Genomic DNA, 545,048 nt, shown 5'->3' with positions numbered 1-545,048 from the left:
CTACGGGCCTGTTTAGATTAGCAGTTGCATTTAATTAACTGCCAGTGCCAGCAAATGGCAGCTAGCTGTTCAGGACTAGTGATTAAGAGCCTATACCAATCACTATTTATCAAACACTTCAAAATAATGATTGCGGTCCAACTCCAAGCACTTGCTATCTCTAACACCTGCCTTGCTAGTTCAATTATATTTTTACATCTATGGAGGAACGAATGATTTAATGAGGTCAAAAGACTGATCTCTAGAGCAAGAGGAGTTTCAGCTAGTGGCATTAATGTTAGAGATGGTGAGAAGAAAATTTCTTGGCTTGGTTCACATGACATAGAACTATACTTGAAAAATTCAGGCGGTGGCCATGGAGAAGAATCCAAATGCATCAAACAAACCCAGTCCTAGACAAAGCAGTTTCAGAAGAGGGGAAAAGACATTTACTTTTGATCCTGAAAAACTGAAAAAAAAAGAAAAAAAAAAAAGACCTCAGAGACTAGATGGGGCTCAAAAAGAAAAGCCAACATCATCTGTTCTCTCTTTATCTCCTCAAAGCTTCTTCGTAACTCATAGTAAAGCTATACCTTCACCAAGTTTAGAGACAAAAAATGCCAGAAAAGAAATAACCTCTCAGGTGGAGTGATGCCTTTAGCTATATACCTGCATTACGCCAAATTGCCAACTCAAAAGCTATAGCTAGTTGGTTTTAATGGAAAATAAAGTGATGGGGGAATTAGTCGTCATCTAGAAGCCAGTACAGTCCTATTTATACTTGCCTCTCCTCTTTAAATGCTCTTTGCTACTTGAGTTTTGGTGCTTCCAAACTGCATGCAGGCACTTTCAGGCCCAGTTCACTTGTGTCCACTTGGTAGCTATCGACATCGCTTTCTATCCTGCTTTGAAATTTCAATGCTACAAATAAATAATGCATGCTTCTGTTTTGGCATATCCTAAGCTACTAGACATAAATGCGTGCAGCTTAATTGTGTGCCTGGCTCCCTGTATGCCATTTGTGAAGTTCATCAGAAGCTTGGTGGTCTCTGCAGATGGCATGCAAGGAGCCATGCATGCTGCTATGCATTTTCTATCAGGGAATGGAATGTTTCTCTCAATTCATCCTTCGTGTGCATACATTTAATATGCCTATCTTCCACCTTTCTGGCCATGAGTCAGAAGAAACTATATATCTTAATCCACCATCTTGCAGGATCCCTTTCGATGACTTTCTTCCCCGCTTTTGAGGATTTTTTTACTTCTAACAGAGAGATAATGACCATATATTCTATCATGATCTTTTGATTATGCTTTATCTTTCTTTGTTTTTCTTTCATAAATATTCTACAATTGAATTTTTATCCTGCCATGAAGCTTGCTTTTTTCTGTTCTTTGTTCTGTATCTCCTTTCAGACAGATTCTGAGTCTAGGAACTCAAATTGGTATAGAGTTGTAGCTGACATGAAGAAAGAGGGAACTTGTTAAATGAATGAATTGGCATAGAGATATACATGCTTTACACTTCTTTGTTCCTGGCGGTATTTGCTCACATATGCTGCAGTGACCAGAAGTTCACTAAAACACGAAGGTGGTGCGGCTCCTTAGGGAAGGAATTGCCTGTTTGAGCCAACTTGTTCGACTTTTTTATGTATAAAATTATCTCTTTCTCCAAATATAATAGAATTAGTACTTCCTTAGGTATATAATTTGATTCTTGGTGATACTATGAACATGTTCTTCTTGTTGCCTATGTGAATGTAGTTTAATCTTTTCAAGAATGTCATTTTGCAAGTAAATTGTTATTGATTCTGTTTTATATTTGAAATAATGTTAACAATAAACTATTTGTTAGTCTAGGCCATGATTGGCTTTGGCCATTCTTCTTTTCTGTACTTAAAAGAAAATTGAAGAAAAGTTTGGTGATATAGAAAGCAATTCGTAATGCAAAATGCAGAATGATCGAACAGTTTTGCATATATCATCTGCCCTCTCAAGTTCTGAAGAATGATATATACAGGTAATATATAAACTATTATATTAAAAAATAGATATTAAATAGTGATTAGAAGAATTAAATATGAGACGTCAATTTTTGCATATTACAAGGTCTTAATCAAGAAGCATAGCTTGTGATAACGAAATTCGGATGAGGTCAGAAGATAGACCCGTACAGATGGTTTACTGAGCTTGTACTACTAATGTTAGAGATGATGAAAACAAATTCCAATTCTGTTTCTCGGCTTGATCCACATGATTTACAAGTGATACTCTGGAAGATTCAACTAGAGGGTATGGAGAATCCAAATTGCTCCAAACACTTGAAGACAAAACAGTTTCAGAGGATTGAAAAAATCTTTTTGCTTTTGATCCTGAAAAAAGGGGGAAAAAGAAAGAAAACCAAAAGGCCTCGAAAACCAGATAGGTGGGGTTCAAAAGAAAGAATTGCCAACCTCATCTATGCATTTCTATCTCCACAAAGCTTTCTTTCTTTATTACTCATTTTAAGGATATGCAGCACAACCTTACAACCCTCACCAAATTTAGAGACAAAACAAAACAAAAAAGAATGCTAGAAAAGAAAGAAACTTTCAGGTGGAAGGATTCCTTTAGCTTTGTCTGCATTATGCCAAATTGCCAACTCAAAAGCTAGATAATGGGTGTAAGCAAGTGCAAATTGTCACTTACAAGTTAAAACGCATTGCAGCAAGTAGGGTCTTATTTATTCATGCCTTTCCTCTTGTATTGCACTTTAAAAATGGTTCACCTTTATTGCTTGATTCCAAACCCCCATGCAAGACACTTCCAAGTCCAATTACTGCCATAAATTATGACTGCTAATTCATCCTGGTTTGAAGTTTCAACTTTTTTTCGATGCTTCAGAGTATAATGCAAATTTCGTTATTTTCTTTACTTTGCATATCTCAGCTCAATTCACTAATTCTATGTTCCTTTCTAACTTCTTGTGTGCCTGCCATTTGCAGAGCTCGTCGGGAATTTGGCGGCCTATATGCGAATGGTAGGAGTATAAGCAAACCACCTTTTTTTATTTTTTTATACTCTGGTGGCATGCCTGATAGATATAAGTTTCTTTCTATTTAATAAGTTTTGAAATTTTTTATTTTTGGTAATTTTCTAAAATTCCACCACTCATAAGCACAAATAACAAAACATTAAGGAAATGGTATATAGAAATAAAGAATTCATTTTTTAATTATTTATTTTTAATAATTAATAATTACAAATAATATTTTTTTAAAATTTAATAAATATCTAATATTATTATTATTTACTTATTTAATAAGGAAATAAGTTGGTTCTTTAAGGATTTATGTATTAATTAAATATTAAAATTTAAGAGAAATTATTCTCTTTTAATTTTCACTGAAACTCTCTCAATTCAACGTCTTCCATAACGGCATTGAAATGACAATTAGTTATCTTATAATAGTCATGTAGATATATGTATATATTAGTGTATCTTTAGTAGGGTCATTTTGTAAAACCTATAATTCTACCAAGCCTCCATTCATTTTTTGCATGCCTGTTTGACTGAAATTGGTAAGTAAGAACACTCAAAGGAAGAGTTTAATCTTTATTTGTCTTCTTCCTTTTATAATTCTTGTTGATGGTTTCCTGCTTTGAAGATTGTTTTTGTTTGTTCTGTCTTCTTCTTTATTCACATTTCATGTAAAGAAAGTTTATGGTATAAAACTATGCTGCCAACCCAAATCATTAAGCTAAATGATACATTTTTAACTCTAAATCTATGCAGCGCCGAATTTATAAAAGAATAATAGTTTTATGTTGGACCGTTTTAAACACCAAAAATTTATAAAAAAAAATCTTTAAAATATTTCGCCAATAAAATCTTTGCTATTGAAGTTGTAAAAACATATTTTAAAGAACTAGCATGATAACATGTAAAAAATTTTAAAAAATTCTCTCTTTTTAAGGTTTATTATTCTTAAAAAATACGCATGGCATCGCATCGCATTGTATTTTTTATTGTATTTCACTGCAAGAAAACTCTAGTGAATGTTAAGAAAATGATTGAAGAAAATTTATAGCGATTTTATTTATTTATTTCCGTTCTGATGTATCTATATTCAACGGCTGCAATTTTCAATCTAAATCATATACAGCAACTCCTCGTGGAACATATATGAAAATAAAAAAGTTTGACCATAGCAATGTGTTATTTGCTTTTTCTCCCCTCCTGTTCCATTATAGACTAAACAAACTAACAGTATAAATAATCATTTCTTTCCCTTTCTCTGCGTAGAAACAGACAAGAATTATTTAAAATATACACTACTGCGTGTGCTCATCGTGTAGGTTGCATCCCTAGATGAAGAAGAGCTTTCACATGTCTGGCTGTGATGCAATTTTACACCCATTAAATTGGAAACGCATCCTGGTTGACAAATTTGAATATCTTTAATGTCGATTTCATTAACCATCATTTTTACACAGGTTGACATCTGTGGGCGGAGCTTCGCTATTTCTTGTACGCAAAGTAGGCCCACTATCAAGAATCTAAGAGCATCTTCTTCTTCTTCTTCTTCAAGGAAGTTCATAATAAGAATAGGATCAATTATCTGTAGAAGCTTGTTTTCGTTGTAAGCTTCCCATGCCTGCAAAATTTCACACAAACAACATAATATTTATCTTTATACATAAGGTTGTGTCCAAGAACAGATAAAGGGTCTGCTTTGCCTTCCTATATAAACTGCATTAGGCGGCGCCAAGGTTTCAGGTAGAAGAGATACATAACTGAATAATCTAAGTAAGCTCGAAAAATCAATAAAGATTACAGTTTCTACCTTCTGAACGAGGAAATGTTCACCAAGTTCCAAATCAAAATCAACAGCTGATCGTCCGCTGATAATTTCCAATAGCAGTACTCCGAAACTGTAAACATCCGATTTTCGTGTCAAATGACCGCTAAGGGCGTATTCTGGAGCAAGATATCCTCTTTTTTTGCATATACAAATCCAAAACACTCATCAGCCATGGCTTTGTCTTTAGCAGTATAAGCAAAGAAACAAGAATTTAAATGCAAATAAATTAGTGAATGATCATTACAATGTTCCAGCAACACGAGTACTGACATGAGAAGTGTTGTCTCTTAGTATTCTTGAAAGACCAAAATCAGCCACTTTTGGTGTAAAATCTTTATCAAGAAGAATGTTGCTAGCTTTGATATCTCTATGCAAAATGTGGGGTTTGACTTCCTCATGGATATAGGCAAGCCCTCGAGCAACTCCGAATGAAATATTTCGCCTTGCTTCCCAACTGAATTTCATCCTGTTTTGCTCTTTCCCTATTATTTTAATTTTTTTTATAATAATTTTAACATAACGAACAGATTTCCTAACATAAATATTCAAATAGCACATGATGTAAAGATATATGTATGCACAAGAACTTGATCAAGAAATCAATAGTTTGATTCATGTACACCAACTTACCAAGCAAGGTCTGTGTTAAGCTGTTGTTTTCCATGTAATCATAGACCAAGTATCTGTTAGCTCCATCAACACAACATCCTTGAAGTTTAACAAGATTTTCATGCCTGATATCAGACAGTGCAGCTAACTCGGATATGAATTCTCTCTCTCCACGCATTGATTCAAGTTCGACAGAAAGAACTTTCACAGCTACGATAGAACCATTTTTCAGCTGACCCTTCAAAGTCAAGCCAGTTTTACACATTAATTAGTATTTTCCCTTCGAACACTCTAATTGATTTCCTTTTTATTCATGTAATGGAAAGTGGGAAGTTAGTAATTAATTACCATGTATACTGAACCAAAGGCACCTTCTCCAACCTTGTTTGAGGAAGAGAAGTCGTGAGTAGCAATCTCCAGTTCTCGAGAGGAAAATATTTGCAGGTTTCCATGTTTTTGTTCACCTGGTTTTTGTTTGGTTAGATATATGAATAGAAAGTAATATTGATCAAGAAAGCTGATCAAGAACAACGTAGAATAGAGCAGAAAATAAAGAAGAAGAAATTTCTAGAGATATACGCAAAACATATACCAAATTGTATAATAAGCTACCTGTACTGATTGTACTGATGGCAGGTCTTGAGTTAGGGAAGGATGAGCAGAAGGAGAAACAACTATGGAACTTCATGTTTGCAATTGCACACCTGGTTTGGTTTTGGAAAAATGCTGAGACGGGTCCGGATCAAGACTGTTTTGGATGATAGGGAAAGAAAAGTTATACAGAAGTTTAGTTTTAGATAGGAACACAGATCAATTGGCAGTATCCATGGATTTTGACTCGGTCAACATGGAGGCTTTTGAACTATTCTTTCTTCAGTTCCCATTTGAATGTATTATACGCATATGGTGAAACTGTGTGATCATTATCATTCTTATAATTGGTCATCATCGAGTCTTGCATCTACTCTAGTCAAATTACTCCTGCATTTTTTTCTTCTTCTTATTTTGGAAGATTTTAGATGATGCACCTCAACCACGTCTAAATGGAATATGAAGTCTTGACTAAAATTTAGATGCAAATTGTGAATATTCAGACATTAATTATGTTAGTTAATTCTCACCTAATCTGCAGGCTCTTCTAGGAAATCGCAGTCAAGATGAAGGTCTTGTTTTCTTTCTTAGCTTATCTTGAATCGATATCTAAATTCCCATCATAATTATTCAGTTAATACTTAATTAATAGTTACTAATGAGTCTTTGGTCTCTTTCTTTTCTTTCTTCTTCTGATGAATGAGTCTTTGGTCCAGTGGTTAAGGAATATGAAATTAAATTAGATTTAAATTTCTGGTTCTAACCTCTTTCCATTCAGAAAACTAGGCTGATCTTTTTTGGTGTGTCCTAAATTACAAGTCACTTACTTCTTTTAGACGAGTATCAATTTGTTAACAGACTTAATTTCATGTAATGTAAGCTTCAACCAGTTACAAGAATGGTAGTTTGGAATGAAATTAAAGAAAAGGCAGCTTACCAATATAAATGAAGGGGTATTCGTAAAAAGCACTAAATAAGAATCATTATGTTTGTGTGACTGAAGAATCTTTAATACCGATTTCATCTCCTTCAAAGATCTAAATTTACAGTTTTACGGTTCATGCAGCAGTTTGAACATGTCGCATTTCAAACTCAACAGTCGTATGTTCTTAAGATTGTCAACTTAGAGTCAGCTTCTTTTGAACTGATGAAGTTTGCTAAAAAGTAATACTATTTCCCCTCCTTATATAATACATATTATGTCGTTCAAAGCTGAGAAAAATCTTAATACTGATATATTATATTATTCCCTTACCATCCAAACCATTGGTTTCAATACCTAAAGACTGGGACAATCAAAACAGACCTTAACCTTAGATAATAAATTAAAACTGTTCGACTTTAAATCAATGATCAAGACATAATCTATGTTCAACTTGAACATAAAAAAAATCATAGTTCCTTAAGTAGTGAGTTACCTTTTTAATCGGTCAAGTTTTAAAATCTTATGTTTCTATCATTTCTTTGTTATTTGAGACTAACTTGATGGTGGAAGTAGCTGTTCATTAATCACATACTTAAGATTTTAAGTTTTTAAGTTAAAAATCCTTCAAAATGTATGAGGTATTATTCAATCTTGTTTTGGGTGAAGGTTTATTTCATGTTAATTTGGATTGTAATTTGTATACTTTATAGCCTTGGAATCCTTATTCATTCATGTGATGCATTATCTATTTCACAAAAAGAAAAGGAATTTTTTCAAAAATATCTATAAAAAAAATATTAAAAATATCATTTTTTCTATTAATTTTTTTTAAAATATTATAAATTAAAGATTATTTTAAAATTATGGTGGTATATGTTAGATATACTTTTTTTAACAAAATGGTAATATATTATTAACAATTTGGTATATATTTTCATAATTTTTATGATATTTAATTTTTGTTATATGTTTAGTATATGTCCGATATATATTTAGAATCTATTTAATAATATTAATTTAATTGCAGGTCAAACCATGAAGAACCGAATATACATATAATTAGTATCTAAAATTATTTTTTAATAATATAATTTATTTTATATATAAATTACATTTGTTTAAAAAAAATTAAAAATCATCATAATAAGAACTTATTTTTGTAAATGTAAAGTAAAAATATATATATTAGGTATGTGTTGGATATATATTAATAAAAAATTTCAATTTGTTTAATTTAAATATTTTAATTTTAAAAATTATTTCTCTTAATAGCAATAATATCAGTTTTAATTGTTTGATTTAATTGAGATTTATATAATAACTCTTGTAATTATTAGAAATTAAAAAAATAGTATTATAATAATTATCTTATTATTTTATATTTCTGTAGAATTATTAAATTATAACATAATATAATAAAAAAAGGTAGAAACAAATGAGATCAATTCGATAAAATTCGAGATATATTAAATATATATTTGATATCTGAAATATTTTAATATATATATATATATATATTTATTTATTTATTTATTTCTTTCTTTCTTTCTTTCTTTCTTTCTTTCAAATATAAAAAATTAAAAAAGTAAACTCTAAAAATTGGCATATATTATATTTATCTTAGTATATGTTGGATATATTTATAATTATAAATATTATCTTTTTCGGAAAAATGCCAAAAATAGCAGCAAATAGTATACGCTCAATAAAATATAGTATTCATTAAATATATATTTGGTATGTGCAACTATTTTTATTCATATAGATTGCATATTTATAAAAATAAAAAAGTAAATTCTTAGACAATACTGCACATTACACTTATTTTATGACATGGTGGGTATATAATGTATATGTTAGCTATATATTAAGTATATGTTGGGTTACTTTTAATCAAAGTTTCAATTTATTTAACATATTTTTACTCTGAAATTTAATTTTCTTTCAATAGCAAAAATATAATATCAGTGTTTATTCAAAATAATAGAATAAATTCAATTTATTTTAATATATGTTTTGTATATATAAGGTACTTAATATATTTATATTTTTATAGAAAACATAAAAAAGTTACAATAAAATAGTATACGTTTCACAGATTTCGGTATATATTTCATTTTTTGGATAGAAACACTGAAAATTATATAGAAAAAGAAAAAGGATAAATAATAAAAACTAGAAGTATTGAGAGAATCCATGACATGAGAAGGGGAGTGGTTGTCTTTATCGAAAGAGAAGTGGCTGAGGAAGGAACAAGCACCGCCGAAGTAAAAATATCGGTGATTACTGTGACTTCGCCAATTACTATCTAAAAGTATTGATAAGTCTCTTGTGAAGAAGTGGAGAAACAAGAGAGAATTGATGGAATAAGATCATAATGAAGAAGAGTTAAAAAAAAAAAAGAGAGAATAAAAGCTTTTTTATAAACAATCCCGTAAAAAAGAAATTTGAAAGTCTGCAATATTTTTCAAAATGTGGATTGTATATATTTGAAAATAAAAAAGATCTTATCTCGTAAATAATATTATTTCAAAAAAGTCAATAGTTTATGTAATTTCTTTAAAAAAAATTGAAAAAAATTAAAAAAATTATAATAAGCAGAAAACAATGTTTTTATTAAAAATATAATATGCGAATGCGATATTGTGCTTTTCTATTTTAAATATGTATTTACTAGGTGAAATGCAATATATAATTTAATTTAATGTCATCATATTTCTTTTTTAGACGATATGTTAGCATCATATTAAACCCACATGGGTGAGTAAACAATTTGACAGTATATAGCAAAAGATATTTAAATCTATATTTTATTAAGAATTACATATTTAAAAATTAAAAAAACTGTGACAAATAATACTAGCTTTAAAAATATATATCTACCATTATAATCTAGTTATTAAAAATGACAATATACATTGAAACACTATACCCATTCATAATTAATATACTTGATTAATTAAAAAGTGATTAAATTATTAAGTTTAATTATGTAAAAAAAAATAAATTTGATTACTCAAGAATTTTATTACTTAATAAAAATGATTAAATATAAGATTATTGTATAAATTTGTTAATATATACTTTATTTATAGTGTAGTTGTTTTACCATTTTCAAGAAAATGAATATACTTATGCTTTAGGGGAAAATAAAAATATTAGAGCTATATATATTTAAAATCAGCACATTCAATGGACAACAGCAAATGGAACCTCTGGATGGCTGTCATTTCAATGTTATCTAATTATGAATTTGATACCAAATAGTGATCACTCCTTCTCTCTTTGATTAACTATCAAATTTAAAATAAATAGAATACTAAGAAATTCTCCCTTTTCTCAACCATTCTCTGGTAGCCATTGGTGTCATATTCAAGGAAATGATTGTTAATTTTGATCTTAGTAACTTTAGTCAATTAACTATAATTCTTGTTTTTTCAATGTATATTAGCAAATGATCAATTTGAGGTTTAATCAGGCTAGTGCTAGATTAACTTGTAAACATTAAAGTTTAATCTAACTTCATTCTAGCTAGGAGAATAATTAGTTTTATTATTTTATAGATAACTCAATATAGCAGTTAATAATATTTGAATTTAAAATGAAAGTATTTTATAAAATTTAAAAATAATTATTCACTGTTATTATTAAATAATTTTATTTTTAATTTCCCTTTCTCTCTCCTATTTAAATTATTCTCTTCATTTTTATAAAAGAAATACTTAACTTGCAGTATAATAAATATGCATATACCTTTTAAGAAGTTAAAATATTAAATAGAATTTTAGATATTAATAATTTATCTCTTAGAAATTCGACTTATATCCATTTTATAGATCTAAAAGCCACAACTACTACTTCTTTGGTGACTTTATAAACTTGCACTAAAGAAAAGTTTATTCAGGAAAAAAAGCTTTATTTATTTATTTATTATTTATTATTAATATTATTTTCGGAAAATGAAAAAAAAGAAAAGGAAAAAGCAGCCAACTTTTGCATAATCAAAATCCATAATCATGAATGTATTTGGTTGAGCTTTACGCAATCCCATTATACCCGCCACTACCATCACCCACTTACCCTTTTGCCTTTTGAGGAAAGATCCAAATAAGCTCCTCATTTTTACCCTAAAACTCCCTAAGCTCCTCTTCTTTTTTTTTTTTTTAAGGTTGAAATATGTGTCAAATCAATCTCACATGCCCTTCCCTCCCTTTTATAATTTAGGGTTTACAAGTCTCACTTTAAAGACAAACAATAAATAAGTAATTTTTTATAACTCTTCTTTTTTTTCTTTTCTCTTTTTTCCTCCATCTCTTTATTATATATTATGAAAATTGAGTTACTCAAAAAACTAGATTAATGCTCGCCATAAAGCGAGTTATCTTAACAATAATCAAATTATATTATTATAAATAAAATTAATTTTAAAATATCATTATCACTTTTGGATGTAATCACTTTTGATAATTATTAATAAAATTCTTTTTAATTTAAAATACAAGTAAGAAAAGTGAGATAAAATAAAATAAGAAACAGAGAATAAATATATGACATTAAAAATAAGAATAATTATTAAATTAATAAAATAATTAATTCCTATGAGAATAGAAAAATAAGAAAGAAAATATCAATAAAAATTTTGAAAATGAAGAGGAATATAAAAAGTTGTGCTTTCAAATGGCACTAAATAGGATATTAAGTGTTAATTGATCCTCAGAAAAATAGAAACCTTTTAAAAAGAATAGAATAAAAAACTTTAAAAGGAGAAGGTATATAAAAAATTATGCTTTTAAATGGCACTAAATAGGTTATTAAGTTCAAGTACTCTTATGAGTATAAATGTGATGATTAAAAAGAAAAAATAATTTTTTAGTTAATAAGATAATTATTTCATAATGAAAATAAAAAAATTTAATCAAAGTTAAAATTATGAGAAGAATTTGAAAAGGGATTATAAGATAATTATAATGGTGAAGAATTTAATTTACAGTTATTATCAAATTCTTGAATCAACAATTTAGTGGTATAGAAAGTGGAACTCTAACAATTTAGAGAATAGTATCAAAAATCATATGACATGCCCAGTAAGAAAGAGAAAATATGTGTTAAGATATTTTTTTCCATATATAGATGGATGTATTTTTTCACTTGTTAAGAAATATGATTTGATATGCAAATACAAGATAATAAACAAATGAACCCCAAAAATATAGGGAAAGAAAGAGAATAGCATAAAACAACAAATGTACGTATTAGAACTCTGAAATAAAATCAGAAAGAAAGTAAAACATCCAATACAAACTTGTCTTCACGAAGCCTCGCTTTGAATTATCAAACATCGCATCAAAGAACAAAAAAAGTAGAAGTTTTATGCTTTGCGTGTCACCTCTTCTTCTTCTTCAATTAATAATATAAAGAGAACAAAAATGAAAGGGACGATGGAGGAGCTCAGGCGCTGAAGAGAATTCTCTTTGCAAGTTTCATCAAAGACGCTTTAACTCTTGTGATTTATCCATTTGGTATTTTAATCTTTTTTTTCCTTCTTTTAAATAATTGTATGGTGATGCATGTGGTGATCTAAGTCTAATTTCTAATTTTTAAAAAAGGAACTGAAATGACTCTTTTAAGATTGTTATTTTACTTTAGATTAAAAGCTAATGTATGTGTTGATCTAAGCCTAATATCTAATTTTAAAAAGAAAAAAAAATAAAAACTGAAAGGGCTTATTTACCTTAAAAGATGGATATCTTACTTTACATTAAATGCTAGATACAAGTAAAAAATATTAAAAGAAAAAAAATTTAACAAGAATACCAAAATATAAAAAAAATCTGATTTAAAAAAAAAACTGAAAGAACTCTTTTAAGAAGGTTATTTTACTTTCATTAAAAGTTAATGCATGTGTTAATCTAAACCTAATATCTCATTTAAAAAAAATAAATTCAAATGACTCTTTTACTTTGAAAGATTAATGTCTTACTTTACATTAAACGCTAGATACAAATAGAAAGCATTAAAAAATATATAAATATAATAAAAATACTAAAAGGCAAATAAATAATTTCTGATTAAAAAAAAAAACTGAAAGGACTTTTTAAGATGGTTATTTTAATTTGCATTAAAAGCTAATGGATGTGTTAATTTAAGCCTAATATCTTATTTAAAGAAAAAAAAATTGAAAGGTTTCGTTTACTTTAAAAAATGAGTGTTTTACTTTATATTAAATGCTAGATATAAATAGAAAGCATAAAAAAAATATAACAAAAATACCAAAATACAAGACTCTTTTAAGATGGTTGTTTTACTTTACATTAAAAGTTAATGCATGTATTGATCTAAGTCTGAAAAAAAAAAAAAAACCAACTAAAAGGACTTTTTTATTTTGAAAGATGAATGTTTTATTTTACATTAAAATATTATATATAAATAAAAAAGAATTAAAAAAATATAACAAAAATATCAAAATGTAAAAAAATAACTCTAAACAATTGAGTGATGCCGATTAGGAAAGAGAAGCTATAGGTTAAAAGAATCTTTTCATATATGTATATATATATAGATATTTACATATAAAATTAGTATCATTCTTAAAATAAAGAATTATAAAGAGAATGCAAACTTGAAGCTCCATATTCTTTAATACATACCAAATAAAAAAGACTTAGTTAATTCCCCGTATAAGGTAAGCAATTTGAAAGATGAAAGTTTAAAATTTCTAGATTGGATTTTAGATTGAAAAATGATGATAAAAGCTGCTAGAGCTCTTCAATTATGTTCATAAACAAACAAATAATTTGATACGTATATTGTCACAGTCTTCCATTAATAATAAGTTAATTAAAAATGAGTTATCCTCCATTTTTTATTGATGTTTAATAGATCCAAATTAGATATAAATATTTAGGATATTTTAGAATTTTAATAATATATTTTCTATATATAATATGGTGGAAATAAGTATTTATATCTCATTTAAACTTAATTGTTTAACTTTAGATAATATTAGCAAAGAGAGAAAAATATGGAGAAAAATCACTAAAAAATAAGCTCAATTGGACATATTTATGTAAAAGTCTAAGATTAAGACACGTGGACTTGCTATTTGCAGTGCTAGCCGAATTATACAAGGCCCAAGAGGAGCATTTTAGTTATTTTGTATTATTATTAACATTTATATTAAGAGTTATTGTGAAATAATATTTGGTATAGAAAAAAATACTTGTAGTCTTATCTATTAGATAAACTTGTATTGGGTATACTTATCTTTAGAAAGACTTATTTAGATAATGACTTTTTTCTATATATATCTCTGCAAATCTCTTTCTAAAAGGAGGAGGAGAGTTTTCTCCTATGTGTTTTCTGCTACATCTCCCACCTACATCTGTTTACCATACCATTCTTTTTTCTATAATTCTCTACAGTTCATTTTCTATAAACATTTTAGTTTTAGTTTTCATCATTTTTTTAAAATTTAAGAAACTTTTTAAAAAGTGGAGAGGAATTATCAATCATCTTTCTACTTGAAGGATTCTAAATTTCAATGGAGCTTTTTATTTTTTTTATTTTTATGTCTTTCTATTTAATACCATGATAATTGGGTTAAATATGTTATGTTAATTTTCATAAGTGTTTAGTTTAGTCTTTTTACTTATATATGAACCTTGTTATTTAATGAGTGATTTCTTACTTTCATATCTTTATTAGTTTCTTTTGTTATTGTTAGTTAACCATCATATTAATTTAATAATAATAATTGTTATGAACATCATCTTTGCTTCAATCTAGTTTAGTAGAAGAAATTTTAGTTGCATTATTAGTTTGAGCGACTAAAAAAAAAGTATATCACCATATCATTCATTAAATATAAACTTAAAATAAAATAAGAGAATTACTAAGTAAATGGCAAGACTAACACTTTTTTTAGCATATAATTTTAAATCATAAAAATTTGTATTTGCATTGTATATTTATTTTATAATTTATATTAGTTTTTTTTTAAATATTTTATCTTTTCAAAATACTAATTTAAAGTGTTTAAATTTATTTTTATTATTTTGTGTTAAGAATTCGTCTATATAATAAGTGGCCTCATAGTTTCTTAACAGATAAACTTCGTAATGTTTTACTGCTTTTACTATAAAAAATGTGCATTGCGTGTACTAATTTATAAACATCAATGTTATTATAATTAATATAATTATTTCAGATTTTTAATAGAAATATTTTTTTTAAAAGATAAAAAATATTTATTAAGATTATATTTTCTCATTTCTTATCTTATTTGTTCATATTTAATTTTTTATTTTTATACTTTGCTTTTATTTTTTCTCTCTTTCTTAATAAATAATTACTTGTGGAAAACGATCGCAACCTATGGAGAAGAACGGATGCTTACTCTCACCGGTATAAATATAGATAAGGATACATGCGATTGTTTTCCCACAAATTAGGAGCATATTTCAACCTGAAAAAAGAAGAGGGGCTCAGGTGACTTTTAGGGTAAGCGTGAGGGGCGTATTTGAAACCTTTTCAATTGGATTTGGATTTGGATTTGCTTTTCTTGCTTGTATTTTTTTTTTTTTTTTCATTTCCTTTCTTTCTCTTTAAATCTTTATCCATCTCTATAAACATCCTCTCGCTCTGTTTCTTTCTTTCTTACAATTTGAACAAAACCTTCCAATTCTCGTTTCTGTAATTATTTTTTCTTTAACCAGTTCCAACCCAAAAAGGAAAAATATAGAAAATTATAAAGAACCCTTTTTTAATGGGTAATATTAGTAGTAGCGCCGGCGTTCACGGTCGCCGGAGACACAACAACCGCCGTAGCCACCCACCTCCACCACCACCAGCACCACCACAGCCTGAAATCACGGCTAACCGCTACGTGTTCGCTGCTGCCACTCCTTACCCGAATCAATACCCGAATTCTAACCCGCCACCTTATTATCAGTACCCGGGTTACCATCACCCTCCACCGCCACACGCTATGCCGGTTCCCTTGCCGGCTCCTTATGATCATCACCATCACCGGGTTGACCCTGCCCATTGGGTTGGTGGGAGATACCCGTGTGGGCCCATGATGGCCCCACCTACACCTTATGTGGAGCATCAGAAAGCTGTTACTATAAGAAATGATGTTAACTTGAAGAAAGAAAGTTTGAGACTTGAAGCTGATGAAGAGAATCCTGGAAAATTTCTTGTTGCTTTCACTTTTGATGCTACTGTTTCTGGAAGGTAATAAAATGGATTAGCTTTATTAATTTCCAATTATGGGTTCTTTAACTTAGCTGTCCAATTCTATGCTTGTTTGAGGTTTTATTATTTGCAAGAAGAAAGTTTTGACTTGTTTGAGGTTTCATTATTTGCAAGAAGAAAGTTTTGACTTCTGAAAATTTTTGACTGATAAAGTTGAATGAGTTGAATACTTAATTTCTTAGTTATGTTTTCTATGAAAGAGGAGATGCTGAAATGAATTTGAAGGAACCTTCTTGTATTGTTTGGTTTTATTTTTATAGTAAGCTGAGATTTAATATATTTGACAGTTATGTTTTAATTTTAAATTTTAAATATACAAGATCATGAGTCAAGTGCAATGGCTTTCTTTTATGATTGTTTAATTATTAAAGTTATTAAAGGGCTGGGAAGGCAGTTTTGTTTTTCTCGTTTACGCTAAGAATGTGTGTTATTTGGGTTGAAGTAATGTGCCTTTGCATGGAATTTACTAGATTTGTTGTGGAGTTATGGCTTCATGGATATTTTGGAGACTTCTTGATGTTAAAGTGAGAGGCTAATTTAGGATTTTTCACCAGACCTTTCTGTGGGACTTCTGAATTTGGACAATATCACTTCAGACAAAAGTTCAATTTAGTTTTTCTGCTATATGAATGAGTTTTGGTTTTAATTATGTGATTAAAGGTGCTGTAATATTTGTCTCTTGGTGGTTTTCTAATCATGATTTGCATTAGGGTGCTTTGTATATAGTCTTTCTAGTATCTCCTATGGGGAAAAAAAAAAAAAAATTGCCGCATGCCAAATTCCATGGTTATCTGAGTGCTACCATTTAATTATTGAATTTTGTTTCTCTTTTGGTGATATTATTGGAATATGAAATTAACTGCAGTTGAATGGGTTGTGTCTTATCTGCCAACATGCCATGCTTTTGTGATGGGAAGTTTTTAAGTAAAAGTAACAATCTCATTTTACTTTCTGCATTCTTCAGAATGGAAGTATATTAGTAATGGTGAACTGGAGGTTTTATGTGATTTGTTTTGCTCAAAATTCTTCTTATTAGGTGTGGCTACTATCGTGTTGTTTTACTTGAGATATATTTTGGGTTCTTCAGCACTACTTTCTTTTGCCAAGGTGTAAGAAAAAATTTTAATAGTTGCTGGTGAAAATGATTCTTCTGTTTATGTTCTTTAGTTGAGAATATCTTTGCTCTCTTTTAATATTACTCGTTTGTTGCATTTTAGATTTTATATATTTTGTATATAAATCTTGAATATGTTTCTTTTTGATATCTTGTTGTTCCTTTTGTTTATTATTAAGGCTAATGAAAAATGCACTCCCTTGTTCTTCAAACAGCATCACCATCATTTTCTTTGCAAAAGAAGGTGAAGATTGTATCCTGACTCCAGTGAAGGAAAACCTTCTTCCACCTGTAACGGTAAATTTCCAACAAGGTCTGGGCCAGAAATTCAGACAGCCTTCTGGATCTGGGATTGATTTCACAATGTTTGAGGGCAGGGAATTACTGAAGGAGGGTGAGATCGATGTCTATCCTCTAGCAGTGAAGGCAGAGGCTTCCCCTGCTAATCAAGATAGGCAAGAAGGAAACCAATTGTCTGGACCCACAAATTCTCAGATAACGCAAGCAGTGTTTGAGAAGGATAAAGGCGAGTACCAGGTGAAGGTAGCAAAGCAGATTCTCTGGGTGGATGGTATGAGGTATGAGTTGCAGGAGATATATGGAATTGGGAATTCAGTTGAGGGTGAGGTTGATGCAAATGACCCAGGAAAGGAATGTGTCATTTGCCTGTCAGAACCACGGGACACAACTGTTCTTCCCTGCCGCCACATGGTAACTTAAATTTCTGCATCTCTATAAGCTGTTTTTTTAGTGAATATCATGTTTCCGTATTTGAGAATGGTTGTGAGAGCTAATTCCTAGTCTAAGTCTTGCAATTCCTTGCCTACCCAAGTAGTTCTCATCCTTGTGGAAATTCATTTCATTATGATGTGAGGAGTCCTATAAATTATTTTTCGTTTTACAAGAAATGACAAAGGGTATGTTATGGCAAAAATGCTAGATTTAAAAAGGTCTAGGGCATTCCATATGATGGTTCAATGTTCGAACCTGAACTCTGTGGAATGCTGTTATTTATGTTTGTGCATCAGCCATTAAGAATTTGTTGCAGAGTGTAGATGAACTGCAAATGGTGGCTACATTCAAATGGCCTGAATTTAGTGAACTATGTGTTATCTTAATCCTAATTAGATTTTGCAAGACTAAAAGATGAATTAAAAGTAATCCTTATATGGTAGGAGCTTTTTCCCCTACATATCTTATTATTGATAAATAAATGTTTGGCTGATTTGTATTTTGGGGTGCAGTGTATGTGCAGTGGATGTGCAAAAGTCTTGAGGTACCAGACAAATCGGTGCCCTATTTGCAGACAACCAGTTGAGAGGCTTTTAGAGATAAAGGTCAACAATGGCCCTGATGAATGAGGAGAGGAGAGGAGAGGAGGTGCCTCTTGCTTCCTGTATAGTTGTTTGATTTTTTTTTTTTTTTCCTCTCTCTCTCTTTTTTGGGGGGGTTTCAATATCTTATTTCCTTTAATGTTCTTGATTTCTAATAATTAAACAGGAAATTGTAATCAACTTGCAGTATGGCAGGATAAATGCAACTGGCATTGTACCAAAATAGCTATGAATTTTCTTTGATCTGACATAAAATATAGTATATGTTTGGTTTCATTGTTTTGCTTCATTTCGATTTCTCTATACTCCCTTAGCTGTCTTGTTGGTATAAGCTAATGCTGGCAGGTATTATATGTATTACTTGGATGAATTCGAGCTCTCCGAGCACCTGAAGCCTGGTTCATCCGATATTGCATATATTTTTTATTCGTGTTTAGATTTCAGCTAGTTCAAGAGGTCAGATTTGGGTAAAATATTAAAGTTAAATTCTCCGTATCATTCTAAAATTTGAATAAATTGAAAAACTTCTTTTTTATTTTAATTTTATGGATTGCTATGGAGCAAGAATTATGAGATTCTGTTAAAATCTGCGGGATCCATCAAATACCTATAGTTTCTTATTTCCGAAACAAAGTGCACGAGGCTAAGACGAGTCTTTTAAGCTCAAGTGAACATCAAAGTATGGAAAGGGGGTGTGGCCATGTGCACATAATTGATTGGCTGTGGAATTATTATTAAATAATAAAAGAGCATATGATTAGAGAGTAGGAGGAACAATGACCTGGAGAGCAGGAGTCGTTAAATAGCTTCACATGTTCAAAAATAAATAAAATAAACAAAAAGTGAAAAGCCTGCCCCGAGTCCAACTTCCCTCCACTTTGTTAATTCTCATGATTGAATTGACAAAAGCCAAAAAACAAATAACTTGTAGAATAGTTATTAATTTTTTATATTTTAGTTTAAGAGACTGTCGGTGAAAGCAATTATAAAATCTGTGATACTTTAATTAATACGAGTTAATCATCGTACAAGATTAGCTTCTTTTCTTTTTATGAAAGAATAATCAAATGATATGAATGGAAATTCGCTTACAGCTAAAGAACTATTATTCATTTAACATATTTCTTTTGCCCTTCTCTTTTTTTTTTTTTGGATCAAGAAAAATGGAGAAGATCAATTCAACAGAAGCACACAACAAATTTATTCAATAACATCAAAAACAAACGGTTGCTTATTTAACTTAAGTGCCCCAACCAGAAGGCAACTTTGGATGTCTTCACTGCATCCTTACACGACAAACTGAGTAAACTTGATATGACCAACAAAAACAAGAACATCAACAGTAACTTAAACATCAGAAACTAATTAGAGACACGGTTCAAACAAGATAACAGTAGTACTTCACCATAACTGAGCTGGTGATTAATCTCCCCACCATTGGTGGACATAAACTCCACTGCTTCTAAGACTCTTGAAGAGATTCATGCAGTCTTTGCTTGTCACGCCATTGCCATCTACATGATCTGGGCAGCTAAGGAACAGCTCATGAACTAAGCATATGGCTCCACTTCCAAACAAGTCAGTGAGGAATTTCAATTCTGCCTCCCCTGCTTTCATCTTCAGTACCACAAAATCTGCAGGCTCTACTGTTTCTCTAAACCAAGCGAGGAAATCGAACCCTTCATCCTCTAATGATGGATCCAGGTCTTCAAACTCAGAATTTGAAGCATTAGCCTTCTCTCCGGCTAGGCCTGGATAGTAAATGAAGGTAACACCAGGCTTTTTAACACAGGATAGCAGGACTGTAGTGTTGTGGTCCACAAAATAAACATTGAACGCCTTGTGATCCACAGGATAAGATGGCAAGAACCAATTAGAAACACTAGAGTTCAGACGCTCCGATGCCCCAATTTCAACATACACCAACGTCTTCCTAGATGCCACATCAAGAAAACTGGGCAGATATGCAATCTTATTCTCAAATCCCCTTTCTTTATTCTCCATAAGGGGCTCTATTTGTTCCATAAAGGGTCTGTTACTCATAACAGATTGACAATCGGCTGGCAGGACAAATCGCTCAAAGTAACCAACTTCTTCAATCCTTTTCTGGAAAACAACCAAAGTATACTTCTGAACATAACCAACATGTACAACATTGGAAGCTTTCAACAATGAAGACACGGGTGTAGCAGACCTAATTAAGCCATTTGGATTTAACCCATTAACACCCACAAGCATTGCCCCAATTCCACCGGGCTTGAGAACACGCTCTATCTCGAGAACAAGAATAGCAGGGACCGAAACTTCATCAAGGTCCCTAGAGAACACAAAATCAAAGAAATTGTCTGCATATTGAAGCTCGTATACGAACTTTCTATGCTTAAGCGAGAAAAAGGGGTGTCTATGAGCCCCACACGCATTAACAAATCCTAACTCTCGCAATGCATACACAGCAGAAGCTGATCCTTCACCGACACAGAGAGCTTTTGCACTATAATCCAACAGTAGTTGCTTGCTCATTAGCTCTCTAACAACATCAGTAGTCAAATTGGCATATTCCTTACATTCAAATGAGTTCCAAATGGGTTTCAAAAATCGATTCTGAAACAAATTCTTGCTTTTAATAGTAAAAGGCACATCACATTCATGAAATTTTACAGAATCAAGCAATATTGGATCAGACCCAATAATCAGTTGCACCAAAGATAAAATAGAAAGAGCCGAGGCAAGCATAAATGCACGTACAAGCAATCGCCTGGCTATAGACCCACCAAGGATCTGAAGTGTCGAAGCCTTTAAATCCATAGATTTTCTTTTTTACTTGACCACCAAATTATCAAAGATTTGATCAAACAAGAGGATTTCAAGCAATGGGTATTTCAAATTCCAACAAAACGATTATCTTTTCATAAAAGACAAGAGAGATTGAAGCCAAACCAACAGAAAAGATAAGATTTTTAACGAGTACAAAACCTGGAAGAAGTGTGATTCCCACCCACAAGAACACCCATTGATTTTTGAATCTTTAACCATACATTTCTATGAACTTTTCTTGGTTTTGGCTCAAACCATGTCTGTTCCATCTTTGCTTTATCAAACCGAACCATCAAATTCCCTTTTGAATCTCTACATTATACATTACAAAACACTTTACATACTGTAATAGAATTACCTTCAAGAGCTTTACCCACAAAGAGAGAGAGAGAGAGAGAGAGACAACCCAGAAAACCAAAGAGGAGAAAAGATCTCAACTTTGATAAGATGAAGAGTAAGAATAGAGTTCTTAGGGTTCTTTTCGAGTGAAGATTAGCTATGGAAGATGAGGGATATAAGAGCAAAGTTTAGATCTAACACTGCTGAGTCTGATAGTACAGTGGGAGCTGCTCCGTGACGTCATCCTTAGTTTACGTGTCGTTAAAAGGCAGCTGCGGAACCCGTTTTATATTCCCATCATACAGTAATTCATATACATTAGTTACACGCAGGCTGTGGAAAAGCCTGTAGCCGTTCGATTAGAGGGAGGTTTTTATTGATGGTGATGATCTCGTGTAGATAGTGGTCGTGTACGTATTGAATTGTCAGTATTTTATATAAAACGACGGATGAGATGCCATTATTGATCTGACAGAAGCGCGTGCGGATGGCTCCACCTTCTTTTTAATAATTATTTTGGCGAATCGGACCGCAGGAACCGTTGTGATACATAAATGTGAAGTTCTAGCGACAGGGAGGGCATGGGCCCAATACAACAACAACGTTGTCGTTTTCTGAGGCTTTCTGGTCCAGGCTGTAGTAGACTCTTGGCCCTTTTTTTTTCTCTGAACCGTATATGGGCCTTTTATTTTAGAGTTAACAAGCAACAAAAAGTCACTAAAAGCTGGCCCAATGATGGGCGTTTTGATGTTTTTTTCTTTTCTTCTTTAAGATAAGTTAGCTTGTATTAAATAAAAGAAGTGGGTGGTTAAATTTATATATTAAATTACTAAATAACCAAACTATATATTTATTAATTTTAAATAATAATAAAATATTTAATATTAAAATATAAAATATTCATATAGATATTATCAATCTTTTTATTATTGTGATATATATACATTTAATAGTATATAGTCTTTGTAACACGATATGAAAAGCTTGCTTGTTACAAAGTCGAGGAACTAAATTGATAATATCTTGAAAAGCACCTAAAGTATCAATGTTGTGACATGATCCCACATTCACCATTTTGAATGATGCGAAGAGCACCTCCTTCAAATATAACATATGACTATCTCTTTGATAAGTTCTATTGTAAACTCCACCTTAGATCTAAGAATTCAAACACAATAAAAAGAGATTTTCAAGTAGATTCAATCTATCATGTTGACTATTTATGTTTGTTTATAGGTGATTAATGATGATAAATAGATTAATGCAATACTTAATAAACAATGCTATATGTAACTATGCAACTAGTTTGATTTGTGAATGATAGTAGATTAAATCTATCTAAGAGTTTCTCTATAATATAATTAAAAAAATACCAAAAAATGAGCATTTTCATGTTTTCTTCCACCATACCCTAAGAAGGAATTACATTGTTTCTCAAAGTGTGGGAGGTCCTTCACAATGTGGACTAGCTTAACTAGTTTTTTATTATGAAAACTAAATCGATTTTAAATTAGAAACTCTTCGTGCACTATTTACCAACACTAATAAATATTTATCACCTTTATAGTAAGTATTGGAAGATGATTCTTCCTTATTATATAACCTATATTGGATAAGGCCTCCAATTAAAAAGAAAAAGAAAGAAGAAACATTTTGTTCCTCCACGAGAAAGTCAGAAAAAGAAAAGAAAATAAAGTTAACAAATGGATCCAAATTCCTAAGTTGATTAGAGACTTGGAAGTTATATGATTAACCAAATGATAGTCCTTTTTCCCATTTATCAAGGTAAATCACGTCTACATTTGGACATTTAATTGGGTAGTCCTCCAAACCCACATATCTAATGTTTTACTTGGTGGACTTTGTGGTGGCTATGGTAGTTGTGGTGGTGGGGTATTGGGTTCTTTGTGGTCATGGAAGATGATTGAAAGTGATAGAAGAACCATCTCATTATCACTTGTCAATTGACATTGTTTGATATAAAGCTTCAAATCTCAACTTTTCCATCACTTTTATTCTTTCATTCTTTTTTCCTTTGAATAACCCTTTTACATGGAGCTGCTTCTCTCATGTATCAATTTTATATATAACTTTCTATTTAAATTGTGATATAAACATGAAACAGAAAAGTTTAAATTACTAAATTTTGCTATATCAAACTTAATCATGAATTTACTTCTATAATATAATTTATTTTGATACCTCAAAAATTTAGAGAAAATGAATAAAGTGTTGGATACAAATTTGTGAAATTTGTATTAAAAAAGTGAAAGTTTTCATTTTGAATTTATAGACGGTTTTGTAGGGTGTTGGGAAAATGGGCTAAAAGTCTAATTCAACTGTAAATTTATGAGATTTTCTTTCCGTGCAAAATAAATTTAAGCCAAATTCAAGTTAATTTTTAAAATTTATTATATTATTTTTAATATTTTGCAATAACTCGGTCACCTATCATTTTGCTGCTAAACTATAACATTCAATTAATGGTGAAAATATCTCTTAAATTATTTTATGTACGTTTTATTATAATATTATTATTCTTGCTCAGTAAATATATTCATTCTATTGAGTTTTAGACATATACAGCTCGCTACTTATTTTTTTAACCTAACATAAAGCTTATCCTAATATTATAACATATCTGTTACAACAAACAGATCTGTTATTATAATTGTTCTAACAAACTTTATCCTTAAAATGGGTACTGAAATATTGAATTTTTAGTGTAATAGAAACACTAATTTGTGCATTCTTTTCAATAAAAAGAGAATTTTTAATTTAGTAATTGGAATTAGGAAAAACTATTGTAAAGTATTATATGATTACTGACTAATATTTTGCATATTTTTTTTTCAAAAATGATTAATATTTTACATTTACCTCTCTAAATTTTACCATATTAATAATTTTGATATCTCGTCTTATTTTAAAAATAAAATTCAATTGTCACTAAATTTCGATTGCCTGTTCTTATTGAATAATTTGGGAGTTAAATTAACTATAATAAATACATGATAAATTAATTAAATAATTTTTAGTTTTATAGAGAGTAAAACAGTTTTAAGATAATAATGTAACATTATTAAAATATCCTTATACATAGGTTGACCAAACATCACTAATAAATTAATCATATTATTGGAAGTTCATTTATATTAAAGTCAGGTCTTAGAACAAAATTATAATAACTAGTGGAATATTTATTCTTGGTAGATAGAAGTCTTGAGTTTAATTTATTATTGTAAATCTCTCGTAAATAAAATAATATTAAAAAGAAAAATTACAAATTCAAATCCTTAAGTATAAAAATATTATTTTTATATTGGATGATTGATTCATAAAATATTATTTTAAATTAATGAATATGGATGAATCACTTTTCGGTCCGATATATAAAAAAATATACACCAATACTAAACAAAAAAAAATTATAATATTTTTCTCACACTTGTGTATTATAACTATGTATATGTTGTTTTCTAATTTATTTTTCAAAGGTTATCTAGATAGACATGAAAAATCCCCTTTTCTCCCAGCAAAAATAAAATAAAATGTAGAACCCCTCATAAGCCTTGTTGTCCTTTCAATTGCAGCATGAGTCATTAGAACTGCGGCCTTCCTTAATAAATATAAATACAATTTTATCATTAATTACTTATAATTTTGCATTAAAAATTATACAAACTCATTTACACATGAATTTCAGATATAATTAACCATATTTACAGAAAAAGATCACTTTAACTAAATCTAATGAAACATGATTAAACTTAAATATATTAACAAAACCGAATAAAATTAGAAAATGTCAAGTGAAATAAAATGAACAATATGAAAGTGTTCATGTATATTTGCTCAAGCCTTTTAAACTGAAAAACTTCTAATGTTAATAAGTATAATTTTATTTTTCTTTTCCCATAAAAGGCAATTTGTATGGCCAAAATTGTCCTGTGCGGCTATCATTATCATATCATGAAATTATTAAACATTTTTGTTTGATTAATCCAATCAAATAATACCATATTTTTGTAATTTGATTGTTGAAAATGACATCTCACGTAGAGATCTTATCTAATGAGATGGGTCCTTATCAAAACTATATAGATGCCAAAGCTAAGGTGTGCAAGAGGAGGAGGAGGAGGAAGATGTTCCTGTTCAAATTCTCCTCTTCATCTTACTACTTCATTCCTTAATTTAATTATGAGCCTTCACTTTGGATAAACACATCTACACACAAAAAAGATTAAAAAAAAAAAAAATGGAAGAACTCTAAAATGACAATAATAGAGAACGCATCCAGCAATTATTTTTAGCTTTGCAATGATGAGGCTCATAGTGCATTTTCAATTGTAATATTTTATGTGGGAAATCATCATTAGTTTTTGGAATAATTTTGGTGCATCATGTGTGATAGCAGACTTTATCTTCACAAATTTGTAAAACTAGTTTACTAATTTTGAAAATTTATCTACTGATTATAGAAAATTAATCTTATTTCACTGAGAATAATCATCACTCTACATTTAAACTTATCTTCTATTCTTTTACATAAATATTAATATTTTCATTGTATATTTTTATTTTATTGTATATTGATATGTCTAAATTATATATAGATATTCAAGATATTTCGGAGATTTAATGATATGTTTTATATATATAATATGGTAAAAATAAATATTTTTACCCCACTTAAGCTTAATTATATATTTTTAGGTAATATTAATCAAGAGAGAAAAATATGAAGTTAAATACTAAAACATAAGCTTAATTGGACATGTTTCTGTTAAAGCCCAAAATAAAGACACGTGGATCTACTATTTGCTATGGTAGCCGAAAATTACGAGGCCCAAGAGGGGCATTTTAATTATTTTGTATAATTATTAGGATTTATATTAAGAGTTATTTATGAAATAATAGTTGGTGAAATAAAGATACCTATATTTTTATTTATCAGATAGATTTATATTGGTATACTTGAGGATGACTCTTTTCTATATATATCTCTAGAAATTTCTTTTTTTTTTAAAAAAAGGATGAGAGTTTTCTCTTATGTGCTCTCTTCATCTGTTAACTATTATTTTTTCTATAATTCTCTATAGTTCTTGAATAAACATTTTACTTCTCATTATTCTTTTTAAGATTTAAATAGTTTTTCAAGAAATTGAAAGTGATGATCAATCATTTTCATAATTGAAGAAATTCTAGATTTAGAATGAGCTCTTACTTATTGTCTTATATCTTTTTATTTAATATCATGATTATTGGGTTAAATATGTTAAGCTAGTTTTCTTAAGTGTTTAATTTAATATTTTTACTTATTTATGAACCTTATTATTTATTTATTTAATGAACGATTTATTTACCTTCATATCTTTGTTAGTATTAGTTATTATTGTTAATTAACTATCATATAAATTTAGTAATAATAATTATTATGAACATATTTAGGTTGAATGTATTGGAGACACAAACTTTGCTTTAATCTATGCTTTAATCTATGTAGGTATAAAAAACTTTAGTTGTATCATTAGTCTGAGTGACTAAAAAAAAAACATGTCACCATCTCATTTATTAGATCTAGGCTTAAACTAAAATAAGGAGATTACTAAGTAAATGAATAGGTTAAATACTGTATTGAGCATATAGTTTAAATCATTGCATTGCATATTTATTTATTATTTAGTTATTTTATTTTATGAATATTATTCTCTGAAAATACTGGTTTAAAATTTTTAAATTTACTTTTATTGTTTTGTGTTGATAATTAGTATTTATAATAAGTGACCTTATAGTTCATTGAGAGATCAATATCATGGTGAACTTACCCTTACCATAAGAACGATTGGTGCACTTGCAAATATTAATTTATACACATCAATATACACTAGTGATAAGATCAATTAAATACTGAACATGATGTTTAAGAGAGTTGACTTGACGAGGTTGAGGTCATAATTTTTTTTATTTTGATTTTAGGCTAGTGGCAATATTCATTAATTACTGAATATGATGCTCAACAGATATTCAACTTCCTGAAATAAGAATAAAGCTATATTTTATTAAGTTTTAAATTATTATGAATCTAATAATATAAATAAATATATATTTATAATTCTAATTATCTTTTAAAATCACTTGTGCATCACAATAATTTAGGCCTAAATTTATTGCATTCCCTTGTAAATACGGATCCCATTTTTCAAAATAAAAATTTAATTTCTTTTTTCAACTTATGATTTGAGAATTAAGCCTTCATTATTTTCTCAAGTTATTCCATATTTGTCATATTTTAACTGATCTACCACTTAATTTCTTATTGTGATAAACTCCAAAAAATAAAAAGTATTAACCCTTTATATTTTTTCTAAACAGTTATTATTAGAATTTTAAAATTAGTATGAATATTTTTCCAAAAAATTAATTTTATAAAAATTTGGATGGAATTTAATAATTGGCTGTTATTGCCTATGATATATTTTTATAATTTTTGACTAAATGAGAACTCATTATCCGCTCAATAAACTAATATAATCTATAAATATTATTATTATATGGCAGTGTTGAATTTGTGGTGAGATCTCTATAAAATGAGTTCCACATAATATTAAGACACAAGTACAAATGATGACATAATTTTGTTGAGCACTATTAAAAAAGAAATTAGCTGAAAATTAAAAAGAAAAACTTTAGAATCTATATGGAAAGTTTTTCTGGAATTTTAATGATAAAACATAAAATTGAAATAAGGTATTGATGTCATTGAATTATAAAAAAATTAAATTTACTATAAACTAGTGGAATTAAATCTCTTAGCTGGGTTATGACCTAATATATGGTTTTGAAGAAAAAGTTAAGGATAATTTTTTAATTATAAATAAAAAATAAATATTCTAACCTGAAACATTAAGAATATCTTAATTAAGGATCTTAATGATTTACTTCTATACTTAGCTGGATTTTAGAGTACCTACTTGATAACCAATCACCTAAGTCAAATTGAACAAGGAAAAGAAACCTCTCAAATAAAATAAAAGTATATACATTTTTCTTTTCTAATAGAAAAAAGTCTAATTCCAAATTTTACATGCCAATTGCCATCTCCCTTTTCACTATGCAAAGCATATACTAAAATTATATCTTACATGGTCCTTTTTTTTCTTTTCTCTTTTCACATTACAAATTTCAGGTCTTTCAAGAATTCAAGAATTGTGGGTTTGTTAAATTTCCTCAAACAGTTCTTCTGCTCATATACAGGTAGCAGCTGTTAGCCTTAAAAAGATTCTGGGTCTTTTCAAGAATTCAGTTTTAAAGATATGGGAAATGAAGAAGAAGCCATAACTAACAAGTCAAAGGAAGGAACTTTTAGCAACCCAGTTGTAGAAACTCCAATTCAAAGGGTATTATTGCATTGCTTTCTCTTGCTTTTGGCTTTCCTTCCTGCTCTTACTGAATTCTTTTTCTTTTTAACCGTATATTAGCTGGGAATTTCTTTCTATGGATATTCTTAGAGATTTTAAATTCTGCATCATCCCTTTGTGTCTGAAGTATGTTTTGATTGTTAGAGGGAATGTTTCAACGAATTGATTCATGTTCTTTCTTTAAAGAGTAGCTAAGCAATTATAGCTAGCTTTGCTTTATGATTCTTGTTTTACGCACTCAAGATTCTTGATTAAATCGGTTCTTATTTATTTCACTGGGAAAGATTTTTACTGTGGTCTTTCCATATTTCCCTTTGGTGTACCTTCAGCTTTGATGCCTTAAGCACCAAGGGAAGTCAATTAATTATGTTTCGAAGCCATTTGCTTCTGCCTTATGGTTTTCTCTGTAACAGTACTATCATATTTAACTCTGTTGTATCTGGGTTTTGTTGATTGATATATCTGACACTGCATAATAATGGTTGGTAGCCACTTCTTGACTTAAAAAGATTGTTCCATTGCAGAAACATGATATTTCTTAAATTTGTAATGATGTATAGCAAATTTCTCTTGTTCCTCCTTCCTAGGTAGGGGATTCAACAGAAATAATTGAGGAACACACAGAGGATCAACAGCGGAGGCGACTTGACCTTGTCTTAGAGGTTCCATCAAGAACTCTGGAGGAAGCTAGAGATGATTTTGTGGCAATTCAAATGCCTGTAACACCAAATCATACCCCTAAAAGGGTAAATTTTTCCCCCTTCCCTAGCCCCAGCCTTTTCAAAATAAATGATTCACCAGATCCATCACCATCAAAAAATAAGTCAACCATAAGAAGTCTCCTTCCAAAGTTAAGTTTTAAATATCGAAATACTACTTCGGATATTGAGAAGGCTGCTATATTAGCTTTAGGAGGTTCATCTGTGGAAATAGAGAAGAAGCCTTTTCTTTCTAGGACAATGTCTTTCACAAAACTTTTTACACCCAGGACAAAGAGAACATCATCTTTACCAGTTACCCCTATTGCTCACTCAAATCCAGAGTCTATGCATGGAGGCTATGCAACAAATCCATCAAGCTCAGCTGTGAGTATTAACCCTATTTAAGCTTCAGAACCTCATGATACTTTGAAGAATAAAGTTGACCATTTTAGCATTCAGGTGATTCTTCATCAGAATCATTTTAGTGAAAATTTTATATCGCTTCTTTCATTGTGTGCATATCATAGTTTATATGAATTGCTTACAATAATAACGACATTGCTCTCTACCGAAAACATTAAAATTCCACTAGCTGATTAAGTTCCTCAATCTAATTTTAATGATTAATTTGTTTAGAAGTCTTGTTGCATTGGAGCAATTCCACTTGCAAACTTTAATGGTGTTCCAGAACTACCAGGAAGTTGTGTGCTTTTGTTCATTTGAAACCTACAGGCATGGCAATACACCATTCATTGGAGGTTCTTTGACTTCTGCTTGTCCTTTTAGGAAATCATACCTCTGCTCTTTAGCAACCTCAAAGGCTTAGGGAGGTCTATGATGATATGGCCATTCTAGTTTCCATTGCAATCTTCCCATTTATTGAAGGTTCTTTGTCTTGGCTACCTATTATCTAGTTCGGCAGCATACAATGCAAGTTCTTTATTGGCAGAGTTGCAGAGAGCTAAAAAGGCCTGGATGCCTTATTCTCCCATCCAACATTGATCATAACTTGAACTTATGGAGATACGTATTTAGATATGCATATGAAATGTCATCTGCAATGATTCATCATTATGTTAAGCATGGTTCTCATCCAATGCATCTTCTTGATATTTCATCCAATGTCAACATTTTAGTTAGTAATACATTGATCTCTAATCACTCATTTAATACATAACTATGCTTGTCCCTGCTTTACAGAAAGGAGATGCCCAAAAACCCATTCATCGTTCACGTTCTGTCCCTATGATGGACAAAGAGGGAAGTGTAAGGCAAATAGATCCTTCAGGTGGCATATTTCGTGTGGTTCCCACTACACCACGGCCGGCGGAGGTGGCTGTCACAACAACATCAAGTGCATCTCCTAGAAATGATATTGGTAATTATTTCCCATAATTGCCTTGAATATTTTCTCGTTAAGACATCTAAGAAAAGTCATCATCAAGGAGACTTGATTTAAATCATCAAAAGCTTTGGAAGTCAGAGCATTTCTAACTGAGGATACATAGTAAGACAGGAGTTTTTGGTGGCCGGATATGGTTCTCTGTTACTTCTTGGATTCTTTCCGAGGAAATTTTTACTTGTGGAGGTTTAATGTTTTGCTATTAGTATTTATTACTCTGTAGTTCATTCGGCAATACACATTAGTAGTAACCGATCTTTGAATATTCCTAATTGCTTGCATTTTGAGCTGTAGCCTACAATTCGTACTCTTTTCGTGTATGTGATAACCAACCTTTGCCTTATCTTAGTCTTGTGGTTCAGATGGAAATGAAGATAGTGGTGAAGATATTCCAGAAGAAGAAGCTGTTTGCAGAATCTGCTTGGTTGAATTAGGGGAAGGTGGTGACACTCTCAAGATGGAATGCAGTTGCAAAGGTGAACTTGCCCTAGCCCATCAGGAATGTGCTGTAAAATGGTTTAGCATCAAAGGCAACAAAACATGTGATGTGTGCAAACAAGAGGTTAAGAACCTAGCAGTTACCCTTTTACGACTTCAAAATGCTCGAGGAAATAGGTCTCGGCCTGCTGAGGTTGCTCAATACAGGCAAGTAAAGCTCTTTTTTTTTTTTTTTTAAACTGCAATAAATTGGAACTTGATGCCTTTCGCTTTTCTCCATTGTCCATAAATATGGTAGGAAACATTCAATGTAGATAAGCAATTAAACTTGCATGTAAGAAAGAGCAGTTCATAAGTTTCAGGAGAAAAGTTTTCAAGCTGAGCAGTAAGCTGTTAAATCAAATTGACTGAAAGGTGTTAGTCCATTGATTGAGAACGGATCAAATGTGTGAATTTGTCTTTTCTAACTAAAAATTATCATAATCTTTTCTTAATTTTAACTGAACTAGTAATCTTGTTGGTATGTTCTCGTTCTGTAAGGTTATCTAGGAATACAGCTTAACATATTGCAAACCTTTTCAGGGTTTGGCAGGATGTTCCCATTCTTGTAATTGTCAGCATGCTTGCTTACTTTTGTTTTCTCGAGCAACTTCTGGTAAGTAGAGCAACTTGTAATCGTGCTCTTCATTCCTATCACAGTTCCTAACATTTCATCTGGACAGGTAGGGAAACTTGGGTCTGGTGCAATTGCCATTTCTCTTCCTTTTTCCTGTATAATTGGACTTCTTGCATCCATGACATCTACCACAATGGGTAGGGCTGAGATCGCATCTGTGTGCAGACATTCTATTTTTGTAGGTTATATCATCTCATTTTGTCACTGATCTCTTTGCAATTTCTCCTCAGTAAGGAGAAGATATGTCTGGGTTTACGCGACTATTCAATTTGGATTGGTGGTCCTATCTGCTCATCTTTACTACTCGTTGGTAAGTAATTATCTGCATCAACTGATTACATCAGGAGGTGTTTATTCTAGTCTAGATAAGATGCTTTCATTAGGAAAATAACCTGAAAAACCAGATCAGTCTGATGTGGCTAAATCATGAGTCTTTAGCTTCTGAATCATTGGGTCAAAACCTACTTGGTGAAATACAAGACTTTCATACTAATGGTTTCATATTTTTCTGTGCCTTCTTCAGCTTCACATGCAGGCTGTTTTATCAGTTCTCCTAGCCACATTTACAGGGTTTGGAGTTACAATGAGTGGAAGTTCTGTGATTGCTGAGATTTTTCGGTGCCAGAGAAGATGGATTGCTCAAGTAAATGAGCAGCATGGTTCTCAGGGTGCAACACAGCCCGATCAAACACTTGCAGCTGCTCATCAAACTGAGACAAATCCTGACCATCAACAGATTGAAACAGGGGGTTCGGAATCTATACCTGGCCGCTGATTTGGTATAATTTATGATGCATTACTGCCATCACCAGCTGCACAGTAAAGAATAAATTTATAGATTCTGGATGTATCCTAAGTGCATAAAATAGATATGACACTTGGCTATCATCTTTCTTTCTTATGTTTTCTGTTTACTGCCTCTTCAAAAAAAAAAGAAAAAAGGAATTGTTCAGACTCTACTAGCGCATCTAATTTGAGAGAAAAATATTCATTTATAGTTTTGATGCTTCATTGTCTGAGTTTTAAATTTAAATTTAAATTGGTAAACACAAAATGCGCAGTAAAGCCACCCCTTCTCTATTTAGCTGATCTGTTAAATGATACTTAACAAAAGTAGACAATAGCAATGTCATACAATGTTCTGTAATGCAACTTAAAGCATGTTAGATTGGAAATTCTTCTTGTGGCATCATAATCTTTTTAGAAAGTACACAAAACCGAAGGTACCTTTAGAGCAATATATATAATAAGGGAAAGCATAAGATACACATTTTCCTAAGACAAGTTTCAGGAGTTCAAGAACTATGAAAAATTTCATTTAAAGAATTTTCATCTAATTTTGAATTCATAGTTAAGTTCAAAAGCCATTATACATGTGAAAACTAAGCACAGAAAGACACTAAGTTGCCACCAAAACGTGCATCCAGCATGAAACATATTTGTCCCAGACAGTTGAAAATAACAAACTCCACAAAATACTTCTTTTGGGTCATTGCAGTCACCTCCACCCCACTAAATACAATCACGTATTCACGTTTCCTTTTGTGGGCCTCTTTATGTAAAGGCCAGAAAAGTCGCGCATATCAATCGATTGATATAATAGACAAAAAAAAAAAAAAAAAAAAGACAGTCGACTCATTTTACAAGTATGCCTGGAAAATGACCAGACAGTAGCCTGATGGCCAGGACCAGGAGCTGAAGCTCGAGACCCACCTTTCCCTCTGAAAAGGTTATTAATTGTAAAAAGAAAAGGGGTCATTTTACAATTACTACAAGTAGTAGTCTCAGAATACACCAAAGTATACATTGTCTACTGCTAACATGGTACTTAATGTTGTATGTATTTTGACCAAGTTTTATCTCCCTCTCACATCACATGTTATTGCAACCCAGACTTAAGACTGATCAAGTTGCCCAAAAATCCAAGAGGCAAATTAGTTTTGTTTCCAGTCATTACATGAAGCTGTTTGTGTCTCGGCGTGAAAGTTAACATATATGGCAATTGTGGCATTTCATACCAATAGAATTAAACGAACATTCACCTCCAAGAAACACAAATCTCAAAGGAATTCCCAATTATTCCCCGTCAGTAAATTCAATATATGCAGTAGAGATATATATATATATATATATATATATATATATATCCTAGCAATAGCCGTTTTGTACTTACAAAGGAGGTCCTTTCCCTCTCAGGCTCTTAGTGCCATCAATAGTAATTTTATCCCTAGATATAAAATGGTATCCAGTTAATTAATCTCACTGCAAACCAATTACTCTCCTTCAGTGCCCATTTGCAGGAATACCAACTGGCTGAAAACAGAACGTCCATATAGCAAATTAAAAATATAAATCCACGGAAAAAGAGATTGGTTCTTCCTTGTATCTGATGAACGTTTGGTCATTGCTTATAACTAGAACTGCCAGTCTTACTTGATAATAAAGGCTTGTCCTTCAAACTGCTACTCAAAACAGTTTCGGAGTTGCCTGTCTGGCTTTCTGCAGTCCCAGGTCTCATCCAAATTTTAATGTGGCCCTCTCGACACACAGTCAGAACAGATTCCTGAGTAAATAACAAGCCAAAAAGGGGTTCAGTATGAACACGATGAGAAACTACTGGGGAAAGTTTTGGTACATCTCGCATGCTTGGAGCTGGTTGCAGTGTACCAACTGGCACAACGTTGTCCCAATGTGATGACTGACTTCCTGTACTGAAAGTGGGAGATCCACCAGGAGGGCATCGACGTAATGGCACAACAATCTCATCCATTTCTAGGTCCCAGAGAAGCAACTGTGTGTCCTGCTTGGAAATATACAAGTAGCAACAAGATTAATCACGGAGAGCTTAAAGCATACAAAAATATGATGGAGTCAAAAGTTGAGAAAGAACTGAAGAAAGAGTGTTACTAATGACTATTGATCACAAGTTATCATATTAGTTTCCAAAGCCTCAGTCTCAACTTCATTCAGGCCTTGTTCTTCACTCTGCCCAACCATCCCAGCCTCTTCCTCTTACTCTCAAAGATTAAACAGAAAAACAGAGGTCCAATAATTTCTAAACTTTTTCTCAAAAGAGAAAAAGATCATCATCATCATCATCTAAATTTTCTACTCTTTCTTTTTAGATAAAGAGTATCCTGAAAAAATCTATCAAAATTTACCACTTCCTATCCCAATTTCCTCCACCCAAACTGTTGCATTGACAATGAGCAAGTATCAAATGTATGTGACTTGCAAAGAACCAAAATTCAGGAGATTAATTGTAGGAACTACTAAACTGACAAGATACTTGAAAGGAAGGAACGTCCATGAGAATTTACTCATTATATTAAATAATGCTTCTATCATACCTGGCCAACAGATCCAAACCGGTACATTATGGTCTCTCCAGTACCATCTGAATTTGGTGATGACCAGTATGAATCAAAAGCCACTCCACTAACCTGGAAGCATCATCAAGTAAAAATTGAATAAGACAGTCACAATCATGTCCAATAAACTAACAGAAACTCATAATTATTCAATAAGAATCTTACCCACGAGTTATGCCCCTCACCCCACGCCACAACCTTCCGGTCCTCCATACTCCAAACTTGAACTAAATCATCTTCACCTCCAGTTAAAATGTATTTTCCATCCATGCTGATATGTAATACTTTGTTAATCACGTGATATTAATGTCTAGTCTAACAAGTAGCAATTATCTGTGGCTTGAATATTTATAAAAGTCACTTACCTCCAAGCACAACATAGTAGAGCACCATAATAACTTTTCCCACCACATATAAGTTGTTCTTTAATATAGTCAAAAACACGCAAATAGCCTGCATTATTTACACGACTAAGCTCAATTAGGTTACTAGCACATATGAGTAAAAGTAGATGCACAAGGGACAAAAGCACATAAGGAAAATGTTTATACCATCTCTTCCAACAGTAGCTAAGTAGGCTCCATCTCCTGAGAAAGCAATGCTATTGATTGAACCTAGGCAAATATGCCATCTGGCAATAGGGTTACTCTGCATGTAATTTGCAGAAGTCAGAAAATGATACCATGTATACCATATAAACAATGTTTTGCAGCCAAAGAATGGAACAAAGCACAATTTTCAGTGTAAATTGCAAAATACCAACTTGAAACTAATTTTAGGGCAATGATCCAAACAAGAACATAACTAGAGTAATTTTGTTTAAACTAGAAATCAAGTCTTGTACCTTACTATACCGCGCATGTGCAACAGAAAATTGAGTCAAATCTTTGATAACGGGAAATGAAGAATCACCTGCACCATCTTTACTCTAGAAAATGATATTTAAGTAAATATCCATATCACTGACCATAGATATTGAAGTTTCATATTTAAGGAAGTACTAAAACTATTTCCTTTTAAAAGGTGAGGCTTGCCTTCTCATACACGTACAAATTTCCATCAGCATGAGCAACAACAAAAGCCCCATCACCTCCTGGAACCCATGTGATACTTGTACACCGGCTGTTGGAAACAACAGGTGTTAATCAAATTGATCTATAGAAGTCCTTGTGCATAATGTAGCCAACATTTCCAACATAGGTTTCATACAAATAAATACATACTTGATAAATCTCCTCTTGTAATTAAACTGGTTTCATTCTTTCTTTTTTCTTTTCTTTTAACTTCTCTTTAAACCAACAGCCTGCCAGGGGCAAACGACAAACAAATGCACATGCACGAGACACAAACACACACACGAGCAAACTCAGACATGCAATGTGGATTGTTTGAAGGTTTTTCTACTTGTAATCCAGAGAATGTTCTAGACTATCAGAAAGAATCTCCGCAAAAAATTGAACAGTTTAACATGTTAGCTATGGGGTGTATCATTGATAGGATGACAAACAGCTCGTCAAGATGGCACCAAGAAATGAAATCTAGTCACATAATCAGGAAAAAAAAAAAAAAAAACAGAAGCTAAAAAGCATAATAAACACAATGCTTGCACTAGAAGTTTTCTACATTCATCCCCTCTTTATTGATCTCAAGACTCTAATTGCCAGAGTCCTTTACTGGCATCTTTCATAATCTTCAGAATCTCGAATCCCAGGCCTGCAAGAGCTAACTCTTATTAAATGATTCTGCTGGGCTAATATAAATACTTGCCCTTAAGTTTCTGCTCTCTGTTTCTCTTCTTACAACGTATTTCCACAGGTAAGATATATAGGATAGCCTTGTATGTGAAACCATATCCATCCCGTGACAGCTAACTCTTTCTCCCTTGCATTGTAATCATTTTCATTTCTAGGACCCAGACAAAATATTCACTGAATGAATTTCTCATCCCATTCAATGATCCAAGAATAACTGCATTCAAAATTTTTGGAGAAAAACAAAAAGGATATATCTTACTAGTACCATGAGTTACCAGTCAATTAAATGATAGGGGAAATCAGGACTTCTAAATAAGCTCTTCGACCCTACCCACTCTTACCCAATCAACATTACAGCTACTGCTTTATTGCATGAAGACTACAATTAGTCTTTCATAGTCTTAAATCACACAGCATACAAGGTTCATTTCACAAACAGTACTACAAAACTGTTCCATATTGTTCAAACATTTAAAATGATAAAAAATTTCTATATCTCTTAGCAACTTTCTATCAGCAAGCATCATCACAGGACTAATTTGGCATCTCAGTGAAGTTGCATACACATAAGTTATGTTTCAACAACTATATCCACAAAAACAAATCTTAGAAACAGTTGAACAAAAGCAAGAGGCTGGGTTGAGATGAGACGAATAAAGAAAAATAACAAAAGAATAAAAAGAACAGCTTTATAGTGAATTAACTCTTGCCTGTTATTGACAGAACCATCTTTGTTATAATGCTGGGCCCCAACAAGCTTCTTTCCAACATCCTGTAATTGCTGTCTTAGTGATACCGAGTAGACTACAATTCCACAAATATAACCAATAAATTTAGACATTGTAAACCTTCGGAATGAAAAAGGAACAGAAATTCAGCTTAAAGTCAAAGATTTTACCATCACCAGAATTCAACCCAATCAGTAAATCATGTCCATCCTTAGCGTCTTGATCAAAGGCATGGCACACAGGGTTTGAATTACTAAAATGTATAGATTTTATTGGATCCTACATTGAAAGGGAAACCTCATTATTAGCAAAACCAGTAATTTCTTTACCCAAAAAAAATAAAATCACGGCATATCAAATTACCTTATCTTGAGAGTTTAAATCACTTATAAATATTGCATCTCCCACATTGAAGATCAAGTAAGTTCCCTTTCCATCAAAATTTGGATTAATCATTGAATTGCTTGAACTTGAAGCACCCAATGACCCAATCCTACTACTGCCACTAACACTTTTGCTCCCACCATTTCCTCCAACAAAGCTAAGTGCACGACTTCCATTGCCAGCCCCTAACAACCTAGCTGCAGCTGATCGTACTCCGCTACTAGCACTGAAGCTCGATGCTGAGCCTGTTGGGGTAGATGGAGCTGGCTTATCCTTTAGATTAGCTAATGTTACCTGTTAATGACCAAATTAAACCAAATTTATATTCACATACTAATATCATATCAGGAGTTGACATACTTTACATCTTATAATTAAATACCATTAAAAATTCATCAAAAAATGCCACTGTTGTTCATTCAGAGGGGGGGAAAACTCACATAATAAAAGTTATGCATAAAAGCATATAAAGATTGAATTTTGATAATGAGCAATCAAGAATGACCTTTTTTTCTAGGAAAAGGAAAGTATTAACAAACATCTTAGAAGTTAATTACTAAACAATGCAAACCACAATTTAATTATTCTATAACTGACACTAATAAATACATATAAACACCATACATAAACTAAAAAACTGAAAACCAGAACATCCAGTAGTGACCAAAAGCCAACATATGAAAATAAACACAAAGAAAGGCCCAAAAAATTGAATTGATAAAATGAGTATTGATTAGAAAAAAAAGGTGTCACCTGGGTAACGGTTTTGCCATGAGCATAATGAAGCAAACCAGAAGGATGTGTCTTTTCATAGTGAAGCTTATAACGACCTTCTGGGGTTTTGAAGTAGGTTTTTAACCCAGGTGATTGCGTGTTTCCCGATGCCGATGACGTTGAAATCATGCCGTTCGTTGTATTGATCATCGTGGTGTTGTTCTCTATTACTATTGTGCACCTTAAAGCATTTGATCATGACAACTAGGGTTTCGTTATTTTCAATTTTGCAGTCGTTTGATTACTATTAATAATCTTCAACTTAGATGGGTTTTGATTCTTTTCATTGTTTTGATAAAAAGACGTGAATTTTTGGTTTTTTTTTTTTTTTGGGTTTGGTTTTTGCTCTTTTCTGGGTGGTCTTCTTGTTCTTCAATGGAGATCAAAGAGGGTTTAGATCCTCTGGTATGCGGCTTATGAAAGTGTTGCGTTCTTTTCAAAAATGTTTTTTAAATATGCTTGAGATTTGACTTTAATGTAGACAATGTCAATGAAGTGGACGGTGGAGATGAGGAAAGATTTTGTGTGCTGACATGAAAGAGGGTGAAGGGGATAAAAATTCATCAATCTCCAAGGATTTTAGGATGAGAAAGAAAAGGAAATTCAGTTTTGAAATTACAATCCTAAAGTAACTCAAATATCATCATAATTATCTCTAAAAAGGAGAGTATATGCACAGCTTAATTACTGGATATTCTTAGGCAACATGAGATGAGCCCACATAATCTTGTGTTATTAGGCTTTGTTCAAAACAAAATCTATGAAAAGGTTACATATCTTACTATGACTGGGCCTTTCTGTTTAGACCCAAAATACAATGTGTGTACTCACTTCGGCTTAGTTAAGCAGAAATCTCCTGTGCTATGATGATATATATATGGGGGGGCAATGAGATGCACCTTGTTAAAGAGGGTTGCTTTTTAATGGTTAAAAAGAAAAAAGGAACCACTTGTGATATTATTAAAATTTCAAATTGAGATAAGGCTCTTTCGGCTTGATATGCAGCCCTAACATATATTGATGATAACCCTGAAAAGATTCAAGTCCAAATGATGGAGTAACTTAGATCCATGCCCAGCTTAGCAACTTTTTAAATAGATTCAATGGTCCATCCAGCTGATAATGTATTGCCCACTTTATTGTCATCTTCATTATTGGTTCAGTTAGCTTTCAGAAGTGGGCTGATAGGTACACCCTTTTAGAGGTATTCAAATAATCAATCTTGCATGCACAGGCCCAAGTGGTGATTCTCTCTTTCTCTCTTCATTTTGATGGCAAAATAAGATTTTCAACTAAAAAACAAGCTTAGCTAGCTTTGCTCCTTTTTTTACCCCGATCAACTACCATCTCGTTATCAGCTTAGCTTCAAAAGCATAGTGCATCACTGAATAGCAGACAGTATTATCTCTTGCCATAATGACTAATATAGCTTTTCTAGCCAATCCACTTGCACCATATTGATATGCAATTGGATTGGCCAGAGAAAGCCAGGGTTGTTGAGTATTCATGAGGAGAAAGTAATTCAGGTTATTTGCTTATTTTCCTACTCAGATTTTCTTTTTTAATTTGCAATTAAGATACCCCATTACCATAGAGTAAGAAACTGAGAAGTTACCCTGTAATGTTGCTGTCATAATCATTAACAACCTTTAACTAATGCTAGCATTGACTATTGAAACTTGAAATCTAAGGTTTTTTTTTTAAAAAAAAAATTTACAGTTGTCTAAAGCTCCAAGCAACAACATATATGCATCATTTTCTCTTGGGGACAGTGGTTCCCCACTCCATATTTGAAATCACCAATGCCAATATTATTTTCCTGCCTTGCAAAGCAATATCTCTGTATTTCTCTACCTTTACAATAAAGAATTGAATAGAGGTTCTCTAGTCACCTCTTAATTTGGACCCTTTTACCTAACTAAAACAGCCACTACCCATCATCTCTCTTCCCCAACTCAATATATGCTCTTCCCTTCCTTTCTTCTCCCCACACCTCACTCTCTTCTCCATTACTATTCTGCTACCAAACAGTAAGTTAGACTACTTTCAGTACCTAAAAAACAATGAGAAATCAGCTTTTCTCCTCAATCTTCCTTTTCTTGATGTTTGTGTTCCTCTGTTGCTCAACCTCTTCCGCCCAAACGCCATCACCCAGTCCATCAGGTCCAACCAACATCACAGCCATCCTCGAAAAAGCTGGCCAGTTTACAACCTTTATTAAGCTAATGATGAGCACCCAAGAAGCTAGTCAAATCAACACACAACTTAACAATTCAAATCAAGGACTTACAGTATTTGCACCACCAGATAATGCCTTTGCTAACCTTAAAGCAGGCACATTAAATTCCCTCACTGATCAAGAAAAAGTCCAGTTGATGCAATTTCACATCCTTCCTACTTTCATTTCCATGTCTCAGTTCCAAACTGTGAGTAATCCTTTGCGTACACAGGCAGGTAACAGCGCCAATGGCGAGTTCCCATTAAATGTGACAACATCAGGAAACCAAGTGAATGTAACAACAGGTGTTGATACTGCAACTGTGGCTAACACTATATATACTGATGGCTCATTAGCTGTGTATCAGGTTGACAAGGTACTTCTTCCACTAGACCTTTTCAGTTCGCCAGCAGCGCCTGCTCCTGCACCTTCAGAGCCTAAGAAGGTTATTCAAGGAAAAGCTCCCGCAGCAACAACTGCTGATGTTACCCCTGCTGATTCTTCATCTGCTACTGCCACAGTGGTATCATTTGCTGTTGCATTTATTGCTGCAATTTCCTTGAAGCTATGAGTTTTTGTTTTGGAGAACAAAGGGTTCTTGTTTTTCCAGTCTCATGATTTGAGATGAGTTGGGTCATTCTTCAAGTACTCTCCTTTTTCTTATCTTCCATATAAAATGTACCATGCTTCCCTGAGATTTTTCTTCCTCTCGATTTTGTGTTTTATTTGTTCGTCATTTCATTGGAATTCCTCTTCTCTGTAGATACATTCTGTAGTTTCTTCCTTTTTTTTTATTTTTGGTTTCAGCCCGTGATGTAACCTAAAGAATTCAAATAAAATTCTTTCTATTTTATTTGATAATGAATTAACGGGTTAAAAATATCAATCAAATCCACCCAAAATTTAAACTGAAATGAAACTGTATCAGCACCTTGGACAGCATTGGTGGGAAAAACTATATAAGAAAGAATACAGTTGCCCTTAAATCTGAATTATTTGATGCGCTGGATTGTAAATTTGTAACAATTCTTGTATCTCATCCGAACTAGTATTTTGCTCTTATTGCTAACAAAAAACCTACCATTGCATATGAAATGCAAAATTCTCAGGTTTCTCTTACTAATTTGTTGCATGGAATCCAAAAAAAGATTATCTTTACCTGATTTTCTTTTTCAATTTTTTAGCATAACATATTTTGCTCCAGTAAAGTTTGTAAACTCTGCTTCACCACTCAGTTTGTCTAACAAAATTGTGAAAACTATGAAGTACTCTGGTCTCTCTGTAGTAAAGTGATCTTGAAAGAGTAATTCCACATCCATAAACAAATCATTAGAACCTTCAGTGGCAATAAATTACACCCAGAATTGCAAAATTAAATAACTGGAAAAACATATTAAGTACGATGTTTAATAATGGGAAAAAGTACATATAGAATCTACTCATTTTGACTTGGAAAAGCGTACACACAATAAAGTATGTGACTTCTGGATAAAGCAAATCCAAGGGTGTATGTTTCTTCCGTTTGCTGAGAACAGTGAAAAAAAGAACACAGTTCAAATATGTCAACTGGAACACACTGGCGGATTGAATTCGAGAGAAGAAGAATAAGGTAAAGATAGGGCAAAATTGCAATATATAAATGAATGAGCTCAAGAATTTACTTTATGAATCAAATACAAATTCCAGGGGAAAAGCTTTCTAACGGGATATATCAATCATCTAAAAGAGCCTCTTTAAATGCCTAAGATTTACGTGTCTTTGTGTTAGTCAAGTTGGAGTTAGGACAGTATCATGAGAAGAAAACCCCATGCTTCACTGATATCAAAAATGGAATTGAAAACCACCACCAGGAAAGCCTCCATCAAATCCACCAAACCCCCCAGGAAAGCCTCCTCCTTCAAAATGAAAAGTGTATTGTTGCCCCCCACCACCAAAGTTGAAACCGCCACCTCCGCCACCCATTCCCATTTCTTCTATGTCTTCTCCTCTATCATATCTTGAACGTTTCTCTTCGTCTCCAAGAACCTGTGAAGGACAACACAATTGTCAGACATGGGAAAACATTTACCCAGCTGAGTTTATATTGAGTGCAAAAACATCAGAACAAATTCCATATTAAGTCCTCACTGACAATAGAAAAAGAACATAAACAAAAAGAATTCAAAATACTAAAAAAAGCACACCTCATAAGCTGCAGCTACTTCGCGGAACTTGGCCTCTGCTTCCTCTCTTTTATCAACATTCTTATCTGGGTGCCACTGCAGAGCAAGCTTCTTGTAGGCCCGCTTGATCTCAGCTATAGATGCTGTCTTCGATACTCCCAAAATCTTATACCAATCCTGTCTTTTGCTCATTTTCAAAGCTTTCTCTGCTCGCAACAATGCTTCTCGTATATTCATATCCTGCAAATATTCAACAAATGTAGGTAAAGAAATCATACCACGAGATTAAATACTACTGATATATTTTCTTTCATTTTCTATAGTCAAACCACCATAAAACTAACATAATTTAAGCCACACCAAGTTCTAATTACAATCAATCATTGTGAGGAAGTTCTAATCCCAATCGTTTTGCAGGAAAACAAAGAGTACAAATCTCAAATTGTTTGATCCAACAAGTGGAATTGAGACAAACTCTAGCACCAAAAGAGAAGCATGATCAATGGACAATAATAATAGAGTGCAATGGATCTTGATAGGGAACAGGGGAGACCGATGCAATGAAAAAAGAGAACAGGTCAAGGGTAGGCTACAAATACTCACTAAAATAGCATAACCCCCAACTCCCAAGTGAAGTTCAAAGCGTGTGCAATTTTTTTTTTTGGTACTGCATTTATTAGTATAGTACATGAAAGCATTCAAGAAGTCAAAGGAAGAAAAGCAACATGAGCTCCCACAGTCAGTGTATCTCATCAGCCATGGATTCCTATCTTATAGCTAAACATCATCTTTATCACTGCTATATTTATTTTATTCATCCTACAATGATAAGAAAATGAATGCACTTCACCTCCTTTCGTTTCAGTTAGCATTGCAGCATATGCAATAAAGTAAGAAAGTACTTTATACAAAACATAATCAATAATTTATGTGTAATCCTATCTTCTTCAGTTTGGAAAAGCTTCCTACATTATAAGAGGTGTTAGACACAGCAAAGTACTGATTTTTTATGCGTCAAACAAGCATAGGAAAACACCGTTGTGGTATCTAAATGAGTGTAGACATTCACACTCCTCAAATGAGCTCAACACTAGACTAACCTGAGGTGATTGCTGAGCTGCTGATTTTAGATCTTCAACAGCTCCTTCCCAATCCTCTGTTAAGAGTTTAGCTTCACCCCTCTGCAAATAACAATATCAACATAGAAGTTCAAGAAAATGCAGATAAAATTTTTAAAACCATTTTAACAGATTAGATTGTAAACAGGAACAACAGCAAACCTGAACTAAAGCTTCAAGAAGCTCCCCGTCTATGTTAAGTGCTTCATTGCAGCTATCCAGAGCATCTTTACCCCTGCCAAGCTTGACCAATACCTTGCACAAGCCTAGATGGAGATGAACATTATGTGCTAGATGATTAGGGTCCAATGCAAGAGCTGCTTTATAGTCCTCTACAGCTACACGCAGCTTGCCCTTATTCACATTATCTTCTGCCTGTTAAAAAAACAGTATATGCAAGAAGAGATCACTATAGATAACAAGGTATTTGGAAGTAGCCTTATTAGGTTCAAAGAATGTTTGTTAGAAGTTTGGTAAACCTACACTTTTAGTCTTCTTAAGTAAATTTTTCAATCCAAAATAAGCTTTCTTCAGCTCACTATGTTCTGGATCAAGGCGAAGACCTTTCTGGTAATGCCTGAAAAGAAAAATACTTATAAGACTAAACTTTGAAACTAGGTCAAGCAAATGTTTAAAATCAAACAAAACTGGTTTACTCACTTAGAAGCAACATCATGATCAGCTAAATAATAGTAGGCACGCCCACGAAGCAATAATGCCTCTAAATTATTTTCATCTTCTTTGAGAATAAATCCAGATTCAGAGATGACAGCAGAATAATCTTTAACTGCTAACAACAATCTAACCTTTAGGAGCTTGGCCTGCCAACAAAAAATCATTCACAGTCATTGTACTGCTAGAATATCAAAAGATACTCTCTACAGAAAAGATTGTGGCATTGTTTGGATAAATCAAGTGCAGGAATTCAACTGAAATCATGTCAATTAGGCAAGATTATCACTAAACTAAGGTGGGTAAATTTTTTTTTTTCAAATGCCTTATTTTTGTTAAGTTGGAGTTGAATTCTAGCAACAACTGTGGACCTTCCAAACATGAGAAATTAACTAAACAGTACTCAATTGAATTTAACTCTGGATCAATTTTCTGACTTTTCAAACAATGGGATAGGGAACAAAAAAAAATCACAACATTATCTTTACAAATACGATTAGAAAGATCCTACCTTTGAGCAAGATGGAGAGAAAACAAGTACAACTTTATCAACATATTCGAGAGATTTCGTGTAATCACCCGAATCAAATAAAGAAAAAGCAGTGTCCAAAGCACTCTTAGCCTGATTTAATTGAGAAAGCTCCTTTTCAGCAACTGAATGCTTCGGCTTTAGCTCCAATAATTTTGTATAACTCTTTTCTGATTCCTCATATCTACACTAGGAAAAATTAAAAAATCAAAACCATAAATTATCACCTCATACTTCCCCTGTTCTTTTTAACAAAGTATCAATCTTTCTTTTCTTTAGGCACCAACATGGATTTTTAGCCATGATTGACATGAGTTTAAGAGCAAAAGTAATGATTTTTAAGTAAAAGAAAAAGATTTAAAGCTTGAAGAGGGTTTTAGGCGATAGCAAGAACAAACCTACAAAGGTGACGAAGAATAGAAGCGCGACGAAAGTAAGCTTCAGAAAGAGATGGATCTGATTCAATGGCAGCATTAAGATCATTAAGCGCTTCGCTGTAACGTTTAACTTTTACACTTTGCTCCACTCTTTCAAATAACTCTGCATGACTACCACTTTTACCATCTGTAAAAGAATCACAAAACACATTCGAATCCGATAGAATTGAAAGAATTTCAATCAAAATCCCTAATCATGTGATCAAATTCAAAAACAAAGACAAACCTAAAGCAGAAACAAGAGGCTGCAGAAGTAAGAGCTGGCAAATCAATACGAAATGAAGTATAAATAATGTGTATGCTAACGCAACTCCATGTCCTTCCCACCATAACCTCGCCATCTCCATTCTCTCTCTATCTAGATACTAATACGACGACGTAACATATGAAGAACCAGACAATGGGATTGAAGAGACAGAAAGCGATGATGTTCCTGTCAAACATTTCGAAGAGAAAGCGATAACACCGTGGAGGGATTCGCTATATCGATACACGTAGTCCTGTCCTATAATTGTCTTACACGTGTACTTTCACTTGTGCTTAGTCACAGATGCTTCGCGGCTGCTTAACCGATAATATATTGCCGTGTGGATTTTCCCTCTTCTTTATCAATCTTTTTTGTTTTTATTTCAACTGGACTTCCTCGGGCTGGGCTCTTCCATCTGGATATATTGTCGAAATGATGGGCCAAGTGGCCTGATAGTTTGGGCTATTTAAGCCCAATAAGAATGCCTATGGTATCATAGGACGTGAGTCGGGAATTTGGAATATTTTCTGATGTGGATTTTTCTCGACTATTCCGATGTATTGAAGCCTATCAATAAAAAAGAGATTATATACCAATTTTGAGATATGAATTTTTTTTAATATATTTATTTATTTTGATATAAATTTTTTTTTTGACATTTATTTGTTTATGCATATAAGCAATATATTGATGTGTAATATTTATGTTTATTGTATAATAATTTATTAGTTAATAAGTTATTTTTTCTAATTCTAAAAAATAGCATTTAATTATATTTTTAGTATTATATAAATTAATAAATTATTATTTTAATTAGTTAAGAATTTATAATTTTAAAAAATAGCATATAAATTATATTTGTGGAATGAATTTTTATATAAGTAATCAATGTTTTTAAAATAGTTTTTATATTTATTACATAAGTAAAATCTTAAAATATTAAATTTTTTATTAAAGAGGGTCCTTAAAAATATTTGAAAATATCATTTTCTTAAAAATATAATAGATAATTATAAAATATGAAAAAATTTATTAAGTTTTTTTTTTTTTTTATAAATTCATTTACATTGTTATTGAGTATAATTATAAAATATAAAAAGTTTATCGCTTTTTCTTATTAAAGTATAATGAAAATATGTGTTACTCATTTCAATAATTGAATATAATATCGGAATACTAGATTTGCAAACAAACTTAAAAATCTCTTTCTTTGGAATAACTTAATATTAATTTTTAAACATTACCTAAAGACTATTTCTTAAAAAGGATGTGAGAGGTAATAAAACAATAAACTGAGCTTAAAAATCAACCTAGTTAAAGTTATAAGCACATTACAAGTAAACCTTATAAACTATACAGCAAAACAAATATCAATGACTAATGAGGCAGTAACTTTCTCCATCAATAGCTAATATCCATAAGTTATACTTCAATTAACCACAATCACTTTCATTTGAAAAACTCATAGTTATTAGAATTCAATTATTCCATTGAGTTTCTACAAGTGATTTATTTCAATTCAAACCAAAAAAAAAAATACTATATACACCGTAATAAATAGATGAATAATATTTTATATTTTGACATCGAATGATTAACATATCCATGCACTGCTCATATATCGATTGATGGCAGTCCGTAATCCTCATTTTTATAAATGTGCAAGTAAATTACTAAAATCCTAATAAACCAAAGCTCAATCTTGATTGAACTTGGAAACAGTATAAATATGAGAACAAGACCAGAAGAGGTACATGGTTACTCTTAGGATTCGATTGTCTGTGGACCTCTTCCAAAAACCCAAGACTGCTCATTTTACAAGAAATATAGAATTACTAGAAATTTGTATCCTTAATACAAAACTTCAACATATAGAGGAATCCTATGTATTAATTCTAACCACAACCCAGTAACTAATATATATATTTACTTTAAACTAGACCTGTTGGATGTCTGCTAAACAAGTGAGAATTACTACTCATATTCCAAGAAAATGTAATATATATATATATAGCTTGACCCAGGGCTCCGAAAGCTGGTCGTGGCAAGTACCAATAAAAAGGTAGTACTCATTACAATAAAGTTGCAACCTTTAAAGAGCCTTTCTCTTTTACATTGTGATTTTTGTACTGGTTCTGTTTTAGGGAAGATATAAAATTAAAAGGCGTTGAAAAGTCAAAGCTTTGGTGGGATGACCACCACCACCACCACCAACGGTCTGTTAGGGTTAACAGAGCCCTAGACTTGCTAGTGTAGTGTGAGGCATACCTTCAAAATAATGGTACCCTTTGAAGAGACTTTTGTCTAACCTAAAACAGATAATTCCCAAGTTTCTAGGTTTTCCTTTCTTTTCTTTGCATGAAATGAAATGAAATCCCCTGTTATTTGTCATTGGGTTAATTGAGAAAGAAGGAAAAATGTTAATTTGTCAAATGAAAGGTGTTTTTAAATGTGCAGTTTTCACTTTCCAATGATCTATTGGAACAACAAACATTCTATAGAATGGTTCCAAGGTTAGCAGAGATGTGAAAAGAAAAAAGAAAGATTCAAGAAGAAAAAGGAAGACTATATAAAACTATAAGAAAAAAAATGCAGCTTATGGATTATATTAAATATGTAGTATGTTCAATCTAGAAAGGTGGTTAGCTTGCCCTCTTTGCTTCTTTTCAAAAATGGGGACATTCTAAGAACTTTAAGAGACACTATTGCTTTTGTGAATGATTAGACTTTATGTGCAAGCTTTTAAGTAGGAGGTTCCCAATATAAGTAAATTATTATTTGACCAATCTGCAACTTTTCTATCATCTTCTTTAATTAACCAAACTAAAAGTAACGTTTAGATATGATGTCCATCATAAAATTCCTTGATTTTGATCCCAATGATCAATGAATAAGAAAATTGAGTACAAAGTAAATGTACCAAGTGGTTAACAAAAAACTTCATCAAGTTAATTAAGGTCCAAATCTCAACTAATTTTCCCATTTTATATGGAAGCAAACATCATTTGTGATCTGAACATAAAATGTTGATTAGTTTGATATGCCTTCTACCCTTACTTTGTTTTGGAAAAAAAGTAAGGGTAATTGGTATTACTAACTTGATCTAGATCTACTAAGAAATTAAGCAAATTATCATGTTATTGAAATGCCATGACACATTGTGGGATAATTATTGAACCCTAATATTCATCCAAAGCTTCCTCCTAGGCCACATTATTAAACTTGGAAACTAAACGGTCTACAAAGCAGCATCTAGATTCTACCTAGTTAAGAAGACACGTAAACTACTTGATGATATAAGCCAAAAGAGAGAGAGAGAGAGAGAGAGAGACGTGTAAGCCTAATCTCTATAACAACTTGATTAACACACATTAAACTAAACAAATTGGACACCAACTTGGCACGTTCTAGATTTCTCCAAGCAACTTGCGTACAAATTTCTTTGCTCTTTTGATACACAAGACTACTAATGACTTGATTTTTCTTCAAACACACACCACACACCATTTTTGTCGAGATGGTTGAATTACTTTTTGAGTCTTTGATGGCCAGTCAATTGTTTCCTTCTAATAGTTTTCTGTGTTCTTTTTGTACTTGAAAATTGGTAGCTGTAATTGATACTGAAGATTTAAATTTCAGTCCGACTGATTTAATTAAGAAAGAAAAATTGCAAAGAGAAAAAGAAGAATATTATATATATATATATATATATATAGAATAAGAGTCGATGAAAAACAAGAAGTGGAAGTAAAACAACAATAAAGACAACAAGAACATGCAAAGACTTGTAGTTGGCACATCGTTTAGTCACTTCATACATGCACTGGGCCACACCCCAACATTCACAAGCTGCGCTGCCCTCCTCTTTTCTCTCTTTCTAGGCTGGTGCCCACCGATTCCACCACCGAGTGCAACTCGGTTCCAAACTCGAGTTTTGGTGAGATTGTGTTGAGAATAATGGGACTGGAACTGGAGGCATCCCCTCGAGTTTGTAACTGAGTATGCAGTGTAAGCAACACGAGCGTTAACCCTCAAGGATTGCCAGTGAATTGACTCAAACCCATAACTGCGCTCATTGAAGCAAATTTAGCTATCTCTTGGGGTAAAAATGGACGACCAGATTGACCACTCATCCCAAGAAAATCTCTTGTTAAGCCACTTTCTAGAGAAGTTGAACCTGGTTGCAGCTTTAATTGAACTGGGTCACTTTGTTTACCACTAGATTGCATCAACACCACTTGATCAAGACCGCTTGATGCTGCTATCATTATAGCATCGCCCATAGGCATACTGCAACTTGATGCTGTTAAATTACTTTCCTGTTGCTTATTAACATTTTGGAAGACTTGGTGCAGCTCATTTCTATTCTGTCTGAGAGAGTTGAGGTTTGTTGTATTGGAAGAAGAAGAAGAAGAGCTCATTAATCCATAATTACTACTGCCCCCAAAGAAAGATTGATTACTGCTTCTTGTAGAACCCATTTGAGCTGCCTTTTGAAGAAGGGCAGTAGCAGACATGGGAGCAACTGGCTTTGATTGCTTGTTTTGATGATTATCTGAGTACAGAGAAGGTAATGAATCAGTCATGTTAGTCCTCTTATCACCGCCTTCTTCTTCCTTTAATCCATGTGGTAATCCTGACAAGGTTAAATTACCAAAATTCGTGGCGGATGATGAACCATAGAGATTTGATGATCCAATTTGCACCATCTCAGGCAAGCCAGTTGAATTCGAAGAAGCATAAAGACTAGAATTATTAGCCACAGTATCAGCAGGATTCATATGAGAATTTACTTGATTTAGCCACAAGGACAATCCAGCAGGCTTTTGTTGATCAGAACTGACACAAGTCATAGCATTAACATCTGATCTAAAAGTTGAAGTACTGAATTGGGAAATAGAAGCAATATCTTGAACGCCATGGCCCGGAGCTCCATGAGGCAAATTTACTACTGAATTCTCATTTCTGAAGTTTAGATTGGCTGGTGGAGCTGAATTGAATCTCGCACTTTCTTCAGCTAAGGCATCACAAAAAGCTCTGTGTGTGATAAAGCTATCTTTCCTGTTTTGAGCAAATTAAATTAGAACACCCAATTCAGAATCTAGATTTAAAACATGACTTATTATTGCTATAATTACTTTTATATACCTAGTACTCATTAATGAAGTTATGATTAAATAATTTATATCCAACAGCCAGACGAATTAAACCATCTATCCCATAGCATTTATTCCTTCTACGATATACGTACAAAAGATTGCAAAGAGAAAGAAAACGAGATTTAAGTATAGAGTGATCGATGATCATACCTGGAAAATAAAGTTCCACAGTCACATTTATATTCTCTAGTGCCACAAGTCTTGGAGTGAGCTTTCCAGTCTGATTGAACTGCATATTTCTTTGAACATTTCTCACACTTCCATTTTTTCTCTCCATGTTTCCGGCTAAAGTGCTTTTTTATCCCGGTGAGATCTCCGAGAGCTCTCGAGGCATCATGGTGGACGCAAGTCTTTTCAGGGCATATATACACCTTCTTCTTAACCTCTTTGTTGGTTCTTTGCTTCAGCTTCCATGGAAGGTTATGCCCTCTTCTATGAAGCTGCAAGTTTTGGTCTCTTTGGAAACCTTTATTGCATATTTCACAAATGAATCGGTTCGTAGCCATAAGAGTTTTAGGAGATAGAGCAATAACTTCAGCATCTGGATCTGTTAAGACATAGATATAAGTATTTTTATTTCTTGAAAGAAAGAAACAAAGAAAGAAAAGGAACTATGTTTGTTTGTAAATTTTACTATTCAATTGGAACATAAAGAAACTCAAAACAACTTGGAAACTAAAGCTCAGGAAGCATGGTTAGACTTAAATTACCTGGTGTTCCTGGCAAATTTCTCTTCTTCTTTGCAGCTGAGTTAGGATTAGGTTTAGGGTTAGGGTTTGCATTCTGCTGTTGATCAAGATGAGCAAACCCTGGTAAGGAAGAAGGAATGGAAAAAGCATCATGATGACCACCAGACATCATTTTTTGCATATATATCTAGACTGAACTTAATTAAAATCTTTCAAGAAAGGGATAAAACTGTACAAACAAAAAAACAAGAATTAATTTCTCCAAACACAAGCAGCTAAATCTTTGGTATATTCAAAAATGTAACTATACTGACTCTTTTCTCTAATTCTGCCAAAAGACAAAGAAAAAACCCAACTCAACTCTTAACTTTGAATCTTAAAAAAAACACACACACACACAGACACCCACTAATAAATATAGTCCAAAACTCTTAGACTCTTATTACAGAGATCTAGTTTTGCCTTTGTTTGATTTCAAAAGAAAACACCAAAATCCATGATGGCTAAAAGAGAATATATGTTTATATATATCTCCTTATTCTTTTAACCTCTCTCTCTCTCTCTCTCTCTCTCTCTCTCTCATTATCTTGGTCTCATTCAGTACCCCCTTTTTTCTTTTATCACACAGTCGGTCAGCTATGGATTACTTGAATGGGCCACCTGATTAAATTAACAAGAATGTGCAGTAGGTTAGCATGTGTCTTTTTGTAACCTTTCTTTTTGGTTTTCTTGAGCTCAAACTTCAATTATACACATACACACATACATATATAAATATATATTTTATTGAGTAACTATTATAGAGAATGAGATTAAAGAATGATATAAATAGGGGTAATATATATAAAATTAAAACTAGGGTAAAACATAGGTGTGCATGTGCATGTAATTAGATAATCAAAATCGAAAAAAGAAAAAGGAAGAGTCCTTTTGAAAAGCTGATTGCCTTTATAGCAAAGCAAAGAATCGATCAGGGATTGAATGATTATACCATAATTAAAGAAAGTTAAGAGTGAAGTTTAGCATTGGTCATGGCCATGGCCATGCAGCAGTATAGATAGAGGGTAATATATATATATTTATATAATATGTTGGGATTCCCGAGGAAGTTGATAGGACGGTCCGTGATACACTGTCTCACTGAGTGTGAACGTGGGACCCCTTAGCTTTAGACTGTTATTCTCATGTCGCTCCACTTATGTGATTCATTCATCCCAAAAGCCAAAAACCCCCCCAAAAGAAAATTGGTAAAAGCTTTTCCAATGCAATATGTTTAAATTCTGTGACTCATTATTCATGGAAATTCAATTAAACCTCTCACGAATTTTCCTTTTTTAATGTTGAGGTGATAAATGAAAGAATTATTTAAATAGGTATCAATAATTAGCTAGGAAATCAAATTTTTGGGTTAGAAAAACGTTAAAAATAACAATAGAGTTAAAAATGAAGTAGAAGTTGGTGTTAGTTAAAAGGTATTGTATCCCTTTTGCTGTTGCATTGGATGTCCCACTTTAGAATCGGGACAAGGCATTGGAAGACAAAGTTTCCATAATACATCAATTGAACCTTTGGTCGTTTATTTGAATTTTGAATATGAATGATTAAGATATGAATCAGCTTTGTACTACGGTTGAAAAGGCCATTTCCTGCCCAGCAGAGCTTCTTTTAAATAAATAAATAAATAAAGCATATACCAATTAAGTTCAAATTATAAGCTTAATAATAAAAATTAATTAATTAATTAATTAATATTGATAAATATTTATACAAGTGAAGGATCTTCGAAGTGGATCTTATGTTAAATCTTTTGTACGGACTGCAGTTGCATTTTTCATTCAACACATACCTGATCCATCTTGTCATGTTCTTTTTATTTTTCTTTTTCTTTCAAATACATTAAAAATGTTGAGAAACTGCAAGAAAACATGAAACATGTATTCTCATCAATTTGACCCACACCAATTTTCAGAAATTCTTTTCTTTTTTCGCTTGTAATAATTATAATGGAGAATGTTAAAGGATACAGGATTGAATGGGAGGACACACTTCTTTGTCTGGGGCAAGATAATTTAGGGTAGATCCAATTTCGTTCTTCACTGAAATGATGACTGCATGCAGTAGCTACCTGCTTAATTACAGGGTAATTAACCCGTTAGGTGTTCTGTTCTAGTTCATAGTAGTGATGATTTATTAGTACAAACTGAGAGTATTATATAGGACAAACTTAAACATATTTTCTTGATGAAGTAGATTTGAGTAAGTATAATTAAATTGTAATGAGATTAAAGTTTTGATCTTCACTACTAATTACACACAGAATTGTAAATAGAAGCCCTTGATTTGCTACTTTGATTGATTTATTTTAAATAATGGCAATAACACAAAATTATTGGAGGTAAATTTGAGAAGCTCACGATCATAAGCATCGAGACCCCACACGTTTTCTGAAAGTCATAATCCAAGCTGACTTCGAGCAGACTGATTTGGTCTTTTATTAAATCATAATCTAAATAACAATTAACAAGAGATAATTAAAGAGAGAATATTATTTCATAATACAAAAAAATAATTAATAATTAGACATTTTTGGCTCCATGCCTACGGATTTTGCTTCCAAAAAATTGATGCTTTCTCATTGATCTCCTTTCTTTGGTATCCAAGGCTATAGCTCTTTCTTCAGAATATGATATATATATATATATATGTAGAGAGAGAGCATAGACATGCACACAAACGTAGTCACAGGACACCATGTGTTAGTTGGATGTATATAAGAAAAAAAAAAATTATTGGCAAATGAGAAACCCTAATTCCCAGGTGAGGAAGAGAATGAGTTTGGAATAGATTATGTTTCCGACCAGAAACGACACATCAATTTGCATAGATTCCTTTATATCTGCCCCCACAAATGCACGTAGAGAATGCCCAATGCTCTTTCTTTATTCTCTTTTCTTGGTCTTGTTTTTGGTTAAAATGTATTTCACAGAGCAAACAATTAAAAAAAAAAAAAAAAAAAAGAGAATTCTTGATCTAACGGGATCTAAACAAAAATCGGCTGTTGTTTATTGTGCCCGTATGATCTTTAATCTACATACGGTGAATTGTTACAAATGAGATTCAAAATAAAACACATTTTGAAAGAAATTCGAAATTTTTTATGTTTTATATCGACCTGATATATCATATTTCATAATTTTTATTTTTGAATTGAATGGTTGAAATATTATAAAAATATATATATGAATTTTATACGATAAAAATCATGTTAGTATAAATTATCGTATTATCTAAATAAGATCTATGAGAAGATTTCAATGGAAATCAAATAAATTAAATTACAATATGTAATCGAAACAATCATGTATGCAAGGACAGAACCATTTTGGTTGACTATAGAGGAGAAATGGGACAATTTTTTTTATATATATCCAACGAGCTGAAGGAATGACTTTTTCATTCTATAAACAATAAATTATATAGGTTAGTTTAGTTGGATATTTTTAACTATGAAAATTAAAGAATTTTGAGTTTGAATAATTAAAAATGAGTAATTAATATATTTGCTTATAAGAATTAAAAAATAGTAAGTTATTCAATAAGTTTTCTAATATTAACAAGGAGAAGCTTTTTTATGCATAAAAAGAACAACAGGTTCTAATATTTAATTTGTGCAATCGCTAACGTTCTTGTTTTTTTTTTCTTTTAAGAGCCTAACGCTATTATTCAATATCGTTAATCCGTATTAATAAAAAAATAAAGTACAATACATCGCTAAACACTTGTATTTATACGAAATAATCAACTGACACCTTATACTTTACTATTTACCTATTAAATACCTCTATTTACTAAATTGATCATATATAAACACCTAAGTATTAACTTGGTACATGTATAACTCACGATAAACTCAAAAAGTTAAAAATAAATTGACAAACTGTAATAAAGATTCAATTTAATTCTCAAATTTTTATAAAATGTCTTTTTGGATCTCTTTAAATATTTTTATGATCTCATGATTTATGTAATATTTCTTTTTAACCATTATAATTATTTTTATAAGATAATATTTTTTTCTTTTAAACTTTTTTAAAGTATATTTATTTAGGTGTAGAATTTGGAATAATATGTTTATTTAGAAAAGATTACATAAGAAAACAAAATAATGTTTACTTATTTGTTTTCTTGTTTAATAACAAACATATTTTATTTAAATTTATAAATAAATAAATAAATTATTGAAATGTTTAAAGGGCCAAAATGATAATTTAGAAAAATATAAAATATTCAAAAAGATTAATAAGGGTTAAAGAGAGATTTTACATAAATTATGTTAAAAGAATTTTAAAATAATTTTATAAAATCACAAAAATTAAATTAGATTCTTATTATAATTACGCCGACTGTCAAGCGTGTCAAATTATACTCGGATATTTACATATTGTCAATTTAATAAATAAAAATATCTAATAGATAAATCATAAAGTATGAAATGTTAGTTGACTATTTCATATATAAATATAGATAATATGGGAATGTATTTTACCAAAAAAGCAATATTAGCTTTCTGATTGAGATTATCGAAAGTTAAATATATTATTATAATTATTATTAACTCGTAAAAGTGCACAAATAACACATTTGCCCATGTAAAACAATATTTTTCTTGGGGTAATAGCCCCACATGGTGTTGTCTCATAAAATAGAGGTGTGGTAATAAAAAATAAAAGGAAAAGAAAAAAAGATTATTATTTGAATGTGGAAGCATTTATTAGGAATCACTCAAGTACATCAAACGTGGCCCTTCATCCGACTTGATCGATGTATGAATAAATATCGACATAGTTTCAATTTCTAAATTAAAATTTGTAAGTGTCAATATAGCAAATAATATTTCATTCTTAATTAGTCATGGTCAATATTAGAGAATTCTATTTCAATTGGGAAAATGAACTTAAAAAGACTTCAACAGTTTTCAATTAAAACTCATTAGCTATTATGGCTTAATTTCCTTAGCTCAACATTAGCAATTACTATGTAAAAGAATAATTATACAGTTTATTTGGACTTTTACTTTTTGAAATTAATTTCATCTATTTAGACTCTAATTATACTTGATGATAATATTGAATTTTATACTTGGTCACAAAATTTTAATTTTTTAATTTTAATTAATTAAATTTTATATTTAATTATAATTAATTATTCTTTAATAAAAAATTGACATGTAACTTTTTTTAATTATTTTTTTTATTAATTATTTTTATCACGAATCAATATTTTATTTATAAAATAACTAAATAAAAATTAAATAATTATAATGAAATAAATTAAAGTTTGATGACTAAAATTAAATTAATATCATTATCCTTAACTAACATAGTACAATTAAACAGTTCTTAAGGTGCAAAAGACTTAGTAATATGACAATTATTGAATTAACAAAAAAAACCATAATAATTAGTAATTTATATTAGGGTCAATAGGTTCATACTATGTAAGTACCATTTCCTTTAGATAAAAACACTTCCTGATATTTTTGGATGGGAAGGTTTTATGGGGCATGCGATTTGGATATTCAATCATTAAAAACATGTGAGAAGCCTCAAAATGTGTCTCATCAACAACCACCAGCCCGAAATGTCGCAATTGGTCTCGTATGATGTCTTAGTACAGGCTTATGTTTCGTACGTTTAAATCCAATTTACCACTTCATTTAGCATAAATAATTCAATTCTTATATAGTTAACATACAGGAGATTTATAATTTCTTAAGTCAAATATAAAATATATCTTTAATTTGATTAAGAATTCTACTAAAATTTATGTGAAATCAATATTATTTAATAAATTCAAAGAAAAAATATATAAAAGAATGCTTGTAATTTGATAAATTATTATTTTACATATAAATTTTTTGTTTTAATAAATTAAAGTAGTTTATGCTGCTTGTAAAATATATATAATATATTGCTATAACATTATTAGATTACTAATGAAGCACTTATATGGCAAAATTACCTGTTTTTGTGTATCACATATAACACAATTGAAAATATGTCACCTCTGCAAACAAAGTGTCGCGTTTGCAAGAAATTATAGTGCCATAATAATTATATTTAATTTTACTATTGGAATACATCACATATATATACTGATTTATTAAAAGAATATCATAAACGATGTTTTAAATTTTTCCCAAGAAATATTAAATGATATTCTAAATTTTGTGATCTTATAGATTGAATAATTTAATAGGGTCGTGAATTAATATAATTTGACAAATACAAGTATTTCTTTTATAGGAAGACTTGCTGAGAGAGAATCCGAATGAATCAAGTAAGGTAATAGTTGAGGCCTTACTTCAAAAAAAAAAAAAAAAAGAAGAAGAAGAAGAAGAAAAAGAAAAGAAGAAGTCTCCCGTCTACCTTAGTCAATGAATCCACAAAGTGTCATTCTCATGAGTCATGCCTTGATAGCGATATAAGGCGTATATACACTTTGTTCAAAGATGATGCTACTCATTTCTTGAAGCTTTAAAACAAGAACCCTCCTAGGGTTCATCTTCATCATTCTTAATTTGATATCTACAATGAATTTTGTTTCGAACAGTAATATATTATTCTTAAAAATATATATATAAAAAATTGATTTAGAGTGTGTTAGATAGAACCGTTACGAATGAAAAAATACTATTTTAAAAATTTTAACATAGCATAATATTTTATTTATGTATTTCTAATTCCAGCATTGTGATGATGATACACATAATCATTAATGCTATAATCCATTTCCATAAAAGAGTCACACCTAGTGTTCATGATTTTGTTACTTATGGTCTTATAATATGTACATATTTAGAATACTCTTATTCAACAACTATCTAAAACTAGTATTTTAATCCAGTGGTAAAACGGGACCATTTTAAAACTAAACGTCTTACCAATTTCGAATAGAGAACTTAATTAGTGAGAAATTTAAATTTATATTTCAGAGTTGAAGAATTAATGTGTTTGATGTTTCTAACCATATTTTTGGACTCAAGGGAAAGTTCCCGGGAGTTGATTAATTAAGTTAATTAAACAGGTTTTGGTATTGTATTTATAGATTAATCCACGTAATATGCTCTTAACCATGTTCAGTTGACAATGTATGAGTAGAATAAATGCTGCAAGAGGCTACAAACTACAAAATGAACAAAGAAAACTACAAGAAGAAAACAACAGGCAAGCGAATCCCTAGTATCAAGTTGGCCTTATTATGTTTTTTACTTATCAAATTCTAAATCTTGGGGCCTTTGCTGAGGGAGGATAGTACCAAGAGAACAGCATATATCTATAGAAAATATGCTTCCATCTAACTTTATCAATGTTGGCATTTTATACACTGTGCAACATTCTCAAAACCACACATCATCAAAATGGACTCGGTTGGGCCATTGAGTCAGTCATATATTTAATCCTACAGTCTCTTCCCACTAACAGGTTGAGAAAATGTAATAAATTATTAGATGAATAGTTCTGTATTAATATAGAGTGTATGCCCTGCCTGCCTGTAAGAAGTTGAGAAATTAAATCCTAACGTTCCCATTATGTAACGTGCAATAGTTTTTAAGTGTTGTGGCCTTGTGGGTTTTGTGGTTAAGCGGTGTGTCTAGCTATATGTACTGGGCTGTGGCTTGTTCATGCTTTTTTTTGCCTATAACAAAAAGAATTACAGTAGTAAGAACACCATAATAAACTGCTTATAGCTGATTAAACAAGCAAAAGGTTGTGTGATGTATCTAAAAATAATCAAATTTATCTTTCAATAACTACTAGATGAAGATCCATAAAGCAAGTTAGTGGTGCAATGAGATATTTGGGACTTAAACGAGATTTCGCTACAATATAGAGAATTCATGGGACTTGGATTAAATAATAACAATTAAGATGTTAATCATCAGTTTGTGGTTAACGAACTTTTAGTATCGCTCCTGAATATTTGGAATTCTTAGCATGGCCGTTTGGTCTGCATGTTCTTTTCATCAACTTAAATTTGGCCATGTAAGGTATACATTTATACACATGATAAGTTAAAACTAGAATATAAGCATATAAGAGTTGTAATCCATCCAAGCCGAGCCGAACTTTAAGGACTTAAATTTGGTTTAGTTTAGATCTATAATCAATTTATATTGACTTCAATCTCCATTTAAATGTTTAAAATAAAATTCTAGTTTGGGTAGTTTTGAAAATTAAAATTCCCTGGATTAAAAACAATTTATTTATTGTGTTAAATAAATTTAGTTTCAGTTTATTCATTTAATAATCATATTGAAAAATAAAAAAGAAAAATTCTTATTTTATTTTGTTAAATGTAATAATTAGACTAAATAAAACGAAAGAAGCTTGGTCCAATTTATAAATGAATTGAATTCAAGTTTGAGATTGTTAGTCTCTTTGTTCAGCATATCTATGAATAAATGTATCCTCACAAATTTAATAAAGTAATTTTATAGCGGCTCAAACTTGAGTCTGAATCATTTAACTAAACAAACAAAAGTTAGAAGAGTTTTTGTCAGAGCTTCGATAACTCACGAGCAGTTCATTAGTTTATAAAATAATTATACTAGAGTTAATTTACTGCTTCCATACTCTGAATACGAGATCAATCCAATGTTAATACCAAGTTTACCGTTCCCTATATTGCATAGTTGACAAATCACAATGCAGTAAAATCAAGCATACCCTAGTTTAATAACCATTATTAAATTCAACACCAGGAGTAGAAAACAAAACCACCACCATTTATATATAACCTTTGCACAGTGGTTATGCTAATACAATTCTTTTGATCGATAACATCAGTGTCCTACTCCATTGATTATTGATATCTTCCTAAGCTAGTTTCTCCAGAAAGAAACAAAATTTTCTTTCGATGGAAACCAAAACTACCTCAGATATTCATCTTCCTCCTGGATTTAGGTTCCATCCCTCTGATGAGGAGCTAATAGTCTATTACTTGAAGAACAAGGTTACTTCAAATCCTCTTCCTGCTTCTGTTGTTGCTGACTTAGATCTCTACAAGTATAACCCATGGGAGTTACCAAGTATGTATGTGTATATGTTAATTGCATCCACCTTTTTGTCCTACTTATTTCTATTCATTCACTATCAAGCATGTTATGTTTTTGTTTTCCTGGAATAGAGAAAGCTTCTTTTGGAGAAGATGAATGGTATTTCTTTACACCGAGGGACAGGAAATACCCTAATGGAGCAAGGCCTAATAGGGCAACAGCCTCAGGTTATTGGAAGGCAACAGGAACAGATAAACCAATTCTTACATCATGTGGGACGACTAGCATTGGTGTCAAGAAGGCTCTTGTGTTCTACGGGGGACGGCCTCCTAAAGGAATTAAAACTGACTGGATCATGCATGAATATAGATTGCTAGACTCACTGTCCTTGAATCCCAAGAATAAAGGCTCCATGAGGGTAAGTGGGTTACTATAACTTTAACAGTATTTGTAGCTATATATTTGTTCTTCATGATCTTTTCAGAACATTTCCTTTTGCTGCAGCTGGATGATTGGGTGCTATGCCGAGTCAGACAAAAGAACAGCTTCCCGAGGAGCACTTGGGAAGATCCAAATGACCCTAGTTATTATGAACCTTTAGCAGCTGGTTACTTTCCTAAAGTAAATGACCCCAACACTGAAATGGTGAAAAACTATTTATACAATGATTGTCCGATGCTACCTTACATCTTTGCCTCTCAGGATTTTTCTTGCATTGACGAAGCCTCAAGCAGTAGCTTCCAGAGTAGTGATAAATCTTTCGCTTCATTACTCTACGAGGGGGATTCTGTTGACAAGGATATTCCTCAATTCTCGGTTACTTCTTTCAACAACCTGTTAATTAATAACCCACTAAAAAGAAACCAGAAGTGTTATATCAATATTCCACCAAGCAAGAAGATCATAAAGAGAAATCCTGATGAGAGGGAGGATACAGCTATAATCACCATTAAAGAAAATGAAGTGATGTGAATTTTCGCGGAAGAAACCAGTTTGATGGGCATTTGCTGTCTTGTTCAATGGAATTCTCTCAATATCAACAGCTTATCATTAGGCTTGCACAGGAGATGAACAGAGCAATAAAGAGAATGGTATATGCATTTGTACATATATATAAAATATAAAAAAATTTATATAGCCAGGTATATTGTATATACATACCTTCGTCATTTGTATATACTAGTTAGCCACAGCCAGTCTTTAGCATATGTTTTCCTAATGAACAATTGCAAGAACTAAAAGGATCAGATAGGATGACCCTTGTCGTCATAGATATATACTTTGTCCAGTTTTCTGATAATTATGATTGATGTGTGTGTGTACAAGGTTTGGAATTTTTTGTTATTTGATTTACTTCAAGTCTCAATTAACTCGGTTGAAGCATTGTAGTACTTATATGGACTTGGTCCAATTAATCAAATTCAGTTTTCAGGTTTTTTTCGTTTATAGGTTTTCTGTTGTAAAGAATGTACTGAGGGTGTAGCTTTTGAAAATGAACAAGGCAATGGACCCTAACTGGTGGAGTGGTGGTGATGCATTAATAGTCCTGTTCAGGTGGATAGGGTTGGACAGTAACCCTAAAATAAGAATTATATCTAACCAACTTTTTAGAAATATTTTAAAATTTAAAAAATAAATTATTTTTATTGTGTAGATCTTTTTAAAATATTATTTTTAATTTTTTAAAAATCATATATATTTTTTATATTTTCACACAGTAAAACTAAAAAAAGTACACAATATTTTTTATAAAAAGAAAAATAATAAGAATTTTTATTATTTTTTCATAAAAGTTCTCTAACATTCATTCCTACGCCTTTATGTTAACTCATCCTCTCTTCTTCTTCTTCTTCTTCCTAAATAAGTAATAACCCAATAATCAAAGAATAAAATTGGCAAAACTTATCATTCAATATGCCACCATGAAATCTAACAATTAAAGGGTTGAGTTTTTCGCTTGTCAAAAGAAACCTTTTATTGTTTGTTTTGAATGTTAAATATTCAACTTCTCCTCTAGAAAAATATTGGCATTTGCAGTCCTTAAGAAATAAATAATATAACAAACTATTATTAGCACATAATAGCAACAACGTAGGATAAACTAAAAATTGCTCACATCAGTAAAATCTCAAACAATCAGTAAATATTTGTTTATTCAATACTCTTTTTATTTTTCAGGGGAATTTATTTAGTGATCTTTGATGACTAAAAAGCAACATAACCACCAGAATTAATTTTCAGAACGACAATGGCTAAGTGCTAACTCGTAGAGCTGAGAGAGAGTACGAGAGGAACTTGAGAGAAAGAAAGCTCAGAATCAGAGCAAGTTAGGAAAATAAAAAGAATTACAGGACTGTTTGGAAGCGATAAAATAATACATGACTGATTTTTTAAATCTTTACAGGAATGACGAGAATCTATTTCCAACCACGACACAAATGCACGCACCATAAGAAGTTCTCCTCATACAAATAAATGCCAGAAAAGGCCAACACAACAACACCAAGAAATAAGTCGAAAAGCACATTACTTCTGCTGCATCACTTCTTTAGCACACTGCAAAATTGAACAACAAACATAAATAACCAATATATATTGAGCAGCATAGAGATCTCAAGATTACTATTACTGGGGACGCTTGGAAGGATGTTGCCATGAAAATTTGGTGAATCATGAATACTTAGTAAATCAAATTTGATTTTGAAGCACATATTCTGTGGGTTCCCTTCTTATTCATATAGTTAACAGTAAGAAACCAAAGCAGATCCCAACAACTGGACAACACTTGGTGCCCAAAAAAGTAATTTATCCAATATAGACAGAAACTACCACATTTTTTTGCATATGAATAATAACATAATATTCTTAGCAATTCTTCAGTAACCAAAACTTACTTGTATAAATAGGCTGCAATTCCCAGAATTATGCACAACAAAACAATATCAATGCAGAAATTTCTGCTAGATCTCAACTGGAATAAAGCAAGATGTTAGATCCACACATCCAGCTAAAAATAAATGGAAAACTAAACATTGTAAGGTTCTGCTCAATCACCTGGTTAACAGTGTCTTTAAGTCTAACATTGGTATTTTTCAGGTCAGCTGTTGCCTTGTCCACCTGCAAAGGTGCACTAAGTACAGTTCATATAAACTCAAAATTCCAGCAGTTCTGAACTGAAAACAGTATAAGGAAATAGCAATGCTTCTCACCTTTGTATCAATCTCATCCATCAAAGGTACTTGCCTATCTAACTCCTGCACATTCCAAATAATCATATTAAATATGGGACATTAGCAGACAAGGTAATAATTATATCCCAAATAAATTGAGTCATACATCCCCCACCACAACACAAGCACACAAAAGAAATGAGCTAAAACAAGAAAGTCCATAAGAAAAATAAAATACCTCATTCATGTCATGAGCCATGTCTTTCAGAGTATCTAATCCTTTGGAAATCATGTCCAAACCTTGATCCTGTGAAAAAGTAAAAATAAAAAAAATAGACAGTTAGCAGAACCATAGTATCAAATTCAAAAAATTAGGAAATTAACAAACTGCAACTCTAAAGTGAGCTTCCAGTAGATAATGAATGAGGCCTAAACAAACATAAACTTGCCTGCTTCATTCTACGCATCTCATACTCCTGCCTGAATTGACTTGATGTCTCATTTTCTTGAAAGTATTCATTATCAAAACGACCATCTATTCATCAAAAGTAAATATGTAACATAGAATAGAACAGTAAAATTAAACTCTTTCAACCACAGAAATATAAAGAGAAATAAATGTTCATAGATTATGAACTAGCACAAAATCAATTGCAACTCACGAAGCATGTAAATACAGTTTTAAAATCACATGAGACAGCCAGATCTATAGGCAAGATTTCAAAAGCATGAGCAATCACCTGAATCAAATTTGATTTCGGTTCGGGATGCTGAAGGAGCCCCCCAACCCCCAGTTTGTTTAGGAGCAGCTGCATTTCCATCAGGGATAGCTTGAATCCTATCTGGCAATGCAAGGACCAAATCATTACGGGCAGTAAGCTCTTCCGTTGAAAGCCCTTTAACCTATAAGTAGACCATGCCCAAAGTAGTCAATCACAGGCTTCTAAGACACAAGATAATTCATCACAAGCTTTATGTGAGCAATGAGAAAGCAAAATCAGCATACATCAATTTCCTTTGTGGATTTATTTTCAATATGAAGTGAAAGAAAAGAATGGGCATCATGGCAGAGATATGCTCAATTTGCAAATCCACTGTGAATTACTCTCATTTGTGTACAGATCAAAGGTGCAAATGCAGGTGTAAGAACTCAATTCTTGCAAAATCATGTCATCTGTAGCATGATTTCATTTCCTTCAAAACATTTATTTCTTAAAAGTTAAAAGAATTGATTTTAGCAACTATGGCCTTTGCAAACATGAGAATTGACCAAGTAGAATCCAGTTCAGTTGAATTCTTGCAATATTAAACTTTCCAAAACGCTATGGCCTTGTTTGAAGCAAATCATTAGCAAGGGTTCAGTTGAATTGAATTCTTCCAAAATCTTGCCATTTCTTAACATGATTTGATTTCTTTCAAATTGCCTTATGTCTTTTAAGTGGAAAGAATTGAATTCTAGCAACTATTAGGTTTCCAAACATAAGAATTGACTAAATAAAACTCAATTGAATTGAAGTCTAGCACTTCTGAATTAACTCCTAAAAAAGAAGAAAACAAATCATGAAACGATCGGAATACAGACCTTCTTAACAGCCAACCTCTGTAACTTAGGAACCTCCTCTAACAATTTTGCCTTTGTTCGACGAATCTCCGCGTTTAAAGCAACAGCAGATGCCTTATTTTTCTCTTTTGAAGCAACCTCTGCTTTCTGTGCATCACATTGCTCAAAGATAAATACACTTCACAAACAAAAAATAAACTAAATCTCAGTTCAATTTTAAGGTGAGACTTAAATTAACTTCAAATTGAAGTGACCTGAAGAGCGGATTCAATGTCGGCCTCAACGACGGCGTAAAGGCGAGCGAAGGCATCGTCACCGGAGACATTTAGATCTTTTTGCTTTTCGACGTCGTACCTGTCGTACTTCTGACAGATCGCATCTACTCTTGTTAAGATGTCGATCACGCTCATTTCTTCTCAAGGCTATTTACTGGTTTCAGTTAATGAATCGGTGAAAAAATCTAGCTGTTGAGGAGCGATTTGATTCCGATTAGTTTCGTCTCGGTGTGGGTTTTTTGGCGTTGCCGGTTAAGGTTTGAACTAAAAAGGTGAACTAACTACCAGCCTGTAAGCACAAAAAAGAAATTAAAAACAAATTCAAAAATAAGAAATAAAAAAGAAAGTTCTTCTTGCAGCTAGATTTTTGGATGACAAATTTAACTCAAGAACTTTTGTTTTTTCCTTCTTTATTTTGGCAAGTGTCAACAAAAATTGCTCGGCTACTTTGCTTGATTCAAAGACAAATATATTATATAAATTATCTGAAAACTGCTAATCAATTCAATTAAAGTTGTTCTTATTATTGTAATTAAATAATTTTTTATAAAAAATAAACATATTTTTTATATATATATTCATATGTACAAAAAATATATATGACCATGTATATAATAATTATAATTTATTCAATATAAAAAGATTCTTCTTAACTTAACTATATTTTTTATATTTAAAATTTCTTACTTTTAGTAAATAGTGATAATAGTTTTAACTATAATAAATTAAACTCATATAAAATATATTTCAATATAAAAGTTTATATACTTTTAATATTATAAAACTTCTTACTATATTTAAGAACTTAATAATAATTTAAAATAAATTAACGTGAGGAATTTCTTAACTTAATAGATTGTTTAATATTTTAAAATTATTAATAATAATACAAGAAAGTTATTTTTTTATATAAACATAAACTAGTTTTATAATATGCTATAAAATAAGTTGAAAATTTGATTAAGCATTTCTAAAGTAAAAATTTATATATATATATATTCTATTGGCGTGTGTTAAATATATATAAAATAATTTTAACAATAATATTTATTTTTTTGAATATTAATTTATATAAATATAATGATATTATTAATAATTTATATTTACTAGTTAAATAAATTGTAAAAGCAGTACGGAATATATTTTTAAAAATAATTAATAATGAATTTTCTAGATGTACATTTAATATTATTTCATTAAATACAATAATTATAATATATCATATTATTTATCATATTATCAAAAAGACAGAAAAGATTACATTTAGCCCAATACAAAATGCTGGATCACATAAAGATCAGAAAGTGTCCATGCTTTGTTTGACTTTTTTCTTTTTCTTTATCCAAAGTTCTACCCAAATTCTGCACTAGACCCAACAGAGTTACCTGAGCCTCTAAGACACTAAAATCAAATAAACCTTTAAAACGATAAAATAAATATATAGACAAATTATTATCTAGATATATACACCATGATTAATAGATTAATTAGAATAATTATACTTTTATATAAATATTTTATATTTTTATATTATATGATTAACACATCATTTATCAATAAATATGTATCAACTTTGACTCATAAGCTCACTAGCTATCAATAGGATTTCATGTTGTAAACTTTCTGAATCAGTACATTAATGTATTGATATCATCACACCACATTATTTCTATTAAGGTAGGCATGTCAATCCAAATTTCATTTGATACTAAATTTAAAAATAGAATTAGATTTAAAGGGACATACATTTCTAAATATAGAGTGGAAATTTATGTATATAAAATCGGTATATATATATATATATATATATATCAGTAAATCAAATGATTGAAATATGTGTAAATTAGACAATTTCTAAGGATGTAATGTTCACCTATTTATTGCAACATAACACTAAGCATTGTCTAAGTTTTCTACCTTCAAATATTAGGCAAAAGGATATTTCAAGTTCCTATATGAGAGCAACATAACACTTTTGAAAAGCTCTTTATTATGAATCAAAATGTCATAGTAGAATTCAAGACTTGTTGTATTAACCATGAGTACGGGTTTTGATCATGTTGCCTTTGTCATGGCCATATTCAGGACCGGACCACCTATCTTATAATTGCCGCCTCATTCATAATGTCGGAGTTGATGCTTGGTATCTCGTGGAGTTGTTTGGGGTTTAATTTTTCTAGTTCTGGGGTGCTTCTCAGGTCTGGTTCTATGTTGCTTGGGAGAAAGAGTGCTTGCATATGGAACAATGGAGGGATTGACTTCAACGATTTTCCTCTCCGTGGTCGATTAACTTATCATCTGTAGCTATGTGAAACGTTTCATGGTGATCTTAAGGAAGAATTTATATGTCCGGCCGAAGGTTTTGAAGAAAAAGAAGGAATTTGGTTTGTAGGTTGAACAAATCTTTATATGGTTTAAAGCGGTGCGAGGTATTGTAAGATTTGATTCCTTCATCATAAGCCTTGGATACAACAATGAGTACAATTTGGCATATTTGAGATTTGGTAAAAGTGATTTTATTATCACGATTGTCAGTGAAGGCAGCCATGGTAAAGGGTGTCCAAAGATCATATGAAGACTACAGATTGGCTAGGGAATTTGAAATGAAGGACTTGGGACCAGAGCAAGACTAAGATGCAACAGATTCACCAACCAGACAATAGGAAGATTTGGCTTCAATTATTTCGAAGGTTCACACTTCAATCAAAGATGTCAATTTCTCACCCCACCCTTCACTTTAGTTTCAAATTATCTCCAATTATGTGAGTCCTAGCGATAAGCGCAGAAGAAGAAAGGATGAAAATGTCTCGAATACCATATGCATCATTAATATAAATATAATGATAATTATTAATAATTTATATTTACTAGTTAAATAAATTGTAAAAGCGAGTAGTAAATATATTTTTAAAAATAATTAATAATGAATTTTCTAGATATGTACATTTAATATTATTTCACTGATGTACAATAATTATATTAACATGTCATAATTTCAGTCTCAATTGAAATGCACGTATCAAGATTTTAGCCAGAAAATACATTTAGCCCAATACAAAATGCTGGATCACATAAAGATCAGAAAGTGTCCATGCTTTGTTTGACTTCTTTTTGCCCTTTTTCTCAGTTGGACATAAAGTCCAAATATACAAAATTCTAGACCCAACAGAGTTAGGCTAAGGCCCAGTCTAAGACCAACAATCAAATAAATCTTAAGACAAACGTATAAAATAAATATATAGACAAATTATTATCTAGATATATACACCATGATTAATAGATTAATTAGAATAATTATACTTTTATATAAATATTTTATATTTTTATATTATATGATTAACACATCATTTATCAATAAATATGTATCAACTTTGACTCATAAGCTCACTAGCTATCAATAGGATTTCTGTTGTGCTAAACTTTCTAAATCAGTACATTAATGTATTGATATCACTGCGACCAAATTATTTCTATTAAGGTAGGCATGTCAATCCAAATTTCATTTGATACTAAATTTAAAAATAGAATTAGATTTAAAGGGACATACATTTCTAAATATAGAGTGGAAATTTATGTATATAAAATCGGTATATATATATATATCAGTAAATCAAATGATTGAAATATGTGTAAATTAGACAATTTCTAAGGATGTAATGTTCACCTATTTATTGCAACATAACACTAAGCATTGTCTAAGTTTTCTACCTTCAAATATTAGGCAAAAGGATATTTCAAGTTCCTATATAGAGAGCAACATAACACTTTTGAAAAGCTCTTACCTTATTATGCGTAACAGAATATCATAGTAGAATTCGGAGACTTGCTGTATAAACCATGAGGTACGGGTTTTGATCATATTTGCCTTTGCCAATGGCCTATATTGAGCCCCAGACCATGGTGTTAATTATCGAGTCTTACTGTCTGCCCATGTCATATTTGTGTTAATACTTGGTATCTCATGGAGTTGTTGCTTGGTTAATGCCTTTTTATTATGTGGTCTTATTTTTTAGTGCTTCTAGTTCTAGTGTCTAGGAGTTTCCTAATCAATAACTATTGTAGGAGCTAGAAAATTAATGTCTAATTCGAATGTAAGTGCTTGGAAAGATACATATGGAACAATGAGATCAGACAAAATTGTAATTTTTGAAAGAGTATATATTCTAAGTGGAGCAGATATAAAAAATAGTTGTAAAAGGTCCTTCGAGAAGTAATAAAGGCACTAATAGATTCTAGTACATATATTAAAGTAGATAGTCAGTTTACTTTTTCGTATATTGATTAGTTTATAGTAAAGGGGAGAGAAACTTTTGATGGGCAAGGAGAAATTGTATGGAAGAAAAATAATTGTGCCCAAAATTATAAATGCAAGTCACTTCCAATTGTAAGTGTATCAAAACAATATCATACACATATTTATTATCTTACAATATTGTTTTACAATAGTACTAACAAAACTTTCTCCATATGTTTTTCTTCATTTAAAAATTGTTCAAGAGTTTAAGGTTCAATTTTGTCACTAATAGCATTATCCAAAATATAACTTCTATTCAGAGCAAGAATTTTCACGTTAATATTTTAGGATGCAAAAAACCTCACTTTTTCAACACTTTACAACTATATATATATATATCTCTAAATAAATATAAGATTATTCAAGGTTCACAATCATGTATGAGCCGGTCCATGACATAATTTATCTGGAATATGCTTATTGGCTTTCTTGGTTAAATAAGGCCTTTTAGGTGGTTTATTTTGAGGAAACTAAAAATTTTGAAAAAATTTCCTTTCTCTGTTAATTAGTTTATATTTTATTTTTATAGTTTTCTTGTTTTCCTAAAACCAAAATATATATTAACCACTTGTGTTAACTTCTTTTAAAATGATTATATTTCTTTATAAATGATTACCATTGTTACTGGTATTTTTTGATGATCAACTTCTTTTGTTAATTTATAAAAGAGAGAAAAAGATGGAATAATTAACTACACAGTGCTTTCCCTTATACCCATGAAAACAAATACACAAGAGAATTAGAAGAAGACAACATATAATTGCTGCTGCACATCACCAAATGGGCAGAACATAAATCACAAGAACTGCAGAATATTGCAGCCTAAAATAGAAAACGCTCTGCAGAATCCCAACTATGGCACCGTAAGCAGCGGCTACAGAAATCAACCATGCATCAATACTTAACATGAGTCATCACCATAACAAAATAGACCAACAAGCACTATACCACCTCTCTTTTCGAAGCAAAGTGAAGCCTATTAACCCAGCTTCTGCAAAATTACACAGTACTTCAGCAATAAGCACTTGCCAAAGAACACACATCCAAGCAATAAAGTCATTCGGTCTATTAACTACCGATTTTGCTAAGTCGTCAGCTTTGTGATTGGCTGATTCTAGAAACATTACATGGATGAATGCGATGGAAGGAAGAAGACTATTGTTATACATGAATCAGATTCAGTAAAAATTGGTCTACCTTTGAAGGATGGGTGAGAGACTGATAACTCCACTGCTTTTGCCGTTGCGCATAATTCGGCTTCATTTAATTTTATCTTATGAAAGTGGATCGAAACTTGAATTATCGATCAGGAAAGACTGTTTTGATAATCAGTTGTAAAATTGCAGAGAATGTTTCCTCATTTTAATGTCGGAAATCTACATCTATAAACACTTCCTTTACATACTCGTAGACTTCCTCATGCATGGGAAGTTTTCAATTTAAAAAAGTAACCTTGATAGTTTTTTTCTCTTATTTTTATATGGGCTGAGCTTCCCATTATGGACAGGCCCAGCCTCTAAATCCAACAGTCTCTTTCACACTATGGCAGGCATAAATAAAAAGATTTCCATCTACAAGAAGCAAAACTACTGATGGTTGGTTCTTTTGTATTCTTCTTTTTGTTTATGTTGTATATACTAGAGAACTTCTATTCTTACTTAAAGGAATTCAGTTTTAAAAAAATAGAAAATGGGCACCTTAAGTTTAATAATTTCTTACTATAAGAAAATCTAAATGTTGATATTTAGGGATTTGTATCTCTCCCACATTATTAAGTTATTAATTTTTGAGGAGTATTTCTCCGACATTGTTAAGTTAACAATGTTGATGTCACGACCCCACCCGTGGACCCGTGACCGGCACTAGGGAATGGGTAGGCTTAAGGCCACCAACTCCCGTAGTAAGCCTTACCGAACAAAATTTAGATAATCAGTTAACAACTTATAAGATAATCACGACAGACATTCATAATTAAATGCTATCAGATCTTTGTATTCCCACACGTCCAACATGGACCAGAATGATTATAACAATTATTAAAATTTCCTACTGCGGGTAATCTAGAGTAAATATTAAACAAGTATAATAGTGCAAGGAGATTACAAAGTCCGAAGAGGAAGAAGTCGGACTGTCAACAATGTAGACGGCGAAGGTCTTTAACTATCACCTGAAAAAAATTTACAACTGAGACTGTCAGTCTCGGGAGTGAGTTAAAATCAAATAATCTAAGGAATATTGCAACTTCACATGATATATTAATTATTCAAAACAATATACCAATTTCTGAACATAATTACAATCATAATATATAATCATACACCATAATAATAAAATGATAAAAAGGAGAGAGAATAAATAAATAAAGACATTTTTTTACTTTCACGGGACGAGTGGCTCAGTAGAACCCTAACCCCAAATTCTAACAGCCATTTTGACTCTCTTAATCCAATAAGACTGGCGCCCAGAGAGCAATGCTCGACTAGTGACCTTACCTCCAGTCTGGTCACTTAAGTATCCAAATAAGTCGGCGCCCAGAGAGCAATGCTCGACCAGGGACCTTACTCCGACAATTTACTCAAATCAGCCCAGAGAGCCATGCTCGACCAAGGCAAACCCATAAAAATCTTATTACATGTCCATGATCATTACCGGTGCGCACGCGGTCCTGATGTAACCCATCAGGTGGCATGTTCTACGAAAGCCACATTTTCCAATTCGCAATCATCACATATAATAAATTTCATTATCTAATGAAATCATTTATTTTGCGATACTAATAATCATATTAAGCACAAATTCTAAAATGGCATATTAAAATCAGACTTAGCAATAGTGCAATGATTAAATGACTTTAACTCACAGATTTGATGCGTTCGATCTCACTCGCCCTACGGGTGGAGGTGCGGTCAAGGCTGAATTATCTAATAACAAAAGACATACAATTAATAGACATTCAAAAATTTCTCCTAAACTTAGATCCTAAGGTCGACTGCCTAGAATTTAATTGGACTCGAGGAATCTGCCGAAAGTTTGATAGAATCTCCCATAAATTACGGATATTTACCCCCCGTAAAACGGGTCCAGGACCTGCCAAAAACATATCAAACATGCTGGAATTTAATAACAGGAGCCGGGCCACAAGAACTGCATTAATATTTTCCCGACTCCAAAACACCACAACCCAAATAATTTAATTTGATTTATTTTTAAACTACCTATCACAAGCAATTAATAGCCACAATGACTTTCTAATATTATAACAAAATTTTTCAGAGTCTAAAATAAAATTATACCGAGTTAAAAATTAAAATATTTCGTCGGCGGGGTCACCGGGTCCGTCCCAATGAAATCGAATGTCAAGGTTTGGAGCGGAGTGGAGTCCTAGTCAAGAGTTTTGGTCGAAAGGGCCTAAGACGGATCGGAAGGGGCCGGAAAGTCGCTCCTCACCCGACACCTTGCGCCAGGCTTGCCAAGGATTTTCCGACAGAGGAGGGTTGCTCTCGGTTTTCGGGTGAGGAACTCGTCCCGATGTCGATCATGCGGCCTACGCCCGAGGCGCGCTAATCGACCCCCTACATCTTAATCTTGACAACATCGACCGGAAGGAGGAAGGGAAGGCTGCTGCCGAGAGCGCCAGCCAGAGAAGTGAGGGGAGAGCAGCGGGGGCTTGCAGTCGTGGGGAAGAGCGAGGGAGAGGAAGAGGGTGGAAGGAAAGAAAGGAGAGAAAAGTGGGAGATAGGGGAGAAAAGAAAAATAAATAAATAAAAGGGTTCTTTATTTATTTATATATATATGAATTATTATTATAATAACTAAGGGTGCTACAGTTGAGGTACCTTCCAAGCCTATATAATAGAAGTCTCACCTTGTTATTCTATCATCCAAAAAATAAGAGAAAAATATTAGAGAGTTAAGCAATTATTTTTCTCCTATTATAAAGAGAGAATTTTAATATTTTCTCCTTTATAAATAGAGAGTTTGTAACTTCTATTATTTTCTTATAGTAAAATTCTTCTATCCTTGCCCGTGGTTTTTACCGTAATTTGTTTAGGAATTTTTTACGTAAATCTGTGTGTTCTATTGTGTATTTTGTCTTACTTTATCTTTATTTTCTCAAATCATTAGCTGTGATTTTGCTCTATCAGGTTCATATTTTTCTACAATTGGTATCAGAGCTTGATTAGCAAGAAATTTCTTAAAATTCGGTGGTTGCAGCTCAGTCTGATCTTTCACATCAGAAGAGGATTTTTTGAGGTTTCTTTGGTGCAAAAGAGCTTGTGTGGAGTAGTAAGAATACTTACAATTTGGGGAAGATTCTATCTAAGGAAATTGGTATTTAAGAGGTCCGCTTGTGACCCTCCAATCTTTCCTGGAAACTTACCTAGTGAGTTGTGTTCATTACTGCGGTTCATTTTACAAGCTAAAAGGCACCGTTTGTGATAGAAGCAATGGCGGCAAAATTTGAGATTGAAAAGTTCAATAGGAGTAATTTCTCATTGTGGAAATTAAAGATAAAGGCTGTATTGAGAAAAGACAATTGTCTTGCGACAATCAGTGAACAACCGACAACACTCACAGATGATAATAAGTGGAACGAGATGGATGGGAATGCTATTGCAAACCTTCATCTGGCACTTGCAGATGGGATCTTGTCCAGAGTGAAGAAAAGAAAAGCGAAGGAGATTTGGGACTACCTCACTAGACTGTACGAAGCCAAGTCATTACACAACAAAATTTTGCTTAAGAGGAAACTTTACACATTAAGAATGTCAAAATCTACTTCAGTGACAGAGCACCTTAATGTCTTGAATACTCTATTTTCTCAACTCACATCTCTGGGCTATAAAATAGAGTCACAAGAACGTGCAGAACTTCTACTCCAAAGTCTACCTGATTCGTATGATCAACTCATCATCAGTTTGACAAATAATGTTGTTACCGAAATTCTAGTCTTTGATGATATAGCGGTAGCTATTCTTGAAGAAGAAAATCGTAGAAAGGAACAAAGAAGACAAGCGGCGGTGCAGTTCACAATGGGTGGAAGCCTTGATGGTGATGAGAGGAGATCAACAGAACGTGGTTCAAATGGGAGTCACAATCATGGTAGATCAAAATCAAAAAGTAAGAAGAATTATAAATGCTACTATTGTGGTAAGAAAGGTCACCTGAAGAGGGATTGTTGGAGTCTGAAGAATTCCAATCCTCAAGGAAATGTGGCATGCACTTCGAATGATGGAAATGTATTGTGCTGTGAAGCAACAATATCAACTAAGAGCAGGAAGAGATTTGCTGATGTATGGCTTCTTGACTCAAGAGCAACTTATCACATGACCTCTCGAAGAAAATGGTTCCATCATTATGAACCTATTTTAGGAGGATCTGTGTATGGTTGTGAAGATAATGTCTTAAAAATCATAGGCATTGGAACTATCAGGTTGAAGATGTATGACGGTACAATCCGCACTATTCAAGGAGTGCGACATGTGGAAGGTCTGAAGAAGAATTTGTTATCTCTGGGATAGCTGGATGATCTTAATTGCATTATCAAAGTTCAGAGAGGAATCATGAAGATTAGCCGAGGAGCGCTTGTAATTATGAAAGGAGAAAAAATTGTTGCTAATTTGTATATATTTTTGGGAGAGACTGTGCATGAAGCAGAAGCATCTTTTGCTTCAAGTAGTTCAAGCGAGAGATCTACAATGGTGTGGCATCAGAAGCTTGGACATATGTCTGAACAAGGCATGAAGGTTCTTGCTGAGAAAAATCTACTTCCTGGTCTCACAAATGTATCATTACCCTTTTGTGAGCATTGCATAACAAGCGGCAAAATCGACTCAGTTCGATACATCCAATTCTAGAAGCAAGGATGTTCTAGAATTAGTTCACTTTGATGTATGGCAAGCACCAGTTTCATCACTAGGAGGAGCTAAGTACTTTGTGTCCTTCATCGATGATTACTCCAGGAGATGTTTAGTGTATCCTATCAAGAGCAAGGGAGATGTATTTGCAGTTTTCAAAACTTACAAAGTACGGGTTGAACTTGATTCAGGGAATAAGATCATGTGTTTGAGGACAGATAATGGAGGAGAATACACAAGTAATGAATTTAATAGCTTTTGCAAGTAAGAAGGCATCAAGAGGCAGTTCACTACGGCATACACTCCTCAACAAAATGGAGTGGCGGAAGCGGATGAACGAACTCTGTTAGAAAGAACTAGAGCATTGTTGGGAGCCCAGCCTAAATAAGGTATTCTGCACGAGGCGCTTAACACCGCATGTTATGTGATTAACCTGGGGTCTCCATCTACAAAGAATTGATCAAAAGACACCAATGGAGATGTGGGTGGGAAGCCAGTTGATTATTCAAAACTCCATATATTTGGAAGTCATGTGTATGTTATGTATAATATCCAAGAAACTACAAAGCTGGATCCAAAATCTAGGAAGTGTTTGTTCTTGGGATATCTTCGATGGTGTGAAGGGTATCACCATGGGATCCCCCAGAGGTTATAATCACGAGGATGTAATCTTCTTAGAAGATAAATTGAAGGGAGAAGATGATAGCACTTTAAAAGAAAATTCGGAGACTACAACTATACAGGGTGGAAAGAAAGTCTATAAGAAGATTCTTCGGCTGAGCACGAAGAGGAAGAACCGGTCGAGTTTGAAGAGCCATCCGAGTTTGGAGAGTCAGAACTTGGAAAGGGAAAACGTATAAAATTTACACCACCTGGCAGAAAGATTATAATATAGGCAGCAATATCGCATACTGTCTTCTAACTGAGGAAGGGGAGCTATCAACTCTCCAAGAAGCAATGAGCAGTTTTAGATGCATCTCAGTGGATGGCAACAATGCAAGAAGAGATGGAAGCTCTACATAAAAACAAGACTTGGAAGCTTATGCCACTACCACAAGGAAGAAAGGCCATTGGCAACAAATGGGTCTTTAAGATTAAAAGAAATAGCGATGATCAAGTGGAGCGGTTTCGTGCAAGAATGGTGGTGAAAGGATATGTTTAGAAGGAGGGGATTGACTTCAACGAAATATTTTCCTCTGTGGTTCGATTAACAACTGTTCGAGTAGTCTTGGTGATGTGTGCTACATTTAACTTACATCTAGAGTAGCTAGATGTGAAAACAGCTTTTCTTCATGGAGATCTTAAGGAAGAATTTATATGCTCCAGCCAGAAGGTTTTGAAGAAAAAGGAAAGGGGAATTTGGTTTGTAGGTTGAACAAATCTTTATATGGTTTAAAGCAGGCGCCGAGGTGTTGGTATAAAAGATTTGATTCCTTCATCATAAGCCTTGGATACAACAGACTTAATGCAGACCCTTGTGCATATTTCAAGAGATTTGGTAAAAGTGATTTTATTATCTTACTGTTGTATGTAGATGACATGTTGTGTAGGCCCTGACAAAGATCATATTGAAGAACTAAAGGCACAGTTGGCTAGGGAATTTGAAATGAAGGACTTGGGACCGGCAAACAAGATTCTAAGGATGCAAATTCACCGAGACAGAAACAATAGGAAGATTTGACTTTCTCAGAAAAATTATTTGAAGAAGGTCTTACGACGCTTCAATATGCAAGATTGTAAGTCAATTTCTACCCCACTTCCTCTTAGTTTCAAATTATCCTCCAGTATGAGTCCTAGCAGTAAAGAAGGAAGGATGAAAATGTCTCGAATACCATATGCATCATTAATATAAATATAATGATAATTATTAATAATTTATATTTACTAGTTAAATAAATTGTAAAAGCAGTATAGTAAATATATTTTTAAAAATAATTAATAATGAATTTTCTAGATATGTACATTTAATATTATTTCATTGATGTACAATAATTATATTAACATGCCATAATTTCAGTCTCAATTGATATGCACGTATCAAGATTTTAGCCAGAAAAGACATTTAGCCCAATACAAATGCTGGATCACATAAAGATCAGAAAGTGTCCATGCTTTGTTTGACTTCTTTTTGCCCTTTTTCTCAGTTGGACATAAAGTCCAAATATACAAAATTCTAGACCCAACAGAGTTAGGCTAAGGCCCAGTCTAAGACCAACAATCAAATAAATCTTAAGACAAACGTATAAAATAAATATATAGACAAATTATTATCTAGATATATACACCATGATTAATAGATTAATTAGAATAATTATACTTTTATATAAATATTTTATATTTTTATATTATATGATTAACACATCATTTATCAATAAATATGTATCAACTTTGACTCATAAGCTCACTAGCTATCAATAGGATTTCTGTTGTGCTAAACTTTCTGAATCAGTACATTAATGTATTGATATCACTGCGACCAGATTATTTCTATTAAGGTAGGCATGTCAATCCAAATTTCATTTGATACTAAATTTAAAAATAGAATTAGATTTAAAGGGACATACATTTCTAAATATAGAGTGGAAATTTATGTATATAAAATCGGTATATATATATATATCAGTAAATCAAATGATTGAAATATGTGTAAATTAGACAATTTCTAAGGATGTAATGTTCACCTATTTATTGCAACATAACACTAAGCATTGTCTAAGTTTTCTACCTTCAAATATTAGGCAAAAGGATATTTCAAGTTCCTATATAGAGAGCAATATAACACTTTTGAAAAGCTCTTACCTTATTATGCGTAACAAAATGTCATAGTAGAATTCGAAGACTTGCTGTATTAACCATGAGGTATGGGTTTTGATCATGTTTGCCTTTGTCAATGGCCTATATTGAGGCCCAGACCAAGTGTTAATTATCTAGTCTTACTGTCTGCCTATGTCATATTTGTGTTAATGCTTGGTATCTCGTGGAGTTGTTGTTTGGTTAATGCCTTTTTATTATGGGGTCTTATTTTTCAGTGCTTCTAGTTCTAGTGTCCAGGAGTTTCCTAATCAATAAGTGCTTGGAAAGATGCATATGGAACAATGGAATCAGATAAAGATATAGTCTAAGTAGGGCAGATATAAAAGGTCCTTGTAAAGGTATTATAAAAGGTCCTTCCAGAAATAATAAAGATACCAATGAACCCTAGTATACATATTAAAGTAGATAGTTGGATCACTTTTTCGTATATTGATCAGTTTATAGTAAACGGGAGAGGAACTTTTGATGGGCAAGGAGAAATTGCATGGAAGAAAAATAATTGTGCCCAAAATTCTAAATGCAAGTTACTTCCAATTCTAAGTGTATCAAAACAATATTTTACACATATTTATTATCTTACAATATTGTTTTACAGTGATAATAATAAAACTTTCTCCATATGTTTTTGTTCATTTAAAAATTGCACAGAATTTAAAGTTCAATTTTCTCACTAATAGCATTGTCCAAAATATAGTTTTTATTCAGAGAAAGAATTTTCATATCAATATTTTAGGATGTAAAAACCTCACTTTTCAGCACTTTACAACTACTACACCTGCAACTAATATCAACACGGATAGTATTTATATGGAACGATCAAATGGGATCAACATTATTTATTCAAATATTAGCAATGGCGACGACTGCATCTCTCTCGGTGATGGTAGCCAACAAGTATGGATCACTAATGCTAGATGCAAACCCATACATGAAATTAGTATGGGGAACTTAGGAAAGTTTAAGGATGAAGAACTTGTATTTTGGACTTTTTGTGAAGAATTGTACCTTCTTCGATACTGCTAATGGAGTGAGAATAAAGACTTGACCTGCATCATATGATGGCGTTGTATCTGATATACATTTTGAACATATTATAGTGAAAAATGTTTAGATTCCTATCATTATAGATCAATTATATTGTCCATGGAATCAGTGCAATCCAAAGGTTAGTTTGAAAAAGAAAAGTCTTAAAATAAAGAAAAATTTCGGTTGATTATTTTTTTTAATATTTTTTTTATCTTATCCAATCACATTAAAAGTTAAGATTAGCAATTTTAGCTTCAAAAATTTTAGAGCCTCTTCAGCAAACTGTAGTAGTTGTTCTATTTAACTATAGCAGCAACATTCCATGTGGGAAGGTGGAGCTAGCACATATAATGGAATTGAAATGACCACCAAAATTCAAGTGTGCAAATATCAAACCTAAACTTACGGGAAAGATATTCCTATCTGGATGTTAAAACATTTGACATTTAATTTTTCTTTCTTTTAATTCTTTATGAATCACAATGTTGAACTGAAATGGAAAAATATATTTCATTTTAATAAATAAATTATATTTAGCTCTATTTATGCCAATTTTATGAAAAATTAATGTCTTTATGTATAAATATATTCGATCATCTTATTTAATCTATTTTTTTATTCATTATAAAACCAATACTAGAAAATAGTTATCTTTGTGAAAATATCTATGAGAATTCTTATTATGTGGATATGATTAATTCTCTTACTATTTAAAGGCCGAATTAATAAAATAAAAACACTCATCTTGAAGGTTTAAATGGTGGATTGGTGGTGATGCCGGAAAAGTTATGTTCAAGTAGATAAGTTTGTAGAGAAAAAATTTCCTTTCCATTGGTTTCTCTCCTCTTCTTCCTAAATAACCCATTAATCAAAGAGCAAAATTGGCAAAACTTATCATTCAATATGTCACCATGATACATAACAATTAATGGGTTAAGTTTTTTGCTTGTCAAAATAAAATAAAATTAAATAAAATCTTATTGTTTGTTTTAAATGTTAAATATTCAACTTCTGCCTCTAAGAAAATATTAGCAATTCGCAGTTCTTATGAAATAAATAATATAGCAAATTATTATTAGCAGATAATAGAAACACATAGATATCTAAAAATTGCTCAAGTCTGTAAAATCCCTAACCAGATCAGAAAATATTTATTTATTCAATATTCGTTTTCATTTTTCAGGAGAATTTATTTATTGATATTTGATGATTAAGAAGCAACACAACTGCGATTAATTTTCAGAAAAAGAAAGCCCAGCGACAATGGCTTACACCAATTATTTAGGATAAGTGCATGCGTTCACAAGGTTGGTAAATGCAGTGCTGCTAACAAGGTTGGTAAACCTGTAGCAGTTTCATTTTCAGGTGATTTTTCTTTCAGATTACAACTTTTCCTCTGAGGTCTCAGTGCGAAATTTGTAGCAATTGGCACCAGTATAAAGACCGTCGTGCTTGACAGAAACATCTAACTGCCCATTAGTAAGGGTGTCTTGCTGAGTGTAGGAGAAGGGAACGTCGCAAGAACCAAGCGTTGCAAGAAGTCTAACTGTCGTTTTAGTCATTGGCGGCACGCTAACTGGGATTGTTTTTGTCAAACTGAAAGACCCATCTACCACAGTTCCCCACTCGTATTCATCTTCCCTCGAATCCTTCACTTCAATGGAAATATCCGTGATCATCGGAATCCCAGCTGAGAATTTCATACTAAAAGAAGATGCCATTGAAACACCAGTATTCCATTCGTACTTCCAGGCCTCTGTGTACGACATTGTCACCTCTAATGTTTCAGTCTGTTGAGTCATGTTAGAGACACAGGAGCGAGCCAATGTCATGGGCGTTTCGTCATAAATTCTAGCATCCTCCAATCTGTACACCACATTATAAATTTGCCTCACTTTGATAAGCTCTTCCACCGCCAGGTGGCTCTGCCTGTCAATAGTCGTGGCCCAAGATGCTGCAGCGAGACAGTCCACTGTACCACCATAATCAGTTCTGCGCAAAAATCTGTCGTTGCCCGTGCTACGGAGGGCGATAGCATTGCCCTGAAGTTTGATTGGCCAAAACAGTGTTGCTGGGTCAGAGCCGGAAGCGCTCGTTGTGTCTGGATATATCCAATTTGGGGTAGCCCTCCAGAATTTTCCATTGGAATCGTGCTTCAAGCAGATACTTCCATCAGGATTGCTGAAGATTTGCTCTCCAACCTTATTATCACCAATGTCAGTAGCTCCGAATTCCATGTGTTCGTCACCACCTTCGCCGCGGTAACGTAGATATTTCCCATTATCGCCCTTGAACGCCACATGTTTGGGCAATATCACCAAGGATTCCCAATCAGTGATTGTGAAGAGATCGCCTCCATCTGGCTCTTCGTACGAATATCTGGCAATTAAGCAACCCCGGTCTTCATTATCTGACCGCAGATACCATACGTTGTTCCCACTCTGGACGTGCTGAAAACGAAATGTTTTGTCATCTTTTGCGAGGGGCTTGAACAACGTGCATGACCATTTGGATGGGTCTTCGTCTGCCGCATCAGCTGCCGCAGCGATTAAATCCGTCACCTCCCCATTACGCCGCCAGTATTTGTTGCTGTAAGAGCATCTTATGTGGACCAAGTCTTTATTGCTCTTTGCTTTCTCCACTCTGAACTTGGATAACGGATCCCAGATATCGTCGCCGTCGCATCGGATCAACCTGCGCTGCTTTTCTTCTTGAACGTAACGCAAATACTTCCCGGCATAGTTTGATTTGAAGACACAGAACCTGGGAATCACGGGTGCCATGTTTTTCTATCCTATGCAATTTGATCGGATATATGTGAGTTGGTGAGTGCTTAATTTGTTTTCAGTTGCCAGTGCATCTGCAGCCCTCTTCTGCACTACTACATATAGCAAAATTCTGATCTCTACAAGTCTTTACAGACCAGACAAAAGCAAATAATAATTCAATTAAATTATGAGAAAATAACCTCTCTGATTTGTTTCATGAATAATAAGAAATGAAAAAAAAAAAAAAAAAAAAAAAAAGAAACGAGACAGGATAACAGTGTTTGGCCCCCTCATAATTTCATGCATGCATGCGCACCTCTTCTCTTCTGGGTTTATTTTATTTTATTTTATCTTCAATATTATCTTCGTTATGGGTGCGTAATAATTATATTGTCTGTCAACAATCAATATTGCCAACAACTTTTCCTAATCATATTGTCCTTTCCTCTTATTTAATGATTTTTTCCAGTTGACGTTCATAATTTTATTTATTTCTTCAATATCATCAAACCCAGAAACTGCGCACATGGTAGGCCCCGCTGGTTTCACGTGGTTTTGGATATCGGATCTCACTTGCCTTTAATAAATTAAATTTAATAAATATGTTATTGGTTTTTGTATTTAATTTTTAATATCAGTTGTAGATTCATTTAGAGTTTGATAATATATACGAGTAGCCCATGTCTATTTAATAATATATTACTTAAATTTCTAAACTTTGTTTGATTGGTTATTATTTTCATTTAGCTGCCAATTTTTATTTGCATTATTATAAGTTGTTTTGTTATTTAATTTTTATTTTTATTTTAAATTTACTATTTGTAGAGTTTTAATGTTATGAAAAAGGTTCTTTAATTAGTATCTCTGCCTCTATCTAAATTTATAAAGATAATTGGGTGTTTATTAATAAAATAGACATATCTATTTAAATATTATGTTAAATATCTTTAGAAATTTTAATTTTTTATGAATACACTTTGTATAACTCATTAATTATATAAATGTGTATCTGATTAATGTAAAATAACTAGGATTTAATATTGAAAGAAAATTCAAAATTCATTATAAATCTGACTCTTGAATTATTGACTATATATATACAACCGTAGTGCCTTAAATTTCAAATAGAAGAATGACCATTTCTCACCATTACTCTTTTATCTTAAAAATAATATTTTTAAATATATATTATAAATAACTTTTTAGTGATTATTATGAATTTATATCATTCATTCTTAATTGAATTTTAATTATTTATTTTAAGAAATAGTATATTACTTATATTTTTTATATTAATTTAATTTATTAATTAATTATAAGACTATAAATAATTATTAATTAAATTTATATGCTCACCTCTATTCATATTTTTATATGTATTGTAAGTAAAATATAAATAAATTTAAGTGGATTTGAATAGTATGCAAATAGTATTAATGGGATTTGATATAACATGAATAAAAAAATAATATTTTTTAAATAGATTTAAAACAAGTTCAGATGTGTCTTAAAAAGTGAAGTTCCGATTGAAATAACTACATTTAAATATATATAAAGAAAAATAGAAGGGTCCATTCAAGGAAATCCAATAATTTAGGAGTTTCATTTCATACTAGCTTTGTTTTCATTTTGTAGTGACCTATGAGATCTATCATTATTTGTAAGAGACAAAAGATTTTAAGAGAGGTCCAAAAGTCATTATAAAGTGTTATGAGAAATTAAATCCAATGTTGTATTTGTTAAACTATAGTGACATATAAGTGAAATTGCCATGCTTTATAGTTACAATGGATGGATTTGTATTCATTTTGTAGTGACCTATGGGATCTAACATTATTTGTTAAGAGACACCAAAAAGAAAATTAAGAGAAGTGCAAAGGTAAAATATAAAGTGATATCAGAAAAAAAGTGAAATCACAAATGGTAACAAATGCTGCAGTTTATATATGTTAGTAAACTGTGACTGAGATTTAAATTGACGATTTCACAATCATAAAAATTAATTACAAACTCGTTTTTTTATATTTATTTTCTCATAAAAATGAGATACAAGTAACACATTTTGGCAATTATTTTTCAGTAATTGACATGTAGATACCAGATCACATTACATCTTATTGAGTGCAAGCAGCGGTCATACCCAGAAAGCAAATTGGAAGACAAGACCATTACAGTCACTTATTAATCACAGAAAAAAAAGAAAAAAAAAAAAGAAGAAGAAGAAGAAGAAGAAGAAAGAGAATTATTGAAGAGAAAGTGAAATTCGGCATTTGTGGTATATGCATACAGCAATTTCATCATGTGATGAAGATCATGCGGCGAGTTTCTCCTCCTTGACCACAAAATCGAATCCAAAGTAATTGGTACCAGTATAGACACCATCATCTTTAACGTAAGTAATCTGTTTGCCATTGGTGAGAGTGTCTCGTTGAGCATAAGAAAATGGCACATCGCAAACTCCTTTTGTGGCCACCAGCTCCACTTTCACCTTAGTCCTTGGAGGCACTACAACTTTGATAGTAGCAGATAGCTTGTTGGTCTTTTTCTTTTCGTCGCCCCATGAGTATTTCTTCCCGAACTCTACTGAGAATGAAGACGACAGTCCGATATCTAGTAGACCTTCAATGATTGGAATGGTGGCGGAGAAACTCATTTCAACACTGGTCTTCACCGACGTGCTAGTCTTATAACTGCTCGTCCTAGTGTCTTCGTACGCCAATGCCAGCGCAGAGTCTTTTATTTCTGTGTCTGACTGGTTAGTGGTTTCGTCGGATGCCATGACTAGGACCTGTTCATTGTAAACCCTTATGTCATCGAGATGAAAATCAACGTCGTAAATGTCCCTCGCAACCAATGGCTCTTCCACCGCCAGATTGGCCTCTAGGTCTATAGTTGTGGCCCAGGAGGCAGCAGCCAGACAATCAACTGTGCCACCATAATTGGTTCTACGACAAAATCTGTCGTTGCCCAAGTTCTTAAGAGCGATGAGATTGTCTTTCTGGAGATTGACTGGCCAAAACGATGTTTCTGGTGTAGCAGAAGTGTCAGTGGAGACGGGATATATCCAATTTGGGGTAGCCTTCCAGAATTTTCCATTGTAATCATGCTTCACACGGATGCTTCCATCAAAATTGGTGAAAACTTCGTTGGCAACTTTTGTAGCACCAATATCATCAGACCCAAATTCCATATGGTCGTCGCCACCCTCACCACGGTATCGTAGATATTTTCCATTATCGCCCTTAAACACTACGTGTTTGGGCAATATCACCAATGATTCCCAGTTGGTAACCGTAAAAAGATCGGCCCCCGCCAATTCAGGAACGGAATACCTTGCAATTAAGCAACCCCTGTATTCGTTAGCCGATCGATTAAACCATACATTGTGTCCAAGCTGGACGTGCTGGAAACGGAATGTTTTGTCATCAAGGAACTGGATGGGCTTGAACAGGGTACACGACCATTTGGATTCGTCCTCATCTGGCTTGTCCGCTGCTGCAATGATGTAGTCGCCTTCCTCATTATTTCGCCGCCAGTATTTGTTGCTAAAACAGCATCTTATGTGGACAAAGTCAGCACTTTTTGTTGCCGTCTCTACTTTGAATTTGGCGAACGGACTCACGATATCTTCCCCATCGCATCGAACATATCGGTACAGCGACTCTGATTCATTAACATAGCGTAAATACTTATCACTATAGTTTGATTTAAAGACAGAATATCTAGGAATGAATGGCGCCATTTTTCTTTTCTCTCCTCTCCAAATTTGATAATTAGTGAGCAGATCTCGAGCTTTGTGAGATCCTACTTATAGGCGAACAGATTTTCAATGGTGGATATGGGGTTAGGATGGGGAAGCATTAAGGACAAGGTGAAGAAAAGGGTAATGGGTGGGGACTACCGTCTGCGTGACTGTGCTGTCGGGTTTTCCTGCATCATTAATTAATAGTCTTGTCCACAGTTGTAATTATTGGTGATGGAACAAAAAATATTATTGCACTTTCTTCACTCTAGGAGCACACAACTATCCCAACCCAAAAGTCTTGTTTGGTTTCTTATGCATGAATCACAAGAGGAAAGATTATGGAACGTTTGTCACATTTCTCTTTTAATAAATTTTCCTAATTCCCTAAATAACTAAATAAAATAATTTAAAATGAAGACTAATAAGTGAACAAGTATAGTTCTTAACGGACTTTGATTATACTTCTTAAAAATTATGTAAATTAATTTAAAATTTTATAATTTTTTTATTTGAGATCAGCTATTAGCTAATATAGATCCAACAATTTTAATAAAATTTATTTAATAATACATCAACATCAATTTTAAATACTAAAATATGTCATTTTTATTAAGATTTTGAGATTCTAAATTACGGTAGTGGTTCAGTAACTGGCTCAGATTCAACTTCCCATTCAATTAGATCACATTAATTATTGTTTTGTAGAATAATTGATTTTGTCATCTATTCTGTAATAGACCATGTGACAGATTTGTTTCCACGTCATCAGATTTAGTATCTCTTTGTTTCAAAAAAGAAAAAGATTATCTCTTGAGTTTTGACTTCATAATTATTATTATTTAAAAATATTTTGCTTCTTTGTTTTTATTATTTTAAGAGAATTTAGTCATCTCTTCTAAACGATATTATTCAATTAGTTTCCTTGCTCAAACCGATTTTGATTGTTTTCTTTTATTGATGGTTGTCCTTATTGATGATGGAAGTGCATGTATTCAGCCAAACAAATCTTGTCAAAATATTATTATTTCAATTTCTTCATAAAATAGCAGAAATTATCAGACAACTAGTCATTAATACATGCATACACTTATTTTAATTATAAATAATAATACAAAATAAATTTATAAAAATTAATAAAATTTATGATATTTCAAAATTATTTATTATATTTTTAAAAATAAAAATAACTTTGAAAACTTTTAAATACCTTTCTTAATAAATTTTTCATTACTCATAATGCCCGTTTGGAATATGGAATTATTATATCATGCACTTGGAAACATTAAGTATCATCTACGTAGGATCGAAATACAAAAATTAGATGTGTGTTTTCATAAATTATGAAATTAAACCTCATTTGGTTAGTTTAAATTAATTAATATTTTATATCATTAAATAACTAATAAATTAAAAAAAATAAAAATAAATTAACACTATTAATTTAAATCTATTATAAAATAGATGAATCACTATACTATAAATATTATTTTATCATGTCTCATCCCTTAATTTTATACTATATTATTACTAAAAAAATTACTTTATTTTAATTTTTATAATTAATGTATTTTATATTTATTTTTTCCTATATCACTGAAAAATTTATGTTAATACTCTTACAAAAATATATTATAAATTAAAATAATATAAGCTTTAATCAACATAATGAAGAGTAAATATAATAAAAAATAATTTTATGTTCTTAAAAAAATAAAACTAATTTTAATATTTTTTTCTCCAAATATTATCATTATGATTTAAATTTATAAAATGACTTGTAGTTTCATATGTTGTAAATTATATATAGTCTAAAAATTCATAAATTAAAAAATAGATTGATATGTTGAGCATAAATTCACCAGTAAAATTAACACTTCATATTTAATGAATCTAATAGATAAATATATAATTTATAAATATTAAAGATGAAATTTATATTTAATAAACTCTACACTTCATTAACAATTTATAAGTACTGAACCTAAAATTTATGTTTAATGGAATTGATACTAATAATAAATGAATATACGCTTTATAAGTAATAAATAACAAATTCATATGTTAAGGACATATTGATAAATAAAAGTTAATGCATATACCTTTTATATTTAATGAACTTTATACTAGTAATAAATATATATACAATTTACAAGTAACGAATCTAAAATTTATATTTAATAAATCTGACACTAATAACAAATGAATGTATACTTTATAAGTAATAAATATACCGTATGAGCATAAAATAAATCAGTATTGATAGGTTAAAAAACAATGAGTTCATTATCTATAAACTACAAGTTCATCAAATATATACTCGAAGTTCATTTAATATAGTACACACACTAACATATGTAGAAGAGTCAATTAATGTTAATTAACTATTTATTCTATTATAATTAAACTTATTAAATGCTTTATTAATCTAAATAAAATATTAAAATAATGTTAATTAGTATGAATATACACTTTATAAATTAAGAATCTAAAGTTAATATTTAATGAACTTAACACTAATAATAAATGAATATACACTTTATAGATAATGGATATATTGTCTGTACATAAAACAAATTGATATTTATAGGTTAAAAAACAACATATTATTTATCTATAAACTACAAGTTCATCAAATATACACTTGAGATTCATTTAATACAGTACACAAATTAATATTTATTAAAAAAATCATTTAGTCTCAATTAGCTATTTGCTTCCTATAATTAAGCTTATTAAATATTTTTCTCAATCTAAATAAAAATACTAAAGTTAGTTAGTATGAATATACACTTCATACGTGATGAATCAAAAATTAATATTTAATAAACTTGACACTAATAATAAATCAATATATACTTTATAAGTAATGAATATATTGTTTGTGCATAAAACAAATCAATATTCATAGGTTAAAAAATAACTGTTTCATTATCTACAAATTATTAGTTCATTAAATGCACACTTGAGGTTCATTTAATACAATACACACATTAATATCTATGGAAAAATTATTTAGTCTAAATTAGCTATTTGTTCTCTATAATTAAGCTTTAAGCTAAATAAAATACTAAAAAATTATTAATTAGTATGGAATAAAGGAGGCAACTATTAATAAAATTTCAAATAATAAAATAAATAATATATAATAAAAAATAAAATTATTTTTACAATTCAATATTTAATATATTACTAATTTAACAATAACAAATATAAGTTTCATATTCCGAGTTTTATAATTAATAAGTTTGTAACATAACTATTTTATTATATAAAAGAATATTAAGAAAAAATTATATACAATTAAAAGACAAACAAATAAAGTTTTGAAAAATAAATTTTATATACATATAAGATTATTCAGGTTCACAATTATGTATGAGCCGGTCCATGACATAATTTACCTGGAATATGCTTATTGGCTTTCTTTGTTAAATAAGGCCTTTTGGGTGGTTTATTCTTGCTTCTTCTTTAGCTTTCCATAAGCATATTCATGTGATCCAGCAATTAGCTTGGGCCTGCCATTTGCATTTCATCAAATCTGTGTCCACAAATAAAACACTTGCAGGCTCAACCTCTGCGGCACAGTTTGATTGAGCTCCTCCTCCTGCCTGAAAATTCAGTAAATGGGCACAAAAAAACATTTGAGGAAACTAAAGATTTTGAAAAAACATTCCTTTCTCTGTTAATTAGTTTATATTTTTATTTTTATAGTTTTCTTGTTTTCCTAAAAGCCAAAATATATATTAACCACTTGTGGTAACTTCTTTTCAAAATGATCATGTTTCTTTCTAAATGATTACCATTGTAACTGCTATTTTTTGATGATCAACTTCTTTTATTAATTTATAAAAGAGGGGAAAACATGGAATAATTAACTACACAGTGCTTTCCCTTATATACTGAAGACTTTAACTCCTAAATTAAACAATTCCGTGTGAAGAAGAGTTCCCATGAAAACAGATACACAAGAGAAATAGAAGAAGACAGCATATAATTGCTGCTACACATCACCAAATGGGCAGAACATAAATCACAAGAACTGCAGAATATTGCAGCCTAAAATAGAAAACGCTCTGCAGAATCCCAACATATGGCACCGTAAGCAGCGGCTACAGAAATCAACCATGCATCAATACTTAACATGAGTCATCACCATAACAAAATAGACCAACAAGCACTATACCACCTCCCTTTTCGAAGCAAAGTGAAATCTATTAACCCAGCTTCTGCAAAATTACACAGTACTTCAGCAATAAGCACTGGCCAAAGAACACACATCCAAGCAATAAAGTCATTGGGTCTATTAACTGCCGATTTTGCTAAGTCGTCAGCTTTGTGATTGGCTGATTCTAGAAACAGTTACATGGATGAATGCGATGGAAGAAAGAAGACTACTGTTATACATGAATCAGATTCAGTAAAAATTGGTCTACCTTTGAAGGATGGGTGAGAGACTGATAACTCCACTGCTTTTGCCGTTGCGCATAATTCGGCTTCGTTTAATTTTATCTTATGAAAGTGGATCGAAACTTGAATTATCGATCAGGAAAGACTGTTTTGATAATCAGTTGTAAAATTGCAGAGAATGTTTCCTCATTTTAATGTCGGAAATCTACATCTATAAACACTTCCTTCACACACTCGTAGACTTCCTCATGCATGGGAAGTTTTCAATTTAAAAAAGTAACATTGATAGTTTTTTTCTCTTATTTTTATATGGGCTGGGCTTTTCATTATGGACAGGCCCAGCCTCTAAATCCAACAATCTCTTTCACACTATGGTAGGCATAAATAAAAAGATTTCCATCTACAAGAAGCAAAACTACTGATGGTTGGTTCTTTTGTATTCTTCTTTTTGTTTATATTGTATATACTAGAGAACTTCTATTCTTACTCAAATGAATTCAGTTTTAAAAAAATAGAAAAGGGGCACCTTTTGCCCTATATTGCTATCTTTTAAGTTTAATAATTTCTTACTATAAGAAAATCTAAACATTATTTCCTGGAATGCACGAGTAAAATAGATATTTATTTTGATTTTTGGGTTGTCATGTTTGGTTTATTTTAATGTTTTGAGGGAATAAGCTGAAGTGGATTGCTGCATCTGCTTGGCCAAACCAAACCAAAATAATCATTTGGGCAAGCAAAAAGGAGTCCACGAATACAATGATTTTAAATTTACTATTTGCTTTTGTCAAAGTTTTCCGAGTTTATTTCGGTGCTCCAATCAACAAATGTGACTTTCGTCCTCCTTCTTTTCTTTCTTAATAGGACACCCACTTCAAGAAGTTTGGTCTAAATGGTTCCAAAGAGAAATGACCTTTTGCCATTTCTTGACGGGCATGGCCCTCTTCAGGTAAAACTTTCATTTGTTTGAGTCATCTCCCCACTAACAAGCAAAACACATTGCTATTCTTTTTCACATTATTTTGTCAATATATAAATTTCATTTCTTTGCTTCAAGAAGTTAATTACTGTATCTATTTCTCTAATTTATAAATGTAATACTCACATTCTTAATATTATAGTTTATTGGCAGTTTAGACAGATATAAAATAAAAAGCTCTAGTCACATTTATTTATTAAAGTTTCATATTTTAGCACATTATCGATTATTTCTTAAATTTACCATGAATGTTAATTTTTTATTTATAATACAAGTTCCTATATAATTGCAATCTACTCCTCATAGCTACAATTAATAGTCGTTGAAAATACCTTTCTTCTTTTAATGTATTTTTAATATTTGATAATATTTTTATATTTAAATGTATTTATTAATTCTCTCTAATGGAATCTCCTCAAAGAAAAATAAACGACCTAAGATAAAAAAAAAAAAAAAAATCTTACAGAATTTTTTTGGTTTGGTTAAAAATTAGGTGCAGTGGGATGGAAAACTGAAACTGAACATCATTAAGATTGCAAACTAGTATTTAACTGATCCGACTTTTGATTTCACCGAAAAGTGGAACCAAAAACTGCCGGTCTAGCTCTGATTCTCGGACCATTTCGGAACTACGGCCAGGCCCATACTTACCAAAATTCTATAATAAGGGAGAAAAAGAATAAAAATAAAAAGTAATAAAAAAGAAATAGACGTGCCGAAACATTAGTGGGCCTACTCTTCTTGATACGGTCCAGCAGCAACGAGTACCTTGAAACAAGATGACCAATCACTAATCACCACTTATCAATTCTTTAATTTAATTGCATTTAATCAAACTACACTCTTTACCTTTAATTATCCAGTACTTAAAGCTAGCACCTAAAAATTCATGCGCGCTTATAGGAAATGACCAAACACACCCTTCACGTGTACCCACGTTTGTACCGGTAGCCGGTAAACCAGTTTCTCCTCCTCTTATTTCTATGCAACCAAATGTTAATATTACGCACCAAATCCAACCCAACTTCTCCTCTCTCTAAACCCCTCTCTCCCTTGTAGAACTTTCATTTGATTATTTATTTATCTATCTAGTCTTCCGGCAATTCAGATTTAAAGGTACGGTGATTTTTGTTATCACCTCGTCTTTTTTTTAAATTATAAATTTGCTACCTGTAACGACTTTTTGTTCTTAATTTGTTTGATCATGTTAATTTTTTCCTTTTTGTGTCGATGATCGGTTTTCTCTTTTGATCGTTGCTGTTGATTATTATTTGGTTCTATTTTTATTGTTTGATTTAGTCTTTTGGTTCGTGATCAAGCTGTTTCGTTGTTGTGTGCCATTTAAGCGTCGTCGTTTCAGTATTGTACTCTTATGTATGTTATGTGTGCAATTTGATACATTTATTAAGTTTCTTGAAATCAGAGCTCATGTCTTTTGCACAGTGTTTGGGAAGTCTAATGAAATGCAAAAACTCAATTGTCTGATCAATTCAGAAATCTTTTGATGAGGATTCTTTTGAATTTAATTCTTAGAGATTATCTATTCCAAACAAGGTTTTAGTTTCTCATAAGGGAATGGTGCAATTCCTTGTAGTGACAGCAAAGCATAAATATTTGTTTTATTTTGTTGTATTTAGATATTCGCCTAATTGGATTCCGGCTTGTGGTTGCTAGCTTAAGCTTAGTCTTAATTTGAAATTATATTAAGATCAATTAGGTGTAGATTGTTTTTCTTATGCAGGTTTAAAATTGTTGGTCAAATCCTTGAATTTGAACTGAGGGATGGATGAATTAGTATCGAAATCTATAGTTTCAGGTGAGAAGGTTTGGTGACTCGTGTTTTATTTCTCTCTCTCTCTACCACATTTATCTAACAATTTAAATGTAAGCTTTAGCTACCGGCCAGGTGTGTCAATATCAGTTAAGGCGAGGTTATACTCTCAACATAACTTGTGTACATACTCAATTGCTGAACTTGTATTGTTGCAGAATTAGTTCTATTTTAAATCCTCTCCTGACTTCTTTTTTTATAATTCCTATTTTAGACATCATCCAGCCCTTTATGTTATGCAAATATAGGATGCTGAAGTTCTTGGTAACTTAGTTTTAGTTTTTTTTTTTAGTTCATAAATTCTGAATTGCAAATGGTGTTGCAGGCTCTTTTGGGTTGTATAGACGATTGAAGGACAGATTGCAATTAAAGTGATGTGAGGATAGAGTAGCGCAATCTACTTTTATGCAGTTGTTTAAGTTGCCTAATTTTGAATTTATATAGGTCATCAGCATGGAGGGGAAACTTGTAGATATGATCTCATGATCGATTATCAAAGTCCAGTGCTTATAGATTTCACTGCCTAGATGGAATCCATTGGCCTATCTTGATTGGTGCGCTGATTGCTTATTAAATTTTAACTGTGCTGCCGACAATGCCTTTTTCCGGCTTAATCCCAAAGAACAATAGCAAGACTTGGGCCTTACGAGAGTGCTTTCTTTCATATTAGGATATCTTCTCTTCTATTAGTATGTGTATGAAGCTTCTGTCTTCTCCCAAGATAGCCAGATGCTAATCTAATCTAGGGTACATAAATGTCCCTCTTGTATCATAAAAGCTTCAATAATGGACTTTCTGAGATTTTGTCAGTTAAGAAGCATCTATTAGTTTTCAATGGAATTCTTGTTAATTAATATCAGGGAATTATCATTTTACTCTGGAGTCTTACAATCACTCTGGAAAAGCAACTTCAAATATTATATAATATGGCATCAAGTTGATGGTTTTTGGAGTTATATTATGAACTTAGATGACTTGAGAATGATATACAGTTTTTTTTTTTTTTTTTCTTTTTGGATACAAACTTGGGATCTATTTTTGGTTTGACCATCTATTTACTGGAAAAATTGGATATCTTTTTCTTTTCGTGTTCTGGTTGCTTTCTCTATCACTTGTTCCTTTCAGTCTGATGATCCGGTTCTTGTAAATAGTGTTGATTTTGATTTTGGACAGCACTTTTTCTCTTATAAATTAAACCTTTCTATGTCCTGTTACTTAACAAGTGATGCTTCAAGAAATTTTGTTAATATCTTCTTATATCCAATTACTTAATGAGTGAGCTCCAAGAAATCTTTTAATCTCCTATTATATTGATTCCGTGAAAACTTGATGCACCTCTTGGAAAGAGAATTGAACCTCCAACTTAAGCATTTACTTCTTAATTTTTTTTCATCTCTCAGTAATGTTCACAAGACATTGCTACGATAATTAGACATTGTTGCTCTATTTTTGAACAAATGACGATGCAAGTTTGGTGGTGCTTTTTGTTTCTGCTGATGGACCATTGTTGCTCTATTTTCTTCATTTCTTCATTAGAAAAGTTAAATTATTAGTAGAAAGTTAGTACATTACACTTATTACTACGATAATTAGACATGGGCTCAATGAGATAGTTCTTGGATATTTTTCTGTTATGAGAAGGTATCTTCCTTCTCTTGTCAACTTTTATGGCATAATTAATTATCAAAAGATATGAAGGTATACAGGTGATGACAGCAAACTGAAGTCTTAAAAGTATTCTGGTTAATATTGGGCTTCAAATATTCATATATAATGAACGAGTTTCTGGCAGTATGGATTTTAAACTAACCGCTTCAAGTATGGTTGACCATTGATATGCATTGCTAAATAAAGAAGGTGACTAATGCAAACAAACGCCTAGCATCGATTCAATTTAAATGTTATTTTACCAAAAAAAATAAAAGATGCTTTATTGTCTCCCTTTAAAAAGGAGAAAATCACATTTCCATATCTCTTTGTTTTTCCCCTATCCCCTTCATGATCATTATTCTTCTGCTTATTTTTCAATTATTTGAGACATTGAGTTTTTTCTTTTTCCCATTATATGTAAAAAGTCTGTTAGGATTTTTATCTATCATCAATTTTTTTATTCCTATTTCTTTCCGTTTTCAGTACACTTTGGCCATCTTCTCTTAGACTTACCAGCATTTCCTACCAGTCATACTATGCTTGAAATTAGTATAGACAAAATATAAGTCCTGTTTTACCATATATCTATATGTGTCATTTTCCATTTCTAAGATGTTTTTGGGACTAGAATCCTATGTTGGGTGTCTTTTTATTATAGTGCACTCGTTCTGGTTGCTTCTGCTCTTGTGTTTGAGAATTTTGATTTTCATGGTACTTTGAAGAGGTAGAATCCTAAGGAGTTCCAGAAAACTATGCAAATTGCACACAGATATCTTCGAATAACTTCTCCCAATAATATCTGAGCTTCTTCAGTTAGTCCAATTTATTGCAATTGGATTCTTCTTATTGCTTGACTGGCATGTGTTATATACTGTGCTTGCAAGGGTATAGTCCCCATATCTTCTCTCTGTTATTCTATTTTATGACTATTTCCTGTTAGCTTTAACCTTTTTCTTATGTTTATGATTTAGACTATCATTAATTTTTATTCCTCAAAATTTGGTGATTATCAGGGAGATTGGTAATGGTTTTATAGGGATGTTTGAATTATTTCTCAAGGTTTGCATCTCACATATTTGCTCTTAGGAGAGGGTTCCAATCCATATCCACAGCTATAGAATGGTTGGTGAGGTTTATGCTTTGCGGTGTTAGTAAATTAAGTCAATTGACTAATACAATAGGTATCAAAATATACTCCCAGTGTAAGATATATGTTTATGTATTTTCATATATTGCTACTTTCTCCAATTTGAATCCCTTTGGTATAGTGCCTCTTTCTCCCTTACGATCTATAGCAAGGTTAAGAGTGTTGTTTCCGATTGACTTAAGACTTCTCTATGGTTGTTTTTCTTATGAATTTCCTATTTAGTTCTTTTAGCTTCAGTGAGTGCTTGGAGTTGATAGGATCAAAACAGTCCTTCCTCGGTGTGCCCTTACAGATGTCTCTATCCGCACATGGTCGATTATCGATTTGAGAAACTGCCTTTATCATTATCCAGTTCATCTTTATACTGCCATCGCTAATCAGACTGCTGCTGTTGATATTTCTTATTTCATTTGTGAGAATGAGAGCATGTATTGATTAGCATGTTGCTCTCTTGACCTCATAAATTGAAGGCTTTAAATTCGATGTGCCTCTAATTCGAATAGTAATGGTAAGCTGGAAAGAATTGCTGAGCTATTAATATAACCTGAATAGTTGTCATATGTGAAAATGATTCTTTTTTTTTTCTTTCACTTAAATAGGTGTGCACTCGTGTGAAACTGATATAGCATTCTCTTCACCTTCAATCAGCCATAAATTGGATTTAGGGGCGAATTCTGGGCTTCTATTTAAGAAATTTACTTTACAACCTCAATATATCTTGAGTCCATTCAAGTTCTAATACTGAATGTTATTTTGTTTGAATTTGCTGAAAATAACATATGATCTTGCTCTATGCTGAGGGCACTGTTCCATACTCTGTATATGGCAAGGGCACTGTTTCACACTATATATTCAAGGAGTATTAGTGACATCACTTCTGGTGACTATGGTTGTTTCATTGCTGCAGATTGTGGCGTTCTGCTTGATTTGACTCCAGGACATAGTTCACACTTTTGAAGGGATAGTAATGGGGCATAGACATTTATTCAACACCTCTCAAATGTTCGAGAGTGAACAGGATCAAAATTGGAATCATATGCATATAGAGCAAACTTATGCAAATTCAGGTATTGTTATTTCAAAATTTCTTTTGTTGCTCATTTGTTGTATGGAGAATATTCATGATAAATTTGCTGTGGAATGTGAAGACTTTCTTCTTTCTAGCATGGATTTCAACTGAATTTTTTTTCTAATATTTTATGTTTTATGGCATGACTTGTTTTTATGTTGTCCAAGTCTATGAATTGTGATCATGTTAAATTAAAGGCTGGGCATGCTTCATCCAGTCTGTTATACTTTTAAGCTATAGTTTGTCACTTTTTCAGTCTAACTCGCTATAGCAATTAACATTTAAACACAAGGAGAACTGAACTTGTAAAACTAGGAGCTATGTTAATTGATTGCTGAGGTGTGGGTGCCTTATGACTGATGATAGCCATGAAATGGTTGTGACAAATTGACAGTGTTATAATGAGATCCATTTATCATTCTTAGAGTGCAATTTAAGACTAACTTTAAGTTTCACGGATCTGCAGCCAGGGTAGGTCCTGCAGAGAATGGCCCCTTTTATTATCCAGCAGAAAATATGCCTGTTGATGGAGTTCATTTTACTTCTCAATGGAACCCTTCACCAATGTCAAATGCTTATATTTCCTCAAGTCACAATGTTGAAGTATCACATTATCAACCAGATGTTTCAGGCCCATCTCGTGATCCTTTTCTGCATTCTTCAACTGCTGGAACCTTTTGCACAGTCCCAGAAAATCATGCACGCTTTGCATCTTCTTCCAATTATGAGAGACAGACCTTTCATGGTGTTGAGGCTGGTCTTGTTGATCTCACAATGGGCAATGTAAGGGGGCCCCACAAGCGAAAAAGCCCTGGGGTCCCATCTGCATGCGAAGGGGGCAGTGCAAGCAGATATTATGGTGCTGGCAGTTCCTCTGATCCCCCACTCTCTTCTGAGCTGCAGCAGGAGAAACCAAATTTGGATCCTCAATATATGGCCTGGGAATGCTTTACCATGACCCCTGGCCATCGAGGCAATCTCTCAATTAGGCCTGAGGGTGCAATCAGGAATGTGAGGAGCAGGCCTGCTCTTGATCCGGATTCCAACCTAGCTAGGACCCACTTATCAAGCAGTTCTTCCCACACTTCGTACCCTGCAGGCCACTCCTTCGACCATTCCAATTCAATGGATTTTTCAGGTCAAAGTTCTAGTGCTTTATCACATGATTGGAGTCATGCCAGAATGCCTCCTGCTTCTGGGAGGATGCTAGTCTCAGGTTAGTCACCAGTACATTAGCTTGTGGCACATTTGGATTCCCACTGCTCCTAAGGGTTCTTTTTTGTTGGTTGCAGATGCTAGTGGTTATAACAGTCATGACACAAACCATTTTCTTGTTGGAAGCAGCATAACTAATGCCGCTGTAGACATTAGGGGATATCCCCATGATTTCATTTCCAGTAGAAATCCTGTTGTGCCTCAAAGCTTCCATAGTCCCTCAGCACACTCCATAAGAGGTATTCGCAGTAGCTCTTCTCAAAGACCTAGCCCAGCTTTTAGGGCTTCCTCAAGTACTTTGCGCTTGGGGCATGTGGCACCTTCAGATGATGGCATGCAGTTGGTTGCTGAAACCTCCAGACAACCAAGGCTGTCATCCGCTATAGCTTGGCGTAACAGCGACAGGAATGGTAGATCCAGAGTTTCTTATGACAGATACAGATCAGTGTCCAATGAGCCAGGTCTTCATGATCGATTTGCATCTGAGGTACAATTTCCCTAATGATTTTGCTTTTTGTACATTGCGAGATGGGTAAAACATGAAGTTCGATATTTTTCCTGTATTGTCAAATGAGAGCTTTCTTCTAGTAATGACATGCTAGATAACTGAGATGCTAATTCTTCCTTGCATTTTGCCAGTGCAGTATCCCCCACATGATTACAGCAATGGAAATCCAATTTTTGATAATTTGGTTTCTTTTCCTCATCTCTTTTTATGTATTCAAATGATTTACTTTGCTGCTCTTCTTTAGGGTTATATGGTTGTGGACCGATCAACCTCTTATGGGCCGAGAAATATGGTTGACCAGCATAGGGACATGAGGCTAGATGTAGACAACATGAGTTATGAGGTATTAGTATCGTTCTCATGTCTGCTATTTCTTTAAGCCTGTTGGGATTGCATTTTAAACAGTGTTTGTCCAACCAGGAACTACTTGCACTAGGGGAAAGGATTGGATGTGTCAGCACAGGATTGTCTGAAGATCTGATATCCAAGTGTTTGACAGAAACAGTATATTGTTCTTCAGGCCTAAGCCAGGATGAAGGAAACTGTGTAATTTGCCTGGTAAGAACAGTTTATATACACACATTTGTAGGTTGGATTCCAATTAAAAGAATTGTCCAGTTTTTGTTGGGAGAATTGGTTGATCATAACCTATCACTATTGATTTGCTGCTTGTGATTCTTTGCTGTGTGCAATTATGTTTTTTCTAATGTAAGAATCTGCGTGCTGAATGGCAGGAAGAGTACAAAGACATGGATGATGTTGGGTCCCTGAAAGCCTGTGGTCATGATTATCATGTGAGCTGCATCAAGAAATGGCTATCGATGAAGAACTTGTGTCCAATATGCAAAGCTTCGGCTATGGCTGATAACATGAAGGAATAAGTTAATTACCTTGTTAATCATTTATCATATACATAAATATTTTTTAAGAAAAAGGAAACAATTAGTGTCCTTATTGTAAATAGTGCTTGTCAAAAGAAGAAACAGATGAACTGATCTGTGTAGGAATTGTATAAATTAATAGTCAATGCCAATCAATTTGTTTCAGGCTCCCATCTCAAATTCGTGGAGCCTTCATTGCCATTTCACTGGGTCTTTAGGTAATCGGGCAGCACTCATTTCTTATTTGCCTGGTAACAGGTAAGGATGGAAAGGAAGAGCAGGAGTACGAGTACGAGTACATGAAGAAGAAAAATATTTTCTAGGCAATCTGTACCTTCTTATACCTAAAAGTAGACATGCGGTATTATTTAATTGCTGGTTTATAAAATTAGTTTCAACTTTAATAATTTAAATTTCATTAGTTGAGCTCACAAAAAAAAAAAAAAAAATCAAACTGAAGCAAAAGAAGATCATATTATACCAAAAATCTAGATTGGAATTTTATTTTATACTTATAATAATATTAATAAAAACTGCTGCAAATAAAGAATTAAATCTAATATGGTTAAATCACTAAAAAAAAAAATATAACAAGACTTTAGATATCTTCATGTTTTATCGAATGAAAATCTCTCGGGTTAATCTCGATACCGAAGAGGAGGAGTATTAAGTGGAGGTCAGTTCATAAGCGCCTCTCTCCTTTTCCTTTACTTTTTCTTCTTCGCGCAGGCCAATTTTATTCTGAAGTTTTGATGACGAAACATGAGTTTGTGACCTTGAAATGGAGTTGTCCATCTCCCAAGCTTCATTATCAAACAAGTTGGTGATGTTTGAACACCTCTATAGTATCTTTCGTAGCAGATGGGCTACCGCCTTATGTATACCGGCGCAGTTAACTTGCTGTTATACGGTTGGAGTGTCCCACCTGCTTCATATGCTTCCTTGCTGTATGATGCCACTTCCTCAAGGCCTTTCCCACTCTCTCACTGAATATTGTTGGCTTCATTTTCGAACCCATATGGTAATTTTGAATGATAAAAAAACATACAGACAGATCCATAACTAATCATAAAGGCTCCATTCATTATTTATTAAATATATATTTGTCATAAAAACAAATGCAGCAACCAAACCTGTGTCACCAAGGCATACAGTGGAAGCGTTACATAGCTGCACAATACGTGAATTGTGATCCTGTTCTCAAGTCGAAATTTTCATCTTCAATAAAAAATTTAAATTGGGGGTGAAAATTATTTTTGATTCTAATAAGTAATCAACAAACTCACCCCATTGTTATCCTTATACCTATGTCTTCAGGATTCTCATGCAAGCAAGATTTCAAGCCAAACTCGTACTAATAAAACAATAATTAAAAAGTATAAATCCATGGTTCTGTTAAATAGTTCTCTTTGCGAATGTCTCAGAATGAATGGCTTACCCATGACCATGCAAAGAAAGCAAGATCAAAGGCATTCTGTAAAGTTTGACAGAAAGAAAAAGAGAAAAGAGCCTTAATGAGATTATAAATTATACAATATATACATACACGCAACAGATAAAATTTGGTATGAATGTAGAGGGAAGAAGCTGTTGTGCCTGAAACAGGACAAAGTGAATGAGGTAAAGAAGGAGACGAGGCTTATTGAACCAGAAAAGGTCATCACCTGGCTCCACCAGTGGTGTGCCCTTAACCACCTCTCCTCTTTCTTGAATCCTTCGACCCATCTTTGTTATAATGACTTGTAGCTTTGTCCCTACTAATAAGATAACCTGTACACCAATCCATAACAATGTCATAAACTGTTCCTTTTTGTGGGAGCCATTTGTTAAGTAAATGACAAATGAAATGAACCAAGTGGATAGAAATTAGTGCTTACAATCAGTGGGATGAAAGGCAGCCATAGATAAGAATACCAACCTGTCCAACAATTATACCATTTTACCAAATTAATTTTTTTTTTTTCTTTTTCTTGTGAACATCAGTAGTCATTTCATTCATTATGACTCACATATATATTAATTTAAATAACTAAATACATTTAAATTATCTAACATCCAATATGTCTTACATGCATATACCAAAATATACTATAAAAAAAAAAAAAGATTTCGATTAGTTTACCATGAGTATTAAACAATAGGAATATGAGCGCAAATAACCAGATTGTGGAGCTACAAAAAGAGAAAGAAAACATTTACCTTAAAACTTATATATATATGTGTGTATTTGTACCATCTATTATGATTGTGAAAGTAAATATGAATCAATTCTAACTTTCCCCTAGAAAAGAAAGATTGTAACAATTTGTGTGAGCTCGTCAAGTAAATATATCACTGACCTGATTCCAACTACAACTTTAAAATCCTCTTCAAGTGATCTCTTTATGTAATTCTGGAAATTAAATTTGATTTGACTCTGGGGTGCCAAATGTGACGACATGATCTGAGTTTTGCTCATATCTCGAATGAATTTCCAAAAGTCAAGAACTTCTGCCTTATCATTGAGAAAACATAAGAATGCTCACAATTATAAACCCATGTCGAAGGGTTAAATAATCAACCTTGTGGATTGATCTAACAAACTGTCTGAAGAAACAAACCTGAAAAATGATAAACTTTTCTTTTTTAGAAAAAAAAAATGGTCTAATTATCTGCAACCCTGTTTTTCCAAAAGATATACGAAGCCCTCAAGTTAGAACAGAAAATAATTATTCACTTACTATCCATAAAAGAAACGATGAATGGCTCCAAAAATAATAGATGCCTTGTTCCAAATGTTGTGTCCCTTGCAAATCTGACCCTTTCTGGGTCTACAGCAACATCAAACAAAAACTATTAATAGCATTACTTCAATTATTTAAAAAAGGACTCTGTTTATATTATTATATTTATGTATATGACTGATATTATATATAACTAGGAATTTAGGTGCCTTTCTTAGTGATGAAATTGTAAGCATAATTATTAATGTTGTAAACTGGTACTCATTTGTTCTTGTTTCCATTTCCCATTTTTTTCCATTTTCTCATCTGCCATCCAAGCAACTATCAATCCCACAATAATAAACAATATATATACTACATTTTATTGTGCCCATTCAATTATAGTAAACGACAAGTAATTATATCAGTAGTTACTGCCTTTTGCAATTAATTTAAATTTAGTCATTAAATTTTAGTTTAATTTTATTCACTTCTCAATTTTGATGTCATTACTATTTAGTTACTTCAGAAATGAAACATTAACACGTTAGAAAAATACCTATTGATTAGGAGAAAGAAAACCTTAGATATAATGGATTACTACTAAGTTACCATTGATATGATTACTACGATAAATGATAAAGAGAAATATAAAGAAGCTTTTCACAAGCATACCTTTTCTCTGCCTAAACCTAATATGGCAATGCAATAAAGCAGATGAAGAACTGGCAATACAGATATGAATATATGAAGTTGGTGGATGCCATCTACTGAAACAAATGGGACTTTTCCCTGCAGTTAAGAGGAATTGTACTTCTTTTTCTTTGTTATACTTATAGTGTAATATTGATTGCAGGGACAAATAATAATTAACCAGAAAAGAGAACACTAATAAAGAAACGTGCCTTTGCAACACATTCATCATATCCTTCGGCGGCCAAAACTCGTCTGTTGATGGTGCTGCTAGAACCTGATATTGAGGACGATGAGATTGATAGGAGCCTTCTGAGGTTGATAGAAGCCTTATATGTTGATTTACTCTTTTGCTTCGTCTCACATGGATGCCGAGTATCTGCTATGGATTTTGGTATACATATTTCTGAAAATCCTTGTCCTACTGTTAGCAGCAATGCTATGAGTCCTAGTCGCATAAACTCTGGCCAACAGGTAATGATGAGGCTAAGTCAAATTCATGAAAATCGAAATCCAACAGTAAATCAATTATCTTCAGTAACATAAGAATTACTTATTCAGCATGCATGACAGTGCGTAAAACTGGTCACAATCTTATTATGTGAGATGATGGATAATCAGGTACGTACTGAAATCGAAATTCATGACCCAAGTATGCCTACCTAATTTAATCTTTTCAAGTGCGTCATGCAGAGTTGTTTTGTTTCTCTTTGTTAACCACTATAGAAAACCATAAGAAAACCCTTGTCACATATTGAGATACATTCATAAAAGCAGGCCTTCAGGGTTGAGAATTTTCAATGTACTATATCCATGCATAAATCACCTTTCCAATCAACTCGCTGATACGTTCAATGACAATGGAAATGGAAACTAGCACAAAACAAACAACTGCAACTGCCCAAGTGGGTGTTTCCTCTAAAGGTAGACCTCCTCCTGCCCCGGCTGCCATGCTTCCGATTAATTTTCTCTTCCCCTTCGATTGAAAGACAGTGGCACAGAAGTTTTTTTACCACAAAATATATGATTATTGTTTACAAGAGATAATAAGCTTCAATATCGCTTGTATGCATGTCTATAAATAGAGAAATAGGGTTTATATAATTAATTTTGGTGTTAAACGTACGCAAAGACTCGGGTAAATAAGGTCTTTGAGGACGTGCTACAAGAATAGAGGATGGAGACTTTGGCTTAGAATAATGGATTGAATAATATATTATGGAAGAATCATTCCACCCATAATTTTAATTAGGTTTCAAATTTTATTTTTCTAATACACTTATGTACCTGAATGTCCATCAGACTTGAAAAATGGATAAATATATTGCACTGACATATTTAATTAAAATACGAGCATGATTAAAATTAAAATTTATCTTGTTTGTCATGAATACTGTGATAAAATTAAATATCCATTCACCCCTAAACTGTGTAATTAAGAATACTTGTGAGTGAGTTTCTTTGACTCTTAACGAAAAGAAAGTAAGGCCATGGAACTAACCAAAATGCATTAGTCTCATTTGATACTATTTTCTGAATCTTACTAAAATAAGTTACAAAAGATTACAAAATCCTGACCAAATGAATTCAAGTTGAGGCTAACTATTGTTACTTTATGGAATACCCCATGAAAGCCAAACATAGGTTCGTTCCATTACCTCCTAATAAAAAATATATTATAGAATTTCTGGTCTTGAAGATGACTCTGTTTGGCACTTCCGAAGAGCAGCAGTGTATCAGTAGTAATTTTAAGTACTCAAGAGAATTAGAACAAAAGAAAAGGAAACGTGGAAGAAAAACATTTGGAGTTATGGAATGATGGATTTGGGGTTTGGGGGAGAATCGTAATGGGTGGTTCAGGAACTTTGAACAATTTGTGGTATTAACCATTGACGTTGAATCTCCATTTCTTAAAGACTCCTTAAAATACTTGGCCCACTTCAAACACCATTATGAATTATATGATGCAATAAGTTTGTAAATTTATAGAAAAACGTTTAACTAAATTTGTTTACTGCAGCATTTATAGACACATATTAATTAATAGTATCACATTAATTAAAATAAATTAAATCTATCTTATTTAAGTATAGATATATAATTGAAAATTAAAATATTTAAATTTAAGTACTTTAAATAATATCGTATTCTTAATTAGTATATTTTTTTTATATTAAATGGGTCTATAAATAACAAAATAGATAAAATCTATCTAAAAATGTTCCAACTCAATTTCCATTTGAATCTCTTATTTCTATCATTTGAGTTTTTTTTTTTTTAATTCTAAAAGAGTTTATCCCCTATAATTAGATAGTGAAAAAGAATAAACAATGAACATAAGTTAAATTTAATGATAAACTATTACACAAAAAATGCAAGTAAATTTTTGTATTCTCTTTATTAATTGATTTTAATACAGTTGATGATTGCTTGAAACCAAGAGCTTTAATGACTTCCCTTTGTTCTTGCTTATTCAATATAAGTAACATATGCAATAGATACTTTTCATCTTTTTGCTAGAAGTTACACTAATATTATTGTATTTGGTGTTCCAACCAGTTGATAAGCTCTTATTATGATAATCAAATACTCTTTCTCAGTAACAATTCTGAAGAATATGTGAATCTGTGTATATAGTATATGATGAAATTTTAAGTTTTTTACAATGTGTTGATTGCTGTATATACATGCTGAAATTCTATTCTAACGGTTGCTTCAACAGATATTTCTTTATGGGATTAAGGTTGAAGTGACCTTTCCTGCTTTGCAGGGAAAGTTGCTCCTTTTTCCCTTGCTGGTCAGTGATGAGAAGTCTGCACAAGCAATCTAGCTTGTGTAGCCTCTGAGACCACAGTTTCTGACTTTTCCTTTTCTTTCTTCAACACTCCCTCTCAAGGTGGACTCGTATAAGTTTATTGAACCAAACTTGCTAAGAATAAAATGATGATTTTGTTTATCAAGAGCTTTTGTAAAAATGTCCGCTTGTTGATCTTGACTTTTGATATAAGGTGTTTTAATTTCTCCTCTTTGAACTTTTTCCCTGATGAAGTGGCAGTCAACTTCAATGTGTTTAGTTCGTTCGTGGAACACAGGGTTTGATGCAATGTGATGAGCAGCTTGGTTATCACAATGCTTCTTCATAGGCCCTTTACTTTCAATTTTCATGTCCTTGAGGACTTGCTTGATCCAAATGAGTTCGCTAGCTGTAGATGCCAATGCACGGTATTCAGCTTCGGCGCTTGATCTTGCAACAACACTTTATTTTTTTGCTTTTCCATGTTACCAATTTTCCTCCTACGAAGACACAAAAACTAGTGGTTGACTTTCTGTCACAGTTTCCAGCCCAATCTGCATCAGAAAAACCAATTATAGAATTAGAATTGTTATTTTTCATCCAGATTCCTTGTCCTGGGGTTCCCTTGAGATATATGAGAATCCTGTCTATAACTTCTAGGTGATTGGTGCGGGGGGCATGCATGAACTAGCTTACCACACTTACTGCAAAAGATATGTCAGGCTTGGTGACGGTTAAATATATTAGTTTTCCTACCAAGCGCTGATAATGTCATATGTTGGCTAGAGGTTCTCCATCTTCTAGATTGAGTTTGAATTTGGTTTCCATCAGAGTGTTGGCAGGTTTAGCTTCTATTTTTCTAGTTTCCTTTAATAGGTCAAGGATAAATTTCCTTTTAAGATAAGAATAAACCCTTTTTAGACTTTGCCATTTCTATGCTTAGAAAATAAGAGAGTTGACCCAGGTCTTTGATATCAAAATCTTTTTTCAGACTTTGTTTGATATCCTCTATTCCTTGATCATCGTTCCCGGTTATTATGATATCGTCAACATACACCAGAATAATAATGGTGTGTGTGTGAGTATGTTTAACAAACATAGAAGAATCAGATTCACATTTGTTAAAATCAATATTTAATAGAAAGTGCCTGAGTTTGGCAATACCATGCTCTCGGGGATTGTTTAAGGCCATAAATAGCCTTTTTTAGCTTACATACCAGGGAAGCGTCTGAGATTGATTCATGCCCAGGAGGTAGAGTCATGTAGACTTCTTTGTCTAGGTTTTCTTGTAAAAAGGCGTTCTTGACATCCATTTGGAATAGGCTCCATCCTTGATTGGCTGCTATTGAAAGAAGGATTCTGACAGTGTTTATCTTGACAACCGGAGCAAAGGTATCTTGGTAGTCAACTCCATAAGTTTGAGTGAAGCCTCTGGCAACTAGTCTGGCCTTGTATCTCTCAATAGACCCATCACTGTTATACTTGATTTTGTATATCCACTTGCATCCAACAAGTTTCTTATTTGGAGGGAGAGATACAATATTTTACGTATCATTTTTTTTCTAGAGCTTGAAGTTCTTCTTTCATAGCCCTACACCATTTGAGATTGGAATTGGCTTTGTAAAAGTTTGTGGGTTCAGAATGGGTTGAGATCTGGCTTAAGTAGTTGCAGTATTGGCTTGATATGGTATTATAGAAAATAAAGCTCTGGATAGGGTATGTTACTGAATGAGACACATAATCTTTTAATTTTAAGGGGTCTAGTTTGACGAGTGGATCTTCTCAAGGTGATTGCTTCTTCTTGAGGTTGAGGTTAATCTTCATGAGCTGTATTTTCTCCCCCTGAAGGAATTAACCTTAAGGCTGGAGATGACTCCCCCTGAAGAGAATCCACAGTAGGGCTGCTAAGATGAAAATCAGAGTTAGGTGGAAATAATAACGTGCATGACCCATGAGTATCAGAGAAATCATTACGGTTTTTATCAGTGTAGTAAGGAACAGTCTCGACAAAAGTGACGTCTCGAGATATGTAGGTTTTGTGAGTCGAGGGATCATAACATTTATACCCTTTTTGAGTGGAGGAATATCCTAAAAAAAGAGTTTTGACAGAGCATTTATCTAGTTTGTGATGGCATTTGATATGAACGTAACAAACACAGCCAAAGACCCTAATGTGCCCTAATTCGATTTTTCTACCTTTGAGGACTTCTAGAGGACTCATATGCTTTAAAATGACTGTGGAAAGTCTATTAATAAGGTAGGTTGCAGTTAAGAGGGCATCAGACCAAAAAATAGAAGGGACATTATTTTGAAAAAGAAGAGTACGAACGACATTGAGAAGATGTCGATCTTTACGTTCAGAAACACCATTTTGTTCAGAGGTAATAACACAGGTGGTTTGATGCACAATACCTTTTTGTTTAAAGAATGCAAAAAAATTTTGCTTTATGTACTCCGTGCCATTATCGGAGTGGAAAATAACTTGCCAAGAAATATTTTAGAAGTGCTACCTGGCTACAGTCGGATGTAGATCTCTTTTCTAAAGGAGATGAAATAGGGAGTGTTCTTAATCCCGTTCAATTACTTCTGACGGTAAGTCTATAGTGTAAGGTTACTTAAGAAAATATCTTCCCCAAGGTTTCAATGAAATAGAAGTTGGCCTTTCTTTCGATGCTAGCTAGTGCCTTTATTGCCCCAATAGCATAGCAATGCGGTACTGCGTACTCAACCAAGCATTTAGCATATGTCTAATGTCGAGAGAAGGTCGTCGGGCTTAAACATCCGGCCGCGGTCACACGAGCTAGAGGCACATCCATATTCACGTCTGAGCCCTATAAAGTTAGGGGCTCGATTCCAAATCCGAAGCATTTTACATTGACATTATATTGATTTTGGATGAAATTAAAGAATTCTTGGAAACGAGAAAAAACTTCATTTTTTCCTTTTAGTAAGTAAACCCAGGTAGTGCGAGAATAATCGTCAATAAATGTGACAAAATATCTAAAATGATTATAAGATTCAACGGGGGCAGAGTGTATTAAATCAAAGGCTTTTTCAGATACACTGGAAGATAAAGAAAATGGTAAACGAGTGTGTTTAGAAAATTTACACATATCATAATTGCTAGAATTCAAGTCATAATAAAATAATTTATTTAAAACGTTGTCGGAGGGATGCCCAAACCGCTGATGCATTAACATGCCTTGGTTAGGGTTGGTTGACAGAAGACATTTCTTGGGAAGATTATGGAGGTACTAAAGACCATTTTCTAGTTTTCCTTCACCAATCGTCTTCCCGGAAATTCGATCCTGAAATATGACTGAAGAAGGTGAGAAAATAACATTGTAGTTTAAATCACAAGTAATCTTACCAATTGATAAAAGGTTAGATTTAAAGTCAGGCAAAAATAAAATATTTTCAATGTTGGAGTTAAGTAAATTTGTGGTGCCATATCCATGAATTTTGACTTTATCTTCATTTGCAACAGTCACATGATGAGAATTCGAGATAGAATTAATTTTTTTGAAATTTTTTGGATCCCAAGTCATGTAATCTATTGCATCTGAGTCAATAATCCAAGCATTTTGACAGGGTTTTGAAAATTTTTGTACTGAATTTAAGGCAATTTGAACCGAACCTGACCCATCAGGTTGAGATGACCCGAGCCCATTGGGTTGAAGAACCAAGGCCTATAATTGGGCCAAGATTTCCAAACCATCTTGACTTGGGCTCTACATAAGGGCTGGTGTTGTAGAAGCGAGGGCCCGAGGATATTAAATGCTTAGGTTGAGTTAAATCGGGTTGGATCAATTCCGAATATTCAAAGCCAGTTTGCTCCGGGTCGAATGTACCACACCTAAGCCTGCCCTCATAATTTTTCATATACTTCTCATCTCACTTTCTCCTAGGGTTTTCTTGAACTTTCTTCTTCTTCTTTCCTGCGTTCGCTTTCTCCCATCCTCGGATTGGAAGATGCGGGCCGAAGCGCTCAACCTGGCGCGGATGGTGACCACTTTGCAGTGCGTAGTCGGTGTCTCGTATCGTGCGTCTCGCCCTCTCCGTCTTCCCCTCTGTGTGCCTTGTCGCTTGATGGCATAGCGGCCAAGCGGGCTGATTGATTTTTCGTGAGTTCGAGTGAGGCCAAGGGATTCATCGTGAGTTCTTTGAGTCCCCTACGCATTGCTGCCTGATAGCTATATTCTTACCGGTGTCCATTTTGACGGTCGAATCAGGAGGACAAGAGGTTTGAGACCTCGAGCCAAGCGGTCGGGCAGGCAATCCTAGAGTATCACGAGATCATCTCTCCTCTTTTCTTGATTTTCTCTACTCGGGGAGGTGGAAGGTATAGTTAAGTTCCGCCGCGGCCTAAAGATTTAATGTGGCATATCTTCAGTGAACTTGATTTTGTGCCTGAGTGATTTTTGCCAATTCTTGTTTAAGATTAAAGATATGAGCAAAATTCTGTTGATGGCCATATAGGCCTTTTACTTTATCCCAAATTGTTTTTGATGATTCCATCAACATACATAGCCTTGAAATTTAGGGCTCCATAGTGTTGGTGAGCAACATGACCTGCGTCCATCAGTCTTACCCTCGAGCTCATTTACTGCTGTGGGCTTACGGTCTCTTAGGGCTTCAGGGTCATGATGAAGCCAAGCTTCCTTCTACCACTGAGGCCAATGTAGACCGATTTGGATCATTTGAAATAATTTTAATTTCCTTTGAGAATGATGTTGGTTAATTTGTGATCAGTTTGAGACATGATGGTGGGTTACAAAATGGTAAATGATGATTACAGGCTTGTCACCTGCTCTGATACTATGAAGAATTTGTGAATCTGTGTATATATTATATGATAGAATTCTAAGTTCTTTACAATGTGTTGATTGCTATATATACATGATGAAATCCTACTCTAACGGTTGCTTCAACAGATATTTCTTTATGGGATTAAGGTTGAAGTGACTTTTCCTGCTTTGCAGGGAAGGTTACTCCTTTTTCCCTTACTGGTCAGTGATGAGAAGTCTGCACAAACAACCTAGCTTGTGCAGCCTCGGAGACCACAATTTCTGACTTTTCCTTTTCTTTCTTCAACAAATTCATATACATGTAATGTGTTTGGGTATTTTGAGATACTTTTATGTGCAAAGATATTTATGTTAGGACATAGTTTAAGAATTTTATGGTTTACTTTATTATCCTAGTATTGGATTCTCATTCTATAAAATGGCAATATTTTCTTTTACGTGAGTGCTAAACAAACTAAAAAAAGAAATCATAAAATATGACATTTAAACTATTAGATTTCAAGTAAAACATATTTTTCGTAAAATATAATTTATTATTTTATCAATAAAAATGATAATTATAAAATAAATTATATATATATATTTAATTTTTTTTATTATTTTGATGAAGATAGCTTTATTAATGAAATATATAATTTTTTTTTGAGAAAATGTAATTATTTTAAAAGAACTTTCTAAAATGGTTTTGGAAAGAAGTTTGTTTTCGTTTTCCTTTTGTGGGTACTTTGGCAAGAGCAAAATGAAGTTCAGTGTTATAGAAAGAATAGCTACTGGGAGGGATCTCGAATAACTTAACTGTATCACTATCACTTGGTAAATACAACCAAATCATCAGCTGATTGTATTTGGTTTGTTTTCCATTCATCTAATGGTTTCCTAAATTCTTTTTTAAATAATTTGTTTAGTAAAAGGAATTAATTCAATATATATATTAAAAGAAAATTCCATCCTTAGCATTCATTTGTTATATAACAATAAATGCTAGTAAAAATTTTTGTTAAATATTTTATATTTATCAACTATTAGCTACTAATATTATTGGTAATCTACTGTTATATTCTTTTTTATTTTATATTAATTAATTTTAATAAATAAATATTAATATTTTTTAAAATATTTTATAGTCCTTCGTTACGAGAATATTGAATTCTTCATACGTAGAGAAGTAATAAAAAAAATATAATCTCACATTTAAATAATTATGTTCGTTAAAATCACTTATGAAGTCAATATATGAATTAGTATTTCTATAGAATTATGATCAACTACATCAAAATTGTTAAAAATAAATTTTTTTTATCTCATAATATTTATTATTTAATATTTTTAGCTTTTATTAAAAATGTTATGGGTAATCAACTGTTATATCCAGATTGAACCAACCATGGTATAAGTCACACTCCACTTCTCAATTTATTATTATTATTATTTTTCTCATACATATTTAAAAATAAGAATAGGTCCCACAATGTTGGCACACATGATTTGATAGAGCAGCACATGGATAAAATAGTAATTTAGCTTGCGTGAAAGATGTGGAGTCAAGAGAATCCTTGTCTCATGACCACATCCTCCATTGTGTCCACTTTAGATTGATCCACCACTTGCGTTTCCTTCCACATTCCTTTACTTTCTTTCACTTGGGAAAAAAAGAAAAATAAAAATAATATTCCTTCCACCACCACCACATCCCACACTTATATTCTCATAAATCCATTGGATTTTCTTCCCCTTCGATAGCTCTAGCTACCATTACCTCTCTCTCTCTCTCTCTCTCTCTCTCTCAGTCTTCCATGGCTGATCATTATTCCTTGTGTTTACTAGGAGTTATGGACCGTCTTTGGTTTCATCAAATCATTCTCTTCCCTGAAACCTCCTCTACTGTGCTACTCTCTAAAACCCTTAAACAACAAACCCCTCTCATTACATCTTCTCTTATAAATCTACCTTCAACTCTTTCTTTCTCAACTTCTACAGAAGAAGAAGAAGAAGAAGAAGCTGCATCACCTGCTTCACCTCTTTCAGAAGAGGATATCTCTTCAACGTCAGAATCAACTCCAATCACTTTAGAGGTGACAAAAATGATAATTATACCACTTCTTTTAATTATGTAGGGTTTTGCACTTGTTTTAAGTATTGTTTTCTTGTTTTTGTTTAACTAGTTCAAAAAGGTTAACTTGAATGATAGAAAAGGAGAACAAGAAGATATGGTAGTCAATGAGAAAGAGAGACCGACAAGACTGAATCTTGCTACGAGTAGAGCTCGTTCGCATTCTTCATCACCATCAACTGCAAAACGACTTACCAAGAACATTGGATTGAGGAAAGTGTTACAGAAATCCATGAGCTGTAGGAGCTTGGGAGAGCTTGAACTAGAAGAAGTGAAAGGGTTTATGGATCTTGGCTTCATATTCAAGAAAGAACAGATAAGCCCAAGAATGATAAGTGTAGTTCCTGGATTGTCGAGACTTGGATTGTATAAACATAAACACAACACCACCAAACTCATTAACAGTGAAGTAGTACCTGAAGATGAAGATTGTTACGACAGCGATGATCATGACATAGTTAGAGATGATCAGCAAGAACAAGAGAAAGGAATCATTAGGCCATACTTATCAGAAGCATGGCTAATAAGGAGACCCGATTCACCACTGTTAAATCTAAGACTACCGAAAGTATCTGCAGCTGCTGACATGAAGAAACACCTCAAGTTTTGGGCTAGAACTGTCGCATCTGAAATTCAGCAAGAATCTTGATGAGAGACTTATTTCCCATTTGAGATGACATATAAGGTAGGAGATAGTCTCCAGTCTACTGAACAGTGGCTGATAAAGAAGGATGAACAATGCAATATTGATCACAGATTCTATTCCACCGACAGCTGCAACTGTTAAAAAAGAAAACAAGAGAAAAAAAAAAAAAAAAAAAAAAAAAAACTGTAATAAACATGATGCCGTATATACAAATAAAACAGTGAAAATGTACCTTAAATTTTTGGTTGTTTCTTTGGGGTCAATCTGGACTTGCCTCTTACTCCATTAATATTCAGGCTTTGCTATATACTATATATATTTGAGCTCAATCTTCGTAGTTAGCATCCGAAATTAAATAATTTTCGAATATACATAATTAATTAAAAGAATTGAATTACATAAAGTGTGAGTAAAAATTATCCAAGATACTCTAAAGAATGAGTGAGATAATGCAAGAAATAGATATATGTTTAGAGGAAGAAATGAAAAGAGGACCTACCATGAATTGATAGGTTTGGGAGAAAGAATAATAAGAAAGATAGCTTTTAGAATCACCCAAGAGCCTTCACCATCTTTGCCAATTTGTCCCAACATTGTAGATTCAAAGAATGCGTTATTCATGTGTGTTTTTCTTTGGTTGTCTTATGATATGCAGCAGTCATTTCTTTTCTTTTTGTTGTCTTTTATTGTTACCTTAATTACCTCATATATATAGATGTTTATTTAGACATATTTAAACCTAGGACCTATATATATATATACAGCTGAAGCAAGTTCAGGGACATGCCATAAATATACTGGTCCCTTGCTGGGTAGCTTCAAAAATTGCCCAATTAGATCAAAAGTCTATGTTTAATATGTGCATGGTTTTATGCTCTATAAAAATAGGCTATGCCTTATGTTACCTTACTTCATTTGTCTATAGCCTTTCCAGTACTACTCGTTTCTTTCCTTCATGATTAGTTAGTCTCCCTTTCATAACACGTGGAGCGAAGGCCGTGCCATTATCCCATTTCTTTTTATATTTTTTTAAATAGATTTTGTATCTAAGTGCTTTCTAGGACTACTTTATTTTAAACATCATTAATTCTTAATTAACTTAGATCCTATATTTTAAATTTTTTAAATAAAAATGACTCATAATCTGTTGAATCCTTTATAATTTTATAATTATAAAAATAATTGATATTTTATGAAAAATGATAATACTCTTTATATTTTTTATAAACTATACTAAATTTTTGTAAGTATTACTAGTTATAAAAAAATAACTGAAATTACGAAAAAAATTATTACTATTGCGAAATTTAATAATTTATGAAAAAAATGACAAATTTAAAAAAAAAACCTAAATTTTTTGTAATCACGAAATATATTGTTAAATTATAAAAAATGACAATCTTCTTCATATTTTTTCATAAATTATACTAATTTTTCATAAGTGTTACTAGTTATGAAAAAAATAAATGATATTATGAGAAAATGATTACTTTCGCGAAATTTAATGATTTTAAAAATATTAATTTTTTTATGAAATTTAATGATTTTGAAAAATATTAAAATTTTCATAATTGTGAAATATATTGCTAAATTATCAAAAACGATAAATTATCAAAAATGACAATCTTCTTAAATTATACTAATTTTTCCGTAAGTGTTATTAATGCGAAAAAAAATGAATGATACTATGAAAAAATAATAAATTTTTTGAAATTTAATAATTTATGTAAATTTATGAAAAATATTAATTTTTTCATAATCGTGAGATTTATTACTAAATTACAAAAAATGATAATCATCTTCATATTCTTTTTGCAAATTACATTAGTTTTTTGTAAGTGAAACTAATTGCAAAAAATTGTATGATATTATAAAAATGATAACTTTTGTGAAATTTAATGATTTACGAAAAAATTAGCAAATTTACAAAAAAATAATAAATCTTTTCGTAATTACGATATTTATTGCTAAATTATGAAAAATGATAAGCATATTCATATTTCTTTACAAATTAAACTAATTTTTTTGTATATTTTAAGAATATATGAATTTTTAAAACTACCTTATGTTACTTTAGCAAATTTCATTTTAATTGATAACATGTAATTATAGGTTACTAAATTTTTTAAAAAAATTATGCAAATTATCATTATCTTATTGGTAGATTAAAACAAAGTAACCATAGAATTACCCTTTATCTAACCTCTTTAATATTTAAAACTTTATATCTACCTAAGATTCTAATTTCTTATATAATTTAAGAAAAAATTAAATTTTATTCTTTAGTAATATTTAAATATCTATATTTATTCAATATATATATATATATATATATTAAATGAAAATATAATATTAAAAATATTAAGATAATATAGATAATCAACTTGAGTGTTTATCATATTCAAAATATTTTACTAACTAAATAGTCAAAAATTTTAAGAATATGAATATATATTTAACCATGAAAAATTATTAAAACACAGGTATCATACTAAATTTCAAATTATATTATAGTTCTCTTATTTTTCATTTAACTCTTTTGTCCAAGGAAACTGAACATAACATAGAACCTCTTGATTATAAAACATAGGATCTCTTGAAAGATATCTCACGGGTTTCATATATGATGAAATTGATGGGGAAGACAGGCAGTCAGAGCAAGAATTGATAGGTGAAATGGACCAATTTGGTCCAAGAGAGAGTACCTTTTTCTTCTGATGTTCTCAAATGGGTCCATTCATTTACTTAAAGCTTAGACTTAGCTATTATGAATTAATGAAACCTAAATAGGTTCCTCCAGCTCAAAGCTGTCGGATTTCCGCAGATGATAGGCCATGGCCCCAGCCTTGCCTCTGTTTCAAAGGCCATATGGCATATTGGTGGGAGTTAAAGTTTAAACTTGCAAAGTTAACATGCCTTTCTTTTCTTTTTTCCCTTAATTATTAGTTTTGAACTTTAATTAGGATTCATTTTGCAATCTTATATCACTTCAACATCTCTTAAATATAAAATTCAATTTATATGAATTTTATTCTTGAATTAAGCGTTAAAAAATTCAATATTTTAATTTTAAAAAGATGAGAGGGATAAAAATATAAATAAAAGGCGAATATATAATAAAACATTTGAATATTTTTAGCATAGCTCATAAGTTTAAATTCATTCAAATTATCAAATTTAATAAAAATTGGTTTGGTTATATTTAACTTCTCAAGTTTAATGAGATAAAACTTCAAATAAATTTTCATTTATACCAAACACTGCTAAACTTTATCAATATGAATTTACTAAAAAAAATTTAAATAAAAAAAGTAGAGTTAAATATAGTATAATATATAATAAACATTGACTCATCATATTGTTATATAAAATACATTATATGAAGGAATAAAGTATAATTTAGCTCTATACTCTGAAATAGGCTCAATCAGTATTCAGTAGTGAAAAATGCTAATATTAAAGAGGCTAACAACCAAAAGTGCAAGTGATGCAATTTTGCAATTTTGACAAAGAGAGCCCCTATATTAATTAAAATAAAACTTTAAAGCCTATAAGGAAATAACACATTATATTTTTAATAAAAAAATTTAGAATGTATGTTTTATAAAACTGTATTTTTTATATTTTAACACAATAAAAATAAAAAAAACAAAATGAAATAACAAAAAAAATTATATTTCCATTTATGTATAGTAGATCCCTTTTAAAAACAGTGTTACCATTTCGATCAGGAACCATGAAAAACTAGGCCAGTTAAGGATGCTAGTCGTTGTTGGCTTATTATTCAATGCTACCAAATCACTATAAAGGAAATTGTATACGGAGGCACAGGGGATGGAAGTATCGAATATTTCTACCTCCATGGATACAGTACAGATCCTATAATGGCGAGATATATAGGAGACTCCTATCACAAGTGGTGCTGTGAATTTGGGAAGTGATCTTCCAAGTCTAACACAAGTATAACACCGCCACAGCAACACCCACCTCACGGTGGAGTCTTTCTCCAACCGCACAGCCACTGATAATCAACGGCGTAGTACTTCCTGCTAATGAATATTCCAGAAAACTGGCCGTACTCGACGGAAGGATAACCGACATAACAAACACTATAAAAGCCTAAACAACAACTCAATAATCTGATTAAAAATATGTGCAAAACACTCGCACAAATAGCAATAAAGGAGACACGGTAAGCTTCCGATGGCTCTATCTCCACTGCCATCGAGTACTAGTAATGGTAAAGTGAAAGAACTTCCCAGAGAAAGATATTAGTAAAAATAAGATATTTCTACGTCTCACTCTAACTTTCTTCCAGGGAATTTTCTGGCCAATTCTTCTCCTTTAATGCCTTTTTAGAATAGGATTTTCTTAGTTCTGTTCTGTTCAGTTATCATTACTTTACTCGTTGTGTTTAACCTCCTTTCTGGGATCTCATGCTCTTATTGGGTCTTGAGTTACAAACTTCCAGTAGAGACTCTAGGTATTTATATTAATAATCTTTCTTTTATCGCTACAGTTTCTTGTAATGCAAAGTGGTCAGTTTGGGAGTTCATAATGTTAAGGAATTTCCTCAGAGTTCCCTGGTCTGAAACTGAGTTTGGTGGGTGGCCTTAGAGAGTGTTACTTTCATTTCATTTTCAGGTTTGAGGGTTCTTTCCCCTTCTCTCCAGTTGCAAGGATAGCAATTTCCACTCACGAGGGTCATTTTGTTTGGTTTGGACTTTGTAATATGCTTTGAGTGCCTATATGTAAATGAATGGCATTGAGCAATATAGTGTTTGTATTGATGTGATGTGGTGGTGGCGGCAGCACCTCCAACAATTGCTCATTTTGATGGCCACAGCCCTTCTTTTTTGTTTCTTTAAGTCCATTTTTTAGCATTGCATTGGCCTTTTTTTGGCTTTGAAATGAATATGCTTTTTTTTTTTTCTCTAAAAAAGAAAAGAAAAAGAAAAGTTGATTCATACTTTCTTTGCATTATGATTCTTTCTTTTTTTGGAAATGCACGTAACAAAAGCTTAAAGATATCATAAAATAGGAGGACTCTTTTATTTGCATAGAACTCCTCATCTGTCTAATGAGATATGTTTACCCTTTGAGGACCCGGCCCATATGATAATTTTTGATGGAGAAGACAGGCCGCCAGTACCTTTTCCTTCTAATGTTTCTCATTGGGTCCATTCTTTTACCTAAAGCTTATATTTGGTAGTTGTAAGAATTAATGGACCCTAAATGAGTTCTTCCAGCCCCGAGTTGTCGGATATTTTCTGCCGATAATACCATGGACCCGGTCTAGGCTTTACTTCAGAGGCTATATGCAATTTTGCTAAGCTAAAATTCCGCCGGTTTAATTGTGTCGAGATTCATGTATAATATAAGAGAGTTAATTTCGAATATGTCATATTTAACTAATTACGTTAAAATATTAAATTCATATATTGATAAATTTAGTAACTGAGTTAAACAGATTGACTCATACAACCTTTTTAATAAGTTTAATTTTTTTAAATAAAAAACTAACCATTATAATTTTTTTAAAAATATATTTAATTAATTATAAAATGACCTAAATTTTTATTTTTATTTTAAAATATAATTATATTTTTATAAATAATAAAATTATTTATATAAATATATGAAGAGAAAAAATAATTGTGTTTAAACGTATTGATACGTATCATATATCTGTTAATCTATGAACAGTTTAAATAAACATATTTATTCATATTATTAGTAGATTAAGCACGTTAATTTATTTAAACCTAGTTTATTTTTGTATCGTAAAACATCCTGAAACCGTTTAGTCTAAATCCAAATCTATTTAATTACTTACCGTGTTGTGCCCTGTCATTTAATCGAGTTATTTTAAAAATTACCAATCCTAGCTAAAATGCTTTTTCTTTTTTTCTTAATTATAAATTAAAATTTATTTAGGGTTATTTCGCAACCTTATATTCTTGTGAACCTCTTCAGCATCATTTTGATCAACCTTATCGGTATTAATTTAGTAACTTAGAAATTATTGAATCCGATAGATATTAAATATAATATATAACATACAAAGTGTACTCATGATACTTTTTATATTTGATAAAAAGAATATGTATAACATATATTTATACATTAATATATCTTGTCAAGGCTCAATATCCGCTCAAACTGTTCAAAAAAATTATAGTCCTTTTAGTATTGAATAAATTTAAATCCAAATTTATTATTTGAACTCTAAATTCTCTTATTCCATTAACTCCAACCCTAATCAAATTAATTCTAATTCTAATTCTAATTATAATAAACATGTTGACAGAAACTCATCATTGTTTTTCACAAAAATCCTACCAAGTAATATCATATTGCGCCACCTCCTAAAACTTGATTAATGATCGATCCAACTACAACAAATGTTTTTATAAGTTTGTTACATCCACATCGCAGATTAATATTCATATAATCTTCACCAGCACACGCTAAAACAAACTTTGTGGATTGAAGTAAGAGTTTCTACATGACAATTATTAATTCCAATCACAAACTTATCAAACAAGAGATTGGCATTTGACATGGATCTCCACATTTAGAGGTTACCCTTTTCTTTCAAGCATCAACTTAACTTCTCCCATCAAAAGAAAAAAAAGAATATTTCATTAATTAATCTGTACAGCCTATAATAATACTCTAACTATATGTATGATGTCCCATTAATATTATATAATTGATCACCCATTATTGTGATTGATTTTTCAAAGATCCTTTGCATTATATGCATTGTCATGTAGAGGTATGGATAACTTAATACAGACAAACTATAACGTAATACAAATTTCTGGCCTCCTCTATGTGTGCTTCATCAATTATTTGCCACATATTAATTTATTTAAAAAAAGATAATATCCATTTGACTTTTAACTACTTAATCATAGATTGTAGAATTTAGAATGCGCTAGCCACAAATCAAGAGCCAAGAAAGTCAAATAAACCAGAGTAATATTAGTTGTCTTACATTTTTCTAATTTCTTTTATTTGCAGAAACTAGTTTTCAATTTCCTATGGATAATTCCAAAATCCCTATGCATGTGACATTGGGTATCTATTTATAAATATATCTACTAAATTATTTTAGAAATCTCAAGGCTTATCCCAAGCATGATGTATATTGTCTATATCCCTTTGCATAAATCAACTAGAAAGGGAAAAGAAAAACAAAAAAGAAAAGAAGAGCTTGATCAAATGAATAAAGTTGACATAAAGCAATTTCAGGTTTAATCTCTAGAGAAACTGAAAGATTAATAGTGGGGTAATCTACAAAATGTTATTTCCAGTTTTGATATTTAATTCTCATAATTGGTATTTAGAGGTCAATTTCTAATGCATAAAGTGGATATATAATATATGTGTAAATTCTTACAGAAAAACTAAATTAACGATGGTGGGTATAATTTTCTATAAAAATTGGAGAGATTTCAGTTCTTAATTCTTTTATCAACATCTATCAATGTAAGTGGGACTTTATCACATGTAAGATGAGTGATACTGTAATAGGAAACAGGCGATCTATGATTAAAAAAATGGATTTAACCCGAATCTGGTTTTGTTTTTTTGTCTTTGTTTCTTAAAGAGAAAAGAAAAGAAGAGCAGTGGTGTAAGTGGAACATGAAGCGTGGGAAGAAGATGGCCGAAAGGTCAAAGAAAGTGGCGTAGTGGAGATGGAGAGGCTGAGGAGAGTTCAATTTTTATTTTGCCCACTTGAACTTTGTTTGTGTAGCATGCCTATATAAAGAGATCCCAACTCCCTCGGTTCCCAACACACAAAGCCAAAAACGATACCTAAAAATATACAGACCATTCTGAGGCTAGGAGATGGCCACCTTCAGGCATTTTGGCAGCTCAAACTTCTTTTTTCTGTTATTACCGTTACTCTTGCAGATTCATTTTGGTAAGATTGCTACTGTGTTTTAGTAGTGGTGGTCTCATTCTCTATACTTCTATTTACTTAAAGCCAAAAAGAGAAAAAGACCCCCCTACGTTCTTAGTTACTTTCTCCCCTTGTCTATATGCTCCTACTTATGCATTTCTAGAAAAGAGAAATTATTTGCGTAGTAAATTATAAACTTTAAACGAGTCTATCATGTTTTCGCTATTAAAAATAAAACTATTTCATTTTAAATTTCAATTCAATTGGATTTTAATATAATAATAGTAAAATCATCATTGATACTTGATTAAAATTTAATTATAGTAAAACCGAACTAATATATAAAGTATAACTTATAACTCATATTCTTTATTTCTTTCGGTAAGAATGATAATATGGTCATACTGAAGTTAGAAGAAATTATTTAAAATAACAAATTACAATTAACATAAATGTCCAAAGTAGATGAAGAGCTTCAATATATTGTTTTTCTCTTCATAACTGTTTTTTTTTTTTTTTTTGTCTTTGTGTTTTGTCTATGTACTTGTCTCCTATTTTTCAATCTTGGGAATATGCTAATAACTGATATATTTACAGGTAAAAGCCAACTCCAATTAAACTACTATACACAAAGTTGTCCAAGAGCTGAAGAGATCATCAAGCAGCAAGTCATTAACCTGTACAATAAGCATGGAAATACAGCCGTTTCCTGGGTTAGGAATCTCTTTCATGATTGTATAGTGAAGGTATATATATATATGTATATAAACTTGTTAAGGTTGTACTTTTGGCATAGATTAACCATGTTGGCTGCATGTAGCAGTGAAGGAAGATCTAATTAAGAGTTTGCTTTAATAATGTTGCAGTCATGCGATGCATCGCTATTGCTAGAGACGGTGAGTGGAATTGAATCCGAGAAAGCATCATCAAGAAGCTTTGGAATGAGGAATTTTAAGTACGTAAACACCATCAAACAGGCCCTTGAGACTGAATGCCCCCTGACAGTCTCTTGTGCTGATATTGTCGCCCTCTCCGCAAGAGATGGTATTGTCATGGTAAGTCTGTTTTCAGGCAAAATTAACCTAACACCGTAGATTAGTCGAGTCTTCGTAAAGTTTTAATCCAGGCCTGTTGCGAAGGTAATTAAGGAAAGAGGGTCACCCTCTAATTAACTATAAAATAATCAATGTAAATTTCGACGTAATTTGACTTGGAAAGTTTGCCTGTAGCTAGGAGGGCCGAGAATTGAAATGAAAACAGGGAGGAGGGACAGCAAGGAAAGCTACGCAGCAGTGCTAGAAAGCTTCATCCCCAATCACAACGACACCATGTCGTTAGTCCTTGATCGTTTTCAATCCGTTGGCATTGACGCTGAAGGAACAGTTGCTCTACTTGGTATAAATATACATGAAAGCATCAAATCCTGAACATGTGCAGATATTGATAAACACAAATGGAAAACACAGATATAATCAATGCGTTGTATTTTGTCGTTTTTGCAGGAGGCCACTCTGTAGGCAGAGTACATTGCGCAAACTTAGTGCAAAGACTCTACCCTACAGTTGATCCAACATTGGACCCTGACTATGCCGAGTACCTGAAAGGGAGGTGTCCGACTCCTGATCCTGACCCTGAAGCAGTTCTATACGCAAGAAATGACCGAGAAACACCCATGATTCTTGACAATTTTTACTACAAGAACTTGTTGAAGCACAAGGGGTTACTCTCAGTAGACCAACAACTGGCTTCTGATCCCATCACATCTCCTTTTGTTGAACGTATGGCTGCCGACAATGGCTACTTCCAGGATCAATTTTCTAGGGCAGTGCTCTTGTTATCGGAGAACAATCCGCTTACCGGTGAGGAAGGAGAGATAAGAAAGGACTGCCGCTATGTGAATAGCAATTAGCAACATACTAGTGTGTCGATTACAGTTTGCTTGCCAAGAAGTGAAGTGTTTAAAATAATAAGCAATACAAATACAAGTTCAAGAAAATTGTAACAGTGGACGGGCCTTGCCATTTTATGGAAATCCAATGTTTCTTGTAAATTGAATTGCGCATTCGATCCTTTAAAAGCAATACTATAAACCATTAGTAGGCCAAATATTATAGTCCAATGTTTCTCACTTGTGCCATGATTAAGAACAAACTTAACTAAGCGAGATTAGTTGTTCTTCATAGAAAATTTTATAAATGATATATATATATTTTATAAATTTATCTAGAAAGTTTCTAAAATCAAAGTGAATTTTCATGGAAACTCAATATTATTTAAATGCTTAATATCTTATTAAAATTTTTTAATTAAATAATTTTTCTAAATAGATCAAAATATATTATATCATATTATTCTCGAAATTCAGAATTGGTAGGTTTATAATTATTTTATGTTTTTTTTTTTTTTTTGGTCTTGGAATTTGATTTGCAAAACATAAATTGCATTAAAATAGCCTATGGTTGTTGGGAGTCTTGGGACCCCTCTTTTTGTCATTTTTTTTTTTTAAAGAATGTTTATCACTGGTGGGTGGGACACTTCTTTTAAATAACATGCGGAGGCAGCCACAATTAAGCTATGCCTTTCTTTCTTCCAGTCTGAGTTTACAATTAGTCTTTAGTTGATAGTTACTAACATACAATAAACTCCATTAAGATAAACATTAATCAGTCATGATTTTTTGGTACCCCCTCTTACGACTTTATTTCAGCTATGCCCTTAATTTGGTATTATGAACCCAAAAAAAGAAAAAAAAATGATTTAGATAATGCAACACTAATCATGCATCAATCTCTTTAAAGCAAAGAAGCATCCAATTTTTTTAAGCTTTAATACCCGTTTTCACCCAATTCAAAGTTTTTGATATAGCGAAAATATTTTCATTCTTTAATAAGATCAATTTTTATATTTAAGATCGATTTTGATAAATAAGAAATTATAAATAAATATTTTTATAAAAAATAGAAAAGCCATCATTAATAGTGCTGACACTAGTTCTGTCATTTTCATCTCTTTATTTTCGCTGAATTTATTAAAAGAATGTAAATCGGATACTAAATCAAGAATAACGGTCTAATTATTCTCATTCCAAAGAAAATGAAGTATCAAATAAAAGAAAAATAGGTGTAGCTCTACATATAAACTTCCAAACTCAATCAATTCAATTTATCCATAAAATATATAACTACTTTAACATTTTTAAAATAGTATTATAAGAGTCTTACCAATATATCCGAAAATAATTATAAATATATGTAAAAAAAAAAAGTCTTTTACATAAAGATTGGCTCGCCATACCTATAGATATATTCGTGGTATTTCTTTAGATAGAGTAGTTCAGTTTCTGTGCAGTCCCTTGGGCTGCCCCTTTTCTAATAAAAAAAAGAAAAGGAAAATAGCTCAAAGACCTGAAGAAAAAAATATAAAAGAGAAAACAATGCAGCAGAAACAACTGCTCCAACTCAATGCACTGCGACCAAAGGCTCAGACAAGATTACAATATAAAGTATTAAAGAAACACATAAAATTCAGAAACATGGGCTTAAAGCCAAGATATAAAGTGAACCAGGGCGTATAATTAAGGCAAAAATGCTAACTACTCTCTGAATATAAAATTTGTCACTATGTAAATCCTCCAACAATAAAGGAAGCCAAAGACCACCAACCCTTTCCTTCTGAAGCACCATAACTCTGCTGCACCTTCATTCCTCGAGCCTCAACATCAAATGCACAAGGTTTTCATCATCGAAGCAGAGCCACACGAGGGACTGAAAAATGATGAATATAGCTTGACGCCCAATTAAGGGCTGAATCATTGTGCATCCCTCAATAGTAGCAAAGATCAGCAAGCAGTAAAATCACTCTAACGAGCGATCCAAACTCCACAAGCAGCTCTTCCTCTCTTATACCCACTTCGATCAACCGACAAATTCTCAAAGAACACCAGTGAGTTTAAGGAGCACACACCGTACTGTCATGAGCCAAAGCATGTTTTCTCCGTCTTTTTGGCCCTCTTTTCGTTCTTACGTTGTTTTCTTTCCTTCCTTTTTTCTTTTTTCATTTTAAGCTTTATTTTATATTATAATGCACCTAATTGGACTTATTGCTAATGTTTTATTGTAGGATATTTCACTAGTTTATAATCTGATTATTACTTTATCACAATTTTAGTCAATCTAATAGAGCATAGTTTCATTTCATTGGTTCATCTTTTATATAGTTTGCATATTATGTTAATGGAATTCATAGTCATTTTGCTGGTAGAAACTTTGAAAGAAAGTGATCCCGAGAGCACGAATGCACTTTTCCTAACTCAAAACCAGCAGCTACAGCTATGCAATTAGATTCTTATTGCTTAAAAGAAACACTAAGATGCACTCAATTCTTCCAAAGCATGTTACAATTGGTTCCCTTTTGTCATCTCCAGCGTCTGATGGATCAATGCGGACGACAAATCACAATGATTAATTAGGCTTTTTTGCACTGCCACCAAACGGTGCGGTCCCACCACATATTAAGATCAGCGGAAGACGAGAATTGCTGACTGTGTGTATATAATATATAAGTCCACGCAGCAATCATACACAAAAGAGTAAACAAAATGGTTAGTTGCAAAAAGTACTCTCAAGTCTCAAATCCACTCCATGATTTCGGAATGGGACCCATATCTTCCGTGTGCTTACGTGGAAAGTCAGTACCCCATTCCACAGTAAGATTAAAATTCCCAAGCAGCTACGTTGCGTTGATCATTTTTGGTGAAAGAAAAAGAAGAAAATGGAGTGATGACGCATATGTAAATTGATTAAGACTGCATTTAAGCTTTTTATTTTAATAACTGCTATATATCCAACTCATATACAATGTCAATCACAAAACTTGCTACTTGGCTGCCAAAAATTACTTTTTTTTAAGGTGATGTATACTATTAAAATAAATAAATAAAAGTAACATAAATTATAATTATTTTATATTTTAATATTAAATAATTAATATATTTTTATTATTTTAAACTAATAAAAATATGCTAATCATTTATTAATATATTATTTATTCGTATTCTTTCTTATACAAAAGAAATAAAATGTTGAAGAGAAGACAAAGATATTATATATATATATATATATATATATATATATAAACCTAATATATTTCTGCCAATAAGTTTGAGTTTTATCATTATTCTAATCATTATTATTTAATTGCCCATAACTAAGAAGTATTGATAATTTTAAAAAGGCATGCATTATTGGTAGTTCACTTGTTTTAAGTCTTCCTTTATTTAGTCAATTAAAAAATTTCATTATTTATGTATTAAATATCTCTTCTTCTTTTTGCTATTATTATATAAAATTTAGAAAAAAATGCTAAAGTGAGATAAAAAACACACATTTTTATATATTATGTACATAAAACATATCAATGAATTACTAAAATATATGAATTATATATATAATATGAACCTATCACTCATTTGCTTAGTATCAATTACTCGTCATTTTTCTATATTTATTTCTTATTAACATAGTCTTCATCGAATACCGACCTTATCAATTTGTATTAAATTTACAAAAATAAAATAATTAATTTCACAATTTAATTTTACTTTAATTTTAGTCAATTTTGATAAAATTTAGATAATATAGTAAGATTACAAAATTCTGCTATTCATCATCTATAGGAATTGAATATCGATGAACATATTAGTAAACTTGATAGTAAATTAAATAAATAAAAAAAGATTAAATCAGATGTTAAAAAAAGAAAAAGAAAAAGAAAAGAAAGAGCAGCCCGAAAAGATGAACTTGTCGGTGAGTTATCTCCATTAGTTTTGCAAGGTAAAGGAGATAATGACGCACTATTGAAGCCTATGTGAACAAGGATGCATGGAATTAAATAGCCTTCTAAGAATGAGAAATAGATTTTGTCGGTCCTCTTTGCTTTTCTTTTCTTGTGACCATATATATATTCTGCTACCCAAAGAAGCATAATATAGCAATCTTAATAAAACATTAACTGGGAAATGAAAATTTGTCCCTATATCTTTATCGCACGTCCCTTTATATATATATTATTACAATTTTTATTTAATATTCCTACAATTTAACTCATTTAAAAATTAAAAAATCAATTTATCGTGTACTAATTCATCATATTTATTTTAACGAGACCATTATTTAAAATATACTCTTTATTTCTTTTATGAAAGAATCATTCATAATGTGTATATATATATATATAATCAAGAATTTGCTGGAAATTAATTGACTTTTTATAGGGATAGTATAGTTTGATCAAATTAGTCAGATATTGATTATGTATTGGGTCAGACAATTAGCACATAATTAGAGATAATGCGTCCATACTTTGCACTTCTTTTTAATTGATCATGTGAATATACAAACAAAAGGTTTAGCTCATTCTTGACTATGATCTAGTAAGAGAATCAACGTTCAGATTATCCAGAACATCTCAATCTACTACTACATGATTTCACATCTAAACTACCTTCTCTTAATTTTTTTTTTAATGAATTTTAAAAGCTGAAAATATCAAAGTTTATTTATCAACCAATTTAATAATATTCTTTTTTCCTCTTTCCATATACAATTTATAAAAAAAAACGTTATGTAATATTTATATAATATTAAATTGTTAATATAAATTTAACTAATTAAAATTAATAATAATATCTCTAATTTATTGATTTTAGTGAATAGATTTAAAACGTATGCCCAAAATAGACCAAAAAATATTTGTTGAAGTTTAATAAAAGGGTTACTATATTTGTTGTAATCCCTGCTTACACATCGCATAAAGTCGCATGAAATTATTGAATCGGAAAAAAGAAAAGAAAAGTCTTTATAATTATAAAATTAGCTTTTAAACGGATAAAAGCAGATATTATTTTAATTTTCTTTTAAGGAATTATATTGGTTCGGACAAAAAGCAATGAAGCGAAAAAAAACAGTTCTCTTTGTGACCCGAAGAAATAACCGTTGGAAAAGACACGTGTCACGTAGTCCATCCACCTGTCTACTTCACTCTCCTTCGGATTCCCTGCTCTTACCACTAAACAATTTCCTAGCCTTTTGGTTTCTTCTTGTTTTTAAAGGCGAAGAAGAACAAAAAAGAAGAAACCCCATCCTCTTCTTTTCTCTCATCTTCTCCTCCATTTCTGAAATCAATCAGAACCCGTGAAGGAAGCTCAAACTCTCTCTCTCTCTCTGCAACATTCTTAGCTAACGACATTCTAAAGCTCAAGAAAATACAATTCCTATTCTCAGATGGCCATTCAGTGACCAATCAACCAAACCAAATGTTGTCTTTCTTTCACTCCATTATATCACTTTCTTTACTCTGTTTTCTTGTAACCATATCTTCCTCTACTAGTACTGAATTCGACTTTGGTACATTAACTCTAAGCAACTTGAAGCTCCTCGGCGACGCTCATTTAAACAATGGCAGCGTCCGTCTCACTCGTGACCTTCCCGTCCCCAATTCCGGGGCTGGCAAAGTTCTTTATTCTAAGCCAATTCCTTTCAGGCAACCTGAAACTCGCTCTATTACGAGTTTCTCTACTTTTTTCTCTTTCTCGGTTACTAATCTAAACCCATCTTCTATCGGTGGCGGTCTTGCATTTGTCATTTCTCCTGATTCTGAAGCTATTGGTGCTGCTGGTGCTTGTCTTGGATTACTCAACTCTGATGGGCTTGGTTCTGGGTTCGTTGCGCTTGAGTTTGATACGCTTATGGATGTTGAGTTTAAAGATATTAACGGAAACCATGTGGGTTTGGATCTAAACAGCATGGTTTCTACTCAGATGGCTGATTTGGATGCTGTAAGTATTGATCTCAAAAGTGGTGATCTTGTTAATGTTTGGATCGAGTATGATGGTACTAATCGTGCTATCAATGTCTCTGTTTCTTACTCCAATCTTAAACCTAAAGAATCGGTTTTATCACTTAGTCTTGATCTTGATCAGTATGTTAATGACTTTATGTATGTTGGCTTCTCTGGTTCAACACAAGGGAGTACAGAGATTCATAGTATTGAATGGTGGAGTTTTACTTCTTCTTTCGATTCAAGTTTTGGTTCTGGGTCTTCTTCTCCGCCGCCTCCAACGACTAATTTGATGAACCCAACGGCTAATTCTGTTAAGTCACCACCGCCATCATTGGCACCTACCGGTTCTGACTCAATTACCAGTGCTCAAGAAAAGAATAGCAAGTCTTCTTCTTCCTGTCATAACCAGCTCTGTAAACAAGGTCCAGGTGCTGTTGCTGGTGTTGTTACTGCTAGTGCTTTTCTAGTCATTTTTGCTGGTGTTCTTATCTGGGTCTTCTCTAAAAAGTATAAGCGTGTAAAGAAAGAGTCTTTTGCATCTGAGGTAATTAAGATGCCAAAAGAATTCAGTTACAAAGAGCTTAGATCAGCTACGAGGTGTTTTAATGCTAACAGAATTATTGGTCATGGAGCATTTGGGACTGTTTACAAGGGTATATTGTCAGAGACTGGTGACATTGTAGCAGTGAAGAGATGTAGTCATAGTAGTCAAGGAAAGACTGAATTTTTGTCCGAATTGTCAATAATTGGTACTCTTAGACATAGAAATCTTGTAAGGCTTCAAGGATGGTGTCATGAGAAAGGTGAAATCTTGTTGGTTTACGATTTAATGCCTAACGGAAGCCTTGATAAAGCATTGTTTGAAGCAAGAACGCCTTTGCCTTGGCCACATAGGAGAAAGATTTTACTTGGTGTTGCTTCTGCTTTGGCATATTTGCATCAAGAATGTGAGAATCAGGTGATTCATAGAGATATTAAGACTAGCAACATTATGTTAGATGAAGGATTTAATGCAAGATTAGGAGATTTTGGTTTGGCTAGACAAATTGAGCATGATAAATCGCCAGATGCAACAGTAGCAGCAGGTACAATGGGATATTTAGCTCCTGAATATTTACTAACAGGAAGAGCTACGGAGAAAACGGATGTGTTTAGTTATGGGGCTGTGGTTCTTGAAGTAGGTAGTGGAAGAAGACCGATCGAGAAAGAGACCACTGGGGTTGGAAAAGTTGGAGCTAATAGTAATTTGGTAGAATGGGTGTGGAGTCTACACAGAGAAGGGAGATTATTAGTGGCGGCTGATTCAAGACTCGAAGGTGAGTTTGATGAGAACGAAATGAGAAGGGTTCTACTGGTCGGGTTAGCTTGCTCGCACCCTGACCCACTGGCCAGACCCACAATGAGAAATGTGGTCCAAATGCTGGTGGGTGAAGCTGAGGTCCCTATTGTCCCAAGAGCAAAACCAACAATGAGTTTCAGCACTTCACATCTGCTGTTGAGCTTGCAAGATAGTGTATCAGACTGTAATGGCATGATCACCATATCAACTTCTTCATCAGAAAGTGGCTTCAATATTGGCGGTGATGAGATAGTTTGATCCTGAGGGGGGTGGAATTTTCCACAAAACCTTTTTTGTTTTATTGACCCGTAATTATATAATTATTATATTCATTTAATGTATCTATTTAACACAATAACCTCAATTATTGAATGTAATCACAAGACTGTTAGGAACAAGTAATGTGTTAATTTTATGCATGTACAGTACAGTTATCTTTTTCTGTATAATTGGGTGGTTTGAAGATGGTGGGACAGAAAAACGATTGGGTGGGAGTTATTTATTTTCTGGCTTTCATGAAGATGGGTTTCTTTTTGAGGGAGGGTGGGTAGTTGCTTTCACAAGCAGCAAATGCTTTAATAAAATATCAATAGTCAAAAGCACACACATGAGTTTGAGTAGAGGCTCGGTAAAGTATAGTCTTAACTCTAAACCAGCCCATGTTTTATTATTAGCTTTTGGAAGACTTGTTTTTAGTATGCATTTTTTTCAAAGAATAAAACTCCCACTCCTCTCTGTCCTCCTTTATTTACTGCTTTCAGCAGATTTTTGCTCTTAAATATATTTCCATTGTTCCAAAAGAAAAAACATGAAAATGGCTTTTAGGGTTATTCTCAAAACAAAAAAAAGAAATCAGGGTTCTTCTCAAAACAAGAAAAAGCTTTTTAGTGACTATTTATTAATAGGTGATAGAAATGAAGTGAAAAGAAAGTATGAGAAAAATGAAGTGCCACAGAAGGTATCTTATTCTAATATTGTACTACTAAAGACAAATTTAAAAGGGTAAAAGAGAAGCAAAGGTACGGTTTATAATTATAGAAAAGGAACCAACGTAATCCAATCCTCAATAAGTTGGCCTTTTAAGTGAAGCTTTTATGAAGTTAGCTCTGCAAAGGGGGGAAATTGTTTTTGGTTGCTTAGAAAGAGTATTCTTTCTTGGAGCACATTTCTCAGCTAAAAAGTAAACCTGATCCCTGAATGCAATAAACTGGAATATGGCATGTGTAGTGGTAAAGTATTCAGAGTGATTGACATTCACAATTTGCTTGTGGCAAGCCTAATGAAGCAGGTTGGAATATTTTTATTTCTTCCATCCGACTGTTCCAAGGAAAATTTTGATTCTCCTTTTTCCTGTCACTTTGCACTAAAATAATCCTTATTGGGTAATTTTGATTCTCATTATGTTTCAAGGTTGAGAAAAACGAAAAAATGTATTAATATTTATCCGTATAATGTAATTAACAGTTTATAGGATAAAATATTATCATATTTATTTAAAATTTTATATATAATATTAAAATATAATAATTGTAGAAAGCAAGAGCTTAAAAACCAATTGTAGAAAGAAAGAAGGAAGCATTAAATATCTAAGCCTTGGCCGACAATTTGAATCTCTTCCAGTAAACATTCCTTTCACTATATTAATACAAGTGATTAATCAAACGATTATAATAGAAAATCACTGACCAAGGTCACGTGCTTGGTCTACTGTATATATATTAGTAAATTTTGTGGCTCTACTGTTGTCTTTCTACTTAGTGTTTTGTTTTTCTTGTTTTCACATTTGTAAGTCAGAAAATAATGCCTTCATATTCATACTTGCACCATGTCAGAATAAAAAAAAATAAATAAATATCAAGATAATTCCCCTGAGGTTGGGTGTATTTTAGCTCGAAAAACTTGGAATAATAATAAACTCTAATCCTGAGATAATTTAAAAAAATATTATTATTTGAATATATTTATAGTCTAATTAGAGGTAACTAAAATGTATAGTTACATCAACCGACCATGTACAAATACTTCTAACCACGTCTATAAATGAGAATCTTGTCTGGTTACTTGATTCTATTTTTGACATACAACTAAAGAAAATATTTAATGAAAGGATACTAAGATTGTTTTTGTTTGAAAATGTTACGAGGTGGTTGGTCCTGTGCTCAGCCATTGGACTATGTTCGCCACATGCTCCACCACCAAGCACACAGATTGAGCATACTTAATCACCTTTATTATGACAATCAAATGCCTTTGTCTAATCTTTTTCTTTTTTCTTTTTCCTTTATCTGGGATAAGTATGAAAGTAGCCTGTGATTATTATTTTTTTTAGTTAATTTGTACACCTATTTAAAAATTGGATCGATTTGATTATTCAAATCTAATATTATCTCGATTAAATCCTATTTATAATTAAAAATTATTTATAATTTTAAAAATTAAAAAATTATTAGAAAATCTTAAATTTATCTGTAAATAAATACATTACCAATTAGTAACAGTGGAAAAAGTATTATATTGAGGAAAGATTAATGGAGTATTTAATGATCCTAAATTTATAAGGATAATATCTATATGAAGCATGAACAGCAAAAAGGACATATAAGATGGGTCCTAATTCATACATTTGAGGTATATATATATATATGGATGTGATAGCAGAAAGATTTGATGGATGAAACACGTGCTATAGAGTTCCATGCTCTTGACGACTGTTTTAACCATCCAGCCCAGCCCAATTCACGTGGCCTAAAATAAAATATTGGGACATAAAAGCCCATCCAATACCAAGTAGAATAACTTAATACTTTTTTTTTTTTTTTTTATGCAATACACCAACACTAAAAATCATTGATTGAGCAAATCCAGTTTAATTAGTTTAGCTGATAAAATTATCAATTTCATTAGTTGGATGATATCTTTTTCATTTATAAAAAATTCAATAAATTGTGAGCTATATGACAGAAAATAGTTATTATTTTACACCCGTGAAATTGAAAATTCACCAAATACACAGGGGAGAACTTAAACTTAAAACTTTAATATTTTAAAAACAAACGGTCTTACCACTCAAACTATATATTAAGTATACTAGTTTGATAATCTTATTTTTTATTTTTATAATTATTGAAATATAAATTTTAATGTGTTTTTATTTAGTTTTAAAATTTTATTGAAGTATCCTAAAATTTAAATGTAATATACAATAGAAAACCAGTTTATAGAATTGCACTCTAACAATTCAAAAAGAAAAAAAAAATCCATTAATAGATAACTCTTCTTCCATTTTTTATAATTCTTTTGATAATTAACTATTTAATAAAATTATATTTCTTTTTACATTTATATACAAAACCATTTCACACGAGCTTATATAATCAGGTTCCAGGCCCTAAGACGGGGACGTAGTTGAGTTAATATGAAAACTAGTAGGGTCAAACCCATAAATATAAACAAAAATTGAGGGTTAAAACAAAAGTATCCTTAAAAAACCAGGTATAATAAACTAATAGTATCCAAGGTGGTCTTATTTGTTTCTGCGTTAGTATTTGGATCTCTCTCTCTCTCTCTCTCTCTCTCTAGATTCTTCTTGTGTTGTCTGATTCGCTCGCCGGAGCTTGATCGCCGGTAAACCATGGACGACGAATTCGAGTTCGCCGATCACTCTCCTCCGTCGTTCCAAAACATGGTATTCTGCTTTCACTGATTCTCAATTTAATTTAATTACGAGATCTGTGTTAGTGTTAATTTTAGGTCTTGAGATCTCGTTGTTTATTGTTTGATCTTTGATAAGATACCGTTCTCAAACACAATTCTGCTATGGATTGATCCTTGTCATTTTTTAAATTTATTTGATTATAATTAATTTTAATTTGGAAATGAATTATACATTAATCAAATATACGAGAGCTAAAGATGTAAACTTTTGTTGATTGGCTAAATTTTGCTGGTGTAATTCAGTTTGTGTTTGGCTGACACTGATTTCTAATTCACAATGTAATAAAACTCAAAGGGTTATTTATTTTCTCTCTTTTTTTTGGATTGAATTAATGTCGTGATCTAAGAGATGCTTTATTTCTTTGTCAATTGAAGTTTCCAAATTTTACAATACAGTTGAATCTTTCAATTTTCCAGTGTAGTCATCTTCACCTTTTTTGTACTTGTATACATGATATTAGGTTCTTGGCAGCTAATTAGAAAACTCAGGTGTTAAGATTGTGGATACCTGTCTTAAAAAGTAACCATATAATAACTGTATAATATTTACTGATATTACCTGTATAATTTTTTTTTTTGTCATATTGATTCTGGAATCACATCAGTAACTAGTAGGATCTCTTGAATATGTGTGTTCAAGCAGGGCCACACTCTACAGGATGGTCTATACTTGGCTCTTTAATTTTGTATGTTAGAGGGTGCCTATTTGATGGAACTAGCATTTTAACTCGATTACTTTGGGAGTTCATTTAGAAGTTTAGCCACAAGTGAAAGCATTAGGATCAGTTATTCAGAGATAACATGTCAACATTAAAGAGTTCCTTGGAGAATAAAAGCACTTTTGTTGTATTAGCTGGCCTCTCTTTTTGAATGCTTGAACAGTGTCTGAATTGTTGATTGTTAATTTGCAGGTTGTGTTTATTCTACTTGATATTTTATGTATTATCATCTGTGTGCTTAAATAATTTACTTTGATGCTCATGATCAATAGGGGAATGTGGTCAAGGATGTTGAGACTAAAGGATTCAACCCAGGGTTGATAGTGCTACTGGTTATTGGAGGGATAGTTCTGACATTCCTAATTGGAAATTATGTTCTCTACATGTATGCTCAGAAGACACTTCCCCCAAAAAAGAAGAAGCCAGTCTCCAAGAAGAAGATGAAGAGGGAAAGACTTAGGCAGGGTGTCTCTGCACCAGGAGAGTGAATTGAATTTTAATAAGTGTTACCTGTCCGTTAGTTCATGCTGAACTTGAACTCTTGTGGTCGAAGTTTTCCATGTGTTTCGTGTCAAGAGAGTTTCGTTGTTTCTCTTTTTAGCTTTGACAGTTAGAAATCTTAACTTGAAAGTTCAAAGTCAGTGCTATATTTGGACAGAATACTTGCCTTCAAAATGCACCTTGTCTTTTCAATTCTCCTCTTGCGGGTCCATCTGATCGGCTTACCTTAGAATGGTTGCAATCTTGTTCGAGTTCTATGATGGCCGCTGTGGGACTAGAAAACTTGAAATTGATAAATGGTGAAAGGCTGTTGCTAAATTTAATCGACTTGTCCCTCTAATCAGTAGCTTTAGCCAGATTGTGCAAATAATGTTCAAGTTGCAAAGAATGCTTAAGCTTTGGCTTGATAAGTCTGATGTGCCAAAAGTAGAGGATAGATGGCTGTCAAGAAAATAATTTACTGATTAAAGATTGTAGGTTTCTAGACTTTTCTGAGATTTGAGGTGAATTGCGAAATGGCTCATATTTAACCTGGATCTGGCGATCAATGTATAGTAGAAGCACTGCAACGTTAGAATGCAAAGTATGCAATAGATCATCTATCCCAAATCCAACTGCTAACTTGTTTGTAGACTAGAATTTGATGCCCTACTCTCTGTTTTGTCCAAGTGAGACTGTTAATTTAAGAGCGCTCCGAAGTTATAATGCCTATGTCTGCATAGCACATTTCCATGTTTTAATTTTCAACCATCACCTCCAACACCATATCTTATTCACCATTACACATCTGCAGTTACCATGCCAACTACAAGAGTTTCCATATGCTACATCTGCAGTTCAATTACTTCCAGCTTATCAAGGGTGGGATGAGTCTGTGCCCAAGCATAAACAAATATGTGTCTAGGTTGCAACTCACTTCCATTCCAACCAAAATAAATAAATATATAAACAAATTACAAGGAAGATACACAAATATAATATAAACTAAACAAGGTCTGCGTGTTCATCATTGCGTTACTTGATCAAACCAATAGGATCTGCCACTGCAATTCAGGTCACAGAAACAAACTTTAACGAAGGGTTTTACAACATCACACGGATATATTATGTATATAGACAGTGTAAAGGATGGCTGCCTTCAGGGCTCACGGGCCATTGCCTGCTCCCCAGGAGGGATCATAACCAAGACCGGTTGAGCATTGAATCCAGGATGAGGCACCCTGCGGCGGATCTCACGGCCTTCCTGGCAGAGAGCACATAGGTGGCAGAACACATGGGTTGCAAAATCACATGCTGATTCACACTGTTCGCGCTGCAGCTCATCCTCCACACAGCTTCCACAGCAACCACATGACCTATTAAGTGCCTCACAACTACCCTGATAACATGAAAACCATGCAAATTAACGATCAAGAGGCTCTGACTGAAACATCTCCATTGTAAATGCATTAAAAGAACTCTAATGACATATTGAACACTGCCCCCCACCCCCAACCCCCAACCCCCAACCAAACTGAAGAAAAAGGGGCCTTTTCTTTTAAAAACAAAAATTTTGGGAAAAAATATAATAAAAATCACAAATATGGAGGCCCAACCCCGTATGAAGAAAATGAAGAAAGCTCAATAGTACAAAATAATGCTCTACAATTTCATGCAAAATAATCATAATAGTTATACAAAATCAAGAACCATTCAAATGCATACTGCCTCTTAATTTGATTCTAAAACCAACTGAACAAAGACAATTAAATACATCCAAAAACAAGGATGCTAACTTGACAAAAACAAGAAACAACTCGTGAAAAATTAATGGAAAACAAGGATTCAAGTGTACATGTACACAACCAAAACTGGTAATGAATATAATCAAATAAATGATGCTGAATAATGGTTTATATCCCCAATCTCAATGAAACAGAACATAGAAACTATAAAGTTGCAGTTGAGAAGTGCATTTTATATGAAGAATAGAGCAGACTCATGAATATAATGAATATAAAGTGATAATGCATGTACATACAGGTATTACAAATAGCAAGATTGTGACCTACAAAACTCTACAAAGTTAAAAACCACAACCAGGTTGTAGATAGGGAGGGCCAAAGGGTGGAAAAATAACTTGCCTCCAGGTTGAACCGTCGACGGATAGCTGTACGGCTAGGATAAGAGAACCATGGTGCAATGCAGTTCCAACCAAAAAATGAATTACCAATCAAGTAAAGACCAGTGTAAGGCAAGCAGTGATTGGCAAAGGTCCCAGGAGTAGATCCAAGTCTCTCAGCATTGCTGCCATACAGCACACAAGGAGCAACACTTCCAAGAAGACCTAGCAAAATCATTACATCAATGAATATGTTATGAACTGAGAGCCATGATCATAATCAATACTCATAAAACAATTTTCAACAAGTCAGCTATATATGCAATTTAAGAACCTAGCATTGCACAGTAATGCTGCCAACTTCATCTGCATATCTATCAATCCTTTTGAAACTGGTTCTCCATGTCAACATCCATCCAAACACACGATCTAATCCATCCAAAAAGATTATGAGGATTCTTAACAGAGATACAATTTTAAAATCTACCTAATTTTCTCAATATTATGATTGCATCAAAGCAAATGGGTGAATAGCACATAATGAAACAAAGCCAGCAAAGTTGCTGAACCTAAAGAAAAGCTTAAAGCTATTACATTGAACATATAGGGAGGGAAAAATAAATGTTTCTTTTTTGTCCTTTAATTTTTTAAATTAGGACCAAACTCTAGATTAAATACGCCTTCAACATATAATGACCCAATGCTAACATGTGAGCTCAATCATGTCCAACAGTTTATCATATCAAGTACTTTTCCAACTAGGAGAGGTCTATAGCTCTCCAACAATAATCCATTTCATATCAACGAACTGTCTAGATGTTTTCTGTCTCCTTAAAACGTCAAAATTCAATTCACTTGATGTTGATTTAGTCAATTACCATGCTTGTAAAGCTCACGGTTGCTAAGAATTCAATTCTTTCAACTTGAAAAATGAAAAGGCATCTTGAAAGAAAATAAATTACATGAAAACTGATATTGATTTTGCAAAGTTCAATATAAATTGGAAAATGATTCAGTCTAATATCAGATCATGTAATCCTAGTCCATTTAGATGTGATCCATTGCTTATCCCATAATTCAATCAATCAATTAATTCAAGTCCTAGACAATGCATTAGCTAAGAAAAAGAAAAAACCAATTTTTCATTATAAAAAACAACAAATCCACCAAAATTAAATCAAACAAACAAATAAAACAAAAAAAAGAAGAAAACTTACAAACTTCAAGATCGCTGCTACAGAACTCATCATTGCGACCAAGACAAGCACAAATGCTTGAATCCCACTGAGCACGACCCATAGGCTCACCAACAACGCTCCCGTGACTCAAAGGCAACCCATTGGCAGTCCACCCATATTCAGGCCGACGCAATTGCGGCGGTGCCGGTTTCTCCACTGGAGATTCAGCAGCAGCTTTGGTTGTTTTCTTCTCTTGTTCTTGAAGGTTCTTGTTCAAGAGAGGATTCGATTCTTCCCGATCGGAGGTGCTGTTAAGGTTACTGTTATTGTTATTAGCCATTTTTTCTTCTTCTTCGTTGAGATAGAAAAGAGAAGACGAAGATCAATAATCAATAATCAAAAGCAAAAGGCAAATTAGATCTATAAATAGTTCAAAAAATTTAGACAATTAAAGAAGAGGTTAAGGTATGAGTCAATGGACCGTGTATATACATACACGGATACACCGTTTATAGTTTGCATAATTACAAATATCCACCTGAGGTCTGACCGAAATGTATTTGAGTCCCTACCTTTTTAAAACTAACAAATTTAATCCTTATAAAAACGTGTAGGAGAAAAGTTGAACAACTTAAAAGGGCTGGATTTTTTTGTTATTGTCTTTTGTAATTCATGAACTAAAATACAAGTAAATTTATAATATTGATTGTAGTAAAAGTAAATATAAAAATACTTGTGAAAAATTAAAATTTTTATTATCGAAAAGATAAAATACTGAGTTATTTATAAATCGTAAATGAGTAAATTTTTGAAATATAATAGACTTGAGTGGTTTAGGTGCTGAACTTTGGGATGTTATTTGCAATTTTCCTTTTCTCTTTTTAGTTTTGATATTATGGAGTGTGCTAAGCACCACTTGCTATTGTAAGGATTTTATTTATTGGAAAAAAAAGACGCAGGAACCTTCAGAATTAATTAAATCTTAAGTGATTAGTTAATCAAAATCTTGATGCTAAAGACGTGCAAAGTGTGTTTGATTTTAACTTTTTTTTTTTTCTTTTAAACAGAAAGAACTCATTCCTCAAAGCCAAAAATGACTTACAACCTCTTGATACAAAGTATCCTGAATTAATCGACACCAGAATATTGCGAAGCTAAAGATTCCACAGGTGAGAAATTGAGGTTGAACAAGTCAGTTTCAAGTACCCAATGAGATGACATGTTCAAAAATTTCAAAGACTTACTGTCAATATTACCTTGTTATCTTCCAATGAACATGGTCTTTCCTTCTTAGCTTATTTATGGACGTACCATTTTCATTGGAGGAAGAATTAATATGCTACATGAACCTAAAATAACTAATATTTTCTCCCTGGAAAGGGTGGTTATTTTACTCTAAGGAAACTTGATAGCTTAATTGTCCAAATCACTACGGCAAGCAGAGAGATTTCAGTGAGGAATCAAGACATTTGCAACAACAGAAGCCGCAAATGCACACAATTTCCTTGCTTCATTACCTATCCAGACGTGCAAACTATCTGGTGGATAAAAGCTTCTTTTTCATTATAGCAGGACTAGATTTTAAAAAATCTTGAAAACCCTAAACGACTTAGATACCAATTGAGCTAGCTACATCCAGTTGGTACTCTCTTTTCAGGAACCTGAGGAAAGGCCTTTTTTTGGATTACAACAAAAGCTGGTCAATGACTCGAATATTATAGAAAAAAATTATCCAGTCAATATTTTTTGTAAATACTTAAAAGAAATATTGTAAGCCAAATGAAATAAAGATATATATATTATTAAGAAATGTCATTCTCTTAGTGACTCCATTATCTTTGTTATTATTATGTTCTCGGTTTTTTATTATGTACTTTTTGGAATTTCAATTCTTTTATTAATCAATTTTATTTTATTTTTATTTTCCCGTTTGAAGGAAAAGAAATGTAAACCAAAATTCTAAGAAGGAGCAGCCTAGTTGGCCCAAGTTCCCTTTTGGTTCCCAAATGGCTTCCAACTTTACAAGTTTAGTTTAATGTTTTCTATCATGGATCTTCTTCGCCATATCTCTTGTGGACACATTCATCTGTGGCCATAATCTGCCCTTTTTTATTTATTTTTTTTAACTTTTATTTTCTTCTTTTAAAATTAAACTATTTTTTAATACGAGTTTTTTTATACTCATTTGCCACTGAAATTCAAACTCGTATTAAAAATATATATATATATTTGGAAGCAAAAGGATATTATTCAACTAGTCATGCATACATAAATTTGGAGACAAAAGGAAAGTCGAAGAGTGTTAATTTCGAAAGAATAAGCTTGAATCTTCAAGTGACTTCCAATTTTTCAACTGGTGTATGGCTCAATGCAGAAAATAATAGCTATTTGCAAAGCATGATTAGGACTTTATCCCTGCTGAAAATAATCAATTCACTAATAATTAAGCAATAAACATGAGTCTACCATATGTAGATTTTCCCCCTTTATTCTATTAGGACTTTATACCAAACACAATCTTAATATATTTGATGGGGTTTTCTTGCATTTGCATGAGATTTGACAAATACATCTTTTAGGGCTTCATCACATGTGATGTGGGTGTGTTTAGTGGGTAGCTAATCTTAATGCAAGTTCTCCCCTTTGAAATTAATGATTAATAAAGATTACCATTTACTAGAAAAAGGTTAAATAGAATATAAGTAATCAGCTTAACTTGGATAGATTAACAAACACTGTCAACAGAATTTAGGTTAAAAGAGGCATATAACTTGTGAATATATGACAAGAGCAGGAACCCAAATAGCATGTATGTTTTGCTCAAGAATCTTTAATATATATATAAGAGGAAACAAACAGATTCTAAATAAATATTCACAAACCACTCTTAATTCAGTTTGATAATATGTAATTTAACCATAATTACAATTACACAAGACTCCAAATACAAAAGTACACCACAGATCTTAAACAAAATCTAAAAATATATATAGATTATTATATGCCATCTATCGATATTGATTTCCTTCTGCTAATTAATATGTAATACCTGTAATTAAGAGGAATCTGCAATTAAACTATGAGGACTTGAAACAAAACTAATTAATGCATCATCATTCTCCAAAACTCATTCATCCATGGATTTTCTTATCCTGCAGAAACACAAACGAAATGAAATGAGCAAAAGAGCAACACATACACATGTATAAATCAAGAAATGGTCATGTCTTGGTGCCTAATTGCCTAAGAATTTAAAGAACTGATCCACTAGTACCATTGGTTTTCTTGTTTTCTTGTTTTCCCATATATATTTGAAGAGATAAAGGTAAACATAGGAGAGAGAGAGAGGTTTGAACAAGCTATAAGTGTTGTAATAAATTAAACTAGTAAAAATATGTAATAATGGAGTATATAATTACATTTTCTCCATCGCCTCTAGACGATGGTTTGGACTTTTGAGACGACATAGCGTTTTGTCGATTGATAAAAGGTCTGCCATGAGAACGACCAGGAGGTGGCATAGCTGAAGAGTGAGTTTCAGGTCCTCTATAGTCGATCTCATAAATATCCGAATCTGCTACTTGAGACCCCTCTGTACCTAAAAACACATGCAAAAAACTTATCTAATTACATGTATGCATCTTCAGAAAAGAACTATGACATTTCTTGCAAGAAAGCAAGCAAGGAAGGAAGGAAGTAGGAGACCTCTTGAAATGCAAGGCAAGGCAAGGAGGAGATACAGGAGAAAGAAGGAGGTGAAGCTAGACTTGAGGCCCATGGAGAATTTTGAGTTCAAGTTATTAGTACCCTTTTCACACATTAAGCTACTACCTCTGGACAATATTTAGTCATTTATATATAATAAAGAAAAGGAGAGACAGATAGATAAAAAATGGTGGTGGATATATCGGAAGAAATGAAAGCAGGGTAGAGGCAGGCAGGCAGGTGAGGTATTTTCTTTCAGCTTTCAGCAAAAATGAAAGCATCACAGTCGACACAGCAATTAGTTGCAAGGTAAGGATGTGGATGTGTTGAGTTGGGAACATTTATGTACAACTCTATCATCTGCCTACCTAATATACTTTTAGTTTATTATATACTTTCTGCATCTTATTTACACATAATAACCATCAAATCTTTTTTTTTTTTGAAAAACAAATTCTTGATACAAGTTGTGGTTTGGGCACATGTGAGTACATTCATTTCCCATATAGTTTATGAATTTTCTTTTCTTCCTTTCTTTCCCCATTATTATTATTAATTTTTGGTCTTGGGTTGGCCTAGACAGGTCATGTGTGGATATTATTGTAATGTCTTGTTGAGGGACATGTCGCATTTAGCTACATTGCCAGGGTTTCATATAATACTCACAATTAGACTTCATACGTATGAGATTACAACTTAATTGACAGCAAAAATAAAAGTTATAGAATTAATGGAATCTAGACTTTAAGCCTCAAATGTTATCGTTGTAGCGGCCTATGGCCAGAGAAAGAAAGGGTCGGTGGAGAGGTGGACCTCTCTTTATTTGTTTTGATTTTTAAGAACATGGATTTAAAACTTGGGGTCTCTAGTTATAGGAAAAAAAGGTTGTGTATACTTGGACCATGCATGATGCTATATATATGAAAAAGGGTTTTCAAGATTGTAATTACTGGAGATCATTTTTTGACTTGAGTTCCATGATGGAATTGGGATAAGAATTTGGTGATTAATCAATCCATATATAGGCAAAAAAAGAAAGAAAAAGGTGATTAACATTAGATTCCATAGTAGTAACATCACTGCTTTTTCTTAGTGCAAGGACAATAATCTAAATATATTTATTACATATCATGATCATCTTTTCAGCTACTTATTTACTTGTAAGCCCATAATTTTATTAATGATTGGAGGGGGAAAAGAAAAACAAATGTTGCAACAGTTGATGGAAATCTTCATGTCGAACAAAACCAACCACAGCCAAGAAAAAGAGAGTAGCATGATATAAATAATCCTTCTTCATGCTCTAGCATTCCTACCCTATTACCAAGGATAAAGAACAGAAAGCTACCCATAACAAAGACTGAAAGAAAGGAAGAAAAAGAAACCCAGAAAATTTCTTATCAGGATGAATTCAGAAGTTTTAGTCTTTTGGGTAATTGATAATGAAAATGGGACAGTCGAATATCTCAAAACTCTCTTGAAACAACTCCTTCCTTTTCTTACAGGGTTGATCTTAGCAAATGCTGGTTCGTGATCATGAATGAATCTGTATGGACAAATTTTTTTATCCATTTGGATCCTTCATCAATCATCAATATTAATAGCTAACTAAAGGTGAAACAGCGTCAGGCTCAGAGGTTAAAACATCCATCAGACAAGAAAATATTGAGGTGAAATGGTGATCATGATGAGAGTAGTTGAGACCATAGATAGCTCCCAAGGCCGCATCATGACCATTTATTTGTTTTATAAGGCTGTGATGATTTTTCACAAATAATATATTGTGGGATGAAATGCAACACATGTTACATCTCATCGAAGAATAGTAGTTAGTTATACATTAATTAATATAATTATATCACTGAATAAAAGATATAATATCATTTTTTATCGCTTTCGTTATAAATTATATAAATTTTAATAAAAAATTAAAAATATATTAAATCTAATAATATTTAAAATTTAATAAGATTTAAATTCGAAATTTTATGGCGGAGTGGTATATAAAAAGTTAGATATTCTTCTTCCTCTATATACACATGCATGTCTCAATGAGAATGGCACCTCTTTTCTTGAATTTGGAGCACTGCGCTGTTTATTATAGACAAAGAAAATGAGACAATATTGTACCAGTAGATCTTTTTTTTTTCTTTCAAATATTTAATATTTCTCTGAATTATAAAGGGAAAATTAAGAGAAAAAGAAATGATTCGGGCCAAAATAAGCAGAGATCATTTTCATGGGAATTATGATTTAGTGGGCCTAAAATGTGGTGTGAGATTGGCTGGATGGACTGGAAGTGGGCATCTTTAATAAGTATTTCAAAGGGCTGAATGTAGTAATCGTGTGGTGAGTTTCTAATCGTTGAGATTAATTTTGCGGCTAATCACACATTAATCAGTCAGAACTTATAGGTGAACTCCACTAAAAAACTGGAAAGTTCGAGAAAAAATGACCTCAATAGAGTAATCAAGTGAGGCAATCACCTAAAACAAATGGAAATGGAAAAGGAAAAGTAGAAGTGGGGAGCAGAAGATTAAAAGAGTAAAAAGTAAATTGGTCTAAAGAAGAAGATTATACATATGAATGTATATAGACAGATAGCTATGGAACTGTTAAGATACACAAAACATTGGAAGTTAGTCGCGATGGCACTTGCAATAACAATACTGACAAGCATATAAAAGATAAGCAGCAAGTCGCAATGAGAAATTAATGGAAAAGAAGATGAAGATTTTGTCCAATATACATGTTGGTATGTACTCTATAATACAAGAAAAAAGAAAAAAGAAAAAAGAAAAAAGAAAAACACTAACAGACAACTAGTTAACATTCACCAGATACTCTCTTGTCTGTGCCTAATTATTTCTTCTCAGGTTCCCACACCTTTATTTCCTAACCATTAAAAAACATGATTAAGAAAAGAAAAGTCAAGTCAGAGTAAATCTTGATTCTTTTGTAGTTTAATATGGAAATTGTGAGAATGTATTTGTGGGGTGATCTCTTTTTATGGATAAGACTGCATTATATTTGATAAGACTGCATCAAACATAGAACTGGTTCATACAAAAGATTGATCATTGCTAAGATTGTGGGAAGATTATGTCCTTACTCCTGCCCTAGGGCATCCACTTAAGAGTTAAACAGGGGCAAGTGCAGTGTCATACCATTAAAAGATTAGAAAAGTAGCTGGGGACCCCCAAACTTATGAAGGTCACGTCCTCAGCTACTCAATGCAGTGGTCCCTGGTGGGGTTAAATGAATTAGATTGCATATGGTAACCTGGTCAAGTTGGGTCCGAACATCAACAGCTATGCCTTGGCTGGATAGGAACGGAACCTGGACTATAAACACACTGCTGCCTTTACTTACTTGACCTGCCTGCTCCAGAATTCTCTGGACTTCTAACTGCAATATTCATATGTATAATGTATATATATCCTCCATCTCCACTTCCTCTGGAGAAAATGCACAAGTAAACCTCCATTTCACATGCATGCCTTAATGGGTACAAATGCTAGTGAAAAAATTGTACATAAAATAATGGGGAGAATAGAAACCAATGGTGTAATTTTGAAAAGCAACCTAATCATTTTCTGTAGGTGTCAAATTTCTTTGCAAAAATCCATTTTATCAGTCAGAAAAAGTTTTTCTCTTGAAATATGTTGACTTGATTTCATTAGAATCAGGACAATAATGATTTTGTACTGACTCTGTTGGATGGAACAAAGATTCATTATTAATACTTAATGTATGATTATGACACTAATTAATGGCTAAATACTCAGAAGGGTGTGTATATAGAAAGAATGAAATTCACTCAAATACAAGTATTTATAAGTGAGGTAATGGATTCAAAATCTAGACTGTCCCTTTAAAGGCAAAAAAATAATATAAATTGGAATGGTCAATCATTTTCAATAAAATACTTAGGCAAAAAAAAAAAAATATATATATATATATATATATATATAGAAAAAAGGAGAGAAAAATACATGAAAATGAGAATGCACTTTGTAAAGACAATGCTAAAGCATTTAAATATTTTATTTGCTTGGAGCATAGCTGCTCCCCATGATATAATTATATAAGTGGTTGTTTAGTTAAATCATATATCAAGAAAATGGTGCAAATAAAGCTGAAATGTCATGTTGATGATAGATTGTGTGGCTGTAAATTGAATGGTAACTACTGAGCCCACTGAGTTGACTGGTCATCTCATCCAGTATAAACCTTGGACTTCAGTGCTAGCCCAGGAAAGAAAAGCTAACTTTCCTTTCTGTAAGCAAAAGGCTCTGAAATCTGTTCCTTTCCTGCTTTTGGAGCCTAATTACTTGATGCCCCGAACCCATTTCAGGATACATGGCTGCATCTTCTGATCTTACTTTTCAACCCAAAAGGTTGTCCTTTTATGTGCTTAGAAAGAAAGAAAAAACATTTGCTACGGTACATGTAGTATTCACCATGCATTTAACATATTTCTTCCACATACTATGAAAGTGTAATCAGTTTTCATTATATGGAGCATATAAGGCAAGCCCTCATGGTAGTTGCCTTGTTGTTCATTGTCTTCTACTTTTAAGTAGCTAGGTTTTGCTCTAGAGTTTGTGGGTTTAATAGTATTTGTGATAAACTTTCTCCAAGACTATGGTCCATTGCCTTGTGATGAAGTTCAAGTCCTGACTGAACATAATTCATCACCATTTACTTTCAATTTTTGATACTGCTCTTGATTTCTCATATAAAAAAACCAGCCACCTGGACCTCACTAATCTCCAATACAAAGTGCGCTTTCATGAAGAACCTAGCATATAGAGAGCAAGAGGTAGTGCCTATAAGCAGAAACAATTGATAAAGACTTTGTAGCACTTTTATGCTAAAAAGAAAGAGCCATAATTGCACTATGGAGACTTTGTGATTTTGCATGTACAAGACACTTCATATTCAAGTTCCAAAATGTTTATTGTTTTTTCTGTTTTTGCAAGCAATGGATCCAAGCAATAGAACAGAATAGTCCTTTCTCTTCCTTTCTAATTGCCACCCTTTATCTGTAACAAAATTCTCTCCCTCCTCTGCCCAAATCTTTCCAAGTAAAACAACATCAATGAGTTTGGTTTAAGAGAAAATCTCGACCCCAAGATTCTTATCTAGTGAGAAATGAATGACGGGCTGCTGCTAAGAAGTTTATGAAACCAATGTGGTCCTGAAGAAGTATAAGAAATGGTGTCCCTGTACCAATCAAATAATTGCACAATTAAACCTAATTATGGAGCCTTTTGACTACTCTTTTCTAAATTTTATAATAACTAACAGATCTCAATTGCTTTAATAAAACAAATTTCAAATTGAAAATGGTATAAACAAAGTCTAATAAAGACACAAACTTACACTGTCTGTATTATTACTGTATTTGCCATAAATAAACCTAAATGCAATTGAATAAATGAAAGCAGAAATCGAGTGGGTCACCTCACCTGATGAAGAAGATATTATAAACTTTTCACCAAAGTATACAAAAAAGTTAAGTCAGAGTATCCAAAGGTGATTATATTATAATCAGGACTACCATTTTCTTGTGTAGCCCAAAAGCATAAAGAGCATTCAAGAAAATATGTAAACAGTAACAGAACAGTACCATGAGATTGCCAAAATAAACTTTAAAAAAAAAAATAAATGTATAGTAAAAACAAAAACAGAAATAAATACAGCTGCCCATGAGCAGTGACAGAGCAAATATGGAGTAAACATGAACATACAAAAACAGCACCAACAACAATAAGAGATTCAGCTTTTTTTTTTCTTTTGTACTACCAATTCAGCTTTCTTTTCTTTTTTTTCTTTTAGCACAGAGCTATAGAGATTCTCTCGTACAGCCTCAGATGTAAAATGATCAACAAAAAGGAAAAAGGAAATGACAATGGTAATTATACTCTCAAGTTTCAAAAACTATATTCAGTTCAGTAATCCAAAGATTAAAAAATATATATAATAATAGTAATAATAGAGGGAGAGAAAGAAATGAGAAAAAAGAAAAGGTTAATTGAGTAGTTAAGTAAGTAATTAATTAATCAAGTGAAACCCAACCTTCTCTTCTTCCAGAAACTAATCTCTGGATCAAGCTTCTCAGCAATTCTTGCTGGTTCTGATTTACACCTTGTGAGTATCAAAGGATGTACAGTGCCATCTTCCTCTCTTTTAAATTCTTCAATTCTTGAAATTCTTTCTCTAACTGAAGTAATTGGACCTTCAAAGTCTTTGGAAAAACTAGTCTTTTCTTCAGTTTCTTGATGTAATCTTGATTCTTGATCAGGTTCTTTACAAAGCAACTCCCTTTTTGAAGTTGTACTATCATCTTCATCTTCTTCATCTTCTTCTTCTTCTTCTGTGCTGTGTTGCTCTGTGCGCTCTTTTTTCTCTGTTTCTTTACTACTTAGAGGTGACCCCCAAAATCTACTAGCTAAAGATGAAGATCTATAAGGTGCAGATCTGCTTCTTGTTAACAACAGAGCATTCCTTGGTGGTGTAATGGCTGTAGAAACATAAACTTTAGCTTCATTTTTTTCTTCTTCATCTTCTTCTACTTCTACACTTTCTTGATCTAAATCTTGACTCGTGTTACTAAATTTTGGTTCAATCTTTTCACAATCTTCTCTGGTCTTGCTTTTTCTTCTAAAACCAACATGAAAGAACAATACCCATTTACGCAAAGAGGGTCTCGAGCATTTAGGCTTGAGTAATTTCTTACTAAAATGGCGGCAAAACAGTGCGTTCTTGATCCATTTACATCGGCTTTTATTTTTACCGGTTCCAGTTCGGTTCTTGGGTTGTTTAGAACGCTTGACTCTAACCTGACCCATGCAAGTGACTTTTGGAGAAGTGGGTTCTTGGGTTTCAATAGCTGCGTTCTTTTTTCTAACAAACATAGGACTTGAACGTGACCTTCCTCTGCTTCTGCTACCAACATTGCTTCTCAGAAACCTCATCAATGGTGGTGGATACTTCTCTGCCCGACCCGGACTTGATATGGGTTTTGTTGATAGTTTCATTTTCTTCAATAAAGTCTCTGTCTTTACTCTCTTTGTTTCTTTTTTTTTTTTTTTTTTCTCTCTCTCTCTCTATATGTGTAAGAATTAAGAGCTCTTGTTCTGGTGTCTCTTTTTGAAGATAAAAAGAGAGAGAGAGACAGGGAGAGATGGGAGAGTTATCGTTTTTGGTTAGGGCAGTTCTTGAAGAGAGATAGGAGATATGATGGTCACTCAACTTGGTCCTATTTCTATTTCTTTATTTTTATTTATTTCTGTGAGTTTGGGGTTTTTATTATTATTATTTTTTTTAATTTTGTTGTATTGTTTATATCTCTGCACGGATGGGTGAATCTGACTAAAAGATTTTTCTATTTCGAGGTTGTAGGGTTCTATTTGGCTTGCCCTTCGAGGTAACTTATTATGTATATAACTATAGTTTTTTCTATTTTTGCTTTTAATAATTGTGTGTAGAGTAGAGCAGGGATGATCCAAAAATATCAAAATTGATTAATAAAAAAAATAATCAATTAAATTTACAAAGTCAGGAAAAAAAAATTATTTTAAAAAAATATTGAGTTCCCAAATTAGAAAAATAAACAAAATATTTAATGATACTTTTTTTATTTTTTTACATTTTATATATACTCATATGTTACTTCACTATAAGTTTATAATTAAAATGTTTAGTGTGTTGCATAATTAATATAAAAATAATAACAACAGTAATAAATATAAGAAAACTGAATTAAAAACAATTAAATTGAGCAGTAAGAAAACTGGTTATATAAAAAGAAATAGATGTGGTTAACAAAATCATTAGAGTAGAGTGTTATAAATGTTTGAAGAATGTGGTTAGAGGAAGGTGGATCCAAGGATTAAAAGAGTTTGGTGGTATTGGAGATAATAGTTAGGATTGGACATGCAACTGACTGACCATTTAGAATAAAGATGAGAAAGAGGAGGTTGTATTCATCATTATTTGGTGATTGATCACTGCTCAACAAACTCATCTTTCTTTAATAATCAACCACCATTTCCTTTTAATTATTACAATTAAGGGAAAGGACAGTTGAATGATGATCATGCACTTTTTTTTTTTTTTTTGTTAACTTTGCTTATGCTTAAGACTTTACCAAACCAGTTTTTGTTACCAGCTCTAAAGTATATTTCTTAGAGAAAAACAGTTGGGTTGGTTGGTTTTCTATTTTACTTGTTAGGGGACATTCATTTGCCTGCCAATGGCCAATGGGGGCCCCTTGTGCAATCAACGTATTATTGGGTATATCATCAAATTTAATTTTATTTCTCATTCAGAATCTCTGTGTTTCAGATGAAAGGAATTTAGGACATTCTCAACATATGTAGTATACGCACACTGAGGTTAATAATTGCTTGCCTAATGATTACAACAATTCGCCACTCCAGTCATATTTTATCCGTCCCTAACTAATCCTCCATGTGGCGCTGGGGTTGAGCCTTGTTCTCCACCCACTGCCAAATCTCTCTAACTCTGTTTTTACTAACACGGAATTTCGAGAAACTAAATTGAAACCATAAGACAATGGTTCTTCTCTGTGTTGTTGCATTTTCATATGTATATATAAATTTACTTTATTCAGTTTAATATTTTTTTTTTTAAATAAAAGAATTAAGATTAATTCGGTTTAGTTCAATTTATTAATCCTTATAGTTGGAATAGTCGCTCCTTTTAAGAAAATTTATATTTAAATATAATAATACTCCGAGTACAAGGAATAATAAATTGATGAATATGGCAATAGCGGCTTGCGAAAAATGGCACCAACTCTCCGAAACTTCCATTTTAAGGACAAGTATGTATGACTTCAAATCTCTTAACCAATTTGTCTTAGCCTTGTCAAATATCGAACGGTTTCAACTCTTAGGACTAACTAACCCACGGACAATAGGGGCCTTTAGTCCCATACAAGTCCTAACCACCCACCTAAAGAAAACAAAAAAGTGCGGAAAAATTATATTTAAATTTTTTATTTAATTAATAATTTTTTTAAAAAGTATTTTTAAAACATAATCCATGGTTTTTGAATTTCTTTTTTAGAAAAAACATTTTTCATGCAAATACTAAAAAAGTGAAAAATGGAAGTGGATCTATCAAGAAAGAGAAAAAAAAAAAAAAAAGGAAATTCACTGTTAGAAAACATCCAATGGGGTCATCCATCTCCCAATCTTCATAGGATCAGCAAATGTAATGTAACCCTTCCATCTCCCCACCAGGGCTCCACCAGTCTTACAATCTGTCTTTGTACAAGCAAACAACCACCACCGCACTCTAGCTTTATGCCTTTCCTATATTACCCTTTTATTTCCTTCACTCAGATGAAGGGTAGGAAGCATTCGAATGTGGACAGATTAGTAATAACCATTTCCCAAGAAACAGAACAACAAGTCAACTATTGTTTCAGGCCTTCTTTCTTTCTGGCACTCAATAAAGTGCTTGACCTAGAAGGAAGCATGATATGCAAGTCAATCAGGAACCACTTAGGAAAGAGAGTTCAGCTCTAGACACTAGGCATAATTTTTTCAATTTTTCTTTTGAACAGCAACACTAGGAGTAAAATTGAAGATATATAATAATCATAAGTAAAAAAAAAACTATTAAACATGTTGCATGCAGTTAAAATCCTGAAATATTATTTTATACTACTAGGTGAGGGATTGATGCACAGAAAAGCAATGTGCATGTAAGGAACATAATTTTGATTGGTGTGGCCCAACCAACCCATGGCACTAAAATCTGACGGCATCCTATGACTGCCTAATAAATTACATTCCTACCCACATATAAGACAAAGCACCATTCGCTTACACATTGACATGGTATGAGTATGATAATTAAAACCTCACTATGCAGAGTCGATAGGTCTTTTCATTCCAACCACTGATTTCCTTGGCTCAGATTGAGATTCAATTTTGTTATTGTTGTCCCATTCACTGATACAGTCCTGCGCTACTTGTATCTCAGGTTCATCATCTGAAACAATTTTAAAAACTAGGGTTCATATAACAATATGGTAATAGTACCAGCCAATGCAAACAACAGTAGTTGCCGCAGCTAAAGAATCGAGTTACTAATTCCTTTGTTCAAGAATATTATAAGCAATACAGGCTTAAGTGGACAAAGCAGACACTTGCCTGATACGGTTGACAGAGAGAATTCAGTCAGCCGTCTTACACAGTCCTTCAACGCTTGGAGTTCAGCTTCCTTCTCATTGAGTTTGGATTGGGCCGTATGTAATTCGGATTCCAACTCCTCAATTTGGTTTTCCTGTTGTTCAATGAGCAAATGGCACAGTTTCTGATCAAGTTCAGATGGCAGGATTCCGTGGCATTGGTAAGAGACAGGGCTCTGCTCTTTCACTTCAAGAATCCCACCAGACGAAACCTCATTCTGCAAAATATTTCCGTGTTCAGAATCAGGCAATACTTGCATACGTTATAACCCAGTCACAGACTCACAGTATGGTTTTCTATTCCTTGCGGCTTGGAAACATGCTATCCAGTACAACTGCCAAGTTTTTATGAACCAAGGTTGCAGTTTACATATGAATCAGGTTTAAAGGCTGTTTACCCCTACAATCATTAAAAGCTATAAACTGCACTAGCTCAAACTTCTAGCTCGGAATCTAGATGCAGATAATAGGATAGACATGTGCCTATCCTATTAGCATATAAATAAATTTCCACCAAAAGGAAAATAACGAATTTTCTAAGTGCGTAGAGAGTGATTTAAAAACAATAACATGATATAAATGAACTTTAAGCAAAAGAATGTTAAGTTGGATTATTTGGTTTCCTAAACATGTAGGCACAAATTTAGGCTTCCAAAAATGAAACTTGCCCAAGTTTTCTTAATAATAATTGTCAAAAAGGTTAACATACATTTCTGGAAGCACACCTCACGGTGTATGCATTTTAGGAACCTATAACTCCCTGTTAAATAGCATTAAACAAAGATTAGCCCATGAACTGAGAGGGATTATAGCCTTTCTATAGCCACTGAAGGTTGAGGCAGAATGCATGTAAAATAAACAAAATTTACATCCATAATGAAGTGAACATTCAATAAGACCGAGTCACATAATCAAATGCACCAGCAGAAAGGGCCAACTGTTTACATATACACAAAGAGTTAAAATTTATTTGAGAAGGCTCACCTTGACCATACTTGGTCCTCCTTCATTTCCAGAAGTTTCAGTGTCAGACCATGGAAGTTTTTGCAATTCAGAAGCAAGTTCTGCTTCCAGTTGATCCATGTTGAGAACCTGTGGATCTGGTTCTTCAGTGAGAACACTACTTGGGCATTCAATATCATCGACTTTGATATCTTTGGGGTCTCTATCTTCGGTGCCAGAACCATTTACCATTTGTTGATTATGCTTAAAGCTTATACCTTCAGAGCGGGCGGATTTTCGTTTGTAAAGCTCTGTTCTTAACTCCTGAACAACTTTTGAAGTCTCATCCATAGCATTGCTAAGCTTACTGATCTCAGATTTCCCAGCTGACATCATGTACATGATGCCTACACCAAGTCCCCATCCAAACAAAGTAGTTTCTGTGGAATATATAAGCAAACCAGCACTGGTGTTCAATTCGTATATCAGACGAGAAATTTAAAAACACAAGCATTTCCTACTTGCTCAGAAAAAAATGAGCCAAGACGACAGTGAATGCTGTGATTTTCTTTCCATTGATAAAGAGATGAAATAATTCTGAATTAAATAAGGATGGTAGTAATAAGGAGCATAGAAAATCAACTGCATTTCAGTTTCTTATTCTTAAAAAAAAAAATGAAAAGAAAAGATCTCCCTATAAACGAACAAGGATGCTTGATATGACACCCAGATACTTATGAATTTTCTATCTAGTATGTTCAAACAACCATTTAGCAAGATTACAACCACAAATCATTGCAAACTTACTCCCTATATTGATTCTCTCATCAGGATAAGGAATTTGGAGAAAGAAATTGAAGAAGTAACAAAATATATAGTGCAAAAGCATCACATAATGTTCGATGAAATGCCAGTTTTAATTTAGGGGAAGAAATGGCACCAACGCATCAAATATTACAAACACATCAGATAATCCCTAACAGCTAGTTCTTACTAAATGCAATCAGCAGCCCGTCAAAACTGGTTTTTATCATAACAAATAATTCCAAAAAAAATTAAATTATATTTCCTACAGTGTCTTAGCAATCAACCAATCAAACAACCAAAATAAAGAAATAAAAAAGAACCTTTATTAGAAGAAACCGTTGGTCCACATTTAGCAGTTCTTCGCTTCTTCAAACAAACAGCAAATCGGCGGGCACTCCCTTGGCTGGCAGTAGATCTCTGATTCTCCTTCTCATTCAAAGTACCAAACTTCAATCGGCGGCCCTTAATCGCCGAGTTCTTCCTAATTTTTTTACTAGCAGACGAAGAAGAAGCAGAGCTGGAAAACCTAAAAACACTCTGATCGAAACTGGTACCGAATCCACACTGTTTATTAGCATCATTTACAACATCAGGAGTGGCAATCGAGTCCTGAGGAGGTTCTTGATTGTCTTTGGAATGTTCATCGTGGTGGTGAAGTAAGTGCTTGGCCACGAAGCCAGTGGATCCTGCTACTGCTGCTGCTAATAGAAGTTGCCACATTCTTCTTTCTTATTATTATTATGATTATTATTCAAAAAGGTCGAGAGAGAGAGAGAAATAAAGAATTATTAATGGGTTTCTAGTAGAGGTTGATGATGAGCATTGACACGAAGATGAGGTTAGGTGGCGGAGAGTTATGACTTCCAAATTTGGGTTTTGGTCTGATCGCTGCGTACTCACAAGTCACTTGGTTCCCGCTTGTTTCCCAGTTTTTCAATTTTCTTATTTGGAAATTCACTGTTCCATTTTTAGTTTCGGCTGCCGTCGTTTTGCGTCGAAACTAAGGGCTAAAACGGCACACATTTGTCTTGCTTCTCCAAATCCAACATCTTTTCTTTTTAATTAAAAAAAAAATCCAACACTGAGATTTCTTGGACTATTTTTTATTGTGAAGTGCTTATGTTATATTCTTTTTTTGTGTTTTTTTTTTTTAATTTTGGGTGTAATAGAGTCAATTATTATTATCATAGATTTATGACTGATTATTTAAATAATTAATTAAAATAGTTATCTTTTATAAGTTATATCATCACTTCAGTGGCTTTTATTTATATTTTATACATAGTTAATTAGTTATAAACAATGATTCAAAAAATTTTGTTATTTATTTTAGTGAAAGTCAGATGGAGATTTGAGAACATCTCAGCATATTAATAGTAAGAAATGACGGTGAGCCTTCATTTCCAAAAACCTTTCTCATTCATTTTCAAATTTAAGATGTGTCCATTTGGGACTCTGTTAAATTTATATTGTCAGTTTTGAATTAGATTTTAATTTGGAGGGAAGCATAAAAAAAGAAGACACATTTCGAAGAGTAAATATATCAAAATTCCTATCTCAACTAAACTTCAAATGAAACCTAATATTCCTAAATTACTTCTTACATACTCAGGTTCTTTGTTCAGCAATTGCATATCCAAAATAACATTTGGATGTTCAAAATGCTTTGCATTGACGAGTTGCAAAAAGAAAAAATACAAAAATTACTCTGATACATATGACACAATCCCAGAAGACCCATTTTGGCTAAATCAAGTTCCACACATGTGAAATAATTCAATGCCACAATGGTTAAGCTAAAACTTCGTAAAAATGGGTGCCATCAGAAATTGCAACACAGAGGTGCGAGTGTTCGTAACCGAGGCAACAATTTAAGTTCCAGTTTATAGGCACCAATAAGGCATCTCAGCCTGACTTTGGGAAGTGAAACATGGAATTTAAGGACATAGCATAGCAAACATAAAACAAGGAAAAACAACAACAACCACAATAAGTGTTCAAGAAGTATTGTAAAATAATATTAAAAACATAAATTAGTATCTATCCCACCATAGTATGATTTCGGAAACAAAAATCTGTTATGAATCCCACCATTTAGAAATATCAGAAACTTTCAAGTTTCTAAATCTTAGTTATCTGAAAAGATTCATGTTCCTTGTGACATCTTACAGTTTTGTAAAGCTTATGTGAATACAACAAATCAGAACTTTTTTCTAATGTAAAAAATCGACTTTAGTAATCGTCCCTCCAACTAGCTTCTGATATTGTCTTCCAGATGAAAAGATATAAACAAGACTTATACTTGCCTAATCATGTCATCCATACGAACAAACATAACTGAACGCAGTCTTTACCAGCAGCTTTGGTGCTGTCAGCCTGTAAAATAAGAAAAAACAATTAAAGAGTTCATTATTCAACCCAGCCTCAATACATGTTTCACTTGGAGCTCATAATTCTTCAATAACTCAATTCTAGGCAACTGGTTTGGTGCTTTAACTCGTTTTTAATATTTTCCACCTTGTCCTGCTATGTGGATCCAACTCAACATTCTTGCTTCAACCATATCGACTCATTAATAGGTTACTTCCTCACCATCCAAACACTACACAGCATCTCCCAAAAAACTTGACTGGCCTTCCTCAGCCACCCCAGACTAAAGATGTGTTCTTATCATATTCTGAAAGTCCACAGCTATAACCTCATTTATTATATGACAACTAATGATTGCAAAAATGAGATAACTGCCAAAGTTCTCCAAAATTAATGGATGTTGGAGATCTTATAACATCGTTGCTAAGATAGAAAGTTAAATAAATGCTTAAGTATGAGAAACCGATATAAATAAAAAATAAGCAAGAGAAGATAAAAGCAGGAAAATCCACAGGTAGTTGACAGCAAAGGTGTTATTTGATATAAATGTCGAAAGACAAATTGCAGAAATATTAACTCTTAATAACTGATTTTTGATAACCAACTTGGGTTATTTAATACTTTGTTATTAAGACAGAACCACTTGTTCTACACATCCCAAGAAACTTATCAATGCAATTGCCATTTTTATAACATAAACATTCACCATGTACATCAGACAAGTTCAGGAAAAAGGAAGTGCGATCAACAAAACATTGTGGTTTAATCAATCAACAGAGTATCTCATGCTCCAATTTTGTGCTGTGCATATCTAAGGTGAAGACTTGTCAGGTACACTTTTGTCCTACTCAATGACACTGCAATCTCAAACTAGTACATGTCAAGCCAATATGCTCTACTCTACGAGCTTACACAAGTCATTTTGTCACCTCCACAAATACAATTTTCTATATTATTAATTCTGCAGTATTCTTTCATTAGGATAATTAACGTACTACATAATATATGCATACGATTTCCAGTATGAAACTTGCAATGCTAATGACAATAGGATACGGAAGTTACATAAACCATTAAAACTAGCTTCAAGTTTTTTAGAACATAAGTACTACTAGCTGAGGCATAGAAAGCAATTCTCTTGACGTGTTCTTATATAGAAATATCAGAGAGTTAATTAAGTATCCTCAACCCAATGACAATTCCATTTTTTATTGCCTCATATCTTAAATGGTTTTGTCTGCCAATTTTATTACCTAATGATCACACAGATGTAATGCAGGCAATTCATGTGATTGTGCACGACGTTCTTAAATTAAGCAACTACAATCTTTTTAAATTAAGATTGCATAAACTAAACGAGGGAAAGAAAAATAACTTTGATCAGTTTAGCTCCAAAATCAAGTTCAAAAATTAACCTTATTCAAAATGTACTAAGCAAGCAACAATGCAAATAAAGATTGAACTTTTACACTTACCCAAAAGAGCAAAATGAAACCCATTAATTGTACTTGGCAGCCATCTCCTTTCGAGCTCTTCTAGCATTCTCATACTCAAATTCCAACACATTCTTTATATGAGAAGTATCCTTGACATAAAACATCTTCCCAAAACTACTCTCTTCAATAACCGGGAAAAAATGAATAGCTTTATAATTAACAAACCAAAACCAAACGGAACCAAGCAAAGTCCCCAAAATAGCCCCAGCAAACACTTGCGCAATGGAATGATATCCCAAATATACCCTGGAATACATGGTCAAAACAGCGAGTGACCAGGGCAAGAAACATGCAGCCCACTTGTTTTTAACCTCAGTTAATCCAATCCCTCTAAAGGTTAAAAGAGTAAAGTAGACAGCGAAAAAGAACATGTACTGTGAATGACTAGAAGGCCAGCCATGAGAATCGCACATCTCGAGAAGTATACAAGTTTCCGGACGAGCTTGTTGAACTGATTTCTTGATTAATCCGCTGATGAATTGTGAGATCATAAGTCCAATCGCGAAGAACACGCCTTGCAATTCGCGACGGAAGATAAAATGACAAACAAATCCGCACAGGGATATAAACACTGGAATTAGTGAAATCCAAGCCAGAAAATGCCCTAATTGGTCTCCTCTTTGGTATCTGACGTGAGTCAGAGTTACTGCCTTTAGTGGTGGATGGTCCATCGTGACAATAAGCGAGAGATATATGCAGTGGCTCTTTCCTTTTTTTTCTTTTTTCCTGTGTGTTTGTTTCTCGAGAATCTGTTGATTTTGAAAGACGAAAGTTAATAAAAGAGAATGAAGGAAGCGTGTAATGGTGGTGGATCCAGGAAATGTGGGACACGTTGATATGTATTTAGTGTGGAGACGAAGGGTACTACCGTGTGCGGCTTAGGACCATCCCCATTAATTTTCTGCCTAATTTATTAAGAGTTGACCTTTTTGAAATGAAAATTCTTTAGATATACTAATTCTGATATATTATTTACAGATAAAATTAATAGTATAATAATATAAAATATATTTTTATAAAACACTATATTCATATTACTGTTCTATCATTTAATAAATAACAATTATAAAATTATAAAATATTTGTATTCTCTTATTATTTAAATATAATAACAGTCCAACTATATTCAAATATAAACACACTAGAACTATATATCATTTATTCAATGGTTTAAGTACACTACATTGAGAGTCATAGACAAATTTTCATTCATTTGTAAATTACTTGTGTGAGCAAATTTTTTGATTTGGGTCGTTAATAAGATGGCAAGAATTTTTTTTTAATTTAAATTTAAATTACACTAAATTTATATATTTATATTTATAATAAAAAATTTAAAATAATATTTTATCATTCGTAAAAATTAATATCTAATACATTTCAAATTAATTCTAAATATATAAATATTATGAATACATAAATCAGCGTGTCATTTAATTAGTGCCTATGAAATTTGCCCGACGTTTGTTGGCAATTGTCTTAGTAAGCAAAGTTTTACCACAGCCAGAAAGACCATAGAAAATAATTCATCTCGAAGAAGACGAAACGTATTTTTTTCAAATTTTTTTATGAATTAGGAAAATAAAATCTTAATTGTCCCTTCTTTCTTTTTCTCATTAAAATTTTATTTTTTAATCTAGCATCAATTATTTTTAGACAGACGGTGATCTTTTTTTTTTTATTATTAATTAATTTTATAAATAAATATAAATATTTTCTTAAAGAAGCGTTGTTAATTTTTCATTCTACAGGAGTGGTGAAGAAAAAATATATCAAATTTGACATTCAAACAATTAAATTCATTAAAAAATATTTATACAGTCGATATTAATGCCACCAAGTGAAACATTCTTTTTATATAATTACAATATACTACTCTATTAACAAAATTAATAATTGTTAAAAATAAATTTCTTTATATGTATTTTTTGATATTTGATATTTATTTTTATTTTTTATATTAAAATATATTTATCAATTTTTAATAATAAAATATATATATATTTTCTAAAAAAAGAAACATAGATGCTCAATTAAGTATCAGACTATCTTCTCAAGCTTTCTTTTTGACTTGCTCAAGCTCACTTAACATTTGGAACCTTCAAGAATGATCGGTAATTGATAACTGGTAGATGAACGAGTTACCAATAACAATCTTTCTTATTGAACTGGAGCTATAAAATATATGCAAAAAATGTTAAAATGCTTCAATTCGGAGTAAGACTGTATAAGCATGAAACTCCATAATAATACTAGAATTAGCAATGTTTTAGGCCAAATTGGACTAATCAATTAAATTATGACTGTAACTTAAACTCGATCAAGCTTGTGTTTTTCGACTATTTTTACTTCACCTACAATAATGGGTTATCACCATTCCTAAGATTAAAGTGCTCACTGGAACACAACCACTGAGTTGAGAATATCATGATTAATGGGTTCATCTTCCAATTCAATACTCTCACTTTTGGATCATGCTGCACACAGTTTCAGTCAGTAACTATTATCCACATTATCTCCATCTTAGCTTCCCATTGTGATGCCATGCCACTCAACCTTTTTTTTATTAACTCAAGTTACAAAAAGCTTTTAAGAAATAAAATTAAAAGAAGAAGAACCAAAATATACACATATATAGGTACATGAAATGATATAATTTAAGCTAAATTGAAAATAAAATAATAAATAACATAGAAAATAAAATAAAAAATAACAGACATATAAAAAATTGTCAATCCTCAAAATCTAAAAACAGTTGTAAATTTACATATTATAGATAACATAATCATAATTATTATACATCAAAACTAATTTTTCTTAATTAATTCTTTTATTAATTTACAAATTTGAGGGTGTCTTTTAATTTCTTTTCTCTTTTGTGATTTAATTTTCTAAGTTTTGTATCCGTTTCAGAAAATGTATATCATAGTAGAGCCTTAAGCGTAATTTTGTGAAAGAAAGAGGTCTCTTTTTGCAAATTCTCACGGAGCAATAGATAGGCGGCGAATTTTCACGTTTGGGCGCGTGAATTTAACAAGAAAAGAAACCAAGTTTGGGGATTTCTGCTCAGTAGCATTGTTAAAACCATTTCTCAGCTGCTTAGCCAAAAAATTTATTATTTTTTAGAAAAAATAGAAGCTTTCTGTAATGGCCGAAGAGGGATTAACTTCTCTGAAAAGAGAGCCTATCAAATCTTCAGGTATTATTATAAATATTATATCTTCTTTCTCTTCTATTTTCTAGGTTTTTCTATTTTTTTTCTAAAGTTTTTGTGTTGAAATTTTTAGAATGGATTATAATTTTGCAGTTGGAAATGTTGCGGCACAGAAGAGAAAGCAGAACGCAGTGGCTGTGGGGAAGGAAAGGAGAGAATCATTGGTTCGAGCAAAGCGTTTATGCAGAGTGGGAACTAGTGGTGATAGTGATAGTGAGATGATAATTGATGAAGAGCAATCTATTCTTGATGCTCAGACTTCTTCGGCTGTCGAGGAGTTGAAATCTGCTGTTGCTTTCCAGTATGTCTTTTTTTTTTTTTTCCATTATTAACTAGAGAGATGTTTGTTATTGCATTACTGATCATGCATGTTTCTAGTATATTTTTAATTTGAATGTGTTTGGAATGTCCGAAAATGCAAGATTTAAGTTATATTGTATTCTATTTAATCAATCAATGCTCCTGTTTGGAAACCTTTATATTGCTACAATTCAATTATTTCAACTTAAGGCATTTTGGAAGAAAATAAATCTTGCAAAAAGTAGTTACATGATTTGCAATGAACGCCTATGTTGATGAGGTTGAAGTTGAATGTAGAATTAGCAATACATTCACTTTTGCTTTCTCCGTGAAATCGAAGGTTATGATAAATGGCATACTAATATTTTAGCTTTTTCTGGTATTATCTTGCTTTATTGTTGAAGAACTATGGTTTGGGTTTATGTCGCTGTATTAAGAACAAGACTAAAAATTAGATTGGACAAGATTTATTTGGTTTTTAGTAAGAATTGAAGGGGCATTTTCTCTAATTCTTAGTTTACTTTATACATGTAATCTACATTGCTTGATGCTTGTTTGTCTTGGGGAACTATTATTAATTTTTAACTTGAAATTTGCTTGTTTTATGATCTTGAACCATTAGAGGAAAAGGTGCAATGCAAAAGAAAGTTGGCGCACTTCGTGAACTAAGGCGTTTGTTGTCAAGATCTGAATTCCCTCCAATTGAAGCTGCTATTAAAGCTGGAGCAATCATCTTACTTGTGCAGTGTCTTTCATTTGGCTCTCCTGATGAGCAGGTTGAAGAAATTGCTTTTTACTTTGCGGTTTAGGAAACATTGCATCCATAGCTATTACTGTTTGCGCAATATTTTCCGAGACTTATTTACCACAAAAAAGAATATTTTTCCTTTAGCTATAGGTGAGTAAAGGCATCAATATATCTCTCTACTATTGTTAGGTTTGGTCATCTGTTATTCAGCCTTTGCACTCCAATCTATGTTGAAATGATGGCCTTTTTTTGTTAGCCAATGTACAATGCTTACTTCAAAGTCTATGGAAAAAATTATACATCTGCTTAATTGAGCAGTGGGAATTGGAAGCCTGAATTTTTTGGTCATAATTGCAGTTGCTTGAGGCAGCTTGGTGCCTAACAAACATTGCAGCAGGAAAACCAGAAGAAACAAAGGCATTACTGCCTGCATTACCATTGCTTATTGCACATCTTGGAGGTTGGTGACGGCAATTGCATTTATTTTTAGTATCAAAGAAGTGTTTTTGCTTATCTCCTAATTTTTTTATTATGTAGTTTCCTTCTCTATTAAGAACTTCAGCATGCAAAAGTCATTGGACCACCATGCTATTTTTGGATTTGTGTTTATAATTGCATTCTCCTGTAGAAAGAAGTTCCTCGCCTGTTGCTGAGCAGTGTGCATGGGCATTGGGAAATGTTGCTGGTGAAGGAGAAGATTTGAGAAATGTTTTGCTATCTCAAGGAGCCTTACCCCCACTTGCTAGAATGATGCTGCCAAACAGGGGTTCAACCGTCAGAACAGCTGCTTGGGCATTATCGAACCTAATCAAGGTTTTAAAGCTTTTCCTTATGAACAGCTTCTATGAGTGTATATGTGTATTTGATTTCAGATTTCAATTGGGCTTAGCCTTTTGTCTGTATATGCATTCTTACTGTGGTCCCTAGGTTCTCTTCCTACATTAATTGTATTCCTGATCTCTTAGATTGAAAACATAGAATATGCATAATTTTGTGATTTGATCTACCCATCATATTACCAAGGTGACAGATGCATAGTGCACCTTGCACATTTCTGGGCTTGAATTAGGGCAACATACAAAGAATCTATTGATTTAAGTTTATTATGAATGTGTTCATATGCATATGATCTGTTTGCTTATCTGTTCTTTTCATATTCCATTTACAACATAGCCTCAGTTTGCTTGAATGCAGGGACCAGATCCTAAGGCTGCAACAGAACTTATTAGAGTTGATGGAGTACTGGATGCGATAGTTCGGCACTTAAGAAAAGCGTAAGCAAACTCTTTCTGTTTATAATGATTGTATTAGTTTTGGTCATTATGGTGAAAATTCCTAGAGTGTCTCTGGACTGCCTTATTCAAATTATTTGATTGGGCCCCTTCTGTATTAAGCCTTGCGAAGGCCAAGGTAATTGACCTGGTTTACTGATAGCTCTGGTATATGGTTTTGCTGTTTCCTGAACCTTGTTCCATATATGTGGGGGTCACTTAAAAGCAAGGGTTTCAACTTAAAGAACTCTTGAGGAGGTTGTTCATTGATCAGTGGTGAAAGGTTAATTACCTGATAGTCACCTGATGAGATTTACAGACTTGGTTGGCTCAGCATTGATTCTCTAATACTGTTAACTGATATCCTACTTCTTTTCTTTTGCAAATCATCATTTACTGACTTTGCATCTTATGTCTATATTCTTTGGCCTTCATGCTTCTTCTCAATGCATGTATGGCTGCACTGGAACAGTTTAATGCATCAGTATGTGTGTGCTCGTTGGGCCTAGCAACATGATGGATGATTGATTAATTTTAGCTTCCTTCATGTCAAGTTTGTTTCCTCATTTTCTCTCTCCTAGTTTCCATATCAAATTAAACAGCAAACCATATTTCTACTGAAGGAGTCTTATAATTGAGGCTACTTTCCAAAAGATTTTGTTTTTGTACCAATCATGTCTAGCTGATTTCTTTCCCTTTTCAAGGTGAATGCTTTGAGGTTGTTGGTTGTGTCTTTACTGCGTTTAGTTGCATTTACACTTCCACTGCCTGTTAATGAAATTTTAAGGATCTGCTTGTTTTATTTCAACATAAAATGAGGAGAATTCCTGGAGAACTAATTGCTTTTACATCCCATCTACTTGCTGGAACTATAACATTCTAATTTGTTAGGAAGGATGTGCCATCTCTTTTAACTCTCAGCTGGGAAAAATATTGCATTGCTCTGAAATTCTTAAACTCCTGGAAATATGTTATCCTGGAGTGTGAATTATAATTCAACATGCTTTTTGAATTCAGGGATGAGGAGTTGGCAACTGAAGTAGCATGGGCAGTCGTGTATCTTTCTGCACTTTCAAATGTTGCTACCAGTATGCTGGTGAAAAGTGATGTTCTTCAATTGCTGATCCAAAGATTAGCAACATCAAATAGCTTGCAATTGCTTATTCCGGTAATATTTGAGATATGAGTTTGAAAACTTGTATTGATTTGTGCATTGTTTATTTATTTACTTGTCTGCCATAAATACAAAATTTTAGATGGCTCATTCTTCATGTCATGTAATGCAGTCTGCACTTCCCCAAAATCTTCATCTGCTGACTTTGAATCTGGTCATGTGTTCTATGTTTTGTGATGTGAAAGGACATAATAAGTTGTTGACAACTTCTGCTAATTTTGGGTACCCATAGATTATGGCTTGTATTGTATGAGCGTTATACTAAGGCGATGCAATTGCAAATGGTACATGCAGTTGAATGGTCCGTGATGCCTTTGAATTAATAATATATGTTTGGACCAGCTGACTAATATTTCTCTTTTAGGTCCTACGAAGTTTAGGTAATCTTATAGCTGGTGATTCACACACAATCTCTGCTGTCCTTCTTCCTGGAATAGAGATCACAGGTCAGTGAAATACTTGCTTAACTTCGGGAACTGTAATCTTTATCATACATTCTACTTAGAAAATTGGCTTATGTTACCTTTTCAGATAGTATCATTGCGGTTTTAGTAAAATGTTTGAAGAGTGAGCACAGAGTCTTGAAGAAGGTGAGCTAAACATCTTTCTTTGTCTTTTTTTACGCTAACCAGCATTATTCCTATTACTATAAAGAGTTCCATCAATTGTGCAGGAAGCTGCATGGGTGTTATCTAATATAGCTGCTGGTTCAGTTGAGCATAAGCAGTTGATTTATTGTAGTGAGGCAGTACCATTATTATTGCGCCTTCTTTCAACTGCACCTTTTGATTTAAGAAAAGAAGTAGCTTATGTTTTGGGTAACCTTTGTGTTGCCCCAGCAGAAGGTACTGGAAAGCCAGATCTGATTCTAGAGCACTTAGTTTCCCTGGTTAGTAGAGGATGCCTTCCTGGTTTTATCGACTTGGTTAGATCTGTAGATGCAGAAGCTGCAAGATTAGGTCTTCAGTTCATAGAGCTGGTAAGCTAATCATATATTTGCCCCTTTATATGCTACTTATACACCACAGGAGCGTAATGTATTGCTCATGAGCAATATATTGAGCCTGTATGTGAATGTCCTTGACACGTTAAAATCTTAAGAAAATCTGTGGAATGATTGTTTGTATTCAATTGGTGAGAACTTGACTTCTCAACAAATGGCTCCTTAGAACAATGTATTCAAGGCATTTTAATTATCTATGGTTGCAGGTTCTGAGGGGGATGCCAAATGGTGAGGGCCCAAAGCTCGTGGAACAAGAGAATGGAATTGAAGCAATGGAAAGATTTCAGTTCCATGAGAATGAAGACCTAAGAAATATGGCTAATGGTTTAGTTGATAGATACTTTGGCGAGGACTACGGGCTTACTGAATTGACTGATTGATGAGAGCAATGCCAAAATGTTCCAAGTGCCATGTTTTCCCTTGTATAATAAAAGCTCATCTAACTTTTGTTTAGAAACCCTTTTAAGCAATGTAAATTATGAGTCCACATATCCATTTGCATGTAGCAAAGAGAGCTCAATCTTTGGTGGATTGGTTCAGAACAGGGAGAATGTGGGAGTTCGTAGGGTGTGCGCATGCTCCACAGCTGTCTGATTTCTTCTTCCTAAATGCACATGTGCGACATTGTTCTTCCTCGTGAAAATTTTAACACTTCATGAGCAACTTATTGCCTAATCGTTTTGGAAAATGCCTTCAGGGAGGCCAATCAAAACTCAAATCTTTAACAAGTTGCTTCACCCCCATTCCTGTGTTTTGTGTCTCTTGCTCCTTCATACCTTTTTTTTTTCTTTTCCAATAAGAAATCAAATGAAATTTATTGGGGATTAGAACTATAACCTATCACAGTCTGCTTAATGCAATACCATCATTAAAAGAAGCAAAAGTTTAACATAAGAACATGATTTTATATGATTATGTGTTTGGTTTGATTGTTAACTGACTGATAAACTAAACCGAACAGCAGGGAAATGCTCCAATAGGTAAGAGCAATTCATAAGCAGTATATCTATACCAATATATATTACTTGAAAATGTAAAACATGAAGAAGAACATCCGATATATTTAAATCTCAACTAACAAGTTGGTGAAATAAAATGCACTTATAAAGGTTATATATGGTGGAGACAACAATTGACTAAGGTTGTACACTAAAGTATGTAATATATAATTAACAGTTTTCCCAAATGTATTTAGTTGATGGGTTCCATCCCAACAACTATTTGGTGCAGTCTTCTGGGTATATTTCAATGTTTCTTTCACTTAAAGAGACAACTAAATGAAGCAATGCCTCACCTCCCCTCCTGAATAAAAGAAAAGGCTTCAAATGAAAACAATGTGCTTTTTGAGTTTGCTAGTTACCATCACATAACAGTTAGCTAATTTCCATCTTCACTTCAAATAAAAAAGATAAATTCGATTCTTGTGGTGTATTCTTGGTGATATTCAAACATGACACGCCACGTTATATATATATATTGCAGTCTTCTGCATTTCTTCATTCTCTCTCTAGTAATTAAGACCCCTTTTCACTGAAAAGAACACACAAACTTAGATTTCAGTCATAGTTCAAGATTTTGGTGAAATGGGGTCTGTAGAAAGATCAAAGAAGAAAGTACAGTTATGGAAGAAAGCTGTAGTTCATTTCTCTTTATGTTTTGTTATGGGGTTTTTCACAGGCTTTGCTCCTACTGCTAAATCTTCAATATTTTCAAGTCATATTTCTTTATCAAACAAGCCACAGTTCTCTCCACAACCAACTGAAATGCCTCATCCAGCAGTAACGCCGCTGCCTGGTAGCAATGTCAATAAGGCCACTGTGGTATCTGATCAAACTCCAGTGCCAGTTCAACGTGAAAATCAAGAAGAGGAAGTAGAACGAGAAGAAGAAGAAGAAGAAGAAGAAGAACCCAAATTGGCACCAAGGAAACTAATAATCATTATCACACCAACGAGTACTTTGGTTCGGTATCAAAAGGTATTTTTGAGGAGATTAGCCAATACTATAAAGTTGGTTCCCCCACCATTGTTGTGGATTGTCGTGGAAGGGCAAACAGACTCGAATGAAGTATCTGAGATGCTTAGGAAAACAGGTATTATGTACAGGCATTTGGTGTCAAAGGAGAATTTTACTGATATACGAGCTGAATTGGATCATCAAAGGAATGTTGCTCTTAGACATCTTGAGCAACACAGACTTAGTGGGATTGTTCATTTTGCTAGCCTTTCCAATGTCTATGATCTTGCCTTCTTTGATGAGCTCAGAGATATTGAGTATGTGCTTTTCTCCTCTCCCTTCATAGTAACTTTTTGCTCTAAATAGAGTTCAAACTCATAACTTATCTCCAACTTCAGCACTATTGAGTTAAAACTCATTGGTTCATTATTAGTTATTGCCATGATAGTCATTACTTAAGTTTCCAAAATATTATACTTTAAAGGGTCACAAAGAGAATAAAAAGAAAAAACAAAAGAGGAAGAGAAAAAGGATTTGAGGTTCTTGCAAGTAGGAACATAGTCTTGGCTTAGGTGGTATTCTCAAAGTTTAGGTTTTTCTTGAATTGATCTCAAGTGAATTGGTGCACCAAATACAAGTCCTATAGTCATCATTTATCAAACATAGCAAAAGAAAATGTAGGATTGGCCAGGAAAAAGAAAATAAATAAAAGCAACCCAATGAATCCTAAATATTCAATTTGATCAAATTGACCATTTCTAATTCGTTTATATTCTATTGGGCAATAGGAAAGATATAGAAAGTAGAAGGGTAGGTACTTTATGTGATCTGTTCCTAAAACATTGGATGGATGGATGTACCCTCCATGAAAGTAGATTCATTAGTGTATATTTATTAAAAGAAGGCAGATTTGGCACCTTAAATCAATCTAATAAATCTTTATTTATTTATTTATGAGAGTGTTTTGTATTCTTTTGGATATTTTCTTGTAGGGGTAGGTTGCGTAATTTGAAATTAAAGGTAAAAAGTATTATATTTGCAGGGGTTTTGGGACATGGCCGATGGCATTACTATCACCAAACAAGAATAAGGTGATAATTGAAGGACCAATATGTGATTCATCACAAGTTATAGGATGGCATCTAAAGAAAATGAACAATAATAATCAAACGGATGCAAGGCCTCCAATTCACATTTCAAGTTTTGCATTCAATAGTTCTATTCTCTGGGATCCTGAGAGATGGGGTCGCCCTTCCTCCGTTCCACATACTTCACAGGTATGCCTATCTAAATTCTTTTTAATTTTCACATAAATCCAATTCAGAAATAATAAATTTTCAATAATTTTAATAAAAGTTCGAACTTAAAGACCCTTTTCAATTTTTATGAATAAAAATATCAATCACGTCATTCTTATACAATTATATTTATAGAAATTGATTATTAAACTCGATGCGATTGAGGTATTAGATTACATAACTCTCCATCAATAAAAATAATATATTGATGCTTTTGAAGTACAATTAAAATAATCTTCATGTTGCTTCAATTCATTACTAGCATGAAAGTTCTCAAAAGTGTTAAAAGATTCTGTCCACCTTAATTGCAATTATGCATCCATGAAAAACTTGCATAGAACTTTGCTTCCTCTTTCTCTTGTAATGGTAGATTGAAAAAAAAAAAATAAACAAACAAAATATGAAAAGGGTAGAACCTATCTTTAAGTATACATATGTAAAGTTAATCATAGCTTCAACTCTCCAGCTGGGATCCAATCATACCAGCTGCTAGACATAAAGATTTTGCTTTGAAATTAAACATTTTTGGTTTAGCAGACATTTGGCCAACCTCTAAAACCATATATTATATTCAGAATATATATGTGCATAATTAGCCACTTGGTAATGGCATGACAATGATATTTTTCTTGACTTGTTACCAACTCAATTTATATTATTTAACTTAGAATTAAAAACATATTTGTTAATCTATTTGCTAGTAATCTCCACATTAGATTTAAAGGAAAAATATGCATCTAAAAGTTGCAGGCATTTATTCTGATAGTAGCTTTTTACCAACTAATTAGGACATAGAAAGGTATATTTCATCCAAAATTCTGGTGCTTAACATTTGATTGCTGACAACATAAAACTAAACAAAAAATGGGCAACAATCAACAAGAAGAAACCTCTTTTAAAACCTTTTTCAGCAGTCTCAGATGATAATTAAATTTTGTTGGATTGTTGCTATGATTGTTCTTAATAACAATAAAAAGAAAGCTGCTTATCAATGTATATATGCAAGTTTCTTCTTAACTTATTCTTATATGATTTTTCTTTTTGACCCCTTTAGAAATTTTAGAGGAAAGCAGCTTTCAAGATTTATATTCCCAACTCTGAAGCTTTTTTATAATACTTTAAATTTGTAAATTTCTGAAATAACAATTTTTTTTTTTTGGTTAATTTTGTTTGCTTGGCAGAATTCAATCAAGTTTGTGAAACAAGTAGCACTTGAAGATGAGACAAAGTTAAAGGGAATCCCACCAGAAGAGTGCTCCAAAATCATGCTTTGGCAGCTTAAATTTCCCATTGAAAAAGAATCATATGATCCTCTCTCAAATGTTGCATCTGATGGGAATAGTGATGAAGGAGATAAATCAAGAAGATAAAAATAATGGGTTAGAAAGGTTCAATTTGATCAAGAAATTGATCTTTGGGCAGGAATTATCATAATTCTTTTTTTCCAATTGTCTTTGTATAAATTTATGATCCCTCCATTTTTTTTCCTACCTATTTGATTTTGCTGTAGTATGAATATATATAGGGAGAGCTCATCACTCAAGAGTAAGAACATTGATTAATATGAGACACCAACATTCTGAAGTATCACCTCTCTATCCCAATTTCCTTTTCTACAAACATTATAGGAGAAATTGAGATTTTAATTCAGTAAAAAATAAATTTAAATGTTTATTTTGATATGCATAACAGTTAGAAAAATTGAAGATATCTTGCACTATATTTTCATCTAAACTATTAAGGGAATGTCTATAATTGTTATTATATTTTTTCTTTTTTGGAATTATTGTTAGATGTTAAAAATAATAGATTTTTGTTTTAATTTAATAGATTGATTTATTAAATATTTTATGAACTATCTTTTTCAAATTTGTTTCAAATTTGTTTATAACTTAGTAGTTTAATCTTTAATCCACTAAATTCCATGCCTATTTTTCTTTACCTTTTTCATTTGAAAGTATGTATTTCCTATGTGCATTTCTAGCTAATAATTAATATTTTTATTTAATAAAATTATAAAAGTCTTAAATTCAAGTTTCTTCATCTATAATTCATTAATATTAGTATTAATTAACCATCTTTAAAATGAGACAGTTTCTAGATCCATAAGTAGAGGTTCATTCTAACTCATGGCTGTTATCGAAATTAAAAAATAAAAAATAACAAAAGAAATTTATATATTTTTTTTATTTTTTCATAAAAAATATGATGTAAATTTTCTTTTATTTTTTATTGTTGAGAGATATTAGAAATATAATTTTTTAATATTTTTATAAAAGTACAATATTGGTTTCTTTAGTTATTTTTTTGACAAAACAACTAAAAAATAATTAAAGAAAAACCAAAAAATAATTGAAAAAAATAATCATACCTATTTTTTCAGAAAAATAGTAGTGTTCTCAAAAAAATTTACATAAAAAAATGATATTTCTTATTAATTTTAAAATTTCTATTAGAAAAACATACTATGGAAAAAGAAGATAAAATGTTTTTTTTTTTTTTTCAATTTAGGCCCAAGGCTCTAAAGTGAGATGAATTTCAGACTCCCCTTTCTGTCTCCATGGGCCTATAATGGATGTGCTACCACCTTTGTCGACACAGGCAATTGATTAGTGTACTGTTCTTGGGTTAATTAAGTCTCATTAATTAATTGTTTAATCAAATATTCAGATATTTAATTAACCTCCTAGCTAATATATGTCAAGAGGAAAAAAGAAAAAGAAAACAGAGTCCTAAACTGGTATTATAAAGAAAGCATTTAATTATATGATCAATTAGCATAAATTTTAGTAATTTTAATGCAATTTCAATTTGATGTTACCATATTTTTCTCATAAAAATTTATTTATATTTATTATAAATGGTAAATTAATTAATAAAACTAATAAATAATGGTAAAAAGAATCTGAATCAAAAAATGCTACTTTAACTCCTTTTAAATTATTTTTAACATATAATATTTTTACAAAACAGTTTTTAATTATTTTTTATTAATAAAATAATTCTATAAAAATATATTATATGAACAATAATAGTTAAAATATTTAATATTTTAGTTGTGGAAAATAAAAAATAATAATAAAAAGAGAAATGGTGAGGTGGATGGAGGTTTAGGTTTAATTATCTAAATCAAAAAATCTCACCAGGAAAAATCCAAATTGGACATGCAAACTACTTAGCAGAAAACATAGAGACCTCAAACATTATTGTTTTGTTTTATTATCTTATCTAACAAAAAGAAAAGGGTACCTCAAGATTATTGTTTTCTTTCATTTTCTAATATAATTCAGATGATCCTCCCTTTTCATCTAATCTTACAATCTTCTATTTGAGTTCAATCCTACATTATTGTATTACTTTTATTCAATCTTTTATTTGAATAATTATTGTGTTTTTGATGTGCGACTTCATTTAATAAATGTATGTATTTTGGATACAATTATTTGAATGTTATTAAAAAAAAAAAGTGTTTATTAGATTCAGTTAAAATTAAAATTATTTAAAGCCCTGTTTAAGATTATGTTGGCAAAAGTACTTCAAAATACAAAGTTTTAAAATATGCATCTTGAATTCTGAAACCTTCTTTTGAAAAAAACTCTAAAAAAAAATAAAAATACAGGTTTCACAAAAACAATTTATAAAAATACATTAAAATTTAAACATTTTTTTTTTAAATATTCAACAATCTCAAATAGATTTTAAATATTATAAAAATAGAGCTTATATATCTGTTAAACTAAAAAATATAATATTTTAAATAGCTAAAAATGAAGTGTTTTTAAATATATATTTCACAGTAAAAAAAGGGAATAATTCTGATGCAATGCAGCACAGAAAATAAAATCCTCATTTGATTGCAAACAAACATGGCCCTACCCAAAGAAAGAAAAATAGTATGTAGAAAATTTGAGCATCAAATGGAATGGCTGGCCAAATTGCCAAACCAACTCCAATAATTAGATGAGTTGTTGAATTAGGGACATGAATGCCACTCATTACAATTATTATTATTATTATTATGCATTACAAATTATGTTTGTTTATTTATTTAAAAAGCTTGCCCTACTCTACCCCACTCCACTGACTAAATTAGCTTAGCCTTGTATCACAATTAAACTAAATTAAGCAAATTAAACAGGAATTTTGGATTATGTTAGGTTTAATCACCATGTGCTCTTGTTTGGTATACTATTTGTATTACTGTTGACTTGTGCATTTATCCAACATTTTCTCAACGGCTACTTATTTTTGCTTCCTGTGGGCAAAGCTTGAACCCAAAGGGAGAAAAAGTCTATAGTGCCCTTTTTCAACTTTGTTACAGTTTATTTATGTGATTTAAGCCAAATGAAAATGACCCAACTATGGTGTCACCTGACTGATTTTATAATGATTATAAATGCCTAAAACAGGTCCCTATAAATGAGATTCAAACCCTTCTAGTATAATAAAAATACATATCACCCTAAATAGTTATTTAGGTATAATAAATTTAACAAAAAAAGGAGAATAATAAGATTTTACATGAAAGTGAGGATAGACCGTAACTTGCACAGATTGACAGTGTAAGTAGCGGCAGGAAAAGGGCAAAATGATCGGGAAAAGACAGAACATAAGATCCCTGCACCGAAAGAATGGGGGGTGAATAGGTTATTACATTAATAAAAGTGGGTCCAATCTCTTCTTTTACCAATTCAAGGAAGAGAGAGAGAGAGAGAGAGAGAGAGAGAGAGAAGTGGGGTCACACTCACACTCTTAGCTGCTAAACCAGCTGAGCTGTGTCTTCTTCATTCATATTCCCTCTTTGTTTTAACCAAAAAGAAAAGATCTGTACTATTTCATCTATCTGTATTGGAACCAACTGCTCTCTGCTTCTCTCCTTTTTCTTCAATCTCGTATCTGTTTCCTGGACGGGCAAATAAAGAAGAAAAGAGAAAGTATAGATAGGTGACCATTCGTTTCTCTGATTTCACTTCAACAAAAGTTCTTTCTTTGAGATCTATATCTGCTGGTACTTTCTTTTTCTTTCTTGCCCAGTTTTATGGACCCCAATTTCAAGATTTTTAACTTTTCTGTTAGTTATAATTCGCTTTTTTCTTTTGGGTAGTAATGGGTTTTGTTCCTTCTTTGCTTAATACATCACTGCGTTCTGTCGGTGGATGTGTTATTATAATTGTTATTTGGGAATTCTTTGTTTGTTTGCTGAGAAAATGTGGGAAATGTGTAAATATGGAAACTTTATCACTTAACTGTTTTCAGTTCATGGTAAACTCCAAATGGTAATACAATCACTTTGATTACTTCGATAAACAATTGGGACAAACCAAAACTGATTGGCTTAGTTATTTCTTTTTTGTTTTTATTTTTCCCGCTTGTAGTTGTTCAATTCTTTTCCTTTTTGGTCACTTTACGCTTATCGTGTTATCTCAATTCTCTTTTTCACTTATTTAGATATTTCCAGGAAATTTGCTGCTGTGTACAATTGTTTCTGTTACAATTGATAATCCTTGTTAATTTATGCTGGTTTGATTTGGCTTATATTTATCAAATTTACGTGATCTAGTGAAATTAAAATCCCAAATTTGATATCTTGATTAGGGAATGCTAAGAAGATGGGGAGGAAAGGAAAATGGTTTTCTAGTGTAAAGAAAGCTCTTAGCCCTGATTCCAAGGAGAAGAAAGAACAGGTATTTGACTTCTATTAGTTTTCAAGTGTAGGGAAATTTCTATCATTCTTGGATTTGTTTGTTTTGTAATCTGAGTACTATGTTTCTAGAAATCAAAGAAGAAATGGTTTGGCAAACAACATCAACTGTATTCTGATTCCACCTCTATAGAAAATGCCAGAGATCTTTCTCCTCCACTGCCTCCGCCTCAACCAGAAGAGGTGAAAACAATTGAGACAACAAATGAACAGAATGTGCATGCTGCCTATTCTGTTCCAGTTGCTGCTGCTGCTGCTGAACCTGTTCTTCCTCCCGAGGAGACCACCATGGAGGTTGTTCGAGTGGTGAAGGTAAATAAGTTTGCTGGAAAATCAGGAGAAGAAATGGCTGCAATCAAGATTCAAACTGCATTTAAAGGATATTTGGTATGTTATACTATATTACCATTAGTATCTATTATTATCTATTTTTGGGTGTTGCATGGTTAAGTACATCTCTGTCACTCTTCATAGATTTTGTCAGCTTTATATTCAAGCCAATTTTAATTTGATATATTGATGGAGATTTCTTTTCCCCTTCTATATAATATCTCTCTAGAATTATGTCACGTATTGTTATAACGTTCAAGCAGTTCTTTTCAATCACTAAGGCAAGACCCACCACACTTTTCTTCAGGTGAAAAAGAACATGAATAAGTCACTTATATCCATGCCTCTCTGTCAAAAGTAAAACTGCAATTGCCATAAATGCAACCATGAGAAAACATTTTGCAGTTTTGCAGTTTAGAAGCTGTCAATATAGATATTTTATCTATTTATCAGTCAAAATTTTCATAACTAGTCACTTATGTAATTCAGCTTTCTTATTGTATAGCTTTCATAGTCTAACTTTATTATAAATTTCTTGTCAAGTCGCAAAATAAATTTAATTAAGGAAAACATGAGAAACACAATATTCATTATGTAATGGTATTTAACTTTCTCCCTCAAATACCTAATATTTATCTCTTTGTGCTTGCACTCATTGTTTATGAACTAGGAAAAAGGAGGAAAAAGAAGGAATTTTAAAGAAAAAGGAATGAGTGAATAGATATATCATTAGAAGACATTTGTGGTGTTTTTTCATGTTCAAAACAATTATATCCTGACTCATTTGGAGATTCTTTTATACTAAGATTAGAAAGGAAAATACATTAAGCATCTAACTTCAGGATTTATTGATTCTCTGGTAATTTAGGGCCTTATTTCCATTTTAAAACACTTTATTATTGTTTTCCTTTACTGGAAGGAGTGAGTGAACAGGGGAGAGAGGAGTATCGGGGATGGAAGTGTGAGCTCAAACTTTTATACTTATATTATTTTGATTGATGAGTGGACATACTGAGCTACTCTTGCATTCTATTTTGATTTCCATTCTCAGGCAAGAAGGGCATTACGAGCTTTACGAGGGCTGGGGAGACTCAAATCGCTGATGGAAGGGCCTACTATAAAACGACAAGCCACACACACCCTACGATGCATGCAGACTCTAGCCAGAGTGCAGTCTCAGATTCACTCAAGGAGAATTAGAATGTCAGAAGAGAACCAGGCCCTCCAGAGGCAACTCCTACAGAAACATGCACAAGAGCTTGAGAAGCTGCGGGTCTGTCGCTTTCCACTTTGTTTTGAAATTCTCTACTTAACTGGGCCATTTCTCCTAGTATGATTAGTTTTCCAATTAAAGGGGTGCTTGTGTGGTTTGTTCTTATGCCCATGAAATAAATTGATGATAGTGAATGAAGCTTCTTTTCTCAAAATGGAAGCAAATATAGGTGATTTAATTGTTTCTATACAATACTTTGGTTTCTTAGTAACTTCATAACTCTGCTAGCTATCAAGAGTCAAGACAATATTTTTTATTTAGATGAACATCATTTAAAGTACTTGCATCTCATTTCTTCAGTGGACTATTGCTGTGGCTTTTAGTCCTGTCCTTTCTGCTGAAACTAACTGTGTGCATATTGAAACAGATGGGAGAGGAATGGGATGACAGCCTACAGTCGAAGGAACAGATTGAAGCTAACCTGCTAAACAAGTACGAGGCAGCTATGAGAAGAGAAAGAGCACTCGCTTATTCATTCACCCATCAGGTGATCAATTTCTTCAAATATTTTGTCCGTCTGAGGGCATTAAGAGCATTGCATGGTTTGATTACTTGAAAATGTAGCTTCTGCTTAGACGATTTTAAGATCTGAAAAAAGCCAGTTAAAGTAGCTTGGTAAAAGTTTGGTAGATAGTGGTTTAAAGTAAAATAGTTACTGGATTGTGGTCAGCTGCTGTATCCTTTCATATATTATATTACTAAAATGGTCGGTGCTTACACCATGCTTGAATAAAAGATAATATGCCTTCAAGTTCTTTTAGCTTATTTAGAGTTTCTGTGGGCCTAATCTAGCTTGAAATCTCTTTACAGCAAACCTGGAAGAACTCTTCAAGATCTGCGAATCCTATGTTTATGAGTTCAAGCAATCCAACCTGGGGCTGGAGCTGGTTGGAACGATGGATGGCAGCCCATCCTTGGGAGAAGGGGGGCATGACAGAGAAAGAACTCAGTAATGACCACTCATCTGTAAAGACTGCAAGCCGTAGCATGGTTGGAGGAGAAATCAGCAAGTCTTATGCTCGCTACCAGCTCAATTCTGATAAACTATCACCCGCAGAAAGTGAGAAGGTAAGGCAAACGATGAGCCCACGTTCGCCTTTGACTCCTTCCAAGCCAGGTTCTTCTACAATTGCTAGAAAATTGAAGTCAGCAAGCCCAAGGAGTAGCATTGGAGGTGCAGATGATGACAACAGAAGCATAATCAGTATGCAGTCAGATCGATATAGAAGGCACAGCATTGCAGGATCATCAGTGCGTGATGACGAGAGTCTTGGTAGCTCTTCAGCAGTTCCAAGTTACATGGTACCTACTGAGTCTGCAAGAGCTAAGTCCAGGTTACAGAGTCCACTCGGGGTGGACAAAAATGGAACGTCGGAGAAGGAAAAAGGACCTTTGGGGCCAGCAAAGAAACGACTTTCTTACCCACCTTCACCGGCCAGGCCTAGACGGCAGTTAGGTCCACGAAAGATGGAGAGCAACTTAAATGCAGAAATTGCTGTGGCCAATGGACAGGGCTAAAAAACTTCTGAAAGTCAAAGAAATGAGGAAGGAAGAAGCAATTATGATTTGGGGTGAATCCTCTCCTGTTGTTGAAAGTATTTATTCATGGCTGAGAAAGTGTTGTTTTGGGGTGAAACTAGTCTCCTGATTCAGTTGTTTCACGGGTATTGCTTATAATTTGTTATTATGTATTTGTTTATATGTTTACTGTTATTCATTGTTTGAGACCTTCATTCTGATATTTGTATTATGAAAAAAATAAATAATCTCCACATGACTTTGAAACAGCTTATTATTATTGTCTTCTCTTATTGAATTTCTTGATTCATCCAATTGACTTCATTTCTTGACAATTTCAGCAGACAAATCACACCAAACTGTTACATTTTAGTAGCAATAAATAAGATTGCAATTCTGGTTTATTGAAACCTTCTATTGTATAATCATTTAAAGAAGTTCATCCATTCCACAATTTATATTAGGTTTAGAAAATTTACTTTTTTCTTTTCTAAAATTAACAATTAGATTATTTTTTAACAATTACTAAAATGGAAAATAAAAGTCGAGTAAAATCAGAATTTTTTTGGTTGAAATTCATAAATTTATAGAATTTATTTTTGAATCTAAAATTTATATACTTTAAATTGAGTGAAAGTTAATTTAGTATTCTACATAATTAAATTTGTATGAAATTAGTTATAACTAAACTAAATTCTAATAAAATATATAAAATTTTAAATAAATCTCAGATTAATAAATTAATATATTTTATAATATTAAAATATCTCTTTTAACTTTATTGTTTTATTTTTTTTTATGTCTTTTATTTAAATAGAATAAATCTTTTTATGAATTTAAACTAAACATAGCATTAAACTCAATTAAGTGAAGAATATATTGTTGAATAATAATTTTATTTTTTTACGTTAGTTAATAATATTTTCTTTCTTAATTATCAATTTTAATTTAATAATAAATTCAAAAATAGTTAAATAGCAAATCATCAAATTAAATGCAGATTTATAGGTGAGAAATCATTAATGGTATAAATTTAATTTCTTGTTAAAAAGTTAACGAGTGATTTTTTTATTATATTAATAAAATTGAAACTTGAGGACTATTAGTTCACTTTTCAAACAATAGGGATGTAAGTTCAATGGTATACACGACGATAGAAAGAGGCGGCAGTTCGAAACCATATAAGCGGCTCTTCCAGTGTTATATAAACGCATCTATAAACAAAATTAAATCTTAGGTTTCTTTGTTTCTTCTTCTTCTTCTTCTTCTTCTTCAATGGTGAGTGCTGATCTTTCTTTATATTTCTTTGTTTCTTTATTGCCCAGTTATTTTTTTCATCAACATTTTGCATAGGATTACGGTTGATTTTTGAGTAAAGTTTGTTTCTTTCCAGTCGATTATACTCTTAAAATACGGCTTAGGGCTTTGGGTTCTGTTTTTCCGATTGAGATTATTAAGATTGACGGGTTTTGGGTTATGTGATTTTGCGGGTAATGTCAGCTGGGATCATGAGATTTTTTGATTTTGGATTTCTCACAACAAAGAATGAGCATACTGGCTTACAGCTGGTTTGTTGGAACACAGATTTTCTTGTTGTTCAAATAGTGAAGCTGATTACTCTTTCTTCCTCTGTATGATATTTTTTTCTAATGTCCTATACTACGACATAGAAGTTGTACTTCACTTTTGTGATCTCTATGGTGTTGCATGGGAGAAAAACAAACATCGTCTCATTAATATCTTGAGTAAAATTTGTATCAGGTTGCACCAATCATAGCCCAGGCGTGGCAGGCGTTCAAGGCCAGACCACCAACAGCCAGGTTACAAAGATTTTATGTAGGTGGTTTTCAACCTACCATGACAAAGAGGGAAGCAGGAATCAGGTACTGTTGTCATATCAAGTAGTTAAAACTTTTATTTACTATTGATAGCTTGGTATATGTTCTTCTTTGAGATGTACAAGGAAAACATTATGTAATTAGAAAGTGTGTATTTTAAATCATAAAATTTGATGAATGGTACTTCAAAAAAAATGGCGATCTAAGTTTTCCTGTATAGAAATTATTTATTTATTCGAACATGAGTGTCTCTAATGAGATGAGCACTGAGCCCTTTAGAGAGTGTGCCACTGATTTACTTCTTGCAATTAAAGTTCTTGGCTTTTAAACCTATTGCCGTGACATTGAAATTCCTAGCTCTTAGTATGTATATGTACTGTGGCTTAGAATAAGGGACTTGAGTTTGTTAAGTTCTCAATTTACACGCCTGTCAGAAGAGGGAGGATCATCATACTTGTAGATATTTAGATCTGTCTGCGTAGTGAGTGACTACACAATCCTATTCAGTAGGTGCAAATTTATTCAAGAGGCTTCAGTTACATAATCAGGCTACTTGGTGCATTCTTTTGATGCTATCGACATGTCCCATTTAAACTAGACCATTCTGCAATGGCTTAGCATTCCAAGTTGGGCCCCACAAGGCTCGTATCCAATTCTTGAAATTACTGCAATTTGAATTACTGTTGGATTCACATTGATGTAGTCTAATTGGAGAATCATGAACTCTTCTATTTCATGTTCACTGAATTGATTTTACACGGACATTTTGCTCGGTAGGCATAATTTAACTCCACAAGTCCTGTTTAAGCCTGCATTTTGATGCTGTTGACATGTCCCAATCTTGCTTCCTTTGTCAAGTCAAGGAACAGACAGTATCCTTGCAATTTTAGCCGTAGTTTAACTCCACAATTCCTGTTAATGTCTGGCTTGTCAGATGTGAAGTTCTGCAGTGCCTGCAGTGATCCTGGCTGATTTATTTATATATATGTATGTAATTGTTTTCATCAGGAAAAGTACTCCAGCAATTAAGGATGTAAAAGGAGCCCCAAAAAAACTGACTTCACATGTAGGAAAGACTGCTGGTAGGAATTCTGCAGGGCGTATTACGATTTTTCACCGAGGAGGTGGAGCAAAGCGATTGTATCGAAGAATTGATATGAAACGAAGCACTTCATCTATGGGCGTCATAGAAAGGATAGAGTATGATCCAAATCGGTCCTCTCGGATTGCTCTAGTACGATGGGTTGAGGGCGCACACCTACGCTTCCAAAAGAAATGCAAGGCAGTTGAGGAGGAGTTTGTTCCACCACCAAAGGTTCTTGAACCCACTACAACCACTCCTTGTGGTCTGTTTTCATTGGCTTCCCTGTCTATGGAAGTGGATCAAAGAAAGATAGCTTGCTCCCCTTCTGGACTGGCAGCAGCTTATGCAGTTGTTGGTCTTCAAACTGGAATGCCTCCTGGGTCAAAGACTATTAAGGGTGCAGAAAGCAAAAAAACTTGTGTGAGGGATGTCTTCTTGTCTGCCTTCTCCACTTCAAGGGCCAAAAGAGAGACTGCACCCTTTGCCCTCAGTGGTTCTCTTAATGTTCCGAGGATAGCAGTGGCTGGGGCAAAGCCCTCCTTTTTTGCCCCTCAAATAGGAGAGAAAGATGCAGGAAAAAGCACATTCTCTCTTAGTGAGATCCAGAAATTGAACCCCCAGAGCGTCCTCTGGGCCAATAGGAGTAAACGTAAAGCAGCAGTTTCTTGGCAGAGTTTTAGGTGGCAAGACGCTTTGGGGTTTGTTGGAGACGCCAACTGCAATAAATCTAAAGCCTGAAACTGATAATGTTAGCTTTTCTGAAGGTGATGCATGTAAAACCATCTAGCTAAAGGAAGTAATCAGTACCTTGCTTTAGAAGAAAACCAAAGGTGGTCAGTCTTTATTTTTGATGCCAGACTTCGATCCGTGCAGCAGGGCCATTCTGCAACAGTAATGAGGTTAAGTTAGATTTAGGAGTAATATGCTTCAAAGAGCACCTGCAATAATAATCCAAAAGAAGCGACTTGGTTAAATTGGTTTTCCAGTGGCTGATTAGAAAATATTTTATGTTTTTGCTTATGAACGTGTTCTTTTGCGAGAAATAACTCGGTTACTTGACTCGGGCTTTTGGATGTCAAGTAGAGGTGACATGAAATTTGATTTTATAAGGGTTATTCCTTGTGGTATTACCTCAGGTTCCTTTCTTCCTCAGTTCTTCTAACATCTCTGTTTGTTCTAAGATTATGGCGCCTAGGATACTCCTACAACATTGGTAATATTATTTATTTCTCCATTGACAGGATATGGAACCTTCTGTTGCAGTATTTATTCGTGTATTCATACTTTTCTATGGGTGCATTGTACAGTTCATCAGTACAAGAATTTTCTCCCTTTGACAAATCTTGGATTGAATGACAAGTAGCTTTCTTGTGGTTAAGATTAGTGTGGATGATTCTGTCATAAAACAAAATTCATTGTGATCTCTTCAAACAATTTTGAATTCTGCATTTTATATCATTCAATTCAAATCAGATTTATCCAAATTTGTACTTAGAAATTCAATAGAAAAATAGTTTAATAATAGCTCTTGAGTTATTCATTTAATAGTTTATATTAAGAATATCTTTTATTAATTGCTATGAGTACTGTCATTTACTATTAAAATTTACCTTCTTAAATTTGGAACGCTAATTTAATTTTCTTTTAGAATAACTGTAAGAAATTGAATTAAAAAAATTCAGAGAAAAAGTGTCTAAAATTAAAAAGAATTCAGATTTCTTCAATCTGTAAATTAATTGAAAATAGTGTATTAAAATCTATAAAGAAAATAGGTTATTAAATGTTTTTTCTAAAAATAAATCCTTTTATAAACTAATATATACAAGTGAAAACATTCCAACTTCATCCTTGCAGGAAAACATAAATTTAAATAATAAATAATACATCAACGAAATGCGTAAAAAGAAATATAATGATCTTATATATATATATTATCCCAACATAAAAAGAAAAAACGTAATAATAAATAATAAATTATAAAGAGGCGGCAGTTCGAAACCATATCAGGCGGCTATTCCAGTGTTATATAAAAGCATCTATAGCAATGAAAACTTAGGTTTATTTGTTTCTTCTTCTTCAAGCTCTATAGACATCACATATATGGTGAGTGCTGATCTTGCTTTCTTTATATTTCTTTGTTGCCCAGTTATTTTCTCAACCAAACATTTTGAACAGTTGATTTTTTTTAGTAAAATTTGTTTCATTTAGGGTTTTGGGTTCTATTGTTCAGATTGTGATTATGGACCTTTTTAGGATGATTTGCGGGTAATCTCAGCTGGGACATGAGATTATTTGATTTTGGATTGCGCAGAAGACAGGAAGAATTGAGTTTTATGTTATGCTTCTTAGTGAATTCACCTATTGTTTGCTTTTCAATTAGTTCCTTCAGTTTCCTTATACAACTTCTGTCGCAGAGTTTGCTAGACGAGATTTTGTTTACTCGTTGGAACAAAGAATTTCTTGTTGTTCAATAGTGATGCTGATTACTTCTTTTTCCTCTGAATGATGATCTTTTTGTTGTTCTGTTAAAATTACGTGCCGCCATACTGAGTGTTAATGATATATATAGGGGTTGTGCCTCGCTTTCGTGATCTCTATTATGATATTACTCTATGGTGTTGAATGGGAGAAAAACAAAGATCGTCTCATTAATACCTTGAGTAAAATTTGTATCAGGTTGCACCAATTATAGCAGGCGCTGCTGTAGCTGCTGCTGCCTATGCTGGCAGATACAGCATCCAGGCCTGGCAGGCGTTCAAGGCCAGACCACCAACAGCCAGGCTACGAAAATTTTATGAAGGTGGTTTTCAACCTACTATGACAAAGAGGGAAGCAGCTCTAATACTTGGAATCAGGTGCTATTGTCATATTAAAACTTCTATTTACTATTGATGGCTTGGTAATGTTGTTCTTTGAGATGTACAAGAAACACACCATGTAATTTTATAGTGTACTTTTAAATTAAAAAAGTTGATGAGTGGTATTTCAGAAAAAATGGTGAGGTTTTCCTGTGTATAAATCATTAATTTATTCATACTTGAGTGTCTCTAATGAGATGAGTGCTAGCTCTTTAGAGGGTGTCCATTGATTTACTACTTGCAATTAAAGTTCTTGGCTTTTGAACCTAGAGAAACTCATCTTATTGCTATCACATTGATTTTCCTAGCTATTAGTAGTATATGTATTGAATTAGTTTAGGAGGATTGTGGCAAAAGAATAAGGAACTCAACTTCAGTTAACCTTAACTTCGTTAAGTTCTCAATCTACACTCCTCTCAGAAGAGGAAGGATCATTCTACTTGTAGATATTTAGATATGTCTGCCTAGTGAGTTACTACACGATCCTGTTCAGTAGGTGTAAATTTAATGTAAGAGGCTCCAGTTGCATAATCAGGCCACTTGCATACACATTCTTCTTCTCCACATTTCTGCATTTGCTCTGGTTAATCCTCACTGATAATTTTTTTTTTCTTTCCTTAGAGAGAGCACTCCAATGGATAAGGTTAAGGAAGCCCATCGGAGAATGATGGTTGCAAACCACCCAGATGCAGGTGGTAGCCATTACCTCGCTTCTAAAATAAATGAGGCGAAGGATCTCTTGCTTGGAAAAGTAAAGGGTGGGGGGTCTGCATTTTGATGCTATTGACATGTTCCATTTCAACTAGACCATTCTGGAATAGCTTATTATTCTGAGTTGGGCCGCACAAAGGCTCATATCCAATTCTTGAAGTTATTCTGAGTTGGGCCGCACAAGGCTGGTATCCAATACAATTCTTGAAATTACTGCAGTTTGAATTACTGTAGAACCCACATTGATGTACTGTAATTGGAGAATCATGAACTCTTCTAATTCAAGTTAACTGAATTGATGTTGCACTGATTTTTTGCTCTTAATTCCACAAGTCTGCATTTTGATGCTATTGACATGTCCTGGTCTTGCTTCCTTTGTCAAGTCAGGGAACATACAGTATCCTTGCAAATGTAGCCATAAGTCCACAAGTCATGCGTAGATCTGCATTGTCAGATGTAAAGTCCAGTTTGGGGCCATAAGTTTCCTTGTGTGGGTGGGAAAGGAGCTTTCTTGTATGGATTGGGAAAATGTGCTTCACTAGCAATATGCATAAAGCTTCATTAGTTTCTTAATATTACAATTCCAAAGCTGCAAGAGAGGATAATGACATATTTAATTTAATGGACCTGCAGAAACTGGCAAATTGTCTGCATCTGTTTTAGGTTTTTCTTCGTTCTCAAGCCAAGTTCATCTGGTTGTCTCTCTAACAAGTAACACAAAAATATCATTAAGCTACCTTTTCGTCAGGGTTGATTATGAGGATTAACCAAGAAATACTTTAGTTCCCTAGTGGTTGGTTCACTTTACCGATGCATATGCTCTCACTTCAGGGAACTAAACATGTCTGTTGCACATGCCATGGCATTTTCATTAGACCAGATCTCTTTCAGTTACATCTACCCGAGGACAAAAGTAATAGGCTGTCTGCTTCCACAAGCAATCTGTCCAAATGCTTTGCTTAAATATGCTTTTGTCAAATTGTTGATTATTATTTATTAGGAAGCTTTTTTTTAATTATTTTTTTACTGCTGAACTAAATCTTGAGGACAAAAATATTTGCCCAGAAACGCCTATGGTTCACTTCCAGGATAAAGCATGAGCAAACAACAAGCTCCATTAATCCCGGCTCTTCAAGTACTACTGCATTTTGATTAATCATCAAGCAGGTTAAACTCCCTTGAAAAATAAGTATCAAGATAATATTTTTGCGAAAGAATGTGACCACCCAATCTTTATACATGTGAAGGGAAAATAAAAGGCATCACCTAAAGACTAAAGACTAATGAGCATCAAAGAAATGGAAAACCTTCATTGAGATTTGAAGCTTCTTTGCTTTTAACTGCTTTCCTCAACCTATCCTCCAAAAATGTGGAAAGAAGATGCCTCAAACTTTATGCTCCATTTGGCTTAGGAGCAAGTGGCTGTGATATTTACAACAGAAGTTGGCAAAAAGAGAGAGAAGCGAGTTCATCTATAGTCAAATGTCACCTGTGGCAGAATCACTGATGGATGATGCTTCTTCAATCGCTCCTTCTATTGAAGTTTCATCTGTTTCCACCATCTGGTCAAGAGGACCTAGGGCATCTCCAAAAAGAGTAGAGAATATCTTTCTATGACATTCATCACAAAGATAGAAAAAGGAAAAGTGTCCTTCATTTGGAAGCTTATGCAACACGGCACCAGGTAGAACTCGGCTTATGTAGTCAGTCATTGATGGTGGCGCTACTGGGTCATCCATCCCCTATTCAGAATCAATTAAGGCATTTAATCACAAAAGGAGCATTGCTGTAGATAATGTGATAAATGGAAATTGCTAGAACTTAACAAATTCAGGAGCATATAAGATGTTCTTGCTATAAACATAAATACAAAATAGTGACGGCGAGGTATGAGGCTTTTGAAGCCTTTTTAGACCACAAATTTTGATACCTGTTCTCTAAGGAGAGGAAAAGGACAAAAGAGAAAGATGGAAAAGAGCTTAATGATTGACTGCATTCGAGTGCTTACAGTGGTGCAATTATTTTATAAAACATAATGTTCTGCTTTAGAACTGTCAATTTTGTTCTAGTGATGTCAATTAGCTCACATCTAAGAAGACAGAGACTCTATGCAGTTGTCAGATGGTTAAAATCAGAGGAAAACTAACGTTCTTTTGACATCGGGTTGCAACATAAGAAACCAAACAAGTTTTGCCACCATACCAAAATGTTATGCTGCCATGAGCAAACTATAAATCAGACCAGCAAAACAGCAATATTTAAGGAAGTTATGTCTAAACCTGCCATATGTGTATTGGGCCAAGAAATCCAGCCAATTCACACTCTGCCTGACTGTACATGGATCTGAGCCAAAGAAGAATGCTTTTCCTCTTACACTTCTTCTGCACCCGAAGATCTGCCAAGCTGAAACCCCAGTTTGACACTTGCAGTACAGCTTCCTCAATGAATGGTTTTGTAGTTCCTTGGCGGATCGACTCTTCCACATCCCTATGCCAAAATTCCTCAAATGTTGACTCCTCAATCAGAATCTCATCCTGAATGTGCGCCAAGCTTTGTTATGCAAATTATTTTATTAAGTACATGCTTTATAATCAGTTATAGCTTATGAAGGCCGCTCACTCATGGCACTTGGATTCAAGAGTTTAAGTACTTACTAACAAGACCATAATACCACATTTTTGCATTCAAAATATAAGTAATTGCAGTAAATAGTTAAAAATTCTCATTACGACAGAAGAACATAAAATTGAAAAGCTTAGAATCAGAGATGCAATGTGAAGTTTTGACTGGCTTTAATCCTTAATGAATTAAGATGGCAAGGAACAAACCTTCCTCCCAAGTGACTGAGACATCCAGTTATCTATTCGACCATGAAAACCGGAAAGGAAGCTTCGGCAATAAAAAGAAGAGAGAAAACTTGGAAATTTCCGAGCTAGGAAGTACATCAATTTCCTTCTTGATGACCACCGTTCCCAAGTTCTTCTCTTCTCTTCCTTGGTCATGTGCTGCTCATATGGATTAATTACTGGGGCAATCATAGCAGCACCTGCAAATTCAGCCAAGATAATCACACGAGAAGTTTATAATATGCTATTGTGCGTCAATGTCTTGCGTACTCTTGACAAAAAAATAGTTGGTGGAGAAGTCACATATAACAATTTATATATAATTTGAATTATAAGACAAAAACAAGCGTTTGCAGGGTCTGAGAGTAAAATCAGATTGCTTATACCAACTAATCCAGAATTTCCTATAAGCCCCAATGTAAATGAATAAAAATAACAAAAGGAAAAGGTAGATTACCAGCAATTCTGTCTGGAATGTATCTCAGAGCAGCCCAAGCATGCATGCTTCCACTTGAGTGACTGAGCACCCAAAACTTGCCCCTAAGACCAACAGCATTTGCTAGGAAGAGCATATCTAGCGCAGACGAGTTGAGATTTCTGGTGGAGTGAGGATCACTCTCTCCAAAACCAGGAAGGTCATATGTGACCAAGCGAACACCATACTCTTCAAGCAGAGATGGTTTAACTCCAGGAATACCTTTGATGGGAAAAAAAAGTTTTAACAAATTATTATCAAATGAATCTTCACCCATGATGCAATTTTTATGTGGAGTAACAGAGACTAATAATTTCTATGTACCTGCAAGCCGAGAAGAAAGAAAAGCATGGGGAGCAATAATGGAAAATCTAGCTCTGTCTGCAGGAACACCAGTGTCATGATAAGCCATGTGTCTACCATCTGGAAGCAGTATGCGATTAGCAGTTGGAGGATATATTCGCATTCTCTTCGCTGGTCCGACTGAGCTATCATGTGGGCTATTTACACTTAGTGCTGCATGTCATTCCACAGAAGTGACGAAAGAGAGGTTTAGTGATATTTACTTGTTTTGCTTTATTTGCTACATAATTATTGACGGAACGAAAGAGCAATTCTGGGACTACCGTTTTAAGAGAAGCCAGTAAATAAGAGTGACTGTGTGATGTTTTAAGAGCAATAGAAAGAGGCGTGAAACTCAAAAGTTGAATAAATTTTGAACAGAATTCTGAAACATACAAGTATAGAATCTAATTTGAAGCCATAGACTTAGTCAATTAAATTGGAAAGGATTTTATGGATGTAGTACAAAATTCAGTAACTGCAGCAAATTCATATTTGATAAAGCACAAAAAAGGAGGATATAAATCAATCTAGCAGAACTATGAACAGTAATAAGAGAAAATTCATCAAATTTAACAGTTAGCAGATATATTCTTCAGAGTAATAATAAATATAAGCGCTTTCTTGAACATTACCAGCAAGAGCAAGTATAGAAACAAAGAAAATGACAGGCCAAGCATGAGCAGGATCACGATCCTCAGGCAAAAACTCATTCAAAAACTTAAATCGATCAGACACTTTAGCCATTGGCTTTCCCACTTTTTGAACTATAAACGAATCTTCAGTCACCAAACTCTGCTGCACTATGTCTTTACATCCTTTCCCTAAATCTAATACCATCTCTCCCCACGCTTTCATAAACCCCGTCACCTGCTCCTTTATACTCTCCGTTTCCGTAATTTCCGGTTCCTTGAGTAAGGCCGCCGGCGTTGATATTCCGATTGACTCTCCGGCTGCGGCGGAGAAGGAGGTAGAGTATATCATGCCAGTGTCCTCCACTAAACTAGCTAGCTCCTCTGTCCACGTGTTACCTCCCCTCACCTCCGCCATTATCGCTTCGCTCACTACTCCACTTTAGCAAAAGCGAGATCATATATATATATATATATATATATATATATATATATATATGAAATGAAGGTGAAACAGAAACTTTAGAAGCGTGAATTTCAAGTAGTGATTGTTTAATCAAAAACAGTATAAAAAAAAAAAAACCTAACCGACCATTTTTAAAAAAGAGAATCAAAATCTTCTGAAATAAAAACGCCAAAAAGAGAAGAGCATCTCTCTCTCCTCTCTACTGTTGCTATCAAGATGACAGAGAAACCATTGGCTCTGACGATAATCTGATCTATTTATTTAAGTAAAGCTTTAATTTTTCAGTCTTAATCTTCTTTTTGTATGAATAATTGACTGTTTAACTAATCCTTTAACTTTAAGCTCTTTTGGCTGGTTATGGAGAGAGTGACGGTGAGGATTTCGCCACGTAAGTCAGACTTTTATAAACGCCGGCGTGCATGGAGATTATGGAGGTCTTAACCGGGTAGGACGGTGGCGTGTCTGGCGGTTTGGGAGTTGGTATCACCGGTTATAGTGTACGGAGATGACGTGTCAGTGAGAAATGAAATATGCGGTGGTGGATGCATGTGCACGGGAATGTTTTCTTTCCAAAGTACAAACCTTTTATTTTCTTTAATGAGAGCTTTGATAAAGTTTCACTCGGGAGTACGTCTTCCTTAGATATTGTGCGTTTATTATTATTTTGGTTTTATTATAAAAAGAAAGACTAAACGATTTGCCGTTTTGAATTCACGTGAGAATCTCCCAGCGAAACCGCTGGCACTCCCAGGTTTGGTTTTTCAGCATCCATGGGTACATAGACGGATTACCAGGATCAAAGAGAACGAACATTGGAGGCACTGGCGAGGTGGTCTGTTGCAGTTGAAGCTGAGCTGCTTCAGCAACAAAAGAAAAGCCGAAAACAGAGATTCAATGAGGAAGATAGAAAGTAAAACACTGTGAATACCAACCATTTCTTTCTTCTGTTGCTTTCCTTGCAAATCTTCTGGCTGCTCCAGTCACTCCCTTCTTGAATAGCTCATCCAAAAGAGATGGTCCTTTTCCAATCTGCTCAATCTTAAATATTATATTCATATAGATATATCCCTTGCCTTCTTGTTTTGGAGCTTTTTCTTTTTCCTTTACATGTATACATTCATATAGGAAGGTGTGGCATAAATTGCCTTTTTTAAACTGGTCAGGCAGAAAATGCGATCAGTTATTTGCAGGTGTCTTAGAATCTTTATTTTATTTTCTTAAATCATTGTTTGTAGATATGGAGGAGGATAGTCCAGCATGCATATTCACAGCTCTCCCATCCCGTACATGAGAACCTTACTGACAACTAATGTCGACGTAATCCTTTGCTGCCTGAACTAAGATTCATAAAAGCAGCTTCAATCTGTTTGGCATTCTGCAGTTTCAGAGTAAAAAGGGAAGCATGATTTTAGATGAACTTCTTCAACATGGTGATTCTGCCAAAAAAGAAGAACTGGATAATTGGATCCTTCTTGACAATTATGTATAAGGGCGTGGCAAATCTATGAGTTGTCATGTTAGAGATTTTCAAACTCACTCAAAGCGCTCTAAAAGGTCCATGCATGTGAAGCAACATAAAAATGGTGGATCATTTGATCTGCCCCAAGATCTCTAAAAGTGAGTTTGATGCTCCTGTATTGTAGGTTTGATTGCCACACATGGTCTCTTTCTAGGCTGCGCTTTGAGTCTATCTTAAGATGTTATTACTATAAAACTACTGGAGAACAACAAAATAGCAATTGTTATAGAACACGAGAGATGCATGCCAAAATTATCAAGTTCTTTAATCTGTAGTTATTCTACAACAGCTGCCCTTTGAATACTGATACTTTTTCTCATAAAATTTCATTCTGCTTTGAATTTACATGACCGGTTTGATTCTTTGCATGAGATGTGGAAAGCTTACATGGTTCGACTTCTCAAAGTCAAACATACTGGGTGGGATATCCATTCCTGTTAACTTTGAACAATGTTACAATTATGCAATTCCTGTGCATGTAGTCTGGCGTTTGGATTCCTTAACCCTACTTTGATTCGATTTTGTCGGAAAAATCAGCTGGCTCAGTCTTCTCGGAGCAGATCAACAAGGTGCTACTATTAGGTTATTCCTGCTGTTGCTGCTTTCATTTAAAATCTAATTTGGAACTTTTAATTAGAGGTTATTACTTGCTTATATATGTTTCCTACAAGCCTCATAGAGTAGATCTCTGATAACAGCTAATCCAAAAGTCCTACAAGTGGACACTTTTATGGCTTCATAAGGGATACTCACAATTTTCAGCTCCAGCTTGTATTGTTTTTTCCTCTTTTAGGATTGTAAAGATGATTTTCAGCATAATTTCTAGGCCATGGCTTCAAAATTGATTGAACCATCTGGTGTAATTAATGCAAGCATAACCAGAACTTGAGCACTTGCACAAGCATAGTATGATCCTGATTGGTGTGAGTTTCCTTTCTATTTGTTTAGATTTTCTTATTTTATGTAGAATAATGTCAGGGTCCTAATTACTAGAAGATTTAATTTCTCTATATAATGGTCCTAGCATAAGAAGCTTTTTTTCTGTCCTCTTGTAATAATAACTTAACCTGTAGTTTTGATTATTAAGGTTTGGCTGCTATTCATTAAGTGGAATGATATACAAGTTTTACTTGCAAGTTAAATGGTGGATGGAGCAAAGAAACCTGGAACATTCTTTGTAAGATTATTATCCTGCTAAATCACTTCGTTGATGCACCAATGTTTGTCTGAGAGTGGAAGATTTATATTTCAACTCCTTTCCTTGCTCACAACTGTTCCATGATGTATCAGGCTTCTTTTGCCAATCTCATTCATCCCTGCAGAATTCAACATTTAGGTCCCTTGACCCAATGGCATATGAAGTTCCAGACCCATCTTTGAAGTTTTTGCTTGAACTGGTCGACGTCAGGTGTTCGTCCAATGGAGCTCTCTGCTGATCTAGGATCGTACAGGACTCGAGGCCTACTACATCTGCAAATCCTGTTACTCGGCAACGGGAGAAACTTCCTAAACCAGATGCTGCTGCTTGTGCTTATGCATGAGCCGTCATTACTGAACTTTGTGGCTGAATACAAGCCAATTTATGCATTTCCATGTGACCTGGATGGATTAGAACTTCTGGTGAGATTTGCTTTGGAAATTGACAGATTATTCCCTCTGCAGGTGTATATATCACGGAAGGGAAATTCTGATATTTATATGTCAAGTTCTGGTGATTCGATCCGGGAGGAACACTTATTTCATACCACATCAAGACTAAACATATCAAACAAAAATGACTTCTATAATTTCTCAAAAACAACTAAAACATTTAGTCCCCATTATGTTGTTTTCTTTAGTCGATGAATGATAATGTCCCACTGCAAAAAATTGAGTTGTCACATAGCTTTTTGGAGGTAAATTACTGTTCAAGGAAAATTATCAAACACCCACAAAAGCCACTATATATGTATTCATATCAATTTACGTTGCTTTCATTCTAAACAAAGCAAACACTTTGAACATATGATATCCTCAACTTCTATACTTTAATACTTTAAAATAATAGTCTTCGGATTAATCCTCAAAGAAATAAATAGGGGTGGGACTTAGGAGCTAAAAGGTATTATGATTGTGATCCACACATGTTTAAGTCTCTCCAATAAAAAGAGTATTTTTCAATGGCTATTTGCTCATTTTTAAGTACTTTCAAAGCACTCAAGATTTGAGCATTTAAAAACCCAAGTGCATGATTATTATAGGGAAGGAAACATATGGCCTAAGTATCATGTGACAAGGTAATACTTTGTTGGGTGGTTTGGTTTTTGTTGTATGACTCAACTTAAGGTATAACATGATAGGCATTGCCTATCAATTTTGAATTAATAATTAGGCTGCTTTTGTTAAATTTACTTTTAGAAAAAGGTATTAAAATTTTTCAGTTCTTTAGAACTCAAAAAAGAAATATCTTTGAAAAGTTTGGTTTGGAAAACATAATAGCAAATGTAGTTAAGTTATATTCAAGACTAGAAAAGTACTAAAAAATTAATTGATCACAAAACATTACCTATGGACCAGTAGGAATCAGTTAAATATCATATCAGTTTAGATGATATTGATTTTGCCGTGCCCTGAACAGGAAGGCAGAGGTAGCACATGTGTATGCATGGCAGTGAGCAGCAACAATGACCCGCATTAACTTTCATGTCCTGCTACATTCTGAATATGGTCGGGCTATAACCCGATCCAAACCCATATGTGACAAGGTTCAGCGCAACCCACTAATTCTTTGTAAAGTAAAAGCTATAGTGGATGAATTGTTACAAGAAAAGAACTACAGGTGTGTTGACCACTTGAGGACAAAACCAAAGTTGCTTGTCAGTTTGTCATTTGGCTTTGATTACAAGGATCCCATTTAACCGTTTAAGCTTCTGTGTTTAGCTAGGGGTTAATCAAAGATCCCCTGATGAGAGAAACTGTTTTGTCATTTTCTTGTTCAAATTATTCAGAGTTTTGGTTTGCTTTGGCAGTTATCATCTTGCACTCACAAGTTTCAAATTAATTACTTATTTTTCATTTCTGTAGTAACATGGGTAAATGCCTGAGTTTGCACATAAAATTAATCTATTGGGTTTTAATAGATAGCTATGCTTTTGAAAGTAGAAATGAAAAATATATTTATATATATATATAAAATAGGAAGGTGACCCAATGGTTTCTCTGCATATATGAACAGTAGCATTAGCTTACTTTCTTTTTTATTTTTATTTTTATTTTCTTCTGACAAGTAACAGAGACAAAAGAGAGAAGAGACTCGGGAAGTGAGCTAAGAAGTAGCTGAAGAAAGCAGCTGAACTCTCTTCTCTGCTCTACCAATGCAGTCAATAACACCTTGTTTGGTTTAACTAAACTAGGGTTTTCTAGGGCTTTGAAACTCTTCTGTTTCACATTCTCGGCAGTTGAAAAGAGGAAAAAGAAACACAGAACTTTGTGTTGCAGCAGCGCATACCTAGCAAACCTGCCAAAGCTAAAACCTTTCCAAAGCAGAGAATTTTTTTGGTGAGAAACTCAGATGTTATTGGTTGCTAATTCTTCAGCAATGGAGTTTTTTCTTTCGTTCTTTCTTCTTCTTTGAAGTTTGAACGTTAGGTGCTTCATAGAAAAATTTGAGATTTTAAATGGACTTTAAGGTTCGTTTGTTTTAGGAACTTGTTACTAGTACAATTGCTTCTTCAAGTTTTATTTTCAAAGAAATGTCGTTTTCCCTGGTAAAGGCTCTGCTTATCCATGAAATTGTGGAATCTTTGGCTGGTCTGCAGAGCTTGAACGTGGCTTGTTTCTGGGGTTCGAAGATTTCGTTTAAAAAAGAGTCAAGCTTTGATTTTTTACTTTTGTTACTCCATTCAGGTTTTAGATTTATTATTGGGAACCGTGCCTTTTGATTCTCTGCTAAACTCGGATCTCCGTATGCACTTTTATCTAATTTCTGATGGTGGCTTCTTGTAAAAAAATCTTCTGTAGATCTAAGTGTTTTAACTCCTGAAGTTTAAAAAGTATTTGAGGTGTTTAGTATTGTTCTGTTTTGATGTTCTTGGGTCGTTATTGCCATATTTTTATGTTGTATGCGCTTCATGATTCTTTTTTCTCTTTTTTCAGAATTCTTTTATAGGTTTTAATGAAATGATTTGGTAGCTTGGCTTTTTACTTCGCAAAAGCTATGATTTTTTGACAGCTTTTAGTTGCTGAAGAACCACACAGGCAAGGCCTGAAAATTGCTGCTATGCAATTTAATCAATCTTTTGTGTTTGTTTTTAATTTTTTCCTCCTTAGGGTTGATAGTTTCTGGGGTTAACCTATATTTTTATTTCCTTTATGAGACATGAAGAAGGAAATCTGTGTCAATTTTCTTCTCCTAATTTACAGAGAACAGTTCATTTTTTTCCACTCTTGTTGTTATGATATGTTTCTAGACTCTGATTTTTAAGCTGCAATGGGCTGTTGTGTAGGAAGGGCATGCGCACATATAGACACAGAAACACACAAAATCTTTTAAATTAAACACATAGACGGCCATTTGTTTGGTGTTATTATTGCCATTTATCTTTTTGTTGGCCCATTGTCGGTTCATAACCTTGTATGGAGCATAACACGAGTACTGGAGTAAAAATAAAGGGAGAAAAGAAAAATCATTAAGATGGATTATACGGTAGATATAAAATTACTAAGATGGATAATATGTTGAATGTTTAGTGAAATCTTTTCTATTGCAACTTTTTTTCTTTGGTTTTAATCTTTTGTCTAGTTGTTTGGTTGGTAGTAGTGGGGGTAGTTTCTAAGGAGTTTCTTTGAAGGGATTGTATTGTTTTGTTGTTAGCTTGCTAGTTTGTTATGGTATGTGCAAACCAATTAGAGGTGGCTGTCCTTTTTGAGTTATGCATATCTTTACTTTTGAATACATATATAATAGTTTCTCTTTTGATTTTCTTTCTCACTCAAAGGACTTCTCTGAACAATTGCAGGTGGTGTGGGTCAGGTCAGGTGGAGGTTTCAACAAGGACATTACTAATTCAATCTTTTATCTCTTCTACTCAAGAATAGAGAAGAAACAATGCAGACTCCAAAAGCAAGGTATTGCTATGGACTTTCGTCGCACTTTACTATTTTTTGGTTTCTTTTTCTCAAAATGATTACCCTTGTGCTGTTAACTCAATTTCACCTTTTGCTAGCAAGTTACATCCATTTAGTTCTTTGTTCTTTAGGTGGGGCTGCCTCTTGATTCCTTTTGAGTTTGTTTGCCTTCTGCAATGCATGTCTTAATGATAGAAGATTCAGTTTTTGGTAACTAACAGCAGATAGTAGAGTCTATGGAAAATTAAGTTTCTACAAGAAATGGGGTCAAGTTATGACACTATGCCGTTTGCTTCAGTCACAACCAGTCACCAAAAGGAATTCTAAGAGTTTATTAATATGGTTTGTGATTGATGAGCCCTTCTTAATGGCATAAATATTTAACCATAATTGTGTTAATGGAAGACACTTCTATGGTTTTTTTTTTTTTTTTGGCTCTTTTATCTAGAGTGTCATGAGTACTATTTTGAGGTGTCACTTAGTGTTTAAAACAACTCATCTGAAATACACTTCATGTTCAGTTTAGATGTCAATACGCCAACTTAAAACTAGATGCTTTTCTGTGCATTACATCAATTGATATATCCACCTCAACCATATAGGATATGCTGTCCTTTTATTTTTCCTTCAATACCTTTGTTTTCTTTTTCTTCACTATAACTTAAATTTTTCTGTTTGAGCAATAACTATAAATTTATCAGCTAATATCTGAAAAGTTAATAAAAAGGGAAAAAAAATTTTATCCTGAGATTACTTTTATTTATTGTCTGGTGATGCATCAATATCCATGTGGTGGGTGGGTGTTGAATTTGAGCATGGCTAATCTATTGAAGACGTGGCAGGTATTGCAGTTGTATCACCTAACAGAACACGTGTATTAATACCAGTGTTATTTCTAAATCAATTGTTTGAAGTTAACTGAAATAAGTTCTGCTTTATCCCTCTGTTGTTTCTTCAGCATTAATTGTTGGAACTAAGTACTTTTTAAAATTTTTGTGCATGTCTAACTGTCGTTCCTTCAGCTTTGCAAGCAGAACTAGCTCTTCAGAAGTTCCTCAAAGAAAATCTCCTGCAACACCACGGACTGCACGCCAACTGAAGACACCAGGATCCGATTCTGACTCGGTCTCATCTCCAAATCCAGCAAATAGAACCCCAAAAGACAAAAGTCCTAAAGTCACTGAGCGTAGATCACCACGAAGTCCAGCAATCGAGGTACTCATCGATCACTTGTAACAAAAACTATTTCATACTTATAGTGACAAATTTCATAGGCTAGATACTTATCATGTGTTACCAAGGAAATGCATATATCACCAGCATTAAGCAGGTTTTAGCCATATGACTTTCTATTTTACAATTTTTTGCTCTTAATATTTGTGTTGCCAGTTAAATTTGTTTAAGCTGTTTGTTTATTCAATTTCCATCCTGTCTTGTGAACTCTAGAAAAAGCGCCCAAGCAGAGTATCTGAATTAGAGTCTCAGCTAGCTCAGCTCCAGGAGGATCTGAAGAAGGCAAAGGATCAGCTGAATACATCTGAGTCATGGAAGAGGCGAGCTCATCAGGAAGCTGAAGACACCAAGAAGCAGCTATTAACTATGTCAGCTAAGCTTGAGGAATCCGAACAGCAACTGATGGAACTTTCTGCTTCTGAGGACGCTCGGGTTCAAGAGCTCCGTAAAATATCCCATGATCGAGATAAAGCCTGGCAGTCTGAACTTGAGGCTGTCCAGAAGCAGCATTCCATGGACTCTGCGGCATTAGCTTCTGCCATGAATGAAATCCAGAAGCTCAAAGGTCAGCTGGAAATGGTAATGCAATCTGAAAATACACAAACAAAACATGCAGAGTCAGCACATGCCGATCTACAAGGCTTGAGAATGGAACTAACTGAAACTCTTTCCCTTGTTGAGAAACTGAAAAATGAGCTTAGTGATTGCAGGGAATCAGAAGCTCAAGCCCTGGAACTAGTAAGTAAAACTGAAAAGCAATTGGAAATAGCAAAGGCAACTGCAGAAATGCACCGGTCAGAAGGCAGCAAAGCCATGGAGGCTTACAACTCCTTGTCCTTAGAGCTTGAACAGTCAAAAACTCAAGTGAAGTCATTGGAGGAGCTTATTAGCAAACTGAAGGCAGATCTAGCTAATACTGATGGTAAATTGGTGAATTCTACAGTGGACACTGGACCTCCACAAGAGAGTGAAGAAAATGATGGAACAAATCAGCTTATTTCAGAACTCAACTCATTGAAATTTGAATTGGGTCAGTTGAGATCTGCACTGGAGGCATCTGAGGCCAGATACCAGGAAGAATACATTCAAAGCACATTGCAGATTAGAAGTGCTTATGAACAAGTTGAACAAGTAAAATTAGAATCAAGAAAAAGAGAGACTGAGTTGGAGGCTGAATTAAAGAATGCTAAGAGTAATATTGAAGAACTAAGGGCCAAGCTGATGGATAAGGAAACTGAATTGCAGAATATTTCAGAGGAGAATGAGGGTCTGAATTTGAAGTTTGAGAAAAATCAGCCTAGTGAAAGAGAATCTGAACTTGCAATAGAACTGAAGAAGTTAGAGCATGAATTGGCAGACTTGAAGGCAAGCCTGTTAGATAAGGAGGCGGAATTGCAGAATGTAACTGAAGAGAATGAGATACTCAAGATGGAAATCAAGAAGGGGGAGATGGAGAGGAGTGAAATCAATGATGAAGCTGTTTCCTTGGCAGAAACAGCAAAGGCTGCAGAGCGAGAGGCTCTGATGAAACTTGGTCATCTAACAGAAGAAGTAGATAAAAATAGCAGAAAAGCAGCACGAGCAACTGAGCAGCTGGATGCAGCCCAGGCAGCAAACACAGAAATGGAAGCTGAGTTGAGGAGGTTAAAGGTGCAATCAGACCAGTGGAGAAAGGCAGCTGAGGCAGCAGCTGCTATGCTTTCATCAGGGAACAATGGGAAATTTGTGGAAAGAACGGGTTCACTTGAAAACAGCTACAACACTATTGCTGGCGCTATGGGTTCACCTTATTCTGAAGACATGGAGGATGACTCGCCAAAGAAGAAAAATGGGAACATGTTGAAGAAGATCGGGGTCTTGTGGAAGAAGGGTCAGAAGTAGACAGTATCTGACAGGTTGCATTCTAGATTACATTGGTTATTTTTGCAGTTGCTGTATTATTTTGATTAGTGAAATTTATTTAATGTTCTTATTTTAATATCTAGCAGGATCTGATGCTTGATGGGCAGCTAAGTTTCAATGTATTGAACAGCTTTATCTTTGAAGACTATAACTCTTTTGCAGACTACTGTATAGCTAATGTGGAAGCTGAAGAACTTTGGAATATCCATTTTGTTTCACCTGATGTTTGTATTGGCATCTAAATACTAGCATGGCCAGGATTCTATTAGCTCTCTCCTTGACATCTTGTCTACAGTACAAAACAGTTTCCTTTTGCTATTCAAGAAAAGATTATGTATTAATTTGGAACAGATGATTAAAAAAAGATGGAAGGACCTCTTTTGTTCTTTTCTTTTCTTTTTTCCTTTTCTTTTTTTGTTTACCTGAGCATCGTGTATGCAGACATAATTGCTCTCTTTCTCCTCTTTTGATTCCTTATTGTTGCTAATCTTTTGCAGTTTAGTTGTGTGGAGTAAACTCAAAACATATGAAGGTTATAATATATTTTAAAAAGAAAACTGAGGGATTGACTTGAATATTTGACTATACCTCAGGAGAGTCAAATAAATTACCCTATAAATATTTCATTTTATTCTTGAACTCATCAGATTACAGTTCACAAATTCAGCTTAATTATATATTAAAACTGTATTTTAAATAAAATGAAAAATGTGGTCCCATTTTCTGAAATAATCAAACTATATCAGCTGCACATTTCATTCCCACGATATAACAGTAAGTAAAAGATACAATAGACACTTTGATTTTTAATCATTTAGTTACTTTAATATTTTAGTATTCAATATAATATAATAATTACCTAAGTTTTGTTTTTATAATTTATAAAATATTTTTAGTTTTGGTTTTAATCTAATCTTAACTTTTTTTAATGATAACATTAAGACACTTATGTATAGTACATGTGGACATGTTAAATAAAATCATATGTCAAAAAATATTTAAATATTAAAAAATATAAGTTAAAAAGTATTAAATTAAATTAAAATTTAATGTATTAAAATGATTAATTTATAAAAAGTTAAAGTATTTAAATATATATTTGACGGTAAGTAAAAATAAATAAATGTCATGTAATGTGCAAAATGACTTATGAGCTCATAGGGACCCGGTAATATGGCCTGGTCACCTGAGAAATAGGCCCAAATAAAACCCAATACTTCAAGCCCAAAGAAACTTTGATGGACCAACTCCACTTCACTTCAATCTCTATAAACAGAGCGCATCAGCAGCAATTTTAGGGTTAGGGTTTTAAGTAGCGGCTACTGGCTCCTGTTCTCTTCACCTTCAAGCTCTAAAGACCCTCGTCGCCTTCGAAGAAACTTGTTTCAGCAGCCATGGGGTACGCTCCCTGTCTTTTTTTATTTCTTTGATTTTTTTCTTTGTAATCTGTAAAGATGTAGCTTTAGAACGTGTTTTCTTGTTGTTCTTTAGTGACTGGAAAATCTTCAAGCTTTATATGTCTATTGTTGTCCTAATTCTTTACGTTGTGTAAACTTCGTAGTGCGGTTTATTAATAAAAAATTTGGAACTTCGGTTATAATAAAATGGCATTTATGCTTAGTGTTAAATTCTATTCATCTTGTTCTTAGATAAATTTGTATTCGTGGGGTAATTAATTATGATTTGAAGATGGTTTTAGCGTAGATAATTAGTCTATGAATTGATTTTAAATTTCGCTCCTGATGAAGACTGAAAATTACCTGAGAGTTATGTCAAATAGCAGGGTCTTTTTCCAAGATATAAGCTTTTAGGTTTTGGTGTTTGTTTTAGTTTTAGATCTCATGCTAAGTATTAGATCACAGTTTGGTTACAAATGTATTGCAAGACTTTTTGTCATTAGTTATGATCAGTGACTGCTCCCATAAGAGCAAGTATTACTCATTGGATGATAAGGAGATTGTTATAGTTGGCGTGGAGGGGAAAAAATATTAAGAATCTAAAAGATATATGTTATATATATATTTTCATTTGTGGAGCATGTTTACAGTTTGCTGATTTGATAGATAGTCCATCCTTGCAGCATGTATTCGTTATTTTTGTATTCACCGAAGTAATTGTAGATTCTATTCTTATAAGAATATGTTTCCTGATGCACTTTGCTCCTTTTGCACAATCATCTCTCAGGAAGACACGTGGTATGGGAGCTGCCCGCAAACTGAAGTCCCACCGCAGAAGGCAAAGGTGGGCTGACAAGGCATACAAGAAATCTCACCTTGGTAATGAATGGAAGAAGCCATTTGCTGGTTCTTCCCATGCTAAAGGAATTGTCCTTGAAAAGATGTAAGCCTACTTCCATTTTACTTTGGTTTTTCATGTTTAGAAAAGTGTATTCTAAGTTGTGCGGGTGCCTGTTTAATTGACAGAGGTATTGAGGCCAAGCAGCCTAACTCTGCTATCAGAAAGTGTGCTAGAGTTCAACTTATTAAAAATGGGAAGAAGATAGCTGCCTTTGTTCCCAATGATGGTTGCTTAAACTATATTGAAGAGAATGTGAGTAGTCTACACACCTTAATTGTGTTGGGTTTCAGACTTGACTTGTGTGTTTCTAACAGTGTTGTCTGTAATTTGTTATTGTAGGATGAGGTTTTGATTGCTGGTTTTGGACGTAAGGGTCATGCTGTGGGAGATATTCCTGGTGTTAGATTTAAGGTTGTGAAGGTCTCTGGTGTCTCCCTTCTTGCCCTCTTCAAGGAGAAGAAGGAAAAACCAAGATCTTAAGCTTAAGATTTTGCAATGTGGAGAGATTCTACTATCTATTGCTAAACCTTTCAAAGAATCCGATATGCTTCTCTCTGTTTTTTAGTGGATCTGTTGAACATTTTTAACCTTTCTAGTTACTGTATTGAATATTTTTGGTTTTAATATTTGTCCGAGATTATCATTCACTGTCGCCTCAAAATTTCCTCTTTAACATTGAAATACATGCTATATTTCATACTCGTTAACAATTAGCATGGTGTCATTGATAAAAAGGAAATTGAAATCTGTGAAAAAACTTGGCTGTGATTTCGAAGTAATTTAAAATGTGAAATCCGTGCTAAAGAAAAATTGATCTCATCTTTCTATTGGCCCTCCCATGTGTCCTTCTCAATCTCTAGTTAGCTATTGGCTAACACAAGTATAATGCAAGGCCGAGCCATGGCCTCTTCATTTGCAAAATTCTGACCCTTAAAATTTTGTGCAATAGAGAGGAACAAAATCAATTATTTCTTCTGGCAGAAAGAATTGTACTCAAAACCAACTACTACAAACTAATATGAAATTCCAAAAAGATGAAAAGAAAATATTAACTGACTTAAAAGATTATACATGATCATAAAATGTACATCAACACCTAATACGTGCAGCTCTGTTTAATGACTTATTTCTAACACAATCTGCATCAAGGACAGAGAACTTCCTAAAGCTACACTTTCGGATCTCAGAGTTTGGAGACATTTTCCTTTCGAGTCTTAAAGTAAAAAAATAATTCTCATCAGATTCTCGCTCCAAGGACAAAAGTACCTGCACAGCATTAGCCGACAAGGCAGTTTCAGCAGAACTTAGGAAACTTGTGCAAAAAGTATTTAATTAGATAATTAGGGGTGACCTAACATTGAAACGAATAGTGTAGTAAAATGCAAGAGAAGAATGAAGTCCAACTGTGCCTGGTAACTGATCTAGATAAACTTTATTCCTTCAAGAAACTCACTGCTTATTTGGTTTAAGCTATTTCTTAGCTCTTATCAATCTCGGCTACTTTTACCCCATCAATTGGAGTGAGAGAGGGGGCAGGAATTGATAACTTCACAAATGCCTGTAGGGCATTAGTATTAACTTCTGTGCTTTCATTCACGTCATCAATAGAAAGAAAATCACCAATGGGTTTTTGCTGGATCTCCTGACAAATATCCAATGCTCCAACGTGTTGGATCAAACCATCAACTTGATCCTGAACACAAGCTTTTTCCTTCTCCTTGACATTAGAAAAGGAACTCAAATCATTCTTTTCACCACATATTGCACCCTCACCTGCTTTCTGCGAAATCGTTATATTTTCAACCTCGGATACAGAACTTGAATTATGTGTAGTACCAGATCCTCTATTACTGAGAACAAGCTCTGCATCTTTCACAAAGGCATCACCCTTGCCCTGTGGACTCATCTTATCCTTACATAGGCTGTTATTCGTCTCAACATAACCAAATTCCGGATTGTTAATTGCTGTATTACTTTCTTTAGTTGCAACTTTTTCAGCCTTAGGAGACTTTCTATTCTGAACCTTCAGAGAAATGCAAGGACGGTTTTTTTCATTTCTTGTAGCACTAAAAGCATTTGGTGCAGTATTTGAGGATTCCTGAAGAGGCAAAGGAGATTTAGGTTGGCATTCCAAGGCTGGTTTCTGAACCGCAATTTTGGTGCCCTGAACCACTACATTTCTAGCTGGTTGAAGCTTTCCAGGTTTTACGTTTTTTGACCCTCCACTGGGGCTGACATTTGCTGCACCAAATCTAGGCAAGTCACTGGGTACAGTTGGGTGAGGTTGGCTACTTCCATTAGGAGTACGCACTGTTGACCTTGCCTGCATAACATAAAAACCACAAGTGAATGTATTAGTAATAAAAAATCAGATTTAAAAGTGATAAAGGGTAAGGAGGTGATTTTATCATCATAGTTCTAAGCGAAACATCTTTTTAGCATACATAACCCAGGCATTCAAAAATGGTGGCTTTTACTTTTTCTTTCTCGTAAAATACCTTGGCAAAACCACTTCCAAATTAGTGTATCATACTTAAGAAAGGGAAATCAGAACTGACCCCATCAAAATAACCAATCTTTGGCGATGGCATCCGAAGCCCTGAAGGTTTAACAGAATCTGGATGAACAAGTCCACCACTTCCTCTTGAGACTTGTTTTACACACTCACTTGGCAATCCAGAGACTTGTGTACCATGTCCAACTGAGCACTTGTTTTTAGAGGCCAAGACTTGGGAGGCATGATCATTGTCAAGGCTAGGTCTTGAACTGTTTGACCTTTTATTAATGGTAGATGTTGGTGACGATAATTCTGAAGACCATTCACTAACAGAGCTTGCAGGTGATATGCTAGAAGATGGCTTAGGCAGAGACTTCAAATAAGGTGAGGTAAGCAGGCTTGTTGGCTGATTCTTATTTCTTGATGCAGTTCTCAAAGTGTTTTTGACAGTTGAGCCAGTGGAACAAGTTCTGGAATCAATTTTTCTTTTCGCAATATTCAAGGAATGGTTACTGCTACTGTCGGATGACAGGCTTTCCAAACTGTCAATAGAGGAAGAAGTTGTCAGCTGTTTCTTAGTTGCCACAGAAGAACGCAAAGAGGACTTGACAGGTAGCATGGGCTTGGGCACAGTGTTTCGTGAACCACCAACAGCAGGGACTTTTGCTCCTTTAGCTGGCACTATTAAGCATATCAAAAGTCAAGCACAACCTGTGTATATGGAAAGTATAAATAATAAAAAATCAGATTCAAATACCAGGCAAACTTTTTGATTTTTCTGAATGAGCAGTTAAGTTTTTTGTATTATCCTTTTCCATTTTGACACGGTTGGCACCCAATCCCAATGAAGCTCTCTTGGTTGCTGCTATTGTTGCTAAGATGGCACTAGGTCTGCCTACTATTTTAGGTGGCTTACAGAGAGAAGAAATTGCCTCTCCATTCTTGGAATTAGACTGCAAAGAAATAGCGCAAGTCAGAACATAAATGCCCGATTCAGCTTTACATTGTTTAACTGCTCGTTTTCTCCCTGCTTAAGTGAACATCAACATGAAACAGAACCTACAAAAGTTGCGTAGAGCTTAAACAATGCATGACGCCCTTTGTTTTCAGGGTTCAGAGGGTCAGCCATTATATTGCATGGTTAGATTAGCCTGATAAGATTTAGACTAAGATGAGGACTAACGTACGTGTAAAATTGTTGAATAAACAATGTCCACTTCTAGTAAAAATGGGGGTAAAATTCATCAAGACCATTTTCATGCAAACCCAAAAAAATCACATTTCTGAAGTATCAAAAACACATGCCCTTTGAAGTTTGTGGAGAATTAGGAGAAACCTGGTTTCCTTATAGTTAGAATGATGAAAAAATTCACATTGAGACTATTTTAATGCGAAAATGTAATTTAATTCTAAGCATCAAGTGGTACATGCCTTTGAAGCTTGTGCACTAGGAGAGACCTGGTTTGCCACTTTCCCTGATCCTTTGATGGTAACATTTGGCTTTCTGGGAGCAGCTTTAGTCTTTAGCTGAAACTCACAATACAATAGCCTAAATGTCCGAGTCTTCAAATGAAATTCACAATATAATAGACCAAGTACCATTTAAGTAGTGATGATTTGGGCTGACAACCATTGAATTTACCTTATTTTGATAAACATTCTCCACCTTCTGTAAGGCTGAAAGGAAACTCACTGTTAGTGTAAAAATAATCCACAAAGAAATGCAGAGAGTAGATAAAATGTCCAGGACTTGCTCAATTAGTCAGATTATGAAATTCAAACTCTCATCGCATAGGAACTAATGAAAGAAACTTTATGTGCATGTTTAAGGGGAAGGAATTCAATTTGGCCTAGTAGGAAGCCTAGGTAAAAGAGTAGCTTTGAGAAAAGCCTGCTTTCTATTTCTTTTTTACTCCTGACTATAATGTACCATTTACCCATTGAGTCTATAGGTAGACCCAACTTAAATTGTCCTTTGACCTGTCCAACACTGTCACCTTGTGAAGAACGAAAACACAGGTTCTTGTCCAGGAATGAGGACTGGTCTTATAGAAAAAAATGTATATCTTTAATACTGCCTCTTTGGAGGAACTTCCAACATATATTAAGTCATAAGGACAATATAAGATCTGCCTAGACATTCAAGCCATCACATTGAACAAAAATCTAAATCACCAGAAATGAAAAGCTGTTGCACAATGGTCATTTGGTAGTAATGACTGGAAATATAGTAGTACCCTTCATTGCAGTGTTGATTAAATAAGCAATGCTTATTGATAAAATGATAAAGTCTATAACGATAATGAGTTGTGAGTGAGGAAAAGAGGTTATTCCAACAGGATCCAGTATTTTCTATTGCCCCACATCACATAAGGATACTCACATTTGGTATGTTTGCTCTCATCTGCTCCAGATCCCGCTTTACCCTGTGAAAATGCTGTATTTAATGTTTTACTAGATTTCTGTATTGAAGCTCTTATATCCCCAAACAAGTCATCCTCGAGAGTTCCTAAAGTTGAACTATCCGTTGCTAATGTCGATATCGAATCAGTAGATCTGTGTATATCCTCCTCAATTCCTGGTAACATATGTTTTCTTTCACCTTTCTCAGCTCCTCCAATTATGCTAGATAATTCATCTGGTTCTAGAACACCTGGTTAGACAATAAATCATATCAATATTGACAAAGACTAAAGAACTCCAAACATCAAATGGACAAAATAAATAAATATAGGAAAATACCAGCACTTGTGAAAAAGGCACTATCCCAGGCTAAACTCTTCCGCAAGTTGTACTTTTCATTTCTCCTTGTCTTTTCTTGTTCTGATTCAAGTGGTTTTTGTGTTACTTGTCCATCTCCTTCAAGAGAATCTCCTAGGGTTTGCGCACCCAGAGAAAACTGAACAGTTTTATGCTGTGTCTGATCATCTGCATATAGCATTATTATGCCAGATTATACGAAAGGGACTTTTGCAATTTCAAAAACATAAATTCAAAATAACACAGAATAGAAACTGTAAAATCAATCTGTGATTAATGTAAGGCAAATTTCCGTCTTTTGGCAGAAACTATATCAAACAAAAGTTGCAGAGACTAAAGGGCGCTACCTTACCACAGAAATCTACAAAATCACATCATTATCAATAGCAAAGCTACAGCATTTTTAAGGAAAAAAAAAATTTACAAATTCTTTCACATAACAGAAGCTTCTTCCAGTTATTATTTCTTTTATTTAAATTACTCATTTCCTTACATTTCACATCTACATTTTTTTTTTTAATTTCAAAATTTAACTTGGCTTCTATTTTTATTTTCCACTTTTGTTCGAAATCATTGATAAGTCTCAAATTATAAATTAGTTTCATATTATATCAACTTACCAATCATCGAATAATTAGACTTAATCAAAACAACAGCATCAACAAAATCAATCAGCTTCGCATTAACAAATTCTAATTAAGAGAGAGAGAGAGAGAGAGAGAGAGAGAGTAGGAAAGAACCTGAAGAATGGAGAAATTGAGGGTCACGAGAAGGAGAATTGTAGAGGCAATCGTCCTCGAAGCTAACATCAATTAGACTTAGGCTTTTATCTTCAAGATCGAAATTTTCCTCAGACACACTCATTTTACAGATCAATCGATCCAAAAAAAAGTAAGGCAATTGAATTGAAATTGATTCAAACTTGAGAAATCGAATTCCAAGGGACTGAGTGGAAATGTGTGGGGAGAAAGAGAGAGAGAGAGACGGTAGATTTTTGAATTTTGGAGAAGCGGCGTTTTGGAGTTAAAAATAATTTTAAGGAAAAAGAAACTGTATATGAAAAAAAAATAATAATAATAAAATTGGGGAGCGTATCGTGTGTGTATCACTTTGAGGCGGAACCAGGTGAAAAAGCATAATCGGCCATTTGATGATGGGCCTTTGGTCAGATCAAGGTGATGATAATATGTATTTATTTTAGGACTTTCGTTATTTTTTTTCTTTACTTAATTTTCTATTTTCTTCTTAGGATCAATTTCCAATAATTTGTTATGGCCTTCAAGAAATTTGTTTTAATCATATATTATATTTTCTTTGCCTTTTTCTTAAATTATAAAATTGTTTTTAATGATATTACACATTTATTGAACTAAATAAATTAAATGGTAATGATGTTATATTCTTCGAATGTAATGTGGAATTGGGGCATAGAATGATGGTCCAATTTTGTGCTTTGTTTTTTTCTTTTTTAAAAAAAGCAAATTGATTTTCAAATTCTTTTCCAACATTAATTTTCTTTCTTCCCTCCCTCCAATTTTACGTTCTCTCTCCAAACATAGCGTTAAGGCGACTACCGGACGACAAGTAATGTCTTGTCGTGAACTCACACATGTTTACTCTATAACGAACGACTGGTCGTAAAGGTAATCTCAAGTCTCTCCCGCCAAAACCGAGAGGTATTTTAGCAAACACTGGCAGTAACAGTAGCAGAGGGCCCTAACCAGTGATCGGTTCGATTGCAAGAGTCATGTACGGAAGAAAAGTAGAGCATACGAGCATGAACAATCAGCACCGTTGGATGAACCAAGCAAGCAACAGTACGGATATCCTGGCCGCTTATTTCCCGTCGAACGATATAACAGTCGACGAGGACAAGCTGATTCTCATATCTAAACTCATCAATTTCTTCTCCACATCTCGTGGTCAAGACCTCGCTTCTCAGGTCTCTCCATTTCTCCTTATTGTTAAGGTTTGATTTTATTTTTTTTAGAATTGATAAAATGGCACAGGATAGGTTTAAGTTTAAAATAATTTAAATTACATGGAACAGGTAAAAGAAGAGAATGGTGCATTATTTTTACCAATTGACTTTCAACAATTTCGAAAAATATGTGACGTTGATGAGTTTTATGCAATTTTAGAAGAGAAGCCTAAAATAGCTCTCTCTTGTTTGGGTGCTGCACTTCACAAGGTACAAGCTAAAAGAATTCTTCATCTTTATATAATTATTTTACTTATTTTAGAAAATTCACTATTACTATGAATTAAAACAAGGTGCTTTTGGCCAAATTGGAGGAGAATATTTTAGAGGATGGCGCGAAGATAAATATTCGTCTTCACAACTATCCTGAATCAATGATTGCTTTGAAAAACCTAAAAGCAGCATATATTGGTAACTTTATTTAATTCTTGAATTGTTTTTTCTAAAAGACTACAAATGATATGTATTATTGGGTGAAATGACAGATAAGCTTGTGTCTGTGCGGGGGACTGTAGTGAAACTAAGCACTGTTAGGCCTCTTGTGGTGCAAATGAGCTTTGACTGTGAAAAGTGTAAATCCAACATCATACGTGTATTTCCTGATGGAAAATTCTCGCCTCCAACTATTTGTAACTTAAATGGGTGCAAAAGCAAAACATTCCATCCCATTCGGTCTTCTGCTCAGGCCATAGATTTTCAGAAAATAAGGCAAGCATCTCAATTTATTTTCCTGAAATAAAAACCCTTTTGCCTTTTTTTACATTTTTTTTTCTTAATATTATTTTTGTATGCTTCATCCAGGATACAGGAGTTACTGAGGTCAGAAGATCATGAAGAAGGGCGGGTTCCTCGAACAGTGGAATGTGAACTGACTGAAGATCTTGTTGATGCATGCATCCCTGGAGACGTGGTGACTGTTACTGGAATTATAAGAACAATTAACAATTATGTGGATATTGGAGGAGGTGAGCTAAAATATTTCTACAAGGCATTTGCATGACCAGTAATATTCTGGATTGCAGGAACTCGGACAACTTGTGGTTAATTTATCTTAATGTCTTGACTTATAATTTCGAAGTGGCAAGTGAATGTCAAACTTTTTGCATTTTCTGACATAGGTTTCTGGTTATTATTTGCAGGAAAATCAAAAGGAAAAAATCAAGGGTTTTACTATTTGTATCTAGAAGTGATTTCAATAAAAAATTCCAAGTCACAATCTACATCTTCTGATATGCAAGATGCCAGGTCTAATGCTAGAGCTACGGAGCTTTCTGATTTGTTCTCGTTTTCTCCTAAGGATTTGGAATTTATTGTGAAGTTTTCGGAAGAATATGGTTCGGATGTCTTACGGCAATTAGTGCAATCCATATGCCCCTCAATTTATGGACATGAACTTGTTAAAGGTATATCAAATGTCCCTCATGCTAATATCCTAATTCATTTTCCTACCACTTCCAGCATCTTATAAGTCTATGGGAAGTGAAGAGATTGATGTATGAAACTCTTGCATTTACCCATCTTTATAATTTGTAGCAAATGTAATAAATGATACTTCAAACAACTGCTAAATTTGTTGGAATTTCATTTATAAAATACTAATCTCCCTTAGATCATGATATTTGATAGTTCCCCTTTGCCAATGCTAGTTCTTGCCGTGTTTATGTTTTAATCGCATCCGTAACCATGTTTGATATTATTGATTGCCAAGTAGCCTAATTATCTGAATTAAAGAAATTGTTGGTTTTTCTCCAGTTCTGAAATTGATTAACTTCCTGTTTAAGTATGGTCTTTAACTTCAATAAAAAGGCGATGCATGCATTCTGATTTTCTACTTTTAAACAGCGGGAATAACATTAGCACTGTTTGGAGGTGTACGCAAGCATTCAATGGATCAGAATAAGGTCCCTGTTAGAGGAGATATCCATGTTATAATTGTTGGTATGGTTAAACGCATCTTCTCTTATACTGGTATTAAAATAGGATAATTTATTTAAATGGAATGAATATTATGTTAACGAACTTATTTTTATTAATTAAAAGTTAAAAGTTGTTTCAAAAGGAGAAAATGGTCTATCTAAATTTTGTTTGCTATCATGCTAGGTGATCCTGGACTAGGAAAGAGTCAATTACTGCAAGCAGCAGCTGCTGTTTCTCCACGTGGCATTTATGTGTGTGGCAATGCTACAACCAATGCTGGCCTCACTGTAGCTGTAGTCAAGGATTCCATGACTAGTGATTATGCATTTGAGGCTGGTACTAGTTGCTTCTTGCCTGTCTTCTTTAACCTTATTAGTTTTGATGTATTGATCAGCTCATTATTGGGATCATGATTGACAAGCAACATTTGATTATATTTTGTCAAACTTGATAGCCAAAAAGGGCGTTTGATGGTTTAGTATTCAAATTAAACAAAGACTTAGTTCTGATTGGAAGCTTGGGAATGTTAGCTGCAATATCAGCACTTGACCTTTGCTTTCAGTTTTTATCTCTATTTATAAGAGAATACGTCACATTGATCTTTGGTGCAACAAGGTTGCTCCACTATGACTTGGAGGTCATATGTTCAAACCGCAGAAACAGCCTCCTCACGATGCAAACGGAAAACTTTGTACATCTAACCCTCCCCAAAGCTTAATGTATGTACTAGGACATTCTTTCTTTACATTTGAAAAACATGTAAGATCTAAGAAGACAAGTTTTAGCACAATGACAAGGTTCTTTTGACCAGGTCAGGGCTTGAGTAGTGAAATTAGCCTCTCTAAAGATTAAAACAAATAATAGAAAAAGCAGATGGCAAGTTTTATATACTCATTTCGTTTTTAGGGTCAAGAAACTAGTGAGCTAGCTTTCTCATGCACTTGGGTGCATAATGGAACTTGTGTATCAGGAAATAGGGGAGTAAAGGGTGGGTGGGTAGCTCGCAGGAATTCCTGAGATGTTTCTCAGGTTGCAATTGTTGGTGTTGCAATCGAGCATACTTTTATTCATTTAGAGATCATGCCACAATATATCTTCAAGACTTGGAGAACAAAATCAGAAATACTATGTATATAGTTTGAAATTTATTCTTTTATTGAAGCTTAGGAAAATACCCAAGATACGAATTTCCTTAAGATGCATTGCGATGAAATGAATTTTAGTGTCATGGTACTTCCAGTGTTTGAGAAGCCTGAAATCGGGTCTACCTTGTGTACTCTCATTGCAGCAAGGGATTGTTCAAATGAAAAGTTAATAACAATAATATCTCCCAATAGGTGCAATGGTGCTAGCAGACGGTGGACTTTGTTGTATTGATGAATTTGATAAAATGTCTGCAGAACATCAGGTTTGTCCTGAATCCTGATTGATTGTTAGTTTCTTTCTTTTGTCCATTTGACCTTTAATGATATGTTTTAGTTGTAATATAACTGCAGGCTCTTCTGGAAGCCATGGAACAACAATGCGTCTCTGTTGCAAAGGCTGGTCTGCTAGCAAGTTTGTCAGCACGAACTTCTGTTTTAGCAGCAGCAAACCCTGTTGGTGGTCATTATAAGTAATTTGTTTATTTTGGTTTACGAGTTATTCTTTTCTCATATGCTCTTGGTGCCAATAGAAGATGCAATACAAAGTCAATTGTAATACATAAGAAAATATTCTATGATTCTAGTGGAACTACAATGCTGCAGAGAGTAGGCATTTTCTGGCAAACAATCCACATTGTGGATCTAACAGAATAATAACTCATCCAATGCCTACATTTATGCATTTATCCTATATATATAGTTTGATATAGTTGATATTTGAAATCTAAATTGCAGCCGAGCAAAGACGGTGAATGAGAATTTAAAAATGAGTGCTGCTCTCCTCTCACGATTTGATTTGGTTTTCATTTTACTTGATAAACCTGATGAAGTACTGGATAAGCAAGTCTCAGACCACATCATGTCAGTAAGTCATCCTGTCTGAAATTTTGCATTGGCACATTCTAATAAAAACTCACTATTTATTTCGAATTTAAGGTGAGTCCATTATGGCTAGACCTGCTTTTGTTCACCTCTTTGTGTATTGTTGTGCATCACGAGCATAATACTGAAGTTTAAAGCAACTTTATAGCAGGACTTATTTTAGGATTAAAATTTAAATAGAATTCTAGTAGATAGTTGCACTAGACGAAAGCTCTTTCAATGTTGCTACACACTTTAAATGATAAGATGGGAGGAAAAACTTTTGGCATATAAAATAGGGAGTGTTTCTCAAGCATGCATAAAATTTTTGGATAATTTGCAACATCCGTGTTTCTTGAGGATATGGCTCAAAGATTCATCTTGCAGCTTCATGCCAGTTATGGTGAACGTACAGCAGCAGCAAAAAAGCTACGGATAGGTAGTGCTCCTATGCTTTTCCTTGTTTTGCCTTTTTCCTTTACGGAAGAGGGACATGGTAACATAATATTTCTGCTTATAGCTGAAGCTACTTTTATATAAAGTGTTTCTTTTGACATGGATCCTTTATATAAAAAATTTCAGCAGCGCAGAATAACAGGGGCATGGAGATGAGTGTGAGAAGTGGTTCTTTAATTTCAAAGCTGAGACTTGAACCAACAAGGGATGTTGATTTTGCTCCTCTGCCTGGTCCACTTCTTCGAAAGTATATTGCTTATGCAAGAACGTATGTCTTTCCTAGGTGATTTGCCGTGATCTCTACCTTGTGAATTTGATGGAGTCTGAACTTTGCTGCAACTATAAACCTTAGCTAATGCAGAATCATGCGCGTGCACATATTTATCTTATTGGTATAGGATGTCAAGACCAGCAGCAGAAATCCTACAGAAGTTTTACTTACGACTTAGAGATCATAATACATCTGCTGATGGCACACCAATAACAGCAAGGCAACTGGAAAGTTTAGTGAGGCTAGCTGAAGCTCGGGCCCGACTAGAGTTGAGAGAAGAAATAACAGCACAAGATGCAATGGTGGTTATATTGCTTGGTTTACCTAAAAATTTTTTGGAGCCTTTAATCTTTTTGTTTGCTTAGGCACATACGAGTTTCTCCAAAGTGTTTTTTTCTGGTAGAGAGTTCTAACTTTTTGGTCAATCAACCATTTGCCAAGGCTTATCTAATGCAGACTAAAGTATCTATACATAGATTAATGGGTGGAATCAACACTAGACACCTTGCTTCCTTCACCCTTTTAGATGATCAAGGTCTAAAAGTTTTCACAAACACCATGTTCTTACTTTAAGGATGTGATCATTGTTGCCATCTAAATGAGGCTTAAGTTTGATACTTGACCATTCCTTAAAATATTCAAAATTGAAGACAAACTAGTCTCTGATTGAATTTCAGAAACTTTCTAACAATGCGTCATTTCCTGCATCTGCTTTACAGGATGTAGTTGAAATAATGAAAGAGTCTCTGTATGATAAGTATGTTGATGAGCATGGTTTTGTGGATTTTGGACGAAGTGGTGGAATGAGTCAACAGAAAGAAGCAAAGCGGTTTCTAAGCGCCCTCAATAAGCAGTCAGAGTTGCAGCAGAAAGATACTTTTTCAATTTCTGTATGGTGAATTATTTCTTCTGCTATGCGCCTTCCAAAATCAAGTCACTTTTTATAATTGATATTGTGTGGGTATTTCAGGAGATATACAGTTTGGCGGATAGGATTGGCCTAAGAGTTCCAGATATTGATACGTTTGTGGACAACTTAAACAGTGTTGGTTATCTACTAAAGAAGGGATCAAAGTTATTTCAGGTACTATGATGATAATCTGATGATCTGAATGCATATCTACCCTTGAAAATGACCAAATACTGCAATACAAAAAAATCTTTTGCAGTTATTACTTGAAACACCAGCAGATATGTGAACATAAATAATTAACCAGCTGCAAGCTACTTCTTTCTAATGACTGCAATTTGTGTTGTAGGTGCTAACTTCATCTTATACACGAAGTCAATCGTCGAGGTGAAGGGGCTGAAGTTCTGTGGAGAATTGGAAAACTTCTGTTGGTTATTTTGTATTATCCCTAAAAATCCCATCAAACTGCTTGAAGGGAACTGTATGGCTTCAAAGAGTCCCCAGTTCATATATCTGTGATTTGATGCTATCATGTACAGAAAAAGCAGCTTCTTTTGTAAAAATTGTGAAAAGAATGATGTATTACATTTGATATGCAACATGAACCAATTCAGAATTTTCTGTTCTCCTGAAACAGATTTGCCTAGAATCAGTTCATTTCTTTGTACAATGGTTATATTACATCTAGAATTCAAGATTCCTAATATACAAGAACAATCCTGTAAAATCTATTTTTCATTTTTCTGTATGGAATTCCAATCTTAGTACCATATTTTACAGTCAAGCACATAGTGCTAAACTCGATCTCAAGCATAACCATCTCCATCAGTATTCAGTAGGTCCAACCCCCCACTCACTCCCGTAATAAGAATTTGGCAAGCCCAACCAAAACTTGAAAGCCTCAGCTGCTCTTTTCCTCTCTCTTCTCCTATCTACTCTGGCCTGCGAGGCATGTTTACTAGTGAACATCCTGGAATGCATCTCCACATAAATCTTCTTATACTTCATCTTATTTGGAAATATTCCATTTTCTTCCATGCAAGCCACTATTTCTAGAGCCTTCTGGAAAAGAGCAGCCCTCACACAGATATCAGCCAGAGTATCTAGCATACCCTCATCAGGTTTGAATGCTGGTGGAGGTGGCAAATCAGATTTAGAATTGTGGCCTTCTTTCTGCATCTCAAGCCTTTCCTTGACTTCATTCCATAATATTAGTGCTTCCCCTGGTTTTCTAGCCAGTGCTATACCACTTGCAAGGCTACCATAAGTAGCCACGTTAGGGTGGAAGCCATTCTCCTTCATTCTCTGGATTATTTTCTTGGCTTGCTCGACCAATCCCAGCTTACAATACGCTTCAACAAGCACATTCCATGCAATTAAATCAACTTTTACTCGTGGGTCTTTGAACATCTCATCAAATACTTGATTAGCCAACTTCGGTTGACCTGACAAGGAAAAAGCTTTCATCAAAGTAGTGTAACTGATCTTGGTGGGAGCAATCCCTTTCTCTCGCATCTCATTGAAAAAGGCCAGAGCTCCTGCACTGTCATCAACCTGTATACACCCATCAATCATAGTATTATATGAAACCACATCAGGCTCAATTTCAGCATTTTCATCCATTTCTTTAAGCAACTCCTTAGCCTTATCAATCTGCAGGTGCTGGCAATGACCCTTGAGAAGAATATTATAAGTAATCCTGTTAGCAGGCACACCAATTCTTGTCATCTCAGCTAGTACTTGACGAGCACGGTCCATTGAACCTGCCTTTACAAGAGCAGAGATAACTGTTGTATATGATACATGGTCAGGATGACTTGCATTATCATCCTGATGCCTCATTGCCTCCAGCATTCTAATAGTGTCGCTTACACGGCCTTGATTCATATAACCTTTCATCAAAGTAGTGTAAATTCTAGAGTCAGGTGCATAAACTTTAGGTAACAATGATGGCTCTGTGTCACCGGATTGAATCGAATTAGGAAGCAGCTTCTCAAACACAAACATATTTTTCCTGTTTTGATCCAACCTCTGACTATTCTCAATTACATCCTCCCCATAATAACCCAAATCTTCCATATTAACCTCTCTAAGAATCTTACACAGATCTCTCCTTCCTTCTCTCATTGCTTGAGCCATTATCTCTGCGGTTTCCAGATCACCAAACCCAACATATGCAGCAACAAGAGAATGCAAAGTGGTCATACACAAAGGAATTCTCTTTTGAATTACCCTTTCTAAAACAAACACAAGCAAGTCTTTCCTATCACATCTAGCACACAACTTAATCATAACATTATAAGTCAAAATATCAGGCTCAGCTCCAAACTCAGACATTTGATCAAACAACTGCAAAAACATTTTCCCATCTCCCAAATTAGCACAAGCATTGAGCACACTATTAAAAGCAGCCGTGTCAGGATTCGAGTCAGCCACCAATGCCGCGTCATTAAAGCGACGCACGCGTCGCGTGATTGAATTGAAAAGCTTGATAGCTTGTTGGGGGCCATCATCAGGAGAAGAAGAAAGGCGACTGATAACAGCTGACCATGCCTTAACATGAGGGAGATACCCAGAACGGAGCATAGAGTTAATGAGTGAAACAGCATAGGATAATTGACCGGATTTGGTGGCAGAGACGGCGAGGAGACCAAGGGAATTAGCATCAAGGCGATGGAGTTGGCGCTCCTGGCGGAGGCGCGTGAGAATGGACTGGGCGCGTGAGAGACTAAGAGGGGTATTTTGGTAAGAGAGTTGAGAGACTAAGCGGCTAAGGCAAGTGGGATTTGGAAGTAGAGGAGATTGAGAGTAGAAGATCCAAGCTTTATCAGTTTCTCTTTGGCGGAGGAGAGATAAAAGGGTCTGGTCATTGTTAGTAGCAGTGGTGAGAGAGAGGTCTGGTGTTGTGGCTGTGTAGAGACGGAATTGACGAGTGGGTTTTTTGGTGGGCCAGTGGAGGAGAGTGAGAGAGTGGGCAAGTGGGTACGGAGGAGAGAGTGGAGAAAGAGAGCAGGAGGAAGAGGATGAGGGAAGTGGTGGGTTAATCATAGCTGGAGCTGTTGTTGAAGGTTATGGTCCATTTGAGTTGAGACAAAGAAAGGATGGAGTTTAATTTAGACTTAACTGGGAAGAAGCAGAAGCTGAAGCAGAAGCTGAAGCAGAAGAAGAAGAAGATAAGGGAAAGGGAGGGAAAGATTGTTTTGTTGGGTGGATGGAAATGCAAAGTAATACGTTGAGCATATTCTATCCTCTTCTTTGTCTCTCTTCTCATTGTTTCTTACAAAATTAGCAAACAAATATGCATTCCGACACAAGCCCAAATGCAAATCTACATAAACATTTTTGCACCATTCGGTATTGTTTGACAGAAACCTAAGTATAAAAAAATACCCAAATATTGTATATATTCTGCCTCGACAAAATGACAACTTTGATATGTAATATAAACATTAGAATTTCTCCCAATTTGGTCCTTACGGTATAGTTATAATTTCATATTAGACCTTAAGATTCTTTTTTCCATTTGGAAAGTTTTATTTTTTAACAAACGATCCAACTATGAGCCTGAACCTAGAATTATAAATTAATGGCGCAATCAAAATATATTTACCTTTATTAAAAAACACATAACTTCAAAATGTAAAATTTCATTTTCATTTTCTAACAAATAAGTTCTTTTAGGAGTATTTTGATCTGATATTTTGAGTGATAAATAAAAATCACTATTTTTAAGATTTTACTGTTTATTGGATTCGATGAAATTTTATCTTATTAGTTTTATTATGTGATTATTTTATTTCATTATTATTGCCACATTAATTAATTTTTATTATTTTGTTTTAGACTTCTATCAGCTCAAGGTCTTAGTTGAACCGTTTTCAAATAGGTCCAAAGCAGCCTATAGGCCATAATTATATGTTTGATAATTGGAGTCTGAATCCTTGGCAACAATACCAGTTAAGGCATGTTTGCTCCATCTAGTTCCTGCTTGTAATACTTATTTTTTACATTCTATAACACTGCTAATTCCATTAAAACTATGGAGTCCATTTTTCATTGTGCTCAACCTGATTAGCACAACATGAAAAGATAACCCCAGCAAGGCAGCATCCCAATCCCAATCATAGCTTTTGCTAGCTGCTGCATGTGCAAAGCCGAAAGAACCATAGAAGATGAGTATATTAGGTAAAACATACAAGGAGCACAGAATGATTAGCTAAATGAAACGAACCCATGCTTTCTATAAGCCTGTCAATAACATTAGCATTTATGTTTGTTATATAAAACTAAAGCCTACTATCCAAGACTGTTTTCCACTTCTATCAGAAAAAAGACACGAGAAAAAGCAACTAATTCTATGGCAAAGGAATCTGTATGCACAATGATTCTATACATGAAATGTCGGAAAACCATTTGAAATCCCCATCTTTCCTACTGTACAGCTTCCCAACTTTTTTAAATCAACTACCCGTGCCTGCACCTTATATACCGTATATACACACGTCGCATCAATGACTTGTCAGTGAAGATGAGGAGCTTCCTCTTGTTTCATTACAATCAGCTCCCTTTTCCTACTCATGAATTCCACCAGCAGTATCCAGGCATTCATTTTTCTCCCTGTACAAAAGAACCTAACCTAAATAATTACATATTCACAATCTATGCCGCAGTGAAGCTATGAAAGGTGGAATGAGCCTTGTCCTTCTGTTATGGCATATAAAAGCTTCTCTTTCATTTTTTCCTGCATTTGCACAACCATTTAAAATGTCCCATTCATATACATATTGGGGGAAAGACAAATCCATGCTAAGAAGGGCAATCAAGGTTACTTTTGAAGAGTAAGGTGGCAACTTCAGATAATTGGCACAGGTCATCACGCTAGGTAGGTCTGCATCCACGCAGTTGCTACAATGCTGTAATAACAGCAAGAGATAAAAGATTACTTCAATATTAACTTAGAATAAAACCTAGGAGAAAATAGGAGCAGGAAAGAGATGTATATTGCCACAAACCTTCCGGACAATTGTCAATTTTGGATTCAAAGATGCCAGACCTCCTGGAGGAAGCCGAGGTGCCCCAGTTACAAATTGCAGAAATGCTCGCTGCTCTTCTTGATTAAACCCTTGCATGATTTCCAGTAACTACAATTTGCAAAGCAAGTGAGCAAGCAATTTTCAAGGTCTACAAACAAGTACATTGAAAGCCAAAGCTAACAGTGATGTGTATGTGGGTATATGATAAAGAGAACCAACATTAGTGATAGGAGGACTGCTAGCAGTGTATCCATGATCAAACTTGATATGATCGAAAAGCTCATTATACTGTTTTAACATAAACAAATAAACAAAGATCATATCACTTCTTAGAAAGGAAATTAAGATTCAAGAGTATAGCATGATCAATCAAACAATTATACATACAACCCAAAAATCATGTTCGCCACATAGCAATCGCTCCAGTTCTTCCACAGTGAAAACCTGAAGATGCTTAATTGGAAAAACCTGAAAAATCAAAGAAAAACAAAAAAATGAAACAACTGATGAACATATTATTTACTGTAATTTTTCTGAGTAAACAGAACAATTGAAATCACACAGATAATCATGATAAAGGAGATAAAAACATTATTAAATACTTAAACGATTTCAGGGAAGTATCATGTCAATTAATGAGGGAAACTGAAAATGTTAAATCATGACCAAACCACCGCCTTTAGGAAAATAAATTAGTAAAAAAGAAAGCATAGAAAAAAAAATTAAAAAGAGGAAATAGACCAATCAACAACCAGTAGTCAGTCAGTTCCTTCACACTCTAAAATAGGAAAATTCAAAGAACTCGATGAATCCAATTTAGTTCTTATATCAAGTATTACACTTGCCACACATTAAGGAAAGGGATTAAATCATGCAATCTCCATTCTCTTCAAGATCCTTCCACTTGTACATAATTTGTTTACTTAACCAAAAAAGAAAAAAATGTTATGGAACAAAACCTGATTAAATCCCGACTTGAAAGCTTCAACTTGTCTGGAAATTCCAGCATTTATAGTAGCATCCACAACCAGAGAAATATACTCTTCTAAATTATCCATATTTACCTAAATAGATAGCATTAACAAAGAGCCATGAGTTTGTACATTACCAATTAATCATTCATGATAAATAAGATCATATTACATTCAGGAGGACTTGCCATTTTGCAATCTTGGTGTAGAATGTAATCAGGATACCCAGGAAGAGTAAAGTCAAGAAAGAGATCCTCAATTCTGGTATTCCGAAAGTATGCATCAAAGTTAGAACATGAGTTTTCTCCTAAAGCTAATCCCAAAAACTTTTTCCTATTAACCACAGCCTGAAACTCTATCAGTGTCTTTCCCAGCCCAGGATCGAATGACTGAATGTCGTACAGATTAAGTTCCTGCACAACAAAAGGAGAGAAGAAAATATTAGTAGTCAGGGATGCCCAGAATCATTAGTTGATGAAAAGTCGCACGAAAGGCCATTAATATGGTCAGTTAAGAAGTGGAAAAAGACCTGCTGAAGAATGAGCTTATAGAAGGCTTTGGAGAATGGCAGATCCAAGACTCTTCCATCTTGAAGAGCCTTTGCTACCAGTTGACCCATTAGGAAAAACTTCTTTATAACTTCAGAAAACTGTATTCCATCAGATGTATCTAATGTTGATGACCAGGGGCAAGGAAAAAGGCCAAAAGGAGACATCACAATTCCAGCATCCTCGGTATGTAAATCTTTCCGGTCTGCAAATAAACTACTATCATCTCTCCATATGCCAAGGCCAGACTTCTGAAACTCATGACTGACCAGGGTATAAAATTCCAGTGTTGGACCAAGACCACTTCCAACTTCTTCATTGTATACCACTTCAATGGGCACTTTAACACCAGCATAAAGGTCCATCATCTGGGAAGCAGACTCCATAATCCGGTCACGCCAAACAACAAACTTCTTACGTGGCAGACTGCCTGAATTGGTCCGAACTCCTGAATTATTAAGCGCTGGTGACTCTGGCTGAATTTGCTGAGTGCCAAATGCTGACAGCCGGAAGTATTTACATCTTGCCTCAAAACTAAACAAAAAGGGGCATGAAGCCATAAGCTGACTGCACCACAATGGCATGCCACCTACGGCAGCAAAAGAGTCTCGCATCTGCTGTTCCAGTTTCTCTGTTAACTTACTGCTCACAAACTCATTCTGTGAGACTGAATGAACTGCTACTTCTAAATTATCCAAGTTATCAATTAGCCCCGCAGAAAATGCATGTATTCTTTCACGAGACATTAGGTGAAATGTAAACCTGTTCAAGCCTTCTAAACTTTTAAGCATGAATAATACATCATAAGTAGGACTTGACTTATCCAAGTTCGAAGCAAGTTCACGATTAAATATGCTGGTGAAAAAAGAACCGCAGTGCATAGAAGCCTCAATCATATCCGAGACAGAGGAATTTTGAGCTAAATTATGACATTCTTCAGGATTATCATCTTTACATTCAGCAGCTATTCTATAGGTGAGTGTGTACACTCGACACCACAGCTTTGCTCCAGTATTAATTTCATGGTCAGCCTTAATTTTCTGCTGGATAATCGCCTGATACAATGTCAAAGTCCGGTCCAACTCTTTTCCTTCTAGATAAAATGCCAATTTTGGTGAAGTATATTCTTTGCTAGAGGATGAACGATGTTGACTTTTTCTGCTGATGTCTGCCCCAGGAGGAAATTGCACTACCTGCTCCAGAGAAGCCAAAAATACTAATGTCACTAGCAGTTTAAAGACTATAAATTTGCTTGTTCTTTTATTTTCACTTTTTGGCCAATTGCAGAAATAGTGAGCAACCATGGACAAGTTGAGATGACAGAAATACAATAGGAAAAATACAATAAAGCAATTTGAAATCAATTAGTTGAAGAGGGATCTACTTACAATGTTGGTATCACTTGAAGATGGTTTTTCACCAGGATTTCCCTTCTGAAAATTTCCTGCTTGCTCCAGTGATGACACTGATAAATTAGCCTCATCTTCCTGCAAAAATGAAAAGCAAAATAACCCCCAAAGGATTGCATAACTATTCATAAAAGAAAAGGAGCAGAAGAAGGTAAAGGTGGATTGAGAAAATGCATGTCAGAGGACTCATTTATCCATAACTCCATTAAGAACGACCTTTATCTCAGGCAAATCGGTAGACATGCTGCCAGGTTGCCGAGGACCTGAAACTTCATCTTGGCCAGAGTTCACATTTGAAGGAATTTGAAAAGATACACTTTCAATCGGATCCACCACCTGCGCAGCTATTTCTGTTTCTTTGGTTCTTTCTATTCTAACTCTAGGCAACAAAAATCCTTCAACAGCATCCAAGGAAGAAAAAGGGTCAACAGTGATAGCATCATCAGAGTAGTCAGAAAGGCATGTCTCCCCTTCTCCCCTCAAGAAACGAACTTTCAGGCATGGGTGAGAGATGCAATGTCCATTAGGAACAGTAGCAAACCAGTTTCTTTGCTTGGACAAATGGGTCAAAATAACAGGGAAATTTTCCAGAGAAGATAATGCACTTTGCAATTTTCTTACTAAAACTGACACAGGCAACTCTCCAGCAAGGCTTGAATAAGACGAAAAGAGCCTAGCAAACACCTGAAATCTTTTTTCTACAGCATGATAATGGGCACGCCTATCATGAAGTTCTACCTTTTCTCTTAGATATTGACCATTTGATATGTAATTTACTAATGATTTCACGATTCCACTTTCAATAAATTCAAAAGTGGAAACAGTTTCTCTTCCATTAAGTGTTTCCATGATTTGACGTAATAAGCAATCAAACTTTTCCTCATCTTGGCTGGAAGCATCAACAGCTACAGGCATATTCATCAGATCACCCAATGAAGCAGAAAGAGCTCTGAGCTTTTGAAGGATATCTGTCAATCCATTCTCAGAGTTGCAGAGTTCTGGAGCAAAGTAAGTGACACTTATATGCTCTGCAAGACTTTGAACACTATCCTTTTCAATCTTGCATGCTGCTGTTTCTAAGGATATCGGAGACTGACCAGTATCAAATGCATAGCATAAGCATTTTAGGACAGCCTTTGAAGCAAGCTTTTGACTGGACTCAGGTGGTAGCTGGATGCCATTACACGATAGGAACATTGAATGCGAACATTTTTCTGGCGTCATAAGGGCATCAATGGCAAAAAACACACCCTCCTTAATGAAAGAGTTCAAAAAAACATCTGAGAATCTCTGCAATATAACCTCAGCAATTTGCAGTGCCAATATTAGCACATGGTGATCCTTCCGTGTAAAAACACCAGCCAAGAAACTGCCACATTATACCAGAACTTAATTAGCTTTACTGAAACACATACAATTCTTGCTAATTAAAGATGAGAAGGTCCAGTTAACCTTGAAATGTTTGCAGTCTTAAGTAATTCAACAAGCATGTCAGATTTGCTGAAACTAACCAACTTTTTGATAACAGATAGGCAGCCATAGCAAACATATATATTTGCACCAGAATTAACAACCTGTTTGAGGAGAGCATGAAAAATCACAGAGCAATGAAAAGATTCCATAAAGGACAATATGGTGCTATGTATCATATAACCAACCTGGACCAACATAGGTAGTATATCAGACCCAAACTTGAGCAAAAGATCAGGGTGATTAACTAAAAATGATTCTTTATCTGACGCTTCTTGTTGAACATCTTGATCCTTTACTACTTGAGGCAGAAGCTCATTTAGCAACTTCAGAACTTCATTTACCTAGGGGAATAGCATAGGTTAAATTCCTTCATTCTAATAAAATTAAATCCACAATTCAATTTACAAGATACGTAAAAACTTAAATTTCATTTGAAGGAGAAGTAATTGATGAAGTAGCAGCAGTATCATATTGCACTTAATTACGAACTCAAAATGAAGGCATTAACAGATAAACAAATATATCCTTGTCTAAACTCTACTGCTGTCAGGATACAGCCAATTTTCTCAAAATGCACTACTTCTAATTGTCCATCAAGTGGTCTAATCACCAAGGTCTCTAGCCATCAAAACAACATAAAAGGTCTTCTTTGCTTCTAAAACATTTCACATCCAGAAGTTTCATAATAGATGCCATTGATCTTTCATTGTGCTCCATTTTTACACATTTAGATAGACACATAAGCGACATGGTTAATGTATTTGATTTATTTCCTAAAAATGTCATAAGCACTTCGTCAGAAGAAACAAAGTAAGAAAATGCTGTGTATTAAAAAATGTAAACCTGGTTGCTCTGGCCATCTACTGTATGGAGGGAAGACATTCCATGAGAGACATCATAAGTAGCTAATATATCCTTCAAAGTGCTGCTTATATTAAGCTCATGGAAAGACCTGAAAGCAACAATTGAACCAGAAGAAAGTTTGACAAGTAGGCCAATCAAACCCTGTCGACAAAAGAGAAACAAGCATGAAAGTCCTTAGAGGCACAAAAAAAAGTGAACAAAATAATAACAAAAAAAGAGAGATAAATGTCCATACATTGTATATCGGTTGGGATAGAGTGGTTCGGCTATTCAAGTGTATTAGATGTGCAGCTTGATCAATTAGCCCATGTTTACAAAATTCATCCATCATTTCAGAAGACTGACTGACTCGCTCTGCTATTTTCATCAAGCAAATAACAACACTTTCAACAAGCTGAAAAATAAACACAAGAAAATACATTAATTAAGTCAAAAGTAACAATTTTGGAAATATCTCATAAATTTATCTAGATAAAGATAACTCCCGATAGTTCATGCCTGTCGATCCTCATATTGTAAAATATTGCATAATGTTGGAACAGCCTCCATGAAAGGAGAAGGGCATTCAGTTGGCAGCTTCTTACATATATTAACCACTGTTGAAAGTGAGACTCTCTACCAAAGACAAAAGGAAACACTAAGATATTTGCTTTTAACCTCACACAAAAAGCAATCACAAACAGCCAAAGCTTGCAAATTGTAAGAAAAAAAATATAAGTAATATACTTGCATATTCACTTACTTGTACACTAGTGGAGAAGAAGTCTATAAAACTTAGAACAGCCATAATTGCCCCAGCCTGTAAGCATGGCAGTGGCTGTTCCCGAGATATTTTCTCCAATGCTTGCAAGCACTACATTAAAGCAAGACATTTATACTCATGGTATCAAATGTAAAAGTATACTTCACATGAACAAACCATAAATAAAATAATCTGCATTAGATGAAGTCTATTAACCAAATACCAATTATACCTGTTCAGCCACATCTAAGTACTCAATGGCCATTAATCTTTCACAAAGAACAGGAACTGCATCATGTCTAACAAGATAACTAGACGCTCGAGGACATGCATCACATAGATAAGTTAAAGCTCTTATAGCCAACAACATAACATCTGGGTTGCTCTCATGCCTTGCAAGCCGAACAAGAACTGGGGATAATGTGTCTGCCATCATACTTGAAAGAGAATCGTCAGTACAGAATGACAGGACCTCACACAAATCTGTAAGAGCAGCTAATTGCCCTGAAGGCTCAGTCCCCTCGCTCAAATTGGATAAAGCATTCCTCAGTCTGCCATGATCCCCGAGTGATCTATGCCTCTGGAAATTGCGCAAACTGCTGTGTCTTGGTATTGCATCATCAGAATCACATGATCCATAAGCTGAATCTCTCTCATGCTCCTCCTCCTCTGAATGGCTTGAAGCTGAACCAGAGGATGAAGTATCCATATCAGCTTCATGGGTTTCAGGTGTGGAATTTGGGGAATTAACGTGAGTTTGAATTGATGAGTTCGACGAACTTGGTCTAAACTCCAATGAACTACAAGCCCTCTTATCTGCCGGCAATTCATCAATCACTTCTGTCCGCTTTTGCCCACGATTTCCCATTGTTTTTTGTTCAGTGTCTTAGAATTTCAATCAAGAGCAATATTCAACCCTATAGAGCATGACTTTTCATCAGACAAGTTCAAAGTGCATAAAAATGGCATTCGCATTCTCAAAAATTCACAAAGGCATGTCTCTAGAGATCAAACCAAGCAATGAAACTGATCATAGCACCAGAACCTTAGTTCCATAACTACCCAAATAGAATCTATACGAAAGTTGACTGTTGCAATTGCAAAGGTCAAAACTCTGATTAAATTAAGAGTTACGATTGTTGATTAATCCACTAACCCACAATCCAATAATCATCAGAATATAAAGGTTACCATCCAAGCGAAAACTCAGAAAAATTTATACAAAAAGTAAGGAAAAAAAAAAAAAAAAAGATAAAATGACTCTCCTACATCAGCCTGTAAGAGATTTATCACAAAAAAAAAAAAAAATCAGTTCCATAAACACATGCATATAAAACTATAACGAAAAGAACAAAAAGAAAAAAGAACAATGATGATCGGTTTGAAAATTGAAAGACTTTATATTATACATGAGATAACAAGAAGAATAATTAAGTACCTAATATTTGTTGTATATCGGCCTTCGAGAGAGTCGAAGACCTATAATTTTATTTTATTATGATATTAGGGATTGTTTTGTTTTCTTGTTCTTCTTTTATGTTTGCTGCTGATGCTCTCTCTCTCTCTCTCTCTTCTTCTCAAGGGGATGATATGATGATGGAAACAGAGGAGAGGATGTGTTATGTTAATGTGTAGGCCATGGGCTTCAGTTTTGTGTTTCATTTATATTTATAGTTATACACAAAAACCTTTGTTTGATTTTCTTGTAAGTGATATATACGAAAGGATTGAATTGAATATTTAATAGAAGAGCAGTAATTAAGCTTCCATTACCCAAGTCCAAGATTATTATTATTTACCCTATGCATTTTGGTTAGGAGAAAGTACCAATACCCACCCTATAGTTTTACACAATTTTATTTAGATACATTTAATTCCTTTTTCAATAGAAAAAAAGAAAATTTTTGGTGCATTATGAAAGAAAATAAAATAGTGTAAATATTTCAAATTACATGTGAATGATTTATTGACTTTTTTATTAATTTCTCGCGTCTTTTAAAACGACGTAAGTTGTTTTTATCTTTATTTATTATCGCACAAACTACTTTCTTATAATTAAAAATTCCAAACGCCTCTTTATAAAATAGCGTGACAGATATATTGAAAAAGGATCAAAAATTTAAATTTCTAGACCCGAGCACAAAGGAAATTCTTTGACCTATCTCAGGTGAAAATGGCTCAAATCAAGTGTTGTTGAATGGCAAGCCTTCCGATGGTTTTCCTCTTATGGAGCATAACATCGAGTGGCCAAAGTAGAGCAAACTATTTTTAACTAACACATTAAAAAAACTAATTTAATAGTTGTCTATAACAATAATAAACTCTTTATAAAACTGATTTAATATTTGCTAAAATACGTACTAATTATACTAAACCCAATAAATTAACATATTAACAAAATGTATCCAAATTGTAACATTTGTTAGTAAAAAGTTTCATTCCAATAATGTTAATTGTAGTATAATGATACCAAATGTATGTAATTTTATTATTATTTGTGTAGATGCATATAATTGTGCAATTGAAAAAGATAATAAACAAATAGGGCAAAGGGCAGACCTTGAAACAGGATACCTTGGAAGAAAAAGACCAGAAGAAGACCTTGAGTTGAAGAAGAAACGTTTATTTTTATAAAAGCACTTATTATTATTATTATTGTTGTTGCATATACTTGTGCAATTGAAAAAGATTATAAATAAATGGGAGGCAGTGGCAGACCTTGAAGCAGAAGACCTCAAGTTAGAGAAAAAATATTGATTTTTATAGAAACGATGTTAATGTTAATGTTAATGTTATTGTATGCATATAATTGTGCAAAAGGTTATAAATAAATGGGGAGCAATTGAAGCAGGAGAACTTGGAAAAAGAGACTTTGAATTGGAGAAGAAACGTCGATTTTTATAAAAAGACGCCCATTGTTATTTTTGTAGATGTATATAATTGTGCTAAATAATTGGAGATAATGACAGACCTCGAAGCCAGAAACCTTTGGAGAAAAAGACTGAAAAAAGACCTTCAGTTGGAGAAAAAACGTTAATGTTTATAAAAAAAAATTATAGACACGCCTGTGTCATCAACCTTTTATAAATGCAAAAGAGAAAGTTACTTGATAATATTACTTGAGCAAATTGTATTAAAGCTTCAGCAACTAGAGAAAACCATTTTCTATGTATCTAGTTCTACAATAAAATTAATGCTTCGGGTTAGAATTTTTCTTCAAATGCTCTTACTAAGCTCAAGTTTCAATTAAAAGTGTTGTCATAACATACACACAACCACCGAAGTGTTATTCACTTGGCAAGAGACCAGTTACCTTCAAGCCTCTAACAAAGACCATGGATCAATTATGCAGTACGAAGAATAAAATGTTCTTTGGTCTACTCATCCTTAAGCACACACTAGTTTTGAAGAAGAAAGAACAAAAGGTGCATAAACAAATGCATGTGTAGTTGCTAATCAATCCATCATGCAACGAAAGATCCTATCGTACTCTAAAAATAATAGGAAAATGAACCTTCCAAGATTTACAATTTTTCTTCAAATAGTCATTCTCCTTCTAAAGATGCCCTATTTATACAAACATTAACATTAACGGAAAATAATCTTCACAAGAGAACCAAAACTATCCATAATTTAGTGGTTACATTGGATTTATATTTCGGTCCAATATTTGTTGTAAACACGGATGAAACATTTAGTAGGACTATATGAAGGCATTTCTTGATAGGAGAGCCAATGACTACTCTGTATGTTGCATAGGAACCATCATATGCTGAACCTGCGAAACAAAATATTAGAGCCAAAAACTGAAAGGAATTGAAGTCTGGCAAGAATTCTGTCAGTTTCAAGAACCCAATCATTCTACCTTTACAAGGAACTAATTAAAGCATGAATGTGAGAGGACATAGAAGGTAGAATTTGAAAAGAGGTTACATAAATAAATAATTCCCGAATAACAAAAAGGAGAAGAGGTGTGGCAGCTACAACAGCATAATATAACTTATTATAAAAACTAAATCGCTTACACGGACTCTATGAAACATGTACATGTATATCACTATGAGAGTTTTGGACATGTAAATGCATGCACCTGAATCAAACCAGCTAATTCAGAAATATTTATTGCCTACTTACTGTGCAATGTATAGGCAATTGTTGCATATAAAATGTATAAAGGTTCAATAACCTAAAATCAAATATCAAATGTATACCATAGAATCAACACTTTTTGATTCAACTGATTAACACACCCTATAACCTTAGTGGTGGTGAGTGTAGTGGTAATGGTGACTGTTTACTCGTACAGGCTACAGGTGAAGATAGCAAAATACAAAACAGATAATGGTTGTAGTGAAGTTGCAGAATACCAGGCGGTGAATGAATATTGGTGGAAGTGAAAAGAAAGGATAAGAACAATGATTACAGTGCCCATTCCCTCACATGCAAGACAAAATAATATAATGAGGCACAATAAAGACCTAAGATTTCCATATCAAATGCAGTATAAATATAAATTTCCTTTCGTGGTCATCCATAGTCCAGCAACCAAGTGACTGCGAAATAAACAGACAAATTGATACACTATAAACAAACAGTATTAAAACCAACAAGGATTAGACAACATAAAATTTGTGAAAAGATGACAAGATAAAATGTGTACCACCACCACTAAATTTAACAACAGAACTAAATTGTTGTCCTAATTGCTGAGTTGAAGTCACACTCATTTTTAACCAACCGCATATATATACAAATATATATAAAATGGACATAGATGAAGAATGATTGCCGTGCTAATGAACATAAGGTACACATGTGTATCTGTAGAAGAGAGAAGAGAAATTACTTGAGAATTTGCATAATTAGCACTTTGTGAGAAAGAACCCTGGTGAGAAATCTGCAGCCAAATGTCCTCAAATATAAGATGATATATAATGCACATAAACTTGCCCTAGCAAAACAAAAAAATGGGAATAAGGAAGACTCTTGATTGAAATAAACAAGAATTTTGACCTGCTGGACATTTGTAATCTGCTGAACATCTTTCTTAACAGATGTCTCTCCACCCTTTACTGAGCCCTTGGTGTCACCCTATCAAATTACACAGTTCACAGTCTTCAAATTTGATTTAACCGAAACAAAAATGAAATTAGATAAAATAAATAAATCAACATACCTCCATCTAGATCATCATCAGTTCCACCAATAAAAACAATAGCAAGAAATTAGTAACAAAAAAAGGAAGATGTTAAGTCGAAAAAAAGAAAAGGTAAAGAAGAAAAGTTGAGCTTACCTCTCTGTAACGAGTCAAGTAAATCTTAAGAGGATCAATATAATCCTCAAAACCTAATGTAGCCATGGCCCATAGTAAATCGTCACCATTAATTGTTTTCCTCTTCTCTCTCTGGCACTTATCACTCGCTCTACAAAATCAATTGAATAAAACCGATCAGAAATGAATAAATTGAAAAAATAATTAATAGAAAAAAAAAAGCAAAAAAAATAAAATAAAATCATACTCGCTGGTGATGAAGCTGATGAACTCAGAAACACATTCCTGAACAGTTTCCTTGGCATCCTTAGCGATCTTACCATTAGCAGGAAGAGCTTTCTTCATGATGCGACTAATATTAGCGATCGGGAGATACCTATCTTGTTCGCGAACATTTGAGTTGGAGCGAGGGCTTTGGTCGCCACCCCCGCCGCTCTCGTGGCTGCCTCCGCCTGGACTCGCCGGTGGTGGTGCCTCCGCCGCCATCGAAAAAGCCCTAGCTCAACACAATAATAATCAAACATCGGTTAATTGGGAGAGAAAAGAGAGGGAAATTTTAAGTGTTAGTTGCTGCTATTGTTACCTTAAAAGAGAGAGATTTGTTAAAATATGGCGCGAGAGAATAAAAGAAGGGATTGGATTAGAAAGGAGAAAGAGGAAAGAGAAGAGATCGGACGCTGGAGAAGAAAGCAGATAGGAGACGACTCAGATCACAGGTTCGCTTTTATCAACACCGTTCGTTTTTCTTTTTGATTTTTTAGTTTTATTATTATTCTGTTCTCCGTTACCTTCTTTGATCCTATTTGACCACGTGGTTTTCGGAGTTCTCGTGTTTTTCGCCTCTCTTTTGACGGTGTCGTTTAGCTCTTATGTATTTATTCTAAGTTTTTTGAAGATTTAATATATATATATACTTTTATATAAACTCTAAGATACTATATACTAAATTTAACATTTCTTTGTTCAATGCTAATAAGAAAACCTTTTGGTGGTTACGTCAAATTTTAAGTATAAAACATCATAAATACTAATAATATTAAAAGCAAAATTAACTTTCAGAAAAAAAGGGTTAACTCATATATTAAATATATAATACATGAATAAATGTCACTTCATTAAAGATCTTAAGAACTCAATAATTTAGCAAGTTTGAGTAGAAATTTGAAGCTATGTATCTCAATTTAGTATTTTAAGTGGTTTTTAATTTAATTGAAACTTTTTTAAATATATTATCAAACTATTTAAAATAAAAATAAGAAGTTTCAATCTTAATTGTTAAAATTGGATAATCAAATACTAGTAAGCATTATCAGTAGTGACATTTTATTTGAAACAAAAAAAGCTTTTGTCAATAAAAAGAAACACTGAAATTAATTAATTAATTAATTAAATCATCAGAAGTTAATGAAAGGGCATGGGGGGGCGGGGTTCATGAATGCATCATATGACGTGTCGTGTAAAATAGCAAAATCAGGCCACATATTTGCTTCGGTGTAACAAAGATGTGATGTGCGTGTTCTTGATTCGGGTTGCCCTGCATATGCCACACCATTCACCTGGAAAATGATTCACTCCCTTCTTATGTGCACAAAATCAAAGTTAATATGCTGATTAATGTGCAAGATGTTGCTATGAGACTGACAATATTCCAGTGGAAAAGAGCTTATGCAGTTACCGAATATTTCACACCAGAAGAAAACTTGGATAGAATCTGTTTCCCAAGCATTTATATTTAGTATTTTATCTCTTTGGAAGAGTTCGTGCCCGTGCCATCTCTTCTTCTGTGCCAATTATGGGAATTCGGAACCTCTGCAGGATGCATTCTTTATGTTCTTTTGGCCTGCTTTCCTTCAGGGTTTAGTCTTCTACTCTTGCCATCATCACCGTGGCTTTTCCTGCTGAACTTCTGCGGCAAGCGAACAGCAGTAACAGCCATATCTTGTAACTGAGATTTTTATAGAACCAAACAAGGTGACATTGTTGTGGGAGTTTGATCATCCAAAATAACTTGATGTGACATAAGTATCTGGCTCAAACAACATTTCCTTTACCATAGCAGAAATTTACACTCAAAATGGACATACAATTCTCTTCATTTTTTCCTTCCTAGAAAAAACAATATGACTAAAAGGCAAAAGAAGAAAAAAGTAAAAAGAAGTGGAATTATGTGCCTGTGCATGATTGATAAAACAATGAACTATCTAGCTGTTGGGCGTGCTACCGACTCGTCGAGTGATAGGTAATTCTCAGTTCCACCCAATTCCAAGGAACCCAAGTTGAGGGAAGAATGAACAGAATTCCTTGACATGTCATCCGAGTTACCTTCTCTCACTGCCACAGACTCCCTTTCAATTGCAATAGCATCTTGGATCTCCTTCAGAACTTCTGAAATTGATGGCCTCATGTGTCCGTGCGGCTGGACGCACATCAAAGCTTTCTCTGCTATCTTCCACATTGATTGTATATCATACTCATCATCATCTAATGACGAATCAATAACTCCTTGAATATCCCCACTCTCTATGTGTAACTTTGCCTGTCAAAATTGGAGATCTTTCAGGAATCAACTCTCAGTTATATATTCAGTAGTTCAATGTAATAACACTCTAGTTTCCTTGACTAACCAACTTACCCATTGAACTATATTGCGGCAATTAGTCCCAAATTCATTCGATATAGCTTCTTTACCAGACATCAGCTCAAGGAGAATGACACCAAAACTATAAACGTCGCTCTTGTCCGTTAACTGCTGAGAGATATAATACCTGCATACCATAACAACAGTTAGAAATTCACTAAACTCGACAGATCTTTTTAACCAAGGCAATCAGTTACTTATTCCACCAACAGATAAGCTTCCCAAAATAGCCTGAACTATACGTGGCTTGTTAATGACCACGAACACACACAAATGAAGTTCAAAAAAATAATAAAAAAAGAACGGCTAACAAGGTGCAGCAGAGTTCCAGGCAGCTATCGTCCTAAACCTAAATCTATCCCACTTGTTGTCTGTCTTTCATAAGCACATAATAGTCCTAAAATGCCATTAATCACTACAACCAAATAAAGTATTTGAAAGGGATGTAGAAGTAGCAACAATCAACTCAACCGACATTGTTCAACTTGATGTGGGGAAAAAGAAAAGCGCAAGCAAGTACTTACTCTGGATCCAAATACCCTACAGTACCCCGAACCACACTTGAGACGTGCGAAGCTCCATCTAATGCAAGTTTTGAAAGACCAAAATCTGAAACTTTTGCTCTCATATGTTTGTCAAGAAGAATATTACTTGTCTTTAAATCTCTATGGATAATAGCTGGAACACAGCCTGTATGAAGATACTCAATCCCTGAATAGAGAGGCAAGAAAAAGGAAAGGATCATCTCGACGATTGTATTATAAATGTGAGACTCCACTCTAGGAAAGAGCAATAAACCAATGATATAATAAAGGCGAGGCGAAATGGATTAGCTTATATAAACCTTTTGCAGCATCTTCAGCAATCTCAAGGCGCTTGATCCAATTAATACTTCTTCCTCGCGAGCCTATCAAATTTTAAATATATGTGAATAGCAGTACTAATATTGATTCAATTCAAATCATAAAACAGCTGAAATTACCATAAAGATGTTCCTTGAGAGTTCCATTATGCATGTACTCATAAACAAGCATACTTCTCCCATCTTCTTGGCAAAATCCAAGAAACTGTACTAGGTTTCTGTGATGTATCCTTGAAAGAAGAGTCACCTATGTCAAGTAGGCATTGATTCAGTTCCAAGCAAAATATAAAGCCTAGAGCGCAGCATGACTTAGAAAGTAAAATATTTAGAGCAAACTATTTCTTTCAACACTGGATGCTATAATCCAGCAGTAAACCTACTTACAGTCAAATAATGTATCAGTCAAATAGTGTATCAGTCAAATATCAGGTAAGCAATTACAGGGCTTATACGTTCAATAATTAGTTCAAAAACCATGAAAAGTACAGGGGATTATTGACTTTCCAGTGTATCTGAGCTGAGTGCTCAGGAACACCTCCAGGTTATTCTTTTACTTGGAGGACCTCTAATAGCAAAAGCTATTGTAGAACCTAAATCTGAAATAAAAAAGTTAAAATAAAATCTGAAACCTTGAACCTAGCAGATACTATGGAGCTAACAGATACCATGGAGCTAATACATTTCAAATAAAGGTAAATCAATTGAAGTTGATATTAACTGTGGAAATCTTCAAAGAATCTTTTGTTCAAGAATAATCCCCCAAATATTTTATATGAAGTACCTCATGAGTAACATGGAGGCTTGGAGCTAGGGGTTTCAAAATGAAGGCCAAAAATGGTTCTGTTTCCTCCAAGTTTGACAGTTGAACATTTTTTAATTTCAAACCACTATCAGACATTTCTTGTTGCATCTTAATTTTACTCTCAAACAAGAAAATTTAATAAACAACCAAGAACTACAGAAATAAGTCAAAGCATGGCACCTAAACAGAAAGGGCGGAGGATCGACATTGATAACAAAACTGAAATTAGATGAATATAGTAGAAGATTACCTCATTTGAAAACTCTCGCTTTCCCTGGAAGGAATTATTGGTCAGAACTTTCACTGCAATTTCTTTTCCATTTTTCAGTTTCCCATAGTATACAATTCCAAAACCTCCAGAACCTATTTTTTTCTCCAACTTTCTTGTAGCATCTTCAATCTCAGAGAAGGTGAAGCAATATGCTCCTTCTGCAGGATTATCATTCAAGGTAGAAACTAGCCTTTGAACCGGTGGAGGAACCCTGTGATGCTCTGCAAGAAATAAAAAAAAATTAAGTGTTTCTTACTCTTTACTAATAACATGATGGGTAGAGAAGGGACATAAACTTTAAAAATATCAATATCATGCAGCATACCATAATCATGATTACTTTTTTTCCCTCTGCGTATGAAAAAGCAAGATGCTATTGTGGCTATTAGCAGAACTGCTGCTCCAACTGATGAACCAATAATAATACCGGTGTGTTTTTCTCTTCTGCCTCCTTCATGAACATGAAGGTTTCCAGAGTAGCTGTGGTGAACCAAGAAAGTAGATGTAATCAATTTTTTACTTAGGCCTGCACCGCACCTGTGGTACACTAATCATGTGATTTTCCTGTAAGTAGCATGTAATGAGTTTCACGTGTTGCGTGTTAGGTTGAGCTGAGGTACACAAGTGATCATGAGAAGCCCCAAAATTAATTCCTCATTCTGTGTACTTGAGGCCCACTAGAAAAATAATGACAGACCCAACAGATTGTGATAATTATTAGAACATCTAGAAACCCTATGTTGATTATAGGCATTGCAACTCAGTAACCTCAACTAAATATACCAGTACATGGATTACATTGATTACATCTATCGCTACATCTTGTATATCCATAAATTATGATGTAAAGCTTTTACTTAAAAATTCTAGTTTAGAAAGGTCAGTATACATCTTAGGCACAACTGCCAAAATAGCAAATAATTCATCTTTACTCTAAAGTTGACTGCTTTGGACATGCATGAAGATATGAGAAGGGAGGAGGTTGGTTTAATTTGGCCATTTTCACTAGGACAGTCTCTAATTGCCTTGGGTAATTTCTCTATTGTTTTCATAACGTGGAAAGATTTCAGCGGGCAGCAGAAAGATTTCAACTACAATTTATGCAGAACAGGTAACAGCAGTCTCTCAAATAAATATAATAATACAGGGTGTATACTTTGCAGCATGTTAATAATAGCCATACAACTTTTCAAAATGATGAAGCAAGTTATATCTACTTGTTAGAATTTATACTCACTTCAAAAATAGGTTTTTATCGAGAAGACCTGAAGGCACAGTTCCAGATAATAAGTTGTTTTGCACATACCTGCAGGCCATCAAATTTGCCAAGCATATATGAATCATTAAGATAAGTATCAAGCATGTAAGATATTGCATTTGAAAGCAACATAGAACATTGCCATTCATGATTAACATATAAGAGAAAAACTAGAAAAAAAACAAACACAACGAATTGTTTAGTTAATGATAATCTCTTTCTTATCTTCACTTCCAACCATTTTTCTTCATCAGTTCAGACCAAAAAATATATTTTGAATTTCCCACTGAGAGATTCTCCAATGCTCTTCATGTTGCTAAGCTAATAATAACTGATATCCAAGTTCTGATAACTTACAGTTCCCTTAGATTTGGCAGGTTCATTAAAGAGGAAGGCAGCCCACCCGTCAACTGATTGTTCTCGAGATGGCTATACAAGGGAACGATCTTGTTAGCTTTATGACTTGATAAAAAAACAACATTAAATACCAAATGAAGATCACAAGTAATCTGAGTACATGATCTCCAAGTCTGTACATCCAGTAAAATCAGGTATTGGACCGGTCAGCGAATTTCCATCAAGCCATCTGTGACCATAAGAGAAGTTGAAAATAATGAGAAGATGACTAAAAGTTACTGCAGTTAACATGATTAGATAGTATGTCAATATCAGGAAAAAAGAAATTGCACTTACAATTCAGCTAAACCTTTCAACTTTGGCAAATCTGAAGGGATATTTCCTGTCAAATTCTTGCTAGACAAGGAGCTGCCAAACAAAAAAAAGTTATTGAGACTAAATAAGTGTGAAACATCTGATGCATTGTATAAGGCTAAAGCAAAATAGATCCTCGGAAGCATGAAATGAATTCCCAGAAGGGACAGATCTTTACATTTTGATTATTCTTGGCCGTGCATCTGAGTTGCACTGCAACCAAGACCATGGCACTGGCAGACATGGGTCACCACCTTCTTGTGCCCAATCTGTGGATGTGTAGAGTGAAATGACACTTGCAATGACTTCTCCTTCAGCAATTTAACATCAGATATATTAGACTTGAATACTTGTCATTATGCATGATATGATCGATAATGTGATTCATAGCAAAAAAAGAAAATGGAAAACCCCAAACTGAGTTCACAAAATCAGAACATTACATCAAATATCACAATTGAAGCAGCATTTTTGCACTCAAAGAACCAATTTCTACTTACCATCCAATGAACCATCATTTTTCTCTAGATACTTGTTTATCTCCATAGCATTCAAGAGTGGCCCTCTTGAAGAATCAGAAGTCTTTCCAAATCTAAAAGACAATACAAAGGGGAGAGATATGTTGGGATATCCTGGTTGATACAGACGGTATTTTCCTTGAGCATTTTCTTGGATATTAACAATGGGTTTGCTCATATCAGGGAAGCCAGGGAGTATTAGCCTGAACTTCCTGGACTCATCAGGGGCCAAATCTTCAATTTCTGCAAAGTATGTAACAGCCCAACCAAAACCAGGAAAACCATCTAAGTTTAACCGATAGGTTAGTGATCCATTTGTACCAACTACAGCAGTCTGCATCACTTTCTCAGGAGGCCTTTCATCATTGCTGACATCTATTGACATGTTAGTTGAAATTTTCTCTGTACCGGCAGCAACATCAACAAGGTAATTTGCTTTCTTCACAGAGTCAGATTCCCATATTCTATCAAATGGATCATCAGGATACCTGAAAAAGCAGAATACATTTTATTTTTCTTTTTCTCTTATAGCAAGATCTGTGTTAAAATAATGTGGGTTCAAATGAATATCTTAGTACAGCACTACCACATATTTCCTAGGCAAGTTTTAATCATAGGGGCAGGGGTGTGCCTGGGCGTCGCACCATTTTGATTGACTTAATTTATACTTTTCTGCCCCAAACCTCATTTAAAATAATGTCTTACCGTTTGAACAAGCATTCAGATGAATGTAACATCTACAACTGTAGACAGTGAATTGCATCTTTAACCAAAGGTTTTACGCATACCTAACTGGAGCTTCACTATCTGCACCAAAATTGATTCTTGCAGAGATACTGAGATAAAATTGGTTTTCGAATGATGTATAATAAACTGAACCATTAAATTGTCGGAGCTCAAGTGTAGATATGAATGGCTGCCCTGTTGTAGCATTGGATAAGCACACACTGATGGTAGGACTTGAAGCCAGAAATATCAGCTCTATAGACTCTATGGTATTAGCATCAGAAATTACAATCGTGGACCAATGAGTTGCACCAACAGAGATATCAAACTTGGGGTAAACGTTATTGTTGTCAAAGTTTCCATACAAGAATGTCGCCCTTAAAAGATACCTTGTCCTACTTATGACATCCAAAGTATAACAGTACTTCCTGGAATCAGCAGGGAAATGTCTCAGTGTCTTGTATTGCTTCCTTGTCTCATTTGCAACTGATATAGTTGCTGGTTCTCCATAAATTAGACTATCATCAGAAGTCCACACCAGCCCAAGTTCATCAGTGAAATTTTCTTTGCCCCCACAGTTCAAACTCACGAAACCTGTTACAAAATTCACATCATCAACTCATAATGAAAGCAGCATTTTCAATCGCAATTATAAGATTCTTGTCTGGCAACTGGAAACTAGAAAGAATCTGGATTTGCAAAGGAGACATTTTCATTCATAAACGTTAACGACAAGCATTAATTGCAATCACCACAATTCCTTTTCTTGTAGTTCTCTTTTTCACACAAGCATCAAATTATAAATTTGGCTAAAAGCAAGCCCCATTCAATAAAATGAAACACAATAAATTTTTCAATTCATATGCCAGCTGCTGCTGTGTTTCTTATGACATCTACAAAGAAGAAGCACTACAAGTATCCTACTCCAAAGAATTCGAGATTACACATATGTCGAGTTTAACTAAGTAGAAGGTTTAGGTGCCTAAACTTGTTTCTATTCTATAGTCAAAAAAGTAAATCAAAATTGACCAGGAAAAACGCACCTTTCATACTTATGGACCCAAATTAGATACCAATATACAAAGCCGGAAACAATATATATTTAAGTTTTTAGTTTATATGTCAGGGAATTTAACAACACAGGCTATAAGGGGGAAAAGGGAAAGAAAAGAAAAGTGTATTTTCTATAAAAACAAGAAAAGGACCAATGACAGATTGCACATACATAAGGATTAAGGATATCATACGAAACACTGTATGTATACACTTGCATACAAACATAGGGAAAAACAGAAAGTGGGTGTACCTGGCATCTGAGCCGAAGAGGGGTGAAAGAGCATAAGAAGAAGGAGAAAGAACAGGAGAAACCTAGTCTCCATCTATCTGAACTGTGAAGAAAGAAACCGTATTTTCAGGTGAATGAGAGCATATATACAGTAAATGGTGGTTAAAAAAGAAGGAAACTACACACTCTCTGTACTGTAGAGAGAAGGGATAAAGTAGATATCCAGCAGAGACCACTGATAAGTGAGATATCAAGAAAGAAAAAGGGAACATGTAGAAAACTTAAACCAAGCAGAAGAAAATCTCAAAAAAAAAAAAAAAAAAAAGAAATGAACTTTTGTTTTCATCCTGCGGTTTCTTCAGTGTCTGTTGCTCTGTTTTGATTCGAGTTGATTTGGAGAGAGAGAAAGTTGGGCAGAATAAGGAGTCTTTAAAACCATTTTCTTTTTTTTTCTCTTTTGTCTTTTGGCAATCGCTCTCTATCTGTCCATCTCATAGAATGATGGATGGTTAGATTCTTTGGAAATGGAAATGGAAACGGAGGGCAGTGTTGTGTGTAATGTGCAGTGTAGGGTATGTTTTGAAGTGTGGGAGGGTTGGGTAAAAGGGACCTACCATGAGTAGCTTTCTTTTCTGTTTTAGATAACTTCCTTCCTTCCTGCTCTCGGTGAATCTCTACGCTGTTAAATAAGTTACGTGTTATTTGAGTATTTTAATTTACATAACAAACAAAATTATCGTTTATTTATTTAGCCCCGAATCTTAAAATACAAATGTATATAATAATGAGGTTAAATGCGGAGAGCTGATGATCAAAGGCTGCGGACGAGATTCTCCCACGTCATAATCACTGACACTTTTGTGTTGTTGAATGGTGATGGACTCATTGGGTCCCATCCGGTGCTTGTCTCGTCACAGTCACGCCACTGTTTCTTCGCCATTTTCAGTTTCCCACTCATTTCATTCTCTGTTTTTCTTTAATTGCAAAAGAATTAAGTGATTATTACAGAAATTTTAAAAATAAAAATAGAATCTTTCTCCGGACTGTTCCTATCTGAATTCCTCTATCACTTTAGCTTAATGCAATACTTCAAAATTAACTGTCTTTTATAATTTATTTATCGATTCAAATTACAAATTATAAATGAATGCGATATAATAAAAATTGTATTTTTTTTATTATTTAAAATATCTTTTTAAATCGAAATTTGATATTAATGCCAACTTTCGTGGGGTAGGGAATTTAATACGAGACAAATCCAAATCACAATTTAATAGATCATTTAGTAATATTCCAGACATTCTAGGATTCCTATGTTTAGGTTAGTTACGGCACCATAAATAATAATAATATTTCAGATGGAATCAATTTTATTATAGCAAATTAATATTAATTTATAGAGAAAGGAAATGCATATTAGGAATATTGAAATTAAAAACAATTTTGGTATAAAATTACAAAAAAAAAGGTTAGTGCATTAATTGAAAAACCGACCGGCCAATCCTGGAAATAGACAGCGACTCTGAAGTGTTTTTTCTTTTTAATTACGAAACAAATATTGGTTGACCCAACGACCGTTACATCAAATTGTCAAAGAATGTCTTACATTATTTGTGAACTTCGATGATTCGCCGTCGCCCCTGGCAGTTCCTGTTTCCTAAAGTTTTTGTTATTGTTTTGACCATTAGCTTCCTTCTTATATTCTCTGTGCCTTTTCTGTAAGGAACTCGTGTCATTATGAAAATGCCTTAGGTGATTTTAACTAAATCTATTAAGTTTACAAATTTATTCAATTTTAATATTTTAGTTTATGATTTTCATTGATAAGTTGTGCTTTTATTGATATATTAAAGGTGGAGATGCACTCAGAAATTGAAGGGTTTTTGGCCTTTTGGTTTGTTGTCCATGGCCAAGTTTTGATGGCTTGTTCTAACAACACTAATTAAAAAAAAAAAAGCATGAATGGTACTTCAAATTCTCAGTTTAAAATGCAATGTTCCAATCATTAATAGTATAATAGTTGGTTCTGCATGGATTGCTCAATTATTCATAAATTCATTCATATTACTTAAATTACATTTTGAGATATGCCATGGTCACTACTTATGACAAAAGCTGCAAAATGCATAACAGGCTTGAAATATAATACATACATTGATTGAAATTATGATATAATGAACTCATACTTCACTTAATATTAGTTGTACCCATTAAGCCCTTCTTTTTTTTCTTCCTTTTGTTAATAATTTGAACCAACATCTATAGGAATGGAGATTAACATATTATACTGCATAATTTTGTTTTTAACTTAATAATACCATTTGAAACTGATAAAACAAAGAAATCCTGTTAACATTATTAATTAAGTGGAAACTGCATTTCTCAGCTGAAATCAACATATTGCTGTTGTCATTGTCAACATCACACCATATATATTAACCTGAGATACAGACTTTACAACCATTCCACCCATTTCCTTTTTTTCCCCTTCTTTTTGTTTGGCATCTTATCTCTTGCTTTTTGGTTGAACTTTTAGAATTTTAACTTTCAAACTCAACCATCTCATAGTTTCCAAATTGTGAGCTGGCTGCATGATTAAATTATATTCAAGTTGCCAAAGGATAGTCTAAAATTAGTGGGTTAATGGTGAAATATGAATTTGTAATACAAGAGAGTAGCAATTTAAATTTTATCAGCTCTGCTCCCTTCTTACTATTTAAGCCAGTAATCCAATAATCAAATGCCAACCATATAACACAATTTAAACACTAAAATGTGCATTAGATATTATGTCAATTAGAATTAATGTACAAGTTATGAAATATAAGGTATTACACCATCACAAAAACTAAGGCAAGTAAAAAAAAAAAAAAAGAAAGCCCTTGTGGGAATTTGATGAAAGGAAAAGCAAACCCATTGAGACATTCATAATTTTAGATCACTTTATCAAACTTTAAACAAGATACGCTTTCTTTATGGAATTGTTTAAGGCCTGCCTTTTATCAAAGATAGCTTTGTTCTAACTTTCCAAAAAGATGACTGACCTCTTGATTTTTAATGCTTCCACTTTTTCTCTTTACCATTTGGACTTCCAACTCCCAAAGTGGAATCAAATGTTACAGATAGGTATCCTCTCAAAATTATTTGAGGCTACTGTGTTTCTTTTATGTATATTTTATAATAACTCTGAACTTTTCTTAGTGTTGAAGTCTTTGAAGTCCTGACAAGCACTGTGGTTTTATGTTGGCACAAAATCAAAAAGATACAAAAATAATGGTTGTATGCCAATTACATATCAATTTGACTAAATCAGAGGTAAGTTTTGCAACTACTCCCAACCCATGTTTGTAATCTGTATCCTCCCCCCTTTTAGAAAGTGAAAAATATTCTTTCACAGTGCTATGCTCACATAGTGTTTGCTTGTTTGTCTTAACGGTTAAGAAATTAAGAAATTATTACAATTTAAAAGAGGAATCTAATTAATTGTTAATATGATTATTTGGATAATATTAATTTTGAGAAATTTATGTAAGGATATGAAATTTTAAAAGATAAAATTCTCAGGTTTCATTTTAAAGTTCTAAATCTTTAAGTTGGTTTATAAATTAATTAAGAGCTACACCATGTAATTCTTTTTAAAGTTAAAAATGTTAATCCATTATTCAATTGATATGAAAGTATATTATTTATCCATCCAATTTAAAGTTTTAAATTTTTCAAGCAAGATTAATCTATAGGTGAAAGTTTCTAAATGTCATATTTTCTTTGAGATAATGTGAATCACATCTTTGTGCCATTTTCCCCGAGAGTCTCAAAATGGAGTAAAAATTGAAGAATAAAAATAGTAAGCCAAGTTCTTCAAATGATCTTTAGGTTAATTCAACATACGCACATATAGATGTAACTTGGTTTATACACTTCAAATTTGTCAATTTTTTTCTTTTTTTTTATTGTACATATATCTAAAAGTGCCGAACAAGATATTTATAGATGTTGAATAAAATATATTTATAGGTGTCAAAACACTACTTCGAGAATTTTAATATAATTATATACTTAAAGACTCAAACACGAAACTTTAGTTAAACTAGAAAAGACTTTACCATTTTATATTTACGCTATTGGATAAGATAGATTTATTACTAAACCAACTAAAAATGCATAAAATTGAACAGAAAAAACTAATTTACAGTTACGTATTTAAAACTCGAATTTAGAACCTAAAAGACATTTACCAATTTGCTATTAAACCAACTAAAAATGCACAAAATTGACCAAAGAAAACTAAATATAGAAAACGTAAAGCATTTACAATTTGGCAAATCATGTTTTACTATTTTGAAAATTAAATGAGGAAATTGATACTAGACGACTAAGTAGGACCCCTGCGAGGCAAAAAGAAAACAAATATAACAACTAAGAAATCCAACATCACTACATAGAACAAAGCACATACACCCATTTTAGGTGATGTCTTGACAGGGGACACGAAGACACAAGTTACAAGAAGCGAAGCTAACATTTCTTGTCTTGTATTTGGATGACTCACTTGACTCGCACTGTTATGGCTACTCAACCAAGTAAATTCACAGATTTAAGGCCCGCCTTCTGTTGAAGTTGTAAGGAGTTTCTTGAGGTAGAAAGGCCCATCTAGAGAAGCTAGTGACACCATAACATCAGTCAAGAATGTACTAATTTTATATCAAATCTTTTCTATATCATGAATCAAGCACTGTGTTGAGGCTTCTGAGAAAGATTAAACACATGAATTTTCACTTTGTATCTTCAAGAAAGTCGACAGATTCATGAAACGAATGGAATCCCAACAGAAACAAACTATGTACTAAGCCATTCCTTACATCCAAGGCAGCTTCAACACAAAGAAACCACACAAATATGATTGCACACGCATTCATCAATTATAAGGCAACAGCAAAGCATCTGATAAATAAGTAATTGTAATAGCCCTGGAGATAAACTAGCTGTTTCAATCATTAATCACAAAACACATGCTGCACTGAGCCTGCAGATTCAGCCTCCTCATTCAGCATCAGCGAATCTGAAGTAAAAGGAGACAAATTAAGTTAACTTCAGAATAAGTAACAACAAAGCAAATAAAGAGGACAAAATAAAATCTTTTGCTTACCCAAGTTCTGAGAGCTTCAAATGAGCTTCTTCATAATCTTCAAAGAACGCATCCTCATCCTGATGAAGAGCAACCACCATAACAATCAGAGTTTAAATAATTACACCTGACGGGATGTATGTAGCTAACGGCTGCGAAGAAATTGTATATATAGCTAAATACTCACGGCAGCATATTTTTCAACTAGAGGACGGAAGACTGGATCTTGCAGAAGAGCCTTGTCTGACGGCAGCTGAATGAGGCCTTCTTTTTCTCCACTCAAGAGTTCCCTGATTAACAGTATCAAAATTGATATCGCTTATTTTAACTTTCAAACATGCAATGATGCGAAGGCCTGTGGGATTAAACTCCAAACAGTTGAGCACAACTTTACTTAATCCAAATACAGAGCTGTCTACATATATTAATTGGGAAATGTAACTTAATTGAGATCTTGCGTTTAATCATACAATCAACCTTGAAGAGTCCAGATTCACAACAATAATCTGCTCATTATATTTCAAATGAAGAGTTGTTCTAATAATACAGTTACCCAAGAGCATCATGCATAAACATACATAAGAGAAGAGACTAAGGCAATTAACTTTAAGAAAGAAAGATTACCGATTATCAATGGAGATGAAATTAGACTTGCTTGAAATAGGAGTTATAAAAAATGAGGGGGTTGCTAGTCCAGGGTCCCTCAAATCCAGAGCGCTCCATGTGACACCTTCCCTGCAGCAAAAACCAAGAGCATTGATCAAGATGTATGGCATTTGCCAGGATTCTTGTCTCATTTCTCACCTAGCAATATATACGTAGCAAGGTCTGACCACCAGATAATGCAACAATATCTTTGTCACTAAGACCCATTCGACCGAAGACGTCCCTAAGATGATCAGAACCTAAAGCAAGACAACTTATATATATAGACTTTAGTTACAGTTATGCGCTGTAATGATTTTATGTTGATCATTTGACTTAAAAAAAGAAAAAAGAAAAAAGAAAGACTGACCTTTAGTAGCATCAGGTAAGCGACCTTCTGGAGGAGGATCAGTTTTGTCCTGTATCAACACAAGAATTTAGTTTTATCTTTGCTTCAGATGTCAGATATGGTGATCCAAATAGGCAGTCAGACACATATAAGAACAATAAATAAAGTCTCAGCGGCGAGTAGCTGATTACAAACAGGTCTCCCTGGATGGAAAGGAATCTCAGACCCTCCTGTAACTGTTACAACTCCAGCTAACTGTAAAAATTGTAATCATATGTTCATATTGTTAACAGCCAAAATACTTGAAGAGCTATAAATACCTGATAGAAGTCGGCATAAGTTAAAATAGGAAATTGCTGCTTGATAGGTTCAAGAAGTTTGACAGCAATATCAAGACCATTATTTGCCTCGTGAGCAAGCTCAAGTGGGTGCCTGATCGTCCCAAACGGCCCACCTGTTCTTGTACTGACATCAAAAGTACCTGCAGCATGCCATCTGCAACAAACCATATAAACTAATACACGAGCCTCTTAAAAACTCACCCACATGGAGTCTTGTAGAAGGTGGAGATGTTACGCTAAGCGAAGGATTATTGGAGCACAGTGCTTCTCAGCAATGAGTCCTCTAAGCTTCCTCCTGCATTTCTCAACTGCTTTCTGATACTCTTCGCTCACCTTCGGGTAGCTCTTCCCCATCTTCGTAAACTACTTACAATGCAAATTCAAGATCAGATTACAGTGTACTAATCGACAAACAACACATGCAAGAATCAAAATGCAAAGCATTATATGAAATACCTGAAAATAGATCACCAGCTAGCTGCTTTCTACAATTGTCTAGTGATCAAGAACACCATAGAGAGACAGGGAGGCTAGTACTAAATTCTAATAGGCAATGATGCTAGCTAAGGACAAGAGAAGGATGCAGCGTTGGTTTTATGTCTGGTTGGTTCTATATTTTAATTTTAGGCTTGGAAATCATATCATCTTAGTGACTTCTGGAATGACCTGCCATTCTTTCATTTTCACATTTCCAAATCTTGCTAATTTTTCAGTTCAATTCGAAAATATGATCCAGTCGTAATACATTGTTATCGGAGAAGTCCGACCCGCTATTATGCAAAACCTTTCTGAAATAGGCCGATATAAAGTATCTGGGAAATAATGGGCCAAACAAAAAGCCCAAAATGTAGAATAGAGGTGTAAAATTACGTGAGTGACAGGTCAGCGAAGAGCCATTCCATCAACGACGACAACAACAATAAGGGGGAGCACCCAACCCATCAAATAATAGAGAAAGAAAGCCACGGCCACCTATTTATCCATCCGTCTATCCATCCATCCATCATTGTAACCTTTTTTATTTTTTATAATTTATTTCTTTATTTTTTTGTCTCTCTTCTGCTACTGCTACTTCTTACTCTCTTTTCTTTATTTTTGTGGCTTCCGCATTTATTATCCAAAGGTTCACTCTCTCTCGCGCTTTCTTCATATTCTTTCTCTTATTTTCCATTTTCTCACTGTAAGTATTATCCTCCTTTCTATTTTGTGAAATCTCTACTTAATTTTTTAGGTACTTTTTTCCCTAAAAAATTAATTAATCGTTCGCTGAACCCTGTGAAATTTAGAGAATCCGTTTCCTAGTTTAACACAGCTTGTCGGATTTGGATACGGGATTTTCGGATCCTGATTTTAGGTCCAGATGCAGATTTGTGTTGCTTTTACGCTTTTTTTGTTGACTGATTTTTTCCGGATTTATTTATTCGTTTATTTTGTTTACTGTATGAAGTGTGAATCAATTAACGGTTGGATCGATTAGTTTTGTTTTTTCTTTAGCTGCTGTGTTTATTCAATTGAATGTAATTATATGACTTTACACTGTGTTTGGCTCTGGACAAAAAAAAAAAAAAGATAAAGGGAAGTGAGAGGACATACTGTTTTTAACATCGTTTGATGTAATTTTGTTTTAAATTCTTTTTTACCTGTTTGAACTGAAAACATGGTAATCCGCTGCATAGTGTATTTTAGGTCACAGCAACCAGATATATCTTGTAAATTGTAGTTAAGATAATCGAATATATGCTATTATGCTATTATTAGTTTGCTGCTGACGTTTGGAGTTTGCAAAATGTGGCTTTAGCTTTTCTTTTTTCTTTCTTAATTAACATGTATATGGTGTGTTTGCATATTATAATGACTTGTATGTCAGTGTGGGAAGAATAAGAAATGATGTTACATCTGAGAAAATAGAATATATAAAAGAAGTATGGTTAATCAGTATGTGATGTGTTTTATCTTGCTGAATATTTAGGCAACCATGAGTGATAGGGGTGACAAAGTGTGCCCATTGTGCACCGAGGAGATGGATTTGACCGATCAGCAATTGAAGCCATGCAAATGTGGCTATGAGGTTTGAGCTCCAAAATTTAACTTCTCCATTATTATAGTAGTTTTATTGACACTTCTTTTTTACTGGCATTTTTGTTTTCTTTATTCTCACAGATTTGTGTTTGGTGCTGGAATCAAATCATGGAGATGGCTGAAAAGGAGAAAACTGAGGGTCGCTGTCCAGCATGCCGCTCAGCTTATGACAAAGAAAGAATTGTTGGAATGGCTGCAAATTGTGAAAGGTTGTTATTTTTGCATGCATGCTCTTTCTTTGTTTTAATATGCAGTTCTTTGTGATGAGCCGTTGAGGGTTGCACTTGACACTACATTCTTACTTTACAGATTGGTGGCTGAAATAAATTCAGAGCGAAAACTAAAATCACAGAAGGCAAAGCCAAAACCATCTGAAGGAAGGATGCATCTTAGCAATGTTAGGGTTATTCAGCGGAATCTAGTGTACATAATTGGATTACCACTGAACCTTGCGGATGAAGCAGTGAGTGTTACCCTTAAACCTGTCATAATCATGCTTTCGATGGCTTAATTCTTTTCATTTGCATCTTATACTTGGTTTACCCTTTTTTTTTTCTTTTCAAATATCTGTATTCAAGTATCTGATCATGAAATCTCTTTATTCATTGCATCAGCTTCTTCCGCGGAGAGAGTACTTTGGCCAATATGGAAAGGTGTTGAAGGCCTCTATTTCTAAAACATCAACTGGGGTTATTCAGCATTCTTCAAACAACAGTTGCTGTGTGTAAGTGCCTTAGCTATTTATTATCAATTATTTTTTGGTTCCTTACTCCTCATCACTCTCTCTCTTTAAGTGGGATGAAATTTGTATAGGGTATGCTGTCATGTAAAGTGGTTTCCTTTTGCTCACTCTTAGGTATATAACATATTCGAAAGAGGAGGAAGCAGTGCGTTGTATTCAGTCGGTTCACAGTTTTATCTTAGAAGGTAGATCCTTAAGGTAAGCACATATATTTTTTAATAGGGACATAGAATCATATTATTGTGTTAAGCTCTAAATGAATGTGGTAAAGCATTAGAATTCGTTACTTGTTTGCATTTTACAATTTTGTAATTTACATGTTCTTTTATTTTTCTCTTAAAATAGAGTTGATTAGTTAGATTTAAGTGGATGTATTTAAACACATATTTTCTTTAGTTTACTTTGTGAAAGATCAATTACATTATGATAATAGAAGAGGGGTTTTTCTTCTTTTAAATGTCTCTTTACTTTGTGTAAATAATGGAGGTTCTAGTAGAAAAGAAAGTATTTTAGGAATTTTACTATTTATAATTTTGGGAGAGGGGGCGATTTTATTTTGTTTCTTAATCTTAGTTGCAATTATTCTCATTTCTATGAAGAATAATCTATTCATTTATCTTGGGCTTGGCCTCTGCCCTTTTATTCTTCTTTGGTTCTTCATAAGTTTGCCATGCTTGTTTGATAATTAATTAGAAGAAGTAATTGCAGGGCATGCTTTGGAACCACCAAATATTGCCATTCATGGCTTAAAAACCAGGTATTTATGCTTGAACATGCGCATGTATCCCCACCTCCATCATCCTTCCCCCAACCTTGTGCACATAGGCACTCATGAATTCTAATAAGAGGTCCACTAGAGATTGAATGAAAAGATATTTTCTTTTGTTCCTTCAAGGTGAATGGAGAAAAAAAAAAAAAACATTTTGGATATGATTGATTCATGCATACCAAACACTGAAAAACGCAGAAAGATTACAGGAATATATTTTTGTGAAACAAACAGAATCTCAGAATATTCACTATTTTGTTAACCAAGAACACAACCTCCCTGGACATCTGTTTGATTAGTGCTTCTGCTGATTTAGCCTTGCAGCATTCCAGACTGTTTGTATTTGCATGAATTTGGTACTCAAGAAGATAGTTTTACAAAAGATGATTTAGTTTCTGCCTTTACAAGGTAAGATCATTTAGTCTTATTTTCATATTCAGATTCTTGGTTGTTTTTTAATTGGCATAAAGGCTGTGTATGGTCCATGCCAAGTTATAATTATCTTAAGTGAATTAATACATTGTGGTGCTAAAGGAGTAGAGTTCAACAAAATATTGGTGCGACTATAAATTTGCATCGACGTTCGGGGAATATGTTACCACCCCCAGCAGATGAGTATACCGATGGAAATATATCATCAACAGCCACACCCGATTGTAGAGGTCCTGTTAATGTAAGACATTGTTTTAATGTATGTTTTTTTTGGAACGTCTGGTTTAACAGTTGTGACTCAATTGTGGATAATCCTTGTAAGATCTAACATGTCCCTCATAAGGTGAAACTAGGTTGAGAACGGTTGTTTTGTTGAATTATATGCTGTTCAAAGCATTTCATTTTCTGGTGATGTTTTGAACAAATGTAATAGATTATTTGGATTAAGAGTTGTTTTCTAGAATTGCTTACAACTGATAGACTTTGCTGTGTCTTTTCTGCAGACTGTTGGAAACTCTGATGGTGGATCTTTTGCTGACTCTGATGGTGGATCTTTTGCTGATAATGGTACAGAAAGATCTAATGCACTTCCTGGGGCAGCATCATGGTATAAAATTTAGTGATAAATGGCTTTTGAATTGTGTTTCAGTTGATATGTGGCTTCCCAAATTTTTATCTCATTTATTTTGTAACTTCTATTGTCAGGGTCATGTGTGTCTCTTCTAGCGTACCACTGGCTACAAGCATGTCAGTTGCAGCTGGAACTCATAGTCTTAAGCCCGAAACACCAAGTAGTAACGAAGCTCTTGCTTCTGAAATTGGAAGCCCCAAAGGATCTTCTGGTGCGAAAAATATTACAATACCTGAAGGAAGTTCTGAAGCACAGCCATCTGTTGTATCATGTGGTGGTGATGTCATAACATCTGCTGGCACAAACTCTCTAGGACTTGCCAAACAGTCTCCTCCTCCAGCTATGAACAAAGAGGAAAATTTTGCGGATGGAGAGTTTCAGGGATTATGCTCGGCAGTATCGTCAATTAGCATTTCTAGCCATCCTAAGGATGAGAACACTAGTTCTGCTATTCCAATAAGTTCAGTTTATACCCATAGCCTGCCCATAACTCGCGGTTCATATCAGGATGTCAACCTACTTATTGAGTCTTCAGCTTCACCAGCATTAAGGGAAAGCTCAATCGTGGAGGATTTACCAGGTTTTGATAAACAGCTTAGTGATTCTGGAGATGCCTACAATCTACAACTCCGATCTTGTCTACTTTCTTCAAAACAGAATCTGAAACCCTTGGGTCATCACCCTGGGCAGCAAGGCGAAAGTAATCATCATAGTCCTGTTGATTCCCATCAGAGCACTGTACCAATTAAATGCGATGGTGTTGCTTATCAGTTGAGGTCTGGCCTGCCAGTACTGTCTAATGGGTCCTGTGGTAACCAGCCTAGTGGCCATTTTGAATTGGATAGGGCTTCTAACTATTCTAGTATCTTGTCTGATGTGGGATCAGCTAAATATTTGGAAGGATGTGATGATACTAAAGTTAGTTCTAACAATAAAGCTTTTCTGGATATAGGGGAAAGCAGCATTATCTCTAGTATTCTATCTATGGATTTGGATGCATGGGAAGATACATTGACCTCACCTAAGAGTTTTGTCAAGTTGCTAACTGAAACTGACAAGCAACATGGTACACTAAAAGTGCCAAGTTTAAGAAAAGTACAGGACAGCAATCAGTCAAGGTTCTCCTTCGCCAGACAGGATGATTTCCTTGACCAGGATTGTAATATGGGGCATCCTCTGGCAAATGCAATCAATAGTTCTTCTGCTTCTCATCATTATAATGAGAACAAGTATCTTAGCATGGACAAATACAATGATATTTCTTCAAATGGTAGTTCTGTGGAGTCCAATAGTTTTCTCAGCAGTCATACTTTTCCGGGATCTAATTATTCAGGTGAATTACTATCTAATTTATGTTTTTCTTTTTCTTGCAATGCTGCTTCCTTTCTTGCTTTGGTAAAGTCTTGAACAGTATGGTGTTCTTCTGAAATTCATATGGTTTTGGGAATAGCAAAGTGCTTGAATTGTCACAGCTAGTCCCATACAAGTTGCTTAGGAAAACGAGGAGGGAAAGGGAAATAAAAGGATATTACTATAAGATGGGAAACCACATGCCTTCCAGTAAAAAGTTGGAGTTAAAGAAAAGGTTCTTTTTGGGGAATTAATGCATTATGATTTCCTAGACTCCAATTTGTGTTCACATTATTATCCTTTTGAAGCTCTTGCATTTTTGCAGTTGCCAAAGCTCCAACATCTCCACCAGGATTTTCTGTTTCAAGCAGGGCAGTACCCCCAGGGTTTCCTACTAATAGGCCAATGAACTATGATGGTCTGTTTTCTTATGCTTTATGACGGTTTATGCATGTATTTTATTGGCAAATATTAATTTTTTTGTTTATGTGCAGCAAACTTTATGCTTCAAAACTCTGCACCATCATCTAGGAAAGTTGGTAGCTACGCTGATGTTGAATTCTTTGATCCTGCAATTATGGAAGTTGGTGATGGGCTCCTGGCAGCAAGGCTGAATAGTTCAAGCTTTGACATGAGGCCGGCTATGTCGTCGCGTTTTAGTCCTTTTGATCATGATACAGAGCTTCAGTTGCTGATGCAGCAACCAATTTCTGCCAAGCAGAACCATAGATTCCCAGATCACTTCAGGAGTAGAGTCTCTCCCCCAAATGATGCTTACAACATATCATCCATGCTTATGGGCCAATCCCCACCCAGCAATCCATCTCCATTTGCACAAGTGACAGCTCAACAGGTTAGAAATGTACACATGTCAAATGGCTGTTGGAGTGGTTGGGATGAGACCAAGAGTGTCAATAATGTGGGTATGCCAGAATTGCTCGTGAATGGGAGGCTAGGATTCAACAAAATTATCCCTAGTCATGAAGATCTGAAGTATCACATTTCTAGTTCCAGCAAGCTATACAATAGAGGATTTGCCTTGTAGATTTTGTTGAAATTGGAATTCCGTGATGCTTGGATAGATTAATGGGAATGTGAGTGGGTGATTTGTTGGATGTGAATTGCCATTGTTTTTTATGAGGCCGGTTCTCTTGATTTTGTGCACACTGTTCTATTGGCAAAGGACAAGTAAGCTGCATTGTTTGCCCTCTTGTCCAGGAAGCTCCATCTGGTTTTGAAGAAATAAAGCCTATTATGCCTGCAGAACTAAAGGTGGAGGTTTTGAAGGATATGTTTGACTGGCATTGTTTCATGGTAGGCCTCTATGATTATTTCATTTAGTGCAGTCATTTTCATTCCATAGTATTACTGAGAATCTTCATGGACGCATGAAGTGAAGAATTTAACCACCTGCTTCTGCAATTTTTTTCTTTTCAGTTTCTTATGTACTCTTTTCATTGTGGATGCAGAAATCATTACCTGTTTGTTTTTCCTTGAAGCAGATACAGTTGCCACACGAATTAAGTTCCAATAAACCATTATTGGTTTGTAATTGCAGGTATGCTGAAACAAGAACATTTCTTTTGGCATGGGCAGCTAGCTTACTCAGGATGGATTGAATCCTATAATTAACTTATTGACTGTCTGAAGAGAAGGAAAAAGACACGAGACGTAAAGTTCAGTGTCCTCGTTACATGACATGGGGCAAAATCTGGGGGAGGTATTCAGTTTCAAGCCACCTTGGTTAAACCACAACATTCCTATGATGAGCGACAGGTGGAACCTTTTACTGTTTGTAGAAGTACGATAGGTGGAACCCAACATTCCCATCAAGTTCTAATTTTCTCATTGGATGAAATTCGATATTGCATTTCTAGTAACGCTTTCTTTTACTCCTACAGCAGGTTTACTAGATGGATGAAATTTTGTTTTGCATGTTAAGCTGTTAGATTTTTGGTAGGCTTTTCCAATCTCAGAAGCTCATTTTGAGTCGGATAGAGTCGTGTTTTCTTCTTATGTGCTCTTTTCAATTTTCATATTGAACCGGTCCTGTAATTGTTGCTGGAATCCAATTGCACGGGATGGGATGATTTATAGAGTTCCTGGGAACGAAATATAATACCCTGGCGAGGCAGAAGAAGGCAGTTATGGGAGAAGGGGCGGTTGGCATAGAAAAGATAGTCAAAAGTTCACTTGTGTTTACTCGTGTATAATTGAAGCTGTAGGCTCATATGCCAAATGCATACGTGATAGGGTTAGGGTTAGGAGGAAACTGGATTTTACCAAAATCCTAAAATCCATAGTTTGAATGAGCAACGTTTTGTATATTTAGTAAAATCAATTGTCTGTTGATTCATGAAATCCTTTAAAAATGAGGCATTTAAAAAGTGGGGATTTTTATCGATCTTTTTCCATATTTTGTTTTTAATCAAACACGAGAGATTGCATGAATACATGGAATTAGAATGAATAGAGAACTTTGTCAATCCAAACAAGGCTCTTTAAGTATTTGGGAAAAATGAATGCTATCATCAGTGTGTAAAGAAAAAGAAAATGAAGAAGGTTGAGGTAATATTTCTCCAAGTAAATTGACTAAATGCGTGTGTCTTCTTTTAAGCAACAATGTCTGGTCCGACATAGTCCTCTTCATCAGAAATCAGAATACAGTACAAAGTTAAGTAGAGGAGAAATAATTCATTCAAACTCCCAATTTCCTATTTTTCATTTTTTTTTTTTTATAACCTCAGAAATGGATTCGTGCAAAGTTGGAATTCTATAGATGCACAGTAACATACTGTGGGGTTGTAGCTAGCAGATAATAGAAACTCTAAGTAATTTGGGTAATTTATTTTTGACTAAATTAATAATTTGAATTGTGAAAAAATCATATAATCTGAGTAATAGTTAGTGAAACAAATCCAAGCTCTAGTCTTACTTATTAAATTCTTAAAAAAAATAATTAATAGATTTAAATTTTCTTTTCTTATTATTTATTTTCTCAATTACAATTATTTAATTTTGTTAGATTATGGAAATACAATTAGAGCTAATACTTGGTATCAATCTTATCGTGGAAACAATCCTTGTACTCTTTCTATATTACTTGTTTCGATCTGTGCACTTACAAAATTTACCTAACATTATGCCCTTTAAACCATTTCACATAATGAAATCACTTTTATATTTGATGTGTACTAAAGCCAACAGCCAGTAAGCCTAGCTATTAAACCATGCTTAGTTTAAGCATAAAAAAAGTTTTGACTAAGCCTCAGTAGGGATGGCAAAGATCAAGTACCCATCCATTAGGAGATACATGAAGATAAACCTATATGGTATATAAATATCTAAATCCATTTTAAATTACCTTTGTGAATCTCATTATTTGTATTTTATCTCAACAATGGTTAAGATATCTTATTTAGACAATAAAAAAATTAAAGAGAAAACTTCTAAAAAATTTTTATAATTTAATTGTAAGTGATAACCGGGTATCATAAACCAGCCTGTTGCATCCTAAAAAGGCAAGATTGACCAAAGATTAATGTCCACTATGACTGCGACTCTAAGGGAATGTATCCTGAGGGGACTCTAATCATAGAGTTTGACTCGATCTAGAACTCTAAAAATAAATAAGAATATAAATCTTAATACAATTAGGATGATCTATAAACATGAAGCTCTCCCCTAAATAGACTGGAAGACCTTCAACGTCTATATAAGAAATGAGGACGGTACACATCAGGTACAACCAATTTTACACACTTAAACACTTTAGCCATCCTCACATAAAATACTGACTTTATCATCAGAGTGAGTGGTCAAACAATCACGTCCGACGATTTCTAACCCTTTCTTGCAGGTACTCCAAAGATCAAGGTCAGCCTTTGAAGATCTTTGTTGATAGCTCGCCTCAGCCGACCGAGTTATCAGTAAGAAAAAAAAAAGTAGGGTACAAAAATTAAAAGATATTTGAATTTCCTTTTAATCGAAGAGAAGTTTTTAACGAGTCGTTAACTATATAATATAATATAGTTATCTATCTATTTACACCTGCTACGGAGACCAAAACTCATTTGGTGTGTAGAAAATAAATCCAAAACAAGATCTCCAAACTAGGTTTCATGTGTAAGAGAATTTGGGTAATTTGTTGTTTGCTAGGGACATGAATGTCACGAAGAGGAGGTAGAATATATATTTTGCTTTAATTGATTGGGCATATGACAATACTAGAAACAGCATATTAAATAAATCCTTAACAACCTTATCCTTCATTATTCATTTGGCATATTGTTTAGTACCAAACCCTCATAATTTGGAAGTCTCCTTTGCATTCATCTAACTATTGTAGAACAATTAAGTGAGACCTAAATTCTTTTGCTTAAAAGAGCGGAACATTTTTTGAATTAACAAGAGCACGACAATTTACCCAACTCTACTTATGAGGTAAAGGAGTGTAGCTATAGTAAAACTCGATTCAACCAAACAATGGCATATGCTTCCCTGGTCAAATTAACTGTGTGATCTTGTTGTCAGCTCCTCTTTCTTTAGGTTCAACTTTTCTTGAATAGCTTCCTCGAAAAGCTTAGACGTTGATGGAGAAGAAGACTTGGGCTTGGAGGAGTAGTTTAATGCTCAATGACATCTCTAAAGAGCAAAGATTGCAGAAGAAGCTGATTTGCTTCTTTTGGAATGTTGCTAGTATTGATATCAATCTCAAAGAAGAAATCAAACAATCACACAACATCGACGACCCGAAAAAAAAAAAGTTTTTAATCAGAGAAGTCGACTCAATTTTTTGCATTAACATTGACTCGGCTTTTTTCATTTTAATTTTGCCAAGTTATATGATTAAATTACCGTCATAGTTAAAGCTTCGCCATTGAAAAATATTTTTAAAAATAATAAAAAAAAAAATTATGTAAAAGTAGGAAGTTGATAGAGTTTTCAGTAATTAGGCATTGTAAAAATGTTTGGATGGGTGGATATGGAATCCAGTTTCAGCAAGTAATAGGGAAAAAACAGAACATTGATCTGTCATTTTCATTGCAAAAAGTGTATGACTGCAGCTCCTCTGAGTTTGTGGAAAGTTGATAAATGAGGTGACCTGCTTTATGTTGACCCTCGTACGCACGCTTTATTTTAGACCCAAAAACTGATTCATTAATGGATAAGTTACTTGCCACCTACGATTGCCCTCAGTGATCATAGCTTCTTTTAGAATTAGATGGTAATTCCAAGCTTTCTCTCCTACTATTGTCTTAACAAAACCCTGCATCAATACCGGATTCACCATTATTTTAAATATACAGCCATAATCCGTTAGAAATGGATAATAGAATTTCGATTTAAAGAAGATAAATCATAATAATAAAGTAAATTGATTTCGTGCAAAAGAACAAAAAGAAAAAGAAGAAGAAAAGAAGTGATATTTTGGTTTGGCTGCTTAGAAGGGAGGGTGGGAAGAGGAGAGAAGGTACGTCCTGTAAGGAGTCAGTCAGGCCTTAAAAGAGGGAAATGACGCAGACAAAATGGAGTAAGTTGATTATACAAGGGGGTATTACAATGAGCCAATCTAAGAGGATAGCTTAAAACCCAATGGGCATTCGCCTTTAGCACACTCAGTCCATTAGAATCTGCCCACAATTGGCAACCTTTACAAAAACATGGGTATACCCATGAATATATCACCACCTGAATTAGTGTTCCATATTTAAAGAATAGACCCCAAAAAGCCATCACCTTTACACTTTACCCCATTTATTTTTCAAGGAATGACTTGCTACTGATTACATGTTAGCAGGGAGGGGACTGTGTGAACACAACCGTTTACTAATCACTATGGGTCCTTCCATTCGCAAGGGACGTAATAGGACCAACTCTAGATCGTACACTTTCACAAGTATTTTTGAAAATGGTAGGATTTAAACTCGACTGATAATGATATGTACTTCAAGTGCTTTACATTTTAATCAAATGACTAATGTTACCATTGGAGAATTGAATTACCAAGAAAAATCCTAGAGTTAAAAGTGGTGGGTCTTGTGTGAAATATGAAGAAAGAATAGGGGAAAAGACAAAACAAAGGGGAGAAATGCATGCATTTGTCCTAGAGACTCTTAAATGCAAAGCACGTGGAGGAGAAAGGATAGTTGGGTCTGATAGGGCCCTTGTCTTTACCTTAGATTGAAGTAAATTCCGCATTCCTCGGCTTTGGAAGAGAGCAGTACATTACAGCCTTAGAAACAGTGAAAAAGAAAAGGAAAAGGGTCAGCCTTTGTATTATTATTATTATGAGCAACAAAAGTCTGTCTTTTGTACTTTGTATAATGTATGAATTGATGAATAGTAAATAAAAGGACTTCGCCAGCCTTTTCAGTAAAAACTATCTTCCTTTTCTTGTTAAAAGCAAAAAAAAAAAAAAAAAGAATTCATTCAATAGGCAAATTGGGTTTTCTGACCAAAACAACAGACCATAGTTGTGTCATTTTTGTTTCAGTCGGATTTTATCCAACCCTAACCACAATTTCTGCCACATAGGAAAATAACACTCAACTCATATTATTTTTGGGAATTTTGGTTTAGCATGCTAAATAATTACTTTTGTCATTCCAAGAGTGCGATCAAGTTACTCAATTCGAATTTGAACTCTGACTCCTCAAAGTTATTCAAATAGTTTTAAATTCAAACTCAACTACATAAAAATATTGAATCAATCTTGAGTGGTTTCCAAATTAATCCCTAATAGCTCATGATTTAGGTAGACTATTTAGACTAGATTACACCCCTAATCTACCATTTACCTTAGTATTAGAAAGCAAGGAAAGGGAAGTGCGCTTGGCCTAATCTCCACCTCATGTTTTGGCTTAGGATAATGTTAATAATTCAAGTCTAATCTCATCACCTTCAGCACAGTTAATCTAACAGAATCCTTGACATTTTAACCCAGAAAACGGGAAATCTTACTAATTTAAAAATAATCAGAACTGATGCTAATCGCTAAGACAAATGTTAATAATGTACATACTGCACCTTAGCATTGGTCTGTCAACCGTGCTTTGCTGCAAAATATTGTTCTTATAACAATTCCAGAGCACTTCAAAGATTTCCAGAACTCCAGTACCAAATAAGCATTCTCCCAAACAGACTGGAGAAACTATTTTTTTTACTCCCCCGTTTTCCTTCCGAGGAGCAAGGTTACAGATGAACTATAGATATAGAATGCTGCTTGAAAATATGAACTGCTGTCTAGCATCCATGGCACTTGAAGGACAATGACAAGGCTTGGTACAAAGAATAAAAGCACCTTTGGAGCTCAGCACAAAGATCAGAAATGCTTAGGACAATCTTTTTTTTTTCTCAAGCTCTTTAGTCGAGCCACAAAGGCCAAAATTCTCTAGCTTGATGAGCTTTACAAGAAAGATAAATGCTGAACCTACTGATCCTTGACTCTAATCGCAATCGAAAATACAAATCCGATTACCATTCTTGGCTTCTTTTCTTTGTTTGCCTTCCCATCACCTTTCTGTACCAGAGAAGGTTTTGGACTGGCAGTTTTAGTTATTTCAGCTCTTGTAATAGAAATGGGATACGTTGCTGGGGTTGGTGATGGAAGGAGAAAAATGATGGTGAAGAATTGCTGAATTTGGAAATTGAAGTTGACCAGCAGCTGCTGAAGGTGCTGTAATTGTTGAAGATCCGAATCCTGATGATGCTGCAGTAGAGAAGAAAGGCAGTGGATTTGCCCCACCACAAGGTCCTTGGGCTTGCCATGTCCAATTTGGCCATGAATCTACTTCCATCCTCTTCTCCATTGCTCTTTCCTGTCAACACCGAAGGTAGTGACTTTTACATTAAACAATGACCTACGAGTCATCAATTAACTTTGTAGTCAAGTGAAGGAAACATATGCTAATACTCAATTGTGGTGAATAAATTGCATATATTTGGAGCTTGAACCTTCAAATGGATATGGGGTAAGCCAGGAAAGCTTGCAGTGGTTATAAAACTGCAGCAAACTTTTGCTTGCATTTAATAATAGGCAAGTCAAAATCACAGAACCATGAACATGCCTAATGAGTGAAGATTAGAATGGAAGTGTTGTAGCATCAAGCAATAAGCAAATTGTGCATGTTGAATGGCATAATGCTATAATCACTTCATCTGAGTGTTTGTTCATGACTAAGCATATGGCCAAACTAAGTAGAACACAGTAACACTTTAAAATTCACATTAAATATACGGTGGAAAGAAAAACTAAAAGGTGTCGCTTAAAACCAAAGTAGATTTATTTAAGGGAGATTACCTTATATATGGGAAAGAAATTGGAATGCAAGCCACCCCATAGAGGAGGGTGCTCAAATGGCATTGAAGGGTCATATGGCAGTTCATCCTTCAATGTTGCAGAACCAGAGCTAAGAATCTGCTAGAGAACCATGAAAACCAAAATCTTCAATGGAGCTAGGAAGGAAATTCCGCAGAATACAGAAACACAAAGCTATGTGAGATCAGAAATTGAAATTAGTAATTACCATTTGTCCCCTGTCATTAGGCCTGCCATCCCAGCTACTCTGGTAAGGAAAGCCACTCGTCTCTATGTTTATCTTTTGGGTACCAGATGTATCAGGTGGAGCTATTCCCAAGTTCAGATCAAGATTCTGGTTGCCATCTGTATCATAAGTAAGTTGAAGGTTGTCATATAGAAAACAGTTCCAAAATAGAGGTGAGGATAAATTGAGCTTTCAGTCACAATTATTACCTGCATTATTGACCTCAGACATAATTTCGCCTTCATAAGTGCTTGGCTCAAAATTGGTGACTGCTTCCCTTCCATTGCATTTTATGGCAGCCTTGTCATAAGCCCTGGTTACCAAAGAAAAGCAACAAGTCATGTAAAAAAATGGAATTATCTGAGAATAAAAGATTTGCACATCTCATTTAAGGAAAAAAGAAAGATTCAATTGATATCACAAAGACCTTGCAGCTTCTATCTCAGTGTCAAATAGCCCAAGGTAAATGTACCTGCAGGCAAGCAATGAATACAACCCAATAAACATCCAGGTCCCGTAGTCTTACTACAATGCTTCATATTTACATCATTTCACTAGTTTGAAGCATCTCATGAAAATTACTAATGGCAACATTAACAGTAAACTGGCAGGAAAATGAAAGAGCAATAAGCTAATTACATAGGAATCAAAGGATTTCCTTACTTTTTGCCCAGGAACTGGCCCATACGAGCTTCCCATCGCCCACATTTATGCAGTGTGACACCTCTATACTTGGAGCTTCCTCTGGAGAATCCGGTGCTCTGGCGACGCAGGATATGCACAAATTCCTCTTTAGTAAAATTACTCATCTGCAAACAAACACTCAGAGAGTCAGAATAACCAGAAGAATAATTGAAATTCAGTTAGAGAAATATGCATAAATCAAAACACCCACCTGCTTAATATCCTCATCATAGTCACTAACATTGAAATTGATATCAGCTTCAATTCCACGGAACTTGATCGCAGCTCGATCATATGCCCTAAGTAAATTAGAAAGTTCAAGCTATAACACCCATAACATGTTTTTATCAACATAAATATTTAGATGAGTGAGAACCCAACTTACCTAGCTGCAGCATGTGCAGTGTCAAATCCACCTGCAAGAATCAAAACAAAAATAGAGCTCCAAATCAAATTCACATACTCCAAAAGGAGAAAAAAAAAAATGGGAAACTAAAAAGAGATTGAAAAAGAAAAAGAGTCGTCTAATCGTTTTGTCAACTTACCCAAGTAGACTTGTTTGCCACAGTCCCTGCATACAATCCGCAAAACACGTTAAACTTTGATTGAAAACCAATAAATTAAAAGGCAATTATGAGTTAAAATTAACTAACGAACTAACCAAATATGAGACTCCCATCTCCCAGTTCTCCGGTAAAACGTAACTCCTCTATACTGAGAGCTTCTTGACCTGGGCCCACGCCTACTCTTCTTCACCGGTCTCTGAGCCAGCGGAGGACCACCAGCACCGTACTCAACCTCCCTGCTCCGGAGATTCAACCACTGCGTTTTAATTGAGTGTCCGTCAACCGGGAAAAGCTGAATAGTCCTGTCGCCGGAGTTATCGTCGTCGTCGTCGTCATGGTGAGGGTGGTTAGTTAAGATGCTGAAAGAGTAACTGAAGGGTTCAACGGCGTTAGAGTCATCGTCGTCGTCGCCAGCATTGACAATGGAAGAGGAGTTTAAGCTTCCAGAACTTGCCATGGAAACTTCTAGTAGCTTGTTGTTGTCGAGTCCCGGAGGAGAAGGGGAGGTGGAACCAGGGGAAAGAAATGAGAGGTTAAGATCCAGCATTATGTTTTCCTTGTCTAGTTGAGAGAGTGAATTTCCTTGGAAGTGAACAGAGGGATCAGGTGGGCGTCACTTCACTTGGGTTTCATGGTTTGGTCGAGAGTGGAAATGGGTAAGAATTAATTTTATTAAAATTACTATATTTTGTTTGTGGGTTTGCGGTTTGTTTGCTTCGGCATTGGAGGTTGATGATGAAAATGGAAGACGGAAAGAGCTGGAGAGAGAGAAAAGAGTTAATTAATTGCTGTGGAAAAGCGAGGATGGGACGTATGAGAGTTTCAGCTATTTCCCAATGTCTTTGTAACTTCTCTTTTTCTTTTTTCTTCTAACTTCTTTTGCTTTGCATTACATAAATAAATTTGTAATATACCTCAATAAATATATTTTTTAATATTTAATTATTTTTTATAAATTTCATATTTAATTATATTGATAGAATAATGTATATAGAATTTTATATTTTCGACACTGTAATTAAATATAACAATAAATTAATATTTTTTTAATGTTTATATAATTAATTATGCTTAATATATTAAAATTAATTTTTTTTAATTATATAAAAGTTATTTTGTATAAAATATATATTAGTTTTATTTTAATACATAAAAATTTCTTTAGTTTTAATTCCTTTTAATATTTAAAAAATTAAATCAATTTAGTTCTTTAGTTTTTTTTAATTTTTTTGTATCAACTTTTCATTGAAACGGCTAATTTAAAAATTTTAAAGTGAATTATAGTTTACAAGAGTTTCACGGAAGATTATAATTTTTTATATTATTATAAAAATTATTATTTAAAATTAATAAATATTATTAATTTAATATAAACATAATATATAGTTAATTTAATATAATAAAGTTTTAAAATATGGAATTTATAAATTCCAAAGGGTATGTAAGTTACATGTGAACTCTTAAGCTTATGCTCTTCTTTTCTTTCTTTTGCTGAATTTACTTTGGATCGAAATTCACCCATCAATCTTTCCTTAAGCTTGAGCATTTAGGGACGTTGATATTCTTCAAGTTCCATTACAAAATTGAAGTGGTTCCTATTTATTTCATCCGTTAAGATGTTTTTCTATTATGTTTCGTCTTTTTTAAAAAAAAATATTCGGAGATACATATTAAATTATATAAAATGTGTTCGCACATAATATCATTTGTTTAAAATAAAATTTAGAAAATATTATAAATTAAATAAAAATTAATAATTTTTTTTCTCAATTAGTAAAGTTATTAAAATTTAGAGATTAAATTTTGCACTTAAATCTATATTGTTAGTAGTCGTTTATTAGTGTATATTACTATTAGTTTTATTATAAAATTAAATTTATAGATATAGTCTAATAAAATTATTAATATTTTAAATAATAATAATAAATTAATTATTTTTAAATATTTTATTTTTTTTTAATTTTATTATAAAAATTTGAAGAAGATGATAAGAAAATAATAATAAAAAGAAAGGGAAGGAGGAATGGGCATGTGGTGTCTTAGGTTGAAGTTTGGAAAGGTCGAGATCCGTACACGTCGTCAAAACCCCAAAAATAATATAACAGCTGTCATCAAAAGTATGGGCCCTCAGATCCTTGGGCCTACCTCTCCATTCACTTATCTCTCCTTTCTTTCCTTACATAACTATTTCTCTTCTTTTTTCTTTAATGTATTAAAATCTTATATTTTAATATTTATTTCCCATAATTTTTAATGTCTATAGAAATTTAATATTTTAATGTATAATCATTTGGATATTGATAAATGTACTGATTTATCCACAATTTATTTAGATTTAAATAGAACTTATAATTAAATAAGAATTTAAGTTAAATAATATTATTATTATGTGGAGAGTGACCGACGTGTCATGGGCAGCTGCAAAAGAATAGGAACACGTGCTCTTTGATTCCTTAAATAAAATAACATAAAAGCCCACTCGTGAGATTATTATTATTTTTATTCAGAATTAATAGATTATAAATTTATAAATTAGAATTTAAAAGCAAAAGAAGTATAAATAACATGAAACGACCATTCGTGAGATTTAGTAAAAGGCAGAAACCAACTTGTCCGCCATTTTGGGTATGATATCTGGAAATGGGAATTGGAAGGTGGAAGATGGAAGATGGATCTTTTGTTGCAACTATATTCCGATGAGACAGAAGCATAAAAAGAATTAGAAAGAATGGGCACATGTCCATAGCATTAAGAATATTATCTGTCGATGGAGCTAACAGTTGAAATCATCTTCCTTCAAAGAAAACACGATGTTATTATATATTTGGCCATTGCTTGTGTGAGCAATTGATGGATGGAAAATCTCAAACTCAAAGAGAATTAGCGATTGGGGGGATGGATAGTGTGAAGAGACATGATTCAATGGAAATGGGAATCCTCTTCTTTCTTGGTAGGCATGTATATTTATTTGGACGGTGATAGAATAGAATAATTATGTTTTCATTTAGAAAGAGAATTTAGCTGAAAAGTGCAAACTTTAAGGAACAATTCTGCTTGTATCAAACTAATCTTATGGAATATGCAATTCTTTTTATCCCCTAAACCACAATTCAAGAACCAAACAGTTTGTTTGCTTCTAGAGAATTTTTGTTTTTTTTTTTTTTTTTTAACAAAGAATTGACTTTCCAGTTGGATAGTACCCACTTGAGATTAATCTTTTCTTGTCAACTGAGAAAGATTGTGAAGTCGAATGATAGTGTTTGGGTATATGATCCCATTCCATTGATTTACTGTTTTGTGAAAAAAGAAAAGAACAATTTTGCTAACTTTGTGGAAGCAAGTTGATAAAATTTTTCTCTTGGGCATGTTCAAAGATCTGGAGCAGTGTGCAGGTAAAGTTGGTTGGAGGAAACCATGATCTGGAATTGCTGTAGAGCAACTTGTAGAAACAGTAGATTTGTGAGGAGAGAGGTGTTTCAGGGCCACCCGGAGTAATTGAATAATAAATAAATAAAAATAATGGTTTTTGGACAACACAAAGAGCTGGGGAAGGGTTTAAGGCATAACAGACAAGAGGAATATTGGTTCAATAAGCTAAATAAAGATTGGAACCTGAAAATATAGTGCAGATTTCATAAAAAGGAGTATTTTATTGCCAATTGGGTTAAGATGTACGCCTGAGTACATCATTGCCTCACATGCAAGAGATGGAGCTTAAAAAGAAGCATAATAAAAAAAATATGCTTCTTCTTTTTTAAAAAAGAAAAAGAAAAAGAGAAGTAAAATTAAGACAATTTGTTGAAGCTCCAAAATGGGTGATTTGGAACATGAATTATTGATCCCACTATAAAGGGATTTTTTAGTGAGAAAAAGAGTGTGTCGCCTAATAAATAATTTTCTGAGACAAGACAATTGATACAGGGAAAACAAAGCTACTTCTAGAAATGTAAAAAGCAAAGCGCTGCCTCAATGGAAAACTCACAGCTACTATGAGTTTATACACTCTTTATTAGAACAAACTGCAATGAATTTTAATGAAAGAATGAAATATAAGGGTTAGGAATACTCATTTGTATTCCAGCTTTTAATATATTCATTCAGAAGCAAATAGAAAGATATTGAAAATTGAATTTTAATCCCAGTAGATGGGCTAAGAGTGGCGACTTGACAAAGGAACTTTTGAGAGAGCCAACAAATAGTGGAAAAGAAGCCCTGAGCCCATCCATGTCCAAAATGAAGAGGCCCAACTCACAACAAATCTTGAAATGGTAATGGAAACAGTATCATAGCTGCTTTTTTGGTTTATAAATATCATACTGCAACTCAGTCGCTCTCCCTATTATCCTATAACATTAACTGCAGCTCGCAAACTCACCCAATCGGCAGCCTCCATCTTTGCCCACCAAAATCCTTAATCCAGTCAATCACCCACTTGGTTTGAATATTGCACAGCGCAAAGACCATTCTACCTTATACTCTCTTAAAACAAACTCTGGTATTTTGCACCAGAATCCATAAACTCAGACTCACTATTACCAGAGATTCAAAGTCACAATGGTTTCCAGCTGAAACATATACACAAATTTGTTTCAACTGAAAAATCAACTTAAAACCTACAATTTTGAACATATTCATGGCCTCTACAGAGAAATTTCAATAAGACAAGGACCCATGAGCAAGCAAACATAGTTCCTGTCTGGCTGCGTGTTTTGTGTCAAATACTATAACTTGAAAGATCAGACAAAAAAATGCTTCAGGTATGAATAGATTAAAGTTAGAGTGAGCCTTTTTCGAGCTATTTTTACCATCAATTCAGCCACCTAATGAAATCCTTGCTCCTGTTAACTGGAGCAGGAATAACTCGAGCACAAACAACATAAGTTGAAGCAAATACCATTTTAAGCACGCTACGCATTTTTTAATCGACCAAGAGATTGTGATTGAAAATCTAATCTTTCAAAACAAAGCAAAACAGCAATTCCCATGTGTAACAAACCAGTGAAAATAATAGAATATTTAACTTCAGTAACTGTCTTAAATAAAATTCTTTGAGCTAACAAAACAAGAAAAAAGAGCAGGAAGGAAAATGATAAATTTAAAACGCATCCACTCCAATCTTTTCCTTCCTGCCCATCCTCATCCATGTCCAATCCCAAAACAAACAATAAGTCGCTATCAAAACAAAACAGATAAACAAAATCTTGTCCAAGAGAATTTGGAATGAAGAAAACTAGATTACTGAGAAACATTAAGCCACTTTGAGAAATTCTCGAATTCAGTGTAGTCACTATCTGAGATCATAGTCTGATACCATGCCTTGCCTGCAGCCCTGATTGCAGCAGCCTCCTCCTGATAGATACAACAAGAAATGGGGATTAAAAAAGTGTTAAATATCAACTAATAGAGAAGAGCTACGTCCTAATCTCACCCCAATTATTACAAGAACTAGGCAGGATAACAGCAAATAAAATGTAAACTTAGGACACAAGAGAACCCTCCACAATAAAAGACATAAGAGAAAATATAAGCTTCGGATTGCAGTCTTGTTTATAAGTAAGAATCCCACATGATCGTAACATAAAAAGAATGAAAAATATTCGAGTGCCTGCAAAAATCTCAAGTGCACGGATTTTAAAGCCAAAATTTTCTAAGCACAAAAGACAATTGAATTAGGAGCATTTACAAACTAATAAACCCTAACAACCAAACAGACCGGTCAAGTACATTTCATGCACATCTAACTTAAGTTCTAAAGTAATTGACTAAAAGCAATTTAATGTCCCAACAGATTACTAGGGTAGAAAAAATTACAACTACACCAAGAGTTGAATACAACCTAGCAATATAAAAACACTTGAACAAATCACATCAAGTAACTACAATTGGACCTGAATGAAACAATTGAGATACGCAACCAGCAAACCACATTGCATTATTAGCAACTAGTAAATGGGGATATTGACCTAGAACAAAGTCCCATTTTGATGATCATAAAAGATCATGCAATCAATTAAAAAACTTGCACATGGGTATCATAATCAAGCAAATAACAACCACTTCATATACATATAGAGAGACGGTAAAACAGAGAGTATATAAAGAGAAATTATATACCTTAGTGACAGTCTTCCTCTTCTTGTCCAACTTCTCCTTCTTAGCCTTCACACGCTGAGCCTCAGCCAAAAGAGACATCCTCCTAGCAGCCTTAGCATATGGGTTAAGCTTCAACATAACATTTAAGTTCTTCAGAGGATTCTTCTTTAATGGAGCCCTATTCACCTCCTTCTTAATAGGATTAACAACTGACTGAACTTCATCAGAATTAATAATCCTGGAAATATCAGCATTCACCATCTTAGACCTAGGCAAGACATACCCCTTCTTCTTCTCAGAACTCTTCTGGAACGATCCATAGATTGAATCCAACTTCTCAAAAGCTGATTTTGTCCATATCACAAAACGACCCAAGTGACCACCAGGTGCAAGCTTCAACAAATTAAGGCGCTCAACGTTAGCAACCTCAACACCGGGAATGTTCCTGAATGCCTTCACAAGCTTAGCACCTTCACTTCCATACACAATCAATGGACCCTTACGAGATATATATCTGCGGTTCCTCATTTTACCCTTCCCGGGACGGATCGCGTGACTGTCCTTAGCTTTCTCGACATCAGGATAAGCGCCGATCTCTTTTAAGACCTTAAGTGCAGTAGATGTCTTCTCGATGCTCTCAGCAGAATCGGAGATAACCAAAGGCATCTCAGGAACAGATTCAACTTTATGGCCACGTGCCATAACAAGTGAAGGAATAGCAGATGCAGCAATTGCAGATACAAGAGCGTATCTCTTTTGGTTCACGTTGATCTTGCGGTGCCATCTCCGCCAGATCTTAGTGGGAGCAAACATGCGTCCACCACGACACATGTTACCAAAAGCACCCTGACCGGCACGGTGAGTACCGCCACCTGGAACACGAGGGATACGAGAGACAGCACGTCCTGTACCCCAGGACTCGGCGGAGGTCTGGTGGCCGGCGCGTTTGGAGACAGCGTAGGGCTGGCGGCTGTTTTTGGACATTTGAGCATGAACGAAGCTCACGATGTCTGGTCTGAGTGAGGCTTTCATTGAATCAGGGAGGGGAACGGTGGTGACGGCGTCTGTGGCCATGTCATTTTGAGATGGGAGCGATTGTACGGTGACTAAAGGACGGGCGGCGGCGGCTGCTGCTGCCATTTTAGGTTGAGGTGTTTGTGTGTGTTTGAGGGAAGTGAGAGACTAGGGTTTTTGGTTAAGAGAAGAGTAGGGAAATGTTTTGAGAGTATATATAGTGATAATTTAGGGTTTCTCTGCTGAGTGTTTGGTTCTCAGTTTAAGTCTACTTTAATGGTTGGATGAGTTAGTCCTAGTGTTTGAATGGGGCTTTACCAACGTCCGGCTTCGATTTTCTTTTTCCTTTGATTCAACTGGGCTTTTTTAGTTTACAATTACATAGATATTTAATTATTGGAAATATTTTTTTAATTGGTCAAATTTAGAGTTATTCTACTTAATTTTTTCAAATTGCAGAATTAAAATTAAAATCTAGATAAAAAAAAAAAAAATAAATAAAACACAATTTTAGGATTTTTAGTTGGATGAGAATAAAATTCTATAAACTATCTTATTTTATTTCATTTTAAGTTATTGTTACTATTAATATGTGATGAAATAATTTTTAAGTTATAAAGTGTCTTTTAATTATTTATATATCATGCAATTGATTATTTATTTGTTACAATTTTAATGATTTATTTTATAATTATTATCATATAAATATATATATATATATATATATATATATATATATATATATTTATGTCACTAATTAATTGATTTCGAATACGTGCAATTACAAAACAGTTCAATTTTGTATTGATAATTGGGAACTATTATTCATTTAGGCTATGAAATGCGATATCTAATAGTTTTTCTTCTATAAAATTCTTTAAATCAAACATATAAGTGATATAAGTAATAAAAATTCCACAATGTACACTGAAACTGAATTCACACCATTCCACAATATGTCATGTCAGTTTGCCTAGACTCTAGATTATGGATTCAATTATTATGAAGACGAAGACATTAGTTACAGTTCTCTTGAAGGATTAGGGTGTGAACTTGGATGCTTCAACCAACCATTGCTATTAAAGAAGAACATTTACATATGGTTCAATTCTTAGGAAAAGGGCCTTGTTTGTAATGATGCTTAAAGTCTCAATTCTAGACCTTGAATTTACTGAAATCGTGAATTAACTCTGCAAACTCAAATCATCTCAACTTTATAACATTCATAATGCCTCAATGCTTGGGTGCCATTTGACCAAAGGCTACAACACAATCAGGATAAGGAAAATGTTGAGACAATTTGAAAATAATGAATCAAATAAGCAAGCAAGCAAGGCAGTGACAACATAAATTTAGGAAAAGCCGTAAAGTTCTAATTCATTTGCAAAATTAAGTATTTATGTTCTAATTCTCCCATAACTCGACATGATATATCCATAGGCTTTCCTGCAGCACTGCATAAAAGTTGATGCAGAACAGGAAACACAAATTATCAACAGTAACCAAATGTAGAAATCTGCAGGGGAGACATCAACATGAAGAGTTCACTTCCAACTCCATAACCAATCCTGGGCATCGCATCGAGGGAAACAATACCTCTGCAATGCTCAACAACATGGATTTGACACAACATTACCTAGCTGGTTCTACTATTTGCTCAAAGGTGACACCACACAATCTCCCTGCAAAACACCTTTGTTTGGTATGAAATTGCATTTGGGGTTTGATAGATTTGAAATACGGTTACAGCTCAAAGATAACTAGGCAGATCTTGTTATCTCCATGATTAAATAGACAAATGGAATGTAGTAGAATCTGGCAACACCTATTAAGAAATCCTCAGTGTCAAGGGCAAGGACTACATCACACAACATAAGAAGCACATTGACTAAAATTTATTCACTAAAAAAGGATTAAACTAGAGTTTAATGACTTTAAGCCTATAAGAACTTGGAACTCCTAATCCATGAAATTTGGGTTCTAAAAAAAGAATACATTTTCTATTTTAATAGTTGGACTAAGTAGGATTTTTCCATACACCTCATAATATAACACAAACTAAACGGTTACAAAAAGAATAAATAAAAAAAATAGAAAGGAGACAATATAAGATCTACGAAGACAACAACTGACAAGTGCCCATTTATGAAAAAAATATATATGATGAGAAATCAATACTGTAATCATAAATTTTAAAATCTTGAGTTTTGCATCTTGAACTCCATTAAAAGGTCAGGCTTCAAGAGCATAAAGAAATCTCATAAAGAGATAAACCAATCAAGAGAAGTTTCAAGCAAACACAACGATTTAGAAATGTTAGATCTTAAGGGTTATCCTAATCATACCCATTACCCGAGCCTAATATTTCTTCCATACCTCATGGAAATATCAACAGCAGCAAATAAGCAATTCAAAATTATTGAGTCAGTAGCACAAATCTATAAGAGCTATAGAAACGCCTAATGAAAATTTTCAATTATTACTAATTATAACTTTACAGTATCTAGATTAGTTGACAAAGCATCGGTCTTAACAAAAACTTGGTGTAACAAATCATACAGAGCCTTCCTTTCCTCTGATCTCTCCACCATTTCAAAGAGTTCGTGTATCTTTAAAATGAATACAATAGGATGACACCCATTACAAATATAACCTACATGTCCAATTGCTATCTTTCAGTTTGTAGGTCAGCCACAGCCAGGTTTTCACTGCAAACTAAGTTATGCAGGTAGAAAGACACAAAAAGAGAATGCCAGTTTCTGGTCTCCCCCAAGAACAGAAATTTAACATTCATTTTTCACTAATGAAAGAGCAAGACTTGCTACAACGATTCTTATCTTTTATCTATTATCCTATATTTAATCAACTCCAACCGATATTATCAAATGGAACAAAAACCACATAAATACGAACTGATCTTTACAACCTACTGAAAGTACTTTATACGAGAAATATCACAACCTGACAAATAACTGACCTTCCGAAACAGTTTACATCCCCAGAATATGTATCGAACACATAAACATGCATGCTGAAAATATAGGTAAAGCATCATATTAATTAGCAATCTAGAGTAGAGGCAGAAGACAAATAATAAAAATTCCCATCACTTGTATATGGAAATGTTAGGAAACTTCACTATTTTCTTTCCTGTTTCTATGAACTAATCCATACCAGATTGCTGCTCTCAATCTTCATCGTCTGAGCTCCCATCATCGCTACTATAATCACTAGAGTCATCATCCTGATCAAGAATATCAATCTGCACATGTCGAACCTGTATTGTCTCAGGTGGTTTATGTAATCCCTGAGGAGCAACAGCAGGCTGCAATTGTTGCTCGTTCGTTCTAGGCAAAGGAAGAGAGTCCAATGGAGGCAATGGCAATGGATCCCCAGGCTTCCATCCTGGTGGAGGAGGGGGTAAATCCGTTGGCAACACCACCGGCATTCCTGGTTTCCATCCAGACGGAACAGTGAGACTAGGTGGAAATAAACCAGCCAAATTACCAAGAGGATTGGTGTCCGCTGACTGTGGCGGAGGAGGAGGCTCAATAATTGGCTCAATAATTCTCTCCCTAGTTTCAGTCTTAGGCAACCCAACATCAAGATCAGCAAAAGCATACAATTGAGAAACACGCATTTGCTCTTCTTGAGGAGCAGGAGGAAATGCACCGCGAAGTGGTGCAGTCCCAGCACCAAATTCTGGAGGTGCAAAAGTAGTGTAGCTAATCCTATGAGCGTAAGATAATATATCAGACAGATTAAGCTGAGATGCAACAGTAGTAGTAGTAGCAGAAGTAGTCGTATTGCTCACATCATCGTCCTCTGTTAAACTTGATTTAGCTATTTTAGGTTTACGATAATCAGAATAATCATCGACGAGGATGTCAAGTAGCGTTTCAGCTTCTTTAAGTTTATTAGCGAAGTTGAGAAGAGCAGAATCATGAGATTTGATATCGCGAGCGAGACGTTGTTTAGCATCTTGAAGGTCAAGGATTTCTTGGAGTTCAGCTACGGCTTCGAAGAGTTGAGTTTGGAGGGAAGTGAAAAGAGAGAGAATATCTTTAGAAGAGAAAGGAGTGGATTCCAGTGGAGAAATCGATTGAGTTTGAGAGGATAGGAATGTAGGTAACGATCCACGAAAAGCGGAGACCCAAAGGGCTCGATTTGGGGAAACTTCGAAGAATTTGGAAGCTAAAGAGGCCATTTGGAGAAGAAGAGACTGAGCTCTACGGAGAGGAGGGAGGAGTGAGAGAAGAGCTGAAGAAGGATGTTGCTGCTGCTGAGATGATGCGGCGGGGAATTTGGGAGGTGTAGGGTTTTGAAGAGAAGGTGAGTTCGGATTGGTAAGGCCTAACCTTGCCGGAGATTGTACTATTTGGTGCTGAAGCATTTTGGATCACTGTCAAGTTTCTAGCACCTGCTATTCGGCGGAACCCCAGAATTGGGACCTAAATGGAAGTGTTAGAGTAACAAAAACGCCGCCGTCCTCATGGCATTGGCTGCATCCTGCCACCACCTCTTGACAATGGCCAAAGTAGACAGCGGTATAAGTATAGATATAAACACATATTTTATTTTGTCCCCGGTGGACGACAAGTCGTTTGTTTGGGGCTGAGTTTAAAACTTTGAAAGCTGTAGTCCAACTCAATCTAGAGATGGAGAGGTTTCTTTGAATTGTGGGTCTAATTCAGGGAGGAAAGCTTTTGGAGCTTCTTTCAGTTATGCAAATTATTATCTTTATAACAAAAGTGTAAATTCTAATATAAAGAAAAAAGCTCATTCTAAATTTTATCGAAATTATGAACAACAAATCCTACTAATTCACAGCAATTCAGACAGGAAAGAGAGTACAGCCAAAAAAGTAATTACAAATTTACCTACAATTAACAAGTTTGAAGACAGTAACTTTATGGTAATGTGTTCTTGTAGTTTACTTACACCGGACCTCCTGCACCACTACAAATTTACAATATATCAACGACTGGTTAAATACCCACCCACCTATTATGATCATATCAGACCTTCCAAAATACTATGCAATTCCCAGTGGAAATTAAGATCCCTGGGCTGGGGACTTCAGAAATCATTACACAACTTTCTTCCACCATTACAAGACAACATACTTGCCTAAGGCTGCTATGGTTTGTCTCTACAGATATGGCAGGAGGCACTCGTAATTGTTCCAGTGAAGGCGCAACAAATCACCTGTTTACTGGGAAGAAGGAATCTGCTATTAGGAAATAAGGGCCTAATGCCGCGTGGTAATGGCATTGAGGAAGGGAGGAAAGAAAAAAGAAAAGAGTATTAAGGAGAAGACACTCACTGGTCAGCATGTTGTGAGTAGAAAAAAGTTCAACAAGATATGTCATTAGTTTGGCTCTCAGCAGCAACTCCCACTGTTTTGGAATTGATCTCATACGATGACAGGACCTTCTTCTGAATCAACCAAGGATATCAACTAGCCAAGGTTACAGAACAATCATTTTCAAATAACAGAAATATAAGTTTATTACAATCAAATACAACTCCAAAGACATTGTCTACTGCCATTTTCGATTCAAAATTATATGTAAACCAAAGTGCTCTTGGGAGAAGAAAAGATCATGAAGAGAGAGCTGCTGAGGCTGATGATTTTGTTTCACATCCTTCACTTATCATACTTGGCCAAACAACATTCTTAAAATTTCGAACCTGTCTTGGGCAGAATAAGTGCCTATCTCACCTTTGAATCCTTTGCTTGGATATATGGTACTTCTGTTATCTTACTACTTTTGTTAGCACACCATTTATCTCTAAAATAATTCTCAATAAATTACAAAACTTTCACTTAAGTATACAAAAACCCCAAGCACAGAAACTCTTTAAGGTAAAATGATCATTACAAATCTTATTGATGAAAAAGTTGCCATTTCATGTGGCAGCCAATTCTTTAATCACAAAAACTAATAAATCTATGAATTTACAAAGTTAAGGAACAGAAAGAAACTAAACTTCAATTAAGATGCCAGCTGCTAATCCCTTGTCTGTATAAAAGCATAGAATAATTTGTTCAAAACAAAATTCCACTCTGTAGTACCATTGCAAGAAGATGTCAACAGCTATTTAAAAAATAATAATAATTCAAAAGCAGCTGTTTCAATGAGCCAAAAAACAAGAAAAGCTACCAGATATGTTTTGTGATTTTTTTTCTACCACACAAATTTTGCTAGAATGTTATACATAACAACTTCTGTCTGGTTAAGGGCTACAATTGTACTGAAAAAAGAGCATTAGTACTTACAACTGGCTCAAAATCAGGATTAGACAAATTAACAGTGAGATTCCTCATCAATAACAAAACCTGCGAGTCACCAAATGAATTATGTAAGCATACATCTCGAACCGAAAAAGAGAAACAAGAAAATACTTGATGCAATATGCTTAAATACTAGGGTAACTTAAGACTTGGCATGGCAGCTCCAACTCTGGAGATATGAATGCGATTGTGCTAATACTAATACCGTTATAAAAGGAGTATATCATATATCCAGGGAGAGCCTGTTTTCACAACTTCAATTGTTAGTAGGGCCACAATCTTATCTTTGTGATGAGAACAAGTTCTGGCCCTAGCCACTGCGGTTGTGGAAATAGAGTGTATGTACCCTTTGAAAAGTTGTTATGACAAGTTGACAGACGAGTAGGTTCATTACAATAAAACAGAAGTACCAAACAAGAACATTAAACTCAAAGAGGTGAACTCCAATGAACCATGCTTGATCTGAATTATAAGGATTGCAAAGATTATAATACTTCCATGTCAGAATAAATTCATACGCAGGCCACCACTGAAAGGTTCTTCCCTTACCGCCAACTATACCTAATGTAGCATCTAACCGCACAAGTGATATCCACCTCACAATGGTTGATTTTAGAATAACCACCACGACATTGGATGTTTGTTTAGAAGGCATTTAATAACTAAACCTGAAAAGTCTGACTCTGATAGAAAAAAATAGAAGACTAGAGTGTGCCATGCAATAGCATATGCATATGAGGTCATTGTTAAACGCCTTCTTTATCATTCTTAGTTACGTTCAGGCATACATAAGTCTGATCACCAGCAAAATGATGAATGATAATTAGAAGGCAGATACATTGTGAATATTACTAATTCTCAAAAAGATGCTACTACTTAAATATCCTAGTGAAGATACTCTCATGCTTGTGCAGGAGGCACATGATTTATATTATTCATGTTAAGCATAAATGGCGCATTCCCACCACCATACATTTTTCTTGATCTGATAAGATTATACCAGTAGTTATATTAGCAGTGTCTTGGGAAAAAATGCACCCCTACAAAACCTACAGGGAATTACAATCATTTTGAGAAAAATATTCCACAACTTACAGTTTCAAAGTTTATAGGATCCATTTCCTTGAGCTTTTGCACATGATCTGTGGTTTCTGGATCAAAGACGCTTCCAATAAAGCTGTATACTTCAGCAAAATCTGGTAGACCTGCAACTAAAAAACATTGGTGGAAATGAAAGCGAGTCCTTTTTTTTTTTTTTTCTTTTTTATGAAGTATATGGAGAATGGATAACCATGGAGCAGAAATTACCATGGATCACAGGAGCCTGTTTCCCTTGTTTCTTTATATCAGAACTTGGCAGCGTTCTGCTTAGGGTCCCCAAGCAACTAACAGTATTCGTATTTAACCTTGCTGCTCCCTTTGATCCAAGATCAGCTGAACCAGTAATGTTATATGGCATAAGAAGTGCTGGAAAGTTCCCTCGACTGAATAAAATGTACTAGTAATACAATAACAACAAAATAAAATATAAAAAGTAATATGCATGCCTTCAGCTCCATGAAGAGTGAATTCGTCTTGCGACGGCATAATTTTGCTTGTTGCAGTATTTATAAGCATGGAAGTATCATCCCAAGGAGCATATCCAGGTGCAAGGGTATTCATTGAAGAAGGGTAAGCCAGGGATGCCGGGAGTGGCAATAGAACTGCAACATTGAGATAGATGGTATCATGCTATCAACATTTATTTTGAAGGTACAATCAGATGCACCGTCCTAATTAATGAGTGAGACTAACCATTTTTGGATGCCTTTTGCGGATAAGGATGAGAAGCTTTGCGCTTAGGTCGAGGAGGAGGAACATGCGCAACAGTCCCATTCTTTTGGACCTTCAAAAAGTACTTCTGAGCATGGCTCCGAATCTAAAAATGCAAAAACATCAATAATTGATCTCCCAAAACAATAACCTGCAAAGAAGAAAAGCCGTGCGCTCAAACCTGAATCACAGTCTTAGAACCCACAAAATCCTCTATCTTTTTCCAGTCACGGTCAAACCTAAATACAGAGTGCTAACAATTTCAGGGTTCAATTCATTTCAAAGAAAGTAATGTTCTAAAGACTAGAAAATAAAGCATTAATGCTTTAATTCTTTCCATATGCATACAGTATCTTACTAACTATGCAAATTAAAGAAACCAAAATGCAACAATCACTAATCTTGGAACAGAATTCAAAGTATTTTAAGTCGAAATTAAGTCCGAATGTGTCTATATAAAGATTTAAGCAACTGTCCAACAATTCTATTATTGAAGTCTGCAATTGGACTTTATAATTGAACATAATTTCTCAGATTATTGCAAGAAAAAAAAAAAGCTCAATAAATGAATCAAATCATTGATTTACCTGAGTATTGTTTGCTTAATGCTTAATTTAGTGCAATAATAAATTATTATTTTAAAAAAGAAAAAGGAAAGAGGTTAGTACAGCTGGAGAGCTTCAAGGAACTTGTCATGTTCTTCTTCGGTCCAGCTCTCACGTGACTTGGTGATAGTGTAAGGCTTCCTAACCTTCTTCCCTGAACCATCCACGGCTGCTGTGTTAATAGGAGGTGCTGCTGTTGACGTTGTAGTAGTAGCGGTAGCAGTTGTTGTTGTTGCTGCTGCTGTTGTAATTGTAGATGATGACATGGCCATCGGATGTGGCGGTGGCGGAGGCGGAGGCGGCTTTGCTGACGGAGATGATGAGTTTCCGGTTGTTATCATTTGGCTAAAACACTAATTCCAAAGCAAAGGCATAGAATATAATTTTTTCTTTTATTTTTGAACTGCGAATAGAATAGAATTTGTGTGTCGGAGGAAGAAAGAGAGTTTGTGTTTCTGTTTGTTTTGAGGGAAAATGGCAAATGTTTTACTGGCGGGCTTGAGCTAATGCGAGGGAAAGAGAGTCATCTCACACCTCTCATTTAGTCGTCTACTTTACTTCTTTTCACTACGCCGACTTTTTTCTTCCTTGTTTTTCAATTGGTGTCTTTTTTACTTTTCTAATTATTATTATACAAATTAATCCTCAGATCTAATTTATAATTAATTTCTGAATAATTTTTTAATTTAATTTTATTTTAAAATATATTTAAATCATTTAAACAACAGAACTTGAACTTGATATTAATATTATTTTAGGTAAACAAATATGTTAACTAAGCTGATTAGGTACTCTCTGTCCCTAGTTTACACTTTTCTAAAATATTTTTTATTTTATTGATATTATAAATAATTGTAGTTTATTTAAATAATTTTAAATAAATAAATAAATATTAAATATTTTATAAAATCCATTGACTAAAAGTTAAGTATATATTAACTAATAAGCTCAACCGGTATATTTGAGTTCTATTTATTTTTTCTTAATTTCTAAATTATAATTGCGAGTTGTTTCAAGAAAAAAAAAACTGTGAATGTCGCAAATATTTTAATATGTATGAATTCGGTTTTAAATTAAAAAAAATGAATCAATAGAATTTTTTATTTATATCGAATAAACAAGAAATCTAATATTCAGAAATCACCACACACATCGATTTCTCGTTGCTTTAGCGTCTACAGAGTGAGAGTCAGAGAGATGATACCTAATATTATTTGTGATATGGAGTATTAGAGATTTTATTATTTATTTAGGGGTTCCATGTTATCTGCCATTTCACCTCTGATGGGAACTTAGGTTTAGCTTTTAGCTTCACTCCAAACGCGGCGAATCAGCGATTCAAAAACCAATGATTGTTAACGCTGCCGATGTTTTTAAAATTGAAAGAACGATAAATCGCCACGAGAAGCAGTGGGACCGCCATGGCATGAGGGATTTGTGAAAGCAACGCGTGAGTCATTATAGACCACTCACAATGAAAAGATTGGTGGTCAGCAATTAATACCTGTGTTTTTCTAAAGGACCATACGATCCAACGGTTGAGAATTGAGGTGTCCTATCTATTGGTGAATGGAAAACTTAAAACAGGGACCTACTGAGCTAGTATGTAAGTTGGATATCCATGAGATCAAGCAACGCATGGTAAATTGATCTCCGCTCCAGTAGGTGATGGAAGCTGCCGACCAAATCCATGCATAAACAAAGATGATAGTATTATTTTGAATTGTCTGAGCTGTGGAGGCACAGAAATGAAAGTTTATATGAGGAAGAAGGAGTGCAATGAAAAATAGGTAAGCAGCCATCCGTGTGAATCCATAAGTCTGCTTTTACTTATAGATTCATATTATGTTTGATCCAATCCATTTCTTGAAATCTGATTTCAATACACTAATTTTCATTGTATCAATTTGGACATTGACCATTGGCTGGTTCCATACTAAACCCGGGATTGATTTAGATGACTTACTTTAAATTATTTTCTTTTCTTACTTTCTTTAATTTTTATTTTTTTATGATTATTTTTTATGCGATCAAACACAACTTCCTCTCTAACTTTCGTTATTTGGTTTTCTATAATACTAATAAGAAGATGAATACTCATCAATGTTTCCCTTGTTCAATAATTATCAATTGAAGCCTCATGATGCAAAATAAATAGCAACCAATTTGAGGCCTATAATGAATTCCATTTCGGTCGTCATTTCAAATTTGTCATTTTCGTAAATTATTATACATATAATTTAATTTTAAATCATTAAGATACAACTACAAAATTATTATTCACAATCTAATTAAATAGCAGTTTGAAAAGCAACAAGTATACATATACCTAACTTTTTTATTATTATAAAATTATAATAATGAAATATCTTTCTATAACACAACCGACTAAATTATAAAATATTATCTCGTGGGAAAAAGTTATGAAAATCAAATTACATAAATTTTAACTTGTTATTATTAAATAATATAAATTAGATCATAAAAAAATTATAAATTAGTGAACAGAAAATATGGTTAAACTGTAGAGTGCAAGATGAGATGATAAATAAAGATAAAAAGATGATTATTTAAAGTTTTAGATTTCAATTCATTTTTATTGATAGAAAGAAAATAGATTTTATTGTGTAAGTGTCAAATATTACCGAACTACTCAGCTCAATTCAATAATATATTTTTTATGAAGTTACTTCATTTCGGCCTATCTCGTAAATTTTGGTCAGAAATGACAATTTTGGTCCAATCTCGGTCATTTTGGTCCAAGATGGCTGAAATTTTAACTGATACAGAACAAAAGATGTTTTATTCTATTTTTCTTAATAAAATGAGACATCTCGATCATTCCGGGCGGAAGGAAACGAAATCAATAACCTCAAGCATTAAGATATGTAGTGGGTTGGACTTATTACCTCCCAATAACCTTTTCTCCATTTCCAATTCAACCTCCATACGAGTCCTCCATGTCTTCTTCATGAAAAGGGCAACATTGGTTGATGAAATCATAATATTTCTAAATTTCATTAACTATAAATAAGTTTATTAGTCCAAGTAAGTGGATGTACTCTCACCTTATTCTTTAATTATGGTGAATATTTAATAAGAATTCTAAATATAGAGATAAAATATGAATGTGTATTTATAAATTTATTTCAAAAAAGTAAAACATGTTTTTAAATTTTTAAATTTTTGAGTTTAATTTTATTAAATTCTTTAATTTTACTTTTATTTCATTAAATTTTTAAATCTTTGCTTTTACTTTGGTTAAGAACTTAATAGTTTTTAATGATAGACCTGACCATGGTTCGTAAACCATCAGTTTCACGGTTCCATGAAATATGAAACGGGCTTTGACCGCTCCTTGAGCGATTCCAAACTAGTTCAGAATCGACTGATTTTTGATGATTCCAACAGCAAAATAAAAATGTTAAAAGAATTAAATGATAATGTACAAACTAAAATATAAAAAAAAATATTAATAAAAAAATAAGATAGTGTTAAAAAGATTTATATGAAGAAATTATAGATAATAAATAAATTATATATGTATAATAATTTAAAAAAGAGATAATAATTTTTAAAGAGAGATAACTCTAAATAATAAATAATTATAGAGAATAAGGCTAGGGAGATTTTATATAGTAAAAATTTATAAATAAGTTATCTTTTTTGTTAGAACTGGAACTGTCGATTTCGATTATAAATGAAGAGGAACTGGCTTGAATTGGCCCCTCCGATTCTAGTTTCGGGTCGAGTTGGTTTTACAATTAATGAGTTCTGTTATAAATTTGATCGGTTCGCGAAATGACTATTGACTAGACGTACTTAATAAAAGTAAAAATAAAAAATAACTCAACACAACAAATTGAAAATCTCATAAAACACATATAAAAAATCTCTAATCAAAGTCAATTAAAAATATAAAATCTCAATAGAATATAAAAAAAAATCTTTTGAAATTTAATATAATAAAACTAAAAAACGTTCAAAAATTTAATAACAATTTTTGCCTTTCAAGAATAAACCACTCATATATCATAAAAGAATTGTGTGCAAAGTTAATTTAAGGATAATTAATTTTTATTATTATTTTTTTAAATTGAGGTGCCTAATTGTATAGTATGTTATTCAAGGGAAAACTTCACTATAATGGCAATAAATATTATCAATAATCGGTAATAATTATGTTATTTATATCAGAAAAACTAGGGGAAGGGTTTCTTAGGAAATTTAACAGTCATTACATTGTAAACAAATCGGTTTTTAGAAAGATTAAGACACTACAATATAATTAGAAAAAAATAATGGGCAACTTGGATTTTGAGGTCCCACAGAGATCAATAAGAAAACAGGTGTCACTCTGCGAGAAGACATAGTAAAATTTGAGACTGAAATTGTATGGAGGTGGGATAAGAAAGGCTCCATCTTTTGAGATCAAAGGAAATTGGAAGATGCCAATGGATATTCAAGCTCCTCTCACTTACAGCTTCTGCTACTCAAGATTCCATAAATCTTTATACCCTTCCACTTCCAATAAATTTTCTCCTTTTACACTTTTCTGCAGCTCAAGAAGAGACTCTCAAGAACCCGACAAAAACGGGGGCGATAATGGTGCGTTTACATTCTGAATCGTGAACCCACAAATTGATTCATGACAGTTGGATTCTTCAGCTCTTTGTTTACTGAATTCTTGTTCATTCTTCAATGTTCAGCCATGCATGCTTGCTTTTCTTTGGTTTAGCTCAGATAACATGCTTTGCGTGCAGTACGAGGGATGAGGAAATAGAGCGAGAGATGATGTACTATTTTAATTCTTCTAAAATTCTAATGTGTGTATGTTAGCTGAGTTGGAAAGTTTACATATTGATTTAGAGGGTAATTTTGGGTCTAATCACTAGCCATATACAAAAACAAGGTAACTTGGGTCTAAGACTGAACTTATGATTCTTGAGTTTGAACATGGTAGCTAGCAAAATGGTAAGTCCTGTTCGTTGCAGTAGATGCCTAAGCCAATACTTGTTGTGCCTCCTTAATCATGCCATCAAACACTGAGAGGCTGTATCTTACAAAGCAGATTATAAGCATGAATTTCAAATAGAGTGATTTGATATTGAAATATGTCCGCATTCTTCATTGGTCCGTATAGGGTGGTTATGTAACTAATCATCCAGCTTTTCAACAGGATGCCCCTTTAGTTTTCCGTTTTTAGGATCAAATTTGATCGAAGCTACAATCTTTTCTTCATTTGGGGTAGTCAAATTGGGCATCTGTTTGTCTAATAGGGGCCCCCTTAAGCTACTCTGCCTGTAATTTCTTTTTTGATCAATACTCTGCCTGTAATTTGATTTGCTTGTCTTCATTTATTGTATTTATGAAACACTTAAGCAGCCTTCACAGGGAAGTTCTTTATTTATTCTGTTTCAATTGCATTCCAACATGTCTATATAGCTTAATTTAAGGTTTATAGCTTTGATATGGCACCGGTTGTTTGGATGGATGTTTTTCAATCGACCCTTGTTTAGGAAGAAAGTATTATTGAGGAGGTAAGGTTTTTTAAAACTTCTAAAACCCTTCAAATCTCAACCCACCAAATTGGTCGGTTGGGGAGGTTATAGTTTAAAAAACTCTATATTACCTTCTAAAATCTTCCTTTTCCATCTATTGTTTCCAAACAAAGTAAAATTAAAACCACTCCCTTACCTTTATAAAACCTTACCTTAACCTTACCCTCATTTTTTCCAAACATAGTTAATGCATAGGGATTTATGTGAGGCTGAAACATTATTATGTTTTCTTGGTTTTGCTTCAGCCTGTCCGCAGTTTACCACTGATGGATATGCATGGACCTGATGATAAAATTAGGGACTCTCAAATCTCATGTCTCAACTCATTCTTGATCAGCATGTTCTCTGTCTTACCTAGTATAATGTCCCACAACTATTGAAACTCTCTGATATCTCCAGTAGGCCACTGTATATTTCTGCAATCTTTTTTAAGTGCAAGTTTCTGATTTATGTTGTATCTTTCTAGAATTATGTTGACATCGTAGCCCAACTGAAAGCCGTTCTTGTTAACTTATAATACACTTCGTTTCACATATTTCTCTAGGGTTTATACCTTTATATCAGATGAAATGAAATACTTCTATACATAGACCATGTACAATTCAAGTTTGTTTTACATTTCATTGTTACTGCTGCCAAAACAAACGATCCTCATGCCAACATATTTTAATGCACTTGCCTCAGGTGAAAAATTCTCAACAGATTGGGACAAGGCTTGGTCAAACTTCAGGAAGCAAGGGAAAAAAACCCTCTTCTCCGGGTTCTCCCCAAACAAGTATGTGAGTTGGAACCCTAGGCGCTCAAAATATCCACTATCTGAAGAGGTTGATCCTATCAAGAGAGCAGAGAGGTCAAACCTTGAGTTATGGACCAGTCCAAGGTTTACTCTAGTTGGGGCCATTCTTATAGTCTCATTTCTTTTGCTCTACACCATTCTTTCACCAATTAGGTGATTCAAATTGAGTACCGTTACTGTCGAAGGAAGCAGGGCCCATGCTGAAGCATATCAAGGAAAGGAATGGGTATAAGAGAGTAGTTGCAGATAATTGCAATGCAGCTACAGTGCTTCCTCTCTATCTTTGTCATATATGTCTCAAATATTTTGGTTCTTCATATATTTGTTGACATTAATAATTAGAATCAATGCCTTCTCCGATTATTAATGCAAAGAAGACAGATGTCCATCAAATCCTGAATGTGCATAATTTTTTTCCCTTTCCGCGTTTCTTTAGAATTTTGGTGGAAGGGTTGGAGTTGTTGATTGATGTCGAACATTTTGACCCCGGAACTTTCCTGTATTTTCCTTCTGTTGCTGGTAGTTTGATGTTTACATGTATCAAAAAATTAGATTACCATCCGTGTGCCTTGGCATGTTATATGGAATGGAAGGAACATTGATGGAAGTTCAGACAATTCCTTTTGAAGATAATAAATTTGATACTCTTGGCAAATCAGAGTGTGATCTTTGGATAAGAATCTCATATTTTTTGTCTCCATCTTTTCTTGATTTCATCTTCATATTGAATTTTACCTTCATTTCATTTTCCACCTTTGTCTTGTCTGCAGAGTCAAATACTGAGCCTGCTTCAAGTACAGTTAGCACGACTAGCAGCGCTGATGTTGAAAAGCAAACTCTGCTGAAAGCTAGAGATGTCTACAATGCTGCAATTAAAATTGGGCTTATGCTGCAGGTCTTCCTATGTAAACAAGATGGTTGGCATGATCATCACCTTGGATATCTTCTTGTCTGAGGGTTTCAGCTTGTGGGAATGCTAAATTAAACATTCATATTGCAGTCAAATACAAATACAGCAAAACTTGTTCTTCACATGTATTATTTTATGTTCCTTCAAGAATGATAAGGTCCTTCTTTACATCGACTTTCTTTCTTCCCTTCAGAAAGAAGACACCTGTTATAGGGTTGTCTGCTCTTCCATTTACAGAAATTCTTCCAGTCATTATCAATGGGGGACAATAATAGTTTAAACTTAACAAATAAATTGACAAAATGGAGAGTTGGCCTTCCTTGGCATGGTAAGCTTGCCAGGTAATATGGGACATAGACCTTGACTTCTTTATGTTACATTACATAGTTTCTTCTTCGCTCAAACCTTTTGCAACCTTAATTGTTTATAATATATAACATTGACCACATAGCAGTGGTAATGATTTCTTTTACCAATTTTATCTTTTCTGAATCAGTTTGATTGACAATTCCTTAACCTACATATGAGTTAGTGGCGTGAAGATTGTATGCTAAAGACTTGTTGAGTCTACCCCATTAAGCTTCTGAATCAGTAGTATTTCAATTGCATTCAAACCAGATTCAAATTAACCAAAAAAAAAACAAAAAAATAGAAAAATTCTTAATAAGCAATTGGTGAGTAAGAAGTCCCAGTGTGAAATTGTTGTAATAAAACGCTTAAAAGGTCAGCAATCACTTGTCAATCCTTTGAAAGTGTCATTTCTGGGATCTTTCATTAGTTAACATCAGAGATTATTATCAATTCTAAATTACGGAAAATAAGCAGCCAATTTCCTTTTCTTTGAAATATTAATATAAACCAAACGTGCGGTGGACCCAAAATGCCTCAATCATGAGTAAACGCACCTCCAAATAGCTGAGTAGTTGAAAATTTCTGAGACAGAAAGATGCGAATACAGTAACCCCTTGCAATTCTTTCCTTCCAATCAGCTGAGAAAAGTCACTTCAAATGTTCGCCTACTGGAAAAGGTTGTGACCCATGAAACACACTGAGCCAACGAAAAATGGTGAATGGTCCCTCCCCAACAAAATATGTATATATATATATGGATGCCCGTGTTAGTCTATCTTCAGCATTTACTTAAAGCTTTAGTTACTTCCTTCTTTACCTTTAATCTGTTAGTTGCTTTGTTTCTTTGGCTGCTGTCTTTCTTTCTTTCTCCAGTTCCAGTTAACTAGTATGGCCAGTACTCATGCTGCTAATGAATACCAACAAAAGAAGAAGAAGCAGAAGGGAGCTCTGATTCCTCCAAAGAGAGGCCAAATCAAAGTGAAGATAATCTCTACCTTTTTCAAGCTGGTAGCCAGAGTAAGTATAAATGCAGGAAGAGCAGTGGCTCAAAAGAAACAAAAGGAGACTCAGTCTCAGCAACCAATTGGCTCCATGCACATATAATTATGATCCTGTCCGACCGAGCACTACTTTGTGTCATTGATCCTCCTGGAATTTTCTGGTTCCAGCTTCTTTATTATAGTTCCTGCATTATTTGATACGAGAAGCTTGATGGGGCTTTTCAAGAGCCAACCAATTTTATGTTGATGCTTACGCAGTGGTAGTAATTAACTCTCTCTCTCTCTCTCTCCCTCTCTCTGCATTCTATAGTTCAAAATGTAATTAATGCCTCATAAAAAAGGCAATACTTTCGTGCTTGTAATCCTAGTTACCATTTTCTTGTTTTAACTTAATTTGGTGAACTGAACATTAAAGCAAGTATCAAGCAACATAAATCCTTACAACTTTGTTAAGGCAATTTAAGACCATTTTGGAGCCAGCATATAAAAAAGAAGCAAAAGAAGACATTGCAGCTTTTACTTTTGACATTGCCCCAAAGAAGGTTATTAGGTGAAAGCTACGATACAATATTTCAAACGAGGGAATATATAATATGAAATGTCCCCTTTAAAGAATGCCACCGCACACGTGTGGGTCTAATACATCCAATTCTTGCTCTATGCTTTTCTTCTGCCAGACTGATGTGAGCTTTGTCTGTGATAAGTTGTTGAGTCTTTGCATCATTAATTGATCTTTGCAGACAATAAGCTCTGATTCAACGGTAGTGAAGTTTCTAGGATGTGGGTTTACGAGTTTGAACCCATTAACAGAAACAGAAAAGAAAAAGAAAGAAACAAAGCCATCGAGTGTCGGGAGTTAATTGCACGACAAGAACAGAAAACTGTGTAGACTGATTCAAAAGGATTGTCACCATAAATGTGTCTTTCCACCATAAACAATACCACTCACTCGATATTCTGTTGTATATTATATCGAATTTATGCTCCTATTTCCCGATTATTTTCTTTTACTAATTTATAAACTTCAGAAAATTGAGAAAGGTTTAAATCCGAGTTACCTTACACCATTACTAACAAGAATTTATTGTCATTGGAGAGACACAGATTAATGTAAACAGCTTACTTTGATGAAAGATTTTGTTGAAATTGAGGATTCATTTGTTGAAACTTACAAGGTTTGTGGTGGCCCCTTTACTGGCCAACCACCGTCCAAGTGATTAGCTACAATAATTTTCATGCATTAACATTAAAAGTTGTTGTCCCTTGACTTGACTTGATTTCTCTTTAACCCTTTTTCTTTTCTTCTAGAAAGGAAATTCAATTATTGATGTACAAATGTGCCAAAGTTTACAGCTATGGGAAATTGAAATACAATGCATATTCTGATAAGAGCAGTAATAACAAAATAATTATTAATGAAAATAGTAGTAATGAAAGAGCTTTAGATTATAACTAAACCACCAATGTCTGCATTGGCCGTGTTAAAGGTGGAAATTTGAACTCGAAACACACTCATTTTGTTTGCTAATTGCTAGACATAATAAACATTTCCTTTACTCAAATGAAAAAGGCAAAGTTAATATGATATAAAAAAAAGAACAACAAAAGTGAACCCATTTGTATACATGCAGCAGAGGTATGCATGAATGAGCAGCTAGCCAGGCAGTAGTGGTGCCGCAATCATCCAATTCAGTGCATATACAAACAAAATTATGAGCTATTTAGATTTCGTTGTTAAGCAGTCAATTCAAAGACCGACATGGTGTGTTTGTATTCCAAGTAAGAAAGAATGTGTTCGGGTGGGTGGGTGTTAGATCACTCACAAGTACATGTGGGTTTACAAGTTTGTGATTTGGTTTCGTTAGTGGGTTTCTTACAAGGTGCTAAACTAAATCCCTCTCCCTAACTCATTTCTATACATTGGTTTTCTTGTTTGAGATCATTTATATCTTGCTACAGGTTCAAGTCATAAAAAATTTAAAGTTTAATTTTTTAACAATTCTAATCATGTTAGTTGAACCGAGTATTACCATAAGCTCATTTTGCATTATGAACATCCTGATTCTGTTCAAGCTTTAATTAATCAGCATTTAGTGAGTGTTTGTTGGATATTTGCCATTTAAGATTTGAAGATTTTAAGTTACATGGAGCATGTTTTAACATAGCAAATTCTCCGTTTATTCATCTTTCAGTTGTATGATGCCCACTTCTTTTATACTGTTCATCAGAAGATATGTTTCTGGAAATTCAACTCACCATTGTTACTTTGGAATTTATGAGACAGATTCTTGAGAAACTATAACATCTTCTGAGTGGTAAGCCAGAATCCAATGAAGTCCAAACAAAAATACGTGGCTGATATACTTTAATGCTCAAAAAATTTAATCAACCTACAGTCACATCTATGATCCTCCTAATAATTTATTGACTCCTGGAACCTAGTAACAAAAACCAGGCACAACTTGCAAACGCCAAGAGGCACAAACTGGCATCAGACTCAAATTCACATTCAATATTTTTAACGTCCACGACTGGCTAAAACCAAAAAAAGGGCTCATAAATCCCGAACAATCTTGCAAAACACCACCAGCAGCCTGTCAGGTAGTCACAAGTCAAGGCCATCCTCCCACAGTAGGTTCACGATGTCAACACTTTGTAAGGCACCATCCTTCCACGGCAGGATCATGAAGTCAACACTTTAAAAGGCATGTAGACCGCAAAATCTGCGTCCAAAATTAATTGTCGCCGCCAGGCTCTTGAATTTGGATTGATGTTTTTGCTAAGCTGGCTTCCAGTTCATTTAGCTCATCCAAGTCCAATTCATCATCGTCGTCCTCCTCACCACCATGAGGATCTTCATCATCGACAACAGATGCTGCTGATGTACTCGGCCCATCAGTAGAAGAACTAACATTGGCCTAAACAGACGAGCAAAATGAGATATGTTTAGTCCAAGATTTGGTTTTCCGCTATCTTTGAATAAAGCAAAGATTTCAGTTCTATGAACGACAATACATAAAAGTTCAAAGAATTGAAATGATTACAGGAATTCTACTATATCATAAACATTAATATTCCACAAGAGCACATCTTGAAATTGATACATGGTAAGACAACCGAATTTACATCAAGCCTAAAGAAATGCATCCAAGATCTGCCAGCTCATTGCTTGACAGGAGACACGAGTACTATATTGGGTGGGTAAGGCCTTGATTTTCCTCCCTTGCCCCCATCTCCTTTTTCTGTGTGCACATCTGCTGCAGGGGATTGGGACTGGATTTACTATCATATTCATCTAGGATGGGTTTTCGTGAAAAATTAAGTCTAAATTGGCAAAGGCAACCAGACAGAGACAGCCAACAAAGTTAAACAGCCTCCATGAACAGATAAACAAGATAATTAACCTATCATCTTAGCCAAATGCTATCGACAACCTCCATATAAAACCTAATTTTTTTATGTCATTAACCTCATCCAAGAGACGTGCAAAGCCACCAAACGCACAAATTTGTTTGACCTGGTTTGTTACATGGGCAAATTAAAAATACCTTCTGTTCAGGACCATCAGATTGTTCCTCTCTTTGATATTCCTCATATGCCTCAGCATCATCCACAAACAGGCTAGCATCTGATAGAAATAGCTCACGACCACTGGAATCATAAATTACAACATGTCAAGTGAGCAACATTTGATGAAATAGGACATTCAACATGACATCTGTGCGTGTCTCTTACTACCTGTGTGTGTGGACGCATGGGTGTATGGGCGAGTGTGTATGCATATGTGTCTCTGGATGTGTGTGCACGTATGTGTATGTGTGTGTGTGAGAGAGAGAGAGAGATGGACTGCTTTTGTCTTCCATTATAAGGGTGTGAGGTCAAAAGGAAGTGAAGAGGGAAAATATACCTCATACGATCATTCTTAGCCCTCTCTGCCCTCTGTGCAGCCAAACCAGCATCTCTCTCTTCTATCTTTTTGTTCTTCCATTGCATGAATAACTCAGGAGTCATGGGGGTTGAAGCTGTTAATTTGGCACGCTAAAACCAAGGACAGTTATTTAGTTAAAAACCACCAGATGGTAAGTAAATTATGGTCATACAAATAGCAATATATCATGAGACATAAAGGAATAATCCTTTCCTGGACGCATGGCATTCATAAATTGAGCAAATATGTTATCACCTGATTTTCAATCTCCTCCTCAATGGGTATCTTATCAGCCTCTTCCTCTAAGAGAGCCTTCATCTGAGACTTTAATACATATCCTGGAGGAAGAGCATGCCGATAATGACAATCTTTACCACCATTTGGGCAGACCCAAAACCAGCCATATTGTTTCTTTTCCACAGCTTCCAGAAAGTATTTGCAAACCTGCAGAAATAAAACCATTAAATGATCACCTAGACAAGAAAACTGAGATATCTTCACACCAGTCCAAATTAATGGTTATTGGTTTACTTTTGAGTATATGTAATCATCTGCTTGAACGTGCAATGGCATGAGCCTAGTTGTGCATCTACATATTCTTAACACACTTTTTTAGGCCTGTCTATATCCTCCCTGGATAATAGAGAACTCTCAATTGCATTCTATCTATGTCCCTAATAGACTTTAAATTGCCCATACAAATCATTTTTCCAAGTTTGATATGCCTTTTTTCATGCTTATCCCATTTTCACCATCATCCTTGTATCATTTTTTTCATTACATTTATCCAAGTTAATTATCAAGCAGATACGGACTAAGAAACCAAAACTGAATATAGTTGATGAAGAAAAAATAAATATAATAAGCACTTGGATATAATATTGAACACATTATTAATCTCTGATCCCCAATGGAGATTATTAGTACAGAACACTTTTTGCCTAACATTTCTTACAAAACTCAGGCATCAGAGCCATAAAACAAAAGGATCATATTCACCAAAGTAACAAACTAACAATGCCAATCTCACATCGAATTATATTTTCTTGGACTAAAGCTTCCTTCCATAGCTCAATGAACAAGGAAAACTAAAAGTAAGAGTTTATCCTTTATGTGCAACAGATAAGCATCAAGCTCAGAAGCACGCTATATACTTTGCATAAAGAATGAAACTTAAGAGCAGGCTATTTGTTGTGTTGAAATAAGTATGAAGTTCGGTGTAAAAGCTAAAACCCACTTTGAAAGAAATCTCTCACCAAAATCTACCATCTATCCTACCAAATTTTGTTATCGTCCACACTAAAACTGAAACATAATATCCTTAATAAACTTTGTTAGGCCAATTTTTATACTCCTTGAACAAGAACTATCAATAGCATTCTCTCTATATTACTAGTAAATGTGAAATTGAATCTTTCCAAGTTTGCAAAGGCCTATGTCCAAGAAGTTACACATTTCCAATTGGCATTTTGAATGCTACCTCCCATGTCCACTATCATTTAACATAAAGAGCTAACTAAAATTTAGTTGAAAATGTGCTAAAAGAGTACTACCAGAAAATACCGAGTAAACAAAAACATATATAATAAGCACCTATGTAAATGCAGTATTAATTTCTGAATCCTCAATGGGGATTATTTAGAGCAGAACACTTTTTGCTTACTATATTTTGTTTACAACGCTGAGGCCTTAGATCCACAAAACGGAAAGATTATATTGATCAAAGTAACTATTTACAGCATGGAGAAGCAGGATGAAAATAAGCACGAAGTTCAAAAGCAGTCTATAAATTGCAGTAAACAAAGGTGAAATTCTTATTTTACTCAAAGAAAGGAACTCAGTTGAGAGAGCTCACAATGTCAGTAGGTTTATTCTGATTATACTCTGTTTTCTTTGACTCCACAACCTTTTCCAAGGTCTCTTGATCCCAATCCTCCATAGTTTCTGAAGAGAGAAAAGCCCAATGCGCATAAGAAGAAAAACAAATAAAAAGTAGATAAAAGGTCATAAGCCAATAACAGAATGAATACAAATTCTAAAGCAAAAAGCAATAACCTTGGTCTCGCTTATCGCTATAAATATCAATTTTTTCTCCTTTCCTCTGAACATTCAAATCGTGGGAGAACTTGCATTTGAAACCTTTAGCACACTGTCCAGCTTTAAAGAACTCGCACAATATAGACTTGGGATCAACACCTGTTGAGACATGCTATTAGTAGCAAAATAGACACCTTTAAGATATAAATTACCAAAATCAACAAGAGGTCGTAATTTTACCGATAGGAACTTTGGGCTGGCTGACGGCAACCTTGAACAAATCATTCAGCTCCTTCTCTTTAGCCTTCTCTTCCTCTTTCTTTTTCTGTTAATAATTAAATAACTCTCATAAGCAAAATTAAAGAGTTAAACAAAGTCATAAAATCCCTCATGAAACTAAACTTGATTGCATTAAATCATTTACTTTCTTTTGTTTTTTTAAAGAAAAAAGATAGAGTTAGCAGCTAGAAGTAAAATTAAGCAAAATAAAGATCAAAATTAGATGAAATGAATAGAACCTTAGCGGCGGTCTTAGAGGAGTCGGGTTTAGGCTGAACGGATTGCTTGAGATTCTGAACATATTTTTGAACATTCTTGCTCTTATTTTTGTTCTTGAGACCGAAGGTCTTGTCCTCTACGATCTTCTGCTTCTTGGCTATATCGGCTTTTGATTGCTGCTTTGGTGGCATTTCTTCCTATTTGCATCCAACTCCTACTCGGTGGGTGGTCGGCTAGGGTTTTTATTGTGGTGGAGGTCCGGTGAGGTGAGGTGAGGTGAGGAGAGGAGAGTGGTGACTGAGGGGGGATTTTGGCTGCTACTTTTCCTTGGTGTCTTCTGATTGATTAGGATGGGATTCTAGAAGTTGCTTCACTGATTTTGGGTTGGATTGAATTAGTAGGAACTGGCCAGCCTATCATCAACTACTGAATTGGGCTTTGCTTGCCGATATTCATAAGGAAAATTACAAAATACCCCTGAGATGTTTTTCTTTTTCAAAAACAGCCATTTTCATCCTTCATATTAATATTGGGTTAGAATTTCGTTTTGTTTTTTCTTTGAAAGAAAAAATCATATTGTTAAATAAAAGATATTTTTGGGAGAAGATAGTTATAGTTTATCTCAATTTGAATGTAAAGCCCATGGCCATGGCTTCAGCACCATAAATTACCAACCTTTCAATTTCAATCCGCTTTAGATGCCAAAATTGAATAAAAACCCCCCACCAGAAAATAACGGTTACAGTACACAAGAAGCACAAGCATGAGAGAGCTTGTAATCCTATGCTCTTCTTCTTCTATAGTAACTCCTCCGCCAAATCCATCTTCCCACCATTCTCCTAAACCCAAACCTAAACCCTCCTCTCTTTCCAAACACATCCCTTCTTCTGGGCTTCACATGATCGCTTTGGCTAAGGGCATTTCCAAGAACCTCCGTGAACGGAATGTAGACAGTGTTGTTGATGCTTTAAATACAGCTGATCAGCTTGGTCTTCCTCCTTCGCAGCTCTTTGATGCTGCCTCTATGGATTTGCTTAAAACTGAGTGTCTTCGGATTGTCAACTTTGGTCGTTTGGAGGATATTATTCTGTTAATGGAGACTCTAGCAGGTTCATTTTATTCGATTGAATTCTTTTTGATAATTAGAAATGCAATCGTGCCACAAGTGGTTTGATTTTGCAAGAACCCAATTCAATTGGATTCTACTACGCGATTTACTCCGAACAAGGCCTCCGCTGAATGCGTCTTTTTTCAGGTTATTCATTCAGCATCAAAGAACTTGTTGAGCCATCTAGAGTTATTAAGTTATGTGTTCATCAACGTAATCCACATTTGGCTGTGAGGTACCATCCTTTTCTGTGAATGAGTTGGTTCCTAAAACCTAAATGCCTACCATGTTCTTTTTCTTGTTCGGAGTTGTCATACTTTGCTTTTTATTTTATTTATTTATTGCAGGTACGCTCGACTTTTTCCACATGAAGGTATATTGATGTGTAGCATTGTTAAGCAATTTGGGAAAAAGGGAGATTTGGACTCTGCTTTGGCAGCATATGAAGCATATATGCAGCACTCAACTGTTCCTGATATGTATCTATATCGTGCTTTAATTGATGTTTGTGGCCTCTGTGGCGACTACATGCAATCCAGGTACATTTTTGAGGTACATCCTTTTACCTTCTAATGCCTTCATATTTAACTTGTTTACACACAGATGCGTTGTGCCTTAGTTCTCTGCTTTTGAATTTAGTTTGTACTTTGGCGATGAATAGTTTTTCTACCTTTGAAGTCTCATAATCAAAACTACCTCGTATTTTCATCAAATTTGAAATTTTTGAGCACTTGTTTGACACGTGGATTGTTTTCCACTACTTAGGAAAGTTGTTATCAATTAAAACTCTTGACTTTCTTTTACATATGAATCTTACTGCAGGACATAGTCAGTCAGAAGGTCATCCCAAACATCTTTGTTTTCAACAGTCTCATGAATGTGAATGCCCATGATTTGGGTTACACATTGCATGTGTACAAAAAGATGCAAGTAATTCTCTCTCGCTCACACGCATGCATGCGATCACGCAGACACATATGCCTAAGCACTCATGCACACACATACACACACTCTTCATGCATCCTTGCCTGTACCTATATATGCATAAAATACAGAGATTTTCCCTCTTGCTCATTTCTCTTAAAATTGAGCTCTATCATGTGTAGCATCCATTTATAAATTTGTATATTTGTTCTTTCCCACTCTTATCATCATTAAGCTTTTGACTCTCTCTTTTATCATTTCTTTGATTAGACATACACAAAATCATAGATTCATAGTTTTGAGAAGAATTTTAAATTTTGTAATAAAGTTTCTTTTGCTATTTTGTGCCATAATATTACTCTAAAAATATCATGAAAGGATTTTTGGGATTTGTCTTTGATACAGTGCAAAATTAATTGATGTTTTCTTTTTTCTTTTCTTTGTTTTTTTGTAATGCTGCTGATGAATGAAATGCAGAATATTTTGTGCATTCCTATCAGCCACACGATATAGTAAACCTGTTTATCCTACTCATCCAGAATCTTGGCGTAACAGCAGATATGACATCGTATAATATCCTTTTGAAGTCATGCTCCCTTGCTGGAAAAGTGGACTTGGCCCAAGACATTTATAGGGAAGCAAAGCAGTTGGAATTAGCAGGACTCTTGAAGTTGGATGACTTCACATACTGCACAATCATAAAGGTATATCTCACTGCAGCATTTGATTGTCAAACTCCCCGCCTCTGTAGGTATCTCATTATCTTTCCATGGTTCTTAGTGGGTAATGGTTAGTACTGTAATTCCTCAATGGTTCGTGTATGCTGCTTTAATTGCAGATCTTTGCAGACGCAAAGTTGTGGCAACTTGCTCTGAAAATTAAAGAAGACATGTTATCATCTGGTGTCACACCTAATACATTTACATGGTCGTCATTGATCAGCGCCAGTGCCAATGCGGGTCTTGTAGATCAGGCAATTAAATTATTTGAAGAGATGCTTCTTGCTGGATGTGTACCAAACTCGCACTGTTGCAACATCCTTTTACATGCTTGTGTAGAGGCTTGCCAGTATGATAGAGCTTTTCGGCTTTTCAATGCCTGGAAGGGAAGTGAAATCCAGAATACTTTTACTACAGATTACAATTGCCCTGTGGATGATATATCAAGTGCAATGCATGCATGTGAAGATTATATTATTACTGTGCCAAATCTAGCATCTAATTCACTTCATTTGAGCTTTCTTAAGAAATTTCCCTTCACACCCTCATCAGCAACGTATAATACATTAATGAAAGCATGTGGTAGTGATTACAATCGTGCAAAGGCCTTAATGGATGAGATGCAGGCAGTAGGTCTTTCCCCTAACCATATAAGTTGGTCTATCTTGATTGATATTTGTGGAAGTTCAGGCAACATGGAGGGTGCCATACAAGTAAGGTTTATTTCTACATATATACTAGATCTTTGTTTTTCTCTTTGTGCCTGATTTGAGATATCTGTATATTGTCAGTGTCATCTTAAACTCATCATTTAAATTAGTTGACTTAGGTGCTATTCTAGTCATAATACGAAGTAAAAGAAAAGGAAATTATAAAGAAGTCGCCCTTGCATTTGATGTATAATACCCCTATAAGTTAGCATCACATTAAGTGAGGTGAGACACCCCTTGCCTTTTGTTCCATCCCATTAAACACTTGTCACTTAATTTTCTATGGTGGATATATTGATTAAGGACCTATATATCAAAGTTATATTTCTTGGAAGTAAATAAAAGGAGGGGATTTACAAGAGTAATGCTTTTACTAAAAATACACAAGACCCCTTAGCTAGGCTGTACACTCACATTCTTTAGATTCATGTAAGTTGCAGCTGGAGCATCATTAAATTTTACTTTTATCATGCGTAACTTTAAGAAGACAGAACCATTATTTTCTCTTACAAATCTTATTTTCTTTTTCTTTAAAGCTGTTATGTGCTTCTCTTTTCCTTTATACTTTTTACTCTGGAGTCATCTAGAAAAGAACTTTCATAAGACATTATATGATAGGATTTTTCCCCTCAGTACAGATTTTGAAGAACATGCGAATGGCCGGAATTGAACCTGATGTTATTGCATATACAACGGCTATTAAGGTCTGAAGCTTTCCTTTTTTGTTTGAATCACTCGTAATTAGATCTTTTATTGGTTTATCCCAATATGATTGGCCTAGATGAGACATGCTCTTTTGTTCCACAGGTTTCTGTGGAGAGTAAAAACTTGAAGATGGCGTTTTCATTATTTGCAGAGATGAAAAGATACCAATTAAAACCAAATTTGGTAAGTACTAAGAGCTTGCTTTTTTCTTTAATCATAATGGTTTTTTTACCACCTAGAAAATCTCTGACTTTAGTTCTGCATAAAAAGGCTGCTTGAAATATTGGATATTAATGAACCGACAAGAGGATAGCAATTGTGAATGTTTTATAAGTACTTCTCTTTTCAAGATGGCTGAATATGAAAGCTTAATTTGTTTAGTTGGTATCATTTAGATATCATTTCCACAAGAATGTTAAAGATATTTACTCAATTTATTTTGCGTGCAACAAAATTCTTATTGAAACTCTCAAAGTGTTGCTAAGCATGAAATAGGTTTTTTTAATCAAATTTACCTTCTTCCAGGTGACATATGACACATTACTAAGAGCTCGTACTAGATACGGGTCTTTAAAAGAAGTGCAACAATGCCTGGCTATATATCAGGATATGAGGAAAGCAGGGTATGCTAGCTCATAAAATGAATTTTGTATAGGTGTTTTTCATGTAAACTTGGTACAATTCTTGCATTCATAACTTAATGTAGTAATTTATTGTTTATGGTCCTTCATTGTTTATACAGTTTTTCAGCTGAATCTACAGTTTAGGTAGAAGGGTTACGGAAGACTATATGCAACCATTAACATGCTTTTAACAGATTAAGGTTTTTGGGAAAATGTTTATTAAACTTTGCTAACAGAACTTGACAAATTCTACTGAATACCAATACTAAGCAAGGGCTAGATCTATGAAATCAAGATCTGGATGATTTTTTCATACTGTAAATAGAGAATAGGACACTGAAACTTGCATTTTCTTCACTATTGCTTACCATGCGTGATGCATGTATGCACATATATTGATAGAATCCTTCTTTAGGATAGGCAGAGCGTGTTAACAGTTTGATATAGTTCCAGTTGAGTTCACTTTCCCTCTTATTATTTCTGATATTGCAGGTACAAATCCAATGATAATTATCTTAAGCAGCTAATTGAGGAGTGGTGTGAAGGAGTAATACAAGATAATGATCAGTGCCAAGATGATTTTAAACCTTGCAAAAGAGCTGAGTTTGGCAGACCCCACAGTCTACTTCTTGAGAAAGTTGCGGCACACTTGCACCACAATGTTGCTGAAAGCCTATCAGTTGACCTGCAGGGGCTAACAAAGGTGAAATAGTATCAGCTAGTGACATGCTGAAACACTGTTTTAACTTTTTTAGATCTTTAGATAATAGTTCCCAGCTGATGTTAATATTGGACCAAATGTCTCGCATAGCAGTCCTGGTTTAAAGTTTCACGTGTCAATTACAGATTATTTGGCATTCTTTTGGATTGCTAAATGCTTAAAGTACCACTGTATAGTTTATGCTGCTTATGACAATAACATATCTTGATAGGTTGAGGCTCGGATTGTGGTTCTTGCAGTACTTCGAATGGTCAAAGAGAATTATATCCAAGGTATAGTAACAATTACATGCTAACAAAAAGCCATCTACTAGTGCACTTGTAGATAATTGTGCACAAACTGAAACTTCGCATGCATAAAAATATGGTTAGTACAATTTGTTTGAATAGAGATACAGTTAGATACACCTTTCAATCATGCTGATGCTTCAGTAATTATTGATCGCAGGACATTTAGTTAAAGATGACATGTCGATAACCTTAGGAATCGATAAGGTAGATGTGCTTCCTGCCACACAAAAGGCAGAGGTGAAAGATGCAATTTTTAAACTTCTACACAATGAATTAGGGCTGGAGGTTCTGATTGTAGTCCCCAGATATACAGCTGATCTAGAGACAGATTTGGAAATCCCTCTCAATTCATATCAAAACTGGTCAAAAAGTTCTGGAAGGGAGAACATAAGGGTGTCTTCCGCAAGGCGGCCTCTAGTTCTACAAAGGTTAAAGGTCACAAGGAATTCATTGCATTCTTGGCTACAGAGAAAAGCAGGTGCATTGAGAAGGTGATTATTTTTTATGTACAAATGCAAAATATTGTATATGACTGTATATGTGCTCTTCTTTCTTACCGCTTTCTGTATTAGTAGCAGAACACAACAGTATCATACATGATGAAATGTAAGCAAAAATATTTGAGAAAATAAAGATGAATAAAACCTCTTTCCATGGTATGTTTCTGTTGTTGATCCTCAGTGGATAATTCAGCTACTTTCCTGTTAGATTTGACTGTTCATTTCTCTGAAACATGCAGTAGCAATCGCATTAAAGTTCACATGTAATTGTGGAAGTCCATGTATAACGTAAATATGCAGGTGGCATCAAAAATCAAAGCAACCTGAGGTAGCAGAATGGAATATGGATACACTGTCCATCTCATCCAATTAAAAACAAAAGTGGACATCAAGCATCGAAGTTATCATTCATTCATGAAGTAAATAGTACAGGAAACTTTAAACATCACTAAACAATGCCTAGATTCTCATAACAGTTTCAAACAAGAAATCCTCTCAAAGCCAATCCTGCTGCTGCAACTTCAAGGGCAAATAAACCTCAGACAAATACTGAAACCCAAACGAACTCAAAGCCTGAATCTCAGCCTTCTGCTTAGTCTTCACCATCAAAGTCAACTCTTCAACCCATCCAGGATTCTTCTTCACAAAATCCTCCTCCAGCAAATCCTTGCCTGTCTTAATATCCTGCTCGGTCATAGGCAATCTACATTGCTCCGGAATCTTATACTTATCGAGATCACTCGGCCTAATCCCAAGCCACTTGATATCAGGAGTAGTCAAATTAGCACTATCATACGACATATTCTTCGACCCACAACCATAGACCGACAAAATCTTCAATCCATAAGGATCACTATCAACCAAAGCTAGAACAGGCAACTTCAATTCCATCTTCATTTTCCTCAAAAACAACCTTGTGGCCACATCAGGCTGGCCTTTAGCAGTAACAATAATACAAGGGAACCTATTATAGAACCTATCCTCAGCAAGTCTCATATAAGCAGCATCTTTTTCAACTAGAAGTATAAACAATGCATCACTTTGCATATCATCAACTCTGTCAATATTAGGAGGAATAGCTTTCCCTCCCATACCCATTTTAGTGCAATCAATCATATCACCATTGTCACTAAAAATCAATCTCCCAACAACAACTCCTTTCTCAGCTGCAACCACATTAAGTGAAGATCTGGTACAACCCAACATACACGACACATCATCCAAGACGGCATCGGACTGGGTCTGGTCTTGAAATAACTTAACATCAGTGTAAAAAAGGTCTCGCTTGGTGACGTGGATGTTTTTCAGGCAGAGCTGGTGAACTAGGGACAGAATTTTAGCGGTGATTGTAGATTTGCGTACGGAGGATATGTGAGCAAATGGGCGGAGGGTATTTTTGTCTTTTAAGACGATACGGTCTAGTTCAGGGACGTAGAGTTGGTTAGTGGCAGCGCGTGATGGGACGTTGAAGGAAAAGCCTTCGCCGGAGAGGATGGATTGAGTGAGAGATAGGACGACGGTTTCAATGACGGATTGGACGGAGGAGAGAGAGAGGTCAGTAACCTCTCGGCAAGTGGCGGAGAGAGAGAGGTCGGAGAGGGTTAAGGGTTTTGAGGAGGAGGAGGAGGATGTTGATTGTAAGAGTGAGTTTAGAGTTTCGAGGATCACGGAGTCGGGTTTTAGACTGTTTTTGAAAGGAAGTTCGGTGGTTGATTCAGGATCGGCACGGCGGCGTTTCTTGGATTTGGTGGTGTCAGCCATTTGTGGGATTTGGAAGAGAGGCGGGAAACGGGAAATGGGATTTTTTTATCTTAGGGCGTAAAGGACTCCCTCTATTTAATTTAAGAAATCCTAATTGATCACCAGAAAACGACGACGTAATTCGGACTGATACTTTTTCATTATTTCTGTTTATCAAGTGGATGCAAAAGTGGCTTTAAGATAATACACATACATACTTACCAGCAACCGTAAATTTGTATTAGAATTAACTCTGATAAATAATGAAAAACTATGATCTCTTTGTGTAAGAGTACATCTTGGAATAACTCATTGGCTTGGAAGGCTCGCATATTCTTGGAAATTTGTTGAGCAACTCGGTGAACAGAGCACGATGGCAGTGGTATGTCATATGATATGTGTCTTTTCATCACGAGCAACAAGCTTTCAATATGTCTTCAATGTCTGGGTCATCTCCTGCTTCTTTGTCCTGATCAATTCAAACAAACTTATAATGCTATTAGAACACTGCCAATTAAATCAAGCATTTACTAGGTTGATTTGTTGTGGCCTTCTAATTGGTTTTGAACCCTGTTTAAGAAATAAACAGAACAATTCAATTTGATACCAAATATCTCACCAGTAATTACTTTTACAATATGCAGGTTCACTGCATTTCAAGTTCAACCTGACCATGTTTATGAATTAATATATTTACTTCAATCATGGTTTGATGGATCAAACAGTTGTGCGAAATGCTAAAACAGGTTGATAGATAACAGCAAAAGATGGGCACTAACCTTGTGGATGTACGATATATTTGTTTTACCAGGACCTGCAACTATAATTCCACCTTGCCGCCTGAGAAACAATTATTAAATTCATATCTAATATTTAAACAGCTTTTAACACTGCAGACATTCTTATTTAGACCCCTAACATGAACAGTAAATATGATAACAATATTGCACATGACAGATGTGAATCTCATGGTTCAAATAGAACTCAATTTCACAAGGTGATTACTTATAGATCTTACTGAAAAAATTGTGGAAAGATGCTTCACGTACCAGCCACCTCTAGCAACAGTATCCTTTTCAAATGAAAGTTTCCAGTCTTGTCGATAACCTTCCATGTACAATTCTATTATCTTGAGACCTGCCTACATATTTGAGAATTGACTAAAGCTTTGCATACCGGTCATCTAAAAGCCACCAGTATACATAAGAATGAAAGGAAACCACTATATATTGCCCACAAAATGTAATATTTCTGACATACTTTAGGAGTAAATGTGGTTGAAACCCCGGAAACAAATTGGAATGCCTCGTATGATGAGTGGCTAGTATCTGCATAAACTTCTGAAAAAAAGAAATGACAAAAGTGTTCTGTTACTAGATTGAAACAAGAAGAAGCCAACCTCATAGCTTATGATCATATCTAGTTATAAGCTTGTAGACAATAGAAGCAAGCATACCTCCTTTGAACTTAGTTTGCTCAGAGAAAGTTTTTGCCTGCATTAAGTGATGATGATTATCAAACACTGCCACCTAATTATGATATGCATTAAAAGGAAAGAAGACAATTGAAGTACGCAAAAGATAGAGACTTATTATTATTATTATTATTATAAGTTAAGCGACATAAACAAATTCCTCAGCTTCATTTGGGATCAAATTTTAGAAACAATATTATCAGGTGAATATCGCCTGTGCTCTAAAAATGGCATTGGAAATCCATGAGGAATTATGAGCAGACAATGATTGAATTGCACGATCAGAGTAAAAGATTAGTGTATAAAGAAGTTCCCAAGATATACCTGATCAACGCTGCCGGGTCCAATTAAAACGAGTGCCACTCCAGATGCATCCATTATGTCCTATAAATAACACGCAGTGAGACTTAATGGAAAATCCAGTAAGAATCGCTCGCAAGCAGATAATAACAGAAAACTTAATAGAGCATCTGGAGTCCTTTGGATGTGATCACCTTCTTGGCAGCAAGATAATCAGCGCGTTTACGGCAAAGGACACATCTGAGGCCCGAGTGAAAAACATAAATAAAAGAAAAATTAATATTATATGCCTAAACAAACAGCTGTGTGTTGAATTAAAAGTAACAAGTACCCAAAATGACGGGCAAAAGCAACAACGGCTTTCCTATCTTTCCACAAGTCGGAAATTGGGATTTCATTTCCCCCCAAATCAAGCACCTTCACCGTATCCAACAAATCCTCGTTCACCAAACCAGAAGACTCAATTCCTATACAAATCAGAAACACTGATCATAAGATAAAAAAGATTTCATCATTCAAGTGACATAAAAAGTAAGAAGAATACTAAAACACTTGCCAGGAGATCCAGAAATTGCAGAGCAGACGATGTGTTTTTGACGTGTTTGCAGCAACCTGTAACATTGGCGGTTGGCGAGAAATGGAGGTGTGAAGGAAGTACGATTGCCAGTGGTAGTGGCACTGTTGAATTTCGGAATGTTAGGGGAGAAAGCAATGTTAAGAGACAGCGCTGCCATGGTCCGCTATGCTTCTTCTCAGTCACTCCAAAACGGAGGAGCTCTGGTTGGTCAGTTAGCAATGGGCTGGTGACCGTTTGTCTGTTTTGTGGCAGGTGGGAGTGACACGTAGATCTTTATAAGTAATAATATTTATGTAAGGAGTAGTTAAAATAAATTGTGAATTTTAAGAAATTGTGAAGCATATAATGACATTGCGATAATGTGTGAATGAGAGATGAAGTGTGGAGCATGAGAAGCATCTCCCACCAGAAACCTAAATTGCCAAATTCATATATAAATATATCCATGCCTTTTATTTTAAAATCTCAATAACATTCCAGTTAAATAATTAAAAAGCGTCTCATATAATTAGTTCTAACTTTATATATATATATATATATTATTAAACATTATTTTTCTTATTCATGCACCTTGTATAATACTATAGAGTGTTACTATTCTCGAAATTTAGCAGAAGTTGCTTCTTTCATACATCCAATTATTGCTCAGACATTCTCTTCCCACCATCAATGGACTGTTTCTTCGAATCAAACTGCCCTGCACATCATTATAAAAAAGAGTCTCTGTCTTCAAACACACATCATACTAAAGAGAGTTATTGTTCTAATTACCATTTGATTTCGTGTAAGTAGTAGATATAATATATTGTATGCTTTTGTCACATTTGTCTCATAATTTTTTTTTAACGAATTTGAGAACTTTCGAGAAGTTCACTTATCTTGAAATTATTTGAAGTCAATATATTTAATTTTGAAAATTTTAAAACTCCACATTCAAGCAATAAAAAAAGAAAACCTAATTACATATATGCTATCGATTGTTTCTTATTTTGTTTTAACGTGTAATTCGATTAATGCACCCTTTACCATAGAGCGTTATCATCATAAGAATTTATCAAAAATTACTTATAATTCAGACATTTTTATCTGGATATCAACATCTATTTCATCAAATTGCTTCTCCAACCAAGCTATGATATCAAGTTTAAAATCTAAAATTGTTGACGTGTAATTTTTACTAATATTTATACTAAATATTCTTTTCTCACACTACCAAGAGCGAGAAGTCGCCACTTTGCTATTAGACTAGAATTGAGTAGTTTAGATTATTAATCTTTCATGCATTTATTTATATGTCAGTTGATTATTATGAAAATAGATAGTTGGTTTTCGCTAATAATATCTTTTTTTTTATGTAAAAAAAATAATACTATTATTAATTTATTCATATAATAAAATTAATTCTTATATTTTTTTCAAAGATTTTAAAAACATATTTAAAATCGAACTTAGAACTTTGATTAAGTTAGAAGAAATATTTATTATCTCATTTATACGCTTTTTAATATAGATATTTAGATAAAGGACATAGTGCTATTATAATTTTTTTTTTGAAAATATAATGAATCCTGTGTTATATTTTTTTATATTATTCTTATTTCACAGTTAATACTTTGAAATTATGTAATTAACTGATATTATGAACAATGTTTTTGTTTAGTATATTAAATCTGTTCTCAATATAGTAAAAGCCAAATTATTTAATATTTATTTCTTTTTCTTTTGTGGTTCGTTATTTGATTGTTAATGATTTCATTTGGTTTTCACATAAAAGAGATAATATTTTGTTTTGGCTAAGATAATTTACCGGTGAAAGAAAAAAAATCCAATAAAGGCGGCAGCTTGTATCAGGGACCTTTCTGTCATTTCCAATTCTTTTAATAAACATATAACACCGTCATCACCATCCTTATTTTGAAAGCCAATCAAACAGTAGAAACACAAACGGTATTTAACGTCCGTGAAAACGACTAGCACCCGCCGCGTGTTCCACATCAGATCTATAAAGATCTTGCGAGATGCTATATGAAGCCCTTAAGCTCCCGGCTTTAGATCTTGTCCGACTCAGCAATACCATGTTCCCCACATACGTAGCCACGTGTAAATATCTATTCCAGGTGTCAACATGCAAGTTCCACATAATTTACCAACGTCCACGTCAGCAGCGTTGTACTCATCTAATCTCCTTCATTTCTCCTCCTCCTAAACAAAAGATCGCCGATAATATTTTATCTTTTTTTTTTTTTTTAAATAAATTTTATTGTTTTGTATTTCTGGTCTCCTCTGTTTCTTACACCAGTCAAGCGCTTTTTTATTTTTTGTTTCCTTTTTTTTTTTACTGCTTCATAAATTGAATTAAGTTTTAAATTTTTGAATTTTTCATCAATGTTATTTTATATTTTTTCGGTTAGTTGACATACTGAGAATTAGCTTTGTTTTCTGTTTTTCGTTTTTTTTTTGGGTGTTTTTAGCAATGTTAATTTTTCTATTGATATATTGCTTAATCGAGCTTGATAATGGTGGTTAATGAAGCTTTAGAGGTGGTTGTTAATCTTCAGTGTAAATTGTGTAAGCTTTCTATTGAATTTGTTTGTGTTATTGTACTCAGTTAGAATTCATTTTTAGTTTATTGTTTTTAGGGCAAATTTTGTCGATTGGAGAAATGATTATGATGAAATAGGTGCTTAATTGAATACTGTTTAGATCTTTGTTCATTCTTTAGTTTAAATTATGGAAGGGCTAAGCTCTTGCTAATTATCTCTTTGCTCTGACATTAGGGTTTGTAACTGTACTTTCGGTCAACTGCTGTCCCTTTCTTCTGTTTTGGTTAATAACACTTGAGGTTTATCTTTTTTTTTTTTCCCCTTTTTTTGGGTCATATATTGACTATTTCTCTGTTTAGGCAGATGTCCACTTTAGTTAACTTGATATACATGCTCTATTCTTCCAGGATAAGCTCAGAACTATATTAGTGTGTTGAAGACAATTTGTCAAATCTGAGGTGGAGCGTTGAAACGGTTATGGATCTATTCTCTGTATGGCTGTTTGCTCGGTGATGTCCTTATTAGTTCCAGGTTGAACTGAGCTGTCAGGAATTGTGGAGGTTAGGTTCTGGAAGAGGAAGCTATGTACTTCACTTTGTGCATTGAAGAGGGTTTTTCATTGTTCAGCTACTGCCCCTTCCTTATTGCTATCATTATTGTTGTTGTTATCAGGATTTTTCAATCTGATTGGCAGGTAGTGTCTAGATGAGTATTGATGGCGTTGGGGACAAATACTTGATGGAACTGAATCATCAACTACGCAATGGGAACAAGAAGGATGGAGTTGTGAGTGAGGAGCAAAATTTAACTCAAGATGATGGCTTTAAGGTTGATGGAATTGCTAGAAACATAAAAGATGGGCATGAAGGGGCTCTTCAGTCCCCATCAACTGCACTGCAAATATTCCAGCAACAGCAGTCTCTAGGGGCAACAGTTTGTTGGGAGAGGTTTCTCCATTTGGGATCTCTCAAGGTTCTGCTGGTGGAAAATGACTATTCCACACGTCATGTCGTCACTGCCCTGCTTCGCAACTGCAGCTATGAAGGTCTGTGTAGTGGCTTCTGTTAAAGTGAATGGCTCTTTGTTAAGGAACTGTATAGTCAGGAAGTAGGTAGAGTCCATAACACATGTAAGTTGTTTCTTAGCTTTCTGCCTCTGATGTAGACCATGAAGACCCAAGATATAGAATTAGTTCAGCCCGGTTGTAGGAGAAAGCTGGCAAAGAAAAACTACCTTTTCCCAAACTGCATCTCATGTAAGAAGTGAATCCTTTTACTTCCAGAGAAGTATGACCAGCAACCTCTTAAACAGAAAGTTGTGGAACTTTTCAAAATGTTCTCTAGTTAAATTCTGCAAGGTCACCACTTCATTCTGCAACCACACTTGTGGCAAATACAATGATATATTTGGCGGTGGTTGCTATGCAAGTTCATAATCTAGATTTGCCATCTTTTCTTTTCTTTTTTTTTTTTTTTTTCCATATAATTTGTCTGAACTGCTGGGTACTGAGCTCTTCTGAGATCAAGACTAACTTAGCAAATGTAAGATTATTAAACACAATATGTTCTGTTTATTAAGTTGACTCTCATCAACATTGGTTTTTTCCTTACATTTTCTACCTCTGTTCAGAAGTTATTGTGCTTTCTGGGTTCTTAATCTTGTCTTGCCATATGATATTACTGTTATCTTTAATACTCATATTATCCTTGTTATTATGCTAGTTATTGAGGCAACAAATGGATTACAAGCATGGAGAATACTAGAAGATTTAACCAATCAGATTGACCTCGTTTTAACTGAGGTAGTCATGCCTTGCTTATCTGGCATTGGTCTTTTGTACAAGATTATGAGCCACAAAACGCGCAAAAATGTTCCCGTAATTAGTAAGTTTGATTATTATTCATTTTATAGATAGTTTTGGCATTTAAGTATCATCATTTAGTTGTGACATCTTCTCAAAAAGATAATTCTAATAATCTTTTCTGATGAGATCTCTGTGCAGTGATGTCATCTCATGACTCCATGGGCTTAGTCTTTAAGTGTTTGTCAAAAGGTGCTGTTGATTTTTTAGTGAAGCCTATACGAAAGAATGAACTTAAGAACCTTTGGCAGCATGTTTGGAGAAGATGCCATAGTGTGAGTAGTTGGACCCACCTCAGATTTTAATTCCTTATCTTGAAAACAATTCTTTTACATGTTTATCTTGGCCAGCCACATTTCTCTTTCAAAAATTTTCTGAACACATACAGAAATGATTGTGCTTGCATGCTTCACTGCTTAGATACCCTTCTGAGATAGGTGGTCTTGCAATCAATTTGGAGTTTATTAATTCTGTGATGACACTAATTACGGTTTCTGATTCATCCTTGGACACACTTCTTATACCCTCAGAGTTGTATTCATTTCATTTCTTTTTATGCTTAACAATCCACTTCTTGTCTTATCCTCAGTCTAGTGGTAGCGGGAGTGAAAGTGGCACAGAGACTCAAAAATCTGTAAAATCAAAAAGCGTTGAGAAGTCTGGCAATGACACTGGAAGCAGTGATGAGGATGACAATGGGAGCATTGGTTTAAATGTTGGGGATGGAAGTGACAATGGAAGTGGCACCCAGGTTAGCTCAGTCTTTTTATTAGCAAGATCATATCTGGCTATAGTAGTTGTCTTTATATAGGATCAGAATGTCCATATGCTTTTGTTTTCAATTTAACACAATTTAGTTTGAGATTATTAATAATACCATATTTGTAAAACCACATGGGAAGTTGTTCTGTTTTAGTGCTGCAGGTTCCTTGCTGCTATTGAGAGCTTTTATGTTTGCAAAACACTCTGTGGCCTCTAATATGCGATTAATTAGTGAAAAATCCTCTGTTGATACGGTGTTTCACCAAAATCAGATAAAAAAGTACAACTGTTTTAGCATATTTGAGTTTTCTCATTTCAGTTAATGGGAATGGATAAAAGTGCTTCTAAAAAGATTCAGGAGAGAAAATCATTATGTCAATTCTTTCTGCCTTCTTGTTTTGATTAAAGGGGACAGGTCTACCATCTTTCCTCCTCGATCATTTTCTCAAGGAACTGATCATATGTAATGTCAGCTATTGATGCAGTGCTTCCCTGAAACTCATTTATGTCTTATTCCCTTTAGATAGTTCTCATTGTTATGGTATTAAGTTTAATATCCTATTAATATTAGCCATTTTGTACTGACAGGCATGTTGGCAATGAAATTGCATTATTAGGTTCTGTTTTACTTTTCTAACTTGTTTCCTTCAAATGTAATAAAATATGGGAATTTTCTTTTATAGCTGTTGGCTTTTTTCTATTTTGAAAGAATTCAATTCCAACACAAACTCTGGAACTTCTGCTCCAAAAAAATGCAAAGAAAGTTAAGGTGACGATAAGTTGGAAAAGACTAATTTGATTACTTTCATAACAACAGGACAGGTGGATACCCTTTTGGATACAATTGTTACCAATTTGAAATACAAAATCTAAAATTAGAAAATTGAAAAAATTGGGTAGAATGTGAATCACTGCAAAATTTAGGATTTATGGGATCATTAGCAAGTAGGTTTTCATCTTTATGTCTTTCTTCAAACTAGACGAACGCTCATATAGATGCAGAAATGTGGATGCATTACTGCATGAGACATACATGTAGAGGGCAATAACAAACTTGAGATGAAAAGTAGATCAAGGCTAAATTGGATATGATGGCATTGTGCCAATTCCAATTCAATGCAAAAACTCTAGAACTTGATAAAATTTTCTTTAAGTTGGACTGTGCGCAAGTTGGAAAAAGGCTGTGATTACCTGGTCATTTTGCAGAGCTCTTGGACAAAACAAGCTGTGGAGGTTGACAGTCCCCGACCAGTGTCTCCAATGGATCAAGTTGCTGAATGTCCTGACAGCACTTGTGCTCAAGTTATCCATTCAAATGCCGAAGTCTCGGGTACCAAACAGACTCCTATAATCACTGCAAAGGAGTGCGAAGAACAAGAGGAGCAACTTGGTATGCATGATCATCTGTGTAGTATGGCTTTATTCAAGATATTTTTGGATACTTTTTTTGTTGTTCAGGTTCTTTTCTTATTCTGTGATGCTGTTTGTGTTTCTTTTTCTCTCATCAAACATATTATGTAACCCTTTTCTTTCCCTATCATTCAGACAGTGCAGCTGCTAAAGACCTTGAGAAAGTTGTGCCAGGAAATGTAGATTTGCAACTTGAATGCCAAGTTGCAGATCCCATCAAATTTGTTGGCACAAAACAAAAGAATCTGCTTGAGAGGGGATCTGGTAACTATAAGGAGAAAATTGATAAAGAACAGCTAGACCAAAACAGTGAGAATCCATCAAGCAAATCAAGATATGAAGCAGCTAATCTGACAGGTTTCACCACCAACACCATTGATCCCCATATGGACAGCACAGAGATTGAGGCTACTAATAGGCATTGCAATATCTTAGATATAAAGAATAAACCCTCTAATGATGCTAAAGAAATCCCAACCTTTGAACTCAGTTTAAAAAGAAATAGGGGAGCTAAGGATGTCGGGACTGTAGTCCAGGAAGACCGCAATGTCTTAAGACGATCAGACTCTTCAGCGTTTTCAAGGTACGTGAAAATTGGAGCTAATTTTCAGTTTCCAATATCAAATTACAGATCATAAAATCTGTTTGTATGCATTTGTGTTTCACAACATGCAGGTATAATGCTTCCTCAAATGCAAAGAAGGCTCCATGTGCAAACATGACAAGCGGTTCTCATTATGGTTCTAGTTTAGATGTTACTGAAAAAGGAACAGTTTGTGATCTAAAGTCTCATTCAAATAGCAATCTTCCTAATCACTGCTCAAATGTTGGCAGCAATAACATAGATATGGGCTCCACCACAAATCACGCTATTACCAAGTCAGTAGTGTTGAAAAATAAGTCGGGACATCCGCCATCTACTTTCCAGGCTATGAGAGACGATCCATTATGTGCCACTCAGCAGATTTTAAAAGAGAAGGCTGATGACACAGCAGGTGCAATGTTACTTGCTCAACCAGGAGGCTCCCTTTCGGAATGCAAAATTCAGCATCAGACTCACCATTACAATCATTATCATCATCTTCCCCACAACATGCAAACAGCACAGCAATGTCAACAGAAACAGCTGCCACCTGAACATGATGATTCTTCATTGAAGAAAATGGCTGCAGCTGTTCCACATTGTGGGTCATCAAATGTGTTGGGTGGACCTCTTGAAGGTAATGGCGGTAATTACAGTATCAACGGAAGTGCCTCAGGTAGTAATCATGGCAGTAACCATGTAAGTAATGGACAAAATGGCAGTAGCACTGCAGTTAATGCTGGGGGAACTAATGTAGAAAGTGACAATGGCATAGGTGGGAAAAGTGGAAGTGGGGATGGTAGTGGGGAAGGAAACAGAGGAGATCAAAACAAGTTTTCTCAAAGAGAAGTTGCCTTGACCAAGTTTCGGCAGAAGAGAAAGGAAAGATGCTTCCGGAAAAAGGTAAACAATATGAAAGTCAATTTGATATTTTGAATTACTATCTTAAAAACTTTTCACTTCTTACTAATTTTTTCACTATTTTGAATGGCAAACTTTTCCCAAGTTTGCAAGATTTATTATCATTTTGTTTCTCAGTTAAAAGGTTTGATATCTGAATATTATGCATCTTTGGTCTTTTGGACCTCTGAGAGTCGCACCCTGAATTTTACTCTTCTCCCCAACTGTTCCACCCTGAGTCCATTGAAGAAAAGGCTTAGATTTTCATTTACAGTGGTTTTATGTTTTAGGTTCGTTATCAAAGCAGGAAGAGATTAGCAGAGCAACGACCACGTGTGCGGGGACAATTTGTGCGGCAGACAGGAAATGGAAGCACAAGCAAAGCATCAGAGAGCTAATTGATCTAATACAAGGAATATCCACGCATAGGCAGTTTGACATAATTAGATAGAGAACAAGAAATGCATTTTATTTGCTGCAACTTTGATTGGTGAGCTATATTTTGTTGCTTGTGAACTTTTCAACTACTTACTTCCAGAGGAAGGTAGTCACCTTAGAAAGAACTACCCCCCCCCTGCAATAAATTGCATTCATATTCTGTTGTTTCTATCAAACTCAAACGTGATTGAACAGCTGATTTGTTTGTGGTAAAAAGACTTGTCTGTTGTTTATTCTGGTATTATTGGAACCTTTAATTCTTGGTCAGAAAATATCAAAGTCTAGAAGATACAAAAGAAATGGTCGGAGGGAGGGATAGAGACAGTTAGAGAGCTCATCATGACCGTCGGTGGTCTCCCTTTAAATACCCACCCGGTGCGTACTCGATGTCTATGTTCTTTGTTCTCTTTCAGCACATTGATGTATTGTGTTGGCTCATCATTTTCTCACTGGTGCTTTTTTTAATTGATATGGGCTAGTTAGTGGATTGTTTTTGTATTGGTCCATTAGATATCCTTTGTTGGTACATCAAGCCGCATGGGTTGAAGGAGTTGGTAAAGACAAAGGGCGATTTTATAAATTTGTCACTTTTACAAAAAAGAAAATAAATAAATAAATAAAAAGAAATCTAAACGACATCGTTTTAAGTTCACCCTTTAATAAACAGAGAGTACCTAGTACTCCTCAACAGCCACTTTTTATAGTTAGTCAATTAAGCATGCATCATTTTTATCAGTGGCCCTAGCTCGGAGCATGCATATTATATTAAATAGATATGCATAAAACTCATGATACATCTATGATGCATATTAAGAAGAAGAATGGTACGTATATCAAAGCGACAAGTGTGGTGGCGCTTCCTTGAATTGTACTAACGAAGAAAAGCAAATGGATGTTGTTGCCGACTGTGTGATACTGGTGATGGCTGATGCAATGTAATCTGCAAATCCCTGTTTAATGGGACCATAAATATCAATATTCTCTTTTCCTATTGAAAAAGATGTATCGATTATACCTACTGCTATCGCTACTGCATGCTTCCCTTTCATTATTGCAGCCCATTTCCAGATAACTAATTTCTACTTGTCAAATACTAGAACTTCTCCATTCTCCATTCTCCAGTCTCCAGTCTCCAGTCTCCTGTCTCAAATCTTATCAACTTGGTAGATGATATCCATCTACTGATGCATTGCATTTTCTTCTAGGTGCAATTAAGATTCTAATTTTTTTTTTTTTGTTATATTATTAAAGATTTATGTATAACAGTTTTACCAGGCCTACTCATATATTCACATTACCATAGAAATGAAGAATTTCATACTGACCCTACTTTCTTCCTATACATAGAATTGAAATGAAATTGGAAAAACCTTTCATGTTTTGCTTTCACTGTCATCCCTAAAATTAGTTGCAATCCATTAATATGTTCACTCTCCTATCCACCAATACGCAGTACCTTCTATTCTCTATTGTATATGTTAGGCCTCACAAAATATAATATAATAGTACATAGTTACACCCAAAACTGGTGTTTTTTTTTACATGACTTACACATGAATGATCCAACAGGTATATATATATACTTGCATGGGCAACTGTATAAACCAATTGCATTAAGTAATTTCACAAATTGGCTACAAACAAAGCTTAAGACATGAGATTTTGAGTTGTTTGTATAAACCCTAGCTTTCATTTATGCACACGAATGTATTCTGTAGAGGGAAGAGGAAAGCAAAAACTCAGTGTTTAAGTTTGGGTCTCTTAGGATCCATGCAGGGTTACCTACCATGTAGATGCAGGCGTTTTCATGTCCCAAATGAGCGAGGACAAAATTGAAACAAACATGCAACTTTAGAGGCCAAATTGTTATATATATATATATATGTATATATTTTGATGGTAGATCATGTGCCCACTAGACCTTCAAGGAACCAACAATCTTTTCCCCTACGAGAAGCAGCCGTGATGGAGGGAAAAAGCCTCCCCATAAGTGGAGACGTGGCATCATTTATTTTTCATATGTATTCATTTTTGTTATTTTAAAATTAAGAAAAAGATACAGAATGAAGATTTTGTATTGGCATGAGATTTCTGTACGAACGAAGATGGAAATCTTCTTTTGTTAGGGTTCGCAGGCGATCGGACATATATCTTTGCATATTCGATCTGACCGAACTTTAATAGAACGAATTTGGATAATAATAAATGGGTTAAGAATGAATTTGAAATTTAATTTTATTATCGGTGCCAAATTTAAATTTGAATTTACAGATATCCGTTATCCAAATCCGATTATATTAAAATTTATTACATTATATTATTTTTATTATTTATAATATTATTTTAAATTTTATTAAACTTATTTTTGAATTGTATTAATATATTAAATATTTAAATTTGATTAGTTTATATTTTATATTTTTATTAATATATTTTAGAATTTAATTATTGTAAATGAATTCAGTAAACGGATAACTATTTAATTATTTAAATATTTAATTTAAATATATTTTAATCGAATTCAAATAGTATGGAGATATTTCTATTTAAATTTGAAAGAATTTAAAATAAATGTATATATATTATTTGCATGAAATAATCATCAAAATATTTTCCTTATTTTTCGTATGTATAAGTATGAATTTAAGAGTGACCCGTGGAAAGGTTAATTAGACAAACAGAAAAGAAATGGGCGATTAATTGCGAGAAAATCATTTCGGAAAAGAGAAAAAGGAAGAATTTTCAGTGGCACGTGCGGGGGACATAATACAACTACCAGTCAGAGATGTAGAATTTCAGTTTGAACAGTGCCTCAACTAACTTTCCATTCCTCAACTAATCCTTTTTTATTTTTACAATTTTATCATATTAAATTATTTAATTCATTATGCCATTACAACACAAATATATTTAAATTAAATTGCTGAACTAATTCATAGCCAATATATATATTATTATTACAAGTTGGAAGGTACCCAATTCAGTTAGATAATCTAATTATTACTCACCCTACCTAATTAATCACAAACTAAGATAATAAACTCAACAAAGAATGGAATTTGGCTGTGTTGCTAAAGTGTAATTAAGTCTTTACTTTAATCATGTGAAATGGGTATTAGGTGCAATGTTTCAAAAGCAATATCATCTGATGCCGCCTGTTTATATTATCTTTTAATTAATCATTTCTTTCCCCTCCTTCTCTACCAAATCCAATCCTATTTTTGTTGGGAATTTTTACATCTTCCAAACCTTGTCTTTTCTTTTTGATTGGTGCTTTCAATTGTGATTCTCTTGAATATTACTATATATATATATATATATATTAAAAATCTAGATACCATTTCTTTTTAATTGTCCAATTGTAAACTTAATTTAGTCAATTATATTAATTGCGAATGCAATTAACAATTTACAAATAAAAAATAAAATAGTAATAATTTCTTATAACTTAATTAAGGTTTCGAGTTCGAATCTTATTATCTAACTAGTTTAGATTTTGAATTTGTGATTTGAACAATAAAATTCTTAAAAAAGTATTCTTACGAGTGTTTAAAGAATGAAAAATAGTAATTAGCGAAATTTAAGAATGAGAAGAGGGTAGGATAATAGAATAGAATGCAATAAAGAGGATGTTAATTAAGCTCAACAAACAAAGTAAGTGATGGAATGGCAACTGCCTGCCTCTGTCCCCAGAGATTGGGAACGCACGGCTCGGCACAGCCCAATAATGCAATACGGTGCCACTGTTTCTGCACCACATTTCCTATCTTATCAGAGAGTCAATTGAGAGCTAAGAGAGACAGTTAGTTGGCCGTACCCTTCATTTTCATTTCTTATTTATTTATTTATTTATTTTAGGTGCAGGCCCGTACTTTGAAAGAAAAAAAAAATTTGTCAAAAATATTATACTAACCAATCCCACTTCTCTGAATTGATTTTTTATTTTCTTTTATTTTTTATTAATGTAATGAAACTATATTACGAAACAGTTGGTTGGGATTTCTTGTTTTTCTTGCTTCCTGCGATTTCTGCTGTCTTTAGTTAGCTGCTGCACAAGCTTTCTAGAACCCAAATGGAAAGAAAAGAAAAGAAACACGCAGACACTCTCTCTTACATTTTGTTATGTGTATAAAAGAGAACTGTTTGGAGAATTCTTAGAAACTAGTCAAGACAAAGAAGAGAAATAGGAGAAGGTGATTTACTCTTTACTCATTAGTTATTGTTACATTATAGTAACTTGATCATATCCATGTCATCAGCAAGGTGGTGTAACCTTGTCATGTTTTTTTCTCTTTATTTCTTACTAATATTCAGTTGTTATATGCTGTTTGCTGGTTTCTGCAATGCAAGTTTACATGCTTTCAATGTTTTATGTATATATATTAACTCTTAAATGAAATTTTACTCTTCTTCCTAACAGACATTTGGGTTAGTTTCCACTTCCTCTTCACTTGCTTTCTTTTCATTAACTCCGTTTGCTTATGTACTTGCCAGTTGCTATACTGTTTCTAGGGTTTTAATGTTTTATTTTATGATTACCTTCTCAATTTTTAATCAATTTTTTCCTTTTCCTTCACTATTTTTTCACACTACCCGTGTGATTTTTATGGATAATCCCAACTACTTTACCTATTTCTTTTTCTTTTTTCTTTGTTGGTTGTTGAATTTTTTTCTGTTTTGCTCCAGATTAAAAATCTAGTTTAGAACTTCTCTGCTTGGTAAGAGTAGGGAGGAGACATGCATCACCTCGTGATGTGTGCTAGTGGTGAGTGGGGTAGGGAACTGTAGTTTGATTCCTTGTGCAGCAATAATTGGGAAGGTATTGCAGAACTTGAACTTACAGATTATTCTTTTGTATGTATTTGATGGTGAGAATGGATTTAGTGACGCACTTTCTCGAGTTCACTCAAAGCTTTCTGAGAATGCAGAGGGGTTTTCAGAGATTCTTAGTTAGACCATTTTTTCTTTTCTTTGAGAGTAGTGTTGGTTGGACTTCTGTTGGTTCTCACATAATGAGGTTTTCTGCAATGCCCGGTAGTAATTACAATGATGTGTTGGCATATTAAGTTGCAAATTATTATAATTTTTTAATCTTTTCAGGCAAGGCTTACTAGTTGAAGCTTAAGACAAATAAGCTAGATTTCAAGAAGTGGGTGGTGCAAATCATTTCATAATTTTACCTGTTAATCTGTTTTTGGTTGGAAAAGCTGAATACTTCATCAAGAAAATGATTCAACTGTTTTTTCTCCCAATCTGAAAGGAATTCACAATGGGAAGAGATTGTTTGTGTTTATTTGACTTTTTACTCATACTATTGCAATAAAAAGATTAGAGTAGGAGAGGTTAAGAAAGTCCACTATGCGTAGTTAGAGAACTTAATTTGATATTTCTTAATTAATTGCTGGCAGGTTTCGTTGTTTGCTTTCGCTTTTGACCATCATTACAGTTCTTTGCATATAGGCGAAGATTTTGCAGATAGAGTATTGATCATCATTTGATTTCTTCTTCCTATATTCTAACATCTAGCTAAATTTTTATCTTATAGATAACCAAAAGTTGGGGGTTATTTTGTTACTAATAAATGTATGCTGCTGCAGAAGGCTTAGTGTTGTTCTTTACGAACCCCTACTCTTGCTTATGCTTGACATTTAATCTCTGCTTTGTATTAACTATGGAGATAATCGCTGTATAATGCAGGCTTGAAAGGGTTATTTTGATCCTTGGACTTCTGAACCCAACTCCGAGGAGAACAATTTCCTAGCATTTCTGATCATCCTTGTCTTCCAAGTTTTCCCTCTCTAAAGCTTGATTATATTCTTTTGGCATTCAGTTAACAAAAGGAAACAAGGGTGCAAGAAAATTGGGATTCCAAGTTCCCCTTACATTTTGCATTAGCAAATCAGTCACCAATGAAACTATATTGACATTCCAGATAATTTTTGGAAAATGGAAATCAATGAAGCAGAGAGAGTGGTTATAGCTAAGCCAGTAGCTTCAAGGCCTACTTGCTCCAATTTTAGGTCTTTCTCAGAGCTCCTGGCTGGTGCAATAAATGGTTCACCTCCTAACGTATGTTCTGAAACAACAGTTGCTGCCATTAGACCAAAGACAGTGAGGTTCAAGCCAATGATTAATTGCGCTCCAGCTGTATCCATTTCTTCCCAGGTAACCAACTTAGTTCCTCTAAACTTCCCTTCCCCTTCTTCAAAGTTCTTCCCCCTGATTTTTGTGGTTTTTGATAATTTCAGGCTGACCTCTCGGGAACAGCACTTTGCAATTCATCTGATAAAGTTTTGAAAGCAGATTGTAAGCCCACTGTCATATATAAACCACAGGCCAAGCTTGTGTCAAAGGCAACTGTTTCTCTTTTGGCAAATATGGTCAGCAGCTATATCTTATCCTATTCTTTCTTCTCCTCTTTTTTTCTTTTTTTTTTCTTTTAATTTTATTGCTGTAGGTGGTCTAGTGAGAGCTGGTTAGTTTCTTATGGAATACATGTAAATTACAATTAGAAACTAAATTGCAACAATATTGTTTTCTTTCTGACCAGGGAAACTTCAATGATAATTATCAACAGCAAAGACTAATTTCAGTTGAAACTCCAGTTCAAAATCCAAACCAAGAACAACACAATTTTTCATCACATCTTCACCAGAATTTTCCATCTCAAGCACAAACTGACCAGACAACTGAACTCTCAAGGTTATCATCTCAGAACCAGGAGGATGATCTGAAATCCTTATCTGCTGCAGCTAATGTGGATCGTCCTTCTTATGATGGTTATAACTGGAGAAAATATGGGCAAAAACAAGTTAAAGGAAGCGAGTATCCGCGTAGTTACTACAAATGCACCCACCCGAATTGTCCAGTGAAAAAGAAGGTTGAAAGATCATTGGATGGACGGATTGCTGAAATTGTCTATAAAGGTGAACACAACCATTCAAAGCCTCAACCTCTTAAACGCAACTCGTCAGGAACACAAGGGCCTGGACCTGTATGTGATGGCAATAATCAAGATACAAACAATCCATTGTGGAATAATTCCGTTAATGAAAGAAATGAAGGTTCTGAAGGCAGAGTTGAAAATCAGAATGAAATTGGATTACCTGCCCATTCAACTTATCAGACTACAGCTCCTCATACTCATGACCCTGCTAGAAATGGATCAATTAATGCTGGTGCTGTAACTTCTGATAACTCTTGTGGTCTTAGCGGGGAATGTGAAGAAGGAAGCAAGGGACTGGAAGGTGGTGAAGATGAACCTAGAAGTAAACGAAGGTAAGAAAAGCATTTATAAATATTCAGTTTGAGTTATAGTTTTAGTAAGATTGTACTATGCCTTGATGCTTCATTTCCATCTAACTCCAGGACATTGTTAATTTATTCGACGTTCTTTATTCAAGTTTTATACTCCTATTATTTTTTGAATACTGATCATTCAATATTATTATATTGATATTCTTTCAGGAAAAGTGACAATCAATCAAATGAAGCAGGCATATCAGCAGAAGGTCGACAAGAGCCTCATCTAGTGGTTCAAAGTTCCACCGAAACTGAGATTGTGGGGGATGGTTTTCGTTGGAGAAAATATGGGCAGAAGGTGGTGAAGGGAAATCCCTATCCAAGGTAAACCTTCAACGACTTGGGAGGATGTAAATACTTTTCTGGTTTTCTTCTTACATCCACATTGAAGGTCTTAATATGGTCTCCTAAGACCTGTTAAATAATTGAACAGAATGCTTGATATTGTACCTGTAATATTGTCAATCTTGATATTTAAAATCCCCGATCACTACTGGAGTGAGGTTGTGTGCTAGTTTGTTTAAAAAACATCACAACAGGTTTGATGGTTCTTTTTTAACATAGCGCTATTGATTAATCTTGCAGAAGTTATTATAGATGTACTGGTCTAAAATGCAATGTCCGCAAGTATGTGGAGAGAGTATCAGATGATCCGGGAGCTTTTATTACAACATATGAGGGTAAACATAACCATGAGATGCCTCTCAGGGGCTCAAATTCAGCAGCACAGGAATCCAATTCGCAGGCGCCTAGTGGTAGAAGCAAGCCATGATCTCAAGAATTGGAGGCCGTTCCTGATATGATGATTATTCTGGCCAAGAGTCAGAAAACAATTCACATGCAGTGGGAACTAAATAATGGAGGAAGCTGTTTTAAAGCCTGCTATATGACTGTTCCGCGGCGATGCTGTATCTTTGTCATGTGGAAACCCAATAGCGGGGGGCTTCTTGGTGAAGGTGGTTTTATGTTTGGTAATTCAGATTATTGGCCATGATATGTTCCTTCACCCATTCTCCAATATTGCTGCCTGTCTTTAGGTAGCTGTATTACGAGTACAATTTTAATTATAATTACCCTTTTCTAATTATTTTGAATTAAGCATAATAAGTGATGACTTGCTTTGGATAATCAATATGTAATAAATATGCAGTTTCAATTCGTGTCAACCTTTAAAAAGTTGATAGCAATTTTTTGAACAAAGTCTTAATATCTCTTTGGTAACTCTCATTTGTGTTTCATCTTTATGCATGTAAATCTGCAGGAACTTTATAACTCGCATGCATATAATGATATTTTCATGATACAAAAATTGCGATAATTGTGACTAAGGTATGCATTTTGTTTTCTCTTTTCTAAATTTCTTATCTCGTTTTAAAGTTCATCTTCTATGGCTTTTCAATGCAAGACTAGTGGATTTAAGTGTTTTGACACCCCAATCTTTTATTCTCGTCATAAACGTTAATGGTGCATCTTCTGGTTTTAGAGACTGAATTATCTGTCTACAGTTTTAAGCACTGGCCGGGTCAGAACTAACTTTAGATTCTCTCTCACTGAAACCCTTCTGGGCTGTGAATTTTTGAGAGATGATATGTTCATCCAACTTAATCTGATATACAAGTGCAGAATGATCTGCAGTGTTGTTGATGATTAATTGATTGAAGATATATGGAGAAAAGACTGAAAGAAGTGAAATATTAGTGGAAAGGGAAAACTAAAGGGAACCAATAGTATACGTAACATAAAAAAAGAAACCTTGGCAAAAACATTAACGCCCGAAAGAGCAACTCTGTATGTATTATTTATTAATGGAGGGATGGGTGGTCCCCACCCAACGTAAGAGGTGTGGATTCTTGAACATGCATGTCTGTCGACCATTAGCAGCCGTATGTGCATAGCTTTTCTGAAGCAAAGAAAGGGCGCGCGGGGTGTTTAAGGAAATCTTGAGAAATCAATTTAGAGCTCAGACCGAGACATTCACGCAGAAGACAGCAATGGGGAAATGGCTGTATTGTATGAATCTTGGGAGGAACCAAATTGGAAGTTTGGGTTTGCTTTTGCTTACCCAACATTACGACCAATCAGTAGAAAACTGGTCGTTGAATGGATGACTCCACGTATTTTAGACGTGCAGAAATGTTTATAATTCTTAAAAAAAAGGAAGAAGAAAGGAACCGTGTTGAAAAAATTGGAAGTGAAAACAAAGCATTACTTGTTTGTATTCGGAGGGAGCACCCAGCCAATGGTCATAATCATGGTACAGCAACTAGTATTTCATCCTCAACGAACATACCAGACAAGGATTGTTATCATCTCTTCTATACGACACCGTTTCGTCAATGGCGGGCCAATCAGACACCCTTCCCTTCCAACCAATAAAAAATAAACAATAATTTTGAAAGAAACGGGAAAATACGAGTGAAAAAAGAAAAAGAAAAGCACAGAAAGAAAGAGAAAGGTGGTTGATTGATCGCTCCTTTTCTCATTTCAATTATCTATTCCATGATATCGATATCATCAACTTCAGCTTCCAATTCTTCAATTTCTTTCTTTCGTTAAATTTTGTTATTGTTATTGTTATTATATATAAAGAAAGAAAAGGCAAATAGAAAGAGCACAATCTGAGGGATGGGATGGATTCCCTGTTCGGGTATATCAAGAGCCAACAGCACCACCAAGAACAAGAAGAAAGTGATTATCATCAATCACAACTCTGTTGATCAGACCAAACCCACTTCAGGTTTTTGTCGATTTACTCATAAAGTGTCAACCTTTTTTGATGATGGATGATTTCATTGCTAGGATCAGGAATCTCTTGGGATTTGTTCATGGAATCGTTTTCTTTGCTGATTCCTTGTCTGGGTTTGTTGAGTATAATTTATTACTATTTCTGTTTTACTGTAACTTTTAAAGAATGTTTGGAGATTTAATTGCTTGGTTGAGTATCATCGTTCGTTCGCTATGTTAATTAGGGCCTTAGCATAAAATCTTATTTGTATTTTTAGCTAGTTTCTTTGAGAAATTTGCTTCATCTGGCATCCGATTGTTTCCAAGTTGCGGTTCTTCTAAGCTAGCTGACAAACTCACATGGGAGCATTAAGTGTTAGCTCATAGGTGGTTCTTCAATACATCTTATGTCTAATACATATGGATTATTTTTAGCTGATATATGATAATATATTACATATATGATGATGATATGGATCAGTTTTTGCTGCTTCTATTGCATGGTATTATTACAGCAAATACTTACCTATTCTAGGTTTATATCCCTAATAGTCTGAAAGAACATGTCTATAAGTTTCTTTTTCTTTTTCCCCCCTTTTGTATCATATGCAGGCCCTCCCTCTGAAACTGTCAAATTCCTTATAATGTCCCATATTTTTGTGTACAGAGAAATTGAGGAGTCATTCCCGTACAAGTGTTAAGGCGGCTCCCAAGCACGGAGGTTCAGATAATATTACAGCCCAGACATTTACCTTCAGTGAATTGGTAACCGCAGCTAAAAACTTCAGAGCAGAATGCTTTTTGGGTGAGGGAGGATTCGGAAGGGTGTATAAAGGATATTTAGAAAGCACTAATCAGGTTAGTTAAGTTGGTGACATAATATCTTTCTGTAAGGAGTGAGACAAATTGCGAGCAGGAGTTTCACAAAATTATTCTTTTCTTTTTCAATGTTTGTGTTTCATTTAACTACTAGTTTTTATTTTATTTTTTTGGTGTAGAGTTCTTCTAGATGCTTTAAGAGAAGAAGTTATAATTTTTGTTTTATAAAACTGAAAATCATTGTGTTTGTTGCAGGTTGTAGCTATCAAGCAGCTTAATCGTAATGGTCTACAAGGGAACAGGGAATTCCTAGTTGAAGTGTTGATGTTAAGTCTACTTCATCACCCTAACCTCGTTAATCTCATTGGTTATTGTGCTGATGGAGATCAGAGGCTTCTGGTTTACGAATACATGCCTCTAGGGTCTTTGGAGGACCATTTATATGGTAGATATTTTGCATTAACTCTGTTTGTTTGATTGTGTACCTATTTCCTTTTCTTTGCTTATCAGTCTTACTCACTTCTTTGGCAGAGATTTCACCAGGTGTCAAAACGCTTGATTGGAATACTAGAATGAAAATCGCAGCTGGGGCAGCAAAGGGATTGGAGTATTTGCATGATAAAGCTAACCCCCCTGTCATATACCGAGATTTAAAGTGCTCCAACATTTTGCTTGGTCAAGGATATCACCCCAAGCTATCTGATTTTGGCTTGGCTAAACTTGGACCTGTCGGAGATAACACCCATGTATCCACTAGGGTTATGGGCACCTATGGATACTGTGCTCCAGAATATGCAATGACAGGTCAGCTGACTCTCAAGTCGGATGTTTATAGCTTGGGGGTTGTTCTTCTAGAAATAATTACTGGACGGAGAGCAATTGACAATTCAAAAGCTACAGGGGAGCAGAATTTGGTTGCGTGGGTAAGAGATGATGAACTCTATTGAACCTTTCATATTATTAGTAAGAAGTAACTTGCAAAATCCTGTTTAGTTTTTCTGGGAGCTTATCCTTGTATGAACTTTCATTTCAAGCGATAACTTTGGCTTCATACTTTAACCTGAAAGCTTGTTTCATTGTTGTTAGTCAACCATGTATATGTAATTTGTCTAATTTCATACCCTAGAATCTGATCTAGTATCATCTTCTTCTTACAATGCTTTAAGAGATAATAGTGACGGCCAAAATTGAGGCTAGCTCAGTGCAATACTGGAAATTTCTGTTTGTCTTGAGCACTCTTTAATTGCAGAAACCAAGACATTTGGCTTGAGAAAATATTTCCTGAGGCTTTGGTCCAAGATTAGGTTCTTACTAATTGATTTTTCTTTTCCTTGCTTTATAAGCGTAAACCCTTATTCCAGTGTACATTGAAATAATGTGTTCTTTGTGACTTGCTGCTGATGCCTCATGGTAATGTGATCTTGCTTTTGTAGGCAAGACCCTTGTTCAAAGATCGAAAAAAATTCAAACTGATGGCTGATCCGATGCTTCAAGGTCAGTATCCTCCGAGGGGTTTGTACCAAGCTCTCGCCATTGCAGCAATGTGTGTGCAGGAGCAGCCTAATCTGAGACCAGTCATAGCAGATGTTGTTACGGCTTTGAGTTACCTTGCTTCGCAAAAATATGACCCTGAAGTGCAAACAGCCCAAAGCCCCCGTTGGACCCCCGGCACTCCTAGAACAAAGAGGGAAGCTAAGCGCAGTAGTAGCTGGATCTGAGAGATTGAACAATGATTAAATTAAGAATATTAGCTGGGATTCCTAGTGCTTGATATGGGATCAATCATCAACCACATCTTGTTTGTGCCTTTGATATCAAATTTTGTGGCGTTCCAGATATTCAGTATTTTCCTGGAATATACTTTAAACCTGAGAGGTTGGTTGTGATTTATTTTCTTTACTACTACTGGGAGCTTGGGCTCACTCATGCTGTTATTTGTATAAAATTCAACTGCTTGCTTGTAGAAACACTGATAAATTCAATGGATGTTTAATAGAGATGGCAATTGTCCCTCTGTATTTTCAAATACCTCATTTCTATTATGTGTGGAAGCAAATGTTGTAGGATACCATGTGTGTTCCCGTTATCCTATTCCTAGTAATGTGAGATCAGTTGATGTTCTAATGCACATATTTTCTACTTTGTCCGAGATTTGGACAGGTTTTCCTGACTTATCTTCTTGATTATAGATTCGTTTCAAGGGGTGTATTCATTTTACCACAAGGGCTTCAACCTGTAACTACTTGCATTCCGTTACTGCCTGCATCTGCATGTTCAACGAATGAATCACTTCAACCTAAAAGCTTGCAATTGCATTCGTCACACAATTTTCAGTTTGCATATACATGTTGAGAGGAACAAATACATGCACCACTTAACTTTAAGAAATTGCTAACTACATACAACTAACAATAGCTACTTTACTCCTACCTCATCTTTGAAAGGAATCAGAAAACAACCATATACATATATATATATATATATATATATATATATATATATATATATATATATATAAACATATATGTATGAACAATGTTGTGAGCGAGTGATGATAAATTACATATAGTTCTCTAGGGGAAAAAAAAAAAGATGATGAACAGATTGAAGAAGAGAAGAGCAAAGAATTGCTTTAACTACTGTAAATCGACATTGACTAGTTCATGAGAATATATGGCTTCCTTACTCCTACAGTCAGTGTATGCATAATTACAGATACAAACTAGTGTGTTCTTGGGCAGCAGGTCCCAAACTGCTATAAATGCAAGACGCAGAGGTCTTCTGAAAACTTTCCCCTACATCTTCTCTTGGTCTCCACTTTCTTTCTGCAAAGAGTTTGGCTGTTTTCCCTCAATATTGGATATACCATCACCAAACTCCTCATTAGGTTTGCCCTGTCACATGCAATTTTGTAAGGTATTTTAAATTTGAAAACAATCACAAGGATATCATGGAGGCTTAAATCCAATTCAAGGGGAATTTTCTATTGAAAATCCTAAAACAATTAGAAAACCAACAAAGTGGACTACTAAATTCCTAATCTATACTAAGTTAGAAAAGAATTGAACTGTTTCATTTCGATAACATGCAAAACAATTCTTGTAAGCTGTCCTCTTCATTTTGACTGCTTCCATGTAGACTTAGCATTTCTTTACGGTTGGCTGCCCTTTTGAAAATAACAGAGCTACCCAAAAAAAGGAAGAAGTGACGATGCAAACACTTACCTTGTTTCTGTCACGCCAACCAAGGCCAAACTTCAATAGACTCATCCTTCTTCCTGGGCTCTCTGATGTGGAACTTCGACAATGAGCTAACCTACAGTGAAAGTGATATAGAGACATATTGATATACGAGACATATTAAAAATGCAGTTCCAACTATGTTTATATGGAGCTATTGATAAAGAAAGAGATTCTCTTGTTAAGAACATGAGTATGTAAAGCCTATGGCACAACCATTATGATCACAAGGTCATGTGCATTTGAAGCATGCGTAGGTGCATTAATGGGCATCATATAGTCCATGGAAAAAGCTTGTATAGGTAAAAGCCCATTCGGCAACCTTAGTTTGATCCATAATGATATTTCATGTGATCGCTACCAGAAGAAAAAGAAACACAGGAAGAAATCCCTTACAAATTGGAATTTATAGAACTAGTTGAAGACATCTTGCGTGGCAAGTGTGATTTCTAACTTCACTTTCAAATCATTTTCAAGTTTCTTATTTCCATATGGGGTTGGGAGGTTTATAGAAGCACAATTCAGTGTCACTGGAACCATCTGAAAATGCTTCTTGTCCTTTTAGCATCCATCAATTGTTCATTTCCCACTAAAGAAAAGGACAAATAAGGACCACTTAAAAAAGGATTACCAGTCATTGCATATTTTTAGTATATACGCATTACTTAACATGAATGTTTCAATTGCAAGAAAATATGATAGAACTTTGATCAACTTTAGATCCATAACTCAAAATTAAAGTGGCATTAGATAGCCACTGCCAAAGACAGCAAATGTGCTACTCTTTGTCAAGAAGGTTAAGGTCATAAAACAGGAAAGACCTAACGTTCAGGACCAACCTGTTGGCCATTCGGCATAATTTGGAGATGCTAGTTAGATGCAATTTACATCTTTTGTGGATCGAAAGTAAGACTTTTCCAAGGTGGACTTCCCAAAACTTTTAGGATATTGTTTTTTTTACAGTCTAATCAACAGTTAGCTGGACTTGATAAGACGAGCATGTCAAACAGTCACATGCTCTAGTACTCATATTATGCAGTTGCATAATTAGTCACTTTCAATTTATGACCAGATTATGAGAAAAATAGAAAGAAAAATGTGATGTTTTTAATTGCGTACCTGGGAGAAGATTGTGCTTTAGATTGACCAGATTCATATTGCAAGGTAGCCTCCAACATTGATTCTGCCATGACTACCCTTTGCTCCATCTGAGTGACTGAAGCCATGGCCTTCTCATATTTTTGCTGCAAATTATAATAGTAATGTGGAACATAAAATTGGTGCAGTGCGAAATGGAAGGTCAAAAATATTGAAAATGTTCTTGGATAAATGTTGGAGAGACTCATCTCTCTGTAAGTTTAACTTAAAAGACATATAGTTTTATTTCAACTCCATAAATAATTAGACACTATTTTCAATTTCCTGAATTGAAATATTGATAAAAAAAATACCCATCGAGGAGTTGAGAGGAAACCTGAAGTACAGTCAATGCATATCTCTGAGCAGCTGCATCTCGCTCAGCACGTACACGAGCTTCTTCAGTTATCCTCTGTTCTTGCTCTACCCGCATCAAGACCTAGAACATGAATAGATTTTCTACATATTATATTCATTCATCACAGCATAAGTATGGATAATTTTCCAGAAGCATGTAGAAGAGAAAACATCCACTCGCCAGAGTTGAAAGAGAGGCCATTGTAGAAAATATTAGGAAATGAGTACCTGAAGCATTGCAGCTTCCTGTTCTCTCTTATCAGAAAGGGCCTGCTGAAGATCGGCTACCTCTTGCTCCAATTGCTCAATCTGCAATGAATCTCAAGTTTCACAAGCAAGTTTAGTGGCAAGAAGCTTAAATAGAAAATGGAGTGAAGATGTCACACATGGTGATTCAGTCAGCTACTAGCTTCAGTAGAAAATACAAACATCCTTATGTCGGTGGATTTTTGGAAATTCTTTTGTTTCCTACTTTAAATACCAGGGGATTCATAGGAGGCCTTCTTAATTAGGTTTATGCCAATCAGCATGGAAGCTAAACATACAATGTTTAATTGATGAGATTTAAATCCAAAACAAATCAAGGACAAGTTATCAAAGGTATTTGTGCTCCACCAATAAAAACCATCAAAGATTACAATGTAGCCTCACAAAGGAAAATTATTGAGAAAAATTAATTATATAAAGGCAATAGATTTGTGTAAAGTATTTAAATGGTAGATGCATAAGGGTTTATCAAGGGTACTCAAACTACACTATTCCACAGAATTTATATAGCTGACACAACAAACTTGCAAAACAAGATGGAGAAAAGTGCATCAAATTTCCTTTTTGCATGTAAGTCAATTACTGTGACGTAAACAGAAGCAATAATATCCTAATCAACTTTAAATGTACCTTTGCACTCAACTGCCGTCGATTATCTTCTTTGACCATCTCCATGAATGCTGTCTCCAGCTCCTCAGCTCTGGAAAAAACAAGAATTACACATGAACTGAATGAAGTATATCATGGATATATGTGAAAGATGAAAAAAATAGGTCATTAGCAATTATATTGTTGTTATATGAGTTTCTCCTAGCTTCAGAACCAATTTCGAACTATTGGTTGTTATGAATAGCCCTTGAACAGAATCATAAAAGGAGGGTGTCTGTTCAAAATTAAATAAAGGATGGATAGAAGAATCATGTACACATGAGTTTTTCCTAGCTTCAGACCCAATTTCCACCTATTGGTTGTTATGAGTAGCCCTTGAACAGAATCATAAAAGGAGGGTATCTGTTCAAAATTAAATAAAGGCAGATAGAAGAATCATGTACACAGGAATAACAGAGTGCAAGCAAGAAGGCTAAATAATCCAATGCATGTAAATGACAGCAGAATATGTAAAACAGATTACAAAAGTATACCATGGGATTCTGACAGCATTTTTGTTGGCTCCGATTGCATGAATTTCATTTCATCATGTTATCTTGAATACATATGAGTACAATAAAACTACATCCTAGAAAGTTGCAGAAAACAGACACTACTAAAAGTACTAACCTAAGTATGGCAGATCTTTTCTCCTCCAGCAACCTACACAATTCAACCTTAAACCAAACCACCTGCACAAAAGCTGTTAATGGCTGAAATTTAAAATGAGTGGAAACAAATGCTTTAACTTTTCAAAAACCTATGAAAAAAAACCTCTAAGCTTACCTTGACTAAATTAATTTTCAGGAATCATCAGTACTAATTTAGAAAAGATGAAAAGAGAAAGGTACCTGCTCTTGAAGGTCCGGTAGTGAATCTACTTCAGTGTCAACAGTAAGGCCTCCAAGCAAAGCATCTAGATTAGAGGAAGGATGCTCCGATTTAGAATCTCCTTCACAAGTCTTTTCTTCTTCTGTTAGTGATCCAGGATCATGCTTGAAACTATACAGCTTTGATGCAAGGCCTTTAGAATCCTTCCATACTCTACCCCTTTTTGATCTTTCCTCAACTACTAGTAGTACAGCAGGTCTATGCTTTTCTCTCAACTCCTGCAATCGAGCTTCATTTACAGCCAAAAAACCCATGCAAGCAGTAAAAACCAGCTGACTGCTATCAAATGTTGACCCAGCAAGGGACTGCAACAAAGTAATAGCATCGCCAGCATCTTTAGTTGTCACTAGGGCTGGACCTACAAGAAATTGAATGGCATGCAATTAGATTGCTCTTAATTCCCTAAAAACAACAGGAGATTGCAATTTACACAAAATTGGAACTAAACATATAGAAAGAGGAAAAGCACTTTCTTTTGTAATATACTTTAACTAATACCATATAATTCCATTAAAGCAAGTGCAGTTCGGAACAGCATCACACGATTGCCTTCAAATAGAAGAACGTCCCAAATTCGGAGAACTGAAGATAAAAAAAGAACCATTGCAGTTCAAATCAAAGTCGATCTAGAAACATGAAATAACAGAAAACAAAATTAAGTAGAATAGAGTGTAAAATATATTTGCCATATGCAATCACATAATCTCACCACTTTCCCAAGGAATCATATTGACAAAGATGGAAAGGAACCAAGGTCCAGAGATCCATGCCACCTGCACTCCCAAGTAATCCAGATGATTAACTGCACAAGAGGCATAATTAAAATGAAAAACTATCCACATATATTCATGTGAGAAAAGAAACATAGAATAGAATGTTAAATATAGCAACTGCTGGACATAGACAAACCCAGTTTAGGAAATCTTTCTCGCATCAACTCCTCAAAAACAAGTTGGTCCACCTAACAACACAAAGTAACTAATTAAGCGAACATAAAATAACTGAAAAGGATCCATTCTGTGAGTATAAAGTTGACCTATCAAAGTCTGCATACAAGTATACATGTATGCCAAAGCAGAAATGTATTTTATAAGATATGACACACCTGTGATTCTATCATTTCTTCTGTATAGTAACCATCAAAATAGTCATCAATGATGCCCACTAAAGTCCTGAAGAATTCCACCAAAACATTTTGGCACATCAAGCTTCTCGAGATATAATAATAAGGTTAATAATGTATCTCTCATGAAAACAAAAACTGATATATTGATGCACTCATTTCTAGTAGACAATTAATGAACCAGATAATCCACTACTTTTAAAATCCATTTGTATGTACCAAGAAAATAAATGATTTTCTGTGTTGCAGAGAGAGAAAAAACCAGCTATATAACTTATGCTTCGGAATCAAGGACTGCACATTCAAGTGTTTTATATAATAACCTTTCCTCAATCCATTTTTAACACATCTTTGTTTAAGATAATGCACAAAAGAGATAGACTTCACAGACATACCAAAAGGCATTTTCCTCGGGCATCAAAAGTAGCAATAGTCCAGCAAAGAAATTCATTGCCTGCATTTACGTTCATACTGAAATAAATAACAAGGATGATTATACAAACTGTGTTAATTATGTCATCACTTATGGTTCTTTATAAATGAAGTCAATACGTGAATAACATATAAGGTCTCTGATGCCCAGCTATTTTGATCATTGCAATTTATGCTTTACTATCAGGCGTTTGATTTGAACTGGCAAAGATATAATCTCTTTGATCTCAGTTTTTGTGATTTATGTGAACAGAAGGATGTGGAAACAAAATCAATGACATTGAAGAACACAGAGGAAAAAAGAAATTCTAAAGCATGGAAAGTCTCTAGTTTTTGATTAATAATATTTTTCCAATTGGTGGTAATTGTCATCTTTGCTTGGAGCCATAAGAACAATGTCTATACAATTATCCAAACTGAAAAGATTGGAGCAAATACATCAAGGCTGTTTTTCGGGTTAAGTTAGAATGCACATTGCACAGAGAAAGATTGCTTTGGACTCCAACTACCTGACAATACCCGACAGAGGGATTATGTCGTGCATAAGCTAAAAGCAAACGCCTCAAGGAATCCCTGCCATGCTCATCCAAAGCAGGATGACCCGGGAAAGTTCGCGGTATATCCTGCAACGGAAAAATATAATCATTCTAGGGAGAAACCTGGATTGCAATCCAAAGAAAAAGAAGTAGGACCTACAAATTGAAAAGATTGAACGATAAAGTCCTAGGCGCATGCAACTAATGACCTTCTCAATCTGCCTTTTCCATTTCCTGGCTGCGCCAGTTGAGTCACAATGGTCCTTGCAATCATCATCATTAGTTTCTTCAGCCAGCAATTCCTCATAATATCTCTCCACGCGACGTGCCTTTATGCCAACAAAGGCTTGCCATACCTATAGTGCAGATGGTTAATATGTACTTTTTACAATATAGGAACTTAAAGAACATTGACAAATTAAATAGTGTTAGTTTCACCTCTCCTCTAAGATCCTTTGGTACTCCCCCATGAACAAGGAACTCAAGTTCTTCTTTCCAATGAAAGAACAGTTCTGGGGAGGTATCATCATCCATAATATTGTACTCTTCGGGTGTTTTGATCTTTTCATCTGAAGTAACCTTAACAGAGATGTCCCCATCAACATCCTCTTTGAGTTCTCCACCTACAAGTTCTGCCTCTTTTGTTGACAGAAGATTATCTTGGCTTGCAACGAATTGCTTGTGGTTCATATTCTTTACCTTCTTAACACGTGAAGTCATCATACTTTCAATGGCATGGAGGGATAGTCTAGTCCCAGACCATGTTTGAATCTTACCTGCCTTTGCTTGTTTTGAAAGCAGCTCCTTGTTTCTAGGTTCTTCTAAAAGCTGCACCTTGTTTTCTGGTTCTTCTGGATGCTGCACCTCGTTTTCTAGTCTTTCTGGAAACTGCACCTTTGCTTGTTCTTCTGAATGCTGCACCTTGTTTTCTAGTTTCTCTAAAGAATGCACCTCACTTTCTGGTCCTTCTGAGTGTTGCACCACCCGTTTGGGTTCCTTTAAAATCTTGTCCTCTTTTTGCGATCCTTTAAAATGTTCTACCTCCTTTCCAGGCTCTTCTGAAGATTGCACCTCTTCCTGGTGCACCTTTGAAAATTGCACCACTTTCTCAGGTTCCTCTGAAAGTTGCACCTCCTTCCCAGGATCACAATCTGTTGAACCATCGGAATCAGACTTCTTTGCACTTGAATCATCCCCAACTTGACCCCTTTGTAAATTGGTCTTTTCTCCAAATTCAGCAGTTTTAGCCTGCAACCTCTCTCCAGATTCCTCTTCTTCTTCAGATGAGCATAAATGATCAGATTTTGCTTCTTGTTCAAGGAAGACCCTCCACTTCTCTGCTCTTTCCTCTTCTTCCTCCTGATACCACGAATATGTTACTAAGCTGGGGAGAAGAGCATCTTTTACTTGTATTGTTTCCACTCTTTTAATCTCAGGACAAAACTACATGAACTAATTCAGTAAAGCAATATCTTAAAGATTGTTTTTACCACAAAGCAGAATACAACATATTGCATATCGTAATAATTGACTAGAAAATATTAATGTCTCCATAGACCTGAGGGAAAGATTGCAGTGGTAGCTTTTACTGATACAATAATAGAAAATATGTTAAAACCATTAGATTCTCCTGAACAACAATGAATTTTGTTTAAATGGTTCCTGATTCAAGGGAATCATAAGAAAGAAGAATGCAAATCATCATGAATTTAGAAAATTTCTAAGAACATGAGTGGAATTTTTAAAAGATTACGCAACCTGGATAGCAAGTGCTTTGTATCTAAAGGGGAATAAAAGGAAAATGTACCTTGTAGATGTTAAGGTACTCTCTATATCTTTGAACGTGTTGAGGTCTCAAAGCAAATCCATAGGCATCTCTATACAAAGCAAAGAAAAGGGATAATAAACATAGGCTGATTCCAAGATCATTAACATAAAGAAATCGCCACAAACATTTGAACAAGTTAGGAAAGAAAAAAAAAAAAAAACAGAAACATGCCTGGAATCAACCTCCAATGAGCGCCTACTCAACAAGGACAACAACATACTTTACATACAAATCTAAATCTACAACCGCCCATAGCTCTCTTCTCCTCTTCTCTTCTCTACTCTATGGCACCAATCTGATATATGATTCGATTCCTAGACAGAGATATACAATCTAACCTAAACCTAGTAAGAGAATATCATTATCATCCTCGGTTAAATTCCATATAATCAAGAGCTGTAAAAGATGTTCCAAACATCATTGTTAGCAATGGATGAGACAAAAAGAGTTATCAATTTCATGAAAAGGAGAGAATTTGTCAAAGAGAGAATTATATGAGAAACATAAGCAAAAAGAGACGCGTGGACGCACAGAGATTATACCTCGTGTGTTGGAGGATAGTGCGGTGGAGATTAAAGTTGTCCTCCGCCATTTTCGAATTGCAGTATAAATGTTTGAAAATAAGTTGAGGATTTCAGATAACTGAATTTTGCCTCTAAAATGTACACAGAAACGACGGATGGTCAGACGATGTTGTTGCATTGGCATTGGCATTGGCAGTGGCATTGGCGGGGGATCTCTTCTCTTTAATTCGCGCATTCGTTTTTGTTCAGCAACGTGGCGGGCCTTTTATAACCAACACATGTCACTTTCATGTCAAAACTTTTTAACTTACTGCTCTCGGCTCTACCGACACATGGAAGTCTACCATTATTATATTATTATTTTAATTGTAAATCATTTTTTATAAATCAACTAATTTAATTGTATTTAGCTTAAAGAACAACACAAGCTCAATATTTTAAATCAATGAAATCATTAACATAACCCAAATAGCTAGTTTACTTATATAGAACCATCACCATATCATTGTATTAACAGCACCAAATTATACTCTTCAACCAAACTTCCATTCAAGACGCACAGAGCCTCTTTGGGATTATTAAAGAACAGTTTCCAACAACTCGAGACAATCTAGAAAGCAGGTCTGGCCGAGTCTCTTATTCTGCCAGGATACACCATATGTAAGTGTAGAAACTGTTGTTATATTGATCTATGATGATGATTTACATAAGAATTCTGAGATTATATGAGTACTGTTATATACATGTATGTTTCTAACGGTCCTTTAGCTATCTGTGATTCTATTCTAATGTTCCTTTCTAGCTTGGGAGAGGTGGAATTGACCTTTCTTCCTTAGGGAAGAAAGATTGCTCCTTTTCTCTGATTTGTGGCCTGTGATGATCCGGATTGAGGCCATGACTAACAGTCTTTGACTGTTGGTTCTTTCTGATGATCCTTCCTTGTTAATTGTGATCTTGTTCCTCAACAGTAAGTAAAACACCCACTGCCAAGGTCATTACTGAGCCTGCAAATAACAATATATCAGATTTTGTATGCAACTTTAAAGGAAATTACTGCAATGTGTCGTGGCTTACCAGAAAGCTCTTCTTGTAAGATTCAACTAGTTCTTTGGAATCTGGTTTTGTCTGCTTGTAAGCCCCAATCTTGTTTATCTCTTGAAAGTTCCCCACCCACTCTTTTGTAATTGCTTGTTCTATCTAAGGACTAAAGTGTACGTCATCAAAATTCAGCTGCAGCAATGAGTGTTTTGTGGAAGTAATAGCAGTGAGTTACCGATGGAAGAATATTGCTGCTTGTGTGCACATTAGAGGAGAGGGACAGCAGTGAAACAATTGAAGAAGATGTCAAGGTATTTAGAGTTATTCTTAAGTTACAACATTCATTAACTCCGGGAACTGAGTCCCTTTACATACAGCACACCTTAAGCGTGGAGAAAAAGGATTAACCACTGGACACAAATGGGACCTACCTCAATCCAGGCTGCAAGTTTAGGCCTGCCTGCAGTAATGTCATACTTGAATACTTCTGATAAGAAGATTTGTAATCTTTCCACAAATGTTATGTAGGCTATGTCCGCCTGAAGAAGACATGAATAGTTCCATTCAAATCAAAGGAAGAACACTTAAATCATGTAACTATAGCACAAACCCAAATAGCAAAACATGTCAGACAGGGAGAAAAATGAACACAGAATTGAGAATGCTACATACCAAACTGAATTGGCCAAGAAAGAATGGTCCATCATCAAATTGCTGAAGAGCATTTTCCAAATAATCAAAAGCAGGACCTAAGGCGAGTTAGAATTTCAGTTAGCACAGTTTATATACAGAAAGCCGCCCTTATAAAATTCCAGGACTTACCAGCTTCTTTTGCTACATCTCCCCTAAATGAAGCAAACACAATTCTGTTGAATGTGTCCGTATAAGAAAACAACTCTTCAGCAAACTCTTTCTTGGCAGGATCCTGCAGTCCGCAATTTAACGCAATTGATTCAGCCTGACCTCCAACGCAAAACATAAACACATAGAAAAAGAAATTCAAGATGGTGGTGAATAGAGTTGAGCACGTCTTACATCAGGAAATAGAGAAGGCCCTTCAAAGTTGGTATCTATATATTTCATCAAATCAAGAGTCTCCCCGATAACTTTGCCATTGTGTTCCAAAGCTGGCACCTACAAACAAGGATGATAGCATAATCAAGTAAAGAAAGTAATAAGCAGGAATAGTTAACTGATACCCAAAAGCTAATTTAGTGTAGGAACACTGAGAAGTTCTTTTAGCAAAGACAAGTGTTTTGTTCGAGAGCGTAAAACAACTTAAAGTGTGTATGATATTATATCAGATGATAGACAGACCTTATTGACAGAGTAAAATTTCTCAGGGTACCAAGAAGGCCTATTATGAAGATTTAGAGGAACTAGCTTGATCTGATCTTGTAATCCCTGCAACCCAAATTGAGATATACATATGTATTACATATATTTAAAGTAGTAATAATAATAGAAGAGAGAAGAGAAGAAAGTTGAAAGAGCGAGGGACCTTGCAGTTTCTGGTGATCCAAACGGGCATGTGTAAGCTAAATACTGTTAGATATTCTTTTAGTAGTTTATCATGACCTGGTCTACAGGCATAGTTAGTGTTTGATTTAAGTTGTTATGCTTTCCAAAATTCTAACAGTTAGTTTCGTAATTTCTGTTTTGGATGATGTTTACTTGTTAGCTGTACAGCCTATTTAAGATGGCTTTACATTATTCAATAAAATAGCAGTATTCCTCTCAAACTCTATCTCTTTCATTTTTATTTTCTGCTGTTCACAGGCCTTTGATAATTTTGTACAATCAGCGATTGCTCGCTTTGATGGTCACTATGATCATTAGAGTATGTTGATGGAAATTTTTCTCAAATCCAAGGAGTATTGGCAAGTGGTTTCAGTGGGAATACCAGAGTTAGCTGAGAGCACAACAGCAACGAATGCACAAAAACAGAAATTGAAGGATCTTAAGGCGAAGAATTATCTTTTCCAAGCGATTGATCGTTCATTCTTGGAAACTATCCTTTTCAAAGACACATCAAAGGAAATTTGGGATTCAATGAAAAAGAAATTCCAAGGATCAGCTGGAGCAAAGAGGCAGCAGCTTCAAGCACTTCGCTCAGAGTTTGAAATTCATCGGATGAAATCTGGCGAATCCGTTTCTGACTTCTTCTCAAGAACGATGGCCATCATCAGCAAGATGAGAACATTTGGAGAGAAAATAGAGGATGTGGTTATAGTCGAAGAAATTCTTCGCTCATTGACACCAAAATATAATTATGTGGTTTGTTCAATTGAGGAGTCAAAAAATATTGATCTTTTATCCATTGATGAATTGTAAGGTTCATTATTGGTTCATGAAAGAAAATTGCTGCAGCAAGACAATGCGGAGTCAGCATTGAAAGTTGTGGAAATACAGTTGAATATTAATCTATGATGATTTATTGATATGAATTCTAAGATTATTGAGCATGTGTGATCTGTTATAAACATGTATACTTGCAACGGTTCTTTTGCTATCTATGATCCTATTCTAACGTTCCTTTCTAGCTTGGGAAGGGTGGAAGTGGGAAGAAAGGTCGCTCATTTTCCCTGTTTTGATGCCTGTGATGATCTGTTGCTGTGTGATGATCGGTCGATGAGCTGCGAAGGCTGACCCACAGCCACATTTGTCTGTGCTGGTTCTTCCTGAAGGTCTTTGGTCTTTGACTTGGTTGTGCTTTGGTCTTGTTGCTCAACACTCCCCCTCAAGATGGGTTCAAATAAATTAATGGAACCCATCTTGGTGAGAAGCCTATGATGATGAGATTTGTCTAGAGCCTTAGTAAAGATATCTGCCAATTGTTCATTGCTCCTGATGAATGGAGTTTCAATTTCTCCAGATTGAACATTTTCCCTTATAAAGTGACAATCTACTTCGATGTGTTTAGTGCGCTCGTGAAAACGGGGTTTGAGGCAATATGTCTTCCTACTTGATTATCACAGTACATCTTTATTGGTTCTTTGATCTTAATCCCCATATATGTAAGAACTTGCTTGATCCATATTAGATCCTATTTTGTTTCTTGCTTTTCCAAGTTATTAGATTGCCACCCATAAATGTACGAGAGGTTGATTTTGTCCCCTTAATCTCCATCGGGAAAAGCCAATAATATCATTTGAATCGTTATTTTCATCCAAATCCCTTGACCAGAGTCCCCGAGATACCTAAGGATCCTATTGATGGCATCTAAATGACTAGTGGCGAGGTGCATGCATGAACCGATTACCACACACCTCCAACGGTGGGAGTGTGTCTCAGTCCGAGATAGATTAGTTTCCCTACTAGTCGTTATGTTAGGTGTCTCATATTGTCTAAGGGATTGTCGTCTTCAAGGTTAAGTTTAACTTTAGTCTCCATTGGTGAATCTACAGGTTTTACTCCTAGTTTCCCTATTTCTTTTAATAGATCAAGGACGTACTTTATTTGAGACAGAAATAGACCTTTATGAGATTTGGCTATTTCTATTCCAAGAAAGTAGGACAATTGTCCGAGATCTTTGATGTCAAATTTCTCTTTTAATTTTCGTTTTACTTCCTCAATTTCTTCATTATTGGTGCCTGTTATAATAATATCGTCAACATAAATGAGAATAATGATGGTGCAGAAATGAGTATGTTTAACAAACATAGAAGAATCAGATGCACTTTTAATGAAATTGAGTTTTAAAAGAAAAAGGCTTAGCTTGGCATACCATGCTCTTGGAGATTGTTTCAATCCATAGATGGCCTTTTTTAGTTTACATACCATGGATTGGTTGGTGGTGGCCTCATAACCTGGGGGTGGAGTCATATATACCTCTTCTTCGAGAGTCCCTTAGAGGAAAGCATTTTTTACGTCCATTTGATATAGGCTCCATCCTGAGTTAGTATAGAACACGTACAAAATACGAATAACCGGTGCTCATTTCTTTGGTGCAAAGGTTTCCTGATAGTCTACCCCATATGTTTGAGTAAACCCCTTTGCTACCAATCCAGCCTTATATCGCTCAATTGTTCCATCATGTTTATATTTAATTTTATATACCCATTTGCACCCAACAGGTTTTTTATTTTATGGTAGAGGAACTAATGTCCAGTGTCATTTTTTCAAGGGCTCCTCCTTCATGGCCTGACACCATTTAGAATCGGTGTTAGCCTCGTAGGAAGGAAGATGGCTCAAGTATGGGAGATGAGTTTATCTAGGTAGTTCCTATATGAGTTGGATATATTATGGTAGCTAGTGAAGCTTTGAATAGGATACATCACCTGGGACACATATCCCTAAGTAAGTCCGACGGGTGGTCCAGAGGGTCCGGATGATCTCAGGCGTAGGCTTCAACTTCTTAGTGATCTATCTCCCCTCAAGAAGTGTCCCTTGAATGAGGTAACCTTGACTTCGCGGTTGGTCTCGATACTGAGTTGTCTCGCTGCATGGCTATGGAAGCCGTACCGAAAAAGACAAAAATTATCCTGAAATAAAGGAGGACCCATGGGAGGGGTGAGGTTAGTAAAATAAGGTGTACATTCATCAAAGGACACATCCCTGAGGTATAGGTCTTGTAAGTGCAGAGTCATAGCACTTATATCCCTTTTTGTTGAAGAATACCCTAAGAATACTGTTTTAACTAGGTTCCAGCTATGAGAACGTTTAACATGAACAAAGGCGGTGCACCCAAAACTCTAATGTGCCCTAGTTCAATTTTTCTATCCTTTAGAATTTCAAGAGGACTGCGATTGTCGTCGAGTTTTGGACTAGGGAGGGCTAATGAAGTGTGAGTTTGAAGAGCATCGGACCAAAAAATTGTAGGAACGTTATTTTGAAAAGTAAGGATCTAGTGACTTCAAGAAGATGACGATTTTTCCTTTCACGGACTCCATTTTGCTCGGGAGTGTAAATGTGTGTCTGGCAGATGCCACAGAAAAAAATTAAAAAATTGTTTATTGATATATTCAGTACCGTTATCAGATTTGAAGATCTTAATGTTGGTATTATATTGGTTTTGAATGAAGTTGTAGAAATTTTGAAAACAAGCGAAAACTTCATTTTTCTCTTTTAGCAAATAAACCCACGTAAGGCGAGAGAAATCATCAATAAAGGTGGCAAAATAACGAAAATGATTGTAGGAGATACAGGGGGCAGGTTTTCAAACATCAAAGTGAATTAAGTCAAATATTTTGGTCGAAGTGGTGGAGGATACAGGAAAGGGCAATCTAGTATGCTTTAAAAATTTGCAAGTGTCACAACAACCAGAATTTATTTTTAGACAAAATAATTGATTTAAAACTTTATCAGTCGGATGCCCAAACCGCCTATGAAGTAATGTGCTGTGGTCGATAGATTTGGAGAGAAGACATTGATTGACAGGGTTAGTAAGGTAATATAATCCATTTTCAAGGTATCCCTCACCAATCGCTTCCTTGAAATATACACTAAGATGTGAGAAAATTACATTACAATTTAAAGAACGGGTTATTTTACCAACAGATAATAAATTGGATATAAAATTAGGTAATAAAAGAATGTCATGAATTGAATTAGTGTTATGTAACAATTTTTTGAGAGTCAAAACCAATTAAACGATCACGTGTGAGTTGGTAGGAACAAAATTGTAATTTTGTCGAGTCCCAGTCATGATCGATTTGCCGAGTCAATAATCCATTTAGAAGATTTTTTATAATTTTGGGATACTAAACCACCACAGGATTGCTGAAGTCAGAAATACCTGGAGTCGAGACAAAATTCGAGAAACTTGGTGATTTTCTATTGGGCAGTTGGGCCGAGCCGTTGGTGGTAGTTGGTAGTCATGACCGGTTGTTGCCCTCGAGCGAGTCGAATTAGCCTAGTTGAGTCTCTCTCGGCTGGTATCCAGTCGGTCGGCAGGTACAGCCCAAGGTGGAAGGCCCGCCGACGGTCAAAGGTGCCGGCTGCCGGTGGAATTAAACGTATCTGCTGACGCCATACGACCAGCGCCATAACATGAAACCTCACCTCGAACTTTCCCAAATGCTCAGCCCTTGCTCTTCTCCCGCGCTCGCCTCTCCATCGCTTTCGCTATCGGAGATGTGGATGAAGATGCAGCCGGTGTGACTTGCTTTTGGGTCATCGTCTCACGGCCTGTTCGAGGCGCTCGTGAGTGGGAAGCGAAGGCCCTTTCTTCCTTGCCTGCCGTCGTTGTCCCACCGCTCCTTCTGAACAAGCGGACAGGTGGGTGGGGAGTTTGGGACAAGTAGTCATCGGGGGCTCGTGGAATCGAGGCCCGGAGGTAAAAGTGAACACAAGGTCCTGTCGTCTTCTTGGGGCTTTGGTTCGACAGAGTCGGGTGGGAGTGTAGCCTTGGCTCTCCACCGAGGAGTCGAGTAATCTCGGTTCGCCCCGAATGTGCGCAGACCGGGGCCAAGTCCTTTGTTTTACTTACGATAATTCCCTCGGTTTGAATATGTAGCGCATAATTTTGTTCTTGACCATATAATTTTTTTAACTTTTCCCATATGGCTGTGGTGATGATGCGACTGCCCCAGCTTGCAACAGAGGCTCAATCGTGTTGGTCGGGCGATATGACCATATGGTTAGTCGTCTGCCAATCTTCGATTGCCTCAATCTCTGCTGGGATTGGGATCGATCAGTGGTCGTCCTGTGTCCCGAATAACCCTAATTTTTTTTTTTTCGAGGCGCGGATGTGTATATCCTCTGCCTCACCATTGAAAGTAATTTTAATTACCCGTTAGTATGATGTTAGTGAGTTTGGTAAGATCGTTTTGAGACATGATAAGAAATTTGATCGGTTGGATTTGAGATTGTGTGGGTAGGTGATGTGATCACTCTTGCCACGATACCATGTGGAAATACAGTTGAATATTAATCTATGATGATTTATTGATATGAATTCTAAGATTATTGAGCATGTGTGATGCATTATACATGTATACTTAGCTGCAATTTCTTTTGCTATCTAGATCCTATTCTACGTTCCTTCTCTTCTCGTGGGAAGTGAAGAATGATCTTCTTCCTTAGTGGAAGGTGCTGCCTTCCACTCCCCGTTTGATGTTCTCGATGATGGCTTCCCGATCGGGCATTGGGCCATGACCACGACCACATCTTCCATCGATGCCTGTCTGATGAATGCGCTGTCCAGGCGTCAGGTGTGTGGCAAACAAAAGTGTCATTAGATCACTCGAGCAAAGGAGATAAAGGACGTGGAAATGGCAATGACACAGCAGAGGGTAGAGGTGATGAGGTCACACCACAACGGTCGAGTAGGAGAAGCTATGGTCATCACACCGTAAGAATCAACATCAAACGAGCCCCCTGTTAAGAACGGAAGGCAAGCCAAGCATCGAGATAAGTCGAATGGGAATGCTATGCTGCTCAAGGAGTATAGTCTTGAGCATTGGTAAGTCTTAAGATTGGTGATTCCGAACCACCGCAATACTACCGAATCGAATATTTTTTAATACGAATGACCGATTAGGCGGATTTGAATTTTATCTATGTACAGATACGTAGCAGGTTCTTTAGTAAAAACTCCATAACAAGCACCGAACCAAGTCCCGTAACGTATCTCGATAGAATCGAATTTTTACATATATTTATTAATAATTATTTATATTATATAAATAATACCTATTAAAAATAATTATAATATTATAAAATACTTTATACTCTAATAAAAAAAATTATTTTATATTTATCAATTTTATATAATTCAAATAATTATTATCGAAATAAAAAATACTCTGCATATTAAAAATAACTATGATATTATAATATACTTTATACTTTATAAAAAAAATGAGTTATATATTAATATATAATATAGTATACCGATACTAATATACATATTCTAATACTAAATTTATAATTTACTCTAACTTAATCCTAATACATTCTCTTACCACATACTACAAGTCTACACCTAACAATTTGAACAGCACCTCAGAATCTCCCATTTTGTAATTTAGAAAGATAAAATACTTAAGGTAAATTCTCAAAATCAAAAAGAAAAGGAAAGAAAGAACTATCTGGGTCTGACGTTTTTCCTATTTACGCCACACACATAATTTTTCGAAGTTTACGCGGGAGAAGCTCTCAACATCTTCACCTCTTTAGCTCTCTCTCTTCCTATAACTATATCGCGTGTACCGAGTTTTATATTTTTTTTACTTTTTTATTTTTATTTTTGATGGATAGATTGTTGGCTGGAACTGTAAAAAATATTTTATTTTAATAATTGTTATTTGTAAAATATTTTTATGCTAAAAATAATATATATTTTAATGGTTTGTATTTGAACATTGAATGAATTATTATACTTGCAAGTGACTGAATTGCAAAACAGGTTGTTCAAGAATGCGATGGCAATCACAATTTAGATTTTTATGCTACTTTATTTAGGTTGGTAATCATATTTTTTCTAAATGTATTTGATTAAAGATGAGATTAAAGTTGTGTTTTTTAAATTTTTTAGAACAAAAAATAATTAGCACCGCAAAAATAACGAGCTCGATAATAACCGTAAAATTAGTGCATCTGATACAAATTCTTTTATATTTGGTACAATACTAATATCTTTAATTTTAAAGAATCGAGATTTGGTACGGTACCGATGGACGAATCCGCCCTAATTACATATTAGAATGTTGTCAAAATCACATGGGGAAGAGTCCAGTTTTGCCTTTTATATATGCCAAAGGTGAGACCGCCATCGTCATTAATGGAACATTCTACAAATACCAAATTTCAATATCTTCACCATTTGTTTAACAGATCAGAAACCACAAAAATGAGGTATTACCCACATAATGTATTATTAAATGTAATAATAATAATGATTAGTATTATTAATATTTTAATGCGACTGAGTTCCAATTTAGTATTCTAATGGTCAGATATCAAATGTCAAAATCACGATTTATTGACAAATAAACTAGTTAAGACTTATATATTAACCTTGGATGATCATTCAATCTAATTCCATTTTCTTTAATAAAAAATATATATGAATTCCAATATCAAGTGTGAGCAAGATGTATGTAATGTATGTCTTGGTAATTAAAAGAAAAAAAAAAAAAAAAAACAGATGTATTTGTCAACATAACATACAAGTAGTGGCTTTATTTATGGAAAAAAGAGACGTACACATTCATCAATAATATAGAGAGAGAGAGAGCAACACACTGCCACTGCCACTGCCATGGTGCTCCCTCTTCACAAATTATACTACTACTCCTCGGCCAAAGCTGCTACTAGGAGTATTACTTGTTACATTTCATAACAACTTATTCACCCAAGATACCTTCCTTCCTTTATATCATGTGTAACAGCCACCCCCTGGCATCATCACTGCTGAGCCTGCAATTAACAAAAACATATTCCAAGACTCATCACTTTTTTAATGCTATGCTACCTTCCATGCCTTTCATATCAATATGAGGTGTGATGCCTTACAAAGAATCGCTTCTTATAATATTCAACCAGTTCTTTGGGATCTGTTTTTGTCTGTTTATATGCCCCAATCTTGTTCACCTCCTGCATCATAGCAAAATTATCAACCATCATTTAACAAAACCTTACCCCACTGCCACCCTTTTCAAAATGCTGCTCCAGTTGTTCAACTGGAACACCAAATGATTTCTCATACACTTAAGTCACAAGGAGATGCCAACAAAACAATCATACTACAGAATACTGGCATCCAGTTACAAGGTAAGGGTGTCTTTTTGAACCGGGGAAAGAAGACTGCTGCCTGCTTGTGTTGCACATTAGACAGAGGGGGAAAGCAGTGAAACCATTGAAGCTGATCTCAGATCTCTCAACACAATGTGTATACAAAATTATACTAAATGACAACATTCATCCAATACAGCATTCAAAGTCTCTTTTACATAGAGTACACCTTAAGCATGGACGAAAAATTAAGACTGGATATGACTGGAACATACCCCAACCCAGGCTGCAAGTTTAGGTCTGCCTGCAGTGATATCATACTTGAATACCTCTGATAAAAAGATTTCCAATCTCTCAACAAACGGTATGTAGGCTATATCCACCTGAAGAGAATATAGTTCCACATTATTATGACAACAGTGTAACAATGGCAAACATTCTCAAATGGCAAATGATGTTAGACAGCAAGAATAATGAACAGAGACTTGAGAATGCTGCATACCAAACTGAATTGGCCAAGCAAGAATGGGCCATCATCAAATTTCTGAAGAGCATTTTCCAGGTAATCAAAAGCAGGACCTAAAAGCGAGTTAGAATTTCAGTTAGCACAATTTATATACAGAAAGCCGCCCATATAACCGCAATATGCTGCAGGATTTACCAGCTTCTTTTGCTACATCTCCCTTAAATGAAGTGAACACAGTTCTGCTGAATGTATCGGTGTAAGAAAATAACTCTTCAGCAAACTCTCTCTTGGCAGGATCCTACAGTCAATCATTGACACAATTAATTTAGCCTGACTTCCATCGCAAACATAAGCCACACAGCCAGAAAGTCGAGATGGTTGTTAATAGAGTTAAGCACAGCGTACATCAGGAAATAGAGAAGGCCCTTCAAAGTTGCTATCTACATATTTAATCAGATCAAGACTCTCCCCTATAATTTTGCCATTGTGTTCCAAAGCTGGCACCTAAAAACAAGGATGATTGCATCGTCAATAATGCAAGTAGATGAAGTTGATGAGTTCACCCGACTAGCAGAGATAATAAAGTGATATTCAAAAGCTGATCAAGTATAAGAACACTTGGTCAAAATCTTAAAGCAAGCCAAGAGCCATTTGACATGGTAAAGCAATGTCTTTTCTTTGAGTGCCTAACAATTAGGGTGTCCGGAACTTGCAAGAATTTGTAAGAAAACTCCCTGAAAGAGAGAAAGTATCAGATGAGACACGGACCTTATTAACAGAGTAAACTTTCTCAGGATACCAAGAAGGCCTATTTTGAAGGTTTAGGGGAACTAGCTTGATGCTATCTTGTAATCCCTGCACCCAAAATAAAAAAAAGATATATATATTAGAAAATAATGATAATAATTAGAAAGAAGAGAACATAGTAGAAAGAGTGAGTGAGGGACCTTATAGTTCCTGGTGATCCATACTCGCTGAGCAAATGGACATGCGTAAGCTGTATACAGCCTTCAAGTGGGGAAGGCGATCCGCAGTAAATACAATAAACCACAGACAGAAACATTCACATATTCATCACGGGAATTATAAAGAATAAAATTAAAGAACAGAGAAGGAGAAACCGAAAAGAAATAATTTAAAAAAAAAAAAAAAAAAAAAAAAAAACCTGATGGTTCCATCAAAAAGAGGAGGTTGATCTGCAGCAGCGTCCAAAATTGGAGGCAAATTCTCTTGTGCGCTCTTATCCAAACTGGGAAATGAAAGAAAGATTAGAGAGAAAGAGAGTGCACTGAAGAAGAAGAAGAAGAAGTAACAACTGAAGACAGAAAGATTGAAGAATCATACGCAGTAGCAGCAGCCATCGGTAATGTTGTGAAAGAGGAGATTGATTCGGGACTGAAAAATGTCTAAATGCAGAAACAGAGGAGAGGTATATATAAGGGAAGTTTGAGTAAAAGAAATGACCTGAGCAGTGACGATATCATAGGCTAGGCATTGACAGAAGAGCAGCAGCAGCAATTATTTGTTGCAATTGAACCCACAACAAGTGAAGCTTTCAGGAAAGGCTGAATTAAGAATTTTCATTTGGTTCTCACTGTCAGTTTGCTTCCAATTACCATTTCATTAACCTTTTAAATTATAGCAAAGGATACGAACAGATTCAAGATTTTCTTTTCAGCTTAGCTTGTTAGTAGGTCAGAGTTTGCCTTTAATTTAGGAGGTTATATTTCTAACATTTTTATAGATTCTTTTTAAATATATTATTTTTAAGAAATTAAAAAAAAATGATATAAAATTAATTTTTTATTATTATTTATTTAAATATTATATTATATAATGTTATAAGTAGATAAATTACATTCATATTATTTTTAGATTTTTAATTTTTTAAAATATTATTTTTTATTAAGATAATATTTTTAAATATTATCTTATTACAATTTATTTCTACTTAAATTATAAAATTTATGTTATATTTATTATTTATTATCTATTTAATAAATATTTAAATCAATAATAATCACATCTATTAATTTATTAATAAGTATTTAAACTAATAACAATTATATGTATTAACAGAAAAAATTATCTTGTTTGGTCAAAATAATTCACCAAATACTTAATTTAAAATTCATATTTTTATAATAATTTTTTAAAAATTTCTAATTAATATTTTTATGGGCACAAACATATGTTATTGTAAATAATTTTTAATTTATAAATTTTATTCAATATTTTATAATTTTTAAAATAAAAAGTACAGTATTTAAATGCAAAAAATCTTTAAAAAATATAAATTTCTTCAAAAATATATAAAAGTCAATGGCTTTCTAAATACTAACTTATTTCTAAAAATTTCAAAAAAATTATGATCATATATCTCCTAATTCAGTAATAAGTAAAACAGGGAGAGTAAGCAATTAAATCTCTTAGTGAGTATGGTAATCTTTGAAAGATGTTTTGTTGGCATACTCGTTTTCACACACAGGCATAGGCATAGAGAGGAGTCTTCCTTTCTATATATACATGATTAACTAGTCCACCAACCTCCTCAGCTTCATTCTGAACGACTAACTATGGCGGTCCGATTTGACTTGCTTGCTTTACCGATCGATTGCTTTCCTATTGCCCACTTCGAATTTAAGTCGAAGAAACTTCAAAAGATTTCTTACAAGCTGGTAATTCAGTAATATAATTAACACAGCTAAGATGGTCGTCAGTATTTGCATTATCACTGACATTATTTCCAAATATTACATTACACCACCAGCTCAGGTGACTTCAATTCTCGGACAGCTGCCTACTTACGATGCTCATTGTTGTTGGGCCTGCAGGCACGAACAGAATACTGGAAACTAAGGATATATGTATATGTGTACTCTTCCGATCATAACAACAAACAAGAAATAAGAGCCTACTAGGAAGCGCTTCTTGTAATAGGTAATTATCTCTTTGGGATCACTCTTTGTTTGCTTATATGCATCAATCTTATTCATGTCCTGCACCAGAACATTTCCTTTTTTAATACACACCAAAGATTTATGTTTAAGTACAGTGTAATGTGTTGGAACCAAAATGGATACTAGTTTAATATGCTGCTGCTCTACCTCAATCCATGCTGCTAGTTTAGGCCTGCCATTGCTGATATCATATTGCCACACTTCAGGTAAGAATATGTGGGCTCTCTCAACAAATGGGATATATGCTATGTCCACCTGAAAGCCATTTGTAGGTAGTTTAAATTGTAAAAATCAAAGAGATCATTCTGCCAATCAAATGCGAAAGGATTGCATGTTTTGGTTAAATCAACTGTTTGTGCAATGCACACAGAGGGATAGTTTGTGTTTCTCTCACAGATTATCAAGATAGACCAGTTAAAAGATTCATGTGATAAACTCTGTTAATTGGCTACAATGCATGTCTCTTTTAAGAGAAAAGAAATCAAGCAGCAAATTGGGAAGAGAGAAGAGTCTTCTTACCATGCTAAACTGGCCAAGGAGAAACGGTCCATCATCAAATTTCTTAAAAGAAGCTTCTAGTACATCAAAAGCAGGATCTAGATACAACTTACTGACATCAGTGATCAATCAGTTTTACTGTATAAATCTACACCATAAAGAAAAGCAGCAAGTTAATTATATTAATCTTACCGGCTTCTCTTACTGTCACTCCTTTAAATGAGTTATACACCATCTCATTAAATGTTTCGGAGTAGGATATCATTTCTTCTCCAAACTCTCTTCTTGCAGTATCCTATATACATTATATTCACAACAAAACTTCCGTCAATCAAAACATAAATCCACTTCTGTCAGTCACACAAAAGAACATATAAGCTAAGCTTACATCAGGGAAAAGAGAAGGCCCTTCAAAGTGGTTGTCAATGTACTTGATTATATTAAGACTTTCAACTATAACTTTGCTGTTATGTTCCAGTGCTGGCACCTTTTCCTCAGAATAAACCTCTCTATACCAAACAGGCTTATTTTCCAGGTCGATAGCAACTAATTCAATCTGATCTTGTAGTCCCTGCACATACCAGAACAAGTAAGAACCTGAATGAGAATTAAGAAACTATAGCTAAATGAAAAACAAAACCTTGTAATTCCTTGTAATCCAGGCACGCTGGGCGAAGGGGCTTCTGTAACTTATGTACAACCTTGTATTGTAAGGAAAAAGAAAAGATTTAAGATTGAACAATTCCCACTACTTAGAAATGGAAGAGTGGACATAAAAAATGCACTTTAAAAAATGGAGGAACTATTCAAGAAAAGAAAAGTTGAGAATGGAAGTGAGAACCTAGTAGTTCCATCAGAGAGAGGAGGGCGGGGGGAAGTAGAATTGAGAGATGGAGGAAGAACCTCGTGGGCGTTCCTGTATAAAGAGCTATACAAGAAAAGCAAACTTAGAAGAGTTTCAAGTGAAAAGTTTCTAATAAGAAAGAGAACTTATGGGAAAGTAAAGTTTCGAGATCTTACTCGGTTGCCATGGATAAAGCTTGGGACTTGATTGAGAGAGCGTGCATCTATGGGCAACTGATAGCGGTGCAGCTATATTATATGCTCATACATTGGCGGGCAAAGGTGTCACCTGCCTTAGTTGTATTCGTTGCATGCATGGCATTTGGCAACCAATGCTTTCTCCATTAACCTGTTTTCTGTGAGTCGGCTCCTTCAGTGCTTCGTTTGCAGGCTACTCAACATATTCAAAGCCCAATCCATAACTTAGGTAAATATTTTGTTCCGGAAAAGGAGGGAAAATGTGCCTTTTTAAGCGGGAAATTACATAGTTGGTTTAGAATTTTAATTAATTTCTGCTTAATGAATGTGCAGTAGCCCATGAAAAACAGCATTCTAATTGATCAGTTGACGTTATAAGTTCATTTGCAGGTTCAATCCTGTCGAAAAAAAATCTCCTTCCTGACCTCACAACATTAACGTCTTTAAAATGCGCATCATCCCCATTCTCAGAGAAGAAGAGATATCTGCACTGCTGCATCTTGCTTTACTGACATCTTTACTCCGCATATAAAGAATTCAGGACAGGTAGTAAAAATTGAAGATTTAATATTCCAATGAGGCAGGATACAATTTTTAGCCTAGTCCTCGACAGAAGAAGCCTATGCAATAAAGCTGAATACCTAACAGTTATAAAAGAAATGCGAATAAAAAGCAGGATGCAAGAAAAGAATCTCTGATGTTATTTCAACTAAATACATTACAAGTAGACGTTTCAAACAGAACACATAGGTCGTCTACTAGTATCTCACTCTTATATTGTTTTGTCTCAAAAAGAAAAATATTTTCTTTTACATGTAAGAAATCAATTATGAGTTCCCACTGAAACACCATAAGAAATTCTTTTTATTTAAAAAAGAATAAAATCCATTATTTCTTCTGTGATATTTGAACAGTGAATAGGGGTAAAGAAGGGGCGCATTTTGGCTGCTTGTGCTGTGTTATGAACCACACAGTTTCTGTGTACTTCAACTGCGTCTATTACTAGTCAGACTTCTTCAATAAACTCAATACCACACCTGCACTAAGACTTGTTGCCACAACACCGAGAGATGCCTCGGTTGACACATGAATCCCTACAGCATGAATTCAAAAATCACTCGTTGAGCATCCATCGAAAAGAAGTAGAATGTAAGAACAGTAATGGGATTCGAGATACCCACCAAAGAAATCCAAGATCATTTTACACCCGATGAAGCCTAGAACAACAGCAATCGAAGGCTGAAATGGACAAAGCAACCGAAGATATCAGAATTCACACTTCTCAATGTGTAATAACTAGCATAATAGTACAGAGGCATTATTATTTTGTAACCGGACAGACAATTAGTGTATAACTATTATTCATCTTTGGCTTCATTATGTAAATTCCACACCAGTTAATTAAAACTTCCATCATTTTCACTTATTGGCGATGGATGTAATGGTAGATAAAGTCCTTGCAACCTTCCTGTTTTCTTCTGCTCCCTTAGTTGGACGAAAATATGTAGTCATTCATTACCTTTCTCATGGGAATAATCAATTTATTACAGGATTACAGAGATTTGCTCAGAGATAAGAGATATATTCTTGTGAACATTGTAATGAGGTCATCCTGATGGTCTTGTGGAGAGAATGTGAAAGCATATAGAGGAAAGAGATCGATAATATAACAGAAAAGAGCATAAGAATGTTCAGAAACTAAGAAGCAAAAGTAGAGATCTTGAATTTGGTTGCTCTATTTCCTATTTTAAGTCGGCAAAGTGAGGTTTGACAAGTGGAACAAATGGAGTGTTGCAAATAAGAGATCAATGGGATAATTATGAGATCAGGAAGAATGCAGCTTTGAGAGTTGCACCATCATGATCTGACATAAATAGTAGAGTAAATAGAGGAAGTCATAGAACGAGCATGGGAAAATTTTACGGCAAATTAATACTTTACCTGTAAATACTCCAAGTCTGCCATGCCTTCAGAGATAAGAGTGTAAAGCGACCTTAGACCTATAGTAGACAAAAATCGGGCAATTAGCATCTAATTAAATTACATAACACCACAATAAATCTCCACAAAAATGAAGACGTGTGTTTCTCAAATTGAAAAATGGCTCAAATGTAGAAAAATAAAACAATAAAACTGTGAATTAGGAGTTTTTTTTGATGATGCGAAACCAATTTTCTCATTTAGAACTTATAGTTTGCAAACTTAACAGTCCATAAAAAAATTCAGATATGCAATTAGTGCTTGTGAGCCTATGGTAATAACCAAAATTACCTAAGATGGCAAAGAGATTAGAAGTAAAAACTATTAAAGGATCCCTTGTAACACCAAAGACAGCAGGAATTGAGTCGACCTAAAAAAATAGAAAAGGGAAACAACATAATATTAGCAATGTCACATACATACATATGCTGATGTATTTCACAAGGGTGAAGACGATAGACCTACAGCAAATGCTATATCACTGAGCTCAATAACTGCTACTGTGAGAAGTAAAGGTGTGGCCTGCCCAAAATGGGTGATGCCTGTTAGAAATGAAGAATCTTAGGAGACAAACAAACTCGGTATGCTAAATGCACTAACAATTGTACTTAGCAAAGGGCTACATAACATCCTACAGATGACTTACTTTCCATGCGCCATCCTCATTTGTAAAGAAGCGATTCCCGTCATATTTAGCTGCAATATCAAAAAAAATAAGAAGATAAAAGAAGAATTCAAAATGTGGGCCCAAAATTCGAAACAGTTAATAGCAAATCATATCAAAGTGCATAACTATATACATGCTTTTTTCCTTTTCATAACTTTCTTTTATTTCCTTTTTATGTTCCTTTTTCGCCAATCTCTGTCCATTACTGGAGGCAATTAGGTCTTGAGCTGCATGATAGATTGTTGCCTCTTTCATCCCATAACCTATTTCTGATTGCATATCCACCTTATTTTTATGGGTATTAACCTCTATCTAGACTTCCTTACCTTTCTCTTGAATTATCTAGTTTTATAAGCCCCGAAAATACTAAAAGATTTCTATCATGCATTCAGACATGGAACAAACATATCAGAAATTGGATGAACGGATTAAAGGGAAAAAGAATCAAAAGAAAGGAAGTAATATCAGTACAGGCAGGATGGGATGATTAAATAATTGCATAAGTCTTTAAAGAAGTTTCATCATCTTCACTGGCAAATAGCTAGAATAATGTAAAGAAGATTATAATCTACATAAAAATGTTAGAAAATCAGCAAAAGCTGCACACTAATAAATGCTCAATAAAGTTAGAGATATGAGCTGTCAGAGATTGATACTCTCAATAATCAAAAACATTGAAATTTGCAGATCAATCTCCTATGCCCCTTCTGGGGTGTCCATTTGAAAGGAAGATGAAGATGGTTCCCAGGCTCAATAAGAGACTTGATACTTATCTTTGCAGTGGAACCCATAAAAACCCAGCTTAATTGGTTATACATTTTTAGCCTTTAAATGTGCACAAACATGTCAATATAACAAAGAAGACCAACGACACAAAGTAGCCTATTGAGAAAACTAACTAAAAACAGATTTAACTCGGTGATAATTTTAATAAATCCCAGAAGAGCACCTTGACAGATGAGTACAGGAGTATTGCAGCGAGGAATAAGTTGACAGCCTCAAACCTCTAAAACAACACGAGCAAAAAAAGTGAGAAAGTGCACAAACACACAGTAAATGACAATGGACAAAATTAGGAACTTGCCTACCTGGAGAGTAGCTGATCCAAGTAGTATTAATGACAAACGAAAGATGATTGCACCAGCAATTCCATATGAAAGTACCCGATTCTGTATTTTCAACACACCGAATTTTCCATTACCACATATTGACATGTAATGTAATGGTTAGCATTAAAAAATAGAAAGCAGAAATACCATAGCAAATAGCAGACTCAGTGAAGCACCTGATACATGAGTGGCACTTTGAAATATTTGAAAATCAGCACAAAGACGAACAGATTGTCCACTGACAAACTTTGCTCCAATATATACCTGAAGGATCCTTGGACATTATGGTGGAAACAGTATGAAATAAAAACAAGTTCGGAAATGCAATGCAGAATTAACAAGAATTATATTGATAGTCGATAGTATTCTTAGGAAAAGAAATGCTAAATTGAGACTAGATGCAATGTCAGATATCCTTTTTCAGTTATAATCATAAGACCTAAAGCCATCGATTTAAATTCAAACTCATGTAGTTTCTCAAGCTGTTTTATCCAACAAGGAAAACAGTTAGGCAATACACTGGAGAGGGAGGAGGGGAAACAACTTTAACACCTCACTAGGGTACACAGCCAATCAGAAGTTATATAAAACATGGCTTTCCACTGACAAACTGCAAATTTTGACTAGAATTAAACGTGGGGTGCCAAAGCCCATATTTATAGCGGAAACTCCCTTAAACTTGCTAAACTTCCTGCTTTTGAAAGCTGAAGAATATATTCCAGCCATTATTTAATTGCAAAGACAAGTGACTAAGAGAAAGAAATCAAAAGAAAAACAAAAACTAGAAGCTGATTTCTAATATATCAAGGAATGTTGTAAACTGTGCCTGGGAGTTGATATAATTATCAAGACCTGCAAAACTCACTACCTTGATCCAAATTTAACAAAAATGAAATAAAAATGAGAATACTGAATAAAATTTCCATTTTGATCTTCTATTAGAGAAAGAAAAGAAAAGGTAGGTTGAATATAGTCGCTTGAACATACCCCGCAAAAAACTCGGAAGCTTTACCCACTCCATCTTTGAAACCAATACCAATGCCAAATGCCACAGCAGCGCAGACCTAAAAGAATGACCGAGACTACAATGATTGTAATTAAGACAATGACAGAAGCACCAAATCATGAAAAGGTAGAGAGAAGTGCTCACACAAAAAGCAACAGTTTTAACGGAGGTAGTATAATTCCCATGTGCCTCTGGTTTATCCACAGAATGGGGAGCTTCTGCAAATTAAAAAAGAAGAAAAATGGGTAAAAGGACGCAACTTTAAAAACAATAAAATGGCGGTTACTGAGATAAGAGGGGACAGTAAAATCTGACCTGAGGTAGATAAATCAGGGTCCTGTTGAGCGCCTCCAGAACAAGCAATTGGATAAGGGAGTCTGTGAGGTAGGGAAAGAAGAGGAGTGAAATGAGGAGGAGAGAAGTGAAATCTGGGGGAACATTTGGGAGGTGAAACCCTAAGAGTAAGAGAGAGAGGAGGTTGAATTGTATTTATAGTATGGATAACAGAAGCTAAACTCATAGCTTGAGTTATTAGGTAGAGTTGAAAATAGGGGAAGATGAGAAGAAAGAGAGAGGGAAGTAAATTAAGTTAAGTCAAATTAAATCTTTTCCATGGAAGAAGAAGAAGAAGAAGAAGAGAAAGAGAAACAGAGGTGGGCGGTGGCGTTAAGCTGGCAAGCAAGAGCTCCTTTTTGTCTGTGTGTCCCGTTTCGTGCGATTGTTGATGTCAATAAATTAGCGCCAGATTCCGTTATATTATTTATTATCAATTATTATTTATCTCTCCGAATTTGGTAGCCATATTCCGGTCACTCTGGTCCTCCTCCCTTCCTATGTATATTTATAATATATAATATATAATAATTTTTATTTATAATTATATTATTTAAATTAAATAAAATTTATAACTACGATAATATTATAATTTTATAAAAAATTTAATATGAATTTTTTTAGATTTAATATTTAATTTTATAAATAAAAATCACATAAACTATAAATAAAATATGTTAATCTCTTGTTATATTATATAAATAAGATTTAATAAAAAATAATATTATAATATATAATATAATATAATATATTTTTAAAATTATATAAATAAATATTACTATATAGAAGTGTATTACCTTAAAATAAAATTTAAAAATTTTATAATTTATTATAATAAAAAATTTATTTTTATTTATAACTAGCTCATATTAGAATGGTAACTTTGTATCACTATAAACACAGATTATTCATATATAGAATATTATTATAGAGATATTTTATTATATATATATTAAATTTTAAAATTTAAATTTTTTAATAATATTATTTTTTTATATATGTATTTATTATTTACATATATAATTAAATTTTGTAAGTAATTTAGGTAATTTTTTTACTAATTATTAATTAGCAAGTCAACTTCTAATTAAATCAATAAATCTATTCTTAAAAATTAACAGATTAATTATATTTTTAATATTATATTAGTTAACAATTACTTTCTTGATTAGATAATAATTTTAATTTCAAAAATTTTGATATTATATTAATAAATAAGTTTTATTTCTAATTATATAATAATTTTTATTTTAAAAAATAATATTAAAATTAAAATAATATATATTTTTAAGAATATATTATTATCCTAATAAAATATGAAGGTGTTAAAACATAGAAAAATATATAAAAATATCTATAAATAAATAATTTTATGATTAAAATAACAATATCGAGTACACCACATAATAATTAATTAATATTGAATTAAATAATACTATTTATAATTAATAATTATTTTTCTAATATTAATTTATGAAAGTTTGTATGTTGGATTTTGTCATTGTTTTTGTTTGTGGATTATATGACATTACAGTGTCTTTACCACATGGATAAATGTTTCATAACATATATTTCTATAAAAATATTTATTAGTAATTAATAATGTACTAAAGTTATTACTATCCGATCTCGATCAGTGCAGATTCTTAATATGAAAATTAATTTGTTTTTTAAATTGAATTTGAGTGGATATTTATATGGTTTGATTGGGTAGGGTAAACCAAAACTCGACCCATTCCCCCACCAGTTGCCCACTCCAGGAAAAATAAAAAGAGAGACGCAAACAAGCGGTTCTTTGACCGTCGTTAATAAAAGAAAAAAAGAATCAGAGTCTTTTTATTCGCTTGCTCTCCGCATCAAAAATTCACGGTAAAAGAAAAAGATCTTCTATCGCTCGGTGCTGCTGCTCAACCACTCTCCATGGAGAATCTCAATCCCACAGCCATCGCTCCTCTCGAAGATAACCCTAGCAAAGCCCTAGATGCCCCGATTCCTTCTCCTGTTCAGTCGGATCTAGTCGAGGTCACCGCACCAGTTAATAAGGATGCCGAGGATTCTAAGAGCACTAAGGTATCAGGGAATACTGCTCCTGTCTCTGACACCGAGAAGAAGATCCGCCGCGCCGAGCGCTTTGGAATTACTGTTCAATTATCCGAGCAAGAGAAACGCAATTCTCGGGCCGAGAGGTATCCGCAGATCTCTTCTTCCCTTGTTTTCTTTTATTCTACCATTAAAATATTTAGAGGTCATTATGCCGAGTTAGGTCTTAGGGATTTTTTAAGGCCTATCCCATTAGATTTCGTTCTATTACGTCGGACTTTTGCATATAGATTTCATGGCTGCCGTCTTCCAATTAGGTTTCACTATTATCTATTTCAAGTATTTTTTAAAAGACATCTATTCTAACTATGAAATGACGCTTTTAATCTTTTTTGTTGACTGATAGACTGTTTTGGAATCATAAACACAACCTAAACTAGGCCTTAGTCATTTTCACTTCATATTCTTTTTCATGCATTAATACACAACATTTTTTTACAATCATTATCAACTGCAATTTTGGTTCGAAAATTGTATAAGCTTTCTATAGCTGTTTAGGCTTCGGTCTCTGTTCCTTTTGTATCAGAGTCATTAACCTATGTATTCAAACTTTAACCTTCCCTTTAAGTGGGTTCATGGTCGAGTCTAGGTGTCTTTTTTTGTTTTTATTGAATTGTGAATTTCTTCCTCTCTCTCTATGTGTTACTCACACGAGCACACTCATGCAGGAGGGCTTTGTATAGCCGGCCATTGTTTTAATTAGTGAAGGGTGGTTTTAAGGATTTTTCATGCACAGAGCCTGAATTTGTTTTCATATTTCACTATCTAAATCTGTTTAAATGCTAACCTTACCCGTTGCAGGTTTGGAACTGGGCCCACTGTAAAGAGTGGTGAGGAGCTAAAGAGGAAGGCTAGAGCAGAGAGGTCTATGTTTCAGAATTTTAGTTGCAGCAACGTTGCTTATTACTATTGAGGTGGATTGTTACTGAATCTTTCTGTTGTTTAAATAGGTTTGGACTTCCTGTGGCTGTGAGTGCTGATGAGGAGGCCAAGAAAAAAGCTCGACTTCAAAGATTTGCACCAACTTCAAAAGAAGAAGAAGACAAAGAGAAAGCAAAGGATATGAGGTGTCTATGAACTTCTTACCCTGTGTTACATTAGTTTTAATAGGTCACTGTAATGCTTTGCTTTCTTTGCTATCCAAAATGGTTGAGTCAGAGGTAACATATTACTGCTTGTGTCCCAGGCCTTCACAACCTTCATCAAATTCGTTATCGATGAATGGCAAGGGAAATGTTGAACCAGTAAGGCCTTTATTTTAAAGATCTCAATTATGTATCATATGGAAAGGATAAATTACGAATTATGACTGTACTATTTTATTGATGATCTTTTCTTTGTTTCTAAATCAGAAGGCAGCGATTGCAGGCAAGGCGGGTGGGGGGCCCTGAAAAGAGATTTCCCTCCTCAAAATTTTAGGTACAGTTTAGTTAGGATATGCTTCCATTGCCAGTTGTGGCACCAATCAGCTTCAGCTAGCATAATATCTAAATATGGGACAGTCTCATTTAAAGAAAACGTTTTGGATGCATTATTCATTTGTTTATCTGATGTGGTGTTATTTTGGCAGGTCTAGTTCTAACTTTTGACTCCCTCAGTGGCTTCTATTCCCATTAACTTGAATTTCCAGATGCAACGGTATTCATTCTCAGATAGATCATTATCTACAGGCATTTAACAAGATTCCAGCAGTATCAAGACGATTTCTTGGTTTCAGATGTGCCTTCTAATATCAATTTACCTTGTGAGGCCTAAAGTAATCAACAATGACTCTAGTTTGTTAACTCATCACATTAATCTACTAGATATATTGGAAATTCTGGGTTTTCTATCTAGGGTGTCGCCATGTATTTTATATATATCTTCAATCCCTATATTGTGCCGAAAGCAGTTGATGGTTTGTGGTTGTCATTTGGCAACTGTTTCATCACAAGGATGTGGCATGTGCCTCATATTCATTTACAGCTTCACTCTCATGATCTTCCATAGAACAGCATTATTAAGTATGCATTTTGAGTAGCATTTTTTGATACAAGAATTTGAGATTTCAAAATGCTAATTCGTTTATTAGGAAATGAAGAGTTTTTCTACTAAGCTGCAGAATTGTTGATTATAATACAAATTGCTTGGTAACAAGTCTTATTCTGATTGGTATAAAGATAGATATATGGCCATGTGGGCATTTGCAGTTATAGATTGTAGAGGGTATAATATAGTACCGGTGCATCTTAGAAGCCTACCACTGAAGCAAAAAAGTATTATATTAGGAACGTATTTGTCACATCTACTAGGAATGTGTCTTGTCTTTTGTTTAGTCTAATTGCAGCTTGACTTGATTGTATCTTTTCTGATTTTGTTTTAGCTTTTCAATTTTTCTTAAATTGTTTTTCTCTTGGTCTCATACCATAGCGCTGGACTAGAATTGGATGACATTATATTAAGTGTGTTAGGTGCTCGTGTTGATTTTGAAACTTTCAAAACAATTATTTTAGATAGGGTAAGATAAAATAGTATGGTACTTAATGCTGCTGTTTTAAGCTTGATCATGGGGTGCATGTCTGGAAATGGCATGTTTGACTTGGTTTACATAACAGTGAAGGTAAAGTTTTCAGTTAACTTTTTACTTATAGTTTATGATCATTAATAGTGGAATCGGAAAAGATCTTTAGTTTATTGCTTCAGAATTTCTAATATTCCTAGCTGATTAAGAGTGGTTAGCATTGCAAAAGGTGTTGTTGATTTCTTTCTGGCCTCACAGTAAGTTGCAGAGCTGCAAGGTAGGGTTATGGGAATGAGATATTTTTGGATACTTTGGATTGTATTCTGTAATTTTATTTGAATTGTTTTTGGTTATGAAACTCAGCATCTGGGATTCTTGTCTTTTATGGTCATCAGATTTTTGGGATGGAAGAACAGTGTTTTATTTGGGAGATCATGTAATATTTTTCTTTTGTTATGTATTGTGCATAGTTATTAAAATAACAACCTCATGGTTAATGACATTATTATGAAACTCAACTTCAATATGGTTTTGTAGCTTGGTTGTGATATGGTTTTTATTGATTACCTGCTGCAGTGCATACCTGAAATAGAATCTGGTAATACTGTTGAATTCACTCTAAAGTGAGGTTAGGCATCTGTTTAATAAGTAATTCTGTAACAAATTCCTGTCTTTGGTTGTGCTAGTACTCGGATAGCTAGTTGCCATCTAGGTTCAACAATCCGGGTTGTGGGAAATTGAATAAAATGTTAGGATTTAAAAATTGTATGGAGAATAACATTTTCACCTTCTTAAAGGACTAAGAATATCCACCCACACCCCCAAGAAAACGACTACTCATGACGAGCAAACAAACAAAGTAACATGCCCGCCAGCGAAAATAGGTTCTCTGTGCAGCCATGTTTACGGGACATCCAGGTGTTGTTTTCAGTGGTCAAGGAGCTCTGCAGAATAATATTTAATTCAAGAGTTTGAATTGTTGATGAGTATTATACTGGGCAAGAGTACTTCAGATGACTCCATCTTACCTTGAGGTCTCAGCTAGCAACTTTTGACAGATAGCTCTGCTTAGTCATGATATGAAAATTATTCAGAAACAGGTTACAGAAGATCATAAGCTTTCCAGTACTGCAGTCTTTGTTTAGAGAAGACGTTGCTTCCTCATCCAAAAGACTCAGTTCCCCTGCAACATCAACAACCCATTTTGCAGGTGTTGAAAGATTGATAACAGAGAATGAGTTTCTCCATGAGTGGCACCAAAACTCTGTTGATAGATTCAGTACTGATGATCAAGAAAACAGTATCAAGGCAAAGATAAGAAACACCATGGAAGAGGCTATCAAGCAGGATGGTCTCTGCTATGGCCGGGTTGTCGACCTTGTGAGGAAGGTGGCTCCTGAAAGCTGGAAACAAGAGATTGCTGAAGCTATTGATTTGGAAAAGTATCCGTCAGGTGCTAAACTCTGGACATTGATTACCTCAGAAAGCTTTTGGATTTTCAGTAGCTATGCTGCAAAAGCTCTCCGCTTCAGCCCAGGAGGATGAACTGAAAGTCGCACATGAGGAATTATTGAAAGAGATGGCTAAAATGTGTCAAACCCCAGATGAGTCCAAGTGTTCGTATGCCATTGCAATGATCAAGGGTCTGCGATTTGTCCTAGAGCGGATTCGGGATCTGAGGCAGAAGATAAGCAAAACACGTATAAGAATGATGGAGCCTTTAACCTGCTGGTTTGGATTACCTTAGAAAAGCATTCACCAACCATTATGGATCTCACTCCGATGCCAGTGCGCCTCTATCGTTGACCACGCAATGGATTTCATCTGGTGAGACATCGCAAAGATCAGGAATGGGAACAGCATACCAATTGTCTCTCCGCTTTGACGAGTTGTGAGAATTTATGTCAGGCTCAGCTCTTTCTTCCTTCCATCAACCTTAGAACCGGTGGAAGCTTTATGCTCAAAACAAACGGAAGAGAAAAGAATTGATTTGTTGGTGAGGCTTGGAGTGCTGAAGTTTGCAAGTTGGGTTTCTGGTCTGTCACAAGAAGCCTTGCCTGAAAAACCTTCATGCTTAACCTAGCTCTTTTGAGGGCTGCCCAGGCTTATCTACAAAAGATCATAGTGATATCTACCAGCCTTCTTATTTGCCGCCAAGCCCTCCTGATGGACGAGCAGCGGCCAGCAGTGCAGATATGGGAAGCATATTATCGGATCAAAGCTAACCCAGCAATTGTTAGAGGTTTTAGACCGTTCAGATGATGTAGGTATTGAAGAAATTGGGGACATAATTAGTAGGTCCTCGCAAGATGGTGACAAGGCAGTAGTCCCTGAGAAACAGCAATTCAGACATTAGTCATGGCTAGGATGTTAGAAAAGAGCTTGCAGGCTGAAGACCCTGTTTTTTAAAAGGTTTCCAAGGCTGTTTATTTGGTTGCGAGGGGAATTATATTAGGGCAGTAGGCCTGAGAGAAAAGGACTAGCAGAAATGGCACTATAGCAAGTTGGAGCGGCCATGCTCACTGAAAGGGTGGTAGAAACTGCTGAAGTATTAGTAGTCGCAGCCACTCCGTCAGTTGCCGTGCATGGGCCATGGTATGCAACTTACGGTTGATAACATGTCAAGTACGTCTGCTCATAAGTTGGACAGAAAGGTTAATATTACACAGCTGAAGATAGTAACGACTAGTGAGTGCAAGTGAGCGACTGTGCAAAGCTGTGTTTTGCTGAAGCTAAATATATACTTCTGTAAATGGATTTGATTATAATGCAGAATTCTTCGGTGACTGATTTTAGTTAAAGTTGATTGATATATTGAGATGTAAATAGTTCTTGGACAAATTAAGGATTTCTGTGTGCTGTAAATGAAGCACTATACTTGGGCTGCGCATGCAATTATGTCCACTTTTTGCCTGATAGGCCTAAGCTGCCTTTCTGCTCGAAACAAAGCAGAATCTGGGAGGTGTCTGGAATGGAATTTTCTTTATGTTCAAGCACAATATGAATGAGGACCATGAACTAATACAGTGAAGAACATTGAAGCCATGTTCGCCTGTGGTTCACCTTTTGAATATCGAAGCTAGAGCATAGAGAAGGTTAATAGCCCTCAGGATTTGCACAGGGGATGTTGATAAATCTTATATTATTTGTAATTCAGTCATTGAACTGGGACAGGATAAAAGAAAATTGCATGGTTGTATATTGAAGTACCTATCAACATTTAGGAATATATACCTGTCACCAAGAACCTTGGGTTGAGAGGGTAGAGCAGCTGCTATTGGTTCCTAATAAAAAGCTTGAACTTACACTTTTAGCAATGGTGGATCATACATTTAGAGCGATGAAGAAAGGTTCATATCATATCTATACAGTTATGTTAATCTAGATTTGGTTCCATTCAATGCTCTTTATCTCTGTTTACGCCAGCCAAGGCATTCATGTAAGGCATGTCCTTAGGGAACATTCCGAGTTCCAAACACTATCCTTTTTTTTTTTTGTTTTAGGAGAACTAACAGATCCTCCAATTGTAATAATAAGCATCACTAACTTCTAACAGAAAACCATAGATAGGTACTGATATAAGATGCACTGAATCTTGCAGACTATGTCTATGAGTTAGCTGGGGAGAGGACCATTCCTCCTCCTCCTCGAATTGAAAATGGAAAACTGTTCAACGGCCTTCTTCTGATTAAATGAGAATCTATGAACACCACCACAACCGTGATATCATCATGAAAATGTCTTCTCACCCCTGGATCAATTTTTTGCAAATCTGTATACCTCATTTCTCGTTTTCTTGCTGCTTCCATAAGTGCAGCTTTAACGAGTCTCCTGGCGATTCCCTGCATTATAACAGATGAAAAAAAAAATTGCTAAGTTAATGACTTGAAACAAGCATGTCTTATCTATGAGTTGATTGCAATAACATTATTTTACGTGATGGTCATAAAAGTTCTACTTTCTTGTTTCACAAGATCTTATCAACCATGGAAGACTGTAATGGTGCAAGGGTAGAGAAAAATTGAAGTTTGCTACTGAGATACAACAGCAGATAAAAGTAAGTTCTGGAGCTTTACGTTGCGAGGGCAATTTTGCACGATTTCAACAGCCTCCTGGTTGCTGAGATGCTCCCATAAACCATCAGAAGCAAATATGAGGAACTGATCTTCTGGTTGGAGTTTATGCACTAAGACTGATGGTTCTGAACTGAGGATGGGCTTGTGAAAGGGTTCAGGCAGCCTATACTTGGACTGTAGAGGCTCTGTGTTGAACTGTGTCTTCTTAAGATAGGCATCCCCGATGGATCTTGAAACCTGAAAATGATAATAGAACACTTGAAGAAATTTCAAGATGATGCTGCTTTATCAGTTTAGTAAAAACAACATATATACACAATGCATATCTGTGTCTTTGGCCAACTTCTAGTGCTCCTTGAACCAGGAAAGAAAGGAAAGGCTAGAAAATTACCTGTATGATGCCTTTCACACGCCAAACTTTGTGCTTCAAGACAACAATCTGAGAATCTTCAGGATGTAAAGCCCGAAGTTCATTTCTCACAAATTCTATATTTGCGTTGTGCTCGTTAGACAACTGTATGGCTGTAACTCCTCTGCTTCCTCTTTCTGCTCTCCCTAACACTGCTCGGGAGTCTCCAGCATTCGCAACATACAACAGTCCATTGCATATAACACCTACTAAGCAACAGGATCCTACTGATGCCATTTGAGGCTTATTGAGCCACTGTGTTTTCACAAGACAAAGAAAATCCTCCTCCGTTGCTGAATAAGCCTTCTTTATAACATTTTCTGATACGTCTTCATGCTCAGACACAATTGCTGCATCACAAACAGAAAAAGGTAACAATAAGGAATTGGTCATTTCATTCTAAACATCAACAAAGGGTAGATGAATTCTGCAGAAAACACAGCAACAACTACTGATGGCAGATAGAATCCAACTACAAATCTGAGCTAAAACTGATGTACAAGTCCATATAGTTCATGCACCTCTATATTATAACTATCTATGATAAAATGAGTGAATAGGTGGGAGTTTTTTCCCCAACCAAGGTTAATTAAAAAGTGAAGTTCTTTTAGACTTCATCGTTTATAGGAAACTAGAAGACAAACAATTTGACTTAATAATATCGTGGAGCAGACCTTTATTATTATTATTATGACTAGAAAATTAGCTTTAGCAAGTGTAGGCATAGGGGGATCATCTCAGTAAAATTAGCAAAGGAATTAAACATACCCTTGAAATTGGGGAAAAGATTGCGACTGATAAACTTTGAAGCCTCAGTTCCTGCATGTCCATCATAAACCCCAATAAAAGTCCCTTGAGGATCTGAACTAGTAGAGCTCAGAGGCCCTGATTCAAGTTGGCTTTGGTCCTCTAATAAACTGTTGGCTTGAATCACAGCCATTGAGAACTCTCCATGAAGATGCTGCCCCAAGTCCTTATACCACAATAATCCATCAACCTTCCCATTAGTGTCACCATCAACACGAGGTCTCCAACAAGGTTTAACCATTTTCAAGAAAATGACACTTGAAGAACAATTACGAGATTGGCATACAAGCTGTATTATTTATATTATCCAAAAGAAACAGTTCAATCTCAAACTCTGCTTATGCGGCGATCCCACAATCACAATTCTTGAAGCTATATATCCACCAGACACCATCAATAAGTAGCAAAGAGACCAAAAGAGTATGGGCAAAATGAAGTGAAAAGTGGTGTAATGGAGACAAGAAAGCAATAGTTATTAAGCGAGTTCAGAGAACAGGAAGGGGTGCTGGAGGGATGTACCTTGAATCTGGGTAGAGAGTACGTTTGGTCCTTTCATGTGTGCCATATCTCAAGAAACAGACTGAGCTGTAAAATAACACATGGATTTGGTATTGACAGAGTCTGGTCTGAGATCAAAGAGATTGAAGGGAGCAATGGATAAGAGGGGAGTTTGGAGTTTTTTGACAGAAGATCTTCAGTTTTGTAGTCAGATGAGATCCAAGCATGGGAAAATGAGAACAGTTTAAATTAACAATGACTGACATTGTTGTTTTCTTGTTGTTTTTGTCTTTTGTGGGTTAGTGGAGTTTGTAGAGTTTCCAATTCTATATATGGCTTACATTAAAGTTTTAAGCAAATAACCCAAAGTTTTAGGCAACTTTTGCTCATCTTATTTTTGCTATTTCCCCAGTTTGATTTTGTTTGTGGTTACATACATGTTTCATAACCTAAAATACAGGACTCTGTTAAACATTAGTTCCTTATAAGAATTTCTCGTCAGTTTAGTTTTTATAGCTACAGTAAGCAAATGCACGTGGCAATGTGTACCTTCAACCCTTGTGCCCAGTTCAGTAGTCAGTAGGCATCAGCATATTGTGGATTTAATTAGAGAGACGATTGATTTTCTTGTTATGTACATTACATGGTTGGCCAAGAAGAGACTTTGATTGGGTCACAGTCACACAGATTGAGATGAATAGCCTCGATATCAGTGTTAATGTTATAGATCTAAATTATTCTTAAGTATTTCCAACAAATCCATTCAATCTTGATACATATAATATAATTAAAAATGCATGTAGTTTATCTCTGCTATGTGTGCTTCCTAGAAACAGGAATCCTTGCCCCCACATATCTCTACGTGCTACGTGGAGCAAAGATGGTTTTTTTTCTTTTTTTTGCCTTATCTGTTATCATTATTACAAGGAAAGAAAAGAGAAAGACAAGTGATATATATATACCAAACAAAGTGAGACCAGACTGGGTCCAGAAAGCTAAAAGAGACGAAGTGAGCAATTGAGATAAGTGGTACATGCACCAGAACATCTCTGCATATTAAAACACAGCTAATGCATATATGTTCAGTGTTCACCAACTTGGTCTGCAACTGGGCAGCTTATTATGGTGAGTTTGGTTCATATCATGTCATCCACCAAAGAGAAAAAGAAAATAAGAAAAACCAGATAACAATTATAAAACAATAAAGAGAGAGAGAGAACTAGAAGCAACAGCCCGTTGCCTATAATTAATGTAATGCAAAATATAAGTGGATAAGCTACAAGAAGATGATATTATTGTCTCATTCAAGTGGTTGCAATTCAACAACCAATGCTATTTACACTTCTTGTTCTTGATGCAATTTAATGCAACCAATAACTTAAAATTAACTTCTTGTGATTTTGAAAAATCAAGTAATCCTTTTAATGCACATGTATGTTTCTTTGTTACCAGTTTGGTGCTCTTTTTTTTCCTTTTAAAGAAAAAAAGAAAGGAAAGGAAAGGAAATTGAGAGGATATCCTGAAACTGTAACTTTAGCTCTGAAAGGTTTAAGAATCTGTGTAGCATTGGAATAAAGAGGGTTTTTGTGAATGATTGAGCAGAGGTTAATGGAAGTGAAACATCTTGTAAATCTTTTGCTGCATCCTGAGGTCTTTTTGAATTTGAGTAACAAGACAAAACAGAATGTGTGAATTGAAGTGTCACTTTGTGGACTGAGTTCTCCACTTTTGATGCCAATTTAAGACAGACGAGTAACTGACTGAGAAGAAGTAATACATGGGGGCGTTCTATTTGCTATGGATCCTATCCTATCAACTTCAACAACAAGTAACAGAAAGAGCCCATAAGTTGTTTGGTTTTTGAGCCCAAGCAAGCTGGGCTATGGTGCTAATGAGGCTCCAAGGACCAAAGAAGGTGCATTAATAATCCATTACATACACCCAATGATGGGTATCTACAATTCAAGCAAAGCAATTACCAAAATCCAAAATCAACCTCACTACAAACAAAAGCCTTGTTCAGTGCCCAGCAAGTTAAGTTTTTAGCTTTCGAGGTTCAATGCCACTTTTCAAGTGAGCAGAAGCCAATAAATTCACCCTTCTCAAGAAGTAGTTGTGGATTCCTTTGTGCACTAAACTTAGTTTTGCTAAAAGAACACAGTAAACTTTCAGTAGATTAAAAAGTGGGCAAGCTTAATTAGTTTAATTACATAGACAAAACTCACTCTTGCAAGAGAAGAGCATAAGTGAACCAATTAACAAATTGAAGAGGCAAAAGCCTTGAAAAGGAAATATTAATTGCCCTTGGCCTAACACCATGTGAATGCAGCAGCAGCAGATCACAGGCATCAACTGAACAACACCTAACTAAACATATCAAAGATTCAATCAAAAAGTAGACAAAAGTGAATGTGGCCATACAGTTGGGTCCCAACCATCATCTGGACAACAAACCTCCAATAATTCCCCACTTCACATGCTGTCTTTTAGATTTCTGATTATTTCCCTTTTTAACTTACCTATTTAACCATCTGGTTAATGCAGCACTAATCTTTTGTTTTGGTCATTGTTTTGCTTCAGAATAGAAAGAAGATAGAAGGACCTGATCACAGTATCTTTGTTTTTGCTGTAAGATTTTAACTTAAAACAAACATCATGAGTTCAATTCAGCTTGGCCCAACTCTAACTCTACTCATGTGTCTTCTCTCAATTGAGCTTTGTATCTTTTCTCTGGCATGCCTTAGAGCATCAAGAACTTCACCAACACTTTTGTTAACTATCATTAACTCACTTGTCTTGTTGGTTGCTGCCAAATTTACAGGAACTAATGCCAATGCCAATGAGTTATCCACATTCTCTTCCTTATCACTCTCACTTGTTGAATCTTTCCTCATCTCCACCACCCCAGCAGCTTCTAAGTCTGAACAACTGAAATTCATAATCAAACTTAACTGCTGTCATTAGCTAAGAAAAAAAATCTAATCATGCAAAATATGAGGAGTTAGTATTCAACAATAAATAAGGAATATAAATTGAAAAAAGGACAAAGCAGGTTGAATTTGGTTTACCTCTGAGAATCTTTCTTTGAATCTTGACAACTTGGAGTGAAGTGGTAGATAGATTTGTCTGATAGAGAATCTTTGAAGTTAGGAAGAGAGTTGGAATCTAATGAATCTCGAGTAGTTGCGCTCTCAGAAGAGTGATTAATCTCCTTCATTTCCTGTGAGGCTTGAGATTTGGATGCAGATTCTTCAGGGTCTTTAGAGGATGAAGTATCGGAAAATGAGAGGCAAGAACTATCAGATGAATTTGACAGCACCTCTACTCCCTCCAGTGCGGGTGAAAGTTTCAAGGACTCGAGCTTCTTCAACAGGAATTTAAGCTTCCTGTCTGCCTTTTGCCTTAATTTGGTCTCTTCTCTTAGTTTGGTCTCTATCTCTAATAACTGTGTAAAGGAAAAGAAATCAGAGAGATGTTGAAATTAGTTAATACATTGTGAACGTCGCAAGAGAAACGCCATAACAGTAACTTGTACAATAAATAATGTGGAGGAGAAGAAGAGACCTTATTGCCCATGAGATCTGCTTCCTCTTTAGCAACCTTAGAAGCATGTCTCTCTGCAAGCAATCTTCCCCTTAAGCAGTGTAGAGTCCTCAAGCTATCATCTCCTTCCATTTTCTTGGCGTCACCACTGAGAAATGTCCCATATCAACAAATGTGAGAAACATAAACAGATACAGAAACCGAAAGAAGAAAGATAATTATATAAAAGAAACAAAGTCCACCTCCATCTTTTGTCTTCCTTGGCAGTTGCTGTCATTTTGCTTTTACCTTTAGCCTCATTAGCAGCAGGTTTGCTTAATGAGCTGAGTAATGGTCGGCATACAGAGGCGTCAAAGACCCAACTCAACTGCCCACTGTTTCTGTTTTCTGATATATCATTTATATGACAAAATATATATATAATAAAATAAAAAGATTTTGAAATCAATGTCGTGAAAAAAGAGCTACCTAGGACCAGTGCTTGTTTGCTTTCCTCTTTATCAGAATGTCATTTTAAAATTAAATTCTTAATTTAATCAGCATAGAACAATCACAGTATCATATTAGAAAGAATTTGAGTATAGAAATTAGAAAGAATTTCCACAAATGTCCAACAGAAACAGTAACTTATTGCTACATTATCACAAAACTTATAAAGTTAAAAGCAAAAGGAATTGAATTAATCCCAAGTTCTCCATTAATGAGCATTGAAAGGGTAAATGAACTCAAAGTGCAAATGCAAAAAGAAAAGGAAAAAGAGAATTACCCAATTAAAAAATATGTAATTTTAGTTGGAACATTTCACCTTTTGTGTATAACATTTAATTTATTGGTTAAAGAAGAGGTATGAGCAGATTTGAAATTTGAAAGATATCACATGGAACATTCTCACGTGACCCTCTCATCTGAATCCGCTGTCTTCTTCCTCCCAATTCACCTCTTAATATTAATTCTTTCTGTATGTATCTTGTCTTTTTTCCTTCTCAAGTTGCATTTCTTGCATTTGGATTCGGGTCGGATTATCAATTTATTTCAGTAAGGATTTGAGAAAATGGGTAATGTCTCTTCCATCCTAATCAATATAAGACTGAATGCTTCTGCAATTTCATAATTTATAAATTAAATTATAGAATTCGTTTGTATCATTAATTGGATTAAATAAAATTCCATTTAAAAAATTAGAGAGGAAAGAAGGTACCCAATAGTATGCTTTGGTGAGAAAACAATAAAATAGGAATACAATCATCATTAGTTATTATTAAAGAGGGTTCAAAACTCACTTGGATTCTACTCAAAGAAACTATTGGGAAACCTCATCTTTTCAAATTCTTATTTTTGTACCATCAATACTTTCCACCAATTCTGAACAGCCTAACTTTCTTGCTTGGATTTTCTGGTTTAATTACCCCATAATATATACTGGCCAAGATTGTATTTGGGAAACACACAAAACCATTACATATAGTGGGGCAGCTCCTTGCTTTAGAAAATTTGAGAGTAACTTGAGATATGGGCTTCTTCTTTTCTGGAGATTCTTTTTGTATTTTGATGGGTTCCAATTGTGGTTAAATTAGAAATGGTGATCTACCTCAAAGGTTAAGCCCAAAACACCAATTCTTTTAGTTTGGGCTGTTAACTCCACTACCCATGTCCAACACTGAAAGATTGCACTGAAAGTAAATAAATAAAATTGGCAATGGACTTAGAGGAGGGAAAACTAAATGAAGCCGAGTGTAGGCTTTAAGTATAGCAGATGTATAATACAGTGTAGAATGGATGGTGTTAAGACATAATTGTACAATAAGAAACAAAAGAACATGCAGGAAAGTGTACCCCTTCAAATTTTGTAAATGTTGAACTCAAGGTCTATTGTAGAGTCCTTTCTCTTGGTAATGAATTATGATAGGCTTAGTTCATGGATTGTTCAATCCTGTTATATATGTTAAGTCACCTATTCATATGTATATAGCTTTTGCTATTCAAACTAAGAGGTTCTCTGTTCTGCAACGCTTGACTGCATCAATACCATAAATTGATCATGCTTTTACCATATCTGAAGCTTTCTATGGTTGTTTGTTGTATTGTATATCATGAAACAATAGAGAGGAAGCTGGTGGAGCTTTACGTCATGGCATGGCAGGGCAATCTGTGTCATCAAGCAGTCTACAATACAACCAAGATTGCTAAGATATCAACAAGTACCAAAGTGATGGTTAAGGATTAACTAAACTTTCCTATTAAGGCCCATGTGTACATTTCTTAGCTACCCCCAAAACTTCTCCAGTATACAACACGGATCAGTTCTGGCCTGTCCCTGATATATGATACAAAATTATTTTGTTACTGCAACAAATATCCGACTAGTTTAAGTCAGTTCAAATGTCCTCTGCTACTTAAAAGAGTTCATTCTTTTTCGTTTTTACCGTGAATCTTTTAGTACCCAAAAGCCTAGCTTGTGATAATATGAAATGCAAAAGCCTTTTAACTTGTTCCTTACAGAGACAGTTTGAGCAGCAAAGAAATAATTGACAAAGTTTTATATATAATAGATTAACACTGCAGTTCCTGAAATCTTTCTAACAATAATTCCAAAAATATCTCTATTCATTCATTTATTTAGATTCCTAATCTATAAACTCAAACCACATGTGTCTCTATCATCAACTAATCTATTCATCACCGCCATTTGTTCTCTATGGTACACGTTTACCTCATATCATACATACTCACCCTTCTTCTTCCTCCTTCTCCTCTTGTCTTGGATACAGGCCACTATGATTCTGCCAGGGTAAGGGTCCCACTCCCACCCCCTGCCTTCATGAGAACACTCCATAGCCGTTTGATCTCCCCAAGCACATCTTCTGTGGGAAGCTGAAACCTGCAACACGGGCAGGTATTCCTCTTCTTTAGCCACGGCAAAATGCACATCCAATGAAACAAGTGTTGGCATGGCAACTCACACACGTCTCTCCCTTCTCTCATCTCCTCCCTGCATATTGCACATTCCCCAGTAACATCCCCTGTCACCTCCACTGTGGGCAGCGCCACCACGGCTGATGGTGCTGCTGCCACCTCCCTCCCCTCCTTCTCTCCACAACCCCCCATTGCAGCGACGAACTTCCAACACCTTGTTATCATCTCAACATAAGGTAAAAGGACGCCACCATAATGCACCCCAATACCAGAGTGCGTTAAAATGGTATCGGAGCAACGTTTGGTCAAAATTCCCCGCCATTCATCACGCGGGGTTCTAAGTAAATCAGGATTATGTTGGTGGACATCACAGAGGAGAAGGAGGAGCAATACAGCGTCAAGGTCACGGTGCTTGATGGTGGCGGAGGGATGTGATGGTGAGGGGAAGAAACGTGTGAGTTGGTGGAGGGAGGAGAGGAGATGCTTAGCAATGAGAAGGGTTTTGTGAGGGAGTGAAAGAGAGTGGAGGTGGTGGAGAGTGAGGGAGAAGGAGGAGGGAGAGGAGAGAAGAGAGGAGAGGGAGTGGTGATGATGAAGTGTTTGTGAAAGGATGGAGTGGGTGAGGTGTGAAAGTTGGGGAGGAGTGAGGGTAGAGAGTGCAGCCATGATCATTGTTTCATCTTCCATTATGGGATCCTGTGCCTGAGTGTGAGGGAATGTGTGGCTTTTTATTTCAGTTTTTGACCGACTGATGATTTGCTGTTGTAATGACAAAAGTCTCACTTCTATTGTAGGGCTGTAGACAGCAGTTAAGGAAGAAAGCGACAGGATCCTGCGTTAGGGGATTGGGTTGGCAACGTGGATAGTGAAGTTATGGAGGGAGAAGCAGGGGAATTTAGGTTTATTGTTCACATGTATGTGTCCACTTCAAACACCTTTCTTTTCATTATCTCTAATTACTGTGCATGCCTTAACCAAACAAATACAATAAAATAAAAATAAAACCCCATCAGTGGCTTCTTTCTCTTGTCTCCTGCACCTCCCATTATTCATCATTATAATGATAATAATAATAATGGTAAACTCACCCAAGTTAGCTTTGCCCCTCCCAGTTACCACGGCCTTTTGTCACCCTTCACTATTGCATGCACCGCTTTTGTCTCCAGTTATTTACTTTGGAGTTTGGGCAAAATGACAAAAATTGTCCATTCTCCAATGCCCGCAAACCAACTATTAGGACAAGCTGTGAGGTAATGGCAAATTTGTTATCATATATCCTAACAATGGATTGTGAAAATCTTTTCGGCAATCTGAGCTTATCAGCTAGTTAATGATTTCAGACCTAAGCAACTAACTATGCAAATCGACCTGTCAATTGGGTAATCTTAATCGATGCACGGTTGCCAAGAAAATTTCTTGCCTTGAAATTATTAGTCGAAGCAGGGTAACTTCGGATGCCAGAATCATTATAATAGTGTTCTAAAGCATCTTTTATTCTGAAGCAAACACAATGATAAGCTGATGGCAGCTGGGTTAAGGACCGACTAAAGGATAAAGGAAACAAGCAAAGGGGCTGGTTCCCACTAGAATGAAAGGAAAGAAAGGTATAAAAGAGTCTCCCCACTAAAGAGTCTAAAGATGAAATATGCTTGCAAGTGTTGACAGAAATAACTAGCACTGCCAAAGCTATAGCTAAGTGCACTATTAGGAAAGCCTTTCGAAGCGGAAGTAAGAAAGCTTGTATGCTTGAGCATTGAAAGAGTAAATTTTTAAGCCTTAGAAATGAATCTCTTCGAGAGCACTATACAATTTGATAAATGGAGATATATATGGCTGGACATTGTCCGAGCGAGTCTTTAACCTGTATGAGAGTTCTGTAAACCACAGAGTCGGTATCTGGAAATGCTTACGTACCATGGATAGCAGCCAGCCATGTATGATAACAAAATAAGGTAACAATCTTGGTAGCTCAGTGTTTATGATCAACATATTCAGAAGGGAGAACCCAACAAAGAGATGAACTATAAAAGCATTTTTCCCCTGATACAAGGAAAATGTGCTGGCTCCAACATTTTAAGCACCTTGGCCAAATTGCACAGCTCAACTTCTACACGAAGTAAATCCTTCCAGATGCCAAACCTAGCACAGCCTTTGAATATCAAACATGCAACAGACCTGGCATCTCTCAGAGTGTTGAAGCAATAGATGATCACAGAGTACCCATGTGAACACACTTTACATTGAACTGCCTGAACCTTTTACTAATTTACAATAATTTTATGTGAATTTAATGTTCTAAGGATAGATACTCTCCTCATCAAGCATGTCTTGCAAAACCTTGCCTTCATCTCTCATCAATCCAAGCAAACCTTTCAATATCACATGAATCTCTTCAACATTTTCTGTACATGTGTCTGTTGCAATAAAGCTCCGTAGTCCTTCACTAGTTTCTATCCAGCTACTACCTGGGATCTTCTGTAACCCAACTTTATTCATCCTTTCTCTAACCTCATCAGCTTCTTTCCATCTCCCTGCCTGGGAATATAGATTGGCCATTATGACATAATTACCAGTATTTTCTGGTTCAATTTCAAACAAATAATCACAAACAGACTTTCCAAGTTCAACATCACTGGAAATAGAAGCTCCATGAAGCAATGCACCCCAAACTTTTGCACTTGGCTCAATTGGCATTTTAGAAACAAACTCTTTAGCTTCAGAAAGCCTCCTTGCCTTGCCCAGAGCCCCAACCACACAAGCATAATGCTCTACCAAGGGCTGAATACCATATTTCTTAAACATGGACTCAAAAATTTCCCAAGCTTTATCCACCATTCCACAATGAGCACAAGCTGCCAAAACTGCAGTGAATGTGACTGGATCTGGCTGAATTCCTTGCTTCAACATCTCATGAAAAAGACCGAGAGCTAAATTAGCATCCCCATGAACAGCATATGCTGAGATTATTGCAGTCCAAATAACCAGGCTCCTATCTTTTGATTGATCAAATACCCTTTGTGCCCCACGAAGATATCCTGATTTCGCATACATATCAATAATTGCAGTGGCAACATAAATATTCCTGTGATAACCAATTTTAATAGCATAAGAATGTATCTCTTTCCCTCCTTTCAAACTTGAAAAATACGCAATTGTAGAAAGTACACTTGAAAGCGTCACAGCATTAGGTCTAAAACCAAGTGCTTGCATTTCTCTAACCAAATCTAAAACCCCCTCATGCCTGTTATTTTGTACCAAACCTGTAATCACTGCATTCCATGTACTTAGTATTTGAGTTTTCATTCCTCTAAAAAGTTCCAAACTTTGATCAACATATCCATGAAGCATGAGCCCGGATATGATAGCGCCATAGGTTACTTCATCCTTTTCACTCATCTCATCAAACAATTCCCTAGCATAATCCAGACTCCCACATTTTGCATACAATCCAATCAAAGCATTACAAACCGAAATATCAATCTCAACCTGATTATCAACAATAAATTTATGAACTTCCATCCCAAAAGCAAGATCCTGTGTCTGCCCACATGCTTGCAAGACACTGACCACAGTAACCCCATTAGGCCTAAACCCCGAGAAATCGACCATTTCTCTATATAAAGTTTTACAATCCTCATAAAGCCCTCCTTGAGAATAACCTGAAATCATGGAATTCCAAGAGACCACATCTCTCTTTGTCATCCTATCAAAAACCTTCCTGGATAAATCTAAATCATAACATTTAGAATAATATGTGATTAAAGCATTCTCCACGAAAACATCAGCATCAAACCCAGTTCTCAGAACAAAGCCATGAACTTCCTTACCCAATTTAACATCACTTAACGTAAAACTAGACAGCGACTTCAACAAGCATGTAATGGAAATATTATTCACTAAATTCGAGGAGGCTAAGGAGGAGAAAAGGTCCAATGCATCTCCGTGGCGGTTGTGAAGAGAGTAGGATATGAGCATAGCATTATAGGAGAAGGTGTTCTTATGCGGAATTTGATCGAATACGTAACGAGCAAAAGCTAGGTGGTTAGTTTTTGAGTAGAGAGCAACTAATTTGGAAGCAAGGTAGTTCTCGGGAGTGACTGAGAAGAGAATGAGGCGAGCATGGAGTTGCTTTGCTTGAAGAGGGAGACGGAGTTCTGTCAAGTGATGGAGGAGGTGGCCATATATGCCACAGTCGAGACCAGCGGCAGAGGTTAGAAGACGGTGGATTTGGCCGTGCAAGGTGTTTGAAGTATTTCTCATTTATTTGGTCATTAGGCGTTTGGGCGAGCCTTTTTTTGTTTGATTAAAAGGGAAGGTTTTAATTACAACGACGTCGTATAGGATGGTGAAGGAAGGATTAAGCCAAGCTTTGGGAACTGTAACTGATTCAGACTGGCAAAGCTGCAATCATGCTGGAGCTACAGCATCCTCCTTTTCTCATCTTCGTTCCAGTTCTCACTTGTAAGCCTGGTTTTCCCCTTAAATTTCTGATTTTTTTGCTTCCCTTTTAGGATTTCTGTTTGTTTCAATGCATTGTTGACAACTCTTCTTGAATGAATCAGTTGTGTTTGGATGAAGTTAGGGTTTTGGTTCTCAAGTTTATTGCGCATATCTAATGGAATTTGGGTTTTCGCTCACGTTCTCCTAGTAATAGCCTTATAAGCTTGCTGCCTAGTTTGGATTATTTGTCTCTGAAGGATAATCAAATAAAATGTGCTTTTTTGTAACTAGCGCATATTCTGCAGCAACCATTATGAATCAAGAGTCCATCTTTTCTTTTCTTGTCCACTTACTAAAGACTTTCTGGTAATGTATGCTGTTGATAAGGGAAACAGTAAGACTTGGCGCACAGAGTTCCAATGAGAAAATCTTATATTCTTTAGGACTTTTGATTTTGTCTTGGTATTCCTACATCTGTTGCATTTAAAGGTAGAAGCATCAAAGAGTCTATTTCCATAAAGCATTATCTAGTGAGAATATAGTGTAGATTATCTCCTCTTGAGTAAAACGCAGATTGAGACCACCTTCTCTGCACCATTTGCTCCGTTTTAGTTTCAGTTTTGAGTTCCTTGGTTATTCTTTGAATTTTCCCTGTACCTCTTGAATTTTTAATGGCAAGCATATATGAGTGAATTTTGCAATGAAAATGAAGATGATGGTAAATTTTACTGTGTCGACTGCGGAAGCCGGAAGTTTCAACATAGACTTTTTATGATTGTCTTTTGGAGGACTTTTTACAGAGTAGCTGGTTCAGAAAACGTTCATTATAAACACTTATAGTTATTACATATATTCCCGACCAAGTAATTGTGCTTACTCTATTATATTCATCTTCTACTGCCAATTTCGAGGATGACTTTTAACAGATATTTATTTAAAAGAAGAAGTGAATTTATAAAGTTGTTGTTTCCTTTTGATTATTTGCATATCAATTTGGTCATGGTAAATTGACAAAACATGAAAATTTAAAAGGAAATTCGTTAGGCACTTCTCTGATTGTAGTTGATGCTCACAGTCTAATGCTTTCAGTTCTAGTGGTTGAATTCTACTCGTCGGGTGCAGATTATTAAGTTCTTGCAGAAGGTGTTCGACAGAGAGAGAGAGCTAAAAATGATAAACCCAACCAAAGAGCCAGAACCAGAGTCTTTACAGACAGGTGTTTTAGAGTTACCAGGGGAACCTGCTATTGTTATTAACGGAGTGCCAGACATCAATAAGAGTGACGGCTCTCTTGTTGTCTCAAGCACTGCAAATGATACGGAATCACAAAGAAACACAAGTCCTGATACAGAGATTCTTGGAAATGCTAGTTTCGGAGAATGGTTGGAAGGACGAGAAGTTCAAAAGTGGTTTGGGGAGAAGATGTATACTGGAACTGTGACGGAGTTTGACAAGGAAACTGGGTGGTACAGAGTGGTGTATGAAGATGGCGATTTCGAGGACCTCGAGTGGCAGGAATTGGAAGGTTTTCTGGTGCCTTTGGATATTACTATTCCCCTAAAATCGTTGGCACTGAAGATCATAAAGAAGAGTCAAAAAAGCACCGAGAAGTCTGGGAAAAGCGAGATTCGCCCCAAAACTGGCAAAGCCAAAAGCCTAGCAAATAAGGGGCCTGAAAATGGAGGGACATAGATCAGTAGCAGAAAGAGGCTTGTTGAATATGTAAACCCATATAGTATTATTAAGTGGTCACGTTTTATCATGTTTTGCAGCAGTTGTTAAAGGCTAAAGCAATGTCAAGAACAGACTATTCTGATCCTTTTGCTTGTGGGCAGTTTGCCAAATGTTGTGGATTCTTAACATGTTCAACAGATAAATAACTGGTGGCTTGGAAGCCTCGTAGCAATAGCAGTACGTAGCAGTAGTTTTCGAAATCGACTTGGAAAAAGAAAAAGAAAAGAAAGCAGGGGTGGATTGGCGAGGCATGAGTAATATTGTTTCAGTTAGAGGGCGCCTGAGGAATCAACTCTATAACGCTGCACAGCTTCTCCCTACTCTATCAAACACTGCCACTGCCACTACAACCCGTTTCTCTTCTCACCAGCGAATTCTAGACATCTTATCGCCAAAAATTTCTTCCACTCCACTTCGCCAAACACATCTTCGCCTCCTTGACGACCTCTTACGGCATAGTTCCCATCAAATCACTGAACATCCCTTGACCACCACCTCAAATCTGCTTCATGAGTATTCTTTTGTATTTAATGAAGAGTCCTGTTCTACGTCTTTGATATTTGATGCTAGCTCTTTGTCCAGTGCTGTCAGTTCTTGTGCTTCCTCCCGTGATCTTCCTGGAGGGATCCAATTTCATTGCTTAGCAATTACTTCTGGATTTATTTCCAATTCCTACGTTGGAAGTTCGTTGATCACGCTTTATGGTAAATGTGGGAAATTGGATAATGCACATAAACTGTTCCATGAAATGCCTGTGAGAAATGTAGTCACTTGGACTGCTATCATTTCTGGGTTTGCCCAGGAATGCCAAGTTGATGTTTGTTTAGAGCTGTTCTCTGTTATGAGAAATTCAACGTTAAAACCTAATGATTTCACCTTTACTAGTCTTTTGAGTGCTTGTACAGGAAGTGGAGCTCTAGGCCAAGGGACGAGTGCTCACTGCCAAATCATTCAAATGGGTTTTCATTCCTATTTGCACGTTGCCAATGCTCTTATATCTATGTATTGTAAGTCTGGGAGCGTTCATGATGCATTCTACATATTCAACAACATCTATAGTAAAGATATCGTGTCATGGAATTCGATGATTAGTGGGTATGCCCAGCATGGGCTGGCAATGCAGGCGATTGACCTTTTCGAAAAGATGACAAAGCTGGGTGTCAAACCTGACTCTATAACATTTCTTGGGGTTCTATCTGCTTGCCGACACGCAGGTTTTGTCCAAGGAGGAAGAAATTACTTCAATTCAATGGTCGAATATCATTTGAGGCCACAGCTAGACCATTATTCATGTCTTGTTGATCTTCTTGGTCGTGCTGGGTTAATAGAAGAAGCTCTAGATATTATTTTAAGGATGCCTATATTGCCCAATGCCGTTATATGGGGATCACTTTTGTCCTCCTGCAGGCTTCATGGAAGTGTTTGGATTGGTATTCAAGCTGCAGAGCAAAGGCTGTTACTGGAACCGGCATGCGCTGCTACCCATGTACAATTGGCTAATCTGTATGCAAGTGTGAGATACTGGGATAAGGCAGCAAAAGTGAGGAAAGTGATGAAAGATACTGGGCTTAAAACAAATCCCGGCTATAGCTGGATTGAGATCAAGAACAAGGTTCACAGGTTTAGAGCTGAAGACAGGTCTAACACAAGAGTTGGTGAAATTCTAACTGTTCTGGATTGTCTGTTAGACCACATGATGATATTAGGGTATGTGCCTGAACTAATCAAGGAAGAGGTGAATGATGTTTTTATATGAGAAAATGCAAAGCCAATTTTGGCGCAGCTTTGTGATAATGGAACCAACCGGCAAAAAGCATAAGGGCTGCAAAGACTAATGCACCAATTGCGGTACAATACAGTTGTAATTCACTAGTTATTCCAGATGCTCTCCAAATCTCGAGTAGCCACTGCAATCTTTATATGCATTAAGCGAAAAGCTTTTCACATATGCGCTCAATGGCCTGTGTTGTTTGAAGGGGGATCATAAAAGAATTGCCAAGGTGATGATGGCCATGCAAAAAGCTAATCATTTTGGTCATATTGTTGACAATGCAGTCATAGGTGAAGATCCCTCTATAGTCCACTGTTATCGCTTAAGCTTTGTCTTATATGCAAGTGATGCTTGTGGGAGGAGGAGGAGAGCTGCAAGCAAGGTGCACGAAATTGAAATCAGAAGGTATGATCTGGCTGGCCACTGACTTGGTTTCATAAATACAGAATAAAAGATTGTGTTTTCACAATCACAGCAAATTGTTAGAACCTTAGAGGCTCAGTACTCCCTCACCCTTCACTGGAAGTTGCCTGCAAAATGTTAAGTGGTCCAAGAAAATATGAAGTGCATGCCTTTCGTTTCCTGCTGCTATTACTGTTGCTATTTGGTCTGATGATGAGTAACACATTTCAGGTTTCTACTCTCTTTTTGAAGTAATTGAAGTAAAGATCTTATAAGATTATGTGTACTTTTTTTTTTTTCCTTCCTTTGCTTGAGATTTTTGGTGTTTAGAAGTATTTCTTTGTAATCTTTGGCATGTTGCTTGGATCAGGCAGCAAGAGTGAGGAAATTAAAGTGAACGCAAATCCTGGCTATAGCTGGGTTGAGATGAAGAACAAGGTTTACAGATTGAACACTTCAAGTTAATTCTCTTTCCTATAATATTGGCTTTGTTATTCTCTGTTTCCTACATAAAATTATTAGATGAGCGATTCCAACTTGTCATAATTCCCAACTTCATTCAGTGGAAACTGAACCTAGTACCTCCTCATAAAGTGTCATATTTTTTGTTACCTATTTCTCCAATTATTATGTTTCTGGGTGCCTTGCACTTCACTTATGTTGTAATGTGTTAAAAGTATATGATATTCAATTTTGCGTACTAATTAGTTGGACAGTTGGAGTAACTTAAATATAACTTTTAATCTGTTGGCTATGGGAGGCATTTAATATGATTCCACTTTATAGTTTTTTTTTGGGTTACAATTTGATAGATTTCATTCGTTGGTTTGGATCTCCAAAATGACAATGCATGATTTAATTACACAAGGAAGAATATGGACACAGATTTCCTGTTTACAAAAACTCTATCTAGTCTTTTTGACCAGATGATAAAATCATACACAAGTTCCACTCCCATGGAAGCGGGAGCAAAGGAGCATTAAGAGAAAAAGAAAAAAGAAGAAGAAAGGAAACATAAGATATATATCAATATAACAAAATGACCGACCGAACCGATGCCGAACATCTAATTATCAATTTCTTCGATCATATTAGCATACGCAACTACAAGCGGTTGGTTTTTACTTTTTCTTTTTTAAATCAGAATATCAAAAAGGTTTCTGCTCTAAGTAAAGCATGAAGCACTAATATGTTCTGAACAAATCAGAAAAAATTCAGAGGAAAATATCAATAGTCTTTAACTCATATAAAATATCCTACAGGAAACATGATGTTCAAGCGGATAATCCCAAAGAAACTAGCCTACAGGTGGAGCAAGAAGCTTCACTGGAGAACTCGCATTGAGATTTTATTATTGGAACAGAAGCCTTGGTTCTTTGTGATGAATGCATTCATTGCTGCAGTCCTTGTATGAAAACGTACCAGTGCCACTCTAATGGCTTCTGGTACACTTTGCCTGCAATATGTTGAACAACCTTTATCATTTACAGACAATAACATAGCAGTTTAAAAATACATTCAAACTGCTTGGCACCAACCTCCTAAACAGCCTGATTGAGGATGAATCAAATTCACAACCAGACAGGAAGCGCTCTACATCTTCTGGGGCTGCATATTCAGGGATTCCTTGAAGTAAAACCTGACAAACCCATTCAAGTACCGTATCTATTATTAGCTTACAATTGCTAGGACGAATTGTATGTGATAAGTTGGAATGCATGAGCCAGCAATCTTCAATTTCCAAAAGAAAGAATCCACTAAATGCAAAATATAACCCAAAGGAAAAAAGGATGTCATCTCCAATACCAAAGCAAAGCTCAGCATATTAATGGCATAATCTTCGTAAGGGTGAAAATCTAAGCTGAAGCAAGGACACAGTAGTCTTGTAGAGAGGTTGAGATTTAATGTTTGTGCATGTGAAAACAAAACTAATTAAAAAGCTATGCTGCAGCAGATGCCAAAAGAGTCTGCAGTATTTCAGCCCCTTAGCAAAGTCTAAGAATATACATAAGATACTGCACAGCTTTGTAAGCATATGTCTCAAAGCAACAATGATGTCCAATCACCTCCCAGAAAGAACAGGTTCTTAAAGAGGATAAAGCTTGTGCTGAAGCAAAAAAGGAACTACTCATGGTGGGAAGGTCTTCCAAATTGCTCACAATAGCATATGCCATCAGCATCTCAACATAATTTCATTTTTTTGATATATCTCCAAAAGAGAAGGATAAATTTTCATTATTCGAAAACCAAATCTCTGCCGTTGTTAATCCATAGAACAATAGTCAGACACTCATGAACATTATACAAGCCAACAGAAACAGATAGAAGGCCACCAAACCAAACCTTATGCATTGCAATTTAATAATAATATCGGGACAAGTTGTAAAGTATTCACGATTCCTAATATCTCTTTAAATGTAATATAGAAGAGGACTGTTATGAGAATTATATATAAGAGGATCATATCATACGTAGAATAATGATGCAAATGAGTAATGATGTCAGCATATGGGATAAGTGTGAAATAAGCAGAAAGCAAAAAAATGCGCAAAGCACCAATTCTGACAGTATAAACTAGTTTTGTGAAGCTTTAAGTTGTAAGTCAACCAATTTAAGTTGCTCGACTGAGAGTGAAGAGTTTGGATCAAATGAGAACAAGAACAAAGCAAGCGTTATAAATGCTAACAAGTGTCAGAAAGCAGGACTCAGACTCACAGTTTTTCCATCATAAGGCATGATATAATCCCACTGCGAACGGTCAGCCTGAAATCAAAGGAAAAATACAGAATGAGAAGTAGGGAAATTATGCAAACAGAAAAGGAAAACAATGAAGTGAATAGTAAGCGTTAAACGGGGATGAAGCAAATACCCTTTCCAGTCTGTGAAGGCGACCCTTTTTTCCAATAGTCTTGAAAGCATTATCAAATGCCTGACGAGTAGGGAATTGAATCATCCTAAAGAAGGGAAAAAAGAAAAACAAAAATAAGCTTCAAGTTGGAAAAGAAATTTGATAGCAGTTGAAGTAAGAAAGAAGCAAGAAGAGAAAACTGTTAAAAAAGAAAAACAGAAGACTACACAGCAACAGGGTCATAAGATGCGTAGGTGAGCTTAATATCGTCAGGGGTTAATTGACAGCCTTCTCCGAGCAAATTGATAACGTCCGTCTTCAAAGTGTGTCTTGTGATACCAAACAATTTCCCATACACCACACCTAACGTACCCACAAAACACACAAATTGGCAATTAGTCGGTTGTTGGTTAAAAAGAAAAGAAAAGAGAGAAGCCTAATACTTTTCACGGATTATTAGCAATCCGTGAATTTTTATATAGTTATAAAAGAAGAGTAAAAGAGAGTACCTTGGCCGGCAGTTTGAAGAAATGGATCGATTGGCGATGGATCGTCCTGGTGGTGGGGAGGTGGCGGTGGTAGGGTGGAGAAAAGTTGGGAAGATTGGCGGAGAGCATTGAAAGGTTTGAGAGCGAAGTTAGATTTGATGGCGTTTCTTAGGAGAAGGCTCATTCTGAGAATCTTTTCAGTCCCGCCGTCGATTCAACAGACTGAGTGAGTCTCTGCTTGGTTATTCAGGAGAAGGGAGGAGCCGATCAGGAAAAATGTGTGGGCTAGCCCACAATTGGGATGGATGGGCCTGAAAGGAGCCAAGTAATCAGGTGAGCCCTGTTGTGTTGTATTAGGGTTTCATTTTACACCAGATGGAAGAAACCTAATAACAATCTGTAATCACCATTTGAATTGACAGGATCAAACTATTTAATTCCTGTCCTCAAAGAAATGAGTGTTTAATCAATGAAACAAAGATAAGAGCAGTACTAGTTACCACCTCCCCATTCCCATTATTTCCTTTTTCTAATTATACCCAAATATGCATATTTAATCTCTTTTTTCAATTTTATATTTTATTATTTATTATTATAAAAATTCCAAAGCTAAGTACAAACCATCTGTCCCTGCCACGTCAAACAGGGCCCACCCTATCCGTCCGCTTGCTGGTCTGTCCCATTTTCTTACCATTTCGTATCATACCGTACGTACTTGTAGTTGCTTTCACTTCGGATGTTCATTACTAACCAACTAACGACCCTTAAAAATTAAAAATAAAAAGAGTTTAATTTATCAATCAAATAAATATCAACTCCACCAGAGAATAAAGGTATGTTCCAGATTCAGTTGTATTAGGGGAAGGTCGTTTCTTAATTTTCTTCTTCTTCTTCCTTTTTTGCCGTTAAAATCCCAATCGGTCCTTTCTATCTATAAGTAACGCCTTCTCCATTTATTATTTAATTTTCAGCGATGGATTTCGAGTGGCTGTCTGAGTTTCTGAGGGGCATGATAAAGCCTGTAGCTGCTCTTTCCGCTGTGCTCATGGCTGTCCTCCTTTCCTTCATGCAAAAGTTGGGTTTGGAGGCTGAGATGTCGTATTCTATTTTTAGGGCCTTTCTTCAGCTGTCTGTTATTGGCTTCGTTTTGCATTTCATTTTCAATCAGGACCGTAGTTTTTGGATCATTCTTGCTTACCTCTTCATGGTTAGTTTTCTTTTTCTTTTTCCTCCCCCTCACTTCACTTTATGTTTTTCCTTTTTCTATCTGCTCTGTTGACAGAAAAGCAGGGAATACAGATTTTAAGATTAGTGTCTTCTTTAGTTTCTATATATGACTCCTAATTCTGAGGCAGATCCTTTTTTCTTTCAGTAGAATTTAGTCTTGCCGTGACTGTTTTTGGGTACAGAAGCATATTTACCATATATTCTTGTGGATGGTTGTACATTCTTTTCAATTTACTCTACAGGTCTCAGTTGCTGGTTATACAGCTGGTCAAAGAGCAAAGCATGTTCCTAGAGGAAAGTATGTGGCTGGCGCTTCTATCCTGGCTGGAACTTCACTGACCATGTTCCTGCTTGTTATTCTGAACGTTTTTCCCTTCACACCAAGGTACATCATCCCAGTTGCCGGAATGATGGTTGGCAATGCAATGACAGTCACTGGAGTTACAATGAAACGACTTCGCGATGATATCAAAGTGCAAATGAGCCTGGTATATATGTTTCGCATGATGCATTAATTGCTGAATGTTTTCCATGTCTTAAATTTTGCGATTTTTAATACAATACAAATGACGACAGGTAGAGACAGCATTAGCCCTTGGTGCGACTCCAAGGCAAGCCACACTTCAACAAGTGAAAAGGGCTCTGGTAATTGCACTTTCTCCAGTGCTAGACAATGCTAAGACAGTGGGTTTGATATCCCTACCTGGAGCAATGACTGGTCTTATAATGGGGGGAGCTTCTCCGCTGGAGGCCATTCAGCTGCAAATAGTGGTAATGAACATGCTTATTGGTGCATCAACTGTTAGCAGCATCATGTCAACTTACCTTTGTTGGCCTGCCTTCTTCACCCCTGCTTATCAGTTAGAAACTAAGGTCTTTAGCTCCGACTGAGCTACGGTGTAATTTGGTTTTATAAACTACCATTGCTGTAACCCCTGAGATATAATCTTGAAATGGGTGGGGAGCATATTGTCGGAATCTAGCTGGTCAATTTTCTTGTGATTCGTAATTGTATAAAAATATGCACCGAGTAACTCTGTTTTGTCTGTATGATTTAACTAATAAAACACAAAATATGGAGTAAATGTGAATGGCGATTTAATGAGAGAAGCGGTGCGGTGGGCGGGGATGATCCATGAAGGATGATTTCAATTTCCTGAACTTTCACAGGTAGTCTGAGGGCGAGACTGACACTGGTACGAATCCATATTAATAAACTCAGAATAAGGAAAAATGTTAGTTCGTGGCCACCGCTATATATATATTGAAGACTCAAATCACCTGAAATAAAATTAAACTTTCCATGTATCAGACAGAGGCATGACGAGAGGGCAATAATTAGACTATCCTGAAAAAGAGGAGTGACATGGGAAGAAATAGTTACATGTATCATCCCACGAAACACAATTTATTTTCTTTTTCTGAAAGAGAAAAAAGAAACACACCCGAAGGCACTTCTTTGATAAGAAGATGACCGGGAGCAAGCATCAAACATTAAAAATATATATATATATAATATATAAATATAATAGGATATTGAATCATATTATGACAGGATTGCATAGACAATTGTTTTAACGAATTAAGACTCATCATATATATATAAGAATATTACATGGATTCTAAGAACAAAAAACTAATTTTGTTGCTAGGAGGATTGCCCGCAAAAGAGTTGTTTGAGAAATGGCATGCATGGTGGGTGGGGAATAGGATGGTTAATCTCAGTAATTAAGAGGGAGGCTTGACAATAGAATTGGTAAAATGACCGCCAAAAGGACCCCGAAAGTAAATATTACCAGGAGGATTATAAGAGCAAACGTAGAGGAAGCCTTTGTCATCGCCGCATTGCACCCTGCCACATCCTAACTCTTCAGTTTTCCGCCATATAATCTGCGTATAATGACCGCACATTTCCCCATTGATGCACTCATTTCGAATTGGGTCGTAAAATATGTACTCATCCGCCCAAACCTTGACCACCTCCCTGGGACCCCAATTCCCTTTGAGACTCCAGAACAAGTTCTCCCCATAAGGACTATTGGGAGAATGCTGCAATGCGCAGTCGCCAGCACGCTGGTTCGCCCACCGCCGTGCATATCTAGCCAGTTTTCTATTCCATCTCAAGGGCGGCAATCCAAAGACCGACCTGACGATGTTGTGGGCGGCGAGGAATTGACGTGCCATTTTGGCTTTAGAAAGGACGACAGGGGGCCTTGGCGAGAAAGGCGAGATAGTGACGCTGATGTTGAGCCTAGCAAGAGCGGAAGCCAAGTGTTCGAGTGTGGCGGAGGCGGAGACAATCATAAGGGAGGAAACGAGGATGAGGGCAAGGACTCGACAGCATCGCGACGGCATGGCTTGGCTGAAAGAAGAAAACAAAACTCGGTTTATTGTTCAAATGGGAATAGAAATGAATGAATGGGTGCAGCTCCCAAGAATGGGAGAGCTATGAGAAGAAGGCAAAAAAGAGGGTATTTTATTGTGGGTTCCTTTTTCCATAAAAAAACTACATATATTTAGATTTCTTTTTTTGATTGCTATAATTGGACTCTCCTTGTTGCCTGTCCTTTTTGTACTTCATACTTTATATGCAGTTTTTAAAAATGTAGAGGCATCGCCATTCTTTTTTTTTGCAGCTATCTACAATTAATTAATGTCATTGATTTTGGATGGATGAGAAGCAAAACCTTAATTAAGAAAAGCATCATTCATTTGCCACTATTCCCTTTTTATGTTCTAATTATATGTAACCCTTCTAAGACTCTTTTTTTTTTCTTAATTTACCAAGTGATGATAGAAATTTAATATTCAGCAACAAATAAATGTTTTGGAGACAAAGATTTTGATAATTATGAACATCTTCAGCTGGGCTACTTGTTTGTACTCAGTGAACTAATGTGTTATTTTTTCAATTTTTTGTACTCATACTATAAATATAAAACATTTATATTTTCTTTAATTCAGCAGTTTGGTTTTTGTAAGTTATTTTTATATAATTGAAATTAGAAAAAAGAAAAGCATCTATAGTGTGAGGACTTAGTATCATTAAAAGAAAAGTTTGTATGTTGATCATAAATGGGCTGAGAGTAATGGATGGATAAACTCTTTTGGAATTTATTCATGTCAGTTGCAATAGGTCTCACATACATACTTGGAACAATCTGTTTTCTCACTGTTTAAAAGAGGGCTCAATATAATCTTAATAACATGTACATCAAGGGCTTATTTGTACTAAGGGCCGAACTTTAGGGTTTAAAACGTACCTTCTCCCAAAAATGTTTGAGGTGGTGCGGACGGCGCACCCCAGCGTATGATAGACGCCATCCGACTCAAAAAAAAAAAAAGGCGCAAGCAGGAACAAGTCAGCTCCCATCTTGGCACTCAATCCGAGTTTGGAATTAATCTCGCCGCCGTAGTCCGATCAAGGTAAAGTTTTCGAGATGTGGGTTTGGTATCTGCTATTTCTGAGCTGTTTTCCAGGTAATATGCATATCTTTCTTTCTTTTGTTGTTGTTTTGGTTTAGCAATTTGATTTATCAGAATAGGGATTTCGATTTGGCAGGGTTGGCAATATCAGGAGGAGGAGTGGTGACGCTTGAATCGATAAAAATATATAATTCTCACGAGTGGATAAAGAGTGTTAAGCCAATTGTATATTTCTCATGTAAAGGAGAGAACAATACTGAATTACCAGATGTCAATCAACTTAATTTCACCTATACTTTCAAAGGCCAGGAGTCTTGGCAGGTACCTCTTTTATTTTTTAATTCTTGAGTTGCTTTCTAATTCAACAAAAACAAAAAAAAACAACCTAATTGGGGAATTCTCCATCTCAGCCTCTGACGGAGTTCACGAGTACCAAGTGCAAGCGGTGTGGATTCTATGAGAGGGACACCTTCAAATCGGACGATGTGTTTGATGAATGGGAATTTTGCCCTTCTGATTTTGACACTGATGGTAAATACAGCCGCGCCAAGCTCCATGAATTTGATGCTTCCTTCTTCTGTCCCCACTGTCTTCCTCTAGCATCCGCTGGTCAGTCCTATGCCTTCTTTTCCATTTTGTATCTTTTGCTGAGTTTAAAAGGAAAGGTCATCATATGCTATCATCCATAATCACTCCTGCATTTCTTCTTTCTTTTTTATTCTAGATTCCAACTCCTCCTCGGCCTCTTCGCCTAAAAAAGGGAAAGGAATGCATATTGCTGTGGCAATATTGGTCACTGCTCTCGTTTCCACTCTATTCCTTCTCGGCCTACTGGCTGTCTACAAATACTGGCAAAAGAAGAAAAGGGAGCAAGATCAAGCTCGCTTTTTGAAGCTTTTTGAAGATGGGGATGACATTGAGGACGAACTGGGTCTTGGCTCTGTTCTTTGATCTCAACTGTCAACTCTGTGTTTACTTTACTGTATCCTGTACAGTCTCTCAATTTTGCTCCTGTGAAAAGAACAAAAAAGGGATTATACTGAATTTCTTTTTTATATATTTACTTGTTAGAAAGCAACAGATAACATAATCCAAGAATACAAAGTTCAACTATTAAATAAGCTCTTTTTATTTATGGCTTTTTTCAATAAGTTAGCTTTTGTGTATGACTGCTAAATCACCTCTTATGAATAATTGCTATGCTTCTGTTGCTCAACATTCATGTTGCCTTACTCACTGAGCCCTAATCAAGCATAAACTATCTTGTTGGGTCGGCAGACTTACAGGGAACACACAGATACTTGTGTATTGAGGATGGTAGAGATATGCATAAATAATACATGCAAAGCGAATGAGGGTCTTATATTGTCTGAATAAACTGGTCTGGACTGATTCAGGAAACGCCAAGGCAAAGTTTGTAGGTGCTCTGTTCTCTGTCCAAAAATTCATAGGTGTTGGTATCGCAATTAACTTGGGAGAAAGGGGTCAAAGCTAAATAAGTGAAACATGATATAACTATTACTAGTAGTGCAGTACAGAATTATATTCAGCTGTCTCATGAGGACTATATGCAGGAGAAAGGTTCTAATTGAGGACCGCCTCCTTGCACAAAATTACTATGAACTGAAGATAGTAATATGCTCTCTGTTTCCAGACGTTTTATTCACTGTAGGCAATTGGGTGTTTCTGACTCAGACAAGGCCAGTAACCGAAAATACCTTCGCAAAATCCAATTTCGTCCATACTGTAGCTGCACGCGTTTGAAGGCTTTTGACTAGTATAGTAACAGGAATCATCATCCTCCCTCAAGCATCCAAAGCAAGATTCATAGCCAGACTGAAGACAATCATCATAAGAAAGCACGCTTCCTGCATTATCGTAATGGCTAACAAAATTGTCTATATACTGTTCGATTCCGAACCAATTTTCTGTCTTCTGCAATCCGTTGCCATGCCCAATACTACTTTCATAGGAGAAATAGTTATCATCCAAGTAGTCACTGAATGCGAAGCAAGATTCGTATTCGCCGTCCCAATTCCGCCAGCTGTTGTATGGGAGCTGGTCGTTTTCATACGGTGAAGAAATGGAGTCATGGAAGGCATACTCTTGGTAAGGGGAACAAGGGTCCGATACCTGACTAAGGTAACTTATGTCTTCGAATAATGGAAGACGATCTTCATACCAGTCACCAGTTTCAAGACCATGACCAAACAGAGTGGAATAACCATGGGTGACAGGTGGTTCTTGCATATAATAACTGGAAGAGGCCATCACAAACAGTAAGCACCTACGAGGCTCAAATTCAGAATTGGGTGGGGAGAGACATCTATAATTAGCCATTATTATAGATGGAAAGTGCTAAAAAGTATCGTAGTTGGATGGCAAGGAGGGGGTGGAGTGAATTCGGGCTGCTGTCTAGCAGAAGCATTTTGGACATTGCTCAATGTAGCACCGCCCATGTACTGATGAGATTCCATTCTAATCTATGAATTCTTTCGGTTCACACAGAATTGTAGAGCACATAGGGTGAGACCCCCCAGAAAACGAATCTGTTTTTTTGTGGGGGGAAAGGCATAAAAAGGAGGGCATCTTTACCACAAAAAGAAGGTGTAAGCATCATGGGCATCTTATGCAATTTCTCATTCACCAAGCATAAAGCGGCAACTTCAACTTGCGCTCTTTACTTACCGGGCTCATGTTCTGTTCTTTCATTTGGATTCCCCTATTGCTATCTGCGGTAATAGGTTTCATATTTTAGCACTACAATGAACAAATGTAAGACCCTATTATAGTCTTCATCAGTTTGACTTCGCAAATCACCATGTTAACTAGAAGATTGCCATCCATTTAACCTTTCTTCTTCTTCTTCTTTTTTTCCCTCTCTTTTGTTATTGTTATTTTACATTTATCACGAGGAAAAAAAGGATTACTGGAAATATCATACCGAAGTTGTTGAGTGAGCCTAATCTATAAGCACCTATGCAGTTATCAAACAACCAACAAAGAATAGATTGCTTCGTAACATAGCAAATAACTGCAACCTAAGAAAGAACTCCACCTAAGAACACAAAACAAGGTACCGATCAAGACCTAAAGGCAATTGGAAAACTATGAGCAGGATGAATCATGGAGAATCGTTGTAATCACAATGAGTTATTCAATGAGAAATGCAGAGAAAATGCAACAGGAATCAATCGCAACATCGGCAAGGACCAATGTAGAATTGCCAAGAAAAACCTGCAAATGATGCATATATTCTGAATTTGTCATCACGTCTAAATCCATCAAAATAATTTATTTCTCTGTTAATGCTAATCATCAGTCACTATGAAAAAAGGAAAAGGAGAAGGTAACTAATTTACAAGAAACCTGCATTCTAGAAATTATAAAGCCAAATTTCAGTGTCTGTATACAAATAGAAAGTATCAACCTTACATAGATGAAAGGAGAGGAGAACTTCAAAGAAATAGTAGGGAAGGTCTTCGTCTTCAAAAGAGCAAAGTTAGTAATCTTGTCCTTGTGAGAGCTTACAGGAATAGACACCATTGCAAATGTGGCTGAAAAGTTAGCTCCGGGAAGGACTCTCAAGCAAACATGAAATGGCCGGAGCAATTACATCAATGGTACGTAGATAACCACCCATGCAATCTGGTTATAGTATTTCCTTATCTTTGGGATCAACTAGAGCACAAGTAAAAGAATTTGGTGAATTACCTAAAAGAAAGAGGTCTCAACAAGTTGAGCAGCAAATAGACAAGGAAAAAAATGAAAGAAAAAGAATGGAAGAGTAAAGGTAAACAATGACCTTAGAACACTTTTTAAGTGGAGTCAGTGACGGAACGATTGAAATTGTCCAACTCCATGGAGTTAGGGCCGTAGATTGCCTTAATAGTGTCCCTACAAGAACTGCAGAGGCAGAGAATGAGATAAGAAAGAAAACAAGAAAAAGAAAGGAGGGTTGAAGATTGAAAAGGGGACCTGCAAGCCTCCTTGTTAAATTTCTTCTGGGGAATGCCATAAAGTTTAAGAAATACAGGTGCCTCCACTCGACAGAAATAGGGCCGCTCTAATAATATTGTACAAAACAAAGACATTCATTTAAGCTGTAGCTTTGAAATTTTGGAATCAACTTAGAAGAGAATTGAATTGAATAGATACCAGAGTAAATTGAACACTTGCGAGTGCTTTTATCGTAGTGTACGCACCATCCATCTGGGCCTACTAAGCTTCTATAAAGCTGGAAATTTTCAAACGACCAAGAAGCTAGGTTACATTATTTTAATTGGGTACATATACAACTGAACTATTTCCCTAGATTGAATAATATGGTTATGGAAAGAATACCTCAATGTCACAAGGGTCGGTAAAAATTTCTTCAGGAGTGGCGAAGGAAGGACCCTTGTCCAACTTGCAGCAAGCACCGCAGCCCTCCACGCAACGCCATAGCTGCTCGGGTCTCTTGGCCCCGAACCCAGTAGCGCTTTGCTTAAGGTCATCAGGAGGTCTTCTCTCTCTACGACGTGGGCGGTGAGCCGCTGATATGCTGCTGATTTTGGTTTCAAGGGAGGGAAGAGGACATCTTGCAATATGGATAGAGCTGTGAACTGACATTATCATATCTAATGAGATGATTATTGCGCACCAAATACTTCTCTCTCAATATACTTACTTTTTGTTCACTGAAAAACAAACACATGTCTGGAAAATTTTAAGACAAGCAGATTAGATTAGATTTTATCCACAAGGTACAAACAGAAACCAGGCGGACGTAATAGTTTACTCAAAATCGATGATACATCCCACACCCTAAATTATGCAACCACCTTAATTACCGCAAATTCTCTGCAAACTATAATTTCTGAATTACAAATCAATTATTAACATATTCACTGCTTCCCAGAATCCTAACCTGTTTGCTTAGTAACCAATTCCATTCCCTAATTGCAATTCTCCCAAAAGCAGACCTAACCAACACTAAATTGTCCATTATTTCACTGGGGCACTGGAAAAACATATACGCATGTGTATATCAAACTAACATTATCGAATTAATCAAACGCCAAATATCAGAAATTCAAAATATGCTTCCTCAATCCATGTCTGTCTCAAGTACACTTTCCCTACTTCCAAAGCACATAAAATGTTTAAGATTGTCTAATTAAGAACTTGAAGGCATTAGGTCTTGCGGATGGCATTGCTGCACAATTCAGGCATCTTCCAATTACATTGGCGTGCACTTTATGGTGACTCGCTGCCTCTCGCAGAGCGGGAACGGGAGCGAGTGCGGGAGCGGGAGCGGCGATTGTCCTCGTAATCATCATCAACAGGGCTCCTACCATCCCTAGGACTGGGACTGGGACTGCGGCTGCGGCCATTAGTTTGAGCTGGACTTCCGTACCTCCCATCTCCAGGGCTCTTTCTGTCAGGGCTCCGGCTCCTCCTTGGGCTACCACTATAGTCTGACCGATCTTGCTGGTCATCCAGTTTTCTGGATTTAGGAGAAGGGCGTGGGCTGCCTTCATCAGGTGTTGGGCTCCGCTTCCTACCCTTTGAGGGCACACCATTCTTTGGCTCACGGCTCAAGGACCTATCCTCATTCTCAAAACTCCGCTCTCTCTTAGGTGGTGGAGATCTTGATCGGCTAACAAAACCAGTAGATGCAGTTAACACAATAAACATATCAAAAACCACATATAGAGCAATGTATATAAACCCAGCAGAAAGTCACTCTGGTTGCATCAAAAGATCAGATTAAAATCAACAAACCTGTAGCTGCGACCTCTGCTGTAACTTGGGCTACGGCTTCTGCCACGGCGAGGAGATGGTGATCGCGAGTAACTCCGCCCGCGTCTGCAAAATAAAGCACGTAATTATAGTAATTAGAGTCAAATGATTCATGATATAAGAAGTACCATTTAAGTTGATTATCCCACCAAACCAGTCGAATCTAGGGGGTGAATCAAAATTTGATAAGAATCGTCCAAATCAGTAATCAATGTGTATAAATTGATTCCCACTCTTCAAAAATCACAAAAACCTGGTGGGGTAGACCATCCCAAAAAGAACATGAGATTCGACAGTAAGATTAAGAAAGAAGAAAAATTGGCATGTCTCTTGCTTCAAAAAGAAGCTCCAACCTTCATCCTTCCCAAAAGAAAATCAAGGTGATTCAGAATTATCTTTTGCAATTTGAAGTCAAGCTTCAGCTTTTCTCATTCTTCAGGCACTACTTGGCGCTTGGCAGTAGCACTAAATAGTACTATTATATTGTAAAAATTTCTGTACAAAGCAGGTTTCTTTTTCTACTTGGCAATTATATTCAAATGATAGATTATTCTTCACATACTTTACACATCTAACCTACTTAGTATACCAAGTTTGCTATATACTTTAAAATTTATATTATATTACACAAGATGGAATCAGAATATGAACCCAAGTTCTATTAGTTTTACTTTGTGATTTATACTTAATATTCTATGCTATTTTTTAACAAAAATTTCTATGCTATATAACACTTTGATTTTTGTAGAATAAAATTAAATCATAATAAGTATTTGTTAATTAAAAGGATATTCGAAATTTTAACCGAATCTTAGAATTCAATCTAGCTCAATTGTCAATTCACAGGATGAGGATCTCAATTCTGATTGTTGATTTGACTACTCTGCATGTAATGACAAAGGCACTTCTAGGCTTCAAATGATTCACAGCCGAACAAATAAGCAACACGTGTAAAGTAAGAAAAATTGAGAACAGGTGAGAATTACTTCAGTTTCTTGGGACTGTTCTTGCAGTTTCTCTCTATATGTCCTCTTTCTCCACACCGATAACATTTGTTCTTCCAGTCTCCCGCTTTGCAATCTCGAGCCCAATGCCCATCTATTCCACAATTGAAGCAGCGTCCAGATCCTGGAGGAGGACCTCTCCCCAAATACTCTCGGGAACCACGTGGAACCTAGACACAGGTAACAGAAGATTAAGCTGGTTAATGAGCATCTGGATATAAGAAAATTCTCCAATGCCATACAAGTATTAGTAAATATAAAAACCACTTTCATAAAATCCGTCACTGCTCAACTATATCAAACAAAATCCAGTTACTCTTATCTTACAGCTGCATGAATAGATATTATACTGTAAGATTTTTTACTTGAAATATCAAGCTAAAAATACTTACTCCCTTTGCAAATTCCACAATGATACGGCTGCCATCAAGATCCTTGCCATCCAAGTGATATCTTGCATCGTCAGCATCTCGAGGATCACTAAATTCCTGTTTTAAAAAGTAAGAAAAGAAACCAACAAGAGAAGACACATATTTGTGCAACAAAAAATTACGATTATGTGAAAAATAAACATGCGATATCAGATCCTTGTACCAACTAATGCACAAAAAAAATTAAAGGAGGAAAACACTTACAACAAATGCGTAGTCACGCTTCATATCCACATCCCGTACTCTGCGAAACGGTTGCCACAAACAGTAAGGCCATCATTACTTAAGTACTGCAAGTGTATGATACTTCACCCCTCATAGACGAACTAAACACCAGTTTGAGATTGTTGCCAATTCCATAAAAACACGCAATAACATAATAGAAAGTATCGCCAAAGTCTCCTATAACTCGGCAAGAATTTCCACCAATTCCACCATGGCAACCCTCTCACCATAGGCCTCCAGGTTAGGCAAAAGCCCAGAAACCTTCAACAAGATCATTCAAGTTAAAAAAATGACACCTAGGGCCACAAGATTCCCACAGATAACGTGATAGTTAACACAAATCCACGCACAAAACAAGCTGCTGAGGGCCTATTTGTTCCCAAGTATTTGCAGGAGGCCAACTGCATACCCTATGACCAGTAGCCAATAATCTAAGGAACTACTCGGTTAACGAAATAAGCACAAAGACAATGATCAGTTTGCCCCAACCTGACACTGACAGTGTCAATCGTAGCAATGAGAAGGGCTTCAAAACACATACTTGAGGAAGTTTTTCACTGGTTAAAAATATAACAATTGCGACTATTTCATGGAACAGGCATAAAACAAAACAAAACAAAACAAAAAAAGCCTACCCTGGACGAAAGGACCAATTACCCCAACAGTTTAAACAATAAGCTAAAGGTTACCTTCCATATTTGCTGAAAAGATATTCAAGATCTCGTGATCGTGTGCGAGAAGCCAGATGACCAACATAGAGACGTGTATTAGCATATCGATCTTCGTACCGCGGCATTTTCAAGCTGCAGCAATGAAAGGCTACCATTAATGTTGAAAGAACGTCAAGAGCAAAGTTCATAATATCTTCAATTATAAACACAAAAAAAAAAAAAAAAAACAAAACAAAAGCAAGCACATGAAAGGTGACTGATGTCTGAATAATGCAATTAAAAGCAATTAGACGATCAAGTTTCCCCAAATACACAGACATATATTAAGGAAAAGAATGAATATAACATCCCTGACAAAATCTTGAACAAAGTTCAGCTCCTAGGGCTATAAAAGCTAGTTAATTTGGCATCTCCCAATTAAAGAAAACAAATATTACAAATAGATACGTAATTACAGTGAGAGGCCCTAATCTGTTAGGATTATATGCATATACACCTAAACTTCAACTAAACTTCAAAGGGAAGGAACACAGATCTATACACCTAAACTTCAACTTTCAGAACACTAATACAGATAAAAGCTGCAGCTTTTATGCATCAAGACATCGATTTTGAAAACCCTAAAGAAAATTCTTTTTCTTTTCTTTTAAGAAAGAAGCAAAGCACCCATAAGGAAACGAACCCTAAAATCGTATCAGAAGAACACACAAAAACAAATAAAGATAAGAGCTCGAAATTGAAATTAAAAATTGAAATAGCGAGTACCAAGACATGAAATATAGCGGAAAGGATTAGAAAGAGGGAAGTAATCAACCTGAAAAGTGTAAAAGAGAAAGCCCCGAAATTAGGATAATTAGGTTTTCTTCAAAGCAGAAGAAGAAAATAGCATACAAGAATTTCAGATTTAATAGGCTTTACCTAACGAACCGACAGCTTTTTATTGCAAGTTACTTGCTTTTCTACGGCTACGATTTGTTTTTCTTTAATCGAAGGGTTAATTTCAGCGCAAGTTGTCTGTGGACTGATTGGACCCAAATATAGTGGGCTCTACTATCTGACAGCCCAATAACACACCTCTATTTTGATTTGGAAACTTTTGAGAAATACCTAAAATTTTAAAAAAATATATATATTACTTATTTTTTTTAAAAACAAATGAATTTTCTGAATTCAACTATTTATACAATATTTTATTTGTCATTTATAGAAAATAAATGATAAGACAAAGTTTATATATAAAGAGAGAGAGAGAGAGTGTGTGTGTGGATATTTTTATACTTAATATTTATAATTGATAATTTTTTAAGGAACTAACCTCATTTATCATTGAATGTTTAGTAATTTAAGTATTTAATAACTAATAAAATTTAAAATTATTTTTATAATTGTTAATAATTGGAAAAATATTGAATATGTATACTACATTTAAATCTTAATATATCCTATTTTAATGTTTAGGGTTGGTGGTAAATTTTGAACTTTAGCAATTATCAAATATAAATATAAAAAAAATAGTTAATTTGACACATGTGGTATCAGAGAAAAAAGAAATGGAGCAGTTGTATTTTTTAATTGTAATATTTTTAGAAAAGAAAAGGGGATGTAAGCTTAGATTTCTGGTATTACAAGCTGTTTGAAAATGAGATGAATTCAGAATTCAAGCTTAGTCCATATCAAATAAAAAGATGGCCAAACTTTCCCACTGCCACAAATTCATTAAATCCACTAATAATAATAACAATAATAATATATGTTTGGTAGCTTAATTAATATCCAGGAGGAAAAGAACAATCTGATGGAGTTTACCTCCTCTTGTTCTTGCTTCCCAACAACAAAGTAAAGTAAAACAACACTCTAAAGAAGAAACCCCAAGCAATGGTGATCCATAAGCAACTCCATTTGCTTAAATCTGTGATCCCTTGTCCCTTTAATATATCTGGTCCAGTCACTATACATGTACTGCTTGTAATATTCCTTCCTAAAGTGCTGCTCAGGCTCTGCAGCAGCTTCAGTTTCAGCGCTACTGGCACTTCACTCAATGGCGTGTTATCAAACATTTGCACTCCCCTTACATAGCATTTTGTTGGATCCTGAAATTCGTTTTGCAGAGCTCCTTCGTATGGATATTTTACTAGTGACAGATAGTGGAACCATATCCAGTATGGAGGAATTCTATCCCGAGATATGAAGAAGCCACTGAATAGAAGGAAGTATGCCAAGATGGCTACCACAATTGTGAATCCTAGCATTACATGAGACACTACTCCTGACAGGAATGTCACGAATGAGCTCCCCGCCCAGAATGCTGACAGGACCGTGAAGAAGAAGAAAAGGAATCCTGATGCTCCACCAGCCAGCCCCACAGCCCAATATGTTGTAGCAGCAAAGGCAATAGAGAAAATTATGAGAGAGGGAATGGAGATTATAGAGTGCGCGAGAACGTAAGATGACCGACGATAAGCATTGTATGCAGTTTCTCTCATGAATATATAACGTTCTTGAAGAAAGGCAGGGATGGACTCTGCACAGGTGTAGTATGTTGTGGACATGGCAAAAGCAAAAAAGCCTAGTCTTTCTTGGGCACCTCTTGGAGAGTTGTCCAGATGCCAAAAAATGGTAGCCAAGATTAGACCTGTCACGAAAACTGCACCAAATCGAATTCCAAACAGTTCAGGCATTCTTCTGGAGTTTATCAGTGATCTTTTTGCTATCACTAGCATTTCAACCCAGAATGGATTGGCAAATGTTGGGACTGAAGATGACAAGTTGGAATCATTTCTGGCGCCAGAGACCAGTTTTCCTTTCGAAATGCTTGCGCTTATTGCATCTTTGAGGGAAAGCTTTGATGACCTGCAGATATGGTTTCTTGGATTTTTCAGAGCCTGCCATGACCTGTTGAAGTCAACTAGACTTCTCGTTCCTCCTGGAATTTCTTCAAGCTCTCGAATCAAATCCAGAGCAAACTCTGTTCGGTTTTCATTCTCTGGAATCGGATGCCCAAACTCAGCAAAGAAATCTGGAAGACTAGTTGGAGGGCCACCGTAGACTGTTTGGCCGTGGGAAAGGAAGATCAAACGGTCCAGCAAGCTCAGAATTCTGTAACTAGGCTGGTGTACAGACATGATCACGATGCTTCCACTTTGCGCAATTCGTTGCAAGACCTTAACAACCATAAAAGCACTTGTGGAATCAAGTCCTGAGGTTGGCTCATCAAGAAATAAAAGAATTGGGTCGTGAACTATGTCAGTCCCAATTGAAACTCTCCTTCTTTCACCTCCAGAAACACCTCTATGCCCTTCGTCACCGATCACAGTGTTGGCTGCGCTACGCAGGCCTAATTGGTCGATCAAGGCTTGAACTCTAGCTTTCTTTTTCGACCTGGAGAGAGAGCGAGGAAGCCTGAACTCAGCAGAGAACATGAGTGTCTCTTCAACAGTTAACATTGGAAACAAGAGATCATCTTGCATAACATAAGCAGATATTACTTTCAATAACCTTGACTCCAAGACCTCACCGTTCAAGGTCACAGACCCCTTTAAGCTCTCTTTGGCAATCCGGTCTGCCAGCGCATCGATCAATGTGGACTTGCCAGATCCACTAGCACCGAGAACGGCCATGATTTCCCCTTCTCTGGCTTCTCCGGAAATATCATTCAACAAAAGCTTAATGCCATTTTCAGAAGAATCAAAGGAGTCATTTCCAGAGAATGGAAATGACATTTTCTGGGCAACTTTGACACTGTAAGATAAGTTATGAAAGGAAAGAACAAAAGGGTCGGATGACGGGGGCATGGAGCTGCAAGCATAGCCAACTTCCAGGGCTTGATGATGGATGGGAGAGGTGTAATTGGAATTGTCACTTTGAGCATCTTCAACACGCTTAAGGAGCTCAGCAAGGGTGGCGGAGACAGTAGGTTTGGATCTCCTAGAAAACTGTTGGAGCTCCATCTGGTGGGCAGAGTTAAAAACAGGCAGCTGGTAGTCACCGCCAAAGGGTTTTTCCCGTGACATGTCAGAACGTTCTACATGAGACATTTGTGAATGTCTGGCGGTTGATGTTTAGTTGTAGCTTAGCTTAGCAGAGCTAACAATTTATAGAAGGTGTTGGAGGAAAAAGAGCAAGTAAGTTTTGGTAAATCTAAATTCTAGTATTCAACCATTGTGTGATTTAGGTAGTAGGTGAAGGGAGTTGTAAAGCTTTTAATTATTTTGTTAGCTCTACACACTTTGGTTTTGCCATACCAGATTAATTATGATCTAATATGGTATCCTCAGCTTTAATACGTATATTTGCATGACAGATTTGGTGGGCTGTCGGGATCGAAGAAAGAAAACCAAAAATCCTTGATTATATTCATATTCTGATTGGAATTCTAATTTAAGCTTTCTTGTAACTCGGTCTTGAAAAGGAGGAGTTGATTTAGCAAATGAGCATCAATAAGCAATAAATCTTTTTCATTGGAAAAAGGAGGAACTTATGCAGTTGAATATTAATATGGTTGGGCTGAGTGGTGAACCAACGCCTTCCTAATCTGTTCATCACACGCCTTCTTTTCTTTACGAAAACCCAAATGAAAATTCGCCGCCCCTTTTCAATTCTTTCTTCTAATCCATACTTACAGATTTAATCTTAAAATAAGAGTGTTAGGTAAGGACGCTGTGGACTCAAGTATGTGGGGGTTCATCTGCTGAAGACTGAATACTGTTAAGCACCAGAAGAAACGAGAGAGAGAGATATTACTGAAATAAATCTGTAACTTGGAGAAGTGGGTTTTGAATTTTCCATTTTAATAACCAAGACATTTTCACTCAGGTTTTAAGAAGAAAAGGCATGAACAATCAATATGTCATTGCATTATTAAATAAAAGCCTGCAAATACTCGACAACAAGTCAATAAATATCATACAATAGGTAAGCTTGATGTCACTCTTTTCTTTGGGGTCCTTTAGGAATCACATTATTTTCTTCTTCACTAATCGATTCAACAGCAGGAGAATGAATAGAATAGAATATGATGTTTTCTGCTAGAAACTTGTCTACTTTCTTATAATATATAAAAACTCTAATTCTGCTATTCCATGCATAACTTTCACACGCATCCATCTCAAAGAGATTTGCGACAAAATTGTGTTAGCGAATGATGATCTAATGGTTGTTACAATGTACCAAAGTTGGAGAAGCACCTCAAATTCACTGTGCAACTGGGGGCAGGGGCCAAGACTGCCCTTCCCTTTTTGCCATCATCAACTCTTAATTAATATGCAAATATATTTACACATCACCTCAGTATTCCAACTAAAAAAGCAAAGGGGCCTGGTCAAACAGATGAGATAGAGATGGCATTCCCTTGGGCACCCTTCCCCAGTTTACCAAAATTGTTTCACATTTCACATTACTTTTTTCCTTATTTCAAGAGTGGAGTTGGTGGTATGCATAGTAAGGAGATAGTGGGTGGGATTTGTATTTTCAGAAGATGTGAAGAGCATATACAAATATGAATGCTGAACACATAAATGTGGTTTCAATCTCTCACTACTCTCAATTAATGACCCCAACCCTCATTCAAATTTACATCCCATCCTCTTAATGTACCTTAAAAATGAGACCAACAAAGATTATCTACTCAAGTGCTAAACTATTATACTTTACTATTAAATGAATCAAACTTATAAAATTGCTATAAGAAGTTTATAATATATATCGCTTTTTTCTATTTAAATATAAAACACTAAAAAATATATTATTTATAGGCCTTTTTATGTCGAATATTAATTATTTGATTCGTTTTTCTTAAACAAAAAATTAATACATATTTAAATTTATCATCATACATATTTTAGTATTAATGATAATTGATTCTTAAAAATTATAAATAAATCCATCTACAAATGGACATATTTATAATTCATAAAATTTATATTGGTTTTTTTATAACTAGCAATAAGTAGATTTAATTATTATAAAAAATAATTTAAGATTCAAATACATCATAAAAATATTTACACTAATTATTTTATTTTAACAAGTTGAAATATAATAAATACTCTCTAGTACCAAATATTTTTTTATTATTCTACTTTAAAGATCAGAAAAGTAAAGTATTTTATCAGAAGTATTTTATTGAACTAACTCTTCTGCTTTGTATATTTAATTGCTTAAAGATAGTATTAGAAATCAATAATTTTTAATTATTTAATTAATTTTATCATTGTGACATATAAATATTTATTATTTTGTAGAGAAACTCCCTTCTTTGTATCCTATTAGGAAAAAATATTGAAAGCAGTACAATCTTTGTTTCTGAGTATATGTTGTTCTGCGCAAGAAGTGTCATCGGGAGTCAAAAGAAACTCAATCTGCTTTGTGGAAGATGAATGAGTTTTTGTTATCGTAGCAGCTTAATTGGGGTGATGTTTTCTTATCTTACCAAGGAACAAGGGAGAAAGTAAATCATCTTTGCATTTGCATGCATGCGTCTTACAAGAAAGCATTACAACAAGGTCTTAGTTGTTGTGTCTTGATATGATTTGCATACTGGGATAGGAAGCAGACTTCAAAGCCATGCAAGTAGATTATTTTCATTTGATGATGCGATCGATGTTGGATGTTATTAGGGGCAAAAGCTGCCTTCTTGCTGCAGTGCAGATGGCAGGTATCATATAATTATTTAGGCAATTCAAACCACAGATGGCATAATGAAGAAAATAGATTATTGTCTGCACTTCCAGTAGAGCTTGTGAGTATTATATTAATACATGTTTATGTTACCGATCCTGGTGCCATTAGTACAATCCGAACAACTGCAGGGCTTGGTTAATACCATAATTACCCATATCCTTATTTGCTAACACTAAAGGATCAAGTATGCAACCCCATTTATAAAATCATATTTTCCATTTGGGATTTCCAGAACTATTGGATGCTCAAAGCTACTTTTAACACGAAGAGATTTTTCTTCAATACGTTCAAAAGAGAGAGAATAGACAGGTGTATGTCTTATGATTTTAGAATGTATAATTCAGATCCCCCAACTTCTTCTCTCCATTGTTACGTTCTCGGAACCGAAAATGAAGCTTTTGTCATCCTCAGACCTGCTTGGGAGCTGTATATTACTTTTTGCAAGTAAAAGTTGCTAAAGAGTTTTTGAAATAAGACTTAAAATTTAAAATTTTGAATTTGCTGATTTTTTAGAATTTTATAAATAAATATTAAATATTATATAAACTTACGCAGGTGAAAAAGAAATTAATGGTGTAGCAAAACCATCATAAAATTAGTTGTTATGTTTATATATGTTTGATGATCATATATAATAAATGCATTAAAACTTAATGATCCCCATAACATAATTGTAATAATTTATTAGCGTAATCGTAATCGTAACTGTAATCATGATCAGCAGCGCCAATCTTGAAATATATTACAAAGTACCAAGTCAAAACATAATCAGCAGTGCAATCTTAGGATATACATATATAGGAACTTCCCAGTCACAGCTTCAGGGAATTCCCATTTTTATTCAGCATCACAGCCAGACATTACAGATATTTTACTGTGATACATTCACATACTCAGACTCAGGAATGGAAGGTTACTTAGGACTCCTTGATTTAGGATAACATCAGTTTCATTTAGAAATACAATCTCTGCTATTTCGGAGATTCTCTATTTGACATACACAATTCAACATTGATTAGGACTCTCACTCTTTTGAATTTAATTTAGTATCTTTTCCTTCCTCTCCTCCCTAAACACTTCCAGTTATAAATATATATACACATATATGCTCTCCCAATCTCACACTAATTTGCAAAATACAATACAATGAGGTTTTCAAGAGTTTCGGTTGTGCTTTTATTTTTCACTGTCTGGTGTTTGGTTCAGCCACCAGCTTTTGCCATAAAAAAGGCATACGTGGTGTACCTGGGATCCCATGCTCATGGTCCTCAAGTTTCTGAGGCTGACCTTCATGCGGTTACCGATTCTCATTATGAGTTTCTTGGGTCCTTTTTAGGAAGGTGACAACGCTATACTTCTCATTGCTCCTTTACCCTTATTATTTAATTGTTATTTGTGCGGTTAATCCTGATTCTGTTACTTTTTTCATGCAGTCCTGACGAGGCCACAGACGCACTTATTTACTCGTATAGAAACCAAATCAATGGATTTTCTGCAATGCTTGAAGAGGAAGAGGCTGCTGAAATTGCAAGTAAGATTTTAGAAATTGTTATTCTGTCATTTTTTCCTTTTTCCGTTTTCTACATATTATTATACGAATGCTTATCCTGGTTCATATTTACTGCGCGCCATTTCAGAGCACCCAAAAGTTGTGTCAGTTTTCTTGAACCAGGCAAAACAGCTGCACACAATACATTCATGGGAATTTATGATGCTGGAAAGGAATGGCGGTGTCCAACCTAAATCCTTATGGAAGAAAGCTAAACTCGGTGAAGATATCATCATCGCTAATCTTGATACTGGTATTCCTTTTGAATGGCTCTCTTTAGTACTGTTGTAACTTGACTTACGCTCACCCAATAAAATACGCTCAAGTGTGACACATAAAAAATGAGAGATGGATGTCCTAGACGGAATATTAGATTTTACTGTGTGTGGTTGAATCAGGTGTTTGGCCAGAATCAAAGAGTTTTAGCGATGAAGGATACGGCCCAGTGTCATCAAGGTGGAAAGGATCATGTGAGAATACAACCAGCGCTGGAGTGCCTTGCAACAGGTTACCACCATATTCTATCCTGCATTCTCTTATTATGTGCCGTCCTCAAATCGTAACTTTGTAGTTGATTGTTACGAGAGTGTTTTTAGGGTAAGCCACTAATTCCTTCATATTGACATTCTGCAGGAAGCTTATTGGAGCGAAATCCTACAGCAGGGGTTATATTTCCTATGTTGGTTCTCTTAATTCGTCTCTGAACAATGCTCGTGACCATGAAGGACATGGAAGTCACACTCTATCAACAGCTGGTGGTAACTTTGTTCCTGGAACCAATGTGTATGGGTTGGCGAATGTAACTCCTAAAGGTGGTTCTCCTAAAGCTAGAGTGGCTTCTTACAAGGTGTGCTGGCCAGCAGTGAATAACACTGGAGGGTGCTTTGATTCTGATATGATGAAAGCATTCGACGATGCCATTCATGATGGGGTTGATGTGCTTTCAGTGTCTGTTGGTGGTGATCCTATTGATTACTTCAACGATGGTATTGCAATAGGTTCATTTCACGCTGTCAAGAAGGGTGTTGTAGTTGTCTGCTCTGCAGGAAATTCTGGACCGACACCTGGAACTGTCTCCAATGTTGCCCCTTGGATTATAACTGTTGGAGCAAGCACCTTGGATCGGGAGTTCCAAACTTTTGTTGAACTCCACAATGGGCGACGCCTTAAGGTACCTACATCATCACTTTATACAAATGCTGTTCTTATTTCCATGTGAATTTGTCTTTGGCTAATTGGATTTCAGGGCACAAGTCTTTCCAAAGGTATGCCTGAAAGTAAACTGTATCCCCTTATTAGCGGAGCCCAGGGTAAAGCTGCTAGTGCATTTGAAAAGGACGCGTAAGGACCAACATATTTAACCTGTATTTTAAGAATGCAATCGTTGAGGAATTGGTTTTGACATGGTTATGGTGTAATGCAGTGAGCTATGTAAACCTGGATCATTGGATCCTAAGAAGGTAAAGGGTAAGATCTTAGCTTGCCTGAGAGGGGATAATGCAAGAGTTGATAAGGGTAGGCAAGCTGCTGAGGCTGGTGCAGCTGGGATGATTCTTTGCAATGATAAGGCAAGTGGTAATGAAGTCATTGCTGATCCTCATGTTCTTCCAGCTTCACATCTCAACTATGCAGATGGCCTTGCCGTCCTCACCTACATTAACACTTCCAGGTCAGTATTCTCTCTCACCCTAACGCACTACTTTTTTCTTTTTTCATATCAGTTTCTCATCCACGAGATGTGTTGCTTTTATTATTCTCTTTTAAACAGTAATCCTCTGGCATATATTACGACCCCGACCGCAGCGACTGGCGTAAAGCCTGCTCCATTCATGGCTGCATTTTCCTCTATAGGGCCAAATACTGTTACACCTGAGATCCTCAAGGTTTAAATGAAATTCCAAACGCTGTTCTTTTCCTTCAAATATTATCCCAAAGGCCCTGCTAATATTCTCAATAACGTCTGTTCAATGCTGCAGCCTGATATTACTGCCCCAGGAGTAAATATTATAGCGGCCTTCACAGAAGCAACAAGCCCTACTGATCTAGAGTTTGATAAGCGCAGGGTTCCTTACACAACTATGTCGGGTACATCTATGTCTTGCCCTCATGTTTCAGGAGTTGCCGGCCTTCTTAAAAAACTCCACCCTGACTGGAGTCCTGCTGCAATTAGATCAGCACTCACTACTACTGGTAATGGAGTTGACTTTTATCACTGCAAAATAATTCCAGTAACTAATTCCTGTTTCTGATCCTCTGTGCAGCAAGATCAAGGGATAACACTGTGCATCCAATGCTTGATGGATCAACTTTTGAAAAATCCACACCATTCAGCCATGGTTCTGGACATATAAGACCAAACCGTGCCATGGATCCAGGATTGGTCTATGACTTGGGCGTCAATGATTACTTGGACTTCCTTTGCGCCCTCGGCTACAACGAAACCTCAATTAAAGCTTTGAATGACGGTGAACCTTATGAATGTCCTAAATCAGCTAGTCTTCTCGATTTCAACTACCCTTCAATGACAGTCCCTAAATTGCGTGGCTCAGTTACTGCCACTAGAAAATTGAAGAATGTTGGTTCACCAGGAAAGTATCAAGTCGTTGTCAAACAACCCTACGGAATCTCAGTTTCTGTTGAGCCTAGGGCTTTGACATTTGACAAGATTGGAGAAGAGAAGAGCTTTAAGGTGACATTCAGAGCTAAGTGGGAAGGTGCTGCTAAGGACTATGAATTCGGAGGGCTAACATGGACTGATGGTTCCCATTATGTGAGGAGTCCTATTGTAGTGAGGAGTGCTGTGTAGATATATATATATATATATATATATATATATATATATATATATATATATATATATATATATATATATATATATATATATATATCACACAGGAAGGCTAGAAATAGGTTGGTAATGGGAGCAGCTGTTAATTTTCATTAAGTCCAGGGTGGGTTTCGGAAAACAGTATCAAATTGTCTTTGTTTTTCATGACTTGTTTCTTTTCATAATTATAAATTGGTTCTCAATTCAATCACTGATGTAAATGTTTGATCAGGTGACCCATCTTAATGGTTCTATGTAGTGCAACAATAAATTATAAGTGGCATATACCAAATCAATTTGATTTTTTAAAACCATAAGAATGACTGCAAAATGGGGTGAATTTCAAATATGAAAAAGAAGGGGTTTATAATTGTAATGATTGTGACAGATGTGGATACTGAAGAATCTTCCAAGGATACAATTGGTTAGGTAAAAATTGCAAGTTGCAAAGGGCAGATATGTCCTGGGAAAAATGAGAGGATATTTAAAACCCAAAGAAGATTGAAAATGATGTTCCATTGTAACAGAAGATAATGGAAGGAAGGTAAAATGTGGTCAATAATAAGCAAATCCTATTGGCTATCACTCTTATCAGCATACGTTATTTTTTACATCACATATGTCCAGTCCCCTGCTTCGAGGAACTCTTCAGGCTTACTCTATGTTGTCAGTCACTGCTCTCTCCACCTTTTGTCATTTCCAACAGTCGCTCGATTCTTCAGTCCTAAGCCTTAACCAACACTATGCCTCATGCCACTGCCATCACCACCCTCAATATGTTTTGCCCTACTCAACCCACTTCTCGCCTCTCCTCCTCGTTTTTAACCCCTTGTAATGCCAACAATCTGAGTCTTTTCTCGCACAAGTCTCTGTTGCGTCTAAACAAGAATAATGCTAATAAATGGAGATTTTCCATGTTTATCAGTGCAAAACCTGTCCTGAAAGATGGGACTCTCAGTTTCAATGGCAAGCGCATGTTGACAGAAGTTCCTGACAATATCTTCGTCACGCCATTGACGGATTCATCTGCTTACCTTGGGGCTACTTCCTTGGAGACCAGTTCTCGACATGTTTTCAGGCTTGGAGATGTTCGGTAAGCCATCTTTCTTCTTCTTTGTTTAATGTGCTATTTTCTTTAACTATTTGGACTTTAGAGAATCGTTATTCTATTCATTGTTGCATTTGCTGATGCAACTATGACGGTTTGGATGATCAATGCAGGAATGTGAGGTTATTGTGTCTGTTTAGATTTAAAATGTGGTGGATGATACCTAGAGTGGGTGATTCAGGAAGGGATATTCCCATTGAAACTCAGATATTGCTCATGGAAGTGACTAAAGCCTCACCTGACGATTCTCCTTCATATATCGTTTTCTTGCCTGTGCTAGATGGTGATTTTAGGAGCAGCTTACAGGGAAATTCATCTGATGAACTTGAGATCTGTGTCGAAAGTGGTAAAAAAAAAAACTTAAAAAAAAAAAAACTTTATGTTCTTTCAAATTCAATTGCTTCCATCACCCTTCATCATTTTGTGATAAGCGCACTGGCAATACCAACTGAAAATCTATTAGTCAGGACATCATGCCACAATATGACTTTGAACTACCACGCATAGCAATTCAGTGATATATTGATACATAGAGCTTGCATAATAGCACATGAAGAGAAAGAAAATTTTCTTGATTTCTATTATTTTCTTTATATTCTTTTCGTTAGGCTAATGAAATGGGCTCTTGTGTATTTTGATAGGTGACCCTGCTATAGTTTCTTCAGAATGCCTAAAAGCAGTTTTTGTGAATCATGGAAACCATCCATTTGACCTGATGAAGGAATCCATGAAGTAGGTCAGCTCTCTAAGCCAAATTTCAGTTTCAATCTTAGGGAAATATCAAAAATTAATTAAGGCAACATCTTCATGTCATTCAAGCATGTCAGCCATTTTCTGGTGAGAATTTAAGCAGCATAATGAGTTTATGAAATCATGACTTCTAGCTAACTGCCTTATCAATTTAATTTAATAGTTAGCAGCTGACTAGGCCCCTCTTATCTAACTAATTTGCACCTTATAAAGGATTTTGGAGGAGCAGACTGGAACCTTTACAGTCCGCGAATCAAAGCAGGCAAGTCGCCTAGCATTTACTTCTATGAGAGACATTTCATTTAGTTTTTGTGGTGCTATGGAAAGAAAGAAATATCATTAATGCAATTTCTTATACTAGTCTTCCTCATACAGATGCCTGGAATGTTGGATTGTTTTGGCTGGTGCACCTGGGATGCCTTTTACCATGACGTAAATCCTCAAGGAATAAAAGATGGTCTAAGAAGGTAAATATAGTTCGTTTGCAATGTCTTTTTCTGTGGCATTAAAAGATTTGCTCCTTTTTACTGATGAATTAGAAGTTTTCTGATTCTTTTCTTGTTTATGTAATTTTTAGTGCTTCCCTCACTCTAATATTTCTTTCTTTTACTCTCGTAGCTTGTCAGAGGGTGGCACTCCAGCAAAGTTTCTGATAATAGATGATGGTTGGCAAAACACAAGTAATGAGTTCCAAAAGGAAGGGGAGCCATTTATTGAAGGTTCACAGTAAGTTCAATTATTTGTATTTTCTCTTCCCAAAATCACATGAACACCTCCTATGTAGGAGTGATTCTCCAAATGTTAATTTCCTCCCATTTACAGGTTCGGCGGCAGATTGCTTAGTATTAAAGAAAACCATAAATTTCGGAAAACCAGTGAAGCTCTGAGTGATGCTCCAAATGATCTTAAGCATTTTGTTTCAGATCTCAAGAGCACTTTTGGCCTTAAGTACGCCTCTTTTCATATACTGCAAATGATCTAAAATATGATGTCCATCCTACTGTTCCTGTTGTGATTCTTAAGGATATTCTTTCTGTACGTTTTTGGTCTTGGTTAAATTTTCAGGTATGTATATGTATGGCATGCCTTAATGGGATACTGGGGAGGGCTTGCTCCTAATGCAGAAGGAACTGAAAAATATAATCCGAAATTGACATACCCAGTGCAGTCACCAGGGAACTTGGCAAATATGAGCGACATCTCTCTGGATTGTATGGAGAAGTATGGTGTTGGCACAATTGATCCTGAAAGAATATCTCAATTTTATGATGATCTACACAGTTATCTTGTTTCGCAAAATGTGGATGGAGTTAAGGTTGATGTTCAGAACATACTTGAAACTATTGCAGCTGGTTTGGGAGGTCGAGTCTCTCTCACCAGACAATTCCAACAGGCTCTTGAGGAGTCCATAGCTGCTAACTTCAAAGACAACAGCATTATCTGCTGCATGGGCCAGAGCACAGACTCCATTTACCAGTCAGTATATAACTCAACGCTCAAATTTTTAAGTTTTTCATAGTTCAACCAAATCTTCCTTCACTACATCACTCCTTTCAAGAAATTTTATCAGCAACACATTACACTTGTATACTAGTTTGAAAGATTGTCATGGTAATTGATTCCAACTTTTTCTTTTTATTTTTCCTATCTGATTGTAGTGCAAAACAAAGTGCTATAACACGAGCATCTGATGATTACTATCCAAAAAATCCAGCGACACAGACACTGCACATAGCAGCTGTGGCTTATAACAGCATATTCCTTGGTGAAATGGTAGTCCCTGATTGGGATATGTTCTATGTATGTTCATTCTTAATCTTTCTGTTCCTTCACGGTATTAGATTAGAGATTGTGAGAATTTATGAACTTTCATAAATCAACGACATGCAGAGCCTTCATGATGCAGCTGAATTTCATGCTATAGCTAGAGCTGTGGGAGGGTGTGGAGTCTATGTTAGGTATGAATTTTACCAAATTATAGAAGCATAAGTCATACATCTGAGCATCTGGGACGTTTCTAAACTACAGTTTTAATGTTAACAGTGATAAGCCTGGTCACCATGATTTCAACATACTGAAGAAGCTAGTACTTCCTGATGGATCAGTGCTTAGAGCTAAATATCCAGGAAGACCAACACGGGATTGTTTATTCAGCGACCCAGTTATGGATGGAAGAAGGTATTGATATACTTCTCCCTTAACATTGTATGAAATCACCTGCTTCAATTTCTTGACCTTTCCTTTGGGATGATTTTGGTTCTAGTCTTATGAAGATCTGGAACTTGAACAAATGTACTGGGGTACTTGGTGCGTTCAATTGCCAAGGAGCAGGCAGCTGGCCTTGCATGGAAAACACACAACAGAAACTAGTAAGTGAAGAAATATGCGGACAGGTATCTCCTGCTGATGTCGAGTATTTAGAAGAGGTCTCTGGGAAACTGTGGACTGGAGATTGTGCTATTTATTCTTTCAATAAGGGTACTTACTACTTATATCTTGCCTCGCCATTGGATGACATGCAAGAACTCAAAATCTCAGAATGTGTTCATAGAGGTTTGTTTATTTTTTTGACAAATTTTCAGGATCATTGTGTCGATTACAGAAGGAAGCAGCATTCGATGTCAGATTAAAAACTCTGGAATGTGATGTCTTTACCATATCACCCATCAAGGTTGGGCGTGATTCTTTCTTTTGTTTTTGGTGCAAGGAAAGTAGTCGGTCGAGTCGTGAACTGAAGTGTTATGTGATAATGAGTGAGTGCAGGTTTATCATCAGAAGATTGAGTTTGCAGCCATGGGATTAGTAAACATGTACAACTCTGGTGGAGCTGTTGAGGCAGTTGAGCAGTGTGATGGCGGCAGAATAACCATCAGGGGGAGAGGGGAAGGTAGTGTGGGAGCATACTCGAGTAGGGAGCCAAAACATTGCTTGGTAAATTCAGAAGAGGCAGGATTTGTATTCAGAGAAGAGGACAATCTTCTGACAGTAACAGTTGCCCCTGGAACCGGCAATTGGGAAGTTCACATTTGTTATTGAGATTATTGAAGCAGTATGCTGTCTGCCTCGTCTCATGTGGGCTGGCCTCAAATTATGGGGAATCTTTCACTATTAAACATACATATTTTATAAGTGATATCAGGTTTTCTGAGTTACGTTATCTAAATAAATCAAGCCCTTCGGTTCTTAGTTAAAAGATGAATTTAATTGGTATATATTTATTACAGGGATCATTCTTACTCTTTCTATCATTTGAGTGAATGATCAAACCCTACTGTCTTTTGCAAGAATTTCAGAATATCAATATTTTACCAATTATGATTATCTTTTATACCATAGTTTATTTTATTTTGGTGCAGTTTTAGAAATTTGTAAATCAAATTATAATATGATTTAATTGAGAGAAATAATAATGTGATATGATTTTCTAAATAGTTTACACTAAAATTTTCAAAACATAAACACATACTTCAAATTAAATTTTGAAAAAGGAATTTATAAAACTTTTCTGGATAATGAAAATAAAGGTTTCAAATTTTAAATTAGGGTAATAATTGTTAGTTAAAAGAAAGAACTATTATCGGTTGCATGGTCTTTTTAAGGAAAATCTTTGTTTTATTTTATTAAAATTAAACTGCAAATTAATAATAATATGACAGCGAGGACATGAAAAACTAAATTGATAAAAGAAAACAGGGAAGCATTTGCTTGGCTGGATCATTCTCTCCCCTTCCCTCCCATCCCACCAATTCCAATTACCAACAATCCCTAAATTCAGTTTTCTTTCTATTCATTTCTTCACATTTTTCATCTTTGTATATACGCACACATACATACTTATTTATATATCTAAGGTTTCTGCAAAATTTAAACTATCCCGAACCGATTCATATTTGTTTTCAAACACAGATCTCTAATAACACGCAACCATAAAAATGTCGTACGCATACCTTTTCAAGTACATCATCATCGGCGACACTGGTAAATCCCTTTTTCCTTTTTCGTTTTCTTTTTTGATCTCTCTAAAGGTTTCTTTCTCTGTTTGTTTGGTTGGCTGGCTAAATTTATGAATTTTTGATTGGGAGTGTATTTGTTATGCAGGAGTTGGGAAATCCTGCCTTTTGCTTCAATTCACCGATAAGAGGTTCCAACCGGTTCATGACCTCACTATAGGTGTCGAATTTGGGGCCCGGATGATCACTATCGACAACAAACCCATCAAGCTCCAAATCTGGGACACGGTTTTCTTCTCCTCCTTTTTCTTTTTAGTTATTATTTGTTGTCGATTACTATTTTATTCTTTTATTTCAATCTTAATTAACCTAAGCTAGCCTAGCTCCATCTTAATATTTTTTCTGGTTTTTTCATTTCCTAAAATGTTCTAACTTGTTCTCCAGGCTGGTCAAGAATCCTTCAGATCTATTACCAGGTCCTACTATAGGGGGGCTGCTGGTGCTTTGCTTGTCTATGATATTACCAGGTATCTGTATCTGATCATCCATACTTTTGATATTCATTTGCTTCTCTACCTGCTAATTTCATGAAATTCACTCTTTTCAAGATGATTCAAAGTCTTTCACATGTGATACCGATTGCTTTTAGGGGGTGAAAACAATTCTAATTTATGCTTTTGGCCCTTAGATCAACCAAACCAAATTCTTGATACATTCCGCTCAACTAAGCCTAAGGGACTCTGATCATAGGAACTAGTTTTAACCAATTCTAATCGCACGGGGCATTGCAATTTGGTTGGTCAGTTTATCTAACTACAAGAGTTCCCCTGTTCGAAGTTCCTTCCATAAAAGAAAGACCTGCTGTCCTTTGGCAATACTCTGACCATAAAAGTATTGATGTTTGGATGTTGACTTTGTAGGAGGGAAACTTTCAATCATTTGGCCAGCTGGTTGGAGGATGCCAGGCAGCATGCAAATGCAAACATGACAATTATGCTCATTGGTAATAAGTGTGATCTTGCTCACAGAAGGGCAGTGAGCACAGAGGAAGGCGAACAGTTTGCCAAGGAGCATGGTTTAATCTTCATGGAGGCCTCTGCAAAAACTGCTCAGAATGTTGAGGAGGTTAGCAAACACAGCAACTCTACGTTGAATTTGTAACAAAACTTTCTCTTATTTATCATCCATTACTTTTTTCATTTATGCAGGCATTTATAAAAACAGCTGCAACAATATATAAGAAGATTCAGGATGGCGTTTTTGATGTATCGAATGAGGTGAGTGTTCTTTCTTGTACATGGTTAATACTTTCAAAAACTTAATATTTGAGTGAAGCATATTGCGACTGCATTACTGGCTTGAACCTTGAAGGCTCTATTGGTACACTTAGAGATAGATTTTCTTCATGGATTTCAATATCTAGATTATTTTTCTTGTAGGAACCAAAAAAGAAAATGATTGTTATTTTTGGTTTTGGCATGCTCTTGTCATGAAAAGATCTGAGTGACTTTGGTTACTGCCATGAAATTTACGTAGTGGAGGGCGTTCAGCCAATGAAGTTTGCTTATCAATCATCATGCTGTTGGTATTTAAGTTTTTCACGATCTTATTGGTTTTCAAATTTTCATGTTGTCCTTTATTGGCGGTGTTCTTGTTAACAGATATTTGTAACTAAAGTTTTTTTTTTTTTTTTTCTTGCTCTCAAATTAACAAGTCTTGCTTTCTTATCATCCTATTGTTGCCTTTTAATTCTAATGGGCTTACTTTTTGCATCACTTACAAGTTTGGAGCATGGAGAAATTGTATGTATGTAGAGGGCATGCATGTTGCATTCATCTAATATGGACTGGATCAGAGCCATGCGGATGGTGTGGCTGATGTTTCTGTTTTTGTTCTGTGCAGTCTTATGGAATAAAAGTAGGATATGGTGGAATTCCAGGGCCATCAGGAGGCAGAGATGGGTCATCTTCTCAAGCTGGAGGCTGCTGCAGTTGAATACGATATCATTTGCTATACGAGAATATTTGGACGGGGAGGGGGGCGGGTGTGAAAACTGTGACTTTTGTTTTAGACATAATGTGGATTCAGGGAATGTGATACATGTATAATGCAGGTCCTTGATGTCGAATACTATTGATTGTAAATTTATCAGTTGCTTTAGTTTTTGTATTTATTTTTGTTTGTGTTTCTATTGCTGGATATTTGCATTAGTGTGGAAGTGGTGAAAGAAACTTCCAAATTGTGGAAATGCAGAAAGTCTGTTAATCTTTGAAGTTGAATAAAATTGATGTGGTAAATATTATATAGCAGTGTGAGTCATATAATTAGGATGGTAGTATTGCATTTGCATAATAATGAAGTAGAAGGGGACAGAATTTACAGTAGTGGCGTTACAGTCACCTGAGGAGGTACTATAAACAGATTTGAGTTATAATGAGTGGAGTGGGTAGGCAGGGATTAGTAGCCTTGTTGCATTGCGATGATGATCAAAACTTTGGAATAGGTTTAGCTGAGCTGGGAGTAGCGATGCATGTCTGCCTCTGCAGGTGACATCAACAGAGCATAAATTAATAAATTAAACCCCAATTTTAATAATTAATAAATGTAAGGCGATGTTCACATCCTTTTTGGACCCTCCGTCTGTCGCCGTTACTCCCATTTTTAACCAAAGCCAAAGCTTTAGATTTCTCAGTCGCACTCCCACTCACACTCACAGGCACAGCTTTCTTCTTCTCGTCTTCCATCACCTTCATCTTACACACACGTCGTGAAAACAGACAAAACAAAAGCTGATCGCGATTCAATTCTCAGAATCATTCCATTTTCTGATCTCAAAATCCAAATCTAAATCCAAATTCAGTTCATTTGTTATTCTTACCCTTTCTCTCTCTATCTGAATCATGACGATGATGATGAGCAAATCAATGTAATTAATAGATCCGCTACTAGTCGTCGCTCTTATTTTCAAATGGCGTCAGCTGGTAATCCTCCAAATCAAGGAGGAGGAGGTGGTGGTGGTGGTTTTGATGTCAATAAACTGTTGAAGCCGTCTACAAGCACTATTATCAATAATATGAATATGAATATGAATATGATGATTCAACCATCATTACAGCCGCCGCAACCCCAACAACAACCTCCTCCATCAAATTCAAACCCTCTCACAACCTCACCTTCTTTTCCTCTGCCTGCTACTGTTCCTTCACCTCCTTACATCACTCCTTCCTCCTCTTATCCTCCTCCTACTGGACCTTATCATCATCCTCACTACCTCTCTCCTTATCCACCTCCTCCTCCTCCTCTTCAACAACAACCGCAACAACTTCACTATCACCCCCACCAGCATCCCAGTCACTTCCTTTCTAACATTCACCATCACCAGCAGCATAATAGACCTCAGCCGCCTCCCCCCATCTCTTCTAATTCCAATCCAGTTGGTGTTTTAATGGACATCCTCACCAATCAGAATCAGCAGCCTCAACCTCAACCACAGCCTCCTCCGTCCCCCAATCTCATCATCCCTTCCGCTCCTCCTCCTGTCACTTTGGCCTCTCCTACTCATCAGCTTCAGCACTCGTCCTCTTCTCCCATCAGGATGCTCAGCACCAAGCTCCCCAAGGGCCGCCATTTGATTGGCGACCATCTTCTCTACGATATTGATGTCCGATTGCCAGGCGAGGTCCAACCCCAACTCGAAGTCACTCCCATCACCAAGTATGTCTCTGATCCTGGTCTTCTTCTCGGGCGTCAGATTGCTGTCAATCGCAATTACATTTGCTATGGTCTCAAGCCTGGCGCCATCCGCATCCTTAATATCAATACTGCCTTGAGATCCTTGCTCCGCGGCCATTACCAAGTTTGTCTCTTTTCTTCTTCTCTTCACCTACTCACTCTATTACCCTGTGCTTCAATTCATCATTAATTTCACTCCTAACAAAGTGTAAGCCTTTAGCTAATGTTCTATCACATTTTGCTAATGGATCAAAATGACTTCTTTTTTTTTGTCTTTTTCCTTTATCCATTTTTGTAATCAACTCTTCTCTTAAGTTCCAACTATTACATTGCTTAGTTTTCATAAAGGTAACTTCTTTGTCTTAATTGCTAGAGTTTTTTTAACCTTTTTATACCAAATACTATTGTACTATGGATTTCAAATCACTATTCAGAGCTCTAATATCAGCAATCTAGCTTCCTCACTAAAAGTTTTGGATCCTTCATCCAATTTAAGTTATTTGAAGTCACATATGAATGTCTTCACACACTTAATCTATTATGCTAATCTAACAGCCTCACCGGATTTCCCAGAAAGTTTCACAATATATTTTATTCTTAATTGTCCTTTTTGCTTTTCTATTCTATTTTATGTGCTAGTCAATCAGTTACCATCAACGCCAGAACTATCAGTTTATGGTTCAAGTTATAGATGTTGTACACAGCTCTTTGATGGATTTGCAGACTAACCTCATTGATTGCTTCTTCTTTTTCTAAAAATTGACTGAATGTCTTGTTTTATATCCGCCTTTGTTATTCTTCCTGCCATGAAACGTGCTTTTTTTTTTTTTTTTTATATTATGTTCTGTATCGTTGTTGGTTACCTTTTCAAGTACTGCATCTTATTCCTATAAATTGTACCTCCCAGCATTGCTTGTCTCTTATATTATGTTCTGTATCGTTGTTGGTTACCTTTTCAAGTACTGCATCTTATTCCTACAAATTGTACCTCCCAGCATTGCTTGTCTCTTAATATTACAATATGCTCTCAAATTTCCACATCTGTCTGTCCAAATCATTCTGATCATGCAATTCTTTTTCCTCTTCTCTAATGTAGAAAGTAACAGATATGGCATTCTTTGCTGAGGATGTTCACCTTCTTGCCAGGTAACCATTTTGCATTATTAGACTCATAGAGACGCATAATATAAGTAAAATCTCCTAATTCTCATTCTTGCAGCACATGTATTGATGGACGTGTCTTCATACGCAAGATTAATGAGGGGCCAGATGAGGAAGAGAAGCCTCAAATATTTGAAAGGATCGTTCTTGCCCTGCAGATTATAGCAGAGGGAGAATCTGTCCACCCACGAGTGTGTTGGCATCCTCACAAACAAGTAATAATGGATTTTGTTATCTATGTTATCAATACATTTTCCTAATTCCTAACTCAATTTCTTAATGCCTTCTCATTTTCCTTTCTCCGCTTCTCGCTTGGTTGGAGCTTATGGATGTTCATTGTACACATATTTTTATTATGGAAAAATTATGTCACAGGAAATTTTGATCGTTGCAATCAGAAATCGTATCCTAAAAATAGATACAATTAAAGTTGGAAAAGCTGAAGGGTTTTCTGCAGAGAAGCCTCTTAATTGTCCCATTGATAAGCTGATTGATGGGGTCCAGCTTGCTGGTAAGCACGATGGTGAAGTTACTGAGTTGTCAATGTGTCAATGGATGACCACCCGTTTGGCTTCAGCTTCAGCTGATGGCACGGTTTGTTCCTCTTCTCCCACCCCTCCCCCCCTTGTCTTTCAAATTGTTTGTCTAGTCTCCCAGTTGTCCTTTTCTTACAGACAAAAAAGTGTGTAGTTTCTTAGCTCAATTTTCTCTCCCTCTCCCTCCACGCCCTCCAAATAAAGTCATCGGCAGAAATAGTGCTATCAAAAGATGTGTGCATAACCATGCATAGGTATTAGCTGACACAGGTCATTAGATAATTTTGTTCCTTTCCATGCGATGGGTGTGTTCAATGTGTGTGCCTGTTAAGTAGCTTATTCTTTGATTCTCTTTTTTCTACTGTTACTCATAAGCGCCCATTATCTGCTTCAGGTCAAGATTTGGGAAGATCGTAAGGCAGTGCCACTTGCTATTTTGAGACCTCATGATGGTAACCCTGTAAATTCTGTGGCGTTCTTGACTGCCCCTGACCGCCCTGATCATATTGTTCTTATCACTGGGGTATGTCTTATTATTCCTTTTCTTTTCAGTGAACGAGAGTGCATAATCATGTTAAAATGTTTAATGTCCATAGAAATAGTTCTGTGCGAAACTCAAGTGCTTTTCCTGTCAATCATTATGACGGTCCAATAACACCTGATGGCCATACTGTTTGTTTTCTCACCTATTAAGTACGGAAACTCCTATGAAACAATGGTTCCACGTTTTGGAAACTCTTTGGGTTATTTATGTAATTTCACTAAAATTAAAAAACATATTTCCTGTTTGAAAAAACATTTTTTTTATTAAAAAGAATCTGTAATAATATTATTTATATACAGTGAATTATGTATTTGTTTTTCTTATGGTGATATTTACTTTAGCAAATGATATTCATTGTTTACGTTGTTATATGAAATTAATATCTATGATTACACCCCTAAATATTCAAAATTTACACATTTCCTTTCCCAATATTTTTGAGAAATGCCATTTCCTTGTATCAGTTTCTGCATTTCTGCATTTCTGCATTTCTGTTTACATGCTACATAGTGTTCTTACATATATCAGGGTTTTCATTACATAGATTTCTTCATGTACTTTGGACTAAATCTTCATTAAACTTCGTCTTATTCACAGGGCCCACTAAATCAAGAAGTAAAGATATGGGCCTCTGCCAGCGAGGAGGGCTGGCTGTTGCCCAGTGATGCTGAATCATGGCAGTGTCGTCAGACTTTGACCTTAAATAGTTCCGCTGAGTCTAGTGTTGAGGATGCATTCTTCAATCAAGTTGTAGCACTGCCTCGTGCTGGTCTGTTTTTGCTGGCAAATGCCAAGAAGAATGCAATATATGCAATACACATAGAATATGGGTCTTATCCAGCTGCTACCCGCATGGATTACATAGCTGAGTTTACAGTTACAATGCCTATTTTGAGTCTTACTGGAACTAGTGATAGCTTACCAAGTGGAGAACGTATTGTTCAGGTTTACTGTGTCCAAACGCAAGCTATTCAGCAGTATGCATTGGATTTGTCGCAGTGCCTACCACCACCTCTGGAGAACATGGAGTTGGAGAAAATGGAAACCAGTGTTTCCTGTGCTTTTGATGCTGCTAGCTCTGATGGTCCTGCTGTACTGGAACCATCTCATGGAAATAAAACAACTGAGGTTTCCCTGAGTAAAGGGACAAACACACCTTCTATGATTTCAAGCAGTTCTGAAAATGCTTCTGCTCCCACAGCAAGCCATCCTGAAAGCTTGGCTTCTTCTGAGGTCACTAGCTTACCAGATAATGTTACCTCAGCTATAGATACTAAAGTTAGTGCTTTACCATCACATAGTAGTACTGAAATTACCAACAATGTGTCTCCTCCACTTCCTTTGAGTCCACAGTTATCACGAAAGTTGTCAGGTTTCCAAGGTCCACAAAGCAGCATTGAGCCTAGCGTGCAACTCAATGAACATGGTGCTGATCAGCGCGTTCAAGATTATTTGGTCGAACACATAATGGACAGTACGAAAGAAATCATGACTGATACTCCTTCCTCTGGTGACAGTTTGAGGAAGAGTGAGAAAAACATGGCACAAACTGACATCTCAGTGGTTCCCGAACCTCTTGTGCTGTTTAAACATCCAACCCATCTTGTAACCCCATCTGAGATACTGTCCAGGGCTGCCTCATCTGAGAATTCCCATATTATTCAGGGAATAAATGTGGGAGAGGCTAAGGTTCAGGATGTAATTGTCAACAATGATAACGAAAGTATTGAGGTAGAGGTTAAAGTTGTTGGAGAAACAGGAAGCAACCAAAGTAACAATTTTGACATGCCTAGAGAATCCCATATCACCATCCCAGATAAAAAGGAAAAATCCTTCTACTCTCAGGCCTCAGATCTCAGCATTCAGATGGTCAGAGATTGTTGTATGGAAGCTTATAATAGTGTGGGAATGCAGCAGGTTGGTGAAGGTAGTGTCGCCGAGGTGCCAGATAGGCCTCTTAATGCCAGTGCAGATGAAGAACAAGACATGAGAAAAAACTTGAATGCAAAGGTTGGTGAATCAGAAATTGCCACTGTAGTCCCACAGTCCGCAGCCCCATCCACAAAGGGAAAAAAACAGAAAGGGAAAGCTTCTCAGCTGTCTGGTCTGTCTTCCCCTTCCCCTAGTCCTTTCAACTCCACAGATTCATCCAATGAACCAGGTTGTAGTTCTGGTGTCCAATCTAGTGATGCTGCTTTATTTCAATTATCAGCCATGCAGGATATGCTTGATCAGGTAATTAATGTTCGGAATTCGAATTATTCTGTATGCGTGTTTTGCATTTGTGTCAATACATTTTCATGAGTTCTATTATCCAATATCAGTTTGTTGCCACGATCTAATTTCCAACTTGTCTGATACCTCTTTTCTTTTCTTTTTCTTTTTTTTAAAGAAAAAACTTTTGAATGGCATATTACTTGCAATATGTGCTGGTATTCAAACATCACTCTTTGGCCATGCTAAGCAGGAGCTTTTGAGCTGAAATTTGGCCATTAGTTTCTCTCAAAACCTTTCATTCTTTCTCTATTTAGGTGGGTGAAATGATTGTAGAGATTATAGCAATAGCTAATTACTATATCTATAGGGAACGGAAAGAGTTGATCGTAGGTGATAGAAATGGTTGATCATATCAACAAGAATGTTGATGGTTCAATGTGAAAGTGGCATTGGACATTGATCAACAAAGAATATTGATGGTTCATTGTGAACTGGCATTGGATAGTGTTTTTGGGACTCGCATGCTTGAACACCTGAACTTTGGCAATTTAGTTGCTTTAACACCTTAACTTTTAATGTAACTTCAACTTGTTTTTTGTCTTATTTAAACACTCTGACATATGGCTTCATTTAACACATCTATGTATACTGCTAATAGGTGTTTAAATGTTATAGAAAATAAAATTCAAGTGTCTGTTAGGTTCGTTACAAAAACTGAGTTTAGGTGTTTATTAGGTTAAAATAAAATTACCAAAATTCAGGTGTTCAAATATGCATTTGGCCTACTCTTTTTTTTAAATATTTAATTTGGAGTCACATTCTTAAATCAAAGTAGAAATTGCATTCTAAACTAAAGAATTGGATTTTATCCTGCCAAGCCCAATTATCACTCCATTCTCTGATCCCAGCCCTTTCTGATTTTTCTGGAATGTGTCCCGATTCTCTTCTGTAATTGAAATATTAAGTTTATTTTCACATCTATTGACATGTATATCTCAATCTAAAAGGACTCATGATTTTGTCTTGTTTTCTAGTTACTGAGCATGCAGAAAGAAATGCAGAAGCAGATAAATATGATGGTATCTGTTCCAGTTACCAAAGAAGGTAAAAGGTTGGAGGCATCCTTGGGTCGGAGTATTGAGAAAGTCGTCAAGGCTAATACTGATGCTTTATGGGCTCGTCTCCAAGAAGAAAACACAAAGCATGAGAAATTAGAGCGAGATCGCACACAGCAGTTAACAAATTTGATTTCAAACTGTGTAAATAAGGATTTGCCGAGCTCCGTAGAGAAAACTTTGAAGAAGGAGATAGCTGCTGTTGGACCTGCTGTAGCTCGTGCAGTTACTCCTGCCCTGGAGAAAAGCATATCATTAGCTATTACAGAGTCATTCCAGGTCAAATGTTAAATCGTCTATCAACATCTGTGATCTTGTTTAGTTGTTGTATTGAATCATACTCACCTCTTTGTTCTTGTTGCCTTTTTAATCAAATTACTCCATCTCATAAGTGCTTTAATGAATTAAAATACTCCATTTTTTACCATATTTGGTTGTCAGAACTCATCTTTCGAACCAGTATTACTTTGCTTTACATGGTATACTTGATCCATCAAATGCTTAAAGAATGCAATATAATCATAAATCATCCAAGTTCCATGGCCCATCGAAATGCAAATTGACTGTTAGTATGGTTATAATTTATTCCTTTTTTTTTTTTTTTCTTAATGAGGAATTTTTGTGTTTATTTTGCAGAAAGGGGTGGGGGAGAAGGCAGTTAGTCAACTAGAAAAGTCAGTTAGTTCAAAACTTGAAGGCACAGTGGCCAGGCAAATCCAATCACAATTTCAAACTTCTGGCAAGCAAGCTCTTCAGGTTATTTGAACTAAAGATTAGGCATTGACTTTTGAAGTTACTAGTCAAAAGTTGCATTAGGCTTTGCTGCAGACCTTTCTATTTTTGTTTTTCTTTTTGATTTTGAAGGAATTGGATAGCCTAAGGGATGTTTTGTCTTTCCCTTGCTGAAGAGTGACTTTCTTCTTCCTTTTCATCTAAGAATTCTATGCTGTTAGTTTTCAAGAAGCAAAACACTACAGCACTTCTGCTAATGAAAACTGATGTAATTTGTAATTGCAGGATGCACTAAGATCTAGTCTGGAAGCTGCTATCATTCCTGCATTTGAAATGTCATGCAAAGCTATGTTTGATCAAATTGATGCCACATTTCAAAAAGGGCTAATTAATCATCTAAATTCCACTCAGCAGCAGTTCGACTCTGCCAATTCTCACTTGGCCATTACTCTTAGGGTAAGTGCAGTTGCACCAAGTACTGCAGGTAGCAGACTAAATATATCTATGGTTTTAACTGGTTGTATGGTTCGTTTTTTGGTAACGTTTTGTGCCCCCCTCTTTTAATAAGGCATTTTCTTTACTGATAATGTCACCTCGAAACATTGTTTATCTGTTCCCCTTCATATAGTGTATTTTGTTCTATTAGACTCTACATGTTGCTATAATATACTTCTGCTGGACCTTGGGGACTAAAACTCCATCGAATATTACAATCTTGACAAAACTACCTCTTGTGTATCTGTGAGACTGGAATATTTTGGCAATTTGTAAATTGTGAAATTACAAACAACTCATTATGAATTCGCCCTAAAATTTCACAGGATGCTATGCATATCACAATTTCTATATAAGTGAAACTCTAAGCTTCATCAAGAAAATAATTAGATCATAACTCCTTAGATTTGAAGTAAACCAGTAAAAAGATTTTTAAAAAATTAAATGAAACCTGTTTTGTGATAATTATGAAATGAATACAGTGCTTATATGCAGTTAACATGATATTAGGGTAGTCTACAAGTGCAAACACTGATTGAGCCAGAGAATGATTGCAGTGTGCCATATGTGATGGATAAGTTGGGAAGTCTGAGCTTTCTATCCATCCTGCTCTGGCATTGTTAAACTGTTCCATTCTTTATAACTTAAAACTGTCTTTATAAACAGGTTGCTGGACTTCACGAATATCCAGTCTATGCATTTTCTTTTTGCACTAAAATAAGTTCAGTTTAAAATAGCCAGTTGAATAGACTATAGGTAGGTAGCAGCAAGATGTTTCATCGTTTACCTTTAATGAGCCCTGTAGGTTGCTTTTTGACTTCTTGCATTTACAACCATGTGTTATAGAATGTAACTTAGGAATCCTTGAAAACTGCAGGATGCTATCAATTCAGCTTCATCAATTACTCGGACCCTAAGTGGAGAATTAGCTGAGGGCCAACGTAAGCTTTTAGCTCTTGCAGCTGCAGGTGCAAACTCCAAAGTGGGAAATTCCTCTTTGAGTAATGGACCGTTGGTTGGCTTACATGAGATGGTATGTTCTTCTGTTTGTCATAGAGTTTTAAGGATGTAACGAGTAGCTCCCCTTGCAAAGAGCAGTAACGAATCTTAACTTGATAAAGAGTTTCTCGTGCCTAACCTTTATGCTTTTTAACAGGCTGAGGCACCTCTGGATCCAACAAAAGAATTATCCAGAATGTTATCTGAACACAAATTTGAGGAAGCATTCACAGCAGCGCTGCAAAGAAGTGATGTCTCAATAGTTTCCTGGTTATGTGGTCAGGTATGATCTTACCTGTGACAATTACTGTTTAAGAAATAATTATGTTCCAAACAGCAGTCTACTTAAGTGAAGAAATATTTCCCACATGTTATTTCCCTATGGGACTGCCTTTCCCCTGGAATGTTGTTAATCAAAAGCCACATATGAGTACTGACATCTTACTCAATAGTTAACTGAGTCGCATTCATCCAACTCTGTTCAAGTTTGTCACTTTTTCTCTTGCTAGATATAGCCTTTCGGATATTTGTTGCCTATCATCTGTGCTCATGTAATCATATCTATCCTTTTTACATCAGTTTGAACCAGACAAGTGGATATAAATCAACTCAGCTTGATTAAGCCTCAACTAGATTATTTTGTACCACTTTTTTCTTTAGGTTTACCCAACCGAATAGGTGGATAATTGAGTCAAATAGTCCAATATTAAATACAACTTGAGATCAGTCATGCAGTCCCATTAGCAGAATAATAACGCATGGTTATACATCATTGAAATTTCACCAAGTTTAGTGCTTGTATGAAAGTACAAGTTTGTGCAAGATGTCAAATTTCCCGGTGATTCTCGTGGCAAATTTCCCAGAGAAACCAGGTCAGCTGCCACTGGAGAATGGGTTGGGAATTGTCTAATGATTTAAAATATTTGGGATTAAAGATCAGATTTGAATTGATAATGTGATGTGGAACCAATGAAATTCTTTACGGACAGACTGAGAACAATACATCATGCAAGGTAGATCAATTTACAATTCGTACTTGCTCTATTTTGGTACTAGGTCAATCTGCAAGGGATTTTGTCCATGGTACCACTACCTTTAAGTCAAGGAGTTCTGCTCGCCCTTATGCAACAATTGGCTTGCGATATCAATAAGGAAACACCTAGGAAGCTGGCATGGATGACAGAGGTGGCTGTTGCTATAAACCCTGCAGATCCGATGATTGCAATGCACGTGAGACCAATACTTGATCAGGTGTATCAGATATTGAGACATCAGAGGAATCTGGCAACTATATCTGCTTCTGAAGCTGCCAGTATACGACTTCTTATGCATGTCATAAACTCTGTGATAATGAGCTGTAAATGATTGTTCCATTTGTCCCTTTGTTTGTGCAAATATGTAAGATAGACTTTTGGTTTGTATAGGAATGTAGGAAGGAAGCTTCAGGGGATTGCTGTTGTTACCATTTGTATGAATTAGTGAAGTACATCTCCTTTTTCTCATTCATGTTTGCTAGTCTTAAGACAATGTATTTTCTTGCATGCTCAGTTAAAATGGCTTGCATATAATTGGGTACTTTTTAATAGATTAACTTGCATCTGCATGATGAATACTTTTGTGCTGAGAAAAGTGGAAAAGTTTGATTTACAAAAAGATAAAGGGAGATATTATGAGTGATATCATATGATATGATGTTGAAGACAGTAAACTAAAGAAAGCAGGAAAGGAAGCTTCAGACACTGTAAAGGCAGAAAAGTCTGTGCAGGACTATTCATCACAGACAACAGGAAAAGGGAGCAACCATCCCTATGACAGGAGTGGTTATTTCGACCTTCCTTAAACAGGAAGGGACGTTGGATAGAGTTTACAAGGCAACCAGTATAGATTAGGCTACCGTTGCACCTCATGTAAATAAATACTCAATCATCAAATATTGTAATCTCAGAATTCATATGTCAAATATATTCTTCATTGATCACAGAAAATTAATATAGTATCAGAGCAGGATTCAAACCTGTGAAGTATTAATTAAAGCAAACAAAAACCAATCCCACAATTCTTCTCAGATATCATTTTGGGAATTCATTATGTCTCAAAATGACAATAATTAACCAATATAATTTTGAGAGATAATCAAAATTACTTCGAGTGGTCTAAATCTGTCTACATCGGGCTTAGTAGCAGGAGGAAACTAGGGTTCATTACAGGGACTAAACCCAAACCTAAACCAGAAAGGCCAGAAGCCCCGACAGAAGAAGAAACAGAAAAATTAGAAGAATGGCAGACAACAGACCACATGATCATGTTTATGCTAACCAACACAATGGAGCCCCAAATTTTCAAGCTATGCATGCTGTTAGAATCATCACAGGCAGTATGGACAAAAATGAAAGGGCTATATGGACATCAACAAAACTTTGCGCGTGTATTTAATCTCAAGCAAGAAGTCGCACAGATCACACGAGGACAAGGAATGGTTCGGAATATGCCACTGAAGTCTTAACCCGATGAGAAGAATTTTAAGACTACCTTCCCCTACGACTGACCCACAAGAAATTTAGAGGAGATCAGAACAAGATCTAGTTTACACGTACCTGGGAGGACTGCACCCAAGCTACGAGAGAGCTGATCTGGCTTAGAAGATTGACGTGGTAATAGCGAACGTCCAGCGAGAAGAGACTCGCAGAAGCCTTATGAACATACCTTCCTCGGTCAACACACGATTCTGATGGGAGACCCAACGAGCGATGTGATCACTATGGGGTCAGCGTGACGCTGGCATCTCCACCCCCAGCTTAGGTCGAATCGTGGCTGGAGAGGGAGGACGGAGGGCGACCAGGGGTTGGAGGCAAGAAGAGAAGAGAAGGAAAACCCTAATGATAAGGGTGAAAGAGAAAGATAGGGTTTTTATTCTGGGTCCGAAAATCAGTCCGACTGGACTGAGCTCTGCCCGACTCCCCCGCTCAAGATCCGATCCGGGTTTCTTACCATGCACCTCACACAATTGTTGTCCCAAATTCAAGCATTGGTCCAGCAGCAATCTGACGGGTCAAGTTCAGTATCACATTCTTCCCTAAATATTGCTAACATGTGTCAAAGATAAAATCACTGGATTATTGATTCCGAAGCCACCAATCACATGTCATGGAATCCAATGAATCTGCAAAATCTTGCACCCATTGCTGATTCCCAACATGTGACGGTCGCCAATGGAAATAAGGCCACTATTTACGGTCAAGACACTGCCACGCTACTTAATAAACAATTACATAATGTATTACTATTACCTGAATTTAAATCAAATTTATTATCTGTTGCTAAGTTAACTCGTGATTTAAATTGCAATGTTATTTTCTCACCATTTACAGTGCAATTTCAGGATCGAGTAACAGGGAAGACGATTGGTGAAGGGCGACTAGAAAAGGATCAGATACCTTGACAACCCATCAGCCCAATGCCTCACGTACCTCTCCCATCCGCCAATCAAGGCATGTTGATGCATTGGCGGCTTGGGCATCCTTCTGATTCTGTCTTGAATAAATTATTTTGTTATAAATTGAATTCTAGTTTCTGTGATGTGTGCAAATTTTCAAAACATACTCGCTTACCTTTTCCTTTATCTTCCACTGTCTCTACCAAACCATTTGAATTAATCCATTCTGATGTTTGGGGACCAACCCCTGTTGAATCTTATGATCACTACAGATATTTTGTCACATTCATTGATGACTATTCCCGCACTACTTTGGTTTTCTTACTTAAAGGAAAAAATGAGGTTTTCACTTACTTTCAAAATTTTTTTCATTTTATTCAAAATCAGTATAATACCAACATTAAAATCTTCCGGTCAGATAATGGTACTGAGTATGTCAACAAACATTTCACTGACTTTTTCAAACAAAAGGGTATTTTGCATCAAACTACGTGCATTAACACCCCCGAACAAAATGGAATTTTTGAAAGAAAAAATCGTCACCTTCTTGAAGTCACTAGGACTTTACTTTTCCACAATTATGTCCCTAATATCTATTGATTCGATGCCATTCTTACTGCCACATATCTAATTAACCGATTACCTAGCGTCACCTTACAGAATCTAAGTCCATTAGAAATTCTGAAAGGACACAATATAGAATTAGGGCACATCAGAGTTTTTGGATGTGTTTGTTATGTCTATGTCAGACGCCATCATAAGTTTGACAAAAGTTCTGTTAAAACCATTTTCTTAAGGTAATCCTCACAAAAAAGGGGTATAAATGTTATTATCCTTCCACTCACAAGACTTATGTATCACGGGATGTCTCCTTTAGTGAAAATGACTCTTATTATCCTCGTCCCGGTCAAACTCCTTTCTCACACACTCATGGGCCACATACTCCTTTATTTCCGCACAACTTTTCTTTTTTTTTTTTGACAGCAGCCAACAAGACCAGGATGCTTACCCCGAGGGAGACTCAGAACCAATTCCTTCAGGGGGAGGAAGTGAACACACCGACTTAAAAGATGGATCTGAAGCTACTCAAGAAGCAATTGCCTTGAGACGATCCACTCGACAGACTCGTCCTCCTACAAAACTTTGAGACTATGTGTCTCACAAGGTATCCTATCTAATCCAACACTTCATCGTATATGATAACATCTCAAGCACACACTGAACCTACCTAAGCAATATTACAGCTCACATCGAACTCACATCCTTCTATAAAGCCAACACCAATCCAAAGTGGTGTGAGGCCATGAAAGAAGAACTTCAAGCCCTAGAAGAAAACAACACATAAGACGTTGTGCCTTTACTGCCAATAAAAAAAATCATAGGATGCAAATGGGTATACAAGATAAAATATAAGTGTGATGGGACAGTTGAGAGGCATAAAGCTAGGTTAGCAGCTAAGGGATTCACTCAAACCTATGGAGTTGATTACCAAGAAACCTTTGCCCCCATTGCAAAAATGAACACTGTTCGAATTTTATTATCTCTTACTACTAACCTAGGGTGGAATCTTTTTCAAATGGACGTGAAGAATGCCTTCCTACAAGGTAACTTAGAAGAAGAAGTTTACATGACTCTTCCCCCGAGCCATAAATCCACATCAGACTCCTCTCTGGTATGTAAACTAAAAAAGGCAATTTACGAATTGAAACAGTCCCCAAGAGCGTATGCCAAATTAAGCATCTTTCTTTTAAATATTAATTTCAGTAAAAACACCTTTGATTCCTCTATGTTTGTCAAGCACGCACACACATATACTATTGTTGTCCTTGTATATGTTGATGACATTATAATAACAGGAAATGATGATCAATAAATTGAAAAGGTCAAGCAAAGTCTAAAAAGAGAATTCGAGATCAAAGACTTAGGTCAACTATCATATTTTCTTGGAATAGAAATGGCCAAATCAGACAAAGGTCTATTCTTATCTCAAAGGAGGTATGTCCTCGATCTACTAAAAGAGACTGGAAAACTGGGAGTCAAGCCAGCCAACACTCCAATGGAAACCAATGTCAGACTTAATTTGGAAGATGGTGAGCCTGTCTCAGACTTAGGTCAATATCAACATCTGGTAGGAAAGTTAATCTATTTAATCGTCACAAGGCCTGATATTGCATATGTTGTAAGTATGGTAAGCCAATTCATGCACGCACCCCGTACCAGTCATTCAGAGGCTATCGACAGGGTACTTAGGTATCTCAAGGGCACCCCAGGGCAAGGAATCTGGATGAAGAAAAACAATATTAACACCATAGTTGACTTCTCTGATGCAGATTGGGCGGGGAGCTGTAATAGAAAATCAACCACAGGTTTTTGCACCTTCGTAGGAGGAAACTTGGTGACTTGGAAAAGTAAGAAACAAAGCGTTGTGGCAAGGTCAAGTGCAAAAGCTGAGTATCGAGCCATGGCCTCTACAGCCAGTGAACTTACCTAGATCAAGCAAGTCCTCCAAGACTTAAAAATCGAATGCAATGAACCTATGAAGATGTATTGCGACAATCAGGCAGCAGGTCATATTGCATCCAATCCAGGATTTCATGAACGTACCAAACACATTGAAGTGGACTGCCACTTCATCAGAGAGAAAGTACAATCAAAGAAAATTGAAACATCATTCGTCAGAAGCCAAGATCAGTTGGCCGATATCGTTACAAAAGCCCTCAATAAAAATAGTCACCAAACCATTCTCAGCAAGATGGGTTCGATAAACCTCTACGAACCCATCTTGAGGGGGAGTGTTGAAGACAGTAAACTAAAAAAAGCAGGAAAGGAAGCCTCAAACACTGCACAGGCAGAAAAGGCTACTCATCACAGGCAACAGGAAAAGGGAGCAACCATCCTTGTGACAAGGAGTGGTCACTTCGACCTTCCCTAAATAGAAAGGGACGTTGGACAGAGTTTACAAGGCAACCAGTATAGATTAGTCTACCATTGCACCTCATGTAAATAAATACTCAATTATCAAATATTGTAATCTCAGAATTCATATATCAAATATACTCTTCATTGATCACAGAAAATTAACATATGACAATGAAAAATATGTTATTCTACCAGCACTGATTGGTTTCCCACCTCCTACTGGGACGGAATCTTAGGAAGTTACCAGATATAGAACATCCAAAGGGATACAACTGAGTTGTGATTGACAAATCATAGGCTTCTCTAGCTACAGGATCAGATAAGGTAGCATATGCATTATGGATTTCCCTGAAATCTCCACCATTAGGATCAGAGGCAGCCGGATGGTATAGTTTTGCTAAACTTGGGTATGTTGATTTGATCTCAGTTTGGTTGATGTGGAGAAGTTGATAATGCCAAAGGTAGCAGCTGTAGTGACACTGAAACGGGAAGAGGCTTGAGGAGGTAAAAGGGTGCTTCTTCCAAGCATTGGTGAACTTAAATCAGTTGGTTAGTATTGTTAATAGAGGAAAAGAGAGTTTATTTGGTATGGACTGAGTAACTGATTCTTTTCCTTTGCCTATTTTGAACTGATAGTATAAGAAAAAGATCAAGAAATGGTTTCTTCGAGGGAACTAGCCTCCTTTAAGAATTGGATAAGTGTTTTGAAAAAATAAGACTTGTTTTTCCTTACTATCTCGGTATGACTTATATAGCCATATTACAACTGTCAAACAAAAAATTAGGAGAAATACAAGTGGCTTATTCAACTAGAAGATAATGACAGCAAAGCAAATAACAAAGAAATCTTTTGTAACTAAGACTTATTCAAATACTAAAATAAATGGGAACGTGACAATTTATCCCCCCTTAAGCTGCACTCTTGTACTCAAGAGTGATATCTGGAAATTGCTTTCTAATGTAGCTCAAATTCTCCTAAGTGGTCTCAGCTGGAGATAACCCTTTCCATAATATCAGAACTTCTTGTTGTCCCTTTATAATCCTATGACCAATAACTGATTGAGGTTGGAAATGGCCTTCTTCGGTCATTAAGCTATCCAGTGGCAACATGGTCACCTACTTTCTTCTTCAAGAGTGACACATGGAAGACTGGATGGATTTTAGATTCAACTGGCAATTCTAGTTTATAGGATACAACACCAATACGCTGCAAGATTTGAAATGGCCCATAATACCTAGCTGACAACTTGAAATTCCTTCTCTTCGAAACCGATATTTGTTTGTATGGTTGCAATTTCACATATACCCAATCCTTAACAACAAACTCTTTTTCCCTATGCTTGGAATCATAAACTTGTTTCATCCTCAATTGAGCCTCTTTAATTTCTTTTTAAGCTCACTCACAATAGCATCTCTTTCTTGTAACTCTTTATCAACTGTTGCAACCTTTGTTGTACCAGACACATAATTTATAAGAGTAGGAGGTGGACGCCCATATACTGCCTCAAATGGCGTTAGATGAATTGTCGAGTGCCAGCTTGTATTATAGCAATATTCTGCCCAAGTTAGCCATTCTGTCCATTTTTTTAGTTCTGAACTGGTGAAACATCTAAGATACATCTCGAGCGTGCGGTTGACCACCTCACTTTGTCCATCGCTCTAGGGATGATAAGAAGAACTGAAGTTGAATGATGTGCCATTTAGTTTGAATAACTCCCTGCTAAATACACTTGTGAAAATTGGGTCTCTATCACAAACAATAGAGCAAGGCATCCTATGGAGGCAAAAAATTTGCTCAAAATATTTGAGCTACTCCAACAGCAGTATAAGGGTGAGAAACTGCTATAAAATGAGCATATTTTGATAATCGATCAACCACTACCAGTATGGTTGATTTGCCATTTAAATTTGGAAGACCATCAATGAAATCCATTGCTATGTCTTCCCAAATTTGGTTTGGTATAGGAAGTGGATGTAGTAAGCCAGCTGGTGCAAGTTGCTCGATCTTATGTCTCTGACACATATCACAACTCCGGATGAATTCCTTGATACTCCTTTTCATGCCTTTTAAGTAAAAGCTTGCTTTTATACGATGGAGAGTTTTTAGAAATCCTTCATGTGTGCTGCCATGAAATTGTTCAATTATATCAGGAATAAGACAAAAATCTTCCACAATGTAAATTTTACCTTTGGAAAATATGATTCCATTTTGCAAGCTCCAAGGTCCTACCGCCTCATCTTCGGTAATCAACTTGACCAGTTTTTGGGCACTCAGTTTTGACAAATTCTCCTCTTTAATAGAGTCCACCCAGCTTGGTAGAGGTTGTGAAATGGCATGCACATGTTTACGTCTTCTCCATCTTGCCTCCGAGAAAGAGCGTCAGCCACTATATTTTCTTTTCCCTTTTTATACTCAATAACAAAGTCATACCCCATCAACTTATAGAGCCATTGTTGTTGTGCATCAGTTGTAATCTTTTGGCTCCATAAATTCTTTAAGTTGTGGTGATCTATGCGAACAACAAATTTTCTGCCAAGCAAATATGGTCTCCATTTTTTGACAGCCAAAATAAGAGCCAATATCTCCTTCTCATAAGTGGAAAGAAAGAGATGCTTCCCATGTAGAGCATGACTATAATATGCGATGGGTTGTTCTTGCATTAAGACTGCGCTAACCCCTATCCCTAATGCATCACATTCCATAATGAATTATTTTGAAAAGTCAGGTAAAGCCAAGACTGGTGCTTGCACCATTGCTGCTTTAAGTTTGTCAAAAGCCTCTTCTGATGTTGGATCCCAATTGAAAGAGTCCTTCTTCATCATTTGGGTGAGAGGCCGGTAATTTTGTATAAATTTCGGTAATATCTCGTCAAGCCCAAAAATCCATGTAAAGCCTTAAGGGACTGAGGTTTTGGCCATGACAACATTGCATTAATTTTTTCTTGATCCATTGCCACTCCTGCTCTTGAGATTACGTGTCCAAGGTACTTCACTTCCCTTTGGCCAAATTGACACTTTTCTAACTTCACATAAAGCTGGTTAGATTGAAGAATGGAAAAGACCAACTTTAAGTGTTGCATATGTCCCACATTTTACTATAAATTAAAATGTCATCAAAGAAAACTAAAACAAATTTCCGTAGATGCTTTTGGAATACCTCATTCATGAGTGCTTGAAAAGATGATGGTGCATTAGTGAGCCCAAACGGCATCACTAAAAATTCGTAGTGCCCTTGGTGAGTTCGAAAAGCAGTCTTCTCAATGTCCTTTGGGTACACCCGAATTTGATAATAGCCTGAGCGTAGATCCAATTTGGTGAAATATGAGCCCCATGTAACTCATCTAATAGCTCGTCAATGACTGGCATTGGAAATTCATCCCCAATAATGGCCTTATTTAATGCTCAATAGTCGACACATCCTCTAAGAGCCATCTTGCTTTTTCACCAGTAGAACAGGAGAGGAATAAGGACTGTTACTTGGTCGTATTATTCCAGTTGATAGCATTTCAGTGACTAACTTCTCAATTTCAGCTTTTTAAAAATGGGGATACCAATAAGGTTTGACAGAGATGAGTCCTTGGCCAAGTTGTAAGGGAATTTTATGATCATGAGTACGTCTCGGAGGAAGGCTTTTTGGCTCAGATAATATATTGGAATATTGGTTGAGGAGGTGTTGGATTGCGGGATGTGTTTGTTTCTGATTTTGATGTCTTTCTGGATTTGTCAAGGAGTAAAGTTGCAGCATAAACCCGTCTTTTCTTTTCCTTGCAATATGTGCCATTTGATGGTTATTAACCATTTTATTTTTTGGAGTAGATAAACCTTGTAAAATTCTTTCTTTCCCCTCAACAACAAACTTCATTTGCATTCTAGAAAAATCTCATATAATGGGTCCTAGTGTTCTCAACCACTGCGTCCTAAGAACAACATCATAGCCTTCAAGTGGTAGTAAATATATATCACAAAATATAGGAGTTCCTTGCAACTTGAATTTGACATGATCACATTTACCTAGGCTAATGACCCTTTCACCTGAAGCCATCATCACCGAAAATTGACCCGCAGAGATAGGTTGAAGACCCATAGATTTGGCCACATTTGTGTTAATAAAATTATGGGTACTCCCCGAGTCAACTAAAACTGAAACCTCTCTTTGTTTAATGCTGCCATTGACCCGCATTGTATCAGGTGCTAATGTCCCTGCCATGGCATGTAAAGAAATTTCTGGTGTATTACTAGAAACAGCTTCACTTCCTCCATCAACTTCCATCTCTACATCATCATCACTATCTCCTAAACAAGCTTGAATGATGAAAAGTTTCTTACAGCGATGCCCAGGCCCAAATTTCTCATTGCATTGAAAACATAGGCCTTTCCTTCTCCTGTCATTCAGCTCCTCCATTGATAGCCTTTTTATTTGCGTAGATATTGGTATGTTAGAAGTGCGTGTTGAACTCTCTACCTTATGGTTAGTATGAACAGGTTTCTTGTGGGAGTTATCTTTTGCTTCAAACAAACGAGTAAGACCAATGGCCGTTGTTAAAGTGGTTAGCCAATTGGCTTGTATATTTGTACGAATTGGATCTCGTAATCCGCTAATGAAATAGTTCACTTGTTGCGCTTGCGGGAGTGGACCAGCTTGGGTAAGAAGCTTCTCAAACTTAGCTTGATATTCTTGCACATCTCCTTTTTGCTGTAATTTGGTGAGTTCTCCAAAAAAATCAAAAAATTGGTTAGGACCAAACCTAACATATAGTCCATCTTTGAAGTCTTCCCAAGAAATGATCGTCATCTCTTGTTTTTTTAACTGATACCACAATTGGGCATCACCTTCAAGATGGTAAGATGCTAATTGAACTCTTTCAGCTATTGGAATATCATGGATCTCAAAGAATTGTTATGCTTTACAAAGCCAGCTAGTAAGATCCCTTTCTCCATCAAATCGTGGAAATTCTAGTTTCACTGTTTTGGGAGCAAAATTACTAATAGTGGTGCCTCACTGTGATCCATTATTACCTCCACTAAGGGCTTTATTATGGGAGAAAGAATTTTTCCAGCTTCTGCTTGGTGTGGTGCTTGCAATTGATCCATTCGAGTTGCTATTTGATTCAACTTTTCAGTTACGTTAGTCACCATCTCTTTTTGAAAGAGAGAAAGGGACTCAATTGCTTTCTCTATTACCTTAACTCGCTGGTTTATAGCTAGGTTCTGATACCACTTTGATATGGACTGAGTAACTAATTCTTTTCCTTTGCCTATTTTGAACTGATAGTATAAGAAAAAGATCAAGAAATGGTTTCTTCGAGGGAACCAGCCTCCTTTAAGAATTGGATTTTGAAAAAATAAGACTTATTTTTCTTTACTATCTCGCCATGGCTTATATAGCCATATTACAAATGTCAAACAAAAAATTAGAAGAAATACAATTGGCTTATTTAACTAGAAAAGAAAATAATGACAGCAAAACAAATAATAAAGAAATATTTTCTAACTAACACTTTTTCAAATATTAAATTAAATGGGAACGTGACATTGTTTGCTCTTTGAGTCTGGAAATGGATCGTTGAAGTTAACAGTTATAAAGAAAGAGGTAAGTGGAAAGGAAAGGTATTGGGCGCCTGCCTTTTCGCAGTTTGGGACGCAGAGCAGCAGCCTACAGATGAGAAGATGATGGAAAAAAGACAGGGATTGTGATTGGGTAACAAGAATTTGAAAGGCAGTTTGTTTGTGCACGTCCTCTACTACAGCTTGTCGCGGCTCAAATAGAAAAAGCCAACTCCTTTCCTTGACATGTGCTCATACGCCACCACTACACGATGATCCACTTTTGAAACAAAAATCTAAATTAATCAATGATCATGAACGCTAACATTCTTTTACTCCCAAAACAAGGATGGAGTTTTATCCGATGTTTACCGGTTTGGGCTTCGCAGTTTACCACATCAAATGGGAGCCAGTTAGAGGAATCAGACGCTCTCTCTTCTTCTTCACTGATAATTGAAGAAAAGGACCTTCTCCGCCACAGCCTCGACCAATCAGGAACAGGCCTTCATGTTCTGGACCTCATCGATCGTGCTTCTTTGGAACCCGATAGAACTCTCTATCATATCTTGTTTAAAAAATGTACCCTTTTCAACAAACTCAAAGAAGGCCAACTCGTCCATGCCCACCTCCTCAATTCCCGCTTTAAACACGACCTCGTTATACAAAATACCATTCTCAACATGTATGCCAAGTGTGGAAATTTGGGTGAAGCTCGTAAGGTATTTGACCAAATGCCTGTTAAAGATGTCGTTACTTGGACTGCCTTGATTACTGGCTATTCTCAACATGATCGCCCTAAAGATGCCCTTCTTTTGTTCCCTCAGATGTTAACCCTTGGCTTTCGACCTAACCACTTCACCTTGTCCTCCTTATTAAAGGCGTCTGGGGTCAGCCCTAGTGATTCAAATGGTAGGCTGCTTCATGCATTTTGTATCAAGTACGGTTACAGTTGTAATGTTTACGTGGGTAGTGCTCTTTTGGACATGTACGCTAGGAGTGGTCACTTAGAAGAAGCCCTATTTATTTTTGATGGTCTGCCTAGCAGGAATGAGGTGTCTTGGAATGCTTTAATTGCAGGCTGTGCTAGGAAGGGTGACCAAGAGCTCGCTTTTTCTTTCTTCTCTAAAATGCTGAGGGAAAATATTCAGCCTACTCAATTCACCTATTCTATAGTTCTTAGTGCCTGTGCCAGCATTGGTTCTCTGGAGCAAGGGAAATGGGTTCACGCTCTTCTCATAAAGTCAGGTGCGAAGCTGGTTGATTTTGTTGGAAATACTTTGCTCGGGATGTATGCGAAGTCAGGTAGCATTGAGGATGCTAGGAAAGTTTTTGATGGGTTGGTAAAAAGAGATGTCGTTTCTTGGAATTCTATGCTCGCTGGATATGCACAACATGGACTTGGGAATATAGCTTTGCTAATATTTAGACAGATGCTGATAATTGGAGTTGCACCTAATGATATAACCTTCCTCTGTGTGCTTACTGCTTGCAGCCATGCAGGGCTTTTGGCTGAAGGACTCCATTATTTCAACCTAATGAGGAAGTACAAGGTGGAGCCGCAAATTTCACATTATGTTACAGTTGTTGATCTTCTTGGTCGAGCTGGCCAATTTGATCAGGCTGAGAAATTTATAAGAGAAATGCCGATTGCCCCCACTGCTGCTCTATGGGGAGCATTACTTGGTGCGTGTAGGATGCATAAGAATATGGAATTAGGTGCTTATGCTGCCAAATGTATGTTTGAGCTTGATTCTCATGATTCAGGGACTCACATGTTGCTTTACAATATCTATGCCTCTGCTGGTAGATGGAATGATGCTGCAAAAGCTAGGAAGATGATGAGAGAGAGCAAACTAAAGAAGGAACCTGCTTGTAGTTGGTTGGAGCTCAAAAATGCAGTACACATGTTTGTGGCAGATGATGATGCCCACCCCCTGAGAGAAGAAATTCGTAAGATGTGGGAGAAAATTAGTGAGAAGATCAAGGAGATCGGATACGTCCCCGACACCAGCCACGTGCTCTTGTTTGTGGACCAGCAGGAAAGAGAGGAAAAGTTGCAGTATCATAGTGAGAAGCTTGCTTTAGCATTTGCACTTCTCAAAACTCCCCCTGGATCCACTATCCGCATCAAGAAGAATATCAGAGTTTGCGGTGATTGCCATTCAGCATTCAAGTTTGTGTCAAAGCTGGAAGACAGGGAAATTATTGTCAGAGATACGAATAGGTTCCATCATTTTCATGATGGCTTGTGTTCTTGTGGTGACTACTGGTAGGGCTACTGTTTGAGGTTTATTAAACCAGTAAACTTTGAAGGGGGGGAATCTAAGCTGCCAATTTGTGATCTGACCTGTCAAGACTTGAACGTTGGCTTCTGTTTTAGGTTGAAAATTTTATCTTCCTTGTTAAAGGAAGAAGCTTGGGCTGAATGAGAATAGAAACTTTAGGAAAGGGTGCCTGAGGAAGTAATTTGAGGAGAAATCATTTTTGACAATTTACATTCCTTCTAATCTTACCACAAGGCACGACAAGACAAACTGCAGAGATAAGGTGGTACTCAAATAGGGCAGAACCTGAGAAATTTGATATGGGCATGAAACCTCAGGGCGCATGTCAGTCATTTTCTCTAAACGATCATCAATCAACAGGGCAGCCGTAATATTTTTTTGATTCAATGAGTGTGCATACATGTAGCAGTTGCAATTCAACGACATGAACAGAATGATGCAGTTAGCAGCCAACATGAAGAAAATGTAAGAAGATTGGAAGCAAAAGGACAAAGAAAGAAGAAGGACGGTGAGTGTAGGTTATATTATATGTGGAGACCCAATAGTCTTGACTCTTAAAATCTGCTCACACCTTAACGCGGAGAAAAATGAAGAGCGAAGCCAGAAAAAGAGAGATTGGATGGAGAACGTGAAAAATGCAAGATGCCTGCCTGGTATTAGCACTAAAAATAGGGTTAGTAAATCAAAGGGAAGAGAAGTAGAAGGAACGGAAAATGAGGAAACAACCAGCCCCTTACATTTTGGTTGATTTTGTTGGTGGTGCTGAAAAGAAAGAGAAGAGCAGGGTATAAATGGCGTGACAAAAGAGTGTGTGTGTGTGGTTGAAACGGTTCAGCTTAAAATTGCGTAGCGTGTGAGCAAAGCTTAATCATCATCATTCTTGAAATCCATCCATCATTCCCATTTTGCCATTTACAATCAAATTCCTCCAACAACAATAAGGTAACCAACCTCATTTCGTTTTCTTTGTATTTTTGTTTCTCGAGCTGAGAATGAACGTTTCATACTCTTAGCACCTTCTCATCTTTTCTTTTTTCTGAATATTGTTTTGGATTTTTGATTTGTGCCCCTTTCTTTTGCCAGAAAGAAATAGAGATATGGAAAGGGAGAACAACAACAGCAAGAGAAGAAGAGAGGGAGATCAAGAGGCTAAGGACTCGGCTAAAAAGCAACATCATAATATTGATATAAACAAACAGCAGCAGCAGCAGGAGCAGGAGGCGTATGAATCCTCATCAGACAATTATTTGGGATTAGGAGTGTTTGAGTTTCCCTGGCTTAACGAAAGTATGATCTCTAAATCAGAAGAATGGTATTTTGAGGACTCGTTTTCCTTGTGTGATCTCCACGACACTAGTGCTTGCACAACAGCAGCTGCTGCATCGCCTGAGTTTTCTGGCCAATGCTTGTCTGAAACGTGCATGGAATCCCTACATATTCCTTTGGAAAAGTTTGAGGAATGCGTATGGTCCTTGGAAATGGATCAGGGTGTGGAGTGCACCTGGGGCTCCTTGCACAAAAGTGAGCAGCAAAATCGACCTTGTACACTTTAGGCAGCTACCAAAAATCATTTGTTCCATCTCTTTATTATTTTTCTTCTTTCTCATACTCTTACTGCATGTCTCTCTAGCATTTGTCTAAATTGGTGACCACAAAAACAATTAGGATGTCTTCACTTGACCATTTTCTTTGCTGCTCAATACAATTGTTGTGTAAAATTTATTCCCTTGGATTGTTTGTATGCATATGCATCGAATAATATGTAAAACTAGCTAGTCGCCTTTCCTTTTGCATCCAATTTCTGATAGACTAGTAAATAGTAATAATCAATTTCTTTTCTTTAGATGTTGTCAGTGGTCTCACTTTACTTGAATATTAAAATGAAACAATAAAGAATAACATATTGGCAGTCAGTTCATTTTATTTATAGTATTCTTCTGCGGCATAAATTAATGACTTTGACTCAAGAATGAGTATTAGGTAAAACTACAGTGTCTCTTGAGCATTTTCTGCCTTTACTTTGGAGCTTCTCCCAGTTTAATGGCGCCCTTTTTCTCCCAGTTGTAGCTTCTAAATTAATTTCTCTAATTCTAACCTTGTAACAGCTCTCTATTACATAGCCTCATTTGATAGAATTGTGCTTAAATAGCTCCCCAAACTTGTGAGGGAGTTCATCCACAATACTAATGGAGATTAAAGAAGACAGAATAACATAATGAAAAATGGGCCTTCTGCTTGTGCCGACACTTATGGCTTTTCAAATAAATCAAAATGAGAAAGGGGTACCCACCACTTTCTACAATGGGGCCAATAGTGAATGCTTTGAGCTAAAAATCCAATGCATAAAATAATTGTACGAATATAGAATTTGGTAAGATCTTTGTAGATATGACTATGAGTGTGACATTAATTAATTCCATGTAATAATAATAATTCCAAAGCTACATTATTATTATTATTTCAAATTACCTTTGGAAACTACCAATGCCATTGTCATGCAACAATGTGTTATTACAATTCTATTAGTGATGGTATTACAAAATAAGGCAATAATGAAGGCAAAATAACAAAGGAAAATAATGTCAAAAAGAAAAACTAGATCACCCTACTCTTTCCTATCTATCTAATAAAATCAATTCTGCAACAATTGAGTTTTTAATGACAAATTATTAATTGTATTAATAAATTTAAATAAAATTATTGACAGTATAATTTTTAAAATACTAAAGTATCATAAAGAACTTGAAACTATAGTTTTCAAATACAATCCAGTTTAATCGGTTGAACCATGAACTAGAGTATGTTTAGGTTCAACCAGCACCTAAAATCTATTTTTATATCAATCCATCTTAAAATTGACAATCTAAATAGATCAACTGGTGATGTGGTCACACAGATCACACGGATTAAATGAGTCAACTCTAATAAAAGACAAGCTATAATTCAAACCTTTAATCTTCAAACTGTAATAAAAATGACTTAATCAATAAACCAAACTAATATTATTGATGTTTTATTGCAAACTTGTTTTTATATATTTAATCTTTTACGTAATTTAATTTTTCATTAACAAAATAATTAATATATGTTAAATAATCTATAAAAAAATATTTATTATATTGAATTTCTATTTATAAAAATTAAATTTAAATAATAATAAAATTTATTTTATTATTTATGTGATTGTACAAATTTATCAATTATAACATTTTAATATTTTTTAGAAAAATTATTTTAAATTCAAAAACAAAACATATCCTTAAATTATGCTATATTAAATATATTAATTTTATTATTATATTAATAAAATTTATTAAATTTAGGGTATTTTAATATAGTTATAATTTATACATAAAAAATAATTTTTATATATTTATAAATATTTTAAAAATATAGGTTCGATTGAACTATTGCCTTTTTAATCCTGGTCGAATTAAAATTAAGATCGAATTTAAACCTAAGTCGAGATATAAATCTAGTACCGAACTAAATTTGGAGTGACAATTTCATGATCACTTTTTCATTGGACAAGAGAAGCCCCTAATCACGATAATTAATATTTTATTTACTTAATAAAATTACTCACATGTCAGGCTGAAACAAATGGCTGAACCAAACTGTATTTTTTTAAAAAAATTAATAATTAATTAGTAACGAAAAAAAGAATCACAAATTATAATATACATAAAAATTATATGTAAGATGACAAATAGAAATAATTCAAACAACATATAATACAATCAAATAATCAATAAAAAGAATATTTATAGAGAATTATACTGTATTTTTTTAAAACCATATTATATAAATATATATTATATGTTAATTTATGGTAATTTTTTACTTGAAGCATTTTAACATATTAGTTGATTAAAATATAATTAAACTATACAGCTAAACAATAAAAAAGGTGCATCATGTGATCTAATTTGGAGTCTTTACATTAGGGCTCTTGATGGGTTTGCCAGGTGTGTAAAGACTTCGGTGCCCATAGTGTTACGGGGTTGTTTTGTTGCTATAGCTGGGAGAGGCGGAGGGGCAGAAAGGTATTTACACAGTCTGAAATCAATTGCAATTATATTGTTCATATATAGATTTATATTTGTTAATCTGCTGTAGAGTAAAAGTAAATCATCTTTTTTGGCTAGAAAAAGCATTACTTACTTTGAAATACAAATCCAAAGAAAATAAATTAAAACTCTTAAATTTCATTCATTATAACAAAAAATAGCAAAAAGAGAATCACACAACACTTATCTGTCACTCATTCATCATCGCCGCGCACTCCTCTCTCTCTTTCTTTCTTTCTTTGGGGTCTGCTTCCGGTTGCCTGTTGCCTCTGCTTCTTGCTTTCTTCTGATTTCCTTTCTCTTCTATACAAATGGTTTACTTTTTGGATAATGGCTGCTGCTGCCTAAGCATTTCCCATCAAAAGAAAGAAGAAAGTCTTCGTTGAATGAAAGGTGCTGCTTTTCATCGGTGATTCATCTGTGTGTAAGATTCAAAATCTATTTTCAAACGACAAAACCATGAAAATGAAGCTCCGGAATTTGGTGGTGGGGATGCTTTTGGTCACCGTAATTGCCCCTATTATTCTCTACACTGATAATAGATTCTCTACCTTCAACTCTTCTTCCTGTACTTTCTTTCTTCCCTTCCTTCCTTTTGCTTTTCCATTCCCATTTTTTTCTTTTTATCTCTGCTAATCCCTTTTTGTTTTTTGTTCTTAAATTTTTTCTCTTGCAATACAAATCTGCAGCCACGACCGAATTCCTCGAAGATGTTGCTTCTCTCGTAAGTCCTTTCTTCTTTTTTTTTTTTCATTTATTTTTTCAATTGCGACAAAAAAAAAATAAAAACCGACTTTCTTTTCAGACTCTTTCCGGTGATTCCAGGGATCATCTAAATGTGTTACCCCAGGTCTTTTTTTTCTTTATATTTATTTCCCCCCCTTTTTTCATATGAAATTGATCTTTGTTATTATTAATTCTTTAGATCTCACTCTCTTCTTACTTGATTTGATTTTCGCTGCAGGAATCCACTTCTCTTCTTAAAGAACCCATTGGAATTGTATATACTGACAACTCTACCATTTCACCTCCACACACCTCCACCATTCAATTCCATAGTTCTCCATTACCGCAAGGTCTCAATTTTCTATCTTTCCTTCTTATTATTGTTTGTTAAAACAAGAACTGGTTCTTTCTGAGACACTTTTTGCCCAACTTTCAGTGATTTAATATATATATTTTTGTAATATGTCCAACCGCCAGATACAAGAGAGCATAAATCTACTAGAGTATTATCCGCCACCAACGACCAGCATCAATCTCAAACCGATACTATCATCAGACAGGTTACTAATCAACAAGCAAGTCGGACGACTGATGCCAATAATAAGAATTCCAAACAGAACCCATCCGATGGAGGATCTCAAAATGCGGTACTTTCTGCAATCTTATTTTTAAACAAGTCCAGCTTTTTTATTTTTTTACCTTTTCCATGTTTGAAATGTTTTTGCTTCAACTCTAATTGGTTTTATGACGTACCCACACACTGATTTTGATGTTTGCTAAAGATATTCTCTATTTTATTTTCAGCCATAGTCTACTCTACCCACCAGTTATCTCTTCTGTTAGAAATAGTCATAGTCGTAGTTCTATCCATTATCAGATGTGACCCTTTCTATCTTCATTATATTATCTTACAGTATTCCTCTATTGGGTCACATTCCTTACAATATAAGCTTTTGTTTGAATATTTCCATTAGAAAGGTCAATTCTTTTCGCTTTTGCTTGCCATCTTAAAATTTTGGATCGAACCACTCAGTGGAGGTTGGCTAAAATAAATATTGATTTTAAAGTGGTGTTGTGTCTCTTTCTGATAATTTGGATACCTTTTGATGATCTTATTCGTTTCCAATTAATGGAATTGATGTTCTTTGTTACTCTAAACTTAAAAGATATTTTTAAATCTATTGATGATCTTAATTTTTTTTCTTCTTTTTACTAGGTTGTGCAGCAGTCTTCTCTAACTTCTGAAAAGGTCACTGAGAAAGGACCCCCCAAGTCTAGAACTGATAAACAGACAGCTCAAACACCTGTGCCAGATGCTCGGGTGCGGCAACTCAGAGACCAACTTATTAGGGCAAAGGTATACTTGTCTCTTCCATCCACGAAAAACAATCCCCATTTTACAAGGGAGCTTCGGTTGCGGATAAAGGAAGTTCAACGTGTGCTTGGAGATGCAACTAAAGATTCTGATCTGCCAAAGAAGTAATTTTCTATTTACTCATTTCAACCTTGTTGGTGGTTATGATATCTGCTTTGGCTCTTAATGCTATCTTATATTCTTTCAGATTTTATGATTGTGTATGCAATTTCTTCATTGTTGTGTCTTGTTTGACTTTCAATCTTGCATTTCTTTGACATATGATTGTGACATTCATTAATGCAGTGCCAATGATAAATTGAAGGCAATGGACCAATCATTGGCAAAAGGAAAGCAGGTGCAGGATGACTGTGCCTCGGTGGTAAAGAAGCTTCGAGCTATGCTCCACTCAAGTGAAGAGCAGCTCCGAGTGCATAAGAAGCAAACCATGTTTTTGACACAATTAACAGCAAAAACACTTCCTAAGGGTCTGCATTGTTTTCCATTACGCTTGACCAATGAGTACTACAGCTTGAATTCTTCTCAGCAGCAATTTCCAAATCAAGAGAAACTAGAAGACCCTCAGCTGTACCACTATGCATTATTCTCAGACAATGTTCTGGCAGCAGCAGTTGTTGTGAACTCCACCATTACCCATGCTAAGGTAGATGACATTCCCTTTTAAAGATTTCTTTATGCACCATTTTGTTGCCAAAGGCTTTGCCTTATGTATTGACTTTGATTTTTTGTAGGATCCTTCGAAACATGTTTTCCACATTGTTACTGATAGGCTCAATTATGCTGCAATGAGAATGTGGTTTCTAGTGAATCCACCAGGCCAAGCTACTATTCAGGTTCAGAATATCGAAGAGCTTACCTGGTTGAATTCAAGTTACAGTCCTGTTCTCAAGCAGTTGGGTTCTCAATCAATGATAGATTATTATTTTAGGACACATCGTGCAAATTCTGATTCTAATTTGAAGTATCGGAACCCAAAGTACTTATCCATCTTGAACCATCTACGCTTTTACCTGCCTGAGATCTTTCCAATGCTCAACAAAGTGTTGTTCTTAGATGATGATATAGTGGTACAAAAGGATCTTACAGGCCTTTGGTCCCTTGACTTGAAGGGCAATGTTAATGGTGCTGTTGAGACTTGTGGAGAAAGATTTCATCGTTTTGATCGATATCTCAACTTTTCAAATCCTCTTATCTCAAAGAATTTTGATCCTCATGCTTGTGGATGGGCATACGGAATGAATGTCTTTGATCTGGATCAATGGAAGAGGCAAAACATCACTGGTGTATATCATACATGGCAGAAGCTGGTAAGCATCATACTTGAAGATGTCTTTCTTTTGGGTAAAGGTCAATCCAAATAGTTTAGGATATTCTAAATTAACTATCAATTAAAACTTAATGGGGAGCTTAGTTCAGATCAGGACATCAGCGTGTATTTATTTGTAATTTTCCTTCTTAAAGTGATTCATGCGGACATATAACCTCATTACTGTTGCAACTAGGAAATTCTTGCTTTCAATGCTTTATCTTGTGTCCAGTTTCGATTCTGAATTAAGCTTCTTTATGCTCAGAATCATGACAGATTGCTGTGGAAGTTGGGGACCTTACCACCTGGCCTCATCACTTTTTGGAAACAGACTTATTCCATTGATCGCTCTTGGCATGTACTAGGCCTTGGGTATAACCCCAATGTCAACCAAAGAGAAATTGAACGAGCAGCTGTCATACACTATAATGGTAACTTGAAACCATGGCTTGAGATAGGCATATCCAAGTACCGCAACTATTGGGCGAAATATGTAGATTATGATCATGTGTATTTGCGTGAGTGCAACATTAACCCCTAAAAGGACCCTCTCATTATATCCAATCATCAGAGCACCGCTTATCCCGTGTGGCCAAACATTTTTACAGGTCTGCATCACTCTCTGTAGGTTCTTTTGTTATCTAGATAGAAGCTTCTAAGATTAATTCTTTCTGTATACAATCTTTTTTCTCTTTCTGGCGTGGTAGTTAATTTTGGTACCCTTGGTTACATGTCTGCAAATTGGCAGTTGTATTTGTAAATGATTCCTACATTTACCTTATTTTTTGCTGTAATATTAGTCGGTCAACGTCCTGTCTATATTCTTGTCTTAGCTTGATAGTTTGGAGACTACATCCCTATTTGGCATCTTCGTGCTTTAGTAATGATTTAAACCAATATCAGTTGATGTCGTTCTTTTCTTTTCTTGAATGAGAAATTCTAGATGCAGTAATTTGCAAATTGAACAAATTTATAGTGTTGGCAGCAATTGGTGTTATACTTGGGTTTCATTGTTATTGTTGTATGCACTAGCAAGAATTAGATGAATTTAGAATTTTGATATGTTTCTTTATTTTTTGAAGTACTGTGCGTAACTGCCCCCTTCCCTCTTAGGTGGTCCATTTCTGGAACTTGCTTTGAAGTGTTATTTTGTATAATGGATGGAATGACATCTGATATTTCTTTGTTCTTAGTCTTCAAGAGTGTTATATACAAGACAACAGTTTTAATTTTTTTTTTTTTTTAATATAATAGTGGTTTTCATAATTTGATATGATATCAGAAAGGGAAGTATAAGAACAATAATGCATAAATAGAAACCCTTCTGATGTGCAGTGATTCCTAGCTATTCAGTATTAGTTATCCTTGTCAACCGACAGTTTCTGATTTGTGTTAAAAGTACCGTAGCTATAGTGGTAAGTAAGGCATACGTGAGCCAGGACAAGATTAAAGTTGGCTGCTGGTAGTTGTGGAATGTGTGGAATGGGATAAATTGGTTTACAGGCTGTGAGAGGACTAATGGCAAAATGGGAAAGATGAATTAGTGGTCCTGTGATTACCGTTGGCCCTGGAGGACAGGCTGTTGCATTAGTCCAATTCCAAAGCAGCTGCTGTTAGGTTAGGTTGCTCTCACGTGGTATTATTATTATTGTTTATTATTTTGGTCCCACCCCAGGTAAAGAATCCTTTTGGGTTACGTTTGAGTTCTAGTTTCCAACAAAGGAAGCCCTTTCTTTGACAATTTAATAGGTTTCTTTTGAACATATATCATATGGAGATGTGCATTAATTATGAGCTAGAGCTAGAGCTTGCAGTCTCTGCTCAACAGGAGTTAATTCTGCTTTAACCCAAGTATGCAAAATGTTTTCCCCAGCAGTCATCTGATACTGGTTCTTCCAATTGAATGTCTCACATTCACATAAACAACGTAACTTGGTTGTTCAAGTTACAGTAATGCAATTTGTGTGCAAGTTGCAGATCCAGATTGACCTCTTTTCGGCAATTTCTCGCAGGTAATTAAAATGGACATTAATTGATATTATGTTATGTTCTCCAGAGCAGAAGACAAGAATCATTACTTGATGCGATAACATGAAACATATAAGTAGTATGCATTTGCAGCAAACAATTTTGCCCCGAGGCAAAGAGCAATTTGGCCTTCTGGTCTATATTTTTATGACAATAGATGGTACATGGTGAATTTTGTACCAATCATCTCCATTGTCTCGTTGAATTCTAGCTTCAAATTCATGTGGCATACCTTCTATGACCACTTCTCTAAAAGTGCTTAGATACTGCAATCCTTCAGGAAGCATGCACAGTTCTTCACATTCATGAATGATCAAACGTCTAAGACTTGGCATTGCACCCGAAATCTTCCACTCCTGTAATTTATCCTATTACTGTGTTTCTAAGCAATGTAGCTTAGGAAATCCAACTGATGTGCACGCCATTTCCTTTCCACAGAAGGAACTTGACAGCAACCTGAGCATCTTAAGACTTGGTAGTCTCTCCAATGTCAGAAAGGGTTCTTGTGCAAGCTGTGATATTTCAAGAGTTAGCTTAGTAAGATTGGGCTGTATGTGTCCAGGGTCAGGAAGCTTCTCCATAGCACCAGAAAGATGCAACTTAGAAATGTGGGGCTGCTTAAAGAGCAAACTCAAAATTGGTTCTAAAATCGGATCAGTTCCTTTCAGTTGCAAAGTCTCTAGACTGCTTAATTTGACTAGGGTGCTAGACAATTCCTCAGCTTGTAAAACGAATATCCCTCAATGCCCAATTTTCTAAAATTAGTCAGTTTGCCAAGAAAATTAAGAATCCAGTTGGTACCGTAAATTGATACAGTCGATAATGTTCTGAGATTTGCTGCAGAAACATGATCTAATGGACGTCCAGTAATTGCAGTCCTGTGCAAGTAGAGGTGTCGTAGATTTTGCATCTTCCATATGTCATTTGGCAATCTGCTAATCCTTGTATCCCTTAGATCAAGAGTTTGTAGGTTTTTCAAGTTGTTAATGGAGAATGAGAACCTTTGCAATCCAGTATGCCTCAATCCCAGGTGTCGCAGATGAATGAGTTGTCCAGTTTCTTTTGGTAATATTGACATAACAGCACCCTCAAGATCAAGCACCCGAATCAACTTGTGCCAGTCACCAAAGTATGTCCACTGGGATTTCCTAAGGTATTCTTGAGATCTTGGGAGGCGCAACAAAGAACGGAGATGAGGATTTGCTTTCATGTACTTATCAAGATGAGGATTTGGATGCCTTGCTTTCATGTACTTATCAAGACTGGTATGGACTGCGATTCGGCGAACTCTGACGATTGAACGAGAAGTATCATTGTGGTCAAGGATTCAAAAAACTTATATTCCTTTGCCTCTGATATTGCAAGGTCTCGGAGAAGATCATGAATGCGGCAAGTCTTAATTTTCCTGTCATACCTCCTCTCTGCCACTTGAACCATGCTCCTGTCAATTGCAACATCTTCCATAGATTCTTCTCCCCTTTACTGAAAAAATCTGTTAAGGTCCAAGCTCATATATAGACTTTAATAGGAAAGATAAACCAAAAGTGGATTTAAGAAGAAAAAGAAGAAGAAAGAGAAAGAGAGAATTTGAGAGAAAAGAGAGAGAATATATGTATTAATCTGCTGTCCTTTACATTATCATTACATTCCCCTCATATAGTTGATTAATTGAGCAAAAGACAAATATCTAGCTGTCACAACAGCTAAATTTGTAACAGAAAACAAGGATTGAAAATAGAACGAAATAACAGAATTGCAAATAAAAAAGACACTACCATTGAATATTCAATTATTGCCTCATTCAATTCCTGAGATGGGGACTGCAAGACTCTCAACATTCCTAACAGAATCCACCTCCTCAACCTCACCCTTCATACCACCCTGTATCCTGACATTACCCTTTTATTGCAAAATTTCCTTGTCCTCAAGGAAGAATTTAGGAAATTGATTCTGTATAAACTCCAAATCTTCCCAAGTAGCATCCTCTGGTTGCATTTGAACCCATTGAACCAGCACTTGCTCTATTTGTAAATTTTTCCTTTTAATTGCTCTTCTTTGCAGAATAGCTTTAGGAAGAAGCTTGAATTGACCATTCTGGTGCACTGCTAGTAATTGGTTACTCACCATTAGTTTAATTCCAATGTACCCTTTGAGCAAGGATACATGAAAAACATGATGAATGAAAACTGAATCTAGTAACTCCAACTTGTAAGCTACTTCACCAATCTTCTGTAATACTCTGTAAGGTCCATAAAACTTAGCAGAAAGTTTAAGGCATCTCCTAGAAGCCACAGATGTTTGTTTATAGGGCTGCAACTTAAGAAGCACCAAATCACCAACTTTAAAATTTCTTTTTGTCCTTTTGTTATCAGCAAATTGCTTGTATCGATTTCTGGCCTTCTGCAACAATTCTTTGATGGTTGCATTCATCTCCTGTTGGTGGTGAATGAATTCATCCATGGATGCCACAGAGGTTTGAATTGCAGGAATATCAAGTACTTGAGAGAGGCTTCTACCATACAATGCTTGAAATGGTGACATGCCAAAACTTGAATGATAAGTTGAATTGTACCACCACTCAGCAAGGTATAACCATTTGCACCAATTACCAGGCTTCTGGAAGGTCATATACTTAAGGAAATTCTCCAAGCACATGTAACTCTTTCTGTTTGCCTATCACTTTGTGGGTGGTAGGCAGTACTAAGATTAAGCTTCACATTTATCAATTTAAACAATTCTTTTTAGAATAAACTTGTCAAGATCTTATCTCTATCAGAAGTAATGTCCTTAGGCAACCCATGTAGTTTATACACATTGTTTAAAAACAGTTGTGCCACCTTCTCAACCATGAAGGGGTGTGTGAATGGAATGAAATGAGCATACTTTGTGAACCTATCAACTACCACCAAAATAGTGTTCCTACCTTCAGATCTAGGAAGGTGCTCAATAAAGTCCATGGAAATGGAACTCCAAGCTGCATCTGGAATTGGTAGGGATGAAGGAGGCCAGGAGAGCTGACATTCTCGACCTTGCATCTTTGGCATATATCACATTTCATAACCTATTTGTAAGCATCATCCTTCATGTTTGGCCAATAGAAATGACTCTTAAGCCTGGAATAAGTGCCTCTAATTCCTGAGTGACCTCCCACAGATGAATCATGCACAACTTGTAAGATTCTAATTCTCAATTTTAGGTCATCGCCAATAACAATTCTTCCTTTATACCTCAGTACTCCATTAGTAAAAGAAAAAGGTGGCTTGGTTGTAGCATTGATTATTAAAGCCTTTGTAACACCCGGAATTTTTATATATTTAATAATGAGTTTTTATTTAAGTTAATTTTAGCCTCATTATTATTGGGTTTAATTTAAAATGATTATATTTTGGTTATTCAAATTTTTCCAAATGCATATTTATATAAGTAAAATTATATATTGGAAAATTATGGTTGAATTGTAAAGGATGTGTTTATAAAAGAATTTTGGAGAAAATTGATTATTTAATTTAATTGTGTGTTAGGACTAAATTGGAAATTTATTTTGGAATAAGGATTGAAAGTATAATTTTATTTTTATGGGGTTTTAATGGAAATTTGTGAGTTTGGTATTTTCGTAAATAAATATAATATGTCAGTCGGGGGTATTTTGTAATTGTGTATTTTCGAATTCTAATTTGGCCCAAATTAAATAGTTAAGGGCTTAATTGATAGGCTAAAAAGAAGTTCGGGGGTCAAATTTAAATTCGCAGGATGAAATTGTAAGTAATTAAGGAAGTTGAGGGACCAAATTGTAATAAGGAAAAGTTCGGGGGCCTAATGTCGAGTATTGAAAGAAAAAGAAGTCGGGGAAGAAGAAAGGAGGAGAGAGAGAGAGAGAGAAAGGCGTGGGCGTTAGCATGGCCAGGACAGTACAGAGCTGTTTTGGGTCACTCGGCGGGAGCTTTTCTTTTTTGAGCTAGCGGCCGTGGTGGCGGAACGGAAGATCCGGTGGAGAGAGAAAATGGTGGCGTGTTTTTTTCCGCGAGGGACGATCGGAGGATGTATCCCCCGCGATGGCACGGCTTCGTGGCGATCGGGCTTCGTTTGTGAATCGACGGTCGAGATCGTCCGCAAATTTCTCCCGGATGGTCGGGGTGTCGATCGGAAAATCGAAAGCGGGGATCGTCATCGTGGCTGAGTCCGATGGTGTGTTCGGATCGTCGATCGGACTCGGACCGAGCGACCGATGATGATCATCTGCTCGCTCGAGATCTTCGAGACACCTAAGCCGAGCTAGGAGGTCGCCCTAATTCGTGAGTTAAAGTCATATATCGTTTACGCACGTGTCATGCATAAAATTTGATTTGCTAACGTGAATATTTATTTGCAATTTCAATTTTCATTCAATTATTATTATTATCATTTGCATGATGCTTTTAATTACTATTTAAATATGTTTTTCCTTTATTACCAATTTTAATATTGCATGATGACTCAGGATGGGACTACAGAGAACATAGGAGTTGGATGAGTGTCCAATATAATATGAGAGAGATAAGAAAAGGGTAAAGAGGTAAAGATTTTGAGAAAGAAAGATTAGGACTGCCTGGTCGAGCATCGCTCTCGGGCTTAGTAGAGTGTGGTTGCCGGAGTAAAGGTCCCCGGTCGAGCATTGCTCGGCTTATTTGGATATTTAAGTGACCGGAGGTAAGGTCCCCGGTCGAGCTTTGCTCTCGTCTTATTGGATTAAGAGAGTCGAATGGCTATTAGATTTCTTATTTGGATATTTAAGTGACCGGAGGTAAGGTCCGGTCGAGCTTTGCTCTCCGCCATCTTATTGGATAAGAGAGCCAAAAGGCTAGTTAAGGCCGGTAAGGTCCTGAGGTCGAGCTTTGCTCTCCTATTGGAATGAGAGGTTTGAGATGATAGAGTTGAGGTTAGTTGAGACATAAGTGTTGAAATAATCGAGATTTTAGAGTTGGGATTAGAGTTCTACTGAAGTACCATTGCATGTGGAATAAATTTTGTTTAAGCATGGCATGACACATATGTTTTAACATGACACGTATGGTTCAAGGCGATTTATTAATTATTTTAAAATTAAATGAATGTGACATTGAGATATTTGAAACTGTTTTAGATGTATGATTTTAACTCACTCTAGGCGACCATTTATGTTTTTTTTCAGATTCGTGATTAGTTCTCCATGACTCTTATTCCTTCATCATCGGGTGATGTATTTGATTTGGTATGTAAAATGGTAAATCTTAGATTCTCCGGTAGTAATAGTAGATGTATGGTTGTAATTCCTAGTTTTGGAAGTATTTATGTAGAATGTGGCTATTAAGATAATTTATGGTTTTAATAATATTAATTTGAGATGAGGTTGTTTAAGTCGGTGAGTGTCGGGGCTTACTACCGGTGGCCTTAAGCCTACCCATTCCTGGCCGGTGATGCCTTAATAATGACTTGAGTGAAATCACCAGCCTTGTAGCTATTAATTACCTCTTGAGCACATTGGGGATTAACCACAAAAATGTCATTCTAACAGCTCTCCATGTTGCTCTTTGGCCAACCCTTCCTAGATAATGCATCAGCTACCTTATTCTCTACCCCTTTTCCATAGAGAATACTGTAATCAAGCCCCAATAACTTGGACAGACCCTTCTGTTGCACATAAGTGTGCAATTTTTGCTGAAGTAGGAACTTAATACTCTCTTGGTTTGTTTTAATTATGAAATGAGCATTACCTAAGTAATGCCTCCACTTGGTCACTGCAAAAAGAATTGCCGTTAATTCCTTCTCATATACAGAAGCTTCCAGATGTTTTTGACTTAATTATGAAACTTAATACTCTGTTGATCTTGCATCAACACTGCTCCAATTCCCTTGCCGCTTGCGTCAGTCTCTAGAACAAATGGCCTTGTAAAATCTGGTAAGGCTAAAGCTGGTGCTTGACACATTGTGGACTTCAAGGTTTGAAAAGCCCCTGTTGCCTTATCACTCCATATGAATGCATTCTTCTTCAACAATTCAGTCAAAGGCTTGCTAATGACCCCATATCCTCTTATAAATTTCCTGTAATAGCCTATGAGACCTAAGAACCCTCGCAACGATTTGATATCTTTTAGTATTGGCCAGTCTTTCATAGCTTCTATCTTGCTTTCATCAGTACTAACTCTCTCTTGGGAAATGACATACCCCAAATATTCCACCTTGTGTTGAGCAAAAAAGCACTTGGATTGCTTGACAAATAATTGATGTTGTTTGAGAACCTGCAAAACTATTCTCAAATGATGAACATGGTCCTCCAGAGTTGGACTGTAAATAAAAATATCATGAAAAAAGACCAGCATAAATATTCTCAAATAAGGTTGAAATATATGGTTCATTAATGCCTGAAATGTTGCTGGGGCATTGGTAAGCCCAAATGGCATCACCAAAAACTCATAATGGCCTTGATGAGTTTTGAAGGTTGTTTTGTGCACATCCGCAGGCTTAACTCTAATTTGATGATAACCTGCTCTCAAATCCAGCTTAGTGAAATATCTAGACCCCTTGAGCTCATCCAGGAGGTCCTCCACAATAGGAATAGGAAACTTATCTTTGACAGTAACGTTGTTAAGCTATCTATAGTCAACATAGAACCTCTAAGTTCCATCTTTTTTCTTGACAAGCAACACTAGAAAGGCAAATGGACTGGTACTATATTGAATTATACCTGTCTTAAGCATCTCAGAAACCTGCCTCTTAATCTCATATTTCTAAAAATGAGGATACCTATATGGTCTGATATTCACTGGCTCCGCTTTTGGTTTTAAGGAAATTGAGTGATCATGGCTTCTCATAGGAGGAAGGGAACTGGGCTCTTTAAATACTTCATCAAACTCTTCAAACAACCTTGAAATCTCATCTGGAACTTCATTGAATTCTCTAATGGCATGATACTCACCAAGGCTGCCCAAATTATCCCCTGCATCAAATGGTGAGGAAGTGCAAGTGACAACAAAAATGTTACCCGCTACATTGTGCCACCCTTTCTTAATCATCTTTTGCAATTGCTTGCAGGTAATGGACTTCAAAGCAGCCTTTTCTAGCATTCCAATCAACTCCACTTGTTGTGCCCAAAGTTTAAAGGACATCTTTATATTGGCAAAGTCAAAGATCATTGGGCTGTGAAGCTTCATCCAATCAACACCTAACACCATGTCATGACCTCCTAACTTAAGAACCCTGAAATTGAAATCAAATTCATGTTCTTGCATTTTCCACCTGAATTGCTCACAAGTGTATCTACTAATCATGTTTTGCCCATTTGTGAGTGCTGCCACTATTTATGAGTATTACTACCTTTTTGCCGTTGACTTCACCCTTAATCTTAAGTGAATTAGCAGCCTCAGTCCTTTTGATTGCATGCAAAGAAATCTCTACACTATCTAAGATCTCCTTCGATGGTTCTTCCTCGGAACTATCTTCCACCACCTCCTCTTCATTTGTACCAGTGATTACATTCAGTTGCTTTGGCTTACATACATGCCCTGCAAAAATTTTATCCCCACACCTATAACAGAGTCCAGAATTTCTTCTAGTAATGAAGGTATTTTTGTCAATGGCACTACCAGGGTTAGTATAAGTATTTTCAGGTTTCAAGGGATATTTAGGATATGGGTTTGGAGTAGAGTTGATAGTGTTTTTCTGCTGTTTAGGCACAGTAACAGTGACAGCCCTTGTATTCCCAATGCTATTTTGTTTCTTAACATGGCCTGAATGGAAAGCTCTTGCAACTTTGCCTGCTCACAAGCTTGCATCAAGGAATTAGGCTTAAATAATTTTACCAAGGGTCTCAATTCCTTACTAAGTCCACTTATAAATCTGGACATAAAATAATGCTCATCCAACTATGGGTGATATTTGAGCATTAGGGATTTCAACTCCTCAAACTTCTCTTGGTATTCAATCACAGATAATGTCAGGATACTGGGTGGTATGAAGGGTGAGGTTGAGGAGGTGGATTCTGTTAGGAACGTTGAGAGTCTTGTGGTCCCCATCTCATGAATTGAATGAGGCAATATTAAAGATTCAATGGCAGTGTCCTTTTGTTTAATCTTGTTAAATTCCTCTACTACATCTTCCATAGTTAACTCCCCAAACCTCAAGCATAACTCTTCTCCAAAATTGATCCAAGAACTTTCAAGATGTTGTGCCTGCCACCCTTGGAACCATATATCAGCCTTCTTTCCTAGGTAAAGAGAAGCCAAATCAATCTTATGGTCCTCCGGAATTGAAAACAACTAAAAATACCTTTCACACTTCCCAATCCACAATCTTGGATTAGTTCCTTCAAACTGTGTAAGCTCTATCTTAGGCATCCTACTTCCATATTTCACAAAACTAGAGCTATTTCCCTTATCAACTCCAAAAGAATGGCTAAGATTAGGTGCAGGTGGAGGTAAAACTCCTTTACCTGAAGAATTGTTAGAACCAGAAATGCTAAGGACTTTTTGGGTGGCTGGTGGTTTGCTGATGTTTAGAGTAGACTCTGGTGGAAGAGGTGGAGGTGGGGGCTTGGAAGTATTACCTGTATTGAATGACTTCATCATTTCCATCATTTGTGCCATTTGTTGCTGCATAGCTTGTAGAACATTGCTTTGTTCCTGAAACTTCACCTCATGAATTTTCAGGTGGTCAAAAATCTCAGATCTAAGATTCTCCTTATATTGATCCAAACAAGTAACCTGTTCCTTGACGGTCTAGAGCTGAGTAGCCACAGTTGCAGGTGCTTTACTTTTTCTTGCCATTTATCTAATGGAAACTAAAGTTAGTTCCTCAGGACTTGACTGCTCTGATACCACGTTGTCAAGGTCCAAGCTCATATATGGACTTTAATGGGGAAGATAAACCAGAAGTGGATTTAAGAAGAAGAAGAAGAAGAAGAAAAAGAAAGAGAAAAAGAGAATTTGAGAGAAAAGAGAGAAAATAGAGAGAGAATATATGTATTAATCTGCTGCCCTTTACATTGTCATTACATTCTCCTCATATAGTTGATTAATTGAGCAAAAGACAAAATATCTAGCTGTCACAACAGCTGAATTTGTAACAGAAAACAAAGACTGAAAATAGAACGAAATAACATGATTGTAAATAAAAAGAACACTGCCATTGAATCTTCAATTATTGCCTCATTCAATTTCTGAGATAGGGACCACAAGACTCTCAACATTCCTAATAGAATCCACCTCCTCAACCTCACCCTTCGTACCACCCAGTATCCTGACAAAATCCTTAAGCTATCCAGAATAAAATTAGCTTAGCTACAGGAATTTCATAATCTTCAGGGAAAAGACCGAAATAGAGGAAGCATGGCTTCAGGTGATATGCCATGTCATTGTAACTGAGAGCCAATATTTACACTTTGTAGCACCCTGGACCAAACGCTAGTGGTTTTTTCTTTTCTAGATAAAAGGCCGCCAAGGATGACAATTGCGAAGGGCAAGCCTCCGCATTTGGCAACAATCCATTTTCCCAGTTTCTTCAATTCAGGAGGACAAGCAAATGGATCAGCTTCTAGTGGGAAGGCTTTCTTTGTGAAAAGCTCCCAACTTTGAGCATCACTCAGTAAGCGCAGTTCATGGAGAGGGGTCCTTGGATCAGCACAAGCAGCAACTTCCTTAATGCGAGTAGTGAACAGCACTCTACTTCCATTATTGACGTCAGGAAAGATGGCTTTCAAGTCATCCCAAACTTCAATCTTCCATATGTCATCCATAACAATCAAGTTCCTCTTCTTGCTCATCGCCTTGTAAAGATTCTCTTGTAGATCACCATTACTCATTGCAGCCAATATACCCTTGTTGATATTCAAGACCTTTCTTCCAATCTCATGTAGAAGCTCTCTTCCTTTGTAAACTTGAGAAACATAAACCCAAGCGCACAAATCAAAATGCCTCTTAACATCGCTGCAGTTATATACTTTCTTGGCTAAAGTAGTCTTCCCCAGGCCTCCATCCCAACAATAGAAATTACACTCCTCATGGGTGACCCTTGGTTGAGCAATCTTGCTACCAACGCGCTAATGTCTTCATTGAATCCAATAACATCATGATCATGAGGAGAGGACCGCCTTCGCTCGCGCAGCTTCTCGCACACATAAATAGCCCTCTCCCCACCACAGATGTTTTCAATCCCATAGGTAACTCTGCTGATGGATATATTAGAAATTCTTTCCTTGATCTTTTTTATTTCTTTACCAAGTTCATGCCTAGCTGGCAAATCAGTGAAGCAATATTTGCAACTTCTAAGTAACCCAGGGCTTCTTCCTTGGCACGCTAGCTTGAGGACAAAGGTGTCAATGATATCCTCGGCTTCATAGGCGATATCTCTTATGTCCCTAACCCAATTATTTACCCTCTCATCACTCTTCTGCTTCACATCTGCATCTTTTAAGAAGCATTGCATTCGAGTCAACTCCCTATCCATCGACTCCACTTGCTCATGAACATCATAGAGAGATGCTACTTCTTCAATGAGGAGATTACCAAGCTTTTCTACAACAAATGAAACCACAGCTTCTGCCATATATTATATATCATGGTTGCAGCTTCTTAGCATTATAATGTAAGGGATGATATGCAAATACCTAATTGATGCAGCTATCTAATTCCATCCCTCCATCCCTCCATCATCCTTATCATCTTCCGTGCAATTTCCTTCTGTTTTTTATTCTCTCAAGTCTAGAAGGAGAACCAAAGTCAAGCTAGTGGGCCAAGAGGAGCGTTCACAGTTGAATTCCATTTTTACTTTTATAGCGGAAAAAAAGAAAAAAGAATTCAAGTGTTATGTCATGTGCAGTGGTGAGTGGAAGCTGACTTAGTGTATGTGAAATATAGATGCCAAATCTGATATTGCTTGTTTAATCTCTTCCGTCCGTTTCTGATTATATGGCACATCGAGACCCTTCTGTTTCCTTTTCTTGAATATGCAGGTGCCACTAACTCTGAATAAATATGAATGGTTTGGACTGACAGTTTGAAAGGGCATTTAGGTTGTGTGATTGCTATTAGGTTGACAGGAGTTCCTTCATTTTCTCGAGTTGTTTTAATATCCAAGATAACATATAATCTTGAGCTTAACTTGTGGTTGTGGAGGTTAAAGCCTTAGTTTTAGGTATCTGACTGAGGCTGTAAACTTGCCGTATGAAAGACAACAAAAGAACATTCACTGTTCGCAGCACAATAGAAAGATAGATAATATGGTAAATGGTAAATTACTTCATTGTTTAACTTGAAAGCGCAATACAATACACGTGACTTCTTCTTCTTCCAACAATAACATACAAACGTTGCTTGTTTGTTTTTAGTAAGTAATAATACCTTACAAATAATTCCCATTCCTCAAAATGGCTCAGAGCAGTCATTCTTTCTTCCTCATCTCTCTCTTGCTTCTTATCCTGCACTCTGATGCTGCTGGTGCAACCACTAAACTCGTAGACAAGGTCTGCCAGCAAACCTCCAGCTACTCCTTCTGCGTCAACTCTCTTTACTCGGACTCACGTACTCCGGATGCGGATGAATACACACTGGCCTTTATTTCAGTAGGATTAGCATACGCCAATGCCACCTCCACTCGAGACCACATCTCTGAGCTCCTCAAGAATCACCATGACCATTACCAGCAGCCTCTCCAAAGATGCGTCCGCAATTACAACAAGGCTATTTCTCTTCTTGCGATGGCTGACAACGACTTGAACTCCGAGACTTTCTTCGAGTTGGCTGATTTGGCTAACCAAGCTTCCCGTGCTGCTACTGATTGTGATGCTGCTTTCAAAGGAATTCCATCGCCACCTTTGGCTAACCGGAACAGTGATCTAAAAGCTCTCTGTCAAATCTGCGGAATCCTTGGTAAATTGTTTACGGGACTATTGTGATTGTGTTTTCTTCTTCATCTCGTCAATTTCTAAGGTAATTAATTACTTGGCTTTCTATTTTAATTATTTTTGTGTTTGTGAAAAATTATAATGAACTAAGTACAGTATTTGATGCTGTATCGGCTGCATAATCCATGGTTGGCGGTTGTTTATCTTTATCACTATCACGGGGAATGAATGAATCTGTGATGGGTTACAACTGGAAATTTGTTGGAACAATCCATAAAGCCAAAAGATGTGGACCCTCTTGTTATATGCATATCCTGACATGATATAAATAAATAAATATTAGCTGCCATGTATATATGCTTATAAGATGATTCAACAGTTTGCATTCTTTATTAATTTTGGGTTTTGTGAACCCGTTGAGGAGTGAAACTTGTCCTTGTTGTTGTCCATGGGGTTGGATGGTTGGCCAGATTTTAGATAGATAATGCGACACCGCATATCAGAAATCAAATAATTCATCCCCACACCACACATTCGAAATATCAATTGAAAGCCTAAAGTCTTTTTGTAGATTTAGAAATGGAACACGCAATGCAGAAGTAACACCCATAGCAACTACAGGGCCCAAAACCCATAGCTAGTCTATGACAACTTCGTCTTCCACTATGCTATGTCCCACCTAAAAGAAGCAAATACTCTCTTTCTCTGTGTGCGTCTAACCTAAAGGCAAATAATGTGTTTGCATGTGTTCCCATCACAGGAACTGGCTCAGTTTTGGTTATGGTTATATGTTATGTAAACTGTAGCTTCATATCTTGGAAAACAGTAGCTCTTTCTTCTGCTGCTTTACAATAAACGTCCCCTCTTTTTCTTTTGAACAATTTTTTGCAACAGAAGCAAGAGCATGTCGTCTTTTATTTGTATATTACCATGGCTCTCTTTTTCTTTTTTAACTTCTCCTTCTCTAACAGGACAGGCTTCAATGGTTTACAACTCCTAATGATTAGGACATCGCATTATATAGAACATGCATATGTATGTCACCGGGGAGTGAGAAAAGGAAAGTATTTATTAAACTAAAGTTCCTGCATTAGGGGATACGCCAAACAGAAAGCTATAAAAATAAATTTCCTGCATTGCATATACATGTATATTTCTTTAATCAAACAACCCCAAACAAGAAAGATAAGACAATGATATATATTTATATATAAATAAGCCACTTGTGGAGCTGTTCATCTTTCCAAAAGCCCATTCCAGACTTGGAAATGGAACATGCAGAAGATCCATGCATCACTAATTCATCCAACAAAGAAAAACAAGAGACAAGTTGAGAAACTGTTATATAGATATTATAACTTCCCAATCACAGTTTCAACATCTTAATACTTATAAAAAGCAAACTATTCCCTGTGGTTCTGCAGTTGTACGCAGTATGCTACTACTGCAGAATAAATTTCTGCCTTTTTTTGACTTTTGTCTGTATCGCTACGCTTCTGCTGGAAAACCATATCCTTACTCATTCATTGTAAACAGTAGACAGTGTTTCCTAATTGAAGGAATGACCATGCATGCCATTGCCAAGGGAACTATCTGTTTTCTACCATCATTAATTGCTTGTTCTGTGTGGTATATAAATTCATTTCAGATAACTTGGGCAGTGCAGTGCTGCCAAGCCTTTTTCCTGTTGGTCCAAAACATTGAAATTTCTCTTCACTTAATAATCAAAGTCTAAAGGCAAAAAAGAAATCAAATAAGGAGGCAATCGTCTTTTTCTGCCCTATTTAAAGTGTTATTAAACACCCGCCCACTATTTTTTCTTGTTTAAAACGTTGCAACGGAAGGAAGCGCATTAATTCAACACTCATGTGTGTTATCATACAATTTAGGGCTTCTTTTATTTTAACAGGTCCAACCCCCTCATGAATATTGAATATTGAATATGAATAGGACATGGACAGATGCAAATTCTTTTAAGGGACATGTGGGAGTGAGAAAGGGGAAGCACTCTTTCTTCCTAAATTATTACTACGACAATGCTATTCAATTTCCTGCAGAATATTCAATCCGAAAACACATATAAAACCCCCAAACAAAAAGCAAACCAATGATTCAACATATACACAGGACACATGAAAATAGGTAGGTTACTGTGCAGCTGCTCATCATTCTTAAAATCTAAATTTGACCCTTTTCTAACAGTACTGGCTTTGACTTGGTCAAACACAATGACCTTTTATTTTATTTTTTTCTTTTATGCTTTTGTAGTGGTAGGCTAGCAATATGCCTGAGGACAGCATGAAGCTTTCTTTTTTTTTTAGAAAAGAAAAAAGAAAAATAAAAATTCTTCTTTTGATGAAGATGGTTAATTGAAGGAAAGCCCAGTTGTTGTCAGTGTATGAAGGAGAGATTCTGTAATCCATCAATACTGTCAATAGTATGCTTTACTGCATTGCATCTGTCCTTTTCCAACTTGTGGGAATTTGTTCTTTGACATTTTTGAGTGTGAATCACCTCATTTCTTCCATTATTACTTAATAAATTTAATTAACTATTTTATCACACCCACCAAACAAAATTACAAACTTAGAATAATTAGCATTTAGTCATTGAGCATTGCATGTGTGCGGTGTAGTTGAACAAGGCACAGTACACTAGTACTGGATGTGCAATAGGATTATATATTCCTGGAAAAGAAGAGCTGAACCAACCACATCATCTAAATTTGTCTTGAGCCTAAAAAATATATCAAACACCCCTGATAATTATGTCAAGTCCAATCAAACATCTAATTTTTGATTTAGTGTTCGTAACTAATTTATCTAAACCTTGCTATTGTGATATTACAGGATGGATTTGATTTATGTGCTGTGATGTATATAACTAAAAGCCAAAGATTTTGGACCACAGCTTTTTAGATAAAAAAAATGAAGAAGAAAAGAAATCCTAAAATCAGGCAGATTTCTGCAAATCCTGTTAGCTACTGATATGTCCAGACCAAACCTATATATAATTATACAGTCGGCCACTTGCTATATTTCTGTTATTTTCAAACATTCATGTATATATTAAATTTAGAAAGATTACAGTGAGCTTCTAATGCTTTCTGGAAGACCAGGCAGAAGAAAAAGCCTTTTTGAATGCTCAAATGGGATTCCAAAGTATTATGTTTTTGGCGGCAACCAGCTTTTTTGGAAGCTTAGCTAAAAGCCCCATTTGGCCGAAGGCTCCAAGCAATCATACATATCCATTTCCTTTCACTTTCAGTAACTTCAAATTCAAATCCAACGGTTCTTCTCTTACTTTTCGTTTCTTTTCTTTCTTTTTCCTCTCGTTATCTTTTTATTTTTGTTAAATCTCTTATTCCCTACAGCACAGTACATTATTGAATCATCAAAATTCTCAAGGGATGCATGGAATGGAGTGTGCAGAAGTGAAAAATGTACCCTCATCATTCCTTCCCGGGCTCTGGACTTAAATTCTCTCTAGCTTCGTTAAAAAAGAATAAAAGCAAACACACCTAGAATCTTGATTTGAATATCATAAAAACCACCCTATGTTGTCAGTGTGAAGAAAAACAAACTCACTCAAAATTGTCTCTTTCACTATTTAAGAATCAAACATGACTGACTTAATCAACAATATCAAATATGATCCGAAATCAGCCTCATTATAAAAATTATAATATAATGTGGGTAATTAATAGAAGAATGTGGAGGGACCAATACAAAACAAATTTAATCACGAGGGTGAGGGTGAGGGTGAGGGTGAGGGTGTGAAGATGGTCCCCATACATAAGACCATAAGTCTGAAAAGGCCCCATCTTTGTTTCTGGGTTTTGTCACTGCCATGGTCCACCACCACCCATTTCAAAAATTCTATTTTATTTTTAAATACAAGTTATTATTATGTTAGTTAGTTGTAAAATTCCTTCTAACAGTTGCTGCTCAGTTCTTTTTATTCTAGTTTTTGTGGCAGTGAAATCAACTTACTTTACTAATTCGAAATCTTAAGTTTTTTTAAAGAATCAAGAATTGGAAGTGAGAATGATCACGAGTTGATGTTCTACGTTCTAATAGTTCTCATTATCAAAATAAATTACTAAAATAAAAAGAAAGCACAGAATATGTTGTCAGTGCATCACAGTGACAGTGGAAAAACTGAATCTTTTTTTTAAAGAATTATTCTTGATGTTCAAAAATATGAGAATGGTAGGAGGAAAGAGGAAAGGAAAAGCAATAAAATGGGGTAAAATTATTAAAAGAAATAAAAAAGTAAAAAGTAGAAGGTAGCTTAAAGTGGAAGTCAAAAAGCAGCTTGGGAGTGGAGTCATTATTATAATGATAAAGGAGTGCAGTCAGTCACTGGTCACAAATATAAATGTTAAAAAAAAAAAAAAGAGAGAAAAGAAAAGTGATAGTTTGTGGGTGAAACTTTGAAAGAGATGATACTACCAACAACCAGTGTATAAATGTGAGAAAGAAAGAAGAAGAAGAATAAGAAAAAGTGAGAAGTGAAGGGGCAGGCAGCTGCTGAACAATTTGCAGAGACTTGTCTGCACTTTTAATTTCAGCTTCTTGGCATATATATATGTGTTTATATGCCAGCCCAGCTAAGGCCCGCCCCGCCCCGCTCCCTAATTCCTAATTCCTAATTACTAATACTATTATATCAACTTCATACCTGAGAAATTGATAAAATGGGGATGGGAGGAGCGTCCTCAAAGCTCAGAAAGGCCGCCAGGAAGATGGTGGTGGCTGCTTGCGCCTCCTTTTCTTCTTCTTCTTCTTCTAGAAAGCCTGCTCTTTCCTTTGACAACTCCTCCTCCTCATCCTTCAATGTAAGTCTCTTTCTTTCTTATTTATCACTCTCTGCATCAACATTCAAACCTTTTCTTGTTTTCTTCAAAGAAATAGAAAAAAAGGAAAGAAAGAAAGCATGTGTCTTTCTCATTTACAGTTCTAATTTCTTTCAGGATATTCTTTCTTAATCAATCCATCCATCCATCATTCTCATTCTCAAAATTCACAAGTTAATTTCTGAGGACACATCCTAGATTCTGTAAACAGTAAAAATTTCTAACATCTGTGTGTTTATTACTAATGATTATAAACAGGGGTCGGACTCTATTGCAATGTCTCCCACAAAGCTAAAGGAAGCTGAATCCCTCACCAATGACACGTACAATAACGTGGCTTCTAAGGTAGGCTGGCTACCCTTGTTTGCTTTTCCAACTCCTCCATTGGAATCATTCATTGCATTTGCTTCTGGAATCCAATGTTCACGTTCTTCTCAACTTTGACCATCTACCCTTTTTTTTTTGTCCCTTTTCATTATTGCATATTCTATTCTATATTTTGTATATGTATGTATTTGCTCATTTGCAATACCACTTCAAGGAAAGGATTTTCTTTTTTTTTTTTTTCTTTTTTTTTTTTTAAATTTTTTTTAATAGGAGGGAGGTGTAAATTTTGCTCTACCCATCTCTAAACATGTGATACCGCATTCCAAATTCCCATTATTACACATATCCCACTGCTTAAGGTCCCCATCTACCCACCCACCAGCAGGTGTTTCAGATCACATGATTTCTTGTCACTGTTTTCCTACCACAAATTATTGTGTCCATATTCAACTGCTTCTGCCACTCTTTTAGTTTAGCTTTAAGTGATATTTCCTAACTTATTGATGCCATCAAATAGGGTGTCCCTCTTGAGATTTGCATTTCAAGATTTAGATTTTCTCACCTTGTTTTCATTTTCAAATCAACTGCTTTTTCCCAAGGACAAAGCTACAGCTGCCATCAAGTGACCCTCTTGATTTTGTGTTTTAGACCTGCTCATGTATGGTGCTAATAATAATTACTACATATTATAACCATACTAACGTACCATAACATCCCACCATAGTTCCCTTGAGATAAAATTGCCATGTATTACTCTCATTTTAATTTTTGTTTTTAAATATTTTACCAAGGCATCTAGATCTTTCACAATATTGGGAGTTTGATAGGGCAATCTTTCTTAGCACTCCATCAACTGCTATATATTGCTTAGAGACTAGCTCTAACTAGAAATACACTTCCGCAACCTCTCTTGGTATTTCATAATTAACTTTTGCAAATGATGTCACAATCAAAATCTTGTCAGGCATGCTAACTGGGAAGAAGGTCATCAGCTTATACAGAACATATAAATGTAATTAGTGGCTGGAATATTAACCCTTCTTTTTATTTTTTTTTAATTGTTTATATCTTGCAGCAGAACTTGTGCGCAATATGCCTGGAAGCTCTGAGTTACAGCACGGGGAACAGCCCAGGCCAGGCTATATTCACAGCCCAGTGCTCTCATGCATTTCACTTTGCTTGCATCTCATCCAATGTCCGCCATGGTAGTGTTACCTGCCCCATCTGCCGTGCCCATTGGACCCAGCTTCCCCGCAACCTAAACCCACCTTGTTCCCTCTCCTGCAACCAATCTGATCCCATTTTTCAAATTCTCGATGACTCCATTGCCACTTTCCGGGTCCACAGACGCTCCTTCCTACGCTCTGCCCGTTACAATGATGATGACCCCATAGAACCTGACGACACTTCCAGTCATCCACGCCTGGACTTCTCCCTTGTGTCAATACCACCACTACCCTTTCGTCATCGATGCACACAGTACCAACATCCCCACCACATAACAGGTTCCTCCTCTTCATTGTTTTCGTACCCACCAACACCCTATTCATACACCTCAAATAGGAGACTTGCTGCTGCCTATCTCTCTGTAAAGTCAATACAACAAAGAGCTATGGACTTGGTTCTGGTAGCAAGCCCCAACGGACCGCATTTGAGGCTTGTCAAGCAGTCCATGGCATTAGTGGTATTTTCCCTCCGTCCAATTGACCGTTTGGCTGTTGTGACTTATTCTTCATTTGCAGCCCGAGTGTTCCCCTTGAGACGCATGACGTCCTATGGCAAGCGGACAGCACTGCAAGTTATCGACCGTCTTTTCTTCATGGGGCAAGCAGACCCAATGGAAGGCCTGAAGAAAGGGATAAAGATACTTGAAGATCGTGCCCACAAGAATCCACAGTCCTGTCTCTTGCATCTGTCCGACAGTCCAACAAGATCATATCACACTTTCAACATGCAAATTCCATTTCCAATTCATCGGTTTCATGTAGGATTTGGCTTTGGCACATCAAATGGATTTGTCATGCATGAATTCGAAGAGTTCTTGGTTAGGCTGCTTGGAGGTGTGATTAGAGATGTCCAGTTGAGAATCGGGGAAGAAGGCAGGATAATTAGGCTTGGGGAGCTAAGAGGCAATGAAGAAAGGAGAATTCTGTTAGACTTAGGTGAGCGTGAACATGTTTTTGTAGGATACAGCTACGTTGAAGATGGAAATGATGAATGCGCCATAACTGGAGAAACTATAGTAAGTGTAGCGGAAAAAAGGGAACCCCATGACACCAGCAGAGAAGCTCCTGCAGGGAGGGATGTGAACATAATTGGCGGGCGGACCAGCAGCGTTGAGAGTTGGGATTACCATGATCCTTACATGGCTAGAAGATGGGCTAAACATTTGCACGGTTATAGACTTTGAATCATGCAAAACAAAACGTTGCCCTAGAAACAAATGTATGCACAAATATACCAGACCCACGAGATTTCAGTCATATTGCCTAATAGTTCCAACTTGGGAGCTGTGCTCACACCGGGGGGAAAATATTCCAGTTGAGTGTGTTGATAAAATTCATAGATGTAACTAAACTAAAGAGTTGTACGATCATACTTTCAGGACTTACTGCACACATCCTTTGCAAAATATTCTAGTGGAGTTTTGACATCATCTACTTATACCTCAAAATAAGAATAAAATATACATGTTCCCACCTCGGCTTTTGGATGCGATGCCTATTCCCAAGTAGCCACCACATAATGCTCAATCCAAACACATCCAGTAGCATGGAGAGTAGAAAATCAAACAATTTGTTCTGAAAATCACTGCTCTTATCACTAATATTAAACCCAAGTCGATATCAGTAGCTACTCTCTGCAATTATAACCCCTCAAATTGTAGAACTACTGCACTTAGGCAGGCAGGTCCTGCAGATAGTCATATGTCGAGAAATCACTATACAATAATGATCCATTCTCATAGTGAAGAAGGTAGTAGCAATCGTTGCAGAAATAGCAAGGACTATGTGGGGTCCATTTGTCATCCACTGTCACCTTCTTGGCTCTAAATATTCCACAAACATTGCATTTACGGACTCGTGGTTTTAATTGGAAAATTACAACTGGATAGGCTGCCCGGTTCTGTACATCCTCCGGATGAATCAATCTCATGTCTCTTATAACAATGGTATGCTTGCAGTCTCCCTGTACCAAGTAATTCCCAAACACAAAATAAATAAATTGTTAAAATTATAACCACCATCAGCTATGCCAGACACGATTCCTGACTCATCCAGAGATCAGATGCTGCATTTGAGACTTGCTAGAAGCTGTAGTCATTGGTTCTAACACTAGAAAGTGCATTTCAAATTGTACCTGATGGCAGTAGAGATACCCTGCACCAAGCCGAAATCTCAAGTCACAAAACCGAGTCTTTTGCATGTCCACACGTCTGAATTGAGGCAAACAAGAAGATGGCAACTCACCCAGGACTGCTTTCTGCTTTCTTCGTAACTCACCACCTGTTATGCATTCCCATTTTCTAAGAGCATCATCCTTTGAGTTGCTAAGCCAATCAAATATAGGCTCACTATAATCTATTGCGGATGAATCCCTCAAATCATTGCAAAACACATCCTACACAATTTTCCATTCGATTACGTAAAACTTACACACTGATAAACCAAACTAAGAAGAATATAACTTCTTACCTCTACAAGAAAATATCCAGATGGATCATGCTGCCCAGCCTTTTCCATTACCTGGTCTGTCATGCAATAGATCTTGTCCCTCAATTCAGTCAACATTTGTCTTCCAAGGACCAAGAACTCTTGTGTCTATGGTACATCAGAATGATGTCAATAAATCAGATGTAAACAGACAAAAATAAGAGCAAAATATTAAAGAGGATAAGGTAATGCCTAACAAGAAAGAACAGAAAAACGGGAGCAAAATCAACTCAACACCCAAAAAGAACTTGCTCATCCCTGAGAATATCCTACACCCTCACCAGAAGAAAAGAGAGAGATAAGAGAAGAAAGTAGAGAGATGGGGGGAGAGAGAGATGAAGGATTCCTGAATGTCCTCAGAAAACTGAACTCAATTTTAAGAATATAATATATACCAATCCGTATGAGCAAATCCATTAATAGCCCTCACAAAGACTAAAGAGAACAACAATTAGCACTGAGAACTCTTCCTAAAAAAGCATGAGATCTTTACAGTAATCATATATCAAATGTGAATGTAGTTAGAAATTATAGGATCCTGTTCAAAAAACAAATTTCATGTACATATCTGTATTTCTTCTATATACATTAAAAGCGTTTTATAATTGAATATTGTGTTATGAAAAGAGCCATCATAGGCATGCTATAATGCTGATTCGGGATAAAGCATCTACTTTGCAATCCTACTAGCAAATTTTTTTTACACAGAACTGTATTTCTTCTTTATACAAAAAGTGTTTTACTTGGAGATTGTGCTCAAAGAAGAGCCATCAACAGGTTGCTATATTGGTGAGTCTAGCATATTCTCTGGAAAAATATTTGTAATATCAAGTTCCAAGCATCTGATTACCCAGAGGGTGAAGTTGTGAAAATGTGTTTTTCTTCCATATTTCACATATGAAACATGAGCAATTATTCCCAAATAATTTTCCCTCAATCCATCCTCAGTCTACATAGATCTGGAAGAGCTAATAAGATCCTATTCTCATCTTTCAGTTTTAAAAAGGGTATAATTGTTTCTACAATAATAACTAGCAGGTTTGATAGAGGCCCCTCTTTGTTTGTCTCTCGAAGTTTCTACTACTGAGTAGCACTTCTACTATTCAATTATACAATCACTTTTGATCAAGCTGAAAAAGCTCTTTCTTGCCCGTTCGCACTGTAGTTTATGAAAATAGGAAATAGGTGTAAAAAATATTTGAAATATCTTAGACTATATAGCCAATCCCCATCATTAACTAGCTTGGATAGAATTATTAATCCTCCTTTTACTCGAAAATGCATGAAAATACTTAGTATTATGTCCTCATCGGCTGGGATGATGAAAATGGATGGGTCTTTTGCTTCTAGGTCCGCAATTATCATGGACGCCATTCCTTATTCCCCTGCCGCACTGTGCGTCTTACAAAAGAGATGAAAGGCTGACCAGGGTGTAACAAAACTGGCTGAAAGAGGTATTTTTGCTCTGATTTGAAACCCACTAGCTCCCTTATCTGATGAAGTAGAAATGAAAAATAGAAATTATTCTAAGGCATAACTATCGTCCATGTACGATCCATACTAGATCTGACCAATTGCCTATCTTATCTCCTCTACGTTCTTGACAGCCCATCTTTGTCTCAGTAGAGTCTTTCAGTGGCATGTTTCAGTCCTCTTCCCCATTATTTAGAAAGAGTGAGCCATGCTATAATAAAAGAACTTTCTTGAATTGGCTTTCTACAGGCACTTGCCCTTGACTCTTGACCTAGCTCTATTACGAGCACTGTGATATTATATTACTATCATCTATCCTCACCATGAAGAAATATATGAGTAGTATACCATATAGCCCTACCTTATAATCTCATCTAGAAGAAATCTTGCCGTGAAGGTTGGTGAGAATGCCACTACTGTTACGCCAGCTGTAAAGGCTAGAAACTGGCCTGGTAAAAGAATCCACTTCAACGGGATATTTCATTCAAACTGGATCTCCAAGCACCTTAGAAAGATAGAGCTTAGTTAGAAAGGCTTTAGGAAGGGAAGACTCTAAAGGAAACTGCTCTATGTGGGATTGCAAGGAGAAACTAGGAAATCTTAATACTCATTGGAACTAAACATTTTAAGTGAGGGTAGATACGAAGAAGGCTCCTCTGAAAAGGGCAAGGAAGAGGACAAGTGGAACGTCTATTGTTCCACTTTGTTAGTCTAGTAGCAAGCGCGGTACCCAAGGAAACCTTTGTCAGGAAAACCGAGAGGGCAAGCTGTGGCATTGATCCACCAGCGAACAGCGAAAGAACCTATTTCTACTGAATGAAAAAGTGCTTCACAGCATATATGTGAACATTCAGAAAGACCACTCTGGTGGATGTGCGACGTATTTGGATGATCTATAAGATCCCGAAGGTAAAAGATACAGTCTGAATAAGTGCTTCCAAAGTGAAAAAGTGTTTCTGTAAGGATTTGCTTTCATTCCATTTTGAATAGAAAGCTTTCAAGACTGAGATTCATAACAGATTGGTTATTGAGCAGGTGGAAAGATGTTTTCAACCAACAAAAAAATGAAAATTTTCTAAAAGAAATAGAGTGTAGAATTAGCTCTTAGAAATCCCAACAAGAAGTTCAGAAGGAAGCTTTTAGGTAAAAAATACATATGATGATAACTGCAGTGAATCAGACTAGTATATGGATCAGTGAGCCAAGGATGTGGTGTAGGTTGATCCCTTACTAACAACTTTCCCTACTTTCCTAAAAACAGCTTCAAAAGCCAACTCTCTCTGGACATTCGGGGATTCAATAAGTGCTCCGGAGAATCTTAATCCATTCTGTTTCTGATTCCATGCAAGTCCAATCATGGTTCACAAGCAAGTACCGATCTGCTTCCAGTAGCCAGTCAGCAAGGAGCCGAATGAAAGCAAGGACTACAGATGAATCTGATGAAGCATCATCATATGGTCATAGTGGGAAAGATGACAATGAAATATGAAAAGCAAAAGGCTAGGGCTAGTCCCAGTAGACAGAGAGAAAGGAAAGAGAATCCCCGAGGGAAAACCTAAGGGTGAAAGGAAAGGAAAAGCATATCCTATTGCTTCAAAGGCATAAGCTGCTCCTTCTTCAGTGGCTACTGCTTCGGATCTGGAATCAGGCCCCTGACTTTATAGGGCTCGGACGTGAATATGGATGCGCCTTCTAACTCAGCAAACAAAAGCCTTTATTCTATTTCTGAAGTTTCAAAAATATAGCATCCTTGCACTAGTTTGCAGAAGAACTTCTGAAATAAAAGCCTGAGCTTGTGATGACAACTGCATCAGTAACTAGCTTCCGCATTAAAAGATCAAACTTGTCTAGAATCTGTAGCATAAAAAGCTTACAGATACCTGCTCCAGCTTTCCATTTTCAGAGAACAGATTCCACAGCTCTCAAACTATAGACACCATAGTTGAGCAAAATCTAAGATCAGCAATTCAATTTCAAAAGCTCCCTGCCTTGATTTCTTATTATACAAGTTTAATCTAATAATATGATGGAAAAAATCTGCAGACACCACTAGATTGGTTATTTTCTGAGCCAATACAAAACAAAAGCACAGTAGAAGGCTACACAATTTTCTAAATACAAAACTCTATGATAAAAGGAAGTTGGCTTTGGTGTGAGGATTAAATTCTGCATAAACTATTGTTGATCGATTGACCTTCATGACTACAACCAATAAGAAAAATAAAATAGATATAGAGGAGTTAAATTACTCGGAGAACACTTAAACGAAAGAATAGAAAGCTATACCTTTATCCAGTTTCGTATGTTGTGGTAAACCTCGATGCATAGAACAAATTCTGGATGCTGCAAAGCTATGTGTTCTTGAACATATTGAGGCTTTGACTGCTGGTAATTTGAAGAAAAGCAACAAACAAATAAATAAAAAATTAAGCATTATGAGTGATCGAACGAACAAACTAAAAGTATTACAGGCAACCAATAATGTGTTTGTATGTGTTTGGAAATCAACAAAAGAAAATATGAGTAGACAAATCTTGAAATTACCTGTTTCTCAAAATATGTAGACTTGAGATATTTCATGCTTTCAGTTTTCTCCAAAGATGGATTAACACTTTTGCTGATCTTGCAACTATCATGTGACAAAATAAGAGGCAAAAGTAAGCACAGCAGCAGAGGAGATGCATCAATTACACAGAGTTGCAAACTTAAATCCTTATACAAACTTTAGCGCATAGAGTCCGGATGCTGCTTTTTCTTGGAGCTGCTTTTCTTTTAACTTCAACAGTTCACTGACCTTTGCAAGGCAATTCTCCTGGTCATCCAAGAATAGCAATTTAATGCATCAACCATACTAAGGTAGGTGTGCCGAGTGGCCACCAGCATAAGAGAAGAAAATAAGATAATGTATTTTCATAACATGAATAGAGACATTATAACTTAAGAAATCAATTACACAGTTCATATAGCATATCTTATTAGGCATTTCCAATGAGAAATAAATCTATCAGTAGCAACAGCAAAGAGGTGAGAACTAAATGTAGTAGGAGAGGGAATGTACGTCAATAACATGCTTATTTGTCTGCCTTCCTTTTCTCTTCTTTGCAATTTTCCTACTGGTAGCTCCATTACATGTGTTTGGAGCATGAGATCCATCAGATGGCTTTGGAGATAATTTTCTCTTCCTTGCCTTCCTGTTAACAATAGTTCCTGTGGTAGGAGGGGAAGAATCCCTACCTCTTCCAGATCTTTCCAAATGTAAGTTATTGTTACTTGAAACTTTAAGATTATCATTTTCGCTTTTTAAGGGGAAAAAAAAAAGTAGAACACTTTTAGAAAAGAGAAAGAGATACTACTAACAACTACAATGACACAACAGACCAATATCTTGAAACAGAAACAGGGTGAAGAACACAGAATTATTGGAAAAGCATATCTATATACTGACCTTGCATTGGATGAGCGCAAGCAGCTTCCATTACTCTCCTACATAAAGCATTGGCAAAATTTAATAATATTTTTTTAAAGAAAAGGAAGTAAAAACGAAAAAATTGAAAGGAAGAAACATACAGTGAAAGGAGTATCATTTAAGGCCATGTCAACCAAATCTTCATCGCACAGAAGTTTAATTTCATCGACCCTAAGACCATTGAAATGGTTATAATTGATATAAGAAATAGAAAGAAAAATTAGAAAGAAAGAAAGAGGAAAAACATACGAAATATCAAGATGATGATGAATATTGGGAGGTGAAGATGGAGAAGATTCTGAGGACAATTGATCCTTCAAATCCTGAAAAACGCAAATGATAGTGGACTAGTGAAAACAAACACGATTTAAAAGATGAAAGCAAAGAGAAAAAAGAGAGAGGAAGGCTAAACCTGGAGTTCATGAAGAAGAGCAGACTCAAAGTCAGGAACACTAGTGAGAGGCCCCACCAAATTAGGAACAAAGATAGGTCCCCCACGTGCTATTCCTTTTGATTCTTCTTCTTGTTGTTGTTGTTCTTCTTCTTCTATCATATTCCTCTCCGTTTCCTTTTTGCTTTCTTCTTCTTCTTGTTATTCAAAAGAGAGGGAACTAGCGTGATACTATACTATATTTTGCGTATTCTGCAAAGTCATATATACATATATTATCATCCCTCCCCTTCCATTGATAGATTCTCATTACATTATAAAGAGTTTCTAAAATTAAATAAATAAATAAAATATCTTTAATAGAAGAGAATAAAAATGGAATTCACAGAGGAAAGTCAAAAAAAGGAGAGAGCTGGATGTAGGAATGTAACAGAGCCGAGCCGAACTTTGGCAAAGAGTTCGAGCTTCTGTAATGGAGTTCAAGAGTCATTTGGAAATAGTTGAACTCGGCGTATAGCTTATTTGCTCAGTTCGCAATTAGCTAGTTTATTAAAAGATAAGCTTGGTTCACGAAGATCATTTGTAATTCTTACAGTGCTGCTGATTTCTGTCAAATTAGCATACTTTTAGGGTTTTACTACACAAAATAGACTTGTTTTCTAGGAAAACATTGCAGTTATATGAAGTTGGAACTCACCTATAACATAAATTGCAGCACCAGTAAAAATAGCTTGAAAGACGTGGTCGGTTTCCTCTTACACAATAGCAAATGCCAATAATTCTGCTAGAAGCGTCCCTAGTCCTCCATTAAGTCCTTTGCACAAGGTTGCAAGCAGGAGCAACGAGGTTGAAGAGATGACTGCAGTTCAGGTAGTGAAATCCAACTTGAAGAAGAAGAGAAGAGATGACCACTTGGTGTCGAGGGTGGAGGCTTGGGAGTCGAGAGAAAATAAAATTAGGAATTGTAAATTGTAATTGTGTCCTGTGTGTGCGTGTGTTTTTCTAGTGATTTTAGATTTCACTTGACCAAAACTACGTAGTTTTAAATAAAACTACATAGTTTCTGCTTTTTCTTTTTATTTTATTGGTAAAGATTTTCTTAGATTCATTGTGGCTGATTTTTATTTTTGAGAATTGGGAAATTGGGATTTTCACTAGAAAGAAGACCCATTCACTCGCTCCCTCACTCCAATTGTTGGCCGGTTGGTTGATGGTGGTGGTGGGGTGTGGGAAATTTCTTTCTTCTTCTTCTTATTTGAAGAATTTTTTTTAAAAAGAAAAAAGAAAAGAAATGTTCCAGAGAACGATTCAGCCCCATCAGCAGCAGGGTGGGATAATGGATCAGCAGCAGGAAGAAATGCAAATACAAGAACATAATCAAGGAATAAGAGAGCCATGCCTTGTCTTGACCTCCGATCCCAAACCTCGCCTCCGTTGGACTGCTGATCTTCACAACCGCTTTGTTGATGCCATTTCTCAGCTCGGTGGTCCCAATAGTAATGTCCTTTTCCTTTCTTTTGCTAATTTTTATTCGCATGAACGCCCTCTAATTCTCTTCTATTTCTACTCTGGCATTACCTTATATATTGTGCTCGCTTAAATACTTCCTCCAAATAATATGGCTTTTCTAACAAATCCTAGCTGCACTCTTGGAATTCAGTTTCATATTACATTTCCTTGCCTTTGACTTTTTCTCTTGACTTCATTCCCATACCACCATGTTTTGCAAGAATGTTAATATACATATATACACTTTTTAACACTTTTTTCATTTACTATTTACCGTGTCTTGCTATAAAGGCTCTTTTAATTTCACAATAAGTAGGCAGCAACCTTCTTTTCTGTCTGGAAATACATTTCATGTGTTTTTGCAGTCTAAGCCCATTTAAGTTTGCTCTTGACTGCTCCTTAATTTGTATTCAGATCTCTTATTATCCTACTTGTCAAACTCTATCTCCTATTTTGATGCCTTGTGCTGTTTTAGTTTCATAATACAAAGTTCGGCCTTCTCTTTGCTTTTTCTCGTGTTTCCTGTGAATTCTGCCATTGCTTTTGTATTTCCTGAAGCTGTTTTTGGTCAATTTGCAAACGATATACATTTTACTCTTCTTAGCCAGCAACTTACTTTAACTCGTCTTCCCTTCAGTGTACATCTTCTTTTAATGAACAAGAAACCGATGGTTCTAGTTAATGCACTATACATCCACCTATTGCAGTCTTCTCCTGTCAATTCAGGCTTTAGGAAACTATGATGAATACTCTACTGAGTTATATCCTAAATAGCTGAAGTCCAAGCTTAACAAACTAACCATCTAATTAACTTACTGAATTAATAATTAAGGATCAAGCTTGCAGTAAACTTGAGTTCGCTTAGGTCTACCATCCCTTATCCTTTGCTGCCAAATTTGAGTTCATACTTGTTCACTTGGCAGATGGAACTAGTTTTGAGGTTTATTTGAGCAAGTTCCTAATATCAGGTGTAATTTGTTTGTTACTAGTCCACCAAAAAGTACTTTCATGCACGGTTTTAGTAACTGTTAGGAGTAGTTTAACTACTTGGACACTTATTTAGTCTAAATCGAGATTAACAATGATGACAGAAGCTACACCAAAGGCCATAATGCGGACAATGAACGTTAAGGGGCTTACACTTTTCCATTTAAAGAGTCACCTCCAGGTTTGTTTCATTAGACATGCTATTTATTTTTCAAAATTTGTGTGGAAATATAACTGTATGCACAAAATATCAATCCTTAAGTTGCGAATGGTATTACTATTTACAGAAATACAGACTGGGTAAGCAATCAGGGAAAGATATGGGTGAAGCATCCAAAGACGGTAATTTCTGTTATTTCCTGTCTCTGTTCCTTCATAGTGCATGATATTATTGGCAGAATTTTGTTACTCCATAGGGCTAAATTCAAATTTCAGTGCAGTTGTTATCTCTTAAGAATGATCTAGGTGCAGAAAAGAAGAAAAAACAAAAAGAAAAGACATAACTTCCCAAGAATAGAAAGAAGAAGCAACCCGTTATCTCTTTCATTCAATAGAAAAAGACTACTAGACATTGGCAGTTGATTGTTTCTTTAAAACATCTTTATATTGTCATATGATGAGAAACATGAAATAGCTGAATGTCTCTTTTGTGCTCGTTTATGTTAAATGACATCTTCCCCATTTCTTATGGAAGGACTGTCTGGCTCATACCTGTTAGAAAGCCCTGGCGCCGGTAGTTCATCACCAAATATTGTAACTTCTGACATGAATGAGTAAGATAATCTTTCTCGTCATTAAAAACACTCCCTAGTGCCCAGTAAATGTTCAGAATTACTGAATTATGCAAATGTTACATATAGAGGTTATGAAGTCAAGGAGGCATTAAGAGTACAAATGGAAGTACAAAGTAAATTATATCTGCAAGTTGAGGTGAAACTTTTTCTCTCTGTGGAGTTGTTTCTGTTTCTTTTTCCGCCCCTATTTTCGGATTATTTCCATGAAAGAATGGTGGCTGTGAATATGGTTATGGTTAGGTGAATGAGGGAGACTTGATAATTCTGGTCCTCTTGGTAACTGCCTTTGACAATACTCATTTGCCTAAAATAAGGAATACTTAATAATTAGCCAAGCTTTACTCACCATTTTAACTTGGAAATATCAAGACTTTGAATATGATTTAGCATTATTTTATTTTGGTAAGGAGCCCTGTGCTCCATCTTTCTGATCTTCCCACTTCTACTATGTAGGCCGAGAAGCATTTGCAAATTCGCCAGGATGCAGAAAAGAGATACTTGGCCATGCTTGAGAGGGCTTGTAAAATGCTTGCCGATCAATTTCTTGGAGGCACAGTTATTGACTCAGACATCCAGAAGGATTCAGGGAGTAAGAAGAAAAGAAGTGCTTCCGTTGATCCACTTGGCTTTCACTCCTTGCAAACCGAAGCGGAGGCTGAGGCGCGCGGCCTAGAGGAAGTACCATCTAGCCTGCATCAACAAGGGGCTGATTGTTCCACTGAAAGCTGCCTGACTTCAAACGAGAGTCCTGGGGGACTGAATCTGGAAGGATCCCCAGCTGGAGGGAAGAAACAAATGCCGAGCTTGGACTCAACCCTGAATTGGGAGGAAGCAAAGATGAGAACCTCAGAGGTTAACATGGTCCAAGTTAATAGCCATGGAATGAGTGGGTATGGTATATGGAGCTGAAAGTTGTTGGGTAGTGCTAGCAGTCATCCGGTTCAACCGAGTGAGATTGGGCAGGTCATTCTTTGAGTCAGAATTTCAAAGTGTACAAATGCTAATGTGGTTGGGTGAAGGGCGTTGGCAAGAGTAGTGGAAATGACATGTTTGTAATTGTAAATTTAAATTGGTAGACATGGGAGTTTTACATTTATATTTTGCGGATGAGCATTTTACATGTTTTAGGACTCGGTACACTGGACAATGATGCCGACAAATGGGTTGCTTCAATTCAGAAAGAAGAAGAAGAAGAATGCGGGATGAGAGATAGAGACTAGAGAGGTTAAGAGTAAAGGGCGAAAGCTTCAAGAAGGCCGGCGAGGCTGAGAAGAAAGAATGGCATAGAAAAGGATTAGATATGCGATTCTTGTTTTGTATTTTTGGTTGCAGATAAAAGTAGTAGAAGTACGATAAGCCACTGGAGCAGTACGTGCAAATGAATTTCGTTTTAGCCTTGTGGAGAGTGGATCTGAATATTTGTCTTTGGTTAGTGATAACAAATAGGAGTAAATAAAATTGGTAATTATTATTAATAATAAAAGGGCGACAATTGGCAGAAACTAGAAAGGGAATAGCAATTATTAGCCGAATGAGAGATGCAAATGGAGGTTGCAACAAAAAGTATAGCCCTTTAGGCCTTTTTTAGACTTATATATTATTGATAATTTTTAATAAATCTGTGATTGGATGTACATACATAAATATCGGTATTACATATGAAATAGGAGAAACAAAGGGTTAGGGTTAGGGTTGTGTGTTTCTGTGCATAAATCCAAACACATACCCATCACATATTAGTTTGTTTCTCTTTGCAATTTGGACACAACGGAAACGGAATATAACCTCAAATAGATTCCGTCCAGAGGCCGGACGTTCTTCTCTTTTTCCGCTATGTATAATTGCTGTGTCTTTTTAAATATTATTTTAAAAATTCATTTTAAATAATTTATATAATTAAATACCCTTTTTTACTATTATGAAAATTGTTTGGTGAAGAAATATTTAAAAGAGAAGAGAAAATAAGAATAAGATTGTGGTCAAGTCTTTCTCTCTCTGCCTCTGTCTTTTATTACTATAATAATATCATTTTATTAATCTCTCTTTCAACTACGCCAAACAAAAAAGGAAAATCGGCTTTTCTCTCTCCAGTCTTCCCTTTTGATTTTCAATTCAACACCTGAGGCCTGAGCTGAGCTGAGCTGAGGCGGAATTACATTTCATTTCATTTCTCAGTCCCAAATCCATGCTTTTATGGGACTCCTTCACATATAGATCTATCTCTGGTACGTCTTTCTTTTTCACTTTCATGCTTTCTCCTTTCTTTTCTTTTTTCTCTTTTGCTTCCCCCCCTCTTCTTTCTATGCTCTTTACTATCTGTCTTCCTTCTTATATATGGCTCTGTTCCTCTTCCTTCTTATTCGATTGCTATAACCCTAATTTCATTTTCATTTTCATTTTCATTTTCTTTATTTTACTTTTTGGCCTGCTTGTTCCATTTCTTTGTTTTGATTTTTGTTTCTTATTATTGCTAGTTATATGCTGATTATGTATGTAGCTTATGCTGCTATTCAAACGCCAATCCTGCAACCTCTGACCATGTTTTCAACATTTACTCCTCCTTTCTACTCACTTTTTTTTTTTTTTTCTCTTTGCTTTATGTTCTCTTATCCTCCTCATTATTCCACCTTCCTTCCGCTCCACTTCTCATTTCTCACATAAAAAGTTGCTCAATCTTAGATTGTGAGCTCAAAGTGAACGCCTTTTCTCTCAATTTAATCTTCTTTTTATTCTCATTTGTATCTATGCTTTCAATCTTTCCACCCCTGAATGGGCATTTCGCTGTTGGATTTGTAGCTGTGGTTTGTTTTCTATCAAAAAATGCACCAACTATGGACAATCTCGTCTCTAGGGTTCGCCAAAGAATCTCTTCTTCATGCATTAAGCCTTCACAATCCCAGTGTAAATAGTAGTAACTTTGAGTCTGCTTCATTTTAACTTATGTCAGCTGAAATGCTAATTGAATTTTGAATGCATAATTTCTCATTCATGATTCCTAACACCCTGCCCCCTCCAGCCCAAACAAGTATTTCCTTTTTTCTGAGCCTGGCTCATTATCCAAATCCTTTTAATACTTCAATATTTAAATATTCATACATACAGGTTTGGCATAGTTGCTTGTATGTAATGTTGGTTCTTCGGCCATCATGCTAATGGTTTCTGAGGACCTATATTAATGTTTTGGGCTTATGGTACATGGATTCATGACTAATGGAAAAAGTTTAGTTTAAGTGCTGGATAACTGCATGAATTGTTATGGAAAAGTTTTTTTTTTTTTTCCAAAGATAGAATTATGGAAAAGAGTTAAACCAGTGATTCTCTGGGTCATTTGTTCTGTAGATATCCTATTCTGTTTGTCAACTGAAACATTTCGGCTTATTTTATCATTGTAGTAATTCTGTCCTCATTCAGCCCTTGCGCGTGACATAGTTTTGGCACTTCATGTTTGTGTTATACATTTCTCATTAATCAGGGAAAAGACTTTTGATCATTTTTAATTTTCTTAGCTTTTATCTGTGAATATTCTGTTAGTTAGCTGAGTGGAGAATGGAGGAAAATGACTTTTGCAGTTGACACCAGCTAGTTTAGGAATATGGCCTGGTTTAGGTTAAATATTCTATAAGCTAACCCCAACTTGATTCAGCTTAGGCCTAGATGAATAGTTAGATGCATATGCTATTGAAGGTCATAAGAGCATGCTCTCCTTTTTTTCATTAATAAAGGAACTTGTGCAACCCACTCTTTCTTTTTTCTTTTCTTTTGTATGTTTTAGTAGATATTGTAGCTTGTGAAGTGCTTCTGTTCTTTACATGCAATCTTTGGTGATATAATAAATCTTCTCTTTCTTTCTTTTTCCCTCATTTTGTATGGTCCTTGCTCAGTTTCTAACAGAGGAAAATCTTTCAATTTATACCTTCTAACTCTTTGAATTGGTTTAATGCTTATAGATGTATGACATATGTATCAGCTGAAGAGTGTTCCTAGTTCAAGTTTGGTCCATAAAAGTTCTTTAGTTCATGGTCAGCATTTAGATTGTGGTGCTAGTAGAATGGACGCCATCAATGGAGAGAATAGTCTCAACAATAACCCTAGTCTTGCATCAAAGCAACGATTGCGTTGGACGCATGAGCTTCATGAACGCTTTGTTGATGCTGTGGCACAACTTGGTGGGCCAGATCGTGAGTTTTCCACTTGGCTGAGCTCTTATATTCAAATGTGAATTTTTGTTGTGTGATTACCATTCTTACTGCCAATCCCAGACATTAATTTTCTATTTTTCATTCAGTACAACAGCATGAGCTTCTCTATCTTGTTTGCATGTGCACCACACAAACACATGAATATAATATGTATGTGGATGTATTCATGTGTGTTCACACATGTTATAAATGTACATAGACACATGATGATTTATCCAAGCTCTAGAAACTTTTATCTATTTTTGAAAAAAAAAAATTATTCTGGCTTCAAGTAGTAAGTTCATTTATTGAATTTGTTGGAGTACTCAATTGAGAATTATAACTTTACGAAGAGAAAAAAGTTGGTCTAATACTCAAAACTTGTTCTTGGGCGTGTTCCCAAGTATGTGAATTCAATTTAAGTGTGACTGGATACACTGAACTATTTTTTCATCTTTTTTCTCTGTAGGGGCTACGCCAAAGGGTGTTCTCAGGGTTATGGGTGTACAAGGTTTAACAATATACCATGTTAAAAGCCATTTACAGGTATGTTAGAGTTGATTGTTGTTTTATTGCAGAAACTAACGTCAATTTTTGCATCTTCTGGAATCCTCTCTGGGCTGATTGCTTCAGGAGTTTGTTTCTCAACATTCCTTTTCTTCATTTCTCATATTTATTTGTCTGCTTTCATGATACATCCAGAAATATCGACTTGCAAAATATCTACCTGACTCTTCATCTGATGGTAAGTGTATTTGATGTCTACTGTTGTTTATGTTTGAGCATGAATATATGCATGCGCTCTCACACGGTGACTTTTTATAATCTTCCTGTGCAAACTTTTCTTCTAATGCTAATCCTAATGATAACGCAAGGGAAAAAAGCTGACAAGAAAGAAACTGGCGATATGCTCTCCAATTTGGATGGTTCATCGTAAGTGGCGCTGTACTTATCCTCTATGTTTCATTTTCCATTATGATTTGTTTAAATATGCCGTACCAATGTCAAAATTTATGTGGCAGTTATATAATTAGAAATTTTTTATTGGTGCTATTTTTCATTAAATTGCATAGTGGAGCTTGTCAGCCATTGAAAAGTTCAGACACCAAGGATCAATCAAAATTCAGCATAGCATTTTTAGATTATTCTGACTTTTGAGTGACCAATTTGAAATCTTATTTGAGAAATTGTCTTACTGTTTACAGTGGGATGCAAATTACAGAAGCACTTAAGCTGCAGATGGAAGTGCAGAAGCGACTACATGAGCAATTGGAGGCATGTCTTTCCTTTGCGGTTTATTAGCCAATAAATAATATTTTGTTATTAGTTATATTTTTCAATAGTATGATCTTTGTTATCAGTTCAATTGATAAAACCCACATAATGAGGATAAATAAATTAGTAACTGATAGTTGACAGTTTGGGACATGATAACCATAAAAGAGCAAGTTTAGTTTCTTGCCCTTTCTTTTAAGGAATAAGCATAAAAACAGGCATGTGGTTGGATCTTTTTCAATTTTAAGTACGTGGTTTTCTTTTTCTTGAAAATTAGTTTGTGTGATTTAGTCCTTTAGAATAGTAAGTATATTGCTATAACCCCGTGAGTATTTTCTGGCATGAAGCTGACATGGCATATGTTTTGCTGATATATGATACTTTCTTGTAGACATGGTATATCTTTTTCTTCTGCCATGTAAGTGTCATATCAGCAAACTAACGGTGTTATAACAATACTAATTTTGGTAACAGACTAAACCACATACATCAATTTGTCAAGATAACATCACGGACTTAAAAGTTGAAAAACAGTGAAACTACAGACATGTTTTTTATCCCCTTTGCTTGAGATGATTTTTCAATACACTGCTGTTAGCAATTGTTATTTATGCTTTATTCGTTTTATTTTTGAAATTGAGCATTGTGGAGATTAAAGTTAAAAAATTATTAATAGAAATGAGGACAATACCTCTTTCTCTTTTGAGTCCATTCAGGCTAATAAAATCTTACGGCTTCTATTATTCTGAGTTCTTTTTTCTATGTGAAAGAGAGATGTTAGCTTTCAAGTTCACAATTTTGTCCATTCTTAGTGTCTCACGATGATGATATGCTTTAGAATGTAATATGATTAGCGAGATACTTAAATTATCAAGCCATTGGATGGGAAGAGATTCTTTGTTATGCCCACCTGCTTCTTTTTTGAACTTAACCTGCATAATTTTCGTAATTGATCATTTTATTTTGTTTATAGTTGATGCAACACTCTTACAGAAAAAATGGATGAATAGTAAAATTTAATTTTGATGTACTATTTTCTTGTCTTGGAGAAATTGTTGAAAGTATGCAAATGTAGATTGGTCTTGTTGGCTAAAATTTGTGGGCTGTAACTGCTGATATTTTTATATCAGCACAACTCTTACCATATATGCTTTACTTTGAGTGCATCAGGTGCAGAGACAGCTACAACTACGCATTGAAGCCCAAGGGAAGTACTTGAAGAAGATAATAGAGGAGCAACAGCGTCTCAGTGGTGTCCTTGGGGAGGTGCCTGGTGCAGTGGCTGCAGCCCCAGTGTCAGGTGATAATTGCCCAGAATCTGACAACAAGACTGACCCAGCAACCCCGGCTCCAACTTCGGAGTCACCCATTCAAGACAAGGCTGCCAAGGAGCGTGCACCAGCCAAAAGCCTTTCTATTGATGAATCCTTCTCATCCCGCCATGAACCATTGACTCCAGATTCACGTTGTAATGTTGGTTCCCCAGCTGAGAGCCCTAAAGGTGAGAGGTCAATGAAAAAGCAACGAGTGTGCATGGGCACATCATATGGTAAATCAGAGATGGTCCTTACACATCAGATATTAGAGTCGAGCTTAAACTCCTATCCGCAGCCACATTCTCTCTTCCTGAGCAGAGAGCAATTTGATCCGTCATCTGGATTATCAACTGGAAATGATGATCACATAGAGAAGGTTCCAGGCAGTGACCCATAGTTTTGCTTGCGAAATGAGATCTGCCCTTGATGACTATTTTCATTCTGCTTTGCCTATGTAATTTCTATGAATATGTTCTCAAGCAGGCTAAACCCATTAATGTTAGATATCTCAGATAAGTAGGTCGAAGGAAAGTTGTTCATTTACACTGATTTCCTTTTAGACTGTTTATAGATGCTTGAGGTCGTTCATCTGAAAATAGACATGCATTGTGAAAGTGGATGGGCTATTTGGTTGGAATGTCATGTCTGTTCAAGAGACCTCTCATGCTTTGCATCTGATGGATTACTACTGTGAGAAACACAAGATTGCTATCAGAACTGGAACTGGAACTGGAACTTGGAATCCAACTCTCACCTTCTCTTGGGAAATTTGCTATGCGGTTAATAACACTACTTTCTTTTTATTATTATTATTTCAAATATCTAACCCAGGAAGCAAAGAAATAGTGCCGGACGAAAAGAAAATAATAATAATAGTAATAATAATATAAAAAGAGGTGTCGCTTATTGATTCTTCATTGTTCTAGTTCACAGTCTTAAGCTACTCGTCATATTCCTCAAACTGCAATTTGTCACTGCAGAAGCACTAGAGATATCAAGTATAACGTGGTGATATGAAGAGCAAATCACTTATGCCCCACATTTTGCCCAAGTTCTGTTGGCAATATACAAACCGAGTATTTACCGTTCCCCTCAGATTTCTTATCCTCGAACCATTTTAATGCCATTGAGGGTCTGCCAGGATATTAAGCTAAAGGCTTGGTTATCTCTATGTTCAGAGATCCAATTGAGGAGAGACTGTTCCATTACAGAGAAATTAGGCGATAATGCACACAGAGATCAGATGAGAATCAACAACTATTAACTACAAGTGGGGGGGAAAACATGACAAAATAATACTTAGACACGACCTCAACCAGTTACAATAATTAACATGTTCTACAGTAAGCTACATTCATGAAGAGCGGTGTCTTTGATGGTTCACTCGCCTTAGAATGCAGTGGCGTAGCCGCTTACTAAAGGCTTCAAGCTTTTCAAATTTCTCGCCCTTGAGCTTCTTTGGAGCTGCTAGAGTTTTCTTCTTTTTCTTTTCTTCTTTTGGTGCTTTAGGGGATTTCTGTTGTATGCTTCTTAGAGGTGTTGCAAAAGCCTTCAGAGCCATCTGGATTCAGAGAGAACAGAGGATCAATTCTCTTATCATGAATGAGATTATTATATGCTCGAACAAATGCACAGACTATTTTGCAGAATAACAGATTAGTGAGAGACTTGAGATGTTGTAATCTCCTTACTAAATTAACCTGCATATGTTGCTTTTGATCAACTAAAAGCAGTCATAAACCTTTCTATCTTGGCAGATAGAAAGAAATAGCAGCACTGTTATATTCAATACATTAATGGCTACTTGTTCTTCTGCTAAGTATTATTGCTATTAAGTCATCATCCCGTGCGTTGCACAAATATCTTTATGAAAAATTCACAGTATTATATTAAGTATATAATTATAAAACCTCATTCTAATTGGATGTTATATAAGAAAATATATATATCATGCACAAAGGTAAATTCAAAGATCAGTTAGCAATACCTATTGAGAAACTTGTAGGCGTGGAGACACCAAACGATTGTTATTGCAAAAGCTACATACCTAGAATAGCTATGCATAGAAGTTATGAGCCTGAGAAAGAGACCCTTTTTTTTTCTGATTCAGGGCAGGTGGTAAATTTAAGCTATTAATCTAGACAATATAGACCACCACTTCACAACATATTGTTAATCTTTGTTGAAAAGGCCAGCTTTATAATATTTACATGGATAGATATTGTACCTTTTGTTTGTGCAGGAAAAATTAAACATAGGAAAGACAAGATACTCTTTGCACATGAGTTTCAGCATGCTCTTCAACCAAATCTATGGCAGGGCTCATAAGACAACATGTGCATGTGTGTTTGGGAGGGGGGGGAGGGGAAGAGAGAGAGACCTCATGGCTGTTGTCAGCAGCTCTGCATTCAGCAGAAGATTCTTCATCACTGCATCCTAGAGAAGAGCATCTTCCCCAACTCTCTCTATTTGAGCTGGTATACGAACAACACTCCTCACTCTGGCCATTTGGCTTATCCTGCAGAATCATACATCCAATGCTTCATCAAATATTGTACTAAACTATATTTTCACGTTCAACTAAGCACAGATCTTCTGGCAAGTTCAAGAATCATTATCAGGAGAACAGGAAAATGCACCGAAGATGGATTTATGGTCCTATGAGAGAAGGTTAGCTTTACATGAACTTGATTGAAGCAACATCCAATCTCCATGAATACAGTGCATTATGCATACTGCTGGATTCCAGAAGCCTATTCGCAAAAGCATGGGTAATAAAGCTTATAACTACTTTTAGCCAACCCATCTGCTTGATAAGCATTGTATTGTTTGATAATTAATGAAAAGAGCCCTGGAATGCAGCTACATCGTGCTCAACACTAGTTTTTGTTACATGACAGATCTAACCTTTTTCCTGTTGAATAAATAAGATAGAACCAAGTAATATCACCTGCAACTTTGATGGATCATCACTGCTAATCCTATCATTCTCATTGACCACAGAATCCTGCATTATCAAATTAAAAAAACCAACGTTAAATTAGTTCAAAACATAAAAAGAAGGAAACCGTATTTGAGGGCAGATGGAGGTAACATACCACTGCTATACTAGTAACAGGCACAGCTTCAGAGATTAGTTCACTGACGGGTTTTATGGTTGGAATGCTAGGAGGAGCAGCAGAAGAACTTGCAGCATCAGTACAGGCAGAACGGAGGCCTGTGATTATCTCACATAAGAGGCTCTATGACAAAAAAGAAAAGACAATTGGCGCAAAATTATATAAGTCCTACAGTATAAATATCTTAATGTTCAAGGACATGGTATTGTTGCATCATGCTGGTCCAAAGAACCAACATTCTGCTTTCAGTCCCTTTTGTGTTGTAAATGCATTGACAACAGTCAATTAGTAGTCGTGGGTATTCCTGATCGTAGTCATATAACAGTACAAGCAAAAATGTTCCTTACCAATCACATTGTGTATAATTCACAAGATCTGATGATGGCATTGAGAGCAATGAATTTTTAAGTGTCATATTCCCTTTTTAAAAAATTAGCTTTCTTTTTCTTTTTCTCCTTGCCCCACATCTGGAACTTCTGATTAGTACCTAAATTGGAAATTTTCAAAACTGTGGTTGTCGCTATAGTTTTGGATAAGTATAAAAAAGTACCATGTGCTTTGACTCTTGACAATTTCTGATATGTGGTATTTTTCCTTTGTTGACAAATAAAGGTCCGTATTTAATTCCATTAGCAAAATCTGGTATACTATACTAACATTATTAACATCAGATGAGGTGGCGCCTTCCACTAATTTTATTTTTTTTCAATTGGGCACACATTTAAAAAGTTTTGTACTAAATAAGGAATAAAAACATAGGAAAGATTTAAAGTGATATAAACTAAAAAATGAATGATTAAAATGATAAATTACGAAACATTTATTGCAAAAATGCCATCCTCCTCATTTTGCTGTTTGCTCGATGGATTAACAAACTTGCTCCATTTTTTACCTTTCCACATACTGAAATGCATCGCAAATTTTTTTTCTCTCCTGAAATTCAGAGCCCGTTCTCAAATCACAGTTCAAAAACTCATATCATTCAAACATGGTGCCAGTGCTTGTGACAGATGTGAGTGAAACCAGTTTCCACAAACATGTTCATTCTCACATTTCCGATTGCATTTGTGGACAAAAGTCAGCCCATCTCAACCAAGAATAGTGGACAGAAAAATAACATTGGCAGGACAATTTTCCATACACCTCCATTGCTTGCAGTTACTTCAAAACAAACAAATAAACTCTCTCTCTCTCTCTCTCTCTCTCTCTCTCTCTCAAATCAAACAAACAGAAACAGAAGTGGGCAACATAAGTAGCAGCAGCAAAGGGCAACAACAGAGGCAGCAATAACAGTGTTATTTTTGTCCTTTTTCTTTTTTTTTTCTTTTTTACATATATAGTAAGGGCCATTTTCTTTGGTGGTGATGTTATTTCCTTAGTGGTGTTGGATAAAAGTGTTTTAATACAATTGATAATTTATTTCACGATTAATTGATTTTCTTTTCCATTTAATTAATGGTATTGTTATTAGTGTTGAGATTAATTAATGTCTTTTTAAGAAGAAGAGAATTGTTTGATTTAGATAAGAGAGAGAGATCAAATGAGGTTTGGAAAGTAGACGATGGTGTGTTTTAGATAGAGAAAGAGATCAAAGTGAGGTTTGGAAAGAAGATGATTTGTTCTTTTTTAATAGGTATAAAATGGGCCCTACAAGATTATAAGTGGGTAACATGACATGTCAGCAATAAAAGTGCCATGTCATCTCATGCTAAACGCGTCAATGCTGCATTAGCAAATTCTAACAATGTTAGACTATAAGACCCTAAATTGCTAATGGAATTCCATACTTTTATTTGTCAGGAAAAAAGAACCACATACCTAAAATTGTCAAAGGATCAAACTATAGGTTACTTTTTTCTTATAATTTTCTACTTTTCTCTTATAATTTTCTCACATGTAATTGCTGATTTTGAAGGAAAGAAATATTCCATTTTTATAAATACTTGCATCAATCCAGTGGTTTTCATAGACTTTGATTTTTAGGAATAGAAGCCTAGAGTGATCCCTCTTCACTGTTCTTTCTCTTCAGTGTTCTTTCTTATTTTTTTCTCTCTACCTTATTTTTGTCATTGCTTCTTGGGTAAGGTTATTATTTCAAACAAAGGAATGGCGTTCATAGAACTTACCCTATCCTTTGTAATTAGTCACTAATTTTTCTTTTGACACCATTAAGAACCTACATCCTCCATAAGCTTTTAGACCAATGCTTAGCAATTAAACACTTAAAACACATGAAATGCACCAAGTAATATTCTGCTGCCAGAAAACTTGTTCCTTCCAGTTAGCACTTTATATATGCAACAAATCATAGTCGACTTCTACACTGTAGTCCTGCATTTTATCATGACCATAAACCCTAGAAACCTCAGTTTACTCAAGCCTATGCATGTTCCAACACATATACCAAAGGTCTTGAACTTGTTAATTACCAAAACAGCAAGAGGATAAAAAAGATCTTGGATTTGTTAACTACTAAAATCAGTAATTGGATTTACAAGATTCATGTTCTAATCATTCAGAAAAAGCTCTATATGGATATAGAATTCACCTCATCTATGGCAGCACCAACCTTCAAATCCCCTAAATTGTAATATTTCTCGAGATTGCTTGAAGAAGCGTTACTCTGAGGCGGGTGAAGAACATTGAAAAAGAAAATGGAAAGTGAGTCATAATAGAACTGGGGTCGAGAGGAGTTATGATCACCATCAAATTTTATCATATTTTTGTCCCCCTGCACAGAACCAAAACGGCAGTTAAATTTTCCAAAAATTAGCTAATACAACAGAGGGAAATGTAATAACTTTAGAATAGTATATTACTGCATAGGACTTAAAGATGAGGTCAGAGTGGTGAGACTGAATGAATTTGTCCTCGCTGGCATGTCCAAATAAAGTTGGAATGAATGTTTTGGGCGCAACCTGCAAGCATCACTGAGAATTAAAAATTGCTGAAATAAATAAAGCGATTGTCAAGAGATTAACAGAGGAAGAAATTCAATTCACTAGCATAGAAACAATACAGATAAGTAGTATCACTTCCCAAACAAAGACATTATTATTCTGTTAATAATCCAAAGGACAAGGACAAACCTTTAAACAGTTAAGATCCATAATATCAAATTTTGCCTTCTTTTGAATCACTCGACGCATGTACTGTACTGCCATTTTAACCTGATTGCAAGTGAAGTTGAAAGAATTAGCACTGAGTAAACAATATATTGAAAACATAAGCTCCCCCTTTCCAAGACACTAACCTACTTTTCAGAAGGCTTCAATAAAATGTAAGAGCGTGTGAAAGCTCAACCACCAAATTTTTCATAAGAAAAATATAAAAAGTAGTACCGTATTCCTCTCAAACAGAATATTAGATACAAGAAAAAAAGAGTTCCACAAACTCTTAGCCTTAAGAGCTCATATCCACAATGCTTTCTAATGTTTTAAGAGGGGTAGGTAGGGGGAAGAGAGAGAGAGAGACATACTGTAAATTTTGGGAGCCTAATTTTGTACACATCTACAAGTTCCATCATTAGGTCAAATAAATTTGAGAAGGCGCTATCCAACACCATTCCAGCTATAGATGGGTCTTCTGCTCCATAAAGAAGGCTGCATCACATTATAGAAAGAAATATAAGCTATATCAGGATTCTATGGGAAGTACCTAGCCTGCTAAGAAATGGGGAACAGAAAACTGAAAACCATTTCACACTTGAAGCTGGAAAGTATATTAACACCGGACAACATGGAAACAAGTAAGAAGTTGAATGACAAAGTACCTAGTGACCGCCCCCATTGATCGTCCCCAAAGACCAATCCGAGATATTTGTTTGCTGCTTCTTAGATATGAAACCACAACCTTGAGGTCATCTCTCTGTAACAGGACAAACAAAAAGAGCTGAGAAAAGAAAGGAACTTGAGTCACAAGGAAGCAGAAAATGAGGGAGCATACCTCATGCCAACCAAGGCTGACATAGTCACCATCAGATAAGCCAGAACCCGAAAAATCAAGAGTGAAAACAGTAATATTTGATGGAAGAAGGATAACTGCAGCCTCATTTGCATCTGCCCTGCATCCACTGCATGATTGTGCATAATGGAAGTGGAGTAGAACAGTAAGTTTCCACCTTGTAGGAGTTGAATTGAAATTCACAATATTAACAGATAACGAGCTAAATGATTTTCAGATTGAATGAGTGAGGAACATCGTTCAAAATGGTATATACAGATAGTCAGGATTTCGTATATCTAAATTCATGATGGAACTGCTAGAATGATATAATTTTCTCAATGAGCATTGCCCACCTGTTTCCATGGCAGTAAATGACACAAGGAAGAGGAGTATCTTCAGGGAAGGGCGAAGGCACATAATGACTGCACTGCAGAGTATGACCCCTTATGTTTGTAAGCTGCAAATAAGCAAAGGGGTAAAGCAAAGGGATCCGAATCAGCAAAAAGGCAGCAAGTGGAAGTGCAAAGTAGTGTGAATTGATGTCCATACTTGCCTCCAAGTCTAGTCTCTTGTATGCCCTGCCGGCAAGAGTGAAATCCCTCTCCCATAGATACTGATCGGGGTTATAAGCCGCCCTATTTGTCCATAGGCACAGCAAGAAAGACAAGTATTATATAGCAGCAAGCTTAAGGTTTTGAGGATATAAAGTTAAAAGGTAAATGGAAAATGAGACCTGGGAGGGCGAATGACAAAATTGATGAACTGATCAATCATGTCCTAAATGAAATGCTGCTTCGGTAGGGCATCTGAAGGATTTTTCCTCTCAACAGAGACCAAACAGATTATATAGGAAGAGAGCCACCGAGAAAGCACAATCACCCTTCAATCCACTACTCTACCATTTGCAACATTTATTATCCATAATAAGAATGAGAGTGGCTAAGAATCTGGATATTCCTTAATTTACATACAAATGCAGACCATAATATGCGAGGAAGAGAAAGGAATCTCCCTCCAGAAATTATCTGACTTGGCGTTGGCAGTTGTAACACTTGAGGTAATTTGCAAATGGAAACTCAATTTCATTCGACAGTGCCAGTCCACCTTCTTCCAATTCCCACTGCTATCCAAAAACAAAGAGAAAAGAAAAGCTGATTACTGAATACTGTTTGCTAGGTGAACAAGGTTAGCAGCTACACAAGGACAAAAGAAGCAGAGAAATGGAAAGCAACAAAATTTCAGATCTCGAAACTCTACAACTCGTACACATCCACATTACCAACGAAAAGGTGGACACTTGCTTCCTCGGTTGCTCTAAAGAAAAAAGAAAGAACGAAATGGATGTACTTGAAGACCTAGAAAATTAACTTGAGTTCAGATTGAGAAAGGCAACAGCAAATTAGCGCAGAAGGGAGAAGGAGATACAGAGTTTGCATAAACCAACGAGAATAGAAATAGTTTGGAGTTGCATTTACTTACTTCACTAATGCAATGGAAACCCACCCTGGCGTTACTGTTTCAAGAAGAGAGACCTCCCAACCCAACAGCTGCGTCCGATTCGACTTTTTTTTTTTTTTTGACCCTTTTCACTTTTTAGTTCCTTTGTTGGCTTCTTCCTTGTCTTTTGAAATTTTCTCTTATTTTGCTTTTGCTCATTTTCTTTTTTATTTCATACCTCTCCCAGCAGTAAACTATATTAACTTCATCTCCTTGCGCTTTTCTCGGGATAATTTTATTTGCCTCCTGAGATTTTACATATTACACTTTTCAGGACTTCAGTTTTTAGTATTATTAGATGTCAACCCTCATGTTTAGTTTCATTACACTAATACCCCTTCTATTATAGTTTTTGCATTATATTTACTTTATGAATATTATTTTCTCAAAAATACTGATATAGAGTGTTTAGATTTATTTTTATTATTTTGTATTGATAATTAGTCTTTATAATAAGTAATTTTATAATTCTTTGGGAGATCGACCTCGTGACGAACTTACCCTTACTATAGGAACGGTTTGTGCACTTGCAAATATTAACTTAGACACATTAAAAAACTTAATAATAGTGGTAATGTTTGAGGATCTTTTTTCTATTTACTAATTTTTTTATTTACGGTAATGTAATTTTATTATTTGTTTATTGGATCTTTAAGCTTAATCAATATATTGAATTCAATATTAAATAATACTGTCTTTTTATATTTTACTGATACTAAACAGTTAGCAGACGTCAATAGAATTTCAATTTAATTAACACATCAGTAGCTTAGTTGTTAATTGAATCAATGCTATTACATATTCACACCACTTCAATAAATGGTTTTAACACAAACACAAACAAGACTTATAAGCATAATAATCCAAGAGATATCCAAGTACACATTATACATCAAACCTAGACCTACATCAATATAAGTAGTGCTATAAAAATAACCAAGATAAAAAGAACCACATATGGTCTTTATTTATCATCTTTTCTCTCCTATTATCACACTTTGATAGATTGGATTTCTTTAATCTCTTTTAATTTTTCTAAAATAAGCAATTTCCATTTCCACATCCATCTTTAGGCAACACTTTTTCCTATTGTCTTTAATTTCATATTTTTAGCGAACAAGCCCTTTTCTCCATTTTTAGATATTTACTATTTTCTTAATTCTGCCACTTAAGACATTATCATGCCAGTCGAAAATTACAATTTTTAACTTGTAAATTCAATTATACAAATACAAATTTAATTTTTTACCAATTTGACAAAACACACAAATAAGTAAATCAATACACTATGTAACGCCTGCATTTTTTCATCGTATATGTTATGTGCATTTACATTTAATTATTGGGCATATGATGGTATATTAATAATATTTTTATTTTATGGGAACAGATATATATTAATTATAAGTAGAGAATAAGAAGCATGATATTAGATTATTAATTTAGATAAGTTGATTAAGTATTTGGGTTATGTGTATTAAGCTTTAAGACTTAATTGAACCAATAGCTGAAGGTTGGGTAAATAGATTGGACTTAAAAGATACAATTAAAAGTTAGTACCTATATATGGTTAGTAAGAATTAATTTAGGATGATAAAACTAGTTAAGTAGGTGGTGGCATTGAGAGATGGATCTTGGAAATTGGAACCATGAGTAAGCTCATTTTACCTCTTCATTTCTCTAAAATTCGTACATGGCCAAAAACTCAAAATTTGGAACAAGAGACAGAAGTGGAATACCTAGAAAAATTTAAGATTAAGATAGAATTTTACCAACTATTGAAGAAGCTAAGCTAAAGCTAAAGGATTTAAGCATATTAGCAACCCAAAAGCTGAAATTGGTGAGTTGTTACTTGAGTATTATTAATTTGTCATTAGGGTTCTTGATTACAAATTGGAAAAACTCCAATCGATGCTTTCATTGATTAATTAAAGGTCTGATTATCATAAATTAGTAGAGTATTGAATGATTGCATAGAGATTAAGCTTGATTTAAGTTTAAGTATGTCAAGATAGAAAACTGTCAAAATTCTAGCAACCTTGATGTTCTGTATTTTGGGCATAACATGGGTTATATAAGTCCAAATTAAGCTTAATTGGTGTCTATGGAAATTTTGAAGAGTCCTCTATAACTTTGTAGTTTTGTGATTTTGCTATTTTTGCCGTTTTGGTTGCTTAAATTGAGCAAACAGATTGCTGCTCGGGTACAACTAGCTGTATGACCCTTGCTCAGTAATTTGAGAATAATTAAATCTATAGAATTCGGAATTGAGTAATTCTTCTTGGAGATGAAACTAGACGCATAAGCGTATATGTCTATTTAATATGAGATTTTTTTATTGAGCCAATTTTGTCCAATAATAAATATACTTTGGTACTAAATTCTGTCTAGAAAATAGAGATGTTGGAGATTAGTTTTATGCAATTTATTTGATGTTAATTTGAGTTAAATTGATATATAACTAGATGAAAAATGTTTATATGATATTAAAATAGTAATTAAGAGTTTTAGAGGAAGAGTTAGACCTATGAATTACAAAGGGGATGATCTTGTAATGCATTAGAACTAGCATTTACATGAATATTTGGAATATGCATGAAATGTGAATTGATGAATGTGTTAACAGGTACTCAAAGGCCTGGAAAGAAAGTTATGGAGAAAGGAGGTTCTTTTATGCTGAAGGAATAAGTGTATTTTGAGTAAGTAAATAGTTAATATTTGCTATATCTATATATTTAATCAAATGTTCTACGAATGGTTGTGTTTGCTTAATATTGTGTTGTGTTTGAATGAATGAGATGGAAATGATTAGTGTTGAGTGGAACAATTGTTATTGCTTGAATATGATATAAGTGAAATGATTGAATTGTAATGTTAAGTGCATATGTGCATGTGAATGGTGGATTCCTCTGTGAAAATATATATATATATATAAAGCCTTGGGAGGCTAAAGCTTAGAGAGGCTATAAAAGTGTATTATGTGAGGATGAGGCGGAGCAGCACATTAAAGGAGATCCACAAGCCGTGAGAACTAACCATAATTGTTGAATTATATTTCTTCTATGATGGTTGTACTGAATTGAGTAGAATGGTATGAATTTATACCTAAACTATGAATCATGGTAAGTTATGTGATTGGGTGGAAATTGTATTAAGTGTATGTGATATAGATTATGTTGATTATTTATTTACTGAGCTGAAGGCTCACCCCTCTCCAAAAATTTTCTTTTCAGGTTTGTAAATAGTAGTGCATCCGTTGGTTGTATCCGAAGTCTAGTGTAACACCCCGAATTTTTATATATTTAATAAATGGGTTATTTTCCATATCCAATTAGTTGATTTTTAAGGAGTTAATTAAGTAAACTATTTGAGAAATGATTATATTTTGGTTATTCAAAATTTTCCCAAATGCATATTTATATAAGTAAAATTATATATTGAAAAATTATGGTAGAATTGTAAAGGATGTTTATAAAAGAATTTTGGAAAAATTGGTATTATAATTGATTAGTAGTATTAAATTTTAAGTTGGAAATTGATTATTTAATTTAATTGTGTGTTAGGACTAAATTGGAAATTTATTTTGGAATAAGGATTGAAAGTATAATGTTATTTTTATGGGGTTTTAATGAAAATTTGTGAGCTTGGTATTTTTGTAAATAAATATGTCGGTCAGGGGTATTTTTGTAATTGTGTATTTTCAATAATTCGGATTTGGCCCAAATTAATTAGTTAGGGGCTTAATTGAAAGGCTAAAAAAAAGTTTGGGGGTCAAATTGAAATTCTGCGGGATAAAATTGTAAGTGATTAAGAAAGTTGAGGGACCAAGTTGTAATAAGGAAAAGTTCGGGGGCCTAATGTTGATATTGAAAGGAAAGAAAATCGGGGAGAGAGAAAGTAGATCGGAGAGAGAGTGTCTTGGAAGAGAGAGAGCGGCAGGACACGTAGCAGCCGCAGCAGGAGCAGGCAAGAAGGGCAGGCGTAAGGCGAGTGCAGAGGCGCGTGCTGACTCAAGAAGTCGCTTATGCGGGCATCTTCCCCGATCTTGGTGGCGATCGGCTCCCCTTGGAGAGAGCTTCCTTTAGCGGTAGGCTGCGGGCTTGGCGTGGAGAAGAGAGTTTTTGGGATGAGGTTTTGGGCTTTTCCGTGAGCTCCAATCGGAGGATGGACGATCGGAGGCATATCCCGACTCTCTCATCTCGAAGCTTCGCGTGGCACACGGCGTTGTTGGCGGCGATCGGGCTTCGTTTGCAAATCGAGATCTCGAGATCGTCCGTAAATCTCTCCCGGATGATCGGGTGTTAGATCGGAAAATCGGGCGGGGATCGTCACGTTCAGGAGTCCGATGGTGTGTTCGGATCGTCGATCGGACTGGCCGGGGCCGGCGACGACGGAGAAGTAGTCGGCCAGCGATCGGCGCGCCTGTAATTTTCTCCGGCCGTTGATCTTAGAAATCCTTTGATTTTAAATTTGTGTTTATTGGGTTATATTGAGTATTTGATGATATTTGTGAGTCATAAATAATTGTCTGTCAGTTTGCTTGCCTTGTATTTTGTGCTGTGTGGCGGAGTCGGGAAATAGTGAAGTTTGGGGACCCGACTCCCGTTGTTTATATTGTTGGATATTTGAAGTGTTCTTCTGGTAGGTCCTGGATCCGTTTTTACGGGGGGCAATGTTCGTGTTGTAGGGGAGGTTTTGCCGAATTTTCGGTAGTTCCTGAGTCGAGGTTCTTAGACAGTCAGTCCTAGGAATCTAGACCTAGGATCTATTGTAATTGTTTCATCGTTTTGATAAATTATTTTCCGTAACTAGATTGTCGGCTTGTTCGGCGCTCGCTCCTAGGAGGCATCGGAGCGGAGCTAGGAGGTCGCCAAACCCGCGAGTTAAAGTCATTTAATCATTGCACTATCGCTAAGTCCGATTTTAATATGCTATTTTGGAAGTTTATGTTTAACATGGTTATTAATATCTCAACGTAAATAATTTCTTGGATTATTAATTATTGAAGATAATATGAGTATTATTATAGTAATGTTATAATAATTCCAAATATTATCGATTTTCCACCGAGTTGCCCGATGTTTTACTCTTAATTGTTAATCATTAATTTGATATGGTTGAATGACTTCATTATACAATGATATTTATTAAATGGATGATTGTGTCTTGGGAAACGTGGCTTGTAGAACATGCCGCTCGATGGGTTACATCAAGACCGCGGTCTTGCACGTAATGATCATGGACATGTAATCGGATTTTTATGGGTTTGCCTGGTCGAGCATGACTCTCCGGGGCTGATTTGTGTAAATTCGTCGGAGGTAAGGTCCCTGGTCGAGCATTGCTCTCGGGCGTACCGGCTTATTTGGATACTTAAGTGACTGACCGGAGGTAAGGTCCCTGGTCGAGCATTGCTCTCGGAAGGCCGGCTTATTTGGATACTTAAGTGACGGTGGAGGTAAGGTCCCCGTCGAGCATTGCTCTCGGCCGCCCGATCTTATTGGATTAAGAGAGCCGAATGGCTACTAGATTTTGGGGTTTAGGGTTCTATCGAACCACTCGTCCCGTAAAAGTAAAAATATATTTTTATTTATTCATTTATTAATTTATTGTGGTATGATTATAATATGGATTGTATTTACGTGCATGGTTGATATTTTGATTCGAATGATTAATATTTTATGTGAAGGAAATAGTAGGGTATGATTATAGTATGGTTTGATATACTGATTTGAATAATCTATGTTTTTTTGAGAAGAAGCAATAGTCTCTAGATTATTTAATTTTAACTCACTCTCGAGACTGACAGTCTCCATTTATGTTTTTTTCTGACTTAGTTCTCCGCGACTCTTATCTGAAGAACTCAACTCCTTTATCATCGGGTGATGTATTTGATTTGGTATGTAAATTGGTAAATCTTAGATTCTCCGCGGTAGTAATAGTAGATGTATCAGTTTGTAAATTTTTGAGTTTCCGGTGTCTCGCCTAGTTCTTCCGGCGGGCGGCGATTAAATTATGTAAAATGTAGCATTTAAGATAATTTGTGGCTTTAATAATATTAATTTGAGATGAGATTTGTTTAAATCAGTGAGTGTCAGGCTTACTACGGGTTTCGGTGGCCTTAAGCCTACCCATTCCTACGGACACGGCCCACAGTGGGGTCGTGACATCTAGCTTTGATTACCGCCGTTGGGCTCAGTTTTGCTGCCAGGAGTCTCCTCCTGATGCATTTTGTATGTAGTTATGTGATGTATATATAAGTGTGCCTTGTAAGGCATAAGAAGATGTTTTGAATACTTGTTAAATGATGTTTAAGTATAATCATATGTTTATATGTTAATAACCTTGTGTCTTGATTCTTAACAATCTGCATATTGACCTATCTACATGTAGTATATAGTCTACGACGCTTGTATGCTTTCTGGCTAATGTCTATTGGTTAGCATGTAATGGGGGTGTTACACACTCTATCTTATAGTTAAGGTATCTAGAGAACCTTCTTTCTATATTTTTTTTTGTCTAAGATGTCAATTTGAAGCATGTTCGTACCACTATCTCTATATTTGCAGAACTTTAACTATCTTTCAAGTAGAGTTCCATAATTGTTTGGCTATGTGAGCTTGTTGAGGATGATAAAGAACAATATATTTTCACAGTACTCAGTACGAATATTAAGCTTAATGCAGAACTCTTTTTTTTTTTCCTTTCTCAACTTTGATTTCAATTTTTAGGGTTCATATGAACGAAATCTAGAGAGGTTTGGACTTGATATTACTGTTACTCGGGTCCTATATAGTTTGCCACTTTAACAGCTTTGAATATATGTTAGGTTCAAATGGTTTCACCGTCTAATGAGGGGATTAGAATACAACTAAAGGTTAAAACATGTTTATTTATATGAAAGTAAAGATTAGAAGTTTGTCCGCTTGCCAAATATTAGGGGTTTATTTGCACTTTTTTTTTTCTTTCTTTAGATGTTGCTTTCAGTTGGCAGGAATTTATAATTAACCTACATTTAGGCTTAATTGTTTATCCTTGCATTTAGATTGGTTGATTCTTATCAAACGTGAGCTTCACTAGGCTATACAATGAATATTTGTTCATATTTCCTCGTACCTAACTCGTGTCATGCTAACCTGAACATGTGTGGCTTTCAATCAGTTTAGTAATCAATTGGCTCTAGTTTTAAAATACATGCCGTTGCAAACTTCACTGATATTATGGTTATGTTAATTTCCCCATCCTATTACCCAATGGTCCACATGACTTTAATCTTGTCATACTCATTAACACACCCACTCAGTCGTGAGAGTTGGAACCAGCTATCTGCACCAGATTCACACACAGGAAACACCAAATTATCATATTTGGACACAATCAGCAGGGAGGCTGCCTGCGTGTTCGCTGCACTCCCTCCATTGAGATTCAGATTTTAACTCATATCTGCTCCTCTTAACACCGTTTCTTCTTTTTCTTTTTCTTTTTCTTTTTAGTCCTTGTAAATACATAAGAGTGACTACGAAATCCCTTTACCATGAATTTCTTGTAGTAGTAGAGAATCATCTTCTCCTATGGGAGAGGCTACAATGAAGCACAATTGTTCATTGTAGCACAATTGTTCTTCTTTGAACAGAAGCAGCAAAGTAAACAATGAATCACTGCTTCAAATTTCCAAGCAATCGCCCACTCAGAGAAAGCAACCCAATGGGGGTCTGGTGGCACTTGCGACATGATTGAAAGAAACACTATTCTTCAACGACAGTAAATTGTTACTTATCAGCTTGCACTCTACTATATTCGGAACCATATGAGCATCTGCACAAGTGCGTAATTTGTACATTCTTAATTTGTTATTCCAATAATCATTAGTAATAGTATTACTAAAAAAATGGAGATCAATTAGATCAATGAACGGAAGGAGGTGATACCTTCTAGACAGGATCCTCATCGTCAGGCACAAAAAAAGATCTTGTCTTTTTTCTGTAATATCTTAGCTCCATAAACAGATAAAATGAAGAATGCTGCGTGATCAAGAAGCATTGCTTTTCATCTTTACACAAACCATAAGCCAAATGGTAACATCACAGCTCTTCGCTTTTGTCTTAGAAAGAAGGGTACAGGAGTGTTAATGTTGTGAATGTACTCAAAATGTTTGATAAAGGCTACAGGCCGTAACATGGTTTGACAATTCCCAGAAGCTTCCACCCACCATGTCCTGCTAATGCAAACGCCTGAAAGCATAACATACTGGGTCAGATAAACATCAATGAACATTAGAAAAAACAATTAATTTTATCCTTTATACAGTAAATAGAGCAGTAGTAACTACTCTCAAGTTTTACCCTCTGTGAACTGTATATAAAAAATCATCCAACTACTTCTAACATCTCATTGAAATTAATTGAAAGCTTTTCCATACTTCTTTTGCTCTACTCCTTCGACCCAAGCAAGTTTCATTCTGCAGTTTATTCTGAAATTAGAGCTTTAACTAAAACCAAGCTTTAATTGGTAGGTCTTGGACCAAAATGATATCAACCAATTTACAAGAACTTATCGTTTTGTAGTAAGCATTGCTTATCTGAATAATAAGATTGATTCTCATAAGACCACCAACCATTTTTTTTTTTTTGGGTTTTGAGTGAAAAGCTAAAGACTTGGTACCTCAATTCACATGCATATTAAAATCAACCCATGGACTGTAAAGAGCATTCTTCCTCAAGAAAGAGAGAGAAAGGAAAGGGAACACTTATTTTATCTCTAACACCAACTCAATCCTTCAGTCTCAAAGGCGTAGTCACTTAGACAGAAAACTGAAGGCGCCTACTGAACTGCAGCCCCACATCCTTTGCATTTATAGGGCTTTGAGTTGAATATTTCAGCCAGCAACTCTTTTGTTGTTTGTATAGGTGGCCCACTCTAAGGTTGTCTTACACATTCTTCCTCGGCTGTGACGTAGCTTAACAGTAAGAATCTATCCTGATGCGTTGGTAGCTTATTTATCAGTCTTTACACTGCTGGTTTCTATTTAATCTAAGTTTCACCTACTTTCTTAAAAGTATGATACCAGGCAGCCTAAGAAAATCCCTCAAAACTCGCCAAATTCCTAATCCTGGATTACTGAGCTTCCTATTTATGTAAATATCTGTCTCAAGGACCAACTAGCTTTGGGCAAAATAATTATTAGGTACTAATTCAGCTAGCTAATCAAGTTGTTCAAAACAGATCAACACCTCGCTTGAATGTTGCTGTTTTTGGTGCTGAGTAACCACATAGCTAGCATTAGACTTTCACAACACCTTGCATTGATCCCTGCACCTGTTCTTTTCTTTTCCTATATGCACGTGTAACTCAGATGAATTTTTTCCCCTCAAATCACTTCCTCCTATTTGAATCCTCAACTCTTTTTCTATAAGGTCTCAGAAGTGATTTTACACATCTCTAATATTTCCATTTACTTAACCAAAATATTCTTTATTATTGCAGTACCAGTTCTATATGTGTGTGTGAGAGTGTGTTATTCCTCCCTCTCTCAGAAGCTTTTGTAAACTGAATTAGAAGGCTTTCTCTAGAATCTGTATCGCCTAGCTGCTCCTCTACTTTCAGGAAACTTAGTCTAAATAATTCTAATGTACTTCATGACCTCTACCAAAAAAAAGTCTTCCCAGTCAAGGAAAAAATTAAAGCTCCTTGAAATCAGGACCAGTATTATGCAACTGGAGGTTTAAAAAATAGCAGTTCTAGGGCTATCCTTTCTCAAAAACCAAAGTTGCCTGACAGGTTAATACACCGTCCCAACCATGTTTGAAAAGGTACACAATAGGGGGAGAATAGAAACAAAAGAAAATGTGAGAATGCTTTCCTTTCCTTTTAGTTATGCAAGGAGAGAAAAAAACAGTGAAGGAAACAATGAAGACTCCTAAACAGTTTTCTTTCTACCCCCATAACCTTTATCCCCATCCTCTCCCTCCCTCCGACCCACCCATAAGATAGATTATCTTTCTCTCCATTTTCTTCCCCCATGTCTAAACAAAAGGAAAGAACGAAGTTTTCTCTTTCTTGATTTTCTTACTCCACTTGTTTTACTCCCAAGAAGTCATCAGTAGCACAATTTTCAAATCAAGCCAAGTGTTAAAGGTTTGTATCAATAAACAAACTTATATGCTTAACGAATATATTTATCAGACTAATATATAAAGAGACTGAGGGACAAGTAGACTGTAAAAATTCATTAGATGCAATTCATGAAAGCATCTTGGCCTAACCTCTTCCCACGACTTGCCAGTAGCTTTGAGCAAAGCAGCATTGCAAGTCTTCAGTTCAACGGAGGCACCAGTAAACACTGAGGCTGCCTCTTCCCAGCCCCTATTATGTCCCATGCACCTGGATGATTAATCAAGAACATTACAGTTTTTCTCACTTTGTGTCACCCTAATTTGGTCCTATGAAAAATAACAGAACTGAAATGAGAGATTTAACAAGAACAAAATCAATTTCGGATTGGAAAAAGGAAATCAAACATCATGAAGATAAAGAGGTTTTAATTGAGTTGATTTTAATTCTTGAAGTAGCTCAGAGATATAGATGGAAAATGAATGGTGATAATAGGATGGAACTCACTCACATGACAGTATGAATGTCATCTGTAGAATATTTGCAGATAACTTGCTGAAGATGCTCAGCAGTCTGTCCATCCATTGCAGCAATGGAATAGAAGCTAGAAATGAAATAAACTTGGGCATCCAAAAAGCTGGGGACTTGCTGCTGCATTAGCCCAAGTGTTTCCCTAGTACGTGTAGCATCGCTGAATCAATTGCGGAGAGGTTGAAAATAAGTGAGTTGGATAATAAAAATTCGAACCTTTTTCTTTTCTTTTTTTTTTTTTTTGAAAAAAATAACAGACAGGGTAATATAAAAGGAAGAAAAGAAAAGAGGGGAAACCTAGAGAGAATAAGCTGAGGAATCCAATCAAGCTGTTGGAGCTTGAGAGTGACATTGGCAGCATCAGCTCTTCCGGCTGGGCTCAGAGGTCGATCGTGATCTAATAAAACAAATTAGCAAAATAAGAGTTGAACTCAATGACAGCAATTACGATTATTATAGTATGCTAGAGCAGAGAACTGATCAAACTTAAAAAAAAAAAATAATAATAAAAAACCTCGCAGTGAAGAGTTATCCCAAGAACTCTTAGCATGACGAAGGAGAATAAGGCGACGCCCGACTGAATTGGAGGAATTTAATTCAGCTGATTCCACATTAACACTTGTTGTAGTGGTAGAAGTAGCAGCAGCTGTAGTAGTGACTGTCTCTGTAGCTAAAGAGTTGCACTTGGAGGTCAGACGCACGCCACCACTAGCACTAGGGTTCCTCTTCCTCCTCCTCCTCCACCTGCAACTAACAGAAACTGGTGGTGGGTAACACATCAACGGATTACTTAATATTTTTATGTTCAGTGTTGCATTAGCAGCATTTATCCCCATTTTTTCTGCTTTCTATCTGCTCCTCTAATTAATTAGAAATTTCTACCTCCCTTCGTGTTCCATTCCATTAACCAACTCAATTTTTACAACTTGTATTATTTTGGATTTTATTCTATTGTATGCAGCAGCCTACCACCTCTTTTACTGCACTGCCCTCAAGTTAAAACTTTTTTGTCTGTTCTTTTTTTTCCTTTTCTCCTGGGTGCTGCTAGTAATGCTATCAGACTCTCACACCTGAACTGCTAGATGGCAGAAAGATAGTTTTAGGTTCTTTTACTGCTTTTGCCCTTTATTATATCTATTATAGTCCTTGATAAATATTTTTGTTTCTAAATTAGTCCTTCAAGTTTGTTTAGACTATCAAAGAGTTCTCCACAGATATGTAGTTTCTTCATAGCGTACATTTTTGTATGCATTGGAATTAAGCTGCTACTCAATATTAAACCAATGCACTACATTGACAATAATGGATCAGCCCAAAACAGACTCGATTATAATGAAAGAGAAAATAATTGAATGGCATCTTTCGCAAATGGAGAATTGAGACGATGGTTAGAAAAATCAAAACAAAAATTGACTGTCATATACAAATAATTAAAAAATATATATAGTGGGGGCATAAACGTAAAACCGGCGACTGTATTTTGCGAGAAGAGAAAGCCCAAGCATAAAAAGAGGGTTGTAGTGATATAGAGATGCTTGGTTAGATTAGATAGAGAGATTACGATGATGATGATGATGATGATGATGCTGATGACAATGATGATATAATCTTTGGATTGCTTTTGGTCGCTGTAATCAACGAAAACATCTGATATTCACCGCCTCCGCCGCACCACCTCCACTTCTTTCTGGTTGGTTCACATCTATATCTTTTGTTTGCCTTCAATTTCTTCCCTTTGTTGCTAGCTTTTTAATTTTACATGCAGATCGCCTTCTAATCCTAAAGATCTAATTTTATTTTATCAAGTTTCTTTTATCCAAGTAATTTTTACACTATTCTTTTGATTTTTTTCTTTCTTCGGATGAATTTATATTTACGTTAATTAGTATTATTGAAATTTTAATGTTGAAGTCTTCCAACTTTTGTTCGTATGGTACTTTGTTCTTCATTCTAATTCCAATCTTGAATGGCACAATCCACAAAATCCATTTTACAAAAGAAAGGGTATGCGCAAAATCTCTCTTTTTTTCTTTTCCTTTCTTTTGTATCAATGATCTCCACTGAATTACACAAGCTTCCACAGCTTTTTCGTCCAATTTACAATGCAACAAAATAGGTATCGCGCTGCTTATGTTAATACTTTTGTAGTGAAACATTTGTTTTCTCTGATTTTCTCCTGTTTAGGAAATCTTCATTAGTTCTTGTCAGGTAGAATACCTACAACGAGTCTATGAAATTGCCATTGTTGAATATTAATCCTTTTGCCGTCAATGACTCTTTATCACATTGGCATGCCTCTTGATGCCTGACAACTGTATTCCTAAACCTAGTCTGCATGCCTGACCCTCAATTTCTTGCTATATATGGTATAAACAAACTGAACATATTTGAGTAGGGCTATATCTTCTGACCTCAATATGCATTTAAGAATTAACCATGGCATCCCTATCCATTGTCCATGAGTAGAGTACCAAAGCAAAGAAGGATGCTTCTCAAATAAAGAGTTTCTTGCATGTAACATAAAATGATTCTATAGAGAAGGAAAGGATGATGTAAAATGTTAATGCTCTGTTCATTTTTTTTGCCTACAGAAATCCTCTCTTAGAGCCCATGATTATTTATTTTATTAGGTCTTGCTAAGGAGCCTTATCACCTATAGGGGAAAAGGCATATAGAGGTTTTACTTGTCAAAATTATTGGAAGTCTGGAAAAAGTTGATAGGGCAATCAATGATGAATATGGAGAACATTGACATAGAAATAAACCTCTTAGTTTGAGTGTCTACCAATCAAAGCATTTTGCAAAACAACTTCTTGATCACTTTCTTTAGTAAAAATGCCAAGATCTTAGAAATCAATTAGTTGGGTAACTCCCCATGATGCTAATTAGTTCCAAGTCTATAACACTGACAACTCCATTCTACTTTGGGATAAGTGTTATTCAATTAGCCGCAAATTGTTGTTGGATACTGGTCCCTTGAGTTATTGTTGGTCCCCATTTAAGTAGTTATGTTTTATTGTTGGCTCAGGTGTATTTTCTTCACAAGTATGTCCCAATACCAGGGGGAGGAAATGGATTACATGGCAGACGATTATGAGATGGCAGAAGTAGACGATGATATGCATTTCCGTGAGAGAATCATGGGTGATTCAGAGTCTGATGATGATGATGATGAATATGATCATTTGGTTTGTCTATTTCTATAATTTAAAAGCTTTTAAATTTACCCTATTTCTCTTATTTATGATGCTTATCTTTCCTGTCTTTGTTTCTTTTATCTTGTTTTTTAATAGAAGATATTCATTTTGCAATTTTAGTAACAGAACTTTTGTGTGTGCTCCGCTTGTTTTCTTTGGATGGGGCTGCTGGTGGTTGGTTGGTTGGTCATGCAGGACAATAAGATAACAGATACATCTGCTGCAGATGCTAGAAGAGGAAAGGATATCCAGGGAATTCCTTGGGAGAGACTGAGCATTTCCCGCGAGAAGTACAGACAAACAAGACTAGAGCAGTACAAGAACTATGAAAACATCCCTCAATCGGGAGAAGGTTCAGAAAAGGTAGAACAAAAATTTTCCCCATAGAGTGTAACAGCAGTGGACTACCAGATGCTCGTTTACTCTTTTCTTTTTAAAAAATTTTCTGGCTATCCCCAGGAATGCAAGCCAACAAAGAAAGGGGGGGCATACTATGAGTTTTGGCGGAATACAAGATCAGTCACATCAACTATCCTTCATTTTCAAGTATGTTGATAACATAACTCATCTTATTACTAGCTTTTTCTCCCCCGTTGTGTGATTATCGATTGGTCAGTGGATTGACATTTACTGAATATAGTAAGTATAAGGTTTAGCAATTTACTGCTGGGACACTAAGACTTTCAGAGCATCCATTGATATTTCAACCTACCCAATTATTGCAACTTCGTCATCTCAGGGAGCAATTTTTGCACCTTCCCAATTAAGCTAAAGCTTTAGACATGGAGCAAGTCAACTAATTGATCCTAGGTAGGAGCTTAACATGTGGATCCCTGTCTTGTCCAGGATTTTGTTGGTGGAATTTGAGACTTGTTAAGTGATGTGTGTACATCTACACATGAAGTGGATGGAGTAAAGTGATTTAGGGGTCATTTCTGATATTTTGAATTTATAGAAATGCAAAGATGACTTGAGTCTATTTCATTATTGTTTTGGGCATTGCAGTTGCGTAACTTGGTTTGGTCAACCACAAAACATGATGTCTACCTTATGTCACATTTCTCCATTATTCACTGGTCTTCATTAAGTTGCAAGAAGACTGAAGTTCTCAATGTTTCTGGGCATGTGGCACCATGTGAGGTACACTAAATCTCTTGGTATTTTATAATATAAAATTTTAACATTTGAAGTGTTCTCGTTTCCCCTCAAATTGGTTATTACTGCACTGCTGATTTATTTTTTCTGGACTTGCTTTTCTATGATAGAAACATCCTGGGAGCCTCTTGGAAGGATTTACTCAAACTCAAGTTAGTACCCTGGCAGTACGGGATAAATTGTTGATTGCTGGAGGGTTCCAGGGAGAAATTATTTGTAAGGTAACCTTGTTTATCTATTGGTGCTTTTCTCACTTTTCCTTGATTTGATCACTGGTATCACTGAAATGCAACATTTTTGCATATGACTGCTTAGATGCCATTACCCTATTTTCTATCTACTTCTTTAATATCCAGTTATGATTTTAGGCGAAATTTTGCCGGATTTGAATTGTGAAAGCTAATAGAGCAATTTCTTTTCAACAGATCATATAATTGACTTACTGTAGCCATTTTTCTCTTGTGATTGTACTTTATATGTTCTTAGACTAAAATTTGATTGGTTCCACTGGAATTTTATAAATAATGGACAATAAGTCGCATATTTTTCTATTGGGAGCAGCATTTAGATCGATCAGGAGTTAGCTTCTGTTACAGGACAACTTATGATGATAATGCTATCACAAATGCAGTTGAGATTTATGATTATGCCAGGTTGTTTTTCTTACTTTCTTTCCTTTTTATCCACTTTTTAGTTGTTTCTTTTATAATTCTTCTTTTCCTTTTTGGTCAGAGTAATAGGGATTTTGTTTATATTAGCTGACTTGAGATCAACACTATTGCAGTGGTGCAGTTCATTTCATGGCGTCAAATAATGACTGTGGGGTTAGAGACTTTGATATGGAGAAATTTCAGCTTTCTAAGCATTTCTGCTTTCCTTGGCCGGTGAATGTGAGTATCCCCTCCATATCTAATGCTTTTTAAGTTCTTAGTTGGTTCTTAGGTATGCTTGCGGTTGCAGTGCCGTGTCTTATATAGAATAGTTTGTTGAAATTATGAAATATTGGACACCTTGCTCATTGGTAAGTGTATTGCAACTGGTTGCTGTTAGATATTCTCCTTGCTATTTTCTTTTCATTTCCTTTATCCAAGTTCTTTTTCCACTTAGTTTCACCTTATGGCAGTATTAAACTTCATCTTGGTCAGCCTCTTTCTTAGTATTATCATCTCCGATAGAGGTGGGGCAAATTTACCCAATAAATCTGAGGATGTGATTTTGTATTTTTATATTACCATGTTATTCAAGGACCTTTACCTTTCTTCTCTGAGTTTGAATTGTGCATTCACTGTCTGTCTTTTTATTGAGAAAAGTTCCGTCTAAAAGTGCCTTTCTTTCTACATTCTGTGCTTCCATCTGATTTCATCTTATTCATAACTGCTAGTCTGGTGTAACATCTATACTGCTGAGATCATCCATTGATTATGAATTCTTTACTTGATGCAACAAATCTTTGAGTATGGTTGAGGTGATCTCTGCCATTAAATTGCAATTGTGATGTACTATAACACAAAGGATCACCAATTCTTTCTGTATTTTTAGTTGCCCTAGATACCACTGTCCCCAGAGCTTTTGTCTTCTCGGATAATCTCGTGCCCTGTCAAAATGGAAAATTTTGCGAAGATCTTTGTTGATTCCATGAGACTACACATGGGATTTGTTTCTTGATTGGACTGTCTGTACTACACCAAAATTTATGGATTCATCATTACAAATGTTTCCAGAGATATGACTCATAAGGATCAAGACAAACCATTGTTATGCATTTTGTCTTTGGTATTCCATTGTCAGAAATAATGTTTTTGACTTTGATCATCAAACTTTATATCAAGTACAAGGACTATGAGGATAATATCGTCGGTGTACTTTTTTCTCCATGTGCTGAGTCAGGAATCTTTGCAACCCTCTTTGCGAAAAGTATCGTGCTATATGACTTCCATTTCAGTGCAGAAATCCTCAACTTTGATCCAGCTCATTACTGAATGTCTGGTGTGCTTTCTGCATGTATCCTCTATGTATATACATTGTGGTTTCTTTTTGTGTGGGTGTGGGTGCATGCCTGTGGTTATTGATCATTCTGTTTATCTGTGTTTCTTCAAATGGAAAAGCGAAGAAATATAAAAGCAGGTCTATTTTTTGTACTTGGAACTGGGCCGTACCTGTTGCTTTTTCTGGATTGCATTTGTATGATATTGTGATGTGTGATTTCGATTTGGATTAAGTGAGCACTCATGTTCCTCTATTTTATGCCTTAAATATTAATTTTTTCTCATTTCTGTTGGCAGCACACTTCACTGAGTCCTGATGGTAAGCTTCTTACTATTGTTGGTGACAACCCAGAGGGGATACTGGTGGATTCTCAAACAGGAAAGGTAGACAAAAATATTTTTTTGGTTGAAACTCTCTTTTGAACATCAGATAAATATGTTTTTTTTCTTTGAAGTGAGAAGACCATCAAATTTGAAATCTTTGTTGTTGCAGACTATTACACCTTTATGTGGACACTTGGATTTCTCATTTGCGTCTGCATGGCATCCTGATGGGCGAATCTTTGCCACTGGGAATCAAGACAAGACCTGTCGTATTTGGGATGCTAGAAATTTGTCAAAATCTGTTGCTGTGCTCAAGGGCAACTTAGGAGCCATTAGATCAATACGCTTTACCTCTGATGGGCGGTTCATGGCAATGGCAGAGCCAGCTGATTTTGTGCATGTTTATGATGTGAAGAATGGATTTGAGAAAGAGCAGGAAATTGATTTTTTTGGGGAGATCTCTGGCGTGTCTTTTAGTCCTGATACAGAATCTCTCTTCATAGGAGTGTGGGATCGCACCTACGGAAGCCTTCTTCAGTATAACAGATCCAGGAATTATACATTTCTCGACTCCTTTATGTGATATAACCCTGTATATCTAGGTGTGAGGTTTGTGCTAGCAATTTGCTTGCATGTCCAATGGATGTGAGGATTGTTAGATCCAGCATTAGTTTTAGTGGACACAGGTGATGTACCTCGTGTTACATGCAGTCTGAGGGACTTAGAAAGAGAAGGGCTACTGAGGCTATTGCTGTAATTTCTTGTTATGGTACATGGGTTTAAAATAATACCGGGCGCCAATATAAGAGAAGAGGAAAGAGGTTGGAGTGGGGGGGGGAACATGGCATAGGAGACTCCAGCCAAAAGTTTGTAAAATAACGGAAAGAATGTAGGATGCTTGGGAGTGTATTTGGTTAGATCTGATTTGGGGCCACTCATCTTTATTGCCCCCTTCCTTGAAGTTGAAACTGCATTTTCTTTATTTTTTTTTGCACACACCAAAAAAAAATGTAACTTCTTTTATTGATACTGGAGGGGAAATCAGTTAATAGAATGTGTTGCATGCTGTTGAATGAGGTATAATTTGGTTGAATGATGTCAGAGAAACTAGTCTGGAGCATTCTTCTGCGTGAAGATGAGATGAGCAGCAGGCCTTTTGACTTCCATGAATAAGTCTTGATGCCTATAATAAAATAAAGTATAAACATGGAAGTATTGTACTCTAACCGATTTCTGAGCGTGAGCAATGCTCATTCTCCAGATCAATATTCTTCTTTGTACAATGGAGACTGCCATAACTGAGAAATAAGGAACAAAGGATAGCCTTTTCTGGAGGGTCAGTTTTCTTGTTGGGGGCATTTTAGGCGGTTTCTATATTACCAAAGCCAATTTGTTGTTTTCTTGTTTAGGCATTTTGTGGCGAATGGATCACTTCTCTCTCTCTTCCTTTAAACTATATTTCTGCTGAAGTCGTAACAACTAATGTGAGAAATGAGATTGTATGTGTTACTTTTTTAAGAGTTCGAAAACCAAAAAGAAAAAAAGAAGAATATGAAAGTAGTTGGTAAAGGCTGATATATAAAGATGCTCAGAAGCTTAGAGGCTATTTTAGTAACTATCATTTTCTATTTGTCTTTTTCTCCACATATTTAGGAGTAAAAGTGAGCTCAACCGATCCAAATATGCATCACAAATATCATTGAACCTCCTAGACTTGTACTTAGTGCTACACACCAGGTTGGTTTTCAATCCAAACCTTAAAATCTCCAAACACTATGGCTACTTCTGTCTTGCATGTCAGAAAATACATCCTAGAGTACATGTATGCAATAAAATACTTGCTTGCATCCAAAGATGGAATGCTCATCGTATGCATAAGTTGAAGTTTCTCTTAAGCTCTCCATGATTGTTTCACAACAATGGTAATAAGCCAAGCCTCACTATTTTAATTTTCCTTGCTGCATAATGCCATAAACAACCCCTCGTCATCTTGTTATTGAGCAAATGTAATCTGAGCTTATTGACCTCATTGCTGTCTCTTTCTACAGTACCTTGCTATATGCCCTATCTGTTTACATTGAATGGTAAGCCTAAATCAGCAATATTTTTCTTTAAGAGTGTTCTTGTTGCAGTGCGAACACTGGAACCTTCCCTTTGTTGTCTCCATCCTTGCTACTCTCACCCTAACTACTATTCTATTTGTCCTTACCCTCATTTGACAGTTTGTAACTCCTGGACTGAGATACTTCTTTCATTTTATGAGAGAGTGCTCCCTCAGTCATATTTTTCTTCTAATATCCTTTTTGTGCTCTTAGGGCTTTTAAAGCATTAATAAGTTCACGCAGAGTCAGTGTTGTCAAATTCTAGAATCTTCAAGTGAAGAGATTTTGGATTCAGATCTCTCTGGCAGGCTCACCAATACTTTCTCCACTACTTTTGTTCAGTTAGTGGCTCACCAAGTAATCTAATCTTGCTGACTTCTGTTTCATCTTTAAAATCTCACACTCTTCTGAGATTAAGCACCTGCATCTTTTTTATCCTATCATTTCCTTGGTACTTATCTTTCAACATATCCCAAACTTGTTTAGCCTTATCACAACACATGATCTTTAAGAAGATGGTATTTATGACAACAGAATGAATGCATGTCTTTGCTTTAAACTGGCCTTTTCTTCACTGTAGTTCCTCAGCTGTGCAACAGTTGGATTGTTAGGCAATGGTGGCGGATCTCTGTCAACTTCTACTATATCCCATAAGTCAAATGCTTGTAGGTGGCGTTGTATTTTGATAGCCAAATAGGATAGGTTTCACCATTAAAAATGGGAAGTGGTACGCTCAAAAATTTTTGTGAGGCCATATGAGCAAAACTTGGTCTCTCAGTGTAAAGAAAGTTAAGGCTAGGTGTTTACAAGCTTTTAGGATGATGCTCACTTGTTTTCTCTCTGAAAAACTCAAACTCAGGTCTTTTAAGACCTGAAAGCATTGATACCAGTTACTAAATTAACAGAGAAGTTACACAAGAGAGTTGCTAAAAGGATTTAACTTAAAATTTCATTACAGAAGTAGCGGTTAAAGAGCTTAATACAATGATTGCAAACTAAAGTAACTAGCAGACGATATCTCTCTACTTTAAGCAAAGCTAATTTACTTCGAAAGTTAAACATGCATTAGCTTAGTTAAACAACAAATTCTTAGCTTAATTAAAACACTCAGCAAAAACAAACTAGCTCTTCCCTAAATAAGTAACTAACATGCTGCACACAACAATCACTTAAGGACAGATCTGTTACGAATGCTTATCTTTTATAAGCTTTGTCTTATTTGTTTTATTTTATAGGCTACACGCACTTAGCTTGTTTAAGTTAACTAGTTTTGTTTTAAGCTTTTTTAGTTACTTGCATAAATTAATTCGATTGATGCATAATCAATGCATGTTCTTTCCTTTTCAGATTGCTTGTGCTAGTTGGCAAACTTGTATTCATTAGCTATCCCTGTTAAAAATGTGCGTATCGTGTTGTTTGTTCTTGTAGCAATCAAATGAGATGGAAATAGGATTAAAATTCAATGTATTGTCATTTTTCTTCTGGCATTCATTTCATATAGCAAAAGAAAGTGAATCCATTTCACTCCATAAACGTTCAACCAGATAATCAATTGGAGATTTTGCAAGACTCGAGCATGTCCACAATTCAAAATGATAATAGTCTTGTAATATTTAGATCCTTTGATTGATAAAACTATAAATTGTAGCAAATCAAAAGAAGCTCATGTTATTTCAATATGATGAGAGAGGGTTAAGATGCTGACCATTTAACAACCACGTGTACTCCAAATTTTTGTAGCAAAGCTGTTCATTGTACTTGGCACTTGATCTAGCCTCGTGCATGCGATATCTCATCTTTGGGTTGCTTCTCCATGGGACATTCTTTCTCCAAGTTCTCAGAAATATGTTTGAGAATGCTTTCTGCTTCTGCTTCAAGTTGTAGCATGGGTTCTTCAAAAGCAACCACCAATTCAGGATTGAAAATGTCACCCTCATTGCATTCATTTGGCATCCTAGAATTTGGTAAAGGGCATTTGCCAAGTTTTGGAGTGACGTAAGCTGCAGGAGAGTAGACTTGCCCACCAGAGTTGAGCCATTCCCTAAGGCTTGCAACAGCAGAGAATTCAATGGTATGTGGAATTTGAAGCGAATGTAACCTTTTCGCAATTGACTTTCTTTTAAGACCCTTCTCTAAAATATACCCTTCTTGAGAAGAGTCCTCAACTACTTTCACTTCCTTATTTGCGGGGGATATATTTGGATTTGCAATAAGTTCTCTACTTCCTAGCTCTGAAGTTGCGTCGATCTTGGAGTTCTCTTCTAGCATGCCTTCTTTTAGGAGTGATTGCTGCAGCTTGGTTCTTGAACCCTCATGCTTTCCATTAGATACTGTATGGAGTGCCCCAGAAGAGCTAAGTTGTCTTATCATGGCATCATACTCTTCTACTGTGTGGAAACTCCTAGCTCGTCCCACACCCTTATGATCCGACTCTTCTTCCTTAGTTCCATTAGAAGTGTCAGGAATTGGGGTGGGGAGCTCAATTTCTGAAAGCCAACTTCTAGATCGTGCTCTCTCCCCTCCTTGTTTCCTTGTGTTGCTGGTAAGAGCAGTGTTATGGTCAATAACTGATTGGGTGTTTTTGTCTGAAAAACTCCGAGACCTGAGTCTTCTGGCAACTGTGTTGGCAGAAGAAACAAGTGCAAGGAACTGATCGTTGATATTTTGGGAAGGGACAGATTCTTCAAGCGCAGGACTGCCACTGGCTGACCTTTGCATACTTTGGTTCAGCTCTTCCTTTAAACTCGTTGATCTCGGCATGAGTTTCGAGGAAATGCAGCCCATTTTTCAACTTGATGATGATGGAGTCTTGATGCGCCAAAAAAATGGGAAAAAAGAAAAAGAAAGAAGGATTTGAGCGTTACTACTGAGGCAAAGAGGAAGAAGACTTATGCTTGGTCAAAGTTTATGGATTTGTCAAGTATCAATTTGTCCAGGACAGATAATGAAGTTTGAATTGAGTTGAAGCCCCTACGTGAATTAAGGTTTGGTATTGCAAAGAAAAGAATAGAATATGTTGCTGAAAACAAATGTAATAATAAACCAACTAGAGAATGCTGAAAATGAGAAGTTTGTAGTTGTGGCTTGAATCTGGGACCAGTAGAAAACTCAGCTGGCTTTGCACTTAATTGGGCAAGTAAAGATCTTTATTCTTTTGTTGGAGTTCATATATATATAAATTATTTTGAAAGAACAGGAAGATTAGGTATCAAACTGGTTTGCTATAGTATTATACTATTTAATTAGAACAAGGAAAGCCAACGAGGATGAGGTGGTTGTGTTCTCAAAGTAATGCAAAATTCGGAAAAGGAAAAAAGAGAAAAAAAGGACCCTGATTGATTGATATGCAGAAAGTTTGCTTCTTTCTAAAGTATATTTTATTCCTTAGGATTAGAAAGGCAAAGATCATATGTTAAAATATAAGAAATCTCAAAATGGAGTTACTGCTCTGAATGATCTGCGATGGGAGATTGGTGGTAGTTGAGTTGCTTAAATTTCTTCAGGTGCGGATGGGTACATCTCATTTTCATCGCTAGAAGAGAGCTTTAATTTAATTTGCTCACAAAATAAGCATTTAATATACATGCATTGCAGCTGATTCAAACTTGGCCGACTATACAAATGAGACACCAACTCCGCAAAGTGGGTCAAGGAAAGCTGTGCAGGTGGTTGATTTACTGATTTGTTTATTTTAGCAATAGAATTAAAACTCATAACAAGGTGTCAAAGCTCCAACTTCAAAATAGGCCACCAAAAACTTCATTTTATAGTTGATTTTACCTCACAGGCCAATAGCCGACCAATTTTATTGGCATGGGGATGGGGTTATGTTCAATTAATATGAATTATTAACTTTTGGCTGCATAAGAATTTTAAAAGGAGGATGGTTATAGTAGACTCTAACTCTTCTGCAATACTATGTGCAAATTCTACATGTTCATTCCAGTACAAATATTATTTTGTCACACAAGCAATTCCTGTATACCAACTCCCTTTTTTGACATGATTTATCACTTCGAAAAGCAACCTACATGCAGATGGCAACACTATAGCAGTCTATCCAGCTGTTGGTTCTTTATTCAGTCATTAAACAACTGATCATCGGCAGCCGCCAGGAGCAAACCCAATTTTTGAAGCAGAGACGTCATAGGCAATGTTATAAGTCTGTTGTTGATGATTTCCAATGATGGCAATTTGGTTGCTACTTGCGAAGGCCAAACAAGCGATACCTTTATCAGCTTCTATCAGGATGTTGGGGGCCCTAAGAGAGAGGTCTGCACCTCCTTGAAAAATCATTCGAATCTCAGGTGCACCTGACATGCTCTTTAAACTTCCCTTGAAGCATGTGTCCAGTATGGAGTACGCCGGGGCTTGTTCATACCTCCTGGACATGATCTTTACAAAGGCCTCTCTTAACGCAGCATATATGGATATTGGAAGTCGTGTAACAACAGTGCCAGAGTCTATGATGGTGGGGACCTGGTACCCGGCAGCAGCCACTCCCACAGGCCTTCCAGCCACAGTAATTGCTGCCAGCCTCAAAAAGTACAGGCTGGGATTCTGAGAATTTCTAATCATGGGCGTGAACTTGTAAGAGGACGGAGAAATTTTTCCAATGGACAAAAAACCTCCTCCAGAAGAGGTAGAAGTAGGAAGACAGTAGGAGAAGGCATATCCATATTTGGGGGACAATTGGGCTAACATTGACAGCTTGTCACGGGCTAGCCCTACGATACCAGCTGCTTTTCCAAATAAACCCTCGTTATCCTGCCCACATCCGTATGTGAAACTTGGCAAGGTCTGCGATGGTGTTAAAGTCAGAAGATCTCGACTCAAGTAGCCCATTGAGTAAGATGCATCACCATAGCTGGCTGTGTACACGCACACACCAGAAGCAGTACACAAAGGGTCATTCAAAGTGGCAGCCTTGAGCAAAGAACACTCCGAGGAGCTGCAGTATAGGGGTCTGTAGGTATTAGATGCAGAGGGTTCAAAGAGAGGGTCAACCTGGCTGTGACAGTATACAACACAAGGCTTGCACTGAAGCCAGGAGAGAGAGCTACCAGTGTCAAGAATCATGGTATAGTACTTGGGTGGGGAGCCCAGGCCTAACTTCAGGTAATAGTTACCAGAGCCAATAGACAAACCAGGATTCAGGGGGATGTTGGCTGAATTTGGTTCTAGGAGATGACCTGATTTGTGGCGGGAAAAGGAGGCACCCTGGACATCTTTCTTTCGCAATCTACTACTGAGAAACTTAACATGTTCTTCATCACGCGAGAGTATATCACAGAAAGATGAGGAAGAGTTTGGCTCGAGAGAGGAGGCATCACCGTGAACATGATATAAGTTCAGCAGTATGCTGGACTGATTGGCTGATAGCTTGTATTCTGCAAAATGCTTATTGTTATATGACCAAAGCCTACTAAATAAATTTTTTTAATAAATAACTAATAATATCCTGTCAGAAATCACTTCAAAAAGTTTATTGAGTATAGAAAGTACATGCCTTCAAGCTTCGCAAAAGAAGATGTTGCAAGTACTATCATGAAAGTAAGAAAGCAGACCAACTTCATCTCTTGCAGACCTTTGCAGCTCATGCTCTCCCGTATTCTATAAAGAAAAGCAGCTTATAACAGAAAATGCGAAACCAAATGTTGGAAAGGGAAAGATAAAAGTGAGAAAGGCTTTTGCAACATTAATAATTGATTAATTAGTTGGAAAAATGTAAATGCTGTCACATTCTGCCAACTAACAGAGTCCTTCCATTAAGTTGGGGAGATGAGAGGTGGCATTTATAACTATCACATATGCCATTTTACATCTTTTCCCGGTGAGAGATTATTTCCTTCAAAGCTTGCTTATTCCATTATTTCTAATGTACACTTGGGAGTTTCAAGCAGACACGACAGTGGGGAACTTCACCTGAAAATCTCATAAGTGAAACATCTTGGGATCCACTTGTGTGGCTCCACATGTGGAATCCTTCTTTCAGTGATAATGCCTTCACAATAATTTCTCATGTGTGGGTTTCAAAATCCAAACCACTCTCCTCCACTATACCTATATATATATATATATATATGAAAATTAAATAAATTGATACATTATTCTCATAGAATGCCAAAAGCAGCGAGTGGGCCATGTTATTTTGGAAGGAGGGAAACTAGTAATAAATACTATCGATTAAAGGGACCCATCCATACAATAAGGACAAATAAGATATCACTTCAGAAAACCAAAGACGAAATCGAGCCCATCATTGACAGAGAAATCCTCTAAAGTTGCAGCTATTACATGATGTTACAGTATTTGCAAAGCACTGGAGCCGTGGATTAATAATTCATTCAAGAAAATAATAAGAATAAATACAGCATAGGAACACAATAATTCATTAAAGATAAACAAGTTGCTATCACCGGGAATACTTGCACAAAGGGGCGAATAGTTTTATCAATAATGCATAATTGGACGCTGTACAGAAACTTCGGCAAAGCTATTAACAATCGCAAAAATATTAAGCCAATATCTCTATAGACGACAAAATAATAAACTCGAAAGAATGTAAAAAAGTGCAGCTTCAGAAAAGATCCAGAGTGCAAACAATTAATTACATTCCATCGGCTAGGAAGCCTCAATATAGAGTTACCTTAAATTACAATTCCAACTAAGCAGGAAAGCCTAACGTTGACTTGAGAGCCACTGACAAATGACCAATTCTCATGCAGGGCAATTATCAATTTATCATTAATATTATCACTGTGAAGGCTCTAATTCCCTGCTCACTTCACTAGGACCACAACAACACAGCACAATAGGCAATAGCCACCAGTTGTTTACCAAGCAAGTTGTTGAATTCTTGTTTCAGTGGTCCCCGTTATGTAGGGAGCAAAGCAATGGAGAGATTCCTTATGTGCAGAAAGTTACAATAAAATCGACCATCTATAACCCACATTCACCCCACATTCTGAAACGCCACTTTAATTTGGTTCCAAAACAATTTAAACTTAGCAAAAGGTTATCAAAGTGGTCAAATTGCCATGAAATCTTACCACTAAAGTAAAACTCTCTACAGTTATAAGTTAGGAGAAAACTAATTTTATTACTACGAGGAGATTAAAACCTAATAGAGGCCTAATTACAAAAATTATTATTTTGACTTGGGTTATACTTAATACAAGTGGTGCAAAGATAAAGTACGCACTAGAGCATATCAAAACCAAGGTATAGATACAGATAAAAGAGATAAGCATAGTTTTAATAAAACTAGTACATGTATCCATCATTAGTATTGGGGATATACAAAGTCATCTTGAAAGTCTAAGATTTTGCATTCTCTTTAATCTTTAATGAAATCATTATCCCAACAACCTTAGATAAAAATATTATTTCATCTTAAGCCTTTAATGTACTATAGCATATATTTTTAGCAACATACAGATAATCATTTCTATGCGGGGACAATGACGGAATCTTAAGAAAATTATAACTTATTCCTTTCCCCTTCTCCATCCCCTACCAACTCTCTGTTTCTCACTCCTTTCCCCTTTTTCACTTCCACTCTCTAGAACCAGAGCCACATGCAAGCTCTTCTTCCCAAACATGGCCAAATCCATTCCACCTCTTAAACAAAAAAAACAAGACCAAGAGTTTCTACAATAGGAGCAAAGTTTCTTTCAAGACCAACAAGAGTAAGATTACTAACATAAACATGAAACAGCAAAAGTTGGTTATAATACCCATTAGCAATACAAGAAAGCAAACCCGCATGTGAGGTGCAACGACATAATATGAAAGAAGAAGTTGGTTTTAGCTATGGTTGGAGAGTAGGCTTTGTGTATGGCTTTGATTTTAGAGGTAGGGATGGAAAAGGAGAGAAGAGAAGTCAGAAGTCAGGAGGAGAGGTGTGGGGAGCACAAAGGGAAGGAAAGGGAGCTGGGGAAGAGAAGGAGAAATGATTAACAACCACAGATAAATTTTATCTTCTGAACAGTAATAAAATACTTATTCTAATCTTTGCCTGTTAGATGCAATGCAAACTGATCTTTTAAATCGGGACTCGATCGACAAAATTAACAGCTTTGAACCAAAAATGAAAGAAACATGAAAACGATCAGATTATTTATTATCTACTTTTATTAGGCTACGTAGTATACAGAAAACGAAAACATAAACCTTTCTAAATCAATCCTGAAACATGCGACAAATTCACCTTCTCATCATTGAGCTGTAAACTACCCAAAAGAATAATCCAAATATGAATTAGAACTTAATGAATAAACAAGAAATTGTCTGAGTTTCACTATATAAAATCTTAACAATTCAATGCTCTTTTGTTTTAACAACACTTTTTGTTAGCATTATCCTCTCACCATTATAATATGCAATAAGAACATGAGACACAAATAATTATTCGTTATAGTACATGCACCAAATTAATAACTCAGGTTTTAATAAATTATGAAACTCCATCCATGATATCATATAACAAAAAGAGATGAAAATTTAAAAACATCCTACCCCTACCCCACCTGCCCACTGCCTTAGTACAGGTGAGGATCTATCAGATGCTTTGACAACACAGGAATGATAATACCAAGACAAAGAGAAAAGATATGACTGTAGGGTAATCCCAGGTGGATATCTATAGCGGGGATAAGTTATCGCAAAAAATGCGCTTAATGTTAAAGTAAATGATAGGAACCATAGAGCTATAGTTTTATGCCCATAGTTGAAATAAAAGTTTAGAGAAGTTGTGTTTCTAAGCAGGCATACATGTAAAGGACTTTCTTACTTTTCATGAAGAAGAGAACCTCGCGTGAAAAGTCAGAAAAGGGAAAGAGTAGTTTTATATATTTTTCTTCAAGGAAAATGTAACTTACAATGTTCAATGTTGTGGAATTGGATATTTAACTACAAAGGTGAGAACACACCTGGAAATTTTATAACTGCCAACAAAGTAAATGTGAATACGAGTGGATCATCGCCGAAAAGCATTTCCATGACCTGCTTCAGATCTTCCTTGTGAATAATGTGCTCGACGACGGACACTCTCCTCAATGGTTGAGCTTCCCCCCTTCTCAGTACCATACACACTTCTCTGAGCTGCATCCAGGAAGTTCCTGCCACCAGATATGCTACTATGGGTAGCTTCCCGTACATCGTCCTCCTCGGCCTTCCTCAAACGCTTCCACCTTTGTTCTTCATGCAACTCGGCATCCACTTGCATCTCTCGCAGCTTAGCAGCCCGTTCTTCTTCTGAAAGTTTAGGAGCAACACTGCGGCGCTTATGGTGCGAGTCATGACAAGCTGCACCAGATGAATAATAAGATTTTGCTTCACTAAAACTTCTAGTTTCCCTTTCATGTTTATCGGTAAAACTCCTGTGTACCCTTCCCCTTCTATGACCATCTGGATCTATCTGGGCTTCTATAGAATGCTTCTCACTCTTAAACTTGTCATGTTTCTTCTTGACAGCATCTTGACCATCATTTTTTGCAGCTTTGAGGTCTGAGAAGCTACTGGGAGACAGATCCTTGTAGCTGGAACCCCTGTTGCTATTCTCTCTTTTTTGACTTTCCCTTTTACTTGATTTGTCATCCAAAACTACTCGTGCTTTAGAGTAATCATCATTATATTTAGACCTCTTATGATTGCTAATATTTCTGGTCTTCTCCATTTCATCGTGAACATCTTCTGAATCTGATTGTTCTGTGGATGATGAATGCTTGGGATGCTTTGAACTGCCACGGCTGTGCTTTTTTCGGCGTTCCTTCTTATTTTGAGCCTTCTCCTCTTTCGTTACTTCAACCTACATAAAGGATAGCAATATCAGTATGCTGAGGCAAAATACTGATATATATGTAAATTTCATTGCATCTCCTTCAAACAAATCTCATGTTATTTTTTTCTTGTCACTTCTCATCTAGACTTTTTCCATAGCATTAATTCACCAAATTCATGTTATGCAGAGCTCATTTCCCATCAAGATATTCTCCCACAATATCAGTTAATAATTTCTTCAATTCAAACAAGGCATTTTGCGAGTTACGCCTTATTTGGTATAAATAGTCTACTTCCCAGGAAGTAAACTTGCTTAGGAATTTAAGGAGGAATTAGAAATTAGAAGTGTTTGGTACATAGTTTGACTTCCTAGAAAATAGAAATTTGGTTGTTTTATTACATATTTTAAAAGACCGTAATACCATAACAAAATTAGTATTAACTTTTCTAGATATTTAAGTAAGGTCAGTTGAGTTCTACTTACTTAGAACCCTAAGTAAGTTACTTTATACAAGGGAAGTTGAGTTGTTTACTTCTAAATGCAATCCAAACAAAACTAAATCTTCCTCACCTTACTTACCACATACCAATGGACTCTTTGGTTTTAAAAGTGAAAATGAAGCTGGTAAAGGATTTGTCTTATAAGCCAAAAATCAAAAATATATTAGAGAGAGAGAGAGAGAGAGAGAGAGAGAGAGAGAGAGAGAGAGAGAGAGAGAAAGAACTGGGTAACCCAAGACAACCAAACAATGTAATGAGAGCTGTAAGAAGAAAGAAGAATACCGATTTGCGAATGAGGGACATTTGGACGGGATTGTTCTTGATGCGGGCAAGAGCTTCTTGCTCCCGCTGGCGAATCAAAAGCAATGGATCAGAATGGAGTTTCCTCCAAGCATCGTTCGCAGAATGAGGCTTGTCCTCGAATAAGGCACCTGGAACAGACGGATGCGAAGAGGATGATGCGTTGGGGGTCTTGTTCGGGGTGGGAACAGCTTCTTCAAGCGCCTGAAAGGCTACTCCCGATCCTCCAGCAGAACTAGAGCTCCCCTTTCCTACAGCTAATCCCGAATCGTAAAGAAATTCCAACCTCTCCTGCCTCCTGCAATGCCAAGTTTAATTGAATTTTCGTTAAATTGGGGGAAAACCCTAATTTTCTTTTTTAAAATAAATGCTAGTACGGAATCAGAATAAAATTTGAAATTGAAATAGAGAAAAGAAAGAAAAACATACGGCACGAGACCGGCTTGTTCCTGGAGAAGGCGAAACTCGGAACGCTCACGTTCGTCCTGAATCTGCTTACGAAGCTCTTCCAATTTCTTCTGCTCAGCCTCATGCTTCTGCTCCGCCTTCCAAACGTTCTCTATATTCCTCAGGCTTCCCGTATGCCATCCCTTCTTGTTCAGAAACTTCAACGCCATATTTAACTCTTCACACCTTAAGATCGATCTCTCTTTCCCTTCTCTAATTAAGATCTACCAAGGATGACGACGAATCAGGGATTCAAGATAAGCGGATCTATAGTCATTTACCTTTAATACTATCAAGGCGGCCCGATATGCCAACATGCAAATGTTTTTTTTTTTTTTTTGAAAGTGCGATCTTTTATGGAAAAATAATAAAATATCCATATTTTTATTAAATTTACAATATTTTTTATTTTTATTGTATTAAAAATACTATATTCTAATATTTTTAATTATGATTTTAGTTATTTTTTTATTTTTTGATTCTTTTAAAGTAAACAAAAAATTAAAAAAAATTAAAGAACAATTAAACTAAATTAAAAAAATAATATTTTTTAAAAAAATTTACTCAATGCGAATAATATATTTTTTAATTCTAAGATATTTCTAAAAATTTTCATTTTTTATCATTTTATATAATGTACAAAAGAATTTTAGTTATCAAATAAATTTACTTTTCAGTCATTTAAAATTTAACAGGTAATTTTATATTTTTAATGTTAGCAATGTAATTTTATTTTAATTTTTGATAAAATTATTAACTAATATTTACTAAAGTGACTATAATTTAAAGAATAAAAAAAAAAAAAAGTGAAACGGTAATAATTGCCACCTAATCTTTTGACACTTTTAGAGAATTTTTGTCTTACTACCTATGTTTGAAATCCTGAAATCTAAAGCTATAAAATGTGTTTCGACCGTTGTAATAAACCACAAAGAGATGAAAAATTATCAAAATAAAATTGTTTGATTTTGATAATTTTCATATTATTTTTGAGTAAAATATTAAAAGAATTATTTTTAGAACATCTGTTTATTTACTTAAAAGTTGTGAGATGAGTTAATTATTTTATATTTATTTTTATCCTCTAATATCCATTCCTTGATGTTTGAAGGATTAATCGAGGAATTTTGAAATTGGTAAGACCTTAGTGGCTTGAGCTGCAGTTGTTTAAAAGCAACTTGTTGTTCAACAAAATAAAAAATCAAGTTCTATATGTCTTGTACGGGCATATAAAACATGATTTGCTGGAAAAGATATATTGCCCAACATTGTTACACCATAAAGTTGGTTGAAAAATAGATAGTAAAAAATGCAACCATATTCATCTTCTCGTTGTATTCGCGATTGTTTTGTATTCACTCTCAGTCGAAGATCGAACAATAGTGGCATGTTTCTCTGTCACCCATGAGACCGAATTACACTCAAAAGTAGATCACATTGATACAAAATGAGGTAATTACATAATGTTCATTGCAAAGAAAGCTTAACCTAAATGACTATTCTAATAACTATTTATACTCTAATCATAGAAAAGACTATACTACCCTTACAATAAACCTTTACAGTGTTTAACATTCCCCCTCAAACTCACGATGCGATAGCAACAAGCATCGAGTTTGTCGATAAAAAAGCAACGTAAAGCGTTAGACATTTTGTAAATAAGTCCATGTTATAAGGAAGAAGAAACAAAAGGCAAAGTCAAGGTGTCATTCTCAAGATGATAACTAATGACATACGTCGATTCTATATGCTGCTCCGCTCGGAAAGAGCTGACTGTGCAATCAATATCGGATGCTCTTATTATCATATGTAAAGAGAGTTGGTTATAGCGCGAAGACACCTGTCCCAGTCAGTGATAACCATCGCAATCAAACTATTTCACATAGTGGCCAAGTAAGCACATGGCGGCTTCGGTGAGGATCGAGAAATGACATCCGCCTTCTTACTTTTCCAGAGATAAGGGAATCACCTAAAAAGATACAAAATCCGATGGTTGATTTCATCGGTCGCATGGATGGCGTATAGGGGTAAACCACTCTCAAGATGAAGCGGATGAAAATAAGAGTCTCGGAATCGAGTCCACCGGAGGTATCTCAAATCTGGAACGAGTGATGGTGAGCTGTAGTAGGAAGGTAACAAACGTGCACTGCATAGCGCATAAGATATCGGATCATCGGTGATAGTAAGATAAACTAAACTTCCAACAACTATAAACTCGGATCCGGAAGAGAACCATCGATGAGCGGGAGCGACGTTGAGCTCAATTAGAGATGCAGCTTATTGTATCGCGAAGGCGACCAAAATATCGAAATGTACTTAGATTGAGAAAGAAGATACCTTTTGGAGGACAAGGAACGATACCGAACCGAGCGCTTCATGAAACTCGATTCGGACTTTAATGACTAATTCAGACAACATCATCACTGTAATAATCATATCATCAACATATAGAGAGAGCAAAATTGACCGGCCCAAAGTACATTTGATAAGCGGTCGAGTCATAATGGCTAGGATGAAAACCAAGTGAAGTAATTACAAGAGAGAACTTCCAAACCAACCACTGTTTGAGACCATAAAGAAGCCTTCCTAAGTCTGCGGACTTCACCGGGATGATGATCAAGACCGGAGGAGGGACCATATAAACTTCTTCATAAGATCGCCATTCAAAAGGCATTTTGACATCCATTTGAGTTATATCCCAAGAACTACAGAACAATAAGAGTTCGAACTATAGTCATTTTAGCAACGGAGAAAAAGTCTCTTCATAATCCATACCATATTCTTGAGAATAACCTTTAGCCACTAAGCGAGCTTTATACCTTTCAATAGAACCATCGGACTTAGTTTTAATCTTGTAGACCCAACGAGAACCAATATACCTAAATCCAGTATGGGTTTGGTGAAGGAAATAATCCGACCTCTACCCTCTTGTTGACGCCGCGAGGATCGGAAGAATGGCTTATTTGAAGATGAAGGTTCGAAGGCGATGAATAAGAAGCGAGAAAGGAGACAAATGAACTCGAATAACAAGAATAATCAAAATCAGTTGTTTAGTGGACTTATGATTGCGTGGGATAGCGAGGTCGATAGTATCCCATGACTCGAGAAAGATGATTGTGTGTGTAGTGAGCCAGAGGTGCCGAATGTCGCGGAGGAGGATAGCTCAATATTCGTAGTCAATATGGATAAGATCGGACATAGATATATGGTAGAGGACGGTCGGGAATTGTAAAATAAGGAATATATTCAAGAAAAATAACATGACGAGAAACATATAATTTATGGTAATTTGGATCAAAACAACGATACCCTTTTTGACTGCACTACGTAACCGAAAGACACATATAGTAGATCGAGATGATGCTACTGGCGTTCGAGATGAGGAAGAAGAACAAAACATGTGAGAACCGAAACACGAAGAAGTATAATCACGGACGGACGACTACAATCTCTTCATATAGGAAGACGCCGTTTTGGAAGTTAATAAATGAACAAGAACTCTTCCCCAATTCACTGAGAACACCTAGCGGACAACAAGAGTGGTCGCGTCAGCCTCTAGAATGTGTCTATGTTTTCTCTCAGCAACTCCATTTTGTTGGTGGTCGGTGCAAGAAGTTTGGTAAATTGTACCATCTAAAAAGTAAGTAGATCCTTAAAAGCATAGAAGTATACTCCCACAAATCACATCTAAAGCATCGATAATAATACTTGGGAAATGTTGTTTCTAAGAGATCGAACTCGTTATATATGCAAAAGTGAACGCGGCATTTTCTAAGATAAACCCAACAATAATGAGTGCAATCATCAATAAAAGATACATACATAATAGAACCCCCTTTTGTAAAGCACGGAGAGGTCGTTGTGAATGAATAAGATCAAGTATAGTAGTGCTTTTAGGAAAGGCAATGCATTAAACTTGCTAGTTTACAACCCTAAATCAAATATAATGAGTTTTCAAATTTCCTAAAGCTCTTGTAGAAACTAAAAATTTTAAAGCGAGACGGAGAGACCAAGACCGAGCCTAGCCTGAATAAAACACATGAAGAGGGATTAAATGATGACAAATTCACACCCAAGAGCGACGTGCGTGAGGAGGTTTTAAGTTTGATCAAAGTCTTTCATGGCATGGCGATCCTATCACTTTACTTTAGGGCTTTAAGGGATACGATCAAAACAAGCAAAGAAGATGAGACCGAGCATCGATTCATCTGATCGAACGATTCCAGAAGCAGATTGGCAAGACTAGGAATAGAAATGAAAAGACATTGATAAAGATAGGAAAGCAGATCAAGAACACCACCTTTGATGGCATAGGTTGTACAACAACATTGAAACTTTAGGGGTTAGAAAAGTAAATGATGATAAATTAGGTGACATATGGTTTGTAATCTAAATCCGAGGAGGATACACGAAGGACTGAGATAGCAGCGCACCTACTGAGAGCGTATATGGAACAGAGGAAGGGAGGACCTGGAAACCTGGTGCAATGGTCTGAGGAGGTTGACAAGGACAAGGAGACGAGACGAAGAGAGGTCCATCAGGTGAGAGATCAACCAACAGTTGATGGTGGTGATCAACCAGCGGTGGGTTCAGATCGGCCGCTTGAACTTTGCTTTCTCGGCTACACTTGATTGAAGATTTCAATGACCTTTTGCTTGCAAACCGCGATTCATGATGACAGACAGGATCCATGAACTTGGGGATTTAGAATTTGATCGAGGCAGGCACAAGTGCGGACCTACTAGACTTGAATTTCAATTCAAAGTCACTATAACAACTCCCGGGCAAGTGGATGACGTGCGAGGTAGACCTCCCAAGTCCCTCCAAGACTCATCGAGCGGCCAAATAGCGCCCAATACTCTCTCTCTTCACATATAAGGCCTCAGTAATAATCGCAAGTCCCAACAATCTACGTGCTTGCATCGTCGTGGATTATTGAATGAATACTCATTTCTGTTGAGAAACCATATGTCCGTATTTTGCATTAGGTGGTTTGCAAAATTAGCTATAGTATCTGAAATTAGGAGCTGATCCCAACCTGGTGTCCAGTCATATCTTGAGGCTTAATATAAGCAGCACAAAAATATATCCACTTTTGATTTTCATCACGTACGCTATAATTCTCTACCACTATCACGAACTTTACATAGATCGAATACTACTTGACTTATGGAACTCTACATACAGACATACACTCAAGGAAATCGGCAAATCAACAACAACAATCAATTACTCTCAGGGGCAAACAAACTTATTGCTGTGTAATAACCATTTATCAATATAAAACCACAATGCATAATTTTTCACCAATTTTCTTTTTAGTGCAATGGCTCGTACAAAGCAAGCAGAAAATCACGTGCGGAAAAGCAGCAGCCAAAGACAAAAGTGGAGTAAAAGTAGTCAGACCGTCAGTTCGCGAGAACTTAAAGAATTTTGTCGCGTGTGCACAAGCCGCGCGATCAAGAAGACCTACGCGCTCTCCTAGGCCGGACGTCGTGCGACCGACAAGACACAACGATCGGCGCAACGCGCCGATTGGCGGCGTTAGTCGGACACACGACTTGGCAACTTCAGAAAGCAGACTGCAAGATTAAGACCACCCGCTCAAAAGACTCCAGAAGCAAAGTAGACTCAATCAATTTAGGCTCGATACCATGATACAAAATGAGGTAATTACATAATGTTCATTGCAAAGAAAGCTTAACCTAAATGACTATTCTAATGACTATTTATACTCTAATCATGGAAAAGACTATACTACCCTTACAATAAACCTTTACAGTGTTTAACACACATGCCCACTTGTAGACCCTTGATCACCGTGGCAGCTACCTCAATGAGTAAGTTCATAGTAGAAGAAGCAAAGAAGGAAACCCTAACACCCCTTTTTTAATTCTGTCAATGTGTATTCACGGGACAATGCATATATTGGCATAGTTTATTGAACGTGAATGCAATATTTGGGCGTGTTACTCTTACATATTGCCAGGCCTTAATGGTTGCCTGTAAACATCATCATTATCAAGTAAAGTGCCAAGAGTCCTTGGATAAAACCGCTAAGGCAGCCATAAGTGTATTACAGGGCAGCTCCACTCACCTTTATCTTTTCTAATAAATAAATCAAGAATATATTTTTGTTGTGATTTGATTGCTTGATGACCTCTATACCAACAGAATTGCATGCTTTCATTTTGTCAATCCGAATTCTCGATCAAGAATCTTAATTAAAAGATCTTGATTCGCACTCATCTATAAATTAAATTAAAAGATTTTAATTAATTAAAATTTTTTATTTTTTCACTTCAGAAAAATATTTTTTTTTCCATACTTACGAGTTCAAAAGAATATTGTTGAGAAATTAAAACTTATGAATCTCAAACAATCTCTTATTTTTACAAGTTAATTAACTGTCTTTTATATTTTTTATTATGTTTGCTTGCTTCGATTTCTTTTCACTCTTTCTAAAGAAAAAATTAAAGTGATAGAGCTTAAAAATACCAACTCCCATGAATTTGGGGGCTTCATAGCATGCAGATTCACTTAAATGCACTATAGCATAAAAACAAGGAAGTTGAGGAGCCATTAGGAGAAGTAAACTTGGAAACAGCGAAGTTCAACGGAGTCATTTGCACCAGACATAGGCGCGTTAAGGAAGTTTACGTACAATCTTTAGAGACATCGCCAGGCATTCCTGCCCAATCTCAGTCGCATATGGAGTTATTCCATGAGCACAGCTGTACCTTTTGGTACAATGCAAGGTTCTTAGCATTAATCGATCCCCAAATCAACTCATCTCATGAAAGCTATAGCCATCATCAATATAGCTTTATTTTACATGCATGACAGGGAATATAAAATGTAGAGGAAGATCAAAAGGAGAAAGAAAGAAAGAAAGAAAATCCCTCGAGGGAAACCGTCATCTGATAAGCTCATCTTGCTGGAGTTGACCGTGACTGATCAGTCGCTGCAGCTGAATAAGCTGGCCACGTATGCTGCATTCCTCCACCTGAAAAGGCAGGGACTCACTATCACTGTTCACACACTGCATATTTTCAATTCATACAACGTATTTTCTCCATTTATTAGCTCGCGAGCAGACTTTTTCTAGTCACTAAAGTGCACTCCACGAAAAGATACATCTAAATCAGATCAACAATTTTCAATTCTAATGATTCAAGATAGGAGGCCTCGACTACCAGCAAAGCTCTTTGAAATAACTGCATATTCGTTCCTCATTTAGTAACAATAAATTAAGTACGAAACTAATTAAATTACAAACATATATAAGTAGTATGTCAAACCTGTGATCTAAATGTCATAAACAGCTGATCCCCACATTCTTCTATCAGTGCTCTTTCTCCTCCAATCACTCTGGCTAGTTCAGAAATGAAATATTCCATTTCTTCAGCCTGCACTTGACGAGTTAAGAAGTTAGCAAGGCAGTGACAATGGTTAGCAGATTTTGAACTTTTCTCTTAACATGTATTGTTAGCTATATCAGCACAATGTACTGGCAATACGTCAATTCTGCAATATATTTCAGCATGAGAGAAAGATGAGGCAACTAGATAAGTTGACCCGACTATCCTGATTCCTAAGGCTTTTACTTTTCAGGTACTCACTAAAGAAGTCTCAACTGCACACAAACAAACAAGCTGCAGCACTAAGTTTACTTACAAGATCCTGCTTAATAATGCTGACTGTATAAAAAAAATGTCTTCAGTACAACCCACCTTTGGCATAAGGCCTTGAATATGGATTACTATTGATTCCATCAACTTCGTAGCAGAGTTCAATGCCTCCCCTAACTCCCTTACATCACTCTGCAGTACATACACATTCAATGTTATACAATACAATAGCCCTATATAATCAATTTCAGAAAAAAGGAGGAAGAACCATACTCTGAAATTGCCACTGATTGGAAGTCGAAGTGAGACGTTCATGAAAGCTTGAATTGCTTCTGTTAAAGATACTGAATAATCCTCTTCAAGAGTTGACCATTCTTCTAGGTATGGCATCTAAATTTTAAAAAAAAATTCTGTTAGAAAATATAAACTACAATATTATCTTCAGATGTAAGTAATTTAAAAGTAAGTAGCATAAGAAAATTTGCATTACCACCAAATTTAATTTATCTTTAGCCATGACCTGCAATGATAGAGAAGAAAAACCATATCCGAAATACTAACAGTTTTCATTTGTTACGACCACACTGATTTCTAAGTTTGGATATATGAGCATGCAGAAATTAAGAAGAAGAAACTAGGATTTATTATAGACTCGTTTCATGTGAAATGAAGTTGCCAAATCCATAAAATACAGAAACAATAATAATCCAGATGATCTAGAGCGGAAAAAGAGAAATTCAGAGAAAGAAACCACCCTACACCTCAGACAATATACTAATCTATATATAGTTTGAAAATGTCAATTATTTAGGACCTCATTAAAGAAAAAAGCAATGGTTTATTGTTTATGTATTTTCTTGGCTTGATCTAGGTCTCTGTTTCCATACTCCAGTTAGTGCTTCTCCAAGATAACATATGATCTACAGAATTGTGTGGGTTTGCTATAATTCTTGGCGTGCATCTGGTACTATCGCTATAATGCTTTGTAAAATACATCAACTTAGAAATATTTATTTTTTTCGTTTTCTCAAAAGTAGTAGACAAAAACAGTTTCACCTTCTACCACCGAGAAAAAAACAAAAGAGAAGTACATCAGAAAAGTGGGTCAATCTACATTTGGGAATAGGATTAAACAGCTAGTGAATGACAGTGGCTTTTGTAAGACAAAAGTACTACAATCCTTTTGAACTTGAAACTTAAGTTGTCTGCAAATCAGTAAAAACTGACACATCAAAGTTGAGAACTACAGAAGTCAGTCTCATTTGAGGAAACTAACAAAACACAGCCATGCATATATATCATATCATGTATTAGTGGAGCCTAAATGTTAATTAGAACATGCATAAAAGCACAGTTAAAATTGTTCAGCCACATCTGGGACAACTAATTCCACCATTCCTCCAATCTATAATTACCCCTCAAAATTTCTTATTACACTTGGAAATATCATGCCTCTTCTACAATTTTAAGTTACATAAGAACCAATTTTTCTAAGCTTCTAATAATAATAGTAGTAGAAGAATAGCACTACTAGATAGGGACTAAACAGCCATGCACTTAACTGATAGTAAATATTATTGCTCAAGTCATATTGACATTTACTTGTGGAATCCAGAATGACAAGAGAAATATCTTCAATAGCTTCTTTGCATTTTCCAAAGAAAATGAAATTGCACGAGCACAGACCTAAATATTTAGAAATATATGTTCTGTTTGATTTTAGGAGCTGGCAACCTATGTATTACATTATAACAGCTCACCATAAATATAAATAAAATAATCACTTTAAGAAAAAACATATATATGTGCACCAGCAGCCTTACTTGAGCTTCAAGAATTGTTGACAGAGCTTTTATCCTTTGTAGAAGGCTATGTTCAATCCGTTTTTGTTTCACCGAGTCATATAGTTCTGATATTTTGAGACCGAGGGAATATAGTGTTCTCTACAGAGAAATGGGAAAAAAAGAAAAAGAAAAAGGAAAGATCAAACATATATAAGGAATTATTTCACACAATTAAAGAGGCACCAGAAATGACAGTATAGCCACATTTGTTCCAAGCCATAGATCAATTTCTGTCAACATATGCAAATAACAAAAAGGTGAAAGAGAGAGAAAGAGACAAACCTCAGTTTCTCTTCTCTGAGCTTTGATACAGACCTCAGCTTTTGCATTGGCATATCGCCACTGCAGATAATGATTATGAAGCAATCTCAAAGACTGTACATCCTCTTGATGGCTGGGAACTTTCCTTCCCTTTCTAGAGACATGGGCAGGAGGCAGAGGAAGCCCTGCAATCTTCTTGATGGCTGGTTTATCAACAGTTTTGAAGGAATGGATCAAAGAGTGTTCACAAGTATCAGATAGGGGAAAATCAAGGGAGCGGGAGCAAGGAGAAGCAGAAAACTTAGACGAATCATTTTTCCTATTACTAATGTTTCTATCTATTAACAGTCTACTGGATGCCTCAGGCATGGAAGAGCGAATATCAGGAAGAATCTGTATGGAGGAGCTTCGGGCTAAGTGGTTGCCTTCATTTTTACTATTGTCAAGAGCATCGCAAGAAGAAGAAGAAGACAATGGCGATGCAGATAGTGATACTTCGTTCAAATTTGAATTATCCAAATGGGTAGCGGACATTCCGGAATCTTGCAAGAGCTTTGTAGCAGATGAGATGGTGGGGGTAGAGCGCTGTTGGATCACTCGCAATTTAGAGGAAGTGGTGACAGTGGGGGTGTCAGGCCTGTGTGATCGTATTGATGGCCCACCGTTCTCCTTGAAAAGTTTCATAACAGAGCGTTTCCGTTGTGGTGGGCTGCGAATCAAGTCCCTGTTCTCGTCGGTACAGGATAGAGGCTCCGTTTGTCTCTGCTTCTGCACAGAGCTGGAGCGGTGCTTATTGGTGGGAAGAGGGGATGAGGAGAAGGATGATAAGGTGGTGGTGGAAGATGGTGGCAATGGAGACATAAATCTAGAGCTCACCTCCCTTACCCTTGGCCGTCTCTGAGTAGGAGGGGGAGGAGGAGGAGGAAGAGGAAGATTTACGGCAGATGCCCCAGTTTCCACCGTCGATTCATTCATTTTGTTTTCTTTTTCCAAAATCAAATTGGCTAGTCAATTAAAACTCCAATTCTCAGATCGCTGCCGCTACTACTTACTCACGAGTCGGAGAAGAGTCGACTACAGACTATCTGATTGCCTGAAGTAAAAAATTAAAATAATAACAATAAAACAAAAAGTATACCAAAGAAAACGGCAGAATGAGAAAACTAGCCGTTGCTAGATTATTTCCTAACGTTCCAATTTTTCGAAATGGGAAAGGTTTGTTCCGGATAAAGGCCCCTCAACTTGGTTACTCTTGGCCAATTTCGTAGAAGAGTAACTTACCAAAATATTCAATTCGGCCCTTAAACCATAATAAGTGTGAAGTTCTATAAAAATATTTTTTATTTGAATTAAAGAAAAAATATTTAATTTATGTAATTCAATCTTATGTGTAATAAAAATAATACTTACCAATTATGAATTATGATAATTATTATACTTAGGACAATTAAATAGAATTATACAAATTTTATAATTAATAAATAATAATTATAATAAAAATATTTCATATGAAGTGACAATTAACAAAATTTGATCGGTGTCAATGGGGGTGACTTGATGATGAGGCAAGACAAGGCGTAAATCTATTCGAACAAGGGAAAAATCACGTTGTTTCCAATTAATCCAAGCGCAATACAAGCGGGCATGCATGTCTTTTGATGTTTGGGGTGCAAATTTATTCTTCTTTTTTATAAAGTCGGCATATAAAATTGGATTAGGAGAGTTGTTGGCCAGTTAAATCCTCTATAATTCTTAATTTGACTCTAGTTTATTCCTCTTTATTTATTTATTCATAATTCGATTGTAGTTTTTTATTCTTATGGAATGAGGACTTTTCCACTGTGAAAACCGCATGCAACCAAATATTTGAGGCTGGTGATCTTATTATTTTAATTTTCTATCTTACAAGAAATTCAATAATGGGGTTCATTCAAGAACTTTTCGGACTTACCAAGACTAGGACTATTAAATCTTGACTTATCACTCACGTGCTTTCTTTCTTTTAGTTTTTTTTGTTTACCTTTGTGTTCTAATCAATTCGATTTGATCCTTGCGCTTAGCTGTATGGAAGAAAAAAATATTATATTTTTTTCTATATCAAATCTGCAATCCTAGATGTGTTTTCATTTTGTTTGTATCTTTTGCGCGTCTCTTTCTGATCTCTATTTATTTTGTTGATTTGGTTTTATTTGGTATACGAGTGTTGTTCGAGTAAAGTCAGGCTGGCCGAGGCTGTGCGAATCCGATTCATTGCTTTGATAAATATGGAGAGAGAATGTTTCTTGATCGAGTATTGATTTCATTCTCCGAATGATCACAAATGAGTCTTTCGGAGGAAAGAAGGAATGAAGAGAATCGAGGCACGATCAAATATCCCAATTTAGGATTTGCACCATTAGAAATCCTAAATCCATCGGGGTTCCCATCATTCCTTAGACAAGTGCAGAGAAAGAATGTTACTTCATCGAGTATTGCTTTCATTCTTTAAACAATTATGGACGAATGATTTAAAGGAAAGAGGGAATGTTGATTATCGAGGCACGACCAAATATCCCAATTTAGAATTTGCACCATTAGGAATCCTAATTCAATTGGAATTTCCATAATTTCTTGTTCCTATAAGCATGAGGATTCCTAATAACACAAGGATGAACATAAAAATTTGTGGAACAAAATTAATAAAGTTGATCGATGCCATTGGGTGTGACTCGATAATGAGGCAAGACAAGGCTTATATTCATGCGCGTAAGGGAGAAATCAGGTTTTTTTAAATTAATCAAACCATGATGCAAGAAGGCATGCATGTCTTTCAATATTTAGGGCGCAAATTTATTCTTATTGTTGTTAAGCCGATGCATAAAATTAGGGACTAGGAGAATTGATAACCACTGAAATCCTCTCTGGTTCTCTATTTGACTATAATATATACTCTTTATCTATTTAATCATAGCTTGCTTGTAGTTTATTCTTATGGAATGAGGGCTTTCCCACTGTAAAACCACGTGCAATTGAATATTTGAGGCTAGTGAGCATATTATTTTAGTTTTCCACCTTGCGAGAAATTTAGTTATGGGTTCTTTTAAGAGCTTTGAGGACTTACCAAGACTAGCACTATTGAACCTTGACTTATCGCTCATGTGCTTTCTTTCTTTTGGTTTCTTTGTCTACCGTTGTGTTCATATAAATTTGATTTGATTCGAAATCCTAACAAAAGAAACTAACAAAATAAAAACATTGGATTTCTTTTCTTATTGGATTCGAAATCCTACCTATGTTCTCCTTTTGTTTGTTACTTTTGCGTGCCTCTTTCCAATTTTTTTCTAGTACGTTGATTTGGTTTTATTTAATGACTATAAACACAAGTGTTGACTGAAATGGCATGGAAGCTGCAATCATAGGCACCAATTCAATACTTTGAAAAATGCAAAGAAAGAAAGTTACTTGATTGAGTATTGATCTCATTCTTTGAATGATCACAGACGAATCTTTCGGAGGAAAGAGGGAATGATAAGAATCGAGGTACGACCAAATATCCCAATTTAGGATTTGCACCATCAAGAATCCTAATTCTATTAGAATTTCCATCATTCCTTATTCCTATACACATGAGGATTCCTAATGACACAAGGATGAGCATAAGGAATCGTGGAACACAATTAACAAGATTGATCAGTGACATTGGACGTGACTCAATGATGATGCAAGGTAAGGCGTAAATCCATGGACGTAATGGAGAAATCATATTGTTTCAAATTAATCAAAGCGTAATGCAAGCGGACATGCATGTCTTTCGATGTTTTGGTAGCGAATTTATTCTTATTTTTTTAAGGCAATGCATACAATTAGGGAGTAGGAGAGTTGTTAACCAATTAACTGCTCTCTGGTTCTACATTTGACTATATTTTATTTCTCTTTATTTATTTATTCATAGTTTGCTTCTAGTTTCTTATTCTTATGGAATGAGGGCTTTCCCACTGTAAAAACCACATGCAACCAAATATTCGAGTAGTAGGCATATTATTTTGATTTTCTATCTTGTGACAAATTTAGTTATGAGGTTCTTTCAAGAACTTTGCAAACTTACTAGGACTACCGCTATTGAACCTTGACTTATTGCTCAAGTGCTTTTTTTTTTGGTTCTTTTTTTACCCTTGTGTTCAAATCAATTTAATTTGATCATTGTAGTTAACTGTATGGTAGGAAGCAAGAACATTGGATTTCTTTCCATATGGGATCTAAATCCTACATATGTTCTCATTTTGTTAGTTTCTTTTATATGTCTCTTTCAAATCTCTATTTAGTACGTTGATTTGGTTTTATTTGGCGAGTGTAAACACGAATTGATGCGAATTTATCTAGCACAAGGAATCCTATACTAACAATGAATCCTAATGATGCGAAAAGGGTTGGTTCAACAAATAATTCCTTTGTTATTTAAGGTCCAATGAATAAAAAGAGGCAAGAAACCTTGATAAGCTTGATTAATGGTGTGTGGACCAATCAAATGCAAGGGGAAACACAAATCTTAATTATGTTTTAAAAAGGGAAAAGTGCGGGCACGCTTTAGGAAGTGGAAGCTTCTGCTTGAATTTAGCGTTTCATGTGTATTTTGTTCAATAATTGTGGGCTTTTCTATATATGGTTAAAAGTTGGGACTAAGGACTAAACATTAACACCAATTGAGCCATTAGTTTCTTTTTCTCGATTTCTCAGGTTTTCTTCAAGATTGTGAAAACCAATTGAGCCATTAGTTTCTGAAATTTTAATTGGTTTTTATTAACTTATTTTTGCAAGTAAAATAATCAAATAATAATTATTTACTATTATAATGAAATAAAAAATCATATATAGTAAACATCAAAGAAAGAACATCCACATACAATAGATTTTAAAAGGATTAGCTATCATGTCCACATGCTTTGGTAAAATTTAATGAACAACATTAGCAAACTTATGAATATTGCTTAAAATAATGCTAGCACTGTGATAAGTTATCTCACTCAAGCTTCACCTCTCTCTTTGGGGGTTCTATCTGCAAATAAGTGTAAGACTTCGTTGGTTCCTCCCTGCAAAACCAGACATTGCTATGTACTGAGGTCAGCAACATATACTATAAATAACGATGCAGGTTATACATATTTTAAGCATGAAGAACTTTCTACATGATTAAGTTCATAAAAAATATATATGAATGATGGAGACTAACCAAATGATGGAGACACCAGACCTTAGTTTCTCCAGTCCAAGATGTAAACCAATAAAGCAATACCATATGTAAGAGTCAACAAAACTTATGAATTATTGTAGAGAACATAAATAAGAATACTCGTAGATTTGAACATATCCAGGTTTGGAGCGCATGCATTGCCAAAAGAGCTTAAAAGTTCCTGGAACTGTTTTAAATGGATTTCCCTCAAAGCAAGCCTATACAACAGAGAAGTAAGATATATTCAATAAAAGCAACAACATATTACATCCATTCATTTGTCACTGCAAACTGGTGAGCCCAAGGATTTAAACGTTATTATTTTTACCAAACACTAAAATTAAATTTTAATAAAAATAAAGATTTTATCATATTAATTTCATTTGAATGGTTAATACAAAACTCCACTTTTAACCTATAAGAATATCATGATCTTTTTCATTGATAGTGGACTTATCAACTTTAATATTTCTTTTTTGACGCTAATTGGTGAAGTTATGATAAACCTAGAAAAAACAGAAGCTAAGAATAGTAATCTTTGAGGAATGGGATCAAGAATCGTTATTATTTTGACACAAGAAATGGATGTCTAGATTATTTTGCTAGATTAAAATATGACTAGTTAATTTAATTTTTACTTTTAATATAGTTTAATTCTATATTATAATAAAAATATTATACTTAATTTTTTTATTAAGTATAATTAGCACAAAAATTTACGTTAGTGAATCCATGGCCCATCGTTTAAGTGCCATCATCTCCCAAATGTTAAAGAAAGTTTGGGAAATTGAAACAAAGAAGTATACAGTAAGGTGTTTTGTGAAAATGATGAAAGTAATTGTTGTATTGAACTGTGATGATTTACAGATTAAGATTCTGAGTTCTATTGAATGAATATGACCCTTATATATACAATTGATGCTAACGGTCTTATAGCTATAAATTTAGATCCTAAACTCTATGATAACGTTCTTATTCCTTGATCTAGCATTAGTAGAAGTGACCTTTCTCCACTTAGGAAAGAAAGGTTGCCCTAATAACTTGGTCTGTGATGATAGCAGGATCAGGCCGTGACCACTCGGTCATTATCCGGTTTATACATGATGTGTTATGCTTTTGTTCTCCACTCCCCTCGAGAGATGGGTCAGGAATAGGTTGATTGATCCCGTCTTAAGAAGATGTTTGATCACTCTCGAGGCTTTTGTGAGAATCCGCCACCTTCGCCAGCGGTAACCACGATGAATGGGTTTCAATTTCCTAGATTGGACTTTTCCACTTATATAATGCGATGCCTACTTGATGTGTTTGATGCGTTCATGGAAGATAGGGTTTGAAGCAATGTTCACTCTTTCTTGATTGTCTGATACATTTTCCACCGGTAATTTAATTCATGTCTGAGAACTTGTTTGATCCATATTAGCTCACTGGCAGTTGATGCCATTGTTCTGTATTCGATGTGTTTGGTGCGTTCATGGAAGATAGGGTTTGAAGCAATGTTCCTTGCTACTTGATTGTCACAGTACATTTTCACTGGGCTGTTGCAATTAATTCCCATGTCTGCAAGAACTTGTTTGATCCATATTAGCTCACTGGCAGTTGATGCCATTGTTCTGTATTCTGCTTCTGCGCTGGATCTAGCAATTACAGTTTGTTTCTTGCTTTTCCAAGTTACTAGGTTGCCACCCACAAATGTACACGAAACCTGGTTGATTAATCCGCTACTTAAGAGCAATGCATCAAAAATCCGACGAATTTCATTTGAGAACTTTATTTTCATCCAAATCCCTTGACCATGGGTACCCTTAAGATACCTAAGAATCCTATCGATGGCATTCAAATGACTAGTGCGAGGGGCATGCATGAACTGACTTACCATACTTACAGCATAGGTGATGTCAGGTTTGGTTACAGTGAGGTAGATTAGTTTCCCTACTAGTCGTTGGTAATGCCCTACATTGTCTAAAGTATTGTCATCTTCAAGATTAAGTTTGACTTGAGTTTCCATTGGTGTATCTATAGGTTTTACTCCTAGTTTTCCTATTTCTTTTAACAAATCAAGGACGTACTTTCTTTAGGACAAAAATAGGCCTTTATGAGATTCGACTATTTCTATTCCAAGAAAGTAGGACAGTTGCCCGAGATCTTTGATGTCAAATTCCTCTTTTAACTTTTGTTTAACTTCCTCAATTTCTTTGTTATCATTACTTGTTATGATAATGTCATCAACATAAATAAGAACAATGATGGTGCATGCATGAGTATGTTTGACAAACATAGAAGAGTCAGATGCACATTTAATGAAATTGATTTTTAAAAGGAAATGGCTTAGCTTAGCATACCATGCTCTTTGGTGACTCAATCCATAGATGGCCTTTTTAGCTTACATACCAGGGATTGATCGTTTGTGTAGGCTCATACCGAGAGTCATGTATCTTCTTCTTTGGAGGAATGTGTTTTCACATCCATTTGACATAGGCTCCATCCTGAGTTAGTAGCAATGCATAATAGAGAATGCGAAGCGGTGCTCATTTTTGCTACAGGTGCAAAGGTTTCCTGATAGTCTACCCCATATGTTTGAGTGAACCCTTTTGCTACCAGTCTAGCCTTATATCGCTCAATCGTCCCATCATGTTTATATTTGATTTTATACACCCATTTACACCCTACGGGTTTTTTATTTTAAGGGCGGAGATGTTGGGTCCCTGTAAGTGTCATTTTTTCAAGAGGCTTGAAGTTCTTCCTTCATGTAGCCTTACACCAGAGTTAAGATTGGTGTTAACATAGAAGGAAGAAGGCCGATAATAGTGGTGAGGTTACATAAATAGGTCTTATATGAACTAGTCATAGAATGGTAGCTAATAAATTGTTGAATGGGATACGATACCTGATGGGACACGTAGTCCCTTAGTCTGATGGAAGGGCGAACAGAGATGATCGCCCGGGGCAAGTTCTTCAATTTGGTAAACTCGTGACTCATTGTCTCCCCACAGAGAGGTTGCCCTTCGAGAATGGTACTTGGCTCCCGCAAGGAGGAGGCGCCCGGAGGAAGGCGGCCTCTGGAGGGGCTCACTGACTAGAGGTGTGAAGTCTCCGACTGTCAGAAAGAAAATGATTATCGGGAAATAACAAAGTAGGAGTGACATGAGGAGATTCCTTGGTGAAGTAGGGGGTACATTCGTCAAATGACACATCCCGAGAGATATAGGTTTTATGGGTAGAAAGGTCATAGCATTTATACCCCTTTTTTTCAGAAGAGTACCCTAGGAACACTGTTTTTACAAAACTTGGGGCAAGTTTACGAAAGAGTCGAATGTGGCCTAATTCTATTTTTCTTATTTTCAGAATTTCCAAGGGGCTGAGATTTTTGAGCTTGGGACTGGGTAGGCGATTAATGAGGTAGACAACAGTTAAGAGGGCATCTGACTAGAAATTATAGGGAACATTATTTTGAAAAAGAATAGATCTGGTGTCTTCAAGAAGATGACGATTTTTTCTTTCGAAAACACCATTTTGTTCAGGAGTGTAAATGCAGGTAGTTTGGTGTAAAATTCCTTGGTTGGAGAAAAAATCAGAGAAATTTTTATTTACATATTCAGTGCCATTATCTGAGCAAAAAATTTTAATTTTAGCGTTGTACCGAGTTTGAATGAAAAGAAAAAACTTCATAAAGCAAGAAAATACTTCATTTTTTCCTTTTAATAAATATACCCAAGTGGTGAGAGAATGATCATCAATAAAGGTGACAAAATAGCGGAAGTGATTACAAAAAGTATGCAGCGGTCCCAACATCGGAATGAATTAAATCAAACATTTGATCGGATGTAGTAGAGGAAATGGGAAAGGTAATCGAGTATGCTTGGCAAATTTACAAATGTCACAGTAGTAGTATTGATTTTGAAAGCGAAAAGGCGATTTAAACATGATCGATGGATGCCCAGACCAGATGAATCAAAATCATGAGTGGTGACGAGGATGGAGACTAGGCAATCGATTGGGAGAATTTATGAGGTAGAGGCCATTCTCGGCCGGCCTTCACTAATCATCTTCCCTCGTGATTCAATCCGAAACGACCGAAGTTGGTGAAAATAACATTGCAATTTAAATCCCTGGTGATCTTACCAATAAATAATAAATTTGATTTGAAATCTGGTAGGAGAAGAACATTGTGAATATCATTATGAAACAATTTTAAGGAGCCAAAGCCAGAGATTTTAGCTCGATGTCCATTGGCAACGGTCACATGACTGGAATTAGTAGGGACAAAATTTCACAATTTTGTGGCGTCCCATGTCATGTGATCCATTGCCCCGGAGTCAAGAATCCAATTTAAAGGGTTATTTAAGCAATTCATATAATTTTGTGATACCAAACCTAAGCCACGAGAATGTGGAGGCCGAATAATTGACTGAAGCTGAGTGATAAGTTGCGAAATTTGGGATTTTTCGGTTGGAGAAGGGTCAGACCAATTGAGGAAGTCGGACTGGTCAGTCACCGAGGCCGGATCCGTCGTTCGCTCCCATAAGGATTGGGTCGGTTCACACTGTTCATGGGTAGTGTTCTTGTGCTTGGATCAAAAGTCGGGTTGGGTCAGAGTATGAGAGTTAGGTCGAGTTAAGTTGTAAGGACCCGACACGCTATATACCGACCTTACACTTATTTCTTTACCCGAATCATCCCCTTCATAGCCATTAGGGTTATTTCTGTTTGACATACCCATGCCGCCAAACTTATTTCTTCCTTTTCGCCTCCCGTTTCTTCCTCCCACATTTATGTGGATGCTTGGTCAAGGCTGCGGATGGAGGTGCAACCACGCTCTAAGTGCCCCTGCCCCCCTCGGCAGTGCCCTCCGGGCTGCTGCCGTGGTTTTTGGAGGTTGAGTCTCTGTTCAAACCACCGAGTCCCCATCTCGGCCGAGTCCCTTTCTCGTTGGATTATGCTATGATGATCGATGTTAGCGGTGTGCCATTTGATAGAATATGAGATCGAAGGGCTTCAGCTCGAATCGAGCCCCCAGGGTAGGTATATACTAGATTTTGCTCTCTCTCCTGCCTTCCTCTTGATACATGGTAGGTGGGAGGTAACTCTGAGTTCTTCCCACCGAGTTCCTTGTCTTATCCGGGATACCCTATTTCAAATGGAAAATATGAGCATAGTTTTGGTAATGCCTATATAGGTTTTTGACTTTGCCCCAAATCGCCTGTGATGAAGCCAATAGCATGCATAACCTGACTATCTGAGGCTCCATGGCGTTGGTGAGTAGTGACATGACCACGGTGGTCGTTAAATGCGCCACTTCTCCGCCGCTTCAATTTCTTCCTTCGATGGCTCATTGGGGTTATTAGGCCGTGGCTTGCATTGGGTCCCTGTGATGAACCCTAATTTTTTTCTGCCACTCAGGCTTATATATACTGCCCTTGACCATTCGAAATAATTCTGGTTGCCTTCTAATATGATATTGGTTAATTTGGTAATGTCACTGTGAGACATGGCTATGAAGAGTTTTGAGTGATTGAGGCTGGGTAAATGATGGCAGGATTAAACCTGCTCTGATACTATGTGAAAATGATGAAAGTAATTGTTGTATTGAACTGTGATGATTTACAAATTAAGATTCTGAGTTCTATTGAATGAATATGATCCTTATATATACAATTGATGCTAACGGTCTTATAGCTATGAATTTAGATCCTAAACTCTATGATAACGTTCTTATTCCTTGATCTAGCATTAATAGAAGTGACATTTCTCCCTTAGGGAAGAAAGGTTGCTCCTAATGTCAGCTTGGAGGCCTGTGATGATAGCAGGATCTGAGGCCATGACCCTCAGTCATTATCTGCTGGTTTATACATGATGTGTTATGCTTTTGTTCTTTAACATGTTTGGAATAGAATCGGTCGACGGTTGAATTAGAAAGGACAAAGAAGATGAGCGAGAGAAGGGAAGTGCCTCAGAGAGAGAGCCCCTTGGGAATATCAGAAGGACAACATCGTCAATCAAAGGCACACAGATGCAATGATCATGCTGAGGATGTTATCCAAGTAAAATTACATTTGTTATTTCTTTCCCTTTTCTGTTTACTGACATTCTTATTATTATTATTATTTTTTTTGTTGATG

The 545,048-nt window shown here is 35.1% G+C and overlaps 87 protein-coding genes, 4 long non-coding RNA genes and 3 pseudogenes across 177 annotated transcripts; 43 read left to right on the top strand and 51 right to left on the bottom strand.

The window, feature by feature from the left end:
- The first annotated feature begins 2,783 nt into the window (after positions 1-2,783).
- On the top strand, positions 2,784-5,282 carry LOC125368699. Its single transcript, XR_007214460.1, has 2 exons — positions 2,784-2,998; positions 4,456-5,282. It is a non-coding gene; the product is annotated as an uncharacterized LOC125368699 (long non-coding RNA).
- On the bottom strand, positions 4,033-6,313 carry LOC8284535 (putative serine/threonine-protein kinase). Of its 2 annotated transcripts, none has more exons than XM_002519496.3 (6): positions 6,045-6,313; positions 5,781-5,896; positions 5,454-5,670; positions 5,068-5,305; positions 4,806-4,956; positions 4,033-4,616 (listed from the first exon to the last, which is right to left on the bottom strand). In XM_002519496.3, the coding sequence occupies exons 1-6, from the start codon at positions 6,118-6,120 to the stop codon at positions 4,278-4,280; spliced, it is 1,137 nt and encodes a 378-aa protein (XP_002519542.2). In that variant the 5' UTR covers positions 6,121-6,313; the 3' UTR covers positions 4,033-4,277. The 2 variants fall into 2 exon arrangements, with proteins under 2 accessions (XP_002519542.2, XP_048226239.1); XM_048370282.1 differs by having other exon boundaries at positions 4,806-4,893.
- Positions 6,314-15,520: 9,207 nt separating this feature from the next.
- Positions 15,521-18,927, top strand: LOC8284536 (probable E3 ubiquitin-protein ligase LOG2). Its single transcript, XM_048370283.1, has 3 exons — positions 15,521-16,182; positions 17,533-18,028; positions 18,562-18,927. The coding sequence occupies exons 1-3, from the start codon at positions 15,713-15,715 to the stop codon at positions 18,676-18,678; spliced, it is 1,083 nt and encodes a 360-aa protein (XP_048226240.1). The 5' UTR covers positions 15,521-15,712; the 3' UTR covers positions 18,679-18,927.
- Positions 18,928-19,828: 901 nt separating this feature from the next.
- LOC8284537 lies at positions 19,829-22,025 on the bottom strand. The gene has a single exon (XM_002519498.4). The coding sequence runs from the start codon at positions 21,454-21,456 to the stop codon at positions 20,074-20,076; it is 1,383 nt and encodes a 460-aa protein (XP_002519544.2). The 5' UTR covers positions 21,457-22,025; the 3' UTR covers positions 19,829-20,073.
- A 6,774-nt stretch (positions 22,026-28,799) lies between these two features.
- Positions 28,800-33,453, top strand: LOC8284538. 3 transcript variants are annotated; one of them, XM_015719399.3, is made up of 9 exons: positions 28,800-28,952; positions 29,062-29,204; positions 29,813-30,310; positions 31,127-31,304; positions 31,691-31,973; positions 32,349-32,421; positions 32,489-32,579; positions 32,673-32,752; positions 32,966-33,453. In XM_015719399.3, exons 2-9 carry the CDS (start codon positions 29,121-29,123, stop codon positions 33,215-33,217), a joined length of 1,539 nt encoding a protein of 512 aa, XP_015574885.1. In that variant the 5' UTR covers positions 28,800-28,952; positions 29,062-29,120; the 3' UTR covers positions 33,218-33,453. The 3 variants fall into 3 exon arrangements, with proteins under 3 accessions (XP_015574885.1, XP_025013169.1, XP_048236085.1); XM_048380128.1 differs by lacking the exon at positions 28,800-28,952 and having other exon boundaries at positions 28,960-29,204; XM_025157401.2 differs by lacking the exons at positions 28,800-28,952; positions 29,813-30,310 and having other exon boundaries at positions 28,959-29,204.
- Positions 33,454-34,267: 814 nt separating this feature from the next.
- On the bottom strand, positions 34,268-40,085 carry LOC8284539 (dystrophia myotonica WD repeat-containing protein). Its single transcript, XM_048380127.1, has 11 exons — positions 39,433-40,085; positions 38,659-38,973; positions 38,466-38,574; positions 38,278-38,371; positions 36,848-36,935; positions 36,658-36,741; positions 36,365-36,461; positions 36,179-36,266; positions 35,979-36,084; positions 35,793-35,885; positions 34,268-35,242 (listed from the first exon to the last, which is right to left on the bottom strand). The coding sequence occupies exons 1-11, from the start codon at positions 39,601-39,603 to the stop codon at positions 34,844-34,846; spliced, it is 1,644 nt and encodes a 547-aa protein (XP_048236084.1). The 5' UTR covers positions 39,604-40,085; the 3' UTR covers positions 34,268-34,843.
- Positions 40,086-41,405: 1,320 nt separating this feature from the next.
- LOC8284540 (fasciclin-like arabinogalactan protein 11) lies at positions 41,406-42,536 on the top strand. The gene has a single exon (XM_002519501.4). The coding sequence runs from the start codon at positions 41,517-41,519 to the stop codon at positions 42,240-42,242; it is 726 nt and encodes a 241-aa protein (XP_002519547.1). The 5' UTR covers positions 41,406-41,516; the 3' UTR covers positions 42,243-42,536.
- A 751-nt stretch (positions 42,537-43,287) lies between these two features.
- On the bottom strand, positions 43,288-47,042 carry LOC8284541 (dnaJ protein P58IPK homolog). Its single transcript, XM_002519502.4, has 9 exons — positions 46,816-47,042; positions 46,551-46,716; positions 46,135-46,336; positions 45,612-45,772; positions 45,435-45,528; positions 45,114-45,326; positions 44,934-45,014; positions 43,855-44,073; positions 43,288-43,696 (listed from the first exon to the last, which is right to left on the bottom strand). Exons 1-9 carry the CDS (start codon positions 46,934-46,936, stop codon positions 43,493-43,495), a joined length of 1,461 nt encoding a protein of 486 aa, XP_002519548.1. The 5' UTR covers positions 46,937-47,042; the 3' UTR covers positions 43,288-43,492.
- Positions 47,043-50,516: 3,474 nt separating this feature from the next.
- LOC8284542 (zinc finger protein JACKDAW) lies at positions 50,517-53,414 on the bottom strand. 2 transcript variants are annotated; one of them, XM_015719405.3, is made up of 4 exons: positions 52,999-53,414; positions 52,706-52,913; positions 52,146-52,542; positions 50,517-51,897 (listed from the first exon to the last, which is right to left on the bottom strand). In XM_015719405.3, exons 2-4 carry the CDS (start codon positions 52,863-52,865, stop codon positions 50,868-50,870), a joined length of 1,587 nt encoding a protein of 528 aa, XP_015574891.1. In that variant the 5' UTR covers positions 52,866-52,913; positions 52,999-53,414; the 3' UTR covers positions 50,517-50,867. The 2 variants fall into 2 exon arrangements, with proteins under 2 accessions (XP_015574891.1, XP_048225971.1); XM_048370014.1 differs by having other exon boundaries at positions 52,706-53,414.
- Positions 53,415-61,603: 8,189 nt separating this feature from the next.
- Positions 61,604-62,714, top strand: LOC8284543 (NAC transcription factor 29). The gene is made up of 3 exons (XM_002519504.2): positions 61,604-61,775; positions 61,874-62,160; positions 62,247-62,714. The coding sequence occupies exons 1-3, from the start codon at positions 61,604-61,606 to the stop codon at positions 62,712-62,714; spliced, it is 927 nt and encodes a 308-aa protein (XP_002519550.2).
- A 1,323-nt stretch (positions 62,715-64,037) lies between these two features.
- Positions 64,038-67,204, bottom strand: LOC8284544 (syntaxin-71). Its single transcript, XM_002519505.4, has 9 exons — positions 66,728-67,204; positions 66,495-66,620; positions 65,653-65,815; positions 65,362-65,447; positions 65,151-65,219; positions 64,952-64,996; positions 64,797-64,859; positions 64,637-64,713; positions 64,038-64,298 (listed from the first exon to the last, which is right to left on the bottom strand). The coding sequence occupies exons 1-9, from the start codon at positions 66,881-66,883 to the stop codon at positions 64,283-64,285; spliced, it is 801 nt and encodes a 266-aa protein (XP_002519551.1). The 5' UTR covers positions 66,884-67,204; the 3' UTR covers positions 64,038-64,282.
- A 14,659-nt stretch (positions 67,205-81,863) lies between these two features.
- Positions 81,864-83,736, bottom strand: LOC8284545. The gene has a single exon (XM_002519506.3). The coding sequence runs from the start codon at positions 83,521-83,523 to the stop codon at positions 82,123-82,125; it is 1,401 nt and encodes a 466-aa protein (XP_002519552.2). The 5' UTR covers positions 83,524-83,736; the 3' UTR covers positions 81,864-82,122.
- A 2,083-nt stretch (positions 83,737-85,819) lies between these two features.
- LOC8284546 lies at positions 85,820-87,250 on the bottom strand. The gene has a single exon (XM_002519507.2). It carries the CDS (start codon positions 87,248-87,250, stop codon positions 85,820-85,822), a length of 1,431 nt encoding a protein of 476 aa, XP_002519553.2.
- A 6,363-nt stretch (positions 87,251-93,613) lies between these two features.
- LOC8284547 (E3 ubiquitin-protein ligase MBR1) lies at positions 93,614-101,141 on the top strand. 5 transcript variants are annotated; one of them, XM_002519508.3, is made up of 8 exons: positions 93,614-93,755; positions 94,381-94,455; positions 98,175-98,334; positions 98,803-99,552; positions 99,629-100,038; positions 100,304-100,402; positions 100,480-100,617; positions 100,794-101,141. In XM_002519508.3, exons 3-8 carry the CDS (start codon positions 98,235-98,237, stop codon positions 100,938-100,940), a joined length of 1,644 nt encoding a protein of 547 aa, XP_002519554.2. In that variant the 5' UTR covers positions 93,614-93,755; positions 94,381-94,455; positions 98,175-98,234; the 3' UTR covers positions 100,941-101,141. The 5 variants fall into 5 exon arrangements, with proteins under 5 accessions (XP_002519554.2, XP_015574850.2, XP_015574852.2 ...); XM_015719366.2 differs by having other exon boundaries at positions 93,633-93,755; positions 94,363-94,455; XM_048380051.1 differs by lacking the exon at positions 94,381-94,455 and adding an exon at positions 97,490-97,775 and having other exon boundaries at positions 93,634-93,755.
- A 288-nt stretch (positions 101,142-101,429) lies between these two features.
- LOC8284548 lies at positions 101,430-105,287 on the bottom strand (annotated as a pseudogene).
- Positions 105,288-113,615: 8,328 nt separating this feature from the next.
- LOC8284549 lies at positions 113,616-115,022 on the top strand. Its single transcript, XM_002519510.4, has 2 exons — positions 113,616-114,009; positions 114,100-115,022. Exons 1-2 carry the CDS (start codon positions 113,731-113,733, stop codon positions 114,694-114,696), a joined length of 876 nt encoding a protein of 291 aa, XP_002519556.3. The 5' UTR covers positions 113,616-113,730; the 3' UTR covers positions 114,697-115,022.
- Positions 115,023-122,475: 7,453 nt separating this feature from the next.
- Positions 122,476-124,658, top strand: LOC8284550 (peroxidase 21). The gene is made up of 5 exons (XM_048369782.1): positions 122,476-122,629; positions 123,206-123,354; positions 123,475-123,663; positions 123,838-124,003; positions 124,111-124,658. The coding sequence occupies exons 1-5, from the start codon at positions 122,554-122,556 to the stop codon at positions 124,515-124,517; spliced, it is 987 nt and encodes a 328-aa protein (XP_048225739.1). The 5' UTR covers positions 122,476-122,553; the 3' UTR covers positions 124,518-124,658.
- Positions 124,659-129,698: 5,040 nt separating this feature from the next.
- LOC8283345 (L-type lectin-domain containing receptor kinase VIII.1) lies at positions 129,699-132,201 on the top strand. The gene has a single exon (XM_015723027.3). It carries the CDS (start codon positions 129,921-129,923, stop codon positions 132,042-132,044), a length of 2,124 nt encoding a protein of 707 aa, XP_015578513.3. The 5' UTR covers positions 129,699-129,920; the 3' UTR covers positions 132,045-132,201.
- Positions 132,202-135,293: 3,092 nt separating this feature from the next.
- Positions 135,294-136,912, top strand: LOC8283808 (DNA-binding protein S1FA). Its single transcript, XM_002525121.4, has 2 exons — positions 135,294-135,471; positions 136,492-136,912. The coding sequence occupies exons 1-2, from the start codon at positions 135,418-135,420 to the stop codon at positions 136,705-136,707; spliced, it is 270 nt and encodes an 89-aa protein (XP_002525167.1). The 5' UTR covers positions 135,294-135,417; the 3' UTR covers positions 136,708-136,912.
- A 705-nt stretch (positions 136,913-137,617) lies between these two features.
- On the bottom strand, positions 137,618-140,471 carry LOC8283809 (cell number regulator 8). Its single transcript, XM_002525122.4, has 3 exons — positions 140,039-140,471; positions 138,844-139,046; positions 137,618-138,098 (listed from the first exon to the last, which is right to left on the bottom strand). Exons 1-3 carry the CDS (start codon positions 140,337-140,339, stop codon positions 137,859-137,861), a joined length of 744 nt encoding a protein of 247 aa, XP_002525168.2. The 5' UTR covers positions 140,340-140,471; the 3' UTR covers positions 137,618-137,858.
- Positions 140,472-142,882: 2,411 nt separating this feature from the next.
- Positions 142,883-144,046, bottom strand: LOC8283810. Its single transcript, XM_002525123.4, has 3 exons — positions 143,705-144,046; positions 143,419-143,597; positions 142,883-143,151 (listed from the first exon to the last, which is right to left on the bottom strand). The coding sequence occupies exons 1-3, from the start codon at positions 143,817-143,819 to the stop codon at positions 143,131-143,133; spliced, it is 315 nt and encodes a 104-aa protein (XP_002525169.2). The 5' UTR covers positions 143,820-144,046; the 3' UTR covers positions 142,883-143,130.
- Positions 144,047-148,647: 4,601 nt separating this feature from the next.
- On the bottom strand, positions 148,648-151,212 carry LOC8283811. Its single transcript, XM_002525124.4, has 2 exons — positions 149,789-151,212; positions 148,648-148,933 (listed from the first exon to the last, which is right to left on the bottom strand). The coding sequence occupies exons 1-2, from the start codon at positions 150,748-150,750 to the stop codon at positions 148,852-148,854; spliced, it is 1,044 nt and encodes a 347-aa protein (XP_002525170.3). The 5' UTR covers positions 150,751-151,212; the 3' UTR covers positions 148,648-148,851.
- A 2,165-nt stretch (positions 151,213-153,377) lies between these two features.
- LOC8283812 lies at positions 153,378-157,538 on the bottom strand. The gene is made up of 4 exons (XM_015722982.3): positions 156,008-157,538; positions 154,923-155,320; positions 153,901-154,156; positions 153,378-153,739 (listed from the first exon to the last, which is right to left on the bottom strand). The coding sequence occupies exons 1-4, from the start codon at positions 156,405-156,407 to the stop codon at positions 153,612-153,614; spliced, it is 1,182 nt and encodes a 393-aa protein (XP_015578468.2). The 5' UTR covers positions 156,408-157,538; the 3' UTR covers positions 153,378-153,611.
- Positions 157,539-157,746: 208 nt separating this feature from the next.
- On the bottom strand, positions 157,747-160,442 carry LOC8283813 (lipid phosphate phosphatase gamma). Its single transcript, XM_002525126.4, has 2 exons — positions 159,533-160,442; positions 157,747-158,063 (listed from the first exon to the last, which is right to left on the bottom strand). Exon 1 carries the CDS (start codon positions 160,222-160,224, stop codon positions 159,556-159,558), a length of 669 nt encoding a protein of 222 aa, XP_002525172.2. The 5' UTR covers positions 160,225-160,442; the 3' UTR covers positions 157,747-158,063; positions 159,533-159,555.
- Positions 160,443-162,529: 2,087 nt separating this feature from the next.
- On the top strand, positions 162,530-167,906 carry LOC8283814 (importin subunit alpha-9). Its single transcript, XM_002525127.4, has 11 exons — positions 162,530-162,752; positions 162,861-163,068; positions 163,690-163,843; positions 164,173-164,275; positions 164,444-164,628; positions 165,010-165,089; positions 166,104-166,254; positions 166,625-166,706; positions 166,792-166,850; positions 166,934-167,239; positions 167,470-167,906. The coding sequence occupies exons 1-11, from the start codon at positions 162,701-162,703 to the stop codon at positions 167,641-167,643; spliced, it is 1,554 nt and encodes a 517-aa protein (XP_002525173.2). The 5' UTR covers positions 162,530-162,700; the 3' UTR covers positions 167,644-167,906.
- A 721-nt stretch (positions 167,907-168,627) lies between these two features.
- On the top strand, positions 168,628-172,103 carry LOC8283815 (beta-1,4-xylosyltransferase IRX9). The gene is made up of 3 exons (XM_002525128.4): positions 168,628-169,535; positions 170,261-170,495; positions 171,698-172,103. The coding sequence occupies exons 1-3, from the start codon at positions 168,847-168,849 to the stop codon at positions 171,884-171,886; spliced, it is 1,113 nt and encodes a 370-aa protein (XP_002525174.2). The 5' UTR covers positions 168,628-168,846; the 3' UTR covers positions 171,887-172,103.
- Positions 172,104-175,229: 3,126 nt separating this feature from the next.
- On the top strand, positions 175,230-179,607 carry LOC8283816 (protein IQ-DOMAIN 2). Of its 3 annotated transcripts, none has more exons than XM_048369627.1 (6): positions 175,230-175,460; positions 176,112-176,200; positions 176,290-176,604; positions 177,599-177,820; positions 178,188-178,307; positions 178,631-179,607. In XM_048369627.1, exons 2-6 carry the CDS (start codon positions 176,126-176,128, stop codon positions 179,336-179,338), a joined length of 1,440 nt encoding a protein of 479 aa, XP_048225584.1. In that variant the 5' UTR covers positions 175,230-175,460; positions 176,112-176,125; the 3' UTR covers positions 179,339-179,607. The 3 variants fall into 3 exon arrangements, with proteins under 3 accessions (XP_048225584.1, XP_048225583.1, XP_048225585.1); XM_048369626.1 differs by having other exon boundaries at positions 175,230-175,524; XM_048369628.1 differs by lacking the exon at positions 175,230-175,460 and adding an exon at positions 175,772-175,792.
- An 844-nt stretch (positions 179,608-180,451) lies between these two features.
- Positions 180,452-183,638, top strand: LOC8283817 (60S ribosomal protein L2, mitochondrial). The gene is given in 4 exon segments (XM_002525130.4): positions 180,452-180,616; positions 181,100-181,221; positions 182,185-182,989; positions 182,991-183,638. Coding segments are annotated over 4 exon segments (987 nt in total). The 5' UTR covers positions 180,452-180,613; the 3' UTR covers positions 183,048-183,638.
- A 570-nt stretch (positions 183,639-184,208) lies between these two features.
- Positions 184,209-186,139, top strand: LOC125371298 (mitochondrial import inner membrane translocase subunit TIM14-2). Its single transcript, XM_048379909.1, has 3 exons — positions 184,209-184,363; positions 184,937-185,115; positions 185,740-186,139. The coding sequence occupies exons 1-3, from the start codon at positions 184,361-184,363 to the stop codon at positions 185,894-185,896; spliced, it is 339 nt and encodes a 112-aa protein (XP_048235866.1). The 5' UTR covers positions 184,209-184,360; the 3' UTR covers positions 185,897-186,139.
- Positions 186,140-186,942: 803 nt separating this feature from the next.
- LOC8283819 lies at positions 186,943-190,595 on the bottom strand. The gene is made up of 6 exons (XM_015723024.3): positions 190,128-190,595; positions 189,475-189,666; positions 189,133-189,372; positions 188,658-188,875; positions 188,109-188,363; positions 186,943-187,571 (listed from the first exon to the last, which is right to left on the bottom strand). Exons 1-6 carry the CDS (start codon positions 190,540-190,542, stop codon positions 187,308-187,310), a joined length of 1,584 nt encoding a protein of 527 aa, XP_015578510.2. The 5' UTR covers positions 190,543-190,595; the 3' UTR covers positions 186,943-187,307.
- A 4,665-nt stretch (positions 190,596-195,260) lies between these two features.
- On the top strand, positions 195,261-200,736 carry LOC8283821 (interactor of constitutive active ROPs 2, chloroplastic). Of its 3 annotated transcripts, none has more exons than XM_015723015.3 (5): positions 195,261-195,646; positions 197,107-197,215; positions 198,238-198,430; positions 198,662-200,343; positions 200,437-200,736. In XM_015723015.3, the coding sequence occupies exons 2-4, from the start codon at positions 197,196-197,198 to the stop codon at positions 200,327-200,329; spliced, it is 1,881 nt and encodes a 626-aa protein (XP_015578501.1). In that variant the 5' UTR covers positions 195,261-195,646; positions 197,107-197,195; the 3' UTR covers positions 200,330-200,343; positions 200,437-200,736. The 3 variants fall into 3 exon arrangements, with proteins under 3 accessions (XP_015578501.1, XP_015578502.1, XP_002525180.2); XM_015723016.3 differs by having other exon boundaries at positions 195,268-195,646; positions 198,250-198,430; XM_002525134.4 differs by lacking the exons at positions 195,261-195,646; positions 197,107-197,215 and having other exon boundaries at positions 198,114-198,430.
- An 857-nt stretch (positions 200,737-201,593) lies between these two features.
- Positions 201,594-203,295, top strand: LOC8283822 (40S ribosomal protein S23). The gene is made up of 4 exons (XM_002525135.4): positions 201,594-201,749; positions 202,535-202,690; positions 202,774-202,900; positions 202,988-203,295. The coding sequence occupies exons 1-4, from the start codon at positions 201,745-201,747 to the stop codon at positions 203,126-203,128; spliced, it is 429 nt and encodes a 142-aa protein (XP_002525181.1). The 5' UTR covers positions 201,594-201,744; the 3' UTR covers positions 203,129-203,295.
- A 388-nt stretch (positions 203,296-203,683) lies between these two features.
- On the bottom strand, positions 203,684-209,012 carry LOC8283823. 3 transcript variants are annotated; one of them, XM_015723026.3, is made up of 9 exons: positions 208,646-209,012; positions 207,888-208,073; positions 207,529-207,798; positions 206,788-206,822; positions 206,577-206,672; positions 205,903-206,098; positions 205,207-205,826; positions 204,102-204,971; positions 203,684-203,914 (listed from the first exon to the last, which is right to left on the bottom strand). In XM_015723026.3, exons 1-8 carry the CDS (start codon positions 208,767-208,769, stop codon positions 204,126-204,128), a joined length of 2,373 nt encoding a protein of 790 aa, XP_015578512.2. In that variant the 5' UTR covers positions 208,770-209,012; the 3' UTR covers positions 203,684-203,914; positions 204,102-204,125. The 3 variants fall into 3 exon arrangements, with proteins under 3 accessions (XP_015578512.2, XP_015578511.2, XP_048226252.1); XM_015723025.3 differs by having other exon boundaries at positions 203,684-204,971; XM_048370295.1 differs by having other exon boundaries at positions 203,684-204,971; positions 205,207-205,820.
- Positions 209,013-209,321: 309 nt separating this feature from the next.
- LOC8283824 (probable DNA helicase MCM8) lies at positions 209,322-216,064 on the top strand. 2 transcript variants are annotated; one of them, XM_025158449.2, is made up of 17 exons: positions 209,322-209,847; positions 209,956-210,096; positions 210,180-210,297; positions 210,372-210,594; positions 210,688-210,851; positions 211,026-211,289; positions 211,729-211,824; positions 211,987-212,139; positions 213,141-213,211; positions 213,300-213,418; positions 213,684-213,813; positions 214,197-214,248; positions 214,395-214,548; positions 214,664-214,838; positions 215,256-215,426; positions 215,507-215,620; positions 215,796-216,064. In XM_025158449.2, the coding sequence occupies exons 1-17, from the start codon at positions 209,653-209,655 to the stop codon at positions 215,835-215,837; spliced, it is 2,382 nt and encodes a 793-aa protein (XP_025014217.2). In that variant the 5' UTR covers positions 209,322-209,652; the 3' UTR covers positions 215,838-216,064. The 2 variants fall into 2 exon arrangements, with proteins under 2 accessions (XP_025014217.2, XP_015578499.2); XM_015723013.3 differs by having other exon boundaries at positions 214,392-214,548.
- On the bottom strand, positions 215,981-218,843 carry LOC8283825 (pentatricopeptide repeat-containing protein At3g09650, chloroplastic). Its single transcript, XM_002525138.4, has one exon. The coding sequence runs from the start codon at positions 218,492-218,494 to the stop codon at positions 216,272-216,274; it is 2,223 nt and encodes a 740-aa protein (XP_002525184.1). The 5' UTR covers positions 218,495-218,843; the 3' UTR covers positions 215,981-216,271.
- An 815-nt stretch (positions 218,844-219,658) lies between these two features.
- On the bottom strand, positions 219,659-228,154 carry LOC8283826 (E3 ubiquitin-protein ligase UPL4). The gene is made up of 18 exons (XM_002525139.4): positions 227,925-228,154; positions 226,719-227,403; positions 226,487-226,597; positions 226,243-226,359; positions 225,980-226,138; positions 225,724-225,885; positions 225,066-225,221; positions 224,860-224,981; positions 223,624-224,776; positions 223,387-223,485; positions 221,980-223,191; positions 221,639-221,863; positions 221,439-221,543; positions 220,867-220,947; positions 220,699-220,767; positions 220,459-220,587; positions 220,276-220,359; positions 219,659-220,187 (listed from the first exon to the last, which is right to left on the bottom strand). The coding sequence occupies exons 2-18, from the start codon at positions 227,352-227,354 to the stop codon at positions 220,122-220,124; spliced, it is 4,686 nt and encodes a 1,561-aa protein (XP_002525185.2). The 5' UTR covers positions 227,355-227,403; positions 227,925-228,154; the 3' UTR covers positions 219,659-220,121.
- Positions 228,155-229,953: 1,799 nt separating this feature from the next.
- Positions 229,954-232,512, bottom strand: LOC8283827 (nuclear transcription factor Y subunit B-10). The gene is made up of 7 exons (XM_002525140.4): positions 232,342-232,512; positions 232,006-232,254; positions 231,780-231,909; positions 231,663-231,668; positions 231,500-231,577; positions 231,333-231,383; positions 229,954-230,264 (listed from the first exon to the last, which is right to left on the bottom strand). Exons 2-7 carry the CDS (start codon positions 232,242-232,244, stop codon positions 230,226-230,228), a joined length of 543 nt encoding a protein of 180 aa, XP_002525186.2. The 5' UTR covers positions 232,245-232,254; positions 232,342-232,512; the 3' UTR covers positions 229,954-230,225.
- Positions 232,513-233,695: 1,183 nt separating this feature from the next.
- On the bottom strand, positions 233,696-241,418 carry LOC8283828 (probable LRR receptor-like serine/threonine-protein kinase At1g67720). The gene is made up of 15 exons (XM_002525141.4): positions 240,851-241,418; positions 239,607-240,138; positions 238,801-239,306; positions 238,479-238,611; positions 238,283-238,354; positions 238,107-238,175; positions 237,947-238,018; positions 237,569-237,637; positions 236,657-236,811; positions 236,311-236,552; positions 235,379-235,505; positions 235,241-235,303; positions 234,921-235,107; positions 234,391-234,523; positions 233,696-234,294 (listed from the first exon to the last, which is right to left on the bottom strand). The coding sequence occupies exons 1-15, from the start codon at positions 240,921-240,923 to the stop codon at positions 233,956-233,958; spliced, it is 2,772 nt and encodes a 923-aa protein (XP_002525187.3). The 5' UTR covers positions 240,924-241,418; the 3' UTR covers positions 233,696-233,955.
- A 1,747-nt stretch (positions 241,419-243,165) lies between these two features.
- On the top strand, positions 243,166-244,297 carry LOC125368694. Its single transcript, XR_007214454.1, has 2 exons — positions 243,166-243,955; positions 244,031-244,297. It is a non-coding gene; the product is annotated as an uncharacterized LOC125368694 (long non-coding RNA).
- Positions 244,298-245,638: 1,341 nt separating this feature from the next.
- Positions 245,639-248,047, bottom strand: LOC8283829 (L-ascorbate peroxidase 2, cytosolic). 2 transcript variants are annotated; one of them, XM_048379954.1, is made up of 9 exons: positions 247,746-248,047; positions 247,525-247,655; positions 247,269-247,443; positions 246,970-247,018; positions 246,759-246,843; positions 246,579-246,689; positions 246,142-246,244; positions 245,976-246,034; positions 245,639-245,888 (listed from the first exon to the last, which is right to left on the bottom strand). In XM_048379954.1, the coding sequence occupies exons 2-9, from the start codon at positions 247,641-247,643 to the stop codon at positions 245,870-245,872; spliced, it is 720 nt and encodes a 239-aa protein (XP_048235911.1). In that variant the 5' UTR covers positions 247,644-247,655; positions 247,746-248,047; the 3' UTR covers positions 245,639-245,869. The 2 variants fall into 2 exon arrangements, with proteins under 2 accessions (XP_048235911.1, XP_025014203.1); XM_025158435.2 differs by having other exon boundaries at positions 247,525-247,652; positions 247,746-248,037.
- A 118-nt stretch (positions 248,048-248,165) lies between these two features.
- On the top strand, positions 248,166-255,172 carry LOC8283830. Of its 6 annotated transcripts, XM_048379948.1 has the most exons (15): positions 248,166-248,297; positions 248,413-248,469; positions 249,259-249,357; positions 249,450-249,577; positions 249,678-249,831; positions 249,983-250,092; positions 250,225-250,308; positions 250,819-250,867; positions 251,196-251,287; positions 251,414-251,552; positions 251,815-251,918; positions 252,017-253,275; positions 253,618-253,710; positions 253,787-254,606; positions 254,851-255,172. In XM_048379948.1, the coding sequence occupies exons 3-14, from the start codon at positions 249,265-249,267 to the stop codon at positions 254,335-254,337; spliced, it is 2,856 nt and encodes a 951-aa protein (XP_048235905.1). In that variant the 5' UTR covers positions 248,166-248,297; positions 248,413-248,469; positions 249,259-249,264; the 3' UTR covers positions 254,338-254,606; positions 254,851-255,172. The 6 variants fall into 6 exon arrangements, with proteins under 6 accessions (XP_048235905.1, XP_048235907.1, XP_048235908.1 ...); XM_048379950.1 differs by lacking the exons at positions 248,166-248,297; positions 248,413-248,469 and adding an exon at positions 248,313-248,412; XM_048379951.1 differs by lacking the exon at positions 248,166-248,297 and having other exon boundaries at positions 248,313-248,469; positions 251,420-251,552.
- Positions 255,173-260,266: 5,094 nt separating this feature from the next.
- Positions 260,267-263,940, bottom strand: LOC8283831 (APETALA2-like protein 2). 2 transcript variants are annotated; one of them, XM_002525144.4, is made up of 10 exons: positions 263,184-263,939; positions 263,068-263,093; positions 262,908-262,938; positions 262,734-262,821; positions 262,502-262,647; positions 262,266-262,310; positions 262,048-262,151; positions 261,821-261,957; positions 261,595-261,711; positions 260,267-261,112 (listed from the first exon to the last, which is right to left on the bottom strand). In XM_002525144.4, exons 1-10 carry the CDS (start codon positions 263,633-263,635, stop codon positions 260,855-260,857), a joined length of 1,404 nt encoding a protein of 467 aa, XP_002525190.3. In that variant the 5' UTR covers positions 263,636-263,939; the 3' UTR covers positions 260,267-260,854. The 2 variants fall into 2 exon arrangements, with proteins under 2 accessions (XP_002525190.3, XP_048226161.1); XM_048370204.1 differs by lacking the exon at positions 262,266-262,310 and having other exon boundaries at positions 263,184-263,940.
- Positions 263,941-268,087: 4,147 nt separating this feature from the next.
- On the bottom strand, positions 268,088-270,402 carry LOC8283832 (60S ribosomal protein L4). The gene is made up of 2 exons (XM_002525145.4): positions 269,203-270,402; positions 268,088-268,437 (listed from the first exon to the last, which is right to left on the bottom strand). Exons 1-2 carry the CDS (start codon positions 270,319-270,321, stop codon positions 268,324-268,326), a joined length of 1,233 nt encoding a protein of 410 aa, XP_002525191.1. The 5' UTR covers positions 270,322-270,402; the 3' UTR covers positions 268,088-268,323.
- A 1,039-nt stretch (positions 270,403-271,441) lies between these two features.
- Positions 271,442-274,884, bottom strand: LOC8283833 (mediator of RNA polymerase II transcription subunit 4). Of its 3 annotated transcripts, none has more exons than XM_048369990.1 (2): positions 273,370-274,884; positions 271,442-271,457 (listed from the first exon to the last, which is right to left on the bottom strand). In XM_048369990.1, the coding sequence occupies exon 1, from the start codon at positions 274,586-274,588 to the stop codon at positions 273,383-273,385; it is 1,206 nt and encodes a 401-aa protein (XP_048225947.1). In that variant the 5' UTR covers positions 274,589-274,884; the 3' UTR covers positions 271,442-271,457; positions 273,370-273,382. The 3 variants fall into 3 exon arrangements, with proteins under 3 accessions (XP_048225947.1, XP_025014212.1, XP_002525192.1); XM_025158444.2 differs by lacking the exon at positions 271,442-271,457 and adding an exon at positions 271,547-271,877; XM_002525146.4 differs by lacking the exon at positions 271,442-271,457 and adding an exon at positions 272,005-272,020.
- A 162-nt stretch (positions 274,885-275,046) lies between these two features.
- LOC8283834 (protein REVEILLE 8) lies at positions 275,047-279,428 on the bottom strand. 7 transcript variants are annotated; one of them, XR_007214382.1, is made up of 9 exons: positions 278,974-279,426; positions 278,487-278,544; positions 278,288-278,411; positions 278,041-278,196; positions 277,802-277,927; positions 277,589-277,704; positions 276,479-276,538; positions 275,522-275,656; positions 275,047-275,410 (listed from the first exon to the last, which is right to left on the bottom strand). XR_007214382.1 is itself a non-coding variant. In XM_015722991.3 (9 exons), the coding sequence occupies exons 1-8, from the start codon at positions 279,249-279,251 to the stop codon at positions 275,551-275,553; spliced, it is 996 nt and encodes a 331-aa protein (XP_015578477.1). In that variant the 5' UTR covers positions 279,252-279,428; the 3' UTR covers positions 275,047-275,410; positions 275,522-275,550. The 7 variants fall into 7 exon arrangements, 5 of the variants coding, with proteins under 5 accessions (XP_015578477.1, XP_015578474.1, XP_015578475.1 ...); XR_007214383.1 differs by having other exon boundaries at positions 275,047-275,403; XM_015722991.3 differs by having other exon boundaries at positions 275,522-275,634; positions 277,589-277,698; positions 278,974-279,428.
- A 3,855-nt stretch (positions 279,429-283,283) lies between these two features.
- Positions 283,284-286,345, top strand: LOC8283835. 2 transcript variants are annotated; one of them, XR_007214459.1, is made up of 3 exons: positions 283,284-283,518; positions 285,156-285,493; positions 286,038-286,345. XR_007214459.1 is itself a non-coding variant. In XM_025158445.2 (2 exons), exons 1-2 carry the CDS (start codon positions 283,359-283,361, stop codon positions 285,422-285,424), a joined length of 429 nt encoding a protein of 142 aa, XP_025014213.1. In that variant the 5' UTR covers positions 283,285-283,358; the 3' UTR covers positions 285,425-286,345. The 2 variants fall into 2 exon arrangements, 1 of the variants encoding a protein (XP_025014213.1); XM_025158445.2 differs by having other exon boundaries at positions 283,285-283,518; positions 285,156-286,345.
- A 3,515-nt stretch (positions 286,346-289,860) lies between these two features.
- LOC8283836 (zinc finger CCCH domain-containing protein 11) lies at positions 289,861-294,419 on the bottom strand. Its single transcript, XM_002525149.4, has 8 exons — positions 294,013-294,419; positions 293,735-293,819; positions 293,513-293,653; positions 293,313-293,401; positions 291,713-291,901; positions 291,437-291,567; positions 291,078-291,180; positions 289,861-290,447 (listed from the first exon to the last, which is right to left on the bottom strand). Exons 1-8 carry the CDS (start codon positions 294,181-294,183, stop codon positions 290,265-290,267), a joined length of 1,092 nt encoding a protein of 363 aa, XP_002525195.1. The 5' UTR covers positions 294,184-294,419; the 3' UTR covers positions 289,861-290,264.
- Positions 294,420-294,561: 142 nt separating this feature from the next.
- LOC8283837 (pentatricopeptide repeat-containing protein At5g02830, chloroplastic) lies at positions 294,562-300,451 on the top strand. Its single transcript, XM_002525150.4, has 12 exons — positions 294,562-295,101; positions 295,248-295,335; positions 295,448-295,652; positions 295,923-296,030; positions 296,564-296,728; positions 296,863-297,456; positions 298,092-298,157; positions 298,261-298,341; positions 298,684-298,781; positions 299,274-299,484; positions 299,714-299,774; positions 299,950-300,451. Exons 1-12 carry the CDS (start codon positions 294,756-294,758, stop codon positions 300,285-300,287), a joined length of 2,361 nt encoding a protein of 786 aa, XP_002525196.1. The 5' UTR covers positions 294,562-294,755; the 3' UTR covers positions 300,288-300,451.
- Positions 300,452-300,674: 223 nt separating this feature from the next.
- Positions 300,675-302,053, bottom strand: LOC8283838 (DNA topoisomerase 6 subunit A). Its single transcript, XM_002525151.3, has one exon. It carries the CDS (start codon positions 302,051-302,053, stop codon positions 300,788-300,790), a length of 1,266 nt encoding a protein of 421 aa, XP_002525197.1. The 3' UTR covers positions 300,675-300,787.
- Positions 302,054-302,170: 117 nt separating this feature from the next.
- LOC8283839 (thioredoxin-like protein AAED1, chloroplastic) lies at positions 302,171-304,761 on the bottom strand. 3 transcript variants are annotated; one of them, XM_015723002.3, is made up of 9 exons: positions 304,363-304,761; positions 304,138-304,273; positions 304,001-304,046; positions 303,831-303,890; positions 303,489-303,525; positions 303,293-303,372; positions 303,051-303,173; positions 302,812-302,872; positions 302,171-302,501 (listed from the first exon to the last, which is right to left on the bottom strand). In XM_015723002.3, exons 1-8 carry the CDS (start codon positions 304,538-304,540, stop codon positions 302,837-302,839), a joined length of 696 nt encoding a protein of 231 aa, XP_015578488.1. In that variant the 5' UTR covers positions 304,541-304,761; the 3' UTR covers positions 302,171-302,501; positions 302,812-302,836. The 3 variants fall into 3 exon arrangements, with proteins under 3 accessions (XP_015578488.1, XP_002525198.1, XP_015578487.1); XM_002525152.4 differs by having other exon boundaries at positions 303,082-303,173; positions 304,363-304,751; XM_015723001.3 differs by having other exon boundaries at positions 302,462-302,602; positions 303,082-303,173.
- Positions 304,762-306,536: 1,775 nt separating this feature from the next.
- LOC8283840 (two-component response regulator-like APRR7) lies at positions 306,537-313,113 on the top strand. 9 transcript variants are annotated; one of them, XM_048380137.1, is made up of 11 exons: positions 306,634-306,951; positions 307,161-307,225; positions 307,334-307,486; positions 307,621-307,971; positions 308,648-308,809; positions 308,917-309,062; positions 309,377-309,538; positions 310,756-310,939; positions 311,095-311,542; positions 311,635-312,445; positions 312,717-313,113. In XM_048380137.1, exons 4-11 carry the CDS (start codon positions 307,632-307,634, stop codon positions 312,891-312,893), a joined length of 2,430 nt encoding a protein of 809 aa, XP_048236094.1. In that variant the 5' UTR covers positions 306,634-306,951; positions 307,161-307,225; positions 307,334-307,486; positions 307,621-307,631; the 3' UTR covers positions 312,894-313,113. The 9 variants fall into 9 exon arrangements, with proteins under 9 accessions (XP_048236097.1, XP_048236093.1, XP_048236094.1 ...); XM_048380139.1 differs by lacking the exon at positions 306,634-306,951 and adding an exon at positions 306,985-307,063; XM_048380140.1 differs by lacking the exons at positions 306,634-306,951; positions 307,161-307,225 and adding an exon at positions 306,537-306,552.
- A 3,438-nt stretch (positions 313,114-316,551) lies between these two features.
- LOC8283841 (WRKY transcription factor 44) lies at positions 316,552-321,403 on the top strand. 3 transcript variants are annotated; one of them, XM_025158456.2, is made up of 6 exons: positions 316,552-317,073; positions 318,711-319,045; positions 319,129-319,260; positions 319,431-320,158; positions 320,348-320,506; positions 320,768-321,403. In XM_025158456.2, exons 2-6 carry the CDS (start codon positions 318,827-318,829, stop codon positions 320,952-320,954), a joined length of 1,425 nt encoding a protein of 474 aa, XP_025014224.1. In that variant the 5' UTR covers positions 316,552-317,073; positions 318,711-318,826; the 3' UTR covers positions 320,955-321,403. The 3 variants fall into 3 exon arrangements, with proteins under 3 accessions (XP_025014224.1, XP_002525200.1, XP_048226131.1); XM_002525154.4 differs by having other exon boundaries at positions 318,578-319,045; XM_048370174.1 differs by lacking the exon at positions 316,552-317,073 and adding an exon at positions 317,612-317,914 and having other exon boundaries at positions 318,578-319,045.
- A 357-nt stretch (positions 321,404-321,760) lies between these two features.
- Positions 321,761-325,753, top strand: LOC8283842 (probable serine/threonine-protein kinase PBL7). 2 transcript variants are annotated; one of them, XM_015723000.3, is made up of 5 exons: positions 321,761-322,919; positions 323,574-323,764; positions 323,981-324,170; positions 324,269-324,648; positions 325,159-325,753. In XM_015723000.3, exons 1-5 carry the CDS (start codon positions 322,808-322,810, stop codon positions 325,441-325,443), a joined length of 1,158 nt encoding a protein of 385 aa, XP_015578486.1. In that variant the 5' UTR covers positions 321,761-322,807; the 3' UTR covers positions 325,444-325,753. The 2 variants fall into 2 exon arrangements, with proteins under 2 accessions (XP_015578486.1, XP_002525201.1); XM_002525155.4 differs by having other exon boundaries at positions 321,777-322,919; positions 324,257-324,648.
- Positions 325,754-326,329: 576 nt separating this feature from the next.
- LOC8283843 (TBC1 domain family member 2B) lies at positions 326,330-334,929 on the bottom strand. 5 transcript variants are annotated; one of them, XM_002525156.4, is made up of 18 exons: positions 334,726-334,929; positions 334,163-334,232; positions 332,794-333,714; positions 332,565-332,711; positions 332,329-332,442; positions 331,783-331,841; positions 331,370-331,436; positions 331,174-331,225; positions 330,974-331,066; positions 330,763-330,846; positions 330,225-330,622; positions 330,004-330,065; positions 329,356-329,425; positions 328,687-328,767; positions 328,439-328,540; positions 328,084-328,208; positions 326,950-327,040; positions 326,330-326,619 (listed from the first exon to the last, which is right to left on the bottom strand). In XM_002525156.4, the coding sequence occupies exons 1-18, from the start codon at positions 334,773-334,775 to the stop codon at positions 326,521-326,523; spliced, it is 2,685 nt and encodes an 894-aa protein (XP_002525202.1). In that variant the 5' UTR covers positions 334,776-334,929; the 3' UTR covers positions 326,330-326,520. The 5 variants fall into 5 exon arrangements, 4 of the variants coding, with proteins under 4 accessions (XP_002525202.1, XP_015578484.1, XP_015578485.1 ...); XM_015722998.3 differs by having other exon boundaries at positions 326,950-327,035; XM_015722999.3 differs by lacking the exon at positions 334,726-334,929 and adding an exon at positions 334,355-334,693.
- A 727-nt stretch (positions 334,930-335,656) lies between these two features.
- On the bottom strand, positions 335,657-337,324 carry LOC8283844 (glutathione S-transferase L3). Of its 2 annotated transcripts, XM_048370176.1 has the most exons (8): positions 337,247-337,318; positions 337,063-337,149; positions 336,781-336,879; positions 336,568-336,670; positions 336,418-336,494; positions 336,177-336,284; positions 335,782-335,937; positions 335,657-335,711 (listed from the first exon to the last, which is right to left on the bottom strand). In XM_048370176.1, the coding sequence occupies exons 1-7, from the start codon at positions 337,274-337,276 to the stop codon at positions 335,905-335,907; spliced, it is 537 nt and encodes a 178-aa protein (XP_048226133.1). In that variant the 5' UTR covers positions 337,277-337,318; the 3' UTR covers positions 335,657-335,711; positions 335,782-335,904. The 2 variants fall into 2 exon arrangements, with proteins under 2 accessions (XP_048226133.1, XP_048226132.1); XM_048370175.1 differs by lacking the exon at positions 335,657-335,711 and having other exon boundaries at positions 335,858-335,996; positions 337,247-337,324.
- On the top strand, positions 335,699-336,337 carry LOC125368684. The gene is made up of 3 exons (XR_007214441.1): positions 335,699-335,838; positions 335,938-336,056; positions 336,123-336,337. It is a non-coding gene; the product is annotated as an uncharacterized LOC125368684 (long non-coding RNA).
- Positions 337,325-344,841: 7,517 nt separating the features above from the next.
- On the bottom strand, positions 344,842-347,430 carry LOC8283845 (glutathione S-transferase L3). Its single transcript, XM_002525158.4, has 10 exons — positions 347,234-347,430; positions 347,055-347,138; positions 346,837-346,897; positions 346,658-346,744; positions 346,295-346,393; positions 346,085-346,187; positions 345,926-346,002; positions 345,699-345,806; positions 345,205-345,285; positions 344,842-345,108 (listed from the first exon to the last, which is right to left on the bottom strand). Exons 1-10 carry the CDS (start codon positions 347,248-347,250, stop codon positions 345,097-345,099), a joined length of 729 nt encoding a protein of 242 aa, XP_002525204.1. The 5' UTR covers positions 347,251-347,430; the 3' UTR covers positions 344,842-345,096.
- Positions 347,431-348,302: 872 nt separating this feature from the next.
- LOC8283846 (glutathione S-transferase L3) lies at positions 348,303-350,519 on the bottom strand. 2 transcript variants are annotated; one of them, XR_007217654.1, is made up of 10 exons: positions 350,368-350,519; positions 350,189-350,275; positions 349,988-350,048; positions 349,736-349,918; positions 349,540-349,642; positions 349,369-349,445; positions 348,997-349,104; positions 348,808-348,888; positions 348,647-348,717; positions 348,303-348,564 (listed from the first exon to the last, which is right to left on the bottom strand). XR_007217654.1 is itself a non-coding variant. In XM_048380096.1 (9 exons), exons 1-9 carry the CDS (start codon positions 350,412-350,414, stop codon positions 348,703-348,705), a joined length of 762 nt encoding a protein of 253 aa, XP_048236053.1. In that variant the 5' UTR covers positions 350,415-350,519; the 3' UTR covers positions 348,303-348,702. The 2 variants fall into 2 exon arrangements, 1 of the variants encoding a protein (XP_048236053.1); XM_048380096.1 differs by having other exon boundaries at positions 348,303-348,717.
- A 547-nt stretch (positions 350,520-351,066) lies between these two features.
- Positions 351,067-355,892, bottom strand: LOC8283847 (thylakoid membrane protein TERC, chloroplastic). Its single transcript, XM_048380097.1, is given in 13 exon segments — positions 351,067-351,482; positions 351,570-351,627; positions 352,330-352,388; positions 352,660-352,738; positions 352,834-352,890; positions 353,015-353,082; positions 353,513-353,576; positions 353,985-354,041; positions 354,124-354,204; positions 354,321-354,408; positions 355,132-355,208; positions 355,295-355,368; positions 355,466-355,892. Coding segments are annotated over 13 exon segments (1,059 nt in total). The 5' UTR covers positions 355,671-355,892; the 3' UTR covers positions 351,067-351,390.
- Positions 355,893-357,234: 1,342 nt separating this feature from the next.
- On the top strand, positions 357,235-360,609 carry LOC8283848 (protein MODIFIER OF SNC1 11). 2 transcript variants are annotated; one of them, XM_025158440.2, is made up of 6 exons: positions 357,235-357,669; positions 358,385-358,447; positions 358,534-358,650; positions 358,770-358,827; positions 358,936-359,002; positions 359,254-360,609. In XM_025158440.2, the coding sequence occupies exons 1-5, from the start codon at positions 357,404-357,406 to the stop codon at positions 358,972-358,974; spliced, it is 543 nt and encodes a 180-aa protein (XP_025014208.1). In that variant the 5' UTR covers positions 357,235-357,403; the 3' UTR covers positions 358,975-359,002; positions 359,254-360,609. The 2 variants fall into 2 exon arrangements, with proteins under 2 accessions (XP_025014208.1, XP_002525207.1); XM_002525161.4 differs by having other exon boundaries at positions 357,237-357,669; positions 359,154-360,609.
- A 557-nt stretch (positions 360,610-361,166) lies between these two features.
- On the top strand, positions 361,167-362,973 carry LOC107261736 (annotated as a pseudogene).
- A 418-nt stretch (positions 362,974-363,391) lies between these two features.
- LOC8283849 (probable protein phosphatase 2C 38) lies at positions 363,392-366,322 on the bottom strand. Its single transcript, XM_002525162.4, has 4 exons — positions 365,337-366,322; positions 364,551-364,918; positions 364,160-364,396; positions 363,392-363,925 (listed from the first exon to the last, which is right to left on the bottom strand). The coding sequence occupies exons 1-4, from the start codon at positions 365,614-365,616 to the stop codon at positions 363,692-363,694; spliced, it is 1,119 nt and encodes a 372-aa protein (XP_002525208.1). The 5' UTR covers positions 365,617-366,322; the 3' UTR covers positions 363,392-363,691.
- A 1,705-nt stretch (positions 366,323-368,027) lies between these two features.
- Positions 368,028-370,115, bottom strand: LOC8283850. Its single transcript, XM_002525163.4, has 4 exons — positions 369,659-370,115; positions 369,438-369,564; positions 368,942-369,318; positions 368,028-368,801 (listed from the first exon to the last, which is right to left on the bottom strand). Exons 1-4 carry the CDS (start codon positions 369,691-369,693, stop codon positions 368,540-368,542), a joined length of 801 nt encoding a protein of 266 aa, XP_002525209.1. The 5' UTR covers positions 369,694-370,115; the 3' UTR covers positions 368,028-368,539.
- A 1,806-nt stretch (positions 370,116-371,921) lies between these two features.
- On the bottom strand, positions 371,922-373,623 carry LOC8283851 (E3 ubiquitin-protein ligase SGR9, amyloplastic). The gene has a single exon (XM_002525164.4). It carries the CDS (start codon positions 373,014-373,016, stop codon positions 372,189-372,191), a length of 828 nt encoding a protein of 275 aa, XP_002525210.1. The 5' UTR covers positions 373,017-373,623; the 3' UTR covers positions 371,922-372,188.
- A 601-nt stretch (positions 373,624-374,224) lies between these two features.
- Positions 374,225-376,589, bottom strand: LOC8283852 (pentatricopeptide repeat-containing protein At2g37310). Its single transcript, XM_002525165.4, has one exon. It carries the CDS (start codon positions 376,587-376,589, stop codon positions 374,625-374,627), a length of 1,965 nt encoding a protein of 654 aa, XP_002525211.1. The 3' UTR covers positions 374,225-374,624.
- Positions 376,590-376,654: 65 nt separating this feature from the next.
- Positions 376,655-378,587, top strand: LOC8283853 (dirigent protein 17). 3 transcript variants are annotated; one of them, XM_002525166.3, is made up of 2 exons: positions 376,655-376,790; positions 377,892-378,587. In XM_002525166.3, exon 2 carries the CDS (start codon positions 377,940-377,942, stop codon positions 378,459-378,461), a length of 522 nt encoding a protein of 173 aa, XP_002525212.1. In that variant the 5' UTR covers positions 376,655-376,790; positions 377,892-377,939; the 3' UTR covers positions 378,462-378,587. The 3 variants fall into 3 exon arrangements, with proteins under 3 accessions (XP_002525212.1, XP_015578457.1, XP_015578455.1); XM_015722971.2 differs by having other exon boundaries at positions 376,680-376,790; positions 377,865-378,587; XM_015722969.3 differs by having other exon boundaries at positions 376,691-376,790; positions 377,859-378,587.
- An 88-nt stretch (positions 378,588-378,675) lies between these two features.
- On the top strand, positions 378,676-381,464 carry LOC8283854 (pentatricopeptide repeat-containing protein At2g37320). The gene is made up of 2 exons (XM_002525167.4): positions 378,676-380,907; positions 381,047-381,464. Exon 1 carries the CDS (start codon positions 378,754-378,756, stop codon positions 380,257-380,259), a length of 1,506 nt encoding a protein of 501 aa, XP_002525213.1. The 5' UTR covers positions 378,676-378,753; the 3' UTR covers positions 380,260-380,907; positions 381,047-381,464.
- Positions 381,465-381,681: 217 nt separating this feature from the next.
- On the bottom strand, positions 381,682-384,509 carry LOC8283856. Its single transcript, XM_002525169.4, has 6 exons — positions 384,034-384,509; positions 383,752-383,887; positions 383,546-383,630; positions 383,392-383,439; positions 382,215-382,315; positions 381,682-382,132 (listed from the first exon to the last, which is right to left on the bottom strand). Exons 1-6 carry the CDS (start codon positions 384,194-384,196, stop codon positions 382,000-382,002), a joined length of 666 nt encoding a protein of 221 aa, XP_002525215.1. The 5' UTR covers positions 384,197-384,509; the 3' UTR covers positions 381,682-381,999.
- A 232-nt stretch (positions 384,510-384,741) lies between these two features.
- Positions 384,742-386,241, top strand: LOC8283857 (protein ALUMINUM SENSITIVE 3). Of its 2 annotated transcripts, none has more exons than XM_002525170.4 (4): positions 384,742-384,845; positions 384,984-385,219; positions 385,482-385,727; positions 385,816-386,241. In XM_002525170.4, exons 2-4 carry the CDS (start codon positions 384,986-384,988, stop codon positions 386,128-386,130), a joined length of 795 nt encoding a protein of 264 aa, XP_002525216.1. In that variant the 5' UTR covers positions 384,742-384,845; positions 384,984-384,985; the 3' UTR covers positions 386,131-386,241. The 2 variants fall into 2 exon arrangements, with proteins under 2 accessions (XP_002525216.1, XP_025014229.1); XM_025158461.2 differs by lacking the exon at positions 384,742-384,845 and adding an exon at positions 384,854-384,877.
- Positions 386,242-386,390: 149 nt separating this feature from the next.
- LOC8283858 (pathogenesis-related protein PR-1) lies at positions 386,391-388,612 on the bottom strand. The gene is made up of 2 exons (XM_048380045.1): positions 388,503-388,612; positions 386,391-387,601 (listed from the first exon to the last, which is right to left on the bottom strand). The coding sequence occupies exons 1-2, from the start codon at positions 388,610-388,612 to the stop codon at positions 386,968-386,970; spliced, it is 744 nt and encodes a 247-aa protein (XP_048236002.1). The 3' UTR covers positions 386,391-386,967.
- On the top strand, positions 388,578-389,800 carry LOC8283859. Its single transcript, XM_002525172.4, has 4 exons — positions 388,578-388,719; positions 388,802-388,986; positions 389,076-389,274; positions 389,390-389,800. Exons 1-4 carry the CDS (start codon positions 388,680-388,682, stop codon positions 389,614-389,616), a joined length of 651 nt encoding a protein of 216 aa, XP_002525218.1. The 5' UTR covers positions 388,578-388,679; the 3' UTR covers positions 389,617-389,800.
- A 2,127-nt stretch (positions 389,801-391,927) lies between these two features.
- LOC8283861 lies at positions 391,928-393,541 on the bottom strand. 2 transcript variants are annotated; one of them, XM_025158463.2, is made up of 5 exons: positions 393,010-393,541; positions 392,824-392,902; positions 392,644-392,731; positions 392,471-392,571; positions 391,928-392,379 (listed from the first exon to the last, which is right to left on the bottom strand). In XM_025158463.2, the coding sequence occupies exons 1-4, from the start codon at positions 393,280-393,282 to the stop codon at positions 392,484-392,486; spliced, it is 528 nt and encodes a 175-aa protein (XP_025014231.1). In that variant the 5' UTR covers positions 393,283-393,541; the 3' UTR covers positions 391,928-392,379; positions 392,471-392,483. The 2 variants fall into 2 exon arrangements, with proteins under 2 accessions (XP_025014231.1, XP_025014230.1); XM_025158462.2 differs by having other exon boundaries at positions 391,928-392,346.
- Positions 393,542-393,692: 151 nt separating this feature from the next.
- On the bottom strand, positions 393,693-397,742 carry LOC8283862 (serine/arginine-rich splicing factor RS2Z33). Of its 2 annotated transcripts, none has more exons than XM_025158459.2 (7): positions 397,595-397,742; positions 396,799-396,912; positions 396,089-396,128; positions 395,846-395,941; positions 395,436-395,623; positions 394,432-394,515; positions 393,693-394,306 (listed from the first exon to the last, which is right to left on the bottom strand). In XM_025158459.2, exons 2-7 carry the CDS (start codon positions 396,903-396,905, stop codon positions 393,904-393,906), a joined length of 918 nt encoding a protein of 305 aa, XP_025014227.1. In that variant the 5' UTR covers positions 396,906-396,912; positions 397,595-397,742; the 3' UTR covers positions 393,693-393,903. The 2 variants fall into 2 exon arrangements, with proteins under 2 accessions (XP_025014227.1, XP_025014228.1); XM_025158460.2 differs by having other exon boundaries at positions 396,089-396,370; positions 397,595-397,641.
- A 716-nt stretch (positions 397,743-398,458) lies between these two features.
- Positions 398,459-401,094, bottom strand: LOC112535733 (ABC transporter G family member 20). The gene has a single exon (XM_025158458.2). It carries the CDS (start codon positions 400,812-400,814, stop codon positions 398,583-398,585), a length of 2,232 nt encoding a protein of 743 aa, XP_025014226.1. The 5' UTR covers positions 400,815-401,094; the 3' UTR covers positions 398,459-398,582.
- Positions 401,095-404,364: 3,270 nt separating this feature from the next.
- On the top strand, positions 404,365-407,818 carry LOC8283864 (subtilisin-like protease SBT5.4). Its single transcript, XM_015722965.3, has 10 exons — positions 404,365-404,798; positions 404,892-404,989; positions 405,096-405,260; positions 405,406-405,514; positions 405,641-406,178; positions 406,254-406,348; positions 406,431-406,676; positions 406,776-406,890; positions 406,984-407,197; positions 407,269-407,818. The coding sequence occupies exons 1-10, from the start codon at positions 404,605-404,607 to the stop codon at positions 407,811-407,813; spliced, it is 2,319 nt and encodes a 772-aa protein (XP_015578451.2). The 5' UTR covers positions 404,365-404,604; the 3' UTR covers positions 407,814-407,818.
- Positions 407,819-408,416: 598 nt separating this feature from the next.
- On the top strand, positions 408,417-412,885 carry LOC8283865 (probable galactinol--sucrose galactosyltransferase 2). Of its 2 annotated transcripts, none has more exons than XM_015722963.3 (14): positions 408,417-408,927; positions 409,056-409,288; positions 409,584-409,674; positions 409,906-409,954; positions 410,068-410,159; positions 410,311-410,418; positions 410,515-410,640; positions 410,758-411,168; positions 411,351-411,465; positions 411,583-411,650; positions 411,736-411,870; positions 411,956-412,170; positions 412,275-412,363; positions 412,456-412,885. In XM_015722963.3, the coding sequence occupies exons 1-14, from the start codon at positions 408,578-408,580 to the stop codon at positions 412,726-412,728; spliced, it is 2,355 nt and encodes a 784-aa protein (XP_015578449.1). In that variant the 5' UTR covers positions 408,417-408,577; the 3' UTR covers positions 412,729-412,885. The 2 variants fall into 2 exon arrangements, with proteins under 2 accessions (XP_015578449.1, XP_002525224.1); XM_002525178.4 differs by having other exon boundaries at positions 408,418-408,927; positions 411,351-411,492.
- Positions 412,886-413,352: 467 nt separating this feature from the next.
- Positions 413,353-415,948, top strand: LOC8283866 (ras-related protein RABB1c). Its single transcript, XM_015722967.3, has 6 exons — positions 413,353-413,670; positions 413,791-413,930; positions 414,087-414,169; positions 414,563-414,767; positions 414,851-414,919; positions 415,545-415,948. The coding sequence occupies exons 1-6, from the start codon at positions 413,625-413,627 to the stop codon at positions 415,635-415,637; spliced, it is 636 nt and encodes a 211-aa protein (XP_015578453.1). The 5' UTR covers positions 413,353-413,624; the 3' UTR covers positions 415,638-415,948.
- Positions 415,949-416,197: 249 nt separating this feature from the next.
- LOC8283867 (enhancer of mRNA-decapping protein 4) lies at positions 416,198-426,675 on the top strand. 2 transcript variants are annotated; one of them, XM_048380044.1, is made up of 13 exons: positions 416,200-416,627; positions 416,937-417,498; positions 418,471-418,520; positions 418,594-418,750; positions 418,911-419,129; positions 419,466-419,594; positions 420,213-421,850; positions 422,867-423,226; positions 423,584-423,703; positions 423,965-424,135; positions 425,052-425,207; positions 425,331-425,456; positions 426,230-426,675. In XM_048380044.1, exons 1-13 carry the CDS (start codon positions 416,611-416,613, stop codon positions 426,536-426,538), a joined length of 4,014 nt encoding a protein of 1,337 aa, XP_048236001.1. In that variant the 5' UTR covers positions 416,200-416,610; the 3' UTR covers positions 426,539-426,675. The 2 variants fall into 2 exon arrangements, with proteins under 2 accessions (XP_002525226.1, XP_048236001.1); XM_002525180.4 differs by having other exon boundaries at positions 416,198-417,498.
- A 10,175-nt stretch (positions 426,676-436,850) lies between these two features.
- On the top strand, positions 436,851-440,296 carry LOC8283868 (pentatricopeptide repeat-containing protein At3g24000, mitochondrial). Its single transcript, XM_015722966.2, has one exon. It carries the CDS (start codon positions 437,378-437,380, stop codon positions 439,340-439,342), a length of 1,965 nt encoding a protein of 654 aa, XP_015578452.1. The 5' UTR covers positions 436,851-437,377; the 3' UTR covers positions 439,343-440,296.
- A 6-nt stretch (positions 440,297-440,302) lies between these two features.
- Positions 440,303-441,147, top strand: LOC8283869. Its single transcript, XM_002525182.3, has one exon. The coding sequence runs from the start codon at positions 440,452-440,454 to the stop codon at positions 440,905-440,907; it is 456 nt and encodes a 151-aa protein (XP_002525228.1). The 5' UTR covers positions 440,303-440,451; the 3' UTR covers positions 440,908-441,147.
- Positions 441,148-443,588: 2,441 nt separating this feature from the next.
- LOC8288176 (probable galacturonosyltransferase 4) lies at positions 443,589-447,650 on the top strand. Of its 2 annotated transcripts, XM_002525183.4 has the most exons (9): positions 443,590-443,992; positions 444,114-444,148; positions 444,230-444,274; positions 444,389-444,500; positions 444,628-444,797; positions 445,367-445,629; positions 445,811-446,168; positions 446,257-446,832; positions 447,097-447,650. In XM_002525183.4, the coding sequence occupies exons 1-9, from the start codon at positions 443,884-443,886 to the stop codon at positions 447,370-447,372; spliced, it is 1,944 nt and encodes a 647-aa protein (XP_002525229.1). In that variant the 5' UTR covers positions 443,590-443,883; the 3' UTR covers positions 447,373-447,650. The 2 variants fall into 2 exon arrangements, with proteins under 2 accessions (XP_015578504.1, XP_002525229.1); XM_015723018.3 differs by lacking the exon at positions 444,230-444,274 and having other exon boundaries at positions 443,589-443,992.
- A 10,165-nt stretch (positions 447,651-457,815) lies between these two features.
- LOC125371378 lies at positions 457,816-459,413 on the bottom strand (annotated as a pseudogene).
- Positions 458,904-462,268, top strand: LOC8283326 (cell wall / vacuolar inhibitor of fructosidase 2). 4 transcript variants are annotated; one of them, XM_015722980.3, is made up of 2 exons: positions 458,904-460,795; positions 461,687-462,268. In XM_015722980.3, the coding sequence occupies exon 1, from the start codon at positions 460,234-460,236 to the stop codon at positions 460,759-460,761; it is 528 nt and encodes a 175-aa protein (XP_015578466.1). In that variant the 5' UTR covers positions 458,904-460,233; the 3' UTR covers positions 460,762-460,795; positions 461,687-462,268. The 4 variants fall into 4 exon arrangements, with proteins under 4 accessions (XP_015578466.1, XP_002525233.1, XP_025014206.1 ...); XM_002525187.4 differs by having other exon boundaries at positions 461,682-462,268; XM_025158438.2 differs by lacking the exon at positions 461,687-462,268 and adding an exon at positions 461,282-461,591.
- Positions 462,269-465,029: 2,761 nt separating this feature from the next.
- On the bottom strand, positions 465,030-466,977 carry LOC125371356. The gene is made up of 2 exons (XR_007217667.1): positions 465,883-466,977; positions 465,030-465,581 (listed from the first exon to the last, which is right to left on the bottom strand). It is a non-coding gene; the product is annotated as an uncharacterized LOC125371356 (long non-coding RNA).
- On the top strand, positions 465,410-468,555 carry LOC8283327 (probable E3 ubiquitin-protein ligase EDA40). Of its 2 annotated transcripts, none has more exons than XM_015722972.3 (3): positions 465,410-465,550; positions 465,827-465,913; positions 466,974-468,555. In XM_015722972.3, the coding sequence occupies exons 1-3, from the start codon at positions 465,410-465,412 to the stop codon at positions 468,303-468,305; spliced, it is 1,560 nt and encodes a 519-aa protein (XP_015578458.1). In that variant the 3' UTR covers positions 468,306-468,555. The 2 variants fall into 2 exon arrangements, with proteins under 2 accessions (XP_015578458.1, XP_002525234.1); XM_002525188.4 differs by having other exon boundaries at positions 466,971-468,555.
- LOC8283329 (snRNA-activating protein complex subunit) lies at positions 468,495-475,901 on the bottom strand. 5 transcript variants are annotated; one of them, XM_015722977.3, is made up of 13 exons: positions 475,636-475,901; positions 474,960-475,190; positions 474,797-474,870; positions 474,649-474,718; positions 474,527-474,564; positions 474,140-474,377; positions 473,805-473,893; positions 473,626-473,710; positions 473,368-473,466; positions 469,591-469,716; positions 469,366-469,516; positions 469,256-469,275; positions 468,495-469,084 (listed from the first exon to the last, which is right to left on the bottom strand). In XM_015722977.3, the coding sequence occupies exons 2-13, from the start codon at positions 475,098-475,100 to the stop codon at positions 468,794-468,796; spliced, it is 1,422 nt and encodes a 473-aa protein (XP_015578463.1). In that variant the 5' UTR covers positions 475,101-475,190; positions 475,636-475,901; the 3' UTR covers positions 468,495-468,793. The 5 variants fall into 5 exon arrangements, with proteins under 5 accessions (XP_015578463.1, XP_015578460.1, XP_015578459.1 ...); XM_015722974.3 differs by having other exon boundaries at positions 469,256-469,516; positions 473,368-473,463; positions 475,636-475,899; XM_015722973.3 differs by having other exon boundaries at positions 469,256-469,516; positions 475,636-475,898.
- A 172-nt stretch (positions 475,902-476,073) lies between these two features.
- On the top strand, positions 476,074-485,744 carry LOC8283331. Its single transcript, XM_048380354.1, has 12 exons — positions 476,074-476,434; positions 477,539-477,615; positions 477,722-477,776; positions 478,129-478,207; positions 478,295-478,364; positions 478,682-479,134; positions 482,184-482,406; positions 482,876-482,952; positions 483,109-483,151; positions 483,282-483,339; positions 483,612-483,681; positions 484,852-485,744. Exons 1-12 carry the CDS (start codon positions 476,230-476,232, stop codon positions 485,392-485,394), a joined length of 1,953 nt encoding a protein of 650 aa, XP_048236311.1. The 5' UTR covers positions 476,074-476,229; the 3' UTR covers positions 485,395-485,744.
- A 398-nt stretch (positions 485,745-486,142) lies between these two features.
- On the bottom strand, positions 486,143-493,812 carry LOC8283332. Of its 11 annotated transcripts, none has more exons than XM_048380160.1 (16): positions 493,541-493,798; positions 493,328-493,416; positions 493,043-493,181; positions 492,795-492,956; positions 492,615-492,696; positions 492,415-492,518; positions 492,062-492,188; positions 491,889-491,983; positions 491,595-491,718; positions 491,206-491,286; positions 490,936-491,034; positions 490,665-490,847; positions 488,096-488,239; positions 487,948-488,004; positions 487,378-487,515; positions 486,143-486,558 (listed from the first exon to the last, which is right to left on the bottom strand). In XM_048380160.1, exons 4-16 carry the CDS (start codon positions 492,833-492,835, stop codon positions 486,352-486,354), a joined length of 1,482 nt encoding a protein of 493 aa, XP_048236117.1. In that variant the 5' UTR covers positions 492,836-492,956; positions 493,043-493,181; positions 493,328-493,416; positions 493,541-493,798; the 3' UTR covers positions 486,143-486,351. The 11 variants fall into 11 exon arrangements, with proteins under 11 accessions (XP_048236117.1, XP_048236118.1, XP_048236114.1 ...); XM_048380161.1 differs by having other exon boundaries at positions 492,795-492,951; XM_048380162.1 differs by adding an exon at positions 486,985-487,044 and having other exon boundaries at positions 486,490-486,558; positions 492,795-493,181; positions 493,541-493,812.
- A 7,693-nt stretch (positions 493,813-501,505) lies between these two features.
- On the bottom strand, positions 501,506-505,304 carry LOC8283333 (uncharacterized protein At3g52155, chloroplastic). Of its 4 annotated transcripts, XM_002525194.4 has the most exons (6): positions 505,079-505,300; positions 504,711-504,940; positions 504,494-504,593; positions 504,177-504,356; positions 503,818-503,935; positions 501,506-501,786 (listed from the first exon to the last, which is right to left on the bottom strand). In XM_002525194.4, exons 1-6 carry the CDS (start codon positions 505,093-505,095, stop codon positions 501,718-501,720), a joined length of 714 nt encoding a protein of 237 aa, XP_002525240.2. In that variant the 5' UTR covers positions 505,096-505,300; the 3' UTR covers positions 501,506-501,717. The 4 variants fall into 4 exon arrangements, 3 of the variants coding, with proteins under 3 accessions (XP_002525240.2, XP_015578490.1, XP_048236029.1); XM_015723004.3 differs by having other exon boundaries at positions 504,711-505,299; XR_007217648.1 differs by having other exon boundaries at positions 501,767-501,786; positions 503,818-503,994; positions 504,711-505,304.
- Positions 505,305-505,517: 213 nt separating this feature from the next.
- On the top strand, positions 505,518-511,930 carry LOC8283334 (uncharacterized WD repeat-containing protein C2A9.03). Of its 6 annotated transcripts, none has more exons than XM_048380066.1 (11): positions 506,108-506,200; positions 506,280-506,312; positions 507,225-507,384; positions 507,520-507,756; positions 507,853-507,939; positions 508,399-508,533; positions 508,659-508,769; positions 509,110-509,201; positions 509,333-509,438; positions 510,831-510,917; positions 511,027-511,930. In XM_048380066.1, exons 1-11 carry the CDS (start codon positions 506,163-506,165, stop codon positions 511,438-511,440), a joined length of 1,500 nt encoding a protein of 499 aa, XP_048236023.1. In that variant the 5' UTR covers positions 506,108-506,162; the 3' UTR covers positions 511,441-511,930. The 6 variants fall into 6 exon arrangements, with proteins under 6 accessions (XP_015578492.1, XP_002525241.2, XP_048236025.1 ...); XM_048380067.1 differs by having other exon boundaries at positions 506,148-506,200; positions 507,589-507,756; XM_015723006.3 differs by lacking the exons at positions 506,108-506,200; positions 506,280-506,312 and adding an exon at positions 505,518-505,886.
- Positions 511,931-514,538: 2,608 nt separating this feature from the next.
- On the bottom strand, positions 514,539-516,735 carry LOC8283336. The gene has a single exon (XM_002525197.3). The coding sequence runs from the start codon at positions 515,741-515,743 to the stop codon at positions 514,730-514,732; it is 1,014 nt and encodes a 337-aa protein (XP_002525243.1). The 5' UTR covers positions 515,744-516,735; the 3' UTR covers positions 514,539-514,729.
- Positions 516,736-516,880: 145 nt separating this feature from the next.
- On the bottom strand, positions 516,881-519,013 carry LOC8283337 (aspartyl protease family protein At5g10770). Its single transcript, XM_002525198.4, has 3 exons — positions 518,885-519,013; positions 518,469-518,572; positions 516,881-518,349 (listed from the first exon to the last, which is right to left on the bottom strand). Exons 1-3 carry the CDS (start codon positions 518,980-518,982, stop codon positions 517,058-517,060), a joined length of 1,494 nt encoding a protein of 497 aa, XP_002525244.2. The 5' UTR covers positions 518,983-519,013; the 3' UTR covers positions 516,881-517,057.
- Positions 519,014-521,785: 2,772 nt separating this feature from the next.
- LOC8283339 (pre-mRNA-splicing factor CWC25 homolog) lies at positions 521,786-524,332 on the bottom strand. The gene is made up of 3 exons (XM_002525200.4): positions 523,973-524,332; positions 523,526-523,841; positions 521,786-522,770 (listed from the first exon to the last, which is right to left on the bottom strand). Exons 1-3 carry the CDS (start codon positions 524,158-524,160, stop codon positions 521,940-521,942), a joined length of 1,335 nt encoding a protein of 444 aa, XP_002525246.1. The 5' UTR covers positions 524,161-524,332; the 3' UTR covers positions 521,786-521,939.
- A 6,215-nt stretch (positions 524,333-530,547) lies between these two features.
- LOC8283340 (protein ENDOSPERM DEFECTIVE 1) lies at positions 530,548-534,876 on the bottom strand. Of its 2 annotated transcripts, none has more exons than XM_015722994.3 (6): positions 533,748-534,866; positions 533,445-533,564; positions 531,895-532,011; positions 531,724-531,813; positions 531,292-531,399; positions 530,548-530,996 (listed from the first exon to the last, which is right to left on the bottom strand). In XM_015722994.3, the coding sequence occupies exons 1-6, from the start codon at positions 534,699-534,701 to the stop codon at positions 530,907-530,909; spliced, it is 1,479 nt and encodes a 492-aa protein (XP_015578480.1). In that variant the 5' UTR covers positions 534,702-534,866; the 3' UTR covers positions 530,548-530,906. The 2 variants fall into 2 exon arrangements, with proteins under 2 accessions (XP_015578480.1, XP_048236028.1); XM_048380071.1 differs by lacking the exon at positions 530,548-530,996 and adding an exon at positions 531,040-531,207 and having other exon boundaries at positions 533,748-534,876.
- Between the last annotated feature and the right edge of the window lie 10,172 nt (positions 534,877-545,048).

Source organism: Ricinus communis, chromosome 10 (assembly GCF_019578655.1).
Source record: "Ricinus communis isolate WT05 ecotype wild-type chromosome 10, ASM1957865v1, whole genome shotgun sequence".
NCBI lineage: Eukaryota > Viridiplantae > Streptophyta > Magnoliopsida > Malpighiales > Euphorbiaceae > Ricinus > Ricinus communis.
Note: the sequence above shows the minus strand (reverse complement) of the source record. Positions and strands in the feature narration are given on the sequence as shown.

What these genes read in the sequence shown, in the direction of transcription:
- LOC8283838 (XM_002525151.3), bottom strand. Translation starts at nt 302,053, where the DNA reads ATGGCTGACACCACCAAATCCAAGAAACGCCGCCGTGCCGATCCTGAA.
- LOC8283844 (XM_048370175.1), bottom strand. Translation starts at nt 337,276, where the DNA reads ATGCCCGTTTGGATCACCAGAAACTGCAAG. An exon ending in GGATCACCAGAAACTGCAAG is followed by an intron (nt 337,150 to 337,246) that starts GTCCCTCGCTCT and finishes TTTGGGTTGCAG; the next exon opens with GGATTACAAGATCAGATCAA. An exon ending in AATTTTACTCTGTCAATAAG is followed by an intron (nt 336,880 to 337,062) that starts GTCTGTCTATCA and finishes CCTTGTTTGTAG; the next exon opens with GTGCCAGCTTTGGAACACAA.
- LOC8283867 (XM_002525180.4), top strand. Translation starts at nt 416,611, where the DNA reads ATGGCGTCAGCTGGTAATCCTCCAAATCAAGGAGGAGGAGGTGGTGGT. An exon ending in CAGCTTCAGCTGATGGCACG is followed by an intron (nt 419,130 to 419,465) that starts GTTTGTTCCTCT and finishes TATCTGCTTCAG; the next exon opens with GTCAAGATTTGGGAAGATCG. An exon ending in TGCAGGATATGCTTGATCAG is followed by an intron (nt 421,851 to 422,866) that starts GTAATTAATGTT and finishes CTTGTTTTCTAG; the next exon opens with TTACTGAGCATGCAGAAAGA.
- LOC8283832 (XM_002525145.4), bottom strand. Translation starts at nt 270,321, where the DNA reads ATGGCAGCAGCAGCCGCCGCCGCCCGTCCTTTAGTCACCGTACAATCG. An exon ending in AGAGGAAGACTGTCACTAAG is followed by an intron (nt 268,438 to 269,202) that starts GTATATAATTTC and finishes TGTATCTATCAG; the next exon opens with GAGGAGGCTGCTGCAATCAG.
- LOC8283826 (XM_002525139.4), bottom strand. Translation starts at nt 227,354, where the DNA reads ATGGGAAATCGTGGGCAAAAGCGGACAGAAGTGATTGATGAATTGCCG. An exon ending in TATCCCAACCGATATACAAT is followed by an intron (nt 225,886 to 225,979) that starts GTATGGACATTT and finishes TTTTGTCGACAG; the next exon opens with GGTTTGATTGGCCTACTTGT. An exon ending in TACTACCTATGTTGGTCCAG is followed by an intron (nt 224,982 to 225,065) that starts GTTGGTTATATG and finishes CTCCTCAAACAG; the next exon opens with GTTGTTAATTCTGGTGCAAA.
- LOC8283830 (XM_048379948.1), top strand. Translation starts at nt 249,265, where the DNA reads ATGAGTGATAGGGGTGACAAAGTGTGCCCATTGTGCACCGAGGAGATG. An exon ending in ATTGTAGAGGTCCTGTTAAT is followed by an intron (nt 251,553 to 251,814) that starts GTAAGACATTGT and finishes TCTTTTCTGCAG; the next exon opens with ACTGTTGGAAACTCTGATGG. An exon ending in TCCGGGATCTAATTATTCAG is followed by an intron (nt 253,276 to 253,617) that starts GTGAATTACTAT and finishes GCATTTTTGCAG; the next exon opens with TTGCCAAAGCTCCAACATCT.
- LOC8283836 (XM_002525149.4), bottom strand. Translation starts at nt 294,183, where the DNA reads ATGCCACCAAAGCAGCAATCAAAAGCCGATATAGCCAAGAAGCAGAAG. An exon ending in CCAGCCCAAAGTTCCTATCG is followed by an intron (nt 293,654 to 293,734) that starts GTAAAATTACGA and finishes ATGTCTCAACAG; the next exon opens with GTGTTGATCCCAAGTCTATA. An exon ending in TAGCGATAAGCGAGACCAAG is followed by an intron (nt 293,402 to 293,512) that starts GTTATTGCTTTT and finishes TTCTCTCTTCAG; the next exon opens with AAACTATGGAGGATTGGGAT.
- LOC8283859 (XM_002525172.4), top strand. Translation starts at nt 388,680, where the DNA reads ATGTGGGTTTGGTATCTGCTATTTCTGAGCTGTTTTCCAG. An exon ending in ATTTCTGAGCTGTTTTCCAG is followed by an intron (nt 388,720 to 388,801) that starts GTAATATGCATA and finishes TCGATTTGGCAG; the next exon opens with GGTTGGCAATATCAGGAGGA. An exon ending in TCTTCCTCTAGCATCCGCTG is followed by an intron (nt 389,275 to 389,389) that starts GTCAGTCCTATG and finishes TTTTTATTCTAG; the next exon opens with ATTCCAACTCCTCCTCGGCC.
- LOC8283339 (XM_002525200.4), bottom strand. Translation starts at nt 524,160, where the DNA reads ATGGCGTTGAAGTTTCTGAACAAGAAGGGATGGCATACGGGAAGCCTG. An exon ending in GAACAAGCCGGTCTCGTGCC is followed by an intron (nt 523,842 to 523,972) that starts GTATGTTTTTCT and finishes TTGGCATTGCAG; the next exon opens with GAGGCAGGAGAGGTTGGAAT. An exon ending in TGTCCCTCATTCGCAAATCG is followed by an intron (nt 522,771 to 523,525) that starts GTATTCTTCTTT and finishes TCCTTTATGTAG; the next exon opens with GTTGAAGTAACGAAAGAGGA.
- LOC8284537 (XM_002519498.4), bottom strand. Translation starts at nt 21,456, where the DNA reads ATGGATTTAAAGGCTTCGACACTTCAGATCCTTGGTGGGTCTATAGCC.
- LOC8283811 (XM_002525124.4), bottom strand. Translation starts at nt 150,750, where the DNA reads ATGAAACTATCAACAAAACCCATATCAAGTCCGGGTCGGGCAGAGAAG. An exon ending in AGTTTCTGGAAGAAGAGAAG is followed by an intron (nt 148,934 to 149,788) that starts GTTGGGTTTCAC and finishes TGATTGGTACAG; the next exon opens with GGACACCATTTCTTATACTT.
- LOC8283819 (XM_015723024.3), bottom strand. Translation starts at nt 190,542, where the DNA reads ATGGCGGAGGTGAGGGGAGGTAACACGTGGACAGAGGAGCTAGCTAGT. An exon ending in CATTCCAGACAGAATTGCTG is followed by an intron (nt 188,876 to 189,132) that starts GTAATCTACCTT and finishes CTGAATTTGCAG; the next exon opens with GTGCTGCTATGATTGCCCCA. An exon ending in CTCAGTCACTTGGGAGGAAG is followed by an intron (nt 188,364 to 188,657) that starts GTTTGTTCCTTG and finishes GCGCACATTCAG; the next exon opens with GATGAGATTCTGATTGAGGA.
- LOC8283814 (XM_002525127.4), top strand. Translation starts at nt 162,701, where the DNA reads ATGGCCGAAGAGGGATTAACTTCTCTGAAAAGAGAGCCTATCAAATCT. An exon ending in TCCTGGAATAGAGATCACAG is followed by an intron (nt 166,707 to 166,791) that starts GTCAGTGAAATA and finishes TTACCTTTTCAG; the next exon opens with ATAGTATCATTGCGGTTTTA. An exon ending in GTCTTCAGTTCATAGAGCTG is followed by an intron (nt 167,240 to 167,469) that starts GTAAGCTAATCA and finishes CTATGGTTGCAG; the next exon opens with GTTCTGAGGGGGATGCCAAA.
- LOC8283856 (XM_002525169.4), bottom strand. Translation starts at nt 384,196, where the DNA reads ATGAGCCTTCTCCTAAGAAACGCCATCAAATCTAACTTCGCTCTCAAA. An exon ending in GCCTTCACAGACTGGAAAGG is followed by an intron (nt 383,440 to 383,545) that starts GTATTTGCTTCA and finishes CTTTGATTTCAG; the next exon opens with GCTGACCGTTCGCAGTGGGA. An exon ending in TCAATCAGGCTGTTTAGGAG is followed by an intron (nt 382,133 to 382,214) that starts GTTGGTGCCAAG and finishes AACATATTGCAG; the next exon opens with GCAAAGTGTACCAGAAGCCA.
- LOC8284535 (XM_002519496.3), bottom strand. Translation starts at nt 6,120, where the DNA reads ATGAAGTTCCATAGTTGTTTCTCCTTCTGCTCATCCTTCCCTAACTCA. An exon ending in CCTTTGGTTCAGTATACATG is followed by an intron (nt 5,671 to 5,780) that starts GTAATTAATTAC and finishes TTGACTTTGAAG; the next exon opens with GGTCAGCTGAAAAATGGTTC. An exon ending in CTTAACACAGACCTTGCTTG is followed by an intron (nt 5,306 to 5,453) that starts GTAAGTTGGTGT and finishes TTAAAATAATAG; the next exon opens with GGAAAGAGCAAAACAGGATG.
- LOC8284543 (XM_002519504.2), top strand. Translation starts at nt 61,604, where the DNA reads ATGGAAACCAAAACTACCTCAGATATTCATCTTCCTCCTGGATTTAGG. An exon ending in TAACCCATGGGAGTTACCAA is followed by an intron (nt 61,776 to 61,873) that starts GTATGTATGTGT and finishes TTCCTGGAATAG; the next exon opens with AGAAAGCTTCTTTTGGAGAA. An exon ending in AGAATAAAGGCTCCATGAGG is followed by an intron (nt 62,161 to 62,246) that starts GTAAGTGGGTTA and finishes CTTTTGCTGCAG; the next exon opens with CTGGATGATTGGGTGCTATG.
- LOC8284544 (XM_002519505.4), bottom strand. Translation starts at nt 66,883, where the DNA reads ATGAGCGTGATCGACATCTTAACAAGAGTAGATGCGATCTGTCAGAAG. An exon ending in CGAAATCAAATTTGATTCAG is followed by an intron (nt 65,448 to 65,652) that starts GTGATTGCTCAT and finishes TTTGATGAATAG; the next exon opens with ATGGTCGTTTTGATAATGAA. An exon ending in TGGATGAGATTGATACAAAG is followed by an intron (nt 64,860 to 64,951) that starts GTGAGAAGCATT and finishes GCACCTTTGCAG; the next exon opens with GTGGACAAGGCAACAGCTGA.
- LOC8283813 (XM_002525126.4), bottom strand. Translation starts at nt 160,224, where the DNA reads ATGGACCATCCACCACTAAAGGCAGTAACTCTGACTCACGTCAGATAC.
- LOC8283809 (XM_002525122.4), bottom strand. Translation starts at nt 140,339, where the DNA reads ATGGCTAATAACAATAACAGTAACCTTAACAGCACCTCCGATCGGGAA. An exon ending in TAGCAGCGATCTTGAAGTTT is followed by an intron (nt 139,047 to 140,038) that starts GTAAGTTTTCTT and finishes TGATTTTGCTAG; the next exon opens with GTCTTCTTGGAAGTGTTGCT. An exon ending in GTCGACGGTTCAACCTGGAG is followed by an intron (nt 138,099 to 138,843) that starts GCAAGTTATTTT and finishes TCATGTTATCAG; the next exon opens with GGTAGTTGTGAGGCACTTAA.
- LOC8283336 (XM_002525197.3), bottom strand. Translation starts at nt 515,743, where the DNA reads ATGGGCTGCATTTCCTCGAAACTCATGCCGAGATCAACGAGTTTAAAG.
- LOC8284547 (XM_002519508.3), top strand. Translation starts at nt 98,235, where the DNA reads ATGGGGCATAGACATTTATTCAACACCTCTCAAATGTTCGAGAGTGAA. An exon ending in TAGACAACATGAGTTATGAG is followed by an intron (nt 100,403 to 100,479) that starts GTATTAGTATCG and finishes TTGTCCAACCAG; the next exon opens with GAACTACTTGCACTAGGGGA. An exon ending in GAAACTGTGTAATTTGCCTG is followed by an intron (nt 100,618 to 100,793) that starts GTAAGAACAGTT and finishes GCTGAATGGCAG; the next exon opens with GAAGAGTACAAAGACATGGA.
- LOC8283852 (XM_002525165.4), bottom strand. Translation starts at nt 376,589, where the DNA reads ATGAGAAATACTTCAAACACCTTGCACGGCCAAATCCACCGTCTTCTA.
- LOC8283829 (XM_048379954.1), bottom strand. Translation starts at nt 247,643, where the DNA reads ATGGGGAAGAGCTACCCGAAGGTGAGCGAAGAGTATCAGAAAGCAGTT. An exon ending in CTTACCTGATGCTACTAAAG is followed by an intron (nt 246,844 to 246,969) that starts GTCAGTCTTTCT and finishes TGATCATCTTAG; the next exon opens with GGACGTCTTCGGTCGAATGG. An exon ending in TAGTTGAAAAATATGCTGCC is followed by an intron (nt 246,035 to 246,141) that starts GTGAGTATTTAG and finishes GCTCTTCATCAG; the next exon opens with GATGAGGATGCGTTCTTTGA.
- LOC8284536 (XM_048370283.1), top strand. Translation starts at nt 15,713, where the DNA reads ATGGGTAATATTAGTAGTAGCGCCGGCGTTCACGGTCGCCGGAGACAC. An exon ending in GATGCTACTGTTTCTGGAAG is followed by an intron (nt 16,183 to 17,532) that starts GTAATAAAATGG and finishes TTCTTCAAACAG; the next exon opens with CATCACCATCATTTTCTTTG. An exon ending in TTCTTCCCTGCCGCCACATG is followed by an intron (nt 18,029 to 18,561) that starts GTAACTTAAATT and finishes TTTGGGGTGCAG; the next exon opens with TGTATGTGCAGTGGATGTGC.
- LOC8283828 (XM_002525141.4), bottom strand. Translation starts at nt 240,923, where the DNA reads ATGGAGACTAGGTTTCTCCTGTTCTTTCTCCTTCTTCTTATGCTCTTT. An exon ending in TCTCAAGGAACATCTTTATG is followed by an intron (nt 235,304 to 235,378) that starts GTAATTTCAGCT and finishes AAAATTTGATAG; the next exon opens with GCTCGCGAGGAAGAAGTATT. An exon ending in GTAGGGTATTTGGATCCAGA is followed by an intron (nt 234,524 to 234,920) that starts GTAAGTACTTGC and finishes TATGGTATGCAG; the next exon opens with GTATTATATCTCTCAGCAGT.
- LOC8284539 (XM_048380127.1), bottom strand. Translation starts at nt 39,603, where the DNA reads ATGATCAATACAACGAACGGCATGATTTCAACGTCATCGGCATCGGGA. An exon ending in ATTTAAACTCTCAAGATAAG is followed by an intron (nt 38,575 to 38,658) that starts GTAATTTGATAT and finishes CTTTCAATGTAG; the next exon opens with GATCCAATAAAATCTATACA. An exon ending in GTGAGGGGCATAACTCGTGG is followed by an intron (nt 35,886 to 35,978) that starts GTAAGATTCTTA and finishes TGATGCTTCCAG; the next exon opens with GTTAGTGGAGTGGCTTTTGA.
- LOC8283840 (XM_048380140.1), top strand. Translation starts at nt 307,632, where the DNA reads ATGAGTATTGATGGCGTTGGGGACAAATACTTGATGGAACTGAATCAT. An exon ending in TTTGGAGAAGATGCCATAGT is followed by an intron (nt 309,063 to 309,376) that starts GTGAGTAGTTGG and finishes TCTTATCCTCAG; the next exon opens with TCTAGTGGTAGCGGGAGTGA. An exon ending in AAAGATGCTTCCGGAAAAAG is followed by an intron (nt 312,446 to 312,716) that starts GTAAACAATATG and finishes TTTCATTTACAG; the next exon opens with TGGTTTTATGTTTTAGGTTC.
- LOC8283833 (XM_048369990.1), bottom strand. Translation starts at nt 274,588, where the DNA reads ATGCTTCAGCACCAAATAGTACAATCTCCGGCAAGGTTAGGCCTTACC.
- LOC8283869 (XM_002525182.3), top strand. Translation starts at nt 440,452, where the DNA reads ATGGAAAGGGAGAACAACAACAGCAAGAGAAGAAGAGAGGGAGATCAA.
- LOC8284550 (XM_048369782.1), top strand. Translation starts at nt 122,554, where the DNA reads ATGGCCACCTTCAGGCATTTTGGCAGCTCAAACTTCTTTTTTCTGTTA. An exon ending in CAAGAGATGGTATTGTCATG is followed by an intron (nt 123,664 to 123,837) that starts GTAAGTCTGTTT and finishes GTTTGCCTGTAG; the next exon opens with CTAGGAGGGCCGAGAATTGA. An exon ending in AGGAACAGTTGCTCTACTTG is followed by an intron (nt 124,004 to 124,110) that starts GTATAAATATAC and finishes TCGTTTTTGCAG; the next exon opens with GAGGCCACTCTGTAGGCAGA.
- LOC8283853 (XM_002525166.3), top strand. Translation starts at nt 377,940, where the DNA reads ATGATAAACCCAACCAAAGAGCCAGAACCAGAGTCTTTACAGACAGGT.
- LOC8283868 (XM_015722966.2), top strand. Translation starts at nt 437,378, where the DNA reads ATGATCATGAACGCTAACATTCTTTTACTCCCAAAACAAGGATGGAGT.
- LOC8283864 (XM_015722965.3), top strand. Translation starts at nt 404,605, where the DNA reads ATGAGGTTTTCAAGAGTTTCGGTTGTGCTTTTATTTTTCACTGTCTGG. An exon ending in GCTGGAGTGCCTTGCAACAG is followed by an intron (nt 405,515 to 405,640) that starts GTTACCACCATA and finishes GACATTCTGCAG; the next exon opens with GAAGCTTATTGGAGCGAAAT. An exon ending in AGTGCATTTGAAAAGGACGC is followed by an intron (nt 406,349 to 406,430) that starts GTAAGGACCAAC and finishes GGTGTAATGCAG; the next exon opens with TGAGCTATGTAAACCTGGAT.
- LOC8283326 (XM_015722980.3), top strand. Translation starts at nt 460,234, where the DNA reads ATGGCTCAGAGCAGTCATTCTTTCTTCCTCATCTCTCTCTTGCTTCTT.
- LOC8283861 (XM_025158463.2), bottom strand. Translation starts at nt 393,282, where the DNA reads ATGATAATGTCAGTTCACAGCTCTATCCATATTGCAAGATGTCCTCTT. An exon ending in CAAGTGTTCAATTTACTCTG is followed by an intron (nt 392,732 to 392,823) that starts GTATCTATTCAA and finishes CAATATTATTAG; the next exon opens with AGCGGCCCTATTTCTGTCGA. An exon ending in TTTAACAAGGAGGCTTGCAG is followed by an intron (nt 392,572 to 392,643) that starts GTCCCCTTTTCA and finishes CTGCCTCTGCAG; the next exon opens with TTCTTGTAGGGACACTATTA.
- LOC8283822 (XM_002525135.4), top strand. An exon ending in GGAATTGTCCTTGAAAAGAT is followed by an intron (nt 202,691 to 202,773) that starts GTAAGCCTACTT and finishes TTTAATTGACAG; the next exon opens with AGGTATTGAGGCCAAGCAGC. An exon ending in TAAACTATATTGAAGAGAAT is followed by an intron (nt 202,901 to 202,987) that starts GTGAGTAGTCTA and finishes TTGTTATTGTAG; the next exon opens with GATGAGGTTTTGATTGCTGG.
- LOC112535733 (XM_025158458.2), bottom strand. Translation starts at nt 400,814, where the DNA reads ATGTCTCATGTAGAACGTTCTGACATGTCACGGGAAAAACCCTTTGGC.
- LOC8283862 (XM_025158459.2), bottom strand. Translation starts at nt 396,905, where the DNA reads ATGCCGCGGTACGAAGATCGATATGCTAATACACGTCTCTATGTTGGT. An exon ending in AGCGTGACTACGCATTTGTT is followed by an intron (nt 395,942 to 396,088) that starts GTAAGTGTTTTC and finishes TTTTTAAAACAG; the next exon opens with GAATTTAGTGATCCTCGAGA. An exon ending in TTGTGGAATTTGCAAAGGGA is followed by an intron (nt 395,624 to 395,845) that starts GTAAGTATTTTT and finishes ACCTGTGTCTAG; the next exon opens with GTTCCACGTGGTTCCCGAGA.
- LOC8283858 (XM_048380045.1), bottom strand. Translation starts at nt 388,612, where the DNA reads ATGGGAGCTGACTTGTTCCTGCTTGCGCCTTTTTTTTTTTTTGAGTCG. An exon ending in TCAAACATTTTTGGGAGAAG is followed by an intron (nt 387,602 to 388,502) that starts GTACGTTTTAAA and finishes TTCTTCTTTCAG; the next exon opens with CCAAGCCATGCCGTCGCGAT.
- LOC8283827 (XM_002525140.4), bottom strand. Translation starts at nt 232,244, where the DNA reads ATGGCGGCGGAGGCACCACCACCGGCGAGTCCAGGCGGAGGCAGCCAC. An exon ending in AGATTACAAATGTCCAGCAG is followed by an intron (nt 231,384 to 231,499) that starts GTCAAAATTCTT and finishes ATTTGGCTGCAG; the next exon opens with ATTTCTCACCAGGGTTCTTT. An exon ending in CTAATTATGCAAATTCTCAA is followed by an intron (nt 230,265 to 231,332) that starts GTAATTTCTCTT and finishes TTTGTTTCGCAG; the next exon opens with GTTCAGCATATGATGGTTCC.
- LOC8284538 (XM_015719399.3), top strand. Translation starts at nt 29,121, where the DNA reads ATGGGAAATGAAGAAGAAGCCATAACTAACAAGTCAAAGGAAGGAACT. An exon ending in TAGAAACTCCAATTCAAAGG is followed by an intron (nt 29,205 to 29,812) that starts GTATTATTGCAT and finishes CCTCCTTCCTAG; the next exon opens with GTAGGGGATTCAACAGAAAT. An exon ending in CAAATCCATCAAGCTCAGCT is followed by an intron (nt 30,311 to 31,126) that starts GTGAGTATTAAC and finishes CCTGCTTTACAG; the next exon opens with AAAGGAGATGCCCAAAAACC.
- LOC8283340 (XM_015722994.3), bottom strand. Translation starts at nt 534,701, where the DNA reads ATGAATGAATCGACGGTGGAAACTGGGGCATCTGCCGTAAATCTTCCT. An exon ending in CAACAATTCTTGAAGCTCAA is followed by an intron (nt 532,012 to 533,444) that starts GTAAGGCTGCTG and finishes TTTAAAATTTAG; the next exon opens with ATGCCATACCTAGAAGAATG. An exon ending in CAATCAGTGGCAATTTCAGA is followed by an intron (nt 531,814 to 531,894) that starts GTATGGTTCTTC and finishes TATGTACTGCAG; the next exon opens with AGTGATGTAAGGGAGTTAGG.
- LOC8283333 (XM_015723004.3), bottom strand. Translation starts at nt 505,032, where the DNA reads ATGGGGATAAATGCTGCTAATGCAACACTGAACATAAAAATATTAAGT. An exon ending in CCTCAGCTTATTCTCTCTAG is followed by an intron (nt 504,357 to 504,493) that starts GTTTCCCCTCTT and finishes CAATTGATTCAG; the next exon opens with CGATGCTACACGTACTAGGG. An exon ending in GATGACATTCATACTGTCAT is followed by an intron (nt 503,936 to 504,176) that starts GTGAGTGAGTTC and finishes TTAATCATCCAG; the next exon opens with GTGCATGGGACATAATAGGG.
- LOC8283327 (XM_002525188.4), top strand. Translation starts at nt 465,410, where the DNA reads ATGGGGATGGGAGGAGCGTCCTCAAAGCTCAGAAAGGCCGCCAGGAAG. An exon ending in CCTCCTCCTCATCCTTCAAT is followed by an intron (nt 465,551 to 465,826) that starts GTAAGTCTCTTT and finishes GATTATAAACAG; the next exon opens with GGGTCGGACTCTATTGCAAT. An exon ending in ACAATAACGTGGCTTCTAAG is followed by an intron (nt 465,914 to 466,970) that starts GTAGGCTGGCTA and finishes TATATCTTGCAG; the next exon opens with CAGAACTTGTGCGCAATATG.
- LOC8283837 (XM_002525150.4), top strand. Translation starts at nt 294,756, where the DNA reads ATGAGAGAGCTTGTAATCCTATGCTCTTCTTCTTCTATAGTAACTCCT. An exon ending in ATGTGTACAAAAAGATGCAA is followed by an intron (nt 296,031 to 296,563) that starts GTAATTCTCTCT and finishes CTACTCATCCAG; the next exon opens with AATCTTGGCGTAACAGCAGA. An exon ending in ACCAATTAAAACCAAATTTG is followed by an intron (nt 298,342 to 298,683) that starts GTAAGTACTAAG and finishes ACCTTCTTCCAG; the next exon opens with GTGACATATGACACATTACT.
- LOC8283839 (XM_002525152.4), bottom strand. Translation starts at nt 304,540, where the DNA reads ATGGCAGCGCTGTCTCTTAACATTGCTTTCTCCCCTAACATTCCGAAA. An exon ending in ATTATCTTGCTGCCAAGAAG is followed by an intron (nt 303,891 to 304,000) that starts GTGATCACATCC and finishes TGTTATTTATAG; the next exon opens with GACATAATGGATGCATCTGG. An exon ending in CAACCACATTTACTCCTAAA is followed by an intron (nt 303,174 to 303,292) that starts GTATGTCAGAAA and finishes TCAAATATGTAG; the next exon opens with GCAGGTCTCAAGATAATAGA.
- LOC8284546 (XM_002519507.2), bottom strand. Translation starts at nt 87,250, where the DNA reads ATGGCGCCATTCATTCCTAGATATTCTGTCTTTAAATCAAACTATAGT.
- LOC8283329 (XM_015722973.3), bottom strand. Translation starts at nt 475,100, where the DNA reads ATGATAGAAGAAGAAGAACAACAACAACAAGAAGAAGAATCAAAAGGA. An exon ending in CAAATAAGCATGTTATTGAC is followed by an intron (nt 473,894 to 474,139) that starts GTACATTCCCTC and finishes TTGGATGACCAG; the next exon opens with GAGAATTGCCTTGCAAAGGT. An exon ending in CTGGATATTTTCTTGTAGAG is followed by an intron (nt 469,517 to 469,590) that starts GTAAGAAGTTAT and finishes AAAATTGTGTAG; the next exon opens with GATGTGTTTTGCAATGATTT.
- LOC8284545 (XM_002519506.3), bottom strand. Translation starts at nt 83,523, where the DNA reads ATGGCACCCGTGATTCCCAGGTTCTGTGTCTTCAAATCAAACTATGCC.
- LOC8283865 (XM_002525178.4), top strand. Translation starts at nt 408,578, where the DNA reads ATGCCTCATGCCACTGCCATCACCACCCTCAATATGTTTTGCCCTACT. An exon ending in AGCACAGACTCCATTTACCA is followed by an intron (nt 411,169 to 411,350) that starts GTCAGTATATAA and finishes ATCTGATTGTAG; the next exon opens with TGCAAAACAAAGTGCTATAA. An exon ending in TATTTATTCTTTCAATAAGG is followed by an intron (nt 412,171 to 412,274) that starts GTACTTACTACT and finishes ACAAATTTTCAG; the next exon opens with GATCATTGTGTCGATTACAG.
- LOC8283808 (XM_002525121.4), top strand. Translation starts at nt 135,418, where the DNA reads ATGGACGACGAATTCGAGTTCGCCGATCACTCTCCTCCGTCGTTCCAA. An exon ending in CTCCGTCGTTCCAAAACATG is followed by an intron (nt 135,472 to 136,491) that starts GTATTCTGCTTT and finishes CATGATCAATAG; the next exon opens with GGGAATGTGGTCAAGGATGT.
- LOC8283345 (XM_015723027.3), top strand. Translation starts at nt 129,921, where the DNA reads ATGTTGTCTTTCTTTCACTCCATTATATCACTTTCTTTACTCTGTTTT.
- LOC8283337 (XM_002525198.4), bottom strand. Translation starts at nt 518,982, where the DNA reads ATGAGAAATTATTGTGAAGGCATTATCACTGAAAGAAGGATTCCACAT. An exon ending in TTCACTTATGAGATTTTCAG is followed by an intron (nt 518,573 to 518,884) that starts GTGAAGTTCCCC and finishes TTTTCTTTATAG; the next exon opens with AATACGGGAGAGCATGAGCT. An exon ending in TTCTTTTGCGAAGCTTGAAG is followed by an intron (nt 518,350 to 518,468) that starts GCATGTACTTTC and finishes AGCATTTTGCAG; the next exon opens with AATACAAGCTATCAGCCAAT.
- LOC125371298 (XM_048379909.1), top strand. An exon ending in GCTCTAATACTTGGAATCAG is followed by an intron (nt 185,116 to 185,739) that starts GTGCTATTGTCA and finishes TTCTTTCCTTAG; the next exon opens with AGAGAGCACTCCAATGGATA.
- LOC8284542 (XM_048370014.1), bottom strand. Translation starts at nt 52,865, where the DNA reads ATGCAAAAAATGATGTCTGGTGGTCATCATGATGCTTTTTCCATTCCT. An exon ending in AAATTTGCCAGGAACACCAG is followed by an intron (nt 52,543 to 52,705) that starts GTAATTTAAGTC and finishes ATGTCTTAACAG; the next exon opens with ATCCAGATGCTGAAGTTATT. An exon ending in TGTGGAACTTTATTTTCCAG is followed by an intron (nt 51,898 to 52,145) that starts GTATGATCATCG and finishes TGCTCAAAACAG; the next exon opens with GAAAGATAGCTTTATCACAC.
- LOC8283854 (XM_002525167.4), top strand. Translation starts at nt 378,754, where the DNA reads ATGAGTAATATTGTTTCAGTTAGAGGGCGCCTGAGGAATCAACTCTAT.
- LOC8283835 (XM_025158445.2), top strand. Translation starts at nt 283,359, where the DNA reads ATGCCAATGGATATTCAAGCTCCTCTCACTTACAGCTTCTGCTACTCA. An exon ending in CAAAAACGGGGGCGATAATG is followed by an intron (nt 283,519 to 285,155) that starts GTGCGTTTACAT and finishes CACTTGCCTCAG; the next exon opens with GTGAAAAATTCTCAACAGAT.
- LOC8283825 (XM_002525138.4), bottom strand. Translation starts at nt 218,494, where the DNA reads ATGATTAACCCACCACTTCCCTCATCCTCTTCCTCCTGCTCTCTTTCT.
- LOC8283841 (XM_025158456.2), top strand. Translation starts at nt 318,827, where the DNA reads ATGGAAATCAATGAAGCAGAGAGAGTGGTTATAGCTAAGCCAGTAGCT. An exon ending in CTGTATCCATTTCTTCCCAG is followed by an intron (nt 319,046 to 319,128) that starts GTAACCAACTTA and finishes TGATAATTTCAG; the next exon opens with GCTGACCTCTCGGGAACAGC. An exon ending in TTTCTCTTTTGGCAAATATG is followed by an intron (nt 319,261 to 319,430) that starts GTCAGCAGCTAT and finishes CTTTCTGACCAG; the next exon opens with GGAAACTTCAATGATAATTA.
- LOC8283857 (XM_002525170.4), top strand. Translation starts at nt 384,986, where the DNA reads ATGGATTTCGAGTGGCTGTCTGAGTTTCTGAGGGGCATGATAAAGCCT. An exon ending in TTCTTGCTTACCTCTTCATG is followed by an intron (nt 385,220 to 385,481) that starts GTTAGTTTTCTT and finishes TTTACTCTACAG; the next exon opens with GTCTCAGTTGCTGGTTATAC. An exon ending in TCAAAGTGCAAATGAGCCTG is followed by an intron (nt 385,728 to 385,815) that starts GTATATATGTTT and finishes AAATGACGACAG; the next exon opens with GTAGAGACAGCATTAGCCCT.
- LOC8283812 (XM_015722982.3), bottom strand. Translation starts at nt 156,407, where the DNA reads ATGTGGCAACTTCTATTAGCAGCAGCAGTAGCAGGATCCACTGGCTTC. An exon ending in GAGGACCAAGTATGGTCAAG is followed by an intron (nt 154,157 to 154,922) that starts GTGAGCCTTCTC and finishes AATATTTTGCAG; the next exon opens with AATGAGGTTTCGTCTGGTGG. An exon ending in CTCTCTGTCAACCGTATCAG is followed by an intron (nt 153,740 to 153,900) that starts GCAAGTGTCTGC and finishes AAATTGTTTCAG; the next exon opens with ATGATGAACCTGAGATACAA.
- LOC8283823 (XM_015723025.3), bottom strand. Translation starts at nt 208,769, where the DNA reads ATGAGTGTGTCTGAGGAAAATTTCGATCTTGAAGATAAAAGCCTAAGT. An exon ending in TGCCTTTTTCACAAGTGCTG is followed by an intron (nt 207,799 to 207,887) that starts GTATTTTCCTAT and finishes TTGTCTAACCAG; the next exon opens with GTGTTCTAGAACCAGATGAA. An exon ending in AGATTGGTTATTTTGATGGG is followed by an intron (nt 204,972 to 205,206) that starts GTCAGTTCTGAT and finishes TATGTTATGCAG; the next exon opens with GCAAGGTCAACAGTGCGTAC.
- LOC8283846 (XM_048380096.1), bottom strand. Translation starts at nt 350,414, where the DNA reads ATGCACGCTCTCTCAATCAAGTCCCAAGCTTTATCCATGGCAACCGA. An exon ending in CTCTCTGATGGAACTACTAG is followed by an intron (nt 350,049 to 350,188) that starts GTTCTCACTTCC and finishes TTACAATACAAG; the next exon opens with GTTGTACATAAGTTACAGAA. An exon ending in TCCTTGGCCAGTTTAGCATG is followed by an intron (nt 349,105 to 349,368) that starts GTAAGAAGACTC and finishes AATGGCTTTCAG; the next exon opens with GTGGACATAGCATATATCCC.
- LOC8283816 (XM_048369627.1), top strand. Translation starts at nt 176,126, where the DNA reads ATGGGGAGGAAAGGAAAATGGTTTTCTAGTGTAAAGAAAGCTCTTAGC. An exon ending in CTGCATTTAAAGGATATTTG is followed by an intron (nt 176,605 to 177,598) that starts GTATGTTATACT and finishes TTCCATTCTCAG; the next exon opens with GCAAGAAGGGCATTACGAGC. An exon ending in CTTATTCATTCACCCATCAG is followed by an intron (nt 178,308 to 178,630) that starts GTGATCAATTTC and finishes ATCTCTTTACAG; the next exon opens with CAAACCTGGAAGAACTCTTC.
- LOC8283821 (XM_002525134.4), top strand. Translation starts at nt 198,215, where the DNA reads ATGTCTAACTGTCGTTCCTTCAGCTTTGCAAGCAGAACTAGCTCTTCA. An exon ending in CACGAAGTCCAGCAATCGAG is followed by an intron (nt 198,431 to 198,661) that starts GTACTCATCGAT and finishes TGTGAACTCTAG; the next exon opens with AAAAAGCGCCCAAGCAGAGT.
- LOC8288176 (XM_002525183.4), top strand. Translation starts at nt 443,884, where the DNA reads ATGAAAATGAAGCTCCGGAATTTGGTGGTGGGGATGCTTTTGGTCACC. An exon ending in TACCTTCAACTCTTCTTCCT is followed by an intron (nt 443,993 to 444,113) that starts GTACTTTCTTTC and finishes ACAAATCTGCAG; the next exon opens with CCACGACCGAATTCCTCGAA. An exon ending in CCACCATTACCCATGCTAAG is followed by an intron (nt 446,169 to 446,256) that starts GTAGATGACATT and finishes GATTTTTTGTAG; the next exon opens with GATCCTTCGAAACATGTTTT.
- LOC8283866 (XM_015722967.3), top strand. Translation starts at nt 413,625, where the DNA reads ATGTCGTACGCATACCTTTTCAAGTACATCATCATCGGCGACACTG. An exon ending in AGCTCCAAATCTGGGACACG is followed by an intron (nt 413,931 to 414,086) that starts GTTTTCTTCTCC and finishes CTTGTTCTCCAG; the next exon opens with GCTGGTCAAGAATCCTTCAG. An exon ending in CTGCTCAGAATGTTGAGGAG is followed by an intron (nt 414,768 to 414,850) that starts GTTAGCAAACAC and finishes TCATTTATGCAG; the next exon opens with GCATTTATAAAAACAGCTGC.
- LOC8283845 (XM_002525158.4), bottom strand. An exon ending in CTTTTTGATGGAACCATCAG is followed by an intron (nt 346,898 to 347,054) that starts GTTTTTTTTTTT and finishes CCCCACTTGAAG; the next exon opens with GCTGTATACAGCTTACGCAT. An exon ending in TGCTTGGCCAATTCAGTTTG is followed by an intron (nt 345,807 to 345,925) that starts GTATGCAGCATT and finishes TATTCTCTTCAG; the next exon opens with GTGGATATAGCCTACATACC.
- LOC8283334 (XM_048380066.1), top strand. Translation starts at nt 506,163, where the DNA reads ATGGCACAATCCACAAAATCCATTTTACAAAAGAAAGG. An exon ending in CGGGAGAAGGTTCAGAAAAG is followed by an intron (nt 507,757 to 507,852) that starts GTAGAACAAAAA and finishes GGCTATCCCCAG; the next exon opens with GAATGCAAGCCAACAAAGAA. An exon ending in TGGATTCTCAAACAGGAAAG is followed by an intron (nt 510,918 to 511,026) that starts GTAGACAAAAAT and finishes TTGTTGTTGCAG; the next exon opens with ACTATTACACCTTTATGTGG.
- LOC8283843 (XM_002525156.4), bottom strand. Translation starts at nt 334,775, where the DNA reads ATGGCGGAGGACAACTTTAATCTCCACCGCACTATCCTCCAACACACG. An exon ending in AGTACCTTAACATCTACAAG is followed by an intron (nt 333,715 to 334,162) that starts GTACATTTTCCT and finishes TCGTGGTATCAG; the next exon opens with GAGGAAGAAGAGGAAAGAGC. An exon ending in GACGGCAGTTGAGTGCAAAG is followed by an intron (nt 328,768 to 329,355) that starts GTACATTTAAAG and finishes GATTCATTGCAG; the next exon opens with ATTGAGCAATTGGAGCAAGA.
- LOC8283834 (XM_015722988.3), bottom strand. Translation starts at nt 279,251, where the DNA reads ATGATAACAACCGGAAACTCATCATCTCCGTCAGCAAAGCCGCCTCCG. An exon ending in GCAAAAGGCATCCAAAAATG is followed by an intron (nt 278,197 to 278,287) that starts GTTAGTCTCACT and finishes TCAATGTTGCAG; the next exon opens with TTCTATTGCCACTCCCGGCA. An exon ending in ACAGGCTCCTGTGATCCATG is followed by an intron (nt 277,705 to 277,801) that starts GTAATTTCTGCT and finishes AATGTTTTTTAG; the next exon opens with TTGCAGGTCTACCAGATTTT.
- LOC8283850 (XM_002525163.4), bottom strand. Translation starts at nt 369,693, where the DNA reads ATGACAGCAACTGCCAAGGAAGACAAAAGATGGAG. An exon ending in CAGATCTCATGGGCAATAAG is followed by an intron (nt 369,319 to 369,437) that starts GTCTCTTCTTCT and finishes TCCTTTACACAG; the next exon opens with TTATTAGAGATAGAGACCAA. An exon ending in TCAAAGAAAGATTCTCAGAG is followed by an intron (nt 368,802 to 368,941) that starts GTAAACCAAATT and finishes TATGAATTTCAG; the next exon opens with TTGTTCAGACTTAGAAGCTG.
- LOC8283851 (XM_002525164.4), bottom strand. Translation starts at nt 373,016, where the DNA reads ATGGAAGATGAAACAATGATCATGGCTGCACTCTCTACCCTCACTCCT.
- LOC8284540 (XM_002519501.4), top strand. Translation starts at nt 41,517, where the DNA reads ATGAGAAATCAGCTTTTCTCCTCAATCTTCCTTTTCTTGATGTTTGTG.
- LOC8283332 (XM_048380157.1), bottom strand. Translation starts at nt 492,835, where the DNA reads ATGATTGATCAGTTCATCAATTTTGTCATTCGCCCTCCCAG. An exon ending in ATTTACTGCCATGGAAACAG is followed by an intron (nt 492,189 to 492,414) that starts GTGGGCAATGCT and finishes ACAATCATGCAG; the next exon opens with TGGATGCAGGGCAGATGCAA. An exon ending in CTGTTACTAGTATAGCAGTG is followed by an intron (nt 488,005 to 488,095) that starts GTATGTTACCTC and finishes TTGATAATGCAG; the next exon opens with GATTCTGTGGTCAATGAGAA.
- LOC8283842 (XM_002525155.4), top strand. Translation starts at nt 322,808, where the DNA reads ATGGGATGGATTCCCTGTTCGGGTATATCAAGAGCCAACAGCACCACC. An exon ending in ATTTAGAAAGCACTAATCAG is followed by an intron (nt 323,765 to 323,980) that starts GTTAGTTAAGTT and finishes TGTTTGTTGCAG; the next exon opens with GTTGTAGCTATCAAGCAGCT. An exon ending in TTTGGAGGACCATTTATATG is followed by an intron (nt 324,171 to 324,256) that starts GTAGATATTTTG and finishes CTTCTTTGGCAG; the next exon opens with AGATTTCACCAGGTGTCAAA.
- LOC8283849 (XM_002525162.4), bottom strand. Translation starts at nt 365,616, where the DNA reads ATGGTTAAACCTTGTTGGAGACCTCGTGTTGATGGTGACACTAATGGG. An exon ending in TCTTTTCCCCAATTTCAAGG is followed by an intron (nt 364,919 to 365,336) that starts GTATGTTTAATT and finishes TTTGTGATGCAG; the next exon opens with CAATTGTGTCTGAGCATGAA. An exon ending in TGCAAAATTGCCCTCGCAAC is followed by an intron (nt 363,926 to 364,159) that starts GTAAAGCTCCAG and finishes GTTATAATGCAG; the next exon opens with GGAATCGCCAGGAGACTCGT.
- LOC8283331 (XM_048380354.1), top strand. Translation starts at nt 476,230, where the DNA reads ATGTTCCAGAGAACGATTCAGCCCCATCAGCAGCAGGGTGGGATAATG. An exon ending in GTAACTTCTGACATGAATGA is followed by an intron (nt 478,208 to 478,294) that starts GTAAGATAATCT and finishes TGTTACATATAG; the next exon opens with AGGTTATGAAGTCAAGGAGG. An exon ending in AATTATATCTGCAAGTTGAG is followed by an intron (nt 478,365 to 478,681) that starts GTGAAACTTTTT and finishes TCTACTATGTAG; the next exon opens with GCCGAGAAGCATTTGCAAAT.
- LOC8284549 (XM_002519510.4), top strand. Translation starts at nt 113,731, where the DNA reads ATGGCTGATCATTATTCCTTGTGTTTACTAGGAGTTATGGACCGTCTT. An exon ending in CAACTCCAATCACTTTAGAG is followed by an intron (nt 114,010 to 114,099) that starts GTGACAAAAATG and finishes TTGTTTAACTAG; the next exon opens with TTCAAAAAGGTTAACTTGAA.
- LOC8283831 (XM_002525144.4), bottom strand. Translation starts at nt 263,635, where the DNA reads ATGCTGGATCTTAACCTCTCATTTCTTTCCCCTGGTTCCACCTCCCCT. An exon ending in AGATGGGAGTCTCATATTTG is followed by an intron (nt 263,094 to 263,183) that starts GTTAGTTCGTTA and finishes GATTGTATGCAG; the next exon opens with GGACTGTGGCAAACAAGTCT. An exon ending in CTAATGACAGGGGACAAATG is followed by an intron (nt 261,712 to 261,820) that starts GTAATTACTAAT and finishes GTTCTCTAGCAG; the next exon opens with ATTCTTAGCTCTGGTTCTGC.
- LOC8284541 (XM_002519502.4), bottom strand. Translation starts at nt 46,936, where the DNA reads ATGGAGATGGCGAGGTTATGGTGGGAAGGACATGGAGTTGCGTTAGCA. An exon ending in GCCTCTTGTTTCTGCTTTAG is followed by an intron (nt 46,717 to 46,815) that starts GTTTGTCTTTGT and finishes ATTCTTTTACAG; the next exon opens with ATGGTAAAAGTGGTAGTCAT. An exon ending in TACTTAAGAAGACTAAAAGT is followed by an intron (nt 45,327 to 45,434) that starts GTAGGTTTACCA and finishes TTTTTTTAACAG; the next exon opens with GCAGAAGATAATGTGAATAA.
- LOC8283848 (XM_025158440.2), top strand. Translation starts at nt 357,404, where the DNA reads ATGGAGAATCTCAATCCCACAGCCATCGCTCCTCTCGAAGATAACCCT. An exon ending in CGCAATTCTCGGGCCGAGAG is followed by an intron (nt 357,670 to 358,384) that starts GTATCCGCAGAT and finishes TACCCGTTGCAG; the next exon opens with GTTTGGAACTGGGCCCACTG. An exon ending in GCAAGGGAAATGTTGAACCA is followed by an intron (nt 358,828 to 358,935) that starts GTAAGGCCTTTA and finishes TTTCTAAATCAG; the next exon opens with AAGGCAGCGATTGCAGGCAA.
- LOC8283810 (XM_002525123.4), bottom strand. Translation starts at nt 143,819, where the DNA reads ATGTGTGAAAAGGGTACTAATAACTTGAACTCAAAATTCTCCATGGGC. An exon ending in CTTGCCTTGCATTTCAAGAG is followed by an intron (nt 143,598 to 143,704) that starts GTCTCCTACTTC and finishes ATGTGTTTTTAG; the next exon opens with GTACAGAGGGGTCTCAAGTA. An exon ending in CTAGAGGCGATGGAGAAAAT is followed by an intron (nt 143,152 to 143,418) that starts GTAATTATATAC and finishes GTGTTTCTGCAG; the next exon opens with GATAAGAAAATCCATGGATG.
- LOC8283824 (XM_015723013.3), top strand. Translation starts at nt 209,653, where the DNA reads ATGTACGGAAGAAAAGTAGAGCATACGAGCATGAACAATCAGCACCGT. An exon ending in TGGACATGAACTTGTTAAAG is followed by an intron (nt 211,290 to 211,728) that starts GTATATCAAATG and finishes ACTTTTAAACAG; the next exon opens with CGGGAATAACATTAGCACTG. An exon ending in AGAACGTATGTCTTTCCTAG is followed by an intron (nt 214,549 to 214,663) that starts GTGATTTGCCGT and finishes TTATTGGTATAG; the next exon opens with GATGTCAAGACCAGCAGCAG.
- LOC8283815 (XM_002525128.4), top strand. Translation starts at nt 168,847, where the DNA reads ATGGGGTCTGTAGAAAGATCAAAGAAGAAAGTACAGTTATGGAAGAAA. An exon ending in GATGAGCTCAGAGATATTGA is followed by an intron (nt 169,536 to 170,260) that starts GTATGTGCTTTT and finishes TTATATTTGCAG; the next exon opens with GGGTTTTGGGACATGGCCGA. An exon ending in CCGTTCCACATACTTCACAG is followed by an intron (nt 170,496 to 171,697) that starts GTATGCCTATCT and finishes TTTGCTTGGCAG; the next exon opens with AATTCAATCAAGTTTGTGAA.